General features: G+C 36.9%; 3 protein-coding genes across 7 annotated transcripts; 1 reads left to right on the top strand and 2 right to left on the bottom strand.

The window, feature by feature from the left end:
- Positions 1-46,647: 46,647 nt before the first annotated feature.
- Positions 46,648-58,578, bottom strand: HTR1A (5-hydroxytryptamine receptor 1A). The gene has a single exon (XM_073014737.1). It carries the CDS (start codon positions 57,841-57,843, stop codon positions 56,575-56,577), a length of 1,269 nt encoding a protein of 422 aa, XP_072870838.1. The 5' UTR covers positions 57,844-58,578; the 3' UTR covers positions 46,648-56,574.
- Positions 58,579-223,669: 165,091 nt separating this feature from the next.
- On the bottom strand, positions 223,670-253,619 carry LOC103222218 (uncharacterized). Its single transcript, XM_073014884.1, has 4 exons — positions 253,598-253,619; positions 248,958-250,136; positions 241,490-241,579; positions 223,670-229,087 (listed from the first exon to the last, which is right to left on the bottom strand). The coding sequence occupies exons 1-2, from the start codon at positions 253,617-253,619 to the stop codon at positions 249,193-249,195; spliced, it is 966 nt and encodes a 321-aa protein (XP_072870985.1). The 3' UTR covers positions 223,670-229,087; positions 241,490-241,579; positions 248,958-249,192.
- On the top strand, positions 249,563-475,161 carry RNF180 (ring finger protein 180). 5 transcript variants are annotated; one of them, XM_073014740.1, is made up of 9 exons: positions 249,563-249,664; positions 284,777-284,911; positions 296,049-296,144; positions 297,528-298,487; positions 301,490-301,525; positions 387,528-387,605; positions 416,112-416,337; positions 434,931-435,056; positions 471,914-475,161. In XM_073014740.1, exons 2-9 carry the CDS (start codon positions 284,777-284,779, stop codon positions 472,111-472,113), a joined length of 1,857 nt encoding a protein of 618 aa, XP_072870841.1. In that variant the 5' UTR covers positions 249,563-249,664; the 3' UTR covers positions 472,114-475,161. The 5 variants fall into 5 exon arrangements, 4 of the variants coding, with proteins under 4 accessions (XP_072870841.1, XP_007971957.2, XP_072870839.1 ...); XR_012092764.1 differs by lacking the exons at positions 249,563-249,664; positions 471,914-475,161 and adding exons at positions 265,426-266,244; positions 425,111-425,201 and having other exon boundaries at positions 434,931-435,034; XM_073014738.1 differs by lacking the exon at positions 249,563-249,664 and adding an exon at positions 265,430-266,244.
- Positions 475,162-576,716: the final 101,555 nt, after the last annotated feature.

The following is a 576,716-nucleotide window of genomic DNA, read 5'->3' as shown; positions in this document are numbered from 1 at the left end:
TCTCTCTATGGTCTATGGCTGGGCTTCAGAAAATTACAGACAACTTTACATTGCATGCAAATGTAAATTTTGCAAAATAAAGAGGACAGAGTTTTTATACAAAGGGCTTGCTGATCTAAAAGGATAAAGGACAATTACCTCAGAAGAAACGTATCTAAGCATATTTTTATCCACTAGACTATATTCTCCAATGGGAAAACAACCTCTCTAGAGTGTATGGCGGTTTGGGTCTCAGGTCACCCTGAGTGCTTTTATAGAAATTGACTGCAATGTTAACCAAACCTACTGAACAGCTCCTATTACCTACTTGTATGATTTCCATTTAATATATTGGCAAATCTTTCTTCCTCAATGGCAAGGTATATTTGAGGGATGATGACAGATCATCAGCTATTCTTACTGACTACCCCCTATGTATGGTTCTCTGCTGGAGTACTTGGATGAAAAGCCAGGAGTCACAAAGTTAGAACTTTTCTGAGTAATTTTAAGGGACCAAGTGTTTTAAAAGCCTTTTTCAGTCATTTTCCCACAGGCCTAATTCCTCTCTGAAGCAAATGGAAAATATACTTCAATACTTCAATGAGTAGGATTATGAAGTGATTATAAAGTAGGTTGCTCTGATTCCACTGAGTTCAGGGGGCATCAGAGACAAGTACATACAGAAGGAATGTGAGGGCTGGAAAAGACCAGAGATGGTCAGCTAGTGAGAAAATGAAAACGTAAGGGTTTTGGAAGAAAGTCAAAAAAGCTCATCCTGCTTTGAAAGGAAAATATGAACATGTTATATTTTTGGAAATACTGTGCTTTTTGTCCATAAAATTCACAAGAGGAAAAATTTACAAAATATTTTTGATCCCCAAGCAACATATATTCTTTCTGTATAAGGAAACATCAAAGGTTGCTGTCAAGCTTGCATTTATTGTTCCAGTCACGGGAGCCTCCATAACAAATAAATCTCTCTGCATCAACACTTCTATTCCATTTCCTTGTAAATTTCCTCTCTCTCTCTTCCTCAAGTTTCTCTGATTGGCTCAACAAACACAATAATTGTCCCACCGCACAAGAGCTTTTTCTGTTAGTTCCACCTAAGACACTAGTATTAAGACAATTTATGCTTTTCAATTATGAAATCTGCTCCCACATTCACAGTCTTTACTTCTATATTTATTTTGGTTCTTTTATCAAATCCCCATAGGACAGCATTTTTTTTTATTTTATTGAAGTTCCTTATAATGAACACTAAATTCATGGAATTGTCTCACCAATATTGAGGTTCAAAAAAGGAAAACCATGTTAAATGGGAGGGGTGAATTTCTAGGCTTGTGACTTATGATGATGATAAGTTTAATAAAAGAAGATGATAACAGATAAACAGTATAGTCCTTAAAGGGTTACAATTATAAATGTGCTAGACAGATTTAAAGAATTACTTGGATCTGTGGTTTTAAAGCGTTGCATGATAACTTACAAGGCAAAGATTAAATGACTTCTTGAGAATCACAGAGGCAATGTCTTAGGATTTAGGTAGAAAGAATCAAGGGTGATCTTAAAAAAACAGAACCAGAATATGTAATATAAAATAAATCATGGTCTAGGCCAAGTTAAAATGTATTGGGGAAAAAATGTCTCGAGCAAATGGGAGTAAGACCCATCAATTTAATTGTGTAACTCCCTTAGTCACTATAGATCATGATAGAATGCCTCTACTCAAAACAACCATATTGAAAACTATTGTTTAAAACAATGACCAAGGACATGGGTTCTCAATGTGTGGCCCCGGGACAAGCAGCAACAGTTTCACCTTGACCCTTTCTTGACATGCAAAATCTCAGGCCCCACCATACATGCACTGATCAGAAATAATTCTGGGGGTAGGTGCTGCCAATTGGTGTTTCAATACACTCTCAAGGTGATTCTGATATTCCCTAAGTTGAGAACCAATGGCCTACAAAGATCTAAATCACTTTTCTGGTTTTTAGTTAATTTCCTTTTTGGCTTTAGCCTAAAGTGGGGACTGAAGGTATGTAGAGACCGTATTTTATAAATGACTGTATGACTGTGCTTGAATACTATCTTCTTTCCCCATATTCCCCTTCTTATTATAAGAAATTATAGCTATTGAAACCATATTGTCCATTCAATCCTTGTTATTTCTTTCTTGAAAACTGAGGAGAATCTGTCATCTTTATCTTTGCTAACACTGACCTAATTCAGGCCTTCACTAACTTATTCAAATGTTCATCCCCACCAACTGATCTAAGCCCTTTCCCCTTGTGTTCCCTCCCACTCCCATTATAGTCAGAATAATGTATCTAAACATAAATCTCTCATTGCTTGATCCTCCAAAGCCTTCATCTTCCCTGTTCTCTTATCTACAGGACAACCCACACTCCCTGGCCTGTTTTATAAGGGCTTTTATTACCTAGCTCCATCCTACTTTTGGGGCTTAACTCTCGCCTCACCTCATCAATTATCCTGTCCTTCAGGCACCATCAACGTCCTAGTTATTTTGGAGCCTCTCAAAATCCCTTAGGTGCCAAGGCCTATGGTTACTCTCCCTGGCCTGGACAAGTAGAGTAATAACTAATACACATTCGTGGACTTAGGATTCCACTGATTCTCCCCTCCTTGCAGTTCTCTCCTGTATTGCTCTCCTTGCATTCAGGAACTAAAGCTGGATCAGCTAATTGGATATACTGAACTGGGCCAAAGGGAAAAGGCCACAGGAAACCTCTCTAATCATATGCATACTTTAAGAAAGACCTTCTGAAAGAACTGTTCCTGCTCCTCTGCTAATCCATCCATGACCCAGCAAATTAAAATGTCAAGTTCTTGAGGCAGAAAAGTTAGTAGTATAATAGCATGCTAGACAAGTGGGGAATATTTGGAGCTCGAAGCATAAACTTTTGGATAACATCACGTCAGCAGAATACAGATAACACCTCCTGTATACAGATGCATTGATCAGGTATCCTAAACTACCGGGGAGAGTTCTAATTTCAGAATTTTTTTCATTGTCCCCTAAGTTACTAATTTTAACATTCTGTCATATAAAACATATCCGAGACCTCTTATGTCATCTAAAAAAGCCATCAAAGTTTTCTCACCTATTGTTTTAATTTTTCATTTGGAAAACACGGTATCTAAATCAAAGGTCATTTGTCCAACACATAAATAACTCTGATTCAAATCTGAGATCCACATAATGTCAGAATTAGGAAAACATTTGTGACATCTTAATTTCTCCATTGAGAATAATCTCTCCATGACCTTTTTTAAACATAACCACAATTTGGACAGAATAACTCTTATTTGCAGCTGACCAACCAACACTAAATGTGCTGAGAGAGGGACTTTTTAATTTGTAACTAAAAAGAAACCAGTGCTAAATTCAATGATTAGTGTCACTTCCTTTCATTCTGCCTCATGTAAATATGGAAGTTGGCAAGGGTTTTATTTCCTGCTACAAGCATTTCGACTTTTCTATTTCACAGTGATTTTATTGACACAGTCTAATGCCAATTCTACCAGTTCAGAAGAGCCTAGTGAAATAACAGCGGTGTCTGAAAACAACCATGATTGAAAGGATGTTTTCACTGCCCATTAAGTTCTTTTCTTGGATGGACAATTATTGTTGATATCCATCAAACCAATGATAATGGTTCTTGGGTCAATGGCCATTGTTTATTGTTGCTTTTGAGTCTAATTGGCCTTTTAATATAAAAGGAAGTTTTCTAAGAGGAAAATGAAAATGATGACAGAGAAAGTATTGATAAGAGATTATCAGGAATACATTCTCAGTATTCCTGAACCTATTTGAATTTCTGGGCCTGAATTTAGAGACCTTGTTATATAATTAGAGTTTAAAGTAATAGTCCAAATTGATAGTCTGGATTCTATGAACCAAGTATTTCTCATCAGAAGAAATCATAATTTCAGAAACTTAAAAACATCACTATCACTTTATCTGAAATCTACTATGTAAAGTGAAGAACTATGTCGAATACATTTCAAAATTTGTGAAGATTCCTCACACGAAAAAGCTTTTTTGTTGCCATTCCAGAGAGTATTAAAAACTTTTGAGTATGCATAAAGATCAAAAAGGAATACAGCTGTAACAGCTCTGTAATGCATGAAAAAGACTGTGCATATATCATGTGATTAACATATTTCTCCAACACACGTGATGGAGATGATATAAAAAGAGGAGGTAGCCTTATGCTTCTGAAGGCGTAATGCTTGTGAAGCCTGTGGATCTACAATGCTTATGACCTTCATATACATGATATTATACCAAGACACCTAGCAACATCTTAGTCAAAGAAAGAAAAGTCAGCAAGCAAGAAAATAATCATAATTTTTAAGTAACTCAAATCTTTACTGGCATTTCTTTAAAAAATTACGGATATGCATTGATCAGACCCACACATTTTAAAGCCCCTTTCCTTTTTTTTGCCCACCCACATCCCATGAATACTTCACTCAGCCTCTCCCTCATCCTTCTCTCCTACTCTTCCCTAAATTAATTTTGCAAGTTAGCACCCACACATTTACCCTTCTTCACTGCTTTTCTCCTGATTATGTCTATATAAACAAAAACTGGTAAGCCAAGAAAGACCCTTTCTGAAGAATGAGGTAAGAGAAAAGAACAAATCAGGCCAAGCCAAAATCTTCTTCACAGGTTCAGAGATTCATGTTACTCATTTCCCTTCCATACAAATCTAACAAATTATCCAAAATACCCTATCACTGCTTAATTTGACACTCTTCAGCTTAATTTCATCTATAACAGAGGAAGTTTACAAAGTTGCCAAAATGAAGCTACTTTTGCTCATTTGGGGTTAAAAATGTAGGTCAAACCACTTTCAGAAATAGAGAAAAAGATATTTTCAGTTTAAACAATCAGAAATGTTTTACAATTGAAAAATTTTAGGAAATTATTTGGTAGATATTCCCCTTTTTCCCTCAATGCCTTGCACATAATAGTTTCTCAATAAATAATTCTTGGTTAATTAAACTTTTAGAATAGTTTTCTAATTTCTCTTAAGGATCCAATCCTGTTAAATTTGTAAGATTTAATAAACTTGGAATTATTTCCTAGCTCTACCTGCCTTTCCATGGCGCCTGGGTATTTCAAAGGAGATTTTCTCAGACATAAACATTGGCAATAGTATTTCTAGTGCATCCTTACCATAGAAATACAGCAATTATCCAACAAACCTATTAATGACAGTTGATGAGGTGCTGTCAGAACATCATGTTAGTAAACACATTCTATTCTACTCTGACTCTTTAGAGAACTCATCCATACTTTAAATTCTACTGCCTTGCCCAGGTGTGCCTGCCTTCCTTTCCCCACCCAGACAAAAAATAACTCACTGATTTTCATTTGTCCAAAACTGAGTATATAGTATAGCACATAAAAGGAAAATCTCAAAGCTATAAAGCATTTTGTTACACAATCATAAGGGAATCCACTTCCACTATTCAGAGGAATACATTCAGCTGTTAATGACTAATGCAACAAATTTCTTTTTAATGTAGAAAAGAGGAGGTGTTGACATCATATCTTGATGAAGTTTCAAGTGCTCTTTCTCCCCTTCCGTTTTCTGTAACTTGTTCCATGTCCCCCTCTTCATACTGATATGTACATTTGTTTCTAAAATAGAATCAGACTAAATGTGAATGTCTGCTTTTTCTGTGTGTAGAAGTTGAGTCAATGCTGCCCCTTTTAAAAGGAGAGTAAGATGCACTATTACCTGCCCTTCCTTCATACAACAGGAATGTTCCAAATGACTCTTATGTGCCAGGATCTATGTTGTACCCTGAGGATACATTAAAAAGTAACCAAAATTCATAGCACTTATAGTCCCATCGAAGAGTTAGACCAGAGGTTGACAAGCCTTGGCCCATGGATTAAATCTGGCCCACCACCTCTTTTAGTAAGTGAAATTTTATTGGAACACAGCCATATTTATTTTCTTGTAATAGCAGGGTTGAACAGTTGCAATAGAGACCATATGACCCACAGTGCCTAAAATTTCTACTCTGTGGCCCTCAACAGAAAATGTTTACCAACCTTTCAGATCGAAAATAAACATAAACAATATATGGATTGCAGATGGTGAGGTATGCACTATGAAGAAAACAGACTGCTATGATGAAAGACAGTAAGGACTGAGTGGATACAGGGATCTTTCTCAGAGGGTGATGTTTAAACTGCGATTAAATAGTGAAAGGACTGACAACATGAAACACAATAGGAAAGAGCTGATCATTAGGGACCATGATGTTTAAAAAGGTAAGTGGCTCTGGAACAGATCTCCTGGGTTCTGATCCTGGTTCCAACACTTACTAGGAAGTGACCTCGGGCATCTCTTTGTGCTTTGGTTTTCTCATCTATACAATGGACATAGTATATATGTCTATATTTCACCGTGAACACTAAATGAACTAATAAGTGTACAGCGGTCAGAACAGGGCCAGGTACAGAGTAAACATTCAATAAATGTTATTTATTAATATTTTTGTTAATTGTGTAATTGCTATTACAATTATTTCAAAACCCTGTGACTAAAAATATCTTGGCATGTTCAAGGAAGAAGTAGAATAAAAATATTACAGACTGAAGCAGTTAAGAAAGAGTGACAAGAGATGGCATACATAAAATAGATAGAGTTCATAGTAAATTGTACTTTTTAAAAATGTAATAGGAAGTCGTTGAAGGTATTTTGGCCTAATAGTGATTGATACTTATGGTTTACACAGAACTTCTGGTTGCTTGTGGAGAATACACTGGGAAAAGACAGGAGTTGAAGTGGAAACGGCAATTAGCAAACTACTCCAGTAGTCCATGCAAGAAGTAATGATGATGTTCTAGGGTAGGAGCTGTGCAGATAGAGAAAACTGTGTGAACTCAAGGTGTTTTTAAGAGAGAGATTCAACAAAACTTGCCCATGGATTTAATATGGGAGGCGATGTACAGTAAAGAATCAAGAATGCTCTCAGTCTTCTACTTGAGCCACCAGGTGGATTATACTGTGAATGTGTACTGCTGTACTAGTAAGTCCTATTAAGATAGGAAAGAATGGTAATAAAAGGCTATGGGGGTGAAATCAAATTTTCAGCTTTGGACATTTTAACTTTTGAGTTGCTTGTGAGGCATCCAAATGGAAACGTTAACAACTTAGTTGAATGTATAAATCCTAGTGTCTTATCACAACAGGTCGACTTCATGCTCATAGTGTACATCTAACGTGGGGTGTCAGGGGATTTGCTCATTGTGTTCACTCAGAGTATTAGTCAGCTGAGGCTGCCGTAACAAAATAGCATAGACTGAGTGGTTTAAACAACAGAAACTTATTTTCTTACAGTTCTGGAGGCTGAATGTTTGAGATCAGGGTGCCAGCAAGGTTGGATTCTGGGGAGGGCTTCCTTCCTAGTTGCAGATAGTTGCCTTCTTAATGTATCTTCCCATGATAGACAGAGAGAGAGAAATAAATTCTCTAGTGTGTCTTATAAAGACATTAATCTTGTTAGATAAGGACCCCACACTGTAACCTCATTTAACTTTAATTACTTTCTTACTCCAAATGCAGGCACCTTGGAGGTCAGGGCCGCGATATATGAATTTTGTGGGGGACATATTTCAGTCCATAGTACTCAGGGGATGAGTTGATTAAAGCTTAATTTCAATGTGTGTTTCCACAATCATGCCAGCCGTGAAAGAAGAACGTAGCCAATCCCACATTAGCATATAAAACTTGTGCTAAGAAGTTACAGGTGCCAATTCTACTCACAGATTACTGGTCAAAATACATGACAGAGTCATTCTTAATTTCATAATCAATGAGAAAATACAATCCTATAATGTGCCTGGAAGATGAAGAGAAGATTTTATGAACATCACTAGTGCACACCACATTCTATCTTTCTGTACACTAATTATTTGGTTAACTCTTCTTCCCACTCATAAAATACATTTATCTTACTCCCAAAGGATACAGTCTCATAGTCCAGTACGTTGCATGGCAGGTGCACCTGACAGCAATAACTTAACTTAAGGATATCTTGAGGATGATCCTATGGTCTAAGAAGAATGTGTTTTCAGAGTTCCAAACTAAGGAATCCAAGAGTGGCCAACCACAGATTTCCTTCTTATCTGTGAAGGAAATCTGAACTCCTGACTCATCCCTTGGAATGCAGGCCACACAGGGGATTAAGGCCCTTTTTTTGGGGTGGGGGGTGTAAATGGACGTGGTTAGGTAGACATGCTAAGTGAAGGTGCTATATACACTGCATGCTTTTTACAACCAGTAGTGGTTCCCCTGTCCAGCCCACCATGTGGACCATCCCTGTATGTAAGTTCCCTTAATAAACCCTATGTGTTGCTTGCTGTCTCTGGATCCCTTCTTTGGCCTCTTATAGACAGTGCCATCCCTATTGGAGTCAGGAGGGGTCTGGTATGATACTTACAACTAACATAAAGCTCAAAATTTAAGATCTAAGGTGATGTCATTTTACATCAGGTCCATATGTGACTCCACTTGATCTGGAGATATATACTTAAAAGAAAATTTATCTGTCCCAATGCAATCAATATAAGATGGTATAAAGGTGTCAGAAAAGCCCCAATAATCATTTCTATATGGAGACAAAATAGAAAACACACAGGAAATATTTGTCCTTAAAAAAATACAGAATTCCACTGTGTAGACATTTTGAGAACTCCTTATCCTGGAGGAAAGTGATGCTTCTAGATCAAGCCCAGTTCTGATCCATGGTAGAGTTCATTATTCTCTGCGGTCCATGACTCCACTCTCTGGGAGATTCTCATCTTCCTTTGCCCTCCTTAGCTAGAGCTGAAGTAGCACTAGAGAATGTGTCCATTAGGAGATAACCGCTTTCTCATACAGCTTCTTGCCTATAGAAGGTTGGTTGCTTTTCATCCAGGTTAATGACTTTTAACATTAAACACTTTGTAAATTTTTAGTTTGATTCAAGATAGATTCAGGTGCCACTAGCCACACCTATAGTTCTTTTCTAGACATATTTCTTAAGTGTGCTATTTTTATTTCCTCTCTGTTATGCCTCTCTCCCTCTTTCTAACTAATCAAAACACGGATCAACTAGGCCTTAGAGGGAGAGACGTACCTTTCATGACTTTTACTTGAGCAATTTTATCTTATTGAAAAGAATTTCTGGGTCCCCCAACCTTAACTGGATCTTTGTTCTGGAACATCTTGGTCCACACAGAAGTTTAAGCAATGGTTGTCACAGCCAAAAGTTCGATTTGATTCCTACCTTAAGGCTGTTTCAATCAGACTCTGTTGTTCAAAGACCTTTCATTTTACATTTTACTGGTTGGGATTGTGAAGAAATTTCATAGTCCATACCTGGAAGTTTCTGAATTTCTAGACTCTATTTCCTTTTATTTTTTATAAGTCCAATCCTTTTGAAATCTTATCTGTTTCTTGTAGTACCTTGTTAACTGTAGCCAACAGTAACCAAATAAACTATTAATGTTCTATTTTCCATCCTCTTTTCCTAGAGTTATAAGTTCTTCAGGTATGATCTGCCTTCCTCATTATCACGGGCAAGAGTTTTACCAAATATTTTGGGATTCCTTACTTATCTTTGCAGCCTCCAATAACATTTCTCACTACTCAGTCCCAAAGTCAATACCATATTGTTAGACCTTCTGTTTGGGCAAAAAGTCAACTTCAGTATGACAAAGGCCAGGTTACACTGAAATAATAAATAATTGCAATCTTACAGACTTATCACAGCAAAAAATTTATTTGAGACTCACAGTTTCTTTCCAACTTGGGATGACAGGGTAGCTCCGCTCATTTAAATATTGAGGGACATAGAATTAATGCAGTATTCCTTTCAGTGCTACCCAGTGGAGCATTCCTTTGAACAGTTGGAAAGATAGTGTAACAAATCATCTGTAAGCTCTTAAAGTTACACATAACATTTCTGCTCATATTGTATTGGCCAAACAAATCACGTGGTTATACCTCATGTGAAAGGCAGTAAGGGAGGGCAATCCCACCACATTGCCAGAAAGTCAATAACCTAATTCATAGACATCACTAAAGAACACCATAGACCCTTACAATTTTCTCCATTCCAGAAAGACTTGTTTTATTATTGATATGTTGGTGTACACAATGTGCTCAATAAATGTTGAATGAATTAGGGAAGTTCAATAAAAGATTTATAATTCAATGTATACAGTGATTACAGGGTATAAAAAGTTAATTTAGTCAACTAACTATATTTACTATTTGCAAAGCTTTACCTTAGTCGCTGTGTGCTAGTTTTATTCTCTGACCTCAAGTTACTAACGTTATATATAGATGCAGATACAGATGAATAGTTGTAAACAGAACAAAAAACACTTACCACAACCATGATTATTTAGAATAGTAAAGGGATAAAATGTTCTAGTAAATTTAACTTTTGGTAAACTAAGTTTTAAACATAAAACCCATTTACTTTATTATTTTAGAAGAACTTCTTTTGTCTTTATATATAGCTATAATGTTCTTTTTAATGGATGTGTAGTAATGGCATAGAGTTATCATAATTTTTAATCATTTATATACAGATAATTTTTCAGTATTTTCTATTGCATGTAACATTTTTAAAATAAACTTTATAGCTATTTTTGTCCATGTTCAAGTTTTTTTTTTTACTTTGATTTTAGCTTCAGGGGTGCAGGTTTGTTATATAGGTAGTTTGCATATTGCAGGGGTTTGCTGTACAGAGTATTTCATCACCCAGGTAATAATCATGGTACCCATTAGGTAGTTTTATGATCTTCTCCTTTCTCCCACCTTCCACCCTCAAGTAGGCCTCAATGTCTGTCATTCTCATTTTTGTGTCCATATATTTTCAATGCTTAGTTCCCACTTATAAATGAAAACATGTGGTATTTGTTTTTTTGTCCTTGGATTAGTTTACTAAAAATAATGGCCTCCAGCTCCATCCATGTTGCTCCCAAAACACATAATTTCATTCTTTTTTTATGACTGCATAGTACTCCATGGCATAGATGTACCACATTTTCTTTGTCTAGTCTACCATTGACAGGCATTTAGGTTGATTCTATGTCTTTGCTATTGTGAATAGTGCTGCAACAAGCATACAAGTACATGTGTCTTTATGGAAGAATAATTTATAGTCTTTTGGGTATATACCCAATAATGGGATTGCTGGGTTGAATGGTAATTCTATTTTAAGATCTTTGAGAAATCACCCTATTGCTTTCCACAATGGCTGAAACAATTTACATTCCCACTAGCAGTGTATAAGCATTCACTTTTCTCCATAACCTTGCCAGCATCTTATTTTTTAACTTATTCATAGTAGCCATTCTAACCTTTGTGAGAGGGTATGTAACTGTGGTTTTGATTTGCATTTCTCTAATGATTAGAGAGGTTGAACACTTTCTCATAGTGGTGGCCATGTGTATGTCCTGAGAAGAACTTTTAATTTTGTTTTAGTCAAACTTCCTGCCTTTGGTAATAGATGTTTTTTTCAGTGATTCATAGTCATTACGCTAACAGAAGTATTAATTGCATCATATAGAAAATGTAGAAAATTGGGATGAATGTGTATTGATTTCCTATAACCTGAAACTTGTGCTTTAAAAAAGCTTTCATTTTCACACAGTATTTTGTACATAGTAAATTAGTATTTGCTTTTAATTTATAAACGTATCTTCTTGAGTAAAATATAAGTCATTTTAATTTGGTAATTTTGTTATTTAACATATGATTTTAAAATATTAATTATTTCTAACCCATGCTTCAAATATATGCACTAAAAATTTTGTGCAATATACAGAATTGTTAGAGGGCTGCTGGAATGATTGAAATGAGCAAAGCCTCATAAACTTTTAAGAAATTTCTAATTGTAAGCTCTTTGAAGTCAGGAGCTGTATACTATTCACTTTAATCACTTTTTTCTTTTTTGCTTTATTCTATTTTTAATTGTTAAAAACTTGGAAATTTTTAAATTTGTAAAGTTTTACATTATATATGAATTACAGTTAATTTGATTCTTACAGAGTGGCTAATACATAGTCTTGCACATAACAAGAGTCTAGCAAATGTTTGTTAGGCTTAATTCTAACAGAAGTTTAGGAAGGTGGAGGTACAGTTCATTGGACAGGGCTAAGAGTAAGAAGTGAGATATATTCTGATGACGAGCATAAGTTTTATATAATCACTAGCAATTAGAGATTAAGGAGCTTGGATTTCGTTTAGCCAACCACCCATCTCATGCTTGCAAAAATCCCTACCATTCAATGCTCCTGTAGTAGGAAAACCCTTCACTGCTAGTCCATCCTTTCTATCTCCAGAAACCTCTGTTACCTGATAAGAAAACAGAATGAAAATACTAGATTTTGAAGCACACAAGGAAAGTGTAAAAAATAAGTAATTAATAAACACAAATCCAAAATTAGGAGTTAATATCTATGGGTACAAATTTTTTATTTATTTCACCTATGTTTTTCCTCTTATTTTGTGAAAGAGAAATAAATTAGTGTGTTATAATTCAACTCAATGTAACTTCTAGGTACAGCAAAGAAAACATAAAACAATTTCAGAAGCATGTCCTTGTATCATCATAAACTGTGGAAGAAAAAAATAATTTCAATATTTAACACAATTAATACTAATATAATTAGAGAGTTGTTCCATACGTAAAATGAATGTATGTTTCCATGGAAAGCCAAACTCCTATTTCCTAGCAATTATGTTCCAGTTTTTGTCATTACTCTAATTAAACCACTATTCATAAACAGAATGTTTAGTTTAATTTTCCAAAATGATACACAACCTAATAGAAAAACATTTGCTGGGTAAAAATTTTTCCCGTGCTAGAGTACTATCAAATGTGATGAAAAACCTACAACATCACTAGTCTACATTGTATTTGTGTTCTCCTACTGCACTGACTTGCTTGTGGTGATACTAAGGAAAGTACTGTTTAAGTAAGTCTGAGCTGAAGCTATGCAAGATTTATTAAAACCTCTCCCAGTTGCTGTCTTTCTTACCTAAAGTTAGGACCTGGTACTGGGAGAAGCAGCAATACTATCTAAGAGCACTTCTCACTGCAGGCTAGTATCCTAAAGTTGCCTGCAAAAGGGACTGCAGATGTCTTCTCAATGGAAAACAAAAAGACAAATTTCATAAGCTTGCAAGTTAAAGGGATGTCGCAGCTCAAAAATTTGAGAATTTGTCATCATTTCTCCCCTCATAAATCAGCATAATAAGCAAACAAGTTATTCAGCATGGCCACTACTATTGACATATATTAATAAATAGTAATTTTCCAACATATACAAAGTTGTAACTCACCACTTCTCAGAAGGACCATCATCTTAGTTTTGCCATCTGGGCATCCCAGACACATGCCTATATCCCTTTATGAGTAGCAAGACACCCACCTTAGGTGATAGAAAAGAATGAGGAGCCAGGGGAATGATATAGAGGAAGAAGTTGCATCTAAAGGTTGGGGCAAATATTTTTGTTCATTTGCTAAAACAAGAAGACGTTAATTGAATGTTCACCTTGTACCATGAAATCCATGTATATTACTGTATTCAGTCTTCAAAAGAATCAATTAAAGCAGGAGTAGTTTTTAACCTTTTTTAAAAAAAACAAAAACAACTATGATGATGAAAGAACAGGAATTAAACCAGGTTTTAATACTGATTCCAATCGCAGGCCTCTTGTTCCATTGTCTCCAGTCATTAAAGACATAGCTGACAGTCTCAGAGGGAAAGATACAGATTAACCTTCCCAATAAGAGAGTAATTGGATACAAAAATGAAGTTTCATATATACTGGCAAAAAGCTGAAATGTGGTAATAGCAATTAATAAGGCTTCATGGTGAGTCCATGGTAAACAAATTGACTAAAGGTTTTGCATCTCCAAGAATTACTTTACTTTATGAAGACATCAGTTTTTCGAGACGAGGATGCTAAATGTTATGCCCTCGATGATGGTAATCATAAATTATTCTCTTTATTCTCTCAGTTTACCCCCAATTGATATTCCCAGTTTCCTTCATGTTCTTAGTTAGATAATGGTAATATTGATGTCAAGGGTATTACTGCACACACAGCCTAGCCACACACTTAAAAATGAATGTTTTTGGTAACAAGAGAATCAAGAAAGAGGGTGTGGATATATTGAGTGAATCTCTATCACCTGGACTAGATTACAAACATGTTTCTATGGATGGTAATTGAAAGTACAACCCTGTTTCCTGATGAAGTTTCCAATGATGTTAATCTATAATGTGCAATTTTCCTTTCACTGGCTCTTTTTAAAAAGTCTTGCCTATTAGCACTATATGACTTAATAACAGTTTAATAGGTGATATGGTTTGACTGTGTCTCCACCCTAATCTCATCTTGAATTGTAGCTCCCACAATTCCCTCATGTTGTGGGAGGGACCTGGTGGGATGTAATTGAATAATAGGGGTGGGTCTTTCCCATGCTATTCTCGTGATAGGGAATAGGTCTCATGACATCTAATGGTTTTATAAAGGGGAATTTCGTTGCACAAGCTCTCTTCTCTTGTCTGCTGCCGTGTGAAATGTTCTTTTCACCTTCTGCCATGTGAGGCCTCCCCAGCCACATGGAACTGTGAGTCCATTAAAACTCTTTCTTTTGTAAATTGCCCAGTCTTGGGTATGTCTTTTTCAGAAGGATGATAATGGACTAATACAATAGGTTTTGATTTGAAATGAGAGCATTTCTTAAAGCATCTACAATAGCCATGTTTAAAATATCTTCAGTATTGTGGGCAGTCATGAGGATGCATTGCTCACATCTCCCTTCAAGAGAGCCTACCATGAAGAATGTAGCTGAATGACAGCCAACAGCAACCACATCTTTGGATCCATTGCCATGTTCATGCTAAAGCTCACTCAGCTGTGCTCAGCCAATGACCGATAATCTAGTATCCTAAGCACATCAGGATACTAAAGCCAGACTTTTTCTGACCAGTACATTTCTCTACTATCTCTCCTCTGAGACTCCACTGGACATGAGTTTCTCAGAGCTGCACAGCAGACCAAGGCCCTTCCTTCCCCATCCTTCTCCTTCCTACTCTCCTTTCACTGGTGTCAGACCTGTTTAGTGGTCTGAAGGCTCTCCACTGCCTCCTCCTGCTCCCTCTCCTCTCTATCCTTCACAGATGTTTCTTTCAATAAATCTACTGTATGTCTAATGCATGTCTTCTTCTTGGAGGACCTAAATGAACACTTGAAAATATTAACAGTTTTGTATTTCTTTTGTTTTTATCTAAATTTTCACTGATTTTAAGCTTTAAATTTGTTGCACTTGAAATTTACAAGTTTCAACTCTGACTCGGTTGGTATACCAAGTTACTGAGACTTATGTTAGAATTCCTTCCCTACAAACTGACTACCCTTTAAAGATATTAATCATCCAAGTGAGACAAGAAAGAATAACAAGTTCTGTTCAGTCAAAGCTCTTCCTTCCACCGGGAATTGATGGTTTTTGTTTTGATCTCCTTTTGGCATTTTTGCTTTGGCTTGCAGTTTCTTAAGGTCTTTTCCTGAATGGCTCTGTAAGCACCGAGGTGCATAATTTGTAGTAATTTAGACCTTGCTGTTGCAGATGAAAGAACTGGTAATAGAGAGACCAGTAGGAGATCAACCCCAAAATACAGAAGAACAGGCCTTTAATGGTATGCTCAGATATTCTTTTGAAAAACCTTTGGCCAGGACAAACTTTAAATGTGAGCTTAATATTACCCCTCACAAATAGAAATGTGAATATCCTTCAAAAACCCTTGGACATCTTGACATTTACATATTAGTTAGGGCCATTATCTATGGGGTTTTTTTCTATTTATTCTATGGATCTAAGATCTATAGATGCAAGACATTTGGGGATGGAGGGTGATTCCATTTCCTGACTTAGTACATATTACTCTATCTATACCCATACATACTCAGTCCCAGACAATCACTGGTCTGTTTTCTATCATCGGATTAGATTTCCCCTTTCTAGAATATTACATAAATGGATTATACAGTCTACAGTATTTTGAGTTTGTCTTCTTTGGTTTGGTTTAATGTTTTTGAGATTTATCCATGCTATAGCATGCATCAGTAGTTTGCTCCTTTTAATTGCTGAGTAGAATTTCTTTCTATGAATATGCTGTAAAATGTTCATCCATTAACCTGCTGATGAACATCTGGCTATTATGTTTTTGGCTATTACGAATAATGCTGCTGTGAATGTGTGCAAGTCGTTATGAGAAATATGCTTTTATTTATCTTGAATACATTTCTAGACATAGAATTTCTGGGGCTTTTTATTTTATTAAACAATCAAGTAGACCAAATTATTTACTTTTGTGGGTGCCCTAGATCATTCTACGTTTACTTTCCCAGTTGTTAGAATAGTTCTTTGAAGTATGTTTCCATGGAAGTTATTTAGCATGGTACGTCTTCTGAGGCCTTATATACCTGTGAATATATTTATTGTGCCATCAAATTTTAATTATTTTTGCTGAATATAAAATTGTACATTCAAATTTGTTTTTCTTCAACATTTTTAAATTACTATTCTACCGTATCTTGCCATCACTGTTGAGAAGTCAGCTGTTGCCCTAATTCTTATATTTTTTAAGGTGGTCCGCACTTTCCTTCTGGAAATGTATAGTATGTTCTTGTGTGTTTCTGTGTTCTTAAATTTTACTACTTAAATGAATAGTGTGTTCAGCTGTAGCTTTTTCCTTATCTTTCCTGCTTTACATTATTTGAGATATTTTCAATCAATCTTCTATTCTCTTAGCATTCCTTTAATATATTACATATCTAATTTCCACCAAATGTTTTCTAAGAGTTCCTCAGTTATATTCATTCTGCTATTTATTATATCCTTTGCGTTCTTTATTTTTACCATTATATTTGTCATTCCCCGTGCTTCCTCTTGGTTCTTTCTTACAAATACGTATTTCTGCTTTACTTTACCAATATTCACTTTCGTATCTTCCAGGGTATTGACTACATTCATTACAAAACTTACAATTTATATAATCTCAAGCATGTATCATGCACATAGTCAATATCCTGGAAGACAGAAAAGAAGCTGTGCTGTTCAGATTTTTTTTTTTTTTTGGCTTATGTGTGCTGATTTTGAGAGTATTAGAGACTTTGATTAATAATATCTAACAAAATGGTGGTTCAAAGACCAGTCTTCTGTCATGGGCCATGCCTTGTGGGTTTTAGGGATGGCACATATTTCAGGGTTCACCCACACCTCATTCTGGATTTGACCACTATGCCCTCATCAGACAAATCAGCTTTACATTATGCATACATCCCTATCTGTCTATCATGGCATCATCCTAGGTATTTTTTCTCTCTTCATTACAGTCACCTAACCTCAGGGGTATAAAGGGAGGGATGTGAGGAAGGAGAAAATTCTCAAGATCTGACCAATAACTTTGCCTTTGTTATTTGTTCTTTGGTCCAGCCAAGATCTCTAATTCCCTCCTAATGTTGCTAGTATAGTCTCTGTGATGTTGAGCTTGTGCTGCTGCATTTTTGATTTGCAGTAATCATGGTACAGACAAGGAAATCTGGAGGAAAAAACATTGGCAAACCCAAAGCTTTCTCAAGAGAAATTTCTATTTCTCACAAACTTATCTGTAATGAGTTTAACTAATATTTACTAATCTCTAGGGGAGAAGTCACTCAGAGGAAAAAAAAAAAAACATTGGGCTCCATCTGACCCAATTCAATTTAGAAGAGAATTGAAGACCATCTCCCCTGCACCTGCCACCCACCCTCCCCCTTTTGAAATGCAGCAAGCTCAAGGCAGGATGGTGACAGTTTGTGGCAAGCGGCCATCTCTGAGAGTGGGGAAAAAAGATAAGATTACCTAGGAATGCCTAAGGTAAGAGACATTTATTTTCCTACTTAGAGACAAGGTAGGACTTTCAAAGAGGACACTGAAAATATCTGAAGGGATAGAGTGAGGACATAGGCAGGTACATGAAGATAAAGAGGAAGCTCAGGCCATTGCTGGTATTTTGATGATTAATAACTGGCACAAATTAGTACCACACTCACAGTGAAAAAGGCAGGGAAGTGAACAGGGAAATGAGCCAAAAGGTACTTCCTGCTGCACTCTGCAGGGCTGATGCAAGAGGCCTTATGAATTTGGCCAGGAAAAATTTGGCCGCCAGGCTGTGAATGACCTTGGTGTTACTCTCTCTGGAATACCAACATGGAGCTGGGGTTGGGGCACATTGGATACTGTGGGGTTCCTGCAGGTATTCTTCAAAATTTCTCAACCAAATCATGATGCAGATATTAGTCACTTGTCCATAAGTTATTTTCCAGACTACGGTGCTAAATCTGTTTGCCAGTTGGGAATTTGGGGCAGTCCAGCAATGGTTATTTCCCATTCTACCATGAGGGCTTCTGAATGGAGCTTCAGGCTATATTAAAGCATAACTTCCTCTTCAATTTTAGTGAAAAGGCCTGGGTCTTTCATGCAAAAGTCATTTCTGACATCAGAATTATCTCACAAGTAAAGAAAGTGATGATCGTATTAGAATCGCTTCTTCTGCTTTTTATTCTGCCACCCTCACCATCCATCTCAGAACTCAGGCTCTGAGTATATTTTAATTTCCTTCCACATCGCCTATGGGCATGAAGCACCAACTCAGCCTGACTTATGGGAGAAGCATATCCTCTCTTCACTAAAGCCCAGCTCTCGGTCCTTCAGCTACTAAAAGTCAGTGGCAATGCAACCTTGGTGCTGCTGTGCTGCTATTGATCTCTTTGATAAAAAGTCACTACTTCCAGATCATATATCCTTTGTACTCTCTGACATATCACATTAATTTACAGAATACAAATACATTTTCACCCCACTGACAAAGAAACCTTGATGGAGAGGTTCTAAACTCTTCTGAGAAATCCACATTCTGTTGGCCACAAGGATGTTCCAATTTCACCACTAACTTGCTTTGCTTTCCTCTTTTCCTAGCTTTATTCTAGTCTTTAATTTTCATATACTTCACAACTTTCCAATCCTCTTCCCTGCAGTATAAGCATAGAAGTTTGCCTTGTCCATAGATGGTATAAGGCGTAAACACTTAGACCAAGCCTTCTATTTCAGAATCTCCCCTTAACCTGATTATCACACACAGACACACACATACCCCACCACCTTTTCAAAAGCACTTCTTTGTTTTCACATGCCTAGGTTAGAGAAAAGAAAAGGTAAAAGTAAGAAAACACAAAGTAAGAAAAGACTCTGAGTTGCAAATTTTGGAAATTAACCATAAGGTCTCTATGCTTCTGACCAACAATTCCTAAATGATAAACACCCTGTTAAGAAATGCTTTGTAAATTGCAGTTTTTCCAATAACTAAATATTCCTACATTCCTGACTACATGCTGGTAAGTTTTCTTCACAGTGTCTGAGGTGTAGGGACAATGTGGAAAATGGTCTGGAGAAGAGAGGGAACACAATATTATGGAGGAACAGAAATTTCAGTAGAGCCAGAACACAGAGTAGAAGGTAGAAGTGGTAAGAGGTGATGTTAGAGGGGAAAGCGGGGTCAAATTATGATAGACCTGAAAACCATTATAGAAAGCCTGCCTACAGGCAATGTAAAACCACTAAGGGATTGCCAGTATGAAAATATCATGATAATCTTTGAATTTGAGAAAGATCACTGTGCTTTACATAGAGTCTAGACTGGAAAGGGGAAGAACTGTGGCTAGGAAACCTATTAGAAGGCGACAAAAGGAGCCCGCACAAGTAGTAATAGTGGCCTGAACTAAGTATTAACAGTGGAGATGGATGGAGGTGAGCTGGTTTGAGACAAATGAGCAGGAAAAATTGAAAGGACCTTATTATTGTGTTTCATGTAAAGAAAGGAAAAGAGAGAAAAATCAAGGAATTCACCCAGTTTTCTGGCTCAGAAAGCTAGATAAATAATGGTCGCATTTATCAAATTAAGGCACACAAAAAAGAAATAATATAGATGAAAGCACATGGCCAGTTGAGTTTGTGGCATTTTTTAGTTTAAAATGCCTTTAAAGAGCAACTACAAGGCCCATGGCAAAGCTTGCACTAGCCTGACCAACAGCATTCTCTGTAGTGGTCTTTCTTCCTGAATCGAACAGGAGCACAGTTGCTGGTCCCAGAACTTAAAGCACCCCCACCACTGTCACCAGAAGCCCATACTCTACAGAAATACTGGCTACTAAGATGACCTCCACATTGCATAACTCCAGGAGGCATTACAGTCTTGTTGCCACAATGTGCCTCTCTGTCTTTAAAAAAATTATTTTTAACGAATCTCCGACTAGGAGACCTCTGAGGCCATATGACAGAATTCGTGTAGTGTCACCTGCTCTTGCTGCTCTCTTCTTTAAATCTTTGTGGTAGAGGAAATAAAACCAACCAGCACATTCTTACTTGAATACTGGAAGGAAAAGCAAATACATTGGTTTTCTTAAAATAAAAATAGGGTTTTTTGGAATAAAATTTGTGAATCCCAAACACAAGTCTGGTTTTCAGCAGGATTTCTCCACTGTGTTAGGCCAGCTGAAGCCAAATTGGAAAATTCCCCTAATTTATTTGTCAGACCTCCTTAAGGCTGCATTTAAAACAACCAGGCTCTGATTAGTGACATTTGAGATTTATGTATGGAAAGGAAATCAAAAAGTCCAGGAATTAACTGGAAAAGGCATGACATTTATTGCCACATTGTAATTGAATAAGCAGCTACACTGTCACAAACTACAATGTTCTCAGAAAGAAATCATTTGCCATATGATTTATTCAGTATTTGGACCTTAAAATCATTCGTTATTAAAGCAGAGAGGGACTTGGAGATTATCTGACCCAATTTCCTCATTTGGCAAATAATAAAACTGAGGCCCAAATAGTCTAAATGCGTCATTGAGTAATGGCAATGCTCTGTTGGGAAACAACAATGTTGTGTGTATGAGCAAAGTCACCTAACTTCAGACCTGTGCTCTTACCACTGACCTACACACTTCTCCATGAAATAATTCATTCTAATCTACAGAACCCACCACAAAAAACCTGGAAAACTGACAGTACATCCACCTAATTTCCTATTGTATGTGTGTTCCAAATAATGCAATCATCAAATTAATGATATGAAAACAAGAGGTTCCTGCAACCACGAATTCATTGACCAGCTGGCCCTGTCAGTATTATTAAGTGTCAAAAGTGCTTCACATGATACCCAAAAAAAAAAAAAAAAAAGGCTTACTATCAACCCACAGTCAAAATCTAGCTTAGTGGTTCTCAGCCAAGGATAATTTTGTTCCTCGAAGACATTTCATAATTTCTGGAGACATTTTTACTTGCCACAACTGGAGAGTTGCTACTGGCATCTTGCGAGTAGAGGCCAGGATGGTTTAAAACATGCTATAATGCCCATGGCAGCCGGCACAAAGAGAATTATCCAAACCAAAATAGTGATAGTGCTGAAGTAGACAAACTTTGATCTCTATTGATTTTGCAAGCAGTAACTCAAAACCCCTCCACGTCAGGTGTAGTAGCTTACACCTGTAATCCCAGCACTTTGGGAGGTTAAGGCAGTAGGATTGCCTGAGCCCAGGAATCTGAGACCAGTCTGGGCAATATAGTGAGACCCTATCACTACAAAAGTTTTAAAAATTAGCTGGACATGGTGGTGCATGCCTGTAGTCCCCACTTACTAGGAAGGCTGAGGTAGGATGATAGATTGCACCCAGGATGTTGAGGCCACAGTGAGTCCTGATCATGCCACTGCACTCCAGCCTGGGCAACAGAGTGATACCCTATCTCAAAACAAAACAAAACAAACAAATAAACAAAAGAAATAAAACAAAACCCCTCCATCACTGGATACAGGCAATGGTGCTGCTTTATAAGAACTGAAAAGGGAAGAGTGGTGGACAGCTCTCTGGGAACAGAAAGAATGCATTCCATAAGGCCAGTGTAACAACCCAGCTGAGCAAACACCCTCAGGAGGAAGTATGGGGCATCGGCTGGAGGCCGAGGGACTGTGTTCATATTCCAGTTGTGTGTCCTTGGGAAGTAACTTGTTGACTTTTTGATTTCCTTTCCATACATAAATCTCAAATATCACTAATCAGAGCCTGGTTGTATTAAATTGTTCCCAAGGACAAATATCTTCCTAAGTCCTGGTTACCTCAGTTCTAAAATGAGGGTAAAAAATAGGACACTCTTCCCAAGGTGGTTGTGAAGATTACATGAGATGATGTATATAAAGTTCCTCATATGGTGCTTTCATCTAGTAAATGCTTAATAAGTGGCTATTGCCACCACATTGAGAGCTTGACAGAATTAGTTGTAGAATCCAATTTTCCCATTTTATAGATGACAAAACTAAGTCCCAGAGAATTGTAAACATAATTCCTTATATTCTCACTAGTGTTCCATTTGAGGCCTAGAGAGTAGACATTCAATAAACATTAAGTTAGTTTTATTTGTCACGAAATTCTCTGCATCTAAGGAAAGAAATAATAAAAATGTGGTGATATGGTTTTGTTGTGTCCCCACCCAAATCTCATCTTGACTTGTAGCTCCAAGAATTCCCACTTGTTACAGGAGGGACCCAGGGGGAGGTAACTGAATCATGGTGGCCAGTCTTTACTGTGCTATTCTCATGATTGTAAATAAGTCTCATGAATCTGATGGGCTTATCAGGGGCTTCTGCCTTTGCTTCTTCCTCATTTTCTCTTGCTGCCACCATGTAAGAAGTGCCTTTCATCTCCTGCCATGATTTTGAGGCCTCCCCAACCATGAGAAACTGTAAGTCGAATTAGACCTCTTTTTCTTCCCAGTCTTGGGATGTCTTTATCAACGTCATTAAAATGAACTTTAACGATGTCTTTATCAACATCATTAAAATGGACTAATATATGTGGATATTATTGTCCCCTTTCACAAATGGACAATTGAAGCCAAACATTATGTATCTTACCTGAGGCTACTTTTTGGCAGAGTAAGAACCCTGATCTTCAATGTAATACTCAAGTGCTCATTTGCTAATTTCACAGCAAGGCAAGTTTCAGATCATTTCTACTTCCTTTTTTCAAGAGTTTGGCCCTAATTTTATCATTTAGACATATCCATGTTTCCCTCAGAGGTGGAAGTTTCCAAAGGGAAGATGATTGATCAATTGTTGACAGCATAAATCATTCATAGGCAGTGTCTCAGACAGGGCCCATTTCATTTTGCATCTTCTTGACAATAAAACAAATTAATCCACCAGCACTAATAAACCTTGTATCAATTTATTTAAATTGGTCAAGAATAAGAAAATGTCAGTGGTTACAATGCTAATGAGAAAACCCTTTTTTTCTCTTAAGAATTCTGGGCCAGTGCTGATTTTGAAAGGGAATCTGTGAAGGAGTTCAAGATCCTCTATACAGGTGATGTGTTCTGTGTAGTTTTCCAAACTCTTGGTAAGTCAAGAGTTTATCTGAAACCCACAGAGAGGAGGCCAGACCAAGTAAAAAAGCCTTCAATCCTAAGAGCAAATACAAAGACTTCCCGTCCTACTCTACCCCAAACGTACAGAGAAATGTCAGAATTGGATAATACCAGGCAGTCATTAAGATATTAAAAGATAATAATAGTAAGGTAAAAGCAGCTACACATATAATTCTCAAGCATGTCCAGTGTTAAAATTCACTGATGTGGCTCAGATTTGTAAGAGTATTCCTTACTTCCCCATTTCATCAGTATATCTTCCAGATGTTTTCAGATCTGGAATGTCTGGTGTCTGGGAGACCAAGAGTCAGGTACAAGGTCTCTTTGTCAAACTGCCATTTATGCTGCAGACCCTGGGCCCCAACCCATTCAACCCCTCATTACTGAAGGCAAATAGAAGGGTAGGTAAGGCCATAGCAGCAAATCATCTGGCACGTTTCTTTGTTATCATGTTTTAAAGATTCCTGTTTCCTAATTCTAGATTTCTGCTTTTCTTAACTTTTTACCAGATGTATTTTTTGGAAATCAAAATGTTCTCTGTAGTTTGGAACTACAGCTTAGGTGGGAAATCATGATTAAAGCTTTTCCAAATCTAAGCAAAATAAATAAAAAAAAGATGTGCAGAATTTTATTATAATGCAGGCTAGAACACATGCTCTACATTACCATGCCATGTGAACTTCATGTCTTTGTGGTTTGACTCTCTTGTCTAATTGTTTATTTGGTCCACCTGACCCTTTTGGATGTAGACAGGATGAATGTGTTATTATTTTTGGTATCCTAGTCATGTTTCCTACTCCGTAGTAGAGCAGATATTTGTGAGAACAAATAACGTGAATGGTCCAGAGAGAGAAAACAGAGTGAAAAAAACACTGCTAACTTTTCCTTATGCATGTGGGATGCAAAGACACCAGTGTATGTTAATGTTGCTTTATTATTCACAGGGAGTTGAAGCTCATTTTCTTTCCTTGAAGTGTTACTCTTTCTCTTTAGCCTTGTGGGTGTGCCTTGTGTGGGACCCTGTTAAAATTTAAAAGATAAAAACTTTAATCTTTCACAAAAAGTTGTGAAACAAATAAATTACATGATTAAATGAATCATTTATATTTAGTACGACAATTAAATATTAAAAAATCAAAAAAATCCTAAATATAAATGATTTATGTATTTAAACAAAGTTTTTTTATCTTTAATTATCCTACTAAATATAATTCCCAATTGAATTTAACTCTCAAATTTTGTATGATAATAAAGCCATTTAGTCATCTATCAGTTAATTATCCATGGTTTGCCTCATCTTACACTTTTGAGGATCAAACAATGAAGACCTTAAAAGTCTGTCTGTTGGAAAGTTTAATTCCAATTGAGAAAGTCTGTCGTTTCCAAGTACCTTATCTTCTGGTGATTCAAAATACTCGTTTAAGAGTAATAAAACACATTTCTGTGTTAAATGACTCTGTGAAAAGTCTAATTGTGTACATAAATTGGTTAATATTTTAATAACTATGTCACCATATTAACTGTTTCCAAAATGAAGATTTTAGTAAAAATTCTAGTCAACCCACATTTTGCACTAGCCCCAATAATTTTCCTTCTGAAGCCACACTTCTCCTTCCAACTAATACAATGCCCATAAATGATGTTTTCCAATTAGTATACAATGCCAGATATTTAAAAGATTCTGCCTTATATAGCCCAAATCAAATCACATAAATCAGTTAAAATAAAATAAGTTAGTTACAGGCAATTTTATTGTATATAACAATTATTATTTTTTATTATGTAATTATGGGAAATAATAAATAATTTTAGTATTTTATATTTTGGCCATCACTGTTTTTTTGAATTTGGGGGGTTTTATATTATTTTAATTTTGAGGCTGTATAGACATAAAAATGATTCTCACAGTAAACATTAAAAATTTGTTTTTGCTATCTTATTTATTATTTTGTTTACACCCTTACTGTGTTCAAAGATAAATTTAAGGCAGCCTTTAGAAATATATGTAATAGAATATAAAGAAAAAATTTTGAATAGAGTAATTCAAGAGGACAGAAAAATAAAATAAAGAAAACAAAGTCATGAAGTAAAGTTAAAATAGAAACATCATTGCTCAGAGACAGATTATGAACTAGGCTCTGACCTTTCTATTATCCAAAACAACATGAAGAAAAATCATCACTTATATGACCCACAGTGTCCATTGATTAAAAAAACAACAACATAGTCGCTCAAACACACACAAGTATTCCTCAAACTAAGGCCTGAGAAACAGTCTTCCCATGAGTCTCCATATAGAAGATTGTGTGAAATGTAAATAACAGCATTCTCAACAATATCTCTGTAGTAAATACAAAAATGGGAACACTCAGGGTTGTTTCTACCAATGTCTCTCAATGCAGGTCAACAAAAACACAATGCAAAAACAAAATCAAAACCAAAAGTCCAGTTGAATGAATGCACCTGGGAAAGCAAAACGCTAAAATGATGCCGTATAAGGCAGCAGCTCCCTCTTGTCTGACAACCCATTGAAGATATTTTAGAGGATCTGGAAGAGTACTTGGACTGTATATTCTCAGGCAATGCTCTGAAAACTTTTAATAAATACTGAGTAGTAGTAAATTCAAAGTATTATTTTCGAGTAAAAAAATAAAAAATCAGTTTCTCAATGGATACAAATCTGGCTTTTATTTAAAGTTTCTATTTCTCTAAAGCTTCCCTAGAGATAACTAATGTTCTTCTCAAGGGTTACCAGAGGAAAGTCCTTAATTGGGCCCCTCCACCACTCTCTGCCCACCCCAGGTGGGTGAAATGACATGGTCTTTAATTCCTAACCTCTTCCCTTTCCCATCCTTCACATTAAGAAGAAAGACAAGACTTCCTGAAGCATTAATACAAAACGATCAAAGTTCTTATGTTTTTATTTGGAATTAATCCAGAAATTAAGAGAAAAGCAACACCCTAGACAAAAGTGCCAGCTTCCACTATTCCTCCATCTCCCTGCTGTTTGGTGCCAAACCTGTCATGTATTGTAGTTCACAAAGCTCTGAGGCCAGATGGTAAGAGCACGGATTGCTTTGCAAATCACTAGAAAGCACTTGGAATTAGCCTGGTGTTCAATGGGTTACCCAACATTTGACCTTTCTACAGACACAGACAGAAGCCCTGCTCATCAACAGCTCCTAAAATGGGCCACTGTTATGTCTTGGCCTTTCTTGCAGACCTAAGTCTAGATCCTAATTTGTCCCAGTACAAATAATTAGGCCTAAAACTTACTGGGCAAGTACTACTTTCATAATGAACCAGAGGAAGAGTGCCAGTTTGTGGAGTCTGTTTTTGTAATCCACGTCCTTTTCACTAAGTTCACTCTCTTCAAGCTCATAATAAACAGGCTCAATAGCCTAAGACTTTCTCTTTGAAAAGGGATTCCAATCGATACTGAAAATATTTTATAAAATTACCATTTATGTCCAAGAAGGAATCTGTAAAGAGCTCTGGGCTGAGAATAGTTCCAAAGGTCAATGTCCTCAACCCATCAGCCTGGTATTTAGAGAAAAACCTTAGTGCTTTAGCAGTCAATGTCTTGCAGGCGGGGGTGGGGGGGGGGGGGAACATGCCGGGATTTTGAAGTTAAATTCATAGAGAGACTATTAGTTTACAGAGGTGAGGCAAGAACTGAGAAAACCAACAAGGGATGCAGAAGAAGCCAGGGACCACACCAGCAAGTTTGCACCTGCAGGCCTAAAAGAGACAAGGGAAGCAAAGCATTGTAACCAAAGGCAAATCAGAATTGATCAGAGAGGCCGGGCACGGTGGCTCATGCCTGTAATCCCAGCACTTTGGGAGGCCAAGGCAGGCAGATCACGAGGTCAGGCGTTCGAGACCAGTCTGGTCAACATAGTGAATCCCCGTCTGTACTAAAAATACAAAAAAATAATAATAACAATAATTTAGCCGGGCATGGCGGTGCATGCCTGTAGTCCCAGCTACTCGGGAGGCTGAGGCAGGAGAATCGCTTGAACCTGGGAGGCAGAGGTTGTGGTGAGCCGAGATTGTGCCACTGCACTCCAGCCTGGGCAATAGAGTGAGACTCTGTCTCAGGAAAAGAGAAAAAAAAAAAAAAAAAAAAGAACTGGCCAGAACTGTAATCTGAAAAGGAAAAAGCCACTTTTGCAATCGCGACACATAAATCAAAGCGGAGTAGAGGAGACCGAGAAACACTAAGCGCTCTTTCTCCTCTGTGTTAGAAATAACGCTCAAAATCCTAAAGAAATTGAACACTCGAAAAAAGGATTCTTAGCAAAGCAATTTTACTTCTGTGCAGAGTGGTGTCTCCTTGGCCAGTCGCCATGAGAGCACACCTGAACAAAGGACATGAGAGTCTTTATTCCTGATGCAAGTCCTGCCCCTGTACCTTTTCCCCATTGGCCGGGATTGGGTCGTATAATCTAAACTAATCCCAGTTGGCTAAACATTTGATTTTTTTTGGATAAGGTGGGCACGTAAAAGAAAGTGGAGAGGAAGGGGAAGGGGTGTCCATAATGAGCTAGAAAGTTAGTCCTCTTTCCAAATAAGGAAAGGAATGTGAGCTGGTACTGATAACACCTGGTGCTGTAGTGTGCCTGAGCATTTAACAAAGTCAAAAAGTAAAAAAGGAGAAAAAGGAAAAGGGGGGGTACTATGAATTAAAGAATAAAAGATTGATCAGATTATTTGAAGAGAAACCTCATCATATCCTACAACTGGCTCTCTCATCTGCTCTGGAAATCTCCCATTGGCTGAACCTAAGTAGAATTCAAGGCAAGGGAGCCTGCTGGCATAGCCCACAACAGAGAAGAAAGGAAAATGAGGCAGAGGGTGGAGAATAACCAGTGCAATGACCTTGCAAAACAATGGCATTTCTGGACCTTCCATGAAGTACTAATGACCATCTTGGAACTCACGTGAATGCAATTATTGTGGGATCTGAGGCACTCAGAAAACTGGTGCTGTGTAGAGACAGGTCTCTCCATGAGAAGAGCTCATAATCATTCTTGGTTTCATCCTCTCAAGGCAAAAAAATACCTTTCTATTATCGAACAAATAGAACTTTTCACTTACATTTTTTAAGATATTTGCTGATCTGATAAAATTTTGCCTGATTAATCGCATTTCCAAAGGCAGCATTTTTATTTTTCTCCTACAGTGACACAGCATTATGTGGAGATAGTGGAGATGTGTGGATATCCAGCAATGTGTCCCCCAATCCCCAGGCTTATGGAAGAGAAAGGGAGAAGTATTTTATTTTATTATTTTTTGGAGATGGGTCTTTTTCTGTTGCCCAGGCTAGACTGCAAGTGGCATGATCATAGCTCACTGCTGCCACAACCTTCTGGGCTCAAGCAATCCTCCCCACCTCAGCCTGTCTAGTAGCTGGGACTATAGGCATGGGACCACCACATCCAGATAATTCTTGTATTTTTTATAGAGACAGGGTTTCACCATGTTGTCCAGGCTGGCTATATTTAATCCAGCTGTACCCTGATCTTCATTATAGACTCAAGTTTCAACTCCTTTATAATTGACGATGCACAGAGAATCTCATTTCATAATTGTGGGAGACAGAATATAAAGACAATATAAGAGAATAGACAATGTAAGAGAATACAAAGACAAAGGAAAGATAAATTCGATGGCAAAGTGCTAGCAAGAACTCTTCACATATGGCTATTTTCACATCTTAAATGTAATTTGCACATATTCAACAAGTAAACATTTCAACAGGTAATTTAATCTTAAGCTAAACACCTGGTTTAAGTCAAAAGAGAGACGTCAATCTTTTTTTATGTTAAATGTAAAGCTTGGAAGAATATTTCCGAACACACTCCCACGACACACATTGTTCATGAAAATTATACCTTGCAATGAACATAGTGACATAGCCTAGCGTGCATTCACTCAATACTGCTCCACACAGAGAAAAGGGAAACTAAGGTCATCAACAATAATTTAAAGTTTCTGAATTATTCCAGCAAATTTGGCATTCCCAGACTGAAATTTGGACTGGAAGCTGGAATATTCCACTTGCCAGCAGATGGCTTATTAGATGAGAATACCCTGTGATCTGTGTAAGAACCTCTTAACCCTGGAAAGTCCTGATGAATGTAACTGCAGAAAACAAAATCATAATTACATGAGGCTTAGACTGTTCTGTAACATACAAGGTCCGGGTTATATTACAATCCTTTAATTTTCTTCAAATTAATTAGAAGTAGCTCAAGTCCCTTCCCACTAATATTGGCAAGAAGACTGATATTAGTCAGTTTGTGCTCTGCACACTCCTTAGAATCACTGAGATAGATAAATTAACAGATTAATGAAAACTGACCTTCCAACTTTCCAGTTCTTGAGTAGGGAAGAGCCTCAGTCTGTGGCTGCCACCACTGCCATTTGCTCTTTGGGGCCATACCAAGCTACTGTGGAGCACTCGTCTCTCACCATCTGTCCAAGCTGTTGTGCCATCTGTGGTCTAAGCCAACAAGCACTAGTTGTTGATGGGCAGCTCCCTAGCAGCTTCACTCATTTTTGGGCAAAGTCTAGCAATGGAGAGGCTTTTCCTGCCCGTAAGGCCATAGCTCTGTCCTCACAGGCATCCCATAAGGCTCCTGACCCTCAGAGTTGCAGTGTCTAAATGAGTTCAGACCTTTACCTTCCAAGAGACTTACAACCCTTTCCTCTTCCCACTCTTCGTGGATAAAACCCAGGTTACACATTTATTCTCCTTTCAGCACTGTAAACTCAGATTGGCTCTTTCTTCTCTCTTTTGAGAAAATTAGACCTAATTGCTTCAATTGCCTTAAATGGGCACACAAATACAGACACACATACACACACACACATAAGGCACACGAGACTTTTGAATGGCTTTTTCTTTTAAAAGGTTCCACGTCAGCCTGCCAATATCATCGAAGTGGAAGACATCTATGGGTAAGAAAACCTCAGCCTAGACTTCCTCTGAGAGAGGAAAAATCCCATTTCCTTCCTTCCCAATGAGGTTGCTATAAAGGAAAATGAAGCACATAATTTCTCAGACGATGACCCTCATACACAAAATGTGTAACAAATTTATTTGTTTTTGTATTAATTGAAAAAGTATTTTTGAGCTCCCGCTGTCTCAAGCAGTCCAAACGTCATTGGAGATAGAATAATGAGGAAAAATGCATTGTCCCTGCTCTTATGGCATTAGTCTGGCCATCATCAACAAAAAAGTGATCAATAAACTACAACGTTGCAGACCACTGCCCTTACCCCTGGAGAAACAGGAAAAGCACAAGACTCTCGCCCTGTATTTGAAGGGTATGTAAACATAGCTAATAAATGATATGTACATAAAATGATTAAACATTGTGCTTCATGCTAAAAACCAAAAGTACAAATGATAGTTTCCATACACAATCCTAAAAGTGACTGAACAGCTGCCAGATTTAGGAAAAACATAAATAACTTCAGGAGGTGTAAGCACTATTTAGCAGGACCCAAGGAAGGTGAAGGATGCTGGCAAATGGTAAAGAGGAAAAAGGAAATTCCCAAGTCACATTAGAAAGTAAGAAAATGTTTGAAATCTTAAGGAATTCAAATAACTTTTAAGAGGACCAAAAATGCTTAGTTTAGTTTTATTTTTAAGTGAATGTTTAAAATAATACAGACTCTCAAATCTTGTCTATCATTTTACTCATAAAGCTGCTGTCAGCTGTGTTTTCAACCAGGAGTTATCTGATAGACTCAAAACCCATAAAACTATCCCTCAATCTTCTTTTTATCATAAAAAGTATTTATCTCTGTTACTTTTTCCTCTAGCCTCCTTTATGATGGTGAAGATTTAGGTAGAGAAATTTGCGTAATCTCAGTGAAAAAGTAAATCACATGATCTTTCTGAAAGATTATTTAGCAATAAACATCAAAAGTTTAAAACTGAGCAAACCATCTGGCATCATAAATCTACTTTCCAGGAATTTATCTAGAGACATAATCATAAACTTTCACAAAGAGTTTGATGAAAGATGTTTATTGTAATGATATTTGTAGTAGTAAAATAAATTTAAGGCAACTTAGCTACATAAATTATAGTATAGGCATATAAAAGAATTATCTTGAAAATAGTTAAGGATATTAAAAAATGTTTAGAAGGTGAAAAAAATCGTGTCACAAACTATGAACATATGATCCCAAGTATACAAAGCATTACATATGAGAAAAATATATTAAAATGTTAAGTAAGACCTGTTATCTCTGGGTGGTAGTATTATGAGTGAAATGTACCCTTTCCTTACGCTTTCTGGTATTTCAAATTTTTATAATAGAGATACACATATACTCACATACCCACTCACACTCACATATATACATACATATAAACAGCTGATTCTAAAAGGGATTGAATCTCATGTTTTTTAACCATCAGGGAAGTATTTTCAGACCCTGAACCCAGTTTCTAGTCAATTTTCGATTTATGAATATTAACCATCTTCAATAATCCTCCTGCTTCATTATCCATTTACCAAATGACCTGGAAAGTAAGCCATGTACACTATGCCTGCCTAAGATGAGAAAAAAACACTGGCTTCTGCCAGGAACATTGTTTTTCTTTCGCGTTCTCTAAGCCTTACTCAGCCACTAACCACCATGCCTTGGGCAGGGAAGCCCATTTAGACTTTAACACTCATTTTTAAATCCTAGATTTTCTTTACACCACTAAAGAAAGTACTGGCTCCCAACTTCAGGAGCCCATGCCCATTACTCAAACCAAAATCAGCTGGGGGTACTGACCACCCTGCTCTCTTGCTATGCTGTGACTCTGAGGCAGCCTCTCTAACCTGATGCTGAGCCCAGAGTGAACCAGGCTGGAAGCACAACTTAGAGAACTAGCTCCATTACAGTAAGATTATCCTGGAAGGGAATCTTCCCATTCCCCATGAAAATATAGAGAGCCAGAAAGAGCACCACTCACACTCACAACAGCAACAAAAAAGTAAGGCAAGTTGTAATCATATGTCCTTTCTTAAATCCATAAAAAAGCTGAGGTCATAAGGCAGTCACTAGACTAAAATCTAAGGAGAGACAAGCGCCTGAAAGGAAGAACAAATATTTTATTGCCTGGAGCAGATGCAGCTGAACACTTATATGAAGAAGTAGCTAAAATAGTTAATAAATTGTTGGAGGCAGATTGTGACCTGGCAAAAATATGTAGAACCCATGGAGGTTGTTTTTCTTTCGTATCCACTAAGCCTTACAAAGTTGGGGGAATTTTGTACTATATTGCGGGCTTTTTATACACAGACCTCAACAAACACTTATTAAAAAAAAAAAAATTAACACCTGTAATCCCAGCACTTTGGGAGGCTGAGGTGGGCAGATCACGAGGTCAGGACTTCAAGGCCAGCCTGACCAATATGGTGAAACCCTGTCTCTGCTAAAAATACAAAGATTAGTCAGGCGTGGTGGTGTGTGCCTGTAGTCCCAGTTACTCCAGAGGCTGAGGCAGGAGAATTGCTCGAACCCAGGAGGCAGAGGTTGCAGTGAGCTGAGATCGCACCACTGCACTCCAGCCTGAGTGACAGAGCAAGACTCCATCTCAAAAAAAAAAAGAAAAAAATTAGTGAGACTACAGAGAAAGCATCCCTACAGTGCAAGCACTGCAATACTGCCTTCAATACAGATCTGCCCCAAGGAACAGCACAATGAGAACACCCAAAGCTGAGAGTCAAGCAGCACTGAAACAAATCCATTGGCAAATGAACCCCACCCTACACACAAGGTATTGCATTGCTAGAGGCATTCGAAGCCTGTAGTGCTTAAATAATACCTATAGCAACAACAAACCTCAAATTAACTTAATTTGTAATCAGATTAATGGAAATCCTCCTGCTAAAATCACAGCAGAAGGAAAATCATGATCATTTCCAGACACAAAAACTGTTTACCCCAATCACTACTGTCCTACACAAGATGTCCAGTTTTCAGCAAAATAAATCCTATGAGGCATGTGAGAAGACAAAAAAAAAAATCATGCTGACAAGAGACAAAGCTATCAACAGAACCAGACTCAGACTCAGACACAGATGCTGGAATTATCATGTGGGGAATTTAAAATAACTTAGATGTTAAATATTCTAAAACAGGGTTTCTCAACAATATTGACATTTTGGGAGCAATTATTCTATGTTGTAGGGGCTGTTCCGTGCATTGTAGGATATTTGGCAGCATCCGTAGCCTACACCCATTAGATGCCAATAGCACTTTCTCTAATCATGACAACCAAAAATGACTCCTGACATTGGCAAATGTCCACAGGGAGACACTCCCAGTTGAGAACCACTGATCCAATGGAAAATGCAGACAACATGCAATCAAATTTCAGCAGCAAGAGGAAAACAATCAAATGGAAATGCAAGAAATAAAAGACACAGTGACATAAATGCAGATGCAATAAATGAGACCATGAGTAGATGCTACATAGGTGATACTATAACATATAAACTTGAAGACATGTCAGGGGAAATTAACCACACTGAAACATGAAGTGGAAAAAACTGGGGAGTAAAAAGACAGAGACCCAAGAGTTGTGAAACAGTATCAAATGTTTTAGCATATGTATATTTGAAATCTAACAAAAAATAGAGAAGAGAAAGCAGAAGAAATACTTGAAGAAATAATGGCCAAGAATATTCCCAAATTAGTGACAGACAAGCCCACAGATGCAAGTAACAAAAAAACATAAAGCAGGATAAATGAAGAAGAAGGAGGAGGAGGTAGAATGTAGAAGAGGAGAAGGTGGGGAGAAAACAGGGAGAGTAGGAAGAAGCAGAGAAGGAAAAGAAGGAATAAAGTGAGGAAAAATAAACGTAAACATATCATATAAAAACTACTAAAATGCAAAAAAAAAAAAAATCTTCAAGGTGGTGAGAAGAAAAAAACACACTGAGAAACAAAGATGCAAATCACAACAGACTTGTGCCAGAAGACAATAAAGTGACATACCAAAAGAAAAAACTTTCAGACAGAATTCTACATCCAGCAAAAATAAATTTCAGAAATCAAAGAGAAATAAAACTTTCTCAGAAAAACAAAACCAGAAATAATTCATTGTCAGAAGACTTAGAAGAATTGTTAAAAAGAAGTTTCTCAGGCAGAAGAAATATAATGCTTGACAGAAACTTGGATCCACACAAAAAATAAAAGATGCTAGTAACGGACTAAGGTATCAAAAATTTACTTGTTCTTACTTTTAATTATTATAAAAGTTAACTAATTATCTAAAGCAAAGATATTAACAATGTATTATGTGTTTATAGCATATGCAGAAGTAAAATTATGAAAACAATAGCACAAAGGATGAGAGAAGGGAACTGAAAATAAACTGTTGTAAGGTTCTCCCACTACACATAAAGCAGAGTATTATTTGAAGGTAAAATGTGATCAACTAGATTTGCATGTTGTAAATCCAAGACACTCACTAAAACATTTTAACAAGGATTATAAATAATAACTGAATAGTGAAGGTAAACTATAATCATTAATGAAAAGCTCAATTAACCCTAGAGAAAAGAGAAAAAAGGGAAAAAAGAAACAAAGTAAAGATGGAACAAATAGAAAACAGCTAGAGAGATGGTAAATTTTAATTCAACTATTTCAAGAAACACAAAAATATAAATGGTCTAAAAACATTAATTAAAAAGAAAACTTTAGATTTTGTATAACAATAAGATATAACAGCTGTGTACAATAAACCTATTTTAAATGTAAAGGTATAGTAAAAGGATGGAAAATGATGCATATTACTACCACTAGCCAAAATAAAGCTTCAGTAGTTTTATTAATATGAGACAAAATATTCCTGCAGAACAAAGAATATGATCAGGAATAAAGACAGATATCTAATAAAAATGGAAACTTTAATTCTTAAAAAAGATATAGCAATCCTAATTGTGTATGCATGTAACACAGAACAAATTACATAAAGTAAAAAGTGACAGAACTGACAAATCAACAATTATAGCTGGAAAGTTCAAGATTACTCTTTCAGTAATTGATGGAATAGGCAGTTAGAAAATCAGTAAGGATACACAAGACCTGAACAACACTATCAAATAACTCAACATAATTAACTAGGCCAGGCGCAGTGGTTCAAGCCTGTAATCCCAGCACTTTGGGAAGCCGAGACGGGCGGATCACGAGGTCAGGAGATCGAGACCATCCTGGCCTACACGGTGAAACCCTGTCTCTACTAAAAAAATACAAAAGAACTAGCCGGGCGAGGTCGCAGGCGCCTGTAGTCCCAGCTACTTGGGGTGTTGAGGCAGGAGAATGGCGTAAACCCGGGAGGCGGAGCTTGCAGTGAGCTGAGATCCTGTCACTGCACTCCAACCCAGGCGACAGAGCAAGACTCTGTCTCAAAAAAAAAAAAAACAAAACACATAATTGGCATTTATAGAATGTTTCGCTCTACAACATACAATGTATGTTACACATTCTTTTTAAGTGCACATGAAACAGCCACCAAGATATATGATATTAAGGGCAATACATCAAATGTCAACAGATTCAAAAGAATGGAAATAGTAAAAAATATGTTCTCAGAATACAATGACATTAAATTAGAAGTCAATAACAGAAAAATATCTAAAAAGTCTTCAGATAGTGGGAAACTAAACAAGATACTTGTAAAGATCCACGGGTAGGACAAAACAAAAATCAAAGGAAATTTACAAATACTTTTAACAGAATGAAATAAAGTAAAACACATCAAAATTTGTGGGATAAAATTCTACCAGTCTCTAGAGGGAAATGTATGGCATTATATGTTTATATTAGAAGAAAACAGCATCAAATCAGTAATCTAAGTTACTTCCTTAAGAAACTAGAAAAATAAGAGCAAATTACACAAATCAAGCAGAAAGAAGGAAACAATAAAGAACAGAATTTAATGAAGTTAAAAACACAAATCTATAGGGAAAAATCAATTAAAGCAGAACTAGTTATGTAAAAAGATCCATAAAATTGGTATACTTCCAACCAGATTGATGAAGAAAAAGAAGAAACAAATTGCTAATATTAGGAATGAAACAGGGGACATCAGTACAGACCCCACAGACATGAAAAAGGGAAATAATGAAATACTATGAACACTATTACCATAAATGAAGCAACCTAGTAGATACTAACCAATTTGTTGAAAGACACAATCTGCCAAATAAAAAAAAAGACAACCTGAATAAGTCAGGAGCCATTAAATAAATTGGAGTCATTGTTGAAAACCTTTCAACAAAGAAAAACCTAGGCCCAGATGATTTCCCTGGTGAGTTCCTTAAACATTTAAGTATAATTAAAATATTAATACAAATTCTATACAATCTCTTCCAGAAAAATATTTTTAAAAGAAACTTTTCAACTTATTTTATGAAGTTAATATTATCCTGATACCAAAACCAAAGACTTTACAACTATAGGCCTACATCTTTCATAAACATAAGTGCAAAATCCTCAATAAATATAGTAAAAAATTGAATCAAGAAATGTATAAAAAGAACAACTCTCTATGGGCAAGTGGAATTTATCCCAATAATACAAAGCAGTTTCAATATTTGAAAAATCAAATAACATTATTTGCCATCTTATTAGATTAAAAAGGAAAAGCTACATAAGCATCTCGATACATGCAGGAAAAAAATGATACATTTTGACACCAATTGTGAAAAGGTGCTTCACATCATTAATCATCAGGAAAATGCAAATTAAAACCACAGTAAGATACAATTTCACATTTATTAGAATGGTAAACAAACAAAAATTCTGACTACGCTAAGTGTTAGCGGGCTATGAAGAAACTGGAGCTCTAATATACTGCTGATAAGAAGTCAAATGTAAAACCACTTTTTAAAAAGTTTGGCAATTTTTTATAATAAAGTTCAACATACACTTATCATATGAACTAGCAATCCCCAATCTAGGACATTTACCCAAGACACATGAAAATGTAAGTTCAAGCAAGAATCTAAAAATAAATATTTATATCAATTCTATTCTCAACTGTAACAAACTAGAAACGATTTAGATGTTCCTTCACCAGTGAATGGGTTGGCAAACTGTTTCACACATTCAGTGGAATGCTGCCAACTAATACAAAGAAACAGCTTATTGATTCCTGAAATAGCATGGATGCATTTCAGATAAATTTTGCTAACTAAAGAAAGCCACACCTCCATCGCATGCCCTGCAAGGGGGACAAAAAAACTTTTCCCATTTCAATAAAATATATTACCAGCATATGCATCCTGTCCTACACCAAGAAGGGCACAACAACACTCTTGTGGTATTCTGGCCAAAAATTGATAACTTTGATTTACTCATGAAAATATATGAGACAAATCCAAATTGAGGGACATTTAACAAAATAACTAATTATTCGTTGAAATTGTCATGGTCATAAACTACATGGAAAGACTGCAAAAGTGTCACAAAATGAAGGAGACTCGGGAGAAATGACAACTAACTGCAAATGAAATTCTGGATTAGATTCTGTAACAGAAAGCTGTGGAAATACTGATGAAGTGGGAACAAAGTCTGTAGTTTAACTAATAGTATTGTACCAATGTTAATTTCCTTATTTTGTTATTATGTTAATATGAGATGCTAACCTTAGAGGATGCTGGGTGAAAGTTTTAAGAGAACTCTCTGTACTATTTTTGCAGCTTTTCCATAAGTCGAGTTATTTAGTAATATATATATATATATTGAGGTGAGTGTGAAAGTAATTGTGGTTTTTACATTGTTGGAATTTGCCATTTGATATTGGAATATATTCTTAAATAAATGTGGTTAGGTTATACATCATTTTAATGGGCATTTCTTATTTTATGTTATACATCATTTTAATGGGCATTTCTCACTTTATGTTTTTTTGCTAATGATTTATTACTTGCTATTTATTTTATGTTTATTGTAGACTGTGGAAATGATGTTAGACAAAAAGCAAATTTGAGCAATTTTCTTACTCGAGGTCAACTGTGTTGTAAAGCAGCAGAGACAACTCGCTACATCAACAACACATCTGGCCCAGGAACTGCTAACGAACGTACCATGCACTGGTGGTTCAAGAACTTTGGTAAAGGAGACAAGCGCCTTGAAGATGAGGAGCAGAGTGGCTGGCCATCAGAAGTTGACAATGACCAGTTGACAGCAATCATCGAAGCTGATCCTCTTACAACTACATGAGAAGTTGCCATAGAATTCAAAGTTGACCATTTTATGGTCATTCAGCATGAAGCAAATAGCAAAGGTGAAAAAGCTAGGTAAGTTGGTGCCTCATGAACTGACCAAAAATTTTTTTTAAAAAATCACTGTTTTGAAGTGTCATCTTCTCTTATTCTACAAAACAACAGCAAATCATTTGTCTATTGGATTGTGACACGCAACAAATGTGGATTTTATATGAGAACCAGTGATGACCAGCTCAGTGGTTGGACCAAGAAGCAGCTCCAAAACACTTCCCAAAGCCGAACTTGGACCAAAAAAGGTGATGGTTGCTGTTTGGTGGTCTGCTGCTGGTCTGACCCACTGCCGCTTTCAGAATCCCAGAAAGACCATTATTACATCTAAAAAGTATGATCAGCACATTGATGAAATGAACCAACACCTGCAACGTCTGCAGCTGGCATTGGTCAACAGAAAGGGCTGAATTCTTCTCCATGACAACACCCAAACACATGTCACACCACCAGTGCTTCAAAAGTTGAACGGATGGAGCTACCAGGTTTTACCTCAACTGCCACGTTCACCTGACCTCTCACCAACTGACTACCATTTCTTTTTCTTCACTTCTTCAGACATCTCAACAACTTTTTGCAGGGAAAATGCCTCCACAACCAGCCGGATGCAGAAAATATTTTCTAAGAGTTTGTCAAATCCCGAAGCATGACTTTTACGCTACAGAAATAAACAAACTTGTTTTTCGTTGGCAAAAATGTCTTCATTGTAATGGTTCCTGCTTTGATTAATCAAGATGTGTTTGGCTGGTCATGGTGGCTCACGACTCTAATCCTAGCACTTCGGGAGGCCAAGGTGGGCAGACTGCCTGAGCTCAGGAGTTTGAGATAAGCCTGGGCTACACAGTGAAACCCCATCTCTACTAAAATACAAAAGAAATTAGCTGGGCATGGTGGTGTGTGCCTGTAGTCCCAGCTACTTGGGAGGCTGAGGTAGGAGAATTGCTTGAACCCAGGAGGCAGAGGTTGGAATGAGCCGAGATCGCACCACTGCACTGCAGCCTGGGCGACAGAGCGAGACTCTGCCTCTATAAATAATAATAATAATAATAATAATAAATAAAATAAAGATGTGTTTGAGCATAGTTATAATGATTTAAAAGTCACGTTCCAAAACTGCAATTATTTTTGCACCAATCCAATAAAACTGGGAAGGAAATGATCCCAGGTAGCCTAGGCCCCAAATCAGAAAAGAGACAGCATGTTTGGTCACAGTAGCCACATTTGTACCTTGCTGGATAACCTTGTTCATGAAAAGTGAAGGCCAAGTTAAAGAAGGATATCAAATAACATACAGTGAATTCTGTAACTCAGATCACCAAACTAAGGCACAGGGAATGAGGGACAATAAGTGGGTGAGTGATCTGTGCTTTAACCTAGTAACACAAAATGTATGCCAATGAGTTGACTCCCCATATAGCTTTAAAATATCCCTTTACTGATCTCCTGATGCCAGTTGTAACACCTATACTACTTCTATTGGGTGATTTATTTTCATTTCATTCGATCTAATTGTTTCCTGTGTGTACTCTTGTGTCTACAACTAACATATTATGGATATAAAATTTTAATGAATTATAGTTACATATAAAATGTATCTCACATGGCAAAAATATTTGCTTCAGATTCTCAAAGACTAAAACAAACACAGTATGAATTTTCTATAGAAATAATATATTTCATACCACCAATTAAATTTTTCTTTTTTTTTCACACAAGTTATTAAACTTCATGGGATAATTTTTTTTTTAAATGAAGAAATCATCCTTAGTTCACCACAGAGAAATAATAACTGCTAATGTGTAGGTAGACATTCAAGACTTCTTCTTTATATATGGACAAATATTTCTTTATATATGAATGTTTTGTAACTTGCTTTTCTCATTAACAATATATTTCTACTATCATTCAAAGACAAAACGTATGTGCTTATATATCATTTTGAAATACTACATAGTATTCCATTGTTTAGAGTGCCACAATAAATTCACTCAAACCCCTAGTATTGAACATTTGACCTCTACCTAGGTTTTCTGTATTAAAAGTGCTGTAATGAATATCTCCATAAATGCATCATTGATAGGTGGTATGACTACTTCCACAGAATTTTCTGAAAGTAAAATTAGTTAACCAAAGATATCAAACATTTGAAAGTCCATGATTCATGATAACAATTTTATTTAAGGAAACTTTGTACCAACTTACATTTATCAACTACATGTACGATTGTTCATTGTTACAACACTTTCACTAATAAAGAATATTATCATTATTTTTAAAAAATCTTATCAGCCTTTTATGTTGTGGTTTCATTCACTGATGCATTTTTCAGATTCATAAGGAGGACTAAAATTTCACTTCTACTTTGCCCACTTCTTACCCAAGCCTTCAGTTTGGATGTAGACGGCTATTTTTTAGAGCTGCTGTTCAGGCAAGTTTTTCACAGATCCCCTTCTTTCTACCTCCACTGCTGAAATAATAATCTTTGATAGTCTTTTACTTTTCTTCAATTTTCCTATTTCTTAGCAATTTTGAAAGGTGAGAACTAAATGTAGGAACTCAAATGACCATTGAGAACTCAAAAATTCTTTTACAGTTTTAGGGTTTTCCATTTTAATTTTAACCAATTAGATTTTAGGCATGATGGAAACAATCTATAAAAACTTTTAACAGCAAATGTATTCATATGGATAAGACAGCAAGGGCAATTATACTTCAACAAAATTAACATCATCATGATACAGTTCTTGCTCTAATCATCTAACTCCTTTGAAACTAGTCTTCAAACTTTTTCAAAAAATGTAGCTTTGTCAAATAGTTTGCATATCTAAGTATATTCCTGTTAAAATGATGGCAGATTAAATAAATGGTCTCACTTATGTTAGTTAAGTGATTCAAGATATATTTATCAAAGATTCAGGACAGCAAGAGATCAAAATTGAATTTGCCAAAATAATGACTGTCCTATCTTCCAGCTACTTGTGAATATTTCCTTTGTGTTCCTTAGTTATTACATAGATCAATCATCTTCTTTATTCCATACACCCAGGATTGTAGTTTATCCCTTATAAACTTGGATTTGAAAATGTTTTTACCATGCTATAAATGTGTTCTCTGCCATGTGTGTGCGTGTGTGTGTGTGCGTGTGTATCCTTCCTGAACAGTGAATGTGCTGTCATTGATAGGACCTTATTCTGGTTGCCCAAAGACAGCATCTACCATTGTCTTTTAAATCCATTTGCAGTTAGTTTCTATTTATGCTGAGTTCTAACTTGATGCCTCAAAAATATTTTAGTCAAGAGTATTCCCTAAGGTGATGCAGTAAATTAGGGAACAGTGCAAATGGTTCCTTATTGTTAACACTGTATGTGTTTCTCAATCACTAGGTCCCATAGGTCACTTAGGGATAAGTAGGAGACCAAGAGTATATAAAGTTTGATTGGCTTTTTCTTATTCCTTCCCACGGGTAGACTATAGCCCAAATGTCATATATCTCTTTGTAAACTCTCAGACTCATATAGTTATTACCATCAAGCATATACCACATTTTCCTATGATGAGGTTCACGAGATGCCATCAGATATATTCTAACCCCTTTGGATCCCTAGTCTCCTGTATTTTAGAAAACTCAGGGAGTTATCTTTGTTTGCTTTGTTAACAGCAATTTCTTAGGCCTAACTCTAGACTTAATGAATCAGAATCTCTAGATGGGAGCACAGTCTTCCATGTGTTTAAAAGCTCCCCATGTAATTCAAATGTGCAACTAGGATTGAGAACAATTGCTATAAGTATTTACAAATGATTCCTACATATTCAACACACTACTTCAGTAGGTAATGTAGGAGTTTTGATCACAACTCACTTTCTAGGCATTCAACTGAATAAAAGACTTTGAAATATCACTTTGGGGTCATTTCACCCCCTGATCTTTCTCTCAGCTTTCTGCCCACCTACCATGAAGCTGTAAATTCCTAACTGTCTTCTTTATATTTGGTTACTGATCAATGACAGTCCTTTCACTCTGCTGCTGTGCCATCTTCATCTCCCCAGGTTTACTCCAGAATTTACCACAATCTACTACCTACCTAATCAAAAGTTTAGCTGCAGAAAACATGTATGAAGCCACTGTACCTCTTTTGTTGTATTCCCAGTGCTAGACATTTAGCAGAAACTCAGTAAGTATATTGAGAAAAAAATATTAACTATAATCCTTGGACACCAAATTTCAGAAAACCCTTGACTGACAGATGGGGAAAATGTTAAGGTAGGATGGATGGCTTTGTAACTTGTCCTTCACTTTCAAAGGTTTGTACAAGTTGTTGGAAGACATTTAAATAGAATTTATTCATACAAAGATAGCTTAAACGATCACTTACTTTCTTTAAAGTTAATTACCTCAACCATTCAAACAGAAGAAATTATTTCATAATATTAACAGTCTCCACGTAGAGCTTAAGGATCTTCGTGCCTGGCCAAAATAGTAGCACAGTAGAAAGAAATTTGGGGATCGAAATACCAGTAAATTTCTCCTCTCAGTTAACTATTCTGAAAATCACTGACACCAAGGTTAACACTGCAGTAATTAAGTACCAATATTTGTCCCATTTCTAATTTAAATCTCTATCCTGTTTACTGGCATTCTCTCATAAACTAATTTATTGTTCAACAGCTAAAAGAGGAGGCACAAATTAGAACTTGCAGAGGAAGAACATGGAGACTCCACATTGCTTGACATGTTTCAGTTTTACAACCTTATTAAGAGAATGTATAGGATCAATTTGAGATTTAATTTCCTTCCACATTATGATTAATGCTAAATGTAAATTTCAAGTTAACATAAGTATATTTAATTCTACATCAATAAAGAAATACGCTCGATTGAAATGATGGTATGAGATTATTCAGTGTTTAGTAATAGAATGGTGAAATTATTCCCCTGGGATTTTTTATATTGCTGAGGAGGTGGAAAACAAGGAGAAAAGATAGAGTAAGGCTTTTTGAACACTGGCATTATCATCCTGTTTTTCTCCCAGGAACATAAAAGGCAGCCTTTTATGCTTTTACCATCAGACAAGGAACTGTGATCACTAATCAACCATGTAACCTTAGGATAATCACTTAAATTCTGTGTATGTTTTGTATCTGTAAAAAAAAGCATATTTATTTGGCAAATCTTCCATTTCTATATCCCAGAAATTACATAAGAAGTATATTAAATTCTATGTGTGAAAGTCCCTGGAGAAGTTAACAAACATTACAAAAACAAAGTGAAATTTATAGCAATTTTTGTTTTGAAGTCTTCCTAAATGCATGCATTATTTCTTTGCTAGCCATAAAAGTACCTAAAAAAAAATTCATTGGAAAACATGAGAAGGAAATTTATCTAGAGAATTTTTTAACCTCAACACTATTGATATTTTGGGCCAGATAATTATTTGTTGTGGGGGTTGTCCTGTGCATTGAACATGTTGAATGACACCTCTGTCATCTACCCACTAGATGCCAGTAGCACCCGTCCAACTGTGACGATGAAGAATGATTCCAGACATTGCCAATGTTCCTTGGGGTTGAAGGTACAAAATAATCCCTAAGAACCACTGATATATTGCTTGTTTTATACATGTGAATATAAAAGCTATTTTGCTAAGAGTGCATCAGACTTTATAAACATACACCTAAGTATGTAAAATAATGTCATATTGTGTGTGTATATATATGTAAATGTTCATGAAAAATCAGATAAAACTGATAATATGTGCTAATAACATCAGATAAAACAGATGAAAATGTGCTAATAATCCCACTATTAGCACATTATATGTTATTAAAGTATGATTAAATGGGTAAGAGGCATATTAAACCAAGCATCATGAAAAGTTACACATCAGAAAGCCAACAAGGTTAAGAACACATTATTAAAAATTCAAACCAATTTAATAAACAAATATGATCAGATACTGTATTATCAAAATATAAATGCAAGATAAGAAACAGATAAAGTCAATTTGACATTAATATGTTTCTAATTTGTTAAAGCAAAAATTGTAATGTCATCAAATGACACCAATCAAGTGTGTGTGTTTGAGATGATCAAAGCTTAATTATTTAACAATAAAGAATGAGAACAGCCTAGACTCTTAATAATTTGTGAATTTCACAGTGAGTGAGCTTTTGAAGTTCTCATTATTTAATGACACTGTCAGGATTGAAATACAATAAAAAAGGAAAATATCTTTTCTCCACATTTTATGGGTTTTATTGCTGCTGTTTTGGCAACTCAAATATACCAGCCATCTGGTTCCTCTGGTAAGGCTTACAAGTGGTAACAGGGTGGTCCACTGTGAAAATCATTACGAACTGAAAGCAATGAACTAAAAGCATTGATAAGCTCTCCCCCACACACTAGAGGCATAGATTAGTGGGTGTGAATGGGTGTGCACACACACCCAGAGAGAGAGAGAGCCACACAAGGTCACAGGCAAAACAAAGACAAGAAGAGAGAAAGGTAAATTTCTCAAATACATTTTTTAGTATTTTACCACTTATCAAGTTCATTCCTCATTTTTAAGTGTTATTTTAATTTCCTTAAAATTAAAGTTTTATCATGTGGACAAAGCTAGTTTGTAAATGTCCTCTTTTTTCTCCCTGAGGCATTCTACTTAACTGTTGAAATGCTTTGGTTGTGTCTCCACCCAAATCTCATCTTGATTAGTAGTTCCCATAATCCCCGTGTGTCATGGGACAGACCTGGTGGGAGGTAATTGAATTATGCGGGTGGTTTTCCCCATGCTATTCTCATGATAGTGGGTGAGTTCTTATAAGATTTGATGGTTTTATAAGGGGCTTTTTGCCCACTTCACTTTGTACTTCTCTTTCCTGCCACCATGTGAAGAAGGACATGTTTTCTTCCCCTTCCACCATGATTGCAAGTTTCCTGAGGTCTTCCCAGCCATGCCAAACTGGGAGTCAATTAAACTTCTTCCTTTATAAATTACCTATTCTCAGGTATGTCTTTATTAGCAGCGTGAGAACAGACTAATAAATCAGTCTTCTGTTTTATATGATTAAAAAGTCAGGAATGACATCTAATATTCAATGTAACTTTTCTCCTTGCTCTGCAACTACACAACCAATGAAAATCCAATTACGGGTGCTTCCTTGAGCAAATATTAAATAACATTTGTTAAGTAGTTAGTATATAGCAGAGTTTTTGCTAAATATTTCCTGAATTATTTCATTTAATCTTAAAAAAATCACAAAAAGCATATAATCATCTCAACTGACAAATAGAAAACATCGATCAACTTCAACATCCTGTCACAATGAAAACACCTAACAAACTAGGAAAATAAAGAAACTTTCTCAATCTGATAAAGAGCAGCTGTGAAAAACCCACCATCAACTTAATACTCAAATGGTGGAGAACTGAATGCTTTTCCCATAAAATCAGGAACAAGACAGGATGTCCACTCTCATCACTTTTATTTCCCCTGATGGTAGAAGTTACAGCAAGGGAATTGGTCAAGAAAATAATATAAGACATCCATTTTTTAAAGTAAAACTATATTTGCAGATGGCATAATGTATATGGAATATCTTAAGAAACTCACTTAAAAACCTATTAAAATAATTTTAGCAAGACTGCAGAATACAAGATCAACATATGAGAATTAATTGTATTTCTATACACTGAACTATTTGAAAATGAAATTTTAAAGCAATCTCATTTACAGTAGTGACAAAAAGAAAAAAAATGCCTACAAATAAGTATAACAAAATAAGTATAAAACTTGCACCCTAGAAACCACAAAATGGTGTTAAGATAAATTAAATCACACTTAAATAAATGGAAAGGCCCTGAATCAGAAGATTTAATATTGGTAAGATGATAACAGATAATACTTTCGATGTGGATATACAGATCCAGTGCAGTCCCTATTAAAATCCCAGTTAACGTTGTTTTCTGAAATTGATAAGCTGATGTTAAAATTTATATGAAAATGCAAGGGATCTAGAATACCTGGACTGACGTTGAAAAAAAGAACAAAGTTGGAGGAATCACATTGCCTGATTTCAAAACTTACCACAAAGGTACAATAATCAAGACTGTGTACTGCTGTAACAATTGACATAAGTTTAGAGGAACAGAATTGAGAATCCAGAAATAATCCCTTACATTTATGCTCAATTGATCTTAATCAAGGGCATAAAAAATTCAATGGGGAAAGAATACTCTTTTCAACAAATGGTATTGAAAATGGTATTGGCAAACAAAACTGAATTTGAGCCACTTCCATATATTATACATAAAATAACTCACAAATAAATCAACTGCCTAAATGTAAAAGCTAAAACTTAAAATGTAAAACCCTTAAAAGAAAACATAGAAGTAAACCTTCCATGACTTTCTTAGATACAACTCCAAAACACAAGCAAAAAAAAAATATTGCTGTGATGCAAATGATAAAGTTAAGAAAGTGAAAAGATAACAGAATTGAAGAAAAGATTTGTAATTCATAAGCCTGATAAGAATCTAGTATCCAGAATATATAAATAACTCTTACAACTCAATAATAAAAAGACCAGCTAGTTTAAAAATGAGCAAAGAATTGAAATAGATATTTCTCTAAAGAAGACATGCCAACAGTCAATAAGCATATAACAAGATGCATAACATCATTAGTCATTAGAAAAATGCAAGTCAAAACCACCATGAGATACCACCTCAGACTCACTAGGATAGCTATAATCAAGAAGACAGATAATAACAAATATTGAGGAGGATGTGGAAAAATTGGAACCCTCTTACATTGTTGGTGGGAATTTCAAATGGTATAACCATTATGGAAAACAGCTTGGAAGTCCTTCAAAAAGTTAAACATGCAGTTATATCATCCGGCAATTCCATCTCTAGTTTTACACCCTAGATTAATGAAAATATACACTCAGGTAGAAATCTGTACACAAGTATTCACAACAGCATTATTCATAATAGCCAAAAAGTGGAAACAACCACAATGATCAATTAATTCATGGATGAATAAAATATGATAGAGTGTTAAAACTGAATATTATTTGGCAATAAAAAGAAATACAGTATTGATACATGCCACAACATAAATGAATCTTGAAAACATGATGCTAGGTAAAAGGATCTGGCTACAAAAGACTACCTGTTAATTGACTTTATTTTGATAAAATGTCCAGAATGGGCACACTTATAAAGACAGAGAGTAGACTGGTGATTGCCTAGGGCTCAAGGATTAGTGGGAAATAAGGAGTGACTGATAAAGAGTACAGGGTTTATTTTGGGAGTGATGAATATGTCCCAAAAATTGGTTGTAATGATGACTGAGCATTTCTGTGAGTGTACTTATAACCTTTGAATTATACACTTTAAATGGGTTAATTGTAAAGTATGTGAATGAAACCTCAATAAAGCTGTTTTCAAAATAAAACTATACAATATACCAAGATGACAGTGATAGCATAGTCAGAAGTAAAATTCAGATGACCTGGCTTGCCAAGGTAGCTTTTTTTTCACCATGTAGAGCAGCGGTCCCCAACCTTTCAAAAACCAGGGACTGGTTTTGTGGAAGACAATTTTTCCACGGACTGCAGTGGGCAGGGGTATGGTTTTGGGATGATTCAAGCACATTACATGTATCATTTCATTCTCATGAGGAGCAGCAACCTAGATCCCTCACATGCACTGTTCACAATAGTGTTCACACTGCTATGAAAATCTAATGCCACAGCTGATCTGACAGGAGACAAAGCTCAGGTGGGAATGCTGGCTCATCTGCTGTGTGGCCCGGTTTCTAACAGGTCATGGACGGGACAGATCCATAGCCTGGGAGTTGGGGCCCCTGATGTAGAGTATATGTCAGAGTTTCAGGATCATGGCAATACCTAAGATTTGGTAAGATCCCACTCAGGGTTTCCCCCTGGCTGGCTGAGTCTTATCCTGAACAAGTTGAATATTAATACCTTCAACCTAATAGGTCTCCAGTCAGCAAGTGGGAAGGCCCTAGAATTTGGGCACACAAATTTCCAAATCTGCAATTTCCTGGCATTTCCTTTGTTGGAAATACATCATTTGTAGTTTCACAGTAAATTGACTACGATTTCTTAAGATGTATTTATCTGAGGGCTCATTTTCACCAAGCTCCAAACACATGCCTTTGATAACTCCTTTGAGGCCATTATCCAAATGTCACCTTATCAGTGAGTGGTCACCTAAACACCAAAAAAAAATAGCAACATCCTTCCCCTTCACCGTAGCACTCCCTATACATCTTACTTCAGTTTATTTTCCAGATTGCCATCTGATATATTACATATGTATATGATTTTGTTATTGTTGCTTATTTTCTCTGTTCTCCCTATTGTAAATTCCTTAAGATCTGAGACTGTCCTAGTTAGCTTTTCCAATATAACAAATTACCCCAAATTTTAGTGCCTTAAAATAACAACCATTTATTTAGTTTAAAAGTCTGTGTTTTGATAATTTAGATTGAATGAAGCTGAGAGTTTCTTCTGGTCTACGCTGCCCTCACTCTTGTGTCTGCAGTCAGCTGCCAAATCTGTTGAGTGCTAGCTGATCCAGAATGGCCTCAGCTGGGATGACTCCTCTGCTCCATCTGATCTCTTTATCTCCAGCAAGTAAGCACAGGATTGTTCACATGACAGTTGGGCAGGGTTTCAAGGAAGCAAGTGGAAGAGGACAGAGCCTCTTGAGTTCCATGGTCATAACTGGTACCACATCAATGCTGCCCCATCGTATTCAATAAAGCAAGGCATAAGGCCAGCCCAGATTCAAGGTATAAGAAAATAGCCTCCATATCTTTTTAAAACATATTCATTACTTCAAATACTTATCATTTTTGTGTGTGTGTTGAGCACACCTAAAATCTATTCTTGTAGCAATTTTCAATCACCTTGCAAAAGAGGTGAACACATGGAGAAAAATAATGGTAGCAATTTTTGCAAACAACCTGCCAAAAGATTTTACCTAGTTTTTTCACTGCTGTATCCCAAGTATGTAAAACCATCCCTGGCCCATCGGTATTCCAGAAATCTTAGTTGAATGAACAAATGAATTTTATGCCCATTACTCCTGAGCCAGAGCCTCTCCCATAAATTGCTCCTTATCTCTAGTAAATACTTAGAATAAACTACGTTTTTGATGAATATTTGCAATTGAAGTCCTGTATCTACTGTTCTTTTAAAGTTAAAATCAGCTTTCACTGTTTGATTTCTATCTTCTTTAGTTATCGCAAAGTCAGACTTATTATTTCCAGAGACTATGAAGCACACCATATTTCACAGGGTGCTTCCTCTCCAAGGACCTTGGAGGAGTTTGAAAACACTTTCTCATCAATCTCCACAGCTATATAACAAGGTAAGTGTGTCCCGTTATCCCCCCTGCCTTTTCCTCTCCCTTCTGCTCCCAGTCGGCTTTCTTGCCCTTGCATTTCTTCAAAGATGAAGCTAGCTTAGACACAACAGAACAACCACTTTCCAATACAAAACAGCTCCTTGAATTATTGGCCCGGACAACTTTCTGAAAGGCTGGGCAATTGCACAGGGTTATAGGCAGTGGGCATGATAATGCCTGGAATGGTGTCAGATATGGAAATGTCTGTGGATTCTACTCATTTCCCTATTCTTGCCATTGCCACATAAGCAAAGTAGATTGAAAAATAACAGAAATTCACTGGATACGTTAGCCTCACTGCTACGGTCTGAAAGTTTGTGTCCCCCTAAAATGCATGTGTTGAAACCTAATCACCAAGATAATAGTATTAGCAGGTGTAGTATTGGGGAGGTGATTAGGTTATGAGGAAAGATCCTTCATGAATGAGATTCATGCACTTATAAAAGAGGCTTCAGAGAGGTTCCTGTCCCTCTTGCCATGGGAGGTTACAGAGAAAAGGCAACCATCTGTGAACAAGTAAGCAATCCCTCACCAGACAACAAACCTGCTGGTGCCTTGATTTTGGACTTCCCAGCCTCTACTACTGTCAGAAATAAATTTCTGGTGTCTATAAACTACCCAACTTATGGTATTTTGTTATAGCAGCCTGAACGGACTAAGACACAAATGGGTCTAGATTTTCTAGGAATATAAGGATCAAATAGGTCTCTTATGGTTCTTAGTAAGTGAACTCAAAGAGCAAAATTGATTTCCTCTGCTCTCCACTTACTTAACTAGACAGACACAACCTTTAGGCTTCATGTACCATTCTTAATACACTACTTAACATAGTATTTTGGGGGTTGCTCTTCCTGAAAGGCTGTTCTCTCTTGGAATTGTACCCTCTTCAAAAAACAATTAACATCCCCTACTGAAAAAGAAATTAATATTAATCAGGGAATGATTCCAATCATTACTCTATGTAGTAGCATTCCTCATTTACTCATCCAAATGGCAGATTGTTCTAATGCTGTGATATGTATTAATACCTTTTCCAGCAGGCCCCTGCCATCTGGATTGGGAATTCTTTTAGCAGAAGACAAAGCCTTTTCACATTTACAGATGAAGCTGCAAAAGGAAAGACCCACAGGAAAAAAAATCCCTGACTTTCCCTTTCTGTCATTCGCCCAAATATCCCTGGCTCAAAACATCAGCATCTTCTACTCCCTCTCTCTTCACATCCAGACACCAAGTCCTGCCAGTTCCTTCTTTGATGTATTTTTCATCATCTTACTTGTTTTCCATTTCTTCTGCCAGCTTCCCACGTTCAGGCCTTTATTGTTTCACACCTGCCTCATTGAAATCACCTCCAAAGAGAACACATCTGCTTTAGTTATTAGTGGTCTCCACTGGCTAAAACTGCAGTTTCAGCTTTTTTCTCCACATACAAATCTCTAGCACCTCTTTCTGTACTTATCACTACTCTGTGAACCTTCTGCTCTAGCTAAAATGTTCTAATTGGTATTTCTAACCGGATCTGCTACTTCAAATTTAAGTGGCACATTATGTGTAAAAACCATGTGGCAAAATTACGAACACTACATAAGTTTGAATTTTTTGCCCTGTACATACCCCTGGCCACCCTATTGCAACTCCTTAATGGTAAATGAGTCTCTCCTCATTCTTATGCTCTCCTCCTTACTCTGCTCAAAACATTCTTCCTCTCATCTAGCCATTCCTTTGGCTTTGGACCCATCTTTTCCTCTCTCTTCCCAGACCATTTCCAGTTAATACAACACATGGGAGGTTTTGAGTCTGCATCTTTCCCAAGGATCACCATTTGCATAATAAACCCAGGCAATTAATCAACATCCAGCAGTCAGACAGAAATTTCATTCTAGGCCCCCACTTGCCAAGAAGAAGGGATCAGGGTATTTCTGTCACCTCATAAGGAATGTCTGCCTTTTCGTATCACCCCCTCATCGGCCCAGAGCTCAATCCTACATACAATATACAGTGTCCTCTACCCACTCTTCCCTTCCCACTATGAGCCCACAGTGATCTTTGTCCTCTGAATTCTTATAGAGCCAAACTCCTGTGATTCACCCTGTTTACATGACACTTTATCCTTGTCATGAGTAGTTACTTGGCCTTATCAGTTTATTTTTATATATTCAAATTGGTTGAAAACTACTTTAAGGTAACAACAGCATCTTGTATTAATTTGTAGTTTTATATTTCAATATTATCAAGCAGTAGCTGACAGAAGATCACTGAAAATGGGTTAGTGGTGCTTCTTAGTCACACTGGAAGTGACTGTTAACTAATAATTCCTTCTCTTAGTTGAGGTGTTGATAGAGGCCACAGGAAGGCCTGTAGAAAACAGAAAGCCATTGTCCCTGGACGAAGAGATGCCAGAGGAGGGAGCAAAGGTGGAGAAGAGTAAGAGTCAACTGACAAAATTCAACTGACAAATATGTCCACTTCAGCATTTTACTCAACGTCAGGAACACATTTATGTAATGTGTTTAAAATTACAAACTTCAGATAGTTCTTATTCCATCAATTCTTCTAATTTTACTCTTTTTTTCTTTTTTGGAGATAGTCTTGCTCTGTCACCCAAGCTGGAGTGTAGTGGCGTGATCATAGCTCACTGTAACCTTGAACTCCTGGCCTCAAGCGATCCTCCTGCTTCCCCTAGGCCTCAAAAAGTGTTGGGTTACAGGTAAGAGCCACCACTAGCACCCTGATTTTGTTTTTCACCATTGTGATAATATGTGTATGTACATACATCACCTGAACCAGGTTTCATGAGTGTCAGAGTGCTCGCTGCCCTGGCAATAATAACCCTGACTTTTGTTTACTTGAGGTTTACCCGTGCTCACTTTGCCCTGCAGCCATCATTCTGACACCAGAAAGCAGTAGAATGAACGAATATAACAACAGAAACAAGAGGTGTTCCTGACTACTCAAGTAGGGAAATAATAAAGCATAATAATTAATTTTAACATAGTAATACGTCTTATATACAGAACACTACTATGGAAGAAGACCCAGCCAGAAAATAAAATGCCCCTATGCTTTTAATTGACAAACCCCAAAAAAATTAACTGTTCCTTTTGAAACAGTGGAGGTTATTTTCTTCCAGCTGAATGTTGCAGGGAAGACAGAGGAGGGATCTCAGCACCATCTGCTGTTTTAAAAAGGCAGGTTGGACCCCTGCTGCTTTCCCCAGAGACTAGTTTTGCTCCACATATCTTCCATTCTGTCCATGTTAGAAAGAAACCTAAATGTTACCTGCAGGTGCCAGTCATGGAAAATGTGTGGTTTTATGCCTAAATGATACGTGACTTTCTTTTTCCAGAGGCACATTTTTTTTTTTTTTAAGGAAATCACCCATCTAGAATGAGTTTTACTGTTGAAAAGTACACTTATTTCCCTAAGTCAGATCCCTGACCTATAAAGAAGGATCTTCTTCTAATCACTGTATTTTTAACTTTAATTTTAAAATTACACAAATAAATACAAGTAGAGATTTTGATTGAAATAAAGATGCATGTGTTACTGATATTAGTTAATTGTAGCATTACCGTTATTAAAGTCCGTTATTGTCATAAGGAAAAGTGAAGGCAATTTTGATGCATCAACACTTTACCTTAGTACAAATACGTTAAAGAAAAAAGAAAGCATCAGGCACTCTTTAGAGATATGCAGCTATTTTATTTCTCTAAATTCTCTATTGCCTTGACAATTATGCTCCAGTTTAATGTTCCTTCTCCATTCTTGTATAAATATTCCAAAGCAGAAAGAACAAATGTCCAAAAGTCATTGTCACACAATTCTGTAAAAGACACAAATAAATGGAAGTCTCAAAACTTCTAATGTAAAACTTGCTGGCCAAGACATAATTTGGATGAGCAAATTTGGGGTTTGGATTTTTTAAATATAGATGTTGCTCCTAAAATTTAGTATAACATACATAAAAACTTGGTTTCTGATATAGTTCTACTTAGATTATGTAAGCAAAAATGAAACTGAATTATCAAATGAGTAATAGTTGCACTGGAGAAGTCTATCTTACTTTCTTCACTGCAGACCCTTCTCAGCATTATACATATATAGACAAATTATTCCCAAAGTTCTAAAACTTTCCCTACTTAGCTGGAATATGATGTCTACTTCCAGTTTAGAATACAGAAGCAGACACCAAAGGAAAGTTTTGTTCAGTCTGACAAACAATAAAATGGCTTCAAGTGACAGAGCTGTCCTTTCACTTTCTTAATTGTGAACAAACGAACTTTTCATTGGCAATTTTTGCAATGTGTAAATGTAATACGGTTCTCAAAACAGCAAATGCAAACATTCGAAAGGTACAGTTGAAGAGAGAGGGGAGTAGGGATCAATTATTTTGTGAATTTTCTGGAAAACAAAACCATTATTCATAAGAAAATTGGAGGCTAGATCAAACAATGACAACCCTCTAGATCTCCATCACGTAGTTGGAAATTTACATCCAAAGAGAGTACCTAAATAACTTCCCTTTCTGGGGCAGCAAAGATTTTAACCAGTTTCTCGGCAGGAGTGGCAAGGCTTCAAGAATAACTGAAGGAGAGAAAGCCTGGAGTGCTCCACAATTCAAAGGGCAAAAAGGTGGTTTCCGTAGACCCTTGGCACAGCAGAATGGCCACGCCAGGGAGCAAATAATCCCATAAAAGATTCTTAGCTTCCCCAGGAAGACCACCTCCTAACTAGTCCTTTAGGACTCTGCTATTTAAACTATCTGCCTGCTGTCACAGATAGTGCTAACCTATGGACTATCTGGGCATTCCACTGAAAGCCCAGAATTCCTATTTGGAAAACTAAGCTCTGCTAACTTTGTGTCTTGGATGTACTGTAAAGCAAATGCAGTGAGTGTTGGGACACGCTCAGAAGAATTATTCCCCGATCTAAAAAGGACAAGAGCGTGAATTAGGAGGAAAAAGTCTACATCGTAAGGATAAAATAGCTCTTTCAGGTTTTACTGGGGCAGCCAGCTGGAGCCTTGGGCACGCGCGCCCTGGAGAACCTTTCCTCTTTGCCGCCCCAGCATGTCGCCCCTTTAAAGCCTTGGTCTCTCCAATCCCAAGAGTTCCGCGGGACCTTGCGCTGCCGGCTATGGCAAAACCCTCAGGTGTCTACCCGCATTTCAGGGCGCCCCAGAGCGTAGGCGGAGTAACCCAGATCCGGTAAGTCAGTCAGCAGCCAGGAGCGCCTACCGCCCTGCCAGAGCACAGATGGCTGGGGAGGCGCGCGGATCCCAGGCCTCTCAGCGTCCCCAGAGCGCAAACAGCGGCCGGCTGGCGCCTCCCGCAGTAGGTAAGTGGCGATGCCAGGACGTACACATTCGCCAGCTACCTGTGCAAACAGCGTCCGTTCTCTCCACTGTATGATTGTCAGCTTCTTTGGTGAGTGCTGACACCAAGACAAGCATAGACAAAGTGGTCTGCACACCCTCCTCCTCCTCGCTCTCCCCCACTGGCCCGGCCTTGTACTTACAAGTCCACTCTAAGAGACACCTTCTAGCCACTTGTTTTGAGTCCAAGGAAACAAAGGAAGCAGGGGTTGTGCACTGCACGAGAGAGTTAATCTCAAGTCTGCGCGAAGACAGGGAATCCCGGGGGCACCGCTGGCACGGGGAAAAGCAGCCTCTTCCGCCTCTCTGGACCAGCAGATTCGTGCATAAGGATGGGCGAGGGCAGAGAGGAAAGCAATGAAAGAAAATAAAAGATAAAAATAGGGAGGAAAAGGTGAATATTTCAAGAGCCAGAGGGCGGGAGAGATGGAGCAAATTCCCAAACCTCAAGTCCAAGTTCTAGAAGTTGGGTGATAGGGTGGAGCTCCTTAGTGGGCGCGGCGGCTGTGTGTACAGTTTATTTATTTTTTAGTTTTTGGATTTTCTGCCTTGAACAACTAAGGATTAAACATCTACCGCAAAGATTTAGGGGATAGAAGAGAGAAGAGGCAATTGCTGGGATCAAAACTGATGCTAAAGGCAAAGTCTGAGCCAATGTCGCTTCTCACAAACTGAATTTTCTGGGCTCTCACGCCCCGCCGCTGGGTCTCCTTTGCGCAAAGCGCCCTGCGCTGGAGCGGGAAGTGGGGAGGGGACCAGGTCCGCAAGCCGCGGGCGGAGCAGAGAGACAGAGAAGAAGTGGCAAATTATCTTAAGTGTTGATTCCCTAGGGTTGGGGGAAGCATAGTGAATGGGGCAGATCCTGTAGCCCCGACTGGCCGGCTACTCCTCCGTCATCACTGGCGGCAGAACTTACACTTAATGATCTTCTTAAACGCGTTTTGAAAGTCCTTGTTGAAGTATGCGTAAATGACCGGATTAAGCAGAGAGTTGGAGTAACCCAGCCAATTGATTATGGCGCCCAACAGCGTTGGCATGTGGCAGCTGCTCTCGCAGAAGGGCAGAACAAGAGCCACGATGAAGAAGGGCAGCCAGCAGAGGATAAAGGTGCCCATGATGATGCCCAGCGTCTTCACTGTCTTCCTCTCTCGGGCCAGGGCCATCTTGCGCTTGGCATCGGCGTTGCGCTCATTTTTCCTCTCGAAAGAGGCGGAGGCACAAGGGGTACAACCAGCCTCGCTGGGCAGAGGCAAGTGCTCTTTGGAGTTGCCCACTCGGTGCACCTCGATCACCTCTAGGGCGGCGCCATCGTCGCCTTGCCTCACCGCGCCATTGGCGCACAGAGCACCCCCTGCCTTGCTCTCCACGCCCAGCCTCCAGTTCCTGCCCCCCGACTCTCCATTCACGCTCTTCTTGGGCTGCGGGGTGGGAGATGCTCCATGACGGGTGTCGGCTCCGGTCTTCTCCACCTTTTTGACCGTCTTGCGGATGCGGAAGCGCGCAGCTCGGAATATGCGCCCATAGAGAACCAGCATGAGCAGCAGCGGGATGTAGAAAGCTCCGAAAGTGGAGTAAATAGTGTAGCCGTGGTCCTTGCTAATGGTGCATGCGTCGGGGTCCGAGCGGTCTTCCGGGGTGCGCCAGCCCAGCATGGGCGGGATAGAGATGAGGAAGCCAATAAGCCAAGTGAGCGAGATGAGCGCAGCGGCGCGCCGGGGCGTCCTCTTGTTCACGTAGTCGATAGGGTCCGTGATGGCCCAGTACCTGTCCAGCGCGATGGCGCACAGGTGCAGGATGGATGAGGTGCAGCACAGCACGTCCAGGGCGATGAACAGGTCGCAGGTGACCTGGCCCAGTGTCCACTTGTTGAGCACCTGATACAGCGCGGCCATGGGCAGCACTAACACCGACACCATGAGGTCGGTGACCGCCAAAGACCCAATAAGATAATTGGCCACGTTCTGCAGGGAGCGCTCCAAGGCGATGGCAGCCACCACGCACGCATTGCCCAGCACCGCGCAGAAGATGAGCGTGCCCAGCAGCAGAGAGGTGATCACTTGGTAGCTGAAGGTCACGTCGGAGATACCAGTAGTGTTGCCGCCGGTCTCAAAGGGACCCGGTGGTGATGTGGTGTTGTTGCCCTGACCAGGGCTGAGCACATCCATGCCTGCGCGCCCGGCGCGGGAACGGGGAGGGAAGAAAAAGCAGCGCGAAGATCCGCCTCGCCCCTTCCCCTCGGGTCTTCCCCCGCTTCTCCTGGGAAGTTTCGGAGGAAGGGAATGCAGGCACCCAAGCAGGAAGTTCTTACTGCTTCGGCGAAGGTATCTCTGAGGAGCAGCTTTCAGGCGCTCCCCCGGCTCGCGGAGTCCAGAGCGTTCAGAGGCTCCAGCTGGGAAACTGGAGTTGGCCTGAAAGCAGCTCCAGGATCTCCGGGCGGCGGAGAGGTGGCTAGAACGTCTGTCTGTCGCTGTCCATTTTACTTTGCCGCTCCCAAACTGGCTGCCGGAGGAGCTGGAGTCTCCCCTCTAGCAAACAGTCTCCAATCCCAGAAATATCTAGAACCGAGAAGCCCCATCCTCCACGGTCACTCTGTGACCCTCCTCTCCCTGTTTCCTTCCTTCCCTCTCTCTCCCTCTCTCCTCCTCTCTCTTCTCTCTTTCTCTTCTGCCTCTTTCGACCCCCTTCTCCCCACTTGCCTTCCCTTTCAGTCTCGCTCTTCCTCCTCACTTCCCTTTATTTATCCCTCTGTGAGTCGCTTCGAAAGCCAGGTTCCCTCCCTCCCATTCTAACCCTCCCCTCCTAATATTTCCCCAACCCCGAGGAGTGCCTCTTTCCTCTGGGTCCCCGCCCTCCTCTCCCTCAAGCTCAGCGTCTTTGCCTTCCAGTCCCTTTTTGTCAACAGAGACTCAGAACTCACTTACACACACCGGATCCCTGTCGGTCAGACCAAGGTTGTAACAGATAAACTCCTCCTCCAATCCAGTCAAACTGGGGAGGGGGTATTCGGGGGGAGGGAATTCCGACTACTCATTGCCTCATATTATCTGTCAAATTCTTAAATCGTGTCAGCATCCCTGAGTGGCAACAGGAGATGAGTAAAGGAAGCACAGGGAGCCTGAATGGGAAGGTGAACAGTCCTGGGTCAGTCTCCCAATAATTGCTAATTGAAGGAAGAAGACGGAGTGTGTCTCGTTTTTAAAAAGTTACCTCCCTCCGTTCTCGCGCCACTGCACTCCAGCCTGGGCGACAGAGCGAGACTCCGTCTCAAAACAAACAAACAAACAAACAACAACAAAAACGCTACCTCCGTTATCATCTAACAGTCAGACCGGATTCCTTCGGGGAGGATATTGCCTGTCACATTTTTTTTAACCTTGGGGAACTAGGAGAGAACGAAATTATAAAGGACGTGTCAAAGGACAAGGAGAGGTAAACAACTGCAACTCGAAATGAAGAACAAAACTCAATGTGATATATATTCTAAACACACACACACTTCCATCACTACTACACTTGTAATTTCAGTGACACTGTCACTTTGTGGCTAGCAAATTCAGGGATGGAAATATTTTGCATATGTGTTTTAAGTGAAGCCTGGCATTTTATATGGCCGTTTGCACTTCCTACCAGAGCCTGCAAACCTCTGGGGGAAACTTAGTGGAATCCCTGTTCGCTAGCCGGCTAGCCTCTCCTATCTCAGAAACTGGGTTCAGCACCTGGGACAGCTCTAAGCAATAAGGGTTTATGTCGCCACCTTCTGGCAAATGTTTTAGAGTGCCGTCTAGAAACCCTTATGCAGAAATAAAGCATGTATTGAGGAAGTACAACTTCTTCTAGAAAGAGGAAGACAGTTATTAAAAGAAAAGGTAGCATTGAGTTTTGTCTCCTTCCTATTTTCTTTAAAAATTGGTTTTAGTGCCCTCTTTTGCTCTGAATTGCTCTGAAACATATTATTATATGTTTTAGCTTCCTTCGAAAGCCTGAAGTATCTGTCATTCACAAGTTCTAATTGGGAATGCCATTTTAATAAAGCTAGGCAAACACTTTCTTTCACCTGTGTTGGTTTTAACATTTGGAAATGTTAAATCATTGAAAATAAAGATACTTACATGGGTTTGTTCTAAGCTGTTTCCTTTAACAAGAAAAAAATTTAATCACATTTGAGCATTGGTAAAGAATGGGACTTCTAAGCAACTACAGTAAACATACCATACAACATTTCATTTATACATCCTGACTGCATGCCTGAGGTGAAAGGAAAGTGCAGAATGCAGTCTCTGACTCTGGATAACATGCACAGATTCACTACAGATTGCAATAATCTTAATATTGTGGTCAAATCTGAGCTCTGAATTCCATAGCTCTGAATTCTCCAAGCCCAAACAAAAGAGCAATCACCAAAGCATCCAAAAGAATCTAGTTGGGCCAATGCATTACAGTACAGGACAGTGTGTTTGCATAAGGTTTTTTTTTTTTTTTTTTTTTTTTTTTTTACAGTTCAGTTCTGGGCACAGTTCCCACTCAATCATTTCAGCATGCCACCACAATGAGCCTGCCATTTTGATGATTCATTGTACTGAAAAGAAAGAGATAAGTATACATGGTCATGCTGTTTACAGACTCTGAAGAAGTCTTTTTAAGATTCGTGAAGGTATCTATTTCCACTTCTAAAGTCTCTTGATAAATACAGAACTATATTTATAGTTACGGTAGAGCTGGAGGTCTAAAAATTATAACGGGAAAACATTTAAAAGCTGAATTCTCTAAAATTAAACTTTGCAATTATAGTTGAGACTATAAACAAAGTAAAATAAAGGAAACTTAAAATTTAAGAAGCAAATATATGCATATCAAGAACATAATTAAGAATTGTGTCAAACACACATGTACATATGTAAATCACAAATAAATCAATAAATATGTTAGAATTCTGCTTTCATCTGTTGGATCCCAAATAGTTTAATAACTGACAAATATATTTTTTCTCATAAAGTTAAAATGCTGTAAAATCTGGGATTAATATTCCTGAGGTCTAGCATTTGTTATTCTGCTTTAATATGCTATGATGCAGAATTTATCAAAGTTTATAAAAATCCAAAGTAATTCAAGTTTTTTCTTAGAAATAATACACATAATATATCAAACATTTTATTGCTTATACTTTAAAAGTTTTTAAGGCACACTTATGAATACTAGGAGGGAAATAGAAGTATGAAAGTCTACAGCACTGACTATGGTTCCATAGTCTGCAAGTGACTAATAGATATTTATGTTTAACTTTTTTAAACTAACGATACTGTGATATATAATGATATATACAGAATGATATTGCATTTCTTCATTTTCACTTAGCCAATTCTTCTATGTTTAACTCCTAAAGATACAGAATACTAAATATTTCTTAAGTAAATGCTGCAAACCGAAGCTCCTGCATAAAGAGATGAGCTCTTATTCTTCAAGGCCTCTAAAGTTAACCTAAAGAAAAGCAAGCTTTGTAACGGATATTATTGATGATATCATTTGGAAAGAAAAATTCTAGTCATTCTGCCTTTATTTCTTTTTGAATTTACTAGATGCCAGCATAAACTTGTCAGGTTATGAATTTAGAGTATGATACATCATCCATCATGTGAAATTTCTCTAAAATCGTTTTTAAAAGATAAATATTTTTAACATTTTCACAGGAAATTTGATACACACCCAGCATTTCAATGTAATTCCTTGACCAGGGACACAAACTAAAAAGATTTAAGCTGAAGTTTTGCTGTGAACCTTGAAGCCCTATCATTACTGAAGGCTGGCAGTTGGAGTTTCTTGGTAATTGATATGTTTGTCCATTATCCCCAAACTATGGTTGATTTGTCTTTATTACTGAAGAAAGAATCTATATAGTAAAGAGTTGAATATTTGTTTATGAGATTATAAAACTCGTTTCTAAAAGCTCCTAATGAAAAAAAAGTTTTTACTTTTTTTCATGTAATTAAAACTAGAATCAATTATTTTGTTAGGTTAAAAACATTATTCTAAATTTAATTCTTCCCAATCCCCAAATACTATAGCAGTAGGGCAATTGTGTTTTTTTCAGAACTCTGAATTTTGATTGGAAATGACTAGGAGAAACAACTTAAACAAACTTTTCCTTAGATAATTTGGGAAATGTGGTCTTCTGATTATCAGTGAAAAGATTCAAAAAATGCAACCAAAATGCCAAGAAAATAATTTTTCTTTAAAACAGCATGGTTTGTTTTTGTATTGTGTTTTCTTGACTTTTTTGCTGTGTTTTGCTTTTTTCTTATCTAATCCTCACTATATACCTTCCTCTAATAATATCATTTCGTCACTGCTTTTGCTCCCTCTCAGGCACTTGCAGGCCTGGAATTGCACTGGGTTTTCAACGATAAAACACAAACAGTGGAAGCGTCAATCTCCGCTTTTGAGAATGGTAAGGTTGACTTAGTGCATTGAGTACACATACTAAAAGCACAGTACATAAAGAGTGAAAAAAAAAAGTATAACATGTATTTTCTATGCATGCGACTTGAACAAATTAATTAACCCTCTTATTTCCTCAGTAATGAAACTAGTATAATAATACACTTGTGAAGATTAAACCATTTAATACATTTCACTGGCTCATAATAAACACACAATAAAGATTAAACAATAATAGCAATAATACTGATGTAAAGTAAAAATATTAATTCTCTGTCTACTGATAATTGCTCTAAAGTGTGGAAAAAGAGAGCTGGGTGGCCTTAGAGAGTGAAGATTGAAAAAAAAGTCTCTTTCAGGTGAGGATTTATTAGGAAAGCAATTTGCATGTGGATGTTACATTCTCCCCATTCTTTAAAGTATTTGGTAAGCTTCCAATTCTCTGGGAAATTCTGAGTAAAAGACAAGCAGAAAACAAGATGTGTTTGCTGCATTCGGAGACTTCTTTACATAATCAGAAGTTAGTGAAGGGAATAAAAGAACATGCCAATGAAAGTTCAATGATCAGTATTGAAAAGGACCCTATTCTTTCCCTGGAAGTTCATCCATTTGTTCAAAAGCATAAAATAAGTATTTGAAATTATTAGGTCCTAATAAAATGTTTAAAAATTCAGTAAAAATCCAAAGAGAGTATTTTTATTGTGAGAAATTAACAGATCTATAGTGACAAACATTAACAAATGTACTTTTACAATGCTGTCCTTCTGTCAATATTTTTATTGTTCACTTTTGAAAGAGTAAGAGCATAGCTGGGATGAGAAAAATGTTTGGAATGCTAGTTCAAAATTTCCTATTAATCTAAAGATAGTTGGAAATTAAATTCAGTCTAACAATTTTTGAAACAAAATGCAGTTACTCTGTTTAACTTAACAACAGGTGGAAATGCCCACATTTTTATTTTCTTTGGCAAGTGATATTTTTGTTGCAAAACTTAAATCGGTGCTTAATATTACAGAGTATTTTAATGTTTCTATACAGCATGCTATTATATAAATGCAATAATTGTGATTATAAAATACTGGTCTAAAACTGTGTCATTTGGTGTATTGAAGCAGTAATGTATGTGTTGGTTGAATATAGCCACTCAGGGCCACAGTTCTAGATTCAAATAACTACTCTGCAATGTACTAGCCTTGAATTCTTTCCTTAATTTTTTACATTTTATTACATATTATATAGGATTTACTAAAAATATAAAGAATAATATAATAAATGACTGTGTGCTTAAGAAAAGCTTTTAAAAATAGCATTGATTCAATTAAAGTTCCTGTTTACTCTTGAATCTAGTGTTTATTATTCTCATGAATGTCTTTGTACTTTTATATCATATGTATGTTTCCCTAAGCAATTTAGAAATGGTATCATTCTATATACAGTCTTTTGCAACTTTTCTTTTTTGCTCAACATTATCCTTATGAAATTTGTCTGTGTTGATACAAGCATCTCTAGTTCATTTATTGTCACTGTTCTGTGGATTTAAATTGTATGAATAGCGTCACAATTACTTATCCAGTCTCTGGTTAGATTTTGCTCTTATAAATAACACTTCTATGCACATTCTCGTGTATATCTTTTTGCATCCATGTATCTTAGAGTAGACTAGATTAGCACTTTTCAAATAAATTACATGGGGATCTTGTTTGAAATGCAGATTTCCACACAGTAAGTCTGGGGTGCAGCCCAAGACTCTGCATCTCTACTAAGCTCCCAGATGACACTGATATTGCTGCTTTATAGATTAGAGTAGCAAGGATCTAAATATACTTATCGAGTCCTAAGGCATGACCAAATTCTACTTGACTAGATAAAACCTAATTCTTCTCCATACTGGTAATATAAAATTTCATAACCACTGCTGTGGGTTTCAATTGTGTCCCCTGGGAGGATAAAGGATTCACATTCTCTGTGAACGTGACCTTATTTAGAAATAGGGTCTTTGCAGATGTAGTCAAGTTAAAATGAGGTCATACTGGATCAGCGTGTGTTCTAATCCAGTGGCTGGTGTCCTTATAAAATGAGGGAAATTTGAACACAGAGAAGAAATACCATGTGAAGACACAGAGATACACAGACACAAAGGAAAGAATGCCATGTGAAAACAGAGGCAAACATTAGAGTTATGCTACCACAAGCCAACGAAAGCCAGACTGTTGGCAACCACCAGAAGCTAGGACAGATGTATATAGCAGATTCTCCCTTAGAGCTATCAGTTTGTGCTGTAACACTTTCGTCTCAGACTTGCAACTTCCAGAACTGTAAAACAATGCATTCCTGTTGATTTAAGCCATCCGGTTTGTGGTGCTTTTCTGTGTTCCTAGCCCTTGGAAACTACTACAACCATTAAAAAATGGTTTACATTCCCATTGTTTCATCAGGGTTGAGTGTTTTTTCATGTTTCTTCACAGTGAATTATCATATATTCTAATATATATTCATATATTTTGATCACATATTTTGCTTATTTTTAAATTGATTCTTTTATTGTTTGTTGTTTTGTTTGCCTTAACTTACTGAAGTCCATTATCTATTATGGATATTAATAACTTCTCCCTGTAGTTCTGTCTATGTTTGTTTAACATACTTTGAGGACATAATAGTAGGTACATACAGTGTTAGAATTAGTCTATCACCCTGCTGCTTTAAATAGTTACCCTCTTTATCCCTAATAACATCTGTTGTCTTAAAGTCTACTTTGTCTATACTAATTATTTTTTTGTAATTTTTTGCCTACTATATATTTTTCTATATTTTAAATTTCATCTTTTCAGTATCTTCAAGTTTTAGGTGAATTTCTTACACAAGTACTTTCTTTTCAAATCTGAAAATCTTAGTTTTTAACTGTTAAGTTTAGTTTTAATTTTATTATGACTATTCCTATATTAGAAATTATTTTTAGGCCAGGCATGGTGGCTCACACCTGTAATCCTAGCACTTTGGGAGGTCAAGCTGGGCGGATCACTTGAGTCCAGGAGTTCAAGAAATGTTTTTAACCATATTATTTTGTGTTAAAAGACATGAATATACTGTGTATTTGGTGCTTCTCTTATACTTACTCTTTGCTTCTATTCTACCGAATAAGTATAAAATTAATTTTATGCTCTATTGCATTATTATAGAAATTCTACACTCTATTTCTGGATTATCTTATAATTTTAACATGCATAAACAAATTAATGTATAAAGATCATTTCTACTTTTCACTACCTTTCAAGCTATACAAATACCTTTAAATACTTTAACTCAGATCACCCCCATCTTCTAGGGTATTGTGAAATAATTAGTTATCTTGGTTTTGACTTTTACTCCATTAATTAAATATGATTATTTCATTATTTATTTCAGTATGAATATGTGCTTTTACTTGCCCACATGTTTACTAATTTATTTAATCATCATTTCTTCTTGTATCTCAGCTATTTTTTCTGAAATTATTTTCCTTCTGCCTTAAGAATATCATTTGGAATTTATTTTACAAGGGTCTGTTACAAATATTAATAACTCTTCTACTTTTTATTGACTGACATTTTTATTTCACCCTCATTTAACTAAGTACACAATTTTAGATTGATAGCTTGTGTGTATATATCTACACATACATATACACATATATACATATATACACATATATACACACACATATATACATATATACACATATATATACACACACACATATGCTTCTCAGAACTGGAAAATATTATATAATATTATTTGCCTTGTGTTGTTGTCACTTATAAAAAACAAACTCTCAGTTGTCAGTTATGTATAAGAAATCTTCCTTTTATTCCAGTCGCATTTAATATCGTCTCTGGTAATTACTGTGTTCTGAAATTTCACCTTAATATGTCCAGATGTGGATTTTTTTTCTTAGTTTTCCCGGGATTCACTTTACTTGTTGAAACTGAGGATTTACACCTTTCATAAATATTGATTCACTCATTCGCAATTAATTCAACAGATATTGCCTTTCCCTCATTCTTCTATTCTCTGTTTATGCAATTCTAAATATCCTAAGAGAAAGAAAACTTCTCCTGTCCTCCATGTCTCTTAATCTCTCTGTCATATTTTGTTTTCTTTTTCTTTCTTTCTTTTTTTTTTTTTTTTTTTTTTTCTGAGAGAGTATCTCACCCTATCACCCAGGCTGGAGTGCAGTAGTGTGATTGCAGCTCACTGCAGCCTCCACCTGCCAGGCTCAAGCAATCCTCCCACTTCAGCCTCCTGAGTACCTGGGGACCACAGGCATGTGCCACCAGGCCCAGCTAATTTATTTATTTATTTTGAGACCAAGTCTTGCTCTGTCACCCAGGCTGGAATACAGTGGCACAATCTCGGCTCACTGCAGCTTCTGTTCCCAGGTTCAAGTGATTCTCCTGCCTCAGCCTCAGGAGTAGGTGGGCCTACAGGCGCCCACAACCATGCCTGGCTAATTTTTTGCATTTTAGTAGAGATGGGGTTTCACCATGTTGTCCAGGCTGGTCTCGAACTCCTGAGTTCAGGCAATCTGCATGCCTCAGCTTTCCAAAGTGCTAGGATTACAGGCATGTGCCACCGTGCCCAGCCAATTTCTTTTCTTTTCTTTTCTTTTCTTTTTTTTTTTTTTTACTTTAAGTTTCGCGGTACATGTGCAGAACATGTAAGTTTGTTACATAGGTATAGGTGTGCCATGGTGGTTTGATGCACCTATCAGTCTGTTATCTAGGTTTTAAGCCCCGCATGCATTAGCTATTTGTCCTGATGCTCTCTCTCTCCGTGCCCCTACCCCTCACAGGCCCCCATGTGCGATGTTCCCCTCCCTGTGTCCATGTGTTCTCATTGTTCAACTCCCACTTATCAGTGAGAACATGCAGTGTTTGGTTTTCTGTTCATGTGTTAGTTTGCTGAGAATGATGGCTTCAAGCTTCATCCATGTCCCTGCAAAGGACATGATCTCATCCCTCTTTGTGGCTGCATAGTATTCCATAGTGTATATGTACCACATTTTCTTTATCCAGTCTATCATTGATGGGCACTTTGATTGGTTCCATGTCTTTGCTATTGTGAATAGTGCTGCAATAAGCATATGTGTGCATATATCTTTATAACAGAATGATTTATATTCATTTGGATATATACCCAGTAATGAGATTGCTGGGTCAAATGATATTTCTGGCTCTAGATCCTTGAGGAATCACCACACTGTTTTCCACAATGGTTGAACTAATTGACATTCCCACCAACAATGTAAAAGCATTCCTATTTCTCCGCAGCTTCTCCAGCATCTATTGTTTCTTGACTTCTTAATAATCACCATTCTGACTGGCACGAGATAGTATCTCATTGTGGTTTTGATTTTCATTTCTCTAATAATCAGTGATGTTGAGCTTCCTTTCATATGTTTGTTGACTGCATAAATGTCTTCTTTTGAGAAGTGTCTGTTCATATCCTTTGCCCACATTTTGATGGGGTTGTTTTCTTCTTGTGAATTTGTTTAAGTTCCTTGTAGATTCTGGATATTAAACCTTTGTCAGATGGGTAGATTGCAAATTTTTTCTCCCATTCTATAAGTTGCCTGATCACTCTGGTGATAGTCTATTTTGCTGTGCAGAAGCCCTTTACTTAACTAGATTCAATTTGTCAATTTTAGCTTTTGTTGCAATTGCTTTCAGTTATTTTGTCATAAAATCTTTGCCCATGCATATGTCCTGCTGTATTCAAGAGACTCATCTCACATGCAAAGACACACATAGGCTCAAAATAAAGAAACGCAGGAAAATTTACCAAGCAAATGGAAAGCAGAAAAAAAAGCAGGGTTTGCAATTCTAGTCTCTCACAAAACAGACTTTAAACCAACAAAGATCCAAAAAAGACAAAGAAGAGCATTACATAATGATAAAAGGATCAATTCAACAAAAACAGCTGACTATCCTAAATATATATGCACTCAATACAGGAGCATCCAGATTTATAAAACAAGTTCTTAGAGACCTACAAAGAGACTTAGACTCCAACACAATAATAGTAGTAGCCTTTAACACCCCACTGTCAATATTAGATCAATGAGACAGAAAATTAACAAGGATATTCAGGACGTGAACTCAGCTCTGGATCAAGTGGACCTGACAGATATCTACAGATCTCTCCACACCAAAACAACAGAATATACATTCTTGTCAGTGCCATATGTCACTACATTACACTAAAATTGACCACATAATTTGGAAGTAAAACACTCCTCAGCAAATACCAAATAACTGAAATTATAAGAAACAGTAACTCAGACCACAGTGCAATCAAATTAGAACTCAGGATTAAGACACTCACTGAAAGTCACACAACTACACAGAAATTGAACAACCTGCTCCTGAATGAGTCCTGGGTAAATAATGAAATTAGGGCAGAAATCAAGAAGTTCTTTGAAACCAATAAGAACAGAGAGACACCATACCAGAATCCCTTGGATGCAGCTAAAGCAGTGTCGAGAGGGAAATTTATAGCACTAAAATGTCCACATCAGAAAGTTAGAAAGATCACAAATTGACATCCTAACATTGTAATTAAAAGAACTAGAGAAGCAAGAGCAAACAAATTAAAAAAACTAGCAGAAGACAAGAAATAATTAACATCAGAGTGGAACTGAAGGAGGTAAAGACACAAAAACCCCTTCAAAAAATAAAAGAACCCAGGAGCTGGTTTTTTGGGGAAAAAAATTAAAATAGATTGACCACTAGTTAGACTAATAAAGAAGAAAAGAGAAAAGTATCAAATAAACACAATTAAAAATGATAAAGGAGATATTACCACTGACCTCACAGAAATACAAACTACTATCAGCAAATACTATAAACACCTCTACACAAATAAACTAGAAAATCTAGAAGAAACGGATAAATTCCTGGACACATTCACCCTCCCAAGACTAAACTAGGAAGAATTCGAATCCCGGAATAGACCAACAACAAGTCCTGAAATGGAGACAATAATAAATAGCCTACCAACCAAGTAAAGCCCAGGACCAGATGGATTCATGTCCAGATGGATTCATGTCCAATTCTACCAGAGGTACAAAGAGGAGCTGGTACCATTCCTTCTGAAACTATTCCAAACAATTGAAAAGGAAGGACTCCTCCCTACTCATTTTATGAGGCCAGCATTATCCTGATACCAAAACCTGTCAGTGACACGACAAAAAAAGAAAACTTCAGGCCAATATCCCTTATGAACATTGATGCAAAAATCATCAATAAAATACTGGCAAACCAAATCCAGCAGCACATCAAAAAGCTTATCTTCACCATCAAGTCAGCTTCATCCCTGGGATTCAAGGCTGGTTCAACACATGCAAATCAATAAATGTAATCCATCACATAAACAGAACTAATGGCAAAAACCATATGATGATCTCAATAGATACAGAAAGGACTTCGATGAAATTCAACATCCCTTCATGTTAAAGACACTCAATAAACTAGGTATTGCTGGAACATGTCTCAAAATAATAAGAGCTGTTTATGACAAACCCACAGACAGTATCACACTGAATGGGCAAATGCTGGAAGCATTTCCTTTAAAAACCAGCACAAGGCAAGGAAGCCCTCTCTCACCACTCCTACTGGAAGTTCTGGCCAGAGCAATCAAGCAAGTGAAAGAAATAAAGGGTATTCAAATAGCAAGAGAGGAAGTCAAATTGTCCCTGCAGATAACATGATCCTTTATGTAGAAAACTCCATTGTCTCAGCCAAAAAAATTCCTTAAGCTGATAATTTTCTTTTTAGTTTTAGTAGAAACAGAGTGTTTCTATGTTGTCTAAACTATCTCAGTCATATTTTCCATTTTTCTTTCTGTGCTGCATTCTGATTTAATCCTGCATATTTGTCTTCCAATCTATTAATTCTGTCTTCAACTATGGCTGATTTTCTTTTAACCAATCCTCTAGGTTTTCAATTTTAACTATTTATTTTTAAAAGTTTGATTTGTTTTATTTTTTCAAGTATGCCTAGTTATTGTAGTAGACTTTTGTTTCCTTCTCAAGTGTATGATTCTATTATTTCTGTTAATATTTTAAACATGGTGATTTTATGTTCAGTCTCTAATTATTCCAATGTTTGTGTCCCTGGATGTCTATTTGTCTGGTGATTGTTTCTGCTAAGTCTCACTCCTGGCAGCTTGTTTTCTATTGTGTATGGTGATTTTATATCATTAAGTCATATTTGGCCAGTCTCTGTTTATGGAAATCCTGAGGATGTGGTTTAATAGAAAATTATTCCAGGAAGATTTGTTTTTCCTTATGTTACACACAACAGTATGCTACTAACCTGTGTTGCAGTATCTTCTCTGACTAGGTATTATCAGAGGAGATTTTATCCCTGTGTAGGATTCAAGCCAGAGAGACCCATTGTTTTTCTGGCCTACCCTTTCACTGAAGCTCTTTTATAGTTCTCATTTTATGTAGCTGCTTCCATTACAATCCTCATCTCATATGTGAACAAGAATTTGTTCTGGTTTATTGAAGAGACATTAAAACTTCAGCATTTAGGCCCCTCTGATCAGCAAATGTCCTCCAAGATACTTATAGCTTCAGTGCTGGCTTATTACTCTGGTTTTTGTTTCCATCATTTTGAGACTACTAAAGATTTTTCTTAACTTCTAGGAAGCTCAGCTATACCAGTTACTTGTAATTTATCCCTGTTTTTTTTTTTTTTTTTTTTTTTTGACATTTTGTAGTGAGAAAAAGTTTAGAGCAGAGAGTTTGCAATATTTATCAGAAGCAGAAGATTTAAAAATTTCTATCTTATTAGGTTGCATCAAGATTAAATAAAAATGGCAACTAAAGAATTTAGCAGAGTTATTTGCATCACGTACTCAACAAATGTTAGTAAAATAAACATTTTTTTTATTATTATGCTTTAAGTTCTAGTGTACAACGTGCAGGTTTGTTACATAGGTAGACATGTGCCATGTTGGTTTGCTGCACCCATTAACTCGTAATTTACATTAGGTATTTCTCCTAATGTTATCCCTCCCCCTACCCACATCCCACAACAGGCCCCTGTGTGTGATGTTCCCTGCCCTGTGTCCAAGTGTTCCCATTGTTCAATTCCCACCTATGAGTGACAACATGTGGTGTTTGGTTTTCTGTTCTTGTGATACTTTGCTGAGAATGATGGTTTCCAGCTTCATCCATGTCCTTGCAAAGGACATGAACTCATCCTTTTTTATGACTGCACAGTATTCCATGGTGTATATGTGCCACATTTTCTTAATTCAGTCTATTATTGATGGACATTTGGGTTGGTTCCAAGTTCTTGCTATTGTGAATAGCGCCACAATAAACATACATGTGCATTTGTCTTTATAGTAGAATGATTTATAATCCTTTAGGTATATACCCAGTAAAGGGATCGCTGGGTCAAATGGTATTTCTAAATCTAGATCCCTGAGGAATCACTGCACTGTCTTCCACAATGGTTGAACTAGTTTACACCCCCACCAACAGCATAAAAGCATTTCTATTTCTCCACATCCTCTCCAGCATCTGTTGTTTTCTGACTTTTTAATGATCATCATTCTAACTGGTGTGAGATGGTATCTTATTGTGGTTTTGATTTGCGTTTTTCTAATGACCAGTGATGATGAGCATTTTTTTCACGTGCCTGTTAGCTGCATAAACGCCTTCTTTTGAGAAGTGTTTGTTCATATCCTTTGCCCACTTTTTGATGGGGTTGATTTTTTTTTCTTGTAAACTTGTGATTTTTTTTTCTTGTAAACTTATTTAAGTTCTTTGTAGATTCTGGATATTAGCCCTTTTTCAGATGGGTAGATTGCAAAATTTTTCTCCCATTCTGTAGGTTGCCTGTTCACCCTGATGGTAGTTTCTTTTGCTGTGCAGCTCTTTAGTTTAATTAGATCCCATTTGTCTATTTTGGCTTTTGTTGCCAGTGCTTTTGGTGTTCTAGTCATGAAGTCCTTGCCCATGCCTATGTCCTGAATGGTATTGCGTAGGTTTTCTTCTAGGGTTTTTATGGTTTTAGGTCTAACATTTAAGTCTTTAATCCATCTAGAATTGATTTTTGTATAAGGTGTAAGGAAGGGATCCAGTTTCAGCTTTCTACATATGGCTAGCCCGTTTTCCCAGCACCATTTATTAAATAGGGAATCCTTTCCCCATTGCTTGTTTTTGTCAGGTTTGTCAAAGATCAGATGGTTGTAGATGTGTGGTGTTATTTCCAAGACCTCTGTTCTGTTCCCTTGGTCTATATATCTGTTTTGGTACCAGTACCATGCTGTTTTGGTTACTGTAGACTTGTAGTATAGTTGGAAGTCAGATAGTGTGATGCCTCCAGCTTTGTTCTTTTGGCTTAGGGTTGTCTTGGCAATGTGGGCTCCTTTTAGGTTCCATGTGAACTTTAGATTTTTTCAATTCTGTGAAGAAAGTCACTGGTAGATTGATGGGGATGGCATTGAATCTATAAATTACCTTGGGCAGTATGGCCATTTTCATGATATTAATTCTTCCTATCCATGAGCTTGGAATGTTCTTCCATTTGTATGTGTCCTCTTTTATTTCTTTGAGCACTGGTTTGTAGATCTCCTTGAAGAGATCCTTCACATCCCTTCTAAGTTGGATTCCTAGGTATTTTATTCTCTTTGAAGCAATTGTGAATGGAAGTTCACTCATGACTTGCGTCTCTGTTTGTCTGTTATTGGTGTATAGGAATGATTGTGATTTTTGCCCATCGATTTTGTATCCTGAGATTTTGCTGAAGTTGCTTATCAGCTTAAGGAGATTTTGGGCTGAGATAATGGGGTTTTCTAAATATGCAATCATGTCAACTGCAAACAGGGACAATTTGACTTCCTCTTTTCCTAATTGAATACCCTTTATTTCTTTCTCTTGCCTGATTACTCTGGCCAGAACTTCCAACACTATGTTGAATAGGAGTGGTGAGAGAGGGCATCCCTGTCTTGTGCCAGTTTTCAAAGGGAATGCTTCCAGTTTTTGCCCATTCAGTATGATATTGGCTGTGGGTTTATCATAAATAGTTCTTATTATTTTGAGGTATGTTCCATCAATACCTAGTTTACTGAGAGTTTTTAGCATGAAGGGCTGTTGAATTTTGTCTGCATCTATTGAGATAATCACATGGTTTTTGTCATCGGTTTTGTTTATGTGATGGATTACGTTTATTGATTTGCGTATGTTGAACCAGCTTTGCATACCAGGGATGAAGCTGACTTGATCATGGTGGATAAGCTTTTTGTTGTGGTGCTGCATTTGGTTTGCCAGTATTTTATTGAGGATTTTTGCATCAATGTTTGTCAGGGATATTGGTCTAAAATTCTCTTTTTTTGTTGTGTCTCTGCCAGGCTTAGGTATCAGGATGATGTTGGCCTCATAAAATGAGTTAGGGAGGATTCCCTCTTTTTCAATTGATTGGAATAATTTCAGATGGAATGGTGCCAGCTCCTCTTTGTACCTGTGGTAGGATTCAGCTGTGAATCCGTCTAGTCCTGGGCTTTTTTTGGTTGGTAGGCTATTAATTATTGCCTCAATTTCAGAGTCTGTTATTGCGTTATTCAGAGATTCAACTTCTTCCTGGTTTAGACTTGGGAGGGTGTATGTGTCCAGGAATTTACCCGTTTCTTCTAGATTTTCTGGTTTATTTGCATAGAGGTGTTTATAGTATTCTCTGATGGTATTGTATTTCTGTGGGGTCAGTGGTGATATCCCCTATATCATTTTTTATTGCATCTATTTGATTCTTCTGTCTTTTCTTGTTTATTAGTCTTGCTAGCAGTCTATCAATTTTGTTGAACTTTTCAAAAAATCAGCTCCTGGATTCATTGATTTTTTGAAGGGTTTCTTGTGTCTCTGTCTCCTTCAGTTCTGCTCTGATCTTAGTTATTTCTTGCCTTCTGTTAGCTTTTGAATGTTTTTGCTCTTGCTTCTCTAGTTCTTTTAATTATGATGTTAGGGTGCTGATTTTAGATCTTTCCAGCTTTCTCTTGTGGGCATTTAGTGCTGTAAGTTTCCCTCTACACACTGCTTTAAATGTGTTCCAGAGATTCTGGTACATTGTGTCTTTGTTCTCATTGGTTTCAAAGAACATCTTTCTATCTGCCTTCACTTCTTTATTTACCCAGGAGTCATTCAGGAGCAGGTTGTTCAGTTTCCATGTAGTTGTGTGATTTTGAGTGAATTTCTTAATCCTGAGTTCTAATTTGATTGCACTGTGGTCTGAGAGACAGTTTGTTGTGATTTCTGTTGTTTACATTTGGTGAGGAGTGCTTTACTTCCAATTATGTGGAAGTAAATTTTGGATTAAGTGTAATGTGGTCCTGAGAAGAATGTATATTCTTTTGATTTGGGGTGGAGAGTTCTGTAGATGTCTATTAGGTCCGCTTGGTGCAGAGCTGAGTTCAAATCCTGGATATCCTTGTTAACCTTCTGTCTCATTGATCTGTCTAATGTTGACAGTGGGGTGTTAAAGTCTCCCATTATTGTTGTGTGTGAGTATAAGTCTCTTTTTAGGTCTCTAAGAACTTGCTTTATGAATCTGGGTGCTCCTGTATTGGGTGCAGATATATATTTAGGAGAGTTAGCTCTTCTTGTTGATTTGATCCCTTTACACAAAGAATGGCCTTCTTTGTCTCTTTTGATCTTTGTTGGTTTAAAGTCTGTTTTATCAGAGACTAGGATTGCAACTCCTGCTTTTTTTTTTTTTTTCTTTTCATTTGCTATGTAGATCTTCCTCCATTCCTTTATTCTGAGCCTATGTGTGTCTGCATGTGAGATGGGTCTCCTGAATCCTCATAGGTCTTGACTGTTCATCCAGTTTATCAGTCTGTGTCTTTTAATTGGGGCATTTAGCCCATTGACATTTAAGGTTAATATTGTTATGTGTGAATTTGATCCTATCATTATGATGTTAGCTGGTTATTTTGCCCATTAGTTGAGGCAATTTCTTCCTACCATCGATGGTCTTTACAATTTGGCATGTTTTTGCAGGGGTTGGTACCAGTTGTTCCTTTCCATGTTTAGCCTTCCTTCAGGAGCTCTTGTAAGCAGGCCTGCTGATGACAAAATCTCTCAGCATTTGTTTGTCTGTAAAGGATTTTATTTCTCCTTCACGTATGAAGCTTAGTTTGGCTGGATATGAAATTCTGGGTTGAAAATTCTTTTCTTTAAGAATGTTGATTATTGGCCTCCATTCTCTTCTGGCTTGTAGAGTTTCTGCTGAGACATCTGCTGTTAGTTTGATGGGCTTCCCCTTGTGGGTAACCTGACCTTTCTCTGTGGCTGCCCTTAACATTTTTTTCCTTCATTTCAACCTTGGTGAATCTGACAATTATGTGTATTGGGTTGCTCTTCTCGAGGAGTATCTTTATGGTGTTCTCTGTATTTCCTGAATTTGAATGTTGGCCTGCCTTGCTAGGTTGGGGAAGTTCTCCTGGATATCTTGAAGAGTGTTTTCCAACTTGGCTCCATTCTTCCCATCACTTTCAGGTATACCAATCAAATGTAGATTTGGTCTTTTCACAAGTCCTATATTTCTTGGAGGCTTTGTTCATTTCTTTTTACTCTTTTTACTCTAAACTACTTCTCTCACTTTATTTCATTAATTTGATCTTGAATCACTGATACGCTTTCTTCCACTTGATTGAATCAGCTATTAAAGCTTGTGCATGCATCACATAGTTCTCATGCCATGGTTTTTAGCTCCATCAGGTCATTTAAGGTCTTCTCTACACCGTTTATTCCAGTTAGCCATTCGTCTAATTTTTTTTCAAGATTTTTAGCTTCCTTGCAATGGGTTCGAACATCCTCCTTTAGCTCGGAGAAGTTTGTTATTACCGACCTTCTGAAGCCTACTTCTATCAGCTCATCAAAGTCATTCTCCATCCAGTTTTGTTCCTTTGCTAGTGAGGAGCTGTGATCCTTTGGAGAAGAGGCACTCTGTTTTTTAGAATATGTGCCCTGCCCCCAGAGATGGGGTCTGCAGAGGCAGCAGGCCTTGCAGAGCTGTGGTGGGCTCCGCCCAGTTTGAGCTTCCCAGGCCACTTTGTTTACCTACTCAAGCCTCAACCCTGCCAGGCTGCTGACTTGCAGTTCGATCTCAGACTCCTGCACTAACAGTGAGCAAGGCTCCATGGGCGTGGGACCTGCCAAGCCAGGCATGGGATATAATCTCCTGGTGTGCTGTTTGCTAAGACCATTGAAAAAGCACAGTTTTTTGCGTGGGAGTGTTGTGATTATCCAGGTACAGTCTGTCACAGCTTCCCTTGGCTAGGAAAGGGAAATCCCATGACCCTTTGTGCTTCCTGGGTGAGGCAATGCCCACCCTGCTTTAGCTCACCCTCCATGGGCTGTACCCACTGTCCAACCAGTCCCAATGAAATGAACCAGGTACCTCAGTTGGAAATGCAGAACTCTGCATCTTCTGCTTCAATCATGCTTGGAGCTGCAGACCGGAGCTGTCCCTATTTGGCCATCTTGGACCCAGAAACAAGTAAAATTAAAATCTTAATTAGATTTGCAAAATATTTTCTATATTGGGCTTTCTTTATCATTTCCATTTATGTGAAACATATTTGTTCCCCAAGAAGAAAATACATGTCTACTCTTCTGCATACATAGTAGTTATGATTTTTTGTTTGATATACAAACAGTTTTATATACATTAACATTTTTAGGAAAAAATTGTGGCATAGGGAAATTATGATAAATCACGTTATTTGAGTGTATAATCAATGACTTAGAAATTCTACAGAAAAGCACCTCTTCAAACTAAGATTAGTCAAAAATTGCTGTTAATGTTTTATCAAAGACAATTTCTTATTGGAAATTATTCAATAACTAACATTTTGAAAAATTGTTTGGAGCTTGTCATTTGCAATTTGTATCCATTTTTAAAGTTGATGATACCCATTTTCTAAAGTTGTTCTATTCCCAATTTCCAATGCCACCTTGAAAACTAAAAACAAATAGCATCTTTAAGTATGAACCATACCTTTAAATAGTTTTTACTGTGAATGAGAAGTTGTTATTCCAGGCCCATCACTTAATGGAAAACAAAACAAGAACAAACAAACAATGAGTTTCCAAAGAAATAAACGTTCATCCTGTCACAAAGAAAGGGAGATGACTGTGCCAGAGTATCTTATTCTCACTAAATACAGTATTGATATAGTTTTAATGCCAAACACAATGATATCAACTTTTTCTATAAGAAATCTAAAATTGAAATTTGCCTCTACACTATCTCTTTGTTTTGGCTTATTTTTAGATTTTGCAGCTTTTTCAAATTGTTTGGGAAACACAGCTGGGATTATTAATATTCTGAGGTGTTCTAATTAAAGGAGATGACTGTCAGTCATTGTGTGCAGTTCTGAATTTCATTCTTTGGACATCATAGCCAACTGTTCTATCTTCAGTAGAAAAAATTTGAATTAAATGCCAGTATTTGGGGATTAAATATTTTGGCTTCTGGCTCATGACTTGCATAATGTAATAACAGTTGTAGCCAGCATGATTGAATGTTTATTTAGATGCCTGGCACTATGCAAGGCCCTTTCTGTGTATTATCATATTTAATCTTCACAACAGCTTAGGTATATTCAAGTTTTCAAATTAATAAATAAAGGCTTGGAAAGGCCTTTTGCTTGTTTGTTTCTTAAATGCTGGAGTACATTGAGAAAATAGAATTTTCAACCCTAGAAAACTATTTCATACATGTAGCTACATTGCAGCTGTTGCTCATTCATTCAACAACACCAACTAATGAGAAGGTGTTGCTCAGCAATAGACAAGCAGAGATGGAGGGCAATCCAGCTGGCTTTCTATATCCTGGGGAACTGGATTTGCAGAGGATTAGAATCTGAGGATGCTCAGGTCTTTTATATATAGATGTCATAAGTACAAACCCCAGCTCCTAAAAACATGCACATAGGGCCACCTGGATGATTTTTAGTCATTATGTTTTTAAAAACTAGCCCCTGGCCCCCTAGTAGGATCCTGGCAATAACCTAGATTACTGCATCACAACTTCCTCAACATTCCCTTTCTGAATTTTTGTTGAAACAGCAGATATTTAAAGACAGTAATGGGCTGCAGAACTTTTCTATACCTAATGTATTCAACTTGCACAAAAGAAAATTGCATTCTCACAGTTAAATGATGTGCCCTAGATCACACAATGTGTGTCTCACATTAGCCTGACTGCATTTTAGCCTAATGCATCAAGACACTTGGCAATATTGTCCAGGTTTCAGATTAAACTGCCCAGCTCCAGTTGAAAATACTCAAAGAACTTGAAACAGATCAAATAATTAGAAGATTGTATTCAAGAATCTATTTATTTTCATTCTTTACCCCTTCTTTCATTCATTTATTTAACAAGCACTTCTTATGTGTTTACTATTAGCCAGGCAGTATCCATCCATTAAGACTACAAAGATGGGAAGACAAAGTACCAGCCTTAACTCACTGACTGAATGATGTATGTTCCAGAACCAGACTAGGGGAGGCTTCATCTGGAATGGGGAATATCCTGGCCCAGTCAATCACTGTTTCCATCAAACTTATATGCTTATTAAATATTTATAACTTTTTCTAGACTTTTGGTGCATGAACAAAACATAGAAGTATCCCTGCACTCAAGGAACATATGTTGAAATTGATTAAGACAAACTATACATAAGTAAACCAATGAATAAATAAATGAGGTAATTTCAAGTGCTAATCATGTTGTAAGGAAGATAAAATGGAGAAAACATGATGGAGAGGCTGGAGGGGTCTACTCTTGTGAAAGTGGTGAAGGGAACCTTCTCTGGGGAAAAGAGATTTAAGTTGAGACCAAACTAATATAAAGAAGACAGCCATTCAAATATCTAATTGGTGGTATGCCACAACGACACAGTGATCATCTTAGACTTTGAGCCAGTGGGGCAGAGCCTAGGGCAGTCAAAGCACCATATTAGTAGCTTCTAGTGATCAGTAGCTTCCCCTCTTCACTCTAGTGTGTTTACAAACATTTCTAGTTTCTGTGTGTTCCATGATATGAAAAGCATTGCAAAGCACTGCTTTAGTTGAAGAGACAATTCAAGCAGAAAGCAAGCAAGTAAGATCAAGACTGGTGTGTTGGGTAAGAGCAAGAGCATAGTGCACAACAGAGAAATTAGCAGAGAATGAGGTCAGAGAGTCAGCAGGAGCCAGGTCATATCGACCCTCATCGCTTAGGGATGGATGGATGAATACATGGGTGAAAAGTAGAAGGACATAAAAGTTATATTTCTCTGATTCCAAAAAAGAATTCAATATATTTCTATGTTAAAGCACAGATCAAACAGGTTATCAGAATACGGATTAAAAAGAAGTATTGGAAATAATACGAAGAGTGGAGAGAGAAAATTTTATCTGAATCCTGGTGTGAGTTTCTATAATCAAGCACTAAAATTAACATTGAGTTTCCTAATGGCCAAAATCTAAAATAAAACACCATGGACCGTATAATTTTCTTTGTCTAGATAAAGGAAAAAAGAAATTGCAGCAAGAGGTATAGGCTTTTTCTTGATACCAAAAATGGAAGAAATGTATTGCAAGGCTCATTACCAAGTAATTTAGTAAATTACATATTTCCTGCCACTTGCATAAGTTCAGAAATATTTTTCAAATGTCATTTTATTACAACTAAAGTTTTATCATAGCAAAGGCCTTTCATCAGAAATAGAAACTATCTGGTAAATAAATCCAAGTACTTTGTTTTCTGGTGATGAAACCTTACCAAATTTGAATAAACTTACTTTCTAGACCTTACCATATATTCTTGCCTTAACGTCATTGTTTATAGTTCTCTTAGCCTGAGATATGCATCCCTATCTTTTCTAACAAAGAAAATCCTACCTGAAAACAATGCCTAAACCCAATCCCTTACACAGTGGTTCTCCTATTAGAAGTTCCCCTAGGAAGCTTTCTAAATAGTCGAGTATGGCTGGGCGCGGTGGCTCACGCCTGTAATCCCAGCACTTTGGGAGGCCGAGGCAGACGGATCACCTGAGGTCGGGAGTTCGACACCAGCCTGACTGACATGGAGAAACACCGTCTCTAATAAAAATACAAAAATTAGCCAGGCATGGTGGCCCATGCCTGTAATCCGAGCTACTTGGGAGGCTGAGGCAGGAGACTCGCTTGAACCTGGGAGGTGGAGGTTGTGGTGAGCCAAGATGGGGCCATTGCACTCCAACCTGGGCAACAAAAGCAAAACTTCAACTCAAAATAATAATAATAACAATAAATAGACAAGTACTACTCCATACCAACTGAATCAGAATTTCTAAAAAAATTTGGCCCAGGGATATATTAAGCTCTCCATGTAATTCTAATGAGTAAACATGTTTAGGAACTTCCAAACTAGGTTAGTGCTAACTCCTATTTACAGTTTGCTCCAAATACAATGCTGAGCTTCACCTTTGCTACTTGGGTCTGATGCGTTTCCCTTCTGAAAGACAATGAAAAGTTAACCAACCAACTACAACAGAATATGCCACAAACAAGAAAGTCTTTGTGGTCATCTATCATGGAAAGTAAATGAGTTATTTCCTCCTTGACCTTGTATTTAATGAGAAACACTGCATAGCAAATCTGCTTTGGTTCTGGCTTCGCTCAAAAGCCATACAGAAATAGACATTTCAGTGAGTCCTTGACCCGGCACTGTGGCTCAGGCCTGTAATCCCAGCACTTTGGGAGGCCAAGGTGGGCGGATCACGAGGTCGAGATTGAGACCATCCTGGCTAACACGGTGAAACCCCGTCTCTACTAAAAATACAAAAAATTAGCCAGGCGTGGTGGTGGGCACCTGTAGTTCCAGCTACTTGGGAGGCTGAGGCAGGAGAATGACGTGAACCCGGGAGGCAGAGTTTGCAGTGAGCCGAGAATGCACCACTGCACTCCAGCCTGGGTGACAGAGTGAGACTCCGTCTCAAAAAAAAAAAAAAAAAAAATAGACATTTCCACCTTCTTGTTGAGCAAAAAAGGAGAAAATATTATAGAAAACTTATACAAGGGAACAAACTAATGTGGCTTTCAAACCTAACTGTGCATAAAAATCACTTGATGAGCTTGGTAAAAATCCAGACTCCTAGGCCCCAACTCCTAATGACTCTGAGTGAGTAGTTCCAGGGTGGGCCAGGGATGTGTCTGTTTATCAAGCCTCCTACGTGATTCTGAGACCAGTGGCCCACCAGCCAGTGGAAAATAACGGTTTTAAAAAAGCTGCCCCTTTTTTTGTACGTAACATATAAAAGTTCCTTTTTGATCTTCATACAAATGCAAGGGCCCTTAGACCACTTTGGAGAAAAAATAGAATTATGAAAATATATGTTTGCAGGCAAATTTCAAAGATCACAGAAGAGTCATGACAGCTGAAGGAAAAGGACAGCAACTGAAGACAGCTGGAGAGCTGGAGAGCTGAGGGCTCTGGCATTAGAAAGGTACTCAGGCAGGACGGCCAGATCTGGGCTGGAGTAAAGAAATGTGCTGTCAACCAGAGCAGATTCTCTGTTGCGAGCTTGCTGGAGAATAATACCACAGCTGCTCTCCTGGAAGTCAGATGTAATAATCCTGCCCTTCCTAGATGCAAGCTCTTCTAATCAAGCTGTGAAAAATATACTAACTTTGGTCTGCTATTGTGGGCTGAAGGCTAATTTGGTCGTATCCTGGGGCTTGGATTCTCACATCCCTATCAGAAACAAACTGCTTCAAGTTTAGGAAATGAGAGCCACAGGAAGTTCAATTAGAAGCGCACACTGGTCTCTCTGCAAGGCAGAGAGAGAAAGGGGGAGAAATCAGTAGCCTGCTTCTCTAGCAAAGTCATACAATAGGCCGTGGATTTCCAACACCCACTTTCTCCATTGGAGTCAAGAAAAAGCCATAAAGTGTAATAAATCGCAGGAGTGTCAAATACACAATAACCATTTATTCTTTCATTAATTACCGCATTCGTTTGTTCATCATTCACTCTTTCATTCCAAAAATATTTTTAAACACTATAGTGGTTTTGCTTAGCTTCCTCAAAAGCAAAATCTAAGACAAAGAATTCGGTGCAATTAGTGTCTTTGACAGGTGATCCCAAGAAGCATGAGTGAGGGAGTGGAGACAGAATGAAAGGAATGAACAAAAGCCAATGAACATAAGAGTACACTACTAAGGACATCACTGTGAACAAAAGGGAGTCAATGCTGCTGGGACTCTGAGAGAAGCATCAGATTCTTCCCTGGAATTGTCTCCCTAAAGGCTGGGATGAAGAAACAACTATCTGAGGGCTTCAATCACCCAGTGGTGGAAAGTTAACCTGTGTCTGCTAACTTCTTCCACTCTACTAAGCTCCAAATACATGTAGACTAAGGAAGCCAGGACCTACCCCACCAAATCCCCTTTCCAGTACCTAACTTACCAGAGAAGTCCAAGGCAGGAAGCAAGAGGCTGTCAGCTGGAGGGAGTTGAAACCTGTATAGGCTTCTTTGCCCTAATGAAGGGAAATGCAGAGGAGAGGACAAAGGGATATTAGTTGGTGCTTTGCATGTGTCTAGTATGATATGTCAGGCTCTTACTAAGCCAGAAAGATGAATAAGTCTTGCTCTCTGCCCTCTAAGACTTCATGGCCTTGTAATGGAGAGAAACATAAAAAGTAACATTCAGTATAAAAACTGCCACAGAAATCATACCCAGACAGCTTTAGCAGGAAAATGAGAAGAAAAACTTAGTTGGTAGAGGGGAGATTTGGAGAAAGGAAAGGCGCTCTGGAAAAGGGAGAGTTGGAAGAGATTCACCAAAATGTAAGCTGACGCTTGGAGGATGAATCTTCTATGTGAGTAAAAGAATAAAAGAAATGTGAGTTCATCTAGAAGAGCAAGGTACATTCTGGAAGTGGTATTGAGTAAAGTATGACTGAACATGGCATTTATGTGAAAGAAGCAGAGGAAATAAGGCTAGACACATCTTTCATCCTAAAGGCATAGGGAGGGCCACTGAAGTTTAAACAGAAGAGTGATTCAAGGGAGTTGTTTCCATTCTTGGTGATCTTGAAAGATCACAGTAATTCCTGGAGATTTGTTCTTTCAAAAAACATCTACAATGAAGAACACATTATGTACCAGGGACTCTACCATGTGCTGAGCACACACTGGGAAATATGGTCCTGATATCAATAGCTCAGTGTTTGGTAGTGGGAGACAGAGAACTTTTATAATAGAGTGCAATCAATGCTACTCTATGTCTCAGTGCAGGGGGCTATGGGAGCACATGGGAAGGCCTCCTCATTCAGCCTTTTGGGATCCCTGAAAACTTTCTGGGTAATTAGCAGTGTTCATACATCAAAAGTTAGAGGGCTAGATTGCCTGGCCTATGGCATTCCAAGAACATGGAATGCTTAAGGAGGCAGTGTCTCAGGGGGGGAAAAAAAGCAACATGAAAGAAATGATGGTAGTATAGGGAGACAGTATCCAAGTACAATGCTTGTGGTCAATAATATTTTCCTCCACCCCTACCTGACATATTCTGTCTCATCATCTCACCTGGCAGCTTACTCAGCCTTAAGTTTTTATTTCGAGTATTGTTTCCTCCTGGAGGCCTTCCTTGGCCCCTTAGGTTTAGAAGGTACAACCTAAAGGTCCAAATACATTCATAAATTACTTAATATTTTCTTAGTAGCCTAGAAAGAAAAATGCATATAAGCAAACAAAACCTAAGTCTTCTAACCTTCTAACTGTGGTAAGGGCAACTAATTAGTAACTATAGTAACTAATATATACTAAATACCATGCACCAAGCACTGTCTTAAGTGTCTTTGCACATGTTAATTCTTTTTCTACTTTCAACAACTTTATGAAGTAGGTAATATTTTACTTCCATTTTAAAGAGAGGGAAACTGAGGTAGTAAGTTACATAAGGTGCCAAGGACAGTCACATAAGTAGTAGTAGAACAAGGACCTGAGCCCCAAGAAGCCTGGCTCCAGAGGATGAACTATTGGTCACTGTGCTCTGCTGGCTCTCAGGCTTCCATCTGAGGTCCATTGCTTTTGTCAGCATACCCCTGACACTCTAGAACAAGCTTGTTCAACCCACAGCCCTGCAGGCTGCATGCAGCACAGGATGGCTTTGAATGCAGCCAACACAAATTTGTAAGCTTTCTTAAAACATTATGAGATTGATGCACAGACTTTTTTTTTTTTTTTTTAGCTCATCTGCTTTCATTAATGTTAATGTATTCTATTGGTGGCCCAAAACAATTCTTCCACTGTGACCCAAGGAAATCAAAAGATTGGACACCCCTGCTCTAGAAGGTACATCTAACTAATTGTAACTTCCATATTTAAATCATCTCTTCATCTTCTTTCTTGTACCAAGGCTAAACTCACTTCCCTAGATACTTCCTCACAGAAAGAAATTTCCATCCATCTGGAAATTTTACTGATTGAATTATTTTCAAGAACCAGGTCATAACTATAGTTTAGCTGTCCATGTAGCAATCCTCCTACCTTTCTTCACCTAGTCACTACCTCCTGGTCAAAGCAACTGGACCGTTTTCAGTTGTGGTCTCTATTTTACCAACCTGCAATAGAGTTTTACTGCCGAGGCAGGAACCTTCCAGACTTCACTGGTATTTTGAACAAAGAATAATCACTGATTCATGGTCTTTAACTGAATTGAAAGGTTCAGACATTAAGGCATTATTTCATTTCTCTTCCACCATCATTTGGCTGTTACAGCTAGTTTATCACAGCTAGGGACAATGTCAAATTGCTCTCAAATTTTCTGCTTTAACTTTAAAGATAACCACTCTACCTCCTTTATGTCTTTACTTCAAACTTATATTTTCATTTTGTACTTACATTAACAAATTATTCAAGATTTTCCAATATTTAGAAAAGTTTCAATGCTAACTGGAATTTAATTCCTTTCAAAAGAAAATTAGTCAGCAGCCACAACAAAAATACACTATTTCAAATCTCTGCCTCTGGAGGGCTAGCAAAAAAGAATTCTTTTTATTCCAGTAATAACAGCAATCACTAACATCTATTGAATGCTTACTATATGCCAGCCATTGTTCTTTTCACACATTATTTTATTTTGGAGACGAGGAAACTGAGGCTTAGCAAAGTCAAGGGGCTTGTTCAAAATCACAGTGGTAGTTGTTCCAGAGTCGATATGCCTTACCTAGGCACAGGTTTTACAATGTAATCTTAGTTCTGTGGAAATTCACCATTGTATTTCATAGGCATTCTTCATCCTTATCAACTGCTGAACTTGCTATATCTGTTTTCTGAATGTTACTAGTAGTGGTATTGAGATCTACCACATTTCTTTCAGCTTTGGGCTGCAAGTTATGGATAACTTTCACTAAAACCAGACTAAAAGTTAAGAATATTTATCAATTCTCCTAATAAAAAGGATGGAGGTAGGGTGGGCTCCATGTACAGGATGTTAAGGGTTAGGATCTACTTTTTTACTTTTGGTTCACTTTTGGGTTTTCTTTGTATTAGCTAATCATCAGAATTGCTTCCTGCAGAAACCAGGGAAATAATTCCTTTTTGTATTCGGCTGCAAAAAACAACAGAAAAATGCAAAACAGAATACTTCCTCAAGTCTGTGCTAAAGTCTTTCCTTTAGCCCAGTGGGCCAGCTGTAGTCATCTGCCCACCCTTGGGAAGAAAAATGGCATATGATCTTCTCAATTAATCCACTGAAAAAAATATTATGAGAAATCCAACACTCATCTGTCATAAAACAAAACCTTAGGGCTTTAGTCATAGAAAGCACTTCCTTTCCCTGATAAAATGAATCTAGACAAAGTTGATAGTGGTAACCAGTAAGAATTCCTACTGGTGAAACTACAGGAGCTTTCTCAAGTACAAAATAAATATTGTACTGAAGGCTCAAAGCATGTAATAAGAAAAATTTAAAAACAGGCATAATAATTGAAAAGTTAAAGGCAAAATTTGAATTATTTGCAGAAAATATTGTCTACACAGAAATTGTATAAGAATATCTATAAGATCTATAAGCCATTAAACTAATAACAGGATTAAGAAGAGTTATGATTTTATACTTATACAGAAAAAAAGATCATTCATATACACTAGCATAATTAAGAAATGTATGAGAAAATATTCATAATAGTAGCAAATATTGTATTTAGGAAAAACTTTAACAAATTATATGGAAAAACAAATTCAGACTATTATGAAAAAAACATGAAAGGTAAAAGATATAAATTATACATATGATGTTAGATGAAAAGCCACAATATCCAAGTTATAAATCTAGTGTAATATCAATTTTTAAATCTCAACAAACCTAGACAAAAACTAAACTGACACTGAAATTCATATAGAACAAAAGCCATCACCAAACATAAAGCCAAGTTACAAATAGAGAGGTACATATATATCTGTCAAAGTTTAGTATCCAAAACATGACAAAAACTTTGCAAATCAATAGAAGAAAGAAAAACAACACTCATAATCCCTGGAAAACAGGAAACAAATATGAACAGACAATGCCCAGATTATAAAACATAAATGACTAATTAGCATATGAAAAATACTCAATATCTTTAATGATGGAGAAAACGCAAAAAAAAAAGCAATAATGAGATAATATGGGATAGTCATAGAATTGGCAAAGATGTAAATTTTGACAATATCAAATACTGGCAAGATTTTCTAGGGAAACAGTGGCTCATAAATCATAAGTGGTGAGTATATGTTTGTATCACTGGTTTAAAGAAGCATGTTTTTGAACTGCTTTGAAGAGCAATGACATCTAATAAACATGACAAGTTTGCTGCTAGGAATAAATTGCACAGAAAAATCTTACACATGTACTCCCAGAGGCATTTACAAAATTGCTAATTACAACATTTATTGTAATAACAAAATACAAAATGGAAGAATTAATCTTTACTCATAAAGAATAATGAAAAATAAATTGCAAATGATACTATATTATGATTAAAATAAACTAGATTGAAATATAGTCACATTGAACATATTTCAAACAAAAACTTAGTGAAAAATTATAACTACAATGGTACAATTTATGAAATTTTGGATACTTGCACAACCAAACTATATACTGTTATTTACCTATACACTATTATGGACATATTGTAAATAAATTGTATTTTTATTATAGACATGGACTTCAGGAATATGTACCACATTCAGGCTAATAGTTCTTTTGGGGGAAGGAAGGAGGGAAATGGGACTGAGGGGAATAAATGTAATCAAATTTTTAATATTCTGTTTCTTCTATTAAGAACATATCTGAAGCAAAAGTAAGAAAATGTTAATATTTGTTATTTGGGGCGGTGGAATCACGGATATCTCTTAAGCTAGTTTCCATACTTCTCTGTATTTCTACAGCTCCCAAAAAATGTTTTAAAGTGCCAAATATTTTAACCAGGATGATAATTATTGGCTAAATAAAATTAAAAGGCCAAAAATGAAATGTCTACATATTTTGCATTCCTTCTTTCCCCTGAGAGATGAATAAGTGAAGTAACTCTGTTAATATAGTTTGAACTTAATCTCATGTTGGATCTGGAGGCTTATAAACATATATATTTGCATCTATCATATAATGCCTTGATTCTTCCCAAAGTCAATAAAAAATAAAGTGTCTGTTGTTACCAAAGTATGCAAACAGCCTGAGAACCATTGCTTTACAAACTATTACTTCCAAGAGCCATTATCTCTGCTTTTGTTTAATTTGCCATTAAGATTGAGTTCTATGATGCAGTAGACATATACTAACTAATTTTAGAAACACTGGGATGTCTCTGATTTTTAAAAATGCTTATATTTAGCAGCTTAAAAATCAGCCTCTCAGAAAACTCTCTAAAGCATCTATGCCCAAAGAGGCCCTCACTCCCTCAACCTTTTTTCCCTATTTCTCTTTAACCATGATTCTTTCCAGTAAGGCAAAGTCACTTGGAAGAAATCTGAAGGTGCATTTTCTCTTTAAGAATAACACTACTTTATACTTGGCCTTTTCAGCCAGTCACATCCCAATAACCATGGTAGAGCAAGCCCTTGAAATAGGATTCCCCCCAGAAGCAATAAAGTTTGTAGTCCAGCAAAACCTGTAGATAATTTTCTCAAATTCTTCCAGGGGCAAAAAATTCCTAACATAATTAATTTGTAGCCCTCCCTTGAATGTTACTGTTGTTACTTTTTATTTTGAAATCATTTCAGATTTACAAAATGTTGCAAGAAGAGTACAAAAAACTGTTAGACATTTACCTATACACACACACACACACACACACACGTATACACACTTAATTTTTCAGAACCATTTGCCAGTAAGTTAAAGATATTATGTCTTTTTAACCCTAAATACTTTAATGTGCGTTTTCTAAGAACAAGAACATTTCACTTATATAATCATACTAAAAATATGAATATCAAGAAATTAGCATTTATCCAATGTTATTAATCTATAAGCCTGATTAATATTTTGCCAATTACCACAATAATGTCCTCTGTAGTAAATATATATATTTATATTTATGTATACATTGAACTCTCTGGTACAGAGTCCAATCCAGGATCCCAAATTCCATTTAGTTATCAAGTCTCTTTAGTTTTCTTTAATCTGGACAATCCCTGAGTCTGTCTTTGTTGTTTACCATTACCTTTACCTTGACATTTTTGAAAATTTTGAAGTGTACAGGCAAATTATTTGGTAAAATCTTTCTCAGTTTGGGTTTGTCTGATGTTTCCTTGTGAAAACATTGCGGTCTTGCAGGAATATTTGTATCCTGTTTTCTCATTGTTTCCTGCCTCCTGTTATGCGTGCGCTCATCCCTTTATTTCAGCATTTCTGAATCGCTTTGGTTTACATGTGTCCCTTTTATAAATTATTCAGCTGTATTTTGCTTTGTGAGCAAAACTGAGAATAACTTTTATTTTAATATATGAATTAAGCTCATTCATATTTATTGATATGACATTTATTTGGTCTCAATGCTGTCATATTTACTTTATGTTCTAAATACCATATATAGTATTTACTGTATATTTTCTCAGCATTTGCTAAGAATTGCTTGAGTTCTTGCATGTTTAAAATGGCTTTTTCTTTACATCTTGATATTTGAAGGCTATCTTGGCTGTATATAAAATCCTTGGCTCACACTTTCCTTACTTAAGTGTCTTGAAACAACTGCTTCATTGTTGCTTTTCTTTAAGTCTCTCACCTTTGTAAGCCATTAGATCCTTTTGTCGGAGGACACTGGGACTTTAAAGTCCAAACGTTTCACTAGACTATGCCTCAGATTAAATCATTTGATATCAATTTTTCCAAGTACCTTTTCATTGTCACTTTTCCCAAGTAGGCCCTTTCAATATGTAAATATAAATTTTCTTGTATTTCTGAAATACTATCTAACATTATTGTTTTAAATATTAGTTCTGTTTCATTGCTTTGTTTTTCACCTTTGGAGACTTCAGTTAATCATATATTGGATCTCTGCCTATTTATCATTTCAAACACTTTCTTCTGACCCTTTTCTTTCCTTCTTTATTGCGCTTTCATTCTTTCGGTTATTTATCTGCTGTTCTGCATTAACCCTTATTACATCTTACCTAATTTAATCTTCATTGACACATTATTTAGTCTCTTTTTTTGTATTTCTTTTCTGAATGGAATAAATAAATTTTCATTTCATTTCATCCATTTTTCCCCACATCTGCTCTTAGAAAATTGATTTAAGGAACATTTTTTTATATTGCCAAATGTTTATTTGAGAATATTTAATTTAGTTTGTAGAGTTAAGGGACAATTTTCTGTTTTGTGGTTGATTTTTCTTTTAGAGATAATTCTTATCAGATGAAATGTTTTGATTCTAATTCTCTGTTTTCTTCTTAGTACAGATAAAGTATGCTTGCATCTCTGTATTTAATAGCCAGGAATGACAATTTGGGAGGCTTACAAGATTCCTAGTTGCAGATCATTCTCTTATGTCAGTGAAGCAAAGCAGATGGCTTTTTAGTGTAGGGATAAAATGGGGGAAGGTTGCATTTTAAAAAAATTATTTACCCCTGTATTCTAAGTTTTTCCTTTTTCCTTCTTTTTCCTTTTACTCTGCAGTTTCCAAAGAGCTCTTTTCCCTTGCCTTTTACTCTCATCTCCTAGTAAATATTGCCTTAAAGTTCTCTCTTAAAGTTCAGTTTTCCTGCACTTTGCTCTCTGGAAATCTTGGGGTGGGAAGATGAGAAATAGCTCTACTGAAAATTGGTATTTATTTCTTCACTTATAAGAGATTGAACTGTGTATTGTATTCTAGTTTATTGTCATGTGGAAGAATAGGATTTGTGTGTCTTTAGTTGTGATTTTTGTTGATTTGCATAGCTTTTAGAGGATATGCAGGAACATTCAGATTTAGGTAGCCACCATTCCTTGGCTATCTCCTTGCATTCTTTTTTTATAGATCAGAATTATTTTTAATATTAAGTTGCATGTGCACATTTTCCCTACCATCTTCACATTGATGAAATAAATGACTGTGACATCTGAATTATACATTTAATTGCCTTGGGTGTCTACTTTACGTTACATATGACAACACAGTTAAACAAACATGAATTTCAACATACTCCAAGCTGGTATAATGCAGTCATTTAACACTACATAAGCCCAGGAAAATGTTATGATAAAATACTTCAAAAATGTGCTATGGAGAATACCACATCTTTCTTCTCTTCCATGTCTTTAAGAAAAATAAAAAGTAAAAAGATAATTTGCTATAATTTAACGTACTGTTCTGAGTACTTCAGTCTAGTTAACTCTCAAATTGTTCCTTAGACCCTGCATCATTTTCCTTCTCCATCTGCTCTTGATGCCTTCAAATACCCATACTGATGGAAAAAAATAAGTTTTTGAAATATTAACCATGCCAAGGAATTTCTCAAAATATTATTTTGCAGTAGATTGTACAGCCTCTTAACATTTATTTGTTAACTTCAACTCAAACATTAATACATATAATTCAATATAAGCAAAATACTCAGTGATTTTCAGTTGTCAATCTCTCTAAGTATCCCTTTGTCAATTCCCAACCATACCCCTTCTGACCCTTTACCCCTCAGACCTGGAATGTTTCTCAAAGAAGAAACTCTGCACAAGTTCTTATCAAACATTTGCTATGAATATTTGGGGATCCAGGGCCTATTATGGGGAGGGGGGAGAGGGGAGGGGGGAGGGATTCATTGGGAGTTAACCTGATGTAAATGATGAGTTGATGGGTGCTGACGAGTTGATGGGTGCAGCACACCAACATGGCACAAGTATACATATGTAACAAACCTGCACATTATGCACATGTACCCTAGAACTTAAAGTATAATAATAATAAAAAAAAACAACGAATGCCCAGGGAGGGTAACAGTCAGCTTCAATATCATATAATAAATTCTACAGAAAATTCACAAAATCTCCATTATCAAGATAAGCCAGCTTTATAGGCTAACTACAAAACTCATGCTCTCTACTAAACATATGAGGAAAATATAATAGATTCAAAATGCATTTGGTTGATCCAATACATTGAGTTTATATGTTTCATTCCCCATTCCCACCACTATTTATTTCCCCTCTGTAGGAGGATATTGATCCATACCCACCAACATCCCCTCAAGACTTACCATAACAATGCACACCAATGGTTTCTTAATGTAATTATCCACAATTCTCTGACTGAGGGCTTTCTTCCGCCGTAGAAACTAGAATGCAGCCCTTTCCCAGGGCAGACTCAAACAGCTCACTCCCAGAAGAAACCCTCAATCACAAACAAAACTTAATAAATAAGTACACTAGCTTCCCTTGGGTAGAACAACTCTGATGCATACTCTACATTGCCTTTCAGAGGTCCCCATCGAGCACTGAGCCATAGTTGCCTGTAGTGATTAGATATTCCTCCTCAGCTCACATCCTCCTTTTCCAACCAGTGCTTCCTGGAATCATCTCTCAAATAAATTATTTTCACTGATATCATTTCCTCAGGATCTGCTTATGGGAGAACCCATCCTAAGACATATCTTCATGAATCCCATCAAAATGTATATTCTATATTCCTTTTCTAAGGCCTGTTATCCAACAGCAGAGAACAAAGACAGTAGTTTTTACCTTCTGGGATATCAAAGTCTATGGAATGGATCTTAGTCTATACTGTCCCGATTTATGGCTATTTAGCTCCAGGGACTTCAATTCACTTGAAAGTTTCCAAAATCCCTGGAAGCTATCAGTCATTTAAAAGGTGCTGAGTGGCTTCATATGGAAGCATTTATTATCTAGCTTTGGTAAGATATATAGACAGTGAATATTATACCCAGGCAACATCAGTCTGAACTCTGACACCAAACAGTCAGCTAGTCTTGAAAAAAATTATTTCACCTGTCTAACATCAGTATTCTAATCCACAAAATGAGAAGTTGACATAGATGCTCCCTAAGCGGCTCTCCAGCTGTTAGGCTCCCTGACTCTGATTCGAAATAGGTCTCTGAGAGCCATTACATGTGACACATTTTTTTTCGTAGAAGATAAACTTACGGGCCAGTTTTGGTGGCTCACGCCTGTAATCCCAGCAGTTTGGGAGGCCAGATCACAAGGTCAGGAGATCCAGACCATCCTGACTAACAAGGTGAAACCCCATCTCTACTAAAAAATAAAAATAAAAAATACAAAAAAAATTAGCCAGGTGTGCTGGTGGGTGCCTGTAGTCCCAGCTACTCGAGAGGCTGAGAGAATGGCATGAACCTGGGGGGTGGAGCTTGCAGTGACCCGAGATTGTGCCACTGCACTCCATCCTGGGAGACAGAGCAAGACTCCATCTCAAAAAAAAAAAAAAAAAAAAAAAAAAAAAAAAACACGATAAACTTACTAGCAGTATTCTTTCTCAAAACTGATTTATGAATTCAAATTTAGTGTTAATTCATCCAGACACACCTCAGTTTCCTCTGGTCATTTTCTAAATTATAGTAGTTCATACAATGCTACAACACTCTCCTCATCGCTAGGCAGAAATTTTAGGTATACTTTCCACTCAGCCACCTAGAAACATTTCTGTGTTTTTTAGTTACTGGAAACAAGAAGAGATTACGTAGAAAATCTATGCGTTTGGACCAATCTAAATTCATGGGATGAATCTTCTCCAGTTACCTAACAGGTGTCACACGGAAGAGTTTGTCAATGATAATTAAACTCCTTTTCTGATATGAACTGAGAAACTGAGCTTTGAAATCAGTTTCTCTTGAGTGGAACACATTGATACAAGGAAGAATCTGACACAGAATGAAGGAAAAGGAATCAAAGTGAACTAGTGTTACAGAAAACGAATTACATTTGGAAACTTAGCAGAGTGCAGGAACATTTGATCTTGAGAAGGAAGAGAGGCAAACAAGAGTAGAAAAAGGACAGTGAAATGGTTTGCAATCTTTTAAACACAAGAGTAAAAAGAGCTAACAACATAGTGGAAATCAGACCAAATAGAGTTAACAGCTGAGATTAAATAGCACCACACTTATTCCACTCACAGTTTTCCTGGCACTTCAATCTCTCCCTTACAACAATTGATTTTAAAATGGAAAGTTCATTGAAGTGAAGCAAAGAGTAATTCCTAGTGAGCTACTTCTGCAGGAAGATCTGGGGAAGACTTTAGGGAGGAGTTTGGAATATAGAACAAGGAGAACGAAGTGCAAGAATACAGCATGTGTTAAAGAATAAGTTTGACCCTGCATACACAAAAAGGGAAAGATAGAGATCTTCTAATGCTTCTTCTGTTTTAGACGAAAATAGACTAGTTTTAAGTAATAAACAACAACTTTACCATCAACACTTGGTCTACTTATCTATTTGCTTCTTGGGGGGAAAAAAAAAACCCAGAAACTCGGAACTCTGAATAAGAAAAGGTAAATATGTCATTCTCAGTATGAAAAGGCTCAGAGCGATCTGGGCCTGCTGCTTGGTTTACTTTCTGCACCCATGACTTCTTAGAAAGTAGGCCAAGTGACTCAATACAGTTAGACAATTGCTGTTACTGTCTGAAAACTTTAAGCTAACGATAATTTTTTTGTTTTTTTTGTTTTTTGATCTTTGGAATTTGACACGAAAAGTCATACTAAGACAAGGATCAGGTCTAAAAGCAAATGGCAAACAGACCTGTCAGATTGGAATGACTCCCTCAGTCAGCCATGCAGCTCATAATCTTCAGGGCTACTTGGCCACAGAGAGCCAGTCCAGCAGTCATGGCTGGCCTGAGCAATGCATGCAATTCACTGAAGAAATGTGCTGGTCAATTTGGGTAGCCCCATGCAAAAATTGCCAACATCTGTATAAGCAAAAAAGGAAAAATGGAACTAATAAGGGAAATCAGGACCTAGGTTGAAATCAGCTTTCCAATTTACCAGAACATTTGTTCCATTTTATTTTACTTGTGTATATAAAGCCTGGCAGATGCAATCTTTGAACAAATTTATAGCTGATGAGAGTCATCCTTGTATAATCCCTAAAACATAGATTTTTTTAAAAAATCAAACAATCTAGCTTTAGTTTTTGGCTCAGCCACTTAGCTATGTGATCTTAGACAATTTATTTCATCTCTCTAAGTCCCAATTTACTTTCCACGTAAAATGAGACTAATAATCCCTTCTTTGCAAGGTTAAATGAGGGGATGAGCTTAAAACATCTATAGAGTAGGGATTTATTACATGGTAACAGTGGTGGTTGCAGGACTGATTAATAATAATTGATAATTGTTTTTATTTCTGTTATTATGAGAATGTCATTTTCACATTTTTTCCAATGATCATATTACCCCTTTATGGATAAAAACAGTGCTCTGATATTTTTTGGTTTATTCTTGGCTCTACCTCATTGGGGAGGGAAGGAGAAGGAGGATAACCTAAAATCCAGTATTTTCAGGATTCTCAGAGGATCATTAACTAGTTACTGGACTTTGGATTTCCAGGTTTCTACTTGAGTCATCTAAGACTGGGAGTTTCCCAAGTCAAATTCAATATCCACTTCAGATAAAATGAGAGATAATGAGAGAATATCTTGGTCTCTGTACTAAGGGTCTTAATATAAACCAAGACTAGAAACAAATAAATACAATGTAGTTTTATATTATGAAGAAATCCTGCTCCAAATTCTAATTATTGTTGAGTATCTTAAGGAACATTTTAATGTTCCATTTAATGACAGTGTTAGTTTCCACAGTAAACATATAATATCACATAGCTTGTGCCTTATAGCAGCCTAAGAGTGAAAGGGATGCTAACCTAAACATGTAGAGTGGAGAACAGGAGTAGGCAGAGTACTGACTTCAATAGTGGCTGAAAAATGATGAACAATCTACAAAAGGATTATGGCAATTCAAGTTCCATTCCAGAAAGCCAGAAAATCAAATAAAGTGGTCCAAAATGGGAGAAGCGGGTCATGGAACCTCTTTGGTAATGGAAACAATAGGAGAATCATTTGAGGGTCAGGCTGTCCAAAGGAATTTGTCTGAAAGTAAGAACAGCAACTAGCCCAATCCCTGGTATACAAGGCTAAATGTAATGAAACTGGCAAGCAGCCTTCATCCTGCTGGAGAGAATACAGTGATGAGCTGAAAAATTAGAGCCAGCCATGTGACATGTTACTCTGTACCAGCATTATTCAAGGAAACATGGGAGCATTGCCCAGAGAGTTGTGAAAGAATAGAGACTTGCAGTTTCAGTCTGGGAGGAAAAGAAACATAATACACAAAGGTAACCTGTCCCTGATTTGAAAAAATAGAAAGTATAACTCACAACCATCTGAATGCACAACACAAACAGCTGAGATGGGGTTAAGCCAGAGCAAAGACTCACATTAAGCTAGACGTGGCTCATTTGTGCATTCAGGTAGATCTTATACTTTCTAATTTTTCTTGTTACAAAATGGTGAGGAGAAGGAAACATTTTACTCTGTAATCATATTCTAGAATATAGAACATTAGGCTACATAGTTTATGTTGACTTATCATTATTTGGATGCTATTTGGCTATTCATAACGGCGGGAAAAAAACCATTTCAAACCCGCAATGTATAATGTGGCACAACTCACAGTTTTCCAAGCATACTGAAAACGAAAATCATAGCCTAACTGAGGTATGCCCTTACCGGGACTGAGTTAGTGCAAAGCTATTTGGAGGTTCAAACTGAAAAGGAGATTTTGCTTGCTTTCATAAAAAGGTATTACTCCAACTCCACTGTCATCCCAGAGAGATATAAGGAAATGTAAGTTGTAAGACTGAATTTTAATAAGCATATTTGAACTTTTATATCTAAATGAATGTTTTCTTCTCCAAAACAGTTACTTTGGGACACTCTATGTTAATTTCACAAGCCTGCCTAGATTGAAGGTGTCAGTTATTTCCTTTCCATCTACAGTCCTTCTCTGAGAACCTGTGTCATCTACAGCCTGTGGGAAGTGCAGTCTTATTTACTGTGTGGCCTTATACAAGTCACTCGCTCAAGGGACCTTAAATGCAAAAGTCTGACTGGCAATAAATGAAGCAAGACAAAGTTACTCCATCTTAGAATCTGCTTATTGGCGAATCCAAATTGTGACATGGGAAGTTAGAAGAAGCTTTATTACATATGGACATTAGACATGTTAATGAAAAAATTTCCTTGGCAATTTAAAAGCTGGCTTTTATCTAGATTTGGACCTAAAGCTCTTACAACTGCTGCCTACAACCCAAATACCAAAGGATATTTCTATCAAAAGCAAAAAAAAAAAAAAAAAAAAAAAAAAAAGGTGTATAAAGTCTTGTTCTTATTCTTTAAAATCATGCAAATTTTGCATCTTATTAACATATATTTATTTGTTGTAATATGACATAATAATTCAAATAACATTATGAATTTATTAACTTGTCCCCAAAATCTTTAAGTAAAATCAATAGCATCCCCCAGGAAAACTTTCCCTGTAGTCTTTGCATACCATCTTACTGCTGTGTTCTACTCAAAAGAAAATATTTGAAATTTCTTGGCAACACTGGAGTGGGAGAGACAGGGACAATGCAGAAAATGAGAAGATGATAGTAAATAATGTCACACAAAGAATCACAATTTTACCTTACAAGTTTAGGCCTAAAGACTTTGTTTTCTGAAATGTTCTGGAATTAAACTGAAACAACCTGAATCCAAAGCACAAGAGTGACAGCACGTTCTTGTTCTTTGTTTCTTTCATATTCTCTGTCCGCCGTAAGGGAAGGGAAGGGAACAGGGTCAGTATTGTCAATTTCATGAAAATCTTACTCCAACAACCAAAAAGTTCAAAGCTTGCTATCAGTATCAAGTCAAATCAACCAATATTGCCTTATTCTTCTGTTTATTCTAGAGATGCTAACCTGGAAGTGAAAGCAACTGAGATAAAACGTATAATACAAAAAGAAAAATAATTAATCCTAGGGGGAAGGCCATGTCAAGAGAAAAAAAAAATAGTAACTCTTCTACTTTCTACATAACCTTAATATTTATGTCAGAGGCTGCTATAAAGAAACTGATAGCTCTTGAAGCTGTTCTTAAAAGCACATCACTTAAGAAACAATTTGTCAGTCAACTAATTTTAACCGATGAAGTATTTAAATACTAGCTTCACATAACTTTTCTACTGTCCAATGTTAAACTCATTTGCAATGACTTTGAATATTTATTAAACCCTAAAGCAATATTGAGCACTCCAGAGTTTCTCTCATAGCCCTTAAGTCAGACAAGAAGAAAAAAAATGTCTCATTACAACCTAGAGTGATGAAATATTGAAAATAATGATAGCATTCTTTGAAAGACTAAAAAGGATACCACAATGTGGACCTACACAAGAATCCTGTAAGTAATTATTAATCATAACTTTTTTCATACTATACGTTGGCATTTATCATTTTATAATTACAACATTGCTGATAATACTAGTGAGGTCTAGTTCTTTTATTGGTTAGGCCACCATCTTTGACTGAAAATATTAGCTTATCTTAGAGGTCTATTTGGCAATTGCTGAATATTGAGCAAGTGCTAAATCCTCAACAACCCAGACTCCTAGGAAAATAAACAATTCTCAAGAAAAGACCACCCTCTCTGATGTGAGAACTCTCTTTACCCTTTTCCTACAAGCCCAATTGAAATGCCTCTTGGAGATCAAATGATTTAGAAATATTCTCCTCCAAAGGAGTCTTGGGTCTTGAGGTTCCTAGAATGACCCAACCTCCTTAGAAGCATTTCTAATTTTTAAAAAACTTAGTGTATAGTATTTCTTATTATATATTTATAGAATTTATAAAATAAGAATTTAAGGGTCACACTCGTGAGCAAGTAGAGTAAGCATCTACCTCACTGGCTTTCAAATTGAAGGTAAAAGAAGAAAGCGATTGTCATGCTATGGGTTTTTAGAAGTGCTGTACCAATGCCAGGAAAACCAAATGCAATGAGTGATTGTTGACTGCATCCAGGATAGAAAGCAAACAAACAGAACTATAAAGAATACTCTAGGGATGATTAAGAAAATTTGAATATGAACTTTAGATTAGAAAATATAAGTGTATTAATATTAAATTTCTTGAGTGGAAAATGGTATAGTAAAGTAAAATAATATTTTCTTAGATAACAGATTCTTAATTATTGGGAGATGTGGTTAAACTGTCAGGTTGTCTATGATTTACATTCAAATGATCCTATAATTTCTTTTGAAATAGCAATACTTCTGAAAGCTCAGGCATGTTGATACTTTGAAAGAAATTGGAATCTGATACCAAGAGCAACAGAATACCAATGCAGAAATTTGAAATGAAGGATTTAAAAGATAATTTTAAGAAGAAAGTTGTGCACTAACATTTTGGATTCATGATAAAAGAAAAAGGTTGGAGAGAGAGGGGTCAGTCTAGGGAAAGTCACAATAGAATCTATTTATGAGATGCTTCTTCATGTTGAAAGGAAAAGAAAGGGCTCAAAGGGGTCTCAGATTTTTTTAGACAATGACTAAGTGAAGGCATAGAGAAAATAGTGCAGCAATTTTTTTGCCAACTGCAAAAATTTGAAGTCTCCCCAAATGACCTGGCTCTCTTTTCATTACAGTAAACTAGCTCCATATACTTATAGTTCTTTGAATCATTTTGCCATGCTTTATCAACATGTACCAGGAAAATACTGAACCTCTTTCAGATGAATAACAGTGTGCCATATTCCACCCCAGATCCCATTTTCTGCCTGTTTCTTTCATCTGCATTGAGTAATAATAACTACTGCTTATTATAAGCCCATCATGTCAAACACAGAGCTAGGCATTTTATCTGTATCTTATCAACAATTGACAACTATCCTATTAAGTAAGAATTACTGTCCCACATTTGATAGCTGAGGAAGCAGAAGGTGAGAGATGAAGCAGTATGCCTAAGTCCTAAAAGTGCTGGCTAGAATTAAAACCGTAGTCTGATGTCTATGCTCTTCCCAAGTAAACGTATTGCCTCCTGACAGGCTAACACACTTAGACTCCCATATGTTCCTGCCTTCCTGGCTGGTCTGGCCTTCAAGTGACAGACACTAATCCTGCATGGCCCTCCTCACTTGTTCTGTTCCATGGCTGCCCACAATCTGTCACTGACAGCACCTTAGAGAAGCTCCCAGCTTCTCAGGGATAACAATACTGGAAATATGAGGTACTAACTACTCCTTATGTGGACCTACTGTCCTTGGAGGACACAGGCAGTTGGGAGAATCAATGCTTTAGTACAGGCTGCCCTTCTCCAGATCTGCTTACCAACATATGGTTCTATTAATCTTCTCCACATAATCATATCCAATATGCTTTTCTGCTCTTTCAATAAAGGAGAATTAATCGATAGTAATTATAATTCTCTAATTAGTTTCTTAATGAAATTTTAATAGAACAGTACAAAACCTTGGACATACTTTTCAATAGTTAGACATATTTTTCCATATAAACTCAAAATGGCTTACTTGCCCTTATACATTCTTGCAGGATATTTTTAGTATTGAGTCATCAAATCAAGTTTATTCACATTTTCCACTCTGTTTAAATTTCATTAATGTCTTACCTCCTTTTAGCATATATTTCTCTGCCAACTTCTCATACCTGATTTGGTTCAATCACTTGTCTCTGATTATTTAACATCACCTATGTCACTTTGCAGTACCTCGTTTGCTTTTTTCAAATATTATCAACCCATCCATGCATGGCCATTGAATTGATTGGTTTTCAGTCAAATTCTTAGAGTTAATTATATTAGATATGCTTGGGGAACATGTTTAATCCCTGACCTTTTTTTGGAAGTCCACCTTACTCATGGCTTCTGCTCATGGCTTCTGCTGAAGTGGAGGGCTTGAGCAGCCATGTTTTATCACAGAGATCTCTCTTTGGCCATCTCTTGTTGGATCAGGAGTGGACAATCCCTCCAGTGAGAACCAAACAACACGCCACTCTACGATAGACCAAAGTTATGACAGGAAACACAGACTTATAAAAAAAAAGCTAGTGTGAAAAAAAAATGCTGAAGGCACGCAGAGAGAAGTAGAAATGATAGACCATAGGGCCACAATAAAAGACCTATGATAGTACCTCTCACTTTCTTGGTTCCATGAGGCTTCGTTCTATTTCTGGTAGATGGATACTTTGTGAGTTTCCTCTGTACTTTCTCTCACCTCCTCACTCTATGTACAGACAAGCAGAGTAACTAACTGTCATCTGTACCAGGGATACAGTATAGTATAGTATAGTATAGTATAGTATAGTATAGTATAGTATAGTATAGTATAGTATAGTATAGTATAGTAAAGTAATAGGCCTAAGTAACAAGGGTGGAACCAAAGTGGTTTTAAGAAACTGGATGTGGCCACAGCCAGGAGATCAATCACTACAAGGAGAAAAATGTGTTAAATTTAAAAATAAAAAGTGAAGCAGAGCCTATCGTTCAAGAAATCAACATGAATATAAAGGAACAAGTGGATAAAGGAGGTAAAAATATGTAACCCATGCCAAGAAATATTGGTTATTAAAAGCCAGTCTCCAAATGAGAAACTCAAGAAACACAAAAACACTTGGAAATTTAACTATACAGCAGGTAGAGAACACAGCAGGGGAGGGCTGGCTACCAAAATAGCATAACATAATGGAGGCCAATGGTCCAGGAAGCAAAAATAGCATTATCTTAAAATTAAGGCAGTATCTACCATGGCCTAGAGGGTGCACAACTGGAATTAGAAGTTTAGGAGAGTGGTCACAGGTAGGGGTGAGTAGCCACATTTGAGATTAGATAGGACTAGATAGGGGAGTCAGGCAGGTCCAAAAAACATGAGGAAATAGTATGGTTTATCTCTAAATGTCATGCCTTGAAAGGCTCAAGTTCCAGACATAAGACATCACTTGATCGCTGGCACATGCTTCAAAGCAACTATCTCCCCACCTGCATCTCCTAGACTTCCTTCAGACTGGACAAACTTGGTTCTCACGTCAGCTCTGAGATCCACCATCCCTTGTCTTCTTCCCACTTCATTTGTATAGTTCATGTTTATTACACTGGCTGAGTTTTCCCTTCAACATGAACTCTGATACATTATCCTTCTTCTAATTCCTAGGATGGAGCTCCACTCTGTCTAGAAATATTTTCAACAGACAGGAGAAGAAAAGATGGCACAGGCAATTAGGATACATCCTCCTTCTGCCAGCTTTGACTCAAGGACTAGGACTGTCATGAACCAGCAAGTTAGAGCCGTCAGAGGGTTCAAACTCAAGGAGGTGGAGAAGACAGAGACAAAAGAACGCAGGCAGAAGATAAGAGCAAGTTACTGACTTCATCAGCTCCCATGACACGCCAGACTACAAGATGAGAGACTGGTGTTGAAGTTCAGGAAGAAATGGTAAAAACTGGAAACTTCTGGTGTATATAAATACACACGCACACACACACACACACACACACACACACACATGCACGCACACATGAATGTCAACCAAAAATAAAATCCAAAGCCCCCTAACCAACTGAAGAGACTTTTTCTGGGTCAAGGGAAACCTGAGAAACTGATTTTCCAACCATGACAGAAAGAGAGGTCAGAGGCTCCTCATTATACCCCCTCCCTTTTGGAGGCAAAACTGACGAGCATTAACATTGAAATAGAGATTATAAGACTGACAAAACAGACTTTTTGTGACAATAAGATACCAAATTCCAACCTGACTCTGGTATAACATCATATGACAGATAGCAGGCCCTCAAGGAAAGTATTTTACCCCAAAATATGTGTCTTTGGCATTTTTTGAAATGACCCTGGAGAAACCATCTCTTGTGGGGGAAATTTGCATCTATAGATCTGTAGAGAATCTCCTTCCTTTTCTAGGTCTTTTCCAGATCCAGGAGAAATTTAACTAAGAGTCTGACACCTTTTAAGGTCAGGTAAGATACATTTACCAGGTATTCCCTCTGAAGCTTGCTATTTAGAGGCTTCATCTACATAACAAGAACCTTGGCTTCTACAACTCCTTTATCTTAACTCAAGCATTTCTTTCTATTGATTTTAACTTTAGGCAAAGCTTAACTCTTTCAACCAACTGCCCATCAGAAAATCTTCAAACTTTAAATCTACCAATCCACCTATGACTTCCCCCCAACTGTACCCTCCATCCTGCCCCCAAGATATCCAGCCTTTATGGCCAAACCAATGTATACCTACATGTATTGATGTATATCTTTGCCTGTAACCTCTGTCTCCAAAAAATGTATAAAACCAAGTTGTAACCCAACCACATGTTCTCAGGATTTCTTGAGACTGTACCCCGGTGGTGATCACTCATAATTTGCTCAGAATAAACCTCTTTAAACATTTTACAGAGTTTGGCCTTTCTTCTCTCTTTCTCTCCGTGTATACTCTCTCTCTCCCCCGCCCCATATACACTCTCTCTTCATATATTCTCTCTCCATATATACCCTCTCTTCATATATACTCTCTCCATATATACTCTCTCTCTCCATATGTATTCTCTCTTTCTCTCTCTCTCTATATATATATATATACACACACATACACACACACACATTCTCTCTTGTTCTCCCTCTCTACAAACACACACACACACATACACACACACACACACATACACATATATATATATAAAGCCAAACTTTGTAAAATGTATCCTTTCTGTTAATAAGCAGAAAGAACCACAAGTCCATTGCACTGACTCTCTCTCTGAGGTAAACAATGACTGGCCCTGTTTTCTTCAATAATCTTCATGCTCAAGGATATCCTACTTTCCAAGGTACAGAACACACTACAAGTTTTAATACTGCTATTCTGTTTTCCCAGAGGTAGTTTTGACCACCTCTCGGATTTTTAAATGTAAATTAATTCAGCTGAATTGCAGCTATGCAGTTATTTATGGTGCATTTGCACCTGGGTAAATTGCCCTATTCCTTTCCTAGACGATGAGGGGATTGTTCCCTCAGGCTTTTTATAATTTGTCATTTTAAATTAATATTAAATTCCTCCATGAAATATTGCTTATGGTCAGTGTGGCTTAGACTCCTCAGCAATGTCTCTGACTACATCGAATTCAGTCTTTCAGACTATGGTTGGGTAAATCCACGAAGGGTAGTCCTCCTAGGGTTTCTAACTAACAGTAAGAATGTATCTTCCTGACCTTCTTCTTTCTCCTGCCTCCTAATGACACACACACGCACACTCACACACACACACAAACACACATGAGACATTTATAACACTCCCACTTAAGAAACATTTACTGGGGAATTTTCTCTCCCATGCTTCCTCAGTGTTCACTTAATATCACTGAATAGGGGGCGGGTATTTTCTAAGTAGTGCCCTGAAAGAGGGTATTTTCTGAGTAATGACTTAGTAGTGACAATGTTGTCTATCTCTTTGATAGATGCAGCAGGAAGATAAGGGGGAGGGTCCCCAGTGAATCTTTGACCAGTCTCTGCACTGTGAGGATGGGGTGGAGCCATGGGAAATTCCTGCCTTTTGTAGAAGGGAGGAGTCTGGCCTCTCCTGTTCCTGTGTGGAAAGTCTGCTAGCAGGATGCCCTCTTGCTTTGCTGAGAGTTATTTTTCCTTTTTCATTTTCACCCAATAAATTCTGTTCCCCTTCATCCTTCAAAGTGTCTAGGTGCCTAACTATCCTTTTTCATGTGACAAGACCCTGGTTTTTTTCCTACAACATCTTTACAGAAATGAAACAACTTAACATGCCTGTAATGAAATTCACTATCGGTAAAAATTGACAACTGTTTGCATCCATAATTTCTAAAATGTCCATTATGAATGACTCTTCCCTCAACCACTGAGCTGCAATTTTTCTATTCTGCAGCCACCACAGAAGCTGGGACCAGTAATCTCTCCCCTCTCAGCCCACAGGTTTTTACATGTATACACAGTGTATGTGATAGCCCTGGTTCCATCAGGAAAATGTCATAAATGAGCAGGAAAATTAGCCAATAATCTAAAACAGTAACAGCTAAAGGCTAAGAGGATTGTCTTGTTAATTCATGTTATAAGGGATCACAAGTTTAGTTTACCTAAGAAAGATTTTAAAAAATCAGTGGTCTTGAAGGTTACCCCATATTCATGATTCAAAGCCCTCCCAAACTACTCTCCATGTCATTCCCCAGGATGACATTGGTCGATCATAAATCCTCTGCTCCTGATTACTAATTAGCCTCATTTGCATGTGATTATATTTATTTGAATATTACTTTATATGACATCTGGCCTCATAACAAAAGCAACCAGAAATGGTACAAGCACTATTGAAGGAGGCTACCTTGTCCTTTGACCTTTTTCGCTAGGATCTCACAAAATGAACAATACTACCCATAAACCCATATACTTTAGAGGGTTCCCATTACAACCCTCCTCTGGTCATGGTCCCCTCCACAGTCAAGGAGTCTGTGGAGCTAAGTGTGTGAGCCCTCTAGATAATTCTCCAGATGCCAAGGACACCAGAATTACTGGCCAAGATACCTCAGCTCATTTCCAGGACCTATGAATCCACAGACTGACCATGCTGCTGATACATACATCCCTAAATCATATGATTCACTTTTGGGAAGGCAGTGTGCCCAGAGCTTAAATGAGAGCTGGAATGTCCACTCACATGCATTTAAGGTACCATTAGATGTGGGACAAAGTATCAATAAGAAGAGGAGAGTGGAAAATAGCCTCTGTGAAGCAAAGCTTAACAGGTGCCATTGTTTTGGACTAGCCTCCTATACTAGGCCCCAGCAAACCAGACCAAACCAAAAATGGAGTCACTCTATACTAAGTGACATATAATCAAACTGAAACTTTAAGGAAGCAAGTAGACCCCCAAAAGTCCAATTTATCATGAAAACAGGAGATTCACAGCAACCAATCAGAAAGAGCCAGTCTATCTGAGTCAGTGCAATAAGGAAATACCTTCGGCTTTAACCCTTACAAAAAAAGTGACCTGCAGTTGCCTGATGTTAACCAATCTGCTTTTAAAAAGTATTCTGTTTCCTTGTTCCCACCTTGAAAAAATGAACCATTCTGTCATGCTCAGCAGAACATGCATTCTATTTTATAGAATGTGATATCATGTAATTCTAAAATAACAAATAAAAGCCAATTATATCTTGAAACTAAATGTATTGTAATTTCATCTTTTGACATCTCCATTTCAGCTCTTGCCACTACCCCTCAAATGCTAACAATGTACTTTCCAGAGTATCTTACTAAAATGTACACATTCCCCTGAATTCACTGACATTCAGAATTCACATCCTGAATTCACATTCTATTTCCACTAACAAAATCTAATAATTTTCCTTCCAACAGTAAAAGAGTTTTCTTTCTCCTAGACAACACTACTCAACGATTTAGGGAGAAAAAAAGAAAACATAAAGGTGATCTAGAGGCACACAGCTCTTAAGAAATGCACACCCTTGCAACTACTATATTTCATAACCATATTTTCTTAAGAAGAAATTACCTTGAGCCATTTTTTTCCCTCTCATCACTCATTTAGGTATGGGCAGTGATATGGCTTGGCTACGTCCCCACCCAAATCTCAAATTGTATCTCCCATAATTCCTACGTATCATGGGAGGGCCCAGTGGGAGGTAACTGAATCATGAGGGTGGGTTTTTCCCATGCTATTCTCAGGATAGTGAATAAGTCTCACAAGATCTGATGGTTTTATGAAGGAGAGTTTCCCTGTACATGCTCCCTCTCTTGCCTGCCACCTCGTAAGACATGACTTTGCTCCTCCTTTGCTTTCAGACATGATTATGAGGCCTCCCCAGCCACATGGAACTGTGAGTCCATTAAACTTGTTTTTCTTTATAAATTACCCAGTCTCGAGTATATCTTTACTGGTAGCATGAGAACAGACAATGCAGGCTGCTAAGTTAGGTTTGGCATAGTTTACTGAGATTTGTCTTATTTTTCCTTCTGCCTCCTTCTCTCATTTCATGGAAGTGAGCTCTCCATTGTGTCAGGCAAAGAAGGCCTAGAGGAGTTGGAAAACTGATGTAGAGTCATTTTCTTTAAATTCATTTTTGTTTTCTACACTTTAGCTCTTACCCACAGACAGACCTAATGAATAAACCCATAAGTAAAAAGGCATCAAATGGCTGCAATGAATTAACATTGTGCATACTATCAAAATTGCCTATAGTATGAAGCTGTCACAGTCACATAATGAAGAAGCAGAAAGGCCAAATGTGTAGAGTGTAGGGACCTGTGCACATTGCCCAAGAAAACAGAGCCAAAATACCAGTCCAGCTATTTCATTAATACCAGTAGTCAATCTTTCTTGATCAACAGGAAAGAAGTGAGGAAAAGAAAAGGTAATCTGTGCTTCTTACTGCTTCTAGGAAAAAGAAAAGTAAATTAAAGAAAAAAACTCTATAGTAATATGGACTATATGGTAGAATTTAGCATAAAAATAAAATTATAAAGGAGGATGGAAAAGTGTACAAGGACAAGTTGGGGGAAAAAAAACTCCTGTCACATGATTTTTCCCTGACTATAATTATTTTCCAAGGCAGTCATATCATATATAGCAATAAGAGAAGCAAAATGATTATAGAGAAAAAGAACTGTAAACAACTCATTAAACTAAAGCAGCACTGTTTATTGCACAGCTACAGGGGCATTGTTACCATCTATAGGATGGTGTCCTTTGGTTATACAACAAGGTTGGCTGTCAAGAGAACAAGTAGAAGAATTAGAGTAGATGTCTGTCAACGAGCTTCCCAAATTAGGGAATTAAAGAAAGATGATATCAGGAATTGTTTATCAGTAACAGATAATACATAATTTAACAGATAATATATACCATGAATCTACAATCACATGAGTCCTCAAAAGTTTATATACAATAAATGGAAAATGTTAATCATATTATGACAGAAGGCACAAGTAGGGAGGGTTTAAATGAATTCCACCAAGTCATAGGCTGGGATAATGTTACTAACTCCCAGGCCAGACCCACAATTCCTTCCAAGCATTTAGTCAACTTAACAGAGCAATCTGACTTCAGGTGAACATTTTGTGGCATCTTGATTCTGCAGGCAATTTCAACTGCTTTTAGATAACACTTCCTCCAGGCTTCAGAGGCATTGTCACTTTATGGGATGGAGGAACTAGGCTATTACATATCACAAAGCTGATGGTAGCTGAATGATCAAATTAATTCAAATTAGTTCAGATGTGAGCAAGATCCTGAATAAAAAAGACAGCCTGAAGCACTGAGGAAAAAAATCTAAAATGGAAATACATTGAGTTACAAAGAGGATTTTAATGTGCTACCACTGCAATCTTATTTAATAACCTCATTAGAGAACAATAAGCAAGAATAGAAATTGGGGTTCAAAGTTTGTAGAAGATAAGGTAAATTTGAAGTCACTAAACTGAAAAAAAAAAAAGTATAGTGAGAGAAATTTCAGGAAGGAAAGATCCATAAGCAAGAAATAAAATTAGATTCAACAGGGTATGAGCTAAATATCTGAGTCTAAGAGGAACCAAACTTTCAATACAGGCCAGAAATCTTGAAATACAAGTTTGAATGATCATAGCAAGAGACAAATCTGCAGCCTGATACAACACTAACCTCATCCATTGTTGCCTGGAGTTCCCAAAGGGAAGGTGGCTCACTCTGTACAGTTTTAGTAAAATAGTTACTTCTTTCATAAGAATGTGACACCTCCATCCTGTCTGTCTGCACCTGTACCTCTCTCTTTCTGTTTACTGTTAGCCAGTTGGCTCCAGCCACCATTGTCCATGGCCTAGATGCAGTGTCCTTTAAGACTGGCTCTCCCAACCTTGAGAGGATGTCAATGGCAGCTGTGACTGTGAGTTTCGGATGTATGCAAACACAAGAAATGCATTCATACTCTTGTGCTTTTCTTGAAGCTGGTCTTATGAAAATGTTTGTTTTGTTTGCATGGTTTGCCCTGTTTAATCAAGACTGAAACTATTTTTAAAATGGAAAACAATACTTGAGGCTATAGTGCTTTAATTCAAAGGAAGACAGTTTAATGGTGGAATTTCAAATGTTGTGATAGATTCATGGGATTAAGACACTTGGGCAAAGAAGTTCAACTGGCTCTCCTAGAAACTTCCCTAGAGATAATTGTCTTACTTGCTTACACAGAAGCCTGTTGATATTTGCTTACACAGAATGGTGAGCTATCATCAAGATGGAAAGGTGAAGTTTTGCTCCATTTGTCTTTCTATGATAGCCTGTTAGAAAAGGTACATCAGTAGTCATGACTGTCTATATTCTATGCAGAAATTAGTCGCTAAAATAATCTGCCATCCCTGTTTCCAACTAAACTGTCATTTGTATTTCATCAAGATTAGGAGAAGAAACTGAGGGACACAAGGATGAGAGATGAAAAAATTTAGAGCCTACAACCATACCCTCCAGAGAAACCTCACTGGGGGCTCTGTACCTGATTAAGTATCACAAAGGCACAAGTCACCAGAGGAGGCCCCTGGAGGAGAAGAGGGCTACAGTAAAAGGAGTTGAAAAGGCACTTTTGGCAAGTGTGACTTCCCCTAAAGCTCTGTGTTTAGAGGAGTTAACACCCTCGAGCACTCAGTTCCCCTGGCTTCCGAAAAGCCAACCTTGCCCTCTAATTATCTCAATCATAGAAGACACATGGCTCAAGAACTAAAGAAGAATGTATTCATTGTTATGTTCCATGTGCCCAGGCTACCTATCTGAGTTAATCACCTTAGTTCAAAAATGTTTTCATTAATCACTACTCAATTATTTAATTCCAGACAGTGTAATTATCATTTCTAAGATGATTTCATCCCAAAGTATGCATACTCCCTAAAGCCATGTGGTTTCTTACTTGTGTTTTATTCATTTCCATTTTCAATCTCCTTCCTCTTCCTCTCAATAGGTTATGAATTCCAAGACTATTCAAATGAAGTGAAGGCAATCCTCCCTTTCACTTTTGCCTTTTTTGGATAGGGACCAGACCTGGCATTCCCTGTTTTATCCTTGTGTTAATTGTTCTATTTTCCTAATCATCTGACCCTTGCCCTTATCTGGGCCTGCAGTACCAGTTGGTGATTTTTTTCATCTTCAAGCATATCAGCATTCCTATGACTGCCTGCATCTCTCTCTGTTTTCTCATTATGTCCTTGGACAGTCCTGCCAATGACAACCATAGTTTGATTTAGCATGACCTCCCCAAATTGCAATGACATAAAGTCCTCCAAAAAAAGCCAGATGCTCTCCCTGGCAGTAAGAAATTTATGCCATCCATGTGGATGGTAATAGTCTCTGCTGACAGAACAGAGTTGGCGCACACACAAGACACACACACACACACACACACACACGGAAGAATCTAAATGCAGTATCGGCTCTATACTGAATGTGTATCATATCCTGGTCTTACAGATGTTTCGTGTCATGTATAGTGGATGTGTTCGTGTATATGTGTGTATGTGCAAGTAGAAGAAACTGACTTTACCCTGGATTTTGTTCTATCTACTTCCATTTTTCTTTCTGGATGACTACTGTAATAAGGAACTTAATTCAACAAATATGTTGTGTTAGTCCATTTGGGCTGATAAAACTAACCTAGGCTGAGTGACTTATAAACCATAGAAATTTATCCATCACAGTACTGGAGGCTAGGAAGTCCAAGATCAAAGTGCTGGCAGATTTGGTGTCTGATGAGGGCCGCCTTCTTTCTTCATAGACACACATCTTTTTATTGAAACCTCACATGGTAGAAAGACAAGAGAGCTCTCTAGGGTCTTTTTTATAAGCTCACTAATCTTCACCCTCATAACCTCATCACCTCCTGAAGGCTGCACTTGCAAATACCATAATCTTGCGGGTTAGGATTTCAACATAAATTAGAGAAGACACAAATATTCAGACCACAGTGTATGTCTAGCCCTTACTAAATGTCTAACATTGTAGGTACGATGGGACACCCAGAAATGTATAAAACATAACACCTGACTTTAAGAAGGTTATTTTCTATAAGGAAAATAATAGAAAACAAAAACTTCCTCAGTCTTCTAGTTTACAGAAAGAAGGCCTTTGTGACAAGCAAATTTTAGGTTCTCATTTCAACAAGAGAGTAGAAGTATAAAAACAAATATAAAAAGATTGGTAGTTTGCAAGCTGTTGGAGGAAGGTCAATAGAAGGTAGGAAAAGGATGAAAATTCTGGCTTTAATGTGCTATGTGAAATAATGCAGTTGGATTTCAGGTGGGACTGGCTCATTAGTATTGTCAGTTTCCACAGAAAAATCAAATATATTACTTTAGGGTTTAGGGTTTAGGGTTTAACTTCCTTTCAAAGCACAAACAGTATCATATTACTACTAGTAAGGGAGAAGAAAGGCAAGCAATAAAACGATTCCAGGGAAAACAGACTAGAACAATCATCATTTAAAGCAGTCAAACAGCATTGTAAAAATTGTTGTTTTTGAGGGGGCATTATGAACTCAAGCATGAAAAAACAAATCAAATACTCTTGCTTTTCAATGATTGCATGATACTTTATTTGACATTAGTACAAATAATTTCTTATCGAATTATAGTCCTATTAGAGATATTTGTAGCAGAGATGGCCATAAATTCCCTCATTTCTATCATTTCTGACTTTGATCTTCTTTATGGCCTAGATGTGAATAAAGGGTGTACTCACCACAGCTCTCTGCTGTTTGTAAAGTGGGCCAATAGTGCTAATCACAAGTTTCTGATAGAGTTTGGCTGTGTTGTGATCCCGGGTTCAGCCCAATTCCCATTGCCAGGGACACAACACAGATCTTATAACTGGTCTAAATGGCTAACCTCATCGAAGACAGGGTTAAGTCACCCTTATGTATACAAGAAGTAGATGACAGTGTCCTCACAGCCCTAAGAAACCAAATCTGCCTCCCAACAAGCCATCCGCAGTACTTCAAATTCCCATCATTAGAGTGACCCATTTCAGTTAGTTACACTGCACCTCCAGCAGACTGCCTAAGAGAGGTGACACATTTCATTCTTGTGATTAGCTTAGTGAGTTTACCAAATGGGAGAGAAAGTTACTCAAAAGAACCCTGAAGAAAGGGGATACAGCTCTCTTGGGCTGACCTAGTCCTAGTGCACATTACTTACCATGTCTGTAACTCAGTTTCCTTATCTGGAAAGAAGGCCTCGCATTAGAATAATAGATTTGGAAGCATTTCAAAATTCTTTAAAATCTAATGCTATAAAAAATAGACTATTAAATTCACTGTCATAGGGGGATTCTGTAAATAATCTGTGCTTCCCCAAACAATATAAAGTGTATTTAATAGTGCATGACTCCTCCTTCTCTGGCCTTCCAGTTATTTTCCTATTAAAAAAACTTATTCCATCTTGTTTTCCCCTAGGGCTGCATTGTCTAATTCCTTCAAAAAAGAAAACAAATATTGGCTTTAAGTGACTCCAAACCACTCTGTGTTTCATTGAAAGGCAAGGCCTCCCTGGAATTCCTAAAAATAACGAGTCTAATTCTCTCTTATGCACCAAACACAACAAAAATGAGTGTCCTTCCAACTGCTGAGGACTCTGTAAAGTTAGGAAGAAACCTGAAGACAAAGGCCACTCAGCTGCTCCATGCTGCTTAAGTAACTTTCTGTAACCCCTATTTGGTAGACTAGGAGTTCTGCTCAAAGGATCACATCCTTGGAGCCCAGGTCATTCATTCCAAACCTGTCTAGTAGAGTAGTCATCCCCCATCAACTCGCAGTTCCCTATTTAAATCCAAAAGCTACAGGTTGTTGCAACAGCAGAAATAAATGTTACAGAGGTAGGACATTATATGTTGATCCAATGATAGACAAATTAGACAAATAAAACTGATTACTATTATGAACCCCATTTTACAGCTGAATAGAAAGATTTAGAAAGTTTAAATTATATGTCCAAGTAATTGATTTAGAAGATAAATGTAGATTAGAGAGGCTTTAGTTAAGGGAAGAGAGAAAGAAGAAGAGGAGCAGGTTGAGAGATAAGAAAGTAAAGCAAGGGCTCTTCTGGTGAACTTACTGATGTCATATAATGTTCCCTGAAATCGCTCGGCATATTACCATGCCAAAGTGTGAGAAAGAATTTGAATCATCTGAAATTGCTTTCTTTATGAAAACTTTTAGTAAATTCACTTAAATTAACTTAGTGTTATTTAGGCCTTAAAATGAGGTAAGCCTTGTCAGATTCTGTTTTCATTGTTTGTCTGATACCCTCAGTCAGCTCACCCCAGGATCGAACCAGTGCTGCTTAGAAAATGCAAGCTCCAGGAGATCAGAAACTGGAATAAGTAAAGAGCAAATGTCAGTTGACTTGAGCTCCCTCTCCCTTTTCATGTTATCCTAAAGAACGAATCTAGGAATGTCATCATTCAATAAATTGAGATTTTTACAGCAGCCTTCATAGAACTATAAAAGATTGGTTCTCATTAAAAAAAAAAAAAAAAAAAAAAAAAAAACTGTGGTGAAAAGCATGTCAAAAGTGATAATGGTACTCAAAGAAAAATGCTTGTGCAATAAAGGAGAAATGTTCATCCGTTTTATTTTTATAAAGAACTACCTTGTATTGAACATTGTTGGTTTCTCAGCTCAATAAAGCAGGAGTTGCAGCTAAGACTTTTCAATATGTTTGTCCTGTTGTTCATCAGATAACTATTGCTGCCTTAAAAGTCACCCTTAAACTTAGGAGAAAAAAACAACAATATTAATCTATTTCATAGGTCCTGCATGTCAGTAATTTGGGAGCAGTGTGGTGGTGTGGGTCTGGCTTGGGATCACTCGTGGCTTCAGTCAGGTGGTGGCTGCAACTGGGGTTCTCAAAGATTTATTCGTTGTTATGGCTGGGGCCTGAGCTGGGAATAGTGGAGCAGAATCTGGAAGAAATGGGGCTTCTCATATTCTCTCTGTGTCTCTTTGTGGTCCCTTCTCATGGAGTCTCTAGGATGACAGCTTCAAGGTAGCCAGTATTGTAACATGGCAGCTAGGAATGTAAAGGTTTATGTCCTCCGAGAAAGCCAGGGGAAATTATACCATGTGTTATAAACTAACCTCAGAAATCATGTAGCAAACCTTTCTCCACATTCTATTTGTCAAGGTAGTAAAAAGGAACTGCCCAGGTAGAAGGCGAGGGACAAAGACCCCCAGTCTCTCAATAAAGTGACAACATCACACTGGAAGAAGAACATGTGAGATTTTCCATCTTCTGAAAATATAACCCACTACATACTGTTCTTAGAATTTGAATTCAAAATGCAATCAGCTGAAATCTACAAATCACATAACATTTATAGACATTAGTGAGTTATATTGGATCTGCACTTCTCATTATATTTGTGGTAGCCCTCAGCATCTGATACAGGGCTTTATTCAAAGTGTTTGCTTGGCAAGTATCTATGGCCTTGTCACAATGCTGTTTAGCTAGAAAAAGAAGGCACAGATAGTTTCTACTCCTTCTTAAGTTGTTGTGTGAACAGGTTTAACCTCTCCATGCTTTTACTAACCTGTAAAATGAAGACAATATTAGCTCTCTTTCCTATATCACATAATTTATGAGAATAACCCATGTATTCATGTCCCACACAAATTTGGAATTACAGTAGGAAACCTAAAATGGTAGCAGAACCATATTCTCTTTGTCTCTGATGCCATTTGTAGAATTTTAGAAATTCCAACCTAATTGAAATTACTGCGTTACTTTGGAAAATTCCAGGGGCCTGACTGGCATGCACTGTCCTACAGTGTATTTCCTTCTTTACATTTCCTGAATGTGATGTCTTAGGATGATGTCACTTTGCTCAAGTGGGAACACCACCAGCCATCTCTATTAGTTCAATCCATTCATAAGGAATGTTGCTTTGTGCTCTCTAGGACTCAGCCAGGGGGCTGTGACAAAGAGAAATCACACTAGCAAATGTCATTCTGCTTTCAAAATCACCTTTCTCCTTTAACAACTCCTTGCCCTGCAACCATATTCTTGTATATTGACCCCTGATACTTTAGTAAGAACTTCTTTCCAGTAAGCTGTTTACTCTCCATGTGAACAGAAACCCAGCTGGCCTGCCTTACAGTCTGTCCAAGCACAGCCAGACACCTCAATCCCCAGATTAGTTTAGGCTTTGCTGATTTCATCTTTCATGCCAATTCCAACTGATGAAGCATAGCTGACTGGAGTAACGGAGTAACCTAGAGTCGAGTCCAGGATCAGGAAGAAGAGTTCCTTGATCAGCTAATATTCTCTGCCAAAGGCACAGGAGGACGAGAATGGCAAGAATAAATCTCAGTGTCGTTAGAGCTAAACACAAACCAAGGAGAAAAGGTGCAGCAATATTCCCGGCCTGCAGGTTGAGTGAAGATGACAAGAGAGAATTGCTAAGTTTGTACGAAAGCTACAGTCATCATTGGGGGAGAAGAAGACTAAAACAGAAGAAAACTGTGTGACCCACGAAAATGATAAAGTGTTTTTCAAATAAACTATTTTTCCTTATTATACAATTAGTCGGTTATCATAAAACATACAGAAATATGAAAAAATATAAAGACATTTTAATTACCTATTGCACTATCTTCCATTGCCAATATTTGTATGTATTTCTTTTTAGAATTTTTCTATGCATACACATAGTTTAATATTTTTATTTTAACTTATAATCAGCTTCAGTATTTTCCTATGACATTATATAAGGAGTTGCGAATAGCACTATTATCTTTTATTATATAAATTTACCACAACTAATTTAATCAATATTTTATTCTTAGAAATTTGGATTGTTCCTAATTTTGCAATTAACACAAGGATAAACCATGGCAGGCAGAAGTCAAAGATGGTCTCCAAAAGTCCCGGTCCCTGGGGTACACAGAGTTATCCAGTCAAACACTAATCTAAGTGCTGTTGTAATGGATTTTGCAGATGTAATTAAGGTCTCAAAGCAGTTGACTGTAAGATAGGGAGATTATCCTAATCAACCTGACAATAACATTAGCCCTTTAAGCCTCAGTCTAGAGGTCAAAGATAGGGGAAATCAGAAATTCAAAGTACAAAGGGGATTTGACACACAAGAAGTTCTTTGTCACTGGAGGTGGGAGATGCCGCATGGCAAAGAATGTAGGTGGTCTCTACCGGCTGGGAGCGGACCGCAGCTGACAGTCTGCAAAGAATCATGGACCTCAAACTGCAGCCACAGGAACTGAATTATGCCAACAAACTGAATGATCCTGGAAGCAGATTCTTCCCCAGAGTCTCCAGACCAGAACTCATCCTGGTTGATACCTTGATTTCAGCTTTGCAATACCGTGAGCAGAGAATCCAGTCATCTTGTTGCAGGCTTCTGACCTATATAACTGTGAGCTGATAAATGAGTGTTGTTTTAAGCTGCTAAATTAGTGGTAGTTTGTTATACGCCAATAGATAACTAATATAACACACTTGTACACAAATTCTTATGCATATCTCAGATTGTTCCTTTGTTTTTTTTTTTTCTTTTGAGACAGAGTCTCACTCTGTCACCCAGGCAGTGACGTGATCTCGGCTCACTTCAACCTCTGCCTCCCGGGTTCAAGCGATCCTCCCACCTCAGCCTTCCAAGTAGCTGGGATTACAAGCATGCACCACCATGCCCGGCTAATTTTTGTATTTTTAGTAAAGATGGGGATTCACCACGTTGGCCAGGCTGGTCTTGAACTCCTGACCTCAAGTGATCCCCCTGCCTCGGCCTCCCAAATTGCTAGGATTACAAGCATGAGCTACCTTGTCTGGCCTCAGATTATTTCTTTAAGATTTATTTCTAGACATAGAATTACTAATACAAAGAATTTCAGTACTTTGATTCCATATGCATTATCAAATTTTCTTCTATAAAGGTGTGACAATTTACACTCTTACTATATATGAGTTGTTTCACTCTACCTTTACCACCTCTGAATGTTATCATTTTTAAAAATAATCCTTCCAAATTCACCTGTATTTCCTTCTAGTTTTCTTATGGTTTGATTTTAAGTAGTTAACATTTTAATCCACTTAGAATTTAGGTATCAAGTATGTGGTAGGGGCTTCACTTTTTTCATTTCATCTCTCATATTATTAATATGGGTATTTTATATTGGATATTAAATTAATTATTTAATAAATCATTTTTTCATTAATTTATGACACATCTTTTCAAAATCTAAATTTTTATATACCCTAATGTTTGTTTCTAATTCATCTGTTCAGTTCTACTGATCCCATAATATTTATGTTAAAGTAATATATATTTGAATGAACATTAAGCAGCTTCTATCGACAGACTCAAGAGTGTGGTACCTTTGGACGATCAGCAGAAGAGATTTTATAAGGGAAACACAGAAACCTCCAAAAGCAAGGAAAAGTCATAACAGGACAACCTATACCTTAGAAATGCATCTGAAAATTGACAGAAAGGCCTGTTACTGGGCAGTCACTGTGGTCTCACTTCCATTGGCCATGTGACTTCAAAAGACTATTTGAGGATCTAGGATGGCCCATTGTAGAAAAGAACCTCAGGTTTTTGATTTCTAACAACTAAACTAGCTAATGATATATCTTCAACCTCCTTTACCCTTCTAAATATTCCCAACTATTGAGTACCTTCAGCTCCCTAAAGCTGGTTCTATTAATATCGATTTGCTTTTTCTTCCTTAGTAATATAAATTATGGCTCTTAGCTGGTTACCGAGCTAAGATGAGTGCTGTCTGAGTATGAGATAAAGATTACATTTTCCAAAAGTCCTCAGAGATAGGTAAAGTCACGTGACTAAGTTCTGGCCAAAAGAATATAGGCAGGTATGTCATATGTGGTATCCAGTAAGTATCCTTCAAGAGATGAGGTTCATCCTTCACTTTTTCTTTCTACTTCCTGCTTGCTAAACTGTGGAGTGATGGTTATAATTCAAGCAGCCATCTTGAACCATAAGGTGGAAGCCACATGTTGAAGGTGAAATAACAACAACATAGAAGGACTTGAGCTCTTAATTTTCATTGTGACATCATACAAGCTCTTTACTGCTTATCTCCTATCTTTGCTTACCAAAGAGAGAAATATACTTTATCTTATTTAAGCTGTTGGTATTCCAAGTTTCTATTACTAAGCAACAAATATAACCATAACTGATTACCACTACCCACAAGATGGAAAAAAGAGTCTCTGGCTATCTCCGCTAGAAAACCCTTATTTCCTCCAGATTTCTCACATTGGAGTATTCAATACAGTCCACCAGAACCTACCTTTTATTCTGTCTTTTTCAGTGTGAGGGATAAAACCCTATGCCTTCTTTCAAGCCAGTACCAGGTTGTCTGTTTTATATGACTACATAGGTCTTTTGATTCAAATGATAGCCTAATTACCTATTTTGACATATTGTACAAACAGATTAATACAGTAGATTCTCAGTGACACAACAATATCCAGAACTTTGAATCAAAGAGCACTGACAGGCCAATAAATAAAAGGCACTGCTGTAATAAAATAGAAGCTTAGAACCAGTGTATATCAAGACAGAAAAATGTTATTGCCATCAAAGATACGCATCGTGTTCAATTTGAGTTGGAGAACAAGGGTTAGTGCACAGTTGGAGTGAAAAAGAAACAGTTGCAAGTTTTCCAATCACAGGCTGAAATGGTGGCTGTCATCTAAACATACCTCAAAGCATTTTATGGTACAGCCACATATATTATGAATAGCAATAGGAAAGAGACGACTTGGCAAGGCAGAAGGTAGGATGGTTAACATAGATGAGCCCCTTTCCATTAATACTCTCCCTTGGATGAGGCACATATGAAATCATCTATAGCTCATGAAAATATAGTTTCTGGAAATTCAAGTGCCCACAACTAGCTGAGTGTCTTTAGTTTACAGGTTTTGATCAAGCTGATTGTATTTTTTTCTCTAAATAAATCAAAACCAAATATGAATCCCTAAGAGACAGTAAATCTGAGAATATCAAAATATTGATTTATTACGATACAGCGTTCTATTAGTATAATCATGACACCTAAAATTGATCTTATAGATTCAAGTACTAATACAGACTACCTAGAATTCTAATTTCCAAGGCAACTATTCAGAAACTCATTGAAAACATTGCTTCTAATTCTCATAATTAACTCACATCACTATCCAGGCCTTTTTAGTATAGTTTAACCTTATAGATGTCCTATGTATAATGACCTTGTACATCAAACAAGTTATAATTATTAAAAATATGCTCTCCTTACTATTAGTACTTCAAAAACATGTATGACTGCCAACAACAATTTCTATTAGGCATGAGGCAATTAGAGTTAACACACTGGAATAATACAAAAGCAAATAAAAATGTGGTTTTAGATAACCTGGGGATCCTTACAACAGGGATTATTTCTACAAGGCTCTTGAAAGGACAGGAAATAGCTCCCAGGACCACATGAATGAACTTTTGAGTGCTCAGGACTCCAAGATGAGCATACTGCTGTAATATTATAAGTAATCTACTTTGAAATAATTCAGTACAAACAGTGTTACAAAATGTGAGAATTAAACCTAAACTACAACCTAAGGCATTGTGATATGGTTTGGCTGTGTCCCCAGAAAAAATCTCATCTTGAATTGTAATCCCCATAATCCCCACCTGTCAAGGGAGAGACCAAGTGGAGGTAATTGAATCATGGGCGCAGTTTCCTTTATGCTGTTCTCATGATAGTCAGTGAGTTCTCATACGATCTGATGGTTTTGTAAGTGTGTGGTAGTTCTTTCATTCACAGGAAGGACTGCCACTTTGTGAAGAACGGGCCTTGCTTCCCTTTCACATTCTGCCATGATTGTAAGTTTCGTGAGGCCTCCCCAGCCATGCTGAACTGCAAGTCAATTAAACTTCTTTCCTTTATAAATTACCTAGTCTCAGGAAGTTCTTTATAGCAGTGTGCAACGGACTAATACACATTGTTAGCATTTGAAGTAATCAGGAGTTCACCCTCCAGGACTAGGGTTGCAAGAAGACCTTCAAATATCAATATCTGAATCTGTACTAGACAGTTTGTATAGCATTACAAAGAACCTTACAAGTACATTTTCACTGCTGAAATTAGTGATGTTCAAGATACGTGTTTGGCTTGGAATTTTATACAGGCACCTCTGCCCTTCATGAATGAAGTCAAACTCTGAGCTATATGAGCTATTTCTCTCCATATCCTTGTTTGGATCTTCCTAATTATTTCTGTAGGTAATTACTATTTTCTATTTTCAACTGCCCACGTTTCATGTCTGCTAAAAGGATTTCACACATTAGAGTCCTTAACTTCTAAGGGCTCAAACTCTTAAAACTACCCAGTGCTTCCCTTTACAGTTGTAGCATGAAGCCTAATATCTCTGAAAACTCCAGAGCACCCACACCTTCATTCTTGTTTCTTCCTTGTCAGGGATTGTTGTGAAATTATTGGACATCATCTTATGTTTCTTTTCTGCTTTCAAATCATAGATAAGAATATGTCATCAGGGAGAGTCACATGATGAGGTTGGAGTAGTTTTCTCCACAAAACATTGTTGAAATCAATTAAAGAATACCTAAATAAATGGAAAGATATTTCATGCTCATAAATCAGATGACTTGATATTGTTAAAATAGCAATACTCCTCAAATTGATCTACAAATTCAATGCAATCCCAATCAAAGTTCTAAGTTGGCTTTTTGAAGAAATTGAAAAGCTTATCCCAAAATTCATATAGAAATTCAAGGGACCCAAAGACTCAAAATAATATTGAAAAAGAACAAAGTTGGAGAACTCACATTTCCCAATTTTAAAACTTGCTACAAAGCTACAACAATTGGCCAGGTGCGGTGGCTCATGCCTGTAATCCAGCACTTTGGGAGGCCAAGGTGGGCGGATCACAAGGTCAGGAATTCAAGACCAGCCTGTTCAATATGGTGAAACCCTGTCTCTACTAAAAATACAAAAAAAAATTAGCTGGGCATGGTAGCACATGCCTGTAATCCCAGCTATTCAGGAGGCTGAGGCAGGAGGATTGCTTGAACCCAGGAGGTGGAGGTTGCAGTGAGCCAAGATAGCGCCATTGCACTCCTGCCTGGGCAACAGACTGAGACTCTATCTCAAAAAAAAAAAAAAAAAGCTACAACAATCAAAATAGTGTGCTACTGGCATAGATATAGTTACAGATATATATCAACAAATATAATTGAGAGTCTAGAAAGAAATTGTTACTTTTTTAGGCAATTTATTTTCAACGTGGGTGTCAAAACAATTGAGGACTGGATTAAGAAAATGTGGCATATATCTACCATGGAATACTATGCAGCCATAAAACATGATGAGTTCATGTCCTTTGTAGGGACATGGATGAAGCTGGAAACCATCATTCTCAGCAAACTATCACAAGGACAAAAAACCAAACACCGCATGTTCTCACTCACAGGGGGGAATTGAGCAATGAGAACACTTGGACACAGGAAGGGGAACATCACACACAGGGGCCTGTCGTGGGGTAGAGGGAGGGGGGAGGGATAGCATTAGGAGATATACCTAATGTAAATGACGAGTTAATGGGTGCAGCACACCAACACGGCATGTATATACATATGTAACAAACCTGCACGTTGTGCACATGTACCCTAGAACTTAAAGTGTAATTTACAAAAAAGACAGTTGAGGTGGAAAGAATAGTCTTTACAACAAATAGTGCTAGGACAACTAGATATACATATGGGAAAAAATGAAGTTGCACTACCTCATATCACAAAAAAAAAAAAAATGAACTCAAAATGTTTAAAGACCTAAATTTAAGAGCTAAAACTATAAAACTGTTAGAAGAAAATATAGGTATAATTTTCATGGTAAGACAACTTATAGAATGACAGAAAATATTTTCAAATCATATATCTCATAAGGGACTTGTATACATTCTACAAAATGAATGAACCTTGAAAACAAAATCTTTCACAAACGTGAAAGAAGTCGACCACAAAAAAGCACATAGTGTATGACTCCATTTATGGTGTAGTGCCCGCACAGGCAAATCTATAGAGAGAGAACGTAGGTTAGTGGTGGCCTAGGGCTCATGGGGAGGTCACTGGGGAGGAGAAAAGAGTTGGAAAATGGAGGATGACTGCTAATGGGTACAGCGTTTTTGATGGGAACGATAAAAAAAGTTCTAAAATTGATTGTGGTGATGTTTGCGCAACTGTGAATACACTGAAAACCACTGAATTATATACTTTATGAACTGGAAGCTATGTTAATAACAACTCAAAAAAGCTATTATTAAAAAGTTAGGAATGCACTTTTGAATATCCTATCCCTAACTAAAATAAAATAAAAAGACCAAAAAAATGGTCAATTTTATGGGAAAAGAAAATTGTGTACTATTGTTACTTTAATTTTTAAGATATTTTATACCAAACACACACCCACACACACACACACACACACACACAACTCTAGTGAGCACAGTAGGATACCTTCAAAGTAACAGACATATCAAACTCTGTTTCATCCTGTATCCATACATTTAATGGTGAAACCTGTTTCCTGATCCAACAGGGTTAGCTAATGCTTCTGACAGAACATTGCCATTTTCTCCAAATGAATGATTCATGTAAGGTCCTTGTCAGAGCACCTGAAAAGATTTTTTAAAAAGCAGGGTTTTCACTTGGTTTATAGGAAAAGAGTGTTTCAATGTTTTGTGCCTGCTGGCTAACAAAAAAATGCATTTATGTGGCAGTGTTTGGTTCATAAAATATTTCATTTTTACAGTTCTTGTGATAGCAGTGTTGTAGAGTAGGAAACTCAGTTTCTATCTTTTTTTAGTTGCCAGAGGCTTCTATTTTGCCAATGTAATCTGACAATTATGAACAGTTGATTGGCCAACTCAATTTACAACATATCAAATAAGGTATGGTGCAAGATTTCTCTGTAATTCTATATTGTACATTCTGTATTGCACAATTCTGTATTGCATTGTTCAAGATGAGCACAATGCAATACAGAATTTATTTGTTTCTGTATAAAGCTGTTTGTCAATTAATGAGTTTGACTAAATAGGAATCTCATTGACAATATTTATAGATAAATACCTGATTTGCCACAGCTACTTTCAAAACAATGTCTCAGATATTCCAGAGATTTATAATTCTCAAGCACCAGTACTTTTAAGATTCCAATCATTTTAATTAAAAATGTACACCAATATAAATAAGGTCTTATGTTTTCCTTTTCCTGTGCTTGCTATGTGATCTTAGACAAAATTAGATACCTTTCTAGACCTCAATTTTCTCATAGATAAAATGAGGAATTAAACTAAATGATTTAAAAATTCCATACTGGTTCTAATTATTCATAAATCCCTTCATTCAGGAACAATTTTTTGAGAACTGACCCACATTAGCCAATGCACTAGGCAAGAGGTAAAGCAACGTGGGTGGTTTATAAGACTAAACACAAGATAGATAAAATGAGAGTTTGATCTCATAAAGTCTATGAGCAGTATATGAAGTCTCATGAAAGAGATATGACCAAGGTTAAGAAAATAAAGAGCATGACTGACTTCATTCTAAGGGAAGCTTTCAAAAATTTCATGAAGAAAGGGACAGTTGAGTTCAAAAACCTTTAAGAAGAAATGGGGCTTGGATAGACAGAAATTGAATCAGGAAGGAGTAATTATTTAGCACATGCAGACCATAGTTGAGTGCACATAACAAAGCAATATATTTCCCCCCAATTCAGCCCCAGCCCTTTCCTTGGAAATTTGAATTCATATAACTATTTTTAGGTGTAAATATAGTTACAGTTTTTCATGGGCCTAAAAAATTTACCATTTGTGAAAGTCTTAATTTTTTTTTTAAAGAACAGAGATAATCATGGCCTTAGACAGCTTCATATCAGTCGGCTGTTGCATTGATTTTCCCTTTTGTGACAATCACAGGCAAGACACAGAGCTGCTAATATCTCTTGGCAGACAATGACTTGAAAAGAGTGCTAGTATTTTGTATAAAGATCAGCATATGCTACTCAAAAAATAAAAAAATACTTGTCTTTTTCTGGTTCAAAAGAATGCCATTGTGGAATATCAAAATTTACTACATTATACTATGAGTAAGAAAGGTGGAGAGTCATGGGCTATTTATACATGTGTAGCCATGAAATCAAGACAAATGCATTTTATATAAAGCTTTGTAGAGTTTTCTTTATAGACACACACACATATACACAGACATAAATATATGTATATGCACTATTTTATATTATCTCATTAAGTCCTCCCTACACGAATGAGGTCATGACTACAATTACCCTTTTTTTGATGAGGAAATTAAAGCACAACAGGGTTAAATAATTTGATCAAAGTTGCTACTAGCAAATAGCAGAGCCAGATTTCGAGTCTATGGCTGTCTGATTCTAGAATATGCACTTAATTCCTCTACACCTGAGTGTCACTATCTATTTGCCTAATTAACAGAGACAGATGTAGAATTCTGCACCTGTTTCACCACAAGTATAAAAACAGTATCAAGCAAACCAAGGGATGAGATGCACTTATAATAGTTTCTTCACCTGAGATTTAGTCTCCCAGGTGCAAATAATCAAAAAGCATATTTAACATACCAGGAGACTTCAATAGAAAGCTCGGTGGCAAGCTGCAGATATACACTGGATAAAACCTGAAGCTTATTGAGCCATATACGTATTTATAAGCCTGAAGATGTTAACGCTAGCAAAGGGATTAAAACAAATGAGATGGTACTTTAAAATACTCCCTGGAGAGATTAAGAAAAATAAAAGCTGTCATTGGGAAATACACACACACACACACACACACACACACACACACACACAGAGAGATACCAACACAGAGAGAGAGAGAGAGAGAGAGAGGCAAAGATAATTTTTAAAGGCAGAGGCTATTAAGCATAGTTCTCAAAAATTGAATTGTTACTGAAAAAAAAAATATTTTGGCAGTCAGAAAGCAATAAAAAGTATCCGAATAATAGTAACGGTTGTAAAATCTTCCAAGAATTCAACACGTGAAGTAGCTGACAAAGAATAGCTGGTATATTGGAAACTGTCAGAATTAATAAAATTTTGTGACTAGCATTATAAGGTCAGAAGAATTGGTAAGCATGTTTACTGATTTACTCAAATTATCAATAAAAGAAAACCAAAAGATTAAATATCTTGATATTCAAATACTTAGAAAAAAAGAACTGAAATTTTGGGGAAATATTAGATAGTAAAAATATAATTGCAGTTCAGAGACTTCCTGAATCTATGTGGAGATTATTTTCTATGATAAATAAATATCAGTGTTAATGCAAATAGCATCCTCAAGGTAAATTTTTCTATTTCTACTACTAAAAGCATCCTATAGATAAAATGAGAGGTCTGATCTCATAAAGTCTCTAAAGTCTCTAAAATGAAGACTTTATTTAAATAAAAACTCTAAAGTCTCATAAAGTCTCTAAAATAGGTGAAAAATATGTGATTTTGATAGCAATAATTATGTATATATTTATAAGCATGATGCTCCCAAAAGAAGTTGTATCAAGACTTTTGGCCAATTGATTGGTCATACTATCATTATACAACCATCATTTAATCTGAAATTATAAAATATAGTAACAATGAAAGCCAGCATTGAAAAATTACATGAAGGTATAAAAATTACCTATATTTCAGAGTAAAAAGAGAAGACAGTAGAATCTCTAAATAAAATGGATAATAGACACACTTCTAAAACGTAGGAAGGCCAATACTTAATTGTTATTGTGGCAACTGAAAATGGAGTCCTATGAGCCTAAATCCAATCTCTGCATTCTCTGCTATGATTCATGTGCTTTCAGCTAGTTACTTAAAACTCCAAACTTCACTTTAATAATCTGTTTTTAAGAAGTGATAATAGCATGCAGAAATAAATTGAAGTAAAATATCAAGGGCTTTCCCAGAATGCCTGGCACATACTAATGCCAAACAAATTTTAGCTATCTTCCTCCCAGAAAGAACTTTCTGTTCAAAGTTCTTTCTTCTGGAAAATTGGAAATGTGGTATAAGTTATAGACTTTGAGAAGCTTGTAGCCTTGTTCGAATGATGAAATATATACTCAGGGAACAGTTAAAGATTATGAGCATTTTATAATAAATATAAGTACTAACTGTTCAAAAAACAGAGAAATCGAAGAAGGCACAAATTGTGGTTAACTATAAGGCTACAAGAGCAGATAAGACCTAAGAAGGATCCTGATGTACAAGCAGGTTTGGATATGTGAAGGGGAAGGAGGAGCCTTTTCCAAGTCACAAGAGCAATAGGTCTGGAAATTGGCCCTACACCTTCCTGGCACAATCCAGCCAACCCAAAGCCTAGCTTCGGGGAGCAACAGCACCAGACACCATCTGCTTGTCAGACTTACCGCAAGGGGGCTTTCATCTCATCTCAGTCAGCTTTACCGAATCCCCCTTCCCAATGCATTTGCCTGCCAGGGTCCTCACACTCTCCAAAACTACTTCCTGCCTTAATGAAATTTATGAAGTGAAACATCAAAATTTGTTATTCTGAATCAAGAGGTTGGGGATGTATCAGAATTCCTGGGGTACAGAAGAGCACGTGAGGAGGATCTAGCATAGGTAATTCTGATATCCCACACTCTAAGAACATCTGACATAAATTTTATGTTAAAGACATCAACAAGAGTCAAACACTAGCAAGACATCAATAGAAGTCAGACATATGAATAGATGTGGAGGCAAAACAGACAGAATAGCAGGAACCAATGATGTGTGGTCATCATAAAGAGCTGAAGAACATCTCAGGCCAATGGCATCTGTGTGGAATATTAAAAAATTGATATATGGCTCCAGAATACTAATATTTTATTCAGTACTTTTCAACAGAGTGTGACCTATGCAGCTGAAATTACCAGGCTTCTCTTTCTAAGTGAAAAAAGTATGCATTCAATCTTTTCCCATCCTAAAACAGGATTGTAAATGACAACAGACCTCTCAAAATCATGGCTTCAGTTACATAAAAATCAGTCTTATGTACAATGTGGAGATGTCAGTTGGTCCTGTATCTGAGATTCAGCCACAGTCACATACAGGTTATCAGGCAAGGTGTGCAAAAATGGTGATCATGACAGGTAAGTGTTTACAAAATGAGAGTTCCCTCCCTCACAGACAACTGTGCAGCAGCATACAGAGGTGAACAGAGATGCTACACATAGCTCCTGCTAACTGATATGCCTATCAAGTATGTTTCCATCCTAAAATGAATGCAAATTGCCCTGAGTACTTTTTAGCCTACATTTAGATGTAAAAATATGGTAATGGATGTGCTTTTTTTCATATCTAAATATATTGCTGCTGACCCTGCATTATTAGGGCACACACTTGAGGCCAGCACCCCCAGTGTCACTGATGGATTTGCAGGTCACCTATAACCAATAGCAGAAATCAAAACAAAACAAATCAACCTAACCAGAAATGGAGCTTATGGAGGTTACAGTGAGATTCTAGCAATTTCTTCACCCCTGAACTTATCCCCATTCCATTGCCACCCCTAAGACTTGGAAATCAGGGAAATAACATTGTCCTTTGAGAGTTCAGCTCTAATATTAACACACAGTTGCACTGAGCAGAGAGATGCCAAGCTACTTTTGAGATAGAATGGCCTTTGGATCCACAGGATCTCACTAGGTGCTGAGATGAAGCGAATGTTTTCAACCTTCCACATAAGAGAATTTTCAGTTTTCTGGCTCAGGTTCCCCATAAGTAAAGCTCACCCTCTAAGTGGCTTAGCCAGACCTATTCTAGGCTTACAGTGTTGCAGAAAAGGGAGAATGCAAACAAAAAAAAAAAAAAAACAGGAAAGTAAGGCCAAGAGTAAAACGGAAGGATCCTTGCTTGCTAGATGAATGCCCAAGCTCCCATTTTTCCTTTCATATGAAGAATTTGCACATGGCATTAAAATGTTGGAAAAACCTTTGGATAAAACAGAAGGAGAAGAAGTCAAGTAAAGATCTGCAGATGGACCAAAATGTCAGATTTAACAAAAGTTTGGGGATTTCACATGAGAGTCTCTGAGAAAACTGAAGGATGCTAAAGAACTGCCAAAGAAAGAGAAAGAGTTTTGAAAAGTGTTTTTCTGAGTTTTAATTTGTGTCTTATTACTGTTCTATGAGAGATACAGAAAAAGAAATAATATTTTCAAAGGTGATTTTTGTAAAGGTGACTATATGCATAGAATGAGTCACCTGAGACCCAAAGAAATTTTCATACCTATAATCTGATTAAATGTATTAACATATGTAAAAAAGATTACTATTTAATGTAAAGCTTATCAAAAGTAGGACTTTAAAAAGTAGGACTAGTCAGGCATGAAAACATACGAATCTAAAAAGGAGATGCTCCAAGGCTGGTGCCTTAAAGCCTGCTATAAGAACTGCCCAAGAAGGGAGAGTTGGCCCAAGGACTGCCCTCTCTGGTTCCTGGAACAGATCACTGTTTTTGATGACCTAATGATTTGGGTTATGACAGTGTGATGTCATTCATATTTAAATCCTATAAATGATCCTCCTTGTTCTGTCCCCATTCTCATCAAACAATATTTTATATCCCGCCTAAGGGTCTCAATTTTCCTACCCTATGGTACCTCAATTAGAATTTCTCATTTCAAAAGCAACAGAAAACCCAAGTCAAAGTTGTTTAAAGACTAAGGGAACACACATATAAAAATGGCTAAAATTAAAAATCTTAATAACACAAAATGTTGGCAAGGATGCAGAGAACCCAAATCAGTAATCTATTCCTGGTGGGAATGTAAAATGGCACAGCCACTCTGGAATACAGATTGGAAGTTTCTTTTAAAACTAAAAGTGGACTTACCATATGATCCAGCATCTACATCATTAAGCATTTATTCTAGAGAAATGAAAACATGTTCACACAGAACTTTGTACGCAAATATTTATGACAACTTATTTGTAAGAACCCAAAACTGGAAACTACTCAAATGCCCTTCAATGGGTAAATGGTTACATAAACTGTGGTGGGTTCATACATGGAATACTACTCAAAATTAATAAGGAATGTATTATTAATACATGAAACAATTTAGATGAGCTTAAAGACAACTATACTGAGTGAAAAAAGGCATTCTTAACTGGTTGTATACTGTATAATTCCATTTATATAATAATCTTAAAATTAAAGTATGGTAATAGAGAATAGATTAGTGGTTGTGAATAGCTGAGGATGAAGGATGGGAGTCTGGTTGGCTACAAGAGGTAACACAAAGGAGCCTCATCGGGATGGTGCAGTTATGTGTCTTAACTTTGGTGGTAGTTACATAAAGCTACCTGTGTAATTGAAGTTCATCTAACTGCACACTCACGCATGCACACAAACACGTGTGATGTATGTATAACATAAAATCAGAATGTGTTCATGGATTATAGCAAGGTCAATTCCTTGGTTTTAATATCACACGATAATTATGCAAAATAACATTAACGTTGTGAGAGGCTGAGTGAACGGCACATGGGCATTTTAATTCATTTATTTGTATCTTGCTATAAATCTATAATTATTTCAAAATAAAAAGTAAAAGAAATACTAATTCAAAACCTATGTTTCTTTATTCCCACTGATTTATTATCTACTATGTCAATAGGAAAATTGAATTGAAAGAGAAATTTGGGCCTAATAGGTAAATAAATAAATAGAGTTATTGGTTCAAGTGAATGGAAATCCAAATACAGTGTGGGCTTCAAGTTTGGCTGACCCAACAGCTTAATGTGTCACTGAGGGCCTATTTTCTTTTCATTTATATATATTCCCTTCTTCAAAGACTGTTTCATTTTGAGTAACATTTGGGGCAATGTGTTCCATTGTACATGTTCAGTGGAATGGAACATATTTCTAAGATTCCAAGAGGGATTCAAAAATTCTTCCTAACTGGACTGCTTAGGTAAGGGAATCACATATTCTAATTCCTCAGACCATTCAAATTTCCTATTTGCCTGAAATTATTGTTATTAATACCTCTCCCTTTTCAAATGCCTTAATGGAATATGTTATTTTCTCATTAGGCCAAACATGGTCTACACTGAGAACTGATCTTCTGGACTCCAAAGGCAAGTTATGGCTTCCCAGCCAAACTTCAGGTATTCCTGGGAAGGTATTACTTGTTGCTGAGTTAGCAATTAAAATTTTCCACTAGATATGAACCATTATGTTTCTGGTGAAAATCTAATAAATTGGCCTTCTGCTTCATACATTAATTTCTATGAGCTTGATTCATGTGAAACATACCTAAAAAATAAAATTGTTTTCAGTGCTCATAATTTTGGAAGCTGAGCCTCTAAAACTGATATTTGGCCACTAGTAAATTCATGAAGATGATGAATACTACTTGGAAAATAGCCAGCTGGCTTTTCCCTAGAGATTCTAACTTTGCTGTTGCATATTTTCTCCATTGGTACACGTTTATTTAAAAATCTTAATTAAAAATGAAGGGAAGGAATAAGCAAATATCCTGTAAAGTTAAAACAGAGGAGTTAGTCTCTTTGAATATTTTAAGTGGCATAAGCAAAAAGCTGCTAAATTGTTGTATAAAGAATGAAATTCAACATACTTACTAAATATAATGCAACAAATACTTTAGGTCTAAGCCAAATCACTCATGCAGATCCTAAAAGAATAATATATCCTGTTAAAATTATATTATCTTCCTGTCAGAAGGAAATTATTAATTATTTAGAGCCATGAATACATTTTTAATATTTGTTTATGTTGAGCTTTGACACATACTTTTTATTTTTAAAACAAGGTATCTCCAATTTGATACTCAGATATAAATTATTACATGGCAGATTAAGAACATTAGAAAAGGTGCTGAACCTCAATTCTCTCACCTTGAAAGTACCTGGATACTGCAACTGTCTCATAATGGACTCCCTTAATTTCAACCCTACACGTTTCTGTTTCTTTATAAAGCTACAATTTCATCAACCTATCCTAGAAACAGAACCAAACTGACTCTGTAAGCCCCCTTTATTCACCTACAAACTTGCTCTTGCCTTATGAATTCCATGCCTGCTATGCTGTCCTATCTTACACATCTATGACCGAGTCTTTACTGTCTTTTTTTTTTTTTTTTTAATTATACTTTAAGTTCTAGGGTACATGTGGATATGTGCAGGTTTGTTACATATGTATACTTATGCCATGTTGGCGCGCTGTACCCATCAACTCGTCAGCACCCATCAACTCGTCATTTACATCAGGTATAACTCCCAGCGCAATCCCTCCCCCCTCCCCCTTCCCCATGATAGGCCCCGGTGTGTGATGTTCCCCTTCCCGAGTCCAAGTGATCTCATTGTTCAGTTCCCACCTATGAGTGAGAACATGCGGTGTTTGGTTTTCTGTTCTTGCGATAGTTTGCTGAGAATGATGGTTTCCAGCTGCATCCATGTCCCTACAAAGGACACAAACTCATCCTTTTTTATGGCTGCATAGTATTCCACAATGTATATGTGCCACATTTTCTTAATCCAGTCTGTCACTGATGGACATTTGGGTTGATTCCAAGTCTTTGCTATTGTGAATAGTGCTGCAGTAAACATACGTGTGCATGTGTCTTTATAGCAGCATGATTTATAATCCTTTGGATATATACCCAGTAATGGGATGGCTGGGTCATATGGTACTTCTAGTTCTAGATCCTTGAGGAATCGCCGTACTGTTTTCCATAATGGTTGAACTAGTTTACAATCCCATCAACAGTGTAAAAGTGTTCCTATTTCTCCACATCCTCTCCAGCACCTGTTGTTTCCTGACTTTTGAATGATTGCCATTCTAACTGGTGTGAGATGGTATCTCATTGTGGTTTTGATTTGCATTTCTCTGATGGCCAGTGATGATGAGCATTTTTTCATGTGTCTGTTGGCTGTATGAATGTCTTCTTTTGAGAAATGTCTGTTCATATCCTTTGCCCACTTTTCTATGGGGTTTTTTTTTTTTTTTGTAAATTTGTTTGAGTTCTTTGTAGGTTCTGGATATTACCCCTTGGTCAGATGAGTAGATTGCAAAAATTTTCTCCCATTCTGTAGGCTGCCTGTTCACTCTGATGGTAGTTTCTTTTGCTGTGCAGAAGCTCTTTAGTTTAGTGAGATCCCATTTGTCAATTTTGGCTTTTGTTGCCATTGCTTTTGGTGTTTTAGATATGAATTCCTTGCCCGTGCCTATGTCCTGAATGGTATTACCTAGGTTTTCTTCTAGGGTTTTTATGGTATTTGGTCTAACATTTAAGTCTCTAATCCATCTTGAATTAATTTTCGTATAAGGAGTGAGGAAAGGATCCTGTTTCCGCTTTCTACTTATGGATAGCCAATTTTCCCAGCACCATTTATTAAATAGGGAATCCTTTCCCCATTTCTTGTTTCTCTCAGGTTTGTCAAAGATCACATGGCTGTAGATATGTGGTATTATTTCTAAGGACTCTGTTCTGTTTCATTGGTCTATATCTCTGTTTTGGTACCAGTACCATGCTGTTTTGGTTACTGTAGCTTTGTAGTATAGTTTGAAGTCAGGTAGCATGATGCCTCCAGCTTTGTTCTTTTGACTTAGGATTGTCTTGGCAATGTGGGCTTTTTTTTGGTTCCATATGAACTTTAAAGCAGTTTTTTTCAATTCTGTGAAGAAACTCATTGGTAACGGGATGGAGACGGCATTGAATCTCTAAATTACCTTGGGCAGTATGGCCATTTTCACGATATTGATTCTTCTTATCCATGAGCATGGTATGTTCTTCCATTTGTTTGTGTCCTCTTTTATTTCACTGAGCAGTGGCTTGTAGTTCTCCTTGAAGAGGTCCTTTACATCCCTAGTAAGTTGGATTCCTAGGTATTTCATTCTCTTTGAAGCAATTGTGAATGGAAGTTCATTCATGATTTGGCTCTCTGTCTGTTACTGGTGTATAAGAATGCTTGTGATTTTTGCACATTAATTTTGTATCCTGAGACTTTGCTGAAGATTCTTATCAGCTTAAGGAGATTTTGGGCTGAGACAATGGGGTTTTCTAAATATACAATCATGTCATCTGCAAACAGGGACAATTTGACTTCTTCTTTTCCTAACTGAATACCCTTGATTTCTTTCTCTTGCCTGATTGCCGTAGCCCGAACTTCCAACACTATGTTGAATAGGAGTGGTGAGAGAGGGCATCCCTGTCTTGTGCCAGTTTTCAAAGGGAATTTTTCCAGTTTTTGCCCATTCAGTATGATATTGGCTGTGGGTTTGTCATAAATAGCTTTTATTATTTTGAGATACGTTCCATCAATACCGAATTTATTGAGCATTTTTAGCATGAAGGGCTGTTGAATTTTGTCAAAAGCCTTTTCTGCATCTATTGAGATAATCATGTGGTTTTTGACTTTGGTTCTGTTTATATGCTGGATTATGTTTATTGACTTACGTATGTTGAACCAGCCTTGCATCCCAGGGATGAAGCCAACTTGATCATGGTGGATAAGCTTTTTGATGTGCTGCTGGATCCGGTTTGCCAGTATTTTATTGAGGATTTTTGCATCGATGTTCATCAGGGATATTGGTCTAAAATTCTCTTTTTTTGTTGTGTCTCTGACAGCCTTTGGTATCTGGATGATGTTGGCCTCATAAAATGAGTTAGGGAGGATTCCCTCTTTTTCTATTGATTGGAATAGTTTCAGAAGGAATGGTACCAGCTCCTCCTTGTACCTCTGGTAGAATTCAGGTGTGAATCCATCAGGTCCTGGACTTCCTTTTGGTTGGTAGGCTATTAATTATTGCCTCAATTTCAGAGCCTGTTATTGGTCTTTTCAGGAATTCAGCTTCTTCCTGGCTTAGTCTTGGAAGAGTGTAAGTGTCCAGGAAATTATCCATTTCTTCTAGATTTTCTAGTTTATTTGCGTAGAGGTGTTTATAGTATTCTCTGATGGTAGTTTGTATTTCTGTGGGGTCGGTGGTGATATCCCCTTTATCATTTTTTATTGCATCTACTTGATTCTTCTCTCTTTTCTTCTTTATTAGTCTTGCTAGCGGTCTGTCAATTTGTTGATGTTTTAAAAAAACCAACTCCTGGATTCATTGATTTTTTGGAGGGTTTTTTGTGTCTCTATCTCCTTCAGTTCTGCTCTGATCTTAGTTATTTCTTGCCTTCTGTTAGCTTTTGAATGTGTTTGCTCTTGATTCTCTGGTTCTTTTAATTGTGATGTTAGAATGTCAATTTTAGATCTTTCCAGCTTTTTCTTGTGTGCATTTAGTGCTATAAATTTCCCTCTACACACTGCTTTAAATGTGTCCCAGAGATTCTGGTATGTTGTATGTTTGTTCTCATTGGTTTCAAAGAACATCTTTATTTCTGCCTTCATTTTGTTATGTACCCAGTAGTCATTCAGGAGCAGGTTATCCAGTTTCCATGTAGTTGAGCAGTTTTGATTGAGTTTCTTAGTCCTGAATTCTAGTTTGATTACACTGTGGTCTGACAGACAGTTTGTTATAATTTCTATTCTTTTACATTTGCTGAGGAGTGCTTTACTTGCAATTATGTGGTCAGTTTTTGAAAAAGTGTGATGTGGTGCTGAGTAGAATGTATATTCTGTTGATTTGGGGTGGAGAGTTCTGTAGATGTCTATTACGTCTGCTTCCTGCAGAGATGAGTTCAATTCCTGGATATCCTTGTTAACTTTCTGTCTCGTTGATCTGTTTAATGTTGACGGTAGGGTGTTGAAGTCTCCCATTATTATTGTATGGGAGTCTAAGTCTCTTTGTAAGTCTTTAAGGACTTGCTTTATGAATCTGGGTGCTCCCGTATTGGGTGCATATATATTTAGGATAGTTAGCTCTTCCTGTTGAATTGATCCCTTTACCATTATGTAATGACCTTCTTTGTCTCTTTTGATCTTTGATGGTTTAAAGTCTGTTTTATCAGAGACTAGTATTGCAACCCCTGCTTTTTTTTGTTCTCCATTTGCTTGGTAGACCTTCCTCCATCCCTTTATTTTGAGTCTATGTATGTCTCTGCATGTGAGATGGGTCTCCTGAATACAGCAAACTGATGGGTCTTGACTCTTTATCCAGTTTGCCAGTCTGTGTCTTTTAATTGGAGCATTTAGTCCATTTACATTTAAGGTTAAGATTGTTATGTGTGAACTTGATCCTGCCATTATGATACTAACTGGTTATTTTGCTCGTTAGTTGATGCAGTTTCTTCCTAGCCTTGATGGTCTTTACATTTTGGCATGTTTTTGCAATGGCTGGTACCGGTTATTCCTTTCTATGTTTAGTGCTTCCTTCAGGGTCTCTTGTAAGGCAGGCCTAGTGGTGACAAAATCTCTAAGCATTTGCTTATCTGTAAAGGATTTTATTTCTCCTTCACTTATGAAACTTAGTTTGGCTGGATATGAAATTCTGGGTTTAAAATGCTTTTTTTTAAGAATGTTGAATATTGGCCCCACTCTCTTCTGGCTTGGAGAGTTTCTGCCAAGAGATCTCCTGTTAGTCTGATGGGTTTCCCTTTGTGGGTAACCCGACCTTTCTCTCTGGCTGCCCTTAAGATTTTTTCCTTCATTTCAACTTTGGTAAATCTGGCAATTATGTGTCTTGGAGTTGCTCTTCTCGAGGAGTATCTTTGTGGCATTCTCTGTATTTCCTGAATTTGAATATTGGCCTGCCCTACTAGGTTGGGGAAGTTCTCCTGGATGATATCCTGAAGAGTGTTTTCCAACTTGGTTCCATTTTCCCCCTCACTTTCATGCACCCCAATCAGACGTAGATTTGGTCTTTTTACATAATCCCATTCTTCTTGCAGGCTTTGTTCATTTCTTTTTCTTCTTTTTTCTTTAAGTTTCTCTTCTTGCTTCATTTCATTCATTTGATCCTCAATCGCTGATACTCTTTCTTCCAGTTGATCAAGTTGGTTACTGAAGCTTGTGCATTTGTCGCGTATTTCTCGTGTCATGGTTTTCATCTCTGTCCATTCGTTTATGGCCTTCTCTGCATTAATTATTCTAGTTATCAATTATTCCACTTTTTTTTTTCAAGATTTTTAGTTTCTTTGCGCTGGGTATGTAATTCCTCCTTTAGCTCTAAGAAGTTTGATGGACTGGAGCCTTCTTCTCTCATCTTGTCAAAGTCATTATCCGTCCAGCTTTGATCCATTGCTGGCGATGAGCTGTGTTCCTTTGCAGGGGGCGATGCACTCTTATTTTTTGAATGTCCAGCTTTTCTGCCCTGCTCTTTCCCCATCTTTGTGGTTTTATCTGCCTCTGGTCTTTGATGATGGTGACGTACTGATGGGGTTTTGGTGTGGGTGTCCTTCCTGTTTGTTAGTTTTCCTTCTAACAGTCAGGACCCTCAGCTGTAGGTCTGTTGGAGATTGATTGAGGTCCACTCCAGACCCTGTTTGCCTGGGTATCAGCAGCAGAGGCTGCAGAAGATAGAATACTGCTGAACAGCGAGTGTACCTGTCTGATTCTTGCTATGGAAGCTTCCTCTCAGGGATGTACTCCACCTTGTGAGGTGTAGGGTGTCAGTCTCTCCTTAGTGGGGGATGTCTCCCAGTTAGGCTACTCAGGGGTCAGGGACCCACTTGAGCAGGTAGTCTGTCCATTCTCAGATCTCAACCTCCGTGTTGGGAGAGCCACTGCTCACTTCAAAGCTGTCAGACAGAGTTGTTTGCGTCTGCAGAGGTTTCAGCTGCTTTTTGTTGTTCTTGTTGTTGTTGTTTAGCTGTGCCCTGTCCCCAGAGGTGGAGTCTACAGAGACAGGCAGGACTCCTTGAGCTGCTGTGAGCTCCACCCAGTTCGAGCTTCCCAGCGGCTTTGTTTATCTACTTAAGCCTCAGCAATGGTGGGCGCCCCTCCCCCAGCCTTGCTGCTGCCTTACCACGAGATCGCAGACTGCTGTGCTAGCAATGATTGAGGCTCCGTGGGCATGGGACCCTCTGGCCAGGTGTGGGATATAATCTCCTGGTGTGCCCGTTTGCTAAGGTCCTTGGTAGAGTGCAGTATTGGGGTGGGAGTTACCCGATTTTCCAGGTGTTGTGTGTCTCAGTTCCCCTGACTAGGAAAAGGGATTCCCTTCCCCCTTGTGCTTCCCAGGTGAGGCGATGCCTCGCCCTGCTTCAGCTCTCGCTGGTCGCTGGTCCGGCTGCAGCAGCTAACCAGCACTGATTGTCAGGCACTCCCTAGTGAGATAAACCCAGTACCTCAGTTGAAAATGCAGAAATCACCTGTCTTCTGTGTCGCTCGCGCTGGGAGTTGGAGACTGGAGCTGTTCCTATTCGGCCATCTTGCTTCGCCCTCCGAGTCTTTACTTTCTAATGGCTTTGTCTGTCTGTGCTAAATCGTAGAAACCCAGCTTTGCCAAGGAAGAGAGTTCTTGGGAGAACTTGAGATCTCTCTGGCATCTGGGGTCATACATGAACAAAAAGACTGACAACAGCTTCTCATCTGGAAAATGCTAAAAGCTGGATGTTGGCCAGTGTGGCCTCTCAATGGAAAAACAGAGAGAGGGTAGCAGTGGGAAATCTTACACTGTGATTATTTTGTGTGGCTAAAATGTATAAGTATTTTGTGATCCAAGTAGATCCCATAGAGAGTAGCTAGGCTTAAGCTATTTTGAATTTATTTTGCACAAGATGGTGGCCAACAGATGTCAGAGAATCCAGCTCATCAACAATGCATTTCATGAGAGGGATTGTTCTAAGAGTTCACTGGAATATGTTGCTTATATCACAGAACTATCTACCATGGGAATTTTTCAGAATATCCATAGAATCCATGTCCATACCCAATTTAATAGCCAGGATTTTGATGCCTGCTATGTAGGCAGATTACAATAGTACCAGTAAGACCGTTAATCTTGTTCCTCTAATACTTCTTTTCCCTCCCAGCCTCAAAAGAGCCAAAGCAGTAAAGAAGAGATGGGAGGACAAGTGAAAAACAAAACATAACAAAACAAAAAATAGGCCACACACACCTCCTTCCCTGTGGCAAGTCCCAGTCAGGGGTGAAAGTCACAAAGGGAAGAAGAATTTTGAATTGAGTGTGAGCTTAACATCTACACTTAAAATGGACAAGACCTTTTAATGTCTGAAAATGAAATGTTATGGAAACCATACTCATAATAAGAAATAACAGAAAGGCTAAGACATCTTTCCAAGATATCATTAGGGGCAGGGAAAAGAGATTTGAAGGTAGCAGTTGGTCAAAAATAAAGCCATTTTCTGTCTGAACTCCACCAATTCCAGATTGTTCCATTAAACAAAGAATACTCACATGCACACATACACATAGTATTCGGACTGATTTTTTTCATTTATTACTATATCATGAATAATTCTCATAACATTAAATATCCACATCCTTTTTCTGACTTTGTAATATTCCTTTTCAAAAATACACTGCAATATATTTTACTGATTCCTTATTATTGGACATTTAGGTTATTTCCCCTAAGTTTGCTATTACAACCAATGCTATAATAAATAACTTTATATTAAAGATTTGCCTGTAACCATGACATTCTTTGGAACAAATCTCTCAAAGTGAAATTATTAGATGAATGAATATAATCATTTTTAAAGCCTTGGATATATATTGCCAAATTTCAAAATGGATAATTTAATAAATGTATATTTAATTAATATCTATATCAATAGCTTCTCAAATTCTGCTAAATTTATATGCATTTTGTCAAAATTAAAAGTTAAAAATAGGATATTTTAGATAACAAAAATTATGTTGTATAGCATTTAGCTAAAGAAAATAGTCAATGTTAAATTAAAATTCAAATTTTCAATAAATGATCAAAGTAATCATTTATGAAAATAAACAATTAAAAATAAATATAATAAATACAATATATTATATAATAAATAATTCAAATCTACCTGTAAACTGCCAACTTCAAAATAATAGTCCTCTACATATTTATTTAACTTCTGGGCTTTGGGGTAGAGTTGTTTTAATGATACCCACTCTGGATATCTATTTGAAATTTCCTCACCTAGAAATCTAAAGAACAAGGTCTTTCTTCCATGAGCAAAGACTTTTTTGGTAATAGATAGGCTCCACAAATACTTGGGTCAAAAATAAAAGTCACATCCAAATGATCAAAATAATCAGACTGCAGTACAGCCACGTGTGTTTTCTAAGGAAAGAAAATATCTGTGATGAGATATGGTTAAACTGGCTAAGTGTCAAGCATAAATTGTTGTCATGTTTTCTGAATAAAAACAGAACAGTTCAATAATCATAATTATTGGTCTGTGAGCAATAGCAGCAAATGTTTTAAAATTAATATTGTTTATAAGCTATGTGTAAAGTATTTTCATATATACCATTTCACTTGAATGTCATAACACACCTACAAGGTAGATTGTATTATTTTTATTTTTTTGTAAGTGAGAAAACTAAAGCTCAAAAAATTAGTTGGCTCACTCATAGACAAGCAGCTCTGGAACAAACATAGCCAGGAGTCAAAACTGTACCTTAATTTTAAGTTCAGACTTTTTCTACCATGGCACTGTGCCTCATGGTAAATTTATTTATTTGTTTGTTTGTTTAAGGAATAACTTATTGAACATCACTGTGTGCCAGGAATTGTTGTCAATGCTGGTCCACAATGGTAAAGATAACAGAAAAAATATCCCTTCCCTCTTGTAACTTGTGATCATCAGCAGGAAGTTGAGGAGGAGAGAGATAACAATTAAAAAATAATTTGTAATATCTCAGGAAAAAGATAGTGCTGTGAAAAACAAATCTGCATTAAAATAGACAGAGTGATTAGAGGTGCTGATATGGTCTGGATCTGTGTCCCCGCCCACATCTCATATTGAATTGCAATCCCAGTGTTGGAAAAGGGACCTGATGGGAGGTAATTGGATCACAGGGGTGGATTTCTCATGAATGGTTTAGGACCATCCCCATTGGTACCATACAGTGAGTGAGTTCTCATGAGATCTGGTACCTCTCCCCTCTCCCTCACTCTCTCCTGCTCCAGCCACTTGAGATGTAATCTCTGCCTTTGCCTTCCACCATGATTATAAGTTTCCTGAGGCCTCCCCAGAGGCAAAAGCCACTATGCTTCCTGTACATCCCGTGGAACCGTAAGCCAATTAAACCTCTTTTCTTTAAAAAATACCCAGTCCCAGATATTTCTTTATAGCAATATAGGAGCAAACTAATACAGAAATTCATACTGAGAAGTGGGGCATTGCTATAAAGATACCTGAAAATGTGGAAGCAGCTCTGGAACTAGGTAATGGGCAGAGGTTGGAAGTTTGGTTGGCTCAGAAGAAGACAAGAAGATGAGGGAAAGCTTAGAATTTTCTAGTGGTTTGTTGAATGCTTGTGACCAAAATGCTGATAGTGATATGGACAATGAAGTCCAGGCTAAGGAGTTCTCAGATGGAAATGATGAACTGATTGGGAACTGGAACAAAGGTCACTTTTGTTATGCTTTAGCAAAGAACTTGGAGGAATTGTGCCCTTGCCCTATGGATCTGTGAAGTTTGAAATAGAGAGTGATTATTTAGGATATCTGGTGGAAGAAATTTCTAAGCAGCAAAGATTTCAAGAATTGACCTGCCTCCTTCTAACAACCTATGCTTATAGGCATGAGCAAAAAAATAAAATAAAATAAAATAAATTAAAAATAAATTTAAAAAATGACTTGAAACTGGAACTTATATTTATTTTAAAAGGAAGGAGAATGTAAATGCTTAGAAAATTTACAGCCCAGCCATCTGGTAGAAAAGAAAAGCCTGTTTTCAGGGGAGAAATTCAAGCAGGCTTCAGAAATTTGAATAAATAAAAAGGAGCCAAGTGCTAATATCCAAGACAATGAGGAAAAGGTCTTGAAGGCATTGAAGAGACCATCCTGGCAGCCCTTCCAATCACAGACCCAGAGGCCTATGAAGAAAGAAGAGTCTCATAAGTCAGGCCCAGGGTGTTACCACCCTGCACAGCCTCTGGCCACTGCTCCCTGCATTCCAGTCACTTCAGCTCCAGGCTAAAAGTGTCCCAGGCACAGCATGAGTCACTGCTTCAGAGGATGCAAATGTTAAGCCCTGGAGGTTTCCACATGGTCTTAAGCTTGTGGGTCCATAGACTGTAAGACTTGAGGCTTGGGAGCCTCCACCTAGATTTCAGAGGATGTATGAAAAAGCCTGGATGTCCAGGCAGAAGCCTGCTGCAGGGGTGGAGCCCTCATAAGAAGCCTCTACTAGGGCAGTGTGTGGTAGGGGGATGTGATGTGAAGTCCCCACACAGAGACCCTACTGGGCACTGCCTAGTGGATCTGGGAGAAGAAGGCCACCATCCTCCAGACCCCAGAATGTTAGAACCACTGACAGCTTGCACCATGCACATTGAAAGCCACAAGCACCTGACACCAGCCCACAAGAGCAGCCACAGAGGCTGACCCCTGCAAAGCTACTGAAGTGGAACTACCCCAAGGCCTTGTGAGCCTACCCTTGCATCAGTGTATCCTGGATGTGGGATGTGAAGTCAAAAAAGATTATTTTGGAGCTTTAAGGTCTTATAACCTTAAACTTGCTGGGTTTCAGACTTTCTTGAGATCTATAGTCCCTTCCTTTTGGCTGATTTATCCCTTTTGGAATGGGAACAATTACCCAATGCTGATATCCCCATTGTATCTTGGAAGCAACTTTTTTTTATTGTATCACAGGCAGAAAGGACTTACCTTGTCTCAGATGAGACTTTGGACTTTGGACTTTTGAGTTAATCCTGGAATGACTTAAGTGGGACTGTTGGAAAGTCATGATTGTGGTTTGAAATGTGATAAGAACATGAGATTTGGGAGAGGTCGAGGTGGAATGATATGGTTTGGATCTCTCCCCACCCAAATCTCATGTCAAATTATAATCTTCAGTGTTGGAAGAGAGGCCTGGTTGGAGGTAATTAGATCATGGGGGTGGATTTCTCATGAATAGGTTAGTACCTTTCCCCCTTGGTACCATATCGTGAGTGAGTTCTCACGAAATCTGGTTGTTTAAAAGGTATGTGGCACCTCCCCTCTCTCCTTTTCTTTCTCCTGGTCATGCCATATAAGGTGCCGGCTTCTTCTTCACTTCTACCATGATTGTAAGTTTCCTGAGGCCTCTCCAGAGGCAAAAGCCACTATGCTTCCCATACAGCCTGTAGAACTTTGAGACAATTAAACCTCTTTTTTATATAAAATACCCATTCTCAGGTCTTTCTGGATAGCAATGCAAAAACAGACTAATATAGATACTATTTAAGATTCAGTTCTTAAGTAAGTTCTCTTGGATGAGCTTGATCATTGAGCAGAGACCTGACTCTGAGAAATCAAGCTAGGGAGATATCAGGGACAAGGTAATTCCATGAAGTGTGTGGGAATCCCCTTTTTAACACGAGTTACTCTTCTTACAGGATAACTAATAACAGTCTTGCCTTCTATTAGCTTAATAGTTATTTCTAGAGGCAGGGAAATGCATTTGTTTAAATAAATAAGACTTATTGAAAGAAGGCAAAGATTAAATAGCACATTCACCACCCAGATGCAAAAAGTGAAAGCTTCTGGGATTTCTACCTCTAACTAGTATGGTTTTTAAATACTCATAACTTTTTCTTGCCAGACAGCATTGGAGAACTCAGTTTTTTTTTTTTTTTTCAAGAAAATCTTGCAAATTATTCACAGTTTCAGATTAATTTAATTTCATCCACAATCTTGTAAATATCTTTTAAAGACATTTACTAAGAGATAAGAAGGGGTTTCTTAAATATATCTCTTTTTTTTCTTGTGTTTTGTCCATTTTTACTGCATCTATCTTTTTTTGGTTTTTTTTTTGAGACAAGGTCTCACTTTGTCACCCAGGCTGGGTGCAGTGGCAACATCACAACTCACTGCAACCTCAAATTCTGTGCTCAAGTGATCCTCCCACCTCAGCCTCCTGGTTAGCTGGGACTATAGGTGTGTGCCACCACACCAGGCTATTTTTTTTAAGACACGGGGTCTCACTATATTGCCCAGGCTGGTCTGTAACTCCTGGCCTCAAGTGATCCTCTCAGCTTGGCTTACCATGGTGCTGGAATTACAGGTATGAGCCACCATGACTGGCCTCATTTTTATTAATCTTAAAAAAAGATTATAAGCATTCTCCACTAGATGTCATAAATCCTCAGCATCAGGTAATGAGGTATAATATTACATAACTGTTGCTTTAGTATGAGATATTAGAGCTCTTGATTATCCAATTACTTGGATAAATGAAATAAAGAAGATTATTATCCCTAATAATTTAGGGAAAGCTTTATAGAAATAATTGTTGGAGATACTAAATGAAAGAATGGTGAAGAGATGACAAAGCTTTAATTTTGTTATATGGAAGACCTTATGATGTAGGGTCTGTGTAGCTGCTAAAATCCATGAACATATTATTGCTACCTTTTTTTGAGCCCTTACTCTGGAACAGGTCATATGCTAAGCACTTCACCTGCATTGTGGCCGAACCCCCTAACAGTCTTCTGAAGTAATTACTATTAATATGGTTTTCCTTCTACTGATAAAGAGAGGCTAACTTAGCCTACCCAATGTCCTATAACTAGTAAATGGCACAGCCATGATTTGAATTCACTGCTACAACATAGGCTCTCACAGAACCTGCTAGACTGACTTTCTACCAGAGTCTTATTCCCAGTCTCTCTACTGGTGTTCTAACAACCAGGAAGTTGACTAAAAGCAACATCAGATTTAACAGCCACACATAATCCATTGTCTTCAATTCAAGAAACCTCAAGATAAGAAATGGAGCAAAATTATGCAATAGAAAGCTCTACCAATTGTCCCCTCTGCAAAGACACCAAGTTAACTATCTACACACACACCACACACACACACACACACACACACACACACACACACAGAAGAAAAAAAAAAAACCTTTATAAGAATCAAAAATTAGGTGAGCACTCATAGTACCTGGTTTTAACTTCATATCATGGAAAGAGTCACTGAAGAGATAGAAAAAAAACAGTCCTGAATCACTGACACCACCTCTCTCTTACCCCTGGCAGTAGCTGTGTGATGAGGAGGGCATCTCTGGACACTGAGGAAGAACACATCAATTGTGAGGCATTGAACTCAGTGGCGTTCTATTAGAGCAGAAAGGAATATTGGACCAAATTTAACTGACAGCCACCCACAAAGGGAGTATTTAAAGTAGCCCTAGCCAGAGAGGAATCACCAATCCCTGTGGTCCAAACTTGAGTACCTGCAAACCCTGCCACCGAGGGCTACAACATTCTGTGTCTTCAAATAAACTTGAAAGGCAGTCTAGGCCATAAGTGCAATAGTCAGGTGAGTCCTAGTGCTTAACTAGGCCCAGAGGCAATGGACTTGGAGGACACAGAAACTACTGAGACACCAGCTAGGTCAGCCAAGGGAGTACCGGCATCACCCCACCCCTAATCCTAGGCTGCACAGCTCATATCTCCAAAGAAGATCACTTCCTTCTGCTTGAGAAGAGGAGATGGGAGAATGGGGAGGACTTTGTCTTGCATCTAGAATTCCAGCTTGGTGACAGCAGGATAGGGCACTAGTCAGATTCATGAAGACCTTATTCCAGGCCCTACCTCTCAGATGACATTTATAGGCATACTATGGGCAAAAAGTGAACATGTTATCTTAAAGGAAAGGGTCCAGTCCTCCCAGCATTTATCACCTGCTTACCGAAGAGCTCTTGGACCATGAATAACCAGCAGTAATATCCAGGTAATATGTCGAGGGCCTTGGGGAAGCCTCTGACACTTGCTGACTTCAGGTGAGGCTCAGCATATTACCAGCTGTAGTGGTTACAAGAATAAAACTCCTTTAGTTTGAGAAAACCTGAAGGAAATATAAAGGGGACTTTGTCTTACATTTTAGGTACCAGCACAGCCACAAGGGGTGTGGAGCACAAAGCGGAATGTTAGGACCCTCAGTTTCAGAACATGACTCCTGGATAGCATTTCTGGACCTGCTCTGGGCCATATGGCAGCCCATTGCCTTGAAGAGTGAGTCCAAGGCCAGGCAGCATTCACAACAAGCTGTCTTAAGAGTTCTTGGACAGTAAGGAAATATCGGTGGTAGTCTGGCAGTACTCCTCATGGCCTGGGGTGGCAATGGCTATAGGGTGAGGCTCTTCTGCCTTTGGAAAAAGGAGAGAAGAGTGGCAAGGACTGTATCTTGTGGCATAATGCCAGCTCAGTCACAATACAATAGAACACCAGGTAGACTTCTAAGGTTTTTGACTCTAGTCCCTGATTCTTGGATGGCACTTCTGGATCCACCTGAGGCCTGGGTGACCTTGCTGCCTTGAAGAGAAGAAAACAGGCTGGATATCTTTTCCACCTGCTGATTAAAGAGCCCCAGGGACTTGAGCAAACATAGGCAATAGCCAGGGAGTGGTTACAGCAGGCCTTGGGTGAGACCCAATGCTGTTCTGGCTTCAGGGCTGACCCAGAACAGTCATATTAGTGATGGTGGAGAGATGGGTGCTGTATCTTTCCACCCCCAGATTTGGGTGGCTCAGAACAGACAGAGAGACTCTGCATGTTTAGGGGAAAGTAAGAAAAGAGAACAGGAGTCTCTGTCTGAAAATCCAGAGAATTCTCCCTGACCTGGTCCAAGACCATCAAGGCAGTACTTCTATGAGTCTGCAAGAACAACAGTGTTACTAGGCTTACCATGTCCCCTAAAGCAGACACAGCTTAGATCATAACATCCAACTCCTTTCAAATATCTAAAAAGCTTTTCCAAATAAAATGGCTACAAATAAGCCCAGATGGTGAAGACTACAATGTATACCTAACTCCTTAATGCCCAGACACTGAAGAACATCCATAGCATTAACATCATCCAGGAAATCATGACCTCACCAAGTGAACTAAGTAAGCCACCAAAGCCCAAGCCTAAAGAAACAGAGACATGTGACCTTTCAGACAGAGAATTCAAAATAGCTGTGTTGAGGAAACTCAAAGACATTCAAGATAACACAGAGAAGGAATTCAGAATTCTATCAGATAAATTTAACAAAGATTGAAATATCTAAAAATAATCAAGCAAAAATTCTAGAGCTGAAAACTACAATAGGCATACTGAAGAATGCATCAGAGTCCTTTAATAGCAGAATTGATCAAGGAGAAGAAAGAATTGGTGAGCTTGAAGAAAGGCTATTTGAAAATACACAATCAGAAGAGACAAAAGAAAAAGGAATAAAAAACAATGAAGCATGCATAAAGGATCTACAAAATAGCTTCAAAGGGACAAATCTAAGAGATATTGGCTGTAAAGAGGACCTAGAGAGATAGGAGTAGGTTTATTCAGAGGGATAACAGAGAACTTTCCAAACTGATATAAAGATTTCAATATCCAAATATGAAAGGCTTATAGAACATCAAGCAGATTTAACCCAAAGAAGTCTACCTTGAGGCATTTAACAAATCAGACTCCCAAAGGTCAGCAACAAAGGATCCTAAAAGCAATAGAGAAGAAACAAATTACATACAGGAGAGTTCCAATGTGTCTGGCAGCAGACTTTTCAGTGGAAACCTTACAAGCCAGGAGAGAGTAGCATGACATATTTAAAGAGCTGAAAGAAAAAAGAAAACTTCACCCTAGAATAGTATATCCAGTGAAAATATCCTTAAATATGAAGGAGAAATAAAAAATTACTCAACAAACAAAAGCTGAGGGATCTCAATACCAGATCTGTTCTATAAGAAACACTATAGGGAGCACTTCAATCAGAAAGAAAAGGACATTAATAAGCAATAAGAAATCATCTGAAGTTTCAAAACTCACTAGTAATGGTAAGTACACAGAAAAACACTGAATATTATAACACTGTAGCTGTGTTGTATAAACTACTCTTATCCTAAGGAGAAAGAATCAATGATGAACAAATCAAAAATAACTATAGCAACTTTTTAATACATAGTACAATAAGATATAAGTAGAAACCACATAAAGTTAAGAAGTTGGGGGATGAAGATAAGGCACAGACTTTTTATTAGTTTTCTTTTTGCTTGTTTGTGCAAATAGTGTCAAGTTGTTATCAGGTTAGAATAATGGTTTATGAGATAATATTTGCAAGCCTCATAGTAACCTCAAACCAAAAAATATACAATGGAGACACAAAAAATACAAAGCAAGAAACTAAATCACATCAAAAGTGAAAATCATCTTTACTAGAGGAAGACAGGAAGGAAAGAAAGACAGAAGAGAATACCAGAAAATAACCAGAAAACAACAAAATGACAGGAGTAAGTTCTTACTTATCAATAATAGCAGTGAATATAAATAGACTAAACACATCAAGCACAAGACATAGACTGACCGAAATGATGAAGAGACAAGATTCATTGATTTGTTGCCTACAAGAAACACACTTCACCTATAAAGATACACATAGACTGAAAATAAAGGGATGGAAAAAATTATTCTATGCCAATGGAAACCAAAACAGAGAAGGAGTCATTATTCTTATATCAGACAAAATAGATTTCAAGACAAAAACTATAAGAAGATACAAAGAAGGTCACTATATAATAATAAGGGGGTCAATTCAGCAAGAGGATATAACAACTGTAAATACAAATGTGCCCAACACTGGAGCACCCAGATATAGAAAGCAAATATTACTAGAGCTAAAGAGAGACATAGGCCCCAATACAGTAATAGCTGGAAACTTCAACATCCCACTTTCAGCACTGGACAGATAATCCAGACAGAAAAACAACAAAGAAACATGGAACCTAATCTGCACTATATACCAAATATATCTAATAAATATTTACAGAACATTTTATCCAAGAGCTGCAGAATACACATTCCATTCCTCAGTGCATGGATAATTCTCATGGATAGACCATATGTTATGTAACAAAACAAGTTTTAAAACATTTTTTAAATACTAAAATAATATCTAGCATCTTCTCTGATTACAATGGAATAAAACTAGAAATAAATAAAACTGAATTTTGGAAACTATACAAATACGTGGAAATTAGTATGCTCCTGAATGTCCAATGAATCAATAAAGCAATTAAGAAAATTGAAAATTGTTTTGAAACAAATGATAATGGAAATACAACATACCAAACCTATGGGATACAGCAAAAGCAGTACTCAGAGGGAAGTTTATAGCTATAAGTGCCTATGTCAAAAAAGAGGTAAAACTTCAAATGAACAATCTAATGATTCATCCTAAAGAATTAGAAAAGCAAGGGCAAACCAAACCCAAAATTAGTAGAAGAAAAAAAAATAAGGATTGGAATAGGTATAAATAAAATTGAAATTTAAAAAACCACAAAAGAACAATGTATGAAAATGTTGATTTTTTGAATAAACAAAATTGACCAACTTTAAGTAAGACTAAGAAAAACAGAGAGAAGATCCAAATAAATAAAATCAAAATGAAAAAAGAGACATTACAACTGCAGAAATTCAAACGGTCATTAGGGCTATTATGAGCAACTAAATGTCAATAAATTGGAAAATCTAGAATAAATGAATAAATTCCTAGACCTATACAACCTACCAAGATTGAATTATGAAGAAATCCAAAATCTGAACAGACTAATAATGAGTAACAAGATCAAAGCTGTAATAAGAAGTCTCCAGTAAAGAAAAGGCCAGGACCTAATAACAATCCTACTCAATAAAACTAATAACAATCCTACTCAAACTATTCCAAAGGCCAGACGTGGTGGGTCAGGCCTGTAATCTCAGCACTTTGGGAGGCCAAGGTGGACAGACAACTTGAGGTCAGGAGTTCGAAACCAGCCTGGCAAACATGGTGAAACCCCATCTCTACTAAAAATACAAAAATTAGCTGGGCATGGTGAACGGCACCTGAAATCTCAGCTACTTGGGAGGCTGAGGGAGGAAAATCACTTGATCCCAGGAAGCGGCGGTTGCAGTGCACTCCTGTGTGGGTGACAGAGTGAAACTCCATCTAAAAAGTTTAAAAAATAATAATAAATATAAAAAAGGATTCCAAAAAATAAAGGAGGAGAGAATACTTCCAAACTCATTCCATGGGGCCAATATTACCCTGATATCAATACTAGACAAAGATATCAATAATAAAAACTACAGGCCAATATCTCTGATAAATATTGATGCAAAAATCCTCAACAAAATACTAGCAAACTGAATTGAGCAATATATTAGAAAAATCATTCATTATGACTAAGTGGGATGTATCTCTGGGATGCAAGGATGGTTCAACACTCAAAAATCAATCAATATTATATATCATATCAACAGAATAAAGGACAAATACCATATAATTATTTCAATTGATGCTGAAAAACCATTTGATAAAATTCAACATCCCTTTATGAGAAAAACCCTCAAAAAACTGGGGATAGAAGGAATATACCTCAACAAAATAAAAACCATATAAATCAGACCCATAACTAGTATTATACTGAGTGGGGAAAAACTAAAAGCCTTTTCTATAAGATCTGGAACACAAAAAGATGCCCACTTTCGCCAGTTATCCAACATAGTATGGGAAGTCCTAGCTAGAGAAATCAGACAAGAGAAAGATACAAAGGACATCCAAATTGAAAAGGAAGAAGTCAAATTGTCCTTGTTTGCAGATGACATGGTCTTATATTTGAAAAACGCTACAGACTCCACAAGAAAACTATTAGAAGTGATAAACAAATTCAGCAAAGTTCCAGGACACAAAATCAGCATAAAAAATCAATTGCATTGCTATAGGCCAACAATGAACAATGTGAAAAATAAATTAAAAAGTAATCCCATTTACAGTAGCCACACATAAAATTAAATACCTAGGAATTAACCAAAGAAGTAAAAGATCTCTATAATGAAAACTATAAATCACTGATAAAAGAAATTGAAGAGGACACAAAAAAATGGGAAAATATTCCATATTCACGGATTGGATGAATTAATATTGTTAAAATGTTTATAGTACCCAAAGCAATCTATAGATTCAATGTAATTCCTATTAAAATACCAATAACATTCTTCACATAAATAGAAAAAAACAAATCTGAAGTTTTGTGGAACCACTAAAAATCCAATATAGTCAAAGCTATCCTAAGTAAAAAGAACAAAACTGGAGGAATCATATTACTTGACTTCAAATTACATTACAGAGCTATAGTAACCAAAACAGCATAGTACTGGCATAAAAACAGACATATATCAATGTAACATAATAGAGAACCCAGAAACAAATCTATATACCTATGGTGAACTTATTTTTGACAAAGGTATGAAGAACATACATTGGGGGAAAGACAGTCTCTTCAATAAATGGTGCTGGGAAAACTAAACATCCACAAGCAGCAGAATTAAGCTTGAGCCCTATCTATCACCATATTCAAAAATAAAATTAAGATATATTAAAGACTTAAATTTCAGACTTCAAACTACGAAAACACTCCAAAAAAAATTGGAAAAAATCTCCAGGACATTGGTCTGGGAAAAAATTTATTGAGTAACCCCACAAGCACAGGCAACCAAAGCAAATGGGATTACATCAAGTTAAAAAGAGTCTGAACAGCAAAAGAGATAATCAACAAAGTAAGGAGACAACCCACAGTATGGGAGAAAATATTTGCAAATTATCCATCTGACAAGGGATTAATAATCAGAATACATAAGGAGCTCAAACCAATTCTATAGGAAAATAAATCTAATAATCTGATCAAAAATATGCAAAAGATCTAAACAGACATTTTCAAAAGACATACAAATGGCAAACAGGCATTTTAAAAGGTGTCAACATCACTGACCATCAGAGAAATGCAAATCAAAACTACAATGAGATATCATTTCACCCCAATTAAAAGGGCTTATATCCAAAATGTGGCAGGTCCAGGTTTCCATTAGCAACCAGAACAGTCAGTTTCCACTAACCCTTTACTATAATGCTGGTGAATGTACAAATTAAACATTAAAGAACTAGAGAAATTGATACCTGAGTACAAGGGCTGGAATGTGAAAACAAACTCATTACAACTCAGCCTAGGTTTTCTCAGACCCTAAATTCTGATCAAATAATAAAATCTTTCTTACACATACACCTCATACCAGGGCCCACTTAAGATTAAGAAATTTTCCAACACTCTGGAGAAAACTTTCCAGACCCTAGACCCTAGTTAAAGATTAGATATAGATTGCATGAGACACTCCTACTTGTAGGTACACTCCCAGATGTATGCAAAGAGCTTAGAATATATATAAGCACTGGAGAAAAATGTATAACTTTGAGTTGATCTGGTAAGTTACTCCAACCTTATCCCTATAACTAGTTGCAGAAATAAACTTCCTTCTTTCCCAGTCTGCTTGGACCATGAGAATGAGCAGCTGGATCTTGTTCTGTCCAGGTACAAAAGACAGGCAATAACAAATACTGGCAGAATGTAAGAAAAGGAAACCCTTGTTCACTGTCGGTGGGAATGCAAATTAGTACAGTTTGGAAGTTCCCCAAAAAACTAAAAATTGAGCTACCATATGACACATCAATCCCACTGCTGGGTATATCCAAAAGAAAGGAAATTAGTATATCAAAAAGATACCTGCACTCCAATGTTTATTGCAGCACTGTTCACAATAGCTAAGACTTGGAAGCAACCTAAATGTCCATCAACAGATGAATGAGTAAAGAAAATGTGGTACATATACATAATGGAGTACTATTCAATCATAAAATAGAATGATATCCAGTCATTTGCAACAACATGGGTGGACCTGGAGATCATTATTTATCATGTTAAGTGAAATAAGACAGGCACAGAAAGACAAATATTCATGTTCTCACTTATTTGTGGGATCTCAATATCAAAACAATTGAGCACATGGACATAAAGAATAGAAGGATGGTTACTAGAAGCTGGGAAGGATAGTGGGGTTGGGCAGGGAGGTGGGGTTTGTTAACGGGTACCAAAAAAAAAAAAAAAACAGAAAGAATGAGTAAGAGCTACTATTTGATAGCACAATAGGGCGACTATAGTCAATAATAACTCAATTGTACATTTTAAAATAACTTTAAGGGTATAATTGGATCATTCGTAAATCAAAGGATAAATGCTTGAGGGGATGGATACTTTATTCCCCATTACGTGCTTATTTTGCATTGCATGCCTGTATCAAAACATCTCGTGTACCCCATAAATATACACACCTACTATGTACCCATAAAAATTAGAAATAAAAAATAGAAAAGTCTCTTACTTTTCAAAGAAAGGGCAGGGAACTTTGGAATACAGGAGTGTACCTGCATTTTATTTTTTAAAAAAAACTCTCAAAATTCAGAGATTCTCACCTGGATGTCTCAAGTAGTTCAGTGAGTTCAATGTATGCAAATTGGAAAGACAGATAAAGGATCAACCCCCTTTGGGAATTAAGAAAGACTTGCTGAGTTCTGGCTAAGACTAGAGCAGATTTATAAAAGGCACAGCCCTGCCCTACTGCTTGACTGAATGATGGGAGGCAAAAGACAATGACTCTGTCCTTCCCAACATGATGCCTGTGACATAGTCAGCACTCACTTGTTGAGGAAAGTAAAGGGGGCAGAGCAGAAACCCCTATAAAGAAGGTAAACCTAGAGAGAGGATAAGACTTAAAACCACTTATGGAGTAACTCATCACCCAGTACAGAACTGGCATAGGCTATTTCAGCCATCCTGAGGCCCCTGAGCCAACTTCAAAGGCAAGAGAAAGCAGTGGGTAATCCCTGACTGCTGAAAGCCAACCTAGACTCAAGCCTGAATAGCTTTCACTGCAGATCTTTGCTTCCCTATCAATACATGGCCTGACAGTGTCTCTTCTAAGCTCTGAGGAAGAGTTCTGACAAGCTTTTATCATGCATTAATTTATTGTCTTTCTCCTGAAAAGAAATATTTTCCTGACAAGTTAAAAATCTCTCTCTGCAATAAAAATGCCTTCAGCCTTTCTGAGCCATCGCTGTATTTAAAGATTATATTCTGGAAAGATGCTGAATCGAAGCCTTACAGACATTTGCCAGGCCAGCATTTGCCCATCACCCAGAAGCTGCAGTTATTACTTAACATTCCAAGTGGGATTAAGTGTAACCCTTGGCAACCAGAGAGGATTCTCAGTTTCTCTTGCCCTGGGCTCCTGGTGATAGTAGTAGAAGGAAGACAAACTCTAGGCAGACAGGGGAGCATCGTCAGTGAAACTCAACCTTCAAACTAAAGACAGGTTAAAGCCTGAAAATCAAGCTACAAGTTTTGGATAAATCTACAGACCAGATTGAGAACCTGTCTTCCTGACTAGCATACTTTCTTCTGATTAATCCCTACCCTTCACCTATTTTACATATACCTACCCTTCCCTAATTGGTTTTTTACACTTCCATGCTCATCTTTGAGTGGTGGCTTTTTTAATGCTTTTTTGTATACTCAAAAACCAACCACCGCACACTCCCCCATTCTGAGCCCATAAAACCCCTGGACTCAGCCACACTTGAGAGAGCTACCCAACTTTGGGTAGGGGGCTATCCCCTTCAAGTCCCCTTTCCACTGAAAACTGTTCCATCACTCAATAAAACTCTCTGCTCTGATCACCCTCCAGTTGTCAGTGTAACCTCATTCTTCTTGGACATGGAACAAGAGCTCAGAACCCATTGAACAAAGGTACGGAAAAGGCTGTTACACTCTGCCCTCTGCTGGCATCTTCCAGACACCCCATGCAACAGGAAGTAGCAGTGAGGCCAGACAAGCCCAGGAACAGTGGGATGGAGTGGGGCAATGGGAATGAAAGAGCTCTTAACATGCCCCCATTCACCAAGATGCAGGCAGCAGGAACAACACTTACTTTGGGGCTCCGGGGTTGCTGACATCTTAACATTTTTCAGGTGCTACTGCATTCCCCTCATCCAGATTCCAGTGTTCAAGGTGGAAGCAGGTTGTGGCATGCTCACCCCAGCCACAGGCTGGAGCACAATCAAGCGCAGCCCACCAGGCCAAGTGGGTGGGGTACCTCCAGCGGTGATTTCAGAGCTGAGTAAGGCTCTGGACAGCTGAAAGCCCTGGACCATGAGGCCCTGGACAGTGTGGTCCAGCTGGCAAAGCAGCACTGAAAACCTCCTGCATCACTGGTCTGATAATGAACAGCTCTAGAAGAGAAATCCCAGAGGAGAGAAGGGTCTTATACGTGTGTCTATGTGTTTATCTATGTGTTTGTGTGTTTACACCCAAATCTTCTCCTCTACCCCATGTTTTCAGAAGACAGTGGCAGTTATAGTATAAAGTCTGCACAGTTGTATTACCAGGTACTGGAACCAGTCTAGAAGGATATAATGATGAAGACTCCAGAGGAGAAACAGATAATAAATATTCTGGATGATTTTCAGGCAGAAGCAAAGAGAAAGAGGGGGAGCTTTGTCTCATTTTTTTTCTCAACTATATGCTTATAAGGGTATATGAGGGAAATTCCCCCCAAAAAATGAATCATTGAACAAAAACAGATAAAAGCTCAACAATAAATCTCATTAATGGAGATCCCAATACTTGGGAACTGCAAAATTGAAACATTTCCTATAGTGTTTTATAGCACTAATTGCTACAGTGTTCATGTCACACACATAAACATCATTAAAATCAGCAGGAGGGAAGCTTCTTCATGAACCAGTGAGGAGAGATCAGCAGCAAATATTTCATTTTCCACTGAGGTTGATATTAAAGGCAGACTTAATTTGTGCCAGAACGAGATTTTACCAAGAGTAAGACCATGCTAGCCAGCAAAGTAACTGTCTTAAATGCTGGATTCTATCCAATGACTATTAATTGGCACCTCTACTATTTTCCAGGCATATGCTTGGTGCTGAAACACAGCCTTTGTCCTCTAGAGCTCCCACAATTTGTCTGAGTTCATCATCACAAAGTCTCTTTATCATCCCTAAGTATGCTCCCAGCTGGAAAATAATTTGAGCAAATGAACTCTTTTGAGTAGCATGTATTAGGGTTCTGTGGTTTTAGATACACACACACACACAAACACACACACACACACAAACACACACATACAGAAACTCACTTTTAATCAGAGGAACTCTTTTTTCAAACAAAATATACATATAAACTAGTCCCTTCAATATTTTCACAAGATATATAAGTTTGCTTTGAACCCCTGAATTTCCTACCCTGTGGCAGTGCAAAGATGCCTATGACTTCCTGGGACTGGGTGGGGCATGGTATACTTTGCTTGGAGACAGACACCTCCAGCAAAAATGCTGCTTATGTTCTGTGTTGTGCTGATGTGAAAACATTCTTCTCATGATTTTCAGCACTCACCATACTCACACAAATCATTTGGGGTTAATTTTTTTCGAATTATTGAGGAAACATAAAAGTTAGACTTCAAAAATTATTCCTTCTAGAAAGTTCTTTCTTCTGCCCCTCCACAGGGAACTTTCCACTATTCTTTCACCACAACAGTTTCCAACCTCATACTATTTTGCTGGCACCTTTCTTTACCCCCTATGATAGTTCATTTTATGTGCCAACTTGACCAGGCCACGGAGTGCCCAGGTATTTGGTTAAACATTATTCTGGATATGTCTCTCAAGAGGGTATTTCCAGATGAGATTAACATTTTAATTGCTAGGCTGAGAAAAGCAGGTTGCCCTCCGTAATGTGGGTGGGCCTCACTCAATCCTCTGGGGACCTGAATGGGACAAAAAGCTGAGTAAGAGAGAATCATCCTACCTCTAACTGCTGAGACAACTCAGGAAACCCAGGAGTCCTGGGCAGACCATCAAATGAGGCATCTGTCTGTCAGCCACTAGATAGCAGGTTCCTAAAAGGTTGAGGCACAGAAGTAAAAACTAAACAAAGATCTAGAAAAGAGTAAGTTGCTATAAAGTGAGATAAGGATGAGGCTGCTGGAGGAAACTGTGGGAGCAAAAAACCTCAAGTGCACCCTAGGTGGAGTATGAAAGTGGAAAGGAGATTCCAGCATTGGTCTGCTGCTAGTCCCCAGGTCAAGTGCCTTACAGAGAAAGTAAATAAGTCTTGATCTTTTTTTAGCCTGTACCATTCCCACTGTGAAACCAAACAGTACTGTCAATAGAGGACTTATGGCAAAGCAATTCAGGCTATAATGCAAAATGTATCTATAGGTAGTAGAAAACACAGTTGGTGAAATATGCATAAGGTATTTCAGTAATATTTACATTTTATACATTCTATTTCATAATTAAAAAGATGAAGTCTGGGTATGGTGGCTCATGCCTGTAATCCCAGCACTTTGGGAGGCTGAGGCTGGAGGGTCACTTGAGCCCAGGAGTTTAAGGCCAGCCTGGTGAACATAGTGAGACCCTATCTCTATTTCAGAAAATAAATGTTATCAATATTTTTAAAAAATAATGAGGATATAAATGGAATAAAATAGTATGTATATTGAAAGGGGCCAGATGGTCTTAGATTCATTGGAGAAGTTTTGGAGGTTTTCGGTTTTGTGTTTACATTTTTCTTCTAGCGTTTCTTATAAACTATCATAAGCCTCCTTAACGGATCTCCTTCCTCCTCAGAGCTCATTTGAGTCTGACCTGAAAACTACATTATCATACTCAGACTATTAAACATTCAAAGTTTAACTTATTCTACAGACATCTTTAGGCAGCAGAGACAACATAGTGTAATGACTAGAAGAATACATTTTGGAACCAATCTGCTTGGGTTTAATTTTAAGCTCTACCACTTATAAGCTGTGTGACCTTGGACAAATTACTTAACGTCTCTGTGCCTTAGTAAAATAAAGGTAATAATAATACCTACCTCCAATATTTATATTGATGATTTAGTGAGCTCATCTTTATAAAGTGCTGAGATAGTGTCTGGCTCACACAAAATGGAATTTTAGTGTTTATGTGCCAGTCATTATGTTGGCTGGTGAACACATGGTACTTTTTTTCATGAAGCTGACATTCTAATAGCTTCCAATGGTGTACAAATAACTAGCTACAGGAAGAGTTTGTTTTCCCAGGACAATTGTTACCTGGAAAGAGGCCTCTAAATGGAGGAAACAAAAATTCATAGAATAAATACAGTCAAAAAAAAAAAGTTTTGGCCCGGATTTAATCTTTAAAAAGGAAACTCGGAGTCATGATAAAATGTTATTTTATCTTATGTTTAACAAATTGTAGGTTATAATTGCAACAAATGATAAATTTTGTGTTAGGTTTTTACGGGTAATTTTTTTCCACAAAATATGTAGTATGGCAACCTTCATATCCCATTAGAATTTTTATAACATTTTTGTAAGGATGAGCTCATTTGTAAGAATGTTGGCCAGCTTCATCAATTTTCTAATGCTTGGGTATGCAAATGATTCTCCTTTGATGCTTTTGTCATCATCCTTGTTAATTTTCCCTTGGCTTTCATCTTATGAATAGTTTTGTGTTTATTTCAGCATTTATCTGGACTTCATGATTTCCTATATTTTGGGGTTCATGAAATTTCACAGCAGTTCATTAACATCATATCTACATTATATTATGGAATGTTTATAGCATCCAAAAACCAGAGGGAAAATGTCAAAGATATTGTGGTGATAGGTAGATATTATTTATGATAAATGAAGAGAAGTTTTAGAAGAGTTGGGGTTAATATTATAAACTGTCAGCTAATTATTGACTCTATTCATGTTTTATAATTTTTGTTTCCCCTTATAGACTCATGACTTCAGAGACTAAGATTATTAATAATCATGCTTTTCATATTAACAAAGGCAGACAAAATAAGTACAATAATCAAAGTATGTACCAAGCTCTATAGGAGTAAGCAATAAAAAGCAGTTTATTCTACCTGGAAGAATTGAGCATAGTTTATGAGAAAGCCAGTGTCCTTGAGCTAAAAATGACAAATTGAGTAGTATTTCAACAAGACACAAGCATTCTCAAATTAATAAAGGCAGAAGAGGTCATGTTATTTTTAGAAAATCATAAACAATCTGCATAGGAATTGTTAGAGGGCTGTAAATGTGGATTTGGGATGGAGGTAATGGAATAAGAAATGGTATGAACAAATGAAGAAAATAACTATGGTTGCAGTGTAAAGACTACATTAAAAAGATAGACAATTGAGGCAAGAAATCATATTAGAAAGTTATTTAAATAATCCCATCATGCCTGAACCATGGCTTCCCTAAGAACCCTGTCCTTTCTTTATTTTTTGTTCTTTGCCTCTCTCTCCCTTACTCTATCCCTTTTCCTTAATTTCCTCCCCACTCCCATTGTTCCACCTTACTTCTATATATAACTCTATTCCTTTTAATCCTAAATGTCCAGTAGGTTCATATTGCCCAGGGAATAGCAGACAAGAAGGAACAAAGGTCATTCATGTCTGCTGAGCCACCATTTGAAGGGAGGAGGAAGCAAGGCTTTCAGTGGGCTTCCACATTCCAAGCTCTAAGCTGGCACTTGACATATCTTATTTCAATTAATCTTAACATGCCTGAGTTAGGAACTCCTGATCTCACTTTTTAAACTGAGGCTTTGTTGGTGAGACATGAATTTACTTGCAGGTCTACTTGACACTGAATCTATGCATCTGAACCACACTTGTACTAAGTAGTGAAGGACAAATGGGTAGTAGAGTGAGGCCTCCACTGTGAGCATAATGAATTGAAAGAGAGATTTAGGCATTAAAGAAAACAACATAATATTCTAAGCCACAGGTGCTTGCTAGCTTTTTTTTTTAATGTTGCTCTTGATTTTTTTCTCCCAAGTCACATGTAGAAGATTGGTCTAAGTTGAATGAATGAACTTCCTCAAATAAACTTCCTCCATGGAATTTTTCAAGAAATCACAACCCAAAGTCTATATGTTGATAGCATTACTGCTTGCCTATTTCTTACTTATCCCAGGTTTGTATTGTTTTAATAATTATCTAATTGCCTTAAAGCCAAACACAATGACTTACACCTATAATCCTAGCACTTTGGGAGGCTTAGGTGGGAGGATCACTAAAGTCCAATAGTTTGAGACCAGGCTGAGAAACATAGCAAGACTCCATATTTAAAAAAAAAAAAAAAAAAAAAAAAAAAAAAAAAAAAAAAAAAAAAAAAAATTAAGAAAAATTACATTAAAAAAAAAAAAGCAGAAAATCTTGAATTAGGTTCCCAGGGTAAAAATTTTTGAGGTAAGTCAGAAGAATAAAAAGGGACTGCCTTATATTTAAATTCATGAATTCATTCAATAACTATTTTGAGTGCTGACATGATTTGGCTGTGACCCCACCCAAATCTCATCTTGAATTGCAGTTTCCATAAACCCCATGTGTCATGGGAGAAACTTAGTGGGAGGTAATTGAATCATGGGGATGATGGTTTTATAAGGGGCTTTTTCCCCTTTGCTTGTCACTCATTCTCTCTCCTGCCACCCTGTGAAGAGGTGCCTTCTGCCATGATTGTAAGTTTCTTGAGGCCTCCCCAGCCATGTGGAACTGTAAGTCAATTAAACCTCTTTTCTTTATAAATTACCCAGTCTCAGTTATTTCTTCATAGCACCATGAGAATGAACTAATACAGTAAATTGATACTAGGAGTGGGGTGCTACTGTAAAGATACCCAAAAATGTGAAAGTGACTTTGGAACCAGGTAACAGGAAGAGGTTGGAACAGTTTGGAGGGCTCAGAAGAAGACGGGAAGATGTGGGAAAGTTTAGAACTTCCTAGAGAATTGTTGAATGGCTTTGACCAAAATGCTAATAGTGATATGGACAATGAAGTCTAGGCTGAGGTGGTCTCACATGGAGATGAGGAACTTGTTGGGAACTGGAATAAAGGTGACACTTGCTATGCTTTAGCGAAGAGACTGGAGGCATTTTGTCCCTGACCTAGAGATCTGTGAAACTTTGAACTTGAGAAAGATTATTTAGGGTATCTGGCAGAAGAAATTTCCAAGCAGCAAAGCATTCAAGGTGTGACTTGGGTGCTGTTAAAGGCATTCAGTTGTATGTATTCATAAAGATATGGTTTGAAATTGGAACTTAGGTTTAAAAGGAAGCAGAATATAAAAGTTTGGAAAATTTGCAGCCTGATGATGAGATATAAAAACAAAAACAAAAACATTTTCTGAGGAGAAATTCAAGTCAGCCGCAGAAATTTGCATAAGTGACGAGGAGCCAAATGTTAATCACCAAGACAATGGGAAAAAAGGCCCCAGGGCATGTCAGAGGTCTTCATGGAAGCACCTCTCATCACAGGCCCAGAGGCCTAGGAGAAAAAAAGCTTTTGTGGGCCAGGCCTAGGGCATTGCTGCTTTGCGTAGTCTCAGGACTTTGTGCCCTGCCCGCAGTCTTGGCTAAAAGTGGCCAATGTAGAACTCAGGTCATTACTTCAGAGGGTGCAAGCCCTAAGCCTTGGCAGCTTCCATGTGGTGTTGGGCCTGTGGGTACACAGAAGTAAAAATCAAGGTTTGGAAACCTCCATCTAGATTTCAGAGGATGTATGAAAATGCCTGGATGTTCCAGGCAGAAGTTTTCTGTGGGGATGGAACCCTCATGGAGAACTTCTGCTAGGGCAGTGTGGAAGAGAAATGTGGGTTTAGTGCCCCACACAGAGACCCTACTGGATACTGCCTAGTGAAGCTGTAAGAAGAGGGCCACCATCCTCCAGAAACCAGAATGGTAGATCCACCAACAGCTTGCACCATTTACCTGGAAAAGCTGCAGACGCTCAATGCCAGCCTGTGAAAGCAGCCAGGAGGGGTGCTGTACCCTGCACAGTCACAGGGGTGGAGCTGCCCAAGGCCATGGGAGCCCACCTCTTGCATCAGTGTGACCTGGATGTGAGACACACAGTCAAAGGAAATCATTTCAGAGCTTTAAGATTTGACTGCCCTGCTGGATTTCAGACTTCCAGGGGCCTGTAACCCCTTCATTTTGGCCAATTTCTCCCATTTGGAATGGGTGTATTTACCCAATGCCTGTATCCCCATTGTATCTAAGAAGTACCTAACTTGCTTTCAATTCCACAGCCTGATAGGTGGAAGGGACTTGCCTTGTCTCAGATGAGACTTTAGACTTGTACTTTTGGGTTAATGCTGGAATGAGCTAAGAGTTTGAGGGACTGTAGAAAAGGCATGATTGTGTTTTGAAATGTGAGGACATGAGATCTGGGAGGGGTCAGGGTGTAATGATATGGTTTGGCTGTGTCCCCACCCAAATTTTATCTTGAATTGTAGTTCCCATAATCCCCATGTGTCATGGGAGGGACCCAGCGGGAGGTAATCAAATCACGGGGGTGACAGTTTTAGAATGGGGCTTTTCCCCCTTTGCTTGTCTCTTATTCTCTCTCCTGCTGCCCTGTGTAAAGGTGCCTTCTGTCATGATTTTAAGTTACCTGAGACCTCCCCAGCCATGCTTAACTGTGAATCAATTAAACTTCTTATCTGTAAATTACCCAGTCTCAGGTATTTCTTCATAGCAGCGTGAGAACAGACTAATACAAGTGCCTACAATGGACCTGGCACCATATGAAGCTCAAGGATAGCATGATTGATTATAAATCAGTCACAGTTTCTTTCTTTGTGGTGTTTATACTTCAGTAGAAGAAAAGTGCATCCCTAACATATATAGTAATTAAGCGATAGTAGGAAGATATCAGGAGAGGTAGGTGGATGTCTTTAAAAGAGAGAGCTTTAGCAAGTAGACTTTCTCCACCATTTCCGGTTTTTCATTTCAGAAATATCCTGCTCATACATCCACACGTTATACTTTAGATTAAGGTAGTCTCCCATAATGCCTGGGGGAAAGAAGGCATGGGAATTGGGGAGAGAGAGAGAGAGAGAGAGAGAGAGAGAGAGAGAGAGAGAGAAGAAAAAGAAGAGTGGTAACAAAGGGAAAAAATGGGTTCTCTGGTTCCTTTGGGCTATTCAGTTAATAGAAGCCTACAATTCCCTAGAGGAAGATGCTGCATCTCCAATTGCTGTCTCTTGTGTATTGTCTGGGAAGCTAAGTCCAGTGGACCTGAAGGATACCTGCCATGGTGAACGGAACTGATCTCAGGCTTGGTGCTGTGGAGGGGCCTGAAGGGTGCCCTCACACTGCTCACGCTCCTCACTAGGGTGTTACTCTCCTGGCTCTAGAGACACTACTAGCCTAAACTACTTTCAGAAAATTATGAACAGTTAATGAAAATTGAAATTCACTGCAGGAAATCCAAAAGCTGATAGAAGAAGCCCAAGCTAAAATCTAGAAGAGGTGAATTTCACTAAAGAAAAATTGATGGAAAAGATATATGAGAAGACTTAAGAAGATAATTTAGAACACAAAGAAGATTTTCTAAGTGTTAAAATTATGACATTTTAACTTTAAAAGTCAAAAAACAAAATGGCATTCACTGATGAGAATCAAATTTGTACTCTGGGAAGACAAAAAGAAAAAAAATAGTTCCTAATATATAAACACAAAGATATTTTAATTGTGAAGGAAAATGCAAGACCCTGGAAGGGCAGATGGAATAGTGATATGGACAGGAGGCAGGGAAATACTGGGTACAAGAGGGCGGTCCCCTCAAGCTTGGACCCATGGTACAAAGTGAGAACATGCATTCCTGTTTTCCAACCCAAATGTTGCCTATGCCAAAGCCATCCTGGCCCATGCTGCCCCCATCCTGTAACCATAAAAACCCCAGACCCCACCAGTGGACCAGAAGAGTGGCAGAGCAGCAGAAAAGGAGAGAAGAGAAGCAGCAGCCAGACGTTGGAGAGAAGCAATTAGACTTCAGAGGGATGGTTTGATGGTAGAACCTTGGAGAAGAGTTCAGCCAAGGGCAGCTGAATTCCAGAGGAGGACCACCTTACCACTCCATCCCCTTTTCAGCTCCCCATCCTGCTGAGAGCCACTTCCACCACTCAATAAAAAATCCTCTACATTCACCACCCTTCAATTCGTTTGTGCAACCTGATTCTTCCTGGACACTAGACAAGGACCTGGGTGCAGGTACAAGAAGTTGTCACCTGGACCATCCACTGAGCTGTTTAACACTTAAGCTCTCCGCAGATGGCAAAGCTAAAAGAGCACACTGTCACACATGCCCTAGACACTGCCACGGTCCCACACACAGTTCTGCTCCTGCTGATTGCCCAGAAGCACTTGTCCTGGTCTCTGTACCCACTCACCTGAGCGCTTCCCCTTTCACAAGGGGTTGAGAGCTGTGAGCTGAGTAAATGAGCCAACCCCTTTGTGAGTCCTACAAAGGGGACAGGGAACTATCCTATTTCAACAGTAAGGACAGATCCAGAAGAGAAAGGAGAATAAACAGGGAAGCAATAATAAAACAAATAAATAGATAAAAATTATTTAAGCAGCAGCCTCTTGATGTCTAAACATTCTTGAGCCTGAGAGGGCTTAGGGACTGAGGCCGTGCTGTCCCTCTCCCAGTTGTGAAGAGGCAGCTCAATGTGGATTTTCTACTTTCAGTTAGGACAGAGTAAGCAACATCACATCCTCTCTCTCTCTCTCTCTCACTGATTATAACAAAAAACCCTAGACAGGATGCATAAATAGACTAACTGAGGACTGAAAAGTAAATAAGAGCAAGCAGATTGAAAAGAAATATAAAGCAGAAAGAATAAGCAACAGGCAGAGATTTTCTTCAGGGCTGTTTTCTTCTCCCATGCCCCTGGGCTTAGACTCTAGAGCAGCCGGAATTCTGGAACTGCACAGAGGGTATAAGTGGAAAAAGCGCCAAGAGAAATCCTCTTTCTGGCTGGAGGACCACAGAGGAGGTTAGGAGGGTCGCTGCAAGGCAGAGGCTCTGGGGAGAATCCCGAAGTTACTCCTTATCCTTTCACAGTCTATGATGTTAATTTTATGTGTCAATTTGCCTGGGCTAAGGGATGCATGCTGGGTGTATCTGGGAGGGTATTTCTGGAAGATATAAGCATTTAAATCAATACACTAAATAAAGAAGATCTACCCTCACCAATCCATTGGAGACCCACCCAAATAGAGCAAAAGAGGTGGAGGAAGGGTAAACTCCATCTTCTTGAGCAATGATATCCATTTCTCTTGTCCTCAGACATCAGAGCTCCTGGTTATAACAATGATTCCTCTGTTTCTCAGGTCTTTGGACATGGACTGAATTACACCACCAGCTTTCCTGATTCTCCAGCTTGCAGACAGCATATCCTGGGACTTCTCATGCAAGCCAGTTCCCATAATAAATCTCTTCTCATATGTGTGTGTGTATATACACACACACACACACACACACATACACACACACATATATATCCTCATTTGTTTTTTCTGTCTGAGAAACCCTGACTGTTCACCCGATGAAATGCTACACAACAGTAAAAATGAATGAATGGAGCGACATATGCCAATATAAATAAATCTAAAAGCTATCATGTTAAACTAAAACAGCAGCAGAATCATGAAACAGTCATTCCAAAATTATAACTGAGAAAATAAAATAATTTGACCTAACCAACTCCATCTTGCTTCTAATCTCCAAGTTGTCCTTGTTCATTCCTGGGTGTAGGCTGAACCAACTTTGGGAGGACCTTAATTTATAGTTTGAAGCAAAAATGATAATGGACCTTTCCCAAAACAAATCCCCTTATTGCCTGGAGAATAGTCTACCTTGGAGGACTAATAAATTAGGCAAAACACTAGAAATTATGGTATAGGAGTCATGCAACTAGAGACCACAAGATTCTGACCCTCCTCAAATTGCTCCTGGGAATAACATCATTATTGTAAAATCTATGGTCAGTGCTTGAGATATTTTGCAGACTCCACACTTGATGGATCAGCTGGCACCACCCAGATCAATAAACTGGCCCGACTGATCTTGTGGCCTCATGTCAGGAACTGACTAAGTGCAAGAGGACAGCTTTGACTCCCTATGATTTTATCTTCAACCCAACCAATCAGCACTCCCAACCCATTGGTCCTCACCCACCAAATTATCCTTAAAAGCTCTGATGCCAAGTGGTCAGGGAGAGTTATTTCACAGATAACAAAACTCTGGTCTCCCACAAAGCTGGTTCTGTGTGAATTACTCTTTCTCTGTTGCAGTTCCCCAGTCTTGATAAATCTGCTCTGTCTAGGCAGTGGGCAAAGTGAATGGTACAAGACCATGTGCATAACATCTTAAAACATCCAAAGCAATGCTATATTTTTATTACATAAATGCATGCAAAGGAATTAAAAACATGAACTCAGGGTGGTGGTTACATCTGGAAGAGGTAGAAGAATGTGACTTATACTACATAAAAGACTTCAGTGAAAGGTATATTGATTTTTTTTTTTTTTTTTTTTTGAGACGAAGTCTTACACTGTCACCTGGGCTGGAGTGCAATGGTGCTATCTCGGCTCACTGCAACCTCTGCCTCCCAGGTTCACGCAATTCTCCTGCCTCAGCCTCCCAAGCAGCTGGAATTACAGGCACCCACCACCACACCTGGCTAATTTTTGTATTTTTAGTAGAGACGGGGTTTCACTATGTTGGCCAGCCTGGTCTTGAATGCCTGACCTCATGATCTGCCCACCTCAGCCTCCCAAAGTTTAAGCTAGGTGGAAGCTACATAGTTATTATATAATTATTCCCTATATTTCTTCAGTATACAAAGTGATACTAATTTTACTTACATTGATGCAAAAATTATAAATAAAACATTAACAAATTAAATCCATGAGTATATAAAAAGAATAACATACCATGAAAAAGTGTTTATTATATCCATCAATATAATTCATTATATCAACATGTAACTGTGTATTTGAAGAAAAATGACCCCTCAGAGTTTACTCCAGTAATGTAAGGTTGAATCAACAGCAGGAAATCCAGTAACATAATGCATGGCACCAGAGAAAAGACAAATCCTATATGATTATATATTATAAATGTCATTTGCTTACATTCAAAGGCTAAATAGATATAGAAAAACTAAACGTATTATTTTAGAAAGCCATTTACTCCTCCAAAAGAGAAGTTTTATCTCCTTGAAGTCTGGGTATTTGGTAAAAAATAAAAAAAGAAACAAGTTTAAAAAATTATATATTTACCAAAAAAAAGAGCCAACATTACACTAAAAACAAAATGTTAAAATCAAGAATAAATCAGAAACAACTTTATTGCCATTATTTTTTAATATGGTTTTAGAAGTTTCAAGCTAAAGCACTGAGACCAGAGTTGAAATAATCAATTCATATAAGTAAGAAATAAAAAATAAGATCCTACATCCCCAACCAATTCAACAGATCCCCTCTTGGCCAAGCGGACCCAAGGGAAATCTTGGAAGCCGTGTTCCCAGCAGCCATGACAGTATGGGAGGCCAGACAGCCTCATTATACAAACAACTGACCAAGAGATTACTGGATTCTCTTGACAGCCTGACCCCGCCCCGGAACATAATGGTCAACCACCACCAGGAGGCACCAACCACGGATAGGACCTGCATAGATTTCCATCTCACAGCCAGATCTCATGGCCCTCAGCCAGCTGACTGCACATGCTTTTTGTAACTGGGATTGATGTGAAGTGCTATGGAAATAAAAATTTCTGAAAATAATAGAGAAATTTAAGAAACAGGGGAATAATGAAAGAGATATTTGCTTTTCCAGATATTAAAATTTATTTCAACTACAGAAGTGTACACTTAAATATGGTTAAGATAATAAACTTTTTATGGTTTTTTAGCACAATATTACATATATCTCTTAGGGATTGTGTTAGCCAATTTGAGTGTTGATTTAAAGATCTGCTCTCTCATCTGGGAGATTTTCAGAGTACATGATACAAAGCCAGTATGCTAGCTTTGTGACATCCTGATGGGAGTACAGGACAAAAGGCATCTCCCTCAGCTATCTGTCCCCACTTTAAAATAAATCTGTAAAAGTCCCACCCAACAATTCTATTTCCATTTCACTGAGTAGATCTGAGTCACTTGGCCATACCTATCTGAAAGCAAGGAAAGAAAATATAATTTTCTATTACAGCTAGCCTCACTGCTACCCCAGGGAAAATTAGGGTTCTGTTAGTAAGGAAGAAAAGAATACAAGACATTGGGTAGGCAGCTTGAAGTCTGCCATTCTACTGTAATAAATATAGCACAGTACTAGCATAGCAACAGAGAAATAGCTGGGCAGAACAGAGTAGCAGTCTTGAAATAGATACAAGTATATATGAGAATCAAATTAGATATTATAGATATTATATGTCAGCTTAGAGGGGAAAGATGCTTTGTTTAATACATAAATGGTGCTGGCATAATTGGCCTCTCTGGAGGAAAAGAGTTAAACACCCGTTTTACATAACATATAAAAATAAATTACTAATAGATTTGTAATTTAAATGCCAAAAATGAACAGGAAGAAAATTTAGAAAATAAATAATTTTAGAGTGGGAAATGTTTCCTAAGCAGAAAAGGAAATGTAAGCATTACACAATTTGAATCCATGAAAATGGAAAATCTACATGGCAAAAGAGCCCATAGACAAACTCTAAAGATGATCAATAGATTTGAAAAACAAAAAACAAACAAACAAAAAAAACATAGCACATGTGAGAAACACAGGTTAGTATTTCTAAAATATCCAAAGCTCCTGCAAAATTATAAGAAAATCACAAACAGTAACATATAAAAATAATCAAGGGATTAAAAACAGACAATTCATGTAAGAAGAAATTCAAATGGCCAATAAATACATGTAAAAGGAAATATCAGCTGAAAACTAGATGTCAGGGAGATGAAAAGTAAATAAATGAGATGTATTTTCTACCCTGCAGATTCGTCTTGATTAAAGTATGCAAAATCATTTCGTGTTGGTGAGGCAGTAGACATTCTCAATATAGCTCATGGGGCTAAAGTGCTATGTCTTTTCTTTATGGAAAGCAATATAGAAAAACCTATTAAAATTACACACATATATACTCTTCGAGCAAGCATGCTCACTTTTGAAAACCTCTAACACTTAAAACATCAGTATAGAGGAATACGTTAGAAGATAACACATAGAAATTCCAAGGTTGCTCATAGTGGCAAAAACTGAAAACAATGTGAATGTTAACAGGCACATTGTTAAATAAATGTCATTACCTCCATATTATAAATTATCATGCAACAACTAAAAAGTGCATGAGATTGAAAAAAAAATGTCAGGTTTCCGAGTAAGATATATAAACTATTCCCATTATGGTTTTAACAAAAGGAAGAAAACTCATCTCGCAATTGTATACGTGTTTGGTGTATTTGTTCAGACATGATGAATGATGGGGAAGGACACAAATCATATTGTTTACAGCAAAGATTTCAAAGGAGTGGAGCTACAGAGAGGATACAGTGCAGAAAAGTTGATATTTTGTGTATTCATCTTTGGATTCTTTTTACTTTCTTCAATGGACATATATTACTTTGGGGATGTAAAAATTAATTGTGGTTTGACTGCCCATGTCACCAAAGCAATGAAGTTTGGTCAAATTATACTTTTAGTTTTTCCTACAGAAAGAGCTAAACAGATTTTTTTCACCCAACATTTGTCCCCTAAAATTGGTTTTATAGGTTGAATTATGTTCCTCCAAAAATATATGTTGAAGTCCTAACCCCCAGTACCTCAGCATGTGTCTTTATTTGGAAATTGGGTCATTTCAAGCACAATTAAGATGAGGTCATACTGGAGAAGGGTGGGCCCCTAATCCAATATCACTAGTGTCGCTATCAGAAGATAGCCGTGCAAAGAAAGAAAAACTGAAAGAATGCCATGTGGAGATGGAGGCAGAGACTGGAATGATGTCAACTGGTGTTCCTACAAGTCAAGGAACACCAAGGATTTCTAGCCATCACCAGAATCCATGGAACAGAGATTCTCCCTCTTAGAACCCTCAGGAAAAATCAACCCTGCTGACACGTTAATTTTGAATGTCCAGCATCCAGAATTGTGAAAGAATAAATTTCTGTTATTTAAAGCCACCTGGTTTGTGGTACTGTTATGGTAGCCCTAAGAAATGAATACAATGTGTAAATCTTTATTTCTGCTTAACATTAACTACGAGCATGTTTCAATGCATATGAGAAGCATTATCAATGGATTTTCTTTACTTTCAAAGAATATAAGTTGTTTCTAGAAACAAAGATTCTCAGTGGCTTGCTTTGAAAATTCTTATTAGAAACTCTACATAAGACAGTTCTAACTTCATTTTTCAGCTCATATAAGAAAAAGAAAAGATCTTCAAGAAATGTATTCCCAAAACAATGATTCTATATGTTCAGCATTATATAATGTTATTATTTAAAATTATCTTAAAGATTATATTCTGGTTTAGCTTAACTGAATACAACTATTTAATGTGTACCCCCCTCTACTGCTAGGCACTGTTATTGAGGCTTAGGATATAAGAATAAACAAGATAGATTCATTGATTTAAGATGCTAACAACCTAGTGGAGAACACAGTGCTATGGCAGGGATAAGAATAGTAGGAAATGGGAGAATGGCCACAGCAGAGGGTTGAAGTGAAAATTTTTAGGGAAGACTTTCCCTAAATAAAGTAACATCTAGGCTGAAAAGAAAGAAAGAAAGAAAGAAAGAGAGAGAGAGAGAGAGAGAGAGAGAGAGAGAGAGAGAGAGAGAGAGAGAGAGAGAGAGAGAGAGAGAAAGAAAGAAAGAAAGAAAGAAAGAAAGAAAGAAAGAAAGAAAGAAAGAAAGAAAGAAAGAAAGAAAGAAAGAAGGAAAGGAAGGAAGGAAGGAAGGAGGGAGAGAGGGAGGGAGGGAGGGAGGGAAGGAAGGAAGGAAGGAAGGAAGGAAGGAAGGAAGGAAGGAAGGAAGGAAGGAAGGAAGGAAGGGGGAGGAAGGAAGGAAGAAAGAAAGGAAGGAAGAAAGGGAGAGAGAGAGAGGAAGGAAGGAAGGAAGGAAGGAAGGAAGGAAGGAAGGAAGGAAGGAAGGAAGGAAGGAAGGAAGGAAGGAAGGAGAGAGAAAGAAAGAGAGAAAGAAGAAAGAAAAAGAAAGAAAGAGAGAAAGAGAGAAAGAAAGAAAGAGAGAAAGAAAGAAAGAAAGAGAAAGAAAGAAAGAAAGAAAGAAAGAGAGAGAGAGAGAGGAAGGAAGGAAGGAAGGAAGGAAGGAAGGAAGGAAGGAAGGAAGGAAGGAAGGAAGGAAGGAAGGAAGGAAGAGAAAGAAAGAAGAAACAAGCAAGTGAATGGGGATGCATTGAACGAAAGTGTATTCTGAATGCAGGGGTCAACATGTGCAACTACTAAATGGTAAGTTAACTACTAGAGGTTACAGTGCATAGCCCGCTGCAGGAATGTCCTTTCACAGTGGTGAGAACACAGAGTGTGCTGGAAGACATAGTGAGTTAAGCCTGAAAATTAATTGTAACTTTTTAAACTGTGTTAAAGATTTTAGACTTTGTCCTGAGGGTGGCAGAGGGAACAAACCTGAGAAAAGTAATCCAGGCAAAAAATGTTGGTGCTGGAACTAGGAAGTAATTACAAGGACAGAAAATACGGAGTAGATGAAAATAGGGTTGGAAAATAGAATTGGTTTGATAATTGAATGGAAGAGTGTGGAAAAGAGAAGGATGAAGGTCAGGTTTTTGGCTAGGGCATCAGGATGAATACTGAAACCAGTTCCAGGAAAGATGTATAACGTGTGTGGGCTGGAGGATACTGAAACCATTTCCAGGAAAGATGTATAACGTGTGTGGGCTGGAGGATGAGGTCAGACAGCCCTGAAAAACAATCTAAGGAACATCTGGCAGAGAAGGAGACTTAAAAGATGTGAAGAAGAGAGGGCCAGGGAGATAAGAGGAAAACCAGGACAATATTGCACTTTAAAACTGGAGACACAATGTTCCAGGAAAAATCGAATGGTCCACAGTATAGATTGTTTTCAAAAGGTCACATTAAATAAGAATTGAGCATGTTTACTGGATTATGCAAGAAAATGTTGGCTAGCACCCTAGCAAGAGCAGTTTTAATGGAGTAGTAGGAATAGAAATCAGATTGTTGTGGGTTGAATAGTGAAAAGGAGGGGAAACCAAGAAACAGAAGCTTCAGTTTTAGCAAAGAGGAAGAGAGGCTAGGTGCTGATTGCAAGAGGCTAAATAAGTTTGTATGTTGCTGGTAAATCAAGTTTGGTGGCTCCCTTTACATGGGAGGAAACAAAGTCACAGAGAAATGATAGAGAATGTTTATCTCTAAAGAGGTATATCAGTTATTATGTTGCATTGAAATTTTAGTGCTTCCTTTATACTTTTTTGCATTTCATGTTATTGTATTTTTATAAATTTAAGGAGTACAGGTGCCATTTTGTTATGTGGATATATTACATAGGGTAAAGTCTGGACTTTTAGTGTAACCATCGCCTGAATAATTCATATGGTACCTATTAAGTAATTTCTCATCTCATGCCCTTCCCACCCTTCCTGCCTTCGTGTCCAATGTGTATTATTTCACATTCTATGTTCATGTATACACATTATTTAGCTCCCACTAGTGAGAACACGTGGTATTTGACTTTCATGGTCTGGATTGTTTCACCTAATATAACGGCCTCCAGTTCCATGTATGTTGCTGCAAAAGACATGATTTTATTCTTTTTTATGATTGAATAGCATTCCATTGTTGACACCTGCCACATTTTTAATTCAATCATCCATTGATAGACACTCAAGTTGATTGCATATCTTTGCTATTATGAATAGTGCTGCAATAAGCATACAAGTACAGGTATCTTTCTGATATAATGGTTTCTTTTCCTTTAGGTAGATACGTAGTCATGGGATTGCTAGATAGAATGCTAGTTCTATTTTTAGTTCTTTGAGAAACCCCCCTACTGTTTTCCATAGAGGTTGTACTAGTTTACATTCCCACCAACACTGTGTAAGCATTCCCTTTTCTCTGCATCCTTGCCAACATCTATTAATTTTTTGTCTTTTAAATAAGTGCTTCCTTTATGTTATAAAAAATATTATTGTATAGACCAGTGAGTCAGTCAAGGTTATGTATTAAGTATATTTTTTTAAGTATATACTTTCCTTTCAAATAATTTGAATTCCAAGGAAAGAAAAAAGGCAAAATGTTCCACACCGAAAAGTGACAGGAGCAGGTCTCCAAATTGTATATGGAAGGTTATAAGATACTAAACAGTGCCTAAAATGAAATGAAGACTATCAGGTTCTATAAATGTCTGGTGTGTGTTATCTGAAATCAAGTAGGAATAGTCTACAATTCAAACTAGTAATAAAAACACATGCCAGGTGCAGTGGCTCACACCTGTAATCCCAGCACTTGAGAGGCCTAAGTAGGAGGATCTCTTGAGCCCAGGAGTGTGAGACCTGCCTGTGCAACATAGATCTCATCTCTACAAAAAAATTAAAAAGTTAGCTGAGCTTGATGTGTGCCTATGGTCCCAGATACTTAGAAGTCTGAGACGGGAGGGACTTAGAAGTCTTGAGCCCAGGAGGTCAAGGCTGTGAGCCTGGGTGACAGAGCAAGACCCTGTCTCAAAATAATAATAACAATAACAATAATAATAATAAACATGATATGGTGTTTCCTGCCTTCAAAGGCTTTTGGGGGCAATCTCCTAAAGTACCAGCAGGTGGCGATGATATTACAAAAGAGGATGGCAATCACAACAGTGACTTGTCATCACCAACACATTGGAATGAGATGTTAACAGATCAGTAATGGTGGTACCTCCTAAACATACCTCCAAGTATGCTCCAGGAAATGTGACCTTCCTCACTTTCTCTAAGGAAAGAGGTTTCCTTTTCTTTGAAATATGGAATACAGTGATTGAGTTGAGTGACACAATTATTAAGTGTTTTGGTTTCCCTCATCTCAAATTCTGGAAATGTGGTTACATCATTTTTATAATTAATAATATATGTGTAAATTAAAAGAGGATACAAATGCAATCAGGTACCTCCCCCCCTCCAACACACACTGTACTTCCAAAGATTAGCTTTAAAATAAAATATGATTTGGCTGGGCTTGGTGGCTCATGCCTATAATCCCAGCAATTTGGGAAGCTAAGGTGGGCAGATCACTTGAGGCCAGGAGTTCAGGACCAGCCTGGCCAACATAGTGAGACCTCATTTTTACTAAAAATACAAAAAATTAGCTGAGCATGGTGGTGCTTGCCTGAAATCCCAGCTATTCAGGAGGCTGAGGCAGGAGAATCGCTTGAACCCAGAGGTGGATGTTGCAGTGAGCCAACATCGCGCCACTGTACTCCAGCCTGGGCGACATAGCAAGACCCTGTCTCAAATCTCAAAATATATATATATATATATGTGTGTGTGTGTGTGTGTGTGTTTATTTAAGGTAAATTCTGGTGTTTCCAATCTGTGGGATTAGAATTGTTCACAGATGTATGGCATCTATAACAACAAACTTCTATAGGGATGTTTAGGAGGGATTTTTTGCTTAATTTTGTTTTGTTACTTGTTTGTTGCCTTGCCTAATAGCTCCTATATAATTTAGTGTTAAACATAATTGCACTTGGCTGTATAAGAGTTTGACAGGCTGATTTATAAACATAATTTTATTGGTTTGTTGATTGGTTGGATGGGTGGGTGTTTAGGGGCTTATAGATTGATATTTTCCTAAAATCAGTTTCTGGGTTTACAAGTAATATTTTGAACGTGCAAATTTTGTGTAACATTTTGAGGGAAGGATTTCTGGAACTACCCTAACTGAATGATAAATAGGCCTAGTAAATTATTGCCTGAAATTATTTTGTGTATGAAAAGGCAACTACCAGCAAAAGCATTCCAAAGACAAAGGGAAAAAAAAAAAACTAAGACTTTTCAGTGAATATAAACATGTACACATACATTTTTTAAAATCAAATTTATTTTATGGATTAATTTTCCAATATCCCCCTTTATTTTAAGGGCACAATAATCATCTCCTGTTTAATACTTCTAAACCTGATTTTCTTAAGAATTGGCTCTTTCTCATCTTACAGACCTCAGGCCTTCTCATTAGGAGCTTGTGCAGAAAAATGTAATCCTAGGAAAAGTAAAAAGACAGATGATTTCATTCAACCATTGGGGTCTATTAAGAAATAAGTTTTTAAACTAAATATTTTTTGTATAAGAAGAGCTATGCCAGGCGCTAAAAGGCACAGCAGTTGAAAACCTTGCTAACTTTGTCTCTTGACAGTCTTTCATAGCATTGCTTATCTGATACGGTGTCTAACATTAAAAGTTCTTTGACCATACACAGAGTATGGAATGTCCATATTCCAGGCAGTGGAGAAAAAAATTGCTTGTGCACCCTGCAAACTTCTCTATCCGAAATGGGAGCACAGACTAATATCTGGGCCAGCTGTTGTTCAGCCTTGCTTGATCAAACATAGCAATTACGTGAAATTGGGGTAATGAGGCTGCTGCCAGCCAACCGTGGCATATTTTATTACATCTAGTTTTCAAAGAAAGTAGAATTAATATATCAAAGCAAATGAGTGTTTGAATGTGGCTTTATTTTTTTCTTATTTAAGAAGTTATTTTGGTCTTTTAGTCTCCTGTGATCTTTATTCTGAGCTACAGTCTACATTATAAGCCTTGTCTCAGAAATTGTACCCACACTTTGTACAGGAGATACTGTTTCCTACTTTGAAGCCTCTATGAAAACAGCGAAGACCTGAGTAATGATAAGTTCATGCTGACTTTCAGTGCCACACACGTTAAAAACAAGTTGTCTTCAAGCCTGTGATTTTACCATTTACATTTCACTCTTTGGCGTCTGTCAATGCATGTTTTCTTTCCAAACCAGAGGGGCAAAAAACAAAATTCCTAAATTCCTTTTAAAAGACAAATTACCCCTTGTATTCAGTCTCACCAAAACTACAATGTTTGGCTTCTATTTGTCACCTGAGGAAGGTAATTCCCTGGTATTTTCACCCTATTATTTAGCTGAAGCATTCACACTTATGCACCGTATAGATAAAGCAATTTCCTACAGAAAAGAAAACATCTTTTGCCTGAATTTCATCAGATGAGTGCTTTGGACTATGGGTTTTGAGGATATTACCACAAAATCATTTTCTAAACCATCTTATGTTCTGTTGAAATGTACTTTAAATGTTATATTCTGTGGAAGCTTACAATCCCTTGAGGGGAGGTAACAATCAGAGCAGTCTAATTCTATATAATTTGATCAAGGGATTAACTACTTGTATCTTAAATTCTAGATAATTGAATGGAAAGGAAAACTTGCAACCATTTCGAAGTCAACTGGTGTGGAAACCACTGATGGAGAAATTACAGAGTGAGGAGAGGTTTTCATGAGTAGAAACAGCTGCAATGCCTTTTTAACAGCGGAACTGAATAATGCCCAGAAAAGTTTCATGATATGCAATGTGAGGCATTATTTCTAACATTCTGAAATATATCCTGTGGTTTGACTATTTGTGCAGAACCACATAGTAGTACAGTAAATGAATGGAGCATTAGAAAGGAAAATATAAATTTTGATAGTAATTTCTAAAGCTTACAGGTTACATGTTATTTGTCAGGGACTATTGTGATCATTTTACATATACATGTTTTAGTTCATTTAATTCCCACAATACTCTTTTATTTTTATTTATTTATTTATCTATTTGGTGGGGGGGACGGAGTCTCGCTCTGTCACCCAGGCTGGAGTGCAGTGAGGTGATATGGGCTCACTGCAACCTCCGCCTCCTGGGTTCAAGCGATTCTTCTGCCTCAGCCTCCCGAGGAGCCGGGACTATAGGCGCGAGCATCACCACTCCCAGCTAATTTTTGTATTTTTAATACAGACGAGGTTTCACCATATTGGCCAGACTGGTCTCGAATTTCTGACCTCGTGATCCGCCCGCCTCGGCCTCCCAAAGTGCTGGGATTACAGGCTTGAGCCACCACGCCCGGCCCCACAATACTCTTTTTTTTTTTTTTTTTTAAATTTATTTATTATTATTAAACTTCAAGTTGTAGGGTACATGTGCACAACGTGCAGGTTTGCTACATATGTATACTTGTGCCATGTTGGTGTGCTGCACCCATCAACTCGTCATTTACATCAGGTATAACTCCCAATGCAATCCCTCCCCCCTCCCCCCTCCCCATGATAGGCCCCGGTGTGTGATGTTCCCCTTCCCGAGTCCAAGTGATCTCATTGTTCAGTTCCCACCTACGAGTGAGAACATGCGGTGTTTGGTTTTCTGTTCTTGTGATAGTTTGCTAAGAATGATGGTTTCCAGCTGCATCCATGTCCCTACAAAGGACACAAACTCATCCTTTTTTATGGCTGCATAGTATTCCATGGTGTATATGTGCCACATTTTCTTAATCCAATCTGTCACTGATGGACATTTGGGTTGATTCCAAGTCTTTGCTATTGTGAATAGTGCTGCAATAAACATACGTGTGCATGTGTCCTTATAGCAGCATAATTTATAATCCTTTGGGTATATACCCAGTAATGGGATGGCTGGGTCATATGGTACATCTAGTTCTAGATCCTTGAGGAATCGCCATACTGTTTTCCATAATGGTTGAACTAGTTTACAATCCCACCAACAGTGTAAAAGTGTTCCTATTTCTCCACATCCTCTCCAGCACCTGTTGTTTCCTGACTTTTTAATGATCGCCATTCTAACTGGTGTGAGATGGTATCTCATTGTGGTTTTGATTTGCATTTCTCTGATGGCCAGTGATGATGAGCATTTTTTCATGTGTCTGTTGGCTGTATGAATGTCTTCTTTTGAGAAATGTCTGTTATAAAATAATTTTATGCTCGGTTGCAGTGGCTCACACCTGTAGTCTCAGAACTTTGTGAGGCCGAGGTGGGCAGATCGCTTGAGCTCAGGAGTTCGAAACCAGCCTGGGCAACATGGCAAAATCCCATCTGTACTAAAAAAAAAACAAAAACTACCCAGGCATGGTGGTATGACCTTGTAGTCCCAGCTACCAAGGAGGCTGAGGTGGGAAGATCACTGGAGCCTGGGAAGTTGAGTCTGCCGTGAGCCATGATAGCACCAGTGCACTCCAGCCTTAGGCGACAGTGAGACCCTGTCTCAAAAATAACAACAATAACAATTTCGATTGTTACCTCAATTTATTTCATTTTTTAAAATTTCACATATGATATACACACAGAAAAATGAGTTTGGACAAACACAAGATATAGAACAGAACAATTCATCATCCCAAAAAATAACTTCATGCCTCGTCCCTGAACCACCATCTCCAGCGATAACCGTCTTTCTAGTTTCTATCACCGGACTTTAGTTTACTGTTAGAGAAGTACATGTAAATGAAATGATACAGTTTGAACTGTTTCATGTCTGGCTTCTTTTGCCTTAATTGGTGTTTTGTTTTGTTTTGTTTTGCTTTTTGAGATGGAGTCTCGCACTGTTGCCCAGACTGGAGTACAGTGGCGCAATCTCAGCTCATTGCAACCTCCACCTCCCGGGTTCAAGTGATTCTTCTGCCTCAGCCTCCCGAGTAGCTGGGACTACAGGCGCACACCACCATGCCTGGCTAATTTTTGTATTTTTTTGGTAGAGATGGGATTAATATTTTTAAGATTCACCCATGTTACAGCATACATCAATAGTAAACTGTTTTATGAATATACCACAATTTATTTTCCCATTTTCCAAATTGAACATTTGTGTTACTTCCAGTTTTGAGCTATTACGAACAAAACTGCTGCCAATACTCTGATACAAATCTTTTTTTGGACATATGATTTCATTTCTCTTGTTCTAGGATTAGAATTATTATGCCATAGTTTAGGTGTTTATCTGGTACCATATCAAATTGTGAGACATTTTCCCCAAAGAGTTGTATCATTTAACATTTCCATCAAGTATGTATGAGAATTCCAGTTGCTCCATATCTTCATCAATACTTGGTATTGTGACCTTTTTTAAATTAATTCATTCTTAAGGGTTTGTTGTGGTATCTCATTTTTTCTTTGAATTTATATTTTCTTTATGATTAGTGATATTGATTATATTTTAATTTGCTCACTGACCATTGGTATTCTTTTATTGTTAAGGGTCTATTAAAGTCCTTTGTCTATTTTTTATTGAGGCTGTTTGTGTTATTATTATTGAGTGCTAAGGCTTACTTGTATATTGCAGATACAAGTCCTTTGTCAGAGATATGTAATGTGAATATTTTCTTTCTGTATGTGGTTCAGCTATTCATTACATTAGTGGAGTATTTGAATGAGCACAAGTGTTTTATTTCGATGAGGCCAAATTTGTCTCCTTTTTTCTTTAAGGGTGAATATTTTCAGTGTTCTGCATCCAAAAATTTTTCTTACACTGAGGTAATGAAGATATACTCCCATGTTATGTTTTGTTTTAGAAACTTCATAGATTGAACTTTTATGTCTTGTTTATTATCCAATTCAATGATGTTTTTTAATGTATGGTTTCAGGTAGCTGTCAAAGTTCCTTTTTTGCATATTGATATTCAGTTCTAGCATCATTTAGGGAAAAAAGGATTTTCATCCATTAAATTGCTTTCATACCTTTGTCAAAAATTTACTGGAAATTTAACTGTGGTGTCAGTCTATTTAGGGGTTTTCCATTCTCTTCCATTTGTCTATCTTTATTCTGTGCTAATTTTATTTTTCTTTCAGAACTTTACAGTCTAGTTTCGTTTTCATCTGGCTTGCATTATTTCTGATGAGAAGTAGAGATTGTTCTTACTGTTGTTCTCCACCAGGTATCTTTTTGTCTAACTTTTTACTTATTTATTTATATATTAGATTCAGAGAGTACATGTGCAGGTTTGTTACATGGATATATCACATAATGCTGAGGTTTGGGCTTCTATCGAAACTGTCACTCAAATAGTGAACATAGTACCCAATAGGTGGTTTTTCAAGCTTTACCTCCCTTCATCCGTCCTCCTTTTGGAGTCCCTAGTATCTATTGCTTCCATCTTTATTTCAATATGTAGCCATTGTCTAGCTCTCACTTATAAGTGAGAATATGTGATGTTTGAATTTCTGTTTGTGTTAATTCACTTAGGATAATGGCCTCCAGCTGCATCCACGTTGCTGCAGGAGACTTTATTTCATACTTTCTTGTGGCTGCATAGTATTCCATGGTGTCTATATGCCACATTTTCTTTACCCAATCCACCACAGATGGGCACCTGGGTTGATTCCATGTCTTTGCTATTGTGAATAGTGATGCAATGTTGGAGTGCAGGTGTCTCTTTGATAGAACAATTTATTCTTCTTTGGGTAGATACCCAGTAATGGTATTGCTGGGCCAAATCATAGCGCTATTTTTAGTCCTTTGAGAGATCTCCAAACTGCTTTGCATAGGGGCTGAACTAATTGCCACCAACTGTGTATGAGCATTCCCTTCACCACTCATCCTCATCAGTATCTGTTATTTCTTGACTTTTTTAAAAAATAGCCATATTATTAAAGATATTACATCATAGACTGCCATGAGACAGTATCTCATTGTGGTTTTACTTTGCATTTCTCTGATGGTTACTGATGTTGGGTATTTTTTCATATGTTTGCTCACTACTTGTATGTCTTCTTTGAGAAATGTTTGTTCGTGTCCTTCGCCCACTTTTTATTGTGTTTTTGTTTTGTTTTGTTTTTCTCTTCTTGATTTAAGTTTCTTGTGTATTCTAGCTATTAGTCTTTTGTCAGATGCATAGTTTGAAAATATTTTCTCCCATTCTGTAGGTTGTCTCTTTACTGATAGTTTCTTTTGCTGTGCAGAAGTTCTTTACTTTAATTAGGCCCCAACTGTCAATTTTTGTTTTTGTTGCATTTGCATTTGAAGTCCTAGTAAAAAATTATTTGCCTAGGCCAGTGTCCAAAAGAGTTTCTCCTAGGTTTTCTTCTAAGATTTTCATAGCTTGAGATTTTACATATAAGTCATGAATCCATCTTAATTTTTATGTATGGTGAGATGCAAGAGTCAATTTAATTCTCTTTTGTAAAAATTTGTGGGTATATAGTAGATGAATATATTTATGGGTTAATATATGAGATATTTTGATACAGGCATGCAATGAGTAATAATGAAATCAGGATATGTGGAGTATCCATCACCTCAAGCATTTATCCTTTGTGTTAAAAACAATGCAATTATAGTCGCTCTGTTATTTTAAAATGTACAATTAAATTGTTATTGACTGTAATCGCTCTATTGTACTTGCAAATGCTATGTCCTATCATCATTTCTGTTTTTGGTACCCATTAACTATCCTCACCTTGTCCACATCCCCCTACTACTATTCCCAACCTCTGGAAACTATTCTTCTACTCCCTCCAGCATTTCTTGTAAAACAAGTCTGGTGTTGCAAATCCCTCAGCTTCTTTTTGTTGAGAAAGTCTTTATTTCTCCTTTATGTTTGAGGGACATTTTTGACAGACATTCTAATCTATGGTGTAAGGTTTTTTCTTTTAGCACTTTAAATACATCATGCCACTCTCTCTTGACCTGTAACATTTCCACTAGAAAGTCTGCTGCCACATGTATTGGAGCTCTATTGTATATTATTTGTTTCTTTTATCTTGCTGACTTTAGGATCCTTTATACTTGACATTTTGGAGTTTATTAGATGCCTTGAAGTCTCTTTTTTGGTTAAATCTGCTTGGTGTTCTAATAACTTATTTTATTTGGGTATTAATGTCTTTATTTGGGTTTTAGCAGTTCTCTATTATTATTCCTTTGAATAAGCCTTCTACCTCTATCTCTTTACCTCCTCTTTAAAGCCAATAATTCTCAGATTTGACCTTTTGAGGCTATTTTATAGATCCTATAGGCATCTTCATTCTTGTCACTATTTTTTTCTTTCTTCTCTGACCGTGTATTTTCAAAAAGCCTGTCTTCAAGCTCACTAATTATTCATTCTTCTTGATCAATTTTTCTATTATGAAACACTGATGCATTCTTCAGTGATATGGTTTGGCTTTGTGTCCCCACTCAAATCTCATCTTAAATTGTAATCCCATAATCCCCACATGTTGTGGGAGGGACCCAGTAGGAGGTCATTGAATCACAGGGGCGGCTTCCTCCATGCTGTTCTCATGATAGTGAGTGAGTTCTTATGAGATCTGATGGTTTTATAGGGGCCTTTTCCCTGTCTTTGCTCAACACCTCTCTCTCCTGCCGCCATGTGAAGAAGGACATGTTTGCTTTGCTTTCCCTTTCACCATGATTATAAGTTTCCTGAGGCCTCTCAGCTATGCGAAACTGTGAGTCAATTAAACCTTTTTTCCCTTATAAATTCCTCAGTCTTGGGCGGTTCTTTATAGAGGCATGAGAATGGACTATTACATTTAGCATGCCTGTTGAATTTTTCAAACTCTGGAATTTCTGCTTAATTCTTAATTATTTCAATTTCTTTGTTAAATTTATCTGATAGAATTCTGAATTCCTTCTCTCTGTTATCTTGAATTTTTTTGAGTTTCCTCAAAACACCTATTTTGAATTTTTAGTCTACCACGTATCTCTGTCTTTCCATAACTAGCCCCTGGTCCTTTATTTTGTTCACTTTGTAAGGTCATATTTTCCTGGATGATCTTGTTGCTTGTGGATATGTGTTAGTGTCTGGGCATTAAACTATTAGGTAATTATTGCAGTCTGCATGGTCCAGGCTTTTTGTACCCATCCTTCTTGTGAAGGCTCTCCAAATGTTTGAAAAGACTTGGGTGCTGTGATCTAAGCTGTGTGTGTTAAGGTGAGTCCCAAGACCAGTAGCACTGTGGTTCTTGCAGACACATAGAGGTACTGCCTTGATGGTCTTGAACAAGATCCAGAAGAATTCTCTGGATTACCAGGCAAGGACTCTTGTTCTAGCCTTCCTTTACTTCTCCCAAACAAATGAATTATCTCTTTCTCTGTGCTGAGCTGCCTGAAGCTGGGGAAGGGGTAAAACATCCGCTCATATGGCCACCACCACTGGGATTGTGCTGGGTCAGACTTGAAGCCAGTACAACACTGGGTCTCACCCAAGGCTCACTATATCCACTACCTGGCTACACCCTATATTCACTCAAGGCCCTGGGTTCCAGAATCAGCAGGTGCAAAGCCATCCAGGCCTGTGTCCTTCCCTTCAGGGTGGCAAGTTTCCCCATTTCTGGGACAGGTTCAGAAATGCTGTCCAGGAGCCAGGGCCTGGAATCAGAAACCTGAGAACTACCTGGTGCTCTATTCTACTGTGGCTAAGCTGGTACCAAAACCATAAGACAACGTTTTTGCTAGTCTTCCTTCCTATTTCTCCAGGCAGAAGAGTCTTTCCCTATATCTACCACCACCATGCGCCCATGAGGGGCACTGCCATGGTACCACCAATGTTTGCTTAAGGCCCACAGGTGCTTCAATCAGCTTGGGGTAAATGTTGCCAGGCCTGAAACTCGCCATTCATGGCAGTAGGCTTTCCCTCTGGCCAAGGGTAGATCTAGAAATGCCAACCAAGAGTCAAAGTCTGACAGTGAGGACCCCAAAAGCTCACCCAGTGTTCTTCCTCACTGTGGCCAAGCTGGTACCTAAGCTACAAGAGAAAGTCCCTTTATTCTTCCTTCTCTTTTTCTGAAGCAGAAGGAGTCTCTCCTCATAGCCACCACAGCTGTGAATACACTGGGTCACACTTACAGCTAGCATGTCTGAGTCTCACCCAAGGCCCACAGCACATACCACCTTGTTACTGCTGCTGATTATTCAAGGTCCAAGAGCTCTTCCATAAGAAAGTGATGAATCCTGCCAGGACTGGGTACTTCCCTTCAAGGCAACAGGTTCTCTTCTGGCCCAGGGTATGTCTAGAAATGTCATCCAGGTAGCTAACGCCTAGCTAGAATGGAGGGCCTCATGACTCTGCCTTGTGTCCTATCTTACTGTAGCTAAGCTGGCATCCAAGATGCAAGACCAAGTCCTCTTTATTCGCCTCTCTCCTCAAGAAGAAGGAACGGGTATCTTTTGGAGTTGTGAGCTGTGATCCCTGGGGTTTGGTGAAAGATGACATAAGAATTCCCTTAGCCACCCTGTCTGTTGTCTTACTAGATCTTGTGCCCCCTAAGTCCAATGGCTCCTAGTCCAGCACAGCACTAGGACTTGCCTAAGGGTCACAGTCCTTGTAGCACAGACTGCCTTTCAAATTTACCTGGGACCCCAGAGCACTTTAACCCATGATGGTGGGGCTTGCTGAAACTCAAGTTGCAACCACTGAAATGGGCAATTCCTCTTTGGCTAGGGCTGTTCTAAATACTCCTTCCATAGTCACCAGCTGATTTCTGCCTGGTGTTGGCAGCACTTAGTTCCAATGTAAAGTCCCACAGTCACTGCACTCTCTCTCTCTCCCAAGCTCACAGTCTCTCTCCATGCAATGTAGTCAGTGCCAGGGGATAGGGGAGGAGTGGTGTTGGCAGTCCAAGACTATAATTCCTACCCTCTTCAGTGCCTCTTTCAGTGATATGAAGTTGAAACCAGGTACTGTGATCACTCATCCAATTTTTGGTTCTTATGAGTGTGCTTTTTGTGCAGATAGTTATTAAATTTGTTGTTCCTGTGGGGAGGATGATCAGTGAAGGCTTCTATTCAGCCATCTTGCTCTACCGTCTTTCTTTTCTTTGTCCTTTTTAACTGTTGCTTATTTAAAACCTATTCTATGTGATACAAAAATAATAACCCCTGCTCTTTTTTGTTTTCTGTTTGCATGATAGATGTTTCTCTGTCCATTTACTTTGAGTCTATGGGTGTTATTACATGTGAGATACAGGTCTCTTGAAGACAGCTGAAGGGCAGGTCTTGTTTTTTGTCCTATTTTTCACTCTATACTTTTTTTAAGTGGAGCATTTAGGCCATTTAGGTTCAAGGTAAATATTGATATGTGAAGTTTTGTTTTTGTCATAGTGTTGTTAGCTAGTTGTTTTGTAGTACAGTTGCCTTATAGGGTCTGCAAGCTTTCTGCTTATGTGTGCTTTGTGGTAGCAAGTATCATTCTTTTGCTTTCATGTTCAGAACTTCTTTAATCATTTCGTGTAGGACTTGTCTTGTGCTGATGAATACTTTTACCATTTGTTTGGGAGACTTTATTTCTCCTTCGTTTATGAAGCTTAGTTTGGCAGGATATAAAATTCTTGACTTTTTTTCTTTACGAAAGCTAAAGGTAGGTCACCAATCACTTCTAGCTTGTAGCTTCTAGCTTGTGAGGTTTCTGCTAAGAAGTCTGCTGTTAATCTACAGAGATCCCTTTTATAGGTAATTTGGCCCTTTTCTCTAGCTGCCTTTAAGATTATTTTTCTTTTCTCATTTACCTTGGATTGTCTGATGACTATGTGTCTTGAAGATGATGATCTTGTATAATATCTTGCAGGAGTTCTCTGCATTTGTTTTAGCTGCATATCAACCTCTAGCAAGATTGCGGGAGTTTTCATGAATTATATCTTCAAATATATTTTCCAAGTTCCTTACTTTTTTTTCTTCTCTTTCAGCAATGCCAATAATTAATAGGTTTGGTTGCTTTACATAATCCTATATTTCTCAAAGGTTTCATTCACTTCTTTTTTTTTTTTTTTTTTTTTTTGAGACGGAGTCTTGCTCTGTCGCCCAGGCTGGAGTGCAGTGGCCGGATCTCAGCTCACTGCAAGCTCCGCCTCCTGGGTTTACGCCATTCTCCTGCCTCAGCCTCCCGAGTAGTTGGGACTACAGGCGCCCGCCACCTCGCCCGGCTAGTTTTTTGTATTTTTTAGTAGAGATGGGGTTTCACCGTGTTAGCCAGGATGGTCTCGATCTCCTGACCTCGTGATCCGCCCGTCTCGGCCTCCCAAAGTGCTGGGATTACAGGCTTGAGCCACCGCGCCCGGCCTCATTCACTTCTTTTAAATTGCTTTTTTTATTTTGTCCTACTGGGTTAATTCAGAAGACTGCTCTTTAAACTCTGAAATTCTTCTGTTTGGTCTAATCCATTATTATGGCTTCTAATTGTATTTTTAAATTTTTCTAGTGAAATTTTTAATTCCCAGTGTTTGTTTTTTTCTTAACATAGCTATGTTGCATTTTATATCCTGGATTATTTCTCTGTTTTCTTTGTACTGGATTTTAATTTTAACTTTTCTCGGATTTTATTGAGTTTCTTTGCCACCCATATTTTGAATTCTATATCTGTCATTTCAGATATTTCAATCTGGCTAGCATACATCACTAGGGATCTAGTACAATGCTTTGGAAGGGACAAAACACTCTTGTTTTTTGGTATTGCCAGAGTTCTTACACTGATCCCTTCTCATTTGAGGGAGTTGTTGTCTAACACCAAAACAGAGATGCTTCATACATTTTCCAGTATTATAGTTGTCTGTTGTGTGAAGGTAGTCTGATACCCACAATTTGGTCATATTTGGAATCAAAAGTTCTTTTATTTAGATTTTATAAAGGAAGAAACTGAGCCAAAGAGAGGTTTAGTAATTTACCAAAGCTCTTACAACTTGGCAAAGTCAGAATATAAATTGATTCAATCTGGCTCCAAAATGTGTGCTCTAATGGAAAGACTGACAATAGTGTTTTGGGATTCGTTTATATCACCTAAATTTTATGAAATTAAAATGAAAAAAATTTACTTTAATATGGTAGGCCATGGATAGGTGAAGAACATGGGATTATATAACCATGGCAATAGCTGCAATAACATCTGTTAGTTCTTTCTCCAGATAAAAAGAAAGGGAAAAGATAACAACAAATAGTTGTTTTGTTTTTGTGATTTTGTGGCTTGCTCAGTTTATGCATTCTACTATGAGTACTAAACATCAGGGTCATTTCCATGGAAAACTAGAGAGATACCATGGGAAGCTGTATCAATTCACTCATTTGTATCCTTGCCACTTATTCTGTTCCCTAGTCCAAAAATAAATCATAGTGAAAGCAACTTCAGGCCATGTGTTGTCATTGTTGTCAGCCTCTTTAACTGGATCAGTCCTTTGTAGTCTTGTCTAATACATCTAGGCTCAAAATTACATCATTAAATTATTTTGTAATTTCTCCAAAAACTGCAAATTAACTAGAATTCTAGAAGTTAGCCTTAGAGACACTTTCCATAATATTACTAGGCTTGGAAAAATTTCTAGTTTCACTGCTCACAATACCATTTAATTTTTTTTAATGAAATGTCACAGGTAAAATAGGACAAAGTTTCCCCGATAATGGAAAATGTAGATTTTTATTTCAGCATTACATTCTTAGACTCCATGAACTCAGATTTTTCTTGTTAAATTGCAGGTCCTTCCCTTGATTCATTATTTATAAATTAATATATATTTGAAGGAGATACTATATGTCACAGAAGCTACTCTCAAGAAGCAGAAAAATACTTCCATATAATCTTCAAGATAGCACAAGATAATGCACATTGTATCAAACTTTTCTTAAAGAAAACAAAATAAATGACCTTCGTATAATCCAAACTATGAATATATGATATTCCTAGCCTTGATGGGAATAACTGTAGAAAAATCATAATTATAAACTGACAAAGAACAAAAATTGTATTACTTTGAACAATATGAGATTTATATTGCAGATAAGTTATTGTACTCATTTACTTTAATCACTAGTTTTATACAAAAAGAGGAGATATGTAATACTGAAAAGTTAAATAGTGAAAACCCTTGGTCCAGGTCATAAACCTAATGAAAAATGGACTCACTCTTCAGGTGCAACACATTAAAGGTTTAAGTGTGACTAAATAAAAGAAACATGCCTTGAGGTATCTGCTTCCCCATAGCTCTCTTCTCTAGGAACTGCCTGTTAAAATTGCAGGCGTCTTCAGTCAAATTTGTGCCATGTGGTCTCAACACCACAGCTCACTGAATTAGGGGTATGCGTTGGACTGAAAGTATCCAATGCTTTAACCAGCTGGTGATCAATCATATTGTCTATACTTAAACTAAAAGGCACAAGTTGTCGGGTGTGGAAATGATATATGTGATTGAATTAGATGTACATAGAGGCAACCTGAGGTAGTCATTTTTAGCCATATGTACGCCAACAACTAAGCAGGTGGTCTGTAGTCGGAAGCAGAAGGTGGAGCACGTACTTAGACACAAGCAAAAGCAAAGGCTAAAAGCTTCATAAAAGGTGGATGAGGAAGTCTTGGTCTCTAGTTTTCCAGTTCCTGATTTCACAAGCCTACTTGTATTTCACTTTTTATACACTTAAGGCTGCCTGTTGAATTCTTAAAATTAATCTCCCTTCACTGGAACTAGCTTGCATGGCTTCCTTGCAATAAATATTCCAAAAGATGCTTAAGCACCTAGTTCTGATTGTCCTTTAAAAAAATCAGTGCAAACTGGCCTACATTTTAAACGTTTCTTTGGAAGTGATTATCTCCAAAAGCAAAGAGGTAGCCCATCCACCTACCTAAGCGAGCTCCGTGGTCCCTTACAATATAAATGATCCAACATAATTGGCCATGTGCAAGAAACAAGCAACTATTTTACATTGCTTCACTGATTAAGAAATCAGGACAAAGAAACTGTGAATACCAAGTAGCTATTGGTGCTTGAGAATTGGCATAATCAAATCAAACTTAGTGAACTAAAATGGAGATGGATCTGTTATTTGGTTCTTGTTAGAGACATGTTAATTAACTTTTTCTTTCTATTAACCAACAGTTATATTAAAATGACAGTGGTTTTGCTCTTCTGTCTTTTGTTCCTGTTGTAACAAGCATATAATCTTCTCTAACAGGAATGTCTATGTTTACTCTTGTGATCTCATTAGACCTAAATAATGTCAAATGTTAATGTACCAAAACAGAATTTGAAATAATTTATTTCCCCTATTTTATTGCATTTCCAAGAATTGGAAACAATCAGTGTAATTGGCTATTTGCACCAAAAACACCTTCCTTGAGAGTACTCCATCAGTTGACTCTAAATCTAATAATACTTTTTGTACACCATTGTTAAGTTTTCCAGGCATCGTCCTATGTAGCATCTCATGTTGTCTTCAGTGGGAGAAGGAGATAATCCTATCTCTATTTGCAAATGAGAAGATAAAGGCCAATAAATTCCAGTGCACTATTTATCTGTGAGCTACAGCAACAAACTACCACAATATTGTGGTCTAAACAATGTAAATTTATTTTACATTTCTGTAGGTCACAAGGCCAACCTGGCCTCACCAGGCTAAAAGCAAGTGTTAGCTGGGCTGCATTTCTTTCTGAAAGATCAAAGGCAAAATCCATTGTCTTGCTCATCTAGGTTATTGGTAGAATTCAGGTCCTTTAAAGACTGAGATCCCCATTTTCTTGAGGACTGTCAGCTGAGGCCCATTCCTGTCTTCTGGAGCTCAACCACATTCCTTGACTCATAGTCCCTTTCCTCCACCTTCAAAGCAAGCAATGAGAGACTTGTCCTTTCACATTTTGAATCCTTCCTCCTTCTTCTACTGTCTTCTCTCTCTAACCAAGTTGGGAAGCATTCTCTGCCTTTAAGGGCCTACATTATTAAATTACATGCACCTGTATAATACAGGCTACTCTCTCCATCTCAAGGTCTGTAACTTAATCATGCCTCCAAAGTTCCTTTTGCCATGTAAGATAACACAGTCACAGGTTCTGAGTATTAGGGCATAAAAGTTTTTGGAGGTGCCATTATTATGCCTAATATATTCAGTGAAGGCTAACTTATGTCTCAGAGGCTTCTTCTCAGGCACAAACTTTACAAGAATCTCCTTTCAACATGATTTAAATAACAAAAATAATATTCGAATAATGTTATAATATTTTTAAAGTATCCTAAGACCTTGGAAGCCAGAAAACATCCCAAACACTTCTAAAAGCCTTCTGCCTACAAGGTGGAAAATTTTTCAAAGTCATAAGCTAATTTGGTATCCAAAATAATAAGAGTGCTTAATTTCACTATATTGAGAAGTCTGAAAATACATTTTCTAGTCTCTGCATTCTAAACACTACACCTATATTTTATTTTCCCCCACTACATCCCTAAATCAGAAAAGCTATCAAAATTATTTAGGTATTGCATGTGCAGTTCCTTTAGTTTTCAAATAAACTCATGTTTATCCTGTTTATGAGGAATTTTAGTGCCTCTTCTGGAATGGATACTATCTGGTGTGCATGCAAAAATCTTTACATATTGTGCCCACTCCCATATGTCTATCCACATATCCTTATGGAAGAGCCTTTATTTCTTTGACTCTAATCTTCTTAATCCTTCTTAACCTAATCTTGCTCCTTGCCCAGGCCTCTGACCAACCAGCTAAGTCATTTGCCACAGCCATGTGTGTCCCGCCTGAGGTTTCTTCTCTTACATCCAGAGCTGATGAGGTTCACTATCCAAAGCTCTGCCTTTTGGAGGGTTTCCCCCATACCACAGGCTTTCTGAGACATCTCTGAATGCAGCTATAGTTCAAAATCAGTCAATTTTGTGTTTGCACCAACATAGCAAGTCAGCCAATCCATGAACCAAGTCCTGTTTATGTTTTCTTTTAACATTTTTGTCCACTGGATGGATGGAATGCCCATTAAAGTCATCTGTTCCAAGCTAAGGTATAAGTATCTGAAAAACTTACATAATAGGGGAGTGTGCACTACCTCTTTGGGCAGTTTGACTATGCCTCTGGCCTTGCTCAAAACTCTCAAAAGAATTATTTTCCTCTTACAATGGATCCTGCCATCTTACTTACAAAAGATTGCTGCTGGGCCCTCCTAACTTTGTGAATGAGAGGATTTGATAATCTCCCAACTCATGATGGGTAACTCCGGCTATATGGTCACTTCATGTTCCATGCTTAGATGCTCAGTCTCTCCAAAGTCCCAGGGGCATCCTAAGAGTGTTTTATAAATGGTGTACAGCTCTTTGCAGAAGACCGAATAGCCTGTTTCAGAATTCTAAGATTCTGCTCTGCCACTCTTGAATTGGGACTTTTCTACTGTCGTCTTTTTCTACCACAGTTATCTCTGATACCATGGTTTACATGACCTAAATGGCAGACATGTTTGTACTGTGTTTTTGATGTGCTGCACAGTCTTTTCTTGCTCCATAACCCACTCAAAACTAGTAGAAGTTCCTCTCACCTGATAAATGGCCATGGCAGTATTCCCAAGTGCTACCTCAAAAGCAACAAAAAGGAATGTCAGGCATTTTGCTTCTCTCTTAATGGTAGGAGGTACAGGATACAGCATCATATCCTTTGCTTTGTAGAGAATGTCTCAGCATGCTTCAGCTTTCTGCACCCCTAACCTCTTCAACAATGTGGCAGCCCTCTGAATTTTTGTCATATTTATCTCTCACCTTCTGGTGTACATGGGTTTAATAAGGTATTCTAAAGGCTATGAGCTTCTTGCTCTTCAGGTCTATTAAACACATTGCCATAGATATACTGGATGAAAGTAATGTTCAGAGGAATGTCCAGCCTAGCAAGTTCCATTTAGATTATGTTGTGCAGCAGGTGGAAGAGTTAACATTGACCTGGAGACAGACCATGATAGGCACTTTTGATATTCGGTGTGAAGGTGAATCATTTATTCTTCTTTGGTGGTATGGAAAGAATCCGTTCACAAGATTGATAGCTGCAAACTATGTCATAGAGACTTCCTTTAGGGCTAGTACTTGGTTAAGTGCCTGGTAATCCACTTTGATATGTCACAATTCATCAAGTTATTGCAAGTTTGATACTAGTAAATTAAATGAAGATATGATTGAGACCACCATCTCTGCATTATTTTGGTCTTTGAATATGGCACTAATCTCTGTCATTTTCCTTGGGATGCATTATAATTTGACTTACTGTATTGGCAGAGATAGGGAAGGAACAACTTCAAGGATTCTGCTTGGCTTTTCCTGCTAAAATAACTGGATTTACAAGTCAAAGAACAAATATGAGTGTTCCATTATGAATATACATTTAAGAACGAAAGAAATTGCCACCCAGTGGATCACCATGGACCTAATGGACCCACCATGAGACAAATGTGGGATAGAATTCCATTTATTACTAGAATTGATATGTCCTTATTCTAACGGGGTCAGTGATTGTGGTCTGAGTTCCCTGGTGTCAATGTCAATTCAAACCCTGTATCCAGTAGCCCTCAACAGGTGTGAGTATTCTCTTTCCCCTAGTTTATTTTTAACCTAGTAAATGGCTACAAGTGTCTTTGGGGAAAGGAATGGGGCAATCAAATGCATACATTACTGTATATATTTGCCACAGTGTTGGAGGGTCCTTCCTTGTGGGGACCCAGACCTCCTTTAGTTAATGAATTCTGAGTACAGGAATTGGTTCAGATGTAGAAACTGCTAAGGCATTCTGACTTTTCACTGGAAAGTTGACCTCAGCCCTCTGCTTATCCAGTTTTGATTTTTTTTTTTCTGGAGATATATATGGTCTCAAAAAAAGTTTAACTTTGACCTGACCCCTGTGGCTATGGAGGCTCCCTCTAGACCAGTGCTGCCCAATAGAAATACAGTATGAGCCACATATGTACAAATACATAGGTAAATTATTTTTATAGGCTTTAACCCAAAATATACAAAATATTATTATTTTACATGTAATCAAAATAACAAATTATTCATAAAATATTTTGCATTCTTTACTTCTTAGTAAATCTTCAAAATCACTGTGTATTTTACAGTTCTGACATATCTCAGTTCAGACTAGCCGGGTCCCAAAGTCTCAGTAGCCACATGTGGTTAGCTCTCTATTGGACATTACTGTTGCGGACTGTAAGTTGCATCACATAATGTCCCATTTTAATTCAAGTGGATTGAAAGAGCAAATTTGGACTTTAGTACCTTCATATCAATCAGTCAGTGACCACCCCAGGAAAGGAAAGTGGATGTGAAACTTGCTAGACATCTCCAGGAGAGGCACCTCTCACCAGTCAATGGTAATTCTCTGAAGAAGGTCACAGCTATAAGCCATTATCCAAGCATTTTCAGTTTTTAAGGAATGGGTGCAGTGGTTGGAAAAGGAGACCTGGGTGGTAATCCTACAGTGTTCATTATAGCATACCTAAGTTAGCTAAAATAATTTTTGTAACTTGTATCCAGAAACCTTACCATGTATCAGAATACCTAAAGTGTGATTTTATCTCATGCCCTTATTTTTAAGAAGCCTTTGTAATGTGAGCTATTCCCCAGATCTTCAAGTGTTGGGCTATTCTATTAAATGGTGAAGAAGAAAACAAAATGATCTTAATTTATCCAAATGAATAAGTCTGCCAAGTGCAAACAAAGCCTTAAGTTAAAGTTGGGGCTCTAAAAACCTGGTCCCAGCATCAGTAGCATCTTGGAACTTGTAGAAAACATAGATTTGGAAACTCTGGGGGTACATCCCAGCAATCCCTGTTGCAAGCAGCCCTCCAAGTGATTGTGTAGTCTGAAAAGTACTGAGTGAAATGCATGTCTCTCTGGGAATGCAACCTCAACCCCAGCACGGCAAAGGCTTTGACACATGTAAAGAAGGCAGACTAGCTTCCTACATTGATACCTCTAATACTGTGTGCACTTTCCATGAGAGACATAGGAGAGGGAAAAGGCCTTCATATTTGATACATTAATTAAAATAGAGCAACTTACCACTCTGTATGGTAGATTGCTTGAAACTAGTGTTCTGTTTTTCAGAGTGTATGGAACAGAAAATGATTTTGAATTTTTACCTGATGTATTTCTGTGGAAAAGTGCAGACCAGTATGACACCTGCTGGTGCAACAGGCCTAACACAATGTGACAGAGAAACAGAAATGACAGCCAAAGAGCTACGCCTAACCCCTCTGCCAAGCTGCCCTAGATTTGCTCAAATTCATGGCCAGGTAGATCTGGGGAGGTGACAAAGTGCTGATTTGTTTTTCTACCCAGGAATGCAAGTCTCCCAGCCAAGTCTTAAAGAACAAGCTAATGATCAAGAGATAAAATAAGTTCAATCAGAGGCCAAACATAGAAAAGTCATCAAAACAGAGCCAAAAGGCCCAAAGTACATTGAGAATTGTCCTTAACATCAAATAAAGAACATTTCAGTTAGCTGAGATTTTTACTCACTTAAGGATTAATCATTGAAGCATTACTTGTTTATAACACATAGGGCAGAATTATGACAGTGTTTAGATATTGAGTTTAATTAGCATAATGCCAATTCCTTTGTTCACAGTTCCCATCCATTACTATTTTGTTCTGATTCCAACACATCATGAAACTCTGCAAAAGTTGTTGCAAATATTTGCAGATATATCTACTCTAAATATTTATAAAAATATTAAATAGGCAATAAAATGTTAAAATATACTTTTCCATGTATTATAGCTTTGTTAACTATCCTGATGACCCTATTCAGTATTGTAGTTCATTAAACACTGACACATAAAGGTTGCCACATATACCTTGGCTTGTTAACCAAACTCCAAAGAACTAAAACACAAAAATGTCCAACATTTAAAAGCCATAATGAAGACAGCCGTGTGTGAGAGAGAGTATTTTAGGTACTGGCTGTATTTCTGAATTATAATCATGACCATTTCCTGGGATTGTATTGTTTTTCATGTGTGGTGATACCATTAGCAGGGGTTACATAAAGATCGATCTGAATCTCATTACCTCCATTTGCCAGTTGCACAGCCCTAAGCAAGCCATTTCACTTTTTTGTGACTCAGTTTCTTCCTTTGTGAAATAAGATGAAGATAATGTCCCACTGGGAAATTGACTTACAATGGAAAGAAAGGGAAATGGATCCTGGAATGGCAAAATTGAGATGACCACTTCAATAACACTTGTCTTCAAATACTCGAATGTTTGACAAATGAAAAATAAACCCCATTTATTTTGTGAAATCTCACACAAAATAACAATAATTAGTGTACAGAAGTTACTGGGAAGCATATTCTTAATAAACACAATAAATAACTATATAATTATTACAGTCATTGACAATGAACAGACTGCACCAAAAAGTGAGGATGTCCTATCACAGTTTCCAAGGTTAGATGAATACTTGCCAGTGATATAATACAGGGGATTTTCTGAGCTGGGCAGAAAGGAGGAGCAGATGAAATCTAAGGTCCTTTCCAACTCAAAATCTATGGTACATTCTACAAACATTCTAACTGAAAACTATGTGTTGTTGCTGTTGCTGTTTTTTTAAGTAACTTTTAAAGATATGTTAGTATTTCTGAAAGGCCTCTGTCAGGCTTATAAGGAAACTGGATATGAAATTTTGACCAGCTTATCGGTTGCTATGGCAACCAGAGAGGGGGGCATAGCAGAACAGATTGGCTAGTGATTAGAGAGTTGTTAAAGAGCAATTACTGAAATGAGGAAAAAGTTGATAGTATGCAATAACAATATCAGAGCAATGTGGTTGACCCATCATGTTAAGACCAAAAAAAAAAAAAATCAGGATTGGGTATACAACCACAAAATATGACAGAAATTTTAAATACAAATGCTTACCTAAACAAAAGGAACAAAAATATAAAGCATGATAAATAAGTACTGGTGCAAGATTATGGTTAGAAGTTATTAAAGGAAGTTGTTCTGAATCAGTAAGTATGATTTTTTTAACACAATGATTCACAAACAGCATTTATTTCCTGTTAAATGAATATTTAAATGAGTTGAGTGTGACTTCAGGAGCTATTTGGAAATACAAGTATGGATGCTTGGATGATGCAGCATAAATGGATATTGAAACCCTCTCATCTGCACAAACTCCCCATCCAATTTTAGTCAAAAACATACTGGCCAAGATAAAATTCAGCTAAATCTAAGCAATCATCTAAATGTGTCAACAGTCATCTGGATGAGAGAAAAAACTATTTTGATTTAATGGAAACAGATATTAAACTTATTTCAACATAATTATTAATAAATTCTCCTCAAATAAACCTTTATCCATATACTTAACTATTTTCTAAATACAAAATAATGAATTGATCTAGATTTGAAGCTATTTCATGGCTGGGCAGAGAAATTTCTGAACTTTCTAAAACTGTATACAAAATTGATGACTATTTGCTTTTGCTTAGGGAAGATGGTCCATAGTTCCCATCAGATTTTTTTAAAGAAACTGTGACCCATTAAGAGCACTAAGTGATGGGAACTGAAGCTGATCCCATTCGCTTCAGAAATTTATACCCTGAATCTTGGGCTAAATTCAATATTTCTGTACAACTTATGAGAAAAGGAAACCATACTTCAAACTAGTTGCTAAAATGAGGTCCAGAAGTGATGCATGGGTTATAAAGAAGGGGTTTTTACACACTTGCAGCTGGCACAGACAGATTAGAGTAGCCTTCCCTCTTACACTGAGCTCAAAGGAGAAGCTTTGTCACTGGACCACCACTCACCATTAGGGGCCACTTCAAGTATTGTAGTTTGAAATTATATTCCTAAACATACTCAAGAAGACATAAGAGGAAGGTAGATGTATTTCCATTACACAAATTAATAAAAATAATGTGGGAATATACCTCTGAATTAGCCTATTAGAGTTCAGAAGAGCAGATAAAGGCAAATAGAGGCAGAATTACCTAAATATTGGAAATGAAAAACCACAAAAAATTTTAGATTTATGGAATTTGTCTAAGTTCTCTGAAGCTAAAGTTATCTTCTTTTCAAATTACATCAATGCTTCTGGTTAAGAAAACAACTGGGAATGAAACCGTTGTGTCCGTAAGCAAGATATTAGAAGTGTCACAGGAAAAAAATGTTTCTGATGCATATGAATACTGAGCACATATGCTTCTGCAAATGAGTTATCTGTTTCTGCTCAGCAATACAGGTGCCCTTTCAAAAGACCTGTGGACAAACATTTCCTTTATGCCATGTGATTACCTCCACCAAAGTATTTTCCAGTAAATTTTAGAATATGAATTGCCCTTATGCCTACAGCCATGACTGAACTTAATCCTATTCTAAATGTATGTTTATTGCTGAAATCCCAACCCCTATTACCCCACTAATAAGTTCTTTTCTTTTTCTCTGTCACTACTTTTTGTTCTCTTCCTGCTCCCCAAGTTCTAAAGCTCCAGCATTCTGCAGCTGGCTGGAGACTCTCTGCCTCCCCCAAGGCACCAGCCAACTACTACCACTGCTAACTCTGGGTCTTCAGTTCCTAAAGAGAGTGAGGCTGCCTTTTCTTTCTCTTGCCACTCTGAAACTACCCTACTTCCTCCCAGGCCAGACTTTCTAAGTATATTGAAAGTCTGCCTGTCCCTACTGCAAACACCTCTGTAGTTATTCAATTAACGTTTAACATTGCATTTTCTAGACTGTTACTAACTGTTTTCATCTTTTATTATTCTTTCCTTCAATTTTTGCCAAAACATTCATCCTAAAATGTTAAAGACTGAACCAGCTGAAGCTGATCAACAAAAACATTATGATAGGGTGTTTTTGTGTCCTTAAATCTGTACACAATTGCTGATGTGTTTGATTTAGTAATAAAATACTGAAATGTTTAGAATTGCCCAAGGCCATTCGTCCCTTTATGCCACCAATTTTCCCCATCTTTTAGTTGAGTATTTTATTCATTTTTGTCTTCCTACTTATGTTTTTAGATCTACTTTATTTCATGACTCAGAGTCCAGATATGCCATGAAAAGAATTCTTAATATTATATTGGTTTTAGTTTTAGAAGGTAATGTGAAATAACCCTTTTTCTTATTTCTTCTCTTGGTGAAGTTTCTTTTTTTAGTGGAGAAAAGAAGATAGGCTTTAAATGAGGTTGTAGACAGATACTATATTAAATAAGGAGCCTTTCCTGTAGAAGCTTACCTTCTCAAAGTGCCTTTATCTTTTATCTTAAGTACAAATAATTTTTCTGAGTTTGGTATTACTCATGAGCCTGATTACTATTCATAACAGATTGTATTTTCCAAAGATGGTCATAAAAATATCTCACCTCACATGCTTTTATGCAACGTGACCTTGACATTCCTTCATCATTGCACATCAAAATGTGTAAATATATATATACACATATATATATGTGTATGTGTATGTGTGTGTGTATATCTATATATACACACACACCCAACACAGGAGGTCCCACATTCATAAAGCAAGTTTTTAGAGACCTATGAAGAGACTTAAACTCTCACACAAAAATAGTAGGAGACTTTAATACCCCATTGAGAGTATTAGACAGATCATTGAGGCAGAAAATGAACAAAGTTATTAAGGACCTGAGTTCAACACTTGACCAAATGGACTTGATAAACATCTCCAGAGCTCTCCACCCCAAAACAACAGAATATACATTTTTTTCATTGCCACATGGCACATACTCCAAAATCGACCACACAATCAGACATAAAACATTCCTCAGTAAATTCATGAAAATTGAAATTATACCAAACACACTCTCAGACCACAGTGCACTAAAGATGGAATTCAATACAAAGAAAATCACTCAAAACCATACATTTACATGGTAATTAAACAACCTGCTCCTGAATGACTTTTGGGCAAATAATCAAATTAAGGCAGAAATCACAAAGTCACTTGAAACTTCTTGAATTTGAAAATGAGAACAGAGATACAACATACCAGAATCTCTGGAACACAGCTAAGGCAGTGTTAACAGGGAAATTTATAGCACTAAACACCCACATAAGAAAGTTAGAAAGATTAACAACCTTTCTATTAACAACATCACAACTAGAACTATATCACAACTAGAAGTAGATAAACAAGAGCAAACCAACCCAAAAGCTAGTAGAAGACAAGAAATAACCTAAACCAGAGCTGAACTGAAGGAAATTGAGATGCCAAAAACCATTCCAAAAATCAACAAAGAATTGGTTCTTTGAAAAAATTAATAAGGTAAATAGACGACAGCTAGACTAATAAAGACAAGAGAGAAGATCCAAGTAAGCACAATTAGGAATGACAAAGGGGACATTACCACTGACCCCACAGAAACACAAATAACCATCAGAGACTACTATGAACACCTCTATGCACACAAACTAGAAATCTATAAGAAATAGATACATTTCTGGACACATACATCCTCCCAAGAGTGAATCAAGAAGAAACTGAATCCATGAACAGTCTAATAATAAGCTCCGAAGTTGAATCAGTAATAAATAGCCTACCAACAACAACAACAAAAATCCCTTGACCAGCCAGATTCACAGCTGAATTCTAGCAGATGAACAAAGAAGAGCTAGCACCATTCCTACTAAAACTGTTCCAAAATTGACAAGGAGGAACTCCTCCCCAACTCATTCTATGAGACCAGCATCATCCTGATACCAAAACCTGGCAGACACACACACACACACACACACACACACACACACGCAAAACTTTAGGCCAATATCCTTGATGAACACAGATGCAAAAATCCTCAAGAAAATATTAGTAAACTGAATCCAACAGCATGTTGAAAAGCTAACAATCCACCACAATCGAGTAGGCTTTATCCCTGGGATGCAAGGTTGGTTTAACATATACAAATCAATAAATGTGACTCACCAAATAAACAAAACTAAAGACAGAAATCACATGATTATCTCAACAGATGCAGAAAAGGCTTTCAATAGAATTCAACATCCATTCATGTTAAAAACCAGGGGTAGTCTCTTCCATTATCCCTTGATTTATCTGTGGGGTAAAATATTGGAGTACATAATGCAATGTTGAGTCCAATACCTGGGTCAGTTTCCATGGCTGTCTCTGGAACTAATACTTGGAGCATGAAATGACAATAAGGTGCAACATGTAGACTAACTCTGGGTGGCATGTCTTCCAATAGAGTCTTCTGTTGTTTCCTGTATCAACAATTGATCACTGAAAAGAGAAAATAAAATGGTAAGGAGAAAGTCAGCTTTCCACCCAAGTAGCCAGTGAAGTAACTAAAACCAGAAAGCATACAGAAGAGCAGGCTGAATCCACTTGATATAAAGTAATAAAAAGAAAACTGCTCTCAGCATCCCCACCTCATTGTACAAAAAACTTCTAAAATGAAATAAATGCACTGCCACTTCTGGTTTTTTAATAATGAATTTCCATTAGTTACCGAGGAAAGAAAAAGGACCTTTGCCTCTCCCTGAGCTGAACACTTATGAACAAAACATGAAACAGTTTCCTCCTCAATGTATTTAAAAGCTAAGCACATGTAGCCAAAAAGTGATAGGGCACAGAAGAGGCCAATACCAGTCAACAAAAGGCATGGGTTTTGTTTGGTTTAATGAACGAAAAACCATTGATGATGACCTCAAAAAGAATTATTATTCTAGAGAAAAGACTGGATTATCTTTCTATTTTTCTCTATAGAAAAATATATCACAAAATTATTATATGTAGTGGCAACCAAAGAGTATGCAAACAGAGAAGGAAACTATTGTAAAGACTTTCAGGCAGTTACTTAATTTTAAAAAATCATTCTATTTTCCTCTGTTTTTTGATACTTATAGTATTTATCACCTTTTAAAAATCTGTGCTTTATTGTGGATTATTTTATCATCCTAGATTAATATCCTCTTTTATTTCTAAACATTACTTCCAAATAGGTTATTCATTGAATAATGATAATTTTTATAAATCATTTTATGTTTTAAAGAATGGAATTCCTAGCTTTGAAAGGCCCAAGACAGTAGTACTTATTGTATCTCACTTATCTGAAGAAATTATTTATTTAAATAACAAATAAAAGTCAAACAGCACAGAGGGAATAAAGCTCATATAATAAGACACAATTTCTTCCCCTTTAAAAATGAATGCAATCTGATATGAACAAGCCATTCAAATACTTAATAAGGTTCTGGGGAAGAAATAAATACGTACCACACTGACAGCAAGCTTTGCATCTGTATTTTACATCAGATTAATTCTTTCATTAAACAAATAATTGTTGACCTCTGCATAGACAGGGCATTATGCTGCTGTGGGGCTATAATGATTTTTTTTAACTATAATGTATTTTATTCACTACATTGGTCAGGGCTCTCTTGCTTGCCAGTGACAGGAACCAAATTCAAACTATCAATATAAAAAATATATATATTGACTCACGTACTTGAATAAGAATGAAACTTAAGAATAGATCTATCAAAATTATTAGAAATTTCCTCTATCTCCTTACTGACTTTATTCTTAGACTGGTTTAGTCGGCTGAATGGCCACCACCAGTTCCAACTTAGGACCTCAGTGAAAAGTCAGTGCTTTTCCAAGAGTCCCAGCTTAAGTCCTAGTGCTTGTGTTCATTGGCTGTGATTGATTCATTTATGTTATGTGATTATTCTTAAACCAATTACTATGACTGAAAGGAACCAATATACTACTTTAACAAGTTCATGTCTGCCCTAGAACCAAGAGAGGAGTAAGCCTCACCCAAATGACCAGGAATGAAATAGTGGACCAATTCTTCTTCAATTAAAAAGAGGGAATGGATACCTGAGAGGAAAAAATAATACCTGTCCACTACAGCTATATGCAAGGAACTACAGAATAGAGTAAGATATAAGTATGTAAATAACTATAAGGTATCTCTTTGTCTCTCTCTGTCTCTCTGCTTCTCTATCCATTTATCTATATCTGTCTATATACACAGACACACACAGTGGTGCATATTAAATGTTTAACTGGCTCCGCAGGGGAAAATAAGTTCTGATTTATAGTATTTTCTGATTTCCATGGTGTAAATACTCTCATCATAGCTGATTTCATGTACCAATGTGATGTCACTGAACATGGAATTGAGAAGATGCATCCACACATTCAGCTCTTCTCAGCCAGTATGAACTGTCTCCAGCATACCATTGCCATAATTAAAGATAAGAGGGGAGAAGTTTGAATCTAAGTGAACAGAAGTAGTATATGGTCTGACCCTTACAGGATGAGTAGAATTTTTGTAAACCGATTATATGTGTGGTAGTATTAAAAATAATTACAGAGGCAGATCAAAGAATCAGAGTTGGAAAAAATGACAGATGTTTTATAGAACTCAAAATTGGTTCCAAATATTTAGTTTATATGAACTTGAGTCCCATATCAAGAGAATTTGACACAGCATTTCATGGGGAAGGGGTAGTTTTGGTAGGGAAGAATATTTCTATATTCTGAGGGTCTCATAAGAGTTTAGAATCCATTTAATTGCTCTACCTTTCAAAGTCATTGTTTTACTCTCAACCCTCTATTTTCAGACCTGATTTATGCATAACTGCGAATAAACTACACCCACTTCAAATTCTTTTTAAAATGTCCTTTATCCCCAAGAGTAATGCACTGAGAGAAATATGTCATATTCCTCATAGATTTAGATCTATGCCAGTAGAAACATCAAAAGCTTGTTGCATAAACAGATAATATAGACTTCTGGTTTCAGCTCTGACATATAAAGAGCTTGAAAGTCGTTACTCCTGTCCTTAAAAGAAAAAGTTGAAAGAACTAAAAAAATCAATGATTTTTCTTAGACCCATCAGGAACTGAGGTTACAGGCAAGCCACCATCCAAAATCTGTAAAGAGAGAGATGAATCCAGAAAGTGACAGCCAGGATCTATTTACCTGGAGCAGAGCTACTGGATCCATAAGCTGGCAAACAATCTTAAATGGTAATAGTGATGATTTACTGGAGACTGATGGCAGATTGGCATAAGAGTAAGAAACTCCTGGAGACTACAGTCTTAGGGCAGACCTATACTTTCTTGGGTTTACCTCCAGAACCTCACCAGGTTCTCACGTGAAGATCTAAAAAAGATATCCTCATGGCTCTGTCAGGGGGAGGGAAATAATAACAAATGTGAAAAAGGCCCAGAGTCTTCTCCTTAACAAAGGCCTACTCAACGAGGGAAAAGACTGCCAGAGCCATATCCCAGCTGCGGGAAGGATGGGAAGGACATTCCTTACCTTTCTGCACACTCTAGCCTTTCTTTCTCATCTAAGGGGAAATTAAAGGCTATACAATGGAAAAATAATTGTGAAGGTCACAGATAAGAGACACAAGGCCACTAATTATATTACAGAATTCTTTTCTCTCCCCTATGCCTTAGCACCACACCAGCAGGGCTCCAGAACAACAAGAGTAGATTATAGCTAAAGAGCTGTGGAGACAAACTCTCTCTGATGAGGTGTTCACAGGAAAGCTCAAAGTCAAGAGAGGAGACAAAACAAGGACACTAGAGGAATTTGAAGGCTCTGAAACCTGTAGCGATGGCAAACAGCAAGTACAGCCCCAATTCCTAGCTAGATTATCATAAGTCCTCACACTAAAGGTCTGTTTAGCTCAGTTCCTTTTCCTGATACAAACATGTCAGACTTTCAACAAAATGTTACATGGCATGCCAAAGCAGGAAAAAAAGACACAGTCTAAAAAGACAAAGCAAGCATCAAAATCAAATTTAGAAATGGTATATGTTGAAATAATCAGAAATGGAATTTAGAGTGATAACTGTGATTGATATGTTAAAAGCTCTTATGAAAAAAGTAAATAATATGTGAAAACAGATGGTTAATGCAAGCAGAGAAATGGCAACTCTAAGAAATAATCAAAGGGAAATGCTAGAAATCAATGACATTGTAATAAAAATGAAGAATGCCTTTGATGGAATCACCAGTAGATTAGACATGGGCAAATAAAGAACCAGGGAGCTTTGAAGGTAAATGAAGAAGTGATACACTCAGGACTAGACCTAAGCAATGGGTAGTTCAACTCTTGCTGAAAGCCCAAGAAGGCATCTGATACGGTTTGACTGTGTTCCCACCCAAATCTCATCTTGAATTGTAAGAAGCCCCACGTGTCAAGGGCATAGCCAGGTGGAGATAATTGAATTATGGGGTCAGTTTCCCCCATACTGTTCTCATGGTAGTGAATAAGTCTCACGAGTTCTGATGGTTTTATAAATGGGAGTTCCCCTGCACAAGTTCTCTTGCCTGCCACCATGTAAGACGTGACTTTGCTCCTTATTCACCTTCTGCTGTGATTGTGCACCCTCCCCAGCCATGTGGAAATGTGAGTCAATTCAACCTCTTTCCATTATAAATTACCCAATCTTGGGTATGTCTTTGTTAGCAGTGCGAGAACAGACTAATACAGCATCCTTTACTACCCAGTAGTTTCAGGGACCATTTCTGATAAAAAAGGGATAGTGGGATGGAGTAAGCAAAGTCAAATTTGACACCTTTTCTAGCCCTCTTGTACTACATCAGTGTCTTTATTCTCCCTCCCCTTCTAACTCTCATACAGCATGATTTCTGGGTCTTAAATTAGGCATTTATAATGTTATACAAATAAAACTACGTTGCCATATTATCTCTCTTGGAGTGTATTTGCATTACAAGCTTTATCTAATTGTGGATTTAAGGCTTTGCCTCCTATGGAAGGAAGAGCAGATTCCAGAGAGGAGGTGGGAGATGGAGGGCCTTTTTCTTAACCCTGGGAATCACATCTCTGCCCCATCCATAAGTCAGCCCTGTGGGAAACTGTAATGTGCATTGCTTTCCGGGCACAGGTGAGAATGGAGTTCTGAGAACAGCAGTATGAGGAAGGTGAGTAGTGGGGGCTACAGGGTAAGATTGGCCTAAGCCTTGGGGACTAAAGAGCCAAGTCTTCTGTGGTATCAGAACCACCTCCTTAAGTTGTTAAATCCAATGACTGGAAGAACCTGGAGAGAGTTTCAGGGTGATGCCGGGTGAGAAAATCAAGCCCCATGTGAAAAGATTACATAAATTTCCATCATTCCACTGAGAAAAGAGATGGCAGTAAGGATTTTCAACATCAGTGTGTAAAAAGAAAAAACTATGGCCAGCTGGTCCTTTGCCAGAGGACAGAATTCAGAATTCAGCTTTGGAACATAATGTGATAGATTCAGAGTACATATTGTTACACCTTTAAATAAGCTACCTGAAAGACAGTGGAAACAATCCAATTATGAATGATTTTATTCTTTGTTTGTTTGTTTTGACACAGAGTCTCACTCTGTTGACGAAGTTGGAGTGCAGTAGTGCAATCTCGGCTCACTCCAACCTTTGCCTCCCAGGTTCAAGCGATCCTCCTGCCTCAGCCTCCCAAGTAGCTGGGACTACAGGCACACACCACCACTCCCGGCTAATTTTTGTATTTTTAGTACAGACGAGGTTTCACCATGTTGCAGGCTAGTCTTGAACTCCTGACCTCAAGTGATCCACCTGCCTCAGCCTCCCAAAGTGCTGGGATTACAGGTTTCATCCTTTTCTGAATGGCAGAAGAGATATTTAAACTAGATCCCAAACCTTTGATCAGATGTAACCTGGCCTACATTCTGCTAACAATTTGGTTTTATTTCATCAAGAAACTCTGGCAACTAATACGTTCATCTGTCAAATGCAAATAGAGGGAAACCACTCTGCAAAACTATTTGCTACTGAGTCATTATCATTAAGAAGCCAGTCCGTCTTATACCCCATCCAAAGAGTGCTTGATTATTGACAAATCAAAACTACCACAATAATAACAGGCTCTTACCTATAAAACAATCTCACAGCACATAACTCAAGGATAATGCTATGACGTTCTTCCACTGGAAATATCCTACTGATGCAAATGGAATCCCTGCTAGGAAGCACTGCCAAATACTTTGAAAAGAGAAAATGGTTCTACTAGCTGTCTCCCTTTCTTGATCAGCTTCAACTACAGTATCTCCTTTAGTGTGTTCAGAGAATCAGCATAAATGTATCCAGTAATCCTTAACAGTAACTCTGTTTTTTTTAATCTATTTATCTATCTAATGTGTTATAGGTCCATTATGTTTCATCCAATGGCTTGCTTTCATGAGACTATGCTTACCTTATTTTTTGTCAATCTTTTAAAACTGTTTAAATTGGAGAGCTGTTTTAGTTAACTGTTGCACGCAGAACCCAATAATTTTTCAAACTTAAAATGTTTTATTTTTCTATGCTACCCCCCAAAACATTATTGACCTTGAATCAATGTCTCTTAAATACATCTCTCTAGCCTCGTACCTATATTTTTTAAATCACAGATTCTGATAAAGCAGATACTTTTAGATGTTTTAAGATTCTTAGACTTAGTTCAAAAACATTCATTCAACTCTTGCCTTTGCACTCTAATGAGAATAATATATCAAAAGGACAGCAAAAGAGAAATGGGATTATTAAACCTCAACATGAAACAAAAGATATGGTATGAAATATTTATAAGTAGAACAAGGAGCATTGATGGGAACAGAAGATGATGAGGATGATGTCTAAAATAATTAATGTTACAGAAACCATCCAGGAAAATTAACTGAATGATTGCTCTCCATTGCTATGAGTGAATGATAGTGGGAACTGAAGGAGATTACAGGTAAATGTGGTTTTATTTACCATCGTTTTAAAGGTAGTTTCAAATTCAATGTCCATAATAAACTGCTCGTGCTTTGGGGATACATAGAGACTGAGATACATGTTGCGTTTGTTCGGAACACTTTAATGGGAATGTTCCCCTTACTTGGTAGTGCAAATCTGGCAGGTGTAACCAATATAGCCAGTATCTTCAGTAACTAGATACTGACTTAAAACCTACACTTCCCCCTCCCTCCCCCCTCCTATGCAGCCATCACCAAGTCCTAAAAATCTCATGAATCCATTCCTTCTTTCCACTTCCACTATCACTAACAAGAGAAATCCTGGCTACCATCATCTTTTACCTGCATCACTGCAATGGTTTCCTAACTGCTTGCCTATAAGTGGTTCTTACTACCATCTATCAGCAGCCAAGTGCTCCTCTTAAAATGCTCATCTTATTACATTCACTTTTTTCTTAAAATAGATCCATATTTTCCTGTTACTTTTAGCATAAAGACAAACTGCCTGCAACTCTTTGCATGATCTGGCCCCAATCTACATCTCCAGCCTCGCTTTGCATCACTTTGCCTCCTCTCACTGTCTCTTATCCAGCCACACTGCCCCTCTTTGAACCTCATGTTTGTGTCATGCTCACTCCCAGCACAGGACCTTTGCACAAACCATTCTCCTCTCCTAGGAAGCTAATTTGCCCACCTTTAGCTAGTTAATAGCTACATATTTTCAGCTCTCAGTGATGTCATATGCATAAAATATTATGAAAACAATAGATTTCCAGATGGAAATCAAAGACTTCCTGAAAGTCCTGGGCCTCTAGTCTGATTGATCTTGGAGCCGAGTAAGGTGAAGAGGGAAGGAAGAGCATTCCTGGCAAGGGAACAAGGGAATAATAGAGTCAGTGAAACAGAGAAATTGGTACTGTCAGAGCCAAAATTAGCAGGAGAGGTCAAAGGGAGATAAAGTTGTAGAAGTAGAGGGCTACTTACATAGAGCTAAAAGTCTATGGAAGAACTTTAGAGGGTTTGAGGAAAGGGAAAAATAATATTAGATTTGCTTTGAGCGATTTTCCCATAGTCACCAGGTAGTTACAGAATTTGGACTAAGATTTCATTTTTCTAACACTCAGACCAAATGTTATTCACCAAACTCAGTACATCAGAATAACCTAGGAATTGTTAAATGCAGATTGCTGGACCTTACTACTGGAGTTTCTGATTCACTGTGTTTGGGACAGGGCCCAAGAATTTACAATTTTAACAAGTTTCCAGGTAATACTAAAGCTCCTAGTCCAAGGACTACACTTTGATAATCACTGCACTAAATGTTATAACTTGACAACTGAAATATAAAGCCATTCAAAGAGATTTAACTCTAACAAGAATAAGAAAGAAAAACAGAGGCACAGAAATGTCAAAACAATGGAAAACCCAAGAGCAATTTTTTTCTTAGCAGTAAACATAACTTTAGGCTGCAAATTAACTAATCTCCTTAAATCTCATTTTCTTACCTATAAAACAACGTCAACAAGTCAAATGGGCGCTATAGTTCCTTCCAGTTCTAAAGGTTTACAATCCTATGATTTAGCTTCTTATCTATATTTTGCTAAGGTTTTTTATTAAGCTATTTGTTATTCCACAAATATACATGTGGGTAAAAATAAGAAGAAGAAAACAGACTAAGAGACTTTTGGGAAATAAGAGTTAAACCAAGAATTCTAACAAAAAGAAGCTGAATCATCATGTTAATCACACATACCTATGAAAGATGGTTATCAATAAAATATCAACAAGAAGAAATTATGCTTAATCACACATACCTATGAAAGATGGTTATCAATAAAATATCAACAAGAAGAAATTATGCAGTTTGCTAAAATTCCCAAACTTTTAAATTTCTAACAACTGAATTTTTTAAAAATTTTAGATTTGGGCCGTACATGTGCAAGTTTGTTACATGGGTATATGGCATGATGCTGAAGTTTGGAGTTGTAATGATCCTGTCATCCAAGTACTGAACATAATACCCCACAGGTAGTTTTCCAACACTTGCCCGTCTCCTTCCCTCCCCTGTTTTGGAATCCTCAGTGTCTATTGTTCCCATCTTTATCAGGTATTCCCAATGTTTAGCTCCCACTTTTCTGTTTTTGCATTAATTTGCTTAGGATAATGGCCACCAGCTGTATCCACGTTGCTGAAAATAACATGATTTTGTTTTTGTTTCTTTTATAGCTGCACAATATTCCATGGTGTATATGTACCATATTTTTTTTATTCAATTCACCATTGATGGGCACCTGGGCTTATTTCATGTCTTTGCTATCATGAATAGTGCTGCAATAAACATACAAGTTTAGGTGTCCTTTTGGTAGAATTATTTATTTTCATTTGGGTATATACCCAGTAATGGAATTGTTGGGTTAAATGCTAATTCTATTTTTAATTCTTTGACAACTGATTTTTTAAAGCATCTTTCTAAATGGGTGTTTTTATCTGAAACATAACCCAAGTGTTATTTTCTCTTTACCAAACATCTCAAACTATCCTTCTTTGCCAGAAATGGCATCTTATTAGCTAAGATTCCCATGGTGAGACAAATTTTAAAGTACCATCCAAATAGTAAACAGTGTCCACAGTCTATGTAATATTCATGAGGGATAATTTTCTTTCCAAATGAAACATTGAAAAATGTTTTAATAAGAGTTTACATAGTTCCAATTTTCTTACTTTTTTTGCTCAAATGCCAGGCTTTTTCAATCAGTTATTTAAGACCACCAGATTGTTACATTTTTATTTTTTACTTATTAGATAATTGGGAATTAAATAGTATCTGATATTTTCCCTGTAGGTATTGATTCTCTTTTCAATTAATGCTCTCTAAATAATTGTCTTTGTTGTTCATATTAAATTGGCAGCTAGATTCTAAACAAATGCTATTAACTTTGTCATAACCCTAAAATTAGGAGAAATTAATAATGGGTTGGGGGCAGGGTTGGGGATACAAAAGATGGACAGCAGTGACTCTAAGAAATATGGCATTGAAATTAGGACTAATTCACAACTTCAGGGGGTCTACTTTTCTGTCAATGAAAAAGACTTGTTAATTCATTGCTCACTTCTATCTGTCACATGTACCTGTCTTTAATTTGACCCCTCTATTTAATAAGAATTCTTTGCTCTTTTCAAAGGCTTTCTCTTAAAGTGCACTTCTTTTGTTCCCTTTGGCCTAGAAATGGCCACCTTTTTCACAATTACATACTCTTGAAGATACCTGATGATGAGGATGAAATTCCAGCTCTTTGTGGAGGTTTTTACAGATTACAAGTGACAGAATCCTACCTCAAACTTGATTACATAAAATAGAATAATTTCTTGGAAGGATGTCAGGATACTTCTCAAAAATGGAGGAAAAGCTGCAGGATCAGGGAAACTCAGATGACATTAGTGACTGTTACCAGAGGCCCAAGCACAGCTTGTTTTCTCTTCCTTCCTCTTTTTTCTGAATTCTTCTTTGTGTACCTTCATCCTCGGACACTGAAGAAAGGCTTTCACCATACCGGACCTAGACTGGCTCTGGCTGGGTCATGTGCCATCCCTTGGCCCAATCACTTTAGCAAAAGGAACATAATATAAGTCCAATCTAGGCCACATTCCCATTCTTATGTCAATTAAAATGTCCAAAGGGGAAGTACCTTGACTAGTAACTTTCTGGTTATATTGGGAGGAAAAGTCAAAGAAAGGTTTGTTTGTTCCCAAACAAATAAAACAGTATTTCCATTACTATTGCAGTGTAATCAACCACTCCAAATTTAGTGGCATAGAACCACCATTATATTTTCTGTACCCAAGAGTAGTATACATGATGTATTTCTGGAAGAGCATATTTGACACTAATTCCATTCAAGAAAATCCAGAATATTTTTTAAAATTAGGTATCCCTTATTATAAAAGCAACTCTAATAAAGACTGTGCATAGCAAGGTACCTGTAGATTTGATACCTCAACTTACAGCCAAAGTTTTACCTTTAAGTCAAAACTGCAAAGGATATCTTGGTGCTATTAATAAAAATAATAAACAACAAACAGTATAACACTAAGGAAATTGATAGCTACCTAGGAAGTGTTAACAGAGTATAGTAAACCCAAGGACAATGAACCCCAACTGCACATTTATTACTTTGACATGTTCAGCAGTGAGGTGAGATAATCAATTATTAATGGTAGCACTGAGACCAAGGGCCTCACAACGCCTTTATGGTTATTAAATTTTATTTGGTGCTTGTTATCTCAAATTGCTTTTGTGTTGCTTGCTTATGACCTTCCTATTGCTCTTTTGGGTGTGCTAAATAGTCAAGCATTTCTAAAGAAAATTGTTTTCTAATCAACTGAATGGAGGAAACTCTTCAGGTACCTATCTGAACATAATTTTCTTTGTGGTTCACAAAATGATATTAAAAGAGAGATCAGTCTACAAAAAGACATATCATTCCAATTCACCTTTTAATGATCCAATATGAGGAACTGTATTTTTATTTGCCTACTAAAAAGACTTGCTGTCATTTCACTAGTATTTTATTCACAGCAATTAGGTAATGTAATTTATGCCCCATAATACTAAAATAATGCACTATTATTAAGCTTTTTATTTTTTAATAGCCTACCTTAACCTTCATCCTTCAGTACTTCTTTAGTATACTGCATACCTTAATAAATTCTCAAACATTGCTCTGATTCTTACACCTAACCGTCATTTGGTGCTATTTCATTCAGAAGAAACACAACACTGGAACAATGGAAAGCACACCAGCCCAAGTAACAACTGACCATCTTTCAAGTCCTGTCTTTGTTTGGGTTAAAGTAAGAGGAGTAAAAACAGAAAATTCTAGATGGAAAGGAAAGCATGTTGTTCAAAGCCAAGACAGACAAAAGAGAGATTGTCTTTTGTTTTATTTCCATCCTTAACCTTGGCAAAATAAGAGAGATTGTCTTTCTTCTTAACCTGGGACATGGGTCCTCTGGCAAGGAGGATCATAAAGGGCAGCAGTTATTTCTGAGAACAGATGTAGAGGTAGAAGTATTTTCCCTCTTATCACAAATACCCACTGTGTCCTCATTATGCATCTCCCAATATGAATTACAGGTAAGAGGACTTGAAGGCCTTTCTGTGTTTTGCCTTATCAAGAATGATAAAAAGTGTCAAGATAGAAGTTAGGACTCACTCTCAGGAGTAATACAACACTTTAAGGATTTTGAGAATGCCAAATATTAACAATCAGTGTTAATAATAATAATAAACAGCAGCTAACATTTTTTGAGCACTTACCATGTGCCAAATACTGTTTTAAATACTTTACTTAGATCCCCTATAAGCCTCAACACAGACATAAATGCTATTGTTATTCCCATTTTTCAGATGCAGAAACTGAGACACCAACATATTCAATCACTTACCCAAGGATACACTTAGAAAATGATGAAGACAATGACAAGTGAAAAGAAATGCTACAGAAAAGGGAGGAAAAAGAAGAAAGTAAGTAATCAGAATTTTATCAGATATCAGCTTTGGCTCTTTTAGTAGGTAGTAAATATGGATTTTCTGGAAGAGAAGTATTATTTTGTGCCCAAATAATAGTAATGTTTGAAAAACAACAGATATGAGGACTCTTGTTACTAACAAATCAAATGGTAACCATTTATTGGTATCTTCTATCTACACAGCTATGTGCATACACATGCACATTTAATCTGCAACACATTTAACCTGCAATCTCCTTTGAGAAAAGGAGTATGAGAGCAATGAAGCTCAGAGTTACTGGGAAATCACTGAAAGTATGCTAAGTCGCATTCTGCCTGCAGATTCCTGTGGGGATATATGACATCCACAGAAAGGAACCGGAAATTTTCTCCGGGGATTATATAGTCCTGGAAGGAAATCTAAGACTTGAGACATTGATGGACTTTAATCTAGACTTCCAAACAAAGGTTGGAATTTTAGAAGAGAAAATCCATGGGGAATGTAATGGTTCTACACATAACTGATATCAAATAATGAGATATGAATTTCTAGAAAACAGTTTACATTTCTTTAGTGTTAGAAACACTGTTGAAAGAGTTGTTAGAAAGAGATGAGTACTCCAAGAATGTGTTTGCCAAATGATTTGTAGATCTGATCAAAATGGTATTAAATTCAAAACTGAAAGGAGAGTTTACCATTATAAAACTAGAAACCATCTAAATGATTCAATATTGGAATACCCTGCACCTAGTGGCAAAAGTAGGTTTTCCATACAGAAAGCCCTTCCTAGAATTTTTTGAATTTCAAAAACTTAGATTGAAAAAATGGAAAAAAGTATTATAGTACCTTACAAGAATTAAACCTTAGGATTCAACATAGAAGCATTATTGATTAGAAGCAATCCACTATAGTAAAGACTAAAGCAAGAGCAGGAAATGCTGACATGCAGAGTCCAAAGGTAAGGTTGACATATCCAGAAGTTGAATTAGGAGCACTAAAGAAAAGGCAATCACAATCTATCATTTCATTGTAGCTATCACCATGTTAGAAGTGTATGTTCATCATTCTGTATGCAGCTAATGGTTAGTCATTCTTGCAAATAAAATAAATATTCATAGTATATAAGCATATATACATTACATAAATTATATGAGTAGTGTTCCAGGAAATAACAGGTTTGGAAGCAAATAAGTCTGTAAATTGGCAATTTTGGCATGCAGTTCTGTATAGAACTAGAAGATTCAAAATTTTAATTGTTCAAATGCTATTCAATTGCTACTTTAATTGTTCAAAATGCTACTTATTTACTTGCATATCCCTGAGAGTACGAATATTCACAGTAGACTATAGTTCTTCATAAATGCTATAATTTCAATGTTTATTTAATAACCATATTTTTGATATGTATAATGAGTAAGCAGTGTAAAGAATGTTAATCTTTAATAATAACTTCAATTGCAAAACTTCCTAGGAAGTCTGAAATCTTTTTCTCAAATCCTGAAGATAAATATCTGTTGGAATCTGAAAACTCTAGGAGAAAGTCTAGAATGGTAATTTAAAAAAATACTGAGTGTCATGACTACACAACCAGGTAGTATGTAATAATTCACTTCTACTATCACTTATCTCTATTGGAACTACCAGGTCATTTTATTTGTAGAGTAGACTTCATTGGGGCCTTTTAAAATGGTTTTGGTCCATAGAATCTAGTTGAATGCTCACGTTAAGTTGGTATTTTATTCAACAAAGATAATTATAAATTTTTATCATCACAGATAATTTGTGGGAATAAACTTATGTCTAGAATATTATATACATTGTTTAAAAGAAATGATCTTATTAGAAAGGAGGTTAAGAGGCATTATGCATCACAATAACAAAAACTTGAAAGAAAATCAATAAACTTAAAAGTAGAGACATATATTTTTGTAAGGACAAAAGAATAAATAAATATAAGCCAAACACTGTGGTAATTCATTACACACCACCCAATTGGTATGAAAATGAATGATACTTCCTGAAGACAGTTTCTAAAAATGATATAAAGACAAAATAAAATAATAAACAGTTGCACTTATCTGGAAATTCCTTCAAAGTTTTATTTGTTTACAGTGCCTGAGTATAACAATAAATACCAAAAAAAAAAAAGCTATCTTTAACCATTCTGAACCTTGCTTTGCTAATTCTTTTATTTCTCTAAAGTTAGAGGAAACAAACTGTAGAAAATGGATTTGTACCATCTCTTTAGTTTTTTTCAATATTTTTAACAACTTTATTGAGATGTTTTTGACACACAATAGACTGCACACATATAAAGCATACAATTTGATAAGTTTTGACATATGTAAGCACCCATGCAACTATCACCACAACCTAGATAAATGAACATGTCCAATAGTTCCAAACTCCTCATACTCCTTTGTGATTCTTCTCTTCCACTCCTCCTGACACCCTTCCTCATTCTGACAAATACTGATATGCTTTTCTGTCACAAATATTTGTATGAATTTAATAGAATTTTATATAAATTAAGTCATATAGTATTATTATTATTATTATTATTATTATTATTATTATTATTATTTTTGAGACAGAGTCTCACTCTGTCACCTGGGCTGGAGTGCAATGGCATAACCTCAGCTCACTGCAGCCTCCACCTCTTGAGTTCAAGTGATTCTCCTGCCTCAGACTCCTGAGTAGCTGGGATTACAGGCGCCCGCCACCACGCCGAACTCATTTTTGTATTTTTAGTAGAGACGAGGTTTCACCATGTTCAACAGGCTGGTCTCAAACTCCTGACCTCGTGATCTGCCAACCACAGCCTCCTAAAGCACAGGGATTATAGGCGTGAGCCACCACGTCCAGCCACTATTCTTTTATATCTGGATTATTTCACTCAGCATAATTATTTTGAGATCCACAAATGTTGTGTGTGTCAATGGTTCACTTTTTAAAATTGCAGGATAGTAGTCCAGTATATGGATATGCCATAGCTTGTTTATTCATTCACTTGTTTATAGACAGATACTTTGGTTGCTTCTAGTTTAGGGCTATTATAAATAAAGGTGACATGAACATTTATTTCAAGTTTCTGTATTGATATATTTTCATTTCTATTGATTGAATATCAAAGCGTAGAATGGCTGAATCATACGGCTCACATGTGTTTAACTTTTCATAAAACTGTCAATATAACCAGTTTTCCCAACTGGTTATATTATTTTACACTCAAACTAGATATATGAGTGTTGCAGTTTCTCCACATTCTCACCAACACTTGGTACGGTCAGTCTTTTCACTTTTCACCATTCCAATAGGTGGATAGTGGTTATAATTGCATTTCCCCAGTGACTAACGATGTTGAACATCTTCTTAAGTGCTTGTCATTTGTGTATCTTCTTTAGTGAAGTGTCTTCAAATAATTTGCCCAGTTTTTTGTAGGGGTTTGTTTTCTTATTATTGAATTTTGAGAGTTCTTTATATATTCTGTGTAAAAATCCTTTATGAGATTTTCAAACATGTTCTCCCAGTCTGTGACTTGTCTTTTTATTCTCTTAATGATTAGTTTAACCATGCTTTTTATTCTCTTAACAGCACAGAAGTTTCTAGCTTTGAAGTTCTATTTATCAAAGCACTCTTATATTGATTGTACTTTTCATGTTGTACCTAAGAAATCTTTGCCTAACCCAGGTTAAAATACTCTATAAGTTTCAGAATTTTAGGATATAAATCTGCACTAGTTAGGGGTTCCCCAGAGAAACATAACCAATTATAGATATTATATGTATATACACATATAATTCTACATACACACATACAATAATCTTGTATACATATAATTGATATGCAATTCTATGTATATCTACATATATGTATACCTATACCTACACACATATACATACACCATTATATGTATACACATATACCTATATATCTATATGTATACACAGAGAGAGAAAGAGCAAGAGAGAACCAGGAAGCCAGTGCTGTGATTCAGCCTGAGTTTGAAGGTTTGGTGGTTGCGGATGGTGGGGAGGGTGATGGTGTAAGTCCTGGTCCAAGTTCAAAGGCTCAAGAATGAGGAGCCCCATGTTCGAAGGCAGAAAAAGATGAATGCTCAACTCAAAGAGAAGAGAGTAAATGTACCTTTCCTCTGTCTTTTTGTTCTATTCAAGTCCACAACAGATTGACAGATGCTTACTCAAATTAGTGAGGGTGATCTTTATTCAGTCTACCAATTCAAATGCCAATCTCTTTCAGAAATACTCTCACAGACACACCCAGAAATAATGTTTTACTAACTATCTGGTCATCCTTTAGCCTAGTCAAGTTGACACATAAAATTAGCCATCACAATATTTCCATCATCCAAGGTAAGTATCAAAGCTTATTTTTTAATATATTGCTATCCAATTGTTCTAGCACCATTTGTTTAAAAATAACTATCCATTCTCCATTAAATTGTCTTTGGACCTTTGTTTAAAATGAGTTGCCTATTCCAGTGTAGGTCTATCTCTAAACTCTCTATTCTACCTCAGTGATCTATCTTTCTGTCTTTACAGTGTTATTACATCGTCTTGATTATTGTAATTTTAAAATAAGTTTTGAAATAAGGTGGTATTAGTACTCCAATTTGTTCAATTTTCAAAGTTTATTTAGCTATTCTAGGAACTTTTCATTTTCATATGAATTTTAGAATCTGTTTATAAATTTCTTTTTTCTTTTTTTAAAATGTGTGATTGAGATTGCATTAAAACTGTAGATCAATTAATTTTGGGAGAAATGAGTGTTAACAATTTTGAGATTTCCACTTCATGAATATTTATTTATTCAAGTCTTCTTAAATTTTTCTCAGCAATGATTTGTAATCTTCAGTATATAGGTCTTCCTGCAATGAATAATCTACTGTCATCCAATCCAGTGTGTGTGTGTGTGTGTGTGTGTGTATTGCAAACACTACAGTGAAATAAATAAATAAATAAATACATTTTTTTATTTCAAATACTATAGTTTTCATCTCTAGAAGCTAGATTTTGATCTTTTAAAAATGTTCCATCTTTCAATCCAGTTAAAATAACTATTTTAGTGTCCTTGCTTGCTAATTCTTGTTTGCTAACAATTTTTTTAGTCCCTGTTGATAGATTTGTGTCTCCCCTATGGGTTGTATTTTTTTTACTTATTACATACCAGGTAATGCCAAATATTGTGAATTTTTTTCATTGGGTACTTTTGATATTTTTGTTTTTATATAAATGTTCTTGAGGATTTTTTCCTATGATTCAGTTAAGGTACTTGGAAACAATTTGATTTATTCAGATCTTACTTTAAGATTTATTAGGTGAAATGGGGCAGTATTTAGTTTAGAGTTAATTATTCCCCACCACTGAAGCAAAATTTTTCTGTATACTCTACCTATTGTCTTCTATAGTTGGAGGTTTTCGAATCTGGCTGGTGGTAATACAAACTATTTCTGGTCCTGTGTGAGTGCCTAGCACTATTACCTCTAATTCTTTCAGCTGGATTTTTTTTTTTTTTTTTTTTTTTTTTTTTTTACCACAACCTTGAGCAGTTTGCACTAGAATCAATAAAAGGTAGTTACAGAGAGCATTCTGAGAAGATGGCATAGTAGGAATCTGTCTCCCCATCTAAACAATTACATTGGCAGGATCTGTCTAATGTAACTATTTTGGAACTGGAGTCTAGTGAAAGCTTGTAACTTTCAGAGGAAGACTAAGATGGTAAAATGTGATTACTTTTGGTCAATTTCAGCTCTTAATACAGTAGCAGCTACCATCCCCCACCCTTCATCCTCATGGCAGGCAGCTGTGTATGTGTTTCTCATGCAGCTTGCACACACGTTAAGGGAGCCAGGGTAGGCAAAAAAGGATCCAGTTCTGCAAATATCAGGGATCTGTGCTCTTATCACTGATTGCCACTATTGACCACAGAGGTGTGGACAAAGAGGTAGTAACCATTTATTCTTGCTTTGTTGCAAGCTCCGCCTCCTCTAGCTAAAGTGACTTTCAGGAAATTTAAAAGGCGGTGTCTTTCTCTCCTTCCCTTCGTTTTCTCTTTTTTATTTTTTGAGAGCCATACATTGACAAGTAGGACATTTAAAAGCAACCACATATATGAGGGAAATTAGAAATCACCATAAATACCCAGCAGAAAGCATAGGCTCAGAAAATGCCTGAGAAGACCTTAAATTTACACTCAGGCTGATCCTTGGCACAAAGATATCCTAAATAATCAAAAACAAAAACAAAACACAGCAAACTCTGGAAAGGGGATCGATTCTGATTTCTAGAGTTATCACACTTTCAGATTCAAATCTCCACAGTTTAAAAAAAAAAAAAATCAAAAGTCATACAGAGATACATTAAAGTATGGCCAATTGAAAGGAAAAAAATAATCCAACAGAAACTTTCCCTGTAAAAAAGACCTGATGGTAGATCCACAAGATAAAAACTTTAAAATAACTGTCTTTTAAAAAGGCTCAAAGAACTGAAGGAAGATACAAAGAAAATCAAGAAAATTATGTATGAACATAATTTAAATATAAATAAAGAGACAAACACCTAAAAAGAAACCAAAAAGAAAATATCTGAACAATACAACAAATGAAATTATTAAATTATTAGAGATATTTAAAGGTACATTTGAGCAGGTAGAAGAAAGAATCAGTGTACTTGAAGATAGGACAATGGATCAAGCCTGAGCAACATGAAGAGTAAAGGTTGAAGAAAAGTGAACAGAGCCTAAGGAACATGTGGAACACCATTAAGTGGACTACTCTATGCATTGGGGAGCTGAAGAAGAAGAAAAAGAAAAAGAGGCAGACAGAATATGTGAATAAAAATTAACCAAAACTTTCCAAACATGATGAAAGTCATGAATATAAACACACAAGAGGCTTAATGAACTCTAAACAGAGTGAACTCAAAGAGACCCACACTGAGATACATACTCAAACTGTTGAAGGCCAAGGACAAAGATAGGATTTTTAAACCAACAAGAGAAGTGACTCACCATATAAGAGGGATCCTAAATAAAGTTATCAGCAAATTTCTCATCATACACTTCAGTGGCCAGAAGTCATCAGACTGATACATTCAAAGTGCTAGAAGGAAAAAAACCATCAACCAAGAATATTACATCTGGCAAAACCGTATTTTGAAATGAAAGAGAAATTAAGATATTCTCAGATAAACAAAAGCTGAGGGAGTTTATTACCACTAGCCCTGCCCTTCAAGAAATGCTAATAAGAGTCCTGTAGGTTTAAATAAAAGAATAGTAGACAGACTCAAAGCGTTATGAAGAAAGATCTCAGTAAATGTAAATACACTGGCAATTATAAAAACTAGTATAACAATAGTGCATAACTCTTTGTTTTCTGCATGATTTAAGAGACATTTTAAAAAATAATTATTAGCCTAAAACTTAGTACTATTATTACTTTGGTTTGTAACCCCACATTTTGTTTTTTTACATAATTTGAGAGATAAATACATTTAATAGAACTAATAGCTTATATTTGAGAGCACACATAGAAAGATGCAATTCTGTGACATTAACAATTTACAGAGGTGGAGACAGCTGTTAATTTAGCAGTTTTTGTAAGACATTGAAGTTAAGCTGGTATAAATTCAAAGTAGGGGGTTACAAAATTAGGATCTTAAGTATAATCCTCATGACAACCACAAAGAAAATGCTATAGAATATATAAAAAAGAAAATGAGAATTTATTTTAAATGTCTCACTACAAAAGAATCAACTAAACAATAAAGAAGATAGTAATGCAGGAAATGAGGGACAAGAAAACAAATACCAAAATGACAGAAGTAAGTTCCTTCTTATCAGTAATTACTTAAATATTGCTGGATTGAACTCTCCAATCAAAAGACAGAGATTGAAGTAATATATTTTTAAAATGTGATTCAACTATATGCTGTGTACAGGAGACTCACTTTTTATCTAAAGACACAAATAGGTTGAAAGTGAAAGTATAGAAAACAATATTCCATGCAAATAGCAATCAAAACAAAGGAGATGTGCCTATACCAGTGTCAGACAAAATAAACTTTAAGTTCAAAGTATTACAAAAGACAAAGAAGGACATTATATATTCATAAAAGATTCAATATAGCAAGATGAAATAATAATTAGCATTTATATGCCTAGTAACAGACCATACATTATATGAAGAAAAAAATTAACAAAACTGAAGAGATAAATTGACAGTCTACAATAAATAGTTGGAGATTTCAATATCCCACTCTCAATAATAGAACAACCAGACAGGAGATAAAGAAGGAAGTAGAAAAATTGAACGACACAATAAACCAACTAGATCTAACAGACATATACAGAACATTCTTCTCAACAGCAACAGAATATGCATTCTTCTTAAGAGCATGTAGCAGATTTTCCAAAATTGACTATATGTTAGGTCACAAATTAAGTCTCAATAGATTTTAAAAGATAGATATCATGCAAAGCATCTTCTCTGACCATGACAGGATGAAATTAGAAATCAATAACAGAAGAAAACTGAAAAATTTATAAATTTTTAGAAATTAAACAACATACTCTTAAACAACTAATCAATGAAAAAGAAATCACAGGGAAATTTAGAAAATACTTAAAGATTAATGAAAACAGGTTGGGTGCAGGTGGCTCATGCCTGTTATCCCAGCACCTTGGGAGGCCAAGGCAGGCAGTTCACTTGAGCTCAGGAGTTCAAGAACTGCCTGACCAACATGGTGAAACCCCATCTCTACTAAAAATACAAAAATTAGCATGGTGGCACATGCCTATAATCTCAGCTACTTAGGATAGAAACACACTAAAATCAATCACATTTCTATACACTGATGATGAACAATCTGAAAAGAATATTAAGAAACAATTCAATTTACAATAACATCTGTCTTAGTCTATTCTTGCTGCTATAACAAAATACCTGAGACTGGGTAGTTTATAAAGAACAGGCATTCATTTTCTCATATTTCTGGAGCCTGGGAAGTCCTAGATCAAAACACCAGAAAATTCAATGTCTAGTGAGGGCAGCTCTCTACTTGCAGGATGGTGCCTTTTGCTATATCTTCACATGGCAGAAGGGGCAAACAGCTCCCTCACACCTCTTTTATAAGAGTGCTAATTCCATTCATGAGGATGGCCATCATGACTTAATCATCTCCTAAGGACTCCACCTCTTAAGACTATTACATTGGCAAGTAAGTTTCAACATGAATATGTGTCTATGGGGGAGACACATTTAGACCACAATAGCATTATAAAGAATAAAATACTTAGGAATTAACCAATCAGATGAAAGACTTGTAGAGTGAAAATTCTTTTTAAAATTTTTGAAACAAAGAAGACAAAAATAAATGGAAAGACATCTTTTGTTCATGGACCAGAAGGCTTAGTATTGTTAAGATCTCAATACTACCTGAAGCAATCTACATATTTAATTTAATCACTATCAAAATCCCAATGACTTTTTTTACAGAAATAAGAAAACCCATCCTAAAACTCATAGCTATATGAGTTAGTATCTCAAAGGACCCACATAGCCAAAACACTCCAAGAAAAGAAGAACAAAGCTAGAGGAATCACACCTCCACATTTCAAAATTTATTACAATGATACAGCAATCAAAACAGTGTAGACCTGGCATAAAGACAGACATAGACTATCGGAATAGAATACAGACTGCAGATACAAACCTTTATATGTATAGTCATATTATTTTCAACAGATATGTCAAGACCACTTAATGGAGAAAAGTCCATTTTTTCAACAAAGGGTGTTGGCTAAACTAGATACGCTCATGCCGAAAAATGAAGTTGGACCCTTACCTAACACCATATAAAAAAAAAAAAACTCAAAATGCATCCATGACTATATTAGTCTGTTCCCACATTGCTATAAGGAAATACCTGAGACTGGGTAATTTATAACAAAAAGAGGTTTAATTGACTCACAGTTCTGCATGGCTGAGAAGGCCTCAGGAAACTTACAAACGTGGCAAAAGGCACCTCTTCACAAGGTGGCAGGAGAGAAAATGAGTGCAGCAGGGGAAATGCCAGATGCTTATAAAACCACGAGAACTCACTATCACCAGAGCAGCGTGGGGGAAACTCCCCACATGATTCAATTTCGTCTCACCAGTTTCCTCTCACAACACCTAGAGATGATGGGGATTACAATTCAAGATGAGATTTGGGTGGAGACACAGTCAAACCATATCAAAGACCTAAATGTGAGACCTAAAACGATAAAACTCTTAGAACAAAACACAGGGCAAATGCTTCATGACATTGAATTTGACAAATATTTCTTAGATTTGACACCAAAAGAAAAAAATAAACAAATTGAACTTCATAAGTTTTTAAATGTTTGTACATCAAAAGACACTATTGATAAAATAGAGTGTCAACCTACAGAATGGGAGAAAATATTTGCAAGAAGACATTTGCAAATTACATATCTTTTAAGGGATTAGTATCCCGAATACATAGAGAATTTCTTAAATTTCATAACAGAAAACTACCTGATTCAAAAATGGGCACATGACTTCAGTAGACATTTCTCCAAAGAAGATATACAAATAGCCAATAAGCTCATGAAAAGATGCTCAATATCACTAGGAAAATTCAAATCAAAACTACAATAAGATACTACCTCACACTCATTAGGATGACTACTAACAGGAAAAAAAAATAAGTGTTGGTAAAGATGTGGAGAAATCGGAACACTTGTGTGCTGTTAGCGGGACCATAAACTACTACAGCCACTGTGGGAAACAGTACAGCAATTTCTCAAAAGTTAAAAATAGATTTACCATATGATCCAGCAATTCCAGTTCTGAATATGTACTTAAAATAACTGAAAACAAGGTTTCAAAGGGGTATTTGTATATCCATGTTCATAGCAGCGTTATTCACAATAGCTAAAATATGGTGTTAAAGCAAACTAAATATGGCCTGAGAGGACTTCATACTTCTATATTTGAGTCCTTGTGGACCAACTGCAACCTAACTTAGTGGGTAGACAAGATTGAAAACTTGACTTAACAGTATGCACCCGTAACAGTGGCTGAGTCTTGAACAATCCTAACAGCCATACTTCAACCAGTAATACATTGAACTGTGTTCAAATAAGGTAAATGGCAATCTGTAACCAACCCAGCTGTTTCTGTACCTTACCTCCGATTTCTGTAGGTCGCTTCTCTTTTTCTGTCTATAAATTTGTTCTGACCACATGGTCTCCCTGGGGTCTCTCTGAATCTGCTGTGATTCTGGGGGCTGCCCAATTTGTGAATCGTTCATTGCTCAATTAAACCTCTTTAAATTTAATACAGCTGAAGTTTTTCTTTTAATAATGAAAGCAACACACACACATTATACACACACACACACACACGAATATTTCAACCTTAAAAAAGAAGGAAATTCTGGCATATGCTACAATGTGGATGAACCTTGAGGACCTTATGCTAAATAAAATACGCTAGTTACTAAAACACAAATATTATATGATTCTACTTATCTGAGGTATTTTGAATAGTCAAAATCATAAAAAAAAAAAAAATCCAGAAAGTAGAATGGTGGTTTCCAGTAGGAGGAAAACAGGAATTATTGTTTAATGGGTGTATAGTTTCAGTTGTGCAAGTTAAAAAGAGTTCTAGAGATAGATGCTGGTGATGATAGCATGACATTGTGAACATACTTAATATTACTGCCCTGTACACTTAAAATGGTTAAGATAGTAAATTTTATGTTATGTGTATTTTATCACAATAAGAAAAATTGGGAGAAAAAGGAAGTTATGGAGAGGTTGATTTGAGATCAATAATACTTTCTAATACTTAAAGGTGATGTAAATGGAATGGATGACCTTTTAAGGTGGCATGATGAGATCTCACAAACTGAAAACATTATAGCAAAAACTGGAAAGCCATTTATTGAGGATTTTATGGTAGAGATTAATCTTTTATTATTTAGAATATTGTGTTAGATTACTTTTAATTTCTTGGATGCAAGAGGATATGATTTTTGATAACCATAGAGGTGAGCCAGAGTTCAATATATTCGCAGATAAAATAAATTAGATGCACTCTTACCCCACTGAGTAAATAATGCAGCAAATACACTTTCACTATTAAGAGTTACAGTAGGAGTCACATTGTTTAAATCATTAAGCCTTTATTTCACCAAAAATATTACTTTTCCATTTAATATAAAGAGATTTTCCATACCTTGAAGTATAAACCTTTTGATTTAGTTTTCACAGTATCACCTGAAAAAACTGCTATGCATAGCAATAATAGTGTGGGCTTATTAAACCAAATTATAGGTAAAAACAACCTTAAAGAAGGGATCAGGTCTGTGTGATACTATTTTTCAGAGGCTCTGGAGCCCCCAGAGTAGATCTTTCCAAGATTTTCATCATGAATAGCAAAATATATATAAATACCTCTAATGTGAAAGAGACAGGGCTAGAATATCTGAGAAACTGGAAATGGACTGAGAGAGGATCTGTCTACATGGGTGATTATTCTTTAACATTCCTGCTGTATCATTCATGTTCCTGGCAGGAAATAGAAGCCACACACGAAAGGGCTTCGGAGAAGAAACTTAAATGAAGGTCCTATTTATAGAGGTGTGAGTAGTGTGATTATTATAGCTTCACACTATTATCACCCTTAGTCTTGAAGCAGCAAAGAAGATGTGCCATCTGCCAGGAGCTATGGCTGTCAAGTAATGCAGGGCTGCCACACTATGCTGTAGTCATGGAGGGAGAGAGAGGAGAAAAGATCTCAACCTCTTTTTCCTTCCACCCTCTGATCACCAGCCAATGCTTGTAGAATCCAACCGGAAGCCATAGGACAGAGAACCCAGGTAATGGTCTGTGGACATCAGCCTTCCAGGGTACAGAACCCAACACAGAACACAGAAACGTTTCAGAGAATAAATTCAGAAGAGTATGGTGGAGATGAACCAAAACACTGGGACCTCTGAGAAGAATCCAACAGCTGGAACAGGGAGGTTCATCCACGTTGTAGCATATGCCTGTGCTGACACATTAAGTAGGCACAATGCTTTGGCACCCATACACTCAGTTGTGAGTCACCCTTTCACACCTTTTTTTCTCACATCCAGTTGTATTTACTTTGTAGCATATCATTATCTGAAATTATCATACTTGTTTATTTAATGTTTATTACCAGTCATCTCTTCACTAAAGAGTATGCTCTGTGAGACAAGAACTTTATTAGACACAGTACTGTGTCTCTAGCACTCAAAACAATTGGCACATAGGAAATATTTAGTAGATATTTCTTTAAAGATCTTTTGCCTAATTAGAAGCTTGAATGGCTGTCATTTTCTATCTGAACTTCTTGGACCAGGGAGGCTCCAAAACACTTTCCTATATGGAAAATTATTTAACAGCTAAATAAAGGTTTATAAAGTAATATAGCTAATGGAAACAACATTTAAGCTGGATTAGAACAAAACACATAAAGGACCAAAATTCATGGGCAAACATTTATTTGCCTAGGAATAGGCCTGGGGTTAATAATTCCTGATAAAAAGTTTCGACCCATACCAGGGAACCACACAGTAAATCTCCAGAATAGGTTTTCATTCCAAACTAGTACAAGAAGCCAGAAAGTCTCAACACGGATAAACTTCCAAACAGCCCTTTGATGTGAGACTTGCCAAAGAGCAGCAGTGGGGAATGAAGTCCGACAGCTCTTCAGACAGAATCTTCTTTGGCCATCTAAATTAATGTCAAACAAAATAAAAACCTAGGCAGCCATTTACATAGCCCAGAGAGGAATAGAGAGCCCTTTTCTTGCTTTATTTGGAAGTATCTAGAAATTAAGATATTTATAAAATTATATAATTTTAATTTATTCAACATAAAAGTGACCCAAATGAAAAGTTCATTATTGTATTTAGCATTAGTGGTATTTATTTATCAAGCACATGCTATGTGATAGTAACTGTGATACCAAGCAGACAAAAATAAGTAAAGTACAATCCCTGCCCTCTTAAGGATTACAATCCATGGCAGAAAAGATATAAAAGCTGATAATCAGTTTCATGACAAAGGCTATAAGAAAGGTATAAACAAGGCATGATGAAAATACAGGAAAAGGAGCAGTAGGCACTGCCCAGAGACAAGGGCTTCGCAGAAGGGATGACATTTAAACTGAGTATTAAAGGTTATGTAGAAATATTTTTAGTTTAACAAGAGGATTTGGGAAGACATAACAAGCACACCCTAACACTGCCAGTATTTGCAAGTGTGCTTATTTGCAATTGTGCTCACAATTGTTGCTGCTAGCAGCTATTATAATTGTGATGAAATAAGGAGAAAAAAACAGGTGAATATAATTCATAACAGATAGTCATGCCACATGAAAAACAGATAAATACAGCTAGAGCTATATGTTTTACAACAGTTCAAATAGAGAAAAGTAATAGGACAATAAAGTCACCACATGGCAAAATGGGCATTTAAATCTCGAAGCTGCACTGAAGTCAGAACCATGTTCAGGTTGCAAGTGATAAGAACTTCTGCCACATTGAACTGATGTTCTTAATCTGACCTCATCCAGTTTCATGACTCTAAGTACCATTTTTAGGGTGTGTCGCCAAACATTGTATCACTACCCTAGTTTTCTCCTCTGATCTCCTCTTTGGTATATGTCCAACAAGCATCTCAAACTAAACATTTCCAAATAATAACTTTTGTTCTCTCTACCTTCACTCCTCCAACCTGGCCTTCCCAGAGACTTCTCCATCTCAATACATGACTTCAGCTATTAAATTGCTCAGCCATCCAGTTATCCTTGAGTCCTCTCTTTTATACCCCTCATTCAATCCATCAGCAAATCTTCTGTCTTCAAAACGCACCCAGAACTGGACCATATCTCACTACCTCCATTTTACCATGCTGGTCCGAGTCAGTGTTACTCCTCACCTCCTAATATGTCTCTCTGCTCGTCCCTTGCCACACCTATAATTTATTATTCATGCAGTCTTCAGAGTGATCAGTGTAAATATGCATTGCCACATATCCCCTCTATTCAAAACTCTCCAATAGTTTCCAGTCTGATTCAGATATATTTGTCTCTCTCTGTGTTTGCTCCCATCTCTGTGTGTGACTCTGTACATATGTCTCTGTATATGTCTCTGTATTTGTCTCTTTTCTCTGTGTATGTCTCTGTGTGTGTGTCTGTCTGTGCCTGTCTATGACTGTACATGTGTATCTGTGTGTGTCTGTCTCTATTCTCTGCATTTATCTGTGGGTGTGTGTCTCGTTTACGTGTTTGTGTGTCTTTGCATGACTCTGCATGTATGTATGTGTCTCTATGTGTATCTCTGTGTGTGTCTCTGCATCTGTGTATACATACATATATGTATGTGTATGTGTATATGTATGTATGCATGTATACCTATGTATAAAATTACCCATCTGGCCCTGTGTGCTCTGCCCCCTCCTGTCTACACTCAGCTTTCTGGCCTATGCACTACTCTCCCTCAGTCACTCTGCTGCAGTGCGGCAGCCACATGGCCTGCTTGATGTTCCTCAAACATTCCAACAGCCTGTTGCCTCAGTGTTTACTGTTCTCTTTGCCACTTCCTTCATGTGCTTTACATCTCAGGGAGGTCTTCCCTGACCTTATCTAAAATTTAAATGCCCCTTCCCCACTCCATATCTCCATTCCCAGCTATATTGCTTGTGTAATCTTGGATTTACTTTTTCCTGTTATGTATGTCTTGTATGTTTCCTCCCGACTGTTCAATGAGGGCACAGATTTTTGTGTGTTTCACTCACCACTGTATCTGCAGTGCCTCATATTTCTTCCACACAGGATCGTCTCAATAAGCAGTATTTAATTTTTTTAAATGCAGCTTTTCATTATACACTAGCATCTGGAAAGGCATGCAATTCTATTTCCAAAATTCATTACAAACATTTGCTAAACATTCGCCAGAAGGGGGCAGCAAAGCTTCATCAGCCCAGCAACCGGCCATTATGCTGGGTCAGCAATTCAGAGGGGCAGCTAATGGAAAATTAGGCAAAACAGCTTTCACCAGGGAGTCTGAGCTGAAGGAGGTAAGGCCAGAGAACTCAGCTGGTTAGGACTGCGCCCTGGCTGAAAAACAGAGAGACAGACGGGAAGAGACAGAAAGGCAAGGCTTGTCCAGGAGAATGAGACCCACATTAGAGGTTCGCAGAATGAACATTCAGGTGGTCAGGGAACTTAATCAGGTGCCAGAAAATTTGGCATATTATCTCAGCAAACTCAGGCAAACCTTTTGGCAATGTCTACAGGGAGGTTTCCCTTTCAGATAACAAGTCTATCATTATAGCTAGAATCCAGGAGCCAAAATACATCTACCCCTATTAAGACAGGAGGAGAATTATGCCAGTCCTAACAAGTGTGTCACCAAGCAGACAAAAATAAGTCAAGTACAATCCCTATCCTCTTGAGGATTACAATCCATGGCAGAAAATATATGAAAGCTAATAATTAGCTTTCCCTGAGGGCCATGTTTCTTTTCATAATTGCAGTGCCACATCTCATACTTTGTTAAATAAAAATAAAGATGGCAAGTGCTTTGGTCTAGGTTGCTGCGGTAGAAAGCCAGATGTAGAAGGAACTGTGACTCTGCCTCTCATGCAGGCCTGAATCTGAAGTGTGGTCCTCCTGTCGGGTTGCACTTACTCTGGATTTTCCCAGAAAGATTGTCTATAGGTGCCTCCATGCTGTGTTCCTCTGAGGGAAGCCCCAGCTGTGTAGCTGAGTCTGTGGTGGAGTGCCAGAGGGGAACATGGACCCCTTCTCCAAGCCTTTTCACCATCACAGAGGCTGCCTGCCTGATGGGGTAGAGATGCAGACTTTCCCTACTGCACCCAGCACTGCAATTGTGTCTCTGCTGTTAGAAACTAACCACTAGTGGAAAAATCTGGAACTTGAGGCCTGCTTTTCAGATTCTTTTGTTCCATGGGGTGATCCCTTGATGTGCTGCTCTTCCCCTTCCCCTAGGGATGGGGCTTCCTGAGAGCTGGACTGCTGTGATTGTTATTGCTCTTCTGGGTCAAACCACCCAGTGGGGCCACCAAACTCCAGGCTGGTGCTAAGGAATGGCTGCAAAGAGTCCTGTGATGTGGTCCGTCTTGAGGTCTCCCAGCTGTGAATACCGGCACCTGCTCTGGTGGTAGTGGCAGGAGAGTGAAGTAGATTCTGTGAGAGTCTTTGGTTGCAGATAGGCTTAGTGTGCTGGCTTTCTTGAATGCTGATTATGCTGGTGGTGAAGTTTTCATGTGGACAGACTCAGGGCCTCTGGTTAGCCAGGATACAGCAGGTGGTGGTATTAACTGTTGTTTTCTCCTTCCTGGGAGCAGGGTCATTCTGTCATGAGTTGCTGTAAAGGCCTGAGTTGGTTGGCCTTCAGCCAGGAGATGGTGCTTTCAAGAGAGCACCAGCTGTGTTATTAGTAGTCAGATATAAGCCTCCCCTAAGTTGACCAGGTGAGGTACTCTGGTTACTCAGGCAATGGATGGGACTATAAAGCTCTAAAGTCTGAGCTCAGACTCTCCTCTGGTGGGCTTGCCATGCCACTGTGGGGATTGGGAGGGTCGTTCTCAGACCAATGAGGTTATGTTCCAGAAAGGAGTACAGCTGACTCTGCTTAGCAGTATTGTTCACCAGGTAGGTGGGGAATAGCTAGTAGCAAAAGGTCTCAGCCATCTCCCACGCAGTTGGCAAGGCTGGTCTCGCTCCCACAATGTCCTACTAACAATGCCAAGTTTAGATCCACGCAACTTGCTCTCCTGAAACTCAGACCTTGCCTCAGGCCATAAACTACCCCACTTAGCAAGGAAGCACTGCTTTCAGGCCTTGCCCCTCCCCATCTGCCAACAAAGTTGGCTGTAACTCCTGCTCTTGTATCTGCAGCAGTTCCTATTCACCCCCAGATTCTGTCAAAAAAGTTAGTGCCCAGTTAAAATTATTGCAAAATTCAGTTAGAAGCTTCTGAGACCCTGTGACCCTTCCCTAATTCTGCTGAGTGCCTTCCCTGAGGACTCCTGTGAAATACAATCAGGGATGGCTTCCTTGTGCTCAAGCTGAAGAATGGGAGCACCTACAAGGTTCTTCCCATTGTTGCTTTTACTTTTATATTTCGCACAGCTCCCTAAATCCATTCCAGCTCTAGATAAGGTTAAATCCTTTTCTTGTGATCTGTATTTTCAGATTCCCCAGTGAGAATATGTGTTTGAAGGCAGGTTTTCCCCCTTTCAGACTATGGAAACTCAATAGTTGTTCATCTGTCTCATGGAATCTGCAGTGATGCGCGCTTCTTTCAAAGATCTGTGAATTCTTTAGGTTTTCCCAGTATGCTCCTGCAGTGGTTCTTGGAGCAAAAGTTCACGGTGTGAATCTTCACATGCCGTACTGTCCATCCGAATAGGAGGTACATGTTAGCACTATCTTCTGTCCAATATCTTCCCCCTGTGAAAGGAAATTAAATGTTGACACCCCAAACTCATTTAGCCAAAGGGAAAAGTCAAGCTGGGAACTGGGTCATGCAAACCTGTCTCCACCTTTTGATTCCTAAATAAAATAGCTACAAGATGAAAAGCTACCCACCTTCCCCATGTTTTGCCAACAAGGAAATTCCTGGTGAGCTGTTACAACTTCACCATGGCAATGCTAACTGATAGCTTATCTTGACAGGTGCAGTCACCCAGGCTGCCAGACACAAATGTGTATCAGATTTTTCCCCTACCCCATTTTGTCTGTATTATTTTATGTAAGATGCAGATTCCCCACATTTTTCCTTTGCCCCTTTTCGTTTAACTGTGTGCTTCTCAATATCCTGCCCTTTCCCCTTTAAACTTGGAGCCCCCAAAATCATCTTCGGAGAAAGGCATAGACCTGTCTCCTGTGAGCGTCCTTAACTTTGGTGAATAAATCTCCAAAAATGATTAAGACTTGTCTCATCATTTTCTTTGACACCCTCATCATGACTTTTCTATAGGCAAAGGTAAGGACAGGGATAGTCATATCCCCTCCAATAGTCCTTTAGGTCTCATGCTAAAATATGGAAAGGAGAATGAGAGGATTAGGCACAAGAAAAAGCAACAGATGATAAAATATTGTTGTTTCATCTGGGCCAAGGAACCCATCCTCAAACCTGCCATCTTCTGGCCAAAATATGGATCAGATGAGGATTGGGTCTGTCAACTTTTAATTCAGTATGTGAATGACAAAATTCGCATTTCGCAGGGATTACTTTTTCAACGTTTCTGTGGCTTTATTGCATCCGTGACAAATCTGAGCCCCATGGATTACCATTTCAGCTCTTCTTTCATGACACCTTCATTCCTTTTGCTCTTTGTCCTATGACCATGCTCACTGTTTCAATCCTGAACTTCATGTAAATCACATCAATTTACTGTTTTTGTTTCTCTTCTTGGGTTGCTGATCATTTTTAAGAAAATCTCAAAACCCACCGACACATTTCTGCCATCATTCAAGCCTCAGCTGGCTCCCTCTGACATTTCATAATCTTTGATTTTGTACTCAATTAACTACACATTCACCACTTATACTGAACATTTTTTATTTTTGCCTGTCAAATGTCCATTTCCATTTGTTTTGATAACAGCACCCCAATATTCCTTTGGGTAACTACGCCTATGTCACTTTCAACCTTTGTGGTCTGAGTAGGGGACTGATTCCCTTCTACCCATACACACAGTTTTATGGGTAAGCAAATGATATGCAAAGGACCAACTTGCTAGTTCTTCCTCTCTGTGGGAATGAGCATGTGGTCCAAGCCTCTACTAGAAGCTCAGTTCCAGAACTTTGCTGGAACTAAAGAGGTATTCTTTTTGCATAGTGGTTGCTAAACTGGTTGAATTTAAACCTGGAGCTACTAGTGGCCACTCTTGCCACTATATAAACTGATTCTGCCTAAAAAGGAAGCCAGCACAGAGAAATAGAGGGAAAATGGTGAAAATATATTGCTGATGGTATCATTTTGTTGTTAAGAACAAATAGTTCCCCTTCAAAGGGTTTCAATTCCTGGTTATTTGTTCTATTCTAAAAGGTAATCATACCCATTCATCTATCAGCCCTCCCTATCTCTGCTATGCCCAAACACTCCATGATGTACCAGACCTGTCCTTCCCATCAAACGCCCACCCTTGCCTCCTTTGATGATGTCCAACAGTATCCTAGATTACCCTAGATTGGAGTGAGCCTAGGTTGTACGGTCCGACCCCAGCTCACAGTGGGAGAACACAGGAACAGGGTCTGAGTTATGGATTAAAAATCTCCTGCTCTCCTTTGTTTTGTGTGCTCTCCCTTGCCTCTGCCTTGCATGCAAGAGGTACCCTTCTATAGAAGTAAATTTCCTTGCTGAGAAAACTTTTGCCTGAGTGCTAGTTTCACTTTGTGGCACCAAATCTTTGTTTCTAACAATTTGGGGGCCTGCCCAGGATTCCCATTTTCCTCTGGGGAAGGGGTCTCTGGTCATCTCCCATGGGGAGATGCATCCCACTGCCTCCTTGTGGTGGTCTCAGGGGCTAGAGATACAGCCACCACCCGCTGTGACGAATAAACCCGGACTCTCAGCAATGTGGGAAGGAAAGGCTTGCATACAAACACCATGGTGACCAGATAACTTCGTGCACAGCCCAAGGTAAGAAAAGCTGCAGAGGGGCAGTGAAGTATTTCCTTGGTAGTCGAGATATCATGGAGGTTGAAAGTGTGCGTAAATGATCACTGCTTGTGGTGCTGCTTGTGTGAATGGTGATAAGCACTACTGTTGTGTGGGGTGAGTGGGTTCTATCTGTGGTTCTGTGGTCACTTCATATGGCTTAGGGTGGATCCTGCCATGGGGCTTATATCAGCATGTCGATGCTAAGAGGGATCTAATTTCCCACAAGGGAAGTGGCCAGATAGGATGAAGCAAATGGAAAGGAGTGCCAGAAACCTCCAGTAAGGGGCGTGAGCCTCTAGAGAAAAGGGAAGGCAAGAGATCTCTAGTAAGAGAGGTTGGACCACACACACACTCAAGGGAGCATCCAAAACCTCCAAGATTGGAAACACTCCTAATACAACAGGCAAAGGTAAGGAAGGGGATAGTCATATCCCCTCCAATAGTCCTTTAGGTCTCATGCTAAAATATGGAGAGGAGAATGAGATGACTAGGCACAAGAAAAAGCAACAGATGATAAAGTATTGTTGTTTCATCTGGGCCAAGGAACCCATCCTCAAACCTGCCATCTTCTGGCCAAAATATGGATCAGATGAGGATTGGGTCTGTCAACTTTTAATTCAGTATGTGAATGACAAAATTCCAGTTTCGCAGGAAGAAAGAGACTATGCTGTCTGCTGGAGAAAAGAACCTGTTCTCCTCTTTCCCTTAAAGAATGCAGGGGAAGGATCAGATTTCACACTCCCCAAAGTAGGCCTAGTAAAACCAACTGCTAGGCAGAGGACTTCCAACTCCTGGGATTCTCTAAACCACCTTCCCCTGTTTAATTCTCCCCTTCTTGACCTGCCCCCTTTGTAGGCAGCTGCTGTTGCCCCAGACCCAGTCCCGGATCCTTCTCCTACTCCTATTATTCCTCCCCCTTATAAGTCTGACTCTTGGGAATTACCGCCACCCCATGAGCCTGCTCCTTGTCACCCTAAGTATCCTTCCCTAAAGGGACTGCAACATGAAGTAGAGCAATATAAAAAAGATATTCAAAATCTTCCTTTCCCCTCTACCTCTAAGGAATCAGCTCCAACTATCTTTCCTTTGGGACAGGTGCCCCAAGGAGGAGGAGCTATTGGCTTTGCAAATGCTTCTTTGACTATTTCAGAGGTTCGAGGTTTAAGAAAAGAACTTAAGCCACTGCTAGATGACCCATATGGGGTAGCAGACCAAATTGATCAATTCCTAGGTCCCCAGTTATACACCTGGGCTGAATCAATGTTCATCCTGTGTGTCTTCTTCTCAGGGAAAGAAAGGGCGATGATTTGCAGGGCTACTATGACAACTTGGGAATGTGAACACCCTCCCAGCCAAAACGTTCCTGCAGCAGACCAGAAATTCCTCGCCCAAGATCCTCAATGGGAAAATAACAATGCAGTACACTGAGAACACATGAAAGATCTTAGAGAAATGATAATTAAAGGAATTCAGGAGTCAGTACCCCTCACTCTGACTCTTTCCTGAGCCTGTGACATACAATAAGAAAAAGATGAAGGCCCCATGAAATTTCCAAAAAGACTAAGGGAACAAATAAGGAAATATGCAGATTTAGATCCAGAAGACCCTCTCAGGCAAGGAATGTTAAAGCTACATTTTGCCACAAATAGCTGGCCAGACGTAGCAAAGAAGTTGCAGAAACTAGAAAACTGGAAAAACCAGTCCATAGAGGAACTCCTAGGAAAAGCCCAAAAAGTACATGTGAGGAGAGATGAAGAAAAGCAAAAAAAAAAAAACCGAAACTTATGCTATCCACCTTCCAACAGATGGCTTCAAGACTATATGTTTCTAAACAGAGACTCCAGTCGGGGCAGGAATTATAAAGGGTCCAAACCCCTGTTTAGAGGACCCAAGCCTCCAACTAGGGGACCCGGACCCTCAGTTACCAGGCCCTTAAAGAGTATGGGGGAGCAAGGTCAAAGAATCCCAAAACTGAGGGAGAGGAAGAACTCAGGATAGGTGCTTCAAATGTGGAAGAGCAGGCCACTTCAAAAGAGAATGCCCCCAGTGGGAAAAGGAAAAAGAAATTGTTCCACTCATGGCATTCGAGGAGGAATAGGGAGGTCAGGGGCTCTGTCCTTTCTATCTCAAGTCCCACCAAGAGCTCTTGATAAATTTAGAGGTGGGACCCAAACATGAGCTATCACCTTTTTAACAGATTCAGGGCTGCTGGTTCCTTTGTTTGCTATTGGCCCTCTAATATAAACTGCTCATTAGAGGAACTTCTCATCATAGGGGTGAAAGGGGAAGGATTTAAAGCCAAAGTTTTAGAAGAAACAGAAGTTAAATACAAAAATCAATCAGCCAGTATTAAATTCCTGCTAATCCCTGAAGCAGGAACAAACCTGTTAGGAGGAGACCTGATATTAAAACTAGGCATAGGCCTGCATGCCTGCCCTGAAGGATTTTTCACTTCATTGAACCTGCTCACTACCACAGAAAAAAGTTACATTCATCCCAATCTGTGGTCAAAAGAAGGGAACTGAGGGAAACTAAGAATGCCCCACAATTCATACAAAGTTGAAAACCCCTGGGGAAAGCAGAAGGCAATATCCAATTCCTCTAGAAGGCACCATAGGCCTGAAAACTGGGACTGAAGGTCTTATTCAGGATAAGTTACTTGAACTCTGTATGTCTCCATATAATACCCCATATTACCTGTAAAGAAATCAGATGGGTCATATCAACTAGTAAAAGACCTCCAGGCCATTAACCAAATAGTCCAAACCATTCACCCTATTGTCCCCAATCCATATACTATCCTCAGCAAGATTCCATATGACCATCAGTCGTTTACAGTAATAGATTTAAAGGATGCCTTTTGGGCATGTCCCTTAGCTGAAGATAGCCAAGACATATTAGCTTTTGAATGTGAAGATCCTCAGTCAGGGCAGAAGCAACAATACTGCTGGGTGGTCCTGCCCCAAGGATTTACAAACTCTCCTAATCTGTTTGGCTAAATTCTTGAACAAATTTTAGGGAAGATATCTGTCCCAGAGTCTATATGCATGCTCCAATATGTAGATGACATACTTGTGTCTGGGGAAAGTCATAGAACAAGTATCTGATTTCTGCATCAGTCTTCTCAATCACCTGCAAGCGGAGGGATTACAGGTATCAAAGGGGAAGCTCCAATTTGTATAGCCTGAAGTCAAGTATTTAGGGCACTTGATAAGTGCAGGTAAGCGAAGAATAGGACCTGAAAGAGTTAAAGGAATTGTGTCCTTATCCCTGCCTAGTACAAAACAAGAGCTTAGAAAATTTTTAGGGCTAGTTGGATATTGCCGCTTGTGGATTGATTCATATGCTCTAAAAGCAAAGTCTCCGTACTCCAAGCTTACCCAAGAAAAACTTCACCCCCTCCTTTGGGCCCCAGAGGAAGTCAATCAATTTAAAGAATTGAAACACTTACTCATAACTGCCCCTGTTTTAGCTCTGCCTTCCCTCAAACAACCATTTCACCTGTTTGTCAATGTAAATAAGGGAGTAGCTTCAGGGGTACTTACCCAAGAACATGGGGGCCACTGGCAGCCCATGGCCTTTTTGTCAAAAATTCTAGACCCAGTAACCTGTGGATGGCCCAAATGTATTCAAACTACTGCTTTGTTGATTGAGGAAAGTAGAAAGCTAACCTCTGGGGGAAAATTAATCGTTAGCACACCTCATCAAGTTAGAACAATATTAAACCCAAAGGCAAGTAGATGGCTTACAGGCTCAAGAATTCTAAAACAAGAAGCCATTCTATTAGAAAAAGATGACCTCACTCTCACCACTAACAGTGTCCTTAACCCTGCTGCTTTCCTAACTGGGAATCCAAACCCCAAAGATCTTGAACATGATTGTTTAGATCTCATTGACTACTATACTAAGGTTAGAATTGATTTAAGAGAAACCCCTTTTTAAACAGGACTTCATCTTTTTATAAATGTCTCCTCCCCGGTGGTTGAAGGAAAAACACACAATGGATACTTTGTCATAGATGCAGTTCTTGCTGAAATAGAATCTGGAAGATTGCCAAATAATTAGACTGCTCAAACTTGCAAATTGTGTTAAATCAGACTCTAAAATATTTACAAAAGCAAGAAGGTACTATCTATACCTACTCCAAGTACACCTTTGGGGTAGTGGACACCTTTGGAAACATTTGGACTGAGCAGAGCCTAATTAACAGCAAAGGGCAGGACCTTGCCCACAAAGAATTAATTACTCAAGTTTTTTTTTTTTTTTTTTTTTTTGAGATGGAGTCTCGCTCTGTCGCCCAGGCTGGAGTGCAGTGGCGTGATCTCGGCTCACTGCAGGCTCCGCCTCCCGGGTTCATGCCATTCTCCTGCCTCAGCCTCCCAAGTAGCTGGGACTACAGGTGCCCACCACCGCGCCCGGCTAATTTTTTGTATTTTTAGTGAAGACGGGGTTTCACCGTGTTAGTCAGGATGGTCTCGATCTCCTGACCTCTTAAAAAGCTTACAATTACCAGAAAAAATAGCTATTGTGCATGTCCCAAGGCACCAGAAAAATTCTACCTTTGAAAGCTGAGGAAATAACCTTGCTGATCAAATTGCAAAACAAGCTGCCCTCTCTCAAAAAGCACCTCTCTTCCACCTGACTCTCGTCTTTCCCCACTAGCTGCAATCCCTATCTTCTCTCCTGCTGAAAAGGAAAAATTAGAGAAACTAGTAGCTAAGGAAAACTCAGAAGGGAGGTGGGCATTACCAGACCAAAGGGAAATGCTTTCCAAACCACTTATGGGAGAAATCCTGTCCCAACTACATCAAGGGACTCACTGGAGAACTCAAACTATGTGTGATGCAGTTCTCGGAGTCTATGGATGTAAAGGAATTTATACCTTAGTAAGCCAAGTTGTGGACAGCTGCCTAATATGTAAGAAAACTAATAAACAGACCCTAAGGAAACAACCTTTTGAGGGCAGAAGCCCTGGATTAAGGCCATTTCAAAGTATTCAAGTTGACTATGCTGAAATGCCCCCACTAGGTAGCCTTAAATATCTAATAGTAATAGTAGACCACCTCACTCATTGGGTGGAAGCCATTCCCCTCCCCAGTGCAACGGCTAATAATGTGGTTAAAGTATTACTAGAGAACACAATACCTTGGTTCAGACTACTAGAAAATACTGACTTAGACAATGCGACTCATTTTACTGCAATTATCATTAAAGGGCTTACTCAAGCTTTAGGAATCAAATGTGAATGTCATAACCCCTGGTATCCATCCTTATCAGGAAGAATAGAAAGGATGAATCAGACTTTGAAGAATCCTCTAACTAAGTTAATTTTAGAAACTCTATTACCCTGGACTAAGTGTCTCTCTGTTGCTCTACTCAGGATCGGAACTGCCTCGCAAAAAGACGTTGGCCTATCCCCTTACGAAATGCTCTATGGGTTACCATACTTAAGCTCCACTAGTGATATTCCCACTTTTGAGACCAAAGATCAATTCCTTAGGAGCTACATACTTGGTCTATCTTCTACCTTATCTTCCCTTAGGACTAAAGGTCTCAGCACAAACCCCACTTCTTGAGTTTCCAGTTCATCAGCACTGGCCCAGAGACTACGTCCTCATTAAGAGCTGGAAAGAAGAGAAACTTGAACTGTCCTGGGAGGGACCATATCTAGTGCTCCTAACAACTGAAACTGCAGTCTGAACCACCGAGAAAGGATGGACCCATCACACCTGAGTCAAGAAAGTGCCGCCCCCTCCAGGGTCATGGGCTATAGTCCCAGGGGAAAATCCTACCAAACTAAAGCTAAGGAAAGTTTAGCTCTCTTTCATTTATTCTGTTACTCCTTCTTCTTTCCTTGTTCTGTTGCTAGCCACCTCATTATTAATGCAACTAGATCAGACTCACCCCAAACCATGACCTTTGATGCTTGTTTAGTTATGTCTTGTGGGGATCTCCAAAGCCAGAGACAGCTTGCAGCAGCAGGGAAATATCTCTGCCCCATCCACAGCAGGTGCTTCTCCCATTTTGTCATACTTGGGAATGTGTCATTTGGACCACTCAATGTCAAGAATGGGTCCCCTCAGAGGATTTCTCGCTAGCAGTTCTAAAGCCCTATAATCATTTTACTAAAGGAAGTGCCCCTCCCAATTGTCAACATAACCAATGTAACCCAGTGCAAATTTCCATCACCATCCCAACTCTCCAAGATTCCTCCCCTACCCTGAACTGTTTTTGTGGTATGGGAACAGATGTAACAGGAAAAGACCCTATAGGATTCTTCGAGTTGCACCTCATTACATCCTCATCCCTCACATTTCCACCTCTATCCTCTTCTAAGGATCTTCTCCACCTAATGACAAAACAAACGTAGCTATTGTAGAAGTTAAAAATTTAAAACAAACACTGGCAATTGAAACAGGATACCATGATGCAAATGCCTGGATGGAATGGATTGAATATTCTGTTCGCACTCTAAATAAAAGCGACTATTACGCTTGTGCGCAAGGTAGGCCAGAGGCCCAAGTTATCCCCTTTCCACTTGGATGGTTTTCTGACCAGCCAGGCATGAGCTGTATGGTGGCTCTTTTCTAAGACCCCACAGCCTGGGGTAATGAATTCTGTCAAATTCTCTCTCTGCTATTCCCTGAAGTTCAACATCCTGCAGGTCAGCCCCTGAGGGCCATCCAGCCTCCATCTCCAGATGCCAATTTTACCTCACATCTCTCATGACAGGGACAACATTTGGCGTTTCTTGGATACCTGAAGGGATGCAGTGAGTTTAAATATTTCCAATAGCTTACCAATCAGTCTGCCCTTGTTCATCCCCGTGCTGATGTATGATGATATTTTGGTGGACCTCTTCTGGACACTCTGCCAAGTAACTGAAGCGGCACTTGCGCTCTAACTCAATTGGCCATCCCTTTCACTCTGGCATTTCATCAACCAGAAAAAGGGAAACCACAACACCATAAAATGAGAGAGGCCCCTCATGGATCTTTCAACTCTCATGTTTATATAGCTGCAGTTGGAGTCCCACAGGGGGTACCTGATAGATTCTAAGCCCAAGACCAAATAGCGGCAGGATTTGAATCATTATTTCCATGGCTAACTATTAATAAAAATGTAGATTGGATAAATTACATCTATTATAACCAGCAGCGATTCCTTAATTACACTAGGGATGCTGTCAAAGAATTAGCCAAACAATTAGGGCCTACTAGCCAGATGGCTTGGGAAAACAGAATGCCCCTACATATGATATTAGCAGAAAAAGGTGGAGTTTGTGTTATGATAGGAACCCAATGCTGCACCTACATTCCCAACAATACAGTCCCTGATGGAACAATTACAAAAGCTTTACAAGGTCTTACCTCCTTATCAAATGAATTAGCCACAGAATCTGGGATAAACGACCCTTTCACAGGATGGTTAGGGAAATGGTTTGGTAACTGGAAAGGACTCATGGCCTCTACTATTACTTCTCTTGCAGTCACAATAGCTGTGTTTATTCCTGTTGGATGCTGCATCATATCCTGCATTCATGGACTAGTCCAAAGACTTATAGAAACAGCTGTTACCAGAACCTTCCCTAGTTCTTCCCAATCCTATACTAATAGATTCTTTCTCCTGGAAGAACAACAAAGCCGAGTCATATTAGGTAAGTTTGAATAACAAAACGTGTAAATTCAAGAGCGGGAAATTGTTGTTAAGAACAAATAGTTCCTCTCTTCAATGGGTTTCAGTTCCTGATTCTTTGTTCTGTTCTAAAAGGTAATCTTACCCATTCATCTATCAGCCCTCCCTATCTCTGCTATGCCCAAACACCTCAGGAGGTACCATACCTGTCCTTCCAGTCAAACGCCCCTTGCCTCCTTTGATGATGTCAACAGCAGCCAATCGGAATTAGCCTAGATTGTGTAGTTTGACTCCAGTCCACAGTGGGAGGACACAGGAAAAGGGTTTGCATTAGGAATAAAAAAACTTCTGCTCTCCTTTGTTTTGTGTGTTCTCCCTTGCCTCTGCCTTGTATGCAAGAGGTGCCCTTCTATAGAAGTACATTTCCTTGCTGAGAGAACTTTTGCCTGAGTGCTAGTTTCACTCTGTGGCATTGAATATTTGTTTCTAACAATAAGAACACTTAGATCCACACATGCCACACGTGCCTGAAGCTATCATAGGCTTATCCATACAAACTAGTGAATATTTTCCTTGGGCCAACTTGAGTTAGGTTTCTGTCATTTCCCTGAAATGAGTCCTAACTAACACACTTCTGGATGGAATGGATTAAGCAGTGCCTTAGGCGCTGTTTTCTTAAAGATCGTCATTAAAAGTAACAACAACAGCTGATATTTATTGAGTGCTTACTATATACCAGGTATCATTTTAAGCACTTTGCTTGAATAAAATCATTAAAACCTCACAATAACTCTATGATGTTACTATTATTATCTCCTGTTTACAGGTGAAAAAACAGAGGAACAGAGATTAAGAAACTTGTCCTCAGGTTATACACTTGTAACTGGAAGATTTGAGACTCAAACTCAGGGAAGAGTTCCACACCTGTGCTATTCTACACTGCCTCAAGAGTCAGCAAATCCAGTCGCCTTTTCTTATTCTCTTTAGCCTCTTTGCCCAGTTCGACTATCTATTTGCTCTTCAAACTTGCATAGAAAGCTTTAGCTTTCCAGTCCTTCTATTAGGAAATTCATTAGGTTTTCTTTTGCCCTGCCTCCTAAATCTAAGGTTTTCCTAATAATTCTCTACTCTTTTCTTGGTAATCTCACATACCTCTGTGCATTAACTCAAGCCTCTAATTTTGAACTTCCTGCTATCTCCAAATAACCCAAATGTCCTGCTAGGGCCTCAAATGGCATGAATTGCATCACACAATGTTGAGTTTGTAGGAAGAAATTAAAATTTTTTTTATTATTTCAGTCTTGGTTGGACATTATAATTTATGCCAGAGGTTATAAAATTCAACCGTTAGGTAATAAGATTATTGACACAGGTGCTTTGGGAGGACTAAGGATTCAGCTAGCCATTGTATCTGGTGTGACGAGAGATGTTAGTTAATATTTACATACTAATTACCTAGCAGTTAAAATAAATCTGTACTTATTTTGTATCTTATAATCATAAAGCTGAGTTTTTGTCTGTCTTTTTACTAAAATGTAAATGATCTTCCCTGAAATATTGAAAATAATACTCTTCATTTGTACCTTGGAGATGATGAATATTTGTTAAGATGTTTATTAAAGCAAAAAGTGTTTCTTCTCTTCTGGTTGTAAAATGACTGGAGAGGTTGTTTTTAGTTTATCACACCTGTGCAAATTAATTCCTCTCTAGGGTCATGGCTTCTCATATTTGGCCTTTCTTTAGAATCGTCTGATATCCCACACCAATAAATTCTGATTCAATTGTACCAGAGTAAGAATAGGGCATTGGTATTTTCACAAGCACTCCAGGTAATTCCAATGTGCTTCCAAGCTTGAGAATCATTGCTCAGAAGGTACACTTTTTAGGGTTGCTCAATAAATATGGAACACCCAGTTAAATTTTAATTTTTAGTAACCAAACATTTTTAGCATGTTTTATACTAAGAATTAATTCACTGTTTATCCAAAATTCAATTTTAACTGGGCATCCTGTGTTTTTATTTGCTAAACTTGTTAACTTTATCATTTATCCAAGTTCATCCCTGTGATTTCATCAGAAATAAGAGATTATATTACATTACTGAATCAGAAGCATCAAGACTTTCATCTTGTCTTTCTTCTTTCAGGCCTGTTTGTAATAAATCTTATACCTCCAAAAGTTTATTTCTTTAAAAAGGAAGCACTGCAAATTCAGCCAGGAGGCCAACATTTTCCTCTAAAAGTTGCCCACATTCTCCCTGTTGTGTGTTTCCCAGGTGGTTCCCTCAAAGGAAGGTCAAGTCTCTCTCAGACTTCAAAGCTCTCTGACATTTCTTGTCGTCTCATCTTTCTGATTCTAGCTAGAGAATGTTTTCTGCTTTTAAAGGTTCATGTGATTAGGCTGGGCCTGCCTAGGTGATCTGAAATAGTCTCCTTATTTGGGTCAGTAACTTTTATTACATCAGTAAAGTCCCTTTTCTATATACTGTAACATCTTTACAGGATCCAGAGATTAGAATGTGGACATTTTGGGGGATACATTCTGCCTACCACAGTTGTTACGGATGGCACTTTCACTTCTCTCTTCGACAGATTCTCCGCCTATCCACTCTGTCATCGAATACATCCTCCAATTGCTTCCTGAGAAAGAATGCATGAAAATACTATTTAAACATTTGTATATTTGAAAATGTCTTTTTAGACCTCATACTTCATCAATTTCAAAATTGGAAATCATTTTTTCTCAGAATTTATCTTTTATGTTTCTGTCGAGAATCCAATGCCATTCTGATTTCTAAATCTTCATAAATCATCTCCTATTTTTTCCTCCATGAAAGCTATTAAGATCTCTCTGACTCATGTGGTTTGAAATTTCACAACTTTGTTATAGATAATTTTTATCTATTAAACTGAGAGGTCATGTGCTTCTATTCTTTAGTTCTGAGAACTGTTGTCCTGGTTTTCTGGTAATTATCTTTCTTCTCTTTTCTCTACTAGCTGTTAGATATTCCACCTTTCCTTGCCTAACTGCCCTGGCTAGTGCTTCCACTATAATGTTGAATAGAAGTAGCGACAATTGACACTAGAGGGGCAGAGCAAGATGGCCGAATAGGAACAGCTCCAGTCTCCAACTCCCAGCATGAGTGACACAGAAGACTGGTGATTTCTGCATTTTCAACTGAGGTACTGGGTTCATCTCACTAGGGAGTGCCGGACAATTGGTGCTGGTCAGCTACTGCAGCTCGACCAGCGACAGCTGAAGCAGGGCGAGCCATCGCCTCACCTGGGAAGCAAAAGGGGGAAGGGAATCCCTTTTCCTAGCCAGGGGAACTGAGACACACAACACCTGGAAAATCAGGTAACTCCCACCCCAATACTGCGCTTTAAGGAAACTGGCACACCAGGAGATTATATCCCACACCTGGCCAGGAGGGTCGCACGCCCACTTAGCCTCCCTCATTGCTAGCACAGCAGTCTGTGATCTACCGGCAAGGCAGCAGCGAGGCTGGGGGAGGGGCGCCCGCCATTGCTGAAGCTTAAGTAGGTAAACAAAGCTGCTGGGAAGCTCAACTAGGTGGAGCTCACAGCTGCTCAAGGAGTCTGGCCTGTCTCTGTAGACTCCACCTCTGGGGACAGGGCACAGTAAACAACAACAAAAGCAGCAGAAACCTCTGCAGACGCAAATGACTCTGTCTGACAGCTTGGAAGAGAGCAGTGGATCTCCCAACATGGAGGTTGAGATCTGAGAAGGGACAGACTGCCTGTTCAAGTGGGTCCCTGACTCCTGAGTAGCCTAACTGGGAGACATCCCCCACTAGGGGCAGTCTGACACCCCACACCTCACAAGGTGGAGTACATCCCTGAGAGGAAGCTTCCAAAGCAAGAATCAGACAGGTACACTCGCTGTTCAGCAATATTCTATCTTCTGCAGCCTCTGCTGCTGATACCCAGGCAAACAGGGTCTGGAGTAGACCTCAAGCAATCTCCAACAGACCTACAGCTGAGGATCCTGACTGTTAGAAGGAAAACTATCGAACAGGAAGGACACCTGCACCAAAACCCCATCAGTACGTCACCATCATCAAAGACCAGAGGCAGATAAAACCACAAAGATGGGGAAAAAGCAGGGCAGAAAAGCTGGAAATTCAAAAAATAAGAGCACATCTCCCCCGGCAAAGGAGCGCAGCTCATCGCCAGCAACGGATCAAAGCTGGACGGAGAATGACTTTGACGAGATGAGAGAAGAAGGCTTCAGTCCATCAAACTTCTCAGAGCTAAAGGAGGAATTACGTACCCAGCACAAACAAATTAAAAATCTTGAAAAAAAAGTGGAAGAATTGATGGCTAGAGTAATTAATGCAGAGAAGGTCATAAACGAAATGAAAGAGATGAAAACCATGACACGAGAAATACGCGACAAATGAACAAGCTTCAGTAACCGACTCGATCAACTGGAAGAAAGAGTATCAGCGATTGAAGATCAAATGAATGAAATGAAGTGAGAAGAGAAACCAAAAGAAAAAAGAAGAAAAAGAAATGAACAAAGCCTGCAAGAAGTATGGGACTATGTAAAAAGACCAAATCTACGTCTGATTGGGGTGCCTGAAAGTGAGGGGGAAAATGGAACCAAGTTGGAAAATACTCTTCAGGATATCATCCAGGAGAACTTCCCCAACCTAGTAGGGCAGACCAACATTCAAATCCAGGAAATACAGAGAACGCCACAAAGATACTCCTCGAGAAGAGCAACTCCAAGACACATAATTGCCAGATTCACCAAAGTTGAAATGAAGGAAAAAATGTTAAGGGCAGCCAGAGAGAAAGGTCGGGTTACCCACAGAGGGAAGCCCATCAGACTAACAGCAGATCTCTCGGCAGAAACTCTACAAGCCAGAAGAGAGTGGGGACAATATTCAACATTCTTAAAAAAAAGCATTTTAAACCCAGAATTTCATATCCAGCCAAACTAAGTTTCATAAGTGAAGGAGAAATAAAATCCTTTACAGATAAGCAAATGCTTAGAGATTTTGTCACCACTAGGCCTGCCTTACAAGAGGCCCTGAAGGAAGCACTAAACATGAAAAGGAACAACCGGTACCAGCCATTGCAAAAACATGCCAAAATGTAAAGACCATCGAGGCTAGGAAGAAACTGCATCAACTAACGAGCAAAATAACCAGTTAATATCATAATGGCAGGATCAAGTTCACACATAACAATATTAACCTTAAATGTAAATGGACTAAATGCTCCAGTTAAAAGACACAGACTGGCAAACTGCATAAAGAGTCAAGACCCATCAGTCTGCTGTATTCAGGAGACCCATCTCACATGCAGAGACATACATAGGCTCAAAATAAAGGGATGGAGGAAGATTTACCAAGCAAATGGAGAACAAAAAAAAGCAGGGGTTGTAATACTAGTCTCTGATAAAATAGACTTTAAACCATCAAAGATCAAAAGAGACAAAGAAGGCCATTACATAATGGTAAAGGGATCAATTCAACAGGAAGAGATAACTATCCTAAATATTTATGCACCCAACACAGGAGCACCCAGATTCATAAAGCAAGTCCTTAAAGACTTACAAAGAGACTTAGACTCCCATACAATAATAATGGGAGACTTCAACACTCCACTGTCAACATTAGACAGATCAACGAGACAGAAAGTTAACAAGGATATCCAGGAATTGAACTCATCTCTGCAGCAAGCAGACCTAATAGACATCTATAGAACTCTCCACCTCAAATCAACAGAATATACATTCTTCTCAGCACCACATCACACTTATTCCAAAATTGACCACATAATTGAAAGTAAAGCACTCCTCAGCAAATGTACAAGAACAGCAATTATAACAAACTGTACCTCAGACCACAGTGCAATCAAACTAGAACTCAGGACTAAGAAACTCAATCAAAACAGCTCAACTACATGGAAACTGAACAACCTGCTCCTGAATGACTACTGGGTACATAACGAAATGAAGGCAGAAATAAAGATGTTCTTTGAAACCAATGAGAACAAAGATACAACATACCAGAATCTCTGGAACACATTTAAAGCAGTGTGTAGAGGGAAATTTACAGCACTAAATGCCCACAAGAGAAAGCTGGAAAGATCTAAAATTGACACTCTAACATCACAATTAAAAGAACTAGAGAAGCAAGAGCAAACACATTCAAAAGCTAGCAGAAGGCAAGAAATAACTAAGATCAGAGCAGAACTGAAGGAGATAGAGACACAAAAACCCTCCAAAAATCAATGAATCCAGGAGCTGGTTTTATGAAAAGATCAACAAAATTGACAGACCGCTAGCAAGACTAATAAAGAAGAAAAGAGAGAAGAATCAAATAGACGCAATAAAAAATGATAAAGGGGATATCACCACCGACCCCACAGAAATACAAACTACCATCAGAGAATATTATAAACACCTCTACGCAAATAAACTAGAAAATCTAGAAGAAATGGATAATTTCGTGGACACTTATACTCTTCCAAGACTAAACCAGGAAGAAGTTGAATCCCTGAATAGACCAATAGCAGGCTCTGAAATTGAGGCAATAATTAATAGCCTACCAACCAAAAAATATCCAGGACCAGATGGATTCACAGCTGAATTCTACCAGAGGTACAAGGAGGAGCTGGTACCATTCCTTCTGAAACTATTCCAATCAATAGAAAAAGAGGGAATCCTCCCTAACTCATTTTATGAGGCCAACATCATCCTGATACCAAAGACTGGCAGAGACACAACAAAAAAAGAGAATTTTAGACCAATATCCCTGATGAACATCGATGCAAAAATCCTTAATAAAATACTGGCAAACCAGATTCAGCAGCACATCAAAAAGCTTATCCACCATGATCAAGTGGGCTTTATCCCTGGGATGCAAGGCTGGTTCAACATTCGCAAATCAATAAACATAATCCAGCATATAAACAGAACCAAAGACAAGAACCACATCATTATCTCAATAGATGCAGAAAAGGCTTTTCACAAAATTTAACAGCCCTTCATGCTAAAAACGCTCAATAAATTCGGTATTGATGGAACGTACCTCAAAATCATAAGAGCTATTTATGACAAACCCACAGCCAATATCATACTGAATGGGCAAAAACTGGAAAAATTCCCTTTGAAAACTGGCACAAGACAGGGATGCCCTCTCTCACCACTCCTATTCAACATAGTGTTGGAAGTTCGTGCTAGGGCAATCAGGCAAGAGAAAGAAATCAAGGGGATTCAGTTAGAAAAAGAAGAAGTCAAATTGTCCCTGTTTGCAGATGACATGATTGTATATTTAGAAAACCCCATTGTCTCAGCCCAAAATCTCCTTAAGCTGATAAGCAACTTCAGCAAAGTCTCAGGATACAAAATTAATGTGCAAAAATCACAAGCATTCTTATACACCAGTAACAGACAAACAGAGAGCCAAATCATGAATGAACTTCCATTCACAATTGCTTCAAAGAGAATAAAATACCTAGGAATCCAACTTACAAGGGATGTAATGGACCTCTTCAAGGAGAACTACAAACCACTGTTCAGTGAAATAAAAGAGGACACAAACAAATGGAGGAACATACCATGCTCATGGATAGGAAGAATCAATATCGTGAAAATGGCCATACTGCCCAAGGTTATTTATAGATTCAATGCCATCCCCATCAAGCTACCAATGAGTTTCTTCACAGAATTGGAAAAAACTGCTTTAAAGTTCATATGGAACCAAAAAGGAGCCTGCATCTCCAAGACAATCCTAAGTCAAAAGAACAAAGCTGGAGGCATCACGCTACCTGACTTCAAGCTATACTACAAGGCTAGAGTAACCAAAACAGCATGGTACTGGTACCAAAACAGAGATATAGACCAATGGAACAGAACAGAGTCCTCAGAAATAATACCACACATCTACAGCCACCTGATCTTTGACAAACCTGAGAGAAACAAGAAATGGGGAAACGATTCCCTATTTAATAAATGGTGCTGGGAAAATTGGCTAGCCATAAGTAGAAAGCTAAAACTGGATCCTTTCCTTACTCATTATACGAAAATTAATTCAAGATGGATTAGAGACTTAAATGTTAGACCTAATACCATAAAAATCCTAGAAGAAAACCTAGGTAGTACCATTCAGGACATAGGCATGGGCAAAGACTTCATTTCTAAAACACCAAAAGCAACGGCAGCAAAAGCCAAAATTGACAAATGGGATCTCATTAAAGTAAAGAGCTTCCGCACAGCAAAAGAAACTACCATCGGAGTGAACAGGCAACCTACAGAATGGGAGAAAATTTTTGCAATCTACTCATCTGACAAAGGGCTAATATCCAGAACTTACAAAGAACTCAAACAAATTTACAAGAAAAAAACAAACAACCCCATCAAAAAGTGGGCAAAGGATATGAACAGACATTTCTCAAAAGAAGACATTCATACAGCCAACAGACACATGAAAAAATGCTCATCATCACTGGCCATCAGAGAAATGCAAATCAAAACCACAATGAGATACCATCTCACACCAGTTAGAATGGCAATCTTTCAAAAGTCAGGAAACAACAGGTGCTGGAGAGGATGTGGAGAAATAGGAACACTTTTACACTGTTGATGGAATTGTAAATTAGTTCAACCATTATGGAAAACAGTATGGCGATTCCTCAAGGATCTAGAACTAGAAGTACCATATGACCCAGCCATCCCATTACTGGGTATATACCCAAAGGATTATAAATCATGCTGCTATAAAGACACATGCACACGTATGTTTATTGAGGCACTATTTACAATAGGAAACACCTGGAATCAACCCAAATGTCCATCAGTGACATACTGGATTAAGAAAATGTGGCACATAGATACCATGGAATACTATGCAGCCATAAAAAAGATGAGTTTGTGTCCTTTGTAGGGACATGGATGCAGTTGGAAACCATCATTCTTAGCAAACTATCGCAAGAACAGAAAACCAAACACCGCATGTTCTCACTCATAGGTGGGAACTGAACAATGAGATCACTTGGACTGGGGAAGGGGGGACATCACACACTGGGGCCTATCATGGGGAGGGGGAAGGGGGGAGGGATTGCATTGGGAGTTACACCTGATGTAAATGACGAGTTGATGGGTGCTGATGAGTTGATGGGTGCAGCACACCAACATGGCACAAGTATACATATGTAACAAACCTGCACGTTATGCACATGTACCCTAGAACTTAAAGTATAATAATAATAAATAAATAAGTAAATAAATAAATAAAAGAAGTAGTGACAATTGACATCCTTGTCTTATTCCTGATCCTAGGTGAAAATGTTCATTCTTTCAAGATTAAGTATGATGTTAATTATGGATTTTTCATAGAGGCTCTTTATTAGGTTGAGGAAGTTTCCTTTTATTCCTAGTTGAAGTGTTTACATCAAGAAAGGGTGTTAGATTTTGTCAATTGCTTTTCCTTCATCTTTTGAGATGATCATGTGGTTTCTGTCATTTAGTCTACTAAAGTAGTGCTTACATTAATTTTGTATGTTACACTAAACTTCCATTCCTGAGATAAATCCTACTTGGTCATGTTGTATAATTTTTTTTAATGTTGCTGGGTTTGGCTTGCTAGTATTTTGTTGAGGATTTTTATGTTACTATGCATAAGGTATATTGGTCTGTCGTTTTCTTGTGATGTCTTTCATTTTGTTCTTTATTTCCTTGTATTTCCAGATGGGAAGTCACTGTATACAGCCCTAATCTTAGGACAAGTTTCCAAATAAGCCACTTTAGGCAAATAAAGATTTCTGTATCTAGCAGAGAAACAATGCTATATATTCTTTTGAGGTTCCCTCCTAGCTTCCTTCCCTCTCCTCAAGCCAACTAATAAAACTTGTTTTTTATATTCCAAATATTATTTATAGTCGTTTGATCATCTATGAGGCACCTGCAAGTCAACATTTACTGTAAGCAGCCCCCTCACTTCCTAAATAAGCAGTTTTGATTTAGCTCCAGTCATCAACTCACCTCCCAACTGTAATTTGTCAAGCGTAGTGTCAGTCAGGTGCACTTCAGTGGTTAATCTCCTTGCACACCGGTGGAACTTTAGGCACAAGAAGGTAAGCAACGAAGATAGTGATACACAAAGGGAAAACTAAATCCAGGTAGTGATATACAAAGGGAAAGATAATGATATACAAAGGGAAAACTAAACCCAGCTTAGAAAGTCCTAGGCATGGGGATGGGTGGCTGGGACGCCGGCCTAAGATTTTAGCAGGGAACAGACCCAGCAGTTGGATGGGATCTCTGAACTCCAGAAAAGGCCGAGTGAGGACAAGGAAGACCACACTGATAATTTCTGTGGCTCTGGTAAGGGGATGACAAGGGAGAAAAACCTTCCCACGGTTCCGTCTGGCCCGCGGCGCTTGTCTGCCTGCGCGAGGTCAAAGCCCGGCGCCGCCCACGCGCGGCTCGGGTGGGAACCCGCAGAGGTGGGGTGAGCAGGGCAGCTGGCGGCGGCGGGCCAGCGCCGGGGCGCCACGTCCGAGGCCGCGGGGTCGGGGCTGCCGGCACAGCTAAAGCGCTTTCCGCGGGGTTTGGCTCCTGTCGCTTCCCGTCTCGCCGAACCGGCATCGCCGCTGCCGGAGTCGCAGCGACTCCTCAGAGCCTGGCTGCTGGCGGCCGGGAGCGCCGGGAGGGGGCGCGAAGCCGGAGGCTCCGGGACGTGGACACAGGTAAAGGCCGGCGGGTCGGAGTCGGGCGGAGCGCGGCGGCGGCGCCTCTCGGAGGGGCCTGGCCTCGGCCGGGCCCTGCCCAGCCGCGGTGGCCCAGGTCTCCACGTTGGCCCAAGCGGGGACGTGCCAAGGGGCTGGGCTAGGGCTGCCGCTGGCCTGGCCGCCTCTCGCCCTGGCCTCCGGTGACGCGGCGGCGGCTTAACTTTCGCACCTGAGACTCTCCGAGCGGCCTCGGGGCGCGCCCGCCTTGAGGTTGGAATCACAAGGGTTGGAAAAAGCTGAGCCCTAGACGCTAGGCGCCGGAGGCGTGGCGGAGGAGGCCGCGGAGGGTAGGGTGGGTGCCAGGGGTCCAGTACTGAACACTCTCCAGGTCTGAGGTGGGGAACTGCGTGCTGTTTAATTTCGGAGCTTGTGGGGACCACACACGCCCTTCCACGGCCAGTGCCTTCCGCACGGATCCACTTTCCTTTGTCTGGTCCATTTCAGTATTGACGTCGCAATTGCTTTTGTTGCAGCCTTGGGTCCGGAGTGTACGACTTTCTACTAGGCAGAGGTCATAAGCTCTGAAATGCACCCGGGCGGAGGTGGGGAGATTGTCCTTTGGTGGGAGATTACTAGTGCTGCTATGAGCACTAACACGTATATACTACCTTGTTTTTTTTTCCAGATAGTGCTCATTATTTTCGTAGCATCTAAGAGCTTTCGTAAGTGCACCTGTGAGAGCTTTCATTAGTTAACTTCAAAGGTGCATTATGCGGACAGGTTACTATTATCCCATTTTATAGACCAGACAGCTGAGGCACCCAGGAGGAAAAGTGATTATATCAAAACTAAGCAGTCAGTCCTTGTGGAAGCTGTGATTAGAACTTGTCTGACTAGAGTTGTCCTTGGTCCAGTTGGTCTCTTAGCCTCAAACAAAATTTAGCCGTCAAAGATGGACGATCTGATGCTCATTGTATTTTTATTTACTAATTGTTAAAATCTTTCTTAAAAAATAGAGTCGAATCCTTTCAGACTCCTGTTATAGTACCCCTAAAAGTGATACTTGAAAGATCATAATCACTCTGGTTTCAAATGAGTGGTATCATTTGAGTCGTGGAAAGAAGTAAAATTCCGTTGTCTTTTATCTGTCAAACTTTCATCTCCTGTATAAATGTAGTGCCACTGGCAGCCCGAAGATACTTGGTGACAATAGCAGAGACTCTAAATATTGAATAAGTGGAATCGAGGAGGCGAGCTGTTAGATTTCCCGAAATATTTGAGCAGCAAGTTTTTTCTCATAAAGAATAAAAAATTTAGGAGGATAGTCATTTGAATTACTTTAATGAAAATTATCTTGTAATTGTGTACGTGTTACGTTGTACTTTCTCTCTCTGGAACCATAAAAAATTTAGCAGTTTCCCTAGGGTTTGCTCTTCGTTTTGTCAGTGGTATTTTGTTAGTCCATTTTTCTTCCTCTCTTTCATTTTTTATGTGTTTGGTTTTTCAAATGAAGATTTTTTTCTTCGAAAATTCAAAAAATAATATTGAAAAAAACAAGCTTTCTTTCTTGATAAAATAGACTTAATTAGCACTTTTTTGAGTGTGTCTGAGGACCGACACCAGCCTCTTTAATAAGCACCTCATGAAGCAGGAATTCTTCCAGGCAAGAATGCAATACATTAATCATTTTAATCTATTTCTGTAATATTTTGTGACATAGCTACCTGAATAGTAATGCTTTTTACTCTTACAATGTCTTTTCATCAAGGAACATAAAGATTAAAAATTTTGCTTAAATTTTGCTAACTGCATAGTACAAGGGGGCAGTATGCTTAGACTTAATTGTTGCTTTCGTGGAATAAACACAATTCTCTGTCCCTTATACCACCTCCATTTGGCCATCTGAAAAAAGGATGGTGATCTGTCCTTCCCTTCATTGGGATATTTGGGGAATTAATGAAGTAATATCTCAAAAGTAGTTTGAACTCCACGGAAGAAAGCAGCTTTGTAACTTTGAACTGTGATTGCAGAGTCTTGAAGCATTTTCCCTCCTTAAACATGCTGCTGTTTATATTTTTAGAGAGTGGTCATTCCAAGTAGTCACCTCAGGAGGCTAAACACTTATTCCCGTAGTGCTACTGCCATTCATAATTATTTTGTATTTTTTGAAATTTCTAGTCAGTTTACAAGCAAAATAAAAACATTTCATGATAACGTTCATAAACACTTGTTTTTTTTCTATTTTTTAATCAAAAATCTAATTCAGCTTGAGTACCTGTTTTCTTTGCTAAATTTGGCAGAATGATTTCTACATGGTTGTAAAACTCAATTCTACCTTCAAGATTTTACCACTATTAGGGATATTTAAAGGATTGTCCTGATGGCTACGAAGGCAGTTTCAAAAGGGCAGTTTAAAAATAGTTTAAAATAATGACAGACATTATTAGAATAAGTTTGCAATCTTCCCAGAAGTCTATTACAAAGGGGACAATGCTTACCTGTAGGCTGAAGTTCTGTGCGTATGTGTACGTTTGTATGTAGTCTCTATTGTAACCCATCAATTATCTCTTTTCATCACATTGATTTCTTAGAAATTATGTATTTTACTTACATATTAAATAGAGTACATTAAGTAGATCACATCATACTGCAACAGTGTTAGATTGAGAGTGTATTTCATAGAGAAGTTTGAATTTCACATAAATTTAAATTTAAATCTTTGTAACAATTTTGAATACTAAAATGTGGCTCCATATTATATGTTTTGAGTGTAATACAGCCGAGGCAATATAGCCTCAAAATATAAAATTGCTATTTTCAAAAAAGTTATTAAGTTGTGTGTGCAACAGACTTTCCTGACCACACCAATGTCAAAAGAAAACATTTTGACAAATTAGTTTAAATATCAAATTGGCTTTTATTGGCAATTCTCAAATTGGGTAGCATCTTATTCCATAAAATAGAATTCCATGCCTTAGGCATGGCAGAATAGTTGGTTTTTTGTAAGGTGGGAACAAGGAAACAGAGTAATTTTTAAAAGTCTGTTGGTTAACATCAGATTACTTAAGGTTACTTTTAAGTGTTAAAGCAGAAGGGACTACTTATGCCAGCTCGGGTTTACTAACCCCTTTCCTGTTGCAGTGAATCCCCTGTTTTCGGGAAAAACTAGTTTGGTCTTTGACCTACTTCCTTAAAGTTTCAGTTTGATTATGTGGCACTGAGCACGAGTGACTCCCTTTTGGTTTGATCTCTTGGGGCCTAGTGGAGGAGCTCCGTCTAAAACAACGTCCTGTTGTAAATTTTTATTTAACAATTCTATCCTTTCAGTAAGCTTTCACCTAAGTGAGAATGTGACCAAAACTTAGGGCATTAACGCTACTGTCAGTTACTATCATTCTGGGTTTTCAGTCTCAACATGTCACTAATAGGTTAGGTGTCCTCATTATCATAGGTTTCTTTGAGTTTTTATCATATCAGCTGGAGAGAGATCATTGACATTCAGCAGATTGCTGCATGCAGTCATTTAAAACTTTTGAGAGAATGCAGCTCACTAGGGAGACTGCTGTTATGACTATCAGAAAGATAATACCAAGAGTTTGGAATGTGCTCCTTAATCAAAGTTCCCATGAACCAAACCAACTAAAATTGAACAGATCAAAGAATGAGACAGACAATGAATCCACTCATTTTAACCAAGTAGCCTGTTCTTTAATTTTTTTTGCAACTGAGTCTCTATAATACCGGAATTTATCTGTGTGCAACAATAAGTGTTACCAACTGCAAAGACTCCTCTCTCTTTGACCAGTAGAAATCTAGAGCAATTCTGTTAATATCTAGTATAACTTTAACAAGAGAATTCAAAGAAGTCTTGTGCAGCTATAGCATTGCAGTAACATAGGTTAGGAGGAGTGAGCCAGTGTTCCAATTCTGGATTATGGAGTGAAAACTTACCATTAAGATTTTTAGCCCACATTGGCCCTTCATCCTTTACCTGTCAAGGCATGAGGTTGCCTGTGTATAAGGTTGGCCACAGAATTATCCACAAATAATGATATACCCTGTGGGTGCACATGAAGACTGCTTTCCAGTTCTGTTGGTCATGGATATATTGCTTGGAATGGTGGATTTAGCAGTTTCTAGCCAAGAAGCTGAAGCAGAGTTTATAGGTTAAAATAACTGTAATATGTTTACACATAAGTCAGTTTGCAAGAAACTCTATTCAGGCTTTTGGTACAATCCTGTCTTATGATACACTCATTTGGACTAGGTTCTTGTATCCCATGACTGGATTAAATTAAAACGGGGAGAGAGAACAAGTGGATCTAGAAATCTGACTCTATAACAGGGACAATTTGAACAAGCAGTTGTGTTAGGGATGTTTTTAAGTTAGCCACTGAGTGGACTAAAAGATATTTTAAGTTATATAAAGATTTGGGTTTGGCAGGACAGATCCAACACTCTGTGAAGTTACCTACAGAAGCAACTGGTTGTGACAATATTATCCTGCCAAGCAGAAAAGGCATAAGTAAGGAAAAATTAAGAGGGATAAGAGTCTTATTATGTTGGAGGATGTTTTTCTGATGTCTTGGGGAAAGCCGTCCACAGTGTGAAGTCATCAACTTCTTATCCTGGTTAACGTGATTTTTTAAGATCTGTGGCTTAAGAAGAGAAGCAAGTGGCATCAGGAGGTGGTCTTTTATGAGGGAGATGTGAATCCAGGGGTCAACACCTTTGAGCTTAGCTGCAATGTCTGTAGTCAAGAGCACTTGGTAGGGTCCTTTCCAGGGGATTCAAAAGTAGGCTTTCTTTGATGGCATTTCCGGAACACCCAATCACCAGGATCCAACAAGCCTTTTTGGATCTGTGTCTTGAAAGTCTTCCTTTACCTGTTGGTGATAACTTTTAGCATAGTGCATTAAGAATGTACAGTATTGGGTCATTTCAACATGGGTCAATTAGGGATATACATTTGGTGTAGTAGCCAAAGATATAGACTAACCAGCAATACTTTCATAAGAAGTTAACTTGTGTTTTCCAGCACTGTTGCTCTGAAGAATCATAAGAGCCAGAGACAGAATTTTAGGCCAAAAAAGTCTAGTGATTTCAGATAAGTTGGAAATTCTGAGGTTAAGTATCCCATTAGTTTTATCGACCTTACCAGAGGACTGAGGGGGATAAGGACAATGATAATGCTAGACTGTTTGTAATAATTTAAGTAGTGCATGAATTACTGTCCAGTAAAATGAGGAGCCCAGTTACTTGAAATGGCATTCAGTATACCCCAGGTGTGAAGTACTACTTACTTTTGGCAGTTTTGTTTTACAGTAAGGTCATGTCAGCCTTTTGACCTGGGAAGGCCTGAGCCCATCCATAGAACACACAGATTATAACAGGCACTTACAGACTATTGCAAGTACATGCTTGGTGGGAGTGGATGAAGTCTAATTGTACATGTTCAAACGGGCCTAATGGTTGGAGTGAGGGCCGGTCATTCCAGGGGAACATAAAGAGACTTTCTTGGATTATGAGTTTGCCAGGTTAAATATTGATTTTAAATAGCTTTTATAACTTTATAACAATTTTCCCATCAAAACTTTTTGATCGTTTGATCTCTCTTGTCAGTACCATTATGGATAAGGGAATGTAAGAGGCATAACAAATACCCCTTAAGTGACCTTTGGAGTACCAAGTAGCTGTCTTGGCCTTCCCAGAACTTGGAAAGAAAATTACAAGAACATCCTTCTCATACATCCTTCTCATTCCCAAAATTCATTTTAATTTGTAGAAGCCTTCTCCCCTCCCCCCCAATAACTAATAGCATCTGGTTGTAGAGAGGCAAAGTTAAGTAGCAGGGAGCATGCCTTACTGTTTCCAGCTGTTGGATATAGACAAAAGACCTCACAGAGTTGGGTAACATTTTTGGCACGAACATCAGTTGGGGCATTTACCTGATATTCAGCCTCAGTTCTCTTTGTTTGAGCCTCTTTTTTTATAACAGTAATCTCTTTGGGCATCAGTGTCGAGCAAGGAGGTTATCAACTTGTGGGCCACTTTTTGTTGGTATGCCTGAAGGAGTGAGGAAACCTCTTTGCTTCCAAAGTGTTTCAAAATCATGAACCACTTCAAATGCATAGTGACTGTCAGTGTAAATGCTGACAGACTGATTTTTAGGTAAAATGCAGGCACAGGTATGTGTGCGAGTATTCCCCAATGCCTGCTTTAATGTACAAAAAAGATTCAAGGTTTTGAATCATTGGACAATTGTAAAGCAGGCGGCTAGGGGTCGTTGTACTACCCTTTTTCATTCTACAAAGGCTGCCTCATGTCCCCCCAGCCCCGCCAGCTCCTGCAAGGAATGGGTTTAGGAACTGAATTTTTAGTGAGTTCAGTAAGTTGGGATGCTAAGAGTAAACATTTAGGAACCTGTAGATGGCAATATCCAACTAACTCTACTAACATGTTGTCTCTTAGTTCTGGGCCTGGGAAAATCATGGATAAGCCTAAGTTTATTAGGAGACTTAGATACTTACAGCACTTAGATCATGCCTTAAATAGTAAATAGTATCTGATGATAAATATAATTTTTCTATGGAGACTTTGTGTCTTTTCTCTTTTAACTGTTAATAGGTAGATGAAATACTCTTAGGATGCCTCCTCAGTGCATGAACAAAGAGGTCCTCTATGTATTGCGGGAGAGTTGACCCTTGATACTGGAGGGTGTGCTCAAGTCTTGATGGAGCACTTGAGAGAAGTAGGAGGGGGCTTCAGTGAACCCCTGAGGCATGACTGTCCAGGTACATTGTTGATTATTCTAGGTGAAAGCAAATAGATATTGACTATCATGGTCAGCGGGAATGCTAAAAAAGACTGAACCTAGTTCTACCGCTGTGAACTGTTTAGAATTCGGGGGACCTGGGGCAAAAGATTATTTGGGTTTGGAACCACTGGGAAATGAAAAATAATTATCCTGGTAGTGACTCTTAGATCCGGAAAAATTGCCATCCTTGCATCCTTGCCTGTTAGGTTTTTGTCCGTAAGTATACAACAGACTATAAAAAAAAAAGAATCATATTAACCAAAACCAAATATCCTTGATACAGTATATATTAACCATTTACTTAAGGTTTTTATTTTCTTTTACAGAGATAAATTTTAATTACTTGAATTCCCAGCCAAAGTAGAACCCACCCAATAACATTTAAATGAGAACCATTTTACATGTTTCTTGAATGTATATACAATTTTTGTTGTCATATTTTTGTAAATAGCCATTTAATTTCACTATACTTTTATTTATAATTTATTGGGAGAACCCGCTCCGGATGTTTAATGTGGGTTCTTTTCTATTTCCTAAGTGTCTCGGCTGGTTTGAGAAATAAAGGGAAAGAGCACAAGAGAGAGAAATTGAAAGCTGGGTGCCCGGGGGAGACATCACATGTTGGCAGGATCTGTGATGTGCCCCAGTCAAAAAACCAACAAGTTTTTATTAGTGATTTTCAAAAGGGGAGGGAGTGCACGAGTAGGGTGTGGGTCACAGAGATCACATACTTTACAAGGTAATAAAATATCACAAAGCAAATGGAGGCAGGGCGAGATCACAGGACCACCAGATGGGATGAAATTAAAATTGCAAATGAAGTTTCCACAAGCATTGTCATTGACAACATCTTATCAGGAAACAGGGTTTGAGAGCAGACAACCTGTCTGACCAAAATTTATTAGGCAGGAATTTTCCTCCTCCTAATAAGCCTGGGAGCGCTACAGGAGACCGGGGCTTATTTCATCCCTTCGCTTAGACCATAAAAGATAGCACGCCTTAAAGGGGCCGTCTATAAGCCTACCTTCAGGGCGCATTCCCTTTCTCAGGGATGTTCCTTGCTGGGAAAAAGAATTCAGCGATATTTCTCCTATTTGCTTTGGAAAGAGGAGAAATATAGCTCTGTTCTGTCCGGCTCACCGGCGGCCAGTTCAAAGTTACCGCTCTTGTTCCCTGAACATCGCTGTTATCCTGTTCTTTTTAAAAGATGCCCAGATTTCATATTGTTCAAACACACATGCTCTACAAACAGTTTGTGCAGTTGACACAATCATCACAGGGACCTGAGGTGATGTTCATCCTCCTCAGTTTATGAAGAAGATGACGGGATTAAGAGATTAAAGACAGGCATAGAAAATCACAAGGGTATTGATTGGGGAAGTGATAAGTGTCCATGAAATCTTCACAGTTTATGTTCAGAGATTGCAGTAAATACAGACATAAGAAATTATACAAATATTAATTTGGGGAACTAATAAATGTCCATGAAATCTTCACAATTTATCTTCTTCTGCTGTGGCTTCAGCTGGTCCCTCCGTTTGGACTCCCTGACTTCCCGCAACAATAATTGACACATTTTTGACACATGTATTGTACATAGTTGGGGGTACAGTACTGATACATGTACATATTGTATGATGATTAAATCAAGGTATTTATTACCTCAAAGATTTGTCATTTCTTTATGGTGAGAACATTCAAAATTCTCTCTTCTTGGTTATTTTGAAATATATGCAATATAGTATCATTAACTATAGTCACCTTGCTATGCAGTAGATCACCAAAACTTATTCCTTGTACGTAACTGCAAGTTTGTACCTATTGACCAATCTCTCTCCCTCTTCCTTTCCCTTTCCCCTTTCCCTTTTCCCTCTCTCCCCTTTTCTACTTCCCAGATTCTGGTGACTGCTGTTCTCTGTACCTCTATGACATCAACTTTTTTTTTTTTTTATTGAGATGGAGTCTCAGTCTGTCACCCAGGCTGAAGTGCAATAGCATGATCTTGGCTCACTGCAACCTCTGCCTCCCAGGTTTAAGCGATTCTCCTGCCTCAGCCTCCTGAGTAGCTGGGATTATAGGCATGTACCACCACGCCCAGCTAGTGTTTATATTTTTAGTAAAGATGGGGTTTCACCATGTTGGTCAGGCTGTTCTTGAACACCTAACCTCGTAATCCTCCTGTCTTGGCTTCCCACATTGCTGGGATTACAGGCATGAACCAGCGCGCCCAGCCTGACATCAGCTGTTATCAGTTGCACATGAGTGAGATTATGCAGATTTTGTCTTTCTGTGCCTGGTTTATTTCACTTAATATAATGTCCTCCAGACTCATCCATGTTGCCACAAATGGCAGGACTTCATCCCTTTTTTTGACTGAATAGTGTTCCATTGTGTATATATACAACATTTTCTTTATCCATTCGTTCTTTGATGGACACTTAGATTGATTCCATATCTTGGGTATTGTGAATAGTACTGTAATAAACATGAGAGTGCTGATGTCTCTTCAGCATACTGATTTCATTTCCTTTGAATATATACCCAGTAGTGGGATTGCTGGATCATGTTGTAGTTCATTATTAATTTTTGAGGAACCTCCATACTGTCTTCAATAATGGCTGGACAAATTTACATTCCCACCAACAGTATATAAGAATTCCTCGTTCTTCATATACATTCCAGCATTTATTTTTTTGTCTTTTCAATAATAGCCATTCTAATTGGGGTAAGATGATATCTCATTGTGGTTTTAATTTACATTTATATTTCCAAAACAGTGATCGTTGAGCATTTTATCATATACCCGTTGGCCATTTATATGTCTTCTTTTGACATCTATTCAGGTCTTTTGCCCATTTTTGATCAGATTATTATTTTGCTATTGAGTTAAGTTCCTTATATCTTCTGGATATTAACTCAGATGCATAGTTTGCAAATATTTTTCCCATTCTATAGGTTCTCTTTATCGATTGTGTCCTTTGGTGTGCAGAAACTTTTTAGTTAAATATAATCCTGCTTGTCTATTTTTGTTTCTGTTGTCTGTGTTTTTGAGGTCTTATCCAAAAAAATCGTTGCTTAGACCAAGGTCATAAAGCATTTCCCTCATGTTTTCTTCTGGCAGTTTTATAGGTTCAGGTTTTACATTTAAGTCTTTAATCCAGTTCCGGTTTTTTTTTTTTTTCGATGGAGTTTCACTTTGGTTGCCCAGGCTGGAGTGCAGTGGCATGAACTTGGCTCACTGCAACCTCCACCTCCCGGGTTCAAGTGATTCTCCTGCCTTAGCCTCCCAAATAGCTGGGATTGCAGGCATGTGCCCACCACACCCGGCTAATTTTGTATTTTTAGTAAAGAAGGGGTTTCTCCATGTTGGTCAAGCTGGTCTTGAACTCACGACCTCAGGTGATCTGCCTGCCTCGGACTCCCAGAGTGCTGGGATTACAGGCATGAGCCACTGCACCTGACCAATCCATTTCCATTTTGAGCTGATTTTTTTTATATGGTAGAAGACAGGGGTTTAGTTTGTTCTTCTACATGTGGATATTCAGTTTTTCCAGTATCATTTATTTAAAATACAGTCCTTTTCCTAACATGTGCTTATTATACCTTTATCAAAAATCAGTTGGTTGTATGTGGATTTATTTCTGTGTTCTCAATTCTCTTCCACTGGCCTTTCTATTTTTATAGCAGTACCATGCCATTTTGATTACTATAGTTTTGTAGTATAGTTTGAAGTCAGATAATATGATCTCCAGCTTTATTCTTTTTGCTCAGTATTACTTTGGCTGTTTGTGGTCTCTTGTGGTTCTGTATGAATTTCAGAATTTTTTTTTCATTGCTTTGAAAAATGTGATTTGTATTTTTATAGGGATTGCATTAAATCTGTAGATTGCCTTGAGTAGTGTGAACATTTTAACAGTTAATCTAATTCATGAACACAGAATATCTTTCTTTACATTTGCATCCTCTTCAATTTCTTTTATCGATATTTTATAACTTTTACAATAGAGATTTTTCACATGCTTGGTTAAATTTATTTCCAGGTATCTAATTTTTTGTAGTTACTGTAAATGAGATTGTGTTCTTGGTTTCTTTTTCAGATAATTCTCTATTGGCATATAGAAATGCTACTGAATTTATATATTGATTTTGTATCTTACAGCTTTACTGAATTTGGTAATTAGTCCTAACAGTTTTTTGATGGGACTTTTTAGGATTTTATAAATCTTGGAAAATTTTGAGAAGAATTGGTATTAGTCTTGAAATGTTTGATAGAATTCAGCAGTGAAGCCATCAGATCCTGGGCTTTTACTTTGATGGGAGACTTTTTATTACTGATTCAATCTCCTCATTTATTATTAATCTTAATGTAAAGGTTTTCTATTTCTTCATAGTTCAGTCTTGGTAGGTTGTACATATCTAGAAATTTGTCAGTTTCTTTTCAGTTTTCCAATTTGTTGGTGTATAGTTTTCATAATATTTTCCTTTGTATTTCTGTAGTGTCATTTGTAATATCCACTTTTTCATTTATAATTTTATTTGAGCCTCCTATCTTCTTTTTCTTACAAGTTCTGTCAAGTTTGTTTATCTTTCCAGAAAACCAGCTCTGTTGTGCTGATCTTTTGTATTGTTCTTTTTAATCTCTTCACGAAAAAGTCCCTTTTTGCAAGAAATGCCAGGTACCTCTAGTCAGCCATCTTGGTGACATCACTATTAACAAGGTGTTTTCTTGCTTTCTTAGATTTTAGAAAATTTTTGAGAAATGATGGCTGGGTTTCATAAAAAGGCTGGCTGAGGAAATTGGAACTCCTGGGGTTTTTAAATCTTGATAAATTTTTCCATAGCAAGCAGAAATACTGGAGAATATTCTGTTAGTAATTGAACTGTCCTTATGTTCTATAATCTCTTTACCTGATTAGTTCACTGATGGTTCGATATCTGGAAAACCTTAGAAACAGCCACAGCTGTTTAAAAGCAGCTTTAAAACATCCTTGATAAAATTGCTGAAATAAACAGTGAGGCTTGTTCTGAATGAGAATTGCCTAGCCTATTCAGAAACCTGCTGAAAAAATGTATCCTAGAGGCGAAAATTCATGTATGGACACATATTTTGGGCAGCAAGGAATGAATAGAATAGATCTGTGGGCCAATGGTATTATAGGTAAATCGGGGGCTGTCTACTCAAAGTTTGTTTAATAGAGTTAGAAATTAACTGCATGAGGCCGGGCGCGGTGGCTCAAGCCTGTAATCCAAGCACTTTGGGAGGCCGAGACGGGCGGATCACGAGGTCAGGAGATCGAGACCATCCTGGCTAACACGGTGAAACCCCGTCTCTACTAAAAAATACAAAAAACTAGCCGGGCGAGGTGGCGGGCGCCTGTAGTCCCAGCTACTTGGGAGGCTGAGGCAGGAGAATGGCGTGAACCCGGGAGGCGGAGCTTGCAGTGAGCCGGGATCGCGCCACTGCACTCCAGCCTGGGCGACAGAGCGAGACTCCGTCTCAAAAAAAAAAAAAAAAAAAAAAAAAAAAAAAAAAAAATTAACTGCATGAGGAGAAGTTCTATCTTTCTGGCCAAATTTTGCTCAGATCTTTGGTTTCAAGGTGGAATTTGTTATTTCCCAGACTGTTTTCTGATGATACGTAAAGTGTATAATAGATATTTATATAGCTGCATGTGTCTGACTTAGAACTAATAAGGCTGTAGAGTCAGAAATAAAGCTTTCTCTGCTCAGGTCAAACATTATACTTACTGCTAGCCAAACAACCTTACACTTTCCCAACTTAGTGTTTTGGCTTATTTATTTTCCTTGTTTTAGATGTCCGTATCTCTTCATTCCACTCGACTAATGCTGTTTAAATCCCCTCTATACTTTAAGACCCAACTAGAAGACTACTCTCTTCACAAAGCTTTCCCTGACTCCCTAATTCTTGTTTCTTGCCCTTAGTTTATCTGATACTGCTTATTTGCTTGTTATTTTCTGTGTTCTTAATTATTTCACTTAGTTTGGCTATGAGCTTGTTCTCTATCTAGATTTTTTTCAAAGGCATAAATTATGCCATATATATATATATGTATTTTTTTCTTTCTTGAATCATACGTAATACCTAGAACAGTGGTTAACAGTGGTATAGATCAGCTTATAAGATTAGATCTACAGAATAAATTTATTACTCTGATACTCTGGTATAAAGCATAATTTATACTTAGTAATGTCAGTCAGTGTTCTGGTAGAAAATAGATAACATATTCAAATGAGGTAACCGAGATGAGTTTAATTTAAATAGGTGTCTCTAGGTTAAAATAAACCAACAATGGGTGGAGAAGCACCCCAAGACTAGCAATAGTGAAAGTCATTATTATCCCTAGGCCTGAAGAGGCAAGAGAAGGACCATTACTGAAACCCACATGGAAACTATATAGAAAAGGCTGCCTGGGGCTGGGCGTGGTGGCTCACGCCTGTAATCTCAGCACTTTGGGAGGCTGAGGCGGGCGGATAATGAGGTCAGGAGATCGAGACCATCCTGACTAACATAGTGAAACCCGTCTCTACTAAAAATACAAAAATTAGCTGGGCGTGGCGGCGTGTGCCTGTAAGCCCAGCTACTCTAGGAGGCTGAGGCAGGAGAATCACTTGAACCAGGGAGTCGGAGGTTGCAGTGAGCTGAGATCACACCACGGCACTCCAGCCTGGTGACAGAGCTAGACTGTCTCAAAAAGAAAAAAAAAAAAAAAAGAAAGAAAGAAAAGAAAAGGCTGCCTGACAAGAGTTCTGACCTTTCTGTGATCTGACAGGGGAGCACCAGAGGGAATACATACCCCCAGCCTCACACTCTTGTAATCCTTTCATCTCCACTTGATACTTTCCACTGGCAGACAATATTGGAAGCCAAAAGGCCAGAGAGCCTTGTTGTAGCAGTCCAAAAGTCAACCTCCTAGGAATTAGAGGAAAGTTAAGAAAGTAAAGAGTAGACTCTGGAATGTGGAGCAAGGAATATCCAGCACTGTAATCATATCAAGAGAGTGTTTCAGTTACAGTTAATGTTTTATGCCTTTTTGTGCTGTTTTTATTTCTTGAAAGGCACCTATGTTTTTCTGGTCTAATTCAGTTACTAACATCCAAGAACATGGTATGATTGATACATTGCGTATGAAATACAGCTACTGACCCCTTTTCTTGTGGTATTAACTTGTGTAGTATTGTTAAATGTGTCTTCTTAATTTATTTTTTATATTTTTCCATTGCTTGTAGAGTGCATAGGTAGAATACATGGAACTGTCCACATAGCCATTACCATTCAACTACATGGTTGAATGGTACCTTCACCATTCCAACTACATGTTTTTTCTTAATCAATCAGGATTGCTTATTTTTCTTTTTGTGTCATTTTCATAGACAAGTGGTTTTCAGTCTTGTTGTGTATATGGTCCTCAATGTAGACATTTTGATTCAAGCAGGTTTAAGATGAGGCCTGAGCGTCTATTCTTTTAAAAAAAAAACCTTTCAGATATTTCGGATGCACAGTAAATGAGAACTGCTTGCACAGGTAATCATTTTGATCCAAGTGTTGTTGCTGCTCCTTCCACACTCCCCAGTATATATCATACTTTTTAGTAACTGAGGCTTAAATGGAAATCTAATGCTGCTTTATGTGCTCTTCAAAGCAAATGTTTTATATTTTTCATATTCACAAATACTTAGGGGATAGAAAATATGTGGTTTGCAGATTCGTAATAAAACAAATAAATTAAAAAATTTTTAAATAAAATATTTCAAATTTACAATATAGAGAATAATATGCTGAACATCTGTGTGTTCTCACCACTTAGCATTAGAAAATATTAACACTTTACTATTTTTCCTAAAAATACAGATAAAATTTAAGCCTCCTTTGATTTCTTCTAGAAGTTACTCTTCTAAACTTGGTGTCTGTCATTCCTATGCATGTTCCTATGCTTTTGCTACACATGCATGTATCAATAAACAAAATATTACTTTGTTTTACATGCTTTAAAACTTTTCATAACTCTTACTATGCTGTGTTGTTCTTTAATGTGTATATTTCTGCAGCCTTTTTACTTAAAATAACTGATTTTTTTCTAGATACGTATAGCTTTATTACTTTTTATTGCGATGTAGTATTCCATTGTATGAATGAACAAATATTTATCAAATCAATTGATGCAATTTGGGTTGTTCCCAGTTTTTTATATTATTGCAAAGTGTTGCTAAAATGAACCTTCCCATGTGATATGTTTCCTTATTCATATACAAACCTAGAAGTAGAACTGCCCATCCACAGATAGACATATTTTATTTTACCAGACCTTACCAAATTGCTTTCCAAAATGGTTGTGCCTAGTTATACCTCCGTGTAGCAGTTTTTGAGATTCTTGTGGCTCCATATCATTTTTATAGTTGGTATTGTAAGACTTTTTAATTTTTCCCAGTGTGATGGGTATGAACTGGAACCTTGTTTTATTTTTCATTTTCCTGATTTCTGGTGAGGTTGAACACTTTTTATGTAATTGTTGGTCATTTGGGTTTCCTGCCCTAGGAACTGCACTTCCACACTCCTTGTTCATTTTTCTGTTGGATATTTTTCTTTTAAAAAATTTGTAGAATTAATTGTAGCTATTAACCATTTGCTTATATTTGCAGATTTCTGCTTCCAGTCTGTGGGTTGTCATTAATTTTGTCTTTTCTTATACTGAAGTTAAAATTTTATCAGTGTATCACTTTGCCACTTTATTCTACTCTGTTTTTTGAAACATGACCCAGCCTATAGTCACAACTTTGAGCTCAAGGTTTGCAGCTTTCTATAATATCTTGCTTTCAAAAATTGTTTGTAGATAAGGCAGGTATAAATATATAAATAAACATGCCATACAGTTTCTCATTAAAATTTATGTAAAATTATGAATTTTTAAAAAATTATATGAGGGAGTCTCCTGGTTCAGAAATGGCAGCTAGCAGCCTCCAGTGTACCCTTTTCTCATTTTTCATTAAGTTCCTATGAAGATGTAGAATAAAATCAAAATTTACCACAAAACCAAAATTTAAAAACTTCAAAAACACAGAAAGCAGGAGGCAGTACCTTAATTAAGAAGCATTTGGCCTTAGGTTGAGAGGAATTTCTCTACTTTAGCACCTGCATACCCCACCCTTGCCTCAAGATATAAACAACCTGATAAATACAGGCTAAAAGGCATTATTCTTCCCCTGTAGTCAGTTCCTTCATAGAACTCTACCAACAGCAAAATGGGAAGACATCCCTTTTCGCCTCTCAGATACTACTCTGTGAGGCAGAAACTGCTGAATTTCTTTCATTTCCTGTGTTCCCAGCAAATTTCAGGAAGCAACTAGGCAGAAGGGAAATTTGTTATGGTGTAGTAGGGTTCTCTAGAGGGACAGAACTCATAGGATAGATGTATATATGAAGGGGATTTTATTAAGGAGAATTGACTCACAGGATCACAAGGCCATCTGCAAGCTGAGGAGCAAGGAAGCCAGTCTGGGTCCCAAAACCTCAAAAGTAGGGAAGCCAGCAATGCAGCCTTCAGTGTGTCGCTGAAGGCTTGAGAACCCATGGCAAACCACTGGTATAGGTCTAAGAGTCCAAAAGCTGAAGAACTTGGATTCTGATGTTCGAGGGTAGGAAGTATCCAGCATGCGAGAAAGATGAAGGCTGGATGACTCAGCACGTCTGCTCCTTCCACGTTCTTCTGCCTGCTTTATTCTAGCCTCGCTGACAGCTGATTAGATGGTGCAACCCAAATTAAGGGTGAGTCTGTCTGCCTTTCCCAGTCCACTGACTGAAATGTTAATCTCCTTTGGCAACACCCTCACAGACACACCCAGGAACAATACTTTGCATCCTACAGTCCAATCAAGTTGACACTCAGTATTAACCATCACACGTAGGTACCACAAAGCACTGGCAGATCTGACACAAAAAGAACCCTGTTGATTATGCGTGGTATCAATGGCAATTACAGTTTTTTAAAAGGGTTTCCTCTCCCAGAAAAATAGGTAGGCAATAAAGGGTATTGAAAAATGCCCTCGCTGAAGAATATTGAGCTAAAAATCAGGTAGTAAAGGCCTGTTAAAGATAGGTGAACAAGACGAAGTGCTTTGTATGTCTGCAGCCTTTGCCTAGATAGGAGCAGATGGGCAGAAAAGTGATCATGGGTAGTTTCCCTCAACTTGTCTGTCTGACACCAAAGTTTGGGCAGATCTCTCTGTAATCTCCCGGTGTATGCGAAGAAAAAGAAGTAAAGCAGCCTGAAATGAAACCTCTGAAATACTGTGGAACGAGGGAAGATTTATTATTGAAAATAATTGTAATAAAACATTAATTTCAGTAATTTGACTGATAGTGGTTTATGAACACCGTGTTTTATATCAGTAGTGCTCAAACTGTGTTTCAGGGACTCTGCAAATCGTGAAATATTTAACCCCTTAATTTCTTTGGTCAGGTTGACATTTTGGGGTTCCTTATAAGATTTTGTATGAGGGAAAAGTGCAACTGCTGCTTTCTTAATATGATTCACAAAAAAAATTATTTTAAAGAAATTTCACAAAATGAATCAATCCAATTGGATTAGAAGATCTTCACTGATCACCGTTAAATATTTTATTGTGAAACTAAGAGTGTTGAATTTACTGAGAGTCATGAGGAACTTCAGAATGTAGGAAACATTAGTGTCTGGAAACATTTAAAGAAACTAAGCTAAATTGCATACTTCAGGAGCCTCCTAGGGCCTCAGTGAATGAGAAGACAGAAGAAACAACTGGGACAGCTTGGCTGTTTTAGTATTATAACCTAAATCTTTATCTTAGTGTAAGATCTAAGAGTATCACTGAATTTCAGGGAGATCCATGCTGAAGAACTATATAGAACAGCTTTCTCCAGAGGCATTTGCTGCCAGATAGTAGTAAGTTTATAGGAAGATAAGTGATAGTAAATTGGGTATGTCTTGATGCAGATTCCATACTCCCAAAGAAAGGGAGAAAAGTACACAAAAGCAAAGAAAAAGTTTAAAAGTAAAGAAGGCTGACAGTATTCATATGGCAAGATAGTAGTGTGTGCAGAGTTTTTGCAGACCCTGCCAATGTATTGGACCCTGTTTTATTTTTAGAATGGCTAAAGGAGAGTACTTCCAATGTCACCCAAAAGGTGATCAAGACTGAATGTAGATCTTGACTTTCCACCTTGGAGCTAGTTGCTGCTTCCTTGCCATACCTTCTGCTACTGTAGCCAGCTAAGATGCCAGCAGGTTGGGGTGGACAACCAATGATGTTTATTGCATCCTCCATTCCAGTATGTGCCCATCAGCTTAGAATTCTGTCAGAACTTCAATGCATCTTGCTCTTCTCATCCTTAGAAATCTTAAGACTACAAAATAAGAACATCCTCCTCACAAAGTGGTAGGAATAATTTGAGAAGTCACTTAACTTCTAGGACTCAGTTTCCTCATCTATAAAATGGAGTTAACAGTCCCTACCTCATAGGAATATCTTGATGATTAAGGGAACTAATGCCACTTAATAAGTACTACACTAAAACATTATAGCTAGTTTTAAAAATAATATTAATGCTTTGATTTCATGTTTTATATGTGGAAATTTTAGTTTTAAATATATGGAGGATATACCACTTTCTGGCCTGTTTCCTATTAAAAAGGCAGAAAGTGTACCTTTTTTTTTTTTTGACACAGTCTCTCTCTCTTGCCCAAGCTGGAGTGCTGTGATGCTATCTTGTCTCACTGCAACCTCAATCACTGCAACTTCAATCAATTCTCATGTTTCAACCTCTTGAGTAGCTGGGATTACAGGTGTGCGCCACCACACTTGGCTAATTTTTGTATTTTTAGTAGAGATAAGGTTTCACCATATTGGCCAGACTTGTCTTGAACTCTTGGCCTCAAGTGATCTGCCTGCCTTGGGCTCTGAAAATGCTGGGATTACAGGCATGAGCCACCGCGACCAGTCAGAAAGTATACATTTTTTGATGGATAGTTTCATAAACAGCATAGTAACATATAGTCATCAAACCACATATCATGTCCTGAAACTCAGACTGTGTTCTTTAATGGATTTTCTAAAACATCAATCTCTATAATAGCTTTATTAGGCTGAATTGGGCACCCCCAAATTCATGTGTTGAAGGCCTAATTCCTAGTACCTCAGAACATGACTGTATTTGGAGGGTAGGGATTTTAAATAGCTGATTAAGTTAAAATCAGTTTGTTAATGCAGGCCCTGATCCGATCTGACTGGTGTCCTTATACATAGAACAAATTTGGACACATAAAGACCTACTGGGCATGTGTTCCTACAGAAGACAGATCATGTGAGGACACATTGAGAAGACAGCCATCTGCAACCCAAGGAGAGAGGTCACAGAAGAAACCAAACCTGCTGATGTCTTGATTTTTGGCTTCTAGTCTCCAGAGCTGTGAGACGATAAGTTTCTGTTGTTTCAGCTACCCAGTCTGTGGTACTTTGTTATGGTAGTCCTAGCAAACTCATACAGTTGTCCTGTTTTTAGTGATTTTGGTTTGATCTTTGAGTGTAAGTGGTAACAGCCTTATTTGCCTATTATAAGGTGCTTTATTATCTTTTTTTCCTAATTGTTTTAGCATCTATTGATGGTTTTATCTAGATCCATTATTTCATCAGGGGTCAAAAATGGTAATTTTAATATAATCACCCTTCATTTTTTTAGCACTGTGCTTCTATACTGAAGAATTTTTGTTCACCAACTATTTGGTTACTGTGAAATTGTCTGTATTGCAAAGGTACAATAAATGCTTGTTTGGATTCTTTCTCTTTTTAAATTCATTTTTAGATTCTGACATCTTCCATATCACCTGAGAATCCTAAATTTCAGGTTTGGGAATTTGAATTTATACTATTAGGGTGAGCCAAAACTTCTAAACTGAGAAATATATAAACTATCCCTGGGCTGGTGATACCTTTGGAACACCTGGCAGATACGGTGTGAAACTCTGTTTCCAGGAGGGACAGGTTCTCAAGGTCCCATGCTAGTCTCATGATAAAGGTAAGTTTATTTCCCAAGCTGCAAAATCCATGAGGAAATGAATGAGAGTTAATATATCCCCAGACAATTTAGGTAAACCCAGATCTCAGTCTTTGGTCTTTTCTCTGTCCATTCTCACAAACTTGTAGATATCATTTATTTTCATGGCTTTAGAGAACCATCCCAAATTTAAATCTTTTGTTCAGAGATTTTATACCTAAGTACATCACAAACCAAACTCCTGACTGTCCTTTCTGCTTCACTGGCAGCCTTTCCCATACCCATTGATGGCAGTTTCATCTTTACAGTTGCTTATGACAAAGAATTTGGAGATCCTTAGCTCCCTGTAGACTCAACTCTACATCCAATCTGTCTGGAAATCATCTCTGCTTTACTTTCAGTATATATCTAGAATTTGACCATAACTTAACAGCTTCACTGCTATCACCTTAATCTAACTTTTGGCTATATTCCTGTGGCAGCATTTTTCATCATAATAGCGTTTGTCTGGTAGAAGAGTTAGTTGATACTTTTCATAAACATAGTCCTGTTTTACACTCAGAGAGTTTTATTTAAAAATAAATATAATAATTCATTTAAAAAGTACTGCTTTATCTCATTTTCTTTATGTAATTATGAGTAAATTAGGAGTTTACTAGGAAAAGGGCAGAAGCTTGTAGAAGTGTATTGTATACTAGGACAAGCATTTTGATTCAACTAGAATCATATGAGTATGTAAATCATAATTTAGTTTCTAATTAGGTTTTTTCCCCATGTAATACAACCTAATGTACTTAAACATTGGTTTGGCTCTTAGGTGAATTTATATGAAATAAAGAATGTGGTTTGTACCTGGTATGTTTGAATTTCCTTTTAATGCCCAAAGAGAGAACAGTAGCTCTAGTTGCCATAAATTCATTTCAGCAAGATATACACTCGCATACAAGACTGTCTGTGGTATTGAGGGGGACTACAAAAACTTGAGCTACTGCTTATACCCTTTCTCTGGGAGCTTACAAGTAGAGGAAGAATCAGATGTACACATTAGTGTGGTATCTGGTGACTCAAAGACATAAGTACTACACAAAGGCATAGGTAACAGATGAACGAAGGTATCAGATGAACAAAGGTAAAAGCTGTTTAGGAACAGAGCAAACAAAAGTTCTAGAAATGTAAAACTCTCTTTTGGGGAAGATAGGGGGATAAATAAGTAAACAAGCCCAAATTTCTCGGCTTCCCAAGCAGTGCTTTATTGGTCAGTGTTTTATCTGCTAGGAGATACCTCGGGTTTTTTTTTTTCCTCCATTATCTGGCAGTTTTTTGGAGCCATATCTTTTGGGTAACCTAGTATAGTTGCGTCTGTATCAAACAAAATGTCTCTGTGTGTGACAATTCCTCTTCCCTGAAGTAAAAATGATTTTGAAGCCAAGTCAATGTGCTTGCCTGTGAAGCCGCCTTTCATCTTAATCCTTTCTTGATTGCTGATACATCAAGAAGAATATATGTATCTAGTAAGAATATGGCAAATTAGACAAATACTTACCATCCACATTTGGTTAAAACAATGCTTTATGTCATATTAATATATTTCACATAAGGTAAATATGTTTTAGCCCATATTTCCCCTTCTAAGAAGTCAACCTGAGAAGCAGTTGGGGGGAGGAAGGCTCCATTTGAGTTCAGGCTCAAGTCTTTATTTAGATGTTTTCCTTTGAGAACCCTGACAATTTTTGCCTGTTCTCTCCCAGTCATCTGGCTTAGAACCCCTCTCACCCTCTCATATGCTTTCATAGCACTTGTCTTTGTTATTCTTTATGTTCTGTGACAAAATAATAGTTTTTCAGCAAATAATTACTGAATATTAACTGAAAAGAAATTTCCTGATTTTATTTTCTTCTTTACTGTATCTTTATGGTCCAATCAGAAATATTATTGGCACCTTTATTAAAATTGTATTTAGATGTATCATGTCCTGGATTGCTCAAGAATCTCCAAAAATAATGAAAACTCTTCTTTGGAACCAGAACTTGTGTACTCATCATATGGTGATTTCTGAAAGTCCCTTATACTGACATGCACACACCATTTTGAAAAGTGTATTTCAGCATTTTGTACAATTCTCTTAATTCTGCGTGCAATTTCTACCTTTCATATATTTTTCCCATAAGAAAGTAGTATGTAAAAAGTCAGTGAATATATAGGTCCTGTTTATTATTACTTTCATTCGTCTTTAAAATTCATTCTTTTATGAAAGAGAAGTAGCAATTAAAATGGACAGAACTAATCAGAACACATGTCTGCATTTCTTCAGTAATATTTTACAATTCTTAAAGGTGTCACTTGGATTGAAAGACTGCAGTGGGTATTCAAGTCTAAGTGCTTGAGATATGTTTGTAAGAAAAAAAAGGAAAAATGAGTCAGTTTACAAGAATAAAGTGCTATTCAACTTTAATTGAAGTGTGTGACTTAAGAACCTATGGGACAACATATGAAGTACTGGTAGCAAGTACAATGCGAAATTCATATTACTTTTTGTCATTAAGGTTGTTTATTATGCATTGCACTATGCCTAACTCAACAAACCCAGAGAAGATAGAAGAGAAGTAGAGATAAGGAAGGTGAGAGGTGGCTAGATGGAGATGGGAAAAATACTTACAGATGTGAACACCAAATTATATGCAGAACCATTTAAACTGTTGAAGTTGATGTTATCATGTTCAAACACAGAAGTATGCAACACCAACAATTATTTAAGAAGACTGTGGTCTCTCTCTCTGTAATTTGTGTTGGACAGTTTGAGTTAATAAATTAGTTTCAAATGCAGTTTTCATTAATGCAGCATAGAATTATAAAATGACAGTTTAGAAATCACCTGACACAATCTGTTTGTGTAGATGAAGTATCTGATATCTTTCACAAAGATTGAACAGTAATATGAGAGGGATCCTGGATTACAAACTCTGTCACCAAATAATACCGGTACTTGAAATATTCATTGAACTAAGTAAGGCACATACATTCTATCGGCATCTAGCCATAACTGTGAGAAGCTGTTTTAATCTCTGCTTAACATAGGATTACTTTTTGTGTCCTAAGGTATTCTTAAATGATTCACAAACAGATTTGGTGATTGTCTGTTGTTTTGCAAACTCAGCTATTTTACATTTTTGCAGTATTTCACAGATCATTGACTATAGTGTTGCTAGCATTTCTTTGCTGTGGCCTGCTTGGATTTGGACTCCTTTTATTTCAGTTCTTCTGTACTCACAATAGACATCAAGAAGATTCAGTATCAGTAGGGTGAGCTGACATGTAATCAGTTTTACAAAATAATTAATATCTGTGCAGCTCATCTGACAGAGTTATTATGTATGGTGTTCTGCTCATGTGAACAGCCACGGATTCCAAGGCCCACTTCAACAAAGCCGTTACAGATTATTGTTGGGATTGCTGTGCCCCGTATAACAATGAGATTTCCCTTACATTAAGAACATGGTATTTCTTTATATCTACAAAAGGAATGCTCTTTCTCATTTTCTGGAGACATAAGGTACTGAACACTTATAGTATACAACCTTTAGGTGATTAATTATGCTAAACTTAATGGTTACAAATACATTATGGTGCTTGTAAGCAAACAAAATATATGTACATATTTTTAAGTGCCCAGGAGGTATGGGTAGTTTTTTTTTTTTTTTTAAAAAAAAGACAAAATTTAGAAATATTATTTGCCCTGAGATGGTTTGAACTGGCTAAATTATTTAAGCATTTTATTTTCTAAGTTGGTGTACTTTGCTCCTTTTATAAATTTATCAATTTTACCTCTCTTGAATTTTTATCTTAAGAAATATGTTGATAATTGCTAAGGGAGCTCTAAATTCTCTGGTCATTTCTCTTCTTGATTTTTCTTTCTTGTTCACTAACAGGATTTTTACCCTTTGAGAAATATTTAATTTGGTGGGGTTTTTTTGTACCATGACTTTATGCATGTGGTATAACAGAAAAGACACATAATAAACATGAGCATTCTAATAATGACAAAATTGGGAGGACTGTCTTGAGTTCTGTAGATACTGTTATGGACTGAATTGTGTCCCTTACACCCTGCCTCAAAATTCATATGTTGAAGGTTTAACTCCCAATGTGACTGTATTTGGACATGAGGTCATAAGGGGAAAATTAAGGTTAAATGAGGTCACAGGGTGAGACTCCAATCTGATAGGACTAGTGTAATTATAAGAAGAGGAAGAGACATCTGAAATATACATAAACAGAGGAAAGGACATGTGAGGACTCAGCAGAAAAGTGGCCATCTGCATGCCAAGAAGAGAGGTCTTACCAGAAAGAAACTCTGCCAATGCCTTGATCTTAGACTTTCAGCCTCCAGAACTATAAGACAATAAATTTCTTTGGTTTAAGCTACCCAGTCTGTGGTATTGTGTTATGGTAGCCCAAGCAGAATAGTGCATATTTTGGTACTGTGAATTGGTATTCTCCTGTAACAATCACATAAAAATGTAGAAACACTTTGGAATTAGGTAACGTATGGAAGCTGGAAGAGTTTTGGTGCATCTGTTAGAAAAAACCTAGATTGACTTGAAGGAGTCATTGGTAGGAATGTGGATGTTGAAGATGATTCTGGTGAAGTCTCAGACAGAAATGAGGACTGTGTTATGGGAAATTGGGAGAAGGTAGTCCTTGTCATAAAGTGGCAACAAAATTAAAGAAAAACCTTGGCTGAATTGTATTCTAGTGCTTTGTGGAAGGTAGAACTTGTGAGTGATGACCTTGAGTATTTAGCAGAGTAGATTTGTAAGCAAAATGTTGAAGATGTGGCCCACTTTCTCCTTACCACTTACAGTCACCTCAAAAGGAGAAAGATGAATTGTACAAGGAATTTTAAGCTAAAGGGAACCAGAAATTAAGATTCTGAAAATTCTCAGACTGTTTATATTGTATAATAAATATTGGAAAGCATGTTCTGGAGGGGACACTCAATGTATGGTTGGACAATCTTTCCATTCATAAAACTGTGATGGGATTATAGCAGCAGAGATACTGCCATTTTGGATTAAAGGAGACAAGACAGGACAAAATAAAGGAAGGCTTTCAGACTTCCGGGATTCTACAGAAAAGGACCACAGGCCTATCTGGCTATGAATATGCCTTATCAACTTCAACAAAAGATAAGGACCTGAAGATGATACAGAGATGCCTCCACAGGCCCAGAGCACACAGACTCACAGGGCTAAGGCTGTTTCTTCCTCAGTTTCAGAGTATAGGGCCATCTCTTCAGTTTTAGTGGTTGAATATTTGTATACTTGTGTCCATAGCCTTAGGGGCAAGGCTGCCACCTAGAGCCAAGGGAGCAGGCCTACCATCTCAGTGGGCCAAGAAAGCAAAGCCACTGTTATGGTGGGCCTGTATGTCAGACCATTAAGCCAGAAAGGATTATTACTGTGCCTTAATATCTAATGGAATTTGTCTTGCTACTTTATGAACTTGCTTGTGACTTGCCGCCCCTTTCTTTGTTCTGATTTCTTCCTTTTGGAATGATTCCGAATGGCAACCCTATGCATGTGCCACCATTGTATGAGAAGCGTATACATTGCATGTTTTCAGTTTCACAGCTGGAGAGGAATTTTGCCTCATGATTAGTCATACCTTGAGTCTCATCCATACCTGATTTAGATGATATTTAGATGAGACTTTGGATTTGGAGTTAATGCTAACGTGAGTTAAGACTTTTGGGAGCTGTTGGGATGGAGTGAATGCTTTTTTGCATGTGAAGAGGACATGAATTTGGGGGTCCAGAGGGAGGAATGTTACAGATTGAATTGTGTCCTCTCCCCTAAATCCATATGTTGAAGTCCTAACCCCCAATTTGGAGATAAGGTTTTTAAGGAGGTAATTAATGTTAAATGAGGTCAAAAGGGTGGGGCTGTAACCCAGTAGGACTCCTGTCCCTAAAAGAAGAGGAGGAGACACCTGAAATACACATGCACAGAGAAAAGGCCATGTGAGGACGCAGCAAGAATGTGGCTGTCTGGAAGCCAAAATGAGAAGCCTCACCAGAAAACAACCCTGCCAGCATCTTAATTTTGAGTTTCCACCATTCAGAGCTTTGAGAAAATAAATTGATGTTGTTTAAGCCCCCCAATCTGTGGTATTCTGTTATTGAAACCCAAGCAGACTAGTACATATATCATACTGACAAAGTATAACTTTTTTTACATTTAGAAAACCAATGTTGATATTAAAATTTCAAAAGAAGGGTGTTAAAAACTCAAGACAAAAGTAAACTTCTCCTTTTTTTGTTAATGAATGCCAATAACTTTGAGTAGATGGTATTGTTATTAGATGTCAAAATAATTAGTTTTTTAAATTCATAGACTATTTTTAGACTAGTCTGTTTATAGAAAAAATGAGTGGAAAGTTACAGAAAGTTCCCATTTGTTTCTGTATGGAAAGTACAGAATACTTCCTCTTACCCTGCAGTTTCTCTTATCATTAATGTCTTGTATTAATGTGGTATACTTGTTACAATTGATCAATGAATATTAACTAAAATTAATAATTTATATTAGGATTCATTCTTGGAGTTGTATAGTTCTGTAGGTGTTAACAAATGTATAACATCATGTATCCACCATTACAATATCATACAGTATTATTTCACTGCCCTAAAATTCTCCTACATTTCACCTGTTCATCCTTCTCCTCCCCTCCCCCCCCCCCAGATTCTTAGATGTTTATACAAAGTGATGAAACTGCTAGAAAGCACTGAAGTTGGAAATTGTCTTTCTTTACTATTCTGATAGAAAATACAGACTATTTTACAAAGGTCAATGCATGAAATACAAACATATTTTTTCTGTTGTCTAATGACTTTAAAGACTAATATGTCAGTGTTTAATAGGCTTATTTTTTGCTATTGAATTTTAGAAGAGTATTATATATTTTTATATTAGCACCTTATCTAAATGGTTTCAAAATATTTTTATCCCCTTCCATAAGTTGCCTTTTCACTCTGTTGATTGTTTCCTTTGTGTGCAGAACTTTTTGGTTTAAAGTAGTCTTAGTTGTCTATTTTTGGTTTTATTACCTGTCCATTTTGTGTCAAATTCAAGAAATCCTTGCCAAACCCAATGCCAAAAAACTCTATTTTCTTCCAGGAGTTTTACAGGTTCCGATCTTATCGTTTAAGTGTTTAATTCATTTCGAGTTGATTTTTGCATATGGTGTAAGATAGGGGTCCAATTTCATTTTTTTTTTTTTTTTTTTTTGCATGTGGGTGTCCAGTTTTCTCAGCATCATGTGTTGAAGAAACTGTCCTATTCCCCCACTGTGTTCTTGACACCTTTGTCAAAGATCGCTTGATCATATATGCCTGATTTTGAGATAGCAAACAAGCAATTAAAAATGGGTAATAGACTTGAATAGACATTTTTGCAAAGAAGACTTATGGCCACTAATATATGAAAGTGTTCTTAATATCAATAATCATCAGGGAAAGGCAGTTCAGAATTACAGTGAAATATTCCCTCCCATCTGTTAGGATGTTATCAAATAAACAAAATGTAAGTGTTGGCCAGGATGTAGAGAAATTTTGTACACATTTGATGGGAATATCGAATGGTGTAGTCACTGTTAAAAACAGTATGGAGTGGCCAGGCACAGTGGGTCATGCCTGTAATCCCAGCACTTTGGGAGGCCGAGGCTGGCAGATCATGAGGTCAGGAGTTCGAGACCAGCCTGACTAACACAGTGAAACCCCTTCTCTAGTACAAATACAAAAATTAGCCAGGCATGGTGGCGCAAGCCTGTAATCCCAGCTACTCAGGAGGCTGAGGCAGGAGAATCGCTTGAACCCAGAAGGCGGAGGTTGCTGTGTGCACTCCAGCCTGGGCAGCAGAGTGAGACTCCATCTCAGAAAACAAACAAACAAAAAACAGTATGGAGGTCTTCAGAAAATTAAAAATAGAACTACCACATAATCCAGCAATCTTATGTCTTATGTATTTACAGAATAATTGAAATAATCTCAAAGAGATAACTGCATCCTCATGTTCATTTCAGGATTATTCAGAGTAGCTAAAATAAGGAGAGAAAAATCCAGGTGCCCACTGACAGATGTATGCTTGCAGGAAGTGTGGCATATATATATATATACCGTGAAACATTCAGCATCGAAAAAGAAGGAAATCCTACCATTTGTGACAACATGGATGAACCTAGAGAACATTATGCTAAGTGAAACGAGGCAGTCACGTAATGGCAAATACATTATTTTACTTATATGAGGTTATCTAAAATAGCCAAACTCATAGATGTAGGGAATAGAATTGTGATGGTCGGGATGGGGAAAGGAAATCAGTAGCTGTTGCTTAATGGATATAAAGTTTTAGTTATGTAAGATGAATAAGTTCTACAGATCTGATATGCAATATATTACCTATAGTTAACAATACAGTATTATATACTTTAAATATTTTGAGGATAGATTTCATTTTAAGTGTTCTTAACCAAAACCAAACTGTACAAAGGACAAGGAAATTTTTGGAAGTGATGGATATATCTAGTACCTTGATTGTCATGGTAGAATCTTGGGCATATACATATGTCTAAACTCATCAAAATGTGTATATTAAATATATGCAATTTTTGTATACCACTTATATCTTAATAAAGCTTTTTTTAAAAAAGAATTAACATCAGTCAATATAAAGGATAGCAAATCACAAAGTTACCTGTTTTGAGAGATTCTCAGCTTTACATTAGATCTTTCTATCTTGGCCCATTCCCAGTTGCTTAGGATTTGGATTGTGAAAGTCTTCTTTAGCATTTAACCAGTTCTTTGGTAGTGACAAGGGCTGGTACTATTTATCCACATATAAATTTATCTGTGTTGTATATCACTTTAATAATGAAAGATCAGCCTGGATTCATTTCCACACTTTCTTGTTCTCCAGTTTTTCCTTGGTAATAGATAAGTAATCCCCATATGGGCAATGGTGTGAAAACACGTCTGTGATTTCTTGTCTCATTGCAAGGACTTGACTTTTACCTACCCTAAAACCTTGACCTTTTAACCAGGGCCCAATAATAAGAGTTGTCACTGTAGACACTGCCCCATATTGGGCATTCTTTACCTACTGTTATCAAACAGAGGCAAGCATAAGGTTATATTGATGAGAGGAAAAGAGGGAAAGGAAGAGAGACACACTTTAAAGTTACAAGTTTTAAAAGAAATTTTCATATTGAAATATACATATAGAAAAATGAACAGATCACAAGTATACAGCAAATGACTTTTCACAAACTGAACATGTATTTATGTATGTAAAATAGCAGTACCCAGAGTAGGAAAGCTAATAGTATGTTAGAAATTAGTGTATTTCTAGTATCACAGAAGCTTATCAGGTATTATGTTGACTTATTTATAAATTTAACGTTGTATCCCAGGAGGTTTTTTTTTTTTTTTTTGAGTAGTACAGTTTCTCCTTCAAATAAGGAAAACTATATAGGAAAATATTTTCCATGATCTTATCCTCACCAGTTATTCTAGTGAGAAATGTACATATTGGGTGTAGAGTGTCTTCTGACTGATTAGTAATACTGAGAGTTATTTCATGTAAGTCCAAAAGTTGAATTTAAACATGTTTAAACCAAGCATATTTACTAATATAGGAAAAGTTTTATATACCAAGTATATGAAAGTGATGTAGTGAAAATCATTTTAGTAAGTAGATAGTTATTAACCACCTGTGTAGTTAGGAAATAAAGAAATACCATATCTAAGGGGTGTTGTGTGTGTGTGTGTAATGTAAGTTTTGTTTATTCATACATGTGTTCTCTCCAGTTCCTCAGCATCAGGGAACAAACTTGCTAACTGTTGTTATTTATGTGCAGTAAGTCCTCACTTAATGTCATTGATGTCATTGTCACAAATGTCATTGATAAGTTCTTGGAAACTACAACTTTTATTGGAATTTAGTATAATGAAACCAATTTTACCATTGGCTAATTGATGTAAATAAGAGTTAATTTCCTATGGCATATTTCTGGTCACAAAAACATCATCAAACTTTTAAGTAAAGACCAAAACACTTCTAATATTAAGTATTAAAGTAAATGTAAGCTATACAGACATTTAAGAAATCAAGACATTTAAGAAAATAAGATCAATATTCACCCAGTTATTCTAGTTGCAACTGGCAGAAACCTAATCTGTCAGCTCAGGGTGCAAGGTGGGAACCAGCCCTGGACAGGGCACCATTCCATCACAGGATGCACTCACACTGTCTCAGATTGGCACCATTAAGACATGCCAGTTAATCTAATATGTACATCTTTGGGACATGGGAGGAAACTGCAGTGCCCACAGAAAACCTGCACAGATATGGGGAGAGTATGCAAACTCCACACAGACAGTGGCTCTGGTCAGGAGTTGATTATTTTTCTCATCAATGTTACAATGGAAATTGACTTTCCTTTCCTCATCAATTTTATAACTAGGTGATATTGAATAAAACAATGTTATTCAAGGGCCTGCTGTATTTCTAACAAGATGGAAACATCTGTAACCTAAAAACCAAAAAAATGAAGTCATATATTAACAGGAACTTAGTTTTTTTGTTTTTTTTTCCCCCTCACTGTTTAACGCTTTCTGATGCTATATCTCTTATTTACTAGCATTAGCTAGGAGTTGTGCTACAAATTTGGATAATAGGAAAAATAGTGAGCGTCATTGTATTCTCCCTGATTTTAATGGAATGATTTTAAAGTTTCACCATCAAGTAATATATAATTGCTAATGTTTTTGATAAATTCCCTTTCTCTCAGGTTAAGGAAGTTTCCTTCTGTTGCTAGGGTGGTGGTTTTTGGTTTTGTTTTTCATTTCTGACTAAATGTTGAATTTCACCAAGAGTTATTTTTTGCAGTTTTTAAGATGAGCATGTTTTTCTTTTAATTTTCCGTTTCAGTATATTGAATAGTTTTTCACCCAATTTTGACCATTCTTGAATTCCTGAAATCTTACTTGGTCAAAATGTATTATTATTTTAATTCATTGATGGATTCTGTTGGCTAATATTTTATTTAGAATTTTAGCATCTATGTTTGTAAATAGATTGGTTTATTTTTTTCTCATACTCACCTTGTCTAGTTTTATATTTCCTTGTCTAATTAATATGTCAAAGTTATATTACTCTTATAGAATTATTTGGAGGAGCTGTTTTTTCTGTTTTCTGGACTACAGTTTATAGGTTATAAAGATTATTTCATAAAAGATTGGTAAAATTTGGCAGTTACAGCATTTATGCTTATATCCCCCTTCCAACTTGCTTTGGAGAAGATATCTGAGTTCTGTTTCAATATTAAAAATTGTTTTGTTTTATTCGTATTTTCTAACTTTAGGTTAATTTTAATTTATAATTTTGTCCACTTCATCTCAAGTTTAAATTTACGAATAACAAATAAAAAGTTCAGCAAAGACTAAAGACCCAGGAATGTGGAATTATTACTGTGCCAAATGCTGGTATTTTACCATAAAGTGTAGCAAATAGCAAAGGATAGACAAATAAATGCAACTTTGTTATGGAGATTATCATTCCAGTACTTGATATTATAAAAAATTTCAACTTAATCTGTTATAAATGTGTTTCTCCATAGGGACTCATCTATCATTCCTAAATATTTTGAAGAATGTTATTGAGAAGTAAGATTTTCAAAAACAACATTTTTGAGACAGCTGTTTTGCATAAAGTAGCATTTTTCTAAATGTGGTTCATGCCCCTGGTGTCTGTGAGACCTTTTCAAAGAATCTGGTCAAAACTGTTTTCTTGGTAATATTAAGATGTCGTTTGCCTTTTTCACTGTTTTGACATTTGCACAAATAATACAAAGGCAATAGTGGGTAAAACTGCAGCTCCCTTAGCAAAATCAAGGCAATGGTGACAATCTGTACTAGAAGTCATTTTATTCTTTACCACCATACAGATGCAAAAAACCTGTTTATTGAAGCAGTAAATAATATTTTATTAAATCTTTACTTTTAAGTACATCTTTTAAATGTTCTTTGTGGGAAAAAATGAGAAGAACCCATAGAGCACTTCTGCAGTCTACTGATGGCCGATGATGGTCTTGAGGAAAAACCCATGTTCAGTTGTTTTGGTTGAGAGTTGAACTAGGTACCTTTTCGTGGCACATTATGTTTTACTTGAATGATTGGCAAACTGTATATTCAGACATGGATATTTGGCAGTGTTATAAGTGATAAATTTGAACTTTATGCGAAGATTTATATCCTAGAAACCCTGAATTAGAATCTCTTAGATTGTGGCCCACTGACTTGTATTTAAGTAAATTCAAGGGGTTCCTTATTCTATATATTTGAGGAGATGACATTGAACCGAGATCTAAATGATGAGAAAGGAGCCAACCATGCAGAGACCCAGGAGAGGTGAGGAGGTCTAGACAAATGTTATCCAGTAGAAATACAATGCAAACCTTATCTATAAAGCCACACAAACAAGTACAAAGAAACAAGTTAAATTAATTTTATAATACATTTTCCTTAACTTGGTATATTAGAAGTATTATTTCAACATGTACTTAAAAATATTGAGATATTTTACGTTCTTTTTTTCTACCAACACTTCAAAATCTGAAGGTCTCAATTTAGATAAGTCACATTTCAAGCACTCAATAAGCATGTCTGACTAGTAGCTACTGTGTAGAATAGCTCAGATCTATGAAGAGTGAACAGCCAGTACAAAGGCCCTGAAGGAGATTCATAGAGAGATGTGCATTGGCATTTGGAAATTGAAAATACTGGATTAGAGCTTTGGAACAAGACCAAAACAGATCTATGGATATAAAAATCATTGATACAGAAGAATTATCGCACAGAGTGAGTATAGTTTTCAGTGTTTAAATGAAGATTTACAATAATCTCCTACAGGCTTTTTTTCTACTACATAGTTGTACCGCAAGAAGGCATGGAAAAATTTCAGGGAGAAGAGGGCAGGTATCTCAGGGTTGGAGGACACAGGCAGATGTGGAGTTTCTCCATACTTGATTTTGATATGACTCCTCCCTACAGTCCCTATCCTGGCTGTGGACCACTGGTTAAAAGGGAGATGAAGATAAAAGAGGCTAAGAAGGATATAGAGAGGAAAGAAGAATACTAAAAAAGTTAAATGTGTTAGTGCTTCAACAATGAAGAAAGAGGAGGGCAGGACATTTGCAAATTAAGCAAATTTTTTTTTTTTTTTTTTTTTTTTTTGAGAGAGTTTCACTCTTGTTGCCCAGGCTGGAGGGCAGTGGCACGATCTCGGCTCACTGCAACCTCTGTCTCCTGGGTTCAAGCAATTCTCCTGCCTCAGCCTCCTGAGTAGCTGGGACTACAAGGCATGTGCCACCACACACGGCTAATTTTTTGTATTTTTAGTAGAGACGGAGTTTCACCATGTTGGCCAGGCTGGTCTCGAACTCCTGACCTCAGATGATCCACCTACCTCGGTCTCCCAAAGTGCTGGGATTACGGGCGTGAGCCACCATGCCTGGCCAAATTAAATGATTTTTGGTGATCATTGAGGTTGCAGTTAAAATGGAGTGGTCAACTGGGCTAAGATGCATTCTGAAGATGGGTCAGTAGAGACAAAACTGCAGCTTATCTACTTGAAGGTCTGAACTAGAGGGGCTTGCTTTGCCCTCGCAGCCAGAGTTCCTTAAGTCCTACTTTTAAAGTTGATTACTGTCTGTCCATGTTCCCTCTCTTATAGTTGCATTTTACTTCATTGTTAATTGTATACACGTCTGTGTTCACCCTGACCATACTATAGATTCCCTTGGGGATTTTTTTTTTTTTAAATGTCCATTTCTACCTCCATCCCCATCTCAGAATCAGTAAAAATTTCTAGGAGTGGGACCTAGGCATCACTGTTTTTTTAAAGCTTCCCAAGCGATTCTATGTGCTACAGTTGAAAAACTGCTGATCTGTAGCATAGTGAGCACCTCTGAGACGGAAAGTAAGTTTTACTCATTTTCATGTTCCCAGAGTTTGACTCATTGTCTGGCACATAGGTAGCTTTCGGTAAGTGTTGGATGAATGAGAAATGAATGAACAAATGAAATATGGCCAGGGAACTAGGCAGGCCCATGTGGGTAGCCTGATAAATTAATATTGCCTTTCTTTATAATGGATAATTACCAGATAAGTTATTTAACACCCTGTACCTATTTTGGAATTGTTAGATATTAGTGTGAAACTATTATCCCAGATTGGTTTAAATCAAAGTAGTGACATAAAGTCTCAGGTGCAAAAATAGATTGCAAAATTGGTGGGGCTGTTCTCTGAGTCTTGCTTGATTATATACCAGAGGTAGTATATAGTTAACTGTACCAATAAGTACAATATAATGGAGACTATTGCTTTCAGGATAAAGGATTTTTGCTATCAATTTAAAGTAGACACTTCCAACTTTCACAGAATTAACAACACGGTAAATCTTATTTTTAAAATTTAATGGTATGACTATTCAAAACATCCTGCTTATAAGAATATTTAGTTCTTTGTCATGACTTTTTAAAACCGCTATAGGCCAGATGCAGTGGTTCACGCCTGTAATCTCAGGACTTTAGGAGGCTGAGGCAGGGGGATTGCTTGGAAAGCCAGGAATTTGATACTAGCCTGTGCTATCAAGCAAGACCCTGTCTCTACAGAAAGTAAAAAAAAAAAAAAAGAAAGAAAAATTAGCCAAGCGTGGTGGTGTACTCCTGTAGTCCCTGGTACTCAGGAGACTGAGGCAAGAGAATTGCTTGAGCCCAGGAGTTCGAGGCTATAGTGAGCTATGATTGTGCCATGGTACCACAGCCTGGGTTACAAGAGTGAGACCCTGTCTAAAAACAAACAAACAAAAAAACTCCTGCAGTAACTTATTGAATTGACTCTACAGATTGTGTTTACCACTTTTAGTGAGAGTCAAGTGAAAAGCAGTAGATATAAAACTTTTTGCACAAAGAAAATAACCTGGTAGTCACTAACATAATGTATCATCATAATTAATTGGAATTTTCAAACTCAGATGTAATATATAGAGTACCCCAAACCTAAGACCTGATAACTAGTAGGTACCTTAATAGGTACCTTAATAAATGATAATTCACTGCTTTATGCTCCACTTGTAGCTAATGCTGTGCTAAGGATTTAGAAAGTCCAGTTTATCTGACAGTTTAACAGTCTAAAAATGCATTATTGTTTCTACAGATGAAAAGAAGCAAAGAATTGATAACTAAAAATCATAGTCAAGAGGAAACAAGTATTCTTCGTTGTTGGAAATGTAGAAAATGTATAGCAAGCTCTGGTTGTTTTATGGAGTGTCTTGAGAATCAAGTGATTAAGGTGAGTATTGGCAACTTCAGTCTTTGTTTCCTGGTAGAGGAGTGCTGTGAGCATATCCACACACATGCATACTTATTCTTCTCTACCTTATTAAGAATATTTATAGTTCTTTGTCATGACTCTTTGACTCTTACCTTATTTCACCTGACCCACTGAAAACATTCTAAAGTGGTATTCAAAAAGCATCCCCCTTCCACAGTTAAAATTAATTTTGCCTTTAATTACTAATGTTAATATGACATCAGTGTTTTAAGTGCAATGTTACAGGCATAAGCTGAAGATAATAGTCAATGTTTTTATTACCACTATGAGTGAGCCTCAGTAATCACTGCACAATTAAATTCAGATTCCTAGTAAGAATTGGAAACTTGTTGTATAGGTTTTTTTTTTTTTGTATTCACTGTGGGCCTAGAAGAGAAAGTTCATGTATAATATAAAAGTAACCCATAGGAAAACCTGAATAATATTCAAGTGTATGTTTGTTCATCCTGGTAAAAAATGAGTGTTTTTAAACAACAAAAATAAAAATTCCTTCACTTAAGAGTAGTATCAAAGAGGCATGAACTAGAAAGTAATTAATTAATGGAGTTTGGAGGGAATTCTGAATTTAACAGAGAGAGTGACTATAATCACCTGTCATTGTTTTCTTCTGCTTCTTTGAGAGACATACTCAGCTTTTGGTTTTTGTTTGTTTCGTTGTTTTACCTCAGTTATATTTGTTAATGATGGTTTCCCTTCTACTTTAACAAATTAGCCAGTCTAAACTGATAATAGTAGATAACTTTGATTGGATACTTACTACATGCCGAATACTTATTTTTTTGAGATGGAGTCTTGCTCTGTCGCCCAGGCTGGAGTGCAATGGCGTGATCTTTGCTCACTGCAACCTCCACCTCCCAGGTTCAAGTGATTCTCCTGCCTCAGCCTCCCAAGTAGCTGGGATTATAGGCTCCTGCCACCATGCCTGGCTAATTTTTGTATTTTTTAGTAGAGATGGGGTTTCACCATGTTGGTCAGGCTGGTCTCGAACCAAATACTTTTTAATGACTTGAAATAACATTTTAATTGGGAAAAAATACAAAACTTTTTATGCTAAGAGTATTTTGGTGGATATAACTTATATGTAATACAAAAATTAAATGTACAACTTGATAAGTTTTATCAGCCCTGCCATGAATCAGATCAAGATATGCATTTGCATCACCTGAGGAATTTTTGTCCTGCCCTTCTGCAGGCAGTGGTCTCCTCACTGACGTCTTTCACCATAGTCTAGGTTTGCTTGTTCTTTACATTCCTTCAAATGGAATAATACAGCATGCACTCTTTTGTGCTGGACTTATTTTTGTCAGCATAGTGTTTTAGAGATTTATGTTTTGCATGTGTCAGTAATGTGTTCCTTTTTTCTCCTGAGCCTTGTGCCACTTATGAATATACCACAGTTTATCAATTTTTTTCTGCCCAAGGACGTTGGCATTCATTCCGGTTTTAAGTTATGAATAAAACTGCTATCAAAATTTTTATAATTTTTGTGATCATGTTTTATTGTTTCTTTTTAATATATGCATAGGAATAGATTTTTGGGGTCACGGGGGTAGATATAGTTTAATTTCTTAAGAAATTATTAGTAGTTTTTCAAAGTTTATGTTCACTTCTGGTGGCAACATATGAGAATTCCAGTTACATCTTTGCCAATACTTAATATTTTCTGTCTTTATAATTTTAGCCATTCTGATAGATGTATAGTGGTATATATCATTATAGCTTTAATTTTCATTTCCTTGGTGACTAATGATGTAGAGTACTTTTTTATGTACTTGCTGGTTATGAACTGTTTTAAATGCTTTTTAAATATTTTTCATTCCTTACGGTAACTCTTTAAGGAAGATAACCTATCATCTCCATTTGCTAGATAAGGAAACTGAGGCACAGAAGATTAGGTAATTTGCCCAGGTTCACACTGCTACTAAGAAGTGCAGCTGCAATTGGACTGGGCAGTGAGGCTCCAGAGCCTGTGCTCATAACCTCCACACTCTCTTTGCTGCGTTTGCTCTTCCTTCAGGATAGCATACAATGTCACTTCTCACTAGAGTGGCTGATCCTTTTATTTAGCTGGACAACTCCCACTTATTCATTCATTAAAACATATTTAATGAGCAAGAACAGTTCAAGCACTGCTGTAGGATGTATTGGGATGGATAGTGGAAGAGTGGTACAGAGTTGAAAAAATATACTCTGGTCCTTAGGATCTCTAAAGTCTTGTTGAAAATAGGCCAACCAGTATAGCCTGATTTGAGGAGTACTCTAAAAGAGGAATGCAAACAAAATTCTGCCTGGGCTGGTCACAGAAGACTTCGCAGAAAAGGTAATATGTGAACATATATATGTTTGTTTCTTACAGATTTTAAAGTATACTTTGTAGACCATAAAATTCACCCATTGTTAGATAATAACTTAATGATTTTTAGTTGTGCAACCACCACTATATTACAATTTTGAGCTGTTTTCATTACCCCATAAAGTTTCCTCAGGCCTCTTTGTCCTGCTCCCATCCCCAGGCAGCTTACCAATCTTATTTCTGTCTCTGTAGATTTATATGTAAAATAAAATGTATAAACATAATAAAATATGTAAACCATGGAAAATACCTTATAAAATAAAAATACATTCATTTATATAAAATTGCATATGTAATTTAAAAATATGTAAAAATTATATACTATATTTATATAAAATACAAATTATTTTAAAATGAAGAAATAATTCAATATCATGGTTAAGTCTTAGCAGAAGGAGTAGTATGAAGCAGTGACTCTGAGGTGCTTCTAAAGTAATGTTAATGTTAAATTTCTTAATCTTGGTAGTGGGCATATTGGCATTTTCTTTAAGTTCCCTTTAAACATATTTTATATTTTATAAATCTGTATATATTATCAAAATATTAAAAATGAAAATGAAAGGATCCTTTAAAGGAAACCACAAAACAAATTATTAGAACCCCAAAGTAATTTTATCAGTACTGTGCTGAAAGGTTGCTAAATTTATCACCTATTAAAGTAACTATACAGTTAAAAATAAGCCATATATGTAATAAGTGTTTTGTTTCTGAATTTTCTGTAAATGAAATTACACTATGATTATTCTGGGAATTGCTGTTTTTACTCAGTATTACCATGTCGAGTGTAGATTTAGTTCATTTCCACTTCTGTATAGTATTCCAGTATAGTATTCCAGTATATTAATATATCTCAAACTTCATAATTCATTTTGTTGATAGTCATTTGACTTACATCTATTTGTCTTGCTCTTATAATCAGTGCTGCTGTGAACTTTCTTATGCATATCTTTGCACACATGGGCATGAGTATTACTCTAAATGGAGTTCCAGCATCATAGGGTATGTGCATGTTCAACTTTACTGGACAGTGCTGTTTTCAAATGACAGTCTCACCAGCAATGGTTCAGCATTGTTGTGATTTTACGTCTTCACCAACATTTAACATCTCATTCTCAGAGGTCAAGTGTATTTTCTGCAAAATGTCTTCTTTTCTTGCCTGTTTTTCTATTAGGATGTTTTGTTTTTGATATTTGGAGATTCTGTGTTCTAAATACTAATCTCTTTTTGGTTATTGTGTTGAAACTAGTTTTTCCAGTTTATGTAACTTATATTTCATTCTTGTGGTGTCTTTGTTGAACAGAAATTCATAATTTATGAGTGTATTAGTTCTGTCCTTTGTGTGTTGTACTGTTTAAGAAAATCTCTATTGTGAGGGGAAGGTGTTTTTTCCTCTCCTTCTACTGAATATCAAAGTTGAGATAGGCAAGTTTCCTTGTGTGCCCTTCTGAGAAACAGGTTTCTTGTTTACCCTCATACTGAGGTTATAACCAGCTTTATGTAGGAAGTTTCTCTGTAGGTTCTTTCCATCCCAAGGGAGCCCATGGCTTTATCTCCTGTATTCCACATGCAGACATGAAATGGCTCTCAGAACAACATAGAGGATAAGGAAACTGGGGAAACAACATCAATAGCTGTTGACTCCGGGACCACACTTATTTATCCCTGACCATTGACAGGAAATTTTTTGTAATGTTGAGCGGATGTATCAGATGTGTCAAAGTTAGGTTGGTATGGAATTTGAACTGTAAGGGAAACTGGGACATTTGAGCTTTAGTTATCTAGCCACTGGCATGCAGTAAGACATGAGAAAGGGAATTTAGAATGGAGTTTCCAGACGATCTACAGTGCCCACAAGGAGAAAAGGGGACTTCAACCTTGCCTTCAGGCCTGAGATAGATGAAATGTGGGCAAAAAACAAAAACAAAGTAACAACAATAAAGACCCTAAAGATGTAGAAATAAAATAACAGAAATGGTCTCCATTTGTGCAATCTGTGTTAGGGAGTGACGTCCTTATTTTTAGTTAGTTTTGTTGGTTTTGGACATGTGAGGTTTATATGGCCTGTAGAATATTCAAATATTTTAGGAAGCTGCTGGGTTATGTGGATATGGGATTCAGAAGAGAGATCTGAACTAAAACTGTGGATCATCAGCATGTAAATTTTAGGTAAAGCTGTGAGAGTAGATGAGATTACCATGCAGTGTATGAATGGAGTGAGAGATTAGTAGTTCCTATCATATAGGAACATTTATAGGATAGACAGAAAAAGAGAAGCTCTCACAAAGGAGAAAAAAAGAGTGAAAAAATAGAACTGAAAATTAGGATACAATATTATGGAAGTCAAGGGACAAACATTTTCTAGAAAAAAAAGTGTTGATTATTCATGTTAAATGTTAAATGAGATCTAAAAGATCAGACATTGCCTTCAGTGTGCAGACTGTATACTGCACAATTCTAGGGGGAGCTAGTTTGTGAAAGGTTTGCCCTGGATTTGTGCAGAGTTAGCATACTAACTGTATATCCGTATGTAAAGACCCTAAGTGAGAGTTAAAAGTGTCCATTGGTTTTAAAAGAAATCATTGGTCAACATTCATTGTAGTTGTGAGACTTTTAGGGGCAGTTACCAAATTCCACTGGGTTCAGGTAATTGGGAGCTGAGGGATAGTAAAACACTTAACAATAAAACACTTTAATTATTAGGTCATGACTTCCTCTGTCACCAGGCTATGAGGTATTTCATCTGTATAACACCATTGCCAATGGATTGGCTGACATGAATAGGACTGATGAATGTTGAATTGATTATTGGAGTATATACCTCCTCCCTCATGTCTTTTGGTTAGAAAATTTGCTTGTTTTCTCTCTGGCTTTATTATTCTGGTGGTAATTTTCCTTCAATGGCTGTAATATTGAAAAATATTTTTATTGCTTACTACATTTTTAATACTTTGTGTTCCCTTTTCTTAGTGACAGTATTTGTTCCATGCTAGTCTTACCACATGCTGTGCTATGGACTGAATTGTGTGCCCTCCAAGTGCGTGTTTTAAAGGTGCAGTGTTACTGTATCCGGACATAGGGTCTTTAGGAGTTAATTACGGTTAAATGAGAGCATAAAGATGGGGCCTAATCCAATAGGAGTGTGGCTCTATAAAAGGAAGAAAAGAGAAAGAGATCCTGTGAGGACACAGTGAGTAATCAGCCACCTGCAAGCGAGAAAGAGAGCCCTCTCCAGAGCCAGAACATGCTGGTACCCTGATCTCAAACCTTCAACGTCTAGAACTGAGAGAAAATAAATTGCTATTGTTTAAGTTATTCAGTCTCTGGTATTTTGTGATGGCATCCCAAGCAGACTTAGACCGCACAGGTCCTGTAATAGGAACTGGAAATTCAAAGATGAGCAGAAGAGAAATGGTATGTCCTTGTGAAGGTTTCAGGATTTATCATTTAATTTTCTATTAATATTATAACATTTATAAATATATTCTAATTATAGTATAATTAATCATACTAAAAGTTTGATATTTATAACTTAATATTGAAATAATTTAATATTTGTAATATTAACCAGTTATATAAATATTAAATATTGATTACACATATAGATATAAATTATTAGCTGTTTCAGTGGCAAAAAGGAAAAGTATAGGAAGCCATAAGAGTAGGATATAGATAGGGTGCTGGACCTAATTGTAAGGCTTTTCTGAGGAAGTGACTTGTGTGGAGATATGATGGATAAGTGAGGACAGTACAGGTGGGAGAACATTCCAAGATTCAGGACCAGCATGTTCAAAGGCCCTATGGTGGATCCCCAGTTTACTAAAAGAGATTGCCATGATTGGAGTTCAGAGATGAGGAGGAAGTTTGGCAAGATCTGAGAGTAGAAAGTTGGGTACTGTTCAAATCATGTATGGTCTTGGAAGTCAAAGATTTTGATCTTTATCCTAGGAGCTGGGAAGTTAATGAGAGGAAGTAACATGACTTTTGAATTTTGAGATTAGTTTGGTAATAGTGTGAAGAGTGAATTAGAAAGGTACCAAGAATTGAGGCAGGGAGCCTGTTTGCTTTTTAAGTGAGGTTTTCATTGTTTTCAATTCATTGTGACCTTTTGGTTGTAAAAAGTTTTTAACCCTTAAAGTACCTTCTCAAAGTACAAATAGACAAACTAGGCAGTCCAATAGAATTTTGGTTCCTTTACATTTGTGACACTTTAGACAATTAATAATGTTAATTGAAATAACATTTTGATTACATAATCTTTTTTTGAGACGGAGTCTCGCTCTGTCGCCCAGGCTGGAGTGCAGTGGCACAATCTCGACTCACTGCAAGCTCCACCTCCGGGGTTCACGCCATTCTCCTGCCTCAGCCTCCCTGAGTAGCTGGGACTACAGGCGCCCGCCACCACGCCTGACTAATTTTTTTTTGTATTTTTAGTAGAGACGGGATTTCACTTGTGTTAGCCAGGATGGTCTCGATCTCCTGACCTCGTGATCCACCCACCTCGGCCTCCCAAAGTGCTGGGATTACAGACGTTAGCCACCGCGCCCGGCCTCGTTACATAATCTTTTCCCTGTGGTGTTAGCTGTGGTAGTCAAATAATATAGTTGGTTCGCATTTAAAGAATTAGCTGAGGGAATGTTACTGCTTACATTGGAAATGCCAAGGGTTAAACATCTTCCAAAATTTTATATAATATTACCAACTTTTTGCATGTAATTTGTTACACTTAATTAAAAATATTAAAGATCACATAATGATAAAAAATAAGGCATCAAATTTGTAATTTTAAAATTAAGTGATATTTTTCTGTTATAGCAACTGAGAATATTCCCAACACTTAAAGAAAAAATTAAAATAACAATACATTGGCTCCCTTTGCTGCTTGAACAAATTATTTCATTTACAAATATAATTTTGTCAACATTTTTCTGACATTATTATGTGAAATTGCTATTACTTTCTCCTCCTTTTCCTTCCTCCTTCCTTTGTGTGGGAAATTTGAGACATAAAGAAAATCTGTCTGGTAATTTTTTTTAAATCCTAGTGAAACAGTTCTAATTTTCAGTCAAATTTTTCCTGAGGAGATAACTTGTTGTGCTAATACTTTGATGGCTTTAAATTCCTTAAATTGGGTTGCCTCCAGTTTCATCATTCATCTTAAAATATGTCCATCAAAAATTGTTTTATCATTTATATATTTGTGTGCTTTTACAAAATTAACTGACTTAAAACTTAGAAGCAATGGTACATCCTCTTTACTTGTAGAATTATTTTGGAAATAAATATTACAAATAAAAAATACATGTTTTCTTAAACTGTGATGGTAAATACAGGTGAAAGTAGTTGGCAGTTTCATTTATAATTGAGGTGTCTGTGTTTACCCTGGTCCATATGTAAAGTTTTCAGAAAATAAAACAATGCTATAAATTCAACCCAGCTTTTTATGCTTTCCTACCTGTATCAATTGCTATTTCTCTTTTTTTGGTTGTGAGGAGATGAAAGTATACTTTAAATCTGAGCTATTTAAAAGAAACAAATATATGCTGTTTTATATTATTTTTTCTCAAATGAAGGAGGGTGGGTTGAGGTGTACAAAAGCAGAATCAGCTGTGGAATTTTTTCTAAACATACCTCTCCCTACATAAATTTATTTTAGTTAATTTAAAAATAAGATATGTTTCAGTTTTAGATTTATAAGCTTAGAGAAGAATAGCAGTATCATGCCTTAAAACATACACAGGCTGGAGATGTAAGAAAGTTTATTGCCCTAAAAACTATAGTATTTTATATGGCATAAGAGGCAATGTGGAAGCTTGGGATCTCTTATTTCAGTGTTGTTCTCTGTAAGACAGTAAAAACTCTTAAGACAGTGCCTGTGCATAGTGAGCACAATATAAATATTTGTTATTTAGTGAAAATAAGAATAAGTACATTGGGCAACAGAGCGAGACTCTATCTCAAAAAAAAAAAAAAAAAAAAAAAAAAAAAACTTTCTTCTACCTACAACTGTGACTCCAGTGTTTATTCTCATAGGAATATTCATAAAGCATTTCCGAAATTTATAGTGGGTAGTGGTTTTTTAGTGTTATGATCAATACTGTGTGATTTAAAAATGATAAATTTATAAATGTACATAGTAAAATAAGACGTAGAACAGTGAAATATTAAAACATTAATACAAATAATAGAAGTACCTTTATGCAACACAATCCCTGGCATAATAAGTATGTCTCTACTTGCTTTGTGTGGTCAACACTGTATTTAGTAATCACTGAATAAATATTGATAGGTTGAGTGCCATTAACTATTTTGACATTGATAATCTATTGTTCTTTCTACCAGTGTAGAAATTTCCTCCCTCCCTCTGTCACTCCCACCCTTCTTTCCTTCCTCTATATGTAGACATAATCTTGAAAAGTCAGAGCAAAATTCTGGATCTGATAATGAAAAGATTACTTCGTTTGCCAATTTCAGTTTGTATTCTCTATAAGATTGTTTTAAAGAATTCATTAGAGTTATACTAATCTTCATAACTGTCAGCTCCTAATGAAAGGAGCTAGCGTGTATGAATATGGATGTTTCGCAAAATTAATTCTACTTTTTCAAAAACTTATCCATACCTTTATTTTGTTTCTGGGGCAAAATAGATAAAGCTATACTGTTTAGTTTTATTGAGTCACTTCCAATATGTTTCCCAATGTTCTTTAAAAATTTTATATATGAGTTGGAGAGAAAAGCTAGTCATGACTGAACTGTTATTGTAAACATATCGCTATTAGAACTTAGAAAAGGCAGATGACAGAAGCACACAAAATCGAACACTAAAAAATGATGTCTCCGGGTTCTTAACTTTAGTAAATATGAAAATCATAAGTAGGAATTTATTTAGAGACACTCTTAGGTGTGGCCCACAAGTATAAATTTTTAGTAAGTAACCCAACTCACGTCTAATGCTAGTGATCTAAGGACCATATTTTTTAAAATACTCCTCTAAGGTGGCTCTTCACAGAGTTCATGATCTTGATGCAGGCTCTTTTCTTCAGTGCTAGTCAAAAGAGAACCTTTAAGTTACCAGAGTGTTGACATTCTCTCTCAAACTCTCTGTAGAAATTGGCATCCACAGATTTCTTAGAATAGTTAAAGTTTGGAACCCTAGGATTATCAATGATTGAAGATGCCAGAATTTCTCTTTTGAGGAGGAAAATCTGATAACATCAGTTTATATTTGTATTATGTTGTGGGTTTATGAAAAAATCATTCTAGGGTGTTTGTTTTCATGCAGTTTGCTTGCTGCTGAACAGTGGAGATAGAATGTGACTTTAAGTTTCTCTTCTCTTGCTAAAATTGAAGAATTTACCTCTCAAAAGGTAATATGCTTATCCATATACAGACTTGCACTGAAGTACACCTCTTCCCACCCAGTTTATTAGATGAATTGGTAAACTTACTTAGAAGGCCAATTTCAAATGAAGTTTTGAAGATACCTTTATCCTGGTGTAGGGGATGGCACTGTTATACGACTAACAGTTTCATATGCCTACTGTGTAGTAACAGATGAATACACTGAGTAGCAGGATTTGCAGCAGAGAATGTCATGATTGCAAGGTGTCCAGTGAGGAGATGGGAAGAGACCCTCAAATCCTTCATCTCCCTGAGGAGTTCTGGGCTGGGATTTTTAAGGAGACCATGGAGAGTGAGGAACTGGAAAATTGGGGTGGCTGATTGGTTGGGGAATGAGGGATGAAATCATCAGGATGTGGAAACTACATTCTTTGGTGAGTCAGCTTCTGGTGGTATCCTTCATTCAGAGCAGCTGGCATCAATGGGATTTTTCAGTCCAGCTGGTGTTAATAGTTTCATTGGTATTCAGGACCTAGAGGAATATCTCAAAGGGAAACTGAGTTTCATAATGTTCAAGTTGTTACCTATAGAGCAGTTAAGGGAAACTGTAATCTAGGATCTGTGGGATTTGGGGCAATAGGCACCAAATAGCCATGAGGAAGCAGGTCAGAGAGCAAGAAGACCTGGGGATTAATGCTCAATGTGCTGCAAGCTTGGCTTATTTTTGTTTGTCCCCTTGTTCTTCCTTGGTTAATTTATAAAGTTTATAAGGACAGTTTTAGCATCTCTCACATAAGAGTCTTATGACATACTTTATGCGAGGTCAGAAAATCCCTCCTAGGTTATTGACCTGCTTCAGGGGAAAAGGGCAGGGGAAAGGTTAGTAAGACTTTCCTGCCTCTGCTGTTTTTCAGTATGCCAAGGTGGCCTATTTTGGGGTAGTATGTCCTGAATCCCATCATTCTACTCCTGCATCTTTCTGCACATTCATCTAACATCTTGATGGAGAATGTGGCAACTTTATTCTGTCGTTAGTAGAATTCAGATAGAATAGAGATTCGGGGCTGGAGAAAGTTGCCATGAAAGACACTATTTTGTCTCACATGCAGAAAAAGGCACTAGATGTGTTCATTCAGTAACTGACTGCTAAATTGTAAATTTCATTTGATGACCTCAGTGAGATGGAAGGACTTTGTCTTAAATCACGGGTAGTTATTCTCTGAAGAAATTTTAAAAAGATTTTTTTTGGGGCTTGTTTTTTATTATGGGAGTTAGGAAGGGAAGGCAGTGTATATTTGCTTTCTAACTAAAATAGACTGTATATTTGAGTTTTACTTAAATATGAAACCTGTGAAATAAATTCTGAACTGGTAATTAGTAATATCATTTATTTTTATTTAACAGGATACAGATGATTCAATTGATGCTCAAAATATTTGCCATGTGTGGCACATGAATATAGAGGCCCTCCCAGAATGGATAAACTGCCTGATCCAAAAAGTAAGTTCTTAGTTTCTGAGTAAAATTAAGAATATACAACCTTCAGAATGTTTTTGTCCTCCTTTTAGAGCTGTTTTTCTTAGATGCATTGCTTGGCCAACCTCTTACTGTTCCTCACTCCCATTACCCCTCATCACACTTCTTTTCTCCTTTCTCTGCTTTATATACCTATCTGTATTTTACACACACATATACACACATGTAATATATGTTACTTTTAAATATACAGAAGCATATGTATGACAAAAATATATATATTATACATGCACATATACATATTTACCTACATACACATATAGCTTATTTAACTTGTTAATTGCCTAGCTCCCACGCTAGAATATAAGCACCATGAAGTCAGGGACTTTATATTTTTATTCATTTGTATTTCCCAGCACCAAGAATAGGTCCTGTTCAATAAATGGAATATTCTGTATGTGTTATTCATATCTATATATATACACATAAATGCACAAACATACAAAATAAATAGGATAATTAATCACCTTCACTGGTATAATCAAAATGAAAATTCTACACTTTAAAGGATCCTTAATGAAACATTATAAGAGCGAGAACTGACCTTGTATGTATAGTTATTTTTTACAATTCAAAACTCCTGTCTTAGAAAATTATAAGTAGTAGGACTTTGGAAATATATAATTACATTTCTCCACTGAGCAGCTTAATTTTTTGTTAAAAAATAACATTTGATATCACTTCTCACACTGTAACAATTTTCTAGGAGAATGCCAGTGCACTGTTTATAAGTGTCCTGAACTTAAAATATATTAGGACACTGCAGATATTTCACTATCTCAGTTGAAAAGATAATTTTAAGGCAGTTCATTATTAATTTCCAGTCTAAGCATAGAAAATGCACTGTCTGATGTATGCAATCAATATCTTTTGGTTGTATGTAAAAAGCCAGAAAGAGCTTTATTCTGTTGGTTGGGTAACGTTCCCTCCCACAGTGCTTGGTATGCAAGAAGTGTATCAAAACAGACACTTTTCTGTGAGATTTTACTTGCAAATTAAGCTCTGTCCACTGATTCGCTTCCTGGTTCCATAGCATATTTTTCTTTAGTTCACACTGTATCCATATTTAACCTATTGTTCAAGAGACTCTCATTTAGAATTCTTAGGAATATTGTTTGCTTGGGCATGATTTGCAATGTGTTATCATTCTAAAACTTTGGCGCTGCTTATCTTTATTTATTGGAAGGCTTGTTTTATTTACTCTTCAGTCTACTAATCAGAAAACAGAAAGCTACCCTTTCTGTGACATAGAAAACTTTCATGTGGCTGGCTGTAAAGAAAAAAAAAAATTCTCTTCGGTTTCTTTATAATGAAAGCACTGTCTTTATTTTTCTTTGTTACCTGTAGGCCCAGTGGACAGTTGGAAAACTGAATTGCCCTTTCTGTGGGGCCCGTTTAGGAGGCTTTAATTTTGTCAGCACTCCAAAATGTTCCTGTGGCCAGCTTGCAGCTGTACATCTCTCCAAGAGCCGAACCGATTATCAGCTAGCACAGGCAGGCGGACTAATGAGACCATCACTGAAATACTTGTCACATCCTAGAGTTCAGTCAGGTTGTGACAAGGAAGCTCTGCTGACAGGTGGTGGCTCTAAAAACAGAAATCACAGGCTTTTAAACATGGCCCGAAATAATAATGACCCTGGAAGATTAACAGAAGCACTCTGCCTGGAGGTGCGATCAACATATTTTGAGATGAAGAATGAAAAACTGCTCTCCAAAGCATCAGAACCAAAATACCAGCTTTTTGTTCCCCAGCTTGTGACTGGCAGATGCACTACAAGAGCTTTTCATAGAAAATCACATAGTTTGGATCTGAACATCAGTGAGAAACTGACTTTATTACCCACTTTATATGAAATACATAGTAAGACTACTGCCTATTCCAGACTAAATGAAACGCAGCCTATTGACCTTTCAGGCTTGCCTTTACAATCTAGTAAAAATAGCTGTTCCTTTCAGAATCCATCCAGTTTTGATCCTAGTATGCTGCTGCAAAGATTTTCAGTGGCCCCCCATGAGACCCAGACACAAAGAGGAGGAGAATTTCAATGTGGTCTAGAAGCTTCTTCAGTGTACTCTGACCATACTAATACTAACAATCTGACTTTCCTGATGGACCTGCCCTCAGCTGGCAGGAGCATGCTGGAGGCCTCAGACCAGGAAGAGCACCTCTCCCCTCTGGACTTCCTCCACTCAGCCAGTTTTTCATTGGGCAGCATTAATCAGAGGCTCAATAAGAGAGAAAGGAGCAAGTTGAAGAATCTAAGAAGGAAACAACGAAGGCGTGAAAGATGGCTACAGAAACAGGTAATATTTTTCAAAAGAGTTTACTAAAAAATCTGTATTATAAATACTGGAGTTTGGGGAGTGGAGCTAACTTTCAACATCTGTATAATAAAAACTTGGTTTTAATAATTCTGGAAATGCTATTTCTAAGTGCACTCAGTAATCATGCAGCTGTATTATAATTGGCGTGTATAACCCAGTCTCTATGCTTCATGCATGTTTAGAAAAAACCTCTTTTTCCCAATTCTGGTAATATTTTAGAGGGATATTAATCTCTAATTAACACTGGATTGTTTTTTACTATATTTTAAATGTTTTATTTGTTAGGATTGTTTTGCAGTGGTTTTATTTTGGGTTAAAAATGTTTTTTTTTTTAAATTTTGGGTTGAAAAAATGTTTCTCTAAGTAAATTCAATCAGGTGACAAAGTCATTCACTTTTCATCACTTTATAATAGCTTAAGTGGGTATTTCAAGGAACCTTAATCATGGGCTCACACGATCTAATTATGATTAACTGTGCTAAATTGTGAAAATTATCTAAAGGGTAGTTTACCCTTACTGTAATTTTGTAGGAGACTATGCTTCTCTATGATTTGATCTACTTCAGTGCCCATAGTGATATGCTCCAGAGTAGGATGTGTGAAGGAACTGAACAGTAAATGTTAGGTGCTGTGGAAAGAAAGCAATTAAAGCCAATGGATGAGATGCTCATGAACATTTGAAAGTTTGAACCAATATGTTTCTGAATAAACTTTTTTTTTTTACAAACTGACTTTATTATCTACTTATTCATAATAGTGTCCTTATTAATCAGTGTGTTGTATATTAACAGAACTAAAATATAGAAAGCTGCAACTTGATATATTAGTTTTTTCTTTTAAAAATTGTTAACTGGGTCAAATGGTATTTCTAGTTCTAGATCCTTGAGGAATCACCACACTGTCTTCCACAATGGTTGAACTAGTTTACAGTCCCACCTGCACGTTGTGCACATGTACCCTAAAACTTAAATTATAATAAAAAATTTTTTAAAAAGTTAACTAAACTTATGGCTTATGATTCTAGTTTTGACTCAATATAATAAAATTACTGCATTGAATGTTTCAGATTGAGTGTTTTTGTCATCTTTCAGTTATATAGTATAATTATTTCTATAGGTAATTTTTTATTTTATTTTTGGTTGCTAAAATGCATTTCAGTTTGGTTTGTTTACAAGTGATAGTGTAATGTGACATCAAAGTATATATTACAGAATGTAAAAAATGAATGTGTTTTAGCATCATTATACCATACTTCATAGTTTAACTTAACTGAAACTGCAAAGTTCAAATTTTTCATTGAGACTTGACCTATTATATAGGTAAATTGGAGATGTTCATAAGTTAAGTGAATATTCAGAAAGAATATTTTCAAAATGATTAATGTAATGTGGAGGGATCTAAAATAATTCTGTAGCAAATAGAAATGTAAAAGAAGTATGAAAATTATACTTCATACTGTAAATATATGCAAATAACATCTTTGCAATTTAAAAATGTGTTTAATTCTTAGGCTAGGTAGTTTTGAAAACCTCAGCTACATGACTGATCATTTTCCATCATAGGAATACTCGTACACAGTTTAGAGCAAACCAAGTATAAAGTTAAAGTGTTTTTTTTTTTTTTGTATAGATGAAGTTATTTGTATTCATTCACATACCTATGATATAGCTTAGCTAATTGATCAGAATTAATGAGTCTTAGACCTGTTGTCACAGGTCAGTATAGGAAGTGACATGGCAGGATCCTACTGAGTTTGGTAGCACAGAAGCTACAGGCAAACAAATACCCAGTGTTTATTTAGCACAGAAAATTTTGAAGTGTATAGCAGCACAGAAATTTTGTGTTAGTGATGTAAGTATACATCGCAGTTAGAACCAGAATAATTACAATTTTTAAGTCTGTTTTGCTAATTCAAACAAAAAGGCAAATCCTAGGAAGAGTAAATATCTGAGACAAATTAATGGCATAGGTGTGCAGTTTCATTCCATATTTAATAAAGATTGTGTGAACACTTATTAAATGCTTGTTTGGGATACTGTGTCTGAGTAATGACTTCAGTACAGATCAATCTTGCCTTTTTTAAAATGAGGATAAACATATAATATGTAAAGTAAAAGTTACTATTATTAATGATAGTTTTTTAAAAGTTTAGAATAATTGGTTGATATATCTGGATTTCTAACTTTCACTTGAGGTTTTTAATAAATGTTTTTAAGCTAGACATCTTTCAGTGATCTATACCATGACAGAAAGCATTAATGACAGTACAAAAAGTTATTTAAATATTTGAATCTTAGGGATGTAAATGAGATGGATATTGAAGCAGACATTACAGCCAGTTTTCAGGGTTTTTGTTTAGCAAAAGTTAATTGAGCATCTACTTTGGGGAAAGACATAGCACTGAACCACATTTAACCAGCAAACTTATTTTTTATCCAGCATAGTGCTTTTGTTTTTCATTTTTATTTTTTAAATTATCATGCGATAAAATTATTCTCTACATACAGCTTTATGACTTAAACACATGTGAAGGTTTATATATAATGACCAACAGAATGGGCACACAGAACATTTTGATCACTCCCAAAACTCCCTTGTGCTATGTACCTTTATAATCACTTGCTCATCCTGTTCCTAATCGCTGAAAACCACTGATGTGTTCTCCATTATTTTTGTCTTTTTGATAATGTTGTACAATATTAATATACTGTTAAAATATAGAATCCTATAGTATACAACCTTGAGACTGGCCTCTTTTACTCAGTAAAATTGCCTGTGAGATTCATGCAAGTTGTTGCATGTATTTATAGTTTGTTGTTTTTCATTGCTCAGTAGTATTCCGTTGTATGAATGAACCACAATTTATCCATTCAGCTGCTGAAGGACAAGCAGGTTGTTCTAGGTTTTGACAATTATGAGTAGAACTTTTACAGACATTCATGTGCATATTTTTGTGTGAACCTAATTTTTTATTTCTCTAGGGTAAATACTCAGGAGTGGGATTGCTGGATCATATGGTAAGTATATATTTACTTATATGAGAAATTGTCAAATTGTTTTCCAGAATGGCTGTACCATTTTGCATTCCAAGCAGCAAAGAGTTCCATTTGCTGTGTATCCTTGAAAGCAAGCACTGGTATTCTCAATATTTTAAAATTTTAGTCATTCAAATATATAGACATTTGTATCACATCATGATTTTAATTTGCTTTTCCTTAAGGATGCTTAACATATGTGCTTATTTTCCATTTTGTATGTATTCTTTAGTTAAGTGTCTTCAAATCTTTTGGGTTGGTGTGGCAGCTCATGTCTATAATCCCAGCATTTTGAGAGGCCAAGGCAGGAGGATTGCTTGAGTTCAGGAGTTCAAGACCAGCCTGGGCAGCATCGCAAGACCTTATCGCTACAAAAAAAAATCAAAAAAATTAGCTGGGTGTGGTGGTGTGTGCCTGTAGTCCTAGCTACTTGGGAGGCTGAGATGAGAGGATTGCTTGAGCCCAGGATACCAAGGCTACAGTGAGCGATGATTATACCACTGCACTCCAGCCTGTCTCAAAAAATATAGTCTTTTACTCAGTTTTTAATTGGGTTATTTTCTTCCTTTTAAGAGTTCTTCATATATTTTGGATACAAGTCTTTCAATGGATATGTGATTTATAAATATTTTCTCTCAGTCTGTAGCTTTTCTTTTTATTCCCTTAATTATTTTTCCTGTAGAGCCAACCTGTTTAGTTTTTATGATGTCCTATTTCTCAAAAAACGTTTTAATAGATTATGCTTTTGTTGTTATATCTAAGAACTCTGTCTCATGCTAGGTTATGAAGATTTTCTCCTATGGTTTTTTCAAAAAATTTTATAGTTTTAAGTTTTACGTTGAGAATTAAGATTCATTTAAAATTAATTTTAATAAGTTGTGAGGCGTAAGGGGTTTATTATTTTACTTAGAGATGCTCAATTGTTTCAGCACCAGTTGTTGAAAACAATATCCTTCCTTCATTGAAATGCGTTTGCAGCTTTGTCAAAAATCAGTTGTCTGAAAATGTGTGGGTGTATTTCTGGACTCTCTTCTGTACAGTTCATCTTTTTGTCTGTGCTTTTGTTAGTACCCCTTTTTTCCTGTGACTTTATTACTCTTTTTCAAAATGGTTTAGCTATTTTAAGTTTTTGACTTTCCACGTAGAACTTAAAATCAATCTGTTTATATTTATAAAACATCATGTTGGGATTTTGATTGCAATTATATTGAAGTTATAGATAAACCTGGGGAGAGTTGAAATCTTTACTATGTTCACTCTCGTAATATGTGAACATTGTCTTTCTTTTTATGTCTTTTTATTTAAGTCTTTGATTTCTTTCATCAGCATTTTGCAGTTTCCAGCATTCAGAACCTGTCATGTTTAGTTAGATTTATACCAAGCATTTTTTTCTTTTGAGAGGAGTTATTGTTATTTAAAACTTTTTTGACTTACAATTATATATTGCTAATGTTTAAAAACACTATTTTTGTTTTGACTTTGTGTCTTGTGTTATTAAGAGTATACATTCTTGATGTCTTTTGTCAGATTTATTCCTATTCTTTTTAATGCTGTTGCTAAATGCTAATGTTTTATTAAATTTTAGTTTCCAATTCTTCATTATAGTATAATGCTGAATGAAAATGTTGAGAGCAGAAATCCTTGTCTTTTTCCTGATATTAGCAGGACAGCATGCATTCACCATTGAATATAATGTTAGTTGTATGCTCTTTTTCAGGTTGAGGACATTTTCTTTCATTTCTGGTTTGCTGATAATATTCTCATGAATGGATGTTGAATTTTGTAGAATGCTTTTTCTGTATGAGTTGATATGATCATGTGTTTTCAATGTTAATATAATTCACTATCAAATATTGAGCCAGTCTTGCATTCCCACCATAAACTACACTTTGTTATGCTATATTATTATGTGTATTACTAGATACTATTTGCTAATCATTTTTGAGGATTTTTTAATGCCTCTGTTGATGAAGAATATTAGTCTGAAATTGTCTCTTTGTAATATCTTTGTCTGATTTTGGTACCAGAGTGTTATAGCCTTATGAAATGAGTTAGTTGTCTTTTTTTGTGTTTTCTGGAAAATAGTGAGGATAACTTTTTTTTTTTTTAATTGAGATGGAGTCTCACTCTGTTGCCAGACTGGAGTGCAGTGGCACGATCTCGGCTCACTGCAACCTCCGCCTCCCAGGTTCAAGTAATTCTCCTACCTCAGCATCCTGAGTAGCTGGGACTACAAGCGCACACCACCACATCCAGTTAATTTTTTTTTTTTTTTTTTTTTTTTTTATTTTTAGTAGAGATGGGGTTTCACCATGTTGGCAACGATGGTCTCGATCTCCTGACCTCGTGATCCACCTGCCTCAGCCTCCCAAAGTGCTGGGATTACAGGCATGAGCCACCGCACCTGGCCGAGGATAACATTTTTTTACTTAAATGTTTCATAGTGAAACTACCTGAGCCTGGAGATTTCTTTGTTGAAAGGCATTTAACTATGAATGCAGTTTATCTAATAATTACAGGACAATCCAGGTTATCTACTTCATATTGGGCAAATTTTGATGTTGTTTTTAAAGAATTATCCAAGTTGTCAAAGTTACATGTGTAACATTGTTCGTAGTATTCCTTATTTGTTATTATTTTAATGTCTATTGGGTCTGTAATGATAACCTCTTTTCAATCCTGATAATGATGGCGTCTCTCCTTTTTTTTCAGTCTTGCTAGAGGTTTGTTAAGTTTATTGATATTTTCAAGGAAACAACTTTTTCAGTTGTTTTTATTGTTTTTAAAATTGTTTTACTGTTTTCAAAATTTATATATAAATATGTATATATTTACATATATTTCTTCTCTTCCTTTGCTTTGAATTTATTTGTCCTTCTTTTATGATATTTTTATGATAGAAACTTCTATTATTGATTTGAGATTTTTTTTCTTACCTTATCATTTAATGCTATAAATTTCCTTTACTGCATTAGCTGTATACTATAAGTTTTATTATGTGGTATTTTTATTTTAATGCAGTTAAAACTTTTTCCAATTTGTTTTGCAACTTCATTTGGTCCATCTAGTTTATCAGTTATTAGTGTAATTAGGAAATTGCCAATATATCAGCATTTTGAGAAAATTAATAAAACATTTAATCCTAGAGCAAAACTTTTTTTTCACTGAATTGAGAGAAACTAAAGCTACCATTAGTATAGTTGCTTAGTATTTCTTAGTATTTCTAAATAATTCTATTTAAACAGCATTTCATTCTACTGTATTTGCATTTCTTACCTTTGGGCCTATTTAATATGAATAAAAGAAGATGTCTCTTTAAGGCCAGAGGACGCTGTTGTGAAAAGAGGGAGTTTTGCCTTATGTGTCTGTGGAGTATTGTACTTGACAATTTAAAATAATTGACCATATATCATGGTTTTTAATAAATCACTGAGTCATCTACAATAATTCTATTACATTATTTTCAGTGAGCTAAATGAATTAAGGTGACTTATATTATTAAAAAGGTATGATTTAGACACTGGGGATAATAGAAGCCAATAAGTTGTATTGAAGACCTGCTTATTTGGTTTCATCTAGCAAAGACATATCTTCCACAAAGGCACTGAGTTTCATTTTCATGGATCTGCATATAGGGGTCATTTTGAAATTTTTACAGTTTTTAAAGGAGCCCATTTAATATTTCATCTCTTGATTCATCATCTTAAAATCTTATACAAATCACACTCCCAATATATATTTGATTATCTATGCAGTGGAAATATTGGAGAATTATTCCCCATTCATTCTTCTCTTCCTCAAGGAGAACATTAATGGTTATTGAAATGAAAAGCTGCAGTAATGAAAATGTGACAATTTTGAGTTTATAATACATTTCTTATGGTTTTATTAAACATAGAAAGTCACAAAATAGTCGTTTAGTAAAGAAGACAATCAATAGAGTAAAAGAACATCGTGACCTTTAGTCATATATTGAAACAGATAGGTATTACTGACTCTACTTTCTGTCAAATTATTATTTCAGTGTAAGTTTGTTTGTTTATTTTATGATTGTAAAAATACCTAGGACATGCTCAATAAGTTGATAATTCTAATTTTATTCTACCTTCTAGGAAGTCATCATCTAGAATAATAAGATATAAATGTGCAGTCAAGTTAAATAAATAAAACTAAATATCTTAATTTGGCCTTTCTGCTAGCATACAGCTAAATGAGCAGGTATGGAACAAAATAACTAATGATTGATAATGCCTTTACCTGAAGTAATTATATGGATCTAGTTTTCTGATGCTTAGCACAGTACTTTGTCCATAATAGATGCTCAAGTATTTTTAAAAGAGTCTTTTTTATTTTAGGATAGTTTTGGATTTATAGAAAAGATTTGAAGATAGTACAGGGAGTCCCCAAATGCTCCACCCATAGTCTCCTGGATTGTTAATATCTTACATTAGTATGATACATTTGTCACAATTTATGAACCAATATCAATACATTATTATTAATATTTATACTGTATTCAGATTTCTTTCGTTTTTACCTAATATTCTTTTTTTCGTTGTTTCAGGATACCACCTTACAATTAGTTGTCGTGCCTCATTAGTTTACTCTTGACATTTTCTCAGACTTTCTCTGTTTTGATGACCTTGGCAGTTTTGAGGAGTACTAGTTAGGTATTTTGTAAAAGACCCTTTAACTGAGATTTGCCTCATGTTTTCGCCATGATTAGACTGGTCTTATTGGTTGTGTCATGGGTTCCCACAACTACTCCCGTATTTGATGATTCACTAAGAGGACTCACAGAACTAAGCAGAAAGTCATACTTCCAGCTATGTTTTATTACAACAAAAGGATATAAACCAACATCAGCAAAGGGAGGGGTGCATCGGGTGAAATCTGGAGGAAACCAGGTGCAAGCTTCCAAGAGTTTTAGCCCCATGGAGTTATACAGAATGTGCTGAATTCCCCCAACAGTAAGTTATGACAACAGGTGTGAAATGCTGGGCACCAGGAAGGTCATTATAGACCAAGTACCTAAGGTTTTACTGGGAACTGGTCACATAGGTATCCTCTATCTGGCACATACCAAAATTCCAAACTTCTGGAAGGAAAACAGGTGTTAAGCATAAATCACATTGTACTGTTTAGGCACGGTGAGTCACTATTATCAATTAGGATGATGGGAGCTCTCCCAAAATTCAAGTTTCTGGATGACACAAGGGCCAGCCTTGTAAGTGAAGACAAACATGCTATATTATCTCTTCTCTGCACATGAATTTCGGGGAGGAAGACTACAGAGATAAAATGCCATTCTTTATTAGAAGAACACGTACTATCAACATGAGTTATCACTGTTGATGTTAACTTGGGAATGTTTTGTAACAGAGAGGAAAAATAATTGTCATGCTTACATATCCCTTATATTAGTTTTCTATTGCTGCTATAACAAATCACTATAAACATTGGTTAAAATAACATAGTTTTATCATCTTATAGTTCTGGAGGTCACAAGTCTGAAAATGGGCCTTATGGGGCTGATGTCAATATGTTGTCAGGGCAATATGTCTTCTGGAGGCTCTGTAGTAGAATCTGTTCCTTTCTTTTTCCAGCTTCTAGAGCCTACCCTCATTTCTTGGCTTGTGGCCCCCTTCCAGCCATATGGCATCACTACAACTCCTGTTTTCTTTCATCTCATCTTCTCTCTGACCCTTTTAAGGACCCTTGTGATTACATTGGGTCTACCTGAATAATCCAAAGTAATTTTCCCATCTGAGGGTTCTTAACTTAATCATAGCTGCAAAGTTCCCTTTCCCATGTAAGGTAGTATATTCACAGGATCTTAGACTAGGACATGGACATCTTTGGGGAGTCATTATTCTGCCTACCTCACCTTTCTAGATGCCAGTTATTTTTCTGAGTGCATTATTTCATTTAATTTGACACAATTTTAGAGATAATTTCTATTATCCCTATTTTATAGATGGATAAACTGAGTCTCAGAGTGGTTAAATAACTTCCCTAGGCCGACAAACCTAATATGTGATCATAGACCTGTGTCCCAAAGTTTGTGCCCTTAACCATTACTCCACAGCCTTTCAAGAAAGAAAGTTTTTCTCCCACATATTTTATCTTTTTTTGATGATTCAGAAAACATTTTACTATCATATATCTTTATTCTTCATTCATCCTTTCCTTCATGTAACTAATGATCACTTGGTAGTTTACTCTTTGCCAGAAACTGTGCCAAGTATTGAGGATACAACAATGAATGAAATATTGTCCCTTCCTGGAAATGGAAGTAGATAGGGGGAGACACATGAATTTCAGTAATCATTTGCTTGGGTATTTGCAGAAATGTCGTATCATAGAGAATTTTGGACCACAGTTTACTTAATATGTGATTGCTTTGGCCAAGACCTTAAGATGCAACTGAGAATTCTAAAGTAGTCACAAAGGATCAAGCATGATTGGCTCTATAAGATTTCCTTCAGTTGGTCTAGGCTGGGCTGTGTGTGTGTGTGTGTACATATTTATATCTCAAGTTATTCCAGGGTCAAAAACTATTGGAAGAGAGGTCAACAAAAAGGAATTAAAAGAGGTTTAGACTTGAGGTGATAAGAGTCCTTGTCAAAAGACTTATTAACAGCGGCAAAGAGAATTCTAACGGATGTTATAGAGGGAAAGACAGCTGATTTCAGTGGTTGCCAGGCAGAGAAGGGTAGATAAAGAACCATACTGGGAGAGAGAAAATATTTTGATCCTATGCTGTCCAACACCTAATATAGGTCCTGGCACCTAGTAAAATGGTATAAATATTTATGTCCAAGTAATGTTTAGTTCATTCATACAGCTTTTCTTACTCTGCTATTGGGAGAATGAGAGTTTTGATTACGAGCAATGGGGAAAGAGAGAATGGGAGGGAGAAATTTTAGTGGTGAGATGATGACAGCAGGTTAATATTTAATGAGCTTTACTATATGCTGGGTACAGTGGGAGGTATTTTACTTGCATTACCTGATTTACATGAGCTACTAGGTCACTGGAGTATAGGAAAGGTTTGAGAAAGGAGCACTGACCTCCTCAGGCACTGGGGTGAAATGTCAGTTGGGAGGTAGGAGAACAGCAAAGATGCATGCATGCTGTCTTTCCCAAGTGCTATGGTTTGAACGTGTCACCTCCAAAATGCATATGTTGCCTATGTGATAGTATTCAGAGATGGGGCCTTTAAAAGGTAATTAGGCGTGAGGACTCCTTCCTCATTAATGGAATTAAAGCCCTTTTGAAACAGGCTGCATGCAGCATTCGGCTAGCTTGCTCTCTTACCCTTCCACCTTCTGCCATGTGAGGATGCAGCAAGAAGGCCCTCACCACAGCAAATGCTAGTCCCTTGACCTTGGGCTGCCAGCCTCCCAAACTGTGAGAAAATCATTTTTTGGTCTTAATAAATTACCCAGTCTTGGGCATTCTGTTACTAGCAACCTAAAAGGAGTAAGATGCGAAGTTTTACGTAAAACCAGCTTGTTAGGGGAAAAAATCAGAATCATCAGCTAGTCTCAGTAGTAACACACACAGAAAACTGGAATTAACCATTTTGGTCTGAGCTTAGTGCTAGCTGTGTTTGATGAATAGAACTAGGTGATACCTTCAGCTCTTTTGGCCTTTTGCATAGGAAAGCCTGTGTTTTTTACATTCTAAATCTGCACAGTTGGCTTTATTTACCATGTCAACCAAGATATACACTGCCAACCTGTTTTTCTCTCTCATTGCTCCATGTCTGCCCTTACCATTTTTAAAACCATAGTCACTTGCTGGCAATGCTTCCTTGTCCTGTTTAAACCTCCTTAAAACTTGTCCCATGTGGAGATGCAAATCTTACCTACTCTTCTCACATGTGGAGACCTCACAATATCAGCCTTCATGTGCCCCCAAACTGGGGTGGTACCTAGAATCCTCTCCTTGGCTCAGCATACCAACTGTAATTATCCCCTGGGATTCCTTTTTACAAAGTAATATTTTAAAGTTTATATTTAATCTTAGAAGCAATATAATAGTGTCAGAGGGCTGAAAACTGAAAAATATATTTAAGCATCAATCATTAAAAGGCCAAATTTGGCGAGGCATGGTGGCTCTTGCCTGAAATCCTAGCCTTTGGGAGGCTGATGCAAGAGCACTGCTTTGAGCCCAGGAGTTCAAGGTCAGCTGGAGCAACATAGTGAGACCCCCATCTCTACAAAAAATGTATACTTAGCCGGGCATTGTTTTGCAAGCTTATAGTCCCAGCTACTGGAGAGGATGAGGCGGGAGGATCGCTTGAGCCCAGGAGGTTCAGAGTGCAGTAAGTCATGATGGTACCATTGCACCCCATCCTGGATGATAGAACAATACCCTATCTCAAAAATAAAATAAAATAAAATAAAATGCCAAATTTGAGGGAGTTGTTATCTATGAAGGGGAAGGAGAATGTAATCTGGAATGCTATTAGTTATGTTTTATTTCTTAAGCTGGGCGGTATTATTGCAGATGTTATTTTCTGTTCTATTTTATGTCTCCAGTATTTTGTAAAACATTAAAAAATCATTGTAAGTCATTACCCTGATATACCCTTTTTATTCATTACTTTAGTGCAGAATCTTAGATCACTCACCTTTGTTCTCCTTGTAAAGCTAGAGGGAAAATCTCCAACAGATCATGTAGCCAAGTATTATTTTACCTAAGAGGCTCAATTTCAAAATAATGCTGTTTAAATAATCTATCAGAAAAAAAATTGAATAATAATCCATGACCAAAACTTTCTATTATTCCTTTTTTTGTTTGTTTGTTTTTTAGACGAGGTCTCACCTTGTCACCCAGGTTGAAGTGCAGTGGCGTGATCTCAGCTCACTGCAACTTCTGCCTCCTTACCTCAAGGGATCCTCTCACCTCAGTCCCCCAATTAGGCGTGACTACAGGCACACACCACCAAGCCCAGCTAAGTTATTTTGTATTTTTGGTAGAGATATGGTCTTGCTATATAGGCTGGTCTTGAATTCCTGGACTCAAGCGACTCAGCCACCTCAGCCTCCCAAAGTGCCGGGATTACAGGCGTGAGGCACCGCAGCTGGCCTAAAACTTTCTACTAAAAAATAATTACCTATCTGTGCTGTCCTGAAATATGCTATTTAGCTCTTAAATTCTGTGCTTTTGTGACCCTCTCTGAAGTGCTGGTTTATAACAGTGAAATGGATCATCTTGTTTTTCAACACCAGAGGGCACCAAATTCCCTTCTGGAGCAAAACAATCAGAATAATGTTTTCCATCAAAGAACTTCATTTACTGGGGTAGAATATGGATTGGTGTATTTTCAGTCGTTTGATAACCGAAAACGTAAAAGATTTTGTGCTTTATGAGAAAGGGTTTGGAGAATCGTAATAAGGCTTTCTCTTGCTATTAATCTGTCTCTAGCTAAGAATCTGTTGATGCTTTTGCTAAACTGCTTTTCAGGGACATTTATTGTATGTTTGTCCAGAGGGAATAAAACAACTACTCTGGGTTAATACTTGGGATAACTTATTTTTAAGGGTTAGGGTTAGACACATCATGTATTCTGGTTTCAAGTTTCAGGTAGCATGTGTAGTTTTCTGAAAATAGGCATTTCCCCTAAATTCAGGATAAAATCAGTAGCAGGTATTGTGCTTCAGTGTGGATTGAGGTGCTGGTAGAGAGGAGTGAAATGATGTTAGCTAGTAGGTTGCAGTGAACCATTTATATACATTGATGTTCAGCAGAGTTTCTTAACTTGGGTTTGGTAAATCATCCTTTTATTCATCAATAAAAGTGATTGGAACAAGGTCACACCAGTCAATGACTTCTTGTCACTAATTATACCTTTTTTTGTCCAATGAAAACATTTAAAGATATTTTTGCATTGTACATTAAGTTGTTTCTGGTTGCTGAATTTTTTCCCTTTTCTCTCTAGCCACAACAATGGATAGTCTATTTAGGTTGTCTAATCCGTAGGAAATGCAAATGAGGCAGCTTCGATAAAGGAGCAGCATAATCCAGTGGGATAAGTGCCAAGCATGTATTTTAAGGAAATGAAGGGACTAGCACTCTCTATGTACTTTGATAGTATGTTCATTTGCTATTGCCACTGTCACAAATTAACACAAATTAAGTTGTTTAAAACATACACATTTATTATTGTTCTGTAGGTAAGAAGTGGGAAATGGTTGTCATTGGACTAAAATCAAGGTGTTAGCAGGACTGCATTTCTTTCTGCAGGCTCCAGGTTAGAGTCTGTTTTCTTGCCTTTTCTGGCATGTAGAGCCTGAACCTTGGCTCATGCACAACTTCCATATTCAAAGCCAGCAATAGCCGGTTGAGTCTTTCTCACAGTGTCATCTCTTTGTTTCTGACTCTTCAGTCTTCTTTTCCCTCATTTAAGGACACTGTGATTACACTGGGACCCACCCACTTCATCCATGATAATCTCCTTATTTTAATGTCAACTAGTTAGCAGCCTTAATTCCATTTGCAGTCTCAATTCTCCACTGCCATTTAACATAATAGATTCACAGGTTCGAGAGATTAGGATATGGGCCTCTTTGAGGGGAGGGCGGGAAGTAATATTCTGCTTACCACAGATGATTTTGGTGGAATTCTTGAGTCAGGCCAACCTTGAAAGAGAAGAGGTTGATACTACTTGCAGGTCTTGACAGCTTCTAGAGAAAATTAATGTTTTCTCTAACCTTCTTTGGAATTTCCACATTATTCACTTCTCTAGTTTTTCTTGGGGTTCCAAAAATGAGTATGTGTTCTGGGAGGCATAATTCATTATGTATCCACCATTAGTATCATAATTTGACAGAAATGATCAGATTAGTCCATTAGGTCTTGCCTAAGTAGGACAAAGGGCAATTAAGTTTACATGGCAGAGCTGGATCAAGAAAAGTAAAAGGCACAAGGCATTGTTTGAAAAGGCTCAGTGGGCTCTGAAAAGAGAAAGCCGCATGAAAGCAAGGGCTGCTTAGGTAAAAGGTGTAGCACTAAAGATAATATTGACCTACCTCACAGTGTTGCCTGGAGCCAATCTGAGTAAAGAAACATTAGACAATAAATCACATCTTCTTGGTACATAAATAACATCCAAGTAGCACAAAGCTATGCCAAGACCTTCAGACTGCTAGTGTCCATTTTGGTCCAGAGAAGTAATGACAGTCACAGACTAGAGGTGTATTCATGACAAAGACAATAGATTTCATTTGGAATGCCTGTGTGTGTGAGGTTTTTGTACTTATTAATGAGCAACGTGCCCTGAAAATCCAATTTTCCTCATGTTATTTTGAATAAACTAAGTATATGTGCAAGACACTCAATTTATCCTCAAATGGTGGAAATTTAATGAAAACTAGATGCCACAGACTTGCTGAGTTTGATGAGGAAGAGTTGTGCTCTCTTTCAGTTAATTCATTAGTTATATAGGTCCCAAATCATTATGCGAAATGTTGAAGCCAGAAGTTTGAGTTAGCCTTTAAACTAATCAGTAATAGTTTGGGGAATAGTGTATGTTGTGACATGTTTAAGATTCTCTTCTTACTCAGATGCTAATTACTGAATTTTGCTCTACCAGCAAGCTCTGGAGAATTTTGTGCCATCTCCTTGATGCAGTGCTATCATCTTACCTATATTAGGTGAATACGTTTATTATTGGGGTTAAGCCTAAGGAAGAAAGAAAATAAAGCAGTGTTCCAGAGCAAAAAGCCTTTGCAGCCACTACAGACATTTATGAGTCAAAGAGTAGTGCTCATCTCAGCACACATGAAATTATAGGAAAATGTTCCTTTAAGTGACCAGTCTTTGTGTTAGGATATTTTGCTTTTTAGTAACACTTAGATTTTATTAGTTTGGAACTAAACACTTGAGAAGTCAAAAATCTTTGACTGCTTGATTGGCACCTAATAGTAACTGTTGTCATACCAAGTGCCAGATGCTTCCTGTCTATTAGATAGTAATAAATACTGAGAATGTAATGGCTTCACCTTTATAAGGGTCCCAGAGCATGGGGGTTTGTATATCTAGCCTTTTGATAGAGGATAGAGCTTTACCTTAGGAACATATTTAGGGAAGAGATGGATATTTTCATCTCTTTGAATTGGTTTCTTTATGCCTTACAGAAATGTGTAGTGCAGTGGTTCTCAAATGTTCATCTGTGGACCAGTTGCATCAGAATCACTAGGGGAGATTTTTTACAAATTCTGCAGACATTGTGAGTATTATAAGTCTGGGATAGGCCCCAGACAGTTTTTTTTGTTGTTGTTTATTTGATTCTAGGCTGGAGTGTAGTGGTGTGATCAGAGCTCACTGCAGCCTTGAACTCCTGGACTCAAGTGACCAGACAATTTGTATAAGCACTCCAGTTAATCCAAGTGTGTAGCCAGGCCTGGTAACTCTTACATGTTTGTTCTAAAGTCAGCTGGAGTTAAAGTTTAGGAGAATATTTTCTCCTTAATGTTATTAGACTAATATCTGTCAGAAATCGTAAGATTGATATTGATGAATGAAAATGAATAAACCTTCTTAAATGGTATGCCACCTCTAAAGGATTGACTTCAAAAATATTTTTACATGGGAGTCAAAGAATGGCAATAATAATAGATAGTAACAGCAGTGGTAACAAAAACAATAAACATTTACATAGTGTCTACTATGTGCCAGTCCCTTTGGATATATTATTCACTCAGTGTTCACGGCAGCCTGTAAGGTGCTTACTTTATTATTGCCATTTTACATATGGAAGTTAGATATTTTGTCTGGGGTCACCAAACTAGTAAGTGGTGAAGCTTGAAATCAAACCTTGGCCATGAGGCTTAAGAAGCTGTGCTCTTAACCAGTATGCTCCATCCTCTGCTTATCTCATGATTTCGTTATGCTGTGGAGGTCCATAATGAGAAGCAACATAGTTAAGTTGGTTTAAACCGTGGGCTTTTGGGGCAGACACTGCACAGCACTGACAAAGGAATCATTTAGGTGAATTAATTACCCTTTCTGGGGCTTAGTTCTCTCTTCCAAAAAAATGAAATGTAAAATGTATTACTATAAGGTTGTTGGTAAGGCTAAATTAAGAAATGTTTACAAAGTGTTGAACACATGGATCTTACATAAGTCCCCAATCATTGGTAGCTACAATTATTATAAGTGTTAAAGCATTAGACAGTCAAGAAGCCTAAAAAATGAAAAATTACTGGCCAACAGGACTGTCTAGAATGCATTGGCAGGTTAGATTTCAGCAGTTACAGGGCTCTGTAGCAAACACAGCAGCCAACATAAATAATTTTTAAAGAAGCTAGAAATGAAATAAAAAGTAATGTAATGAGAAATTAATAATTACCATTGAGAAACATAATTACAAATGACAAAAAGGTACAGCTTTTGCTTATGGACTATATACATACATTCTTTCCTAATTATCATAGGAATTGTGTGCAAGCCTCTGAGAAGAAACTGTAGACCAATGTGTATTGAGTAATATACGGCAAAATTTGTGAAGGAAACTGATAGGATTGGGAGCTGCAAGAAGCCAAAAATTGTCCACTGTGCCCATGGAATTGCCATTGTTTTATTCCTTTACTTCCCTAATAAACTTGCTTTCACTTACTCTAGGAACTTGCCCCAAATTCTTTCTTGTGCGAAGTCCATTTAAAAGAAAAAGAAAAATTCAATAACCTTTCTGAAGATTGCAGAGTCACAGAATGTTGGAACTGGAAAGGAACACTATGCCTGGTTCTTCTTCACCACCACTAGAATTGAGACCCACTGCCCTAAATAATTTCCTAGCATTCCAGATGAATGCCCTGGTCTGGTTCAGAAAACTTATCATACTACCTGGCTTGTAATTGGAGAGAGGCAGTATAGTATATTGGAAAGAAAATTAGAAATGTCAGTAGTTTGAGATTGGAGTCCTAACTCCCCTTTTAATTTAGCTGTATGCTCTTGTGCAGCATGCTTAATTCAGCTGTCTTGGTTTCTTCTGTGTATTTACTACCTTGTCCACAGAAACTAATAAATAAATCTCATTTTTTTTTCCTGTTAAAGACTACTTAAGGTTTACTAACCAAGCGCAGTGGCTCATGCCTATAACCCCAGCACTTTAGATGCTGAGGTGGGCGGATCACTTGAGAACAGGAGTTCAAGATCAGCCTGGCCAACATGACAAAACCCCATCTCTACTAAAAAATACAAAAATTAACTGGGTGGGGTGGCATGTGCCTATAGTCCCAGCTACTCAGGACACTGAGGCAGGAGAATCACTTGAATCTGGGAGGCAGAGGCTGCAGTGAGCCAAGATCATGCCACTGCACTCCAGCCTGGGCAACAGAATGAGACTCCATCTCAAAAATAAAATAAATAAATAAAGTTTACTAACATGGTCAGTGACAATACTATGACCTTAGGCTTTCTAATTCATAGTCTTATATGGCTGGGCTTTCCAAATGGCAGTTACCCCTTCTTATTTTACCTTAATTCTACATAATGATTTTGTTTAAGATATTCCTTTAAAGGGCTATGTCATAATGTTAAGCAAAAAACAAAGCAGGGGGCAGATGCAGTAGCTTACACTTGTAATCCAGTACTTTGGGAGGCCAGGGCAGGAGGATTGCTTTATCCCAGGAGTTTGAGACTAGCCCTGGCAACGTACCAAGACCCAGTCTCTACAAAGAACAAAAATAAAAAAATTAGTTGGGCTTGTTGGCATGCACTGTAGTCCCAGCTACTCAGAATTCTGACGGGAGGGTCACTTGAGCCTGGAAGGTCAAGGCTGCAGTGAGCCATGGTTGTGCCACAGCACTCCAGCCTGAGCAACTGGACGAGACCCTGTCTCAAACACACAAACAAACAAATATAAAACACCAAACCAGACTATAAGAGTATCTTTATAGATAATTAAATCATTGATCACAATCAAAAGAATTGCAAGAAAACATCAAAGATTTACAAAGATGTTTTTTTCTACCAAATACTTAAAATAAGCATGAATTTCTTTTATTACAATAAATAAACAGCACTGTATACCCTTAGGATAAATATATACATTTGCCAAGGTAGCCATACTCTGGGACAGGTTTTACACACTCATTTTGTGAAAATAGCTATTCTCATAGTGATACTGGATCCACCTACAATTCCAGAGTTTTCTAGGATAGACAATGCCGTGTTGAAGTTCTTCCAACTTTGCCTGAATTTCTATCTAAATTTATAGCATCATTTAGCCAGTTGCCAAAGCTAGAAACATGGGAGTCTTTCATGACTTTATTTCCTTCATTATCCACATAAAATTAGTTATCACATTTGCATATAATTGGTTATTAAGTTTTAACCCCTTTTGCTTTTAAACTGTCTCTTTTCTTCTCTACTCCCACTGTTCAAGATCCTAGTTAAAACCCTTACTATCTCCTTCTTGAATTACAGTTAAACTATACTTGGTTATGACAGTTTTTTGCCTGTAAATCTATGATCACCATTTATGAAGGATAGTGTCCAAATTCATTCATGTTTTAGCCCCACCCCACATTTCCTTTTCCATCTTCTTCCACTTCATCTTCCTCACCCCTTCCTGCCACTTTTCTTTGGTCCAGGCTTCTCTTATTTCTCTGAAAATGGCATGGACTTTAGTGCATCTGTAAGCGGTCCCTCTGATTTGCTTTCTCTACCTTATATTCTTCATTTAGGAAGTTACTCATCTTTCATGACTGAGTTCAAATATTTAACTTTGATTAACTTACCCAGGTGAATTTAGCTGCTTCCATGTCTCCTAGGCTCTTTGTAACAACCCTGATTATAACATGTAATATGTTGTAAGCTTTGTGTGCATACTTCAGATTTATTTATTGTTTCTTTGTTGGATGTAAAGTAGTTTCTAATCCCCCCTCTTTCTTTTCTTTCATAACTGAGTTGGAGTATTTTATTTTATTTATTTTTATTATACTTTAAGTTCTAGGGTATATGTGCCCAACGTGTAGGTTTGTTACATATGTATACATATGCCATGTTGGTGTGCTGTACCCATTAACTCGTCATTTACATTACGTATATCTCCTAATGCTATCCTTCCCCCCTCCCCCCACCCCACAATAGGCCCCAGTGTGTGATGTTCCCCTTCCTGTGTCCAAGTGATCTCATTGTTCACTTGGTGTTCACTCATAGGTGTTCACTCACCTATGAGTGAGAACATGCGGTGTTTGGTTTTCTGTTCTTGCGATAGTTTGCTGAGAATGATGGTTTCCAGCTGCATCCATGTCCCTACAAAGGACACGAACTCATCCTTTTTTATGGCTGCATAGTATTCCATGGTATATATGTGCCACATTTTCTTAATCCAGTCTGTCACTGATGGACATTTGGGTTGGTTTCCAGTCTTTGCTATTGTGAATAGTACTGCAGTAAACATATGTGCATGTGTCTTTATAGCAGCATGATTTATAATCCTTTGGGTATATCCCCAGTAATGGGATGGCTGGGTCAAATGGCATTTCTAGTTCTAGATCCTTAAGGAATCACCACACTGTTTTCCACAATGGTTGAACTAGTTTATAGTCCCACCAACGGTGTAAAAGTGTTCCTATTTCTCCACATCCTCTCCAGCACCTGTTGTTTCCTGATTTTTTAATGACTGCCATTCTAACTGGTGTGAGATGGTATCTCATTGTGGTTTTGATTTGCATTTCTCTGATGGTGAGTGATGATGAGCATTTTTTCATGTGTCTGTTGGCTGTATGAATGTCTTTTGAGAAGTGTCTGTTCATATCCTTTGCCCACTTTTTGATGGGGTTGTTTGTTTTTTTCTTGTAAATTTGATTGAGTTCTTTGTAGGTTCTAGATATTAGCCCTTTGTCAGATGAGTAGATTGCATAAATTTTCTCCCATTCTGTAGGTTGCCTGTTCACTCTGATGGTAGTTTCTTTTGCTGTGCAGAAGCTCTTTAGTTTAATTATATCCCATTAGCCAATTTTCACTTTTGTTGCCGTTGCTTTTGGTGTTTTAGACATGAAGTCTTTGCCCATGCCTATGTCCTGAATGGTATTACCTAGGTTTTCTTCTAGGGTTTTTATGGTTTTAGGTCTAACATTTAAGTCTCTAATCCATCTTGAATTAATTTTCGTATTAGGAGTAAGGAAAGGATCCAGTTTGAGCTTTCTGCTTATGGCTAGCCAATTTTCCCAGCACTATTTATTAAATAGGGAATCCTTTCCCCATTTCTGATTTTTGTCAGGTTTGTCAAAGATCAGATGGCTGTAGATGTGTGGTATTATTTCTGAGGGCTCTGTTCTGTTCCATTGGTCTGTATCTCTGTTTTGGTACCAGTACCATGCTGTTTTGGTTACTGTAGCCTTATAGTATAGTTCGAAGTCAGTTAGCGTGATGCCTCCAGCTTTGTTCTTTTAGGTTGGGATTGTCTTGGCAATGCGGGCTCTTTTTTGGTTCTGTATGAACTTTAAAGCAGTTTTTTCCAATTCTGTGAAGAAAGTCACTGGTAGCTTCATGGGGATGTCATTGAATCTCTAAATTACCTTGGGCAGTATGGCCATTTTCACGATATTGATTCTTCCTATCCATGAGCATGGAAAGTTCTTCCATTTGTTTGTGTCCTCTTTTATTTCACTGAACAGTGGTTTGTAGTTCTCCTTGAAGAGGTCCTTTACATCCCTTGTAAGTTGGATTCCTAGGTATTTTATTCTCTTTGAAGCAATTGTGAATGGGAATTAATTGGTGATTTGGCTCTCTGTTTGTCTGTTAATTGGTGTATAAGAATGCTTGTGATTTTTGCACATTAATTTTGTATCCTGAGACTTTGCTGAAGTTGCTTATCAGCTTAAGGAGATTTTGGGCTGAGATGATGGGGTTTTCTAAATGTACAATCATGTCATCTGCAAACAGGGACAATTTGACTTCTTGTTTTCCTAACTGAATACCCTTGATTTCTTCTCTTGCCTGATTGCCCTAGCCAGAACTTCCAACACTATGTTGAATAGGAGTGGTGAGAGAGGGCATCCCTGTCTTGTGCCAGTTTTCAAAGGGAATTTTTCCAGTTTTTGCCCATTCAGTATGATATTGGCTGTGGGTTTGTCATAAATACCTCTTATTATTTTGACATATGTTCCATCAATACCGAATTTGTTGAGAGTTTTTAGCATGAAGGACTGTTGAATTTTGTCAAAAGCCTTTTCTGCATCTATTGAGATAATCACGTGGTTTTCATCTTTGGTTCTGTTTATATGCTGGATTACATTTATTGATTTGCATTTGTTGAACCAGACTTGCATCCCGGGGATGAAGCCCACTTGATCATGGTGGATAAACTTTTTGATGTGCTGCTGGATTCGGTTTGCCAGTATTTTATTGAGGATTTTTGCATCAATGTTCATCATGGATATTGGTCTACAATTTTCTTTTTTTTTGTTGTGTCTCTGCCAGGCTGTGGTGTCAAGGTGATATTGGCCTCGTAAAATGAATTAGGGAGGACTCCCTCTTTTTCTGCTTATTGAAATAGTTTCAGAAGGAATGGTACCAGCTCCTCCTTGTACCTCTGGTAGAATTCGGCTGTGAATCCATCTGGTCCTGGACTTTTTTTGGTTGGTAGGCTATTAATTATTGCCTCAATTTCAGAGCCTGCTATTGGTCTATTCAGGGATTCAATTTCTTCCTGGTTTAGTCTTGGGAGAGTGTGAGTGTCCAGGGAATTATCCATTTCTTCTAGGTTTTCTAGTTTATTTGCATAGAGGTGTTTATAGTATTCTATATGGTAGTTTGTTTTTCTGTGGGGTCGGTGGTGATATCCCCTTTATCATTTTTTATTGCATCCATTTGATTCTTCTCTCTTCTCTTCTTTATTAATCTTGCTAGTGGTCTATCTATTTTGTTGCTCTTTTCAAAAAACCAGCTTCTGGATTCATTGATTTTTTAAGAGGGTTTTTTGTGTCTCTATCTCCTTCAGTTCTGCTCTGATCTTAGTTATTTCTTGCCTTCTGCTAGCCTTTTTTTTTTTTTTTTTTTTTTTTTAATTATACTTTGAGTTCTAGGGTACATGTGCATAACGTGCAGGTTTGTTACGTATGTATACTTGTGCCCTGTTGGTGTGCTGCAGCCATCAACTCGTCAGCACCCATCAACTCGTCATTTACATCAGGTATAACTCCCAGTGCAATCCCTCCCCCCTCCCCCCTCCCCATGATAGGCCCCGGTGTGTGATGTTCCCGTTCCCAAGTCCAAGTGATCTCATTGTTCAGTTCCCGCCTATGAGTGAGAACACCTATGAGTGATACATTTGGTTTTCTGTTCTTGTGATAGTTTGCTAAGAATGGTGGTTTCCAGCTGCATCCATGTCCCTACAAAGGACACAAACTCATCCTTTTTTATGGCTGTATAGTATTCCATGGTGTATATGTGCCACATTTTCTTAATCCAGTCTGTCACTGATGGACATTTGGGTTGATTCCAAGTCTTTGCTATTGTGAATAGTGCCGCAATAAACATACGTGTGCATGTGTCTTTATAGCAGCATGATTTATAATCCTTTGGGTATATACCCAGTAATGGGATGGCTGGGTCGTATGGTACATCTAGTTCTAGATCCTTGAGGAATCGCCATACTGTTTTCCATAATGGTTGAACTAGTTTACAGTCCCACCAACAGTGTAAAAGTGTTCCTATTTCTCCACATCCTCTCCAGCACTTGTTGTTTCCTGACTTTTTAATGATCGCCATTCTAACTGGTGTGAGATGGTATCTCATTGTGGTTTTGATTTGCATTTCTCTGATGGCCAGTGATGATGAGCATTTTTTTCATGTGACTGTTGGCTGTATGAATGTCTTCTTTTGAGAAATGTCTATTCATATCCTTTGCCCACTTTTTGATGGGGTTGTTTTTTTCTTGTAAATTTGTTTGAGTTCTTTGTAGGCTCTGGATATTAGCCCTTTGTCAGATGAGTAGATTGCAAAAATTTTCTCCCATTCTGTAGGTTGCCTGTTCACTCTGATAGTAGTTTCTTTTGCTGTGCAGAAGCTCTTTAGTTTAATGAGATCCCATTTGTCAATTTTGGCTTTAGCTGCCGTTGCTTTTGGTGTTTTAGACATGAAGTCTTTGCTCATGCCTATGTCCTGAATGGTACTACCTAGGTTTTCCTCTAGGATTTTTATGGTATTAGGTCTAACATTTAAGTCTCTAATCCGTCTTGAATTAATTTTCGTATAAGGAGTAAGGAAAGGATCCAGTTTCAGCTTTCTACTTATGGCTACCCAATTTTCCCATCACCATTTATTAAATAGGGAATCCTTTCCCCATTTCTTGTTTCTCTCAGGTTTGTCAAAGATTAGATGGCTGTAGATGTGTGGTATTATTTCTGAGGACTCTGTTCTGTTCCATTGGTCTATATCTCCGTTTTGGTACCAGTACCATGCTGTTTTGGTTACTCTAGCCTTGTAGTATAGTTTGAAGTCAGGTAGCGTGATGCCTCCAGCTTTGTTTTTTTGACTTAGGATTGTCTTGGAGATGAGGGCTCTTTTTTGGTTCCATATGAACTTTAAAGCAGTTTTTTCCAATTCTGTGAAGAAACTCATTGGTAGCTTGATGGGGATGGCATTGAATCTGTAAATAACCTTGGGCAGTATGGCCATTTTCACGATATTGATTCTTCCTATCCATAAGCATGGTATGTTCTTCCATTTGTTTGTGTCCTCTTTTATTTCACTGAACAGTGGTTTGTAGTTCTCCTTGAAGAGGTCCTTTATGTCCCTTGTAAGTTGGATTCCTAGGTATTTTATTCTCTTTGAAGCAATTGTGAATGGAAGTTCATTCATGATTTGGCTCTCTGTTTGTCTGTTACTGGTGTATAAGAATGCTTGTGATTTTTGCACATTAATTTTGTATCCTGAGACTTTGCTGAAGTTTCTTATCAGCTTAAGAAGATTTTGGGCTGAGACAATGGGGTTTTCTAAATATACAATCATGTCATCTGCAAACAGGGACAGTTTGACTTCTTCTTTTCCTAACTGAATACCCTTGATTTCTTTCTCTTGCCTGATTGCCCTAGCCAGAACTTCCAACACTATGTTGAATAGGAGTGGTGAGAGAGGGCATCCCTGTCTTGTGCCAGTTTTCAAAGGGAATTTTTCCAGTTTTTGCCCATTCAGTATGATATTGGCTGTGGGTTTGTCATAAATACCTCTTATTATTTTGAGGTACGTTCCATCAATACCGAATTTATTGAGCGTTTTTAGCATGAAGGGCTGTTGAATTTTGTCAAAAGCCTTTTCTGCATCTATTGAGATAATCATGTGGTTCTTGTCTTTGGTTCTGTTTATATGCTGGATTATGTTTATTGATTTGCGAATGTTGAACCAGCCTTGCATCCCAGGGTTGAAGCCCACTTGATCATGGTGGATAAGCTTTTTGATGTGTTGCTGAATCCGGTTTGCCATATTTTATTGAGGATTTTTGCATCGATGTTCATCAGGGATATTGGCCTAAAATTCTCTTTTCTGTTGTGTCTCTGCCAGGCTTTGGTATCAGGATGATGTTGGCCTCATAAAATGAGTTAGGGAGGATTCCCTCTTTTTCTATTGTTTGGAATAGTTTCAGAAGGAATGGTACCAGCTCCTCCTTGTACCTCTGGTAGAATTCAGCTGTGAATCCATCTGGTCCTGGACTTTTTTTGGTTGGTAGGCTATTAATTATTGCCTCAATTTCAGAACCTGCTATTGGTCTACTCAGGGATTCAACTTCTTCCTGGTTTAGTCTTGGAAGAGTATAAGTGTCCAGGAAATTATCCATTTCTTCTAGATTTTCCAGTTTATTTGCATAGAGGTGTTTATAGTATTCTCTGATGGTAGTTGGTATTTCTGTGGGGTCGGTGGTGATATCCCCTTTATCATTTTTTATTGCGTCTATTTGATTCTTCTTTATTAGTCTTGCTAGCGGTCTGTAAATTTTGTTGATCTTTTCAAAAAACCAACTCCTGGATTCATTGATTTTTTGGAGGGTTTTTTGTGTTTCTATCTTCTTCAGTTCTGCTCTGATCTTAGTTATTTCTTGCCTTCTGCTAGCTTTTGAATGTGTTTGCTCTTGCTTCTCTAGTTCTTTTAACTGCAATGTTAGAGTGTCAATTTTAGATCTTTCCTGCTTTCTCTTGTGGGCATTTAGTGCTATAAATTTCCCTCTACACACTGCTTTAAATGTGTCCCAGAGATTCTGGTATGTTGTATCTTTGTTCTCATTGGTTTCAAAGAACATGTTTATTTCTGCCTTCATTTCGTTATGTACCCAGTAGTCATTCAGGAATAGGTTGTTCAGTTTCCATGTAGTTGAGCGGTTTTGATTGAGTTTCTTAGTCCTGAGTTCTAGTTTGATTACACTGTGGTCTTAGAGACAGTTTGTTATAATTTCTGTTCTTGTACATTTGCTGAGGAGTGCTTTACTTCCAATTATGTGGTCAATTTTGGAATAAGTGCGATGTGGTGCTGAGAAGAATATATTCTGTTGATTTGGGGTGGAGAGTTCTATAGATGTCTATTAGGTCTGCTTGCTGCAGAGGTGAGTTCAATTCCTGGATATCATTGTTAACTTTCTGTCTCGTTGATCTGTCTAATGTTGACAGTGGAGTGTTAAAGTCTCCCATTATTATTGTATGGGAGTGTAAGTCTCTTTGTAAGTCTCTAAGGACTTGCTTTATGAATCTGGGTGCTCCTGTATTGGGTGCATATATATTTAGGATAGTTAGCTCTTCCTGTTGAATTGATCCCTTTACCATTATGTAATGGCCTTCTTTGTCTCTTTTGATCTTTGATGGTTTAAAGTCTGTTTTATCAGAGACTAGTATTGCAACCCCTGCTTTTTTTTGTTCTCCATTTGCTTGGTAAATCTTCCTCCATCCCTTTATTTTGAGCCTATGTATGTCTCTGCATGTGAGATGGGTCTCCTGAATACAGCAGACTGATGGGTCTTGACTCTTTATCCAGTTTGCCAGTCTGTGTCTTTTAATTGGAGCATTTCATCCATTTACATTTAAGGTTAATATTGTTATGTGTGAACTTGATCCTGCCATTATGATATTAACTGGTTATTTTGCTCGTTAGTTGATGCAGTTTCTTCCTAGCCTTGATGGTCTTTACATTTTGGCATGTTTTTGCAATGGCTGGTACCAGTTGTTCCTTTCCATGTTTAGTGCTTCCTTCAGGATCTCTTGTAAGGCAGGCCTAGTGGTGACAAAATCTCTAAGCATTTTCTTGTCTGTAAAGGATTTTATTTCTCCTTCACTTGTGAAACTTAGTTTGGCTGGATATGAAATTCTGGGTTGAAAATTCTTTTCTTTAAGAATGTTGAATATTGGCCCCCACTCTCTTCTGGCTTGTAGAGTTTCTGCCGAGAGATCTGCTGTTAGTCTGATGGGCTTCCCTTTGTGGGTAACCTGACCTTTCTCTCTGGCTGCCCTTAACATTTTTTCCTTCATTTCAGCTTTGGTGAATCTGGCAATTATGTGTCTTGGAGTTGCTCTTCTCGAGGAGTATCTTTGTGGCGTTCTCTGTATTTCCTGGATTTGAATGTTGGCCTGCCCTACTAGGATGGGGAAGTTCTCCTGGATGATATCCTGAAGAGTGTTTTCCAACTTTGTTCCATTTTCTCCCTCACTTTCAGGCACCCCAATCAGACGCAAATTTGGTCTTTTTACATAATTCCATATTTCTTGCAGGCTTTGTTCATTTCTTTTTCTTCTTTTTTCTTTTGGTTTCTCTTCTCACTTCATTTCATTCATTTGATCCTCAATTGCTGATACTCTTTCTTCCAGTTGATCGAGTCGGTTACTGAAGCTTGTGCATTTGTCACGTATTTCTCGTGTCATGGTTTTCATCTCTTCCATTTCGTTTATGACCTTCTCTGCATTAATTACGCTAGCCATCAATTCTTCCACTTTTTTTTCAAGATTTTTAGTTTATTTGTGCTGGGTACGTAATTCCTCCTTTAGCTCTGAGAAGTTTGATGGACTGAAGCCACCTTCTCTCATCTCGTCAAAGTCATTCTCCGTCCAGTTTTGATCCGTTGCTGGCGATGAGCTGCGCTCCTTTGCCGGGGGAGATGTGCTCTTATTTTTTGAATTTCCAGCTTTTCTGCCCTGCTTTTTCCCCATCTTTGTGGTTTTATCTGCCTCTGGTCTTTGATGATGGTGATGTACTGATGGGGTTTTGGTGTAGGTGTCCTTCCTGTTCGATAGTTTTCCTTCTAACAGTCAGGACCCTCAGCTGTAGGTCTGTTGGAGATTGCTTGAGGTCTACTCTAGACCCTGTTTGCCTGGGTATCAGCAGCAGAGGCTGCAGAAGATAGAATATTGCTGAACAGCGAGTGTACCTGTCTGATTCTTGCTTTGGAAGCTTCCTCTCAGGGGTGTACTCCACCCTGTGAGGTGTGGGGTGTCAGACTGCCCCTAGTGGGAGATGTCTCCCAGTTAGGCTACTCAGGGGTCAGGGACCCACTTGAGCAGGCAGTCTGTCCCTTCTCAGATCTCAACCTCCATGTTGGGAGATCCACTGCTCTCTTCAGAGCTGTCAGACAGAGTCGTTTGCGTCTGCAGAGCTTTCTGCTGCGTTTGTTATTGTTTACTGTGCCCTGTCCCCAGAGGTGGAGTCTACAGAGACAGGCAGGTTTCCTTGAGCTGCTGTGAGCTCCACCCAGTTCGAGCTTCCCAGCGGCTTTGTTTACCTACTTAAGCCTCAGCAATGGCGGGCACCCCTCCCCCAGCCTCGCTGCTGCCTTGCCGTTAGATCACAGACTGCTGTGCTAGCAATGAGGGAGGCTCCGTGGGCGTGGGACCCTCCCGGCCAGGTGTGGGATATAATCTCCTGGTGTGCCCATATCTTTAAAGCGCAGTATTGGGGTGGGAGTTACCCGATTTTCCAGGTGTTGTGTGTCTCAGTTCCCCTGGCTAGGAAAAGGGATTCCCGTCCCCCTTGTGCTTCCCAGGTGAGGCGATGCCTCGCCCTGCTTCAGCTTTCGCTGGTTGGGCTGCAGCAGCTGACCAGCACTGATTATCCAGCACTCCCTAGTGAGATGAACCCAGTACCTCAGTTGAAAATGCAGTAATCACTGGTCTTCTGTGTAGCTCGCTCTGGGAGTTGGAGACTGGAGCTGTTCCTGTTCGGCCATCTTGCTCCGCCCCCTCTGCTAGCTTTTGAATGTGTTTGCTCTTGCTTCTCTGATTCTTTTCATTGTGATGTTAAGGTGTCAATTTTAGATCTTTCCTGCTTTCTCTGGTGGGTATTTAGTGCTATAAATTTCCCTCTACACACTGCTTTAAATGTGTCCCAAAGATTCTGGTGTGTTGTGTCTTTGTTCTCATTGGTTTCAAAGAACATCTTTATTTCTGCCTTCATTTCGTTATGTACTCAGTAGTCATTCAGGAGCAGATTGTTCAGTTTCCATGTAGTTGAGCGGTTTTGATTGAGTTTCTTAGTCCTGAGTTCTAGTTTGATTACACTGTGGTCTTAGAGACAGTTTGTTATAATTTCTGTTCTTGTACATTTGCTGAGGAGTGCCTTACTTCCAACTATGTGGTCAATTTTGCAATATGCGATGTGGTGCTGAGAAGAATGTATATTCTATTTATTTGGGGTGGAGAGTTCTGTAGATGTCTATTAGGTCTGCTTGCTGCAGAGTTGAGTGCAATTCCTGTATATCCTTGTTAACTTTCTGTCTCATTGATCTGTCTAATGTTGACAGTGGGGTGTTAAAGTCTCCCATTATTATTGTATGGGAGTCTAAGTCTCTTTGTAAGTCTCTAAGGACTTGCTTTATGAATCTGGGTTCTCCTGTATTGGGTGCATATATATTTGGGATAGTTAGCTCTTCCTGATGAATTGATCCCTTTACCATTATGTAATGGCCTTCTTTGCCTCTTTTGATCTTTGATGGTTTGAAGTCTGTTTTATCAGAGACTAGGATTGCAACCCCTGCTTTTTTTTGTTTTTCATTTGTTTGGTACATCTTCCTCCATCCCTTTATTTTGAGCCTATGTGTGTCTCTGCATGTGAGATGGGTCTCCTGAATACAGCAAACTGATGGGTCTTGACTCTTTATCCAGTTTGGCAGTCTGTGTCTTTTAATTGGACCATTTAGTCCATTTATATTTAAGGTTAATATTGTTATGTGTGAACTTGATCCTGTCATTATATTAGCTGGTTATTTTGCCTGTTAGTTGATGCAGTTTCTTCCTAGCATCGATAGACTTTACATTTTGGCATGTTTTTTCAATGGCTGGTACAAGTTGTTCCTTTCTATGTTTAGTGCTTCCTTCAGGATCTCTTGTAGGGTAGGCCTGGTGGTGACAAAATCTCTTAAGCATTTTCTTGTCTGTAAAGGATTTTATTTCTCCTTCACTTATGAAACTTAGTTTGGCTGGATATGAAATTCTGGGTTGAAAATTCTTTTCTTTAAGAATGTTGAATATTGGCCCCCACTCTCTTGGAGTTTCTGCTGAGAGATCTGCTGTTAGTCTGATGGGCTTCCCTTTGTGGGTAACCCAACCTTTCTCTCTGGCTGCCCTTAACATTTTTTCCTTCATTTCAACTTTGGTGAATCTGGCAATTATGTGTCTTGGAGTTGCTCTTCTCAAGGAATATCTTTGTGGCGTTCTCTGTATTTCCTGAATTTGCATGTTGGCCTGCCTTACTATTTTGGGGAAGTTCTCCTGGATGATATCCTGAAGAGTGTTTTCCAACTTGGTTCCATTTTCCCTGTCACTTTCAGGCACACCAATCAGACGTAGATTTGATCTTTTCACATAATCCCATATTTCTTGGAGGTTTTGTTCATTTTTTTTTACTCTTTTTTCTCTACATTTCTCTTCTCACTTCATTTCATTCATTTCATCTTCAATTGCTGATACTCTTTCTTCCAGTTGATCGAGTCGGTTACTGAAGCTTGTGCATTTGTCACATATTTCTCGTGTCATGGTTTTCATCTCTATCAGTTCTTTTAAGGTCTTCTCTGCGTTGATTATTCTAGTTATCCATTCATCCATTCTTTTTTCAAGGTTTTTAGTTTCTTTGCGCTGGTTAGGTAATTCCTCCTTTAGCTCTGAGAGGTGTGATGGACTGAAGCGTCCTTCTCTCAACTCGTCAAAGTCATTCTCCCTCCAGCTTTGTTCCGTTGCTGGCCTTGAGCTGCGTTCCTTTGGAGGAGGAGCTGTGCTCTGATTTTTTTAATTTCCAGCTTTTCTGCACTGCTTTTTCCCCATCTTTGTGGATTTATCTGTCTTTGGTCTTTGATGATGGTGACGTACTGATGGGGTTTTGGCGTGGGTGTCCTTTGTTTTTGTTAGTTTTTCTTCTAACAGTCAGGACCCTCAGCTGCAGGTCTGTTGAAGTTTGCTTGAGGTTCACTCCAGACCCTGTTTGCCTGGGTATCAGCAGCGGAGGCTGCAGAAGATAGAATATTGCTGAACAGTGAGTGTTGCTGTCTGATTCTTCCTCTGGAAGCTTCGTCTCATGGTTGTACCCAGCCATGTGAGGTGTGAGGTGTCGGTCTGCACCTAGTGGGGGATGTCTCCCAGTTAGGCTACTCAGGGGTCAGGGACCCACTTGAGCAGGCAGTCTGTCCGTTCTCAGATCTCAGCCTCCATGGTGGGAGAACCACTACTCTCTCAAAGCTGTCGGACAGGGGCATTTACATCTGCAGAGGTTTCTGCTGCTTTTTGTTTAGTTATTCCCTGTCCCCGGAGGTGGAGTCTGCAGAGGCAGGCAGGCCTCCTTGAGCTGTGGTGGGCTCCACCCAATTCGAGCTTCCTGGCGGCTTTGTTTACCTACTTAAGCTTCTGCAATGGCAGGCGCCCCTCCCCAAGCCTGGCCGCCGCCTTGCAGTTAGATCTCAGACTGCTGTGCTAGCAATGAGGGAAGCTCTGTGGGCATGGGACCCTCCAGGCCAGGTGTGGGATATAATTTCCTGGTGTGCCATTTGCTAAGACCCTTGATAAAGTGCAGTATTGGGGTGGGAGTTACCCGATTTTCCAGGTGTTGTGTGTCTCAATTTCCCTTGGCTAGGAAAAGGAATTCCCTTCCCCCTTGTGCTCCCCAGGTGAGGCGATGCCTCGCCCTGCTTCAGCTCTTAGTGGTCGGGCTGCACCCACAGACCAGCATCGACTGTCCGACACGCCCCAGTGAGATGAACCCAGTACCTCAGTTGAAATTGCAGAAATCACATGTCTTCTGTGTTGCTCACGCTGGGAGCTGGAGGCTGGAGCTGTTCCTATTTGACCATCTTGGGCACCTTCCCCCCCATTGGAGTATTTTATTAAAGATGACTCATTAAACTTAAATCCCCAAATAATGAAAAATAAAAGAAAAATTGAGAACACGTTTAGTTGAGTGTATGGGTGTTGAGGGGTGGGGAGGAGCATTCTCAAGTAGAATATTGACTGTTTTGATGTTCAAAAAATAGTTATACATAATAAAATCTTTTATTTAAAAACCAGTATTAAAGATAAGAAAAATTTTTAACAAATTATAAAGAATAATTTTGTTAACTATGTTTCATTAAGAAGATGTAAGTTATGAATTGCTAGTGGTAATACTGTAGAATGGTTGCTTGCAGTAATGATAATTTGTTTGTTTTTTTTAAACACTAAATTCAGAACCCTGAATTCTGAAACTATTTGTAACTATATCATTAAAAAGAGAAAAGTGGTAAGCACTTTATACATATTATTTCTAATTTACCCAGTAGGTCTGTGACATAGATATGCTTATCTATTTATTTATCATTTGAGGCGGAGTCTCGCTCTGTCATCCAGACTGGAGTGCAGTGGCACAATCTTGGCTCATTGCAACCTCTGCCTCCCGGGTTCGAGTGATCCTCCTGCCTAACCCTCCCAAGTAGCTGGGACTACAGGCACATGCCATCACACCTGGCCAATTTTTGTATTTTTAATACAGATGGGTTTTCACCATGTTGGCCAGGCCGGTCTCGAACTCCTGACCTCAGGTGATCCAACCGCCTCAGCCTCCCAGACTGCTGGGATTACAGGTGTGAACCACCATGTCTGGCCTTTTCCCATGTTTATAGGTGAGGAAACTGATTCACATACAAAGAAATAAAGTAGGTTAAAATCTTAATTTGGGGAATATAACTCTAAAACCAATATATTTGTGCTGACGAAAAATATATTTATTTGCTTTTATTAAAGTAATTCTTATTTCTTTTAGGCAAAATAGAATATTCAGATAAGCAAGAAAACCTCCATAAATTACTCACAGTCTGCTATTCCTATATGTGAATTTATTTAAGTGTAATAATTTTGTGTATGCTGTTCTCTAGCCTTTTGTTCTTAGCAGTGTTCTCTGAACATTTTCCCATGTATTTTTTCTATAGATACACCACAATTTATTTAATTTATTTTTTATTATTTGTTTTTATATTTTAGAGACAGGATCTTACTCTGTCACTCAAGCTGGAGTGTACTTGTGTGATTAGAGCTCACTGTAACCTCCAACTCCTGGACTCTAGCAATCCTCCTGCCTCAGCCTCATGAGTCGGTAGGACTACAGGCATGTGTTGCTATACCTGACTTATTTTTTTTTTTTAGTTTTTGTAGAGATGGGGTGTCTCACTATGTTGCCCAGACTGGTTTTGAACTCCTGGCCTCTAACAATCCTCCTCCTTCGGCCTCCCAAAGCACTTGGTTTACAGATGTGAGCCACCACACCTGGTCAACCAGTTCCTTTCTTTGATCACTGTTAGTTATACTTTTTGGCTGATACAGCCTATTCTGTGTGTGTGTTTCATTTCTATATGTCTTCTCATTTCTTCAAGATAAATTCCTCAAAGTGACTATTGCTGGGTGTAGTGTTGCTTAGCTTCATACTTTTGCCACCCTCCGTTTGTTTCACTTGTCACTATTCCCTTTTTAGCTGGCCATCTCATTTTTGGCCAGGGAGATCAGCATCTCCTTAGTAAGAGACCCTGAGGTTCTTTTTTCTTTTTTTTTTAACTTTTGTGGGCTTTTTATTTTAAGTAAGAACACTTATATGAGATTTACTTTCAGCAAGTTTTTAAGCATATAATACATGGTCATTGATGATACATATAATGTTATACAGCATCTCTTTAGAGCTTATCATCTTGCTTACCTGAAACTTTATAGGCATAACATTGATTAACAACATCCCATTTTCTTCTCCCCCTACCTCCTGGAAACTATAATTCTGCACTTCGGGTCTGTGATATGGTTTGGCTCTGTGTCCTCATCCAAATCTCATCTCAAATTGTAATCCCCATGTGGGAGGGGATTACAGGGAGGGACCTGGTAGGAGGTGATTGGATAATGGGGGTTGATTTCCCCCTTGCTGTTCTCATGATAGTGAGTTCTCACAAGATCTGGTTATTTGATAAGTGTCTGGAGCTTCTCCCTTCTTTCCCTTGTTGCCATGTAAGACATGCCCTACTTCCCCTTTACCTTCCACCATGATTGCAAGTTTCCTAAGACCTCCTCAGCCACGTGGAACTGTGAGTTAATTAAACATTCTTTCTTTAAAAATTACCCAGTCTCAGATAGTACATTTATAGCAGTGTAAGAAAAGACTAATACAGAGAATTGGTATGAGCAGAGTAAGTTACTGCTATAAAGATAACCTGAAAATGTGGAAGCGATTTTGGAACTGTATAATAGGCAGAGGTTGGAACAGTTTGGAGGGCTCAGAAGAAGACAGGAAGATGTGGGAAAGTTTGAAACTTCCTAAAGCCTTGCTGAATGGTTTTGACCAACATGCTGATAGTTATATGTACAGTGAAGTCCAGGCTGAGGCTGAGTTGGTCTCAGGTGGAGACTAACAACTTACTGGGAACTGGAGCAAAGGTCACTTTTGCTATGCGTTAGCAAAGAGACTGGCAGCATTTTGCCCCTGCCCTGGAGATCTGTGGAACTTTGAACTTGTGAGAGATGATTTATGGTATCTGGCAGAAGAAATTTCTAAGCAGCAAAGCATTCAAGAGGTGACCTGGTTTACTCTGAAAGTGTTCAGTTATATGCATTCACAAAGAGATGGTTTGAAATGGGAACTTATGTTTAAAAGGGAAGCAAACTATAAAGGTTTGGAAAGTTTGCTGTCTGACCATGTGGTAGAAAAGAAAGACCCATTTTCTGAGCAGGAATTTAAGCTCACTGCAGAAATTTGCATAAGCAATTATGTGAATATTAATAACCAAGACAATGAGAAAATGTCCCCATGGCACGTCAGACATCTTTGTGATAGCCCCTCCCATCATACGCCCCAGAGGCCTAAGAGGGAAAAATGGCTTCGTGAGCCATTCCAGGCCCCCTGCTGCTCTGTGCAGCTTCAGGCCTTGATGCCCTGTGTCCCAGCTGCTCTAGCCCCATATGTGACTAAAAGGGCCCAAGGAACAGCTCAGGCTGTTGCGTCAGAGGGTGAAAGCCCCAAGCCTTGGTGGCTTCCACATGGTGTTGGGCCTGTGGGTGTGCAGAAAGGAGTTGAGCTTTGAGAACCTCTGCCTAGATTTCAGAGTATACATGGAAACGCCTGGCTGTCCAGGCAGAAGTCTGCTGCAGGAACATAGCCCTTATGGAGAACCTCTACACAAGGAATGCAGAGGGGAAATGTGGGGTTGGAGCCCCCACACAGAGTCTCCACTGGGGCACTGCCTAGGGGAACTGAGAAGAGGGCCACTGTTCTGTAGACCCCAGAATACTAGATCAATTGACAGCTTGGTGCCAGCCTGTGAAAACAGACACAGGGGCTGTACCCATTAGATCCACAAGGGCAGAGCTGCCTAAGGCTGTGGGAGCCTACTCATTGCATCAGCATGCCCTGGATGTGAGATATGGAGTCAAAGGAGATGTTGGAGCTTTCAGATTTATTGACTGCCCAGCCAAGTTTCAGGCTTGTATAGGGCCTGTGTCCTCTTTTTTTTTTTTTTTAGCCAATTTCTCCCATTTGTAATGGGAACATTTACCTAATGCTTGTACCCTAATTGTATCTTGGAAGGAACTAACTTGTTTTTGATTTTACAGGCTCATAGGTGGGAGGGACTTGCCTTGTCTCAGATGAGGTTTTGGAATTGGAGTTTTGAGTTAATGCTGGAATGATTTAAAACTTTTGGGGTTGGCTGCAAAGGAATGATTGGTTTTGAAATGTGAAAGGGACATGAGATTTGGGAAGGTCCATAGGCAGAAGGATACGGTTTGGCTGTGTGTCCCCACCAAAATCTCATCTCAAATTGTAATCCCCACGTATTGAGGAAGACACCTAGTAGGAGGTGATTGGATTTTGGGGGTGGATTTCTCTCTCACTGTTCTTGTGATAGTGAGTTCTCGTGAAATCTGGTTGTTTGATAAATGTCTGGCACTTTCTTTCTCTCTCTCTCTCCCTCCTTCTCCTCCCTCCCCCCACCTGCCTCGCTCTCTCTCCTGCTGCCATATACAAGGTACCTTTCGTCCCCTTTACCTTCCTCCGTGATGGCAAGTTTCCTGGGGTCTCCCTAGCTATGTGGAACTGTGAGTTAATTAATCCTCCTTTCTTTACAAATTATCCAGTCTCAAATAGCAGTGTGAGAACAGACTAATGCAGTCTATGAAGATGATTTTAGATACCTCATATAAGTGGAACCATGCAGTGTATGACTTTCCACGACTGGCTTATTCACTTAGCATAGTGTTTCAGTGTTCAGCCATGTTTTTGCATATTGCAGAGTTTCCTTCTTTTTTTAAGGCTGTGTAGTACCCACTATATCTATATCCCACATTTTCTTTATGCATTAATCTGTCAATGGACATTTGGGTTGTTTCCACAACTTGCCTAGTGTGAATGCTGCTATAATGAACATAGGAATTCTAATATCTATTTGAGATCCTGATTTTAATTATTTTGGACAAATACTCAGAAGTGGGATCGCTGGATCATATGGCAGTTCTATTTTTAATTATTTAAGGACCCTTTATACTGTTCTCTATAGTGGCTATACCATTTTTCATTATCATCAACAGTATGCAAGGGTTCCCTTTTGTCCACACCCTCACTAACATTTGTTGTCTTTTGGTTTCTTTTGATAATAGCCATTCTGATACGTGTGAGGTGATATCTCACTGTGGTTTTAATTTATATTTGTCTGTTCTTTAGTGACATTCAAAATTTTTATATACCTGTTGTTCGTTTGTATGTCTTCTTTGGAAAAATGTCTATTCAGTCTTTAGCCCATTTTTTAATTGGGTTATTTATTTTTTACTACTGAGTTACAAGAACTCCTTATATATTTTGGAGATTAACCCCTTATCAGAGATATGGTTTGCAAATATGTTCTGCCTTTCTATAGATTGCCTTTACACTCTGTTGATTGTTTTCTTTGCCGTATAGAAGTTGTTTGAATTTTATTAGTCCCACTTATTTATTTTTGTTTCTGTTGCCCATGCTTTTGTTGTCATATTCATGAAATCATTCCTAAGGAGATCCTGAAGTTCTTAACATTCAATAATCTCATTTCATCATTCTGAGATATTAGTTTAACCATTAGGTGGATGAAATGGCTAATAATTTTGAGGAATAATTTTATAATATTCATGCTTTATGGGTGTTTTGTCTGATTTTGTTTTGGGAAAATTTATTATTTCTTTTTCTAGTTGAATATAATTTCTTAAGGAAAATATTTGAGTATCATTTTGAGCCATGTATATGGTTCTCCCAACAGCATCTTAGATGTAGGTACTTTGTAAATAGTATACTTCAGGGCTTGCTACTCAAGGGATTCATAGACAAGTGGCTTCAGCATCACCTGAAAACTTGTCAGAGACATACGTATCTCGGGCCTTCTACCCACTGAATTAGAATCTGCATGTTAATACATTCCCCAGGTGACTCATATGCTCTTTACTATTTGAGAATCATTGCTTTCAGCTATTTTGTTCTCAGCTTATTTCAGCTTTGTAGACAGCTTACTTTGCTCCTAGTAGTAATTGCTTTTGCTACACGTTACATTTTCCTGTCTGCTAGTAGATACTGCCCTTCTTTTGGAAAAGCTTGCTTTTTACAATGTGTCTGGTTTGAAACAAGAACAGAGTAGTCTATTTCATAAGTCAATTGTCTTTTGAAATAATGTTTCTCAGTTGCATTAAAGGTGTTGTATTGATTATGGCATTTCAGACATAGCTGAATTATTAATTTGGCTGCATTTGGCAGATAGAAACATTTTAAAATAAGCGATTTTATGAAATGTGTTTTATGTCATGAGTCTATTATTATCTTAAATATATGCTAGTGCTAATAAATGTATCTCTTTGGATATAAATAATGATCATCTTAAAAAATAAGCATTACCTAAGAAAATGCTTACTTTACAACTTCATTGTTTCAGGGGAACAAATCTGTACTTTAAATGAGAAATGTGATAAAAGTTCTACTTGCCATTACAATTGTTTGCTAAATACAACAAAATATATTTTTAGATGTTACCTTTCCAAATCTTTAATTAAATATCTAATATACTGCTTACCTATATACGGTATTCCTCACTATTTAAACTCAGAAACCAAATGAGTTTGAACATATTTTCAGAAATACACATTTGCCTTGTGTAGTCTTGCTCTTTACTCTCTGAACTCATTAACTGAGGAACCAAATAGATATGAATAGGAAGGGTTCCCCATGCCCTTCTTCCACACGAACTGTCAGCACAATAAATATCCATAGACTATAATATATAACAGCATTTCCTTGTTTGCTTTTCTCAAAATCTTAACAAAATATTCTCATAGTACATTAAATATAGAAATACCCTATTAACCATATCTTCTTTTTGAAGACTCAAAGTGCAGATCAGTATAATAAAGGCTCCAGTAGGTCCTCTGTGAATTAAATCTGATAAAATTTGCTTTATCCAGCATTTTTTGCACAACTATATGACAAGGATTAGCAGGCCATATGCCTAATGAGGAGGACATAATATATTTATAATAGAGTCTATGAAAGCCTTACCTAATATGAACCTCAGATTACTTAAAATCATTACTAAACTTTGTTATTGGAGTTAAACATGCTAACGTGTACCTGATATACAATCATTGGTTTTAGCTTCACGGTGGAAATTAGGTGACAGTGTTACTTCAGCACTTTTAACAGTGATGATTCCCTAAAAGTGTCGTTTTACAGTATCCTGTGATATGCCTTCTCAGATGGCATCACTGCTTACTTACCCCCTCATTCACTGTCCTATACCTACAGTAGTCTTCTCACCATCTTCCTAGCATACCAAGCACTTATTGTTTCTTCTGCCTTGGAAGGCTCTGCCCTGAGATATCCACATAAGTCCCTCACCTCATTCACATCTCTACTCAAATGTCACTTCCTTAGACCCCTATTAGACTACCCTTTCTGAGTAGTGACCTACCTACCTTACATCTACATTCTTAATTTCTCTACTTAGTGTGGTTTATTTTTCTTCATAGTACATACTCCCACCTAATACATATTTTAATCTTTTTCTACCCTACTAGACGGTAAACCTCACAAGAAAAGGTGTTTTTGGGTTGTGTTTACTACTGTACAAATAAGAATTCAATAGTATTGAATGAATGACATTTTATTAAGTATATATAAATGAGATTCATATGTTGGTATCTCCCAGTTGTATTTTTTAACATTAGATACATAATTTTGGAACTATGTAAATATAATACAGATACCATTGTGGCAGACATTGTTAGTTCACTAACTTAGCACCTATTTCCAGCCTCCTTCTTTGCCTGCCTTTACTGTAGAAGACCCCTTCCCAAAAAACAAAGGCACAAATTCTAAGTATTTTACTCATTTCGCCAGTCTCCTTGTAGTAGGATTGACTGTGTGGCATTATTCAGATCAGTGAGAAATAAGCAGACATCTGCTGGGGCCTTCTGGGAAAGCTTTCTCTTATGTACAAAAGGGTCAGATGTGGCTGATCCAGACACGTTTTCTTTCTGTCTTAAACAAGAATCCAATGCCTAAACCTGTGGAAGCCAATCTTGCGGCCAACAAGTTCAGACATTTTAGTACATAAGGAAATGAACTCCTATTAATTTGAGCTACATGTGATAACTTACTCTATTTATTGCATTTGACAGCTTTATTAAGTAATAGAAAAGTCTGTGGAAGGAGGGTATGCTCAGTATTCGGCACACAGTAGATGAGTCTTATACATCAATTTGAACAACTATCTATGTACTAAAATATCCTCATAAGAGCTAAGGAAACCAGGTGAAAAGCCGTAGTACTTGGTTGTAGCACAATAATAATAATAATTTTAAAAAGATTCATTGAAGAGGGTAGGAAGGACAGTTTTTCATTACCCACATTACTTCTCCCAAAACCCTAGGCAGCACAACACAGAGAGAGATACCGTTTTCCTGGGGGAAAAAGAGGGAAGTGAGCACACGACTTTGCCATGGATGCTAACACCAGGCCTACCACAGCACTGGGCAGAACCGCACAGCCCCATGTTCCAAGCTGGTACTCACTGACAGATCCTCTAAAACCACCCTCAAGCTTACATGGTTGACTTGGTCTCTAGTCCCCCCACCCTCCTGCACTGGGCTGACTCCATTGGCCTCAGGTTCCAGAAAGCCCTCAGTGGCAGGCAGCTCTCAGAGGCCCCAGCCTTCTGACACAAGCCAGCGCTATGCTGTTTACATCTGTCCTGGGCTGCAGGCCTACCCTACTGCTGTGTCTGCCATATTGGGCTCTGGGCTTCTGTCAGCCCTGAACTGATCATGGCTGCTTCTGGCATCCCAGCACCACCTACATCTGCCACAGAGCTTTCCCAGACAAAGCCAATCTGTGAAGACTGGAATAAGTAGCTCCTACTTCAACTGTGCAGAGATCAGTGCATGAGAATGGCGATCAAGAACAATCAGGGAAATGTAACATAACCAGATGGACAACATAAGGTGTCAGTGACCTTAATGAAATGGATGTATGAACTGCCTGACAACTCACAATCACTGTTTTTAGGAAGCTTACTGAACCTCTGAAAATACAAAGAAACAATTTAAAAAACTGAAGGAAACTATAAGTGACCAAGATGAGAAATGTAATAAGGTGAAGTAATAATACTATAATCAAAACAGATATTTTGGAGCTCCAAAGTTTTGGGCATCATCAAAAAAGCAAATCTTCAAGTTACAGGAGTTCAAGAATGAGAGGAGAAATATAAAGGGAAAGAAAGCTTATCTGAATAAATATTAACAGAAACCTTTCAAACCTGGAAAAAGATGTAAATATCCAGGTAAAGGAAAGACAAAGGTCTCAAATCAGATTCAATCCAAATAAGACTGCCTTAAGACATATAATCACATTATCGGGATCCCAGATCAAAGATGGCCAAATAGGAACAGCTCTGGTCTGCAGCTCCCAACAAGATCAACATAGAAGGTGGGTGATTTTTGCATTTCCAAATGAGGTACCCAGCTCATCTCATTGGGACTGGTTAGACAGTGGTTGCAGCCCAAAGTGGGTGAGCCAAAGCAGGATGGGGCATCACCTCACCTGAGAAGCACAAGGGGTCGAGGAACTCCCTCCCCTAGCCAAGGGAAGCCCTGAGGTACTGTGCCTTGAGGAACAGTTCTCTCCAGCCCACAGTCTTTGCAACCTGCTGACCAGGAGATTCCCTCAGGTACCTATACCAACAGAGCCCTGGGTTTCAAGCACAAAACTGGGTGGCCATTTGGGCAGACACCAAGCTACCTGCAGGAGTTTTTTTTCATACCCCAGTGGCACCTGGAATGCCAGTGAGACAGAACCGTTCACTCCCCTGGAAAGGGGGCTGAAGTCAGGGAGCCAAGTGGTCTAGCTTAGTGGATCCCACCCCTATGGAGCCAAGCTAAGATCCACTGGCTCAAAATTCTCGCTGCCAGCACAGCAGTCTGAAGTTGACCTGGGACACTTAAGCTTGGTTGGGGGAGGGGTGTCAGCCATTACTGAGGCTTGTGTAGGCGGTTTTCCCCTCATAGTGTAAACAAAGCTGCCTGGAAGTTTGAACTGGGTGGAGCCCACTGCAGCTCAGCAAATCTGCTATAACCAGACTGCCTCTCTAGATTTCTTCTCACTGGACAGGGCATCTCTGAAAGAAAGGCAGCAGCACCAGTCACAGGCTTATAGATCAAACTCCCATCTCCCTGGGACAGATCAGCTGGGGGAAGGGGCGGCTGTGGGCACAGCTTCAGGAGACTGAAATGTTCCTGCCTGCCAGCTCGGAAGAGAGCAGCGGATCTCCCATCATAGTGCACAAGCTCTGCTAAGGGACAGACTGCCTTCTCAAGTGGGTCCCTGACCCCTGAGTCTCCTGACTGGGACACACCTCCCAGCAGGGTGGACAGACACCTCATACAGGAGAGCTCAGGCTGGCATCTGATGGGTGCCCCTCTGGGACACAGCTTCCAAAGGAAGGAACAGGCAGCAATCTTTGCTGTTCTGCAGTCTTTGCTGGTGACACCCAGGCAAACACGGTCTGTAGTGGACCTCCAGCAAACTCCAGCAGAGCTGCAGCAGAGGGTCCTGACTATTAGAATGAAAACTAACAAGCAGACAGGAATAGCATCAACATCAACAAAAAGGACGTCCACACGGAAACCCCATCCGAAGCTCACCAACATCAAAGACCAAAGGTAGATAAATCCACGAAGATGAGTAAAAAGCAGGACAAAAAGGCTGAAAATTCCAAAACCAGAATGCCTTTTCTCCCCCAAAGGATCACAGCTCCTCACCAGCAAGGGAACAAAACTGGATGGAGAATGAGTTTGATGAATTGACAGAAGTAGGCTTCAGAAGGTGGGTAATAACAAACTCCACCAAGTTAAAATAGCATATTCTAACCCAATGCAAGGAAGCTAAGAACCTTGAAAAAAAGAGGAATTGCTACCTAGAATAACAAGTTTAGAGAAGAACATAAATGACTTGATGGAGCTGAAAAACAGCACAAGAACTTTATGAAGCATACACAAGTATCAATAACCAAACCGATCAGGTGGAAGAAAGGATATCAGAGATTGAAGACCAACTTAATGAAACCAAGTATGAAGACAAGATTTGAGAAAAAAGAATGAAAAGAAATGAACAGAGACTCCGAGAAATGAGACTATGAAAAGACCAAACCTACATTTGATTGGTGTATCTGAAAGTGAGAGGGAGAATGGAACCAAGTTGAAAAACACTCTTAAAGATATTATCCAGGAGAAAGTCCCCAACCTAGCTAGACAGGCCAACATTCAAATTCAGGAAATACAGAGAACACCACAAAGAGATTCCTCAAGAAGAGCAACCTCAAGACACATAATCGTCAGATTCATCAGGGTGGAAATGAAGGGAAAAAGGTTAAGGGCAGCCAGAGAGAAACATTGGGTTACCCACAAAGGGAAGCCCATCAGACTAACAGTGGATCTCTCTGTGGAAACCCTACAAGCCAGAAGAGAGTGAGGGCAAATATTCAACATTCTTAAAGAAAAGAATTTTCAACCCAAAATTTCATATCCAGCCAAACTAAGCCTCATAAGCAAAGGAGAAATAAAATCCTTTACAGTCAAGAAAATGCTGAGAGATTTTGTCACCACCAGGCCTGCCTTACAAGTGCTCCCGAAGGAGGCACTAAATATCAAATGGAAAAACCAGTACCAGCCACGGCAAAAACATACCAAATTGTAAATACCATCAACACTATGAAGAAACTGCATCAACTAATGACACTGTGAAGAAACCACATCAAGTAACAGGCAAAATAACCAGCTAACATCATGACAGGATCAGATTCACACATAACAATATTAACCTTAAATATAAATGGGCTAAATGCCCCAATTAAAAGACATAGACTGGCAAATTGGATAAAGAGTTTAGACTCATCAGTGTGCTGCTGTATTCAGGAGACCAATCTCACGTGCAAATACACCCATAGGCTCAAAATAAAGGGATGGAGGAATATTTACCAAGCAAACAGAAAGCAAAAACAGCTGGGGTTGCAATCCTAGTCTCTGATAAAAGACTTTAAACCAACAGAGATCAAAAAAGACAAAGGACATTACATAATGGTAAAGGATTAATGCAACAAGAAGACCTAGTAAAGGATTAATGCAACAAGAAGAGCTAACTATCCTAAATATATATGCACCCAATATAGGAGCACCCAGATTCATAAAGCACATTCTTAGAGACCTAAAAAGAGACTTAGACGCCCACACAATAATAGAGGGAGACTTTAACACCCCACTGTCAATGTTAGACAGATCAACGAAACAGAAAATTAACAAGGATATTCAGGACTTGAACCCAGCTCTGGACCAAGTGGACCTAATAGATATCTACAGAACTCTCTAGCCCAAATCAACAGAATATACATTCTTCTAAATACCACATAGCACTTATTCTAAAATCGACCTCATAATTGGAAGTAAAACACTCCTCACCAAATGCAAAAGAATGGAAATCATAACAAACAGTCTCTCAGATGACAGTACAATCAAACTAGAACTCAAGAAACTCACTCAAAACCACACAACTACATGGAAACTGAACATCCTGCTCCTGAATGACAACTGGGTAAATAAGGAAATTAAGGCAGAAATAAATAAGTTTTTTGAAACCAATAAGAAAAAAGACACCACATACCAGAATCTCTGGGACACAGCTAAAGCAGTGTTTAGAGGGAAATTTATAGCACTAAATGTCCACAGGAGAAAGCAGGAAAGATCTAAAATCGACACCCTAACATCACAAGAGAACTAGAGAAACAAGAGCAGATTCAAAGGCTAGCAGAAGACATGTAATAACTAAGATTAGAGCAGAATTGAAGGAGAAGAGACATGAAAAACCCTTCAAGAAATCAAGGAATCCAGGAGTTGGTTTTTTGAAAAGATTAACGGAATAGATAGACTGCTAGCCAGACTAATAAAGAAGAAAAGACAGAAGAATCAAATAGATATTATAAAAAATGATAAAGGGAATATCACCAGTGATCCCACAGAAATACAACTACCATCAGAGAATACTATAAACACCTCTATGCAAATAAACTAGAAAATCTAGAAGAAATGGATAAATTCCTGGACACATACACCCTTCCCAGACTAAACCAGGAAGAAGTCGAATCCCTGAATAGACCAATAACAAGTTCTGAAATTGAGGCAATAATTAATAGCCTGCCAACCAAAAAAAGCCCAGGACCAGACAGATTCACAGCCAAATTCTACCAGAGGTATAAAGAGGAGCTGATACCATTCCTTCCGAAACTATTCCAAACAATAGAAAAAGAGGGATTCCTCCCTAACTCATTTTATGGGGCCAGCATCATCCTGATACCAAAACCTGGCAGAGACACAAGAAAAAAAAAAGAAAATTTCAGGCCAATATCCTGGTGAACATCTATGAGAAAATCCTCAGTAATATACTGATAAACTGAATTCAGCAGCACATCAAAAACTTACCCACCATGATCAAATCAGCTTCATCCCTGGGATGCAAGACTGGTTCAACCTTCATTTTATGAGTTTTTCTTAATTCTAAAAACTAAGGCATGTCAATGAAGTTTCTGTCTCCTGTAAAATAATAGAAATTTGTTAGCTGAGCTTTCCTATGAATTTTTCACATCATTTATATCCCTCTTGTCATTTAACCATCACAACTGAAGTAGTGTTATCTGTAAATTAGTTCAATATTAATATTTATTTTTCTTCAAAGGTCAAATAAATTAAAAACTTAAAATTTTCACAGGTTTCCCATTTTGGAGAAATAAAATTTGATCCCCTGTAGTTTAATATTTTGCTACCAAAATATAACTGAGATTGAAATTTTTCAGTCTGTAAAAATCTGATTAGTTACTCTGGTTCCTCGTTTTTTGTGCTTCATTCCGTTAAACTGTTAAAGGCAATAGACTCTCAGGAGTTTTATGCACAGGCAAAACTGAAATCAGTAAGATGTTTAGGTAAATAATACGGTTAGTACTAGAATAACTTTCATTTTTGTCTTGAGTCTTTGTCCTGAAAGTGCTTGTAATAAGTGGAGTTCCTTCATTATAACCCCATGGTCACCTATAAAAACCCTGAATTAAAATAATATGGGCATATTAAACTTTTAAGCAAACCTGATATGTGAAAGTCCGAATCGATATTATGGCTAAAATAAATACAAATTCTTATTTCAAAGTAGTTGTCATAGGCTTCCTTGAAATAGCAAGTTTGTGTAGGCTGACAAAAGTAGACATTTTCTGTTAACCAAATATAGTTGGTTATATCTTCAAAATATGTATTAAATCCATTTATTTTTCTTCATCTTCCACCACTATTAATCAAATCACCATTGTCACTTATCTAGACCACTGCACCTGCTCGATTTATCTTCCTGCTGTTATTCTTGCCCCCTTACATTCTTCCCACTCAACCCCACCAACCCTGTAACAGTCAGGATGGTTCTTTAGACTATAAATTAAATCATGTTATCACCTATGTAAAAACGTGCTATGGCTTACCATTGCCATATAAGGTATATTCCATAGGATAAAATATAAACTCCTTACCGTGTCCTCAAGACCCTAATGATTCACCTGGTACCCTGCCTATCTTCTTGACCATTCCTTTGTCATTCTCCCAATTGCTCACTTTGGTTTGACTCTGCCATTCTTCTTGCTATTTCCTAGTTATTATATATAAAGGTGTAGTTCTGCCTTCTGGCCTTTGGCTGTCTGTGTGGCTGGCTCTTGTTTTTGATCAAATGCTGTCTTCTCAGGCCATTTTTGATCATTCACAGCCTTCATCTGTCTCTGCTTTATTTTCTTCATAATACTTACCTTGAAATTATTTCAAGGTAATTTGAAATAATTAAAATTTATCTGCTTGTGTGTTATCTCTTAGTTTCAATATAAGGCAAACTTCATGGGAGAGAGTGTTTTGTCATTTTCACTCCAGTAACCCTACTATCTAGAACTGTGCCTGGCACATTATAGTGCCTAGCTTCATAAATGTTAGTTGATTGAGCTGTAGGCATGTAGCTGAAAAGAAAAATTTATGTAAATCTCTACTTATAAGGCAAATCATTTAAAAAGCATTAAGCAAATAATCTGTTGTTTAAAAGTTATTTATCTGCTTTATAAATCTCAATGTGTTTTAAATAGTTATCACATGGTTAGTAGTCTAAGAGGTCAAGCAGCTTAGGATAGCCATTTTAGAACACTATCTTGCATATAGTAAGCATTCAATAAATACTAGCTATTTTATTAAAGGTGAACTTATTTTTTATATTAAATTTATCCTTACCCTCTCTTCTCGAACTCCACAAATATTTAATGATCACCTAACCTTTAGATATCCTGAGCTTGAAAACTAGGCCCTAATTTCACTATTTCAACTCTGATAAACAGAAATTATTCCAAAATTCTATTCATTTAGATAAAAGGTTAAAAAATCAAGATTATGAAGACAAGTAGTTTTTAAGGTTAAAGAGAGCTAAAATCTTTAGGGAGCTAAACCTTTCAAGTCCACCTTTAGCTGTTTTAAGGAAGATACTAGTTCAGAAGCAATGTTGGAATACTGACGAATGGGGCCTGATGACAGGATGAAAATGAAGGTTGTGGAAGCGGTGTTTCATCTAATAATTCCTCTTCCTCAGAGACTGGCAGAACCATATTGGTGCCTTATTTCTGGTAACATATGGCTCTTCAAACAAGAATTGTTTATTTCTTCTTTTGTTTAAATAACAAAAAAGTATTTTATGCCTTGGGGAGATCAGAAAATCTCTGGCATTTTGCAACATGCTTTTTATAGAATATTATGTTTAAAAATTTAGGAGATTGGAGCTGGAGAAAAATGAATTTATAAATGGACATCAAATAAATTGAGTTTTGTAATTAAGCAATCATAAAGCAAGCCATACTATTAATAAAAATATAGGGACAGTCTCTTAAGATTATCCATTCTTTTTATATAATCTTTTTATTTGGATATTGTGTACCAAAATGGACTTAGCTAATTATAGAGTATGCGAAGTTTATTCTATATTTGTATAAAATAATGTGCCTAAGGAAATGTATAGAACAACAGTGCAGGAGACTTTCATTCCTGTTTTTCTCCAGCCATTAATACTTAAAGGTAATTTTCTAGATTCACAGGTTTATGAGGGTCCTTAGAAAGACACTTGGTCAATACATCTGAGCCATTGGAAATGATATCTGGTATCTTTATCTTTGGGGGAGGAGAGCCCTATTTTCTTAGAAGTCACCTCCAGTTGTTCCTTACTGCATTTTCCCCACAAGCAAATCACATTCTCCATATTTCTAAAGACACTTTTTAAGAAATAAAACATTCTGTGTTTTTAAGAAATAAAACATTAAAAAACAAAACATTTTTTAAGAAAGTAGTCAGCCATGAGGTGAATTCTGAATCTTAAATTTTTTAAAAAATTCTTAAACCATTATCTAAAAAATATTGACATTGGTTAAAGCTTCACAATTCTTGGTATATTTTATTTATCCACCATTTCTGAACACTCTATGTGTCAGATACTCTTCTTAGGGCCATGGAAACAAACAAAAAGACTTAGCGCTTGCCGCCTAGGAAAGCTGAGAAGGAGATAAAGGAAGTGATGACATCCTAATTTGGCCAGTGGCATAAAAGGAGTATGTTGGAATAACAGCAGACTTTGCATGGGAAAGACAGAGAGTCAGAAGGGATTTCTTCCTGAGAGTCCTTGTGTGAAATCTTGTGGGACAGTTAGGAGTTGACAAGTGAGGCTGAGAAGAGAGAAAGGAGAGTGTATGGCCTTCCAGGGACTAACCACATGTTCTTGTAACATTGGTAGAATGAATATGGGGATACTTATGACTGGATATCAAGGTAGGAAGTATGTAGAGACCAAAACTAAAAGACCATTTTATGCCTTGCAAAGAAATTTAAAATAAAACTAAGAAAGACTTGATAAGGTTGTGTTTTGAATTCAGTCTGGCAGAAGTATGGAGGGTGAATGTGGGAAGGGAGGTGGGTGGGTAAGGTCAGAGAAACTAGTTAGAAGTTACTCTGGTAAGAGAGGTTGAGTGACTGAAGCAATAAAATATCATGCATTGACAAATTTGAGAGCGACTGAGTCCCAGCAGGACTTGGTAACTAGTTAGATATAATGGTTGAGAGTGAGACAGAATAATTAAGGTTTTTTTTTTTTAGATGAATTGGGGTTGCTATTCCCTTGGATTGTAAAGGAGCAGTTTTGGAAGGGCAGTGAAGCAAGGAATGGTAGGCATGTTGAGATTGACATGCCTGTGGGGTGTGAGGTATATAGGAAGATATATTGAACAGTTGGCTTTATACATATGTATGTTTAGAGTTTAGAAGATATCTTTGGGCTGAGATATAGTTTGAAAAACATTTTCTTTTAAATAATAACTGATTAGTCATAGGTGACAAGGGAGTAGTTTAATGTAAGGAGAGTGGGTAATGTGAAAAATGAGAAGACTTATAGATACAGCTTGTGGAACACCATCATTAAGGGATGGAATAAAGAAAGAAGAGGTGTTAGGCTGGGCAATACTTGTCAGAGAGTGGGCTGTTTGAACTTGAAAGCCAAATAGTTGGGATATTTTTAAATGACAGCAGACAAGAGGACAGCAGTGGGTAGAAGAAGCTTATATAGTCACATGTGAGTGTTTTGTTTGTTTGTTTTTGTCCTCAGAGGTAGAAGAGCACTAATCTGAAAGAAGAATTAATGGGGCAGGGGCCGGTGGAATAGTAACCACCTCCTTTCTCTTGAGGAACATGCTGTTGAAGGAGCTGTCTTTCATGAGAAGGCTGTGTAAGTGATGTGCTGGGGAGGAAAAGGTTTCATACAAGGCAAGGAAATATCTGCATGTCTTTGAAGAGGCCGAGAATCCCCATAGTAAGGGGATTCCCAGGGCATGTTGGAAAGGGTTTGGGGGGGGAACAGTGAAAGAATGATTTAGAAAGAGCAAAGTATGAGGGTGATTTTTTGGAAGAGATCAGTTCTAAAGAAGCAGGATACTCTCCTCTAAGCCTGTTCTGATTTAGAGAGATTTCCTTAGTCATCAGACTTGATCCTGGGGAAACTAGTCAAATAGAGACCTTGTGATGTTCAACTCACACAGCTTAGCTCTGTATCTACTCACCAAGACTTCTTAGAGACTTACTTCTATTGTCCGAATTTTAATACAGACATAACTTGTTTTTTCAAATTTAAGTTAGCATTTTGTTTTGTGGTTATAAGAGCACTGTATGCTCATTATAAAAATTCAGGCTGGACACGGTGGCTTACGCCTATAATCCCAGCACTTTGGGAGGCTGAGGTGGGCAGATTACCTGAGGTTAGTCAGGAGTTTGAGACCAGCCCTACCAACGTGGAGAAACCCCATCTCTACTAAAAATACAAAATTAGCCGGGCATGGTAGCACATGCCTATAATCCCAGCTACTCGGGAGGCTGAGGCAGGAGAATCACTTGAACCAGGGAGGCAGAGGTGTGGTGTGCCAAAATTGCGCCATTGAACTCCACCATGGGCAACAAGAGCAAAACTCCGTTTAAAAAAAAAAAAAAATTAAAAAATTCAAACACTATAAAAAGAATAAAAATCTTTGAGGATCCTAATCATCCTAGCATCAAAAAAGCAATTACTATTAACATTTTAGGATGTCCTCATTTCTTATTGACTTTACACATACACAATTTTTTATACTCACACATAAATGTACAGATATAATAGTATATATAGGCACATATGATGTAATGTACATATTTATACATATTTATGCATATAGATATTTTGCCCAACAGGTATAATGTGACATAGTCTTGTGAACTGTTTTCCCCCTCAAATTAACTAACAGACCCTTGTGGCAGTTTTTCTAGGTCTGTGATTTACATCATCATTTTCAGTAGCTACAGAATATTTTATTTTATGGTTATCCAGTAGTCTCTATAATTATCCTTCTATTATTGAATTTTAAAAGTTGTTTCCAGTTTTATATTGTAACTGATTTTAGAGTTATTTGTAAAAGAATAGTCTTCCTTTTGAAGTAAATTATTTCATATTTAAGAAAGAAATTAATTTCTTCAATGTTGGGTTAAAAGTCTTGGATTTCATGACAGATGCTATCTGAGTAGGCCATGTCACTTCTCTGTCTTCAGTTTCCTCATCTGTAAAATTATCTATTAATTTAGGATAACCAATCCCTCAGTTCCTTTCAGCGTTGACACTTAGGTGGACTTGCCTGTTTCTCTCTGTTGATGACTACTTCTAGAGAGGTAATTAAACATATTTGCACAGAGCAAAGGCCTTAGAATCAAATCAATTTAGGGTTGAACTATGGTTCTACAACTAACTGGCTGTATGACACGATCAGGTTTGTTAACATCTCATCTCTGAGCCTCAGTTTCCTCATATGTAAAAAGGGAATGCTCATCCCTGCCTTAAAAGACTGTGGTAAGGTATATAAAATTTTCTTAGCACAATGCTTTCCACACAGTAAGTACTATTGTTTATATTGTTGTATGTTCCTTCCGTCATGATCAAGTCATCTAACTTAGTTCCGTTTCCTCTTTTTCTTTGGGCGGGGGGAGGGCGCTGTATTTTGGGTTGGATTTAATCCAACAGTCATGTTCATACTGAATGCAAACAAGTATTCTAATGCTCTAAATAGGAAAAAACCTAAAGAAGATATATTTCTTTGATGGCATACAGATTTATTTAAGCACATGCTGAAATAGTAGATTTAACAATTTTGGCTTTCTAGTTCTGTTGTAAAATCAAAAATCATTCGCTGATCATTTGGCGGATCATATCTACGTACAACAGCAGCCTTGGAGAGAAGTGACTCTTCATTTGTCAGTTTTATCCTTTTGGATTCAGATTAGCCAATATTTTCATTCAGGAAGAAGAGATTATAAATGATAGCTCTACCGTTTTTGCAAATTCATGTCAACCTAACGAGGCTTAATTTCATTTCCTAGCATCCACCTTTCAACACAGAAAATTCTCAAGCCTGGGTAATCCTGATGAGACAATCTTAGCCTTGCTTTGATAAAGCACCTGTGAAATTGGACTGGATTAAAGAATGGTATTGCTACTTCTTTCAAAAACTTTTTTACAGTGCTGTTTTTACATACTCCTAATACCAATGCCTTTTATTCATTGGGTTTCAGAGTGTTTTAAATATTTTCTGTGAGGCTGTAGGATGTTATTTATTTTTGAAAAGTATATCTCTTATCACACACAGTAAACTCACTGACCCTCTCCCTACCTTGGTGGTGTTTCTTTCTGAAAATGCTATTATCTGGTTGAATATTACAAACATATGTTTTAAATAGTGATTTCTTTTGAGTCTCTTATAAATGAATATCAGGTGGAAAGGAACAAAGCTACTCAAGTGAGAACAACCAAAGTCTGTTTATTCAGAATTTGCTGTAGCTAAGGAGTCATCCATCATCACTTGCATTTGGTGTTTGGCAGACCCTCAAAGGCAGGCAGATGAATGAGAATGTTTTATAGTGGAAAAAAGCGAAAGCTGTAGGTGTACCTTGATTGGATTCTGTTGGCATGGGGAAGCTTTAGGAGTTAATACAACTTCAGAGGCTTATTGACCAGAAACAAAGCTATATTGTTATTGACTTCATGGCCAGTATCATCCCTGTTCTCAAGAACTTCTTGTGAATTGTCATTTTATTGTTATACTTACCAAATAATTTTTTGCATGTAGATGACTTTGGGAAGCTTTTACATCTGCGGTAGTATTCCCCCTGTGATCTTCCTTTACAGTGGTAACTTACTAAGGGGATACAAATTGGTTTAATCAAATAGGAAGATTAAAGGGGTAAATAACATGTATTTCAAAGCTAGATACAAATCTGTTGGATTATCCATTCTTTAAGATTACCTTCTTCCCTTTGTTATATACATAAATAAGTAAAAGCAGTCTGAGGGAATCAGGAAAATGACAAGACCATCAATTAATGAGTGTCATCTATGCACTGGGCAATGTGCTGGATGCCTTTCATATACCAACTTGTACATTACTCTTTTCATGTTTCAAAATTGAACAGCCAGAATTAGCACCACTCTTCGAATCTAAGGAATTTTTAGAAATTGATCACCCGTCTCTGTTACCATGGCATAGAGTCCAAACTACCAATGAGTGTGAATTTGAAATATATATGATTTACCAGTAACAGGCTGTTAAATAATGAACAAATCCTCAGTTAATTGTTTCATATTGCCTAAATAGGGAAAAATTGAGACTGTTAATTTTCAGAAACACAGTGCCACTGATGAATGAGAAACATGCACTCATTCAAGAGACTTTTTCATGAGTTGCAAAGGATTTTTGTTTTTTTTTTTTATAATTCTCATATAGAAAATTCATTTTGGCCTTGAGTTATTTATTTTGAGCATTAAAGTCCTCAAAAGGAATTCCCCAACATTTTTGTGAGCCACAGGTACTTTTTATTTTCCCTCTAACCTTCTCTACGTTCTGCAAAGGAATATTTGTGATATACTGACAGTGATGTTTCTGCCTAACCAAAAATTCCCACTGCAAACTATGTGCTTTTGTAGAAGATGCTGGTTCAAATATCCTGTTCTGTAGGAGTCCCAACAAGATGTAAAATAGGAGTGAATATAATGACCACAAATATGGTGTGGCATTATAGTCAGGCAGATTTAGAAATAAGTCCTGGCCCTAAAACTTCTATCTCTGTGATTCTGAATAAGTCACTTGTCGCAGAATCCGTTTCCTTGGAGGGAGCATGATAAGGATATTCAGGGGATTAATAAGATTATATTTATTTATTCACCTGGATGGTGGTTAGTCTGGTGTTTTCAGTTTGTTAGAACTGATTGCGCATTTGTGAATTTTCTCTATGTAAGTAACACTTGAATAAAAACAGCAGTGTGCTGGTGAATATTTCTCCAGTGAGTAAAAAGCCCCGATTTGTAACACTTGCCAGTGTCCATGGTGTAAATATTCTAGCCACACCTGAATTTATTAATATGAAATCACCGAATGAAGAGTTGCGAAGGGATGTGCACATTTAGCTCTTTTGAATTAGTGTGAATTGTCTCTAGCACATCACTAGATAAAATATGTTTAAAAGAAAATTAGGTAATGAACCTTTTAACTGTGATTTTTCTAACGTATCTTCCTTCAGATTTTGCTTAGCTGTTGTGAAGTGAAAAAGCAATTGACAGAATGGCTTCATGAAAACCTGTTAACTTTCTTAATGTAAAACACTTCTTGTTTCCTCAGCTGCACAAAATTGAATTTTTCATAATCCATAATTCATGACAAAACGTCATTGATCCACATATTAATTTTATTTTACCTATTTCATTTTACTTACTTGGTTTTTTTAATGTATTATTTGATGAAGTCTTGGGAACCCACTGCCCAACTCAAAAACTGGAACAACCTCAGTTACATCTATTTTTTATTTTGTTTTAGTTACTTTAGTTACATCACATACACACTTGCTTACAGATGTGCAATCAGTATGTTTAGTTTTATCTATTTTTGACTTTTACATAGACAGCTTACTCTTTTGGGCTACTGTTTTGATTTAACCTTGTGTTACTAAGACCCACCTATATTGTTAGTTTTTAAATTTAGTTTATTCATTTTCATGGCATAATTCTACTGGACTTTTGCCTAGTGTTTGCTATGGCCTGATTTACTTAAGTCTCCATATACTAGTCTAACTTTCCTCAAAAGCAGGTATGTTGTGCTTTGTTTTGGTCCCCTTTCCCCTTTTTCACAAATTGATGGATTGTGAAATCTCTCTCCTCTCTTTTCTCTTATTGCCTTCTATCCAATATACATGTTCTTTGGCAAATGATTATGTTTTCCCCAAAGTAGGTCGTAAGAAACATCTTTTTAAAATTTCTTTAATTATACTTTAAGTTCTGGGATGTATGTGCAGAATGTGCAGGTTTGTTACATAGGTATACATGTGCCATGGTGGTATTCTGCGCCCATCAACCCGTCATCTAGGTTTTAAGCCCCACATGCATTAGGTATTTGTTCTAATGCTATCCCTCCCCTTGTCCCCCATCCCCGACAGGCCCCAGTGTGTGATGTTCCCCTGCTGGTGTCCATGTGTTCTCATTGTTCAATTCCCACTTATGAGTGAGAACATGCAGTGTTTTGTTTTCTGTTCCTGTGTTAGTTTGCTGAGAATGATGGTTTCCAGCTTCATCCGTGTCCCTGCAAAGGACATGAACTCATTCTTTTTGTGGCTGTATAATATTCCATGGTGTATATGTGCCACATTTACTTTATCCAGTCTATCATTGATGGGCATTTGGGTTGGTTTCATGTCTTTTCTATTATAAATAGTGTTGCAGTAAACATACATGTGTATGTGTCTTTATAGGAGAATGATTTATAATCCTTTGGGTATATACTCAATAATGGGATTGCTGGGTCAAATGGTATTTCTGGTTCTAGATCCTTGAGGAATTGCCACACTGTCTTCCACAGTGGTTGAACTAATTTACACTCCCACCAACAATGTAAAAGCGTTCCTACTTCTCCACATCCTCTCCAGCATCTTTTATTTCCTGACTTTTTGATATCATTAAAAAGTCATCTCAAGCCATTCTAATTGACTTGAGATGGTATCTCATTGTGGTTTTGATTTGCATTTCTCTAATGACTAGTGATGATGAGCTTTTTCACATGTTTGTTGGCCGCATAAATGTCTTCTTTTGAAAAGTGTTCATGTCCTTTGCCTACTTTTTGATGAGGTTGTTTTTTCTTGTAAATTTGTTTAAGTTCCTTGTAAGTTCTGGATATTAGCCCTTTGTCAGATGGATAGCAAAAATTTTCTCCCATTGTGTACGTTGCCTGTTCACTCTGATGATAGTTTCTTTTAATGTGCAGAAGCCTTTTAGTTTAATTAGATCCCATTTGTCAATTTTGGCTTTGGTTGCCATGGCTTTTGGTGTTTTAGTCATGAAATCTTTGCCCATGCCTATGCCCTGGATGGTATTGTCTATGTTTTCTTCTAGGGTTTTTATGGTTTTCAGTCATACATTTAGGTCTTTAATCCATCTTAATTTTTGTATAAGGTATAAGGATGGGGTCTAGTTTCAGTTTTCTGCATATGGCTAGCTAGTTTTCCCAACACAATTTATTAAATAGGGAATCCTTTCCCTATTGCTTATTTTTGTCAGGTTTGTCAAAGATCAGACGGCTGTAGATGTGTGGTGTTACTTCTGAGGTCTCTTTCTGTTTCATTGTTCTATATTTCTGTTTTGGTACCAGTACCATGCTGTTTTGGTTACTGTAGCCTTGTAGTATAGTTTGAAGTCAGGTGGCATGATGCCTCCAGCTTTGTTCTTTTTGCTTAGGATTGTCTTGCTATACAGGCTCTTTTTTGGTTCTATATGAAATTTGAAGTTTTTTATAATTCTGTGAAAAATGTCAATGGTAGTTTGGGAATAGCATTGAATCTAAATTACTTTGGGCAGCATGGCCATTTTCACGGTACTGATTCTTCCTATCCATGAGAATGAAATGTTTTTCCACTTGTTTGTGTCCTCTTGTTTCCTTGAGCAGTGGTTTGTAGTTCTCCTGGAACACGTCTTTCACGTCCCTTGTAAATTGTATTCCTAGGTATTTTATCCTCTTAGTAGCAGTTGTGAATAGGAGTTCACTCGTGATTTGGCTCTCTGTTTGTCTGTTACTGGTGTATAAGAATGCTTGTGATTTTTGCACATTGATTTAGTATTCTGAGACTTTGCTGAAGTTGCTAATCAACATAAAGAAGTTTTGGGCTGAAACGATGAGGTTTTCCAGATATACAATCATGTTATCTGCAGCCAGGGACAATTTGACTTCTTCTTTTCCTAACTGAATATGCTTTATTTATTTCTCTTACCTGATTGCCCTAGCCAGGACAATCAGGAACATCTTGATATGTGTCAATGCCACATAGAAAAAAAATGTGTGTGGTATTCTATGAAGGTTGCCAAGCAAACCTTTGCTGTTAATAGCAAAACTGAGAGTTGAAAGTGACACCAGGTTCACATTTAAATATCAAATTCATTTATTGGTTATAACTATAATAGTTATAATATACAGGCTTCTTTTTTTATATAAAGTTATTACCATTATAGTGCATATCTTTTGTATGTAATTGAATGGAAAAATTGTTGCTAAGGGAATGACCCCAGAATATTATAAGCTACTAGTAGCCAAAAACATGAGTTTGCGCTAAAAGAGATATTGTTCACTCAAGATAATTACCTATTACCAAATTTCATCACTGTATTTCTTTGAATTGTAGGAAAAGACATAAGTGGCTTTATGCTACAAGTTTAACTGCTCTAACCAGATTTTTTTTAAAAATCTTGCAACTAATAATCAAAATTTAAATAATGCAGAGTATAAAAAAACCTATTAATTCAAAATTAAGGGGAGGGGGGAGGGAGTAGAGATTAGGTGTAAATTGAGAAAAGGACAGGACAGATAGATGTGCATTTATTTATATATAAAACAATAAGACCTCAGTCCCTTATTACAGTTCCAAAATTCAAAAACTACTGAAAGCCAAAAGTTCAGTTTTCATAATTCACTTATTTGCAAAACCTCTACTGTTCTGAATGTATTTGGCAGCAAAATCTGACTCGAACTATTTGTTGCTTGGATTTATTCTACTTAACATGTATTTTCATACTTTTGCTGAAGAAATATTAGTATGTTTAATTTTAGGATGCTGCATCAGACTGTGCTGAGATATTATATCATATTCAGCTTCTCTACCTGTCTGAAATTTTAAAATTTCTGAATTCTGAAACATCTCTGATCCTATGGGTTCTGTTAACAGATGATAAACTGTAGTTAAGAAATTTTTCGCCCAGACCATGGTTTCTTAACCTGTTTTGTACCGTCAGTCTCTTTGGTAACCTGTTAAAGCTTATAGATACTTTCTTTAAAACAAGGTTTTAAATGCATTTAAAAAAAAAAAAAAAAAAAGGCATAAGAAAGTAATTACACTGAAAAAGTTTTCAAAATATTAAAACTCATGATACAGTAATATATGTGCTTCTTTATTAAGGCATTAAATAGAAGTATCTAGTCATGGCTCTAATTGTTACTGTAAAGTCTTTGCAATGATTAGTGTAAGTAATATTGGGGTATATCTGCAGTCACTGGAATTATCTTTGATTTCTGGTAACAGTGTCACAGGTAGTGCTGATACTGCTGTGATTTGTCTCCTGCATTTATCATTGAAGGATATGATACATTTTAAATAGAGATTAGGGAAGATAATTATGTTTGTAATTATTTTTCCTATCCAAGTTCATAAAACACCTCTACCCTCACATTGTATCCATGGGTCACAGTTTAAGAAACCTTGATTTCTTGAAACATGATTACAAATCTATTGACCATAAATATATCTGTCTTCTCTATTAGTTTCCAATGTTGATTCATTTAGGTTCACAAGGTGGTAATGGTGAAGTTCAAATTATGCCTTTACTTTTAGCTAGCATTATTTTAGACGGTTCCCACCTTATTTTGAGTTTTACTTTACATTAGACACAGCAGCAGAGTGTGTATTTATAGGTTGAATTGTAACTACATTACTACACTTTAGAGTGTATTCTCTTCCAGCCAGATTATAAATTAAGAAGCAATGAAATATTTTCACTTGTCTTTTCTCCTTTTTTTAGTGTCCATTACATTTCATTTCAAATAAATGAAAAAGAGAGATACTTTTTTTCCCTTTTCTATTATAAATTTCCCTATATCTTAGGTAGAGATAATTTGCATAGAGGGGCAAGAACCTACTTGTGTATGTATCCTCTGCTGACATTTCAGCATTGACATTTCTAATACTACCAGCTAAGTGATTCCTTAACTTTTAAAATCAAAATACCCCTTATACATGGAGGAGAACATACCAAAGTAAGATTTTGAATCTTTCACTTTTTAAGAACCATCTAATTAATTCCAAAGGAACCAATGCATTCTAATTTCCTTCAAACGCAAAATTTAATCTCTGCCATTGCTCCTCTACGGTGCTACAGCCAAAAACCTAGTCCATCACCGTGTCATATTTGGGCTGTTGCAACAACCTTGGGGAACGTGTCCTGACTTCAGTCCCTCTTAACTTCTGTTAGTTTTATGCAGAGCTGCCAGCTCTTCCTTGAACATGACTTTTTATCACAAGAGCCCTTCTCTGGAACCTATATTGATTCATAGCACAGCATAAAAATCCGCTATCAGGGAACCCCCAACTCACTTTTATCTATTATTACTTCTAATGTCTCTACCTTTTGTTGCCTACCTACATCCAAATTGCTAGTTCCCATGTCCATAGTCTTACTCATACCATCCTTGCCTCTCTTATATTCTTTCTTTCCCATCTTTAATAGTCTAAATCTGTCACTTCTTTGAGGAATTATTTCAAACAGTCCATCCAATGACACATTGTCAAATTAACTCCAGCCTGCTCTAGTCACTTTTTTTTGGAAATGCCTTTAATATTTTTACACTGTCTTCGTTTGTGTATTCTCCCATGGAAAATTTTCATACCTCTCTTATTTTGAGACAGGGTCTCTCTCTGTCACCTGGACTGGAGTGCAGTGCAGTGGCACAGTCATTGCTCACTGCAGCCTCGAACTCCTGGGCTCACGCAATCTGTTGTAATTTTAAAAGAGGAAGTGTGTGATAGTTTTGCTCTCCCTGACATTTCCTGTGATAGGTTTGTCATTGCCAGCAGCATCACACTTGCGGCACATTTGAGGTACTTCTGTGTTTCCTTGTGCCTCATAGAATACTACAGTCTCTTTTTTAGTATCCTTGCGTGCCCAAGTAAAAGCCTGAAAATTATTCCTATGTGGAAGTGGAAATGATTTTCAAAAAACGTTACTGAAGGCCCTGATATGTTTGTCTGAGATAAATTACTCTTACAATAAGCCACATTTAAGCTAAGCTGTGGGACATCAGAGTAAATCACATGACTTTGGTAATTGTGATTTAGGACTATAATTATTCACCTCTGATGTTATTTTCTTTTCTTTTTTCTTTTTTTTGGCCAGGCTCCTGAAATCTTTTATTGAAAAGAATGCCAAGTAAACACAAATTAAAGGCACTATACATGTTATTAAGCAAAAGTGTCAAAATTATTAGACATATGATAGGATATTTACCAAAAAGAACATAAGCATTTACCAAGTTTACTTTGTAACAGCTGATATTTTCCAAAAGCAGTGATGAAAATTTTAAGGATTAAAATTGTAGGGATGGATAGTTTAGTTTAAAGCCATATTTGTTTTCATTTTAGTTGGAAATTTTTAAAGTTTCAAATTATGTCACTGTGTTACTCAAATAAAGTTAAACATTTAAACTAATTACTATATCACAAATACCTATATAGCTTAATACCTTGTACATCTACATCTGTTATCTAAATATAAGGACTATTTGCTCCAAAATGAAGGGAAAGAGTCACATTTTTAAAGATAAGTAGGTTCATTCCCATTTTTAGAAAATTCTCATAAAAGCACCTTGCTGTTAATATAGGTGAAATACATATAGCATTTCCTTTCTTCTTTGCCAGTGCTAAAATAATAAAGGAAATCAGAGGTGGAAGAAGTACCTTGACCAATGCTTATCACCTCTGATATTATTTTCAAACTTCAAAGTTTTTTTTTGAAGTAAAGCTGATTTTCAATGGAGTACCAAACATTTTGGCATGTATTTGAAATAATGTATTTGGCATGTATTTGAAATTTTGGCACATATTTAAAACTTTAGTTTGGAACTTAAAGGTAGCCATCAATTTTCAGGCACTCACTACAGGAAATGCTGCAGGCATTCATTGGCTGGCAAAAATCCATGGGCCAGGTCAACCCAGCTCTCCATAATGCCATTCTGATGAGTTACCTCTTCTCTCTCTTCCTCCTTCCCAATAACAACCACAAAGAAATAAAAAATTAAAAAAGCCTTTAGTGGATCATAAATTGGTGTATTTCACAGAAATACATGACAAGATTCTAATATCTTTTCATAGAATATTTCATGGAATAAGTGGGCAAACCATTGTATTAATACTTGCCTTGTCTATTTTTATTACATTTTTAGAGGGGACTACTGTAATTGATAGCTAGTGCCAACCAAGTGAAGAGAAGTTAAATGGCAGGCTTCATTGGTACCAGATTTTACATCACCAAAGCAGTGTGGTCTATATCCTTCTGTCTTCAATTTGACAGTAAATTGCTGGACCGGGAAAAGGGAAATTAATTGAGTAAATGCACTATTCATTTCCCTGTATAGTCATCGAAACAGTAAGCAAACCACTGCAAAATGTTCTTACCTTCCTTCCCCATGAATTTCAGAGATTCTGGATTATATTTGCTGAATATGCTCATGGCCTTAAGCACATGTATTTTATGTGCCCATGTCATGCTCTTTTTGTATATAGTCTCATTTAATTCTTACAACAGTTCTGTGAGGGAAATGGCATTCTTCCCATTGTGCTGATAAGTACATTGAGACTCAGAGAGGTTAAACAATTTGTCTGAGATCACAAAATCTAGTAAGTGGCAAAATTAAGAATTCACTTACACCTTTCTGAAGCAGTAATTTTTTAAGGATTTAAAAAGTTATTTCTGTATATTACCTATAATTTAATTGCTAGCTATTTGACTATTTTGCTTCTCTCAATTAGCTTTTCAGTTTCTGAGGAAAGGAAAGAATTTCAAAATCATTTGCTCATATTAAATTGTATCTGAAAGGAAATTCAAATAATTTTAATGAAAATAAGGAAGTGACTAAGATATAATCACAAAATACCTGATATGTTTTTTGTTTACCCTGTACCGTTGAAATATCAGCTTATAATCATACAAATACTTGAAATTGAGTTCTTTAAATGTAATTGTTAGTCATTAATTCCTACTAGAGTTAAAAAAAAAAACAGAATAAAAATACTTGATTTGAAGAAACATATTTCATTTGTTTGGTAATATTTCATGTGCTTAGTAGTGATTGATTTTCTATATCTGTGTATCTGAACTAAAAGTAAATAGCTAAATTAGTGAATGTAGAAAGTAAATTTAAAAACTACAACTGTGAACCAGATTATTGTATTAAATAAAAATCACAAAGTGTACATTGTATGAATACCTACTCTTAGTATTTTCTGGCATTTTAATTAAGCTGAACCCTCTTTTTAAGGTGGAACATTTGACATGTATATGTTGCTATTGTATTAACGTGTATTTAATTAATACACGTTATCACTTTCATTTTTTTATATTTTCTTTGATTTTCGTGACCAAAATATGAAAAGTAATTATAGTATATGTCATATAACAACACTGCATTCAATGATGGGCCACATATAAAATAGTCATCCAATAAGAGATCAACATTCTGTATAGGTTTGTATCCTAGGAGGAATAGGCTATATCATATATCCTAGGTGTGTGGTAGGATATACCATCTCAGTTTGTGAAGTATATTCTATGACTTTCACACATTGACAAAATTGCCTAACGTTTCTCAGAACATACTTCATGGTTCATATGTTCCATGCATATAGTATTATGCTGGATATTAATATTATTCATTTAATAAATATTAAATACTTACTGTATGTAAGGCCTTATGCTAAAGAACATAAGGATGAGAAAAGATAAAGGTCCTTGCCCTTGTGAAAATTATAATTTAGTGGAAGATACACATTTCCATGTAAAATTACATTATGATAAATTCTAGGAAGAGAGGTACATGGTGTTATGAAAGAATATAATGCTGAGTTAAGAATTACATTTTTCACAACTGAATGTTTAGGGATTAGATGTCAGGATTTTTCATTGCTTTTCAAAACCTTATTCAATAGGAATAAATCACAGAGAATTTTAGGAATATTAAAAGGGACTTTATGCATCCTTATATAAAAGTACAGTAGAGATTTAATACTGGATCTTCATAAATTAATGACAATGCAGTGTGAGGTTTAATTTCACCTTCCATTTATTGAAGCATTAGTGTACAGTACACAATGTGCTGCATTCTGTACACTAATATAGGGTTTCTCAACCTTGTGACTGTTGACATTTTGGACTGGATAATTTTGTTATAGAGGCTACCATGCATTATACTGTATGTGGCAGCATCACTGGCCTCTACACACAAGGTGCCAGTAGTATTCCCACGTCCCCAGTCATAGCAATAAACAATGCTTCTAGACATTGCCAAACATCCCCTTCAGGCAGAATTTTCCTGGTTAAAAATCACTGCTTTATTCTAATATTTTTCATCTATTATGAAGGATAGGAAACAATACAGATGTGCAGAGTGTTAATAATGGGAAAATAAATAAACCATAATATTTTTGTAAAAAAAAAATCACACACACACTGAAAGAAAACTCAAATGGCATGTAAAATATTAACAATGGGTATCTTGGTCATACGAATAAAATGTGGTTTGGGGTTTTATCCTCATTTTGTTTTTCTTCCAATTATTACCGTTTTAATCAGAAAAAGAATGTATTCTATATACTATTCCATCATGTAAATGGAAGATATGATAAATTTTCACAGATAGGGCTATATTTTTAAATTACTTTAGAATATTGTACACTGTATCATGCTGTAAAGGCAAAAGTAAATATTATATATATATGAATTTAATTTTTGATCTCCATGTAACTAGACTAAAGCAAGTCCTAATATTGTGTCTTTTTTTTGTAACTATCAGTATAAAGAATATCCCGTAAACTTGAGGCATTATTTTGGAGAAATTGATTGTTTTACTTTCTGCCTATTATAGTTACTTATCAAAAAAGCGTGTTTATTCTTGGAGGGAAGATTAAAACTAGGACACCCCACAGTGGATACAATGGAGTAAATAAAATGTGATTTCTCTTAGTCACATGTTGCTGACTAGCCTAAAGAGGCATAATATGTCTCAAGATTATTTGTACTTTTCTTGGAATTTTAGTTTTATTTAAAGAAACAAACATTTAATTGACAATCAAGAGTAGCAGTTATGAGTTTTTTGGTTTTTATTTTTTGTTTTCTCACTGTGACACAAATGAAGGAGGATTTCACACACATTCTCAGGAACATTCCCAGGTTTATGCATATTTCCCACCTCACCAGCATTAACCCTTCCTCTTCTTTCCCAAAGAAGAAAATCAGAATGCATTAAATTTAGAATATATAAAATACAATAGACTAGAAAAAAGGAATTTTAAAACTATTAAACACGTATTATAACATCTCTTTTATTCAAAAAATATTAAGTGAATGGCTACTACGTAACAGATAATGTATTAGACATATAGCTTAAGGTATAGTAAGAGTGGCACACATAAATCAAGCCCTCTTTCACAAATATGTAAAATTCAAACATGATAAATGCTGTAAAGGAGGACATGTTTCTGTGAGGGCATGTAAGTAGGGGAGATGTTTTAGTTTGAGGGGTCAGGGAATGCTTTCTAAATTGAAGAAGTGTCTTTTTGGACAAGATCTAATAAATGAGTAGGAGTTAACTAGGTAAAGAATTATGAGGGCCAAACATTACAGACAAACAGACCAATGTGTGCCAAGGTCTATATCCCAGAGAAGAATGGTACACTTAAGGAAGTGAAAGAAGGACATGCTGAGGCTCAGAGGGCAATGGTATGGGTGGTAAGAGATGAAATAGATGAGGTTAGAGTGGAGTAGGAGGGACCATGATACAGATGTTGGTCTTTAGCCTAAGAATAGTAGGAATATATTGAAAGTTTTTGAACTATGGAGTGGCGTGATAAGAATGACAGTTTGAAAAAAAGCATTTTGACACAGTATGCAAAAATTATTAGATGCAAGAAATGATAGTAATGAAAATTAATAGCTTATTGAAGTAGTCCAAGTAGGAGAGAGTAGTGGTTATAAACATAGAACGATAGGAATGGAGAAATTCACAAACTAGGATGAAAAGGATTTACTGATAAGTTGTGAAGAAATGTCAAGGATAATACCTAGGGTACTAGCTTGTGGACCTGGATGAATTGAATTACTTAAAGAAAATTAGGAGTAGTTTGGTTTACAGTCCCACCAACAGTGTAAAAGTGTTCCTATTTCTCCACATCCTCTCCAACACCTGTTGTTTCCTGACTTTTTAATGATTGCCGTTCTAACTGGTGTGAGATGGTATCTCATTGTGGTTTTGATTTGCATTTCTCTGACGGCGAGTGATGATAAGCATTTTTTCATCTGTTGGCCACATAAATGTCTTCTTTTGAGAAGTGTCTGTTCATATCCTTTGCCCACTTTTTAATGGGGTTGTTTGTTTTTTCTTGTAAATTTGTTTGAGCTATTTGTAGGTTCTGAATATTAGCCCTTTGTCAGGTGAGTAGATTGCAAAATTTTTCTCCCATTCTGTAGGTTGCCTGTTCACTCTGATGGTAGTTTCCTTTGCTGTGCAGAGGCTCTTTAGTTTAATTAGATCCCATTTGTCAATTTTGGCTTTTGTTGCCATTGCTTTTGGTGTTTTAGACATGAAGTCCTTGCCTATGCCCATGTCCTGAATGGTATTGCGTATGTTTTCTTCTAGGGATTTTATGGTATTAGGTCTAACATTTAAGTCTCTAATCCTTCTTGAATTAATTTTTGTGTAACAAGTAAGGAAGGAATCCAGTTTCAGCTTTCTACTTCTGGCTAGCCAGTTTTCCCAGCAGCATTTATTAAATAGGGAATCCTTTCCCCGTTTCTGGTTTTTGTCAGGTTTGTCAAAGATCAAATGGTTGTAGATATGAGGTATTATTTCTGAAGGCTCTGTTCTGTTCCATTGGTCTGTATCTCTGTTTTGGTACCAGTACCATGCTGTTTTGATTACTATAGCCTTGTAATATAGTTTGAAGTCAGGTAGCGTGATGCCTCCAGTTTTATTCTTTTGACTTAGGATTGTCTTGGCAATGCAGGCTCTTTTTTGGTTCCATATAAATTTTAAAGTAGTTTTTTTCCAATTCTGTGAAGAAAGTCATTGGTAGCTTAATGGGGATGGCAACCATTGTGGAAGACAGTGTGGCAATTCCTCAAGGATCTGGAACTAGAAATACCATTTGACCCAGCCATCCCATTACTGGGTATATACCCAAAGGATTATAAAGACACATGCACACATAAGTTTATTGCAGCACTATTCACCATCGCAAAGACTTGGAACCAACCCAAATATCCATCAGTGACAGACTGGATTAAGAAAATGTGGCACATATACACCATGGAATACTATGCAGCCATAAAAAAGGATGAGTTCGTGTCCTTTGTAGGGACACGGATGCAGCTGGAAACCATCATTCTCAGCAAGCTATTGCAAGAACAGAAAACCAAACACCACATGTTCTCACTCATAGGTGGGAATTAAACAATGAGAGCACTTGGACACAGTAAGGGAAACATCACACACCAGGGCCTGTTGTGGGGTGGGGGGCGGGGGAGATATACCTAATGTAAATGACAAGTTAATGGGTGCAGCACTCCAACATGGCACATATATACATGTGTAAGAAACCTGCATGTTGTCCACATGTTCCCTAGAACATAAAGTGTTAAAAAAAAAAAAAAAAAAAAGTAGTTTGGTTATGGAGAGAAGATTGTGAGTTCAGTATGGGTGTATTGAATTGAGGTGCCTTTAAGACATCACAATGAAAATATCCAAAAGACACTTAAATGTCTAGTTTTGGAGGTCATAAAAAGGTCAAGGCTGGAGTACTAAATCTGAAGTTTATCTGTATACAAATATTGACAGGAGCTGTCGGTCCATTGCCTAGAGTAAAGAAGCCAGCCAAAACCCACCAAAACCAAGATGGTAATGAAAGTGACCTCAGGTTGTCCTCACTCCTCATTATACACTAATTATAATATATTAGCATGCTAAAAGACACCAGCACCATGACACTTCACAGATGCCAAGACAATGTCAGGAAGTTACTCTATATGGTCTAAAAAGGGGAGGAATCCTCAGTTCTGGGAGAAATTGCCCACCCTTTTCCTGGAAAACTCATGAATAATCCACCCCTTGTTTAGCATATCATCAAGAAATAACCATAAAAATTGCCAATCAGCAGCCCTCAGGACTGCTCTGCCTGTGAAATAGCCATTCTTTTATTCCTTTACTTTCTTAATAAACTTGCTTTCACTTAAAAAAGAAGAGAAAAAAAAGAGAAGGCAGCTTAAGACCAAGCATTAAGGAACTCCAACTTTATGGAAGGATAAACAAAGACATACTTGAAGAATGAGCAAGGAGTTAGGAGAAAAGAATGTTGTATCATAAAGATGAAAAAAAATAAAAAAAAAAAAACACCTACTTCAAGATATTTGAAAAAGAGATCAAGAAAAATAAAAAGTGAAAAATATCTGTTGGCTCTAGTAACAGCAGAAAGTGGGTTGAAGAATGTTTGAAGAAGTAAGAAAACTAAGAAAAAAAGTATGGATAATTCATTTGGTAAGTTTGACTGTGACCGGAAGAAGAAAGAGGGAGGTCACTGAAAGAAAAGGCATAAGACTAAGAAAATTTTATTTTATTTTTTGTATTTATTTTTTAAATGTGAGAAGCCACTAGAGACAAACAAATTGTAGATTCAGGAAGAATTTGAAAGGAATGGTGAAGGTTTCAAAAGAGTCATATGAGAGAGCAGTGAAGTGACTTTAATATAAGGTGGCCAGAAAAAAAAAACATATTGGAATTGTTCCCACAGATTTGACACTAGAGTTGAGAACTGCCAATCTAAAAGAGTTCAGTATAGTTTAATTATTAGGAAATTGCACAGAGCATTACATGAAAGATATTTTCAGAGAAACCCTGATTTTAGTGCTGAATTGGATGATGTTTTAAAAATTATTTATAGCCCAGTACCATTCTTGGGAGGTTTCAAGGAGTATCTACCTTGTCTCTGTAAAATTAACTGAAAATCTTAACGGTTAATCATTACATACTTTTTTTTTAGTTTTCCAGTTTACTAATTTTGTCTTCTTTAACCCAGCTTTTCATATGTAAAATCTCCATTTGGGTACTTTTTTTCAAATTCACTTTTTCTTTTTTATTATGTCCTATTCTTGCCTTACCGGCTGTATTTCTTTTTTTAAATCTCAACACACTCACTTTTAAAAGTTCCTTATATATTTCTCAGTTATATGTAGTCTTCAAAAGTGAATAATTCTAGTTATACGTCTGCTTATACTTGTTCATTGGCAGTTGATTTTCTGGAATGCTTTTAATTTATAATTGTGAGTTTATCTTTAGTGGGTGTTGTTTCTGTATGTCTTGGGTGTTCTGAATTATGGAAGCAACTCTGTGGGGCCAGTTTTGTGTTTGATTTTGCTGTGATCTTATGGCTTTTACCAGTAAAAGACTTGTTTTAATGTTATTTTCTCTGTTCAGCGTTTCCAAGCTCCTTGAGAAGTGCTAATTCAGCCTCACAGCCACAAATAGTGCAGATTTGGAGTGCTAGTCCTCCTGGTGACTCTCTTTCTATCCTTTGTCCAGAGCGGCTGGCTTCTTCTGTACTGTATTCCTCAGACCAAAACAGCCTTTCTAGCTTGCTGCTATACATAGAGTATAGAATTTTGACTCCCACTCTGTATCTCTACCATACACATCAGGGTTTTAAACCTTTTATCTAGCATTTTAATCTAATTAGCACTGGAGAAATACTTCCTGCATTGGCATGGTCCTCCATATTGACCAAAGAATTTGTGGACTGTATAAAAACTGTTCTAGTTGATTAAAATATATGGTTGGATGACTGATATGGACGTTAGCATATGTTAGAAATCGAAAACTGTCAAGTTTGGAATGTGTATAAATGCACATTTGAAGCCATATTCTGAGACTAGAATTACAAATTCTTTTGACACAACAATGACATTTATAAAAATTTACATTTAAGAATTAGAAATTGAAAGAATTCTGTTACATACATGTCTGTATATTTAAAGTAACTTCCATATGCTATCTCTTAATCACTGGTGTTTTCTGATAACCTTAATATCTAAACTTTTCCCATGACATAATGTGTACTTTGTGTCAGGCATATGAAATATGTAGTACAATAAGATTTAGAGAAAAGTAGGTATCCTTCAAGTTTGTGTGTGAAGAGGTTAAACAATATAATGAAAAGAGAGGAAAGGAAATAATTTAAGAATGAATGACAGTCCACAAAGTCATATATTTAGAAAATGTACTTTTTATTACCTTTAATTAAAAGTTATTTGTACATAATACAGTGGATATAATGGGTACTTGTTGAATTAATTAATTTCTATGTTAAGGCCCGTTTCTGTGAGGAGGTAGACACTAAATCTTAATAAATGCAGGGCCTTTTTCTCTCTTTTCTCCCTGGGTCTGGGTCCTAAGATTCTAGTGCCTTCGAGTGCCAGTATTTTGGCAAAGATGAATATTTGGCTTGGCTGATGCTTTCTGAGCTATAGCCCTCCAGGTCACTGTACTCTCTTCATTCTACTATAAGATGTTTACTATTTACTCAGTACTAAATCAGTGACATCCTCTGCTGCTCCCCTACCATCCTAAGCATGAGAAAATTCTTGCTTTCTCTTTAAAGTGTATTCTGGAAGTGGGATGAAGTGGGCTTCCCTGCTGACAAAACTCCAAACCTTATAGAATGTTCTATCCTGTCATTTTCCCACCAATTGTAAGCTGAAGCAAATATATTGCAGAGTACCTTCCCAGAGATCCATCAGCATCTTGCCCCAACCCCACAGAATCTTTATCTACTATGTGTTGAGCGTAAGGGGATGGGGAAAAGAGGAGCAGGAAAAAGACCTTCCAGATCTATTATTATGCTCAGAATCGTGGGTTTCTGAAAATCAAAGACCAAAAATTTAATAATTTAATTTCTTTGTTATCCACATACTACTGTGTCATCCATTCCTTGAGCATTTTCTGCTTCTGCCTGAATGGAGAAGAAGGGTCATGGATAACCAGAACTGGGAACAAAAACCACATTGGTATATATGTGTATATGTGTATATATATGTATTATTTTTTTCCCACAAAGAAATAAAGGAGAAAAGAATAAAGCAGGAAAAGAGGCCCAGGAGATTTAGTAAAGGAGAGAAAAGACTAAATGACCTCTTTACTCTTTAAAGTAATGTATGACATGCCTGTGACTGAGGATTTAATGGATCTGGAACCAGTGGACAAGGATATAAGGATTGTTGTTGGGGAGGCTGAAAAATGAATTTTGTTATGGAGCCATGTTCTCTCTCAGTGATAGCTCAACGGGATTTGTCACCCACCTAGAAATCAGAAACTAAGAACTTTGATTTATTAAAAAATTTAAAAATAAATGAGGGAATACAAATCAAAATAATGCAAACTCAGGGGATACGATTATTTTAAGGCTTATAAGGAAAAATATCATAATTATTCATTATAAAACCAAAGTATCTTATTCCACTCAAATGAAAATTACTTCCTGATTATTTTACTTTCAAAATGTCTTACATTACCAACACAAGCACCTGGTTCATGCCCTTGATATCCATGCCTTAATAACCCTCCTTCTGCCGTTTAGCACTCGCATTGTTTAAGATCTTCTCTTCATGTTTTTCTCCGTTTTCAAAGAATTCATAGGTCCTACTTGCTCAGCATGTTCACTGTAGCATCCCTAGTGCCTTGGGTATTCTTGCTATGCATGGAATTACATTTTCCCAGAATTCATGTGTTTAAACCCTAATCCCCAATGTGATATTTGGAGATAGAGCTTTTACGGTTAAATGAAGTTAGGGTCCTAATCCAATAGGATGGGTGGTCTTATTTAAAAAGAAGAGCAGTCTCTCCTCTACCCCTTTCTTTCTTACCACCCCCCCACCCCCCTCCCTGATACAACTCCGATGACTGGAGGAACATCAGGGTCTTTGGCCTCACGCCGGTAGGAGTAATGACACTGAAACACATGGAGTGGTTTTAAGGAATGAAAAGTTTAATAGGCAAGGAAGAAGAAAACAGTTCCTGGTACAGAGACAGACGGAGGGGAGATCTGAACAAAGAGAAAACCCTATGTGTAGCAGAGAAGTGGCTGCTTATATTGGGATCCTGGAAGAGGAAGTATTTGGTTTCCACAGGGCCCAGGGGATTGGTTTGACCAGGTGTGTCATTTATGTAGCCCGCAAAAACAAAAACAAAAACAAAAACCTAGCCCTCCCACCCTAGCGCCTTTTTATATGCAAATACAGGCCTCCATGTCCATTGATATTCTACACATGTGGGGATATGTGGGGGCAGCCATGTTGCCAGGCAAATGTTGGGGCAAGAGCAAGAGAAAGACCGTGGGAATCGCCATGTTTGGGTGGACCCAGTTTCTAATGGCTATATCAAAGCTTGCCAGCCAGCTCTAAGAGCCAGGGCTTTCCTGCTAGACAAGAAACATTTCTTGAGCTTCTTTAAAAGAAACAAAAACTTCCCGAGGACCCCCTTTCCTCTCTATCTGCCTAAAATAATTTTTTAATGACTCTTATAACACCACCATCCCCCACTGCCCCCCAACACACACGTGAACACACAGTCAGAAAGTGGATATCTGCAAGTCAAGAAGAGAGCCTTCACCAGAACCTGACCATACTAACTCCCTGATCTCAGACTTCGACTCCAGAACTGTGAAAAATACATTTCTGTTGTTTAAGTCACCCAGTCTATACTATCTTGTTTTGGCAGCCCAACCAGATTGAAATAATCCCCAAGGCCTAGAATAATGCTTAGCCCATTCAATAAATATTTCCTGGCTGCCATGGACGTTAGCTGGACTACATTGCATTCAGGAACATGATGAAACTTCCTGGCTGACAAGTAATGACGTCTGCTGTAGGCTTTGTTAACCATACAGTCTTTGTCACAACTACCAATGGTCTCTGACTTACAATGGTTGCATTTATGATTTTTAAACTTTATAGTGGGTTTATCAGGATTTATGCCTTTTCAACTTATATTTTTGACTTACATGTGTTAGGATTTAGCCCTATCATAAGACAAGAAGCATCTGTACTTAGCTCTGCCATAGTAGCACAAAAGCAACCATCCCCAATACATACACAAATGAGCATGGCTGTTTTCCAGTTAAATTTTATTTACAAAAACAGGCAGCAGACTGTATTTAGCCCACAACTTTACAGTTTAACCCACCTTAGCTGTGCAAGGAATATTGCATGCTACTTCTTAGAAAAGCTCTCACCCAATCATACTGACAGGTGCTCCTTCCACACACTCCATGTTGTTCCCCTTGCCTCAAAATTCCTCTTCACTTTTTGTGGAAAGAAAATTGATTCCAATTTCCATTCCCTCTATGTCCAGGAATTAAGGAAAAACAAAACACAGTCCATTCCCACAGGGTCTTGTAATAGAGGGGAATATATGTAGCTAATCAATATAGTTATTGTAGGAGGTGTAAAAGGAATAGTAGGTACAGAAAGGAAGAGATGGAACATTTTACATAGGGTAGAATAGTAAAAGACCTCAGAGGAAATGAAAAGATACAAGATGGAACACTATAAGAAGTGAGATAGTGGCCGGGTACAGTGGCTCACTCCTGTAATCCCAGCACTTAGGGAGGCCGAGGCGGGCAGATCACAAAGTCAGGAGATCGAGACCATCCTGGCCAACATGTTGAAACCCCGTCTCTACGAAAAATATAAAAATTAGCTGGGAGTAGTGGTGCATGCCTGTAATCCCAGCTACTCGGGAGGCTGAGGCAGGAGAATCGCTTGAGCGGAGTCGGAAGTTGCAGTGAGCTGAGATCGTGCCACTGCACTCCAGACTGGTGACAGAGACTCTGTCTCAAAAAAAAAAGAGAGAGAGAGACAGCAGAGAGTGGAAGGAGGAACAAGTCTAAGACAGTAGGGAATGGGAAAGGCAAGCAAAATGGAAAGAAGTAAATGCTGAAATATAAAAAGCAGGAATGAGCTCATCCTGTTTATGTAAAATGTGTGTGTATCTAAGTTAAAAACAAGTGGAAAAGATTGATCAATATATGCTGACTTATCGAGATACTCATGGTATGTTGGTAAGGGAAAAATAAATAAGCAGTGTACTATGGGCGCACATGCTTTTGTGTTTTCTGTGAGCCAAGGAAAGGTATGAGAGGAGTTACCAGTGTTGCCTCAAGGATGGTTGTCTCTGGAAGGTAGGGGCTGGGCAGGTGGGATAGAGGTAGTTATGGTGATTTTAGCTGTAAATAACAAAAACATGACTGACAGGGGCTTGGCAAGTTGATGTTTATTTTTCTCATATGATAAGTGTAGTACTTTCTGCAGTCAGGGATACAGACTAATTTTGTGTCTGCATTCCTTCTGTTCTCATGCATGTTGCCTCATTTTGCAAGATGACTGACACAGATGGAAATACCAGGGACAAATCATGTTCAAGGAAGGGAAAAGGGATAGTGTCGGCTCCTTCTTCTCCTTTCATCAGGAAATAAAAAGCTTTCACAGGAACTTTAAGCATACTTTTCCTTTGGTCTCATTGGCCAAAGCTGGGTCAACTCTATCTGAAGAATGCTTAGGTAAACAACTATTTAGGCTTTCTGCATTCTATAATGGAGAATATTTTTATAAAGAAGAAGAAGCTGGGGAAAGTATTGGTTTATCCAACCAAGAGTATCTGTGACAGTTTGTTTTGCCTTTATAAGTATTATATTTCATTGTTTCATTATTTGCTGTAATGTGTTCATTTTACAGTAAGAAAATAAATGCCAAATTTAGAATTTGCCATCACCCAACTAGTTGACCTCTCAGCCTAAAAATGTGAGATTGCTGAGTGTCGAAATGTTGTGTGAAAAAGAGGAAGGAAGAAGATAATGGAAGACAATGGCAGGGCCTGCACTTTTAACATAATGATCTCATCCACCAGTTAGTAATCATGATTTGGTCAGTTACCTGTAAACTGATTTACTTGATGTGTAAATCCTTTCCCAGAGACTAGATGGCAGTTTCTCTGGACTGAGAAAGAGTGGAATTTTTTAATAGTCTCAAGAGACACAGACAGCAAGCTCTTCCAGATTCCATTTTAAAAGATCTGTCCTGCAGTAGTAGAGAGCATGAATTGTACAAATTGTGAGAGAGGAGGAAATGCTAAGTCCAGACTAGAGATTATGAGAGCTGAACGGAGGTGGTAATAATGGCAAAAGAGAAAGGGCGTAAAGTATAAGAAAAGTTAAGCAAGAAAAATTTACCTCAACTGATGGCTAGTGAAATGTAGAAAGAGATGATAATGGAAGAATCTAAAATTGTTACTAAATTTCCTTCTTAGATGGATAATAATTGGAATGTGGTAACAGTAATTAAGATTTTGTATGAGGTGTAGGTTTAAAGGAAAAGTTAACTTACCTTTGAACATGTTATGCCTGCCTTTTCCTATGTGGCAAATCCACAGAGATGGAGATCTATTTATTTAAATTTTTGTAGAGATGGAGATCTCATTGTGTTGCCTAGGCTGGTCTCAAACTCCTGGCCCCAAATTGTCTTCCTGCCTTGACCTTCCAAAGTGCTGGGATTGCAGGTGTAAGCTACTGTACCTAGTATGATGGATATCTAATAGATAGACTAATGGTTTGGGGGATTAGGAGAGTGGTCCCAGCCAAAGCTAGAGATTGAATCATTAGATTAACAGGTAGTGGTTGAAACGGTAGTAATTAAAGATATAACTACTCAGGGAGAATGTATACTGTCAGAAATGAAAAGATCCAAGGCTAGAGACCCTATAACATACCAACATTTAATGGTTTGCCAGGGGAAAAGCCAGAAAAAGAAAGAGTTAGAAGCTAAAAGGAAACTCTATTCTAGTGGCATCCTTGAACTGGATTACAAGAGTTTGGCCAATAATATTAAATGCTGCAGAATTATTGAGTACAATGAGAACTAAAAATAGAGTATTGGATATGGCAATTGGGTCATAGATTTTTGGCTACAGCAATTTTATTTGAATAGTGGGTAGTGCAAAAGAATAGACAGAAGTGAGCTGGAACTCTACTCTGAAGGAAAGGAAAGAAGTGACTGGCTAGATGAAAATGTAGCCTGCAGAGACAGGTTTATCTATTGTTGTTGTTGGTGGTGGTGGTGGTGGTGGTAGTGTTTTTTAATAGGAAGGATTTGTACATGTGTGTCTCCTTTAGGGAAGGCCATGTGAAGAGAGAAATGATTATTTTATTTTATTTTATTTTATTTATTATACTTTTATGTTCTAGGGTACATGTGCACAACGTGCAGGTTTGTTACATGTGTATACATGTGCCATGTTGGTGTGCTGCACCCATTAACTCGTCATTTACATTAGGTATATCTCCTAATGCTATCCCTCCCCACTCCCCCCACCCCACAACAGGCCCTGGTGTGTGACGTTCCCCTTCCTGTGTCCAAGTGATCTCATCGTTCAATTCCCACCTATGAGTGAGAACATGCGGTATTTGGTTTTCTGTTCTTGTGATAGTTTCCTGAAAATGATGGTTTCCAGCTGCATCCATGTCCCTACAAAGGACATGAACTCATCCTTTTTTATGGCTGCATAGTATTCCATGGTGTATATGTGCCACATTTTCTTAATCCAGTCTGTCACTGATGGACATTTGGGTTGGTTCCAAGTCTTTGCGATGGTGAATAGTGCTGCAATAAACATATATGTGCATGTGTCTTTATAGCAGCATGATTTATAATCCTTTGGGTATATCCCCAGTAATGGGATGGCTGGGTCAAATGGTATTTCTAGTTCTAGATCCTTGAGGAATCGCTACACTGTCTTCCACAATGGTTGAACTAGTTTACAGTCCCACCAACAGTGAAAAAGTGTTCCTATTTCTCCACATCCTCTCCAACACCTGTTGTTTCCTGACTTTTTAATGATCACCATTCTAACTGGTGTGAGATGGTATCTCATTGTGGTTTTGATTTGCATTTCTCTGATGGCCAGTGATGATGAGCATTTTTTCACGTGTCTCTTGGCTGCATAAATGTCTTCTTTTGAGAAGTGTCTGTTCATATCCTTTGCCCACTTTTTGATGGGGTTATTTTTTTCTTGTAAATTTGTTTGAGTTCTTTGTAGGTTCTGGATATTAGCCCTTTGTCAGATGAGTAGATTGCAAAAATTTTCTCCCATTCTGTAGGTTGCCTGTTCACTCTGATGGTAGTTTCCTTTGCTGTGCAGAAACTCTTTAGTTTAACTAGATCCCATTTGTCAATTTTGGCTTTTGTTACCATTGCTTTTGGTGTTTTAGACATGAAGTCCTTCTCCGTGCTTATGTCCTGAATGGTACTGCCTATGTTTTCTTCTAGGGTTTTTATGGTTTTAGGTCTAACATTTAAGTCTCTAATCCATCTTGAATTAATTTTTGTATAAGGTGTAAGGAAGGGATTCAGTTTCAGCTTTCTACTTCTGGCTAGCCAGTTTTCCCAGCAGCATTTATTAAATAGGGAATCCTTTCCCCATTTCTGGTTTTTGTCAGGTTTGTCAAAGATCAGAAGGTTGTAGATGTGTGGTATTATTTCTGAGGGCTCTGTTCTGTTCCATTGGTCTATATCTCTGTTTTGGTAACAGTACCATGCTGTTTTGATTACTGTAGCCTTGTAATATAGTTTGAAGTCAGGTAGCGTGACGCCTCCAGCTTTCTTCTTGGCTTAGGATTGTCTTGGCAATGTGGGCTCTTTTTTGGTTTCACTTTTATTTCACTGAGCAGTGGTTTGTAGTTCTCCTTGAAGAGGTCCTTCACATCCCTTGTAAATTGGATTCCTAGATATTTTATTCTCTTCAAAGCAATTGTGAATGGGAGTTCACTCATGATTTGGCTCTCTGTCTATTATTAGTGTATAAGAATGCTTGTGATTTCTGCACATTGATTTTGTATCCTGACACTTTGCTGAAGCAGCTTATCAGCTTAAGGAGATTTTGGGCGGAGACAATGGGGTTTTCTAAATATACAATCATGTCATCTGCAAACAGGGACAATTTGACTTCCTCTTCTCATAATTGAATATGCTTTCTTTCTTTCTCTTGCCTGATTGCCCTGGCCAGAACTTCTATTAGTATGTTGAATAGGAGTGGTGAGAGATGGCATCCCTGTCTTGTGCCAGTTTTCAAAGGGAATGCTTCCAGTTTTTGCCCATTCAGTATGATATTGGCTGTGGGTTTGTCATAAATAGCTCTTATTGAGATACGTTCCATCAATACCGAATTTATTGAGAGTTTTTAGCATGAAGGGCTGTTGAATTTTGTCAAAGGCCTTTTCTGCATCTATTGAGATAATCATGTGGTTTTCGTCTTTGGTTCTGTTTATATGCTGGATTATGTTTATTGATTTGCATATATTGAACTAGCCTTGCATCCCAGGGATGAAGCCCACTTGATAATGGTGGATAAGCTTTTTGATGTGCTGCTGCATTCAGTTTGCCAGTATTTTATTGAGGATTTTTGCATCAATGTTCATCAGGGATAGGTCTACAATTCTCTTTTTTTGTTGTGTCTCTGCCAGGCTTTGGTATCAGGATGATGTTGGCCTCATAAAATGAGTTAGGGAGGATTCCCTCTTTTTCTATTGATTGGAATAGTTTCAGAAGGAATGGTACTAGCTCCTCCTTATACCTCTGGTAGAATTTGGCTGTGAATCCGTCTGGTCCTGGACTTTTTTTGGTTGGTAGGCTATTAATTATTGCCTCAATTTCGAGCCTGCTATTGGTCTATTCAGGAATTCAACTTCTTCCTGATTTAGTCTTGGGAGAGTGTATGTGTCCAGGAATTTATCCATTTCTTCTAAGTTTTCTAGTTCATTTGCATAGAGGTGTTTATAGTATTCTCTGATGGTACCATGTTTGTATTTCTGTAGGGGTCAGTGGTAATATCCCCTTTATTATTTTTTATTGCGTCTATTTGATTCTTCTCTCTTTTCTTCTTTATTAGTCTTTCTAGCAGTCTATGCATTTTGTTGATCTTTTCAAAAAACCAGCTCCTGGATTTATTGATTTTTTGAAGGGTCTTTTTGTGTCTCTTTCTCCTTCAGTTCTGCTCTGATCTTAGTTATTTCTTGCCTTCTGCTAGCTTTTGTATGTGTTTGCTCTTGCTTCTCTAGTTCTTTTAATTGTGATGTTAGGGTGTCAATTTTGATCTTTCCTGCTTTCTCTTGTTGGCATTTAGTGCTGTAAATTTCCCTCTACATACTGCTTTAAATGTGTCCCAGAGATTCTGGTATGTTGTATCTTTTTTCTCATTGGTTTCAAAGAACATCTTTATTTCTGCCTTCATTTTGTTATATACCCAGTAGTCATTCAAGAGCAGGTTGTTCAGTTTCCATGTAGTTGAGTGGTTTTGAGTGAGTTTCTTAATCTTGAATTCTAGTTTGATTCCATTGTGGTCTGAGAGACAGTTTGTTATAATTTCTGTTCTTTTACATTTGTTAAGGAGTGCTTTACTTCCAACTATGTGGTTAATTTTGGAATAAGTGTGATGTGGTGCTGAGAAGAATGTATATTCTGTTGATTTGGGGTGGGGAGTTCTGTAGATGTCTATTAGGTCTGCTTGGTGCAGAGTTGAGATCAATTCCTGGATATCCTTAACTTTCTGTCTCATTGATCTGTCTGATGTTGACAGTGGGGTGTTAAAGTCTCCCATTATTATTGTATGGGAGTCTAAGTCTCTTTGTATGTGTCTAAGGACTTGCTTTATGAATCTGGGTGCTCCTGTACTGGCTGCACATGTATTTAGGATAGTTAGCTCTTCTTGTTGAATTGATTCCTCTACCAGTATGTAATGGCCTTGTCTCTTTTGATCTTTGATGGTTTAAAGTCTGTTTTATCAGAGACTAGGATTGCAACTCCTGCCTTTTTTTGTTTTCCATTTGCTTGGTAGATATTCCCCCATCCCTTTATTTTGAGCCTATGTGTGTCTCTGCACATGAGATGGGTCTCCTGAATACAGCAAACTGATGGGTCTTGACCCTTTATCCAATTTGCCAGTCTGTGTCTTTTAATTGGAGCCTGTAGCCCATTTACATTTAAGATTAATATTGTTACGTGTGAACTTGATCCTGTCATTATGATGTTAGCTGGTTATTTTTTTCATTAGTTGATGCAGTTTTTTCCTAGCGTCAATGGTCTTTACATTTTTGCATGTTTTTACAGTGGCTGGTACCGGTTGTTCGTTTCCATGTTTAGTGCTTCCTTCAGGAGCTCTTGTAGAGCAGGCCTCGTGGTGACAGAATCTCTCAGCATTTGCTTGTCTGTAAAGGATTTTATTTCTCCTTTACTTATGAAACTTAGTTTGGCTGGATATGAAATTCTGGGTTGAAAATTCTTTTAAGAATGTTGAATATTGGCCCCCACTGTCTTCTGACTTGTAGAGTTTCTGCCAAGAGATCTGCTGTCAGTCTGATGGGCTTCCCTTTGTAGGTAGCCCAACCTTTCTCTCTGACTGCCCTTAACATTTATTCCTTCATTCCAACTTTGGTGAATCTGACAATTATGTGTCTTGGAGTTGCTCTTCTCAAGGAGTATCTTGGTGGCGTTCTCTGTATTCCCTGAATTTGAATGTTGGCCTGCCTTGCTAGGTTGGGGAAGTGCTCTTGGATAATATCCTGCAGAGTGTTTTCCACCTTGGTTCCATTCTCCCCATCACTTTCACGTACACCAATTAGACATAGATTTGGTCTCTTCATGTAGTCCCATATTTCTTGGAGCCTTTGTTCTTTTCTTTTTAGTCTTTTTTCTCTAAACTTCTCTTCTCGCTTTATTTCATTCATTTAATCTTCAGTCACTGATACCCTTTCTTCCAGTTGATCGAGTCAGTTACTGAAGCTTGTGCATTTGTTGCATAGTTCCCGTGTCATGGTTTTCAGCTCTATCTGGTCATTTAAGAACTTCTTTGCATTGGTTATTCTAGTTAGCCATTCATCAGATCTTTTTTCAAGGTTTTTAGCTTCTTTGCCATGGGTTTGTACTTCCTCCTTTAGCTCAGAGAAGTTTGATTGTCTGAAGCTTTCTTCTCTCAACTGGTCAAAGTCATTCTCCATCCAGCTTTGTTTCGTTGCTGGCAAGGAGCTGTGTTCCTTTGGAGGGGGAGAGGTGCTCTAATTTTTAGAATTTTCAGCTTTTTTGCACTGCTTTTTCCCCATCTTTGTGGTTTTATCTACCTTTGGTCTTTGATGATTGTGACATACAGATGTGGTTTTGGTGTGGATGTCCTTTCTATTTGTTAGTTTTCCTTCTAACAGTCAGGACCCTCAGCTGCAGGTCTGTTGGAGTTTGCTCGAGGTCCACTCCAGACCCTGTTTGCCTGAATATCAGCAGTGGAAGATTCAGAAGAGTGAATATTGCTGAATAGCAGATGTTGCTGTCTGATCATTCCTCTGGAAGCTTCGTCTCAGAGGTGAATCTGGCCATGTGAGGTGTGAGGTGTGTCTGCCCCTAGTTGGGGGTGTCTCCCAGATAGGCTACTCCTTGTCAGGTATCCCCTTCAGCAGGCAGTCTGTCAGTTCTCAGATCTCAAACTCCATGCTGGGAGAACCACTACTCTCTTCAAAGCTGTCAGATAGGGACATTTACATCTGCAGAGGTTTCTGCTGCCTTTTGTTTGGCTATGCCCTGTCCCCAGAGGTGGAGTCTACAGAGGCAGGCAGACCTCTTTCAGCTGCGGTGGGCTCCTCCCAGTTGGAGCTTCCAGGCTGCTTTGTTTACCTACTCAGGCCTCAGTAATGGCGGGCGCCCCTCCCCCAGCCTCACTGCTGCCTTGCGGTTAGATCTCAAACTGCTGTGCTAGCTATGAGAGAGGCTTCGTGGGCGTGGGACCCTCTAAGCCAGTCGCGGGATATAATCTCCTAGTGTGCCATTTGCTAAGACCCTTGGTAAAGCACAGTATTAGGGTGGGAGTGACCCGATTTTCCAGGTGCTGTGTGTCATGGTTTCCCTTGGCTAGGAAAGGGAATTCCCTTACCCCTTGCACTTCCCAGGTGAGGCGATGCCTTGCCCTGCTTCAACTCTTTCTCAGTGGGCTGTACCCACTGTCCTGCACCCACTTTCCAACACGCCCCAGTGAGATGGACCCGGTACCCCAGTTGGAAATGCAGATATCACACGTCTTCTGTGTCACTCACACTGGGAGCTGGAGCCTGGAGCTGTTCCTATTCAGCCATCTTGGAACCTATATCACCTATCGTCTTATTTAAAAAAAAAAAATTTTAAGTATGCTTATACATAGGAAAAATCTCTAGGAAGATATATACTTAAATATTAGTAATTCTGGCGAATGGATGGTTTTTATTTTTTCTATTTATATCACTTAATTTTTCACAATGAATATTTATTGAGAATCTAAATACATTTTAGACTAGTTAGTGTTATCTTTAATCCTACTACATCCTGTGATGAGTTAATGAAGAGTTGGCTGGGTGCTTTTATTACCAATATGTCCTCAAAAATATAGTCCATTTTTGGCCAGACACGGTGGCTCACATCTTTAATCCCAGCACTTTGGAAGGCCAAGGCATGTGGATCACTTGAGGTCAGGAGTTCAAGACCAGCCTGGCCAACATGGTGAAATCCCATTTCTGCTAAAAATACAAAAATTACCCGGGCATGGTGGTGCATGCCTGTGGTCCCAAATACGTAGGAGGCTGAGGCAGGAGAATCACTTGAATCCTATATATATATGTGAGATGGTATGTTAGTTTGGTTTTTGATTTGTACTTCTCTTAATGATTAGGGATGTTGAACATTTTTTTCATATGCTAGTTGGCCATGTGTATGTCTTTTGACAAGTGTCTGTTCATGTCCTTTGCCCATTTTTTAATGGACTTTTTTTCCTTGTTAAGTTTCTTACAGATTCTGGATATTAGACCTTTGTTGGATGTATAGCTTGCAAATATTTTCTTCCATTCTGTAGATTGTCTGATTAATCTATTGATTGTTTCTTTTGCTGTGCAGAAGTTCTTTAGTTTAATTACATCATATTTGTCAATTTTTTTTTCTTTGCTGCTGTTGCTTTGTCTTTGGAATGAAATCTTTGCCAGGGTCTGTGACCACAATGGTATTTTCTAAGTTTTCTTCTAGGGTTTTATAGTTTTAAGTTTTATGTTTAAGTCTTGAATCCATCTTGAGTTGATTTTTATATTGTAAATAAGGCGTCTAGTGCTAATCTTCTGCTATGGCAAGCCAGTTGTCCCAGTATGATTTATTGAATAGGGAATCTTTTCCTCATTGTTTGTTTTTGTCGACTTTGTTGAAGATCACATGTTTTTAGGTGTGCAGCTTTTTTTCGGGGCTCTCTGTACTGATACATTGGTCTACGTGTCTGTTTTTATACCAGTACCATGCTATTTTGGTTACTGTAGCCTTGTAGTATAGTTTAAAGTAATGTGATATCTCCAGCTTTATACCTTTTGCTTAGGATTGCTTTGGGTATTCTAACTCTTTTTGGTTCCATATGCATTTTAGAATAGTTTTTCCTAATTCTGTGGAAAAGGTCATTGGTAGTTTGATAGAAAATAGCATTAAATCTGTAACTTGCTTTAGGCTGTATGGCCATTTTAATAATATTGATTCTTTATATCACCTATCTATCAGCATGGGATGTTTTTCCATTTGTATTTGTCATATCTGATTTCTTTCAGCAGTGTTTTGTAATTTTCATTGTAGAGATCTTTCACCTCCCTGATTAGCTGTATTCCTAGGTATTTTTTTGTGTGTAGTTATTGTGAACGGGATTGCATCCTTGATTTCACACTACACTTGGACAGTGTTGGAATATAGAAATGCTACTGATTTTTGTACATTGATTTTATATCCTGAAACTTTGCTGAAGTTCTTTATCAGATCTAGGAACTTTTGGGCAGATACTGTGGGGTTTCTGTATATAAAATCATATCATCCATGAAGATAGTTTGACTTCCTCTGTTATTATTTGGATGCCTTTTGTTTCTCTCTCTTGCCTGATTGCTCCAGTACTGGCCAGGACCTCTAGTACTATGTTGAATAGGCATGGTGTGAATGGGAATCCTTGTATTACTCTAGTTCTTAAGGGGAATGCTTCCAGCTTTTGCTTATTCAGGATGATGTTGGCTGTGGGTTTGTCATAGATGACACCTGTTATTTTGAGGTATGTTCCTTCAGTGCCCAGTTGCCTAGTTTGTTGAGGAATTTTTTTTTTTTTTTTTTTTTTTTTTTGAGATAGAGTCTCATTCTGTTGCACAGGATGGAGTGCAGTGGCAAGATCTTGGCTCACTGCAACCTCTGCCTCCCAGGTTCAAGCAATTCTCCTGCCTCAGCCTCCTGAGTAGCTGGGATTACAGGCATGCGCCACCATGCCTGGCTAATTTTGTATTTTTAGTAGAGACAAGGTTTCACCATGTTGGCCAGACTGGTCTGGAACTCCTGACCACGTGATCTGCCTGCCTCAGCATCCCAAAGTGCTGGGATTACAGGCGTAAGCCACTGTGCCTTGCTCCTCAGCAATATGAAGGGATGTTAAATTTTACCAAAAACCTTTTCTGCATCTGTTCAGATGATCATGTGGTTTTTCCTTTTAGTTCTGTTTATGTGATGAATCTCATTTATTAATTTGCATATGTTGTACCTACCTTGCATATCAGGGGTAAAGCCTACTTGATCATGGTGGATTAGCTTTTTGATGTACTACTGGATTTGGTTTGCTAATATTTTGTTGAGGATTTTTGCATCCATGTTCATCAAGGATATTGGCCTGAACTTTTCTTTTTTGTTGTTTTATCTCCTCCTCAATTTTTTGGAATAGTTCCATTAGGAATGGTACCGGCTCCTCTTCATATGTCTGGTAGAATTCAGCGTGAACTTCTCTGGTCTAGGACTTTTTCCGGTCAGTAGGCTTTTTATTACTGACTCAGTTTCAGAACTCATTATTGATCTGTTCAGAGTTTTAATTTCTTCTTAGTTCATTCTTGGGAGGTTGTATGTTTCCAGCAATTTATCTGTTTTTAGATTTTCTAGTTTGTGTGCATAGAGGTATTTGTAATAGTCTCTGAGGATTATTTGTATTTGTGTGTGGTCTATAGTAATGTCCGATTTGTTGCTTATAATTGTGTTTATTGGATCCTCTCCTTTTATACTAATGTAGCTAGTGGTCTGTTAATCTTATTTATTCTTTCAAAGATCAAACTTCTTGTTTTGTTGATCTTTTGTATGGTTTTCACATCTCAGTTACATTCCCTTCAGCTCTGAATTTGGTTATTTATTGTCTTCTAGCCTTGGAGTTGTTTTGCTCTTATTTCTCCACTTCCTCTAGGTATGATGTTAGGTTGTTAATTTGAGATCTAATTTTTTTATGTGGGTGTTTAACATAATGAACTTTCCTCTTAACACTGTTTTAGTTGTTTTCCTGAGATTCTGGTATGTTATATCTTTATCATAATTTCTTTTAAATAATTTCTTGATTTCTACCTTATTCAGAAGAAGGTTGATTAATTTGCATGTGACTGTATGCTTTTCACTGACTTTAGTATCAATTTCTATTTTTATTGTGCTGTGGTTCAAGAGTGTGATTGTTTTGATTTCAGTTTTCTTGAATTTGAGAATTATTTTATTCTCAATCATGTGGTTGATTTTAGAGTATGTGCCATATGTAGATGTGAAGACTGCATGTTCTGTTGTTTTGGGGTGGAGAGTTGTGTTGAATACTGTTAGGTTCATTTGGTCATGCGTCAAGTTCAAGTTCAGATATCTTTATGAATTTTCCACCGAATTATTTGTCTGATATTACTAGCACAATGTTGAACCTACCCCGTATTATTGTGTGGTTATCTAAGGTTCTTTGTAGGTCTCTAAGAACTTGTTTTATGAATCTGGGTGCTCCAGTGTTGGGTGCATGTATATTTGGATAAATACATGTTGTTGTTGAATTGAACTCTTTACTGTCATGTAATACCTTGTCTTTTTTGATTGTTGTTGGTTTAAAGTTTGTTTTGTCAGCTTTTTTGTATGTGTTCTGTTTACTTGGTAGATTTTTCTTCATCCCTTTCCTTTAAGTCTGTGGTGTTACTAGATATAAGATGGGTCTCTTTGAAGCTACTGTGAATGGAAGTTCATTCATGATTTGGCTCTCTGTTTGTCTGTTACTGTTGTATAAGAATGCTTGTGATTTGCACATTGATTTTGTATCCTGAGACTTTGCTGAAGTTGCTTATCAGCTTAAGGAGATTTTGGGTTGAGACAATGGGGTATTCTAGATATACAATTATGTCATCTGCAAACAGGGACAATTTGACTACTTCTTTTCTTAACTGAATACCCTTTATTTCTTTCTCTTGCCTGATTGCCCTAGCCAGAACTTCCAACATTATGTTGAATAGGAGTGGTGAGAGAGGGCATCCCTGTCTTGTGCCAGTTTTCAAAGGGAATGCTTCCAGTTTTTGCCCATTCAGTATGATCTTGGCTGTGGATTTGTCATAAATAGCTCTTAGCTTCAAAGAGAATAAAATACCTAGGAATCCAACTTACAAGGGATTTAAAGAACCTCTTCAAGGAGAACTACAAACCACTGCTCAGTGAAATAAAAGAGGACACAAACAAATGGAAGAACATACCATGCTCATGGATAGGAAGAATCAATATCATGAAAATAGCCATACTGCCCAGGGTAATTTATAGATTCAGTGCCATCCCCATTAAGCTACCAATGACTTTCTTCACAGAATTGGAAAAAACGGCTTTAAAGTTCATATGGAACCAAAAAGGAGCCCGCATTGCCAAGACAATCCTAAACCAAAAGAACAAAGCTGGAGGCATCACGCTACCTGACTTCAAACTATACTACAAGGCTACAGTAACCAAAACAGCATGGTACTGGTACCAAAACAGAGGTATAGACCAATGGAACAGAACAGAGTCCTCAGAAATAATACCACACATCTACAGCCATCTGATCTTTGATAAACCTGACAAAAACCAGAAATGGGGAAAGGATTCCCTATTTAATAAATGGTGATGGGAAAATTGGCTAGCCATTAGTAGAAAGCTCAAACTGGATCCTTTCCTTACTCATTATACGAAAATTAATTCAAGATGGATTAGAGACTTAAATGTTAGACCTAAAACCATAAAAAACCCTAGAAGAAAACCTAGGTAGTACCATTCAGGACATAGGCATGGGCAAGGACTTCATGTCTAAAACACCAAAAGCAACGGCAACAAAAGCCAAAATTGACAAATGGGATCTAATTAAACTAAAGAGCTTCCGCACAGCAAAAGAAACTACCGTCAGAGTGAACACAAAGCCTACAGAATGGGAGAAAATTTTTGCAATCTACTCATCTGACAAAGGGCTAATATCCAGAACCTACAAAGAACTCAATCAAATTTACAAGAGAAAAACAAACAACCCCATCAAAAAGTGGGCAAAGGATATGAACAGACACTTCTCAAAAGAAGACATTCATACAGCCAACAGACACATGAAAAAATGCTCATCATCACTGGCCATCAGAGAAATGCAAATCAAAACCACAATGAGATACCATCTCACACCAGTTAGAATGGCAATCATTAAGAAATCAGGGAACAACAGGTGCTAGAGAGGATGTGGAGAAATAGGAACACTTTTACACTGTTGGTGGAACTGTAAACTAGTTCAACCATTGTGGAAAACAGTGTGGCAATTCCTTAAGGATCTAGAACTAGAAATACCATTTGACCCAGCCATCCCATTATTGGGGATATACTCAAAGGATTATAAGTCATGCTGCTATAAAGACACATGCACACATATGTTTATTGCAGCACTATTCACAATAGCAAAGACTTGGAACCAACCCAAATATCCATCAGTGACAGACTGGATTAAGAAAATGTGGCACATATGCACCATGGAATACTATGCAGCCATAAAAAAGGATGAGTTCGTGTCCTTTGTAGGGACATGGATGCAGCTGGAAACCATCATTCTCAGGAAACTATCACAAGAACAGAAAACCAAATACCGAATGTTCTCACTCATAGGTGGGAATTGAACAATGAGATCACTTGGACACAGGAAGGGGATCATCACACACCGGGTCCTATTGTGGGGAGGAGGGTGGAGGGATAGCATTAGGAGATATACCTAATGTAAGTGACGAGTTAATGCGTGCAGCACACCAGCATGGCACATGTATTTGTATGTAACAAACCTACACACTGAACTTAAAGTATAATTTAAAAAAAAAAAAAGAGTCATGCAGTACATCCTTTTTAAAAAGACTTCTTATATAATGCATAGTCATATTTACTTTATAATGTAAACATATTCTTTAAAAATCCATGTTTATAGTTATGTATGCATGATGTGTGGGCCCACATACTTCAAAACGACCTGCAGGAATCAAGTAGAAAGTTCTCCAACAATTGTAGACTTCTAACCACCTGCCTACAGTTTTGGTTTAGGGGTTTGTTTTTGAACAACATTTAAAAAATCAATAATAACTGAATTGTACATTTAAAAATGATTTAAAGAGTATAATTGGACTGTTTGTAACTCAAAGGATTAAAAAAGTTTAACAAGTTTGTAACTCAAACTTTGCAAAAGGGTAAATTCTTGAGGGGATGCATACCCCATTCTCCATGATGTGCTTATTTCACATTTTTGCACCATAAATATATACACCTGCTATGTACACACAAAAGTTAAAAATAAATTTCCATACTTCAAAGAAGAAAAATATTTGGGGGGTGGCAAATAGCCACATGCTAAGTGCATTTTAATTTATTTAGACTTTAATGTAATTTTAAAATTATAGCAACTGTGTATTACTTTTTTTGTAAATGATTAATATGTATACTGCATTAGTATATTTTTCTACCTTAAAAATTACATTATTAAAACAAAAGTTTGAAAAAGCTAAAGACCCGTTAACCAGTGCTTCCAATTTAGATCCTCTCCTACTTCCCACAGAATATGTATGTATTCATAAAAAACATATAACATTATTCTTTCTTCATTGTTTTACAAAAATGGTGTCATACTATATTAAATTGTGCTGTCGTAGTTCATTACTGATTGATTATATTGCATGACTGTCTTTTTGCTGTAAACTTTACCTACAATGAAATCCATAAATCTTAGCTGTTCATTCACTGAATTATAACAAATGCAGACACCTGTGTAACCCAATCCTCACAAAGACATAAAATGTAGTACTCTGGAAAGTTTCTTTATTGCCCTCTCATTCAATTTTCGTCCCGTCATTCAGAGGCAACCACTCTTCTGATTTGTTAATCACAGATTAATTTCACTTGTCTTGTTACAAAACTAGAATCATATGCTATGTAATCTTTATGTAAGGTTTTTAAATGTAAGTGTTATGTTTTAGGGTTTCATCCATGATGTTGAGTATATGTTTTCTCCTGGTTATTGCTGAGTAGCATTTCATTATGTGAATAACTACAATATGTTTATTTGTGCTTCCAGAAATCCTCCTAGTCTCAACTATCTCTAGCCCTTTGGCCACTTGTTCTGGCCTAGCAACCACCTCAAAAATCAATTCAGCCTGGGCTCTGCCCAGCTGCTACTCCAGCGAGCAGAATAATAGCACTTGCCACCTGGGGCTTCTCTGTTGCCACTGAAGCATGAGATGCAATGAGACCTAGTTGGTTCTCGTGTGTGTGTGACCTGGCAGTGGTGTGGTATTAATGCTCTATGGGGAAAACCTTGGACCATGAGGAGATGGGCCTCAGAAGATAAATTATTCTCCTTTCATCCTTCAGTGGCCTGTAACTCATAATGTATAAAGTTGGAACATAATCATTCATGGGGCCTTTCAAAAGATTGTACTTGATACTAACTAAAGACCTACTCAGAAATCCATGTCCTGATATTTGTTCTCTCCCACTAACTCCCTTTTTAGCCACCCCTGTGCTTCCTAATAAAGTGTATCTGGTACTTTTGCCTCAGTTCTATTTCCTAGGGAACCCCAGGTAATGCATCTTATATGCAGACATTTAGGTTAGTTTTTCCCTTTTTTCTTTTACTTACCTGAAGTGTTTCTCTAGAGTTTTGCTAGTTTTTAAAGTACGCTGAAGTATGATTTGTTCCAATCCTCAGAGTTTAGTCTTACATATTGAGCATCTTCTATGTGTCAAGCACTCTTCTAAGTTATAGGAACACACTGATTAAACATAATATTCATGATCCCTGCTTGATGGGCAGAAGTTATATAGGAATGTTTTAGGATTATTGATAAGCCATTTCTAGTCACTTCTGTGACTTCCATTGCTTTGCTCTGCCAGTAGCAGAAATTAAGAGTATGTCTAGAAACATTAATATTGGTGTATGTGTAGTAGGTTTAGATTTAAAGACCTTTACTCCTAATATGACTACAGGCTACTTCAGACAACTATGACAGGGACTTGAAAATGGACAGTAGACTTCCTGTAGAGAGGATCTGGAGGGCACTTAGGTCCACAGAAATTTCTAAAGTATGACTAACATATCATGACTAGCCCCCGATATTTACCCTATCTTCCTTGCCCTGCTGCTTTGATGCTGAATGAAAAAATAGACAACAGGAAGTGGGAAACAGGTTTTGAATAGTTTAGTTCAAAATAAAGTGTGGGTGAACATGATTAAGTCATGGGAATATTCTTTCTTAAATATGCTCAATTTGACATTGGTGTCTTTAGGTAGTTAAATGTTGCGAACTTTATTGACTCGACAAAAATTCCATCCAAATGTTAAACAAGAAGTTTTAATCTGCTCCATGATCAAGCTTTATGGAGTGTGTGGACTCCCTGAAATTTTGTGCAATAGAGCATATATAGAAACTATGTGCATTTTTCTAGGGAGAGGATCCATAGCTTTCAGAAGAATCTCAGTAGGATTCTTTTGGGGTGAGGGGGAAGCAAGCAAAAGGTTGGATTTGCTCCATTTCCTAGGGTGGAAATAAAAAAAGGAAAATGATTAAGAGTTAGCAAGTCAAATGTGCTGCTGCACAGGTAATTAGAATTTTGTTTTGCAACCTGTGCTCTCCCGTCCCAGGCTTTGGAGGGAAATGCAAAGTTGGAGCTGCTGCTGCCTCCTTTCCAAGACTTGTACTGTCTGCCTGGATATCAGGAGGTACAATTTTCTCTACTTCTCTTGAAATGGAGGTTTGATTTTGTATTGGAAAGGCCTTTCCACTATTTATGGAACTCTCACACTTCATTCATCTGGTTTTTTTGGTAGAAAAAGAGTGACTTTTCTAACTGTATCTTATAAACTTACACAAAGAAAACTATAGCCAGACATTAAATTATGTGATAAAATGTAGCCAGTTGTTATGAAGATAGTAATGTGTATATAAAATAAATATTACAAAATTCTAGTCAATAACTACTAGCTATAAATAACAGTTCAGGACAGGAACCACTGAAAATAAAGTAATAAATTTAAATTAATCTGATTATTAGTCTCATTAAATGGTCATATATGCTATTCTTTTAATGTTTTGTACACTGGTTGTGATAGCTTGGTTTCCCCTCATGGTTACTTTCTGTTTTTAAATTTGTAGACAGATATTCTGGTAAATTTCTCACAAAAGGCCTGGTTTCTTACATTTTACAGTGTGTTATAGAAAGTGCCAAAGTCTGTATGTCCGGTCTATTCTTTCTATAAACCAATTATTTTATAGTTGTTGAATTTTATTTCTAATTTTTATAAATCCCTCAAAATTTGGCTCGAGTTTCAATTTATTAGAAGAAGAGCTTCTTAAAAGCATTTGAGAGCAATAAAAAAAAGTTTCCAGTTTTTAACTGCAACAGAAGAAATAGACTGAAGTTGAGTTCACTGTCTAGTTTCTTCAGGGACTTCAGGAGAAAGCTTCCAAACTTGGTTACTTGAAATGACAGGAAAATTAAAAAGATATTTAAATAGTATATTTGTTTTATGGTAATGAAATTGTATTTAGTCCATTTCAAAACATTATTATATAAAAGGATATTTTCTTTTTTTTTTTTAACTTTTAAGTTCAGGGGTACATGTGCAGGATGTGCAGGTTTGTTACATAGGAAATGTGTGACACAAGGGTTTGTTGTACAGATTATTTCATCACCCAGATATTAAGCCTAGTACCCATTAGTTATTCTTTCTGATCCTCTCCCTCCTCCCACTCACCACGTATCCGTGTGTTCTCATGATTTAGCTCCCACTTACAATTGAGAACATGTAGTATTTGGTTTTCTATTCCTGCATTAGTTTGCTAAGGGTAATGGCCTCCAGCTCCATTGATGTCCCTGCAAAGGACATGAACTCATTCCTTTTTATGGCTGCATAGTATTCCATGGTGTAAATGTACCACATTTTCTTTATCCAATCTATCATTCAGATCGAGTCCATGTCTGCTATTATGAATAGTGCTGCAGTAAACATGCCCATCCCTGTGTCCAGGATGGCATTGCCTAGGTTGTCTTCCAGGGTTTTTCTAGTTTTTGTGTTTTACATTTAAGTCTTTAATCCATCTTGAGTTAATTTTTATATATGGTAAGGGGTCCAATTTCAATTTTCTGCATATTGCTAGCCATAAAAGGATATTTTCTTATAACTAAGTCTTACTCCTTTATGCAGTGAAACTTTCTTACTGAGGGGTATTATTCCAGCAATAGAATGTAATGCCTTATTCTGCATTAAACATACTACAATGGACTGAATGTTTGTGTTCCTCCTCCCTCAGTTCATATTTTGAAATTGTTAAATGGAAACCCTTAGACAAATTTAAATTTTAATTGAGTTTATTCAGCAAAGAAAAACCAAAGCAAAACAAAACAAAAATGGTTCAAGAATTAGGCAGTCCCCTGAACCAGAGCAGGTTCAAAGAACTCAAGCCAATAACGTGATCTGACAGCATTTATAGAAAGTGGAAGTGCAGTGTAGAGACAACTTTATTGGTTATTGTTTAATTAGTTCCAGAGCCTCTTGCAATTAACTAAAGCTCAGCTCCTATAGCTAAACTCCCTATTGATTTGGTCTGTTAGGCTTAGTGCAGGAGCCTAGTCCAAATCAGTAGCCTCCTACAAATTTTGTTTGACAAAATCCTAAGCCCCAAGGTGATGGTGTTAGTATGGCCTTTGGTAGGTATTAATAATTAGGTAACTGGGCAGAGCAACTATGAACAGAATTAGTGTCCTTTAATGAGGACCAAAAGGGCTCCCTCGTCCTTTGCGCCATGCGAGGACACAGCAAAAAGATAGTTATCTGTCTATAAATAAGGAATCAGGCCCTCACCAGACACTGAATCTGTAAATTCCTTGATCTTGGACTTCTCAGGATCCAGAACTTTGAGATACAAGTTTCTGTTGTTTATAAGCCATTTAATTTATGGTATTTTGTTACAACAGTCTGAGTAGATTAATTTTTCTTGGTAACTCAGGGTCATGATTTATCAAAATAGTCATTATCCTATGCCTATACAGCAATGATCTCAGTAGTTACTGGGTTATTATTACAAATACAAATGCATGCACACAAATAGACACCAATTAAACATTCATCTTCTCATCTGTCTTTAATTATTTAATTATATAAAATGCTTCGAAACAGCTCTTTGATTTTAAAATGGCAAATGTTCTTGTCTGTTATTTGACATTCTGTTGTATTGTTATATTATTTAAAAAGTGATTTAACTATCTAGGCCTAGCCTCTGAGACTGATTCTTAACAAGAGGTATATGTTAGTATCATCTTTTGAAAAGTATGTTTGTCCAAGCCTTACACTAGAATATTTCGACTCAGTAGGCTTGTTTTGGAAGTTGACTGTGATTTCTCTTATGCATCAAAGTGAATTTTTATGAAGAGTCAACTTTGGTAACTGCTAATTTAAGGAAATACAGTAGTCCTCCTGTATCTGTGGTTTCACTTTCCATGGTTTCAGTTACCTGTAGTCAACTGTAGTCCAAAACTATTAAATAGAAAATTTCATAAATAAATGGTTCATAAGTTTTAAGTTGCATGCTGTTCCGTGTAGCATGGTAAAACCTTGTGCAGTCCCCCTAGATCCTGCCCAGGATGTGAATAATCCTTTTGTCCAGTGTGTCCGTGGCATCTATACTCCCTCCCCATTAGTCACTTGGTACCTGGCTCAGTTATCAGATTGACTGCCACTGTATCACAGTGCCTGTGTTCAGGTAACCCTTATTTTACTTAATAATGATCCCAAAGCACAGAAGTAGTGCTACTGGCAATTTGAATACACCAAAGAGAAGCCGTGAAGTGCTTCCTTTAAGTGAAAAGGTGAAAATTCGTGACCTAATAGGAAAAGAAAAAAAAAATCATATTGCTAAGACCTAAGGTAAGAATGAGTCTTCTGTGTGCGACATTGTGAAGGAAAAAGACATTTGTGCTAGTTTTGCTGTCACACCTCAAACTGCAAAAGTTACAGCCACAATGCTTAAGTACTTCCACAGACATTTCCTGACTTATGATGGTTAGACATAATGACATTTCAATTTTACTGTGGGTTTATCTGGACATAACTCCACTGTAAGTCGAGGACCATCTGGATTTATGATGGTTCAAATTACAATTTTTAAATTTACAATGGGTTACCTGGCATATAAATTTATTTCTGACTTATAGTGGCTTTTTTTGGGATGTTAGTCCTTCATAAATCAAGGAGCATCTGTATGGAATTTGGTACTGTCTGTGGTTTCGGGCATCTGCTGGTGATCTTGAATGTAATCCCCTCGGATAAGTGGGGGACTACTGTACAGTGTTCAGATATCTGAGAATTAACCCATTAAGGGCCAGATCTTGAGCATTTAAGTACTAGTGAGTATGGCGCAAACATTAGATTCTCCCACTTCTTCTTGCTCTCCCCTGCCATTGCAAAGCGAAGGGAGAGATGCTTTAAGGCTTCAGATGCACTATGTTGAGGATCATTTTATTCTCTAGTAAAGTGTCTCTCCATGTATTACTAACGCTTTTCCTCAGTATATGTCCTGTTCACTACCCTTGTAATCAGTAAATAGTTACCAAGTTTTATACCCATACAACTGTTTTTTTCATTGCTTTCATTCCTTATTGGTATATTTGGAAAAATTGCTACTGTATGCCCAGGAGCTCCTGCCTCACTCTCAAAGACATCACAAACCCAGATATTTCCAGAAAGCTAAATTCCAAATTGTTGTAGGTCTTTTGTCTCTTTCTTGCAAAACAATTCTTCTCTCACAATACTGTACATACACTATAAAACAGTAAAGATTCATTGCTGAGTAGGAATAAATAATAGAATTTCAGAGTGTACTACTTCTCTTAGCTTTTCCTACTGAACAACAGCAATAAGAACAAATGGTAAATGAACAAACCCAAGTATGACAATTAAATTTATTCAGTATGTTGTATTTACAAACATAAATGCAAATCTGTATCAGTATTTTAATCCTCATAGTCATTATCAACTTTACTCTCAAAGGATTTGACCTGCAAACATCAAAATTTCAGGTTTGGGTTTATTTGTGAGTCTTCCAATGATCTTACTTTCAATGTTTTTATACTTAGTTCTGAAAATTAAATTAACCAAATAACTAAAAAGATGATTTTAAATTGTATTTTATGAAATGACAGATGGTTTCTGGTTAACTCTGTTTTATTTTTTGTTGCATATTTGTTAAAAAGAGAATGGTTAGATCTGGAAAATGCTGTTAAACATTCCTTCTTTTAGTTTTATGTTCAGACATTTATTATTTAGCAGTGAGTATGATGACTTTTTAAATAACCAAATTAGTTGGAAATTAGAGCTGCTTTTAACAAATTCTTAGTCATATATTTGTTGCATGCCACATCAGAATGTGTGCGTATATGTGTGTATAGTTTTCAGTCTGGTTGTTATAAGTCTCATGACCGGGGAAAAAGTCATGGGAGCGCCAAATGATGACTCTTAAACCTTCTGTTTAGGAATGGCACATATCACTTCTACTTATATTCCATTGCCCAAAATAAGTCAGATGGTCAAGCTTGAGGGTTAATAGGGCAGCAAATTGTAATTCTTTTACCAGGGAATGAGAACAAATAATTGGAAGTGATAATACAACTTAACACATATACACTCTTAATATGTTTTTGACCCTCTTGGTCAAAAATATTTCTCTTTTACACATGTAAAATATGTATTCACTCCACAAAGTATATAGACATAAGTCCCATCCCAGGCTCAAAGTGCTGAATTTAATGATAGCTGTTGTATCAAGTCTCCATATGGCTCTTCCTGATCCAGTGAGCTTCGAACTAAAAAGACAAATTTTCTGCCCCACATATACCCAATATACACTGCTGGAGCAGGAACAGGATAATCACAGTAACTCCAATTTAGAAGGGAAAATTGGAAGCACACAAGAGTCGCTGGTCAATAGCAATTTTGAAATCCCACTGGCATATGTTGCGAAGGAATCCTACATTGTGGTAGGGATTTTTTTTTTTTTTTTAAGCTTGGATTCTGTTCTCTACCGTTATATTCCTAGTCCATTGTCTCTGTGGTTTTTTAACTGAATTTTATGTGGCTCATTCTTTTCCAGTATCTTCCTTGGCCACATCAGAAGATATTGAAGTATATATATCTTTTTAGGGCTGAGAAACTTTTTCAGGCTACTTTCATTGCCATAGAGGATTGAGGCCAAAGGGTCATTATAAATCTCAAATAGTCCAAGTCTCTTAGTCCACGCAAGAAGCTGTCATGGCAGAACTGTCTAAACCTTAGCTTTTTATGTGTTTTATTCAAGGTGTTTACATGTGTCACTAGCTATTTTGAAGATAGTTATTTTAATGACATGTCCATCTTTCTTCAGACTTAATTGTTGGCCTGTTAAGCTTATAAGATTTCCATGAGAAAACATACATAGTCTCTTTTCTCCAATCTACTTTTGTCCAAGGATTTGTAGGGGCTACACTTCATCTAGATAGAACTTATTGAGTGCCACTTTTAATTTATGAAGAACGTATAACAAAGGACATCACGGTTATATACAGCCAAACCTTATATTTTTGCTCTTTGCTTTATTTCACTTTGTAGATACCACGTTTTTAACAAACTGAAGGTTTGTGACAACCCTGCATTGAGCAAGTCCATCAGCGTCATTTCTCCAATAGAATGTTCTCTTTTTGTGTCTCTGTGTCACATTTTGGCAATTGTTGCAATATTTTAAACATTTTTGTTATATGTTATGGTAATCTGTGGCCAATGAAATTTGACATTACTATTGTAATTGTTTTTGGGGCATCACAAACTGTGCCCCTATAAGATGGTGAACTTAATCCAAAACTGTTGTGTGTGCTTAGACTGCTCTACTGACCAGCCATTCCCCCATCTCTCCCTTTCCTTGGGCCTCCCAATTCCCTGAGACACAATAATGTTTAAATTAGACGAATTAATAACCCTACAATGGTCTCTAAGTGTTCACGTGAAAGAGTCACATATGTCTCATTTTAAAACAAAAGCTATAGATTAAGTTTAGTGAGGAAGGCATGTGGAAAGTCAAGATATCCTAGGCCTCTTGCACCAAATAGTTAGCTAACTTGTGAAAGCAAATAAAAAGTTATTGAAAGAAATTAAAAGTGCTACCCCAGTGAACACACAAATAAGGGGAAAACAACCTCATTACTGATATGAAGACAGTTCGAATGGTCTATGTAGAAGATGAAACCAGCCACAAGATCCTTTAAGCCAAAGCCTAATCCAGAGCAAATTCCTATGGTTAATTCTTTGAAAGCTGAAAGAGCTCAGGAAGCTTCAGAAGAAAAGTTCGAAGCTAGCAGAAATTGATTCATGCGGTTTACGGAAAGAAGCTGTCTGTATAACAAAAAAGTGCAAGGGGAAGCAGTAAGTACTGGTGTAGAAGCTGCACCAAGGTATCCAGAAGGTCTAGCTAAGATCATTGATGAAGGCAACTAACTAAAGAACACATTTTCAATGCAGACATAACAGCCTTCTGTTGAAAGAAGATGCCCTCTAGGACTTCATATCCAGAGAGAAGTCAACACCTGACTTCAAAGGATAGGCTTACTCTCTTGCTAAGGGCTAATGCAGCTAGTGACTTTAAGTAGAAGCCAGTGCTCAATTTGCCTGTTTCATAAATCCTAGGGCCCTTAAGAATTATGCTAAATCTACTCTGCCTGTGTTCTATAAATGGAAGAACAAAGTCTGGCTGACAGCATATCTGTTTACAGCATGGTATAGTGAATATTTTAAGCCCACTATTGAGATCTCCTTCCCAGAAAAAAAAAAGTCTTTTCAAAATATCAGTGCTTGTTGACAGTGTACTTAGTCACCAAAGAGCTCTGCTGGAGGTGTACAAGGAGATTAATGTTGTTTTCATGCCTGCTAATAAAACATACATTCTGCAGTCCATGGATCAAGGAGTAATTCTGACTTTAAAGTCTTATATTTTAAGAAATACATTTACTAAGGCTGTAGCTGCCATGGATAGTGATGCCTCTGATGGATCTGGGCAAAGCACATGGAAAACCTTCTGGAAAGGATTCACCATTCTAGATGCCATAAAGACCATTCGTGAATCATGAGAGAGGGTGTGAATAACATTAACAGGAGTTTGAGAAAAGTTGATTGCAGCCCTTATGGATGACCTTGAGGGTTTCAAAACCTCAGTGGAGGAAGTAACTGCAGATGTGGTGGAAATTACAAGAGACCTAGAATTAGAAGAGGAGCCTGAAGATATAGGACTGAATTGCTACAATCTCATGATAAAATTTGAAAAATGAGGAGTTGCTTCTTATGGACAGGCAATGAAAGTTGGTGTCTTGAGATGGAATCTATTCCTGGTAAAGATGCTGTGAACATGATTGAAATGACAAAGAATTTAGGATATTCCATAAACTTAATTGATAAAGCAGCAGCAGGATATAAGAGGATTAACTTCGATTTTGAATGAAGTTTTATTGTGGATAATATGCTATAAAACTGCATCGCATGCTACAGATAAATTTTTGTGAAGGGAAGAGTCTAATAATGCAGTAAACTTCATTGTTGTCATAAGAAATTGTCACAGGAAATTGTCACTCCTTCCTCCAGCAACCACCACCCTGATCAGTCAATAGCCATCAACATCAAAAGACCCTTCACCTCCAAAAAGGATTATGACTTACTGAAGGCTCAGATGATCATTAGTGTTTTTTTTAGCAATAATGTGGGTTTTAATTAAGCATGTACATTATTTTTGTAAACACAAAGCTATTACACACTTAATGGACTACATTATAATGTAAACATAACTTTTGTACGCACTGGGAAACCAAACAATGTGTGCGTCTTGCTTTATTGCAATATTCACTTTAATGAAATGATTTATTACTAAACCCGCAGTATCTCCAAGGTATAGGTTTACTTGATTTGGTCTTTGACTCTAGGTCAGCCTTTGTTTCTCAGAGCTTATTTAACTTTGATCTTTCACTGGTTGAGCATGAGAAACAACTGGTATCTTTAACTCTGTGGGTCCTATAATTTATAGATTCTTCTCTTCCTTTGTTGATGTTTGAAACCAGATCATTTCCTTCTGAGCTTATCTTTTTCTTGTTGTACTATGTTAAATGCAGCCAGTAGCAACCAAGGCATGTCACTGAATTATTTTTTCTAACCTCATTTTGCTCAATATCGCCTGCCAGTTTAACATAGGTGACAGTTTTACCATATGCCTCACCAGTGTATGAGTTCTATTTTTTATTTGTATCTTTCAACCTCTAATAACAGTTTCCTAAGTCACTGTCACATATTTTAGACTATGTTACATAAGTACCTCTATTCCTGATACCAGTTTTTGTATTAGTCACTACATTAGTTACTACATGTTAATGTAGTAACAGTCTGCCCCTAAATCTCAGTGGCTTACAGGCAACAGAGTTTTATTTATTTCTCATGTTTCATGTTGGCTACTGCTCTGATTTAGTGACTTCTTAACTAAGGATCTAGTTAAGAGATCTAGAATGGTGGAGCATATGCTATAACAGATACGTCATTATTATGACCAAGGTGAAAGTACCATGGCAGAACCACGCAATGACTGTTTAAGGAAATCTGTTTATACATGGTTTTAATTGCTTCCACTCACATTCCTTTCAACAAAATAAGTCAGCCTAGCTTGATGTCAATGGGGTGGACACATTTTATCCTAATCCTTAAAGGGATTAGAAGTGGCTAATTAGCTATAGAAAAATCTAATCTCTCACAGCTGTATTGTATTTTTATGCTTTTTAAAAATGTAACTTGCAGTTATTGCATTTGAAAAGATCTAAGCTAAACAAAAAGGTAGATTTCTTGAAACCCAATTGCATAAGAATTGTTTTCTGTGAGATTCTGTTTATTCACGTAATAGTAATATGTTTATAATTCAATCTCAGAATCCAAAACAACTGTTTGAAAGAGTATGTATTATACTGTTGATGATATTACAGTGGGAAGGCAGGTTCCAATCATAAATAATATATGTAAAAAACTGTGGAAGCTATAACAAAAACAACATTAATTTAGGTGTCTGTTTTTAGATGAAAGGGTAAAATACATAGTCTAGCCAGCATAGCAGGTAGGACATTTTGAAAAAGGAGGTAAATTTAAACTAAAACCAGAAAGATTATATGACCTATATATAAGAATGGAATATGTACTTTTTAGTTTCCACTAAAAAGATGTGATCATAAAATGGTTAATGTAATCCAAAATATCCCCCCAAATTATTGTAAAAAGCATAACTGTGAGCCAAAGAATAGCAAATCTCTTCATGTTTTCTATCATTTCACCTTCTGTACCCTTTGTAGGCATTAATAACCAATTATGGCTCTTTCTCATCTAGTGTAAGACAAGCCCTCAGATAATCTCAACCCAATATTCTAAATATGTCGGGTAGTCATTATTCACTTAATATCAGTATTGATTTAATTAGGTTGGCTTAGGACATGAAACTTATTTGCTATTTTTGACACTTAAGACTTGGTTAAACTGCTTTTAAAAGTTAGTGTTAATATTGAGACATCTGTTCTTTGATTCCACATGTATAATAGAGAAAGACGAAAGGAAGATTAATTAAAAGACATGGTTGAAATCCTTAGCCTCTAACTAACTAGGAAAACAATATTTTAAGGCATCCAGAGAAGACTTAAAAAGCTAAGTATGAGTGTGTTGTTTAGTATAAATCTGAGTGATGTACATATAGCCCTCAAAATATAGTTGTTCCTCAACTTACAATGGGGTTACATTCTGATAAACTCATCATAAGTTGAAGTCAAAAATGTATTTAATACGCCTTACCTATCAAACAACATAGCCTAGTATATGTTAAACATGCTCAGAACGTGTCCATTAGCAAAATCATATAACACAAAGCCTATTTTATAATAAAATGTTGAATAGTTCACATAATGTATTGAATACCGTACAGAATGTGGAAAATGAAATGGTTGCATGGGGACTTGAACTATGGTTTCTGCAGAACATGTATCACTTTTGCACCAGTGAGAAGTCAAAAAATTTCAAGTCCAACCATTGTAAGTTGGGGACCACCTGTAATCTGCTATATTGCAGGAAACAGTATGGCTGAAGCAGGTAGTTTTCTCAGAAATGAATTTTTAGTTGGACTTTGGAAGAAATTTTTAAATTTTTGGGAAATGACTGGAAAGAACATTTCAGAAGAGCTTAATAGTATGAATCAAGATACAAATTTCAGCTATTCTAAGAAGAAACCCAAGGCTGTTTTGATTGCAGTGAAGTTATGCATAGGAAAAATGAAAGGTGAAAGTTGAAAGGTGAAGAGAGTCTAGTTTATGTAGAGCTTTGAATAACTGATTCAGTCAATCCTTATTTGTGGGTTCCACTTTTGCAAATTTGGATACTCACTGAAATGTATTTGTAACTCCAAAATCAGTACTCACAGTGCTTTTGTAATCATTTGTTGACATGCACAGAACAGCAAAAAAACTGTAATCTTATGTTCATATTCCCAGCTGAGGTCAAATAAGGCAACAGTCTGACTTCTTGTTTCAGTTCTATTACTATAGACAAGTGTCATTTTGTAGTCTATTTAGTGTCAGGTCACAGTTTTTGCATTTAAATGAGATGTCTTTAAACAGCAACAAACATTAAACAAAGTTATATATTATTTGACAAAAACGTGGCCAGGGGCTTAGAGGAACCTAATTCTATGTTTTTCCAAGGAACAGTGGTTCAGTGTTACCACAAATAATGAGAATCAACTGAATATGTCAACTTCTAATAAATATAAAAAGTCCCTTTTATATCTTTATATTGTAGTATATCCATGTCCTCAAAGCATCTGGTACCATCCTTTTCTTTAATATATAAATAAACAAACTTGAACCCCTGCCTATAATGTGAGAAGTCCAGCATTCACTACAATATTTCTGACAGTTTCTGAGGAGTAAGTTTTGGTGGGAGTTGGTAGTGTTTCCTGTCATCTCTTATTCCAAAATACAGCACTTTGCTACCCAAGACTGGTTTCCTGTTTTACTCCCACCTTGCTCAGAGTAAAAATATAAAGGGGAATTTTTCTGTATTCTTCAGTTACTAGTAACTTAAAATTGGAATATATAACCACCTTTTACTAAAGTCTTAGAGATAACGACTAAGATGAGTAATTAATATGCAGAACTAGAAATATCTTAGAATTGAATATTAAACTTCACTTTTCCTAAAAGTTCTTCAGCTGACTCCCCCACAGGCAAATGCATACTTCTCCTGGTCCTGTTCTAGCTTGCGTAGGTCCACATTTCTGCTCTCATCCTCCTTCTGTAACTCTCTTATCCATTGTTTTATAAAGCAGAATAATTTGCCCTCTTCTGGTGTCATCCTTGCTGTCCTTAACCCTCATTCCAGCCTAATCCAGATGCCAGTCTCCACATAATCAAAAAGTCTATTAATGTATTTCCTCAAACATTAATAGATGTATTTCCATATTTTGGTGAAAATGTCATTTAACAGTCATAGGAACAAAGGCAAGGAATGTAAAAGGCCTAAAGAATTCATGAAACTTTGACTACATGAAAGTTAAAAGAGCAGTTATATACCTTCAATGTTAGGGACTCTGGCTCAGCCAGCAGACAGTTTTCAAAATGGGAAAATAATTTTCCACCTACTATATTAGCATAATTTATATGATTGGTAAGAAAGTATTTCTTGAATTCAGCAGAAAATATATTCACTCAGACTACATAATGAAAGCCGTGATCCCATCAACCATTAAGAATTGATTTAGATTTATTTTATATATATGGAGGAGCCAAAACAATCTTTTCTTTCCCACTTGTTCCTATAAATATGAAAAACAGTTTGTCAGACTGTTTTTGCCTCCATAATGTAATTTTTTTTGTTTTTTTTAATATTTTGGTAGAAAATACTAATATTGGACCTTTTCACCAAATGTGGTTCTAACATTGTGGTGTGTTTGTTTTAATAATTAATACTTGGAGATCGCTTGAACTTTTTTTTTTTTTTTTTTTTTTTTTTTGAGACGGAGTCTCGCTCTGTCACCCAGGCTGGAGTGCAGTGGCCAGATCTCTGTTCACTGCAAGCTCCGCCTCCCGGGTTCATGCCATTCTCCTGCCTCAGCCTCCCGAGTAGCTGGGACTACAGGCGCCCGCCACCTCGCCCGGCTAGTTTTTTTTTTTTTTTGTATTTTTTAGTAGAGACGGGGTTTCACCGTGTTAGCCAGGATGGTCTCGATCTCCTGACCTCGTGATCTACCCGTCTCGGCCTCCCAAAGTGCTGGGATTACAAGCTTAAGCCACCGCACCCGGCCTGAACTTTTAAATATTTTCTTTAATACATTGAAGTGATTTGTTTAATGTTATAATCTATCTGAATTATACCTGTTTATAGGTTCTTTATAAACAAAATGGGGATTTAGTTGCTTCTGTTTTAGTAATACATATAAATAAATTCAGCAACCACTAAAACCTTTGTATTTTAAAAAATCATTCAGTTTTTTCTTTACCAACTCTTACCAGTTCTCAAGTTGACTGGCTTTTATATTTGTATTAATTTTTCCATTCATCTTTTGGCAAAAATGTCATTTAACAGTCAAAGGAACAAAGGCCTAAATGATCCATAAAACTTTGACTACATGAGTTTCTTATAATTGACACTTAATAAGATCTGGCCAGATTTGTTGTAGTGCCCTTTCTCAGATGTGTATCTATGATGGGAATATTTTCAAACTCATTATATGAGACCAGCATTACCCTCATATCAAAAAACTTACAAGAAAACCACTAGTTGGTGTCATTCATGAAGATAGATGTAAAAATCCTCAACAAAATATTAGCAAACCAAATTCAACCACGTATAAAAAGAATTATTTATATACCACAACCACATAGGATTTAGTTCAGGGATGCAAGGCAGGATCCACATTCAGAAATTAATATGATTTTTCATATAGTTTAATAAAAGTAAATGTTCACAACTACTTTCATTTCAGCCACTTCCCCTAAAGATCTAGGCTTCAGGGGCACACATAGTCTGCCTACCATGTTATCATCGATGATATTTTACCAAATGTTTTGTCATTGCTTAATATATGTCTCAATCTTTTAGCGTCTGAGTATCAGTCTCCTCACTGCTAAACCAGTGCCTCATATGTTAGGTTTTTGTTGTGACCACAAAATACTTTTGCAAAAAAAAAAAAAAAACTGTTACTGAGTAGCAAAAAAAAACGTTACTGATATAACAGTTTTTGTAGTACTTGATAACACTAGCTGCTATAACTGATAAACACCAGATCTCAGTTGTTTTATGTGATATATTTTTATTTCTCACTCAAGTGAAGTTCTCATTAGCACATAGTTCTTTTGTAAATGGTAATCCAGAGATCCAGGTTCCCTCCATCTTGTAGCTCTATCATATTTCAGTATGTGGCTTCTACTGCCACTCATCTGCCTCAATTTGGAAGGGGAAAGAGTGTGGAGGACCACTAAGGAAAGGATTTATTGTATATGGGCTAACCCTGGAAGTGGCACATCTCACTTCTGCTTACGTTCCTTTGGTTAAAACTCAGTCACATTAGTAATTCATTTCTCTGCCACACCTAACTCACAGGAACTCTGGATATATAAACTAGCTAAGGACCTGGGAAGAATAACAAGTTTAGTGAACAACTATAAGTAAATGGATAGTAATACACTTTTTATCACTTTTTGGACTTAAAAATATCAAGAAGAATTTCATGGTAGAAATTACTGATTATTTGGGTGGGGCACAGTGACTCACTATAATCCCAACTCTTTGGGAGGCCAAGGAGGGAGGACCACTTAATGCCAGGAATTCAAGACCTGGCTGGGCAATAAAGTGACACCCCATCTCTACCAAAAAAAAGAAAAGAAAAGAAATTACAGATGCTTTGATCTGAAGAATGCTAGCTATTAGCCTGGCTCTTTGGGATGTAGGAAGTAAGTTATGGTTGATATAGTTCAAATTAAATACTAACCAAACTGTAAAAGCATAGGTATGCATCAGACATTGGAATTTAAGTCACTAAGTACTTGCTTTGTGTCCAGTATGGCATGTACTGAAGTATAGTACCCAATCTTTGAGACACAAAGACCTATGGTTTTCTGCCTCCAGGTGGGAAAAAAACGGATGGAGATGTACATGAACTAGAGTGTGGGTCCAAAATTCTGAAAGGGGCCTGTAAGTTCTCTCCTCTTTCCTGTTTTATCTTTATCTAACCAAAATACCTTCCTGTTTCTCAATTCCTCCAAAGTCCTTATTGTTTTAGAAGATGTTTGCATAAACTGTTCCTTTTGCCCAGAATGGTCTTTCTCTTCTATTCTTTTCCTGGTTAATTTGTGCATACCATTCAAATCTGATATGGTCTGGTTTAGTGGACATTTCTTGGGAAATGTCTTCAGTACCAATTCCTCCCATCTTCTACCAGTAATCTCCTGATTTTCCATTAGAAAATTCACCTTTCCCCCATTGTAGCCATAACCATGTGCTCTGATTAGATTCAATAATTCAATGTCAATTATCTCCCTGAGGATAGGGTTTTTCCTAAGGATAGATAAACAAACCCTTTTCAGGCCAGTGAAAGAGAATGGATATCTGAGATTATGCAAGAGCCACCGGAAAAGACCCTCTTTATTTCTTTGGGTAGTATGATGGTACAAGTATGCGAGAGTTGCAGCTGCCAGAGCCATTTGAGGGTGCAAGGGAGAGAGAATGAAGCTGCTAGACTTTAGGAAAAAACTGTCATCACAGATAGCAGAACAAGAAAATTCAAGTTCTTGGAGATGTCCTTTAGGCTACTGAGTCAATTCTTACCTGAAACTAGATATACTTCTGGATTTTTTCAGTTTATTATACCAACAAATTCCATTTTAATTATTGAGCCACACTGAGTTCTATTTTCGGCCACTTGTAACAAAAAGATTTCTAACAAGATCTCCACTTAAATAGCACATCCTCACAGATGCCTGTCTGGCCTGGAGACTAATTAGAGTTCCTCCGTTTCATGGTTTCTTAGTACCCTCTTATTCTCCTCCATTAGCCTAAAAGTTCTAGGCTATATTTTCAGAGCCTGGAACAGTACTTGGTACGTAGTAGACACTGAAATATTTGTTAAGCATATATAAAGATAAGAACCTGAATTAAGAAGTAGCAATAAAAATAAGGGAAAGCATCAAACCACATGGAAGTGGAGGGGAGCATCTCTGTCCAATAAGACATTTAGCATCAAAAACTGTGTTGGTGGGGGTTCATTGCAACTTGATACTTTGCAGTGTTGTCAGTCGTTCAGCATCAGTAAGGCAACATAGCTTGTAGTGGTTCCGTTTCACTGATTGTTGGTAATTATCTCTACTTTTCTGTGCTGGAAAACACCCACACAGGAACAGGAGTAGATGGTACCAAAATCACAATACCAGCTGCAGTTCCCTTAGACATGGTTGCATGTGTGTAGGCCTGGCTCAGATTGCAAAGAAAACACAGGAATCTCAAAAGCTGCTGCCATGTTCAGTGAGACCTCACATCTGGGGTCTTCTAGTAGCTCTTCTCATTTTAAATGAAGTTATTTATCATATGAGCTGTAAATAAAAGCCATTTATCTATAACATGACACTATATCTGTGTGTGGCTTTTTGAAGTAAATTCAGATTGAGTATCCCTTATCTAAAATGCTTGAGATCAGAAGTTTTTCAGACTTTGGGTATTTTCAGAATTTTGAATATTTGTATGTACATAGTAAGATACCTTGGAGGTAGGACCCAAGTCTAAACATGAATTTATGATTCATATACATATTATACATATAGCCTGAAGGTAATTTTATTTTTAACTTTTTTTTAACTTTTAGGTTCAGGAATACATGTGCAGGTTTGTTAAACAGGTAAATTGTGTGTCATGAGGTTTTGTTGTGTAGATTATTTAATCACCCAGATAATGAGCATGGCACCCAGTAGGTAGTTTTTTGATCCTCATCTTCCTCTCTCCCTTTACCCATAAATAGGTTCCCGTGTCTGTTCCCTTCTTTGTGTCTATATGTACTCAATGCTTAGCTCCCACTTCTAAGTGAGAACATGTGGTATCTCATTTTCTGTTCTGTGTTAGTTTGCTTAGAATAATGGCCTCCAGCTCCATCCGTGTTGCTGAAAAGGACATGATCTCATTCTTTTTATGACTACATAGTATTCCATGATGTATGTGTACATTTCCTTTATCCAGTCTACCATTGATGGGCATTTAGGTTGATTCCATGTCTTTGTTATTGTGAATAGTGCTGCGATGAACATCACATGTGCATTTGTCTTCATGGTAGAACAATTCATATTCCTTTGGGTATATACTCAATAATGGGATTTCTGGGTTGAATGGTAATTCAGCTTTGAGTTCTTTGAGAAGTCACCAAACTGCTTTCCACAATAGCTGAACTTGTTTACGTTCCCACCATCAGTGTGTAAGTGTTCCCTTTTCTGTGCCACCTTACTAGCATCTATGATTTTTTGACTTTTTAATAATAGCCATTCTGACTGGTGTGAAATGGTGTTTTGTTGTGGCTTTGATTTGCATTCATCTAATGATTAGTGATGTTGAGCATTTTTTCCAATGCTTTTTGGCCATGTGTATGTCTTCTTTGGAAAAGTGTTTGTTCACGTCCTTTGCTCACTTTTTAAAGGGGTTGTTTTTTGCCTGTTGACTTAAGTTCCTTATAGAGTCTGCATATTAAACCTTTGCTGGATGCATAGTTTGAAAATACTTCCTCCCATTCTACACGTTGTCTGTTTACTCTGTTTAACAAAGTTTTTGTACATTGAACCATCAGTGAGCAAAGGTGTCAGGTATATTAGCACTCAAAACGTTTCAGATTTTGGATTTTTGGATTAGGGATGCTCAAACTGTACTAAATATTTTTTCTCCTCTGTCCTTCTAAAATCTATAGCATGCCAACATTTTTTTACTACTTCTTTGAGCTTTTATTTATTTGGGTCTCAGATAGATAGAATTTATCATTATTTAGATCCTAAGTTGAATTTTTACCCTAAATAGTATTATTTACTGTTATCATTGATATTGACAATATTGCCAATTAAGTACTTATAAACTTTAATATAGTACCTAATAGTAGATGTCTAGTACTCAAATCTTCTTTGCTTTCCATCTCCTCATGTGTCAGTTTTTATTACACCTTTTGATCTTAAGATCCCTTTACAATTTTAAATTTTTTTGAGAGCCCAACAAACTTTTGTGTACATGGATTATAAATATTTACCATATTAGAAATTGAAACTAAGAAAGATTTAAGATATTTATGCATTCATATAAAGATAATAAGCTATCGCATGTTGTATAACTACTCGAGAAGAACGCCATTGTTTTACATTTTTGCAAATCTCTTTAGAATTTGGCTTAATAGAAGACACATGTATTCTCATACCTGCTTCTGCATGCAGTCTACTGCCACTTGTTGTTTTGGTTGAATTATGTCAAGAAAATCCAGCTAGACATGCAGTCAGAAAAGGGAATAGTAGTATAATAGCTTTTCAGGAAAATTGTGGACATTTGTCTTTGATAATTACAGCAAAACTTGACAAGTACTAGATTTTAAAGGCTAGTTGCAATGTAGTCTTGACACCTGATATTAACTTTAAATACTCTATTACATTAAAATCCATGGGTCTGTCTTTGCACTTTGAGTGGTTCATTTACCCATGCATGATTTTTGTAACATTGTGTATTAGACATTTAGAAGATATTCGTTTACTGAATTATCTAACTCTTCTAAATGTTGACATATTTTATTATGCAGTATCAAAAAGTATTTGTTACTATCACCACCAGTCTCAACAAAAGTTGTTAAGTATTGGGAAGCTGTAAGCAAAAGCAAATTTTACAAACTTCTGACTTTTGCTTGAAAGTTCAAATTTTGTGATTTTGATTGACAGCAAATACTGTCAGTTGTTTCCCTTGGAGTGACAGATTTACTTTGTTCTTTTTTGTGAAATTGTCTACCAAATAACCAAATCTGAATAATCAGCGTGTCTGACAATTGTTTAAATAAAAATGGTGTTCTATGAAAAAAGAAGCTAATGCAGGAGTTTGAGACCAGCCTGACCAACATGGTGAAACCCCTTCTCTACTAAAAATACAAAATTAGCCAGGCATGGTGGTGCATGCCTGTAATCCCAGCTATTTGGGAGGCTGAGGTAGGAGAACTGCTTGAACCTGGGAGGCGGAGGTTGCAGTGAGCCAAGATCGTGCCGTTGCACTCCAGCCTGGGCAACAAGAGCGTAACTCTGTCTCAAAAAAAAAAAAAAATGCTTTTACTCAAAATAACCATTATGCTTTGGTGTACAGCTGAACTGCTTTATGGTACTTCCCATTTCTGTCACTTGCATTATTAAAAGGGCAAAAACAATAAAAATACAAATTAATATTTTTCCGGATTGATTATGGATATTCTTAATACCAATGAGCTTTTCTTTTTTTCCCACAACTCAGTAAAGTTTGGCCTGCTGCCTTGATTCACACTAAGGCACTAACAGTTTAACCACTATTACTTCTGCACCATCAGTACAATTGCCAACACAGTGAAAATGGCAAATAACATCTCAGTATATTACTTTGTTGTTTTTATTTTGTTTTTTGTTAGAGACAGGGTCTTGCTATGTTGCCTAGGCTGGAATCAGATTTCTGAGCTCAGTCCTCTAGCCTCAACCTCCAGAATAGCTGAGATCGCAGGCACATGTCACTGTCCCCAGCTTTTAATATTATTATGAGAATACTTTTGCCCTCAGGAATCTGTGAATCACACTTAAGAATTGTTATCCTAAAGGACCCATTTTACCCATTAAATATTTGTCTCCCACAAATACCCTATCATTTTATTTTGCTAGAGAGGAATGTGATTTTTATAAACTCACAAAAAGATACTACAGAAAGTGAGGTGTCCCTTTCTGGAAATGTTTGTACTGCAGAAGAGGCTTAATTACAGAAGACAGTGTCCGGTCTGAGTGATATTTATTCATCCATGCACAATTTGTTGAGAACTTACTGTGGTGTTGTAATACACTGTGATATTTAGGGTTTAAGGTAGTGACATTTTTGTGAAATTGTCCCTGCATTCTTCAGGTTGCAACAGATACAAGATTTTGGATATGATATAGCTTAGGTCACGTATTTTTAACTATTAAACTCGAAATAAAAATATATAAATCAAACACAATTAGTACTTAACCTAATATAATCTTTAAGTCTTGAATATATGAAATATAATTGTGTTGATGGAAAAGGCAATTTGAATGCTTATCCTTTACTTTTATGGTATATTTCTGTAATCCAAGAGAATATTGTTAAGTTTATTAATTTTGCACTGAAATATAGCTATGTCCCTCAATGTCTAAGGGGGATGCTTCCAGCAACCCTTCACACCCCATGGCAAATACTAAAATCCACACATACTCAAGTCCTACAGTAGGCCCTGTTGGGACCCAGATATATGACAAGTCAGCCCTTCATATCCACAGGTTTTACTTCTCACAAATACTGCATTTTAGATTCATATTTGATGGCAGATGCAGAACCTGCAGACATGTAGGGCCAACTATATTTATTGAAAAAAATATGGATCCACATATAAGTGGATCCACCCAGTTCAAACCCATGTCAACTATATATATGTGTGTGTGTGTGTGCGTGTATGTGTGTGTGTGTGTGTACACACACATATACAGGCATACCTCAGAGCTATTGGTTTGGTTCCAGACAATCACAATAAAGCAAATATCGCAATAAAATGAGTTGCATGAGTTTTGTTTCCCAGTGCATATAAAAAGTTATGTTTATACTTTTCTGTAGTCTGTTAAGTGTGCAGTAGTATTATGTGTAAAAAATGTATGTCTTAATTTAAAAATACTTTATTGCTAAAAATATATGATAGATACTAAGTGAGCACATGCTATTAGGAGAAGTGATGCCAACAGACTTGTTTGTCACAGGGTTGCTACAAACCTGTAATTTGTTTTTAAAGCAATATCTGCAAAATGTGATAAAACCAAGCATGATCAAGTGAGGTATATATATTTTTGTGTATGTGTGTGTGTGTATATATATATATACACACACACACAGTAGTCCTGCCTTATCCACAGAGGATATGGTCTAAGACCCCAAGTGGATGCCTGAAGCAGCAGGTAGTACCAAACCCTATATATATATATATAATGTTTACACACATATGCTCCTCAACTTTCTATGGGTTTATGTCTTGATAAACCCATTGTAAGTTGAAAACATAAGTTAAAAATGCATTTAATACACCTAACTTACCAAAAAAATTGTTGCTTAGCCTAGCCTACCTTAAATGTGCTCAGAACATTTCCATTAGCCCACAGTTGGGCAAAATCATCTAACACAAAGTCTATTTTATAATAAAGTGTTGACTATCTCATGTATTTATTAAATACTGCACTGAAAGTAAAAAACAATGGATCGATGGGTGCTCAAAGTATGGTTTCTACTGAATGCATATAATTTTGACACCATCCTAAGTTGAACCATTTTCAGTTGGGCACCTTCTGTGCTGTGTGTACTATATGTGTACTGTATTTTTTTCCATATATACAACCTGTGATTAAGTTTAACTTACAAATTAGGCACAGTAAGAGATTAACAATAAAAAAAGAACAATTAACTATATTCTGTAATAAAAGTTATGGGAATGTGGCCTCCCTCTTCTGTCTCAAAATATTTTATTATACCATACTCGCCCTTCTTCTTGTGATCTGTCAATCTGATAACTGAGACATGTATGAAATAACTAACAGGTGGGTAATGTATACAAAGTGGATATACTGGACAAAGAAATGATTCACATCCTGGGTAGGATGGCAGAAGATTTCATCATGTACCTAGAATGACACACAATTTAAAACATGAATTGCTTATTTCTGGAGTTTTCCATTTAATATTTTCAGGTAAATTTTCAGGTGAATCCACAAATAAGGGGGAACTATTGTATATAGACACATACATATATATATAAAATAAGACTAGGTAAAAATTTTCACTTACTTTATACAACTTTTTTAGACAATTTTTATTGAAAGCAAAGTGATACTTATTCTGTATCTTTTCAACTGAGAGTTAAAAGTGGGATTATACAGTCATAGACTGGGTTAAGAAAATGTGGCACATATACACCATGGAATACTATGCAGCCATAAAAAAGGATGAGTTCATGTCCTTTGTAGGGACATGGATGAAGCTGGAAACCACCATTCTCAGCAAACTCTCGCAAGGACAAAAAACCAAACACCGCATGTTCTCGCTCATAGGTGGGAATTGAATAATGAGAACACTTGGACACAGGAAGGGAAACATCACACACCAGGGCCTGTCATGGGGTGAGGGGAGCAGGGAGGGATGGCATTAGGAGATATACCTAAGGTAAATGACGAGTTAATGGAGTTAATGGGTGCAGTACACCAACATGACACATGTATACGTACGTAACAAGCCTGCACATTGTGCACATGTACCCTAGAACTTAAAGTATAATTTTTTAAAAAAAAAGAAAATAGAAAAGGGTATATTTTAGAAATAATAACTGTATCATACTGCTGGAAAACAGCAATATACAGTCAGTTGAACAGACTCAGGGATTTCTAGGCAGTAAGAAACAATTGTATTTGCATTTATTTAGAAAATGAAGCAAATTGATCTTTTAAATGCCCAAGAAAAAAAAAAAAACTGATGTAGAATTGAGAGTTCTTATCAGAGACCTGGAATAATTTCAAGATCAAAAATCAATTAGGATACATGACATTATGCATTTGACAAAACCCATAGAATTGTACCACAAAAAGAGTGAGCCCTAATGTAAACTGTGGACTTCAGTTGTTAATAATGTATTAAAGTTCGTTCATCATTTGTAACAAATGTACCACACTAATGTGAGATGTTAAAAATAGGCAAAACTCTGTGTGTGTGCATGTGCATGTGTAGAGAAAGCATATGGAAATTCTCCGTACTTTCTGCACAATTTTTCTGTGAACCTAAAACTTTTGTGTGAAAAAAAAATAAAACCTTTGTACCTATAGAAAGGTTACCTTGAGGTTGAGTCCTCGGCCACATGCTTATAACGCATATACCACAATAAAGGATCCTAACCACATTTTGGACAATAAAGATTGTTCTTTATTTCATTTAAAAAATGTTATAAAAGACACCACTGTGGGCGACAGAGCGAGACTCCGTCTCAAAAAAAAAAAAAAAAAAAAAAAGACACCACTGGAAAAGTTATTAAAATTTGATGTACTATACAGTATACTATTGTGTTAATGTTTAATTTGCTGATTTTGATCATTGTGATGTGCAGTGTGATTATATGAAATAATATGAACGAGAAAGAGAATACAATAAAGGCAAATGTTAACAATTGATGAACCTTAGTGTAAGGTAGGGTTCTTTTTATTATTCTTTGTGCTTTTTCTATAAACTTGAAATTACTTAGAAATACACTTTTTAAAAAATTTAAAATACTAATGTTTTTCAAAGTCTAGAGCTTTCCTCCTCCTATTGGGTGGGCTGGCTGAGGTCATAAGTACATCATGTACCCTATGAATAATGCAGAATATATGATTTAAGCTCCTGAGAGTATTATCCAGTTGAGGAAGAAGTGTTTCCTTTTAATAGGTGAGTGAGGAGTGGCATACAAGTTATAGGGATGCCTAGGGCCTTTTATTATGAAAACAAACTAGCAGCAGTCAAAACAAAACAAATATTATGTACAGCTAAATCTTTATTTTTACAAGATTTGGCAAGTGTCAAAAGATCTAGAAGAGTGAGACTGGGGGGGAACTTTGTATTCATTAAAATGATCTGAAAATTGTTTAAAAAAATCAGCCAGGTAGCAGGAATATAGGTAGTGATATGAATCAGTTTTCAATATGTGAGGCAACAGCATCAGCATTACCTGGGAACCTATTAAAAATGCAAATTCTCAGGCCCCATCCCAGACCTACTGAAGCAGAAACTCTAGGGATGGACCCAACATTATATAGTCTAACAAGCTTTCCAGCTGATTTTGATAGGCAGTAAAGGTTTAGAGCCACAGGTGTGAACATTACAATTGTTACTAGATAACCTGTTGAATAGTTGGCCTACTCTTGATCCTGCCCTTCCACTTCGCATGTAAAGAATAGCTAGCTTTGACATTTACACTCTGATAACACCGTGGGAACTCCTTCCTAAATTCAAGAACTTGCCTGGTTCTTGGAGCTGGAAGGAGAAGCAGAGTCTGGAAATAGATTAATGGTGGGTACGGAAAGGCAGTTCTCATGAGTGAAGTAAGTCCTTCACTCCCTAGGAAAACATTCTATATTTTAGCAATTGTGAGAATCCTGAGCCTGTATGCTTGCTTCCCACTCATATATACAAAAGATACATGTTTATTGACATATTTCGTTCATTTAGGATTTGCAGTCAATTTCCTCTATTCAGAGTAGTGATCTCTTGCAGAAAAAGACCTACACAAGTGAGGGAATCTGTGTCAGCTACCTATACTAATAAACCTAATCCCTTGTATATAAAAATAAAGCAAATATCCATAATGTAAAAGAAGAAACAAAAAACATGACACAAGGAAAAACAGATCCAGAAAACAAAAGGGATATTATGAAAGCTCTAATTAAGGCCAGGCGCGATGGCTCACGCCTGTAATCCCAACACTTTGGGAGGCCGAGGCGGGCGGATCATGAAGTCAGGAGTTTGAGACCATCCTGGCTAACATAGTGAAACCCCCGTCTCTACTAAAAATACAAAAAATTAGCTGGGCATGGTGGCGGGCGCCTGTAGTCCCAGCCACTGGGGAGGCTGAGGCAGGAGAGTGGCGGGAACCCGGGAGGCGGAGCTTGCAGTGAGCTGAGATCGCACCACTCTACTCCAGCCTGAGGGACAGAGCAAGATTCCGTCTTAAAGAAAAAAAAGAAGAAGAAGAAAAAAATTAAAATTAAAATCATGAATGGGCAAAAGCTGGAACCATTCCATTTGATAACCGGCACAAGACAAGGATGCCCTCCTCTCACCACTCCTGTTCAACATAGTATTGGAAGTTCTGGCCAGGGCAATCAGGCAAGAGAAAAAAAAAGGGGGGGGGGGGCGGTATTCAGATAGGAAGAGAGGAAATCAAATTGTTGCTGTTGCAAATGACATGATTCTATATTTAGAAATCTCCATAGTCTCAGCCCAAAACCTCCTTAAGCTGATAAGCAACTTCAGCAAACTCTCAGTATACAAAATCAATGTGTAAAAATCACAAGCATTCCTATACACCAACAATAGACAAACAGAGCCAAATCATGAATGAACTCCCATTCACAATTGCTACAAAGAGAATAAAATACCTAGGAATACAGCTAACAAGGGACGTGAAGGACCTCTTCAAGGAGAACTACAAGTCACTGCTCAAGGAAATAAGAGGACACAAACAAGTAGAAAAACATTTCATCCTCATGGATAGGAAGAATCAGTATCATGAAAATGGCCATACTGCCCAAAGTAATTTATAGATTCAGTGCTATTCCCAAACTGCCATGGACATTTTTCACAGAATTAGAAAAAACTACTCTGAATTTCATATAGAACCAAAAAAGAGCCCATAGAGCCAAGACAATCCTAAGCTAAAAGAAGAAGACTGGAGGCATCACGCTACCTGACTTCAAACTATACTACAAGGCTACAGTAACCAAAACAGCATAATACTAGTACCCAAATAGACATATAGACCAATGGAACAGAGACCTCAGAAATAACACCACCCATCTACAACCATCTGATCTTCGATAAACCTGACAAAAACAAGCAATGGGGAAAGGATTCCCTGTTTAATAAATGGTGCTTGGGAAACCGGCTAGTCATATGCAGAAAACAAACTGGACTCCTTCCTTACACCTTATACAAAAATTAACTCAAGGTGGATTAAAGACTTAAATGTAAAACCCAAAACCACAAAAACCCTAGAAGAAAACTTAGGCAATACCATTCAGGACATAGGCATGGGCAAAGATTTAATTATGAAAACGCCAAAAGCAAAAAAAAAAAAAAAAAAAAAAAAACGCCAAAAGCAATTGCAACAAAGGCTAAAATTGATAAAGAGGATCTAATTAAGCTAAAGAGCTTCTGCATAGCAAAAGAAACTATAATCAGAGTGAACAGGCAAGCTACCAGAATGGGAGAAAATTTTTGCAATCTACCTATCTGACAATGGTTTAGTATCCAGAATCTATAAGAAACTTAAATTTACAAGAAAAAAACAACCCCATCAAAAAGTGGGCAAAGGATATGAACAGATACTTCTCACAATTTTATGCAGCCAACAAACATATGGAAACAAGCTCAATATCACTGATCATTAGAGAAATGCAAATCAAAACTACAATGAGATGCCATCTCATGTGAGTCAGAATGATGATTATTAAAAAATCAAACAATAGATGCTGGTGAGGGTGTGGAGAAATAGAAATGCTTTTACACTGTTGGTGATAGACATTATATATATATAATATATATATATATTTTATATAAATTATATATATATGTATCAGAATACTATTCAGCCAATAAAAGGAATGAAATAATGGCATTCTCAGCAACCTGGATGGAACTAGAGACCATTGTTCTAAGTGAAGTAACTCAGGAATGGAAAACCAAACATTGTGTGTTCTCACTCATAAGGGGGAGCTAAGCTATGAGGATGCAATGGTGTAAGAATGACACAATGGACTTTGGGGACCCAGGGGGAAAGGGGGAAGGGAGTGAGGGATAAAATTGGATTCAGTGTGTACTGCTCAGGTGATGGGTGCACCAAAATCTCACAAATCAGCACTAAACAACCTACTCATGTAACCAAAACCACCTGTTCCCCCAAAACCTATGAAAATAAGTAAAATAAAAAAACGAAGAGGACAATAAGGAATATGAAAAAGTATTATTAAATAAGCCAAAGAATGAAAATAAGCAGAAGAGTAAAATATAGTTAAAATGCATAGATAACAGTTATAAAGAACATGTTCCTGACAAGTAGACTCAGAGAGCAGTCTTTGTGTTTGGAGTTGAGAATATAATGTCTTGTTTAGAAGGAGAAGATTACAGATACTGAACTTCAACTATTTTTCATAACAGTTAAGATTAATCTCAAGAATACAAATAGGATATAGGCTGGGTGCGGTGGCTCACGCCTGTAATCCCAGCACTTTGGGAGGCCAAGACAGGTGGCTCACTTGAGCCCAGGAGTTCAAGACCAACCTGTCCAACATGGTGAAACCCTGTCTCTACTAAAAATACAAAGAATAGCCGGGCACCATGCCACACGCCTGTAATCTCAACTACTTGGGAGGCTGAGGCAGGAGAATCACTTGAACCCAGGAAGCAGAGGCTCAGTGTGCAGAGATCACGCCACTGCACTCCAGCCTGGGCGACACAGCAGGACTCGGTGTCAAAATAATAATACAAATAGAATATAATAATAACAGTGAACACTCATAGTATGTTTTATATTATAAGCAGTTTTAAATGCCTGGTTTGAGAAAAATGTTCTCAAGGCTTTAGCAAAAACTACAGAACCTGTAGAGAAAGAACAGAAGGGATGGGGGAGGGTAGAGAAGTATGGCCGTGGCTAACATTTTTTGATAATTAATTACTGTGTGCCAGGTATCATACTAAATGTATTAAGTGGATTACCTCATTTAATCCTCACAGCAGTTTCACAAATAAGGAAATTGTGAGTTACAGGAATTCTGCTAACAGACCTTTTACTATTAATACTAACCTCTGAGCTACCTCTTTCCTAACTACAGTAAATCCTCATTTATGTTGCTTAAAGCCACCATTTCCAAGAACCTACTGGTGATGTTTTAGGTGGATGCAAAGGTAATTGCAGTTTAGTAGCAAAAACCGCAATTACTTTTGCACCAACATAATATCAGTGACTGTAAGCGAAATAACACCACCAATTTTACCATAGGCTAATTGATATGAATAACGAGTTCAATTTTTACAGCCTATTTCTGATCACAAAAGCATCACCAAACTTCTAAACACCAAAACACCTCTAATATTAAATACTGAAATAAATGTGAGCTATACATGTATTAACGAAAGATGAATAAAAACAAGATAATTACTGGAGCCTATCCTGGCAGTTCAGGGTACAAGGCAGAAACCAGGCCTGGATGGGACACCATCCCTTCACAGGGCACACTCACACACACCAGCACTCACACCAACTGGGACCATTTAGACACACCGGTGTACCTAACATGCACATCTTTGGGATATAAGAGGAAACTGGATTACCCAGAGAGAACACACACAAACACAGGGACAACATGCAAACTCCACACAGACAGAAACTCCACACAGACAGCAGCCCCAGCTGGAAATCAGTTTTTTCTCATTATCGTTATAATAAGACAATGTTGAATGAAATGACATTATTAAGAACCTGCTGTACCTTTTTCCTGACAATTCCATTTGGGAGGGGAGACAGGCTCATCATGTTTTCCTATAGCAAGGCTAATCCCATAATTACTCTGAGATTTGCTTTGCTTTCCTTCTGACACCACTTAGATTTTGACTCTTTCTTTGAGGTCCAGGAAGACACAAAATATAGAATAGAGAATGTTCCTTGTGCAGTATGAGAATGAAGTATGACGCCTTCTGCCTTCACTTTTCATCATGCATGGTTGCTCATATTAAAACTCTATAACCTTGTGACAACCAGCTTATTTGCTGTGGTAGGAATGGGGTAGATAGAGAATCTACATAATTCTGGGACTGGTATACCTAACACCTATCTACTGTTGATTAAGCCAAAATACAGGTATACTTAATAGGTTTAGGTATATTAGGTTTAGGTATATTTTAGCACTTAGCACTATGTCACAATACTAAAAAGAAAAGTAGGCTTCTGGGTTTTCATGTATATTTTTAGTTTCTTGACTTTGAAAGGTAGCATTTCTGTTACTTTGAATACGTCACAAACAGATTATATGCTTCTCAAATATTTTCGTTCATTTTAACAAAATACAAAAGCTATCTTAAGGAAACCAATCTCACACTAAGAAAAAAAAGTTTTCTTGTGTTTTGCAGACTTTGAATAATGAGATGAGTACAGATGAAGACAATGAATATGCAGAAGAAAAGGATAGCTACATCTGTGCAGTGTGTCTGGACGTTTATTTCAACCCTTATATGTGTTACCCTTGCCATCACATCTTCTGTGAGCCCTGCTTACGGACTCTGGCCAAAGACAATCCTTCCAGCACTCCATGCCCATTATGTCGGACAATTATTTCTAGAGTCTTTTTCCAGACAGGTAACAATTCTCTTTCATTAACATGATTGTCTGATTATTCTACCTCTTGGTTATAGTTCTAAAGGTACTTTATAAATTATTTAAAACTTACTGATAAATCACATATACCATAATTTGTTATTCTCCAGTTTATAAAACAGTACTTACCCAACTTATAAAACTGTTAGAATCATAGATGAGAATAGATCCTCATCTCGAATTCCCTACTCTGCACTCAGATCCTTTCTAAAACACTGTAACTAGTTGTTTGGCCTTGGACATTTCTAGTGTTAAGGAAGTTCCATTTGAAGCAGTGCTGTTGATTATTTATTCCTCGTATCTGCCTTCCACTACCCCTTATTCTTTGGCTCTTGTTATTTCCTTTGGAGTCACAGAGAATAAATCCATAAATATCTATCTAAGTACAATTATTACATCTTTCTCCCAAACTCAAAATTTTCTCAACCTTCTTAATGTTCTTAAGGTTAAGGTCCTTCTCTTTGGACAGGAAAAAAGTCAAATTGGAGCAATGATTTGTTGACCTAATTTTCATGTAAAGATGTAATACAATATTTAAAACATTAATGAAGAGATAATGAATGTGGAACGTAGAGAATGACTAAGGGTAGAATGATAGAATACACTACTGTGTGCTAAATGTTAGGTGGGAAATTTTCTATCTTCACATTCTCCTTTCAGCTGTAAAGGAGCTAAATGAGGATCCGAGTATGTACTACATTAATAGTAAAACTGAAGAGAATAAATACATGGTGCATCTTTCTTCCCTCAAGGAAATCCAAGGACCCACCTGCATGGGAGAATCAGATTATTAAAGTAAGCTTTGACTGTCCTACCCAACCAGCTGCATGAAGGCTTGCAAACCTTTATAGGCTCAGTAATCAAACAAAGAAGAGAAACTAAAGCTGTGCCTCTCTGTTCTACCTAGTGCATGTAGACTGCAGCACAAAATTACTGCACTGAGCTTAGGCAGATCTAGAGCCAAAAGGACTTGCCAAGCACAGCAACTCTACCCCAGTTGAGAAATGTGGTCAGGACACCAGGCTGTCATCAGTCTCACCAGACAGTTCATTTACTCCTTTCATAGGGAAGACCATAAAGGGTACAGAAAGGAAAGGATGCACTTCCATGAGAGAGTCAAACCTTACTGGAAGTTCTTCTCTGGCCTCTGGCTGGAATGTTGAGATGTGGGAGAAAAGAGTTATTTTCTAATACCAGATCTCTTGCTGTGTCTTTTGGGGTGACAAAAAAGAGAAGCACCGGTGACACCATTTGGTCAATGTTATCTCTGGCCAGCTTTACAAGCAAACATTTACTAAAAACTTGTTTTGATAGGAAGCATCTAGGCAATATACAGTGTTTAGGCAGATGTTGTCCCTGCCTTCCATGATCTCACTTAACACTGGCAAGGGTTATAAAATTTATTTTCTTCAGGTCCTAAAACAGTAATGACTCAAGTTTTTCTTGGTTCATTTATTAAAACAAAAATTTCATATCTTCCTTTATTTTTAAAATCAGTTATTCTAAAACAAATCACATTGGGAATACTTACGGTCTTTTCCAATGTAGACTATATTTGGTTGTGTGCTGTCATTTACAGGCTGATAGTAGGAATATTCTACTTACTTGTTTATACTCTACCTCAAAAGGATTTGAGGTGATTTTTAAAATACATTTAATGAAGTAGCAGGACAAGGGAATTATGAATTGAAATAGATTTTAAACATCAGGTGAGGGTAGGTAGACAGACATAAGCATATGATCCTACATAGTATTTTATTTTTAATGGCAAAAACCACAATTACTTTTGCACCAACCTAATACTACAATTAGATGAAGTAATTGCTTTTAAATTTGCTTTTTCTGATTGCCTAAAGGAAAATAAAAGTCAATACACAAAGGATTCTCGGGATCCATGGAAAAAAAAAAAAAGCATGCCAATTCTTCAGGATAAGCAAAGGTTTTTCTGGCAATTGTCTTTAAACAAATTTTTTATGTTATTTCTCCTTTAGGGCATATTGGGAGAGAGACTAGGCAATGTCCTCAAAAACATCGTCAGAGCAAATGCACTGCGAGGTTTTCTGGTGTTTTATCTTATGGTATTTTTTGGTAAAAGCTGAGGTAATATCATAGTATAAATTAGGGAAAGTAACATTGTTAGTGACCAAAGAATGTGGTTTAGTTTTCTTATAAAAATAACTTAAAATTATATAGATAATACAGTTTCATTATAGGAAAATCAGAAAATATAAATAAAATGTAAGCTCAAAATTAGCTGTATTTCTATCATTTAAAACTAATATGCTTCCAGAATATATTAGAATCAGATTATATTGTACATATGGTCTTTAAGCTGTTGTGTTTGTTTAACTTAAAGTTCTTGTGATTATATTATGGCCCTGCTTAGCCAGCCTACTCTTTTGGGAAATTTAGTTTATTTATTTATATTTATCTACTGATATATGTGGATAAATATTTGAACACATTACAGGGTACTTCCTTGAGATGAATTTCCAGAAGTAGAAATGGTAGTTAAAGCCTACATATTTTAAGGGTACATATACATTGCAAAATTATACTGAAATTATTGTAAGCAGAAGTGTGTGAGGGCTTGTTGTCTCTAGAGTCCTGACTATCCTAATTTTCCTTTTTAAATTTGTGACCAGATTTTTTATATTTGGTGTCAGCTTTTGTCATATATGATAATAAATTTTCCTTTTTGTCATTTGTACTTTAATTTTGTTTATGGTATTTTTTGAATGTGCAGGACTTCTACATTTGTATGTAGAAGTGACCTTTGCCAGGTAGTGATCTTGCCTTTATTATTTATAATTTCAAAGTTAGTTTTAGGCCTTTCCCACTACAGAATTAATTAAACATTCTCTTTCCCTCTATTTGTTTAAGGTTTCAGTTTGTCCTCATGTCCCTACATATAACTCCTGTCCATTTATTCTGGTGCATGGTTTGGTAAATAATAAAGTACATTTTTTTGATTCCTTAGGCATGTGTCCTGGCAACATTCATTGAACAGTCTACTGTTACTATGATGACTGAATTGTATTTCTTTAAAAAGCAATTACAGTAATTTCTAAAACGCTCTTTAGCAGCTATTCTTTTCGTCTTTATCTTGTCCTATACTTTTACTCCACTTTTATAATTATTCTAGCATTTATGTTTTAATTGCTCACAAGTGAATTAAACTTAATTTGGGGATAATTGACATTTTAATTGACATTTTTATAATATTGAGTCATTGTTGTCATGGTATACCACCTCTCAATAAAGTTTGAAAATTTCCTTCCTAAAGACTCTGCACATTTATTAGTTTTGTACCTATATATTTTTGTTCTTGCTATTGTAAATGAAATTTTTTCCCCCTCATTTAGTTTTTGCTTTTTTTGATATTTTAGGAAACTTAGTTTCCCAGTCTTAGGCTTTTCTGTTACCAGTCAGCTTACCCTGGGAGTTATTTATTAAATGAATTAATTAGTTATGTCAGCTACCTCAGTTGTCACCATTCAAATTGTGTATAAACCAGGGACTTTTATTGTCATGGGGCCTTTTTAAAGATTAAAGTGGGAAAGCTGTCATTTTCTAAAGATATGTGTGGAATAAGGGATTAGTTGTAACAGTTCTATTATAGTAGCTCAATGAATAGAAATATAATGAAGTTACTTCCACATTTACTCCATTCAGTGTGCTTTAGAAAATTAATGACTTTAAAACTGAACTATAACAAACTAATTTCTTGTTTAAATTACTTTACACTGTTAGCTGTTGAGAAGTTGATGTGGGATAAGATATGTACAGAAAAGGGTAGAAACATTAATATCTATGTTTTTAATGGAAGTCAAGGTATACTGTTGAAAGTTGATTAAAAAAAAATTCATAGTGTTCACTGTTGGTTGCTAATTAGTATGCATAACCTCCTTCTTTCTTCTCAACATAACCCTGAGTATTCAACTCTTCCAACACAGACCAGGTGGCTCTTGGTAGCAGACCCCATCCTCTGCTCCTGGGTAATCTATCCCCTTTGCCAATAATTGGTTCACAAATAGGCATGTGTTCCAGTTTGGGTCAATGAGATGAGAGAGTTTGTTTCCTTTTAGGACATGAAATGAAGAAACCATTTTCTCTCCCTTTGGACATAAACAAGAAAGTATATAACAGAGATAGTTACAAGTAGCTGTCTTATGAGACTTAGTATGAAGTCTTATTTTTGGATTGTAGAACTTAGGACAGACATGAACATGGGGTCTTGAAGACACTGTTGGACCAGTGATTCGGCCAAGTTTGAAGCCCATGCTTTAATACATGAAATATTAAATTTGTTAATTAACTAAGTCAGTTTGAGTAAACTTTCATTAGTTTGAACCAAGAGCAATGTAACAGATAAAAGCATATCAATTATTTGATAGGTGAGAAGGGAGGAAGGTAGTTTAAAAAAACTTATATCCCCTTAGAACAACATTAATAATGAAGTTTATAAATGAAGAAATAATTCTGGATTGGTGCTATAAGAAGCTCAGTGGACACTTCCCCAGCAAAATCAGCATTTAACTGGTGAAAATAATTTTTTAAAAAACAGATTAGAAGTAATCCTAAAGACGTACAGCAAATGAAGTATTTATTCAAAAATATCTACTAAAATCTACTGCTATTATAGGTAAGAATGAGAGCCTATAGCATTTGAGACAGAACCAGCTTTCAAACCCATCACTGCTAGCTCAATGTGACAAAAGCTTTAATTCAAGTGGGTACAACTAGGAAGATTGGGCTCCCTCCGTCCATTCTCCCACTCCCTAGTCTAGTGCTATAGTTTCACCACAGGGAAAGTAGACCACTGATATCACTTATCCTCTCAGCTTCATGTTGCAGAAGCTGTATTCCAGGCAGGCGCAGCCAAGAGCACTGGAGCTCCCTTCCCCCCTATCCTCCACTTGTAAGGTGGAAGTTTTACTCCAGGCACATGAGTCTTAGTATCCTGAGCCCTGAGTTCCCTCACCCCGGTTTGCTAATAGGGCAGATGTTCCAAGCCAGGAGAGCCAAGCCAAACCAAAGTAGATCAGGAGCTACCATTCCTGCCCATTGCCTTACTCATAAAGCAGGAGTATTACACTGGGAGAAACAGACCACTGTCCTTGTGCCCAGCTCTAGTGCAGTGATGCAGAGGTTCTGCCAAAGGGAGGAGACAGACACTAAGAACAGAAAGCTCTGAAGCTCTATTTAAAGGAACTGATTTTAATTAGAACAGGATGTAGGGAAATTCTTGCCTATGAATTGTGTGTTGTTGAAAACAGTGGAGTTTTTGATGGTAAGCAATTTAGGGGAGACTGGTAGCTTTAGCAGCAAAAAGCAAAATAATAAATAAACTAGAAGATAATCACAGAAAGAGACAGCTAAGAAGAGCCTTCCTAAGGTGCAGTAAACCTCAGACTGGCAGCACAGGGCTCCTGCCAAAGAGATGGACTTTAAACGAATCAGACTATAGAGCAAGTTATGCCCCAGGGAATTGTTAGAAACAGTAGAGCAATCACCAAGCAATTTGTAGAATCTAACAGCTGAGTGTGATACTAATAAAGACAGTCCAGACAAAAGCTTAAAGGAGAGATTATGGAAAGAGACAGTCCAAGAACCTGGCTAAAGCTGTGTGCAGTCATCCTTGGTGATCAGGGAGACTGATCACACATTCCTCAGTCTGTATTCTGGAGTGTCATCAGAGGCTGCGCACAGTAGGAGAAACAGACTTCCCTAAACTAATTCATCCACGTTACCAAACATAAAATAAAATAACTAAAACCTCCAGGAGGAGAGTCCAGAAAGAAGCCCATACATCTATGGTTAATTGATTTTTGACAAGAGTTATAAGAATTAGCCTTTGTGTCATTTCAAAAAAAAAAATGGCACTGGGACAACTGGATACCCACATGTAAAAGAATGAATTTGGACCCCTACCTCGTGCCATGTATATGTTAACTCAATATAGAAAAAAGAACTAAATGTGAGGGTTGAAAATATAAAACTCTTAGAAGAAAACCTACATACAGTTTTTTGTGAACTAGGATTAAGCAGCAGCTCCTTAGATATAAGACCTGATGTATGAACAGCCAAAGAAAAAATAGAGTTCAAAGTTGAAAACTTCCTTGCTTTAAAGAATTTATCAAGAAAGTAAAAAGACAACCACAGACTGAAAGGATATATTTGTAAATCATGTGTATGATAAGGATCTAGTATCTGGAATATATAAAGAACTCTTATAACTTAATAAAAAGACAAATAACCCAATTGAAAAATGGGCAAAAATTGAATAGACAGTTCTCCAAAGATGATTTAAAAATGGCCAATAAGCATGTGAAAAGATGCTCAACATCATTAGTCACTAGTGAAATGCAGATTAAAAGTATAATGAGATATCACTTCATACCCACCAGCATGGCTACAATCAGAAAGATAAAAACAAGTGTTGGTGGGGATATGGAGAAATCGGTACTTCTGTATATTGCTGTCTAGAATTATAAAATGTTCAGTCACTTCAGAAAACAATAAATTTCAACATGGCAGATTCCAGGTATGCTTGTGGGTTAGGAAAGTTCTGGAGTGTCCCAAATTAACTAGAGTTTTTGTTGTTGTTTGTGGAAATAAGAAGCCTCCCAGTGTATGTAGAGCTGAGGAAGACCTTAGGATAGGTGGGACACTTCACATTCATTGACTGGTAACCTCACATCTTTTCACACTTGGAGCTACCACATTTTAGATGTGCACCTGTTTGGGAGGTGCCATGTGCTTCCCAAAAGAATCTGTAGGCCAAGGAAGGGAAAAGGGCATAATTTAGAAACGTTTTGTGGAATGGGGTTATCCAGGTGAGGGGATCCCTCCCACAAAGACATCATTGTCTTGGGTTGAGAGGATCCATTATCTTTTCTTGTTGACTTTCTGACTGCAGCATTCAAACCAAGCATGCCATTTTTCCCATTGTGTACTGACTCTGGAGGGCATTCCTATCTTCTTGCAGGCATTGCTACTAACAGACCCAGTTTCAGCTGTTCAGATCCCAGTTCATAGTCACATAGAAGATAGGAGTGTTCCATGGGTTGCAAAGGGAGCCACAGTCATTGCAACATGCCTCCCCACAGTGAACTTTCTCACTGCTGTCACCCCCACCCCATTCAGAATACACCCATGCCTCAGCAAGGATGATTCCCTTTATTGTTACATTATTTTCCTCCCTTAACTTCCCTCTCCCTTTAGACCATACACCACCCCCCAACACCAGTACTCATGGGCCTTAACATAGTGGAACCAGGTGCTGATGAGCAGATGTATGGGTGAACTCCACTGGAGAAAGGAAAAGGAAATAGCTAATTCTCTACCTTGTCTATGGAAGTCCCAGACTAGGTATGGAAATTACATTTAAACTAACTAGGATTTTAAGTGATGGAACAGAAAAATACCAGGGATATTATGACTGTCACAGTAATTGGAGCATGCTCCTAGCATCTAGACAGCAGGGTGGGGATGACATATCCTGCAGCACTTGGCCAGTCCCACACAATGAAGAATATCCTGAGTTCTGTCTGATGTTCTGATGTCCTGCTGGACATTATCCAAGATATACAACTCATTTGCCAGAATATCACGTGTCTCCTCTTATCCACTATGACAATTTATCATTTGTCTTGGTCTATTGTCCTTATTCCCATTAAGGCCATTTCACACTTTCTCTTATTTTATACCAGTAAGTCTGGTCTGTTAATTCTAATGCTAATAATGGTTTTATTCTTGCCTCCGTATATACCTCTACTCTTCGTTTTTCTGTTCATCTTGTACTTTTAGTCTCTGTTTCTAAAAGCCATACTTGTCACGATACATTCTAGTGTAGTCATTCTTAAACTTACAGAATTGAATATTTTTAAAATAAAAAGGAATAGCAAAATAAGCATGGTAGAGCAGTGTTTCTCAAACATTTCTATACTACTTTTACAATTTTCACTAAATCCACATACATTGTGATTTTTTTTTAAATCTAAGGGTTTTCTTTATATCAACAGTTTTTTTCTTAAGTACTTATTTTAACCTCATCCTTAGCAATATATTTGTGAATTCATGGATTTGATATTTAGTTTATATATTTTTTCTAATACCTCAAGTAGGTAACTGAAAATTTTTAATATGTTCATTCAATTCAACCCAAAATTATCTCACATATTACTCATGCTTTGCAAACCAATTTTTGAAACACACTGACTTATATACATGCAGGTTTCTCGCTAGGAAAAACAAACAAACAAAAAAAAAAACCCTGAAGACAGAAACACTTAAAACAATCCCTGGAGTTTAGGGGTAAAGATAGAGGAGTAGAACAGATCATTCTATCATTGTTGTTTTTTTAAGCTGTACTGTACCACTTGATTTTTTTAAAAAACCATCAGAATTAGTTACTTTTACCCTTTTAAAAAAGTAAATAAACCAAACTGCAGCATTAAATGATGGTGGGCATAGAGGGTGAAGTCCTATGTCTTTTCACACAGAACACAGAGAGAATCATGACTTGTTTGAAGCCAAGGATGGATTCAGTGATTACCTTTTGTGGAGCCACCAATATATCTCTATTCATAGCTTTCAAAAGACTTTTCCTAAACCCTTAAGCATAAATTTATATAAAAATAATTATAAGTATCATAAAAGTATAAAATAGCATTTTGTATCATAGTAAAAGCTCAATAAAGTTATAGTTTAATTGGGATTACTTTAATAGATTTCCTTATTTCTGTAACAGTGGGCAAACCAGTTATTCTCGGACACAGAAACAGTTACTGAAATGATTTTTCAGTGCTCCAGAGCCATTAATGGACATCAGTAAGCACAAGGTAAACATAACTTCCTGGGGCAAAAAGCTTGGACAAATGTTCTAATGTAAGAAAGTTTTCTAATACTACAGATTTCTCTTAGGGGAAAGGGTTTAAAAATGATTGCAACAGCTTTTTATTCTAGTAAAAAAAAAAAATTATACTGAATTATGAGTACCAAATATTGTACTACCAAAAACTAAATGAAATTAAAATGGACAAATTTTAACTAAATCTTACTTAATAGAAACTCCTAAATATTAACATTTGCTAAGCATATGTTGCTTACTATAATGACTTACATATTGTAAAATCTATAACTCCATTTTGACCAAGTGTCAGGTAAAGAAAATCTATAACTCCATTTTGACCAAGTGTCAGGTATAACTCCATTTTGACCAAGTGTCAGGTAAAGAAATTTTTTGTTTAATTTTGTCTATTTTATATGCTTGTGTCATCAGGCTGCATATTCATCGGAGATTGGGACTTCTCAGACTAGATTATAACCTTTTAACAGTTCACTAGGAAAAGATGAAAATCAGATTCAAATATACGTTGTTTCATCCATGTTTCCATGAATTTATTGAACCATCCTTGCATTTGTTACATAAATCCCACTTGGTCATGGTGTATCATCTTCTTGATGCATTGTTGAAATCCGTTTACTAGTACTTTGTTGAGGATTTTTGCATCTATTTTCATCAGGGCTGTTGGCCTTAAAACTTTTTTTGTTATTGTCTCATCTGGTCTTTATTTTTTTTTTTCCTTCTAATTTGGGATTTAGTTTGTTCTTGCTTTTCTAGTTTCTTGAGGTACATCATTAGGTCATTTATTTGAAATCTTTCTAGTGTTGTGATGTATGCATTTATTGCTATGAACTTGCCTCTTAATACTGCTTTTGCTGTGTCTTGTAGCTTTTGGCATATTATGTTTCTATTTTCACTTGTTTCACATACTTTTAAAATTTAAATTTCTTTCTTTATACATTTGTCTTTCAGGAGCATATTGTTCAATGTCTACATATTTATATAGTTTCTAATGTTCCTCTTTTTGATGTCCAGTTTTATTCCATTGTGACCAAATAAGCTACTTGACATAACTTCAAGTTTCAAAATTTTGTTATACTTCTTTTGTTCTAACACATGGTCAACCCTAGAGAATGGTCCATGTGCTGATGAAAGGAATGTGTAATCTACTGCTGTTGGGTGACATGTTCTGTAAATGTCTGCTAAGTCCATTTGGTCTGTGGTGCAGTTTCAATCCAATGTTTGTTAATTTTCTGTCTAGATCTGTGCAGTGCTGGGAATGAGTTATTAAAGTCTCCAACTGTTATTGTATTGAGATCTATCTCTCTCTTTAGATCTAATGATACTTGCTTTTATCTGGGTGTTCCAGTGTTTGGGTACATTTTTATAGTATTTATAATTATTATATTCTTGTGCTGAACTGATTCCTTTATTGTAATATCGCTGCTTTTCAGCTTTTAACTTGAAGTCTGTTTTGTCTGATATATCTATTTCTGCTTACATTTGGTGTGTTTGGAATTTTTTTAAATTTATTTACTCTCAGTCTATCTGTATCTACATGTGAGGTTAGTTTCTTGTATGCAGCATAGAGTTAGTTATTGGGGTTTTGTTTTATTTGGGTCCATTCAGCAAGTCTGTATCTTTTAAATGGGGAATTTAATCCATATACATTCAAGGTTATTACTGATAGGTGAAAACTTACTCCTGTCATTTTATTGACTTTTTTCTGGTTGTTTTGTATATCCTTTGTTCTATATTTCCTCTCTCATTGTTTATTTTTGTGGTTGGATTTTTTTGTAGTGAAAAGCTTTCTTTTCTCTTTCTTCTTTGTATTGATTCTACCAGTGAGTTTTATAGTTTCACATATTTTCATGATGGTTATTGTCTTTTCACTCCCAGATACTAGACTTTCTTGAGCATTCCTTGTGAGACCAGTCTAGTGGTGATGAATTTTCTTAGTTTTTGTTTGTCTGTGAACGATTTTATTTCTGCCTGGACCTGGATGTCCATCTGTTTCCCAAGACTTGGGAATTTTATTCTGTTATTTTATAAGTTTTCCTAATCTTTTTTCTTCTCCTTCTGGAATGCCTATAACACAAATATTTGCTCAGTTAATGTTGTCCCATAAATCCTGTAGGCTTTCTTCATTCCTTTTTCTATCTTTTTGTCTCCCTCTGTTATTACAAAAAAAAAAAAAAAAAATTGTTTTCTGGTTCTGAAATTATTTCTTCTGCTTGGTCTAGTCTCTTATTGAAGGTCTTTATTTTATTTTTATTTCCTTCATTGAGTTCTTCATCTCTAGGATTTCTATTTAGTTCTTTAAAAATATTTATCTCTGTTGAATTTCTCATTCAAATCATGAGTTGTTGTCCTGATTTCATTGAATTTTTTTTATCTGTATTCTCTTTTATCTCACTGAGTTCAAGATTGTTATTTTGATTTATTTTTCTGGCATTTCATATATTTCCTTATGATTTGATCTCTTAGTGGAGAATTATAATTTTCCTTTGGAGGTGACATGTTTCTTTACTTTTTCATGGTTGATGTTTCTCTACATCGATTCTAATCATCTGGTGGAAAATTAGCCTCTTTCAGTTTTTTGGAATAGGTTTTATATGGAAAGACTTACTTGTATAAATGGTCTTAGGGTGTCAGTTCGATGGGGTACATTGGCTTTGGTTCTAGGTGGATACAGTTGTCTTCATATAGTTTCTTCAACTGTAATCCACACTACTTGTGTTTGTGAGTTACTCGTACTGGCCTATTTGTGGTGATGGTGTTGCAGCTTTGCCAGGGGTGAACTCACTGGGCTGTTTCTCAGGACTGGGTCATGTGTGTACACACAATGAGTCAGCCAACTTGGAGTCTGGCTTACTGGGGTTTGTGTCACAGTGCTGTTACTCTGGCTGGGAGCATGAGCATGCAGTTGCACATCCAGCCTGGGGATGTGCCTACCAGGAGCAGCTCATGGGGCTGTTTCTAATGCCTGGGAGGCAGGCGTACAGTGGCTCAGCTATCCTAGAGACATGTCTGCCAGGGACTTCCCATCATACTATTTCTCAGGCCTACAACATGGGCACAAGGTGGCTCAGATGACCTGGGGTGTACACACTGGGGGTGACCCACAGGATGTTTCTCAGGCCCAGGACACAGCTGTATGGCTGTTCATCTGGCCTACAGGTGATTCTGAGGGTTGGGGAGTGGCCCATGGGGCTGTTTTGTAGACCTGGAATGCAAGCCCAGGGTTGTTTAATACTCCTGGATGCATGCTCACCAGAGGCTCCCTACGTGGCTATTTCTTGATCCTGAGACATGGGTGGCACAGCTGCTCAGCCAGCCTTTGGGCATGTCCGCCAGGGATGTAGGTATGAGGCTGCATAGTTAGCTCAGGGGCATGCCTCCCCAGGGCAGCCTGCAGGCCTGTTTCTCAGGCCCATATTAGGGATACAGGACCACTGGGGGCATGCCAGGGCTATGCTTCAGGTGACGGGTGCTATATGGCTGCTTCTCAGGTCCTGAGCATGGGTGCATAGCCCTTCTGCTGGCCCAGAGGTGTATCTGCTGCTTGGAGGCTCAGGAGGTCTCTTCTGCTTAGGGGACGACATGCAGTAGTTTGGCCAGCTCAAGGGCAGGTTGCCCTGGGTGGAACTGGCAGACTCTTTCTCCAGCTGAAAATGTGACAGCAGGGGTTGATTTGCCTACTATGCTTATTCAAAGTCACAGCCAATTCATGCCGCTGGAATTGTGGTTTTCAGCCACCTGTGTAGGCTTTGTATAATGAAGATGGGGCCCCAATGCTGGAGAGATAGATGCAGAGGCTACTGGTCCCCAGAGTAGTGTACTCCAGAGGCAGCTCTCATCTCAAGATGATACCATGCTGCAGCAGCTTGGCTCACAGGGGGTTGGTAGGAGTGGAGCATGCACCCTTTGTCCTCCTAATCTTGGGCAGTGCAGCTGCATAAATTACTGGAAGCTTTCCAAACTGGGATCAGGGCTTGCAAGGACTATGGAATTCTCCTATTATAAGGACTGATAGGTGTTTGTCAGGGAGACGAGGGTCAGGGAATGATCTTTGGCTTCCCTTTTCCCAACACGGAAGTCCATCTGGACCCCAAACAGATCTGATCTTAGTCGGGGAGATGGGAGTGCAGAAGTCAGGTGCCTCCACACTGCCCTCCTGGACTTCCAGTGACCACAGGTGCATCTCCACTCCTGTGCTGCACTCCAGCACTCGGCCTTTGACACTCAAGTCAAATCCTAGCTGTATATTTGTTCCCTTAGTCCTTTCCCATGAGGAGGTGGGAGATGAATGCCAGGTGTCTGTAGTCAGCTATCTTGCTGGTATCACTCCTCCAAATTTACTTCCAGAAGATACATACATAAGCATTCGTCGGCATGGGGTGAGATATTCCTGGTTGGTGTCTCCTTTCCCAGCATATGAAGTATGCTGTTTTGGCCCCAGATCCCACAGGGTGTGCCGTTACTAGTCAACCTGGCAGCTATCACTTGGTGAGCACCTGCTGTGTCTCGAGAGCTGGCTCTGAGACTTAAACTGTTCTAATTTCTGTGATTCAAACTGATAATTTTCTGTTGAATATAAGCTTTAACAGTAAACCCAAACTTTTCACTAACTTGTGTTGTTCACCTTATAAATAAGTATTTTGAATGCCTCACATGAATACAAAATGAGTTTCACCAGAAGGGTCCCTTGCAAGGAAACTTTCTTACCCTTCTTGTAAAGGTACAAAGCAAGCATTGCTCGTGAAGTCCCGAAGATGGTTTTAAGACAGTTTGTGAATTTTTATTGATACAGAAGGTGGGTCAAATGCCAAATATATTAACCCCTCTCCATTCTTACTTAAGAATAGCAGATGTACTTAGCACAGCATCCTCACTGAACCATACTCTTGCCTACTGTTCAACAATACAAAGAAAACTATTTTAGTTATATACCACTGGAAAAAAATAGTAAAACCAACGTATTAAAGGATAAGAGTGAAATGAGATTTAAAGTTCTAAAGATCACCTTACAAGATATTACTAAACCAAAAGCTATGTTAAGTATTGAGGATTTAGCATTATTATTTTGGTAGAGGTCTCCCTTTTTACACAGGTAAACATTATTTTGGTAGAGGTCTCCCTTTTTACATAGATCACTTACTGGGACTCTGATTCCTAGTCTTGTCTGTTCCTTGCAAATGTGTCCTTTATTGTACATTAAGTTCCTGGAGCCAAAGAATGCCTATAAATAAGCATATGCAGCACATATTGAAACTTGGGATAGTCAGATCTCCTCTCAAGGGCAGGACCCATCCTAAACATAGCTATATAATGCAAAACTCTTGAAGTAGTCTAGTAGTAGTAGTAGTAGTAGTAGTAGTAGTATAACACATTATAAATTTATCAGATCATTTTTTTGCAGTTTGTATCTCCAGGAAAAAAAGTAATATATCCAACAACAAAGAACAAAGAACGGAATTCTGAGGAGAAAAAGCCTTCAGAATTATGAGATAATTTTAAATGGGTAAACAAGGCCGTCAGTAATCTGAATGAGATGGCTAGACATACATCTCCTAGTCTTTTACATTTGAACATAATACTATTAGGTCCACTTAAATGACTGTGCCTTATATTTATAATAATGTTCTTATCTTCCCCTCCTGAATAAGACTAGGGCACCCTGAATAAACTTATCAGAACACTTGTAACTTTAGAATTATCTTTTTACTAGATAGGATTTAATAATACTTTACCTATCATACAGCTTTAACTCCTGCATTTAGCAGAATGCCTAACTATTCTTAACATATTTACTTAATTATAATGAATTGTTTACATAAAAAGTTACCAAAATTTAAGCATAATGCTGAAATCAAAGTTGCACCACCATATTGATGAAGTCTGTGGTTTAAAGTTATCCTACTATGTGTGGTCGTTCTTTTTTAAATTGTGATATAATACCATGAAACTTCATGGTAATACATCCTGTAATAATGTGAATTCTGATCTTATGTAGTTGGTGATTGCCTCCTGCCCTCAGGCAAATTAAGACTAGAATTCTTTTATTCTAACAGTCACTGATAGTGTCACACAAAAATGCTGCTGTTTCCACTGCCACTACAACCACATTTCACTAAATGTATAATTGAAATACACTTGAGATCTTTCCAGGATATTGTTTGTCTTTTTCTAGCATACTCAACAATATTAAATACTGATTAAATGCAATAAATTATGTGTTTAAATAAGCATCGACAGCCTAATAGGTAGCATCGGCTGAGGAGGAGATAAAGATAGTTTTCATCACCTTTTACTCCAAGCTGTACATCTTAGTCTGCCTTCAGATTTTTCTTAATGTTTCTTCCAGGTAATTTTAGGAAGTGTAGTATTGAATATTGTATTTGTTGCCAAATTCTACATTTCCAAATTCAAATGTCACTGGAATGGGGCAACACAGAGCTACAGAAAGAACAATATCCTTGGGTAAGGTTAGTAAAGTTTTATAATGGAATGAGATAAACCTTAACATATTTAAATAAATTCAAATAATTTAATTACAGAAAAGGACCATTTCATCTAGTTGTTATCAAATCTATCTGTGCATCAGAATCACCCAAGCAGCTTGTTAGAAAGCATAGACTCCCAGGTCAAATACACAGCAATTGTGCTTGCACATGTCTGGGTGAGGTGCTAGAATTTGTCATTTTAACAAGCATCCTAGGTGATTTTGATATCCAGCCAAACATTCTGGAATTGCTGATCTAGTACAATGCCCTACAGACAGCAATTACATTTAATTCATCTCTGTATTCCTAGCTGGATCAGCAAAGTGCCATGCATATAGCAGGTGCAATATAAATGTTTGTAGGAGATACAGCAGGAAGTTGGTACAAAGAGAAGTTCTGTGACTTGTGGAAGGCCCTCCAGTTAAGAAGCTTTGGAAACCACTTCTTATTTGGCCCAGCAATGGAGGGACAAGGGCTTCTGGATCCTCTTTTAACCATCTTTCCAAACAAGTATAGTATATTACATCATCCAAAATTGGTCTCATAAGGTTATAGTAAGCACATGCAGGTGTATATGTTCAACGGTATGTTGCAGGTACGATTCCCATCTCATCTTGCAAATTTCAATATAGTAGCTTCTCTAATAGGTGTTATAAAAATATTTCTAACCCTTGCCTGCTTCAGTGCTTTAATATACGAGTTTAAGTAGCTTAAAAGTACATTGTGTAGTTAAGTTCCTTGAAGACAGGCAACAAAATGTCATGGACATCATTATTACTTTCACTTCTCTCATCTACCCCCTAGAAAGTTTGTGGCCAGTTATCAAAACTGCAGGTATTAGATGACTTTTACAATGTCCTTTTGATCTGCTGTACTAGAATTCAATTACATTTCCAAATAAGTTCTCAGTATGAGAGGGTAATGCAATGGGATTCTCCAGTTATTGCTCAACATTTTAGAACATGGCTACCAATTTTCTGGAAGGAGGAGGAAGAGGGAGAGGAAAAGGAAGGGAAGGGAAGGAATAATAAGAATCCCTAAGTTGCAGACTCTTCACCTTCGTTTGCATTATCTGCCATATGACACACCACATGGGTCTCATTTCCAAGGGCATTTAGAAAGTTGTGAGTCAATTTTCCCAAGAGTTAATACAATACCACTTATTTGGGGGGATTTTTAACCTCTCAGAAAATACTCTGAATCTTAGTTGTTAAGCCCTAAGAAAAAGACCATATTACTGTAAATGAATGTTATTTGATAACTTCTTTCATTTTCTTCATCAACATGAATGACACTGACAAGCCCCTTTAACCAAGTGATAGTGCCATAAGCATCTTACACTAAAGGGCTGTAAATGGGCAGTGGGAAAAGTGGACTTTAATAAAACAGCTATGCATTGCTGCAGAAACTGTTGAGAGAATATCTAACTTGAAATGATTTAACTCTTAAACATATGAAGGATTTTTAAATGCACTACAGTCATATCAACCTGCAGCATACATGATGAGCATGAAAATACCTTTTCTCTAACTTGTATGCTGGTTCGTGGGTGTGCAATTGAGAAGGGAGTTAGAGTTGCAGGGTTAATAGATAACTTCAGTTGCCTAGAGTAGTGTATTTTTCACATTTTCCCTTTTGTTGTTAATTGTAAACTTTGTGAATCAGTTTTCCCTTTAAATTTCTTAGGTAAAAATCAACCCAAGGCAGTGATTAAGAAAAACTGAGAAAATTTAATTCAAATCACTTGAGCCAAAGCTCAAGGCAGTGAAGTAGGATGGAAACTGAGGAAATGCTACAGGTGATCATTGCAGGATGAAAGTAAGAGGGGATGGTTGACGGAAAACCTAGTTTACTTCTCAGGTTAGTAACTAGCTCTGCACCAGCCAAAGAGGTTGTTCTCCATTAAACGGTCCAACTCAGATCATGTCTTGCTTTCTATGGCTCAGATATAAAGAGTTTCTACCATTTAAAGTGAATACCATCATATGTGTTCTCCAGTTGGTCTGTGTGTACTTCAAATGACTATTTCCCTTTTTAACTCATTAGTAAGCTTCTGAATGGTTATTTTCACATTTTTAAAATTACCTCAAATATATAGCAGTAGACTCAGGTGGTCAACCCATCACATATAGATTGAAATAGATTATGAAGTTTAAAGTTCTATAAGTGTTTTTCCTTTTCACTATCACTCCTGAGCCCAGATTACACTCTAGCTATTCTGTTGCTACACTCATAACACGTTATTCCCCTTTTTTGTCTACCTGTGTATTTCTTTTAGACCACCAGTCCACAACCTTTTTGGCATAAGGGACCCGTTTTGTGGAAGACAGCTTTTCCAAGGATTGAGCAGGGAATGGTTTCAGGATGAAACTTTTCCGCCTCAGATTATTGTGCATTCGTTAGATTTTTTTTTTTCTCTTTTGAGACATAGTCTCACTTCTTCACCCAGGCTCGAGTGCAATGGTGCCATCTCAGCTCAGCTCACTGCAACCTCCACTTCCCAGGTTCAAGCAATTCTCCTGCCTCAGCCTTCCAAGTAGCTGGGACTACAGGTGCCCGCCACCACGCCCAGCTAATTTTTGTATTTTTAATAGAGATGGGGTTCCACCATGTTGGCCAGGCTGGTCTTGAACTCCTGACCTCAGCATCCCAAAGTGCTGGGATTACAGGCGCATTCGTTAGATTCTTATAAGGAGTGCAACCTATATTCCTTGCATGTGCAGTTCACAATAGGGTTCACTTCCTATGAGAATCTAATGCTGCCACTGATCTGACAGAAGGCAGAGCTCAGGCAGCAATGCTCACTTGCCCATGGCTCACCTCCTGCTGTGTGGCCCAGTTCCTAACAGGCCAGGGACTGCTACCCATTTGTGGCCCAGGGGTTGGGGACCACTGTTTTAGACTACAGTTGTTTTAAGGTCAGGGACAATGTCTTATTTATCATTATATACTCCATAATACTTGACATAGGAGCTACTCAGTAGATTTATGTTCTATGTGTAGGCATATCAGAGTTGCACCAAATGTGGACTTGGGGAAATTGTATTTGGTTGAGTAAAAAAAAAAAAAAAAAAGTTGAATCTACTTTTGTCTTCACTGACTTAAAGGGGTCTGAATTGTATCAAATAGTATCAAAATACTACAGTATTCACTTGTCATTTTCTTGCCATTTTACTCAAATTGGTTTCAAAATCCTATTTTCTTTTGCTTTATTCTAGAACTGAACAATGCCACAAAAACATTCTTTACTAAAGAATATTTGAAAATAAAACAAAGCTTTCAGAAATCCAACTCTGCAAAATGGCCCCTACCAAGCTGCAGAAAAGCATTTCATCTTTTTGGAGGTAAGGAAATCTAATGCCAAAAGAAATGTCTGGTAATTTTGTCTAATGTCTCTTCTTAAAAGTAACTTCCTCCTGTCTCAGAAATATTAGAGGAAATATATTTCTGTATTAATCAATTTTAAGTAAGGATTTTGCTAAGTATCTCCTTGCTGAAAACTACAGATGTACAAAGGAAGAAAATGAAGACTATACAATAAAAGCAAATTCGAAGACTCATGACTAAATAGACTTTGCCATGCTTTCACTGTTTAGTACATAGATAATGAAAATATGTCTCAAAAGTATCAGATTTGACAAAAGTCATATTTATGGCAGCTGCGGCCCATCTGGAGCGGCTGCTACTATGAAGCCAGCTGCAGTCGGGGAGGCGTAGCCAGGGCTGCACACTCCACAGAGCAGGTGGGAGCCAGGAACAGGCAGGAGCCCTGCCCGCTTCCAAGTTGACGGGGTGGGAGCCCTGCCCACCCAGGCAAACTTGCAGCCACCCAGCCATGGCTGCGGACCTGGACATCCCTGTACTCTTGGGGACTGTGGAAGCCCCCTTGCCCCTGAAGGCTCAGAAACGCCCACTCCTGCTGCTGGGCCTCTCCATGCTCCCGGCACCCACTCCAATTTCAGAGCAAAGTTGAGGCCAAGCCCAGGCATTGTCACAACCCAGCCAGGTGTGCACATTCTCAGGGCAGTGCTGACATGCCAGCCCTCTGCTGCCTTGGCCCACTCCAAACTTTGGGTGCTGACAAGCATGGGAGGAAGACTGATGGGAGCTGAGGGCAGCTCAGCACAACCTGCAGGCACCCCTTGGCAAGAATAGCTTGGGCACTGTGGGCACCATGGATGGCAGGTTGATGGTGGCAGTAGGTAGACAGGCTCCTGGGCAGAAAGGGGACAGGTCCCTGGTAAAGCCCCACCTTCAAACCTGTAGACTGGGGGCTGGGCTGTCAGTTCTATGGACCAGAGTGAGAACTTATGGTGCTTTTTCCAGGACAGCCCATGGCCACCTATGAACCAGTCAGTACACACTTCCTCCCCTCTTTAGCCTATAAAACCCTGGACTCAGCCAGACTCAGGCAGACAGTGAGACAGCCTACCTGCCAATACGACCTGCCTGCGGCTAGGAGCTGCCCACTCTGAGTCTCCTCTCCACTGAGGGCTGTAGAGACAGCGGGACAATCTGCCTGCGGATAGGAGCTACCCACTGTGGGTCTCCTGAGATCTGTTCTGCCACTCAGTGAAGCTCCTCTCCACCTTCCTTACCCTCCAGTTGTCTGCGTACCTCATTCCTCCTGAATGTGGGACAAGAACTCAGGACCTGCTGAGTGGCAGGACTAAAAGAACTGTAACACAATAAGGGCTGAAACACACCCCTGTCCCCTGCTCACCACGTTGAGGGTGACAAGACAAGAACAGCTGCAGCCCTTTGGGGAGCCCAGATGTAGAGAATCCCTGAGCCAGGGCTGTGACACCCTCCTTGGGGTTCTGCAGTTCCTGGTGTTTCCAAGCTTCCAGGCACCACTGTGTTTCCCTATCCAGACTCGGGTGCCCACAGCGGAAGCCACATGAAGTATATCGCATCCAGCCGCAGCCTCACACAGAGCCAGCACCTGGAGCTCCCTGCCCCGCCACAGCAGCCAGCATGCCCGGCTGTGCACAGTGGCTGGACCTCGCGCTCACTCAACCACACACCCCTCGCCATTCTGCACCTGGCTTGCGCTTGGCAGATGTGGGATCTGAGCCGGTAGTAAGAGCCAAGCACAGCCTGCCAGACCAAGTGGGAGAACTAGCCCAGCAGGCACAAGCAATACTCAGGCAGAAGATGCCGCCAGCTACAGAGGTTTCTGGCTGGCGAGGTGTCACCCTAGGGATCCTGTGACAATATTTAACAAAGGCACTAGTACTGTGTATAAAGATTCCTAATAATGCATTCATTAGCAGAAGCTAAGTTTATTTAGTTTTAATATTTTATAGTTGTCCCACAAGTTTAGAACAAATAGAAAGTAACAGAGCCTTGGTGGCAGGGTGTTTTAGAGATAGATGTGCAGTGGTTGAGGAATACCACTTTCTGGCTTTAGGTCTAAGTATCAACATGACTTCAGAGGTGTCATAGGATCTTTTTTTTGATCTGTAAAATAGGAATAATTATGTCTTTCCCACCTAACTAATATAGTAGTAAAGATAAATGGGCTAATGTGAAAGTACTTTCTAAATTATAACTAAATTAACTATAAAAATATAAGGAATAAAGGTAATACAGTATCTAATACCTTTTTCTGCTTTGGGAATTTGTTACTGTATGAACATACAATATGGACATAAATATAATTTCATCTTTTATAAAACCATAGTTTATCAGAGCATGAACTACTGTGCAGTTTTCATTATTTAACAATTATGACATTACGGGACCTGGTAGAAAAGTCCAGATATGAGGAACTGTGATCTTCAGGGAACAGGAAGAACTTCTGCATAAGACCAACAAGATCAGTACAGCAATAACCTACACCAAAATGAGATGGAAGCAGAGCCCCTATGATTGTGGCAAAATAAAAATTGGTGCATGAAATTGGTACTCTCAAAGAAAGTAACATAAGAATATAACTTTACACAGCGATTTGAATGAAGAAAAGTTTAAGGACATTATATAAGGACATACTATTTTATAAAGTGGTAACTGTAAAAATTTAATATCTAGAGATTTGGTATAGATAGGTTTTGTTGTTTATTTTTTATTCACTTATTTTATTTTTTTGAGACAAAGTCTGGCTCTGTCGCCCAGGCTGGAGTGTAGTGGCACGATCTCGGCTCACTACAACCTCTGCCTCCTGGGTTCAAGCAGTTCTCTTGCCTCAGCCTCCCAAGTAACTGGGATTACAGGCGCGTGCCACCATGCCAAGCTAATTTTTGTATTTTTAATAGAGAAGGAGTTTCGTCATGTTGGCCAGGCTGGTCTTGAATAATGAATGACCTCAGGTGATCCACCCGCCTTGGCCTCCCAAAGTGCTGGGATTACAGGTGTGAGCCACTGTTGCCGGCCATAGATAGGTTTTAAATAGGTCACATTTAGCCCCCAAAATATGAAATCAAATATTAGAAAACTAGTCTTAAAGGATTCATACCAAAGAAAAGAAAGTTTATCATTTCAAGCGTGTTCTTTAAAACAGTCCCTTGTATTCTACCTTCTACGCTACACCCAAAGTTTTAAAAGAATGGAGTACCTTCTGGATAACTCCACACTTTCCCTTGTCTTCTTGTATTTTTTTTTTTTTTGTATTATTATGATTTTAATAGTTTTGGGGGAACACATGGTGTTTGGTTACATGGATAAATTCTTTAGTGGTGATCTCCAAGATTTTGGTGCATGCATTACCTGAGCAGTGTATGCTGTACCAAATGTGTAGTTTTTTTGTTTTAATTTATTTATTTTATTATTATTATTACTATTATACTTTAAGTTCCAGGGTACATGTGCATAACGTGCAGGTTTGTTACATATGTATACTTGTGCCATGTTGCTGTGCTGCACCCATCAACTCGTCAGCACCCATCAACTCGTCATTTACATCAGGTATAACTCCCAATGCCATCCTTCCCCCCTCCCCCCTCCCCATGATAGGCCCCGGTATGTGATGTTCCCCTTCCCGAGTCCAAGTGATCTCATTGTTCAGTTCCCACCTATGAGTGAGAACATGCGGTGTTTGGTTTTCTGTTCTTGTGATAGTTTGCTAAGAATGATGGTTTCCAGCTGCATCCATGTCCCTACAAAGGACACAAACTCATCCTTTTTTATGGCTGCATAGTATTCCATGGTGTATATGTGCCACATTTTCTTAATCCAATCTGTCACTGATGGACATTTGGGTTGATTCCAAGTCTTTGCTATTGTGAATAGTGCTGCAATAAACATACGTGTGCATGTGTCTTTATAGCAGCATGATTTATAATCCTTTGGGTATATACCCAGTAATGGGATGGCTGGGTCATATGGTACATCTAGTTCTAGATCCTTGAGGAATCGCCATACTGTTTTCCATAATGGTTGAACTAGTTTACAGTCCCACCAACAGTGTAAAAGTGTTCCTATTTCTCCACATCCTCTCCAGCACCTGTTGTTTCCTGACTTTTTAACGATCGCCATTCTAACTGGTGTGAGGTGGTATCTCACTCATTGTGGTTTTGATTTGCATTTCTCTGATGGCCAGTGATGATGAGCATTTTTTCATGTGTCTGTTGGCTGTATGAATGTCTTCTTTTGAGAAATGTCTGTTCATATCCTTTGCCCACTTTTTCATGGGGTGGTTTGTTTTTTTCTTGTAAATTTGAGTTCTTTGTAGGTTCTGGATATTAGCCCTTTGTCAGATGAGTAGATTGCAAAAATTTTCTCCCATTCTGTAGGTTGCCTGTTCACTCTGATGGTAGTTTCTTTTGCTGTGCAGAAGCTCTTTAGTTTAATGAGATCCCATTTGTCAATTTTGGCTTTTGCTGCCGTTGCTTTTGGTGTTTTAGACATGAAGTCTTTGCCCATGCCTATGTCCTGAATGGTACTGCCTAGGTTTTCTTCTAGGATTTTTATGGTGTCTTCTTGTATTCTGAGGTAGTACAGAAGCTATAATTTAAGCAGTTGCTTCTTTGTGATTTCATCTTACTTGTCTTCCCCATAGGAGTTCCAAAGAACTTAATTTTTTAAATGTGTGTTCATGGAGGAGGTTCAAAGTAGCATTATTACACCACCCAACATAAGAAATACATATATTCTACCAGGAGCTCAGCTGAGCTGGGCAAGAGCTGAGTTATCAGGTGTCTGGAGTAGCCGATTAAAGTATCAAGCCAAAAATGAAAGAGTTAAGCCTTTAATCATTTACTGCAATAGTGTAAGCAAGAATCTAAAACCAGAGGAAATGCTGACTCCTCCTGTTCAGTTTTCTCATGCAATAGTGCACACTGGTCCAGGGCCACATAGAGCAGGGCAGAAGTAAGGATTCACTCACTATGGAGAATGTCCCAAACAAAAGGCTCCAGCAGTTTTTCAGACCCTGAGGTCAGGAGGCATGGCAAAGAGGAAAGGCTAGGAGTGGGAAAGCACTGGGCACTGAGTCAGAGTGGAGAAAAGTGTTTCCCCCTCTCCAACCTCCGTAAGAAAACCTTTGTAGAGGCACAGAAGGAACTCTGCACAAGCCCTCAGGTAACTATAACTAGTAACGAAGTGCTGGGAATACAAATATAAATATGTGAAAGTGTATATGCAGCCAGGGGAGCCTGAACTTGACCGCAGCTCCCTTCAGAAATTGTAATGCACTGGTTGTACAACAAATCTGACTTTTTCCCATTAATCCTGCCAGATAAAGCCTTTGTAATGGTCTGTTGAGGCCTGAAAAAAACCACACACAGGATTTTAATCAGGAACTGGACTCCTCAATTACCAGTATTATTGAAGTACCTTCTGTAGTTCTATTTTGTTTACCCTGATTCCCCTGAATTTTGTATTATTTCTTTGTATAAGTATACATATGTATATTTAATCATGTTATTTAATTTTGCTTGTCTTTTAAGTTTTATAATGGTAGCAGTGTATATATTCTGCTTTGCTTTGTCATTCAATATGAAATTCATCCATTTCAGTAAGTGTGGCCACATTCTTTTTACTTCTACACTGTAGTCAATTATGTGAAAATACCCCAACCCAACTTATCTATTCTCTTGTTGATGAACAATTGAGTGGTCCAATTTTTATTATAGAGTGTTGCTATAAACACTCTTGTGATACTCCTGGAGCATAAGAGTTACTCTAGAATAAATGCCAGGTAGAAACTGGCTGGGTCATAAGAAAAGCATGTCTTTAACTTCATAACCTAACCAAAACCGTTTTCCTAAATCGTTGTGATGATTTATCACCAGCTTTGTCTACCACATTTGATATTTTCAGTCTTTTAAATGTTACTAATTTGATAGGTATAAAATGATATCTCATTGGGGTTTTAATTTCCATTACTGTGATTGTTGATGGGGGTTGAACATAGCTTTGTAGGTGTACTGATCTTTAAATTTCATCTGTGAAATGCCTTTTTACAATTTTCTGTTGGTTGTATTTTTTGTTGTTGTTTGAAGGTGTTAAAATATTTTCTAGTGACTTTTTTTCTGTTAATTATATGAATGGCAGCTATTGTCTCCCAGTTTGTGGGTTCTTTTTACTTTGATATATTTTAATGAATTGTAGTTCTTCAATTTCTTCACCATCTTTCTGGTGTGTACTTGCTTAAGAATTTCTTCTCTTTCCCCAAGGTCATAAAGATATTTTCCTATGTATTTTTCAAATAGTTTTAAAGATCTTTGAAACTGATTTGTGCTGCTTTTTTTTTTTTTTATTGATTTACTTTCTTTGTTATAGTTAGAGACCCAGTTTCTTTGGATTTTTTTTTCTACCACCATTTGTTGAAAATAATGTATCATTTCCTCACTGATTTACAGTACTAATATGTCATACTTTAATTTCCACATGTGGGTCCGTTTTGAGGTCTTTGAGTCCATTGGTATAATTTTTTATTCCTATAACAATACCATACTGTTTCAGTCACTAAAAACTTAATAAGTTTTGATATCCTCTCTTCCAATTCTGCAAGAGTGTCTTGGCCATTTTTTGGCCCTTTGCCCTTCCATATAAATTTTTAAATCATCTTGTCAAGTTGCATGAAAAACTATGTTCTACTTGGGAAATGGGGTCCTATTAAATGTATAAATCAATTTGGGGAGTATTGATTAGAGTAAAAATTCTTCTATCAATATGGTTTATCTCTTCATTTGTTTAGATCTCCTTTGATGTCCTATAGTAAAGTTTTATAATGTTTTTATAAATATCTTGCACATCTTTTGGCTAGATTTATTCCCATGTACTTGCTATGTTGTCCTCTTCTCTCCTTTTTTGAAACTTCGGTGCAGAAAAATTGTCCCAGTCACACTTAATTTATGGCATACCATCATCACTGTTCCACATACTCATTTGTTTTCTTTTTATCCCCATATCCTTCTTTCTACTTCACTCTCATCCCATAGCCAACCATTACATTGGGTTTACTTAATGTGTGTCATTTTGTGTTCTTATAGAATGTATGTTGTTTCTGCGCATATATTTTTAATTTATGAAAATGGTTTTATATATTGCATTGTTTCTCTTTCACCTAGCACTAGCCTTTAGATCCATCCAAGTGGCTATGTGTACCTCTAATCTGTGATTTCTAATTAATGCTCTACTAAGGTGTGCATTTGCCATATTTTATCTATTCACTATCTAGAATACTTCCAACTCTCTGTCACAATAAATAACACTCTAATGAATATCCTAGTGTGGACTGTGAATATCTCTTTGGTATATAGACTCCAAAGCAGAATATCTGGGTCATAGTATATGAGTATGCTTGACTAAATATTGCCAACAGTTCTCCCAAATGACTAGCCTAGACACCTATTACCAGTGTGGAAGGTTGGGAAAAATTAGCACTATGGAAAATGTTGGCAGGGAATGAGAATTAGAAACTCATTTTAATTTGCATTCATCTGGTAATAGTTTAATGTCATTTTAAATACTTCTTAGCCTTTCAGATGCCTCTTTTGTAATTAATTTGCTTATTTTACTAAGGGGGTTTCTACCCTTATTGGTTTTATAAAATTTCTTTTATATTCTAGATATTAATCTTTTATCTACTTTAGACATTACAAATTTCTTCTGCCATTTTTATCATCTACATAGTGTTTGTCCATGGTATCTTTCATTGTAAGGAATTCTTAACTTTGATATAATTAAATGTTTTTCACTTTGTGTCTGAAATTTTTATTTAGGTTCTTCCCTATTCCCAGACGACAAAGGTTTTCACTTTGATTTTCTTTTCTTTTTGAGACAAGGTCTTACCCTGTTACCCAGGCTGGAGTGCAGTGCTATGATCACAGCTCACTGCAGCCTCAACCTTCCAGTTCAAGCAATTCTCCCACCTCAGACTCCCAAGTAGCTGGAACTACAGGAGCATGCCACCATGCCTGGCTCATTTCGTATTTTTTTGTAGACACAGGGTCTCACTATGTTGCCTAGGCTGGTCTTGAACTCCTAGCTCAATCAATCCTCCTCCCTCGGCCTCCCAAAGTCCTAGGATTACAGGCATGAGCTACCATGCCCGGCCTCACTTAGAGTTTTTAAATATTTATTTTGTAGTTTTACTTTTTAGGTCTTTATCTAGAATCCTTCCCTTATGTTTTGTTACAAAGTGTTCAACACCTGTCTTTTTTCATATAATAGCTTACTTTTCTGAATATTATACAATCTTGCTGAGATTTTTATATGGTTTCTTATTGTTGTCTAGAAATATATTGATATTGATATGTTGATATCATAGTTAACAACCTTATGAAATTACTTTTATTAAGTCTAATTATAAGGTTTTTGTGGCTTTCAGTGAAGACAATATTATCTTAAATAAGGACAGTTTTATATCTTTCAATTTAATGCATATGCTTTTTTCTCTTTGTACTTGCCAGACTTTCTTTTTTTTTTTTTTTTTTTTTTTTTTTTTTTGAGACGGAGTCTGGCTCTGTCGCCCAGGCTGGAGTGCAGTGGCCGGATCTCAGCTCACTGCAAGCTCCGCCTCCTGGGTTTACGCCATTCTCCTGCCTCTCAGCCTCCCGAGTAGCTGGGACTACAGGCGCCGCTACCACACCCGGCTAGTTTTTTGTATTTTTTTAGTAGAGACGGGGTTTCACCGTGTTAGCCAGGATGGTCTCGATCTCCTGACCTCGTGATCCGCCCGTCTCGGCCTCCCAAAGTGCTGGGATTACAGGCTTGAGCCACCGCGCCCGGCTTGCCAGACTTTCTGAGCTAGGACTTCTATTTGATTTTGAATGGAAAAAGTGATCATAGCATCCCTGATTTTAAAAGGAATGCTTTTAATATTTACAAATAAGTATAATTGTTGCTCTGTATTTTTGGTAGGTACCCTTCATCAGGTTTTAAGAATGTTCTCATCTGTTCCTAATTTCTAATACCTGTAGTTTTTCTTGAATGGAGTTTAATTTTGTGAAAGGTTTTTCAGCATTTCTTGAAATGATCATATGGCTTTACTTCCTCCATTTTTAATGCACTGAATCATATTAATACATTGTAATTGATGTTCTAATGTTGGGACAGTGGAACACTGCTAGATTTGGTTTGCTAATATTTTGTTTCAGAATTTTACTTATTTATGAGTAAAATTGTATTTATTTTTTTATACTGTGTTTTGTCAATTTCTTCCTAAGTCAGTTTATATATCTTTTTGCTGATAATTTTTTTGTTTCAAATTTGTTGGTCTTTGTTTATAATATTTTAATATTTTAATCTCTCTTGTATGTCTAGTTATGCTCTTTGAGTTCTGATTACTCATATTTTTCTGTGATATTGCTGAGTATTTGTCAATTTTATTATTCCATTTAAATTACCAAATTTGAGAATTGACTATTGTATCTTTGTTTTTGTACATTCATTTCTGTTCTTTACTAAATCCTTTCTGTTACTGTCTTTGGATTTATTTTGTTATTTTCATACCATATTAAGGTGACTTTCTTAGTCAATTTGCATCCTTTTTACTTTCTTTAAATTATTACTTAAGGCTATAAATTTCCCTTTCATGACTTGTAGAATTTTTTATTCTTTATTTCTAATTTTTTTTTAATATACCACACAATCACATACTGGTTGAATCATCTTGATTAAAAATAACAATTGTACAAAATCAGGGTTATATTGGAAAATTAGCATCTGTGATTTCAAGTTATACCACACTATTTCACATAAGACGCCATCTACACAACATTAATAGGTTCCCTAAGAAATTTACTTCTCGGCTTAGTTTTTCATGGTTGGTAGGTGGAAGTAAGGTGGAAAGGGGGATCTTATGGGGAAAAAAATAGACATTCCCATGAATGCCTTTGGCTCCACAAAATTAGTGGGATTTTTTTCACACACACACAAAATTGCAAAGACAAACAATTACAGATTTTCCAACCAAAGAGGCTTATATAAAAGCTTGAACTCAGGTATAAAACTAGCTAATACTTGTCCTTTTCGCCCTGTGAAGATAATTAATAAGTAAGCAGACATGTTTTAAATTTTTTTCTTCTTACAAATACATATTTCATGTATTAATACATAAAATGGGTAATACAAAAAGGAATGGAAATAATCTAGATAAATGTGAGCTGGCACTTTTTAATCTCTCATCAGATGCTAGTTGCACTGATGACTCTTTCAATTGTAAATCCTGTCCCTGAAATACCTGCCATTTCCAGGCATTTAATCCTGAGTTTATTTGAACAGTATCCAACTGATATGGTTTCCATCTATGCTATGTTAATTTATTCCCTGAGAAACCAATCATTCATATATATAATTACATGTATATGTATGCACACATACATACACAAAGCAAAGTAGCAAAGAGGTTTCACTAAAATATTTTTGCAAAAAGTTCTGCGTTGTTGAATTTATTTTCTAAACATACTCGAGTCAAAGGAATTTTTAACAAAAATTAAAAATTCCATATCTTAATTTTACTCGCTGTAAGAAAAACATGCAGCTGAAATGCCAGTGTCTGATATATATTTATGACAATCCATCCATTTTTCATGACAGCCTGGGGAATTATTTTATTTGGTCATTAGTTTGTCTGAAGGTGTTAGACTGGTGCTGCAAGTTTAAACATGCTCAGTATAAATCAAAGAACTCCACATGGAAAAGAATGATTATCTCTAATAGAAAACAAAACAGTACATGCTCACACAGCATGAGTGTGAATATAACCCAGAAATCCACCTTCTCAGAAAGTTGGAGGTAAGTCAGAGAAAATTTAAAATATGCTATAGACGTGGGGACTGCCTTGGAGCAGAAAGGTACATTAACCTTTACATTTCCTCTGAAACCACAACAGTTTTGTTCACAAGATAATTTTTTGAAAAGGCCTGCAAATTCTGAACTTCTTTTTAGTTTGGCAGAATCAGGTTCTATTTTTGTTACACAGTTTACTTATGAGTTTAGAATTTCAGAAGCCTTTTGCTTCTATATTAAGTTTATGACCCAAATCACTTATAATGCAAATTGTACATTTTGTTCAAGTATCACCACTTCATAACTTATTTTAAAAATTATGAGCAGTGTTTCATTCTCTCCTCGCTCCCTCTTCCTTTACCTCCTTCCCTCTCCCTTTACCTTCCTCTTTCCCTCCAACTCTTCCTTTTGCACATACACTCACAATTTTTGTTCTTTTCGTTATTTCACATATATAGAACTTGCTTGTTAATTCTATATGACATTGGATGTTGGTGGGATATGATGCCTTCATTTTAAAATACTTGCATTTGTCAAAGATCAGATGGTTGTAGATGTGTGGTATTATTTCTGAGGACTCTGTTCTGTTCCATTGGTCTATATCTCTGTTTTGGTACCAGCACCATGCTGTTTTGGTTACTGTAGCCTTGTAGTATAGTTTGAAGTCAGGTAGCGTGATGCCTCCAGCTTTGTTCTTTTGACTTAGGATTGTCTTGGAGATGCGGGCTCTTTTTTGGTTCCATATGAACTTTAAAGCAGGTTTTTCCAATTCTGTGAAGAAAGTCATTGGTAGCTTGATGGGGATGGCATTGAATCTATAAATAACCTTGGGCAGTATGGCCATTTTCACGATATTGATTCTTCCTATCCATGAGCATGGTATGTTCTTCCATTTGTTTGTGTCCTCTTTTATTTCACTGAGCAGTGCTTTGTAGTTCTCCTTGAAGAGGTCCTTTACATCCCTTGTAAGTTGGATTCCTAGGTATTTTATTCTCTTTGAAGCAATTGTGAATGGAAGTTCATTCATGATTTGGCTCTCTGTTTGTCTGTTACTGGTGTGTACGAATGCTTGTGATTTTTGCACATTAATTTTGTATCCTGAGACATTGCTGAAGTTGCTTATCAGCTTAAGGAGATTTTGGGCTGAGACAATGGGATTTTCTAAATATACAATCATGTCATCTGCAAAGAGGGACAATTTGACTACTTCTTTTCCTAACTGAATCCCCTTGATTTCTTTCTCTTGCCTGATTGCCCTAGCCAGAACTTCCAACACTGTGTTGAATAGGAGTGGTGAGAGAGGGCATCCCTGTCTTGTGCCAGTTTTCAAAGGGAATTTTTCCAGATTTTGCCCATTCAGTATGATATTGGCTGTGGGTTTGTCATAAATAGCTCTTATTATTTTGAGGTACGTTCCATCAATACCTAATTTATTGAGCATTTTTAGCATGAAGGGCTGTTGAATTTTGTCAAAAGCCTTTTCTGCATCTATTGAGATAATCATGTGGTTCTTGTCTTTGGTTCTGTTTATATGCTGGATTATGTTTACTGATTTGCGAATGTTGAACCAGCCTTGCATCCCAGGGATGAAGCCCACTTGATCATGGTGGATAAGCTTTTTGATGTGCTGCTGAATCCGGTTTGCCAGTATTTTATTGAGGATTTTTGCATCAATGTTCATCAGGGATATTGGTCTAAAATTGTCTTTTTTTGTTGTGTCTCTGCCAGGCTTTGGTATCAGGATGATGTTGGCCTCATAAAATGAGTTAGGGAGGATTCCCTGTTTTTCTATTGATTGGAATTCCCTATTTAATAAATGGTGCTGGGAAAATTGGCTAGCCATAAGTAGAAAGCTGAAACTGGATCCTTTCCTTACTCCTTATACGAAAATTAATTCAAGATGGATTAGAGACTTAAATGTTAGACCTAATACCATAAAAATCCTAGAGGAAAACCTAGGTAGTACCATTCAGGACATAGGCATGGGCAAAGACTTCATGTCTAAAACACCAAAAGCAACGGCAGCAAAAGCCAAAATTGACAAATGGGATCTCATTAAACTAAAGAGCTTCTGCACAGCAAAAGAAACTACCATCAGAGTGAACAGGCAACCTACAGAATGGGAGAAAATTTTTGCAATCTACTCATCTGACAAAGGGCTAATATCCAGAACCTACAAAGAACTCAAACAAATTTACAAGAAAAAAACAAACCACCCCATGAAAAAGTGGGCAAAGGATATGAACAGACATTTCTCAAAAGAAGACATTCATACAGCCAACAGACACATGAAACAATGCTCATCATCACTGGCCATCAGAGAAATGCAAATCAAAACCACAATGAGATACCACCTCACACCAGTTAGAATGGCGATCATTAAAACATCAGGAAACAACAGGTGCTGGAGAGGATGTGGAGAAATAGGAACACTTTTACACTGTTGGTGGGACTGTAAACTAGTTCAACCATTATGGAAAACAGTATGGCGATTCCTCAAGGATCTAGAACTAGATGTACCATATGACCCAGCCATCCCATTACTGGGTATATACCTAAAGGATTATAAATCATGCTGCTATAAAGACACATGCACACGTATGTTTATTGCGGCACTATTCACAATAGCAAAGACTTGGAATCAACCCAAATGTCCATCAATGACAGATTGGATTAAGAAAATGTGGCACATATACACCATGGAATACTATGCAGCCATAAAAAAGGATGAGTTTGTGTCCTTTGTAGGGACATGGATGCAGCTGGAAACCATCATTCTTAGCAAACTATCACAAGAACAGAAAACCAAACACCGCATGTTCTCACTCGTAGGTGGGAACTGAACAATGAGATCACTTGGACTCGGGAAGGGGAACATCACACACCGGGGCCTATCATGGGGAAGGGGGAGGGGGGAGGGATTGCATTGGGAGTTATACCTGATGTAAATGATGAGTTGATGGGTGCTGACGAGTTGATGGGTACAGCACAGCAACATGGCACAAGTATACATATGTAACAAACCTGCACGTTATGCACATGTACCCTAGAACTTAAAGTATAATAATAATTAAAAAAAAGAAAAAAAAAAAGAAATATAAATTGGGATTTAAGAATGTACTTAACTATTAAAATCATTGTGTAAAACTAAGTGTCTCTGAATGTAATGCACTAATTTAGTGTCTGGAACATAATAAATATTTGCTCTCATGATTACTAAAAAAAATAAAAAAATAAATAAACCACTGCACTCTAGCCAGGGTGACAGAGCCAGATGCTATCTCTAAATAAATAAACAAATAAATAATAAAAAGCATAAAGGCTAAAAAAATAAATAAATAAATAAATAAATAAATAAATAAAAATACTTGCATTTATAAAAGTACACATGTATGCTTGTGCGTTAAAAATTCAACCAGTAACCACAAAACTTCTGAAGTTAGCACAATAAATAAATCTCCTAGTGTGAAAGGGTGGTGGCCACATAGTCCTGACCTTGGCCCAGAGCTCACAATTTTAATAATGTGTCCCAAAATAGTGCTTTACCTAATGACCCTGCAGAATAAATGACACCAAGTAAAAGTGTTCAAAGATATAAGAAGATGACTGATACTAGATTTTTTAAACCTTTTAGAAGGGGCAGAAAGGAAGTGAAGGAGCTCAACATCACTTTTAACTCAAAATGGACTGTTGATATCAATAAATGGTGTCATTTATTTTTAAAAAATATTTCAGAAATGTTTAGGTGTTCTAAAGTTTGATCACTGTGTGACTACCTTGTTAGAGCCATGGGCAATATATGTACTCATTGTGAATCATTCTGGGAAATTGTGGTCAGTTTGGTACAGAATATGAAGATTGAGTATGTAGGCCTTAAGTGAGATGATGGAAAACCTACTCCATTTCTGCGAGACCTCATGGTAGGTGTAGGTTTATCCTATTCTACAATCATGAAGCGTAGAGTACTCTTGGGGATGATGGTGGATACTCACTCCTGGGATACAGAGGTGAGCAAGTAGTACAAAAGTATCCTCAGGATTAATCCAAGTCTGTGCAATAGCTGCAGGTATTCTTGATGTTGTGTCATACCTTTTATCCCAAGTGATCAAAAATGTTATGAAGAGTTATAGCAGATCTCATCTATACAACATTTGAGACACAGTAGCAAAAGGGAGCTCAGGGGTGTCCTCTTCTGCTTCAACACTAAAAGAGTAGAAATCTCATTTGATCAGCAGCTGCAAAGATGGAAATGGCAGATCAGGAGGCCAGATTCGAGGGATGAATGTGACCCGATTCTGAGTACAACAATGAGAAAACAACCACAGAACCCTGAGAAAGAGCAGGGGCATATACAAGTCAGGTGTATTATTTCTGGCAACAACTAGAGTGGGAATTTCTGCTTCTGAGTAGGATATAGTAAGTGGTAGCAAGCCATCACTCTCAGTGGCAATAACTGGGGGGAAATTATAAATTATAAAAATCATATTTAAAAATAAATTTGAGAGAGATGGAATTGAAGACTAGGTGAATTAAAACTCCAGTATGGTCAGAGCCCCCTAGGAAAGCTAATATTGCCAGCTCTTTGCTTTCCTGGGAGTATTTTCTGAGTCTGAAGATTAGTCTAGCCACGGGCAGAGGACTTTATGAGGGGGAATAGAAATCAGCAGAAGTTTTGATAACCATAGAGACTGACATGTCTCTATGGTTATCAAAGAGGAGTCCAAACATATAGCCAATTTTCTACATGAGACATTTGCTAAGAGCTTTGGGAGTAAAAAAGGCTAAAACAGTTGGCTAAAAAAGAATGAAATTTCTTGTAGTCTCAGAGTTTAGGAATCAAGTTATCCTACAGGGAGAGTATATACTATAACAGACACATAGTAAGAATCCTCCTTAAGATATATCTCATATTTTAAACCTATATAGGATGGATGGCTAAAGAGCAACATCCACAACCTCTGAAAGGCACAGCTTTCAGATTAGAAGAGCTAGGGACCTTATAAACTGTTAAGCAAAAAATGCAGAGAACCATGCTCTAGTAGGGAGTCCAGACCTGAAAAACAACACTCTAAACCCTAAAAATTTTCTGCAGTCCCTTTGTGAACTCCATAGTGCTTTGGAATAAAGTCCCATTAAAGGAATAAGGCAGCAGTAAACACAGTATAGGTCATGTGTCCTTAAGACATTTGAAATTAGATTGAGTATAATGAAAGTGCAACCTAACTTCAAACCCAATCCTGCTTATTTATTAGATTGAGGGGATGAGCCTCTCACTCTATCTGCCTGAAAAAAGAACGGTCCAGTCCTCTCTGAAGGGAAATATTAACTTCAGTCTCCATGGGTCTTTCATACAATTAAAAAAAGGGTTAGGAAAATGTGACCAGTAATCAAAAAAGAAAGTACAAAATAGAAACATCTCTCCTCATTAATCTAGATGTTGGAGTTAGCAGACTTCAAAATATCCATTAGGAAAAAAATATTAATGAAAATAGATAAAAAGAATAGATAAAAAGGTAAAAACAGCCAATAGAAAATAGAAGCTATAAAAAAAGAATGAAATAGTCTGGGACTACAAAGTGCAATAGCTGAATTAAGAATGCATTATATGGATTTAACAGCAGACTGTGTGGGATATAATCTGTTGAATATGTGTAACTGGAGACCCTCAAGGGGCAAGAAGGGAATAGAAAAATATATCTGAAGAGCCAATTGTCAAGAATTTTCCAAAACTGAAGACAGACAGTACATATTGATAAATCTCAGCATGGCCTAATTAGGCTAAATAGAAAGAAAACCACATCTAGAGACATCATATAGAGCAAACTGCTGAAACCCAAATATAAAGAAAAAAAGTCTTAAAAACATCTAGAAAAAAAAAGTTACCTTCCAAGAAGCAAGGATGACTGACTTGAACAGAAACACCACAGGACCAGACAGTGGAATAATATCTTTGATGTGCTCATGGAACATTAAAGATGCTATTTAATGATTACTGCTAACCAATAATTCTTTATCCAGCAAAAATATCCTTCAAAAATGAAGGTAAAATAAAAACTTTTCAGGTATCCAGTAGACCTACACTACAAGAAAAACTAAAGGTAGCTCTTTAGGGCAAAAGAAAAGGATCCTAGCTGGAAGCATAGAACTTCAGCAAGGAAGAACACCAGAAAGGATAATTATGTGGGTAAATACGAATAAATGTTATTTGTTTATAACAATAATATCTGGTGAGTTTAAACACAGAAAATGAAATATATGACAGTTATTGCAAAAATGGTGAAAGTAGTAAATGGAGTTAAAATGTGGTAAAGTTCTTACATTGTGACAAAAATACTAATTTAGAGTATACAGTCATAAATAAAAGTTGCATACTCACTGGAGGAAACTATTCAAGGAAAATGAATAAATGTATAAAAAGCTAATAAGGACACTACCTCTCTGGACTTCCTCCCAAAAACCCATAATTCCCATTGACTCATGGGGAATGTATAATGAGTCTAATAGTAATGTATTAATATTGGCTAACTAGTTGTTAACTACTATATTAATGTAATAAGGGAAATTGAGTGTGAAGTATACAGGAACTCTCTACTGTCTTTGTAACTTTTCTATAAATATAAAATTATTCTAAAATAAAACATTTATCAAAAACCAACAGCTAATACAGAATGGAATAATATAAAATATTTGGTTGATCCATAAGAAAGCAATAAAAGAAATACAAAAGAATAAAGATCAGATACAACAAATAAAAAATGTAAACATTAAAAATTCATACTAAAATAGATTGGCAGATGGGTTAAGAAAAGAACCAATTATATGTTGTTTATAAAAGACGGCATTTAAATATAAAGGCACAGAAAGGTTGGAAGTATATAAAATTATATATGTGTAAACAGTAATCAAAGCAGCTATGGCTGTGTTAATATAAAAATTAGACAGGAATTACTGGAGAAAAAAAGGAACATTTCATGGTAATAAAAGAGGCAATTCCATAGGAAAACATAAAACCATAAATTTGTATGCAACTTAAAGTTTTAAAATATATAAAACAAAAGTTGACAAAATTAAAACAAGAAATAGATATAAATCCACTATCACACTTGGAGATTTCAACATATCTATCTCAGGTACTGCTAGAAAAAAAGAAGAAAAACATACTTACGCAATGATGGTGTACAGAATCCTTCACCTGTGAAGAATAGTGGCTATTCTGAAAGGTTGGGGCTTGTGTTGTTAGTAGTGGTCTGCGTGTTCAAAGTCATTGCTTTGGAGTGGAATTGCCTATTCTTTTCCCTTTCACTTCTTCTTCCTGTACTGTGTAGCACAGTGGTTGCCCTTCACTTTCTGAACCCAGGAAAGGCCTCTTTTAGCCAATTCACTGTTCTCATTCTCTTCTGCTTGTAACAGGTTAAATAATAGTAACCTGTCATACATTTCTGAGTTCTACTTCATCTATGCAGCTGAGTTGATTGAATAAATGAACTGAGACTTCCAGTCTGTAGGCTTAGTTCTGCGTCTTTATTTATATGGATCCCAAGATGTAAAGTAGAGAAGGGAACAAGAAGCCCCTCCTTCTTTAAGCCAGTTTACCAATAAGCCTTGCATTTGGGGGATTACGAGGGATTGCCTATATTAATAAAATCAGTGTTTTGTTTCTCATTTGGCTAGTGATCCATTCATCAGAATCTAGATAATGCAATTTGCAATGTATAACTTATAAACTTAACTTATAGCCCCCTAAAGGGCTTCTAGCCTACCTCATCATAGAGAATTATCCACCTGAGTTTATGCACTCCAGCACTCTTCTAATTTAGAAAAGCAATGAGAGCTTTGAAATTAGGGATCCCATACTGCCCAACTCCAGCAAGCACCTTTGGCATAGTTGTATATGAAGGATGCCCTCTGGAATTCTGCACTGCACAGCAGAAGTGTCCATATATGGCACTCTATATCTTATCCTCTTTCCAATAAATGGTTTCTGCTTAGTTTTGGCTTCTTGATCCTGAGGAGTGCCTCTCCACTGGGAAAGATAACTATCCATAGGGGTATTTCTTGGTCTTTGGGCATAACTTTATCAGGAAATACCATAATAACCCCAACATTGATATAAGAGAAAAATAATGGAGAGATACCCAGTAAATATATTTAAAATGTATTAATTAAAGATGGAAAGAGATGCAGTCTATAGTCTAAGCAATTTCCTAGTGACATTTTCTACAATGTTCAGATCTAAATGATTTGAAAGCTAGGATTTATCTTTAAGGCTGGGCCACTTCCAATCAACCACACTCATAGCACCTGTCATGACAGATGCAAAAAGGAACATTACAAACAGTTTGCTATTGTTCATGTAAGTTAAGGATTGGATAATTATCTAATATAACTCACATTACTGACCAAAACCCTACTACAAAATAATGGCCTGAGCCATTATTTTGAATACATGTAAATCTTTTAAGTTTATTTTAGAACCAAAAAAATCCTTAAATTTGGAAGGAATTTTTGTTCTGATTTTTTTATATGTGTGAAGTACAATTATATTGGCAGTTAAAATATTTTTCAAAATGACATAAAATAACCAGCTTCTAGGAAATTACAGTTTGCAATCATCTTTTTTTTTTTTTTAAGAGTAAGTGAAATGTGAATTTCTCAGATTAATTTCAAATCAATCAAATGAGCATTTAGTTTGATAATACTAATAAGGAGGTAAAGAACTTCCAGGAGAGACAACCGTCAGCATTCATAATCTTAATCTAAAATTTCAGGAATTTTGCTTCCCAAAATAGACCAACTACAAAATAAGACCATTATTATGAAACAGAACTTTTCATCTGATCTTGGAAAATTCCAAGGTCCTCAACTCACATTGGCAGACAGAAAAACAAAAAATGCATGAGGTGAGGGAAGACAAGAGCTAAGGTTTGGTTTGGTTTTTTGAAACAAAACAATTCTGGCTACTAGTTTCTTTTTTTTTTTTTTTCCTGAGAGAGTTTTGCTCTTGTCACCCAAGCTGTAGTGCAGTAGCACAATCTTGGTTCACTGCAACCTCCACTTCCCAGGTTCAAGTGAATCTCCTGCCTCAGGCTCCCGAGTAGCTGGGATTACAGGTGCCCACCACCATGCCCAGCTAATTTTTGTATTTCTAGTAGAAACGGGGTTTCATCATGTTGGCCAGGCTGGTCTCAATGTTGGCCATGGTCATCATGTTGGCCAGGCTGGACCTCAAGTGATCCACCTGCCTCGGCCTCCCAAAATGCTAGGATTACAAGCATGAGCCACAGTTCCTGGCCTAGTTTCTGTTCTTTCATGCTTATGACCTTGACTAAGTCCCAATGCCCAGACCATATCCCGGACCAGTTAATTCAGTATCTCTGGAGATGGGTCTCAAACATCAGTATTATTTAAAGCTCCGCAGATGATACCTATGTGCATCCAAAAAGTCAAGGTTACAATTACACTGCTCTAAAACATGATATGACTTGGGAACATAAGAATAGAATTGTGAACTCAGAATGGAAAGGTACCTTGAAAGATTATTTTGTTTATTCTCTGACTTGTCTATTTTCTGCATATCTGAACTATGACCAAGAAAGAATCAGAAGAAATGAAATGTTAAAAATAAAAGAGACGAACAGTGTTTGCCTTATACTGAAATAAAGTTAACTCTGGCATGGTATAATGATACTTTAATAGTGCATGGCTATTGTCCATTTGTTTCATATAGCAGATGCAGATTTGGTTGGAAACTACAATGCAAATTTAAGAAATCTAAGTAATTGTACAAACTGAAGTTTAACCAATATGCTGAGAACAACAGCACCTTGGGGAAATGACCATGGGATTTGTGAGACCACAAAGTGTTTATAGGACTTCAATACTGTATTCAAGGCCTTAAATTTATTTGCTTTTGTCTATAAAAAATTACCTTCAAAAAAATCTGTAAAAAAAAAAAAAAGAGGAGTGGTTTAAAATAGATATCAAGGTAGTCCCAGAAGAGGAAAAGAAATTCCAAAAAGTAAGGTAACAACTATCTGGAGAAGAGGGAAGGGGCAGTTCTAACTTCTTTCTTTCGGGGACTTGAGGAGTATGTTAATGATCTGAAGATAGGCTTAAAAGTGTCAGACCTTTTTTGCCAGCTGGTGGAGCTACTACCATGATTTACCATCCCATAACTGTAGCTGCATCTTTCATTGTTGCAGTGCACATGAAGTAGGACATATGTATTATGACTTAAAACAGATGAATATTAAATGAGATGTATACTCATAAATTTCAGCAGCTATTAGAACATTCATTAAAATAGGATAATATGAAATGTTTTAATATTTACAGATTTATAATTTGCAGTTGAAACCTTGCAAACAACTGAACAGTTTAAACGTTGAAATCTTTGCCTTTACCAGTATCAGGATTGTGTTATTAACAAAAGCAGCTTCAGATGTTATTCACTCAAAAATAAAGTGTTGCAGAAAAACTTCATAACTGTTCTGGCAATGAAGTGGTTTTTGTTGGCAAAATCTTACTCTACATACATGTTTTAACTTTGCTAAGATTATATTATAATAATTCAAGATGTTGTTGAGAAATAATAGATACTACTACTTTGTGAACAAGACCATTATTTTGTTAATAATAAAGGTGCTACTGCATTATAGTATCACTTAAAATATATATCTTATGCATTTCTGATGCAATGAAATATTGTATAGGTAGCTGGATATAATGCAAGGTTATGTATGAATTATAGATTTTATAATATAAATCTAAAAATATTTCATTTTGTTCTATTAATTTTTTCTTCAATACTACACATAAATATCCTTTTTTTCTAATAGCAAAGAGAGAAAACAATAATACATGCCACAGGTACTGTGTATTCTTTTGTTACTTTTTTCTGGCCTGAGAAAATGAAAAGCCATAGGATAATTTCTAAAAATATTCCAAAGATAATTTAAGAGAGAGAATTTCAATGACTTGAAAAAACTCTGAGTTCACTGTGAAACTTACACTTTCAAGTTATTTTCTTCTGCGTTCCTTAGGGTCCTAAGAATTCACACATAAAGGATACATTAATATTCACTTTTAAAAGAGATTATACAAACAACTGGTGGCCATATAGCTTTTTCAAGCTGAATCTGATAATACAACTTCCTTTCAAATGAGCACTGATTTTGTTGGAAACACAAGCAGCAGAGCTTTGAGGAGATAAGACATAGCTGAAGCAGTAGTGATTTTTTTTAACCCTCAAGAGAAAATCTCTCAATCAGATAAAAATTTTTTTCTAAATTGAATTGTCATTACATTAATGGAGTCTGGTATTTCTGAACAATATTTCCTGTTGGGATGATATTTAAAATATTAAGTACTAGTAACAAAATCTGTATATTTAAAATATTAAGTACTAGTAACAAAATCTGTATGTAAGTCTAAAATTATAAAATAGATTTTTTATTCTCTAAATGGCTATTTATAAAACTGATTACCAAGTGATATTACTTATTATTTACCATGTCAAGTAATTTGTATTTGTAGATTTAGAAAGTATAGCATTGTTTTGATATGAATATTGCTACTTAAATACCTTGTCTGAGACATGATCCAACAAGAGAGTTTCATCCAATAAGCTTGAGTTAAGATTTTAACTACCTATGAGTCATTTTCTCCTTAATTCCTTGTTTTGTTTCAAAAAGGTTGCTAAATAAGTAACCTCTAAAGTATTTCCTAAAAGGACACCTGTTAGTCAGTTCTAACCCAACACTGCTTGCTATAAAACTAAATCAACACTGCTGAACATTTAGCACACCTAACCAGAAGTAAGTCCCCCCCCCCCGTTTATTATATCAAAAAATGTCCCCTTATATTTCCAAATGTCTGTCACCACCATTCCTTGAGAACAACTGAGGCTACAAATAGACATAAACATTAATTAGGGTTGCTTATTCTTTTAATGCCAAAGAAACGATTTTAAAGTAAGATATATTTCTGTATTTAGAGAGAATGGATAAAATGATTTTTAAAAATAGCTGTCTTCTCAAATTTTTAATATAAAATGACAGGCTACTGAAAGAAGCTTTTTGAATTGTCTTAATGTTTGAAATACCTGAAATTCATGGTACTATCACAGATACATAAACAGAAACTGGCTGAAGACTCAGCTCCATCACATATGTAACCCATGGCAAATCAACTAAACTCAAAGCTAGAGCCTTCCTTTTTTATTTTTAATCTGTAAAATGGGGTCACATATCTATCCTACATGACTGTTAGTTATGATCTAATCCAGTCTGTTCCACAACCTAAATGAGACTCTTTGATGTATTTCCTGACAAAATATAATTTTGTAATATGTTACACGTTAGGTTAAATTTAAAAGTTAAAATCTCTAGGCTATATTTGCTGTTAAAACTTTACCAATGGATTTAAGTTTTTAATATATAGCTATATAATTATAAATAGACTAATTGGTAATATCTAGTTTTGTTTTGTATTCCACATTAACAGAAGTAAAGGAAAAACATTTTCTATTTATTACAGAAAAACTAAGTTTTGCTTCATTCATGTGGAAAAAATCCTCAATTTTGAATATAAAATGACATTGGAAAATGTAATTGAACATAAACTGAATGCTATTAAAGTAAAACAAATAAACAAAAATTAGAGATTGTGTTTACCTCAACCTTGGAAAGCAACCATTCGGTCAAAACTAGTATCACTAATGGATTGCATAAGTGCTGTTTGCTTATCTTTTTAATATTAAAATTGCCTTCTGGTATTTATTATATTAATATATGTACTCTGGAAACAAAGTAAAAAATAAATCGTGGTTAGCCTAATTGTGTCCAATTTGAAATACTATAACATAAACCCAGAATTCATGAATATAAATATAAATATTAATGTTATATGTTATATAACCTAGTGACAAGTATTATAGCCCCCAGAAACTAAGGAAAAAATTAAAATATGTAAATCCATGTTTACTTTTGGTATTTAAAGTCATAAAAGTTAAAAGACATCGTATTACCACAAAGTAAGTCTTGATAAATTTTAAAAGATTGTATCTTCTCTGACCGCATGGAATGAAGCTAGAAATCCATATAAACAGAAAACTGAAAATTCACTAAATGTGGAAATTAAACAGCACACTCTCAAACAACCAGTTGGGTCAAAGAAGAAAGCACGATGGAAATTAGAAAATACACTGATACGTATGAAAACAAAAATATGGCATACCAAAAATTTACAGGATCCAGCAACTGTAGTGCTAAAAGGAAATTTTATAGCAGTAAATGCCTCCATTAAAAAAGAAGAAAGATCTCAAGTCAACATAATTTTATACTTTGAACTAGAAAAGTAGCACTCTAAACCCCAAGCTAGCATAAGGAAGAAAATAATACATGATTAGAATAGGGATTAATGAAATACATAATAGAAAAATAGAATCAACAAAACAAAAATTTGGCCAGGAAAACATCAAAAACCTGGGCAAGCTTTTACCTACACTGACAAAGATAAAAGAGAGAGGATGCTTATAAATAAAATAAAAAATGGGAGTGGAGATATTACTACCAATTTTACAGAAATAAGGATTATAATACTATGAGCAATTATATACCAACAACTTAGAGGACTTACGTAAATGCATGAATTTATAAAAACCTACAAATTATCTGAACTGAATCTAGAAGAAATAGAAAATCTCAACAGAACTAAAACAAGTAAAAAGATTGAGTCAGTAATCACAAAATTCCTAAGAAAGAAAAGTCCAGGACCAAATAGCTTCACTGATGAATTCTGCCAAATATTGAAAGAAGCAACACCAATCCTCAAACTCTTCAAAAAAAAAAATTGAAGAAGAAACACTTCATGATTCATTCTATGAGGAGGACAGCACTACCTCAGTGTGAAAGCCAAAGTTATCACAAGAAAAGAATTATAGACCACTATCCCTTTGGAATATAAATGCAAAAATTCTCCACGAAATACTAACAAACTGATTCTAACAACATATTAAACGGTTTATGCATTATTGCCAAATGGGATTTGTCTAGGAATGCAGGCATGGTTCAACATAAGAAAATCAATGTAATGTACCACATTAATAAAAGGGGGAAAGGGAATTGTTTTACTTGATACAGAAAAGCATTTGACAAAATCTAGCACCCTGTCATGATAAACACACTCAGAAGACTAGGAGTAAGACTGCTTCAACATGACAATGGGCACTTAGGAAAACCTCATAGCTGACACCACACATTTGTGAAAAACTGAAAGCTTTCCCCCTAAAATTAGGAACAAAATGAGGATGTCCAGTTTAATCACTGCTGTTGAACATTGTGCTGGAAACTCTCGCTGGAACAATTTTATTTATTTATTTATTTATGCCATAAATAAATGGCATCCAAGTTGGAAAAGAAGCAGTAAAACTATCTCTATTCAGATGTCCTAATCCTGTATATAGAAAATCCCAAAGAATTCAAAAGAAAGCTATTAGAGCTAATTAATTTAGCAACATGGCAGGTTGTAAGATCATCACAGAAAAATCACTTGTGTTTCTGTACACTAGGAATGAACAATCCAGAAAGGACACTAAAAGCAATTTGGTTTACAATGGCATCTAAAAGAAGAAAATACCTAGGAATAATTTTAAGCATGGATGTTAAAAACTTGCACACTGAAAACTATAAGATGTTGCTGAAGGAAATTAAAGAAGATCCAAATAAGTAGAAAGACATCCTGTGTTGATGCATTAGTAGATTTAATACTGTTAAGATATCAGTACTACCCAAGGCTATCTACAGATTTAACACAATTCCTATCAAAATTTCAACAGCGCTTTTTGTAGAAATGAAAAGGATGATCTTCAGATTCATACAGAATTTCAAGGGTCCTGCATAACCAAAAAAAAATCCTGAAAAGAAGTACAGTGTTCATAATATCAAAACTTACTACAAAGCTACAGTAATCAAAACAGTGTAGTACTGGCATAAAGACAGACATACAGACCAAGGGAATAGAAAGTACAGAAATAAATTCATATATCTATGACCAATTGATTTTTGACAAGTCTACTGATGAAGTCCATTCATCTGGGAAAGAATAGTCTCTTTGCTAAATAGTGCTAGGTTAGCTGGATTTACATATGCAAAAGAATGAGGTTGGACCCCTTAACTACAAGTTGATCAATGACCTAAATATAAAAATTTAAAAACATAAATCTTGTAAAATAAAGAAAGGTAAATATTTACGAACAGTGGAGTCTTAGATATGACATCAGAATCACAAGCAACAAAAGTAAATTGAACTTGATCAAAATTAAAAATTTTGAAAGGAATCACTTGAGGCCAGGAGTTCAAGACCAACCTGGGCAACATAGTAAGACCCTGTCTCTAACAACAACAACAACAACAAATTGTAATTAGCTGGACATGGTGGTGCATGCCTGTAGTCCTAGCTACTTGGGAGGCTGAAGAGTGGGAACATTTTTTCAGCCTAAGAGGTTGAGGCTGAAGTGAGCTATTGCTGTGCCACTGCACTACAGCCTGGGTGACAGAGTGAGACCATCCCTGGAAAAAAAAAAAAAAATTAAATGTGGTGCAAGGGATATATCAAGAAAGTAAAAAGACAACATGGCTACGTACAGAATGGAAGAAAATGGTTGCAAATCATTTCTGATAATGGCTTAATATCCAGACTATACATATAAAATGTTAGCAAGGATAAATTGGAACTCTGATACATTGCTGGTGGAAATGTAAATTCTTCAAAAAGCTAATCATAGAATTACCATATGACTCTACAGTTCTGTGTATACCCAAAAGAATTGAAAACAGGGACTCAAAAAGATATTTGTATGCCAGTGTTCATTGCTACATTATTCACAATAGCCAAAGGTAGAAACAACCTAAATTTCCATTAGCAATTGAATGGATAAACAAAATGTGGTATACAATAGGTAAAAAGGAATTAAAGCCATAAAAAGGAATGATATTCTGATACATACTGCAATATGGATGAAGCTCGAAGACATTATTCTCAGTAAAATAAGCCAAACACTAAAGGCCAAGATTGAGTGATTCCACTTATATGAGATATCTATAACAGGCAAATTCATATAGGTAGAAAGCAGAATAGAGATTACCAGTGGCTGGGGAAAGGGACTCATGAGTTATTGCTTAATGGCTACAGTTTCTGTTTTGGATAATGAAAAAACTTGAAAATAAATAATGGTGATGGTTGTACAACATTGTGAATGTAGTTATTGCCACCGAGTTGTACACTTAAAATTAGTTAAAATGACAAACATTATGTTATATATATCTTACCCAATAAAAACTATTTTTAAAAAACAGTGGTATTCAATTCTTACCTGGTTATTGAACCAAAACAAAAAAAATTTGTAATGTAGCCTGATAACTTTAAAAATTATACTGAAATTTAAGATGTTATAAGTAATGTACAATAAATTTTAACTTATTCAATATAAAAGGTTAGCTTTCAGAATTAATACTTTTTACTCTAGAAGCCTGAGGATATAGGAGAAAAGATGAAATTTAAAATCTCTTTTGCATTAACTTTTTAAGTATATTAACAGTAACTCTATACCTAGTTGTGACTATAAATATATCGTTCCACCTCTGCTAAGACCTACTTATATCAATCAACTTTTGACACAAAATTCTTATGTAATATGAAGCAGTAAAATATTGTGCTTTAACCTTTTATCCATCCCATCATATGTGAAAGATAGGACATGTCTCATTTTTAATAATTTCAAGACTCTCTGAATTAGCCTCTAAAGAACCTACAAAATGTCTTTCAAATATATTCACATTAATTTTCAATTCCTGCCGAAAATATATTTGAAAGCCTTGATTTAGGACAGTCTCAAAAATATGCTAATTATTCATTTTATTCTCTAAAGTCTATCCTTTTATGCAGGTACTCATCCATCCAAAAACATTTATTGAATGCCCACCATTAGCACAACACAACCTACCAAAATTACAAAAATTCGTGATTAGAGATAGTTTTTCTATCCCTGAAACAACTCAAAGTAATAGAGTTCACTTTATGGTCTTTGATGGTGAATATAAATTTGAATCATATTCTGTAGGGAAAAAAGTCATGTTTTTTCTAGGATATGAGAGAGAAATCACTCTGATGTAAAATTATTTCTACAAAATAGAATTGAAGAAAAGACAAGAGTATCTTTGTAATTTTTATAATCTAAACCTGATGGCCACTTGGAGATTTTCTTCACGGGTCCTTCTTCCTCTTTGATTTCACCACAATGAATTTCTTCAAGAACTTGTTTTTTCCATGTGGGAAAACAAGTCAGATTCAAGTTTCATTTTTATCACCTGTTTCTTCCACGGTTTTATTAGTTACTTCATTGTTTTCAGTAAGAATTCATAGTAAGATTAAAATTTTCCCTGAACTGCCAGGTGGTCCACCCCACATCATCCTAAACCTTGGAACCCAACCTAAATCACGATGACAGAGCAGCCCCTGTGTGGTATATTGCTGGTTATTGTGGCAGAGGAAAAGAGACTGCTGCAAAGCAACTTAAATGGATAAATGCCTCTACCCAGAAACAACACACATAACTTTGATTGGGCAACCATTTTCACTGGTCAAGTCCCATGGCCTTCATAACTTCCAGGGGACAGGGAAGTGCAAACCATGTAATCAGAGACTAGAATATTTCTGAAGAGCCTTAAGGGAACAATTATGAAAGTTTTAGTCCAGTTTATTTGAAAACTTGGATATAATGGATAATCTTTTATAAAAGTTATTAGAAATGGCTCAAGAATAACTAGAAGACATCAAGAGACCAATAAATATTAAATATATTGGTAGGCATTTTTAAGTCTGCCCATAGACCTGAAAAAACTACAGGCCCAAGTGGTTGTATAGGCTAGATTTATCAAACCTTTAAGAATTCTATTTTTATGCAAACTGTTTGAGATACTAAAAGAGATTACAAGATTACCAATGTCTAGAACTGTTAATGGCTTGAGATTTTACCCTATTTGTAAGCTAACAAGTTATTTGGCCACTGTCATAGTTGGTGGCAGAAGACAAAAGACTTATGTGTTAGAGACAAAGGATGGTTTGTTACTCACAGTGGTAGCCAGAGTAGCAGCATTTGTGATGGATACCTGAGCCTCATTTCTTATAGGGTATCATAATATCCATATATGCAGTGGGGTGTGTTACATGGGAGAACTCTAAGCTTACAAAACCCAAATCTTTTATAACAGGCATTAAAAATGCTGTGTTCTAAGAATACAAACAAACCTATACTCTGCTCCAAAGGGAGACACACTATCTTCCAAGACAGTTTACTCTGCAAATATCTTTCAAAACATAGTCCAGAACAAAGGCAGTTAGTACTTATGCTTGCAAGATGTGCACACACACAGAGATCGATGGAAAATTGTCACCCAATAGCTAACATGTTTTATGAAGCCAATAAAATCATGATACACAAACCAGGTAAAAGTAGCATAAAACAGAATACTATAGACCAATCTCCCTTTTAGCATATGGATTAAAATGCCATATAAAATAGTAGCAAGCTGAGTTCCTCAGTATATAAAAACCAGTATTAAGGACATGTGGAATTTATCCATATGAAGGAATGGTATATATGAGGGAGGAAAATCAATTTAATAAATTTAATATTATTCAACAGTAGAAAAATTCACAGGTTGAATTTATCACATTAACAGATTAAAGGAGAAAACCATATGAACGTCTTCAGAGATAAAGAGAAATTATTTTGACTTGTGAATAATGAGTATGTGGAATATTGGCACAAGAATTCAATTCTTCAGATTCCTTGAAGCGTACAGTTTTCACTGCAGTATGCCTTTTTTCACTGGATAGTATGGCAAAAAAGTGAAGTATGTGTCTTTATTATGTCTCTAAAATAGCATGGTTAAAATGAGCTATAGCATAGTTAAAATGAACTAAGAATACTGAGTACTCTTTAAACTGTGTCTTAATAGCAAAATAATTACCAGCTTATCACCAAGAATAAGTTATGATTATGCCTGTAAAAGTGAATTCCTGGTGCAGAAGCTTCTCTTACCATTAACTCCAATCCAAATCTTTTTTTAAAATGAAGTGAGTTGTATATATTAAAATATATACATTGACTACTATGTTATAATAGTTCTAAGTGTATTATCTCCTGTACCATGCATTTTAAATGGGGACAAAAATTGGTACTTGGTGGACAAAAAAAAATCTTGGATATTAGAGTGGTTTGCGATCCTCATAAGCTCAACCCTACCAGACAAAATCTTACATTTGTTTAATTTGTCCTATTAGAAACTAGAAATTTAAATTTAATAAATTTAACTTATTAATTAATTTAAATTTAAATTTATTGATTAAAATAATTTTTTAACTTTTAGGTTCAGGGGTACATGTGCAAGTTTGTTGTAAAGGTAAACTCATGTCACAGGGATTTGATACACAGATTATTTCATCACTGAGGTACTAAGCCTAGGAACCAATAGTTATTTTTCTGCTCCTCTCCCTCCTCCCACCCTTCACCTTCTGATAGACCCCAGTGTCTACTGTTCCCCTCTTTGTGTCCATGTGTTCTCATCATTTAGCTCCAGCTTATAAGTGAGAACATGTGATATTTGGTTTTCTGTTCCTACATTAGCTTGCTAAGGATAATGACCTCCAACCCCATCCATGTTCCTGCAAAGGCCATGATCTCATTCTTTTTTATGGCTGCATAGTATTCCATAGTGTATAGTTACCACATTTTCTTTATCCAGTGTACCATTGTTGGGCATTTAGGTTGATTCCATGTCTTTGCTATTGTGAATAGTGCTACAAAGAACATACATGTGCATGTGTCTTTATGATAGAATGATTTATATTCCTTTGGGTATATACCCAGTAATGGGATTGCTGGGGTTGAATGGTAGTTCTGTTTTTAGGACTTTGAGGAATCACCACACAGCTTTCCACAATGGTCGAATTTATAATTTACACTCTCAACAGTGTATAAGCATTTCTTTTTCTCTGCAATCTCACCAGCATCTTTTATTTTTGGACTTTTCAATAGTAGCCATTCTGACTGGTGTGAGATGGTATCTCATTGTGGTTTTGATTTGAATTTCTCCAATGATCAGTGATATTGAGCTTTTTTGCTGTTTCTTGGCCATATGTATGTCTTCTTTTCAAGAATGTCTGTTCATGTCTTTTGTCCACTTTTTAAAGGGGTTGTTTTTTTCTTGTAAATTTAAGTGCCTTATAGAGGCTGGATATTAGACCTTTGTCAGATGCATAGTTTGCAAAAATTTTCTCTCATTCTGCAGGTTGTCTGTTTATTCTGTTAATAGTTTCTTTTGCTGTGGAGAAGCTCTTTAGTTTAATTAGATCCCAGTTATCAGTTTTTGCTTTTGATGCAGCATTGCTTTTGGCATCTTCATCATGAAATCTTTGCCCATTCCTATGTCCAGAAATCAACTGGACATATTGCGTATATTGTCTTCCAGAGTTTTTATGTTTTGGGGTTTTACATTTAAGTCTTTAACCTATCTTGAATTGATTTTTAATATGGTATAAGTAAGGGGTCCACTTCAGTCTTCTACATGTAGCAAGCCAGTTATCCAAGCACCATTTATTGAATAGAGAGTACTTTCCTCATTGTTTGTTCATGTCAGCTTTGTTGAAAATCAGATGGTTGTTGATGTGCAGCCTTATTTTGGGGCTCTCTATTCTGTTCCATTGATCTCTGTTTTTGTACTAGTAGCATGCTGTTTTGGTTCCTATCACCCTGTAGCATAGTTTGAAGGCAGATAGCATGATGCCTCCAACTTTATTCTTATTGCTTAGGATTTCCTTGGCTATTCAGGCTCTTTTTTGGTTCCATATGAACTTTGAAGTAATTTTCTCTAGTTCTGTGAAGAATATCATTGGTAATTTGCTAGGAACAGCATTAAATCTTTAAATTGCTTTGGACAGTATGGCCATTTTAATGATATTGATTATTCCTATCCATCACATGGAATGTTTTTCCTTTTGTCTGTATCATCTCTGATTTCTTTGAGTAGTGGTTTGTAGTTTTACTTCCTGGTTAGCTGTATTCCTGGGTATTTTATTCTTTTTGTAGTAATTGTGAATGGGAATTCGTTCTTAATTTGGCTTTCTGCTCACCTGTTGTTGGTGTATAGGAATGCTAGTGAGTTTTGCATATTGAGTTTCTATCCTGAGTATTTGCTAAATTTGCTTATCAGCTTAAGAACTTTTAGACTGAGACTATGGGCGCTCTAGATATAGAATCATGTTGTCTGCAAACAGGGATAGTTTGACTTCCTCTCTTCCTATTTGGATGTTCTTTCTTTCTTTCTCTTGCCTGATTACTCTGTCCAGGACTTCCAATGCTTTTCAAATAAGAGTGGTTACAGAGGGCATCCTTGTCTTATGATGGTTTTCAAGGGAATACTTCCAGCTTTTGCCAGTTCAGTATGATGTTGCTGTGGGGTTGTCATAGATTGCCCTTATTATTGAGGTATATTCCCTCAATACCTAGTTTGTTGAGAGTTAACGTGAAACGATGTTGAATTTTATTGAAAGTCTTTTCTGCATCTATTGAGATGGTTATTGTCTTTAGTTCTGTTTATGTGACAAATCACATTTATTGATCTACATACATTGAACCACACTTGAATCCCAGGGATAAAGCCTACTTGTTTGTGGTGAACTCACTTTTTGATGTGCTGATAAATTCAGTTTGCCAGCATTATGTTGTGGATTTTTGCATCGATGTTCATCAAGGACATTGGCCTGAAGTTTTATTTTTTTGTTGTTTTGTCTGCAAGGCTTTGCTGTCAGGATGATGCTGGCCTCATAGAATGCATTGGAGAGGAGTCTTTCCTAAATTTTTTTGGCATAGTTTCAGTAGGAATGGTACCAGCATTCTTTGTATATCTTATAGAATTTGGCTGTGAATCAGTCTGGTCCTGGAATTTTTTTGGTTGATAGACTAATACTGATTCAATTTCAGAGCTCATTATTGGTTTCTTTAGGGATTCAATTTCTTTCTGGTTCAGTCTTGGGACTGTATATGTGTCCAGGAGTTTATCCATTTGTTGTAGATTTTCTAGTTTGTATGCATAGAAGTGTCCATAATATTCTCTAATGGTTACTTGTATTTCTGTGGAGTCAGTGGTGTAATAATATCCCCTTTGTGTTTACTTGGATGTTCCTTTTTCTTGTTTATTAGTCTAGTTAGTGGCCTATCTGAATTTTTTTCAAAAAAAAAAAAACAGCTTTTGGTTTTGTTGATATTTGAATGGCTTTTTGTGTCTGTCTCCTTCAGGGATTCAGCTTTGATTTTGATTATTTCTTGTCTTCTAGCTTTGGGGTTGGTTTGCTCTTGTTTCTCTAGTTATAATGTTAGGCTGTTAATTTCAGATCTTTCTAACTTTTTGATGTGGGTGTTTAGTGCTGTAAGTTTCCCTTTTAACTCTTCTCATTAGTTTCAAAGAGCTTCTTGGTTTTTGCCTTCATTTCATTATTTGCCCAAAAGTCATTCAGAAGCAGGTTAATTTCCATGTAAATGTATAGTTTTGGGACATATTCTTCTTATTAAATTCTGTTTTTATTGCATTGTGGTCCAGGGGTGTGGATGTTTTGATTTCAGTTTTAATTTTCTGGGGACTGTTTTATGTTCAATTGTGTGGGCAATTTTAGAATATGTGCCATGTGGCAATGACAAGAATGTATATTCTGTTGTTTGGTGGTTGCAAGTTCTGCCCATTTGGTCAAGTGTCGAGTTCAGGTCCCAAATATCTTTGTTAATTTCCTTCCTAGTGATCTAATACTTTCAGTGGGGTGTTGATAGCTCCCACTATTAGTGTAAGGGAGTCTATGTCTCTTTAAAAGTCTCTAAGAACTTGCTTTATGAATCTGGGTGCTCCTGTGTTGGGTGCATATATATTTAGGTTAAGTCTTCTTATAGAATTGAACCCTTTACCATTATGTAATGCCCCTCTTTGTCTTTTTTAATCTTTGTTGGTTTAAAGTCTTTGTGTTACTAGGATTGCAACCCCTGCTTTTTAATGCTTTCCATTTGCTTGGTAGATTTTTCTCCATCCCTTTATTTTGAGCTTGTAGGTGTCACTGGATGTAAGATGAGTCTCTTGAAGATGGCATACCATTGGATCTTGGTTCTTTATACAGCTTGCCATGCTGTGCCTTTTTTTTTTTTTTTTTTTAACTGTGGTATTTAGCACATTTACATTCAAGGTTAGTATTGATATATGTGGATTTGATCCTGTTGTTATTATGCTAAACTGTTTGTATGGTTGCTTTATAGTGTCACTGGTCTGTGAACTTAGAATTTTTGCAGTGGGTGGTAACAGTCTTTCCTTTCCATATTTGATGCATCTTTCAGGAGCTCTTGTAAGGCTGATATCATGGTGACAAATTCCGTCAGCATTTGCTTGTCTGAAAAGGATATTATTTGTCCTTCGCTTATGAAGCTTAGTTTGGCCATATATGAAATTCTTGGTTGAAATTTCTTTTAAGAATGTTGAATATAGACCTCCAATCTCTTCTGGCTTGTAAGGTTTCTGCTGAGAGGTCCACTGTCAGTCTGATGGACTACCCTTTGTAGGTGATCTTTCTCTCTAGCTGCCTTTAACATTTTTTCTTTCATTTCCACCCTGGAGAATTTTATGATTATATGTCTTGGGGATAACCTTATTAAATATTTTGCATTCACTGGATTTGAATGTTGGCCTCTATAGCTAGGTTGCGGGAGTTCTCATGGATGATCTCCTGTAATATGTTTTCCAGTTGCTTCTCTCCCCATCTCTTTCAGTAAATGAAATACAAAATATATTCAAGCACTTCAATAATAGTTTAGATAAAGCAGAAGAAAAAATATCAGAACTTGAAGACAGGTCTCTTGAAATAACCCAGTCAGACAAAAATAAAGAAAAAAGAATTTTAAAAGGATGAACAAAGCCTGTGTGACATATGGGACACCATAAACTGACCAAATATTCAAATTTTTGGTGTCCCAGAGATGAAGTGAAAATGAAAGGGATAGGAAACATATTTAATGAAATAATAGATGAAAGCTTCACAAGGCTAGAAAATTATTTACATACAAGATACAGGAAGCTCAGAAATCCCCAAATAGACATACTGCAAAAAGGTTTTCTCTGTGGTACATATAGCCAAACTATCAAGAGTCAAAGAATCTTTAAAACAGGAAAAGTATCTAGTCACTTACAAGGGAACCCCAACCAGAAAACATTGGATTTCTCAGTAGAAACCTTATAGACCAGAGAATAGAATGACATATTCAGAGTGCTGAAGAAAAAAAATGGCAGCCAAGGATATTATACCTGACAAAGTTTTCCTTCAGAAATGAAGGATAAATAATGCCTTTTCCAGACAAGGAAATGCTGATGGAATTCATCACCACTAGGCTGGCCCTGTAAGAAATGCTTAGGGGAGTCCTACACCTGGAAGCAAAAGAATGACATCATGAAAACACTTGAAAGTAAAACCCAAATGGTAGAACAAACATATAAATAAGAGAAAAAATACAAAGGATACCACTACAGAGAACCACCAGACTACAAAGATAAACAATAAATATTACATATGTGCCATAAAAATGTACAAATATTGTGTGGCAGTAAAAAAAGTTTTTTAATCAGATATGATAGAATGTCAACCAAGATCAATTAGAAATCATTTTAAAACCTATTTGAAATGTAGCTCTACAAATTAATTTAAAATATCACTTACCTCATGTTTATCTTAAGTTTCATGTTTTGAACCTATATAAGTAAATATAATTTCCAAATAAACTTAATACATAAAAAATAGGATAGTTCTTGATTAAAGAGTTTTGACTTTAAGCGACCATACTAATACCCAGGTAAATGCAACCTTGCCATCAGAATAAGCAGCCTGACCTAGAGCATATTTAACATTACTCAGTTGTTGTAACAAATGAACCAAAATTTGCCTCAAGCTAGAGCTTCACAGAACTTTTATCACCAGAATTGCTAGCAAGTACCAGAATTACATTTTTCTGCCTAGTTTATTATGCTGTCCCTGCTTCCTAACACGAATAAACACAGAAATACTTAAAGTAGAAAGTAGATAAGTAAAAAGCAAAAGATTAATAGGTTATCAGTCCTCAGAAAATTGAATTTTGTTTTTTAAATGACTTTGAGTTTATATATTGGTCAACCAAAAAAAAAAAAAAAACAAGTTGCTATTAAGCAGGTTTTTTCTCAAGCTCTAATTAGCATTAAATATACAAAAGAAAATTGTATTTCATGGTGTAATATTTCTCAGAAATGTCATATTCATTTAGTAATAAGTAGACTATAGTTTACTTTCAAGATTTGCTTTTTCTGTACCAACCAATCCCCATGCTTTGAATTCTCTGGAAATTAAAGCTAAATTTCTTTAAAGGAGTATCATTACATCTGTCCAGTTTATTCGATGCTAAAACAAAATAAGGTATTATTCTTAGAACCTTGCTCAAAGAATTAAACTGAATGAAATTCTCATAGTATAAGATACAAGGTTAAGTTGGTGATCAGAAGTTATAAAAGCAGTTGTAAAAATAAAACATGAATAAAGTTTAAATTTAGAAAATATTCTCTTGAAAATAATTACATTTGATTCCCACAAATTTTGGAAGAAATCTGATAGCAGAGATGAGAAATTCATGACCAAAAGAGATAAATGTCTTGCCCCAATGAAGTGGCAGACCTAGGCAAATCTCCTGACTTAATATCCTGTGTTCTTTGCTACCCTGCCTTTAATGCCCTGAACTAGAAGAGGCTTCTAATAGTTGCTTGTCGTTGAAAAAACTGTCGGGAAACAACATAAATCCACTCAGTGAAATCAAGATATGCTTTGTTTAATTGCACTTGTGTTCATGTTGCAGGTTCTTTTCTGAGCACTAGCTCGAATTTAATGGGCTTTAATATGTTCATACATCTTCTAGGTTTCCACAGACGTGCAGCTCCAGTTACAAGAAGGCAGTTCCCACATGGTGCACACAGGATGGATTACCTGCACTTTGAGGATGATAGTCGTGGATGGTGGTTTGACATGGATATGGTGATCATATATATTTATTCAGTGAACTGGGTCATTGGATTCATTGTTTTCTGCTTTCTTTGCTATTTTTTCTTTCCGTTTTAGGAATTTTCATACCTTACTACAGTTGACCAATCATAAATGATGTAAATAACAATTGCTTAAACATTTTTAAAATGTGCTTTGAAGTTTTTTTAATGTTGCATTATACAAATTGTTGGTGTTTATAGAAAGCCTGAGAATAATGAATTCATTTATTAATGTTTTTCATGTAACAAACTAAACCTTATTCAAGAGCTAACCTACCCACCACTTAGCAACAATGCACTATTAATTTCATAGTTGTTCTTGGGTTAGGATTTGGGGCTCTGATTTTATAATATCACTTTAATACTTACTTTGATTGTAAAAAACTGAAGTTTTCTCTCCACTTAAAATAGTAAAAATACAAAAAGAAAGGATAATCTAGGTAGATATTATCTTTACTGATAAAATATTTAATCAGTCACCACTTATTCTCAGGCAAATTATATGTATTAAAGATAAACCATATTCTCTGGGAAATAATGTAGCAGGGTATGTTCAGTTTTGGTTTCTAATTATCACTACTTATATCCCTTTCTATTACCAAGAAAACTATTCTTTTTGTACAGATCTAATTAGTGCAACATTTTAAATTATTATAAACTGAATAAATACAAATCATGAGACTAATCCCTACGAATAGACACTTTAGAGAGCTATATTAACACTTTCCAGATTGAAGGATTAATCACCTGAAGACATAAAAAATTTACCGACTTTTAGTAGTCTAAAAGAGCAATGCATGTCCAAAATGTAGTTTAGTGATTCATTTAACGAGGAGATGGTCAAATATATTGTAAATGTGCAATAAAGAGTGGCTTTTAATTTTTTTTAAGTTTTTAAATATCTGAATAAAGAATTGTTAGAAATAGGCTTATGGATTTATAGAAAGAAAGCCTGACATTTTTAATTACAGTAATCATTAATTTTTTCATTATTAAAATTTAAAAATAGGAGACCTGAATCATTAGAACGTGGGATAGAATTGGGGCAGGTAACCCAATTTGAAAAATGAAAAACTGGAGCAGAGACTTAAGCTAATTTATTCAGTTATTCTGGTGGTCTTTGTGAAACCTGGGACAAAAGTTTTTATTATGAATTAACTCATCCAATATTACTACATTGTGATGTCATATATCTGCTAATTCAATAAGCATACTTTTACATAAACTAGGTGACTCTCTCGTGGCACTAAAAATACTACCACTATCCAAAAACATTGGGATCAACTGGACTTTAACAGTTTCAATCTATGAAAAGCCAAAATTTAGGCTAATTGCTACTAACTGTATTTCAGTAAAAGCACTTGACTGTTGGTATGTGATGTTCTAAGAAATCTAGAAGAATGGTACTGATTTCTATTCTAATACTGTTCTTATTATTGTGTTTTAAATTATATCTATTACAGAAAATAATAGTATATACTAGACATCAAATCTAGAAATCAGAAAACTAAATATAATTTAGAAACACAGAGATACATTTATACTCATAAGTAGATATTTATAATTACTAATTGCTCAAAGTAAACATAAGGGAAAATATCAACCCTCTTAAAATATATAACAAGATTGAAAAATTAACACACACATGAGGAGTTGCATTATTTTAAGAACTTTAAATTGCAGCCATTACCTAGGCAACTTCTGGTTTATACACTCTAGAAAATATATCTTGATTCCTTCCTAAATTTCAATAAAAGCTTAGTTTAATTATGTATGAACTAAATAAGTAGTATTATAGATACAGATCTCTCATAGAAACAAAGTTGATTCCCAGTATATATTTGTTAGGTCAATGATACATATCCATTTATAGATCTCAATCCACTAAATGTTTATGATACCCTTAAATAAATATGAACCTTTAAATGAAGAAAGTATAATCTGGAAAAGCATTCAAAATGGATTGAGTATATATATCTTGACTAATAACTTGATCTGAAAATTATAGATTATTAAAATAAGTAAATTCGTGAAATTATAAATTACTCATCTTACTTTAAAATATTCTTAAATTTTATACAAGTGGAGATAAAAAAAAACTGCTAAATATTAAGAAGTATGGCATTTCCTAGATCCACCAGTTTATGAGAAGCCAGATAAAATCTCAGATGGAAAGAAACAAGTTTCTTCTGGTACGTAGCACACAGTAGCCGTTCAAAATAAAATACATGGATGAGCTTTAGAGTAAAACAAAAAATTACAATGCTCTTCCTTAGCATCTCTCACAGTAAAAACTCATTGTCCAATAAAGAACCAAAGAAGGAAAAGAAGAAAAATGTTAAAGTTAACAAAGTATAGTACTTGTCCCAAGTAATATTATTTAATAAGCTTAATTTTATGAGTTATTATTATCTATAATAATTTCTATTTCTACCAAGCTTAATTATGGTAAAGGTTAATTTTAAACATGTTCACACATTCTTTTTAAAAAAATGCCCTAATTGAGGTACATTTCTGAATAGTTTCAGCTGATTATTTTTTAATTTTACAAAAGCAAATTCACAAATCCAGATCCATTTATTTTATACTTAGCAGAAGATAGGGGAATTTAAATTAGACAAAGTTGAAAAAGAATCAGAATTTATATTTTACAAAGCTACCAGTATGAATCCAACGAAATCAGGAATGGGAAAAACATTTTCTGTACCTGCTATATTATTAATGCCACTCTAGTAGTATATGCTAAATATGAAAGCAGTGCTGCCATCAGTTTCACTTCTGCCTTGGAATCTTGCTCCTAAGTTAGTTCTATGGCATAACAAAATTCCAGTTAATAAAATTTTCATTTAAATGTCTTTTGTATGGCTAAATACACAGATTCTTAAACATCTAATTTTTATATGGATTTCTCAAAGAATGCCTTATAGAAGAGCATTCTCTGACTGAATGCAATTACAGTTGAAGTCTTTGATTCTTCACAGAATTCTGTAATTGAAGCCAGAGAACACTGTCATTTAGGAAAGTGTTCCTAAAGGTTTGCATGCTTTAACATGCTCAACTCTTACTTCTTGAAGTGTTTGATTGTGAGTAAATTTTCAAAGAACATTAAAGTTCTACCAATGTATACTTTTTTCCCAGAGTGCATTTATTTTTCTTGTGCTTTTTCTTGAAGACAATATCTATAATAATTACTTTACACCTTTCAGTTTTTACTTTTTCTTGTATAGATCCTGGAAGAACTATCATCAAGAAGTATCTTTAGACCATGGTATTATCATATTACAGTAACAAGCATCTACTAAAATATGTACTTATCTTACATTCATGCTTCTATTGTAGGGTCAGGAAAACAAATACTTTACCATTTCCACTGTCCTTGAGGATCTCTCATATTGTACAATAGATATACTTTGATCATTATTTTTCTTATTTCAGTACTTCTAAAAGTAGTTTTTGGACTACTATTACAAACTTATGGGTATTTCTCTTTCTATATGTTACTATTAAGTACTGTAAAACATGATCCTTCTAAACTTCCCTTACTCTTTCACATATTAAGTCCAAGAACCTCATCTAGAGCATGTCCAGTAAATAAAGAGAATAGTTAAGTAACTGCCCACTACAGTGAATTTTTATTACTGGTAACAGCCTTGCAAGAGACAAATACTGTTCTTCTAGAACCTGATAAATATTTTACTTGCTTTACAAGAGTCACCTTGTCTACCAACAAAACTATTCAGGGAAAAAGGGAAGTGAGGGAAGACAGCAGCTAACATTTATATAACTTCTGTATCTTTGCTGGTTACATTAATGTGTTATTTAATCTTCTCAATACTCTGTATCAGATGACATCCTCATGTTACAGATGAGGAAGAGAAATAATGTAACCGAAGTCACACAAGAAGGATTATTCTGTCATATTCTAAGACCTTTTACTCTTTTCACTATACTGTCAGTAATATCTGATAACTTGATGAAGTTCAGTATTCACTGAGGAAGTTTTGGTAACACTGCTAGAGAAGCATGAGGAATAAAAGATGGTCTGGATTAAGAATGCAGGAGTATGATACTTGTACTTTGTTTTTGACAATTTTCATTGCTTGTAACAATGAAAAATTTTAATATTTGCAGGAGACTAATATGAAATGCTACATTTTATAACTTTTATTCTGCTGGCAACTTTGATTTCTGGTAGCTGCCTAGAATGCTTTATTAAGAAGGATTCTGAGGTTACATCCAGGATCCAGGGGGAAAAAGTTTTCTGGATCCACTGGCATTACCCCTCAAATATAGGGGAAGGAGGGTCTTAAGGGAAAAATAGCCATCTCTGATATTTCCCATCCTTGGATAAGGGCACAGAAAATCATTCATGTTTTAGAAACTGGTCTTGCCATTTGTTAAGGGGAACAAAATGTAGTTTCCTGACTATAATTAATACTACTATGATATAGTCCAATTTAGCTGTGATATAATTAATAAACTACTTTCCAGTAGTTTATTACTAAACATCTTATTTTGCCTTAAAACAGAAGCTTAATAGGAACCTAATTGTGAATTACATCGATTTTTAAATCATAATGATGTAGCTATAGTGTAATTTTCTCATTTTAGAAAAATGTGAACTGTCATTCAAAAAATGAAGTAGAGTTCTGATTTGTACATTCTGCAAAACTAAATGGACACTACTGGCTATTCTGATTCCAATATTGCAAGTAAATTGGGCAGACAGGAATATAGTACAGAAGTCAACCTAGGTTCCGATTTGCAAATTCTACAAAACTAAATGGACACTACTGGCTATTCTGATTCCAACATTGCAAGTAAATCGGGCAGACAGGAATATAGTACAGAAGTCAACCTAGATCAGAAGTCAACAGCAATGCCTTTTAAACCTTCATATGCCTACATTAAATCTTGGTAAAATGTATATTTTTATTCAGAATGTGTAGGGTAGACCTGAGATTCTGCATTGCTAATAAGCAGTCAGTGATACCTGTTTGCTGCCCCATAGACCACACCTGGGATAGCAAGAAACTAAAGGAAGCACATCTGAAAAGGTGGCCATGAATCTTGCTTTCTTATCATTAACTGTCCCCAAAAGACAAATTTCACATTATTTTTGCATTTGAGAATTACATAATACTGGTTATCCAATATAAAGGAAGAATAATGAATTATGCTATAAATAATTTCATATAAATCTATTGAATAAGTTTTTAACATTATCTGGCACATATTAAAGTCTAGTTATCAATATATAAGTATTTTATTTAAAATCTGTAATTCAAACTTTTTCTTTTCTTTAAACAAAAAAAAATTATTTTCCCACTTTTTTCCTATTCTCTCTCTTTACCCATTCTTTCTGTGGCTATCGCTAGCTAGACTCTATTCAAATAGAACAAATGTGAGATTATATATAGTCACTTATAAAACCACATCTGGAAATAGAAGACAAAATACACTCTGGCACTTCTGCTCACTTCTAATTTTTAGTACACATTATAACTGCAAAAATCAAGAGACCTTATCATCATCTTGGGTTATATGACTAAAATTCACTTTATCTTTCTTTCCTCATTTTCCTCACCTGTAGAACTGTGCATAACACAAACCTTCCCATAATTCTGCTGCCATAAAATTCAATTTACAAGAAAATTGTGAATGGAAACACCTATTATCCATGTATTTTCATGGTGATTCTTCATAATATAAGGAGAAGGAGCTACAGTTGTTCAGTGCTAAATATATGCCAGGTACTATACAATGCTTTGCACACAGTATCTCATTTCATATAACAACCCTAAAATACTTTTGTTAACACATCCATTTTATAGACAAGAAAATTGGAGCTCAAAAAGGTTAAGTAGCTTTCTTAAAGTCCTATAGCTACCAGTGGTACAGCTAGGAGTCCAATCCAGGTCTAACTAGTTCTTGAGGCTATATTCTTGTCACTACATACAGCTACAAAGTTCATTTCCTGATTTAGTTTTTCTTTAACAGTAAGAAAGTAAAATGAAAATTCAGTAAAACAAAAATTCTACCATAGTGAAATTTCTAGGGGTCCAGTGATCTATAAAATGTCAAGATTCCCCTTCCAAGGTAAAAGATAAAGTGCTGCATCTAACCTTCCTGCCACTAAAATAGAGGCACAATGCCCAAGGGATCCTCTTTAGATTTTGGATATAAGATACACCTTATTGGGGGTGGCTATTCTGACCCATTTGCCAGATCATGCAAAGAGGTGGCAGTATAGAATATGGCCCAGACAAAAGAAGGCTCTTCAATACGTTCATGTTGCCATACAAACTGCTCTGTCAATTGGGTCACATAATCTAGCAGATCCAATGGTACTTAAAGTATAGTTGGTAGATGAGGTTGATATTTGGAGCCTTTGGCTAGCTTCACTAGGTAAATCACAGCACAGACCCTTAGGATTTTGGAGCAAAGCTACACCATCCTCTGTGGATAACTACTCTCCTTTTGAGAAAAAGCTTTTGGCCTATTACTAGGCCTTAGTACAAACACTTGATCATGGGCCACTAAGTTACCCTGCTACCTGAAGTTCTTATCATGAACTGGGTGTCGTCTGACAAGAGATAGTGTTGAGTGTGCACAGCAGTACTCTGTGTTATCAAAGGGAGGCAGTATATATGAGATCAGACTTGAGGAGGCCCTTAAGGCACAAGGAAGTTACATGAGGAAGTTGCCAGTATGTCCATGGTCCCTATTCCCCCTACGTTACCTTCTCTCTTTCAATCCATACCTAAGTTGTCCTGCCTAAGACAAGTTGACTAAGGAGGGGAAAAAAAAAAAAAAAAAAAAACCCTCAGGTCTGGTTAACAAATGGTTCTACATTGTATGCAAGTACCACTCAAAAGTATACTCTGCAGCCTTACTCTGGGCCTCCCTGAAAGACTGTAGTAAAGGAGAATCCTCCCAGTGGGTGGAACTTCAAGCAGTGCCCTTGCTTGGTTATTTTTCCAAAGAGAACAAAACAGCCAGAGATACCAGTCTGTAATGGATTGACTTTGACAAATGGTTTGGCTGAAGGGTTAGGGATTTGGAAGGAACACACTTGAAAAATTGTTGGCAAGGAGGTTTGGGAAAGAGGAATCTGGATGGACCTCTTCTAGAATGGCACCCAGAAATATTTGTGTCAATATGAATTCTTACTAGAGAGTTATGTCAGTGGAGGAGAATTTTAACAATAAAATGGGAAGAGTAACCTGTTGTGTAGACACCAGTCAGCCTCTTTCCCCAGCTACTCTAGTTATTACCAAAACACTTTGTTCAATGGGCTCGTGAACAAAGTGGCCATGGTGGCAGGGACGGAGGCTATGCATGGGTTCAGCAACATGAATCTCTACTCATCACAACAAACACTGTTGAGGACCTAGACTGCCAGCAGCAGGGACCAACAATAAGTCCCTGATATGGTATTTCCTGGGGTAACAGGCTGGGGGCAGGTTTATTATGCACTGGACTGCTTTCTCATGGAAGGGAAAGCATTTTGTTCTTCGAGGAATACACTTTTACACTGAATATGATTTTTTCTCCTCTGCATATGATTCTTCTGCTAAAATGACCAAGTATAGACCTACAGAATGCTTTGTCCACTGTCATGTATCCCACTCAATATCAATTTTAATCAAGAACTCATTTCACAACTGATGGAAGTTACTGATCTCCTCATTTTCCCCATAATCCCAAAGCAGCTGGTCTGACAATTGTGCAAAGGCCTTTGAAGACCCAGCTAAGGTAACAAGTGGTGTTACTTTGCAGGGCTGGAGCAATGTCCTCCAGAATGTGGTATGTGGTCTAAATTAGCATGTAGTATATAGTGCTGTTTTTCCCATTACCAGGATTCACACACCCAAGAATCAAGAAGTGGAAACAGGAGAGGCCTCTTTACTACTCCTAGGGATCCACCACCAAAATTTCTTCTTCCTGTCCTCATAACTTTAAAATGTGCTGGCTTAGAGGTCCTAGTTCCAGAGGGAGGAATGCTTCTACTAGAGGAACAATGATTCCACTAAACTGAAAATTGAGACTGCCACCTGGTCGCTTCGGATTTTTTATGCCTGTGAATGAACAAGGGGGTTACTGTAATTGCTGAGGTAACTGCTCCCATCATGAGGGGACTGGGTTGCTACTACACAATGGAGGTAAGGAAAAGTATGCCTGGAATACAGAAGATCTTCTAACATGCTTCCTAATATTCACATCCTATGATTCATATCAACAGAAAACTACAAAAAAAACAATTCAGGCAGGACTGTAATGGCCCAGACCCTTCAAGAATAAGGGTTTGATCCCATCTTAGGTGACTGCTGAGGGCAAAGAATATGGAATGGATAGAAGGTGGCTGTTACAAATGCCAACTACAATTCCATGACCAGTTGAAGACTGCATTAGTTACGAGTTTGCTCTTGATGTGAATGTTTGTATAATATTAAGTATTTTTGTTTTCTTCTCTCCCTTATCCTCTTATCTAACACAAGATGTGTTAATAATAGCTAACTTTACATCATGAGATGTTTTTATGGTAGTTAATCTTGGTATTTAAATTTCAAAACAGAAGAGGAACATTACCCGAGGATTTTGTATCCTCTTTTGAGGAAAAGGTTGGCATGTTTGCAGTTGTATATGGGAGAGTTGTATCATATAGGCAGTATGTTTTAAGGAAATATGTATGGGTACCAAGTTGACAAGGGGTGGTCTGTGATGGCTTTGTGATGTGTCAGCCTGGCTAGGCTAAACTCCATTCCCCAGAATTTCCTTTTCCCAGTGCACAGTCAACTTGGTAAAGAGCCATAAGTCCCTTTGGGGAAATACTGAAAGAAAAGTTAACAGTATAAATTTTTGACAGTGGAGTGGGTTTCTTTCTCAAGGGGTTCTGAGTCTGTTAACTGACTCAAATTAGGAAATGAAGGAATTAACTCTATGTTTTGGAAATTCAAGCCAGACTTCTATTTACTAGACCTAGAACTCCTCTGCTTATACAGATCAAAAAAAAATTTAATAGGTTAACCGTCTATTTCCACTCTTGGGACATCATGAGAACTTTGATCATCATGAGAACTAACATCATAATCTCTTTGAGTCAAACTGTTCTGGTTACTTTTTTTTTTTTTTTTTTTTTTTTTGAGACAAAGTCTCACCCTGTCGCTCAGGCTGGAGTACAGTGGTATGATCTCAGCCACTGCAACCTCCGCCCCCTGAGTTCAAGTTATTCTCCTGCCTCAGCCTCCCAAAGTGCTGGGATTACAGGCGTGAGCCATTGAGCCTGGCCTCTGTTTACTATTTTAGCTCTGCTATCCATTATGGTAACCCTGCCTATCTTATCTTTGGCAATTAAGTGTCACCATTTGGTCCTTAACATCCCAGGATCTATTATCTCTATTGCATTTAGGTATCCTTGTTCAATGGTAGCAGTTTACTTTATAATTTCCAACCAACGGAGAAGAGAGACTATAGAGATTTTCAAGGATGCTGATGCACCTCCACAAATTTATTTTTCACAGCTGTGGTGAAAGGCATGTTTTTCCAGGACTAGAGAGCAATCTTGCATGGTAAATACACTCCAACATTGCAGTCTCAAGCCTTTAGCTACCTTCCTCTATAATATAATAAGGCATTTCAAACTTATTTAGTGTAGACCACCATTTTGTTCCAGGCAACTAGCCAACCAACCATCTAATTAAGCCCTTCCTAACTCCTTGAGCTCAAACATTGAATCTCAGAATAGTGAGCCTACAAATTCAGCCTGATGACCTTATATTCCTTACACTTTGATTACACACCAATATCCATTCTCACACATATCTCCTAGATTTCTATTTATATAAATGGAAAAAAAAAGCCATGCAGTGCTTTTGGTGTGTATCACACCTCTTCATGAGTCATACATTGTACCTCATTTTTTGAGGGCTGCTTCAAGTTGAGTCTAGTTATAGAAACAAAAAGGGATGTTGGGGTGTGGGTCCTGTGGAGCATCAGGAGTACCTTGTAAGCAACTTCCTGAAGACTAAGCTCTGGTTTTTTGTTTTGTTTTGTTTTTTTTGTTTTGTTTTGTTTTGTTTTTATCTTGCCCAAATTCCTGTCTAAGGAGTATGGGGAGTCATGACCTACAAACCATAAATTCTTATCAGACGGGTTTTATTTAACCCTGTATATTGTGATTTGCTTTCCAATCTCTGGCATAACAAGGAAGAAAATCAAAATATTTTACCCCAAAACATGTTTCTCTGCCATATCTTGAAATGGTCCTGCAGAGCCGTCCCTTGTGGGAAGAACCCACATTCTATTGAGAATCCCTTTTCCCCTTGTTTTCCTTCCCTCCTTTCCAGATCCAGGAGATAATCAACTAAGATCCAGGCACCCTTTGAGGTCTGATAAGAAACATTTTACAACCTATTCTCTCTGAAGTCTGCTATCTAAGAGCTTCCTCCACACAATAAAATTGGATCTCCACAATCCTTTATCTTAACCTGAACACTTCCTTTCTACTGATCCCAGGTCTTCAAATAAACTCAACCAATTGTCAACCAGAAAATGTTTAAATTTACCTGTAGCCTAGAAGCCCCCACTTTGAGTTGTCCCCCCTTTCTGAACCAAACCAGTATATTTCTTAAATGTATTTGATTAATGTCTCATGCCTCCCTAAAATATATAAAACCAAGCTGTACCCCCGACCACCTTGGGCACATGTTCTCAGGACCTCCACGGACCATGGTCTCTCATATTTCGCTCAAAATAAATCTCTAAAAATGTTTTACAGAGTTTGATGCTTTTTATCAACAATCAGGGGAGGCCATTCCAGGTTATTCAGGTAAATGGGGACTATCTTCCCATATTAATCAGGGTTCTCCAGAAAAACAAAATATACACATATATTTATGATATCTATTATATCTATATTGTTTAAATGTATATATTTATGATATAGTATAAATATATAAGTTATAAGGAAATGGCTAACATAATTATGGAGGCTGGCAAGTCCAAAATCTGCAGAGCCGATATCCCAGTTCTAGTGCAAAGGTCAGAAGCTGCTGTAGAACCAGAAAAAAGAGCCAATGTCCCAGTTAAAGTCTGAGACTGGAAGTTTGTTGTAGAACGAGGAACAGTTGATTTCCCAGTTCAAAGGCTGTCAAGCAGGAAATTATCCTTCTCGTAGGAGCGTCAGCCTTTTTTTCTGTTTAGGTCTTCAACTGAGGATTGTAGCCCACCCACATTACGGAAGGCAATCTGCTTTCCTCAGTCTACTGATTTCAATGTTGATTATCCAAAAATGCCCTCACATAAACCAGAAAAATGATAAACCAAATATCTGGGCACCATGTGACCTAGTCAAGTTGGCACAGTACACTTCCTCAGGCAGAGGTGAAAAGACTGGTTCTATGAGCAAAGATTCAGTTTCAAATGGGAAGCCAAGATCCCCAGCTTTATCAGAATCTACCCATATTTCCCCACTTCCATTTGTCGAAGGCCATTCCTTCCCAATCACTGGCCAAACTTTAACAGAAGTGGTTAGGAATTCAGTTTGCCACTCACAGGAGGAAACTGTGACTTTCATTTTCAGAAACCCCAGCCTTATAGCTACAGGATAGTTTTTTTGTTGTTGTTTTTTGAGGGAAAATGTAGAAGTTTTCAGAACATTTAGCTAGAAATTTAGAGCCCTAAGTTCATTTTTCTATGGTCACTTTCTCTAGAGCAGTTAGGAATAACCAAAAGAACTCCATTACACTCCTTATTTTGACTAAAATGTTCTCAAGTGATTCATGCTTAGACATCTTGAATCTCACCTTCTATAGGTATTTAATTATAGTATCCAAAGGTGATAATTTGAGCAACTCTTTCACCACATCATGCCATGGACTACCAATGTCTTGTAAACCACTAGAAACAAGCTTATTAGTGCTTTAAGTTTTATCAGATTAGAAAAACAATTCCAGAAAATCAGAACCAATTCAGAGAACTCATCCTTAATATCTGTGCCTCCGGATCCACTTTTGATACAAAAATCTGTGTCAGAGTCCAACCAGACAAGCAGAACCAGTAGGAGATATCTATCTAATCTATACATATATGCATGAATATACACATACATATAACAGGGAATTGGCTTACAGTTTCGGAGACTGGATAGGAAAATCCAGAGTCCATAGAGCAGAGAAGATCACAAGAAGGCTGAAGCCTCACAGACACTGGCTGAAGCTGTTGTCCACAGGTTTAACTCTTTCCAGGAGAGGTCGACATTATCTTTTAAGGGCTTTCAGTTGATTAAATGAGGCCCACTCAGGATAATCTTCTTGACTGATTAGGAACTTTAATTCTTCACAGCAGCAGCTAATTAGTGTTTGATTCAATAAGGAGAAGGTGTGTATAGATCACAAAACTGCTGGTGCTCTCTTCTATCTTCCAAATCTTGATAGAATGTATCTTATAGCTCACTTATCCAGAAACTTACTGAAAAAGAAATTCAAAAGAATGCAGTTTTTTAGCCTAGTCAAGACAACATACCACATAGCCATCACATATGCTATGCTCAACTAACTGCCCTTTCACTAAATTTTATCCTTGGCCTATTGATACAAAATTACCAAAGTATAATTTAAAAATTATAGCATAACTTATAATGATTATTCTCCAGTACCATAAAAGTGTTTAGATGTCCTGTGTAGGTGGTTTGATTATCTATTGCTGAGTAACAAACGACCCCAAATTTAATGGCTTAAAAAACATTTCATTATATCTAACAGTTTTGTGGGTCAAAGAATCAGACAGGGCTCAGTTGGATGATTCTTCTCTTTCAACAGAAGTTAGCTGGTGGAATCAACAGAAGTTAGCTGGTGGTATTCAGCTAACAAACTAGTCTGGAGGATCCAAGACAACTTCAACTCATGTAACTAGTATCTTAGTAGGGATGGCTGAAAAACTAGGCCCAGCTGAGAGGGTCAAATAAAGCTCTAACACATGATCCCTCTCACATAGCAGTCTCAGGTACTTGTTCAGAATTAATATCAAAAAATCAAAAATTTTTAAGAGATGAGGTCTCACTCCATCACCCAGGCTGGAGTAGAGTAGCACAATCATAGCTTCCTGTACCCTCGAACTCCTGGGCTCAAGGGATCCTTCCACCTCAGCCTCCAAATACCAATAAATTATTAAAGCTAATTGTAAGTTATAGTGTAACCAACTAATAGCCTATTTTTATACATGCTGTCTTCTCTTTATCTTTGCTGATGCTATTTAGTTTTCCTTTATGAAATAAAGGAATTAGCTCCCTTTATGGTTTTAACTTCCTTAATCATATTTCTATCTACTTTAAAGCTTTCATATAAAACGGTACTTCTGAACCCAGTAAAACTCAGCAATAACACATACTTACAAGGCCCCCTAATTCATTATTGCATTCAGCAAACAAAAACAGTACACATTCAATAAATATTCATTGAATAAATGAATGCATACTTACTCTATAAATCATGCTCAACTGAAGTTTTCTCCATGATCTAAAGCCCACTTAAGTGCCAACCACATATCCTGAGGATTTCAGAATGAAGTTCTTTTGACCTAGGAGTTTATATACTCCTTCTAATTTAAAAATAATGTTCAGAAATCTACCTTGTATCTGATTATTCAAATAAAAGCTAAAACTGCTGCTAGAAACAAAGTTTTCTACTGATATGCTTCTATTGTCATTGATTTCAGAGATAATTCATATATATGTATGTGAGCACATTCATTTCTACTTGTGGCTAGTAGAAGGCTGAAAGCAGAGAAGAAACTAAACTAGCACCACCACAGTTCTTTCTACCACATAAACCTGCACTTATGGTTTTGTTATTTATTACTTCCAATCTAAACACTAATTGGGTGTGTCTTTTTCTTTCTATGATACGAAAACGCACACATGGCCTCCCTAGAAACGTACCTTTGCCCTAATTATCATATGTAGATCTTTAACTGAGAAAAGACAGGAAGACTTAAAGGATGATGTGTTTTACTTCCAAAAATGATAAACTTAAAACTGTCAGAGATGAGGTATAATTAGGAAAGACCATTATTTTATCAAGCAATTAACCAATTATAAATTCATTATGAATTTGGTCCCATCTGGTTTTAAATTATCACGAACTGAATTTTTATCATAGTTTATTGATAAATGCTACAATATACCCTCTCATTTATTTCTACTAAGACTAAAGACTGCTATAATTGAAATAACAGATAAGCAAACTACATAAGTTCACACTGTCTGTTTCATTAAGATGAAAAACTCAGGACTTCTAAAAAGAAAGTACTTAATATCCCTTTGTATACAACTTCATCATCATCTTTACTGCAACAAAGAATAGTAATGATCAGTGTTATATACACATTTATCTTATTTTCTCTTATTCTGAATCAAGTATGAGTGACAATAGTGAAATTAAGTGGCTTTAAACCAATGGAAGGAAAAGGACACGTATTTCATTCAGGAAAAAAATGATTAAAAGCAAAAATGGATAATATATAAATAAGTACTTTGAAAAGGTGAGCATGGAAGTCATTTAATCTGGAAACAGTATGCAGCATATATATGTAAATCACAAACATGTTCATAAGTGTACATAAATTGTTTCCTGTGTAATACACTACTTATTTTAATCTTAAAGAAATACCAAAAATCAAATTACTCAAAGTCTTAGGCTTCCAGTGTGTCTCCAGATAACTAATATAGTATCCACAAATATAGATACAAACACTACAATAGGTTCTGATTAAAGAGAAACAACACAGAGACAAAAAAAAATCTGATTTTCACTATAATTGGTACATTGGTAGAACAGAAAAACTGGACAGATGTGGGATTTTGCATAAAAGCAGTGAAGTATGAGAAAAGGAATAATCAGAAAATATAAAAAAGACTGGGGCAGGGGGTGAGGAGTGAATGAGAAGCACATATGGCTGACCATGAACAGATCTGCTAGCAGTGATGACATGGCAATCAGGGCAATCAGTAATGGCGACAGAGATGACAAGGAGAAGACTCAACCAGTGGAAAGATGCCAACAATGAAAAGAAAGAAAATGGTTTCGCAGTAGTATAGAAGAAAAAAACAAAGCCACATGTACTTTTCTATTTTCCCTCTATCAGTTTATGTAAAAGACCAAAAGCAACCAGATTCTAGAAGGAAGGGAGGCAAGGAGGAAAGGAGAAATGGAGGGAGGGAAGGAGACAGGAAGAGAGGGAGGGAGGGAGAGAAGGAGAAAGAGAGAAAGGAATGAAAGCAAGCAAGAGAGAAAGATACTTCGATGGCCTAATACTTTAGGTTGACCAAAGATGGTCATGCAATCACAATCTGCAATCTAAGTGAGGAGGTTCCAATTCTGGGTTAGAGATAAGCACACCCACCCTGTATATCCCAATGAATACATCAATAAAACCTGAACAGAACAGATGAAACAGATATATGAGAGATTTTGAGTAGTAAACTGTTGTAGTTGGATTCTGGAAAAAGGACAGAATTTGAAATATCGCTGAACTGACAGTGAGTTTACTAATTTTTTTTCCTCCAGTAACTCTCAGCCTAACTTTAACATACAAGAAGTGGGCAGCAACACATAGGCAGAGAGAGCTCCAAGTGAAGCCCACTAGCTCTGGCTGCAAGCAGAGAAAAAGAACTACAAAAGCTCAGAGAGACTGCTTCTTTCCACCACACCAAGCCCCCAAGCAATACAATGGTGGTGTCAACAGGCAGAGGCAACAGGAGACTGCAAGAACCAAAACTGTAAAAGAGAGGAGCTATAGTTCAAAGAGTGTATGAAAACTCCCCATTGCTTTTTTCTCCCTTAGTTCCCCCTCCCCACTACCACTTGACCCTTGATGCGGGATACCTGAAGAAGTATATGGCAATGTGTGGTAACCACAGTCTTGGCTTTCTGGCTGAACAACTAAAAAGAGGAGTCTTGAGGAACCAGAAAGTTTGAAGGAGATGGTGGAGAGGTGAAAGCTCAGGAAAGCAAACCCACAAAGTCACTTATGAACTCCTAAGCTCACACTAGAGCTGCATAAGTGTGCACTTGATCCTATTCAGCATAATGGTGACTGAAAACTGAACAGATAGACCATAGCCAAGGTCCAAGACTGACCACTGGGAGGCACACATCCAGGAAAGATACATAGTACTTATAAAGACTTTGAAAATGGAACTGATATTGAAACCACAGTCTGCAGAGGAGGGTTGGAATCAGTGGCCTGAATCTAAGCAAGTTGACTGCCTGCTAGAACAAAACTATTTAACATTCTCCATAAAAATGAAATAAGATCATATTCTTATAAGATCAGATTCAAAATGTCCAGCATAGCCTAGTAATTTGGGGTAATAAATTACTAGGTAACTAGAATTACCTCATTCTTTGCTGGTAACCTGAAATTACCCGGCAAATAACTAGGAAAATGCCAAAGCACTAGGGAAAAGATAGCAAAGGATGCCAATGTTAAAATAACACAGATGTTGAACTTTTCAAAGATTTTAAAGCAACCATTATAAAAATGTTCCAGCAAGCAATCAAAAGAATTCTTGAAACCAATGAGAAAATAGTAAATCTTTGCACTGAAATTGACAATATGAAAAAAAACAAAAGTTTGACCTAAAAATAAAATTTAAAAAAATTTAAAATTCACTGGGTAGCAAAGAAGGAAGACAAGGAGGAAAGGAGGGTGGGAGAGAGGGAGACTTTCACTAGCTGAATGTCAGTAACAGAAAACAAAATCAGTGAACTAGCAAGTATGTTTGTTCTGAATCAGTCTGGACAAAGAGGAAAAAATTATTTTTTTAAAGAACTGAACAGAGCCTCATGGACCTAAAAGACTATAACAAAATCTAATTTTGTGTTATCACAGTCTCAGAAATACAGAAGAAACAGGGTGATGCTAAAAAAAAATTTAAGGAAATAATGACAGAAAACTTTGCAAATTTGATGACAGACAAACATAGATTCAAAAGCACAGCAAACCCAAAAAGGAGAAATCCAAAGAAATTAGGCCTAGGCACATCAAAATCAAACTGCTGAAAATAAAAGACAACCAGAGAAAAACAATGCTGTATACATAAAGGAAAAATAATTTTAAAGACTAAAATTTTTCATCAGAAATCCTGGAGTTTAAAAAGGAGTAGAACAAGATATTTAAAGAGCTGAAAGAAAAGAACTGTCCTCTAAGAACTCCGTGTCCAGCAAAAATATTATGCAGGAATGAAGGCATTCTCAGATAAAGAAAAACTAAGATAATTCACTGTCAGCAGTCATGCTTTCAAAGAAATTCTGAAGCAACTTCTTCAGACAAAAGGGAAATGAGACCAGAAAATAAATTTGGAATATCATAAATGAAGAAAAAGCAATAGAAATGTAAAATATCTGGGTAAATAGGAAACTATGTTTCTTTTAATTCTCTAAAATGTTTAAACGTTGAAAGAAAAATTATAATACCTTGTGATGAGATTTATGATGTAACTATGTGTAATGTATAAGAACACTATAACATAAAGAAGAGAGAATACATAGTACTACATAGTGGGAAAGTTTCTGTATTCCACTTTAAGTAACAAGAATATTGATTCTAAATAGTCTGTGAAAAGTTAAGTACACATATAGGAAGCCCTAGAGCAACTACTAAAAAAAATATAAAAACACTACACATTAAAGCTGGACACTAAAGATATTCAAATAACCCCAAAGAAGGCAAGAAAAGTAAAGCAAAGGAATGGAAAACAAAGAGAATAAACAAAAAATACTAAAATTTAAAAAATACTCCAAACATTGAAATAATTAGAGGTAAATGCAACCTACAAAAGGCAAGATAGAAATTGTGGAATGGATCTTTTTTAAACACATGAACCAACTATACACTTTCTATAAGTAACTAACTTCAAATATATAAAGACATGGTTCAGTTAAAAGTTAAAGGATAAAAAAGATATACCATAAAAACACTAGTCAAAAGAAAGCTGGATATACTTATATCAGCCAAAGTATACTACAGAGCAAAGTGAATTACCAGTGACAGAGATACTAAACTTTTTCCATAAAATCCCAGATAAATATTTTAGTCTTGACAAGCCATATAGTCTCTGTTGCAAAAGTATAATTCTGACACTGTGGTACAAAACAAACCACAAAAAAATACATAAATGAATAAGCTTGAATATAGTCTAATAAAATTTTATTTACAATAACAGATGGCAGGCTGGATTTTGGCCTGCCATATTTTGAGTCACAGTTTATGGAGCCCAATACTTTATATAAAAGTAAAATGGTCAACTGGTCAACAAGATACAACGTTGCAAATGTATGTACCTGTCAACAGAGCTACAAATACATGAAGCAAAACCTGACAGAACTAAAAGAAGAAACAAAACCACAATTACAATTGGAGAGTTGAATATTCTTCACTCAGAGAGACAGAAGTGGTTAACAGAAAATTTTTAAGGATAGAGAAGAACTGAACCTAATTGATTTAGTTGACATTTACAGAATATTTCACCTATAACAGTGGGATATATAATATATTCTATTCAAGTATACATGGAACATTAATCAAGGCAGACCATATCCAGGGTCATAAAAATCTTTCAATATCAAAGAACTGAAATCCTACAACGTATATTTTCTAACTATAATTGAAATTAAACTAGAAATCAGTAAATAAAGGTAAATAAAGGTAACAAGAAAATCTTAGAAATAAAATTACTTCTAAATAATCCATAGTTCAAAGGAAGTCTCAAGGAAAATTTTAAAATATTCTAAACAAAAATAAGAATATAGCATATCAAAATCTGTGTGATACTAAAGTAGTGCTTAGAGTGAAACTTACAGCATGAAATATATTAAAATAGAAGAATGATCTCAAATGAGCAAGTTAAGCTTCCACCACAAGAAGCAAGAAAGAAGAGAAAAATAAACCCAAAGCAATGTAAAGAAGATAGTGATATAAATAAGAGCAGAAATCAGTCGAACTGAAAGCAGAAATCAATAAAGGAAATCGATGAAATAAAAAGCTGATTCTCTAAAAAGATCAACAAATTATTGTTAATTATCAAGAAAGTCTAACCAAGACTAAAAGAAAGAAGATACAAGTTACCAATATCGGATGTAAAAAAGGGTTTTTACTACATACCTTACAGACATTGTAAAATATAATAATGGAATACTATTTTAAAAACTCTACATAAGGAAATTCAACAACTTAGATAAAATGAACCAATTCCTCAAAAACCACAACCTGCCCAAACTCACCCAAAATAAACTAAACAGTGTTATATTAAGAAATTGTATCTGTAGTCAAAATCCTTCCAAAAAAGACATCTCTAGACTCAAATGGTTTCACTGGTGAACTACACCAAACATTTTATTTTATTTTATTTTATTTTATTTTAATTTTATTTTTTGAGACGGAATCTCACTCTGTCACCCAGACTAGAGTGCAATGGTGTCATCTCGGCTCACTGCAACCTCCACCTCCCGGGTTCAAGCGATTCTCCTGCACCAGCCTCCTGAGTAGCTGGTATTACAGGCACCTGCCATCATGCCTGGCTAATTTTTGTATTTTTGTAGAGACGGGGTTTCACCATGTTGGCCAGGCTGGTCTTGAACTCCTGACTTCAAGTGATCCGCCCACCTTGGGCTTTCCAAAGTGCTGGGGATTACAGGTGTGAGCCACCACGCCTGGCCTCCAAACATTTTAAAAAGAAGTAATATCACTACTGTATTCCAGAAAACAGAAGAGAAAGAAATACTACCTATTTTATGGGACCAGCATTACCTTCATATTAAACCAGACAAAGACAGTATAGAAAAAGAAAACTACACAACAATATTCTTCATATATAAGTGGAAAAAAAATCCTTAACAATATCCATTCAAATCCAGCAATACACCAAAAAATGAATACACTATGATTAAGGTTTATTCAAAAACTGTAAGCCTGCGTCAACATTGAGAAACCAATCAATATAGTCCGCCATATCAACAGTCTAAAGAAGAAAAAAATACATGGTCCTTCAATTAATATTTTAAAAAAAGCTTTTGACAAGATTCAAAATTCATGATTTTTTAAAAACAGTCTCAGTGACTAGGAATAGAAAGGGACTTCAACTTCCTATAATTTGGTAGATGATAAAGTTCATCATTTTTTTAAATCCCATAAATAAAATCATACTTAATAGTGAAAGACTGAATGTTTTCCTCCTGTAATGGGAAAACAAAGCAAAGACAAACACATTCACCAAATTCATCATCATCATACTGGAAGTCCTAGCTAATTTAATAAAGCAAGAAAAATAAATAGGAGGAAACTAAATTGTCTCTGTTTGCAGATGGCATGATTGTCCATTAGGAAAATCCCAAGAAATCTACACCAAACTGCTACAATATCTGAATACAGCATGGGGACAAGATACAACCAACATGAAAAATTGACCATATTTCAATATACTATGAATCTACAATTGGAAAGCAAATTTTTTAAGAAGGACCAAACATCTCCAGAAAATACAGAAATACTAATTATGTAAAAATGGTAAAGTGAATTCAGATCTCACCAATTACGTGAACTAATTTATGTGTCTGTGTATTCTATGCAATTTTATTACATGTGCAAATTCATATTACCACCACAGCAGTAAAAATATAGAACGGTTCCATTACAAGGACCTTTAGTGCTATCCTTTCATAGGGACAGTCTTCCCCCCGTTGGCAACCACTAATCTGTTCCCCATCACTATAATTTTGGCAGTTCAAAAACGTTATATACATTGAATTATATAGTATATAACTTTTTGAGATTGGCTGTTTCCACTCAGCATACTGCCCTTGAGATCCATTCAAATTATTGTGTGATAAGTTATTTCTTCTTTTTTTATATTAGAGTAGTATATCAATAACCTGAATGACTTTTAAAGATACACTGAAAGTCTACTTTCAAAAGGTTATATACTGTATTATGACATTTATGTGGCATTATCAAAAAGAAAAAATACATATATAGTGATTGAAAATAGATCGGTGGTTGCAAAAGGGAGGGAGATATGACTATATACAATAGCATGACAGAGTTCTTTGAAGGGTGATAGGAGGTACTACAGTTTCTTTAACCATTCACCTATTGAAGGACAGTTGGGTTGTTTTCAGTTTTTGCCTATATTGGAAAAAGCTGCTATGAACATTTTGCCATAAGCTTTTGTGTGAACATAAGTTCATTTCTCTGAGATAAATGCCTAAACATGCAAGAGCTGGGTCATATGATAAGGAGTAATTTTCTAGGGATGAAAAATTTTGCCATATTCTATTCCAGAGAGGCTATATGTTCCTACCAGCAACATGGTGTCTTCCATCATCAACAGCATTTGGTGTTATCACTATTTTTTTTTTAATTTTTAGCTATTTTAATAGGTACCTAGTGATATATATTGTAGTGTTGTCATTCCCTAATGGCTAACGATATTGAACATCTTTTCATGTGATTATCTTTCATTGAACATTTATCTTTTATCTTTGATAAGCCATCTGTATATGTCTTTTGTCTACATTTTAATTGGGCAATTTTTTCATCACTGTTGAGTTTTGAGAGGTATTTGTATATTCTAGATACAAGTTATTTGTTAAATATGTGTTTTGTGAATATTTCCCCCCAATTTGTAGATTGTTTTCATCCTCTTTACAATGTTTTTCAGATCATGAAAGTTCTCAAATTTGATAAAGTCCAATTTATAATTTTCTTCCTTTTTTGGATCATGCTTTTTTCAAGTCTAAGGACCCTGCCTAGTCCTTCGTCCAAAGATTTTCTCCTATGTATTTTTCTAAAAGTTGTATAGTTTTACGTTTTACATCTAAGTCTTTGATCTATTTTTAGTTAATTTTTACATAAAGCATGAAGCTTAAGTTAAAATCTACTGAGCATATGTATGTGGTTTATTTTGGGGTTCTCTATTCTGTTACATTTATCTATGTATTTATTCCTCCATTAAATACCACTGTCTTTATTACTGTAGTTATGTAAAACCTGAGCATCAGTTATTCACCACATTTTACACTTCTTTACCAAAATTATGTTGAGTCTAGATTTTTTGCATTTCCATATAAATTTTAGAGTAGACTTTTTACATCTACAAAAACCTTTCCAGGATTCTGAAAGATACTGAATTAAACCTACAGATCAATTTGGAGAGAAATGACATCTTTACTATGTTGAGTCTCCCAATCCATGAACGTGGTACATCTTGCTACTTAGTTAAGTTTCCTTTGATTTCTTTCATCAATACTTTGTAATTTTCAGCATACATATTCTATATGTACTTTGTTAGATTTGTACTAAGGCATTTCATTCTTTGAATAATTTGTAAGTAGTATTGTGGTTTTAATTTTGGTTTCCACATGTGCATTGTTAATATATGGAACTGTGATTGATTTTTGTAGCCTGCAACCTTGCTGAGCTCATTTATTAGTTCTAGAGATATTTTTTGTAGATTTCTTGGGAATTTTTTATGTAGACCTTCATGTCATCTGCAAATAAGTATAATTTTATTTCTTCCTACCTAATATGTATGTATGCCTTTTTTTCTTGCATATTGCACTGGCTAGGACCTCTGGTGTTGTATTGAATAAGAGAGGTGATAGCAGATTATCTTTGGTTTATTTCCAATATTGGGGAAGAAGATTCAGAAGTATGATGTTAGCTTTAGGTTTCTGTAGATGTTCTTTATTAAGTTGTGGAAGTTTTCCTCTTCTTCAGATTTGCTGATAATTTTTACCAAAAATAAGCAATTTGTCTTTTCTGCATTAAATGTCTTTTCTGCATTAATTAATGTAATTTTTCTTCTTTAGCCTGTTGATATAATGAATTTTATTGACTGATTTTCAAATATTGAACCAGCCTTGCATACCTGGAATAACTATGATTGATGATGTTTTATAATCATTTTTGTACATTATGAGATTAAATCTGCTAACATTTTGTTGAGGATATCTGTGCCCAAGTTCACAAGATATTGGTCTATAACTGTATTGTTTTGCACTATCTTTGTCTGGTATTTGTATTGATGTAATAATACCCACATACAATGATTGGGAAATGTTCCCTCCTCTTCTATTTTGTGGAAGAAATTGTACAAAATTGGTATTAATTTTAATTTCAGTGTTGAATAGATTTCCCCAGAGAAATTATGTTGGCCTAAAGATTTCTTTGGGGGGAGCTTTTAAATCATGAATTCCATTTATTTGAAGGGTATTGGATTAATATTGTATTTCATCTTGGATGAATTTTGTATTTTGTAGTTTTCTAGGAATGGATTTATTTATTCTAAGTTGTCAAATCAAATTTATCTATGTAGAGATATTTGCTGTATTCCCTTACTATTCTGTTAATGGCTATATAATTTATAGTAATATCTTGTTTCATTCCTGATACTGGTATTTTGTGTCTTGTCCTTCTTTTATCTTTATCTGTCTTGGCCACTGGTTTTTAACAGAGATGAAAAAGGAATTCGTTAGTGAAAGGTTAGTCTATACAACAAATAGTATTGGAACAATAGGACATCCATATGGAAAATAAAATGGATTTCAACATATACAAAAATATCTCAAAATGAATCTCATAACTTATACAAAAATATCTCAAAATAAATCTCAGATCTAAATGATATAAAACTTTTAGAAAAAATAGAAAATATTTTTGTTAACTGAAGTCAGACAAATAATTCTTATACATGATACCAAAAGCAAGATCCATAAAGGAAAAAAAATAATTAAATTTTATTAAAAATAAAATATTTTGTTTACAAAAGATATTCAATGAAAAGAATGAAAAGATGCAGACTGATAGACATATCTATAAATAACTTGAATGAATTTCCTGTATTCAAAACATTCCAAAAAGTATCAATACTCATATATATATGGACAAAAGACTTAAATGCTTCACCAAAGAGGATATATGGATAGAAAATACATAAAAAGATGCTCAACATCATTAGTCTTAAGAGAAATGCAAATTAAAACAATGAGATACTACTACTGACCTATTAGAATACATAAAATAAAAATACTGGTAAGAACAGCAAACAGTCAAAACTCTCATACAATGCTGGTGAAAATGTAAAAATACTACAGATCCTCTGGAAAAAGCAGCTTGTTGTAAAAATAACATACACTTACTATGTTACAAGGCAATCCCACTCCTGGCCACCTATTCCAGAAAAAAAAAAAATGAAAATTTATATTCACATAGACATCTGTACAAAATGTTTATAGCAGTTCTATTCATAATTGTCAAAACTTGGAAATAACATAAAGGTCATTCAGTGGGCAAACAGATAAACAAACTGGGTTACTTCCATACAATGGAATGCTACTCAACAATAAAAGGTATCAAACTTTTAACATTGAACATCTTGAATGAATGTCAAAGGTATTATACTGAGTGAAAGATGGCTACTTTCAAAAATTTATGTGCTGTATAATTATATTTGCATGACATTATCGAAAAGAAAAAAACTATAGTGATTGAGACTAGATCAGTGGTTGTAGAACTTAAGAAAGGAGGAATACAGGACTGCATTATAAAGAATAGTATGAATGAGATTTTGGGGAGATGATGGAACTTTTCTATAACCTGATTGAGGCAATGGTTACATAAACCTATGCATGTACTGGTAAACTTCATTTAAATGTGTAACAAAAAAACAATTTTATTGATGATTTTTTGAATAAATAAATAAAACAAGGGAGGAAAGCTAGAAGGCAGTCACTGCATGTGACAACAAGGATCACTCATATCATGATAGAGTATTGGCTCTCAGCTAGTGTTGGCATTTTAAAGCTGTAGCTCAGTAGAGAACAAAAAGGGTTAAAGCAAGTGCTCTAGCAACTATACCTAAATTCTCAGTCCATCTTTTTATACAGAAGCCTATACTGGAATAATTTTTAATGATGAAATTGGAAAAAATTAAAGCATCTGACAATACCAAATGAGAAAAAATTGAACCTTATACACTACAAATAGAAGTGTTAATTTGTATGACCACTACAGGGTCATAAAATTTTGTAAAAGTGAATATGTACATGCCCAGCAATTCCATTTCTATGTGTTGATCCTAGAGAAAGTTGGTGCTTCTATAGACAATATCGTATGTGAGAGGATATACCCATCAATGCTGTTTATAAAAGGAGAAAATTGGAAACAACCCATATGTCCACAATTAGGTGAGTGGATAAATGAATTGTAGTATATACTTACAATGAAGTAAGTTTCCAAAAAAGGACATCTGGTCCCGAGGGTTTTTAATAAAGACCTTTATGAAATGCTTTAAAAAGAATTAACACTATTTCTACGCAATCTTACCAAATAACAGATGAGGAAGAATGCTTACCAATTCATGTTATGCAGCCAATATTTCCCTAATATCAAAACCAGAAAAAGATGACAAAAACAATACCTACAGACTATTATGCCTCCTGAATATTAAATATGGACACACAGATCTTTAACAAAATATTAAAAATAAAACTCAGTAATATATTTTAAAAAGTACACCTTCATCAAGTTAAATTTATTTCAGGGGTGTAGGATGGTTCCCATTAACAACATAAAGAAGCAAAATTACATGATCTTATGAATTGATGCAAAAAAATGCATTTGAAAAAATTCAACACTCAATCCTGATTAAACACTTTGAAAATTTAGAATAGAGCAGAATCTCCTTAACTTAATAAAGAGCATCTACAAGAAATCTGCAGCTAACATCATCACACTTAATGGTGAAAGCATGTGTGTTTTCCCCCTCAAATTAGGAGAAGGGAAGTATGTCAGCTCTCACTTATTTTACAGTGTTGGAAGTGCCAACCAGTGCAATAAGGCAAGAAAAGGAAATAAAAGGCATACAGACTATAAAGGAAAAAATTTTGCATATTTACAGATGGCACATGGTTTAAATCTGAAGAAATATACAAATAAACTCCTGGAATTAACTAGTAAGATTACAGGATACAAGATCAACGTTCAAAAGTCAATGATATTTCTCCCATCCAAGTACTAAAAAGGCCCAACCCTGCTTAGCTTCTGAGATCAGACAGGATCAGGCGCATTCAGGGTGGAATGCCATAGACAAAAATCAGTGGTATTTCTATAAAAATGTCACAACCTCTGATGTTTTGACTTTACAATTGTGGAAATGGTATGCATTCCCTATGCTCATTGACCTACAATGGGGTTACATCTGGATAAACCCATTTTCATCATAAGTTAAAAATACCTTAAGTAGAAAATGCACTTTCAACTTAGAGCATTTTCAACTTATGATGGGTTTATCAAAACATAACCATATCATAAACTGAGGAGCATCTGTATAGCAAAGAGCACACGGAAACAAAATGAAAAATACAAGACCATTCACAATTACACATAACAATTAAATACTTAAGTATAAACCTTAAAAAAATATGTACAGGACTTATATGCTGAAAACTATAAAATACTGATTAAAGAAATCAAAGAAATATATAAATAAAGTGGAGTGGCTTACCACATTCATAGAATGGGAGATTCAACATAGTGAAGAGTTAACTCTTCCCAAATTGTTACACAGGTTTAAGATAATTCATATTAAAATTCAGCAAGATCTTCTACTGTAGACAAGCTTATTCTAAAATTTGGAAAGGCAAAGCAAATAAAATAACTAAAACAATTTTGAAAAAGAAGAAAAAAGTGGTCTCAAGACATGTGAAATGTAATAATCAAAACTATGTAGTATTGTTGGAAAAGAACATAAACCAATGAAACAGAATAGCAAACCCAAAAACAGACGCACATTATTATGGCTAACTGATTTTTTTCACAAGGGTACACAAGTCATTCAGTGAAGGAAGGATAGCAAATTAAGTTGGAGGAATCAGATGTTCATTGGCAAAAAAAAAAAAAATGAACTTAAACCTAATCCTCATGCCTTATACAGGACTTAATTCAAAATGAATTTCAGATTCAAATATAACACATAAAAGTATAAAACTTTTGGAAGAAAATGTAGGAGAAAATCTTCAGGTTGGTGAAGAATTCTAAGCCTGACACCAAAAGCATGATGCATGAGAGAAAAAAATCAATAAGTAGGGCTGAATTAAAGGTAAAAACTTGTTCTCTGTGAAAGACCCTATTAAGAAGATGAAAAAGCAAGTTAAAAACTGGAAGAAAACATTTGCAAACCACATATCTGACAGAGGACTGATATCTAGAATGTATGAAGAAGTGTTGAAACTCAACAGTGAAAAAACAATACAATTTTAAAATGACCAAGAAAAACATGAACAGACATTTCACCAAAGAGGAGAGGTAAATTAGCACTTTAAAAGATTTTCAACATCACTACACTGCTTGTGGGAATAGTACAGCCACATTAGAAAAGAGTTTGTCAGTTTCTTTCTTTCTTTCTTTTGTTTCTTTTTCTTTTCTTTTCTTTCTTTCTTTCTTTCTTTTTTTTTTTTTTTTAACGTTTCGCTCTTGTTGCCCAGACTGGAGTGCAATGGTGGAATTGCAGCTCACTGCAACCTCCACCTCCCAGGTTCAAATGATTCTCCTGCCTCAGCTTCCCAAGTAGCTGGGACTACAGGCATGCACCACCATACCTGGCTAATTTTTTGTATTTAGTAGAGATGGCATTTCACCATGTTGGTCAGGCTGGTCTTGAACTCCTGACCTCAGGTGATCCACCCACCTCAGTCTCCTAAAGTGCTGGGATTACAGGCATGAGCCACTATGCCCAGCCAGCAGTTTCTTAAGGAATAAAATATGTATTTACCATGTGCTCCAGAAATTGCACTCCTGGGCATTTATTTTAGAGAAATGAAATTTTACATTCACACAAACACATACACAAAATTCTCATAGCAAGTTTATTTTTAATAGCCAAAAACTAGAAGTAAGAAACAATCAAAATGTTCTTCAGTAAGTAAATGGTTAAACTGATGTACAGTAGTCCCCCTTCATCCATGGTTTTACTTTCCACAGTTTGAGTTACCTGCAGTCAATTGATGTTTGAAAATGTTAAATGGAAAATTCCAGAAATAAAAATTTCACAAGTTTTAAATTACGCACTCAGTAGCATGATGAAATCTTGCCTGTCAATCACTTAGTTATCAGATTGATTGTTGCAGTATCACAGTGCTTGTAACACAGGCACACTTATTTTAATGTTTACTTTTATTTGCTATTGGTACCCTTATGGTAAACTAGTAACCCTTATTTTACTTAGTAGCCCAAAAGCACAAGAGTGCTACATCTAATTTGTAATTTACCATCAATATGTATGTATAGGAAAAAACATAGCATATATAGGGTCTTGTACTATCTGTGGCTTCCCAGTCATTAACTGGGGATCTTGGAATGTATCCCAGTTGGATAAGAGGGGGACTACTATACATCCATACCATGTAATATTACTTAGTAATGAAAAGAAATGAGCTGCTGACACATGCAATAACTTGGATACATCTCAAGGGCATCATACTGAGTGAAAAAAGCCAATCACAAAACATCACATTACTTATAATTCCATTTATCTCGAATTTTCAAAATGAAAAAAAAAAAAAGATACAGATGGAGAACAGGGTAGTGGTTGCCAGGTATTAGAAATGGTGAGAGGGAAAGTGATGGGTGTGACCATACAGAGTAGGTAACATGAGGGAGGTCTTTGTGATGATTGAACAGACACTTCTCAAAAGAAGACATTTGTGCAGCCAATAAACATATTTTAAAAAGCTCAACATCACTGATCATTAGAAAAATGCAAATCAAAACCACAAATGAGATACCATCTCATGTCAGTCAGAATGACGATTATTAAGTTGTCCAGAAACAACAGATGATGATAAGGTTGCTTTTACACTGTTGGCGGGAGTGTAAATTAGTTCAACCATTGTGGAAGACAGCATGGCGATTCCTCGAAGATCTAGAAGCAGAAACCCCATTTGAACCAGCAATCCCATTACTGGATGATATAGTTTAGCTGTGTCTCCATCCCAATCTCATCTTGAATTGTAGTTCTGATAATCCCCACATGTCATGGGAGGGACCTGGTGGGAGGTAACTGAATCATGGGGATGGTTACCTCCATGCTGTTCTGATATAAGTGAGTTCTCATGAAATCTGCCGACTTTATATGGGGCTTTTGCCCCGCTTTGCTCTACCTTTCTTGCTGCCACTATGTGAAGAAGGACATGTTTGCTTGACTTTCCCCCATGATTGTAAATTACCTGAGGCCTCCCCACCCATGCTGAACTATAAGTCAATTAAGCCTCTTTCCTTTATAAATTACCCAGAGTTGGGTATGTCTTTATTAGCAGCATGAGGGCAGACCAATACACTGGGCATATACCCAAAGGAATGTAAATCATTCTGTTATACATGAATACTTATGTTCACTGCAGAACTATTCACAATAGCAAAGACATGGAATCAACCCAAATGCCCATCAATGATAGACTGGATAAAGAAAATGTGGTACATATACACCTTGGAATACTATGTACCCATAAAAAGGAATGTGATCATGTCCTTTGCAGGGACATGTATGGAGCTGCAAGCCATTATCCTCAGCAAGCTAACACAGGAAAAGAAAACCAAACACCACGTGTTCTCTCTTGTAAGTGGGAACTGAACAATGAGAACACATGGACACATGGTGGGGAACAACACACACTGGGGTGTGTTGAGGAAGGTAGTGGGAGGGAGAGCATCAGGAAGAAAAGCTAATGGATGCTGAGCTTAATACCTAGGTGATGGGTTGATCTGTGCAGCAAACCACCATGCCACATGTTTATGTGACAAACCTGCACATCTTGCACATGTACCCTGGAACTTAAAAGTTGAAAATATATGTATATAACAAAACGACGATGAATGAAATGTTATTCAGGGATTCGCTGTACTGTTATTCTTGGGAGAGATATGTATGCATACGTATATGTACCTAGATATAGACAGATATAAAATCTACATGATAAGCTCCTCATGGGTATAAACCATGCCCTATTTATTTTTTTAATCTTCAGAACAAATTATAGTGCCTAGTATACAGCAGGGATTCAATAAATTTTTGATGAATAAAATAATAAATTATAAACAGATAATATTTTATCAGTGATCTTATTGGCTTTTCTGAAATAATCTTTTCAGAATCATAAGCTTATTGAAGAATATCAAAGCTATTGTTTTATAATATAATTCTAGAATTTACTCCCAAAGCATTGTTAGTGACTAGGAATATTTTTTCCATTGTCCTGCCCCTTAGTGTTACCACAGTAACTCAATCGATTCAAAATGATACTATTCAAACTATAAAGACGCTCCATGAGATAATGGGTTCATCATGCATGTACTATCCAGGACTTTTAATCTTACAATATTTCTTATAATATTTAGATGAGTTGATAAAGGTGCTAACAAGTGAAAAATACACAACAGTTTAAAAAAAAAGATGGTAACTTTCTGGAGGGAAAGCCACTTACGAAAAACTTCAGTCTTTGTTCTGCTAATTAATATTACAGAAAAGGAGCCATTCTACATTCCATACTGCCAAAGATAAGATGTCTTACCAATGTACATGCATAACTCCACCTTTGTAAGGAACAAAAAGCAAATAATCAAAAAAAAAAAAAGAGCCACTCCTATACTCCTAGGTAAATACCGAAAAGAAATGAAAAAGGCCCATACAAAAAGTTGTACATTAATTTTATTACACCATTATCTATAATAGAATAAAAGCAAAACTAAATGTCCATCAACTGATGGATAAATAAAATGTGGTTTATACTATAATGGACTATTATTCATCAATAAAAAATAATGAATTACTGATACATGCTACAACATGGATAAACCTGAAAATATTTCGTGAGTGAAAGAAGACAATCACAAACATTACATATATGTTATTCCATTTACATGAAATGTGAGAGTAAATAAATCTATACAGAAAGAGTAGACTGGTGGTTGCCTAGGAATGAAGGTGTTTTGTGAAAATGTGAGGTAATTGTTGATAAGTACAAAGTTTCTTCTTGAGATGATGAAAATATTCTAAAATGAACTATGGTGGTAGTTCAGAACTCTGTGAATATATGCTAAATCATTTAATTGTGTATTTTAAATGGGTAAACTATATGTGAATTATATCTCAATAGAGCCATTAAGTTTTTTAAGTGATATTTGGAACTTTTTCAAGAGAGCAAGATCCAAGTAAATTATTTCTGTGAGGAGTTACATCACTGATGTTTGCATATAACTATATCTTCAGCACATTACAGTACCTACAGTTAATGATGATGACTTCGTGTCATTAAACAGGATAAACTTTAGTGATACATTTGAAGGCAGAAAACAAGATAGTATATTATAGTAAGTTTTCATCCAGAAGGATAAAATTTAAGTTCTGGTATGAAAGAGTTAATCCTAACTGGAAAAATCAGGCTTTTCCTAATGGTAGACTTGGAGTCTAAATCACTGATGATTTTCCTGCAAATATATTAGTAGATAACACTAAATAATACAATAATTTATGTACACAGCAGTTTCATGATTACCTGAGACAGGGCACATGCAAATGCTTGCCCAACAGCTATTCACTAAGAAAAGCTGACAAAGTATTTCTACAGGTCTGAAGCTCGTTGATTTTGGCATCTTATCAGTTTCCCCTTCCCAACCCAATTAATTCTGAGAGCCAGAATGACGCCCGAAAGAAAGAGCTAAATTTATAAAACTCTTGGAAGAAATATAGGCATAAACCTCTGTAATATTGCATTAAGAGATTGTTTCTTGCTATTACAACAAAAGCACATTCAACAAAAGAAAAACATAAATTAATTGGATACTAAAAATTAAAAACTTTTGTGCTTCAAAGACCACCATCAACAGAGTAAAATGGCAAACTACAGAAAGGGGGAAAATGTTTGCAAATCATATATCGTTGATAAGAGACTTCTATCTAAAAATACCAAGAGGTCCTATAACTCTATAATTAAAAAAAAAAAAATTTTAAGAGCAAAATACATGAATAGACATTTCTCCAAAGGGGATATACATATGGCCAATAAGCACAAGAAAATATGCTCAATATCAACAAACATCAGAGAAATGCAAATCATAACCAAAATGAAATACTACTTTTCATCTATTAGAATGCTATTAGCAAAATGACAGATAAACAAAAAATGTTGGCAATGAAGTGGAGAAATTGAAACCTGCATACACTGCTGGGAGGAATTTAAAATGGTGCAGCCACTTTGGAAAACAGTCTGTCGGTTTCTCAAAAGATTAATCTTAAGAGTTACCATATGGCCCAGCAAATCTATTCATAAGATATAACCCAAGACATACAATATATGTCCACATAAACAATTTTATATGAATTTTCATAGCTGCATTATTCATAATAGTCAAAAAGTGGGAAAAATCCAAATGTCCACCAACTGATGAATGAAAAATGTGTTACATAATGAATGTTATTCAACAATAAAAAATGTGATACATGCTACAACATGGATGAACCTTGAAAACATGCTAAGTGAAAGAAGCCAGTTAAAAGGCCACATATTGTATGATTCTATTTGTATGAAATGTACAGAATAGGCAAATCCAGAGACAGAACATAGAGTAGTGGTTGCCTAGAGCTGGGGGCTTTGGGAGGGAATGCTGACTGATTGGTAACAGATACAGGGTTCCTTTTCGGGGTGAGGAAAATGTTCTAAAACTGATTGTGGTAATAACTGCACAAGTCTGTGAACATACTAAAACCCACTGAATTATATACTATAAATAACTGAATTGTATAGTATGTAAATATGTCAATAAAACATTTTAAACAAAACTTGATGTAATATTTTATAAAAGCAAAAATTTTTTCTTTAAGCTTTCTTGCCAGATGATCTCGTTCTTTTTTCAGCCTCTTATTAACTATTGCCATTTTAATACTCTATAATATGTACAGTGTAATGATACCATAGATTACAATATTGAGTTACTAGTTCATCGTATATTTTTGTTTAAGAGTTATACAAAGGGAGAGAAGTACCTCAACCCTCTAAGTCTACTAGTTTTGCATCATTTACCTAAGAATTCTACAGCAGGATTTGGGCATAAATCCAGCCAACAAGGTACTACCTTATTTCTTAAACAAGAAAAAAAAATATTATGTACTTAAATATTGAAATTAAGGACTCACCCCAAAATAACCATATACATCTAAAAATAATTCTAATTTTTAATAGAAAGTATAATTTTTCTAGACCAACACTTTGCCAATCTCACACTGTTTTAAAAAGGATTTTAAAAGAATTTAAAAATTTAAAAGAGAATTTTAAAAATCACCCTTATGTACTAAAAATTTTAAAGTTTTACATATTTAAAATGTTTTAACCTTAACTCATATTTAAATACAGAGTTTTCTTTCAGTTCCATGATACAAAAAAAAAAAAAAATAGTTGATGAGTACATCAATTAGTATATATACATACTTCCCATCTGGAGACGGTACTTACAAATTCCATTTTCAAGTGCTTCAAGCAGCTAAGCACCTTGTCACTCTGACAACTAAACCTGTATCCACTATGGGAAGAATAGCCAAAAGATCATGTAAAGTGAAATTCCCCACTGGATGTATTCGATCTGATATAAGAGTGCCTATAGCAATATAAGAGAAAAAAATACAAACTTTAATATTTTCCATAAAATACCACCTTTATGACTCAATACTATGTTCAAAACTACAGTTATACACTACATTGCCAAAAGTTCCTAATTATTTCTCCAATCTTTTCTCCACATTTACTTCCATCTTAATCATGTGATTATATCTAACCTACTCCTTTTTAAAAGATTTGATTTCATGTTAGCTACCATTTTCTCTTTACAGAATATTCCAACTGAAAAACTACTATTTCTACTCTGGCTTTCAGACAGGATCATGCCAAAGCAAAGATGTTCTATTTTTAAAGATCTCCACAGAAAGGAATTCAGAAACTTCCTAAGTAAACAATACTAAAGCTGTACACATTTCAGTCTTAGGAAATTTTTCCATAAACTAAATTATCCATGTGGAAGATTAAGATCACTTGTATTTTCAGTGAAAATGGCATTATAAGAAGTTTATTATTAGGATGTTACATGATGTAACATTCCACATATTTCATTTTATTTTATTTTATTTTTATGAGACAGAGTCTCGCTCTGTCACCCAGGCTGGAGTGCAGTGGTGCAATCTCGGCTCACTGCAAGCTCCACCTCCCGGGTTCACACCATTCTCCTGCCTCAGTCTCCTGAGTAGCTGGGACTACAGGCACCCGCCACTGCGCCCGGCTAATTTTTTTGCATTTTTAGTAGAGACGGGGTTTCACTGTGTTAGCCAGGATGGTCTCGATCTCCTGACCTCGTGGTCCATCCGCCTCGGCCTCCCAAAGTGCTGGGATTACAGGCATGAGACACCACACCCGGCCTCCAGTATTTTAAATAATCAGTAACCTAGTCACAGCATCTAAAGCTCTGGATTATGGCACATAAATCAAGGTTGCTTTCAACAAAAGAGTTGGTTTTAATTTTCTATTCTCTACAGAGATTCTTAATACTTTGTCCCCTACCGAGGACAATTTCAGATGATTACAACAGTACACAAAAATACTAAGATTAAGGAGGAGTCTCCCCATTCACCCTGCTAGATTTCTCTTACCACTTCCTCTTATTGCACAGGTAAAAAAAAAAAAAATAAACCTGGTAAAAGAGCAAAAACCTAAATAAAAGATTTTGAGGCAATATAGGGAAGAGACTTGGTCCTGGAAGAGAAGTGACATGGTAACCAAGGGCCCAATGGGCCTTACATGTCCAAGCATATTCCCTCCCCTACCTTTTTTCCTCCCTTAACAAGCTGATTCAAGTCATGTAGCAGGAAAGGGGGCCTTGCCTAACTTAACTGACCAGGCTGAATTCCTAATTATAAAAGGAAGAACCTAACCATTTATCTCTTTGAGTCATGCCCTCCAAGGTCACTGAAATGAGACTGTGGCATTCCTGATAAGAACCTGACCAGATTCAGTGGCTGAAGACAAGATGGATTCCAGCACTGACATTTTACTGACTTTTTCCTCATTATAATCTCATTGTTATACTAAAATCTCTGCTCAAGATGGGGCATATCCACCATTTTCTGGTCATGTGATGCATGTTAAAACATGATGTCCCACTACACAAGCATGGAAAAGACCCTGCCTAAACATGCTTGTATATCATTGCTTTTCCCATCTTAACTTCCTAAAAATGACAACAGCCTAGCCCCTTGGGGAGCTAGCACCAGAATCCCCTTCCTATATGCTGTTCCCTTGTGATCGTTTAAGCTGCAAGCCTATTAGACACTGCCTGAAAAAAGTTTATATTTGGCCTGGTATTCATTTATATTTACATGAGGGCCAAGAACTTGAGGTCCAACCTACAGTAACAATTTCAGTCCACTGTTTCTTATATAATCAACAATTCACTGCACACCAAGTTTAAAATAAATAACAAGGCTACATCTTCATTCAAAATCTTACTGAATACAAAAGTCACAATTTTTAAAACCTGATGCTTTAATTTTCAAATAAACTGAACTAATTGTGTATGCTGTACCAGAGAAAAACAGAAAATGAAGAACTGACATGGAATGGATTTCTAAACAGGACTTTGCATGTAATAAAATCAGTCTATGCAACTATAAGTTTTAAAAACTAATTTTAGTCCTTTTAAAAGTATAACTTTATTTTTAACAAACTACATAAGAAAAATCACCTAAATTAAATAGTGCTACATCTCCACGAGAAGCTTCCAACATTGCACTAGTTACCAAATTTCCAAGATTGCTCTCAGATTTTCTTACTGTAATTTCACAGTCATCTAGTTGCATATCAGTTGGGCACAGAACTTCTTCTAACATATACTAAAAGAAAAAAAGGCAGGGAGGGGGGCAGATTCAAGGTGGCGGAATAGGAACACCACTGGTCTGCAGCTCCCAGTGAGATCCACGCAGAAGGCGGGTGATTTCTGTATTTCCAAATGAGGTACCCGGTTCATCTCATTGGGACTGGTTGGACAGTGGGTGCAGTCGAAGGAGGGCGAGCTGAAGCAGGATGGGGCATCGCCTCACCTGGGAAGCAGAAGGGTTGGAGAATTTTCTCCCTTACCAAAGGGAAGCAGTGAGGGTCTGAGCCTGAGGAACTCTGGAACAGATACTGGGCTTGTCCCATGGTCTTTGCAACCGCAAACCAGGAGATTCCCTTTGGTGCTTAGTACACCACCGCCCTGGGTTTCAAGCACAAAACTGGGCCACCAATTGGGCAGATACCAAACTAGCTGCAGGAGCTCTTTTTTTTTTTTTCCGTACCCCAGTGGCGCCTGGAACGCCAGCAGGACTGAACCGTTCACTCCCCTGGAAAGGGGTGCTGAAGCCAGGGAGCCAAGTGGTCTGGCTTGGTGGGTCCCACCCCCAGGGAGCCCAGGAAACCAAGGTCCACTGGCTTGAAATTCTCACTGCCAGCAGAGCAGCAATCTGAGCTCCATCTGGCATGTTCCAGTTTGGTGGGGAGAGGGGTGTCCGCAATTGCTGAGGCTTGAGTAGGCAGTTTTACCTTTGTTTACCTTCACAGTGTAAACAAAGCCACTAGGAAGTTCTAACTGGGTAGAGCCCACTGCAGCTCAGCAAGGCTGCTGTGGCCAGACTGCCAGATTTCTCCTCTCTGGACAGGACATCTCTGTAAAAAAAAAGCAGTAGCCCCAGTCACGGGCTTATAGCAGACTTAAATGTCCCTGCCTGATGGCTCTGAAGAGAGCAGTGGACCTCCCAACACAGCTTTTGAGCTCTGCTAAGAGTCAGACTGCCTCCTCAAGTGGGTCCCTGACCCCTGTGTATACTGACTGGGAGATGTCTCCCAGTAGGGGCCAACAGACACCTCATACAGGAGAGCTCTGGCTGGCATCTGGCAGATGCCCCACTGGGTCAAAATTTCCAGAGGAAAGAACAGCAGAAATCTTTGATGCTCTGCAGCCTCTTCTGGTGGTGCCCAGGCAAACAGCATCAGGAGTGGACTTCCAGCAAACTCAAACAGATTGGCAGCAAAGGGGCCTGGCTTTTAGAGGGAAAAGAAACAAGGATTAGCACGTTCGCTCAAAGACTCCAGCTGAAGGTCACCAACATCGAAGACCAAAGGTAGATAAATCCACAAAGATGGGGAGAAACTAGTGCAAAAAGGCTGAAAATTCAAAAAACCAGAACACCTCTCCTCCTCCAAAGGATCACAACTCCTCGCCAGCAAGGGAACAAAACTGGACAGAGAATGAGTTTGATGAACTGGCAGAAGTAGGCTTCAGAAGGTGGGTAATAACAAACTCCTCTGAACTAAAGGAGCATGTTCTAACCTAATGTAAGAAAGCTAAAAACCTTGAAAAAGGTTAGTTGAATTCCTTACTAGAATGATCAATGTAGAGAAAAACATAAATGATCTGACCACAGCACAAGAACTTTGTGAAGAATACACAAGTGTCAATAGCTGAATTGATTAAGTAGAAGAAAGGATATCAGTGACTGAAGATCAACTTAATGAAATAAAGAGAGAAGACAAGATTAGGGAGAAAAAAAAAAGGAATGAATACAGACTCCAAGAAATATGGGACTATGTGAAAAAACCAAATCTACGTTTGATTGTTGTACCTGAAAGTGACGGGGAGAATGGAACCAAGTTGGAAAACACTCTGCAGGATATTATCCAGGAGAACTTCCCCAACCTAGCAAGACAGGCCAACATTCAAATTCAAGAAGTACAGAGAACACCAAAAAGATACTCCTCAAGAAGAGCAACTGCAAGACACATAATCGTCAGAGTCACCAAGATTGAAATGAAGGAAAAAAGGTTAAGGGGAGTCAGAGAGAAACATCGGGTTACCCACAAAGGGAAGTCCATCAGAGTAACAGCAAATCTCTCTGCAGAAACCCTCCAAGCCAGAAGAGAGTTGGGGTCAATATTCAACATTTTCAAAGAAAAGAATTTTCAACCCAGAATTTCATATCCAGCCAAACTAAGCTTCATGAGTGAAGAAGAAATAAAATCCTTTACAGACAAGCAAATGCTAAGGGATTTTGTCACCACCAGACCTGCCTTACAAAGCTCCAGAAGGCAGAACTAAACATGCAAAGGAACAACTGGTACCAGCCACTGCAAAAACATACCAAATTGTAAAGACCATTGACACTATGAATAAACAGCATTAACTAATGACAAAATAACCATCCAGCATCATAATGACAGGATCAAATTCACACATTACAATATTAACCTTAAATGTAAATGGGCTAAATGCCCCCAATTAAAAGACACAGACTGGCAAATTGGATAAAGAGTCAAGACCCATTAGTGTGCTGTATTCAAGAGACTCATCTCACATGCAAAGAGACACATGGGCTCAAAATAAAGGGATGGAGGAATATTTACCAAGCAAATGGAAAGCAAAAAAAAAGCAGGAGTTGCAATCCTAATCACTGATAAAATAGACTTTAAACCAACAAAGATCAAAAGAGACAAAGAAGGGCATTGCATAATGGTAAATGGAACAATGTGGCAAGAAGAGCTAACTATCTTAAATATTAATGCGCCCAATACAGGAGCACCCAGATTCATAAAGCAAGTTCTTAGAGACATACAAAGAGACTTAGACTCCCACACAATAACAGTGGGAGATTATAACACCCCACTGTCAATATCAGACAGATCAGACAGAAAATTAACAAGGATATTTGGACTTGAACTCAGCTCTGGGCTAAGCAGACCTAATAGACATTCTCAGAACTCTCCACCCCAAATCAACAGAATATACATTCTTCTCAGCACCTTATTGCACTTATTCCAAAATTGACCACATAATTGGAAGTATAATACACATCAGCAAATGCAAAAGAACAGAAATCATAACAGTCTCTCAGACCATGGTGCAATCAAACTAGAACTCAGGATTAAGAAACTCACTCAAAACTGCACAACTACATGGAAACTGAACAACCTGCTCCTGAATGACTACTGGGTAAATAATAAAATGAAGGCAGAAATAAAGATGCTCTTTGAAACCAATGAGAACAAAGACACAACATACCAGGATCTTTGGGACACATTTAAAGCAGTGTGTAGAGAGAAATTTATAGCACTAAATGCCCACAAGAGAAAGTAGGAAATATCTAAAATTGACACCTCAACAACAAAATTAAAAGAACTAGAGAAGCAAGAGCAAACAAATTCAAAAGCTAGAAGACATGAAATCACTAAGATCAGAGCAGAACTGAAGGAGATAGAAACAAAAAAACCCCCTTCAAAAAATCAATGAATCCAGGAGCTGATTTTTTGAAAACATCAACAAAATAGATAGACCACTAGCCAGACTAACAAAGAAGAAAAAATAGAAGAATCAAATAGATGCAAAAAAAAAAAAAAAAAAGATAAACAGAATACTAGAAACACACCTATGCAAATAAACTAAAAATATCTGGAAGAAATGCATAAATTCCTGGACAAATACACCCTCCCAAGTCTAAACCAGGAAGAATTGAATCCCTGAATAAACCAATAACAACTTCTGAAATTAGGGCAGTAATTAATAGCCTACCAACCAAAAAAAGTCCAGGACCAGATGGATTCACAGCCGAATTCTACCAGAGGTATAAAGAGGAGCTGGTATCATTCCTTCTGAAACTATTCCAAACAACAGAAAAAGAGGGACTCCTTCCTAACTCATTTTATGAGTCCAGCATCATCCTGATACCAAAACCTGGCAGATACACAACAAAAAAAGAAAATTTCAGGCCAATATCCTTGATGAACATCGATGCAAAAATCCTCGATAAAATACTGGCATGCCAAATCCAGCAGCACATCAAAAAGCTTATCCACCATGATCAAGTTGGCTTCATCTCTGGGATGCAAGGCTGGTTCAACATATGCAAATCAATAAATGTAATCCATCACATAAACAGAACCAATGACAAAAACCACATGATCATCTCAATAGATGCAGAAAAGGCCTTTGACAAAATTCAACAGCCCTTCATGCTAAAAACTCTAAATAAACTAGGTATCAATAGAATGAATCTCAAAATAATAAGAGCTATTTATGTTAAACCCAGAGCCAATATCATACTCAATGGGCAAAAACTGGAAGCATTCCCTTTGAAAACTGGCACAAGACAAGGATGCCCTCTCTCACCACTTGTATTCAACATAGTATTGGAAGTTCTGGCCAGGGCAATCAGGCAAGAGAAATAAATAAAGCTTATTCAAACAGGAAGAGAGGAAGTCAAATTGTCTCTGTTTGCAGATGACATGATTGTATATTTAGAAAACCCCATCATCTCAGCCCAAAATCTGCTTAAGCTGATAAGCAACTTCAGCAAAGTCTCAGGATACAAAATCAATGTGCAAAAATCACAAGCATTCCTATACACCAATAACAGACACACAGAGAGCCAAATCATGAGTGAACTCCCATTTGAAATTGCTACAAAGAGAATAACATACCTAGGAATACAACATACAAGGGATGTGAAGGACCTCTTCAAGGAGAACTACAAACCACTGCTCAAGCAAACAAGAGAGGACACAAACAAATGGAAAAACATCCCATGATCATGGATAGTAATAATCAATATTGTGAAATGGCCATACTGTCCAAAGTAATTTATAGATTCAATGCTATCCCCATTAAGCTATCACTGACTTTCTTCACAGAATTGGAAAAAAACTACTTTAAACTTCATATGGAAACAATCAAGAGTCTGGATAACCAAGACAATCCTGGGCAAGAAGAACGAAGCTGGAGACATCATGCTACCTGATTTCAATCTATACTACAAGGCTACAGTAACAAAAACAGCATGGTACTGGTACCAAAACAGATATACTGACCAATGGAACAAACGGAGGCCTCAGAAATAATACCACACATCTACAACCATCTGAGCTTTGACAAACCTGACACACACAAGCAATGGAGAAAAGAGTCCCTATTTAATAAGTGGTGTTGGGATAACTGGCTAGCCATATGCGGAAAACTGAAACTGGACCCCTTCCTTACACCTTATACAAAAATCATCTCAAGATGGATCAAAGACTTAAATGTAAGACCTAGCACCATAAAAATCCTAGAATAAAACCTTGGCAATACCATTCAGGACATAGGCATGGGCAAAGACTTCATGTCTAAAACACGAAAAGCAATGGCAACAAAAGTCAAAATTAACAAACAGGATCTAATTAAACTAAAGAACTTCTGCAGAGCAAAAGAAACTATCAGCAGAGTGAATAGGCTGATACACTCTACAGAATGGGAGAAAATGTTTGCAATCTACCCATCTGACAAAGGGTTAATATCCAAAATTTACAAATAACTTAAACAAATTTACAAGAAAAAAAGCAAACAACCCCATCAAAAAATGGGCAAAGGATATGAACAGATACTTCTCAAAAGGAGACATTTATGCAACCAACAAACTTATGAAAAAATACTCATCATCATTGCTCATTAGAGACATGCAAATTAAAACCACAATGAGATACCATCTCATGCCAGTTAGAATGGCGATCATTAAAAAGTCAGGAAACAATAGATGCTGGTGAGGATGTGGAGAAATAGGAATGCTTTTACACTGTTGGTGGGAGTGTAAATTCAATCATTGTGGAAGACAGTGTAGCGATTCCTCAAGGATCTAGAACTAGAAATACCATTTGACCCAGCAATCCCATTACTAGGCATATACCCAAAGGATTATAAATCATTCTGTGATAAAGACACATGCACACGTTATGTTTATTGTGGCACTATTCACAATAGCAAAGACTTGGAACCAACCCAAATGTCCATCAATGATAGACTGGATTAAGAAAATGTGGCCCATATACACCATGGAATACTATGCAGCCATAAAAAAGGATGAGTTCATGTCCTTCACAGGGACATGGATGCAGCTGGAAACCATCATTCTCAGCAAACTATCACAAGATCAGAAAACCAAACACTGCATGTTCTCACTCATAAGTGGGAGTTGAACAATGAGAACACATGGACACAGGGAGGGGAACATCACACACTGGGGACTGTCGGGGGGTGGAGGGCTAGGGGAGGGATAACATTAAGAGAAATATCTAATGTAGATGAGGAATTCCTGGGTGCAGCAAACCATCATGGCATGTATACACCTATGTAACAAAACTAGACGTTCTACACATGTACCCCAGAACTTAAAGTATAATTAAAATAAAATTAAATTAAAAAAATAAATTATAAAAAGAAAAAAGTTATCTAAAAACCAACATTTCTCATTTTTTAATTACTTTTTCTCTTCTTGATCATTTATTCACCTCCACCTCAAAATCAGATAAATTTATCACAATTCTTCCTCTCCAAATATGAAATACTAAAGGGATATCAAAATACTTCATATTTCAACAATTATTTACTTTTCAGAGTAAATAATTTAATGAGTCAGGTTATCATAAATTTTAGGAGCCCCTATCTACACTTTCAAGAACCAGAAAACTATTACAAAATATCTAATATTCACGATACCAAGCTGATCCAAACATGAAGCCATCCATTAATATTTAGACCCTAATCAAAACAGAGTGCTCCATTCCCACAGAGCTAACTGAGGCACCAGAAGTTATATGTGATAATGCATGAATAAATATAAATAGAACCTGGCTTATATTGTCCATCAGCTCTGACAAATGTCACACACTCACATGCCCACGTGCACATGCACGCACGCGCGCGCGCACACACACACACACACGGATTTTCCAATGTGTAGGGAGCCCTGGAAAAAAGACAAACCTCAAGGCTTCAAATGTGTGTAAAAGTTTAAGTGGTGTGATTACAAATCACTCAATATTTCAGGTAGTAAAGAAGGATAGAAGGCAAGAAAAAGTATATTTTCTCATTACAAGCTGATGTAAAATTCACCTTTTCCATTGTTAACCCAGTGCTTCTTAAATTTGAGTACTAATCCCTTTATTCGATAAATAAATAATTGCAGAGTTTGAGTGCTTAAAAATATTTTCATAATGATAGCTAATGTAAGTTCAAACATTAAAGCAGATCTAAATTCCTGTTACTTATAAAGCCAAAATGAAGTATAAATTGAATATGAAAATTAAAATCCAATAAATCTAAAACTAGCAATAATTTATTCTGATTAAATATGCCTTCTACAGTGTTGGTTAGTCATTAATCATATGCCACTATGTTAATGTATTGTCCAATAAATGTGAACATGATCAATCTGTACTTTGCTAAATAATATAAGCAATATTCACGTACCTGTATGTTTTGAGTAAAATCTTTTACTATTGCTTTAATATATGAATCTTCTTCCAAATAATTCAAAATGTCCACTTTCTCAAATACATATTGGAAAGATGCACCAAAGAGTCTTCTTATATTTATTTTTGTTAAGTTTTTAAAATCAGATCCACTTTTGACAATCCAAGTTTCATTCAACTTACTGATTCCATAATCATGGTCATGGCCTCCTGGAATCAAACCGACCCCTTCTGCTCTTTGGGCAAGCCTTGAATCATTTCCCCATTTCCTATGAGTTATTGCAATAACCAGATCTGCTCCTTCTTCTTTAAGTTCTACTTCCCTTCCTTTTATTAGTGACTTCAACATAATTCTTATAGTTTACCTTTAACTTAATAACTGTAACCAATGTGTCTAGCCAATCTTCTTCAATTAATCCCATTAATCCAACGTTTATATTGTTCCAATTAACTGGTTTTTTTTTACTGCACCATGTCCAAGAGGTTCAGAAGTAAATCTGTCACAGACATTACTGAGAAACCATGTAAAGTGCATTTGTTTCATGTACTCTTCCAAAATATCCACATCGAAATCAAACTCACTGTTTCCTAAAAATAAACACAAAACGTTTTAAAATTAATTCATAAGAATGTTATTCCATTTTCATATTTAAATATTGTTCTCAAAGTAGTAAAGTTTCCTATACTTGCAAGACTATATGTTAAAAGAATGCATTTTATCATACACTGCATTTGATTTTGCCAATATTTACTTACAAATGATAAAAAATTTTAGAAGCTTTTATTATACAAAATTTCTCTGTAATACAGCTAGCACTACATTCTAAAAAAAAAAAAAAAATCTGAAGTAGGATGGAAAAAATGCCTTACAATATAGGGGAAATGTTAAGACATGATGAATCTTAGGTAAATAACATGCTAACTTAAATATTATTTTTAGTAAGTGTAGGCACACTGGCCTACTTTATAAAAATACATATTGTTATTCCTAACTGAAATAATTTTTTAAATTCATTCATAGTCACTGCAAAGGACTAAAAAGAAATCCTGATGTTTTTCTCCTGCATTTTCTGAAATAGCTTTATTCCTTATAAGGGTAAAGAAGTGCTGATTTTCACTTTCAAAATCAGTTTTGAAATCACTAATATGAATTATTACTAAAACTAATCCTGTGGTAGGGTCCTTTGTAAATTTTTTAAAGATAAATAATATTCATAATTTTCCATTGATTGAATTTTTTATCATTTAATATTTTAAAGCATCAGATTTACATGAAGTAGGATGCTTGAACAATAGAGTAAAAAATATAAATATGCATTTTAATTAAACAGCATGATATAGAAAACCAACTATTCTGAGAAAAATAAAAATAAAAAATTTTTATTTTGAAAATATGTTGACAAATGATATGAATGTATGTGCAGTTTCTTTTAAAAATCAGAGATCTTTATGAATTATATTTGCCTTTTTACACCCTTAGGGCATTCTGTAATCGTTAAGTTAGTTCCAATCTTTTATCACTGATACCTCTGGCATATCTTTTCCCCACAGCACTTCTTGGGAAAACACTTCAGTGGGACCATTAGGGATTATGAAGTAGGAGTTGAAGAATTACAGACAATTACCTATAATAACACTTTTGATTTCCACAAATCTTATGAAGATACGAGTGTAAATAATAAGCAAGAGTAGAAATAATTGTAGCAAGACTAAGGTTAATATACGAAAGTCAATCACTTGTCTATACACAGTAGTCCCCCTTTATCTGTGGGAAATACATTCTAAGAGTACTAGTGGATGCCTAAAACCACTGTACTAAAACCTATATATACTGTTTTTTTCCTACATATACACATCTATCAGAGACTTTAATTTACAAATAAGATGTAGTGAAAAATTAACAACAATAACCAATAATAAAATAGAACAATTATAACAATATGCTGAAATAAAGGTTATACAAATGTGGTATCTCTGTCTCAAAATATGTCATTTTCTGTACTCACCCTTCTTCTTCCTGTGATGATACAAGATAATAAAATGCCTACAGGATAAGATGAAGTGAGGTGAATGATATAGGCATTATGATATAGCATTAGGCTACTACTGACCTTCTGACAAGACATCAGAAGGAGGATCATCTGCTTCACATGATCCTAGATCATCAAGTCATGACAGTGTTGACGCATGGAAGTCAGAAGCAGACTATGTCCATGACTAAAGGGCAGTGAGTGTATATAGTGTGAATACGCTGGACAAAGGGATGATTCACATCCCAGAAGGGATGGAGTGGGATGGTGCAAAATTTCATTATGCTACTTAGAACAGTGCACAATTTAAAACTTATGAATTATTTATTTCTGGAATTTTCCATTTAATATTTACAGTCCATAGTTGGCAACAGGTAACTGTAGCCACAGAAAGTGAAACTGTAGATAAGAGGAGACTACAGTGCTAGCAATGAAGAACTGGAATTTGAAATTAAAAACACAATACCATGTACTAAAATTGGTATAAAACTAACAAAATGTGTATAAGATGTATGAGATCTATATGAGGAAAACTACAAAACTCTGATAAGAGGAAAAAATAACTAAATAACTGGAGAGATATTCCATGTCTATGGATAGGAACTCAATATTGTCAAGATGTTAATTCCAGGCATTTAATAACATCCAATTCCAATGACATTGCAGAAGCAAACTGGCTTCAGTCCTCCCCAACCCGCCCCCAACCCCAGAAAACCAAAAACCAATATATAGCACAAGATTATAACTAGCAATATCACAGAACTCAAACATAAGGATAAGACAGGTCCCACAGTTACAGAAAAGTGAAAAAATTCTGAGCAGACAGTAAGAGAATCAGACTCCCACATCCACAATGCTCCTACCCCCAACCTGCTGACACCAAGTGTGCAAAAAATGTCCCCCATCCTAGTTCTATTTCTACACTGGAAAAATGATACTCAGTTAGACAACCAGCTTCCCCACCATCTTGGGTTGCCTAGCAAGAGACCTGTCTTTGCTTTAACTCATGGGAAGCATCAGGAGTGCCTGAAAGGGGAAATATCCCTGAGAATAATCAAAGTAGGGAGACAGAACTACCATCCTCTAGCCCTAGAAATTCTGCTCTGTAACTCGATCAAAGGAGATGCCAGATCAGAGTGACTGTTCAGTAGCACCACACTATAGGAGGTTTGTTACACAAGTCCCTGGACACAAACTTCTAGTCAGCCTTCCCACACTATGTGATAGCACAATTAGAACCTCCCCAATTTGGGACAGGAAGTACTCTGATTATTTACTATACTGGAACCAAGACAAACCTGCGCATAAGATGCCATCTAGTGCTAAGAAGGAGGAAGAGACCAAGCAGAAAGTAAAAACAATCAACAGATAAATTACAAAAAAGAATCTCAAGGCAAACATAGTCAATAAAAAACAAACCAAGCCAAACAGAGAAAACTCGAATAACTAATCTTTCAATGAATACACAAATGTACATCCACAAGAAACAATGGCAAACAAAACCAATACCTCCCAAAACAGACAAAGCAAGAGACCAGTAATTGATCCAAAGAAGATAGTGATATGTGAACTCTGACCAACAATTCAAAAACAAAACAAAACAAAAAAACAATTTTAAGGAAACTTAGTGATCTCTAACATAATACAGAAAAGCAATTCAGAAATTTGTCAGAGGCCGGGCGCGGTGGCTCAAGCCTGTAATCCCAGCACTTTGGGAGGCCGAGACGGGCGGATCACGAGGTCAGGAGATCGAGACCATCCTGGCTAACACAGTGAAACCCCGTCTCTACTGAAAACACAAAAAACTAGCCGGGCAAGGTGGCGGGCGCCTGTAGTCCCCGCTACTCGGGAGGCTGAGGCAGGAGAATGGCGTAAACCCGGGAGGCGGAGCTTGCAGTGAGCTGAGATCCGGCCACTGCACTCCAGCCCGGGCAACAGAGCAAGACTCCATCTCAAAAAAAAAAAAAAAAAAAAAAAAAGAAATTTGTCAGAGACATTTAATGGAGATTAAAATAATGGGCTGGGTACAGTGGCTCACGCCTATAATCCCAGCACTTTGGGAGGCTGAGGTGGGCAGATCACCTGAGGTCAGGAGTTCAAGACCAGCCTGGCCAACATGGTGAAACCCCATCTCTACTAAAAACACAAAAATTAGCCAGGCGTGGTGGCAGGCGCCTGTAATCCCAGTTACTCAGGAGGCTGAGGCAGGAGAATCGCTTGAACCTGGGAGGCAGAGGATGCAGTGAGCTGAGATTGCACCACTGCAGTCCAGCCTGGACGACAGAGCAAGACTCCGTCTCAAAAAATAATAATAATGTAAAAAAATCAAACGGAAATCTTGGAACTGAGAAATCCATGTGTTTAACTGAAAAGCTCATTAGGGGCACTCAACAGCAGAAAGAATCAAGCAGAGGAAAGAATCAGTGAACTTGAAAACAAGCTGTTGAGGGGCACAGAGCAAGATAGCCTAATAGAAGGCTCCACTGATCAGAAACACAAAATTTATCAAATATCTACACAGACACAGAAAAAGCACCTTCATAAGAACCAAAAATCAACTGAGCACTCACAGTACCTGGTTTTAACTTCATATGGCTGAAAGAGGCACTTAAGAGGGTAGGAAAAAAGTCTTGAATTGCTGATGCCACCCCTCCCGCATTTCCTGGCAGCAGCCATTTGGCATGAAGAGAGAATCTGTGCACTTAAGAGAGGGAGAGTGCAGCAATTGTGAGACACTGTGTTGAACTCAGTTCTGCCCTATCAGAGCAGAAAATAACACCAGACTGAACTCAGCTGATACCCACCCACAGAGGGAGTATTAAAACCAGCCCTAGCCAGAAGGGAATCACCCATCCCAGTGGTCAGAATGTGAGTTCTGGCAAGCCTCACCACCACAGGCTAAAGTGCTCTAGGGCTCTAAATAAACTTAAAAGGTAGCCTAGGCAACAAAGACTGTAACTTCTACACGAGACCTACTCTTGAACTAGACTCAGAGCCAGTGGACGTGGAAGAGGGTGGCACACAACCTACTAAGATACCAGCTAGGGTGGTTAGGGGAGTGCTTGTGCCACCTCTCTCCCACCCCCAGGCTGTACAGCCCACAGCCCCCAAAAAAGACCCTTTTCTTCCACTTGAGGAGAGGAGAACGAAGACTAAGAAGACATTGTCTTGCATATTGGATATCAGCTCACCACAGTAGGATAGGGCACCAATCAGAGTTGCGAGGCCCCCTTTCCAGACCCTAGCGCACAGACAACATTTCTAGACACACTGTGAACCAGAAGGGAACCTATTGCCTTGAAGGAAAGGAACAATCACCTGCTGACTAAAGAGCCCTTGGTCCCTAAATAACCAGCAGTAATATCCACATAATACCCTGTGGACCTTGGGTGAGACTCCAAGACTTGCTGGCTTCAGGTGAGACTCAGCACATTTCCAGCTGTGGTGACTACAGGACAAAGTTCCTCCTGCCTGAGAAAAGCAGAGGTAAATTAAAAGGAACTCTGTCTTGTACCTTAGCTCAGCCACAGGGTGGTAGAGCAACAGTTGGGCTCTAGCAGTCTGCAATTCCAGGCCTTGGCTCTTAGATGGCTTTTCTGAACCTGCCTTGAGACACAGGGGAGCCCACTGCCCTGAAGAGTGAGTCCTAGGCATAGCAGCATTCACCATGAGCTGATTGAAGAGCCCTTGGGCCTTAAGAGAACATTGACAGTAGCCTGGCAGTACTTCTCATGGGCCTATGGTGGTGGTGGCCCCAGGGTGAGGTTCCGCTACCTGTGGGAAGGGGAGGGAAGAGTGGGAAGAATTGCAGTTCATGGTTTTAGCACCAGCTCAGCCACAGTACTAGAGAACACTGGATAGATTCCTAAAGTTTTTTAGTCTAGTCCCTTGTTCCTAGATGGTACCTCTGGACTCACCAGTGCTGTGCTGGCTTCAGGTCAACCCAGCGCAGTCCCAGTGGTGGTGGTCATAGAGGTGCTTGTGTCACCATACCCCCAGCTTCAGGCAGCTCAGAACAGAGTGAGAGACTCATTTGTCTGAGAGAAAGTAAGGGAAGTAAACAAGTATCTCTGCCCGGTAATCCAGAGAATCATACTGGATCTTACCCAAGACCACCAAGGCAGTATCTCTACAAGTCTGCAAGAAGCAGTGTTACTGAGCTTGAGGTGTCCCCTAATGCAGATACGACTGAGATCACAACACCCAAGTCCATTCAAATACCTGGAAAGTTAGGATGGGTACAAACAAGCCCAGACTAAGACTACAGCAAATACTAACTCTTCAATACCCAGACATAGACAAATACCAAAATGCATTAAGATCATCCAGGAAAACACGACCTCACCTAACAAACTAAATAAGGCACCAGGAAACAATCCTGGAGAAACAAACACTTGTGACTTTGCAGACAGAGAATTTTAAATAGCTGTGTTGAGAAAACAAACAAACAAAAAAATAAATAAAACGGAAGGAATTCAGAATCCTATCAGATAAATTTAACAAAGAGACTGGTATAATTTAAAGGAATCAAGCAGAAATTTTGGAGTTGAAAGATGCAACTGACATACTGAAGAATGGGTCAGTCTTTTAATAGCAGAATTGATCAAGAAGAAAACAGAATTAGTGGGCTTGAAGATAGGCTATTTGAAAATGCACAGTCAGAGAAGATAAAACAGAAAATAATAAAAAATAATGAAGTACACCTGCAGGATCCAGACAATAGCCTCAGAAAGGGGAATCAGAGAGTTATTGGCCTTAAAGAGAAGGGGGAGAAAGAGATAGGGATAGAAAGTTTACTCAAAGGGATAATAACAGGAAACTTTCCAAACCTAGAGAAAGATATGAATATTTAAGTACATGAAGATTATAGGACACCAAACAGATTTAACCCAAAGACTACCTCAAGACATCCAATAATAAAATTCCCAATGGTTAATGTTAAAGAAATGATCTGAAAAGCAGCAAGAGAAAAGAAACAAATAACATACAATGGAATTCCAATATGTCTGGCAGCAGACTTTTCAGTGGAAAATTTATAGGCCAGGAGAAAACAGCATGACATATTTAAAGTACTGAAGGAAAAAAACTTTTACCCTAGAGTAGTATATCCAGTGAAAACATCCTTCAAACATGAAGGAGAAATACTTTCCCAGACAGACAAAAGCTGAAGGATTTCATCAACACCAGACCTGTCCTACAAGAAATACTAAACTGAGTATTTCAATAAGTAAGAAAAGGATGCTAATGAGAAGAAATCAACTGAAGGTACAAAACTCACTGGTCATGGTAAGTACGGAGAAAAACACAGAATATTACAACACGGTAACTGTGGTCTGTAAACTACTCTTTTTTTTTTTTTTAATTTATTTATTATTATTAAACTTCAAGTTGTAGGGTACATGTGCACAACGTGCAGGTTTGCTACATATGTATACTTGTGCCATGTTGGTGTGCTGCACCCATCAACTCGTCATTTACATCAGGTATAACTCCCAATGCAATCCCTCCCCCCTCCCCCCTCCCCATGATAGGCCCCGGTGTGTGATGTTCCCCTTCCCGAGTCCAAGTGATCTCATTGTTCAGTTCCCACCTACGAGTGAGAACATGCGGTGTTTGGTTTTCTGTTCTTGTGATAGTTTGCTAAGAATGATGGTTTCCAGCTGCATCCATGTCCCTACAAAGGACACAAACTCATCCTTTTTATGGCTGCATAGTATTCCATGGTGTATATGTGCCACATTTTCTTAATCCAATCTGTCACTGATGGACATTTGGGTTGATTCCAAGTCTTTGCTATTGTGAATAGTGCCGCAATAAACATACGTGTGCATGTGTCCTTATAGCAGCATAATTTATAATCCTTTGGGTATATACCCAGTAATGGGATGGCTGGGTCATATGGTACATCTAGTTCTAGATCCTTGAGGAATCGCCATACTGTTTTCCATAATGGTTGAACTAGTTTACAATCCCACCAACAGTGTAAAAGTGCAGAGAGACTAAAAAAATGAACCAATTAAAAACAATAAAGATAACATATTTCTGTTCAGATCTGTATTATGTCTTCTCTTCTACTAATTTTGGATTTAGTTTGCTCTTTTCTAGTTCTTTAAGATGCATTGTTAGGTTCCTTATTTGAAGCTTTTCTTCTTTTTTTTCATGTGGGCATTTATAGCTATAAGCTTTCCTCTTATGTACTACTTTCACAGTATTCCATAGGTTTTGGTATGTTATATTTCCATTATCATTTGTTTCAAGAAAAAAAATACAAAAAAATAATGAGACAAAAATACGTTTTAAAAAAATAAAATTGACAAACCTTTAGTCAGACTTACTAAGAAAGGAAGAGAGAAGTCTCAAATAAATCAGAGATGAAAAGGGAAACATTACAACTGATACCGCAGTCATTTAAAGGATCATTAGTGACTACTATAAGCAATGATATGCCAAAGAAATTTTTCAATTTCCTTCTTAATTTCTTCGTTGACCTACTAGTCATTTAGAAGCATGTTGTTTAATTTCCATGTGTTTTCGTAGTTTCTAAAATTCCTCTTGTTATTGATTTCTAACTCCATTGTGGTCAGAGAAGATATTTCATATTATTTCAGTTTTTTGAACCTGGAAAATCTAGAAGAAATGAATAAATTCCTGGAAACATACAGCCTACCAAGATTGAGACCCAGTGCTGTGCTGATTGAACTATGAAGAAATCCAAAACCTGAACAGGTAAATAACAAGTAACAAGATCAAAGCCATAAAAGAAGTCTCCCACTTTAAAAAAGCCTGGGCCCCAGTGCCTTCATTGCTAAAACAAACATTTAAACAAGAACTAATATCAGTCCTACTCAAAGTATTCAAAAAAAAAAAAAAAATAGGAGGAGGAAATGCTTAATACTTGCAAACCCATTCTGTGAGGCCATTATTACCCTCATACCAAACCATGAAAAGACACTTCAGAAAAAAAAACCAAAAAACAAAAACAAAACAAAAGGAAACTACAGGCCAATATCTCTGATGAATATTGATGAAAAAATCCTCAACAAAATACTAGAAAACCAAATTCAACAACACATTGAAAAGCTCATTCATCATGAGCAAGCAGAATTTATCTCAGGGATTCAAGAATGATTCAACATGTGCAAATCCATCAATTTGATACATCATGTCAACAGAATGAAGGACAAAAATCGTATGATTATTTCAACTGATGCTGAAAAAGCATTTGATAGAATTCAACCTCCCTTGAGGATAAAAATCCTCAAAAAACTAAGTATAGAATGAACATACCTCAACACAATAAAAGCTATATATGTCAGACTCATAGCTAGTATCATAGTGAAAGAGGAGAAACTGAAAGCCTATTGAGGATGCCCACTTTCACCATTGTTATTCAACACAGTACTGGAAATCCTGGCTATGGCAATCAGACAAGAGAAACATATAAAGGGCATTGGCAAGACTGAATCAGAAAGAAATTGAATCCCTGAACAGACCAATAATAAGCTATGAAATTGAGGCAAAAATAAACAGCCTACCAAACAAAAAAAAAGCCCAGGACCAGATGGATTCACAGCTGAATTCTACCAGATGTACAAAGAGCTGTACCATTCCTACTGAAACTATTCCAAAAAATGAGGAGGAGGGACTCCTCCCTAACTCATTCTACAAGACCAGCATGATCCTGATACCAAAACCTGGCAGAGAAACAACAAAAAAGAAAATTTCAGGCCGATATTCCTGATGAGCAATGATGCATAAATCCTCAACAAAATACTGGCAAATCTAATCCAGCAGCACATCAAAAAGCTTTTCTACCATGATCAAGTAGGCTTTATCACTGGGATGCAAGACTAGTTCAACATATACAAGTCAATAAATGTGATTCATTACATAAACAGAACTAAAGACAAAACCACATGATTACCTCAATAGATTCAGAAAAGGCTTGTGATAAAATTCAACATCTCTTCATGTTAAAAAATTCCCAATAAACTGCTTACTGGAAAAACATACCTCCAAATAATAAGAGCCATCTATGACAAACCTACAGCCAACATCATACAGAATGGGCAGAAGTTGGAAGTATTCCCCTAAAAAACTGGCATAGAACAAGGATGTCCTTTCTCACCACTCCTATTCAACATAGTATTGGAAGTCCTGGCCAAGGTAATTACACAAGAGAAAGAAATAAAAGTGTTCAAATAGAAAGAGTCAAAATAGCCCTGTTTGCAGAAGACCTGATCCTATATCTAGAAAACCCCATTATCTCAGCCCAAAAGCTTAAGTTGATTAACAAACTCACCAAAGTCTGAGGATACAAAACAAATGTGCAAAAATCACCCCCATGTCTATACACCAGTAACAGTCAAGCGAGAGCCAAATTAAAAATGAACTCACATTCACAATTGCCACAAAAAGGATAAAATGCCTACAAATACAGCTAACCAGAGAGGTGAAAGATCTCTACAAGAAAAACTATAAACCACTGCTAAAGGAAATCAGAGATGATACAAACAAATGGAAAGGATTCCATGTTCATGGATAGGAAGAATCAATATTGTTAAAATGGCCATACTCCCCAAAGCAATTTACAGATTCAACACTATTCCTATCAAACTATCATTTAGATACTTCACAGAACTGGAAAAAAATGATTTTAAAATTCATATGAAACCAAAAAAGAGCCCAAATACCCAAGGCAATACTAAGCAAAAAGAACAAAGCTGGAGGCGTCATGCTACCCAACTTCAAATTAAACTATAGGGCTACAGTAACCAAAACAGCATGGTACTGATACAAAAAAAAACAAAAACAAAAACAAAAAAACAAACAAACAAACAAAAAAACACCAGACACATAGTCCAATGGAACAGAATAGAGAACCCAGAAATAAGATTGCACACCTGCAACTAGCTGATCTTCCAGGAACCTGACAAAAACAAGTAATGAAGAAATGATTCCCTATTCAGCAAAAGGAGCTGGGAGAACTGGCTAGCCATATGCAGAAGATTGAACCTGGACCCCTTTCTTACACCACTGACAAATACTAATTCAAGATGAATTGAGGACTTAAATGTAAAACCCAAAACTATAAAAACTCTGGAAGACAACATAGACAATACCATTCAGGACAGGACATAGGCATGGGCAAATATTTCATAATGATGATGCCAAAAGCAATTGCAACAAAAGCAAAAATTAACAAATGGGATTTAATTAAACTAAAGAACTCTGCACACCAAAATAAAGAGTTATGTTCTTTCACAGAAACAACTATGTTGTTACTATCAACATAGTAAACAAACAACCTACAGAATGAGAGAAAATTTTTACAAATTATGCGTCTGACAAAGGTCTAATATCCAGAATCTAAATACAGTACTTCAACAAATTTACAAGAGGAAAACAACCCCATTAAAAAGTGGGTAAAGGACATGAACAGACACTTTTCAAGAGAAGACATACATGCAGCCAACAATTAGATGAAATTAAAAAGTCCAACATCACTAATCATTAGAGAAATGGACATCAAAACTATAATGAGATATTATCTCACACCAGTCAGAATAGTTGTTATTGAAATGTCCAAAAATAGCAGATGCTGGTGAGGTTATAGAGAAAAAGGAACAGTTTTACACCATTGGTGGGAGTATGAATTGGTTTAACCATTGTGGAAGACAGTGTGGCAATTCTTCAAAGACCTAAAGACAGAAGTATCATTTGACCCAGCAATCCCATTATTGGGTATATACCCAAAGGAATATAAATTGTTCTATTATAAACACACATGCACATGTATATTCATTGTAGCACCATTCACAATAGCAAATACATGAAATCAACCTAAATGCCCATTGATAACAGACTGGATAAAGAAAATGTGGTACATATACACCATGGAATACTATGCAGCCATAAAAACGAATGAGATCGTGTCCTTTGCAGCAACATGGATGGATCTGGAGACCTTATCCTTAGCAAACTAATGCAGCAACAGAAAACCAAGTCACATGTTCTCACATATAAGTGGGAGCTAAATGATGAGAACATATGGATGCATAAAGGGGAACAACACACACTGGGGCCTATTAGAGGGTAGAAGCTGGGAGGAGAGAGAGAATCATGAAAAATAACTAATGGGTACTAGGCTTAATACCATGGTGACAAAATAATCTATACAATGAACCCCTTTGACACAAATTTACCCATGTAACAAATCTGCACATGTACCGTGAACTTAAAATAAAAGTTAAAAAATAAAATTAAAAAAAATTAAAAGAAAGCAAGGGTATCCAAATGGAAAGAAAGAAGTCAAATTATTATTCTTTGCAGTTGATATGATCTTATATTTAGGAAAACATAGGCTCCACCAAAAAATTATTAGAACTTATAAACAAATTCAATAAAGTTGCAGGATACAAACTTAACAGACAAGAATCGGTAGCATATCTATATGTGTAGAGCAAACAATCTGAAAAATAAATCAGGAAAGTAATTCCATTTATAATAGCTATAAGTAAAATATCTAGGAATTAACCAAAGAATTGAAAGATCTCTACAATGAAAATTATAAAATACAGATGCAGGAAATTGAAGAAGACAAAAAAGTAAAGATATTACATGTTCATAGACTGGAAGAATCAATATTGTTAAAATGTCCATACTACCCAAAATAATCTACAGATTTAATTCAATCCCTGTCAAATTACCAATGACATTCTTGCCAGAAATAGAAAAATTATCCTAACATTTATATAGAACCACAACAGACCCCAAATAGCCAAAGGTGTCCTAAGCAAAAAGAACAAAACTGGAAGAATCACATTACCTGACTTTAAATTATATGACAGAGGTATGGTAACCAAAACAAAATGGTATTATATAAAAACAGACACATAGATCAGTGGAACAGAATAGAAAACCCAGAGATAAATCCATGCATCTATAGTGAACTCATTTTTGACAAAGGTGCCAAGAAAGTACATAGGGGAAAGGAAAGTCTCTTCAATAAATGGTGTTGGGAAAACTGAATATCCATATGCAATGGAACGAAACTACACCCCTCTTATCATATACAAAGATCAAGTCAAAGTAGATTAACGACTTAAATCTAGGACCTCAAAGTTTAAAACCAGTAAAAGAAAACACTGTAGAATCTCTCCAGGACATTGTACTGAGCAAAGATTTCTTGAGTAATACCCCATAAGCACAGGCAACCAAAACACAAATAGACAAATGGGATCACATCAAGCTAAAAAGTTTCTCCACAGCAAAGGAAACAATCAACAAAATGAAGAGATGACCTACAGAATTCAAACAAAATTGCAAACTATTCATATGATAAAGAATTAATAACCAGAATATATAAGGAGGTAAACAACTTTATGGGAAAAATATATAATAATCTCATTGAAAAATGGGTAAAAAGTGTATATAAACATTTCTCAAAAGAGGACACAAATGGCAAAGAGGTATATAGAAAGGTGCTCAACATCACTGACCATCAGAGAAATGCAAATCAAAACTACAAGGAGATATTATCTCACCCCAGTTAAAATGGCTTTTATCCAAGCCAGGTAATAACAAATACTGGTGAGAATATGGAGAAATGGGAACTCTTGTACATAGTTGGTGGGAAGGTAAATTAGTAAAACTAGTATGCAGAGCAGTTTGGAGGTTCCTCAAAAAAAAAAAAAAAAAATAGAGCCACCATATGATCCCTGAATCTCACTCCTAGGTATATACTGAAAAAAAAAGAAATCAGTATATTGAAGAGATTTCTACTCTCCCATGTCTAGTGCAGCACTATTCACAATAGCCAAGATTTGGAAGCAACCTACGTGTCCATCGACAGATGAATGGAGAGAGAAAATTCGGTCCATATACACAATGGGGTATTACTCAGCCATAAAAAAGAAAAAAGAAATCCTGTTATTTGTAAAAACATAGAGGAACCAGGAGGTCATTATATTAAATGAAATAAGCCAGGCACAGAAAACATCACATCTTCTCACTTATTTGTGGGAGCTAACAATTAAAACTATTGAACTCATGGAGACAGAGAGCAGAAGGACGACTAAAGGAGGCAAACATTAAAACTATTGAACTTATGAAGATGGGAGAGTAGAAGGATGGCTATCAGAGGCTTAGAAGGGTAATTGTGGGTAGGAGGGATAAGTGTGGATGGTTAAGGGGTACAGAAAATTGAAAGAATAAGACCTAGTGTTTGCTAGGACAACAAGGTGACTATAGTCAATAACAATTTAATTGTAAACTTGTAAAACAACTAAAAGAATATAATTGGATTGTTTGTATCACAAAGGATAAATGCTTGATGTGATGGATACCCCATATGCCCTGATGTAATTACTGTGCATTGCATGCCTGTAACAATATATCTCATGTAACCCATAAATATATACACCTAGTGTACATCCACCAAAATTAAAAATTTTAAAAACAGGTTATCTGAGAATACATGGTACAAGTAGAAAAAAGAATAAACAATAAAAAGGAAGAGAAAAGGCTAGGTGACGTAGCTCATGCCTATAATTCCAGCACTTTGGGAGGCCGAGGCAGGTGGAACACTTGAGCTCAGGAGTTTAAGAACTGCCTGGGCAACAGGGTGTAACCCTGTCTCTACAAAAAATATAAAAATTAGCCAGATATGGTGGTATACGCCTGTAGTGCCTGCTACTCAGGATGCTGAGGCAAGAGAATTGCTTGAGCCCAGGAGGCAGAGGTGGTAGTGAGCCAAGATCATGCCACTGTATTCAAGCCTGGGAGACAGAATGAGACTCTATCTCAAAAAAAAAAAAAAAAAAAAAAAAAAAGAAAGGAACAGAAAGCCTAAAATATTGTTTAGAAAAATTACCTCAAAATACCACATCTAAGAATTACTGGTGTTCAAGATGGAGTTGAGCAAGAGCAAGAGCAAGGGGTAGAAAGCTTATTCAAAGTAATAATAACAGAAACCTTTCCAAAACCTGGAGAAGATGTAAATATCCAGGTATAGGATGATCAGAGGACACCAAACAAATTTGACCCAAATAAGCCTATCTGAAGGCATAAAATTCAATTCTCAAAGGTCAGTGAAAAACAGAGGATCCTTAAAACAGTAAGAGAAAAGAAGCAAATAACATAAAGGAGCTCCAATTTGTCTGGCAACAGACTTCTTGATAGAAATCACGCAAGCCAGGAAAAAGTGGGACAACATTTTCAAAGTGCTGAAAGAAAGAAAACTGGCATATAAGAATAGTCTATCCTGCAAAGTTATCATTCAAATATGAAGGAGAGATAGTCATTCGTCATTCCCAGATAAACAAAAACTTAGAGAATTCACCACCACCACCAAATCCATCTTGTAAGAAATGCTAAGTTCTTCACTAACATGCAAAAAAAAAAAAAAAAAAAAAAAAAAAAAAAAAAAAAAATGTGAAGATACAAAATCCACTGGTAACAGTAAGTACTTGGAGAAATATACAATACTCTAATACCGTAGCTGTGGTTTACAATCCACTTATAACTCTAGTATAAAGCCCAAAAGAAAAATTATCAAAAACAATAACAGCTACAGTTAAGAGATAGACTAAAAGCATGTAAATTTAGACAACATAATGTCAAATGTTGGAGGGTGATGAAGTTTGTTTCTATTTCTTCATTGGGATCTAACATAAGTTGTCATCTCTTTAAAATAACTTCTTATATCTATAAGATATTTTTGTAAGCCTTATGGTAACCACAATGCAAAAATCTACAATACCTTCATTAAAAATAAAAGGCAATTATTTAAAATGTACTACAAGAAAAAATCACTTAACCACAAAGGCAGCCAATAAGAAAGGAAGAGAGGAAAAAAGAAGTTACAAGACAACCAAAAACCAGCAACTAAATGGCAGTAATATGTCCTTATCTATAGTAACAATGAATGTAAATGGACTCAATTCTTCAATTAAAATGCACAGAGTGACTGAATGGAGGAAGGAACGAGACCCAACTATAGGCTGTCTACAAGAAACCCACTTCATCTATAAAGACACAGAGTGAAAGTGAAGGAGTAGATAAAGATATTCCATGCAACTGGAAACCAGAAAAAAAAAAAAAGAAAAAAACTCAGGAATATCTATGTGTATATCAGAAAAAAGAGACTACAAATCAAAGACTATAAAAAGAGACAATGAAGGTCACTATATAATAATGAAAGGGACAATTCAGGGAGATGATATAACAATTATAAGCATGTATGCACTAAATAATAAAGCTCCAAAGTATATAAAGCAAACATAAGTATATCTAAAGGGAGAGACAGATTGCAATATGATAACAGTAGATGATCTCAACAGCCCACTCATAGTAATGAATAGAGAGTTCAGAACAAAAATCAACAAAGAAACATTGGTGTTAAGCTGTACATTAGACCAAATAGGCCTAACTGACATTTACAGAACATTTCACCCAAGTACTGCAGAGTACACATTCTTTTCATCAACACATGTAACATTCTCCGAAATGGACCACATCTTAGGCCACCAAACAAGTCTCAACAAATTCAAAAAGGTAGCAATTACATCATGTATCTTTTCTAACAATGGAAGAAAACCAGACGTTAATAAGAAGAAGAACGCAAGAAACTAGAAAATCAAGAAAAAAACAAATGCAAAACTAGTAAACACTGACATCAAAAAGCAGAAATACTTTCAGATAAACCCAGCAACACACCACAAGAAACTAGAAAATCAAGAAAAAAACAAATACAAAATTAGTAGAAAGAAAGAAATAATAAAGATCAGAACAGAAAAAAATGGCATTGAGATCTGAAAAATTACAGAAAATCAACAAGATGAAAAGTTATTTTTTGGAGATAGAAACAAAATGAAAAAACTCTTAACTGGACTACTGAAAAAAAAAAAGGCAGGAAGGCGCCAAATAAGTGAAATTGTAAACAGAAAAACTGAGACATAATTGAGAAGACAGAAATATAAAGAATTATTAGAGGCTATTATGAACAACTATATTTCAGCAAATTGGAAAACCTAGAAGAAATTGATAAATTCTGGGACATTCACAACCTACCATGGCTGAACCATGAAGAAATAACCTCAACAAACCAATAACATGTAACAAGATGAGGCTGTAATAATGTCTTCCTTTAAGAAAATCCCAGGACCCGATGGCTTCACTGTGAATGTTACCAAACGTTTAAAGAGGAACTAACATCAATTCTACTCACACTGTTCAAAAAAAAAAAAAAAAATTTACAGGGAAGGAATACTTCCAAACTAATTCTACAAGGCCAGCATTACCTTGATACCAAAACCAGATAAGGACTCAGTGGAAAAAAAAAAACTACCAGCCAATATCCCTGATAAACATATATGCAAAAATCTTCAACAAAATACTAGCAGATCAAATTGAACAAAACATTAAAAAGATTATTCACCATGATCAAGCAGGATTCATCCCAGAAATGCAAGGATGGATTGACATATGCAAATCAATAAACATGATACATCACATTAACAGAATAAACAAAAATCACATGATCATTTCAATAGGTGCTGAAAAATCATTTTATCAATGATAATAATTCAACATTCTTTATGATAAAATCTCTCAACCAAACTGGGTATGGAAGGAACATACCTCAAAACAATAAAGGCCATACACAACAAACCCATAGCTAACATTGTATTAAACGGAGGGAAATTGGAAGCTTTTCTTCTGAGATCTAGAACAAGACAACGATACCCACTTTTGTTCACCATTATGCTGGAAGTCCTGTACAGGACAATTAGGGAAGAGAAAGAATTAAAGGCACCCAAATCAGAAAGCAAAAAGTCAAATTAGCTTTGTTATAGACATGATCCTATACTTAGGAAAACCTAAAAACCACCAAAAACCTGTTAGGATAAACAAATTCAGCAAAGTTACAGGAAACAAAATCAACCTACACAAATCAGTAACATTTATATACACCAATAGCAAAAATAAAATCAAAAAGAAATCAAGAAACAATGTAATACAATAGCTAAAAAGAATATTAAAAAATTAGAAAGAAATTTAACCAAAACATGAAATTTCTATCTAAAGAAAATTATTTATTTATTTATTTATTATTATTATACTTTAAGTTCTAGGGTACATGTGCATAACATGCAAGTTTGTTACATATGTATACTTGTGCCATGTTGGTTTGCTGCACCCATCAACTCGTCAGCACCCATCAACTCGTCAAAACATTGAATTTGAAAGTTGAAAAAGAACCAAAAAAAAAAAAGGAAAGACATTCAATGATCATGAACTGGAAGAATTAATACTGTTAAAACGAACATACTACCCAAAGCAATTTACAGGTTCAACTCAATCCCTATCAAAATACCAATGACATTCATCACACAAATAGAAAGAACCCTAAAATTTATAATGGAGCCACAAAAGACCCTAAAAGGCTAAATCAATCTTGAGCAAAAAGAACAGATGAAGGCATCATACTTCCTGACTTCAAAATATACTGCAAAGTTCTAGAAACCAAATCAGCATGGTCCTGGCATGAAAATAGACACATAAACCAATGGAACAGAATAGAGAACCCAGATATAAATCCATGCATTTACTACCAAATAATTGTTTACAAAGATACCAAGAATACACAATGGGAAAAGGACAGTCTCTTCAATAAATGGTGCTGAGAAAACTGGATATCCGGATGCAGAAGACTAAAACCAGACCTCCATCTCTCACCATAATAAACAAAAATAATATCAAAATGGATTAAAGACTTAAATGTAAGACCTGAAACTATGAAACTACTAGAATAAAACTTTGAGAAAACACTCCAGAACATTGATCTGGGCAAAAATACTTGTGTAGGACTTCAAAAGCAGACAACCAAAGCAAAAATGTACAAATGAAATTAAACTTAAAAGCTTCTTCCCAGCAAAGAAAATAATCAACAAAGTGATGAGACAGCCCACAGAAAGGAAGAAAATATTTGAAGGCTATCCATCTAACCAGGATTTAACAACCAGAATACATAAAGAGTTCAAACAACTCAATAGCAAATAATCCAGTCTAAAAATGGGCAAAAGATCTGAATAAACATTTCTCAGAGAAGATATGGAAATGGCCAAAAGATATATGAGAAAATGCTCAACATCACTAATCATCAGGGAAATGTGAATCAAAACCACAATGTGATATCATCTTACCCCAGTTAAAATGGCTTTTATCAAAAAGACAAGAAATAGATGCTGGTGAGGATATGGAGAAAAATGAACTCTTATACTATATTGGTGGGATCATAAATTAGTACAGCCACTATGGAGAACAGTATGGAGGTTCCCCAAAAAATTAAAAATAGAACTACCATATGATCCAGCAATTCCACTACTGTGTACATATCCAAAAGAAAGGAAATGAATGTATCAAGAAGATATCTGCACTGCCATGATTATTGCAGCACTATCTACAATAGCCAAAATATGGAATCGACCTAAGTGCCCACCAAAGATTGAATAGGACTGGGCATGGTGGTTCACACCTGTAATCACAGCAGTTTGGAAGGCCAAGGCAGGTGGATTGCTTGAGGCCAGGAGTTTGAGGCCAGCCTAGCCAACATGTCAAAGCCCCATCTCTACGAAAGTTAGCCGGGCATGATGGTGCATGCCTGTAATTCCAGCTACTCGGGAGGCTGAGACATGAGAATCGCTTGAACTTGGGAGGAAAAGGTTGCAGTGAGCTGAGACCATGCCACTGCACTCCAGCCTGGGTGACAGAGTGAGACTCTCTCTCAAAAAAAAAAAAAAAAAAAAAAGAATTAATGGATTTTTTTAACATTATACGTGCGTGCGCGCACACACACACACACACACACGGGAATATTATTCTGCCATAAAAAATAATGAAATTATGTCATCTGCAGCAACATGGATGCAACTGGAGGTCACTATGTTAAGTGAAATAAGGCAAGCAAAGAAAGACAAATATTGCATATTCTCACTCACATGTGGCTGCTTAAAAATGTGGATCTCAGGAAGAAAGAGAGTAGAATAGCGGTTATCAGAGCACTGGAAAGGTAGCAGGGAAGGGGAGATAAAGAGAGGTTAATTAATGAGTACAAATGTATCAATGTAAGTTCATCAATTATAACAAATATACCACCCTGGTTGGGGATGTTGATAATGAGATGGCTATGCATGTGTAGGGACTGGAAGTACACAGGAAATCTCTACACATTCCATTTGATTTTGCTGTAAACCTAAAACTGTTCTTTAAAAAAGTCTGTATTGTGAAAAAAATGTTAACAGTAAAAATGTGTACAAGTCTAGTAGACTGCTTTAAACACCACAATTTCATTGATTATAAATATGGGTAATCTCACTTAGAAGATAGTGAAGATAGTGACGTGAAATATCCCCCATTATTACTCATGGCATAATTATTAAACCTGCATACTAACATTGCATAATTTATGATACACCTTGAAGTAATCTGATGACCTTAAAAACAGTGAATAACCTGTAAATACCTTCATTTACGCCAGGCACTATTCTTGGTATTAGACATATCACAGACAAAAAAATCTTTACTCTCATGGAATGAGGAGAAACATACAATAAAATAAAGTGATTAATTGAAATGTATCCTCTATTAGAAGCCAGTAAGTGCTGTGAATAGAAGCTAAACAAGAAAGGCAACTACAGTGCCAAGGTAAAGGATATTGTTTGAAATAAGGTCTTCTGAGGAAGCCACTCCAAGGTGACATTTAAGCAAGAAAAGTTAGCTGTGTCAATATGTGGGAGAAGAGCTTCCTAGGCAAATGAAATAGCAAAAGCATAGACTTCAAGTTGATAATATACCTGTTGTGATTAAGAAATATAAAGAAGACTGACAAACAGCTGCAGCAAAATAAGTGCATTACAAGACAGTAGTAGATGAAATAAACAAAAAAAGTAATGGAGACCTATATCAGATAGGGTTTGATAGACTACAGAAGGCTTTGATTTCTACTCTGAAAAAGTTCAGGATACACCAGTTTTTAATTTAAAAAATGACATTATCTGACATTTTTTAAGATTTATCTGGAAACAATGGCAGAAACAGTCTATAGGAAGGAAAGGGCAGAAAAAGAGAAACCGTTTGACAAGGTATTATAATAATCCAGAAAAGAGACAGAGGTACTTAGAGCAGGGTGATAGAGTGGAGGTGACACAAAGTAGACAGGTTTTAGATACTTTTATAAAGCAGAGCCAACGGGAGCTGCTAGCAAATTGGTAACAGGGTTCAAAGAAGGCTGTAAGAGTTCAAAGAAGTCAAGAATGACACCTAACATTTTTGACTTGAGTAACTGAAAGGATGAAAAAGATGGAGTTGTATTAACTAAGAAAGGCACATCTACAGAAGAGAACATTTTGTCAGGAAATCAGAAGTTTATTTTGGACTTACTAAATGTCAAAGTCAAGGTGTCAATTAAACATTTGGTTAATCAGTCTGGATTGGAGGGGAGATGTCTAGGTTGAATATATGCTTTTGGAATCAGCAAATATGAAGTCAGAATTTGGATGACATCACTAAGGGAGTAAATATAGATAGAGAAAAGAAACAACAACTGATTCCGAGATGGTCCAACATTTAGAGGTTAGATAGATAAGAAGCAACCAGCAAAAAAATATCAAGAAGCAGCAGCCAGTGTGACTGGAAGAAAACCAGGAAAACCAAGTGAAGAAAGGGTTTCCGAGAGAAAGGAGGATCATCTGTGTCAAATGCTGCTGATACAAAAAGTACTGAGAAGTGACCATTGATTTTAGCATCATGGAAATCACTGAAAACCCTGAAAAGAGCACCTAAAACCTTCATCTCAGTTTAAACGTGTTCATTTTTCCTGCATCTAAGATCTTAGGAATCATGTATCAGTGAAGGAATCCACGGCAGAATAAAGAAAAGTCCTAGGTAGGTAGGTGTGAATAAAAGTACATCTGACTTTCTTCTGGGTCAATATTTACCAAACTGTATTCTATGAAATCTCAGCTCCTCAGGGTATTTACAGATTCTACATAATTTTTCAGTCAAGTTTGAAAAACAGCAAGTTAAGCAAGAGTTAATGTTTTTTCTTTATTCACCAACTTCTCTGCATTAATGAACTATAATATGAATCTCCAAACCAGGGATAACTAATAAACAATGTTTTGCAAATTCATTTGGAAATAGAAACATTTTATACAAAACACCTAGTGGTAATAATATTTTGTAAAAGCTGCTTTGAGAAAGGTTACCCTGAGCCTCACAACTAATTCAATTCCTTGCCAAAAAAGAAAATAATATTTAAGCTACTCTATGTAAACTGGATTTTGAATTCTTTCAGTACTTTACTAAAATTTACCCTAGCTACCCTCCACCAATAATGTGTCAAGTACTTGAAATACAGTACTCCTTCAGGAGCCTGAGGCTCCCAAGCAAATCTAACTTTGTAACAAGATTTATTTATTTATTTATTTATTTCTCTGTCTTTTTTTAAATTGACAAATGAAAATTTCATACACTTAACATGTTGAAATAAGTATACCTTGTGAGATGACTAAATCAAGCTAATTCACATATGCATCAAAACAAGTTTTAAAGAATTTAAGAGAACTGAAATCATGTCAAGTATCTTTTATGATCACAATGGTATGAAACTAAAAATCAATAACAGAAGAAATACTGGGAAATTCACAATATACCAAATTAAACAACATACTCCTAAATAGCCAATGGTCACAGAAGAAATCAAAATGAAATAAAAACTTTATGACAAACACAGAAGCACAACATACTAAAACTTATAGGATCCAGTGAAAGCAGTCCTCAGAGGGAAACTTACAGCAATAAACATCTATATCAAAAAAAAAATAAAGATCTCAAATAAGCAGTCTAATTATATCTCAAGGAACTAGAAAAAGAAGAACAAACTAAACCCAAAGTTAGCAGAAGGAAGAATATAGCAAAAATCACAGAAGAAATAAATGAAATAGACTATGAAAACAATTTTAAAATTCAATAAAACTATGAAGGTTTTTTAAATAAACGAAATCGACATATAGCTAGCTAGACTAAGAAAAAAAGACTCAAATAAATAAAATCAGAAATGAAAGTGGAAACATTACACCTCACACCACAGAAATACAAAGAAGAATAATAAACAATTATGAAAAATTATGCAACAAAAATTATATACTCTAGAAGAAATTGATAAATTCCTGCACATATATAACCTACCAAGACTGAATCATGAAACAAAACCAGAACAGATCAATGATTAGTAAGAATACTGAATGAATAATAAAAAGTCTCCCTTCAAATAAGAGCCCAGGACTGGACAGCATCATAGCTGAATTCTACCAAACATTTAAAAAAGGACAAATCGCAATCCTCTCAAACTCTTCCAAAAAGTTAAGGAAGAGGGAATACTTTTAAACTCCTTTTACAAAGCTAGGATTACCCTGATAACAAAGCCAGACAAGGATACTACAAAAAAAGACAATTACAGGTAAATATCCCCAATGAACATTGACGTAAAATCCTTAGCAACATACCAGCAAACTGAATTCAACTATATATTAATAGAATCATTCACCAAGAATAACTGAGATTTATTCCTGGGATGCAAGAATGGTTCAACATACACAAATTAATAAACATGATTCATCACATTAACAAAATGAAGGATAAAAACCATATGATCATATCTATAGATGCAGAGAAAGCATCTGACAAAATTCAACACCCTTTCAGATAGACACTCTCAACAGAAGAGTTATAGAGGAAATGTACCTCAACACAGTAAAAGCCATATATGATGAACCCACAGCTAACACCATATTCGATGATGAAAAGTCTAAAACTTTTCCTCTAAAATCAGGGAAAAGACAAAGATGTCCACTTTCACCACTTCTTTTCAACATAATTTTGGAAGTTCTAGAAAGAGCAATTAGGCAGAGAAAGAAATGAAAGGCATCCTAATAAGAAAGTAGAAAGTGATATTGTCTCTATTTGCTGATGACTTGTTCCTACATATATATATATATATAAACCCTAAAGATTTCACCAAAAAAAACTGTTAGAACTGATAAAAAAAAAAAAAAACTGATCAAAGTTGCAGGATATAAAATCAACAAACAAAAATCAGTAGCATTTCTATACACTAATAAAGAGATAATTAAAAAGTAAATTTTAAAAATCTCATTTACAATAGCAATAAAAAATAAAATAGTATAAATTTAACTAAGGAGGTACAAGACATGTATACTGAAAACCATAAAACATTGATGAAAGAAACTGAAGAAAACAAAAATAAGTGCAAATACATCCCATGTTCATGGATTGGAAGAATTAATTTTGTTAAAATGTCCAGACTACTCAAAGTGAACTACAGAATCAATGCAATCTCTATCAAAATCCAGTATCATTTTGCACAGAAACAGAAAAGATAATCCATAAATTCATATGGAATCACAAAAGACCTTGATAGACAAAATAATCTTGAACAAAAAGAATAAAGCTGGAGGCATTACACTACCTGACTTCAAAATATATTACAAAACAGTTATAATCAAAACAGCATGGCGCTGGCATAAAAACAGACATGTGGACCAATGGGACACAACAGAGAACCTAGATATGAACACACAAATATATAGTCAATTGATGTTTTACCAAGATGGCAAGATCGTAGGAAACCAAGGGTTTAATCTGATCAGGTCTGCCGAACAGCCTGCTCTGCTTGCTTTTGGTCACCTTTTTTTTTTTTTTTTTCCATTTTATTTTTCCATGAAGCTGAAGGCCACAGTAGCTAAAGGTCACATTGCTGAATACTGAAACTTTCACTGACTACCTTATAGATAACATTTATAAGTCACCATGGTTATAGCTGCTTCAGTTGTTTTTCAGTAACTTGGGGTAGCTCCTGTCAGATTCAAAGTGGTTGAGACAGGTGATCCTTCAACTGTGCCTGTGCAAGTGCCCAAGAGGTGACTTTTTGATGTCTGAGACCCAAAAACTCCACCCTCAGATCATGGTAACACTGCTATTTTCTGTACATATGTCCTGTGAAATGCCATGTGGTTTGGCTATGTCCCCACCCAAATATGGTATGGCTATGTCCCCACCCAAATCTCATCTTGAATTGTAGTGCCCATAATCCTCATGTGTTGTTGGAGGGAGCCAGTGGGTGGTAACTGAATCTTAAGGGTGGTTACCTCCATGCTGTTCTCATGATAGTGAGTTCTCACAAGATCTGATGTTTTTTGTTTTTTGTTTTTTGTTTTGAGACAGAGTCTCATTCTGTCACCCAGGCTGGAGTAGCAGTGGCACGATCTCGGCCCACTGCAACTTCTACCACCCAGGTTCAAGCGATTCTCCTGCCTCAGCCTACCAAGTAGCTGGGATTACAGGTCGCTGCCACTGCACCTGGCTAATTTTTTGTAGTTTTTAGTAGAGATGGGGTTTCACCATCTTGGCCAAGCTGGTCTTGAACTCCTGACCTCGTGATCCACCCACCTCAGCCTCCCAAAGTGCTTGGACTACAGGTAGGAGCCACCATGCCTGGCCGATGTGATGGTTTTATAAGGGACTATTCCCCTACTTTGCTCTGCACTTCTCCTTGCTTCAGCCATGTGAAGGACATGATTGCTTCCCCTTCTGCCATGATTTTAAGTTTCCTGAGGCATCCCCAGACCCGCAGAACTGTGAGTCAATTAAATATCTTTCCTTTATAAATTATCCAGTCTCAGTTATGTCTTTATTAGCAGCGTGAGAACAGACTAACATACCATGAATCCCGACTACACTTGTGAAGAACAAGCCTGTTACTACTTCATTTTTCCTCACTGCCAATCACCTTTCCCCAGGCCTTACACCACCTGCTTCTCTAACCCATAAATATCCCTAAGCCTTATCTTCAGTGAAGTGGATCTGAGAGTTGTTCTTCCACCTCCTTGCTCAGTAGCCCTGTGAACAAACCTTTTTTCTCTTGCAGAAAAACCATTGTCACAGTTATTGATTTGCTGTGCACAGGCAGAATGAACTTGAACCCGGCTGATAACACATACACAATGGGGAAAGAATAATCTATTCAATAAATGAAGCGAGAAAACTAGTCATCCATATGCAGAAGAATATAATTAGACTCTTTATCTTACACCAGGAACAAAAATCATCTTTAAATATATTAAAGACTTCAATGTAAGATCTGAAACTGTAAAACTATTAGAAGAAAACAGAAAAGCTCCATGACATTGGTCTAGGCAACAATATTTTGGATATGACCCTGAAAGCTCAGGCAACAAAAGCAAAAGCAGGCAAATAGGATTGTATCAAACTAAAAGGCTTTTGCACAGCAAAATAATATAAAATAAAATAAATAAAATTTTGCAAAATAATTAGCAAAGTGAGGAGACAACCCTCAGAGTGATAAAAAAAAAAAATTTGCAAACCAAACTGTGGCATCTGTTAGTTTTTACTATCTTAATCTTCTTTGTTGACTATATCTGGGTAATTCTGTGTTACCCAAAAATAATAATAATAATAACAATAAGGAAGTGTATTGTCAGACACACAAGAAAAGCAAATCAGTGTTGTGACCTCAAAGTACAGTTTCAAAGGTCATTACCAACAGCAGCATTTTTTTATCTTTTAAAAACATTATGCTACATAGTATTGCCATTTTCATATTTTGGGGTTTTACTACTCTTATACAATGAAATCAATGAAAATGTCATCGAGCCACTGAATTTCCATTATCATATCTAAAAAGGTTTTAAGATGACAGTTGTCACTATTTTCTGTTTTATCCCCGTGCTGACACTTGAAAGAAGGTACTAGGATCCCTCTAGTCAAATTGCTCAGTTTCTTGTTGGTAATCAAACAGCAGCTGTACCAAAGGAAAGCAAAGCTAGGACCTAAATCAGAATCATAGTTGGTACATATATGATAACAATATTGTTTGTATTTGCTTTCTCAGTGATGAATGAGGGGATGAGGAGAAATTATTTGACTGGCATTTTTCTGCAGTTGAATAGAAGACAGCGTTTTTGCCTTCAGGTTTAGGAGAAGATACTAAAATACTGGATGTTTATCCTATCTTAGTTTGATTTGGAGTAATAAGAGAGGAGAAGAGGATGGACTTTGCCTTTTTCAGTAGTTTTTCCCAAAAAGGTGATATTGCCGATGTTTCTATCAATTTTACATATAATATGTGTCTATGAAACTACATACCTCACTTAACTAAAAATCATAGTCTATTATGTAAAGCCAACAAAATAGTGTAACAGTTTTAAGTTCAATAATGTTAGTATTGTTTAGAAATATATTGGAGGCAAAGTTCAGTTGATGACAATTGTGTGTATGTTACTGATTCTCCAAATTACTTTTAATAAGAAAATTGTATTATCACAAAAAAAATTTGCAATCCATACATCTGATAAAGGGTTAATATCCAAAATATGTAAGAAACTCAAGCAACTCAATAGCAAGAGACCCAATTTAAAAGTGAGCAAAGAAGCTGGGCACAGTAGCTCACACCTGTAATCGCAGCACTTTTGGGAGGCTGAAGCAGGTGAATCACCTGAGGTCAGGAGTTCAAGACTAGCCTGGCTAAAATGGTGAAACCCTATCTCTATTTAAAAAAAAAAAAAAAATAGCCAGGCGTAGTAGCGCATGCCTGTAGTCCCAGCTGCTTGGAAAGCTGAAGTAGGAGAATCACTTGAATCCAGGAGGCAGAGGTTGCAGTGAGCTGCGATCCTGCCATTGCTCTGCAACCTGGGCAACGAGAGTGAAATTCTATCTCAAAAAAAAAAAAAAAAGTGAGCAAAGGATCTGAACAGACGCTTCTCAAAGAAAAGACATCCAAGTGCCCCACAGATTTATAAAATATGCTCATCATCACAAATCATTAGGGAAATCCAAATCAAAACCACCACAATGATATATCATATCATCTTACCTGTTAGAATAGCTTTTATCAAAAAGAAGAAAGACAACAAGTGTTGGAGAGTATTAGGAGAAAAGGCAATGCTTTTATACTGTTAATGAGAATGTAAATTAGCACAGCCATTATGGAAAATAGGATGGAGGTTCCTCAAAAAACTAAAAATAGAACTATCATATGATTCAGCAGTCCCCTTTCTGGGAATATATCCAAAGGCATTGAAATCAGTATTTCAAAGGGGTATTTACACTCACATATTCATTACAGCATTATTTACAATAGCCAAGATATGGAATAAACCTAAGTGTTCATCAAAGGATGAATATATAAAGAAAATGTGGTATCTACAGACAACGAAATACTATTCAGCTTTAAAAAAAAATGAAATTCTGTCATTTGGAATGATGTGGTAGAATCTAGTGCACATTATCATGACTGACATAAGCCAGGCACAGAAAGACAAACGCTACATAATCTCACTTACATGTAGAATCTTTTAAAAGTTGAATTTACAGAAATAGAGAGTAAAATGACAGTTATGGGGAGTGGACAGGGAGAACAGGGAGTGAAGTTGCTGGTCAAAGGGTACAAACTTTCAGCTAGACAAGAGGAGTAAGACAAGAGGAGTAAGTTTTAACATCTATTGCACAGCAGCACGACTATAGTCAACACTAATGTGTTATACACTTCAAAATAACTGAGAGTAAATTTGAAACATATCACCATAAAAATGTTAAGTGAGGTGAGAGTTATGTTAATTAGCTTGATTTAATCATTCCACATTTTATACATATATCAAAACATCACATTGTACTCCATAGACTCTATTAGTCAATTAAAATACTAATTTTAAAATTAAAATTTTTCTAAAAAATAAAATATGCATAACAATTTATAGTCAAAAATATACGCATAACCTCATATAATTATTTGGTGATGAGAACACAGAAGATGAAGAGGTTGATTTGAGTAATAATAAAACTCCAGTCTCCCACACAGTCAGCTCTGCATGAATTACTCTTGCTCTATTGCAACTCCCCTGCCTTGATAAATCGGCTCAGTCTTCTCTCCAGTGATGGATTCAGAGGCCAGTCCAAGCAGCTGCCTAGTTCTCTTGGACTAGGGGCTGACTCTGGTACTGTCTCCATGGGCTGGGCACTGCTGACCCAATGTGCATGGATTTAACTGAAAAACAGAAATAGTCCTGGGGAGTGTTGCATAACTGTCCCCCTATCACAGGGTGTCTGTGGTCCCATGGTGGGGTGGCTGTCTGTAGCCCCAGTGTGAGGCATCTGTCTTGATTCAGCTCCTTTGGAGGTGTAAGTTGGCTTTCCTTAATTAGTAGGAAGAGTCTTGTTTCAGGAGACTTGTCAGTCAGGAGGATTTCAAGGAGATTTCCCAGATGGAGAATAAGAGGATAATTTGGAAGGTAAACCTCTGGAATTCTTGGTTAGGAATATTGATTTGGAAGGCCTTCTGTCTGTCTTGTCTTTGCATGTATGTTAGTATATGTGGAGGAGATCTCTGAAGGAATTACTGACAGAAATTCAGCAGTCCCAACTCAGAGAACCCTCATCTATCTGGTCACATTCAGTGAGTCCTGAAAGAAGTTTAACAGGCCTGATTTGGGTGACTGCTCTTCATCTTGCCCAGAGACCACCCATTGAATTCCTGGTCAGAGGCCACCCCTCCCTGCTTTGAGTAAATCAAAGACAACAGGGACCAACAAAAAAAAGTTTGAGCCTTGCCAGGTCAATGTTGGGTGCTGAACAAGATGACTAATGTCTGCTTTGTTATTTGTATTTTGCTTTGGCTGGGATGGAAAATGTTAACTCAGTTCCTCACACAACCCGTTGGGCAGCATCTTGAAAAATTGAAAATCTTTTGCCTATGGTTCCCTAAAACAGAAAAGGGTGATTTTCTTCTATAAAGTGGCTTGTACCCCATAGCTATGGTACAGTGGGCACGGTCATCAAAAGCCACGCCATTCTTCTGGAAGCTGTGGAGAAAGAGAATCCAGAAACCCGGTATGCTGGCAGAAAGAGTAAGAAATTCTTACCAGCTAAGTTTCTGGTCTTTCTCTCTGTCTGTCTTTCTGTGTGTGTATGTGTGTGTAAATGGTAAATGTTACTATTTGTCTCCTCTGCAAGTGTTTAGTAGAAAAAAAAAAGGATTTGTGAGACTAGACTTAGGCAGTAGCAAATCTGGTGCACTTTGTACTAAGAATTTATCTTTCTATAATGGAGAGAGGGGCATCACAGGATAGAACATGGGGTTAGGACCTCTGTAAGCCTACTTTCCAAGCAAGGCTGGCATGCTGGTCAGTCACAAACTTTGCTGTGGGTCCCTGAAACCAATACTGGATGAAACTTCTCTGTCTTGTTTTGTGTCCTTAAGAGTTTCATTTTGTAACCAGGTGGGGATACTCTCTCCTGGTTTCTGCTATCCAGAAGACAAGAATTTGGGGGTCCATGTTGTAGTTAGTCCAAAAATTATCATAAGCAGTTAAAAGCCTTTTACAAATTTGAAATTGGCTGCTCTAGACTTCTGGGAGAGCAACAGAAACTGTTGAATGCTGTGTAGCTCAATAACTAAGGTTTTGTCATTTTTGACAATGGCAGCCTGGGTTCAATTCTTGGCTTAGGAAGTGAGCCCTTTCTGGTTTGTTGTCTGTGTAATTTTTATGCCATTTATTAATTCTTTTCCCCCATGGACCGCTTCTGATTTCCTGTCTTTATTTTTCCCTTCTCTGAATTAACGTTGGGTAGATTCTAATTCTTATAATAAGGAAACTGCTTACCATCTCTTTGAGACACCTTATCCATCCATGATTAAGTCATAACCTTAGTTAAAGCATACTAATTTCAGGTGGGAAATAGCTGTGGTAGAATTCAAAAGTCAGAAATATTGTCTGTCCTGGCTAGAGTCTCATTATAAGAGATTTTAAAGCTTTTTATAAAAAAAGAGCTCTATGGTTAAAATCCACTTAATTAAAAATGGATATCCAAGTTATGCGTATTTAAAAGGTCTTTATCTTTTTCCTCTTCTTGAATTGTGCTTTTCTAAAAAACGTTTTCTTCTCAGTTGACTGAATTGTTTTTCTCCATTTTGTCTTCTTGCCACTGCTGATGCCCACATGAGAGAACCTAAGACAATTACTAACAACCTTGGATTCCCAGGGAAAAACAGAGGAGGCACAACAGAGCCCATTTTTGGAAAAACCTCTGTTTGGAAAAACCTCTGTTTTCCTCATGAAGCTCCAGTAATTAAAAATTGATAGATCCCTCTCAAAATCTAAGGCTGTGCTCTGTTTTACACTGTGTTAGCTGACAGTTTTGACTTTTGGGGGCATCAAAAATTACTTTGCATTATGGGAGAGCTTTTAGCCTTGGTGTGTAATAACTAGGTAGGAAATATAAGGGATGGCTAACAGCAGTTTTGGAGGGATACTTACCGGTTTGCATACTTGGATCAGAGAAGGATGCTCTTGGCCACCTGGAAGATATGGAAACATCCCCACCACCCCCTCTCCCACTGCCGCCGCCTACTGAGAGATGAAACCTCTGTGGGGAATGGGCTGATTACAAAATGGACTGATTGGCTTTAGCTTGTGATGCAATTAAATGCATGAGAGAAGCATTGCACTATCTTCTACTGTAGTGTTTCCCTCCTTTTTGGGGGATCCAGAATCCAATATAAAATGGTACCCTTAATTTTGGGGATCTGGTTTTGCCTTCCAGCTTGTGCCTGCTTACTAGGCCCTAGAAACTTCAAGCTTTCCTGGCCATGTTCCTCTAAGGGCTCCAACCTTAAGCAGTAATCCAATTAAGAAACTGGCAACTATTGGATCTTCTTCCTATCTCTCTGTGTATTTATATATGTTGTTTATATACAAAAAAGCTCTGATTAATTGGCTTAGAAAAATAAGTGCTTAAATCGTATTTTGTCAGGAAAAATAGGAACTTTAATGCCTTTTTGTTCACATGACTTTAGTAATCTGTTGGAAATAAAGACAATGTTAAAGATTACTGGTAAAATAAAAATGCCTTTAAATTTTAGACATTTGATCTAAATGAAGGTCAGATATGAGATTTGCTAAAAGCTTTAAGGTCATAACCTGCTTCTTTGACTTTTGAAAATTGTTTGATTTACCTACTTTGGAGCATTAGATTCTAGATAAGGCCTGGAGACCTGTGGAGTTAGCCATGCCCCCAGATATAATGGAAAAAGTCAGACCTTATCTGCACTTCTGTCTGATCTTCTAGGCTCCACACCTAGTACATAATTAAAATCACTTACCAGGTTTTTCACCAAAAATGAAAGTTGTTAAGAGTTAACATTGTAACATGTTATTGAGACTACTGGAGAAACAGTTTCACATACAAGGTATGTAAGGAAAGTAGAATATGTTTTTGGTAAAACATTATAAGGCATGGGAATATGGTTTTGTTAAAGGGAATGTAATTTTGTCTAGTTCAGAGGGTTTTAAAGATTGTCTTAACGTAAAAGAGTAGCGGGACAAAACTGAAGGTTTAAACAAGTTGAAAATGGTTTGCGAAGGGTTGGTTTTGTAAAGAAAGTTCTGTGGGTATAAGCAAGTTGGCTAAGACTTGAAGGGGATTATTTAATTTATTTCAATAGGTTGAACATTAAAATAAAAGCACACTAATTCTGGGCCAGAATCGGCCCATGTGTCTGAATCACAGGGTTTTCTTAGAAAACTGATCTGCTATTTAACAGAAAATTGTAAAGGTTTCTAAAAAGTTTATGAAAATCTTACCTTATGGTCAAACTAATTAAAACTGGATAGATTTATAAAATTTTATTTAAAAACTAGCTATAGCATTAAAGATGCACTAATACAAACACGAAATTTGGTTTCCTCTTTAAAAAAAAAATTTTGTGTAATATTGAGAGACAATGGAAGATTTTTGTTTGTCTTTTGAGTAAACTACAAAAAATGGGGAGGGAGAGAAGAGACAGATTCAGCTGGCCTCATGCTATCTTTCTTGGGTCTTATTGTTTGGAAGGCAAAGTCTCCTCTATCAGGGTAAAGGTTTTTCTTTTCCATATTGTCAGACTTATCATTTTGGCCAAATGAATGATGTATGATGACCTGGGATTTTATTTTATGATTTCCAGTGTTTTAAACCTTAGGTATTTGACAAACATTCCAAAATCAAATAATAAATTATGTCTCTTTCTAACCTAATCTTTTAGATATTAGGCCCTCTGAAGTCCAAAAATGACATCTAGCTTATGTGCCATAAAAATCATACAGGAAGCATTGTCAGATATGAAATGGTGTTTCACTTTCTTTGGGCTGTATTTGTGTAAATATGTTATTGGTATATGTTCCAAAATTATGTGGAACTCCTATAATTGTGATATGACTTACTGTATGTTGCCAGTAATAATTGTTATGTTAAATCATTGTGTGCCACAGAGGTAAGAAATTTCCTTGTCAATTGTATCTTTAACTGTGACAGCCCTTTTTGTCATCCACAGAAAACTATTGTCTTGTTTTGATCCTCTTTAAATGATGGTTTTAAAATCAGCTATGAAATTCTAAGTTATTCTTAAATGCAGGTTTCTGATAACTCGGGAGATTGTGACATTAGAATAGAGGAAAAATACCCAAATAGAATACTGAAGTAATCTTTTTTGACTTTTCACTTAAAATTTTGCTAATCCTTCTTTGTTTTTCAGAGCCAAGAAAACTTTTCTTTTGAACTATTTTCAGCTTTTAACAATTGAGTATGCTCCTGTAAACAATTTTAAAGCATATTTGTTTCTCTCTACCAGCTTTCTCCAGAATTTGGAAACTATTTGTGAGTATTCTTAACTTATGGCAATATAGTCATTCACATAAGTGCAATAAGAATGTTTTCTTTTGCGACACGACATAATTGGAGAAACTGGTTATTTTACCAAGGCTTTGACAGGAGTGGTGTGCTTTCCTTTAAAGAATCAAACTTGATTTATACAGCCAATAAAAGCCCCTTGGGAAAACTGGCCTTATAACTTGCTACACACTCCCTGTACAAGGTTCTTGATTGGTGCTAAGTACAGAATGTCACTTTCTAACAGACCCAGGAGCCCCAGGTTATCTTGGGACTTCAAAAGGAGAGGAATTTATCAAATTCATAGGTATTTGAGGGTACAAAACCATGGCTGGGCTCAGCTGCAAAAAAAAGTCTTATCTGAGATTCCTTATGAAACAGAGTTCCATCAAAGCCAACTTAAAAATCCTATGTAAAAAATAATTATTCTTGTTATGCTTTATGCAAATAATCCAGCAAAGTAAATATATTTTGCAAACAAATCAGTCCAATCATGATTTGTTTTTAATAAAAATGGGGACTGGAGAGAGAAAAATTATGTTTCAAAAAAAAAACTACAATACACCTGTTGTTAGTTGTTCTTGGGTTTTTTCTCCAGTTTGGACTAAATCCTAAACTCTTTGTAAGCTACAAGTCCCCAAGCTGATGCTTTCAAATCTTTACTTTTAAAACTGGGAATTGCACTCCTTACCATAGTACTCATTATTTTTTTTTTTTTTTTTTTTTTTTTTTTTCTTGCTCACATGGAACTTATATTCTAGTAAGGGAGACAGACATTGAGTGAAACAGAAAAATGCATCATATGGCAGATGGTGGAAAGTGTTAAAAAGAGTACTGTGTGGTGTTTTTTTTTTTTTTTTAATGTATTTATTATTATTAAACTTCAAGTTGTAGGGTACATGTGCACAACGTGCAGGTTTGCTACATATGTATACTTGTGCCATGTTGGTGTGCTGCACCCATCAACTCGTCATTTACATCAGGTATAACTCCCAATGCAATCCCTCCCCCCTCCCCCCTCCCCACGATAGGCCCCGGTGTGTGATGTTCCCCTTCCCGAGTCCAAGTGATCTCATTGTTCAGTTCCCGCCTATGAGTGAGAACATGCGGTGTTTGGTTTTCTGTTCTTGTGATAGTTTGCTGAGAATGATGGTTTCCAGCTGCATCCATGTCCCTACAAAGGACACAAACTCATCCTTTTTTATGGCTGCATAGTATTCCATGGTGTATATGTGCCACATTTTCTTAATCCAATCTGTCACTGATGGACATTTGGGTTGATTCCAAGTCTGTGCTATTGTGAATAGTGCTGCAATAAACATACGTGTGCATGTGTCTTTATAGCAGCATAATTTATAATCCTTTGGGTATATACCCAGTAATGGGATGGCTGGGTCATATGGTACATCTAGTTCTAGATCCTTGAGGAATCGCCATACTGTTTTCCATAATGGTTGAACTAGTTTACAATCCCACCAACAGTGTAAAAGTGTTCCTATTTCTCCACATCCTCTCTAGCACCTGTTGTTTCCTGACTTTTTAATGATCGCCATTCTAACTGGTGTGAGATGGTATCTCATTGTGGTTTTGATTTGCATTTCTCTGATGGCCAGTGATGATGAGCATTTTTTCATGTGTCTGTTGGCTGTATGAATGTCTTCTTTTGAGAAATGTCTGTTCATATCCTTTGCCCACTTTTGGATGGGGTTGTTTGTTTTTTTCTCATAAATTTGTTTGAGTTCTTTGTAGGTTCTGGATATTAGCCCTTTGTCAGATGAGTAGATTGCAAAAATTTTCTCCCATTCTGTAGGTTGCCTGTTCACTCTGATGGTAGTTTCTTTTGCTGTGCAGAAGCTCTTTAGTTTAATGAGATCCCATTTGTCAATTTTGGCTTTTGCTGCCGTTGCTTTTGGTGTTTTAGACATGAAGTCTTTGCCCATGCCTATGTCCTGAATGGTACTACCTAGGTTTTCCTCTAGGATTTTTATGGTATTAGGTCTAACATTTAAGTCTCTAATCCATCTTGAATTAATTTTCGTATAAGGAGTAAGGAAAGGATCCAGTTTCAGCTTTCTACTTATGGCTAGCCAATTTTCCCAGCACCATTTATTAAATAGGGAATCCTTTCCCCATTTCTTGTTTCTCTCAGGTTTGTCAAAGATCAGATGGCTGTAGATGTGTGGTATTATTTCTGAGGACTCTGTTCTGTTCCATTGGTCTATATCTCTGTTTTGGTACCAGTACCATGCTGTTTTAGAAAACCCCATTGTCTCAGCCCAAAATCTCCTTAAGCTGATAAGCAACTTCAGCAAAGTCTCAGGATACAAAATTAATGTGCAAAAATCACAAGCATTCTTATACACCAGTGACAGTCAAACAGAGAGCCAAATCAGGAATGAACTTCCATTCACAATTGCTTCAAAGAGAATAAAATACCTAGGAATCCAACTTACAAGGGATGTAAAGGACCTCTTCAAGGAGAACTACAAACCACTGCTCAGTGAAATCAAAGAGGACACAAACAAATGGAAGAACATACCATGCTCATGGATAGGAAGAATCAATATCGTGAAAATGGCCATACTGCCCAAGGTAATTTATAGATTCAATGCCATCCCCATCAAGCTACCAATGAGCTTCTTCACAGAATTGGAAAAAACTGCTTTAAAGTTCATATGGAACCAAAAAAGAGCCCGCATCTCCAAGACAATCCTAAGTCAAAAGAACAAAGCTGGAGGCATCACGCTACCTGACTTCAAACTATACTACAAGGCTACAGTAACCATAGTACTCATTATTTACCCTATCGCTGTTCCCTTAAATGCTGTGCTAGAACTATAGATGACAATACTAACACCTTTGCCATGTAAGCCTCGGAATACCATCCAGGTCTACATGAGTACACTCAGACAGTTTCAAAGCAGTTCCAATCCTCTCACCTTGGAGTCAACACCTACCCCCACTATGCCCCTGGTCAGCAGGAAGAAGTTAGAGCAATCTTCGCCCTTTCTTCAACTTAATTAGCCAACACCTTAAGGTTAAGGTGTTATAAAACCCATAGGGAGGGACTGAAACTGCCATTGCAAAACAGTAACTGTGAAAGAGATCTGACCTAACCAACTCCATCTTGCTTCTAACCTCCAAGCTGTCCTTGTTCGCTCCTGGGCATAGGCTGAACTAACTTTGTGAGGAACTTAGTTTATAGTTTATAGTTTAAGCAGAGATGATAACAGCCCTTTCCCCTAAACAAACCCCCATCTTGCCTGGCTACTAGGCTGACTTTGTAGGACTAACAAATTAGCCACAAGATTAGAAATTATGGTTTAGGAGTCAAGCAGCTGGAGGCTACAAGACTTTGACCCTATTCAATTTGCTCCTAGGAATAAAATCACTATTGTAAAACCTGAGATCAGTGCTTGAGATAATTTGCAGATCCTGCACTTGATGGATTAGCTGGCACCGCCCAGGTGGATAAACTGTTTCATCTGACTTTGCGGTACCCCCACCCAGGAACTGACTTAGCGCAAGAAGGCAACTTTGACTCCTTAAGATTTCATCTCTGACTTGACCAATCAGCACTCCCAGCTCACTGGTTTCCCTTAACCCACCAAGCTGTCCTTAAAAACTCTAATCCCTGAATGCTGAGGGAGACTGATTTGAGTAATAATAAAACTCTGGTCTCCTGCAAAAAAAAATCTAAACATTAGATTTTAAATCTAAATCAAATTTACTTTTTATTTGGACATCAGACTTACTGCTAAAGTAGCTGAAGAATATAGTTTACTTTAGATATGAAGTTAGATATCAAACTTGAATTTAGATATCAGTGTTATGTTTTAAGTTTAAGTGTGTGACTTTTTGCTTTATATTTTTTTAAAGACTGATAGGTTACTTTTGCCTGGTCAGGTTTTCTGAATGCTTGATCACTCTCACTATACCTAGGGAGCTCATTCCTTAATGCCAAGTCGCTTTTATTAAAATCCAGACCTATACCGGCTAGTTTTAAAAAGGGAGAGACCAACGAATAACTCTCTGGAATAACCTGATAAAAGAGCAGATGCAACACATCATGCTACTACTTTCACCCACCAACACTTGCTGAGGTAAGTGCTTTTACTTCCCAAAAGAGAGAACGAGAAACTCAGTTTCCTGGGAATCCACAGGCCACAGGGACAACTCTAACTACAACTCCCCATCATTTGCTTGCACTGAATCCTACCTGGCATAACACTGGTAAAAGAAAAAAGATAAGAAAGGCAGCAAAACTTACCAAAGAACAATTTTCAAAAACAATCTTCCCACAGTACAGATTAAAATTTTGGTATAGTATTTCTTCAATGATTAAGAAGAAAGGAAGGTCACAAAGGACAAATTGTTTCAATGTAGGAAAAAGATAGTGAGAAGAGAGTGAATGACAAAAGTACATGTAATATGCTCCATTTGTGTAATAAAGGGAAAAATAAGCATCACTATTCACATTTGTTTATGTTCACTCATGAAGAAATCCTGGAAAGAAGCCTAAAAAACTAAAAAAAAAAAAAAAAAAGTTACCTGGAGGCACAGGAACGAGCAAAAGGGGCCAAGCATTAAAAAGAGCCTTTTTTTCCAACTCCATAACTAAACTATTTTGGATTTGGAACCACATGAATATATAATTTATATGAGAAAGTTAAATACAATGAATAAAATAGTAACACTTAATAAAAACACAAATTCAGTTATCCCAAAAAACAGTTTGTTTCAGAGAACACAAATTATCATTTTTGGTCTTAAAACATTTTCAGAACTAAACATAAAAGGAACTACAGTTGAGTTTTTTCTCTGTAAAAATATCAATGAGCAGAACAATCATCTACTGAAACTTTCATATGCTGCAAGTTTGTTTCTGAAATATGACTCAAAAAATAGGGAAAATTAAACAAAATGTAATGGCTATTCCACTAATTTTGAACTGAACAGATGTTTATATTGTAATGTCTATGATAAAAATACAAAGCAAAAATATACTGGAGGGGCACAGCTAAAGCTACTTGAAAACAAACTAAGGATTTTGATGATGATAGCGTATTCTCCTTGAAGTTAAGAAATCATAATATATCCACATTGTATTTAACAGACACTCAGTTCTTTAGATAAGTGCAAAAAAAGTCCTAGACAGTCTTTTTAGTCCCCTATTTACCAGACTTTCATCAACAAGTGATTCATATTATGCGTGCTTTTAATGAATAAAATTACATCTTTAAATGTTCTATCACTTAAAAGTGAAATATACTACTAAATTTCATCACCTTGGTATCAAGTTCCATTAAAATGAATTAGATTATTCAATCCATATCTCAGAATTAAAGCAATAAATGGAAACAAAAAATACAACCTAATAAATCAAGGTTGTGTACTCCACTATCAGTTTAGACAAGACAAATTTTTTAAATCTTAAGGAAAATGTTACCTTTAAATATGGGGATAAAGTAGGCAACATCAAAATCCTATTGATTTTCAAATTCTGGAGTACATGTTTAAAAACTCTGTCAGTGAATTGCTTGATTGCTGTTCTAACCAGAAACTCAGTTTGTCTTTTATTTACATTAAATGAAACTATATACCCTAAATAATTCCCATAATTAAGTTACATTACAATGTTCTCCAAAGCATTTACAATACAATACAACATAATACATAAAATGCAATGTGCAATCCTTGAAAATTAGATTTGCAAAGCATTTTAATGAGGCTATATGCTGGATATCTTCAGTAGACTCCTAGATTTACTCTCTACCTTTTTCTACTCTACCCTGGATCAGGTAGGCCAACCTCCATGGACTGCATCAACTGGCTCCCTTATCTGTTGGCTTCCTTTGGATTAAACTAATGGTAGACACAGCCAGGAATTTGAGAGCAAATGGTAGAGGCAGAAAACAGGGTCATGGATTTATTCCCCAAACCTCCGTCTTCCTTTTTGGGTCAATGTAGATTGGCTGTAACCCTCACCAAAAGTCATGTATCCTATCAGCTGACCTTTCCAAAGGCTCTTGCCTTTGTTTTTCAGGCTTAGAGATGCCTCTCTATATACATCCCATACTAGCACTAATAGAAACAAAATGTAAGCAATGTGTGTAATTTTAATTTTTCTAGTAGCTACATTTTAAAATGAAATAGGCTAATATAATTGTAATATATTTTATTTGTAATATACATCCAAAGTATTATCATTTCAGATGTGAAAAGTATAAAAATCATTAATGAGATATTTCACATTCTTCTGCTTTCACCCTAAGTCTCAGAAACACAGTGTATATATTAAACTTACAACACACCTCAATTTGGACTAGCCACATTTTATGTGCTCAATTATATTATCCCCTCCTGATGATTTCCTTCCTCCTCCCCATCCCTTTGTAAATAGTCTTTTTATGAAACTCTCCTTAATTATCCTCATGGTTGTCTCAACTATTTTCCCCCAGGATGAAACTAATACACACGGGGAATTCCTTGAAATAATGTTCATGAAAAACTAGTATGCGAAATTGTACAATTACACTACCATCTTAACTACACAAATAATGAACATAAAAGAAAATGAAAAGAAATATCACAAGATGTTAACCTAAACTGATGGTACCATTTCTTGGTATATTTTTGCACTCTCTAAATTGCATTAAATTCATAAAAACAATTTAAAATGTCAAAACAAAAATGCAGTATAATACTTTGCAAAACTGATCAACTGAATATAACAAACAGGGACTGTTTGTTCTCACCTTCTTATAATAGAACCTACTCATAACAAGCCTATAAAAGGAAATTGAAATCATTCAAATATAGATTTGTGGTATAAACAGAGTGTCAAATGAAGTGAAAACAGTATCACTGGAGGCAAATCTATACATTCCTCAGAAAGGGGAGTCAAACACTAAAGAGCTCAGAGTATGCAGCGAGTATATCAGGTTTTCAACATTTACAGGTCCCTTCTTTCACAATATAGGCCAGTAGAAAAAGTCAGGAGATATGACCCAATTCAATGTGTGGACTAAAATTGGTTACCAAATATCCACTGGATTTAAACATGGAATATTTCTAGATTTTAACATCTTAGTCTACATGGTAATGAGTTCCAGAATTCTGTGGCAGACAAAACAAAGAACATGGTAAGTAGGTTAAGATGAAGAGAGAAGAGTTATATCCCAGGGCTGATTCTACTTCTTTTCCTCGATCTTCTCTTTCAAAGTGAAGTGCAAAGTGCATTCAGGGCTTAACAAGGATGGTATAAATGACAGAATTCAATGTAACCATTTCATTCTTTACCTACTTGGCTTTTCCATCCTACCTACTCTTAAAACAGACATTCCCTAATATATGTGTGAAATATTTCAACATCCTTTTGTTCCCCAGATCAGCCTCTCTGAACTCCCAGTTTTAGTCTAATAACAAAAAATAAAAAGCAATCTAAATATCTAAAAGATTAAATAATGAAATATCACCCATTGAATGGAATGATATGCATTTATAAATATTTTTAAATTATTTCATACACAACAATGTGAATGTACATAATACCAGTAAAGTTTATACATAAAAATGGTTAACATGGTAAATTTTATGTTATGTATATTTTACCATAATAAAAAATGATTATTCCATAATATGGAACCAAGTGAAAACATGATATTGTGATGAACCAGTGGGAACAAATAATTAAACATTGGGAATCAGTGGTTTACTATATAAAATATAGAAAATCTCATGGAAAAAAAATCTCTTATACCATTCAGATACAGCCACTATTAATCACTATATATCCCTATAATGGAATGGTGGTTAGATACAGAGATGGATCCCTATTAATCTCAATCTCTATCTAAATTCCCTAATTATCTCTTCACATTAGCCAAATAATGTCCAAACCGTTATCTTTTCATCAAAATCCAACATATTTCACCAACAGTTCAAATATTCTTTTTTAAAAAACCTGTTATCTGTTCATCTTAATAAAAACAGCTAAAATGTACTGAGTGTTTACTATGTGCCTGGCATTATTTCATTTACTTCATTATCTTGTTTAATCCTCATAAATATCTTGTGAGGTAGGGACCATTATTTTCCTAATTTTACAACTGATAAAAATAAGGGTTTGAGTGATTATTCAGTTTTTAAAAAATAACTAGAGGATGGTGGAATCATGATTCAGACCCAGGCCCAGTTAACTGTAAAGTTCACAATCTTAACTATTCTGATAATACTTTTCACTTTTGTATAGACGCAATAAAATATCTTACTACATACAATCAAACCTAGGTTTAATTACAATTTTTTAGATTCATTGAACAATACTGTTAATGGGTTCCTAAATGCTCTGTCTCAGTGCCTATATGCCGATAAACAGAATTATTCAATTCCTCTTACATCAAATAATCTAAAAGTAGTCCTTAGTTACATTATAAACTTCAAATAAAGAGTAAAAATAATAGCTTACAAATACTTACCAAAAACTACAAAATGTACTCCCAATTCATTTAATATAGGAATCATATACTTTCCTTTCGTTAGTGTACTTGAAACCAAAGGATTTCAGCAATCGCCACTAAAAATCAAAAGTGGATTCAGGAAAATGAACTTTTTCACAGTTGTTGCAAGTCTAAAAAATAATCATTTAATGTGCTGTAATGTTATGCCTTTATCACAAAGAAAATATTTTAAATAGTAACATGAATTTTTTCTTAAAATTAGAATAAAAACTAAAGTAAGTTTGAGAATACTTTTTAAAAATTTTTTCTAAGAGGCAGGGTCTTGCTCTGTTACCCAGGCTAGAGTGCAGTGGTGTCATCATAGCTCACCGCTCAAGTGATTCTCTTGGTCTCCAGTGATTCTCCCACATCAGCCTCCCAAGTAGCTAGGACTACAGGTATATGCCACCACATTCAGCTAATATTTTTTTTTCTTTTTTTTTTTTTTTTAGAGATCGGGCCTTGTTATGTTGCCCACGCTGGTCTCAAACTCCTAGACTCAAGCAATCCTCCTGCCTTGACCTCCCAAAGTGCTGAAATTACAGGTGTGAGCTACCATGCCCACCCTTCAAAAATGTTTTTAATAAGATCACTTCCCACATAACCAACATACCTCACCTTTTAGCATATTTGCATTCTCAAAGGATAAGTTAAAAAAAAAAATTCTTAAATCAATCATATTTTGCATTGAAATATGAAATGTATTTATAGCACAGAAGATATCCTTGAATTATAATTTGAAATCACTTGAATTATAATTTGAAAGAAAACACCTTAAAATATACAGGAAAACTTAAACTAAGTTACAAAATACAAATCCTTCAATATAAATAATGTCCCCTGAGAACTAGATGAAAGATTTTCCTGATGTCTTACTAGATATTTAAAATTAACTTTATTGCATCAAATTTGACATAAGATAATCCCTCTCTGCAACTTTATAATCCAATGTTCCAATGGTAAACAGCTCTACTCAATCTCATTACTGAATACTTCCTTCATCCTACTGCTTCCCCCTGCTTTTCACTGAAATCTGAACATCCCCTGAGGAGAGCATTAACTATGCTAGCCCTCTGTAGGGGCCACTACCCATTCTCTGATTCCCCACAATGGACAGAACAAGGAATGAAGGGAGGGGGAGAAAAAAAGGCAGGCATTCCCCAATTCTAATTTCAGACTGGACAAAGACTCTCCTGCATTGTATGCCTCAGAGTATCTAAATCTAACACTCTTCGTGCCAGGGAATTCTGATGTATATCTCATAACAGCCTTAGCTTTGGGGACCAACTTGTATATTTTGAAAAATCTTCCCAGGTAATTTTTTTTTTTTTTTTCTTTGAGACGGAGTCTCTCTCTGTAGCCCGGGCTGGAGTGCAGTGGCCAGATCTCAGCTCACTGCAAGCTCCGCCTCCTGGGTTTACGCCATTCTCCTGCCTCAGCCTCCCGAGTAGCTGGGACTATGGACGCCTGCCAACTCGCCTGGCTAGTTTTTTTGTATTTTTTAGTAGAGACGGGGTTTCACCGTATTAGCCAGGATGGTCTCGATCTCCTGACCTCATGATCCGCCCGTCTCGGCCTCCCAAAGTGCTGGGATTACAGGCTTGAGCCACGGCTCCCGGCCCTACCCCAGTAATTCTTATCTGCTGCTTTCTCTCAATGAAAATCACCCTTCATTTCCCCACATTTACACGGCTTACACCTTTCCCTATACTCCATATTCTGCCACCAGCTTGGTGACTTTAACACCTTATAGAAGAAGCCTCAGTTGGCTCCTCTTCCTTAATGAACAGCTCTAGTTCACTTCAGCAACTCACTTTTATGACCACACTGGCTATCAAAAAGGGAAGATCAGGCCAGGCACTATGGCTTATCCCTGTAATCCTAGCACTTTGGGAAGCTGTAGTGAGAGGATTGCTTGAGCCCAGGAGTTCAAGACCAGCTTGGGGAACATTGCAAAATCCCATCTCTACCAAAAACACAAAAATTATCCGGGCATGGTGGCACATGCCTGTGGTCCCAGCTACTCGGGAGGCTGAGGTGGGAGGATCACTTGAGCCCTGGAGGCAGAGGTTTCATTGAGCCAAGATGGCCCATTGCATGGCAGCCTGGGTGACAGAGCCAGACCCTATCTCAAAAGAAAAGGTGGGTTGTTGGGGGAGATCTTTTAAAGGTCCTACCTGGTTCCTACATATCTTTCCAGTTTAATCTCCTCCTTTAAAATGCACTCTACTCACCTTGACCTTGGAGAAGCTCTCCAAAATCTCCATTTTATACTTGTTGCTCCTTCAAACCAGAATATCCTTTCCTAATCCAATCCATGACATTCTTACTCGGTCCCGAAGATTTTGTTTAAGGCCTGCTAGCTCTGTGAAGAATTTGCTGATATCCTCATGATATAAGTATGGCATTTAATCTATTTACATGTCTTCTTCCAGTCGCCTAAGACTATTTAGCTTCTGAGGATAAATGCTTTTGTCTCAGTTAACTTTAAATTCCCAATGCTTTTAAATTTGTGGAATACCTAAAACTCAGTATGTATCCAATAAATATATCCCAATTTTACATTTCTGTGTTATAAAACTTATCCACTCACATGTTCTCAACTATGGTCTGTATTTCCAAAATTGAAATCTCAGCCCAATCACCAAATAATTAGTGAATGCAAGTACTGTGCTATAAAAGGTATAATGAATGCTACCTAAACTTGAGCTTAAAAAATCTGGTTGCAGCCAAAGTAAAACATCTGGTCTTAGGTAGAATGCGATAGGTTGTGACAGACCACATTTCCACATCAACAAATAAATTAACAATATTTTTTAAGACATCATAGAACTAAGGCAGTAAAAAGAATTAAGTTACCTGAAATTCCAGAAAGTAGAAAACCTTTCTGAGGTAAGCAATCTATCACTGGATATTTTCTTCTCTGGGGATATTTGTCTTATTACAGATGGATGGGAACAAAGGAATAAGCTTGGTCCACAAAGAGTGACTTTTCTAGAAAAAAAAGAAGCCAGCAATGTGTTGGTGATCATACAAATCTGCTGTAACGATTTGGAAATTTCAAGTGTCCTAATATGTGGCTAATTAATCACAATATATTTGCTATATTCTCATGCTGTCTGTAGAGGTAGGAAACTTCTATAAAATAGAATGAAATTTTCTGTAGTCTCATAGTAGATAGGAGACTACTTTTTACTAAAAGACCAATACCTGCCAAGTCTGTAAATAGTATGGGAGGTCAAAGAGTAGTTCCAAAGAGTAGACTGAATCACCCAATCTTTCAAGGTTAATGAGGTAAAGACCTAGCAGATTCTCAATCAAAAATACAGAAAGGTTAAGTCTAAGGAATAAGGAAGAACCAAAGACAAAATGAATTTTACTAAAACTGCAATCAAAACTGACTCAGCTGATAGAACTGAAGTAATCAGCCCCTAATCTTATCTATATGACAAAGGAAAAGGGAATTCGTTTCTGGAAGAAGAAAAGCCTCATCTAGAGCTTCTATAGTTCTTTTATGTATGTCTGGCATAAAATTCAAGATTACTAGGCACATGAAAAGGGACAAGACTGATTGAGAAAAAATACAAATTACCAATAACAATTAAAAATGAGAACATCACTATAAATCTATAGATTTCAAAAAGGTAAAAAAAAGATATTATAAATACCATTCTATCAATAAATATAATTTAGATAAAATAGACAAATTCCTTGAAAAACATAACAGCAAAAATGGCACAAAAAGATATAAAAATCTGAAGTTTCCTGTATCTATTAAATAGATTAAAACCATAATTTAAAACTTTTCAACAACAAAAACACTAGTCCTAGATCTTCAATGGTGAATTTTCTTAAACATTTTTAAGAGGAGACAATACTATTCTTACAGAAACACTTCCAAAGAAGACAAAAAGAGTAACACTTTCCAACTCAATTAATAATGTCAGCATTATCTCAATATCAAAACCTGAAAGACATTACAAGAAAAGAAAATTATAGACCGATGTCCCTTATGAACATAGTCACAAAACTCTTAAATTCTAGCAAATTGAATCCAGTATATATAAAAATAATAAGACATCATAAGCAAGTAGGGTGTATTCTAGGACTTCAAGAATGGTTTAATACTTTAAAAATAAATATTACTTTATCACATTAACATAATAAAAGATAAAATAATGATTTCCTGCACCTATCTTAAAAAGGTACAGAAAAAGCATATGAAAAATTTCAACCCCTATGCATGATTTTTAAAAAAGAATTATCAGCAAACTAAGATTAGGGAGGGTTAGGGGTAGAAAACCCTTTGGGTAGAAACTGACCATATACATTGTTTATATCGCCATATAAAATGTATGTGAAAATGCAAAAGTCTAGTAAACAAGTAAATACTAAAGAACTAGAAAACAGACTCATATGGGTGTGCATCAAGACTTTTTATAAAGCTAAAGTAATTAAGACAGTATAGTATTGTCTAAGATTAATGGAAGAGAGCACAGTCCATCACTAGACAAACAAATACACAGCCACTTGATTTATTATGAAGGCACCCCTGCAATTCAGTGTGGGAGATGAGTCTTTGCAATAAAGGTGTTGGTGCAAGTACCTATAAATATATAAATATGGATATAACTATAAATATATATGAATGATACAAAGGAAAGAAGGTGACCCCTACTTCAACCATATACAAAAATTAACTTAAGGTGGATCACAGATCTAATGTAAAAACCAAAATAATAAATGTTCTAAAAGAAATCATGGAAAAATATCTTCATAGCCTTGGAGCAAAGATTCCTTAAGCCAGAGCAGAAAAGCACAAACCATAAAAGACAATATTGGTAAACCAAAGTTCCTTTAAATTAAGAACTTCTGCTGATCGAAATACACCATTAAAAGAGTGAAAAGGTAAACACCAAGTAGAGAATATATCTGTGAAACACACATTCAACAATGCAATCATATCCAAAAAATTGAGAACTCTTACAAACCAACAAAAAAAGATAACACTATTTTTAAAAGTCTTTTTTTTACAAAAAAAAAAAAAAAGACTTAGCCAAAATACAAATCCAACTGGGCAATAAACATGAGAAAAATGCTCATTATCATTACTCAATGGGAAATGCAAATTAAACCCATAATGCCATGCCACTACACACTCACCAAAATGGTAAAATTAAACAGACAATACCAAATGGCAAGGATGTGAAAAATTAAAATTCTCATACATTGCTGATGGAAATATAAACTAGTAAAACTATTTTGGGAAAATGTTAACATCTACCAAAGCTATACATATATCTATGTACGATACAAAAATTCCACTCTTGGGGATATACCCAACAGAAATCATTGCTTCTGGCCATCAAAAAAATTACTCAAGTATGTTGATAGTAGTAATGCCACAATAGCAAATACTGGAAACAATCAAAATGCCCTTCAACGGAACAGATAAATAGATTACAGTATATTCATAAGTTAGAATACAATTCAGCAATTAAAAAAAAAAGAACAAATTACTAATCGGGGCAACGATATGGATGAATCTCAAATAAGTAATGTTGAGTGAAAGAAGCCAAACATAAAAGAGCACATGGTATATGACCTACAGTGATAGAGAAAAGAATAGCAGTAGATGACTGGAAGGACATAAGGAAGTCACATAGTGTAATATTTCATATTCTGGAAATATTCCATATTTTGATCTAGGCATTGATTATATTAGTAAAAAAATTACTGAACTCTACACTTAAGATCTGTGTCCTTCAGCATGTTTAAGTGATGCCTCACTTTTTAAAACTGAAAAAACTGAAAATAATACATATGCACTATGTAAGATAGTAGAAAATATATGAATACAAAAACTGAGCAATATAGAAATTCAGGGCAGTTGTATCTAAGGTGGAAGGTAAAAGCCAAGGATAATGCCTGAGTCTTGAACAAACAGGAACTGGATAATTAAAAAAAAGTTAATATATAATCAAAATTATATAGTAAAGAAGTACAAGGCATATGTGATGACTGATGAGTGTTCCAGCTAAAATGGTCTGACTCAGTTTCTTCTAAAGTTCACTCTTTCTATCTGAGGACTATATTTTAAAAACAAACAAATGACTGAGAAGAGTGGACTGCTGCAAATCTCTTTTATGTCTAGCTTAATAGAGAGAAGTGAAGTCTCACATCTGCTGCTGCATTCAATCTATTGGAGTAAGTTGTTTTGGTTAAAACATATGAAGAAAATCTGGTCTCATATAAATAACTAAATAGAAAAATATTTCAATAACATTTCCAGATAACTGTGGATATTTTTCTTTGACATGATACCAAAATTCAACAAGACAATTTCTCAACAAGTAGTTTCAATGTGCTGATCTCAAACTACATCAATTAAATTTTCAAACTCTGTACACACATGAAAAAAAATGGCAGTGGATAAGGTAAATAGCATCTATTAGGTCTGTTGATAAAAATAGTTTTGGCTTTTAAGTTCCTCTAAAAAATCTCAGAGAACACTCTAAGGGTCCCTGGACTATGCTTTGAGAACTGCCAGTTTATATTTACAATCCAGGTGATAGCTCAGAAGAAAACAAGCACGTGATCTACATGGTACACATTTTGTCTAAATAACCCATACTCGTCTTTCAACCCTCAGCTTAAACATTCTCCAGAGAAGCATTTCCAGATCCCTCTCCAATCAAAGAAGTGCCATGTTAGGCATTCTCATTGCACAGCACATGATATTACTTTTATTTATGAGATGTTTTTGTCAGTCTAATGCTAGTCTGTATTTTCCACAAGGGCTGAGATCATTGAGATAATGTCTAATTTTGTTTCTGGTTACATCCCCAGAATCTCCCTCTCTCCCTAAGATCTATTCTCAATATAGCAGTCAGAAAGTTCCTTTCATAATCTAAGGCATTATATCATTCCTCTGCTCAAACCTTCCAGTGGCTCCCAAGCTCATGCAAGGTAAAAGCCAAAACTGTCAACATGGCCTACACAGCTTTGTATGACCTGATTCCTGTTGCCTCTCTGATCTCACCTTTTACTAATATCTCCACTACTCACTCTGCTGCAGCCACCACGGCCTCTTGATATTCGTGGATACCACTAATCACATTCCTACCATAGAACCTTTACTCTTGCAATTTTCTCAGCCTGAAACACTTTCCTATAGACAGCCAAATGTCTCACACTGCCTCTCTTCACTCAGATCTCTCCTCAAATAACACTCTATCAGTGAGGACTTATCTAAACAACCCTTTTACAAATAGCAACTATCCCTGCCCTCAACTCTCCGCACTTCCTATTCTTACCCTGCACTATTTTCCTCCATAACATTTATTACCATCTGACATATTACAGTAGTCTCCTCTTATCTATGGGGAATATGTGGATGCCCCAGTGTATGCCTAAAACAGTAGATAGTACCAAACCCTATACATACCATGTTTTTCCTATACATACATATGTTTGATAAAGTTTAATTTCTAAATTAAGCACAGTAAACAAGCACTAATAATAAAACAGAACAATTAAAACAGTATGCTAGCATCACTACTTTTGTGCTTTGGAGCAATTATTAAGTAAAATGAGGGTTGCTTGAATACAAGCACTACACTACCACAACATTTGATCTGGTAACCAAGATAACTACTAAGTGACTAACAGGCAGGTAGCATGTAAGGTGCAGATACACTGGACAAAAGGATGATTCACATCCCAGGCAGAGCAAAGCAGGACAGCACAAGAGTTCGTCATGCTACACAGAATGGCCCTCAATTTAAAATTTACAAACTGTTTATTTCTGGAATTTAACATTTAATACTTTTAGACCACGGTTGACCATGGGTACCTGAAACTATGGAAAGCAAAACCACAGATGGTGGGGGGTGCTTTATGAATTTTCTTATTTATGGTCTGCTTCCTCAACTAAAACACAAGTTCCATGAAAGCAGGGATTTTTTCTCTCTTCTGTTCCCTGCTATATCCCCACCGCCTAGAAGAGTGCCTAGTACTGTAAGTTCAAGCATTCACACATATTTATTGAATTCTTACCAAGTACTCTACACCTAGTAAATGGTATGCTCTCAATGAATTTTAGTTGGACCAAATGAACACTGGATAAGTGTTCAGATAAGAACACTTATCTGTTTCAATACACAGATAAGTAAGCCCAGTATAGAAAGCTGCCAGAAGTCTATGCACCTAGATTTCTCCAGAGAAAGAACTCACACTGGGTCACCCGAATCCTCTGGGACCCAAGCTGCTACAGCACAGCACTATTTTTAGAACAAAGTCACTGCTGGAGTGTATACTGCCCTGGGGCCCAACAGCCCCTGCAACTCCACATGCCTGGGGCCCTACCAGCATCCCACCATAGCCACACAAAAAGCTGCAGCGCGACTCCAGCTAGACCCAGCAGTATAGCAATCACATGGCACCAAGCTTACCCAGCACCCTAAACACTCAAGGAACCGGTGATCCAGCACAGCAGGAAAGCCACCCCCAAGACTTGGGGAGCCAATGCAGGTGCTCCCCAGAACCTGGCAGCTGGCTGCCAGCTGCCATCATTGATCCTGCTCCCTAAACTAGCAGAGCTGCCCATGCATTGCATGCATGCCCCAGCGACAAAGGACTAGCCCACCCAACATTGAAAGCTGCCAGTGATCCCACCCAGGTGACTGGTAGAGCATGACCGCCAGGGACCAAGAACCAGCCCACCTTATTTTGACCAACACTGGCAACTCCAGTTCCACAATCAGAGGACCCATAAAGGCCAGCACACACTCTCTTCAGGGCCTGAGAACCAGCCCACCTGGCAGCTGCCAGCTTCAGTAAAGACATGCTGCTGCCTCCACAAACACCCACAGTCTAAGCCACTGAGACATTCACAGACACCACTGACATAAATTACAGCTGAAGAAATCCCATGGAGACTACACGTTGGCACCCACCCAGAATCAAAGCCAAAACACCCTACCCAACCAGCACTATAGGACACATCTACAGGAAAAAGTCTTTCCCTACAAAAGCTACTCCCATAAAATCGGAGGACGTGATTGCAGGTGTGTAGCTATCAACATAGAAACACAAAACACATGAAAAAGCAAGGAAACAGGACCACCCCAAAGGAACAAAATAATTATCCAGTAACAGATTTCAAGGAAAAGGAAAGCAAAATAATGATCTTATGGAAATTCACTATGAAATGACTGAAAAGGAATTCAAAGTAATAATCTTGTGGAAATTCACTGAGACACAAGACAATTCAGTGAAACCCACAAAACAATTCATGATCTTAATGAGATATTCAATAAAGAGATAGTTAAAAAAAAAAAAAAAAAAAAAGGCAAAGGCAAAGAAAGGACATCTTAACTTGAAGATCGGTCTTCCGGTATAATCCAGCCAGGCAAAAATGAAGAGAAAAAGAACTTTAAAAGCATGAAGAAGGCCTAGGACTTATGGGACGCTGTTAAGTAAACAAATACCCACATTTTTATGGAAGTTCCAGCAGGAGAAAAGACAACGAAAGGCAGAGAAAATTAATTTAGTGAAATAATAGCTGAAAACATCCCAAGTCTAGGGAGAGATATGGACATCCAGATCCAGGAGCTCAAAAGACTTCAAATAGATTCAACCCACCCATATTTATTGAATTTTTACCAGGTACTCCATACCTAGTAAATGTTATGCTTTCAATGAATATTTGTTGAACCAAATGAATACGGGAAGAAAGTGTTTCAATACACAGATAAGTGAGCCTAGTATAGGAAGCTGCCAGAAGTCTATGCACCTAGAATCAAAGCACATTAGAGTCAAACTGTCAAAACTTGAAGACAAAGAGAGAATTCTAAAAACAGCAAGAGAAAGCAGTTAAGTCACATATAAGGGAATGTCCATTGGAGTAACAGTGGATTTCTCCACAAAAACATTACTGGTCAGGAGAAAATGCAAAGATATAGTCAAACTATGAAAGAAAAAAAATCATCCAAACATCTAAGGATAGTATATCAAGCAAAGCTATCCTTCAGAAATTAAGGAGAAATAAAGGCTTTCAGACATGCAAAAACAAAGAATTCATTGCCACTAGACTGGCCTTATAGGAAATGCTGAAGGGTATCATACATAGGAAGAGAAAGAGCAATAACTACTATCATGACAACACTTGAAAGAGTAAAGCTCACTGATGGAGCAGATGTACAAATGGAAAAGAGTTAGGAATCAAACCTTATCACTACAGAAAACCACTAATCCACAAAGATAAACAATAAGAGATGAAGAAAAGAACAAAGGATGTACAAAACAAACAGAAACAATTAACAAAATGATAAAAGTAAGTCCCCATTTATCAATAACTTTAATGTAAATAGATTATATTCGCCCAATTAAAAGGCTGACTGAATGGATTAAAAAACAAAACAAAACAAAACAAAACAGAACAGGAATTTGAGACCAGCCTGACCAACATGGTGAAACCCCATCTCCAATAAAAATACAAAAATTAGCCAGGCATAGTGGCACATACCTGTAATCCCAGCTACTCGGGAGATTGAGGCAAGAGAATCGCTTGAACCCAGGAGGCGGAGGTTGCAGTGAGCCGAGATTGTACCACTGTACTCCAGCCTGGGCAACAGAGTCTCCAAAAAAAAAAAAAAAAAAAAAAAAGCTCCAACTATAGATACGCATAGACTGAAAGCACAGGGATAGAAAAAGATATCCCACACAACAGAAAACAAAAATGAGCAGGAACAGCAACATTTACATCAGGTAAAATAAACTGTAAGTCAAAAACTTTTTAAAACGATGACTATCATAAAATGACAAGAAGATTAACCCAGCAAGATGATGTAACAATGTTAAGTATATATGCACCCAAAACCAAAGGACCCAGATACATAAAGCAAATATAATTAAATCTAAAGGGAGAGGTAGACTCCAATATAATAACAGTTCGGGACTTTAATACCTGAGTATCAGTATTGGAAGATCATGTAAACAGAAAGTCAACACAGAAACATCAAAGTTAGAGTGCACTTAGACCAAATGGACCTCACTGACATTTATAAAACATCTCATTCAACAGCTGCAGAATGTACGTTCTTCTCATTAGCACATATAACAATCTCCAGGATAGATCATATGTTAAGCCCAAAAACAAGTCAACAAATTCAAAAAAGTAGAAATCATATCAAATATATTTTCTGACCACAATGAAATAAAACTAGACATCAATAACAAAAGGAACTTTGGAAACTGTACAAACACATGAAAATTAAACAACACATTCCTGAATGATGAATAAGTGCGAGAAAAAATTTTAAAAGATTTTTAAATTTTTCTCAAAATAAATGAAAACAGAAACACAACATACCAAAACTTACAAGATAAAGCAAAGGCAGTACAAAGAATAAATTTTATAGCAATAAATGCCTGAATTTAAAAAGTGAAAGATTTTAAATAACCTATACCTTTAGTATATTAAAAAAAAAAAAAAACCCTCAACAAATAGGGTACAGAAGGAGCATACCTCCAAATAATAAGGGCTACATAAGACAAACCGACAGCTAACATTATACTGAATGCTAAAAAAATGTTCAAAGGTTTTCTACTAAGCCCTGGAACAAGACAACGATGGCCACTTTCACCACCTAAATAACCTTTTTGATGCACCTCAAAAAACTAGAAAAGTAAGATAAAAACAAACTCAAAATTAGTAGAAGGAAAGAAATAATAAAGATCAGAGCAGAGATAAACAAAAAAAGACTAAAATCGTCAACAAAGCAAAAAGTTGGTTTTTGAAAAAACTAACAAACCTTTATTGAGAATAACTAAGAGAGAGAAGATTCAAATAAAATCAGAAGCAAAAAAGAAGATATTACAACTGATAACGTGGAAACACAAAAAAATCATTACAGACTATTATGAACAACTATACACTAGCAAACTGGAAAACCTAGAGGAAATGGATAAATTTCTGGACACATACAATCTACCGAGGTTGAACCAAAAAGAAACAGAAAACCTGAACAGAGCAATAACAAGTAGCAAGACTGAATCAATAATAAAAGATTCTCTAGCCCCAGGGACTCAGGAGGCTTAAGCAGGGGGATCGCTGGAGCCCAAGAGTTTAAGGCTGCAGTAAACTATGATTGAAACACCAAACTCTAGCCTGCATGACAGAACAAGATCTTGTTTCTAATTAATTAATTAAATAGTCTTCCAACCAACAAAAGCCCAGAACCACATGACTGTCACAATTGAATTCTATCAAATTTGGAAGAAGAACTAACACCAATTTTTCTAAAACTACTCCAAAAATATATAGGGAAAGGAATTCTTCCAAACTCATTTTAACAGGCCAGCATTATCCTGATAACAAAACCAGACAAAAACGGAACACAAAAGAAAATGATAAGCCAATATCCCTGATGAATATCGATGCTAAATTCCTCAATAAAATACTAACAAACTGAATCCAACAACACATAACACGATTATACACCCAATCAAGTGGGATTTATCTCAGGGATGCAAGGATGGCTCAATATATGCAAATCAATAAGTGTGACACATCACAGCAAAAGAATAAACAACAACAATCATATAATAATCTCAATAGATGTCAAAAAGCATTTGACATCAGAAAAAAAAACCTCAACAAATTGGGTACAGAAGGAGCATACCTCCAAATAATAAAGGCTATATATGACATACCCACAGCTAATATTGTACTGAATGCTAAAAAAAAAAAAAACGTTGAAAGCTTTTCTACCAAGTCCTGGAACAAGACAAGGATGGCCACTTTCACCACTCTTATTCAGCATAGCACTGGAAGTCCCAGTCAGAGCAATTAAGCAAGAAAAATACAAAGGACATCCAAATTGAAGAGGAGGAAGTCAAAATATCTGTTTGCAGAAAATGTGATCTTATATATAGAAAAAGCTAAAGGCTCCATCAAATAAACTCTTAGAGCTAATAAAAAAATCAGTAAAGTTGCAGAATACAAAACCAACATACAATAACTAGCAGCATTTCTATACACCAATAATGAACAAGCTGGAAGAGAAATCAAGAAAGCAATCCTATGTATAGTTGCTACAAAGCATATAAAATATTTAAAAATAAATTTTATCAGATTTTATTTGATAGTCTCCCTGTAGAAAGATCTCTACAATGAAAACTATGAAACACTGATAAAGGAACTTGAAGAGGACACCAAAAAATGGAAAGACATTCCATGACCATGAATTGGAAGAATTAATATTGTTAAATGACAATTGTTAAATTGTTAAAATGACACACTACCCAAAGCAATCTACAGATTCAACTCAATCCCCATAAAAATAACAATGACATTCTTTGCAGAAATAGCAAAAACAAACCTATATTTTGTATACAACCACAAAATACCCCAAATAGCCAAAGAAACCCTGAGCAAAAAAAAAATTAAAATTAAAATTAAAAATAAGGCCGGGGCATTACACTACCTAATGTCAAAATATACCACAAAGCTAAATAAATTAAAACAGCATGGTACTGGCACCAAAAGGGACACACACACCAATGGAACAGAATAGAGAACTCAGATTTAAATCCATGCATTTACAGCCAAATCACTTTTTACAAATATGCCAAGAACACTCACTAGGGAAAGGACAGTCTTTTCAATAAATGGTACTGGGAAAACTGGATATCCATATGCAAAAGAATAAAACTAGATCTCCATCTTCCGTCATATACAAAATTCTAATTAAAATTGAATACAGACTCAAATGTAAGACCTCAAACTATGAAACTACTAGAGGAAAACATCAGGGAAATGTTCTAGAACATTGTTCTGGGCAAAGAGTTTTTTGGGTAACACCTCAAAAGTACAGACAACCAAAGCAAAAATTAGCAAATAAGATATATCAAGCTAAAAAACTTCTACCCAGTGAATGAAATAATCAACAAAGTGAAGAGACAGCCCACAGAAAGGAAAAAATATTTGCAAACTATCCATCTGACAAAGGATTAATAACCAAAATATATAAGGAACTCAAACAACTCATTAGCCAAAAAAAAAAAAAAACTGATTTTAAATAGGCAAAAGATCTGAATAGGCATTTTTCAAAAGAAAACATACAAATGACCAACACGTATATGAGAAAATGCTCAACATTACTAATCATCAGAGAAATGTGAATCAAAACCACAATGTGATATCACCTTAACCCAGTTAAAATGGCTTTCATCAAAAAGATAGGAAATAATGAATGCTGGTGAGGATTTGAAGATAAAGGAACTCTTGTGCACTGTTGGTGAGACTATAAATTAGTACAGCCACTATGGAGACAGGCCCCAGTGTGTGATGTTCCCCTCCCTGTGTCCATATGCTCTCATTGTTCAATTTCCACTGATGAGTGAAAACATGCAGTATTTGGTTTTCTCTTCCTGTGTTAGTTTCCTGAGAATAATGGTTTCCAGCTTCATCCATGTCCCTGTGGAGGACATGAACTCATCCTTTTTTATGGCTGTGTAGTATTCCATGGTGCATATCTGCCATATTTTCTTTATCCAGTCTATTATTGATGGGCACTTGGGTTGGTTCCAAGTCTTTGCTATTGTGAACAGTGCTGCAATAAATAGACATGTGCATGTGTCTTTATAGTAGATGACTTATAAACCTTTGGGTATATACCCAATAATGGGATTGCTGGGTCAAATGATATTTCTGGTTCTAGATCCTTAAGGAATCGCCACACTGTCTTCCACAATGATTGAATTTACACTCCCACTAACAGTGTAAAAGCTTTCCTATTTCTCTACATCCTCTGCAGCATCTGTTGTTTCCTGACTTTTTAATGATTGCCATTCTAACTGGCATGAAATGGTATCTCATAGTGGTTTTGATTTGCTTTTCTCTAATGACCAGTGATGATGAGCTCTTTTTCTTGTTTCTTGGCCACAAAAACGTCTTCTTTTGAGAAGTGTCTGTTCATATCCTTAACCCAATTTTGATGGGGTTATTTTTTTTTTCTTGTAAATTTGTTTAAGTTCCTTGTAGATTCTGGATATTGGCCCTTTGTCAGATAGATAGATTGCAAACATTTTCTCCCATTCTATAGGTTGCCTGTTCACTCTGATGATAGTTTCTTTTGCTGTGCAGAAGCTCTTTACTTTAATTAGATCCCATTTGTCTATTTTGACTTTTGTCGCTATGGCTTTTGGTCTTTTAGTCATGAAGTCTTTGCCCATGCTTAGGTCCTGAATGGTATTAATAGCCTAGGTTTTCTTCTAGGGTTTTTATGGTTTTAGGTCTTACGTTTAAGACTTTAATTCACCTTGGGTTAATTTTTGTATAAGGTGTAAGGAAGGGGTCCAGTTTCAGTTTCCTGCATATGGCTAGCCAGTTTTCCCAACATGATTTATTAAATAGGGGATCCTTTCTCCATTGCTTGTTTTTGTCAGGTTTGTCACAGACCAGATGGTTGTAGATGTGTGGCATTATTTCTGAGGCCTCTGTTCTGTTCCATTGGTCTACTGGTCTATATATCTGTTTTGGTACCATACTGTTTTGGTTACTGTAGCCTTGTAGTATAGTTTGAAGTCAGGTAGCATGATGTCTCCAGCTTTGTTCTTTTTGCTTAGGATTGTCTTGGCTATACAGACTCTTTTTTGGTTCTGTATGAAATTTAAAGTAGTTTTTTCAAATTATTTGAAGAAAGTCAGTGGTAGCTTCATGGGGATGGCATTGAATCTGTAAATTACCTTGGGCAGTATGGCCATTTTCATGATATCAATTATTCCTATCCATGAGCATGGAATGTTTTTCCATTTGTTTGTGTTTTCTCATTTCCTTGAGCAGTGGTTTGTAGTTCTCCTTGAAGAGGTCATTCACATCCCTTGTAAGTTGTATTCCTAGGTATTTTATTGTCTTTGTAGCAATTGTGAATGGGAGTTCACTCATAATTTGGCTCTCTGTCTATTATTGGTATATGGGAATGCATGTGATTTTTGCACATTGATTTTATATCCTGAGACTTTGGCGAAGTTGCTTATCAGCTTAAGGAGATTTGGGGCTGAGATGATGGGATTTTCTAAATATACAATCATGTCATCTGCAAACAGAGACAATTTGACTTCCTCTCTTCCTATTTGAATACACTTTATTTCTTTCTCTTGCCTGCTTGTCCTGGCCAGAACTTCCAATACTATGTTGAATAGGAGTGGTAAGAGAGGGCATCTTTGTCTTGTGCCAGTTTTCAAAAGGAATGCTTCCAGTTTTTGCCCATTCAGTATGATATTGACTGTGGGTTTGTCATAATTATTTATTTTTTATTTATATTATTATTTTGAGATATGTTCCATGAATACCTAGTTTATTGAGAGTTTTTAGCATGAAAGGCTTTTGAATTTTATCAAAGGCCTTTTCTGCATATATTGAGATAATCATGTTGCTTTTGTTATTGGTTCTATATATTGAACCAACCTTGCATCCCAGGGATGAAGCCAACTTGATCATGGTGGATAAGCTTTGATATTCTGCTGGATTCAGTTTGCCAGTGTTTTATTGAGGATTTTCGCATTGATGTTCATCAGGGATATTGACATGAAATTTTCTTTTTTTGTTGTGTCTCTGCCAGGTTTTGGTATCAGGATGATGCCAGCCTCATAAAATGAGTTAGGGAGGATTCTATTGTTTTTTTCCTACTGTTGGGAATAGTTTCAGAAGGAATGATACTAGTTCCTGTTTTTACCTCCATTAGAATTTGGCTGTGAGTTCGTCCAGTCCTGGGCTTTTTTTGGTTGGTAGGCTATTAATTACTGCCTTAATTTCAGAACTTGTTATTGGTCTAGTCAGGGATTTGACTTCTTCCTGGCTTAGTCTTGGGAGGGTGTATGTGTCTAGGAATTTATCCATTTCTTCTAGATTTTCTAGTTTATTTGTGTGGAAGTATTTACTCCCTGATGGTAGTTTGTATTTCTGTGGAATCAGTGGTGACAACCCCTTTATCATTTTTTATTTTGTCTATTTGATACTTCTGTCTTTTCTTCTTTATTAGTCTGGCTAGCAGTCTATCTACTTTGTTGATCTTTTCAAAAAACCAGCTCCTGGATTCATTGATTTTTTGAAAGGTTTTTTGTGTCTCTATTTCCTTCAGTTCTGCTCTGATCTTAGTTATTTCTGTCTTCTGATAGCTTTTGAATTTGTTTGCTCTTGCTTCTCTAGTTCTTTTAATTGTGATGTTAGGGTGTCGATTTTAGATCTTTCCCACTTTCTCCGTTGGGCATTTAGTGCTATAAATTTCCCTGTAAACACTGCTTTAGCTGTGTCCCAGAGATTCTAGTACATTGCGTCTTTGTTCTCATTGGTTTCTAAGAACTTATTTATTTCTGCCTTCATTTCATTATTTATCCAGTAGTCATTCAGGAGCAGGTTGTTCTGTTTCCATGTAGTTGTGTGGTTTTGAGTGAGTTTCTTAATCCTGAGTTCTAGTTTGATTGCACTGTGGCCTGAGAGACAGTTTGTTATGATTTCTGTTCTTTTGTGTTTGCTGAGGAGTGCTTCACTTCCAATTATGTGATCACTTTTAGAATAAGTGCGATGTTGTGCTGAAAATAATGTATATTCTGTTGATTTGGGGTGGAAAGTTCAGTAGATGTCTATCAATTCCACTTGGTCCAGAACTCAGTTCAAGTCCTGAATATTTCTGTTAATTTTCTATCTCGTTGATCTGTCTAATATTGACAGTGGGGTGTTAAAATCTCCCACTATTATAGTGTGGAGTCTAGTTCTCTTTGTAGTTCTCTAAGAACTTGCTTTATTAATCTGGGTGCTCCTATATTGGTTGCATATATATTTAGGATACTTAGCTCTTCTTGTGCATTGATCCCTTTACTATTATGTGATGCCCTTCTTTGTCTTTTTTGATCTTTGTTGGTTTAAAGTGTGCTCTATTAGAGGCTAAGATTGCCACCTCTGTTTTTTTTTTTTTTTTTTTTTGCTTTCCATTTCCTTAGTAAATATTGTTCCATCCCTTTATTTTGAGCCTATGTGTTTCTTTGCACATGAGATGGGTCTACTGAATACAGCACTGTGATGGTTCTTGACTCTATCAAAATTGTAAGTCTGTGTCTTTTAATTGGGGCCTTTAACCTGTTTACATTTAAGGTTAATATTGTTATGTGTGAATTTGATTCTGTCATTAAGATGCTAGCTGGTTATTTTGCCTGTTAGTTGATGCAGTTTCTTCATAGTGTTGATGGTCTTTACAACTTGGTATGTTTTTGAAGTGGCTGGTACTGGTTTTTCCTTTCTATATTTAGTGCTTCCTTCAGGAGCTCTTGTAAGGCAGGCCTGGTGGTGACAAAATCTCTCAGCATTTGCTTGCCTGTAAAGGATTTTATTTCTCCTTCACTTATGAAGTTTAGTTTGGCTCGACATGAAATTCTGGGTTGAAAATTCTTCTCTTTAAGAATGTTTAATATTGGTCTCCACTCTTTTCTGGCTTGTAGGGTTTCTTCAGAGAGATCTGCTGTTAGTCTAATGGGCTTTTCTTTATAGGTAACCCAACCTTTCTCTCTGGCTACCCTTAATATTTTTTCCTTCATTTCAACCTTGGTGAATCTGACAATTACATGTCTTGGGGTTGCTCTTCTTGACAAGTATCTTTGTGGTGTTCTCTGTATTTCCTGAGTTTGAATGTCAGCTTGTCTTGCTAGGATGGGAAAGTTCTCCTGGATAATATCCTGAACAGTGTTTTCCAGCTTGGTTCCATTCTCCCCATCACTTTTATGTACACCAGTCAAACGTAGATTTGGTCTTTTCACATAGTCCCATATTTCTTGGAGGCTTTGTTCATTCCTTTTCATTCTTTTTTCTCTAATCTTGTCTTCATGCTTTATTTCATTAAGTTCATCTTCAATCTCTGATATCCTGTCTTCTGCTTGATTCATTCA

The sequence above is a fragment of the Chlorocebus sabaeus genome, chromosome 4 (assembly GCF_047675955.1).
Source record: "Chlorocebus sabaeus isolate Y175 chromosome 4, mChlSab1.0.hap1, whole genome shotgun sequence".
Taxonomy (NCBI): Eukaryota; Metazoa; Chordata; class Mammalia; order Primates; family Cercopithecidae; genus Chlorocebus; species Chlorocebus sabaeus.
Note: the sequence above shows the minus strand (reverse complement) of the source record. Positions and strands in the feature narration are given on the sequence as shown.

Bases quoted from the DNA above. Each gene is read 5' to 3' on its own strand.
- HTR1A (XM_073014737.1), bottom strand. From the start codon at position 57,843: ATGGATGTGCTCAGCCCTGGTCAGGGCAACAACACCACATCACCACCG.
- LOC103222218 (XM_073014884.1), bottom strand. From the start codon at position 253,619: ATGTGGGCTAAAAATCTTAATG. The intron at 250,137-253,597 runs GTAAGTTTTCAC...GAAATGGACCAG, and splicing joins GTGGGCTAAAAATCTTAATG to ACAAAGGAAAGTGGATCCGT.
- RNF180 (XM_073014738.1), top strand. From the start codon at position 266,224: ATGGTGCAACCCAAATTAAGG. The intron at 387,606-416,111 runs GTACAATTTTCT...TGTGTTTTGCAG, and splicing joins GTCTGCCTGGATATCAGGAG to ACTTTGAATAATGAGATGAG. The intron at 416,338-434,930 runs GTAACAATTCTC...GCTTTATTCTAG, and splicing joins TAGAGTCTTTTTCCAGACAG to AACTGAACAATGCCACAAAA.